Below are 576,716 nucleotides of genomic sequence, written 5' to 3' on the forward strand. Positions count from 1 at the left end.
TCTTTCCCAGGTAATTGTAATATGGCATAACATACCATAATTAATTCATCTGTCCTTCTTGGAGTGATTAGAAGATGGGAGGTGATGGATAGCAGAATATGCATCTTCTATCAATCAATTATATGAATGAACCAATACTCCTTGCATTAAGCTGTCAATACAGTCTTGAGATGATGTTGCACTGAATACATATTTCTAGTGGAATCCACAGAATAGTACTGTATGTACATTTTGTGACTTGCAAGACCACTAAGGCAATGTAACTAACTACCAGTAGATGTTAAAATACTCAACAACATAGATTAGCATGAGGTAAATCATTAAGGGTTGTAGGCTCATATATGGAATCTGCATAAAAATAATAAAACATATGCATATTTGAAATTACCTGATTGTGCGAGCATCATAAGACACTAGGATTAGCCACAGTCAACCACTTATGCTAAATGAAGCATTCTGTTAATATGGGACAGGAAAGCTAACCTAAGCAAGTTATAAAATATGTAAATTTTTGGACATAAAGAACTAAATGCCTTTTTAATATCCAAATTACCCACTGTTGAAGTCATAAAAGTTGTCAGAAATGAAGACGTATATACTTCCTGCAAGACAGGAAATCCTTAATTCTATTTTTTCCACATATGTTAAATATAGAGTATGGCTGATATCATTTTCCTGCTTTGTTAAATTCCATACAGTAATAGTTATCTTTGTTAACAATTATACCAAATAATAAACTGAACAGTAATAAAACACATGTGCGCACATACATATATGCACACATTCACTCCCTTTTAGTCCTTGGTAGTCACATGTGCTAAATGCCTACAACATACTGCCCACTCAAGTATTAGCAACAGGCAACTTTGTACCCACCAGATGTTTTGGATTTCAGTTCTCTAGCCAGTTTGGTCAATGACAAGGGATTTGAAGAGATGCAGCTCCATTCTCAGCTGTTTACCTTTAGCATATATTATTCTAATTCTTATCAATGTCAATAAGACATAAATTTTGAACATGAAATGACTTTCCATTAACTATGCTGATTCTGCATACTATTAATATAGTGGCACACTTTTCATTCCTCTTTTGGAGCACACAGGATAAGAGGAACTAAGGAGGAGGGACTTGTAAATTCCAAGTAGGAGAACAGCAGACAATATGATGGTCAAGGCATCCTTGTAAATATTCATTAAAGCTTGTATAACATGGAAAATTGCAGTATTATAACTAATGTCACTAATTTTCTATGTGAGGCTTGTACCACCATATAAGAGTAAGACATGCAAGGATACACTGATTATCTTTGTCACTGTTAAAAAAAAATCAATATTTTTATTAATTTTTCACTCTAATTGGTGGCACATGCTAACTCTACAATCCAAGTAACAAAACAGCAATTCCACTGGAAAGCATAATTGCTAGTTTCTAGGATTTATTTCTTCCCCATTTTTAAATCATTTCAAGACTTCCTGTTGATTATTCCAGTCAGAAATCATTGTAATTGCACTTTCAGGATTTATTTTTTCCTTCTGGATTCTTAATGAAAAATTGTAGCCATGACACCTGTTACAGCAAAGACAAGATTAACATAGTAATTCTGGGGCATTTTTGGATTTAGTCCCACAATAATCTTTTATATGTCTTTGTACTCCTTTTTGCTTTTAGACAAAAAGTATAGTTTTTACAATAAATGTTACTGTGAACTACATTAACCTTTCATATGCACAAATGTTTATTAAGAATTGTCAAGAATATATCTTCAATCCATTCCTCATAAAAAGAAAGGGAAAAAAATGGAAAGAAAAGCAGTCCCAATGAAAGAAGACATACTATATGACACATCCTCCTGCCAAAATTAATAATTATTCAGCCTTTTGATTTATAAACCATTAGCTTTGACTATACAAAATAGTATTCGGTAGTGTTTCCATTGCATCAATAAAGTGCCAGTGCATACATGAAAACTGAGCACATCTTTATAATCCAAGACTTTATGCCTGGAATAATCCTGAGCAGATATATCCATAGTTCTTCTTAAGATATGATTCTAAAATGTTGATATGCAAGTCAAAAAACACATTCAGGTATTTCAAACACATGATCTTTGTAACTTTGTATTACTGCCAGGATTTTGTGAGTTTAGAACCAAAATGGCACATGACTTGAAGAACCCCATGGAAAGGGGATCTTTTTTAAAGTAATTAATACTTTGGGGGAGGTAGAATTTGGCACATCAGTGCAATGTGTTGGATTTTTCTCCCTCCCAGTGGTCTTCAGACCCAAGAAAGTATTATAGGTGCTCTGTGTGGACTTTGTTGTAGACTCAAGTGATTGCTTTGTTGTTGAGCCTTTCCTCCCCTTCGTGAGCTGTTCCAAAATGTAAGCAATATAAGGGACGGGTGATCCTGCCTATATGGATGCTTGAGGGCTGATCATAGTGGAGTGTTGTCACCCTGTTGCATCTAGTCCTACTGTGATGCAGAGTGAGATGATTGCTTCAGGCTTAAGATTTTGAATATCATGGAAGTGCAGCAAATTAGTCATTTAACAGGTATGGGGGAAAAGAGTGACTGTGAGATTGTCTGTCCAATCTGTGAAAATCATTTGGGTGGTTTGAGATAGAATACATTTTACATGGATAGTAGGGAGATACCATGCATTGCTTTGCTCTCAACACAATGCAGAGGTGGGCAACCTTTTGGGGGCAAAGGGTCACAGTTACCTTTTTTGTGGAAGGTTAAGACATTGGGTGGCCCCCATTATATATATGGTGGGACTAGGTTTGAAGGGAGGTTTTCTTTGTTCGTTATACAATATGCCTATATTAATGTTCACTACCATTTCCATGGGGTTCTCACCAACACATAGTCATGGTCAAAGATGGCTCCAAAGGCTGCAGAAAGGGGGCTCAGGTCCTCTTTCTCTGTGTCTGGAACAATGGCGGGGCTGGGACTATACTACCAAAGGATGTGGAGTAGAAACTCTTGGATGTTACTTTGTGTGTTGTCGTATACCCTCTTCCCCCAAACTGTGTTGCGGTTAACTGTTATATCCTTAAGGCATAACTCTGCTGACTTGAGTTCATTGGCGCTCGCCATGTGTGAGCAGCATATGGATGGCATCACTATCACAGCCCCTAACTAATGGTGACAATTTGTCCATGGATATTGAAGGCAGTATGCCATTTTTTGCCAAAATGGGCTTATCCAAATGATCTGGTTTTTTTTTTCTCCTGGGCTACATATATATTGGATAGGTGGCCATGCCTTCAACGTAGTAGTGGTTTAACTGAAATATAGAATTGCTTTGTCCATTAAGAAACCTATATCTGATTATATATTCAAGAATGCTCCTCGGAAGCAATCAAATATCTTTAGGGATAGGTTGCAAATAAACTAATTACTATAATGTCTAAATGGAATTGCTGAGAGTGTTGTTCCACTGTGATCCAAAGCATTTATTTCTATGAGATTGTCTAGCAGCAACTGAAATTTATTGACCTTGAATTCTAGCAGTGTTTTCTCCAAAGAATCATTTTTTCTTTTCTGTATCCCAGAGGCAGATTTTTATGTGACTTCCAAGCTAAATGAGCACCTAGACTCAAACCAATCATTTTTTGCTTTCATAAACAGACAATGAATTTGGGTGCAAGTATTCTTAGGAATTTCCAAACTCCAGTGGCCGAAGAGATTAGTAGGAAGGGAAGCAATACCCACAATAGGAATATCCCATAAGGCAAAGCGACTATTTTTTAACTAGACCCAGAAAGCTGATTCTCATTAAGGCAGACATGAGCAATCTGGGATTGAATGTCATGTGCTTGATTATTCCAATATTTTGCAAAGGTAGCCAAGCTGAAAACAAACAAACAAACATACATACATACATATATATATATATATATATATCCAGAAGGAGCTGTAGTTCAGTGGTAGATCATATGCTTTGCAAGCAAAAAGTCCTACAGTCAGGTCCAGAAATATTGGGACATCGACACAATTCTAACATCTTTGGCTCTATACACCACCACAATGGATTTGGAATGAAACAAACACAATGTGCCTTAACTGCAGACTGTCAGCTTTAATTTGAGGGTATGTACATCCAACTCAGGTGAACGGTGTAGGAATTACAACAGTTTGCATATGTGCCTCCAGCTTGGTAAGGGACCAAAAGTAATGGGACAATTGGCTTCTCAGCTGTTCCATGGCCAGGTGTGTGATATCCCCTCAGTACCCCAATTACAATGTGCAGATAAAAGGCCCAGAGTTCATTTCAAGTGTGCTATTTGCATGTGGAATCTGTTGCTGTCAACTCTCAAGATGAGATCCAAAGAGCTGTCACTATCAGTGAAGCAAGCCATCATGAGGCTGAAGAAACAAAACAAACCCATCAGAGAGATAGCAAGAACATTAGGCGTGGTCAAAACAACTGTTTGGAACATTCTCAAAAAGAAGGAACGCACCGGTGAGCTCAGCAACACCAAAAGACCCGGGAGACAATGGAAAACAACTGTGGTGGATGACCGAAGAATTCGTTCCCTGGTGAAGAAAACACCCTTCACAACAGTTGGCCAGATCAAGAACACTCTCCAGGAGGTAGGTGTATGTGTGTCAAAGTCACAATCAAAAGAAGACTTCACCAGAGTGAATACAGAGGGTTCACCACAAGATGTAAACCATTGGTGAGCCTCAAAAACAGGAAGGCCAGATTAGAGTTTGCCAAACGACATCTAAAAACGCCTTCACAGTTCTGGAACAACATCTTATGGACAGATGAGACCAAGATCAACTTACACCAGAGTGATGGGAAGAGTATGGAGAAGGAAAGGAACTGCTCATGATCCTAAGCATACCACCTCATCAGTGAAGCATGGTGGTGGTAGTGTCATGGCGTGGACATGTATGGCTGCCAATGGAACTGGTTCTCTTGTATTTATTGATGATGTGACTGCTGACAAAAGCAGCAGGATGAATTCTGCAGTGTTTCGGGCAATATTATCTGCTCACATTCAGCCAAATGCTGCAGAACTCATTGGACGGCGCTTCATAGTACAGATGGACAATGACCCAAAGCATACTGCAAAAGCAACCAAAGAGTTTTTGAAGGGACAGAAGTGGAATGTTATGCAATGGCCAAGTCAGTCACCTGACCTGAATCCCATTGAGCATGCATTTCACTTGCTGAAGACAAAACTGAAGGGAAAATGCCCCAAGAACAAGCAGGAACTGAAGACAGTTGCAGTAGAGGCCTGGCAGAGCATCACCAGGGATGAAACCCAGCGTCTGGTGATGTCTATGCATTCCAGACTTCAGGCTGTGATTGACTGCAACGGATTTGCAACCAAGTATTAAAAAGGGAAAGTTTGATGTATGATTATTATTCTGTCCCATTACTTTTGGTCCCTTAACAAGTGGGAGGCACATATGCAAACTGTTGTAATTCCTACACTGTTCACCTGAGTTGGATGTACATACCCTCAAATTAAAGCTGACAGTCTGCAGTTAAGGCACATTGTGTTTGTTTCATTCCAAATCCATTGTGGTGGTGTATAGAGCCAAAGATGTTAGAATTGTGTCGATGTCCCAATATTTCTGGACCTGACTGTAGTTTCAGTCCTCAGTATCTTCAAGTAGAGTTTGAAGAACTAACTTAAACACTGGAGTGCTACTGCAGTCATGATGTCTGTTGATCACCTAGTAGCTGTGTTCATACAACTTTCTTATCCATGATTAACTTCAGCAGTCTATCAAATCCAGTTGTGTTCACATGATACACTAAACTATAAACAAACAATATGGGCTGTATTCACACAACATGGTAGGCTAAAATATGGATGGTTAGTATATAGCTTACTATGTACGGCAAACCCAAGCAGTGACTGGGCTCTCGGATGGCATGAAGCCACAATTAGCTTAGCCATGGTTTATTTAATCACAATTGGCATGGCTCACACATGTTAAGATAAGCCATGCCGTGCAAACCATATATATAGCTTCACACAACCCATTAAAACAAAGCCAAGAACACTATATTATGGTTTATCATGTGTGTATGCCCAACTAATATACAACAGCTTCCTAGATTGGTATCCAGTGATGATTTTCTGCTAGGTGAAAGCATTTTTGCTCTTGTAAATTGGGATACCTGCTCTGCACCAAAGCACCTGCCACTGCACTCCCATATTCCCCAGACATCAGGACCAGTTTTATTGGAGGCAGGAAGAACTGAAATTAGATAATGCAGGCCCATGAAAAAGGATGCCCCACCTTGTACGAGCAGACATTCAAACACACTGCTTGATCAACAAAGTGTTATACGCTTCACCCAGCTGGTGGTTGTCTTACAAAGCAAGCCTGCTTCGAAGATGCCTTGAGCAAAATACCCGCTAAGAGTCCACCTCATAACAATGGATTTAGCTGGTCCAGTAGCAGAAATGACAAGAGAAGCCATTTTACCTCTGGCCAGGTTCAAAGACATGGTGGTAAGTTGAAATATTGATTCAGACAAAAGCTTCAGAGCAACAGTGTTGGCTCTATGTTTGCGGGGCAGACATCAGGGCAGCAGTGCACGTTGCCAGAGTGCCAGGGACCAGTGGCATCATATATTTTACCTGTAGTCTGCTGCTGTGTCCATTCTATATGCAGAACTCTTTCTCTCTAGACATCCTGTTTATTCAGGGGTCCGTAATAAGAAGGTAGTTTCAGGTGGGAGTCGGCCAATAAATCCTAGCTGTTGCATATTTCTTTAATAGAGTGATCTGATGAGAAACATGTTCTTTCCTAGAGGATAGATACCCATATTGTATTGAAAGAAGATGAGAGCTGTTTTCTGCAATATCCTCTTCTCACCTGCTTATATAGAGTCCTAATTTGAAAGCTTAGATCATTTAGCTCCATTGTGTCCCCCAAGCCAATGAAAACTGAAATGAAATAACTTCAAGAGAAAATGAAGTTATTTACTGTGTGATGCAGGAAGCTGAAAAGGATGACAAGCCAAAGCAGTGGATCTTGAACTGAATGGATCTTCAAAGTGGATCCCCAGAATTCCTTATGCCACCCTTGCAGCTAGTATGGGATTCGATTAACAAAAGAAACATATCAGTACAGAGAGGCATGCACAAATAAATGGAGGACAATATATCTCAAAATAAATTCCAGTGTGAGAGAGAGATGTGTGCAGAATTTCTAGTTGAAAACACGAGGGGTAAATCTATATTTTTAAATCACGACTGCAATTGCCAGAAAGGCATCCAGTTCCCTGAGGGACTTGAGTTTGTTTATTATCCAGCTCCATCTCTGAATTAAGTCACTTTATGTTTCATGACATTTGGCAATACAAAAAGAATGTTATGAACATTTTCAGTCTTTTTTGTCTCTGGGGACTAAGCTTTGCTTGACTCATGCTCTGTTGCAGCTGCATAAACTTTGGCAGAATGGCCTGAGAACAAGGTTGTGGCTCTTCAGATCAAAAAAGACCATACAATTTAAACAAGGACAAGGTTGCTAATGGATGATATCTTAGTAGAGCATAAAATGGGCAGGGGGAAATGAACTTAAAAGGGCTTTCTAAAATAAGCCATTCCTAAGTGCTAAGTGCTCCAGCAGGGGTCCCTTCAGTTGTAAGCCAAAATGTTTGGAAGGGCCCAGGTTGGGGCAAGATGACTAGATTATGCTGGATGACAGAAGAGAGAGGGTTTTTTAATTAAATGTTTGAAAGGGTGGGTGGGTGGGAAGGACAAAGAAGAGGAGGAGGAGGATATATTGGTAGTCCTTGCTTGCTGACTGCCTCGTCTAGTAACCGTTTGAAGTTATGACCATGTAAAAAAAAAAATGGTTTGCACCTGTCCTCACATTTACAACAGTTGCAGCATCCCATGGTCACATGACTGCCATTTGCGTGCCTCGCAACTGGCTTGCAACAAGCAGAATTAATAGAGAACATGGAAGTAAAATCATAAGTCGTGATCATGTGAGGTTTTGCTTAGTGACCACGGGGCTTCATGTAACAACTGAATGGGTAATAAGGTCATAAGCCAATCGCAGTCATATGATTTTCCACTTAGCGACCACAGCGCTTAGTGGTCAACTTGCCAGTCCCAATTGTGGTCACTAAACAAGGATTACCTGTAATTAGTAAACAAGAAATGTACAAACATTGTGAAATTGAATAAATTGAAGATTAGATAAGAACTTTCAGTGTAGCATTAGTTTCGTTTTGAGTAGCTTTATGTCATACTGTTTTAAAAACTGCAGGTCATTATTCAAGTCAAATTAATTACACAAATTACAAAAGCATCAATAATAGTAATCAACACAATGTAAAACATGAAGCAAAATAGTAAGCTACAGTGTAATGACCCTAACCCAATAAAAGATCTATCCCTATTTAACAGTTCATTGAAGTCTTAAATATTAAGGCCTTATGTTAAAAGAAACCGAAATTTCAGATGTGGTAGAAAGCCACGTATGAAATTATACTCTAAAAATGGTTTCCGTGTTGAACAAAATTCTGAATCAGTTGTGCTTTTCAAATACAAAGTTATATAAAATATTGAGGGATACTCACACAATGTGATTTGCTCTTCTCCTGCAGGGGAAATTGTACTAAGGGAACAGGACCCCCAGACAGTTTGCATAAATTTCTTTGAATTGATTCCAACAAATAGACAACTTATAAGAGATCATTCAGTAGTAAGCAGCATATTAAAAGTCTGGGAAAAACGTGGGAAAAGAGAGTCCAGATTTATCACCTCTAGCTTCATTTTAAAAACATTTATTTTCAAAAGAGGAAAGTGCAAAGAAATTTGCTCAGAGGAGAGAGAACAAACTGCATGGACTGCAAGATCTAATTAATAAGACAAAGATGAAGTCTTTTGAAGAGAGTTTTTTGGGGGGGGGCAGAGTTCTGGCTCTATTAACATAATAATGTGGGCATTAGCTGACTTCAGTAAGAAAATACAAACCCGCCTGGCACTTGCCATGGCCTCCAGTTTCGGTATATAGAGTTTTGTAAGTAAGTTGGGAGCCAGTCTGGTATGGTGGTTAAGGCCCCAGGCTGGAAACCCGGAGACTGTGAATTCTAGTTCTGCCTTGGGCACAAAGCCAGCTGGGTGACCTTGGGAGAGTCACTCTCCTTCAGTCCTAGGAAGGAGGCAAAGGCAAACCACTTCTGAAAAACCTTGCAAAGTCCAGGAAGTCGCCAGGAGTCACCACTGACTCAAAGGCACCAAAAAAGAAAAAAAAAGTTTAAGCCACTTCTGAGGTCCAAATAAATTGCTAAAAGATCTCTGATCAGGTGATCCCTCCTTTTTAAAGGGCCACTACAACTGCAGGACCCCCAATTTAGATCTGAGATAAAATGCTGGAAGAAGAGAATCTTCCTCTTTTTTCACTAGGTACCATTTTTCCAGTCTAAATGGTTCTTTCCTGTCTCATGAGCCAAAACCTACAGGTAATAGTAGGAAAAATGTTTGTTTTATATACACATACCTGTTTATTCTGTCTTCCTCTCAAGGAGTAATAATTTGTCCTGAAAGCTATATCATAAGATACATTAAATCAAGAAATAGAGATATGCCTTTATCATCTTACAATGGGACACCCATGAGAAATCACTTCCAAATAATTCAATGGGATGACTGTCAAGTTAGTGTGTTGAGAAGTATAGCCTTAGTTAAATGTTTATTAACTCCTTCAACTCAGAAAGGGCTCCCTGGAGGCAAAATATAGAATGATAAATAGGAAAACTATTAAAATATTAAATGCTGAGCAAATAATCATTTAATTCAAGGAAAACCAAAAATAAGATATAAAACATTAAGCCACAATGAATATTATGGGAGGATTTAGCTCTGTTTAAATATTTGTGTAATTGTCCAGAGTAAATAAAAAAGCTTTTGTGTGATGCCAAAAAGAGATGATGGTTAATCAACATTCCTAAGAAGTGAGGAAACACCATTTTTCGTGATTATTGCACTTGCTTAATTTGTATGGATAGGGGGACCTAGAGAAGGATCTCTGATTATAAATATAACATGATCAGACTGGAGAAGGTGGTGCTTACAGGCTCCATGTCTGAATCTGCTGGCAACTTTAAAGGTTACATTTAATATCTACTTATGCTGCTACGTCAATTAATAGAATTCTTCACATGAAAAGATGTCAGGGAAAATTATGTCTATTTAGTAGGCTATTTTTAGATATATTTATACCAATCTATTTAAAAGTATAACTCACCCTGTTTCTAAGTCTTGGTGAACATGAGAACATCCTGGATCAAGCTAAGGTCCATCTGTTTTTTTCCTCACAGTATCTAACTAGACATTTCTGGGGGCTCAGGAGCAGAATATATGGAGATATATATATTCTGCTCTTCCACTGTTTGTTCTGTTGCAACTGGTATTTGGAGGCATGGCGTCCCCAATCCAGGACTGGCATTCAGTCTTCAGGGGTTGTAGCCCTTTTTAGTGTCTGTTATGGCTCTGCCAGGGGACGGGTCTTCAGATGAGGAGAATGGAGAGAAAATGGAACCAGAACATTGGCAGCAGGCTTATTGCTGGCGATTCCCACAGTACTGGAACCAGTGACCCCAGTTTGACTTTGATGGAGGCTGCAAGTTCACTTATGTAAATCAATGGTGTGACCGCATCTGGAATATTGTGTACAGTTCTGGTTGTCACATCTCAAGAAGGATGTGGATCTAGAGAAGTTCAGAGGAGGGCAACTAAGATGATCAAAGGGCTGGAACAGCTTCCCTGTGAGGAAAGGTTGCAACATTTGTGCCTTTTTTGTCTAGAAAGGAGGCAATGAGAGGTCACATGATTGAGGCGTACAAAATGATGCATGGTGTGGATAAAGTGGACAGGAAGGTATTTTCTCCTTCTCCAGATTCTAGAACCAGAAGTCACCCAATGAAATTAAATCCTGGAAGAATCAGGATAGACATAAGGATTTTTTTTTTTACACATTTAAACTTTGATGAGGTTCAGAGCTGTCCATAATAACCAGACAAAAGGCATTGCAGTTACTGTATACTGAACAGCTTAGTGAAGATGTTGATTCAATATATAGCCCACATATTCTGTTATACCTACTATATCTATGTTTTTATTCCTAAACAAACACTCTAACTGCCTTATGTTGGTTTGGGAACTTCTATTATTAACATAGAAGTACTTTCATACCATGTCCCTTTTCAAGTATTTTTGGACTAAGACGTTTCCTTTCCTTTCCTTTCCTTTCCATCCCTCCCTCCCTCCCTCCCTCTTCTGACTGTCATGTCCACCCATTAACCAACTTCCAACACTGGCCACATCTCTTAGAATATTTTCAGAACCATCTATACCTTTCCAAGCTGGATGTGGCCCAGCACATATCTGTTTTCTCCCAAGGAACAGTTTAAAAGCTGTTCTGCCCCTTTTTTGAAGTTATGCACCAACAGTCTGATTCCATTTTAATTCAAGTGGAGCCCACATCTCTTATATAGGTTCAGCTTATTTTAAAAAGTTCCCCAGTGCTTAGCAAATCTAAACTTCAATAGCTGGCACTACTGCTAATCTATGTCCTGAGACTCTTGAGCTTTGTCTGTGCAGCTGGACTTGTGCAGTGGAATAAGTAGTATTTCTGAAAGCACTACCTTGACAGTCCTGGACTTCAGTCTGCTACATAGTAATCTAAACTGAGTTTCCAGAACTGGCCAAACTACATTTACCAATGTCACTGGTGCTAACGTGGACCACTGCCTTTGGATTCTCCATAGTACTATCCAGGACCTTATCTAAAAGCACATAAGATTGCAAGTTTTGCACCAGGCAGGCAAATCATGCAATTTACATGTCCATCACAAATCCATCTTTGTGCGTTAGATCAAATCACATACGATCAAAAGTCTTGTGTCTCACTTCTGGGAAAAGTATTCTCAGTGCAAGTGGATGTGGGTTTGTCACCCAAGGATTCATCTCTTCCTATTTGAACATCTCCCTTGTCTTCAAAATGATGTCTTCTTTCCCAAGCCTCTCATTCTCCCTGACAGCAAGGGAGCTGTCATCCCTCATATTATACTTTTACGGAGTCTGCAGCCCTGGCTTCCTAGCAAAGTCACTAAACTCACCGGTATTACTTAGTCTCTGAAAGAGGAGAGGTCAATGTGATTCCCCCATCGCCTCCCTTGCAAAAGTTTCTGTTTGCCTTCCTGTTCACTCTGGTCATAATCTCCCAACAGCCTTTATAAAAGTTGCTGGCTGGGACTGAGCAGTTGTCTGAGAAATGTGACAGCACCCACTAGCTAATCACTTGTTCATGAGTCAGCTGTAGCTTCAGACTGTGTGCTCAGCAAGCAAGTAAGTATGCACACATCCTACATACCTAGGAAAAAACCCAACCAGCTCATAAACTTTCTGCTATTGCCTACTCAGTAGCCTGCCCACTGGCCAGCTGCAAAACACCACCAATGCTTCTTGCTGTGCTGAATGCTATTTAACTTTTCCACTATAGAGAGAGAGAGACAGAGAGAAAAAAAGGACCACAGACCTTTACAGGCACCCAAAGATCCCTCCTCAGTGTGAGGGACTGTGGGTGATGAGCCCCTGAAATTTCCAGGAGAACCTCTGGAAAAAAAGTATGCATAAATGTAAAGGTTAAAGCTGGTGAGGCCAGAGCATAGGTGTGCTGGAGCAGGTTGGAGAAGCTCCCATGAGCCATTTGGGGAAGTCTTGGGGGATTATCCAAGACCCTTGTTTTAAAAAAAATGATTACATTTAAAAGAAATCACCTTGGTATTGGTTTTGTAATATATTTTGTTAGCCCTTCTGAAAATGAAAAGGCAAAGGGGTTTTTGTTTTTTTTGTTTTTTGAAGTGAAACAAAACAAAATCAACCAATCTGTCACTGTAGAACAGATGGCTGGTCCATCAGTGGTGCCAAAGCAGAAGATTCGTACATTCCAACAATCAGCTCATGTGAAATTTCAGATTGTTGTCCCAAATGCAGATAAAATATTTCAGGAGAGAATATAAATGATTGTTTGTTAAAAATAAATATTTAGACTGAAATGTATTTTCAGGCATTCATGGTTTTAGTGCAGAAAACTCCAACGTATCTGTGTGTCTACTGTTTGGGGATTCAAATGGAAAATCTAAAAATATCAGCAGACACCTTTAAGGAAAAAGTGAAAAAAATTACATTGAAAGATGAAGAATATTTCAGAAAAATAAAAAAGACTTGTTCAGTCATTGATGACATTAATAGAAAAAACATGGATATTACAAATCATCCTCAAACTGCAAAAGAAAAATATATGCATTCATGAACCTCAGCAACTTGTTGCGGAATATATTTTGTTTCAAATAAGAAATTTATTCAGAAAAGTGATCAACAAAAATGCAAAGGTGTGCATCATAACTGATGAAGCATCAACCGTTAACAAATGTGCAGTAGTATTATATTTACGTTATGAAGTTGATTCAGCAACTGAACCAATAATTATTTTTATCATACTAATAGAACTTTCTTCTACAACAGATGAGAATGTAGTCAGGAGTTCCGCTGCATATCTAAAGCTGCATGGTTTCAATGAACAGTATTGGTAAAAAAAATCTCAGAGCATTTTGCCATGATCTATGCATCTATGTGTCAGTTATTGTTAAATAAAGTAGTGAGGACAAAAAAGATTGATGAAAATTTATGGAAGGGATTTATCTGTTCTCTTTCCTCCCTGCTTGTGTACCTGCTTTTTTGTTGAAGAAAAAGAATGGCCACTTGCCATTATCCATAGTTTCTGGTTCCTCTATTCCCTGTCCATTAGAGATTGCTACCCTCTCCCCGAATTTCAAGAATGGTTCCAGAAAGAACAGATATTCACCAAGCTGGATCTCACCAGAACTTATGATCTAATCTGTATCAGGAAGGGAGCATGAGTAAGTGACAGCCTTTCTCTGTTGTTACAGGATTTCTGAATATACAATAATGCCTTTTGGACTGTCAGATAGAACCTCAGTCTTCAGATGATTTATGAATCATATTTTACATGATGTTGGTCAGTATCTTATTTATAGGAATCCTTGGCAAGATCCACTATTCCTTGAGAAGTCCTTGTGGTGCTTCAAATTCCTGGAAAGCAGGAGGCATTAGGTCAGGAGTATGAGTGATAGCTACTGTATATGAGTGAAGTGGTGACATACAAGTTGAACAATTTACTGAGTTATTGTAAGTGAATTCAGCCATATAGGAAAGATCAGGCCAATTGTCTTGCTGGTAGTTATATAGCAGCAAAGGTATTGGTCCAAAGTACCATCTGTTCTCTTGACTATTATATTGGATTGAGACTATTATATTCAATTGAGCTAGAAGAAAAATAGAGTTTAACATTCAAGAATTGAAAGACAGGTCTCAAAGACTTTTCTTTTGGGACTAATGGATAGGCAACTAGAAAAAAGTGATGGAATTTTGTTTTTATATATGACAACTGCAGCGAGACTATTACATACTCAAAAGGTTCGACGCTACCCACAATGGAGGAATGGTTGGTGAAGATGATGGAACTTGCACAAATAGCTAAATTAACTTCCTTGATCAGAGAAAAGACAATATTTATATTTATGGTTGACTGGAAATCCCTTATAGACTTTTTTGCGTGAAAGGGAAAAAAATGCACTTACAACTTTTGGGGTTTTTTAAATAATAATTTTTATTGAATTTTAAAATTCAAAGATAAAAATACAAAGATAATTTGTATTTTTGAATTTAAAAGTATGAAGATAAAAAACTAATACAAACTAAGAAAAATATACCAGAAATAACTCTCTCTCTCTCTCTCTCTCCCCCCCCTCTCTATATATAAACTTTAAACAAGTAAATCAATGTCATATTCCTTTCCTTTCCTTTACACAGTAACTTATCATTTTCTCTAAAAATACAACAACAGCAAAGTCTCTTCTTCCCATATTTTATCTTATATCTATAAACAAACCTTTAAAGCCTCGTCATTCAAACTTAATCAAGGAAAATTCCATTAAGAGCTACCAGAAATAACAACATATTGAAAATCTTAATCTTTAATCTCTTCAAATAGTATCCCATAAATTAATTTCTTATCATTTTCTCTTCATCTCCTCTTAGATATTCCTTCACAAGTTTAACACTTTCTTTCAGTTTTAAGATCATAACCCATCACTTTCTCTAAACGTACAACAAAAAATCTCTTCTTCCCATGTCTTATCTAAAAACAAATCTTTAGAGCCTCATCATTCAGTCCTGGTCAGGAAAAACCTATTAAAAGCTATTAGAAGAAAAACATATATATTTTAACCTTGATCGAACAAACCAACTTTATAATCCTTTTTTTTTGTTTTAAAAGCCACAATGTTTATTCCTTTTAAGTAGTGTCCCAAAAGCTGGTTTCTTTTTATTCTCTCTATCTTTTCTCAGGAACTCCTTCATAAATATAATATGTCTCTTTTGTAAGTCCAAGATAAGAAAGTTGTCCAAGTCACTCATATGAGTTGAAATCCACACATCCAAGTCACTTTTCTGATTTATTATTTGTGTGTCCCTTTTAGCTGTTAAAACATCAGCCGGTTTCATTTGTAAGTCCTGCATAGCATCTTTGTCAATATCATTCTTATATCCTGACATTTTAAAATCCATATTCAAAACAGCCTGATTCTCAGTTGTATCCTCTTTTATCTCCTCTTTAAAACCCATTTTTATAGTATCAGACAATCTTAAGAGAAAGTTCTGAGTACATTGTTGCCAAATACCCTTGAATTCTTCCAGAGTTAAAATACTTTTCTCCATTCTGTATTAGTAGGTCTTCTCCTTTTAATTATAATCTTTAGTTCTTTCTGGTTGCCTCTAGTAACCAGCCTTCAAGGTCTTCTCTTATCATGTTTTTCTCTCATCCATAACATTTTCCCATGGAAAGATTTCTTACACTTAACTCTAAGATCTTCATATATTTTAAATAGGATTTTAAATAAACCACAGGAAGGATTTTTATAATTAGTTTCAAAATCTTATTTCCAGTCAATCTAACCCTTTAGTCCACTTAAAGCTTTCCAAAATCAATGTTCTAAACACCCTTTTGCTGCTTATTTCCAAATAATTTTTTTTCTTTCAGTTCTTAAGCGTACATGAAACTTCTTTCATTGAGGATTGAAGGAGAATCAATGAAACCTGTCCTTCTGAAGGTTCTTAGTAAAAACAATTTACAAGCCATTTCCAGAAGTGATTAAGAGAGGAAGTGGGCGAACCAGGAAGGAATTTTGTGGTGCCGATCTGTTCATTGGCTCCTCATTCTGCTGCAGTCAACAGCTCCGCTGAAAGTGAAGCCGCCTTCAGTCTACCATTGCTTCCCTGGAAGTCCATGACTTGTGGTTTTGATGATTAGAAAAACATTGGATAATAGAACAAAAAAAATTTTTTTTTAGATCATAGAGTAAGAGATAGCTTTGTAATCATACTTATATTTACTGCAAAGGAAATCGGAAGTTTCTTTTTATTTCTTTTTATTCTCTCTTTTTGCACTTTTGCTTTTTCTCTTTTCTTTCCCTTTTTCTTTCTTTGTTCTCTTTATTCTGTATTAACTTGTGTTAGTTTTTATGTTTTCTTTAAAACTTTTAATTAAAAAAAAGAAAGGTCTCAAAGAATCAAATGCCCTTTCTGAAATCAGTGGATTGGGCATTCCTCAGTGCTGACAGAGATGGTTAATAAAGATATGGGCTGTCTCAGGAGTGGAAGAAGGCCTCAATGGGGATGAAATGAGCCATTTTAGAAAACAGATCAACTACAACCCAGATAGCTATTGACATCTGGTAGATCAATAATTGTAATGGTGTGTGGGAATGACCTTGGGAGACAGGGCAAAGAGATGCAACCAAGGGAATGGTCAGATAAAAGGCAGCTAAGCCCACAGCAGGAATGTAGACAGGGCAAGAGGCTCAGAAGAGACCCTTCCTAGTTTCTTGGGCTGTAAAGGAGAAGGGGGAGAATGTATTTTCAGACTTGCAAAATTATGTTAATGTAGCTTTACAACAAAATAGAATTAGCTCATCTGGTTGTGTTTCCTGTCTGGTCTGCCTCATAAGGCTGACAGTAATAAAGTCCCATAAAGCTATCCCTTGTGGCCCATGGAGTGTTAGCATATGTCTATAATATCTCATATACAAATTTCTTTGACAGAGGATCAATGGTCTGGGTTCTCAAGCTATTAACAAGATATGGCATCAGATCATCTCCAGGTATTTTATATTGGAAACCATGTCTTACTCAAAAATATCCCTGGCAGTAAGGCTCAGCTCTCTGAATTATGTCTGACAAGAGGTGCCACCAGGCCTCTCCCAGGTGCTTTATTATCTATATGCCCAGTGCCCAGAAAAAGTATTAAAAAGTAGCAAAAGACCCCAGATACTTTGAACCTTGGTGAAGATCTTAAAGATCTCGGGAAAGGTGCTACACAACTGTTAGCTGGCCAAAGGGGATACTGCCATTTCCTTGGGACTCTTGGCAAGCAAAAGGAATGTGGTTTGAGGTACCTTTTATTTTTCTCTGCAACTCTACTATTTATTAATAACATCCTTTTTGGCATTTCACTCTAGTTTGAGCCTACTGCCTTTGAAGCCTAAGAATCTATTGTTACCATGTCAACACAGCTGATCTGTTCTCTGATGTTTGGGAGGACTGAAGCTGTGGGTTGTTATATAATCATTATTTGAATCCTCATGATCTAAAAAATCAAACTTTACAAAACTCAGACAATCCAAAACAGGCAGATCAAAAGCTCATTTGTTCAGTTTATCATGCAAGCTGTTTTACTAATCTGTAACACAAATCAAACCTGGTCAAAGTAGGTAGTTGCATCTTCAGAAATAAATTAGCAAATCATCCAATACATTATCAAAGAGTTGTATAACTTGTCATGAAATATACCATTCATAAATTTCATTAATACTGATGGATAATTCACTAAACAATAGGACATTACTTTAAAACTTTCTATAATGAGTGTCAAACACATTTAAATATGCATGTGGAGTAGATTGTAGACCTCTATGCAATTTTGCTTGGGAAAAACCCATGTCTTCTATAGTTCTTCGAAATGAGTGGAAGAGAGTGATCCCTAACAGTTACAGAGTTAAAAGCAGATAATCATAAACAATATATAAAAATTATCTAGCTTTTTGAGAAAAAATCAGAAGTTCTAAGTAGTATCAATGAAGGGCAAATAAACTTTTTCTGAAAATTGTAATTGGCAAGGTAGTCTATCTTCTTAGTAGATACAGGATATTGGCATGGGTATAATACAGTCATAGAATTTTGATGGGGACCAACAGTTATGTCTCCCAGAATGTCAGTATAATCAGAATACATGGTAGGTAAGACAGAGAAAATGTACCTCTGATCCATGAAGAATGGGGGTCGGGTTTTCAAATCCTATAAACAATTAATTTAGCGTGCTTGAGAGTAAAATGCATTGCATTTTCAGCTCAAGTGAATATGTGGATTATGGATTTGAAGCCAAGCGATCCCCAATTCTAGAGGGAAATTCAAAGGAAAAGCCAAATAAAATTGCAGATATTCTTGATGGTCACCAGTAGTGAGGAGAAGGCATGTGCATTGAGCATTGGCTAAGAGCATAACAGTCTGCCCTCACTGGGGATTCTACAGACAAGACATGTTTGTGTCTATGAAATTGCTTGTGGAGCCAAAATCTGTTAGGACCTGAAGTTTTATTGCAGGGTCAGTCTGAGTGTGAAGAATAACAGGAAGAATCAAGTGTTGATGCTTAGTATAGTAGGAAGAAGTGCTGCAGTAAAAATGGGAGGTTCATTCTGGCCCATCTGCTGAGCTAGTTGCTTCATTCCCTTGCTCAGTTGATCTGTCTGGGCTGCTTCCTGATTCTGATGCCACATTGCTTGGTTCTGATACTGGGGAATAGTATTGGTGACTTGGCCCACTACTAGCAGAGTCGCAAGAATGTCAGTTCCCACGTTTTGAGTCTAGGAATTCAAAGTATTTTTTCCTACTGTAAAAGTGGGAGTAGGAGTGCTGGATTTGCTGTCAGGTTTCTTCCAACTGATACTGGAAATAGAAGTCTCTCACGCAGTGATTAAGAGAAACAGTTTTTTAAAAATATACTAGGTTTATTGCAAGAACCAGAAAAGCCACTGAAGGAGAAATCTAACGGCCACACAGTGTAAGATGCTATTTATTTATTTATTTATTTATTTATTTAATACATTTTATTAGAGTTAAAGACCTTTTTATTAGATTAAAAATCTCTCTCTCTCTTTCTCTTTCTCTCTCTCTCTCACACACACATAGACAACTATTCAAATTATATGCCTCTCTGTCCTCTGTGCTAGCTGACACAAAGCAAAAATCCAAGCAAATACAAGTTTGAAAAGCTTTACTGCCATTTCATAAACTTTCTGATACTAGCTGGGAATTGGGTAAGTAATTAGCCAGAGAGCACTTAAGATTTAGAAATGTCAATTCAGAGGATTTTAAGGTTCATTTTAGAGATTAATATACAATTGAGACCAGAGGTTTTTCTTTTGGATTGATAGACAAACAGCTGGAAAAAAGTCATGGAACTTTGTTTTTGTATATGATAACTGCAGCAAGATTATTGTATGCACAAAGATGGAAAGATTTGGCATTACCCACAGTGGAGGAATGGTTGGTGAAGATGATGGAATTTGCTGAGGTGGCCAAACTGACTTCTTTGATCAGAGAAAAGACAATATCTACATTTATTGTTGACTGGAAACCCCTTATAGACTTTTTGTGTAAAACAGAAAAAAGTGAACTTATGATTTATGATTTTGAGGATTAGACAGGATAGATTATAGAAAGAAGAAAGACAGATTGTAATTTAGAGTAAGAGGTAAATTTATAATTGTATTTATAACTGCTGTAAAGAAGATCAAAAGCCACTTCTTTGTATTTTTTTTCTTTCTTTTCTCTTTTTCTTACTTTTTTTCCCTTTCTTGAACTTTTAGCTTTTTTTCTGATTTCTTTCTCTTTCTTTTCTTCTTCTTACTTTATATTAGTTTGTATTAATTTTTATCTTCCTTTTTTAAACTTTTAATAAAATTATATTTTTTAAAAAATTAGAAAATTCAATTAACCCATACCTTGCCTTCTAACGTGTCATAGTGATCAGCTAATAGGAGATAGGCAGAGATCAAGACAGAAGAGTTTCCTGTAACAATCCAGGGTTTCAGTGCCAGAGAATTCCACAAACCTGCCCAGATGTCACACGCAGAGTCTGAATGAAGAGGAAGACGCAAGAGTGACAGGAATGCAGAGCCAGAGAGCTGTTTCCAACAGATAGCCTGGAGACTACTCTTATATAACCCAGGTTATGGCATGGCTTGATTAAAGGTGTTGCTGCTCTGTCCTCTCAAGGAGATGTGCTGATTGCCTTTGCTCAGTCCTTGCTAGCTGCCAGTGTGTTCTTTGACCCTGTTGGAATCTGGACCCTCATTATCTGAATCTGGACTTATTGCTCAGACTCATTCATGATCTCCTGAAGTTGTAGCATGCATCGGATCGCCTGTAGCTTATCAGGCTGATGGTCTCTCTAATATCCCATTTCTGCCTCTGATTCAGATGGGACCATAACATTCTCCCACCTGTGTGGCATAACAGGCTGAGAATTTTTCACGTTTGGGTAGGAGGAACAGTTGACACATGCATATTGTAATAACAATGGTTTGGTCTGGTCTGGTCTCAGAATCTTTGCTTCCAACCTTGCCCAAAGCAGCCCTCACAACCTTTGGAGAAGCACAGTAATTGTTACTGCCCTTAATTTTTATTTTAATTCAAAAAATGGTTTCCTCAGCTACTAATTGTAGTACCATTGAAACTTCTTATTGGCATTTGCTGAAATCTCATGACTTGTGTAGTTTTTTTCACATCCCTATGTAATATCTTTGTCATTTTTTGTGCATAAGATAGTTTGATTATTTAAGTGGGAAGAATAAGAGGTTATTTGGTATACTGGAAAAATGGTTCCATGTAAGCAATTCATATAAATAAGAATCAGCAAAAAATGTCATATAACCTACAAAGGGAGCTTTATTCTGTGCTTCAGATGGCTTTTGGAAAGCTGGGAATTATAGGAATTTAAGTCCAGCACATTTGGAGAGCACAAGGTTGGAAAAAGCTGATAAAGATAAATATTCCACTTTAACACAATTCAATATTGTTTCAGAAATCTGATAATCTGATTAGTAAAACAGAGGAAGAAATCTATTTCAGGATTTTCTTTCAAATTGAATCCTACCATCTTGTCATTTACCAACTGTTAAAATAAGGAGGAATAACATCAAGCAGAAGATGGATACAATTAATTTTACAACATAGCAATGTGGTTTTAGCTAACACTCTTGGGATATTTAAAAGGCTTACTAATGCAGTCTTCAAAACATCAGTTAATTAATACTGAAAACTCTTTAGTCCAAACTCTTTTTATTGACAAAGGCATAAATCTGTAAGATATCGAAGTTGAAAATGTACAGTTTATGATTCTGCCTTTCAAGAAATTCTACCTTGTAAAGATAATTTTAAAAATGGTATGGCTTGAAAAATGTATCCTTGAGTACTCATTTGTTTTATCTGTAACACAAACCTACATAAAATATTTGCTTCGATAGATTTTACACAACTAAATTAAACCAATTAAACTCTATCCTATCTGTTATGTGAGCATTCACTGCAGATTAATATGGTTCTCTAGATTAGTAGATATCATGACAACATTAAATGAATGTGCTATAGTCATCTCTCAAGAATAAATAAAAGTCTCCACGCATGTTTTAATGTAGACTTCTGATATGTATTAAGTTAATGGAGTTAATTAGAAATAACTTTTTTTCTGCTAAGGTTCAGCATCTATTACTAACCCCCGTTGTGGTTCTGTGACAATTTGTCTTGTTCAGCATTCCCAATCTGAGTACTATTGTTAGAGCTGATATTATCCATTTTTCAGTTTCATTATGGGTCAAGCTTCCAATAGCTTCAGCTTTACTTTTCCATCTGAGTCAGAAGCATTCAGTCAATTTTTTTTTTTATGAAAGCAATCTATTTATTTTTCAAAAAAATATATATATACACACATACACAATTAACAAAACAATCTTTAAGCTCAAAAAATCTTTTAAACAATTTAGAAAAGAGACAACTCCAAACAAACTAAAAATACGAACTAAGAAAGAAAATAAATTTAATTTTACTAGTTCTCTCACTCTCTTCTACTTTTAGTTTCCTGTTTCATCCTCCTCTTTATACAGGTTGGTTTGCCATTCTGTTCTGCAGTGCTGACTTTGCTTTGAACCATCAACACCCATGCGCAAGCAACTCCATGTGCTTCAAATATAGATTAATGCTCTTCTTAATGATCCCTTAAAAAACACTGCAGGTCTAGATAATATGTGCATGTTACACAAGCATGAATATACTTAGAAGCAGAAATCATTTATGATAATGTAAATACAAATAAATCTCACCATAGTTTGTGATAGGTAGCCTGTGTGTCTATTCAGTCTGCTATCTGAATGTTTAGTGGTGATGGGCTGTTTGAGGTTCAACTCACTCTTCTTAGAATTCTTAATCTTTAAAGCGGATATGAATGGGCTTAGATTGAAGTCCCCTTCAAAAAGAGGATTTTTCAGCTGCCATTGATATAGTGGTCAACTACTTATACAGTAGGAGACATTGCTACCCTAGCTATTTTCCACACATTTTTGTCAGATCATCTGTCTCTTTCAACAAGCAGCTGCCTTGATTTAAGGTGTGAGTTTAGACTCCCAGTGTGCAGCACTATGGCAGCCTTTAAAATCTATTAATTTGGAATTGGCTAGCTCCCATTGCCTGTCTCAACACATGGCAGCAGATGGCCAACCTTGCAGTTAAGCAAGAACAGGCCTTATTAAGTACTTAAGCAGACGGAGGTGGGAGATGACCAGGGAATTCCAAGACCATAGGCAAGACTGGAAAATCAAAAAGCATCCAGAAGGCAGCTGTCAGCCTTACGAGGTAGACCAGATAGGAAGCACGGCCAGATGAGCTAATTCTACTTAATTGTAAGATTACATTAACAGAACCTTGCAAATCTGAAAGTACTTCACTCCCCTTGTCCCCTTTACACCCTGAGAAACTAGGGAGGGCCTCTTCTGAGCCTCTTGTCCTGCTCACATTCCTGCTGAGGGCTAAGTTGGCTTTTATCTGACCATTCCCTTGGCTGCATCTTGTTGCCCTGTCTTCCAAGGTCATTCCCACATACCTTTACAGCAGCTAAGAAAACTACATGTTTGTACTGTATGGTCACCAGAAGTTGAGCTCAACCTAAGGGCACCTTTATGTTTTGCAGAGCATGGCAATGAGCTATGGATTTCTGTGGACTCCCACTGGAACCTAGGGTAGGGCAGCTGGATGCATATGCCCCAATTTAACCCCTGGGTACTGCACAAACATAAAACGTAGGGCCCATCCACAACTGGCATTCGCTCTCATCTTAGCTAACAGCCATATCTTAATGTACTACCATGTCTTTGGCTTCTACAGCTCTTCTTTAGCTAAGCCAGTTAACTTCCAGCTCAGTTTTGGGGAAGGAGACAACAGTTCTGTAGTTTTAATGCTGAAGCTACAAAGTGGGCATTTATTCATTGGGGAAAATGCTTCTCTTATCCTGCTTCCTGGTTCCTCGGTAATCCTGAAGGTGCCTACCCACCATTTCACCACGCTTTTTCACTGATTTCTCTCTCTCATGGTAAAAATAAATGCAGCAATGCAACAATGAGGAACTGGGGGAGGGAGTAGGATGCTGGTTGGAACCTGATTTTTGTACTCTTCCTTTGATCATCTCCTGATCACCTGATCATCTTGTGGAGATGATTGTACTAAGCATTGTGAAAATTCTTCTCCTCCTCCTTGCGGGCATTTGCCATCAGCATTAAAGTGGCAGGTGGTGCAGGTGCTGGTGTGGGAGTGGTGCTTGTAGAACGTGGCCATACCACTGTAGGCGTTTTTCCTGCCTTTTCTCTATTATTGGTACAATGCCCATCTGCTGCTGGACTGTATCATTGCTGATGTGGTTGAGAAAAGAAATGCCTAATGACCAACAGAGCATGCACATCTCCGTGGCATGTAAAGGGCGCTCTACACTTTTGGTGGTTGGCCAGCATGCCAAACCATACAGTGAGTGCTACTGGGTGGACCATCATTCTGTGCACTTTCAATTTCAGATGGACTGGCATGAACGTATCGCAGAATACTTCAGTGATCTTCTTCCACTGCAGCCATGTGAGAATACTTCTACAGTGGTGAAAAAAGCTTCTGGGAGTTTTAGGGTGAAATAATTGTTTGTATGTGAATATCCTATGTGCAGTTTGGCAAGGCAAGGGTTGAGCTATCTTAGTATGATGGATATAAGAATAATAAGCAAATAAGTTAGACAAAATCATATTCTTTACGAGAGCTCACACCAGTGAACACCCCTGAGTAAAGTTTAAATAGACCATCTCAAAAGTATCAGAGATATCATCACATAATTCTGTTCGGAATAGCAAACATTTTACTTTTTAACTATGTAAAGGAAGAGGTCTGTGTAAAGTATTTGAAACAGGTGTTTCATGAGGAGTAGGAGCACATTTGGAGCACTCCTTTTCATACTGTTACAGCATCCATGGCTTTTGCAAGTCTTGTGCAGCTACTTCAGAAGTTAATCCTGGCTACCTCTGCTTGTGTAGAGTGAGGCAAATGCATTTAATGGCAGAGGTGAGCCTTGTACAGTATACAGCTACTTCAATGATTTGGAAAAAAAATGTTTCTTATGCAGTCTCAATTTCCTCTTTTGAATATTATGCATAGCCCTAGTGAATAATCAGTCAGGAAGGCTTATGAAATTCTCTCTATCAAATTTCCATAAATTTGCAGTTTCTGAATTAAGCAACAGAAAGGCATAGATGCATTATTTATTTGTCACATTTCATTTTATTGTGTTTCAATTCATTTCTACTTTTTTTTTCCTTAGCAGTTATTGATATAATAAATATACATGCACACTTTAATTAAATCATCATGCTAGAAAGAATAGTAATGTAATCACTTGATTTCAAATATATTCCTTTTTTATACTGGAATTTTGTTTCACTGTGTGTGACATAAAATGTTATTTCGTCACTGTATTACTGCATGTATAAACTATATGGGTAATGAGGCTACACAGATGTTGTACAGCAGTGCCACCTGGTGGTAGAGATTCTGCACCTTTTATTTCTACAGCTGGATTTGCTGTTTTAATAAGCTGTGATATTTTGTGTTAATTAATTATGTTTTTCTTTTTTGGCTTTTTCTATACTGCCCCAAAGTCACATAGGTAGAATTGGGCAACTATACTGTATAAATGCATGCATGCCTAAATACATAAAGGTACCAATTTAGGTATTTCTTCTAAAACTGCCTGCAGAAGGTATAAACTAGGGCTGTCTAGCACTTTTGATGACCAGATCCAGAAAGATGCTTTGAAGCATGTGAGGTGCAAATGAAGCACCTGTCTGCAACTTATTAAACAGCTGCGCTATAACCATCCATGTGTAGTCTGGGAAAAAAACATGGTTGCATTAAAGAGTGCAGACAGGGGCTACATTCATGCCTTGACCTTTTTTTAATCAAATCTGGAGACTGCACAGTTTTAATATAAAATGCATTGTATTGTATGTACTACTATTGTAGTGCTTCTGCTAACACAGGAAAGCAGACCCTATGTTAATTTTTTTTAAATGGACATTTTGCATTTTTGTGAAATATTTTAAGTTTGCACTTCGTATTTCATTGTCACATTTTCAGAACTGATACCAAGGTGGGATTTTTTTGCTAGCAACATACAAATACTGGGAACTTTATCAGAGCAATACTTTTCTATGGTTCATCTCAAGTGCCTGATGTTCTACTTTAATATTCTTGGAGGTATTGGTGAATGGCTGAAATCCTAGCTGATGTGTGAAATACTGAAATGGTCTGGGCAGTAAACTCTTTTCTCTTCCCTCTTGAAGAACCAAGTCAGCTTTCTGGCTTAATGAAGAACAGAGGGCTCTGAAGTGGGAGTGATGAGTTCTTGAGTGAATCAGATCAAGTATGGATTAAAGACCATTTTTTTTGCAGGAGCCCTAATTTTTTCTTTGTTCAGAAGATAGTGCTGGAGGACTATTGTTTGATTAGAAACTACTGGGAGAGGTCATCTGGAGGTTTGGCATGCATTCATATTCATATTCATATTCATAAAATTCATGATATCCAGCTCTGCTGCCCCTTACAGGTACTCCTTGCTTAACAACCACATTTGGAACAAGCAACTTGGTCGCTAAGTGATGTGGTTGTTAAGCGAGACATGTGACTGCAGTGGGGTTACAACCTCACTTCTGCCACGGTCATTAAGTGAAACATCACATGACCATGATTCACTTTTTTACTGCCGGCTTCGCCATTGACTCTGCTTGTCAGAAGCTGGCTGTGAAGCATGCAAATGGCAATCACATGACCATAACAGTCATAACTTCAAACAGTTGCTAAAATGGTAGTCATTAAGCAAGGACAACCTGTACAAATTACTTCATTTTATTTGTGCCTAAATTCAATATGGAAAAGTATGAACAAACTAAAACTGTGGAAATATTGTTGGTCAGTATTAAATACTGTTTTTCAGTACAGTTGGGTTTACAGAAAGTACAGTTCCTTAATAGGAAATCAATCATAGGAATTGGTGTTCATCCTATTTTAAATGTGGTTGCATTCTTCCTGAAAAAGTATATCTATGGTATGAAAGTATATTTGACTCCTACTTGTCTCTCCAGCTAGCAAACAATGATGATCAGTGTGCTTTGCACAACTATACTGCACTAACTGCAATAATTCCTGAATTGATTGGATTTGACAACAATTATCCATGTCTTGCTTAAGTTACAATTGGGCTATGCAACGTATTTAAATATTGGGCTACCCTTGAAAAGGAGTTTCAGTTGGTGCAAAATGTAATAGGCTGTTAATTAGTACAGGATACAAGAGCTGAATGAAAAGTAATGTCTCCACCTTCATAACTTTAGTTTAAATAGAGCTATTTTAAGAAATGAAACAGAAACATTATCCTTGAAATTAGTTCTTTGTTACCTGCATTTACTTTTTGACATAATCACCACCACCACTACATACTTCTCCCAGTGATGAACAAGCTTCTTAAGGCAATCACAAAAGAACTCCACACTCTTCAGTCAAGTCCCAACCATCCTTTCCATCTCTTTGTTTGAGTCCAACAGATGCCCATGAAGGTGTTCCTTCAATTTTGGAAAAAGGTGGAAGTCACATGGCTTGAAGTCTGGACTATATGGCAGATAGGGTAAGACAGTGAGATTCATCTTCACAATTGCTTCTTGGGTAATTGTCATGTTGTAGCAAAATGTCCTTGTTGTGCTTCTAAACACTGCTTATTCATCGTTCCAAGTTTTAAGTGTTGCAATGTTATTTTACTTAATAGTTACTTACTTGTTACTTACTATTAATACTATTAATAGTTACTTACTCTTACTTAATAGTTGCCAGGTTCAAGGAAATCCATGTGAACAGCACCTGCATTGCCAAAAACTGTAACCATGAGTTTTTCTGACAAAGCCTGAGTTTTTAATGTTATTTTTTTAGGTGAAATGTTGTGATGATATTTCATGGACTCTTCATTTTAGGTCATACTGAAGACCCAGTGTTTTGTCAGCTGTCATAATGCTGTGAAGAAATTCCTCACCTTCATTCTCATAGTGTGAAAACAATTGCTGGCAAATTTCAACTCCTGAAGCCTTCATTTCTGCCATCAGAACCTATCTTGTGTAAACTTTCTAATATTGAAGAACATTAATAATGTGATCCATGCATTCCTGTGAAATGTATTAACAGCAATTTCCCTCTGAGTGATCTACCGATTGGTCTTAATCAGTTCATCAACATTTCTCATGTGAAATTCATTGGTTGCTGTCCAAGATTGTCCACTTTCTTCTCAGTCACACAAAGCAACTCTTCCCAGTTCGCCATCTTTACATTTTTTGGCCCAGAAATGCACAATACTCATGTCAACACAGTCATCACCATAAACAACCTGCATTTGGCAATGAATTTCAGTTGCAGGGACTCCTTCAGCAGACAAAATTCAATCACAGCACATTGTTTAAAGCACACTGATGGGTACTTAGTGCAGGCCTCCATTTTATGAACAAAACCAACACAACTTTTCTTCACAATAACTTTCTGCCAATGGAAGATGCTAAACAATGCACCAGAGCTTCTAACATATCAGTACTACTATCTGTTGGTGACTTATAACATTGGAGGCATTGCTTTTCATTCAACCCTCATATTAAGGATCCCATGTTGACAGACCTGCATTGGTCAACAATCCTGGTGTTTGTCTGGATCTACAAAACCCTCAGAATAGGACATGATTGCCTGAGAAACCATGTTCTTTGTATAGATATATCTATGTATTAAGCTCTGTAATATTTAAAGATTTTTAACAACGTCCAGTTTTAGAGCCTTATATTTTTTAGTACACAGGAAATGCCCTCCTCCTATGTGACCTGAATATGGAATGCATATGCACAGACAAATAACAAGCAGGTAAAATAAACAATATTAAAAACAATTAAAATCTTCAGTCTAATCTAGAAGGCCTGGCTGAAGAGGAAGGTCTTGCTTCCATTCCTAAAGGCACAGAGAAATGGGTTTATTTTAGTTCCCTGTGTTGTATAAGTCCAGAAAATTGGCTCAATTGAGTAAACAATGGGTACGTTAAACATTACAAACTGTAGAGAGTGAGGAAGATGACCCTGGCAGATATATGCAGGTTGTGTTGCCTAAGCAAAAGAGCTAAAGCATTTTTTAAGTCTAGAACTACAAGATTACTTTTGGAAGTGGCTCAAACAGACGCCTCCCTAATTCACTGAGGGAGGAAGCAGAGGAAGTCCAGCACAATCAGACTTGCGAGATTCTGTCATTAGAGCCCTCTTCATAAAGGTAGCTTTAGCTCTCCAGTGGCGTTGGTTTCCTGGTCTATTCTACCTAGTGGGGCTGACACAAATCCAATGATTGTGTGCTAAGCAAAGGCCAAACAAATAGTATTATGGCTTAGTAAAATATAATATATCATACATAGTCCTAAACCATAGTATAGTTCATTTGGGGTTGGCTCAGCACAATAACCAAAGTAGTTTGTAAAATTGTTGTTGTTTAGTCGTTAAGTCGTGTCCGACTCTTCGTGACCCCATGAACCATATTGCGCCAGGCCTTCCTGTCCTTCACTGCCTCCCTGAGTTTGCTCAGTTTCATGCTCATTGCTTCAGTGATGCTATCTAACCATCTCATCCTCTGCCGTCCTCTTCTCCTTTTGCCTTCAATCTTTCCCAGCATCAGGGTCTTCTCCAAAGAGATCTCTCTTCGCATTAGGTGACCAAAGTATCTGAGCTTGAGCTTCATTATCAATCCTTCCAATGAGCAATCAGGGTTGATTTCCTTTAAGATTGACTGGTTTGACCTCCTAGCAGTCCAGGGGACTCTTAAGAGTCTTCTCCAGCACCACAGTTCAAAGGCATCAATTCTTCGGCGCTCAGCCTTCTTTATGGTCCAGCTCTCACAGCCATACATTACTACTGGAAAAACCATAGCTTTGACTATGCGGATCTTTGTCGGCAAGGTGACGTCTCTGCTTTTTAATATGCTAACTAGGCTTGCCATAGCTTTCCTCCCAAGGAGCAAGCGTCTTTTAATTTCATAGCTGCAGTCTCTGTCTGCGGTGATCTTGGAGCCCAAATAAATGAAGTCTGTTACTGCTTCCATTTCTACCCCTTCTATTTGCCAGGAATTGATGGGGCCAGATGCCATAATCTTAGTTTTTTTAATGTTGAGTTTCAAGCCAGCTTTTGCACTCTCCTCTTTCACCCTCATCAAGAGGCTCTTTAGTTCTTCTTCACTTTCTGCCATTAGGGTAGTATCGTCCGCATATCTGAGGTTGTTGATGATTCTTCCTGCAATCTTAATTCCGGCTTGTGATTCTTCCAGCCTGGCATTTCTCATGATGTAAGTTTGTAAAATACATCTGTACTATAGCTTATTGTGCAATAGGACTTCATAAAATTACAAAATATTCATTTTAAAATGTGCCACTTTTCCTGTAGATTTAAACAGTATGTTGTACTAAATCTTGGTTTTATCCTTGTCCATTTTAGATAGAAACTTTTGCATTGTATAAGCTGTTTATTTGGTTTGGTGTTGGTGTTGGTTTTGGTTTACACCTCTTGATATAGCATTTCTCTAAAATGTGTTGGACTTCTGTTCAATAAATTTATTTCCTACTAGCACTTGAGACACTCCTTCCTCTTTCTTTTATTTTTCTAGTTCATCAGTTAATTAGATTTTGTCTTGGTGTTATATTTCCTGGAATTTATGGCACAGAAATTAATCTGTTGACTTCCAAATGCATTGCAATTCAATGTTGGATGAATATCCACCACTGAATGCTCTGCAATCAAAAAGTATGCCAAGGTATAAGAAAACAAGAAGCCTTTAATTAAATCTGACACATATGCTGTTTCCCAGATGCCCAACTCTGTGATGTAATGAAAAGATTGACCAGGATAATTGGAGCTGCTGATCACAGATTCTTCCTACTCATCCATATTCAATATCCACCAATTGTACTGTAAGGCATGATCTCCAGTATATCAACAGCGACTTTATGGCTTTGGGGAGGATGAAGTATGCTGGAACTCAGTTGGCATTCTCATCAATATTTCCTTTTGAAGTCAAAAGTCCACCAAGAGAAGGGAAATCGTTTTAAGTGAATTCCTGGTGGCAACATTGTTGCAAGCAACAGAGGTTTGGATTTTTCAACAAAAGTATAAATTTTAAGGAAAAGGGGCTACCTTGTAGTGCTGGAATTAATCTCACTAAGGAGGGAAAATACATCTTTGGGTGATGGTTGGCTAAGCTTATCAGAAGTGTTTTAAACTCAAATACAAGGGAACAGGAATCTTAAAATAATTGGGGAGAAACCAACTGGCAAGTAAAGCATTGAATACAACAGCGAAGTGAAATGTTCTGGAACTCAGATTGGTTTCACAAAGAAACCAATGAAATACAGGCAAAAGAAGGAAAAAGGAAGCTGAACATACATTTCCTTAAATGTCTCTACACTATGAGCTCGATGTCATAAAGCACAAAGTCAGATATGATATAATAGAGATCCCAGAAACTTAGTGGGATGAATCCCACCGATGGAATATTTGGCTTGATTGTTACACCTTGTTTTAGTGGAATAGGCAACCCACAAAAGAAGAAGTGGTGTAGCATAGCCAGTTTGGTCTAGTGGTGAAGGCACCAGGCTAGAAAGCAGGAGGCTGTGAGTTCTAGTCCCAACTGAGGCATGAAAGCCGGCCGGGTGACTTTGGGCCAGTCACTCTCTCTCAGCCCAACTCACCTCACAGGGTTGTTGTGGGGGAAATAGGAGGAGGAAGGAGTCTTAGGTATGTTCTCCGTCTTGACTTATTTATAAAAATGATAAAGGCAGGATAAAAAAATCTAAATCTAAATCTAAATAGCACTGTATTTCAGGGATGCACTTAACTCTACAGAGGCCACTGGATTGATGGTAAAATAAGTGTGGAAAGCATCTGGGTTAAATTAAAAGGGAAAGATGGAAGGGATATCTTGCTAGGAGACTTCTGTAGACACCGAACCAATCCAAACAGGTCCAGATTTTTTAAAGTGTATAACTGAAGCTTCAAAAGGCCATGATATGAGATACCAACTTTGTGTGTGTGTGTGCCTTCATGTCAGTGCTGACTCCTGGAGACTGCCTGGACAAGTCCCTGCAGTTTTCTTGGCAAGGTTTTTCAGAAGTGGTTTGCCCTGGCTTGCTTCCCAGGGCTGAGAGGGAGTGACTAATCCAAGATCACTCAGCTGGCTTTGTGCCTCAGGCGGAACTAGAACTCCCGGTCTCCCAGTTTCTAGCCTGGTGCCTTCACCACTGCACCAAACTGATCCTACCCAAACATCTATTGGAAGATTAATTCTGCCAAATTCTGTTTTCAGTAACATAGATTGGGAACAATCAGCAGAAGGGATGCGGATCAATCAAGATGTGGTAAAGGATATTCCAGCCTGAAAAATGCATCCTAGAATAATGAAGAAAGTGACTGAAAAGCTGGTAAGGCCTGTTTGAGGAATCCTGGAGACCCAGGGAAATGTCAGAGGACTGAAGAATAGCAAATGTGGTCCTCTTCATACCTCCCTAAGTCAATGGAGTATAAGAAGGGGGAGGAGGCCCTGCACAATCAGACTTGCAAGATTCTATTATTATAGCCAGTCTCAATAAATATAGTTTTAGCCTTCCTGTGAAATTGATTTCCTGATCTGGTTTACCTAGTGGGGCTGATACCAGGCCATTTGTAAGCATCTGGAAGACAATGTTGTGATTGATAAGAAACATCATGACTTTTTTTAACAAAGTCATGATGATTCTTAGCAATCACAACATTGTCATGAGGAACAAAGTGCATTCAAGGTCATGAGAAACAAATGTCAGGTGCTTCTTTAACAAAATAACTAACTTAATTTTAGTGAACAAGGAGAATGAATCTAACTTAATATCAGCAAAACCTTTTATAGGATTCTACATGACATTCTCCTTTAACAAAAAGTGTGGTAAAATGGGTCCATAACCAGCTGGCTAACTGCACGCCGAGCATCAGCATTTATAGCTCTATGTCATGGTGGAACCTATTCTCATTGGTCATCCCTTCAAGTCCATGGAAACAAGGATCAGAAATAATGGGTAAAATTGCTCCTACCTAGGTTTTTCTTAAATATAAGTAAGATATGTACAACAATGGAACATTCTATGAAGGATCATGGGTTTCCTATCTAGAGGTTTTTAAGAAGAGTCTGGACAACTCTCTTAAGGATGATTTAATGTGTCTTCCTGCACATTCCAGAGGGTTGAACTAGATTATCTTTGTGGTCCCTTCACCTTTTGGGGGAAGAATGAGATATAAATAAAACGAATGCTAAATTAATCTTAGGAGGCACAGACTGAATTGTTCTGAAAGAGAATTAAAATCTATATGAACTTTTATAAGCTAGAGAACACTTTTCTAGAAGGGATACTTTCAATAATAGAAAGTGGGGAAGACTTAGTCCTTTTCTCCTTCCATACTTATTTTTGTCACCTATGGAATTATTCACTGAATTGCTGAAAAGAAAAACGAGCTATTAGAAAAGCAAGTGAAAAAATGGAATCTGTGGAAACAGAAAGTGCTGAATGGAAATTTCTTTTTATCTAGGCCATTATGATTCTGCAGTTGCTGAAGACTCAGATTTGCATGTCAGCAAATGTTTTTTCTTTCTCTAAACATTTTTCTCAGATAACATTTCATTATAAGAACAAACCAAAACTTTTGCCACATTATCAGGTTTTATCCATAATAATAATAATAAAAAAAGCCCAGCATGAAAATATTGTTTCATATTGTGGAACAAAGTTGTGAAACAATTTGGGAAAGTACTTACTGCCATGTCCAAGGCAAGGCAAGGCGAGGCAAGAAACCCCAACCTTCCCAATAGAAAGAAATAGTCTGGGATGCTCCACAATGCAGTTTTCCGGAAACCCTACCTTGCTCATAGTCACCCATGCCTTAGCCACCTCCCATTTGGATTACTGCAATGTGCTCTACATGGGGCTGTCCTTGAAGACCATCTGGAAGCTGCAGCTGATCCAGAATGCATCAGCAGGCGCAGTTTTGGGTACCCCGTGGTTCATCCGAGTAACACCACTACTGTGTGAACTGCGCTGGCTTCCAGTTGCTTTTCAGGTGCAATTCAAGGTTCTGGTTATCACCTTTAAAGCCCTACCATGGCACAGGGCCAGATTACTTGTGGGACTGCCTCTTCCTGAGGGTATCTGCCCATCCTACTAGGTTAGATAGAATGAGTGTGCGCCAGGTCCCCTCCCTTAGATGTTGCCACCTGATGGGAGCTTGGAGGCGTGCCTCCTTGGTGGCTTCCCCAGTCCTTTAAAACAGCCTCCCACCTGAGGTCAGAGTGGCCCCTACCCGTTTAGTCTTCTGGAGGGCTGTGAAGACCTGGCTATGATGGGGGTTGAGCTGTGAGGATGTTTGGTCTGGTGCTGGGGGGAAGGGTATCTTTGTTTTTAACTGTGTTTTATGGAGTGTTGTGAGCCACCTAGAGTCATTGTATGAGATAGGTGGCCATATAAGTCCTATAAACAAACAAACAAACTTCCATTTGTAAAGAAGACTATCAATAGTTGCATAACATACAGAAATGGAAAGCAAGTCATATTTTATTATTTCAGTTGTTATGGCTATCTCGGCTTGGATGTATAGAATTCCAGGCAAAATATAGTATGAGGTTTTCCTCCTCCACAAATCCCATTTCCCTTCTGCTCCCTAGCCAATCCCAGGATTCCTTTTATAGTCCGTTTCAGAGAACTACACATGGAAGTGGAATGAAAAGGAAAGAACTAAATGTTAAAAAGCTTTCTTGCAGACAGGGAATTGCCTGTCATGTACAGAAGATTCTCTGGAATCCTAAAAATATAATAAACCATGTGCAAAGTGGCTTTAGTATTTTTTTCCCTAAAGAAAGCATTCTGCTGCGGACTCTGCAATGGGATTCCGATAAACTGATTTAATAATCTCATTAGTGTTCATTTGCGCATCCAGAAAGAGTCCACAATAAGCTTTGGGGCCAAAGCAAAATTTTAAACCAATTATCTTTTTTATTTAATGAAAACTTCTACAATAGTTGTTTGTTTATTCAGTAAGCCTGAGCAGAAAAGAATATATTGCATGATAACAGAAGATGCACTTGTTATACCAATCGTCTAGAAAATGGATTTTTAGAGAGCTGAAACTTCAGTTATTTTTTTTAAAAAAGTCTCCACACTCCACAAATTTAAGCAGAATTCTCCACACTCCACATTCTCCAATTATCTTTTTTATTTAATGAAAACTTCTACAATAGTTGTTTGTTTATTCAGTAAGCCTGAGCAGAAAGGAATATATTGCATGATAACAGAAGATGCACTTGTTATACCAATCGTCTAGAAAATGGATTTTTAGAGAGCTGAAACTTCAGTTATTTTTTTTAAAAAAGTCTCCACACTCCACAAATTTAAGCAGAATTCTCCACACTCAAAAGTTCCTTCTACCATATCAATATCCAACCAGATTATACCATTGCTTAATGCAAGGACAAAGAAGAAGGAACTAGGTGACTAATACAATAGGCAACTTTGCAAGAGTATAAACCCAGAGGAATTTCTATCTCAGGTCATCACAAAACTCTCTTTCAAAACATATGATTAGTTGGGTTGTGAAATCCAAAACCACTGATTCAGTCTCCATGTTACTTTTCTAGGTGTGGTAGCTTGTTGGTAAAGAACGACAATTCTTTTGATCATCTTCCTTGCTTCAAATATGTTTGTAGTCCACTTGGAAAACTTCAGTGATGAAAAGGCAGGAAATCAAGATATACACCTTATTTAATAAATAAGCCTTTGACAGCCCCCCCCCCTCCCCATCTCAAGGCATTAGATAGGCAGGAGGATCTAAGCAAAGTGTGGAAGGATGAACTGCTCTGAAAAAAAAAAAATGTGACCATTGGGGGTCAATTTTTTTCTCTGTAGTATTCTGCCCAGCTCAGACAGGTAGACACTTGCAGGGAAAGAGGAGGTGGGGTGAGGAGTGTTAAACTCCTTAGAATCACCTGCAAGTGGCATGTAGGTTACAAAAGAAAGAGGCCACAGTAAGTAGACAAGGGGGGGGGGGTCTTCTAGGTTTAGCAGGAGATGCTGCTGGAGTGAGAGGTGACTGGTCCACTTCAGCAGGCTTTCAGAGGTTTGTGTTTTAAGTAAGCCATGCTCTCCTGCTTTCAAGAAGGCATGGTTCTTGCAAACCCTGGCATCTCCCCAGCTTGTGTGTGTGTGTGAGGCGTGAAGAAAAATAATTATGGTGGAAGAAATTGCCTGGAGACTGGATGGGAGGGGGCAGGCTTGTATCAGCCTGAAGTGCTGAATAGATGCCAGGCTGATCCTGCCTCTATTGTCCCTTGATGCACCCTTGACAACATAGGCAGTGAGGATTAACACAGTTGACACACATTGGTTGCCACTGACTTAAAGGGGAATTATCTGACACCAGTGCAGCTGAGGAGGTCTCTGCTATCTCAAGCAAGGTGCTGGCAGAATCAGGCTACAGTGACAGGATCTCAGTCCAAGTTGACCATTAAGTCCCAGGAGGGCCTGATTATCAGGAGGCAGATTATACCTCCCAAGCTCCATCGTGTATGGCAGGGTTCCTCAACCTCAGCAACTTTAAGGTGGGTGGACTTCAACTCCCAGAATTCCCCGGCCAGCCATGGGGAATTCTGGGAATTGAAGTCCACCCACCTTAAAGTGGCTGAGGTTGAGGAACTCTGGCATATGGGAAAGTGGATCGTCCTTTGCTTTCCATTACTCTTTACAAGCCTCCAAGAATCCAAGCCTCCCGTCCCCCTCCCAAGTGGGCAGAACCAGCGCTTTGTTTTAGTGGACGTGAGAGATTTAAGGAGTGAAATTAATACCGTATGCTGGGAGCAAATGCTAAATATAAGTTCAGTGATATTTAGCAATGCTAAAAAGTAAATTCAGCAAACCAAAACTGTATTGTCAATGGGATGAGCTCCTAACCCTTAAATTCCTTTTTAGGTTTTGTGCAAAATAAACCTTTTTTTAAAAACTAGAGTCATTAAAATTTCCCCCCTTCTCCTTCCCCATTTTTTATCAAGTACCAATTCAAATTCATTATTTTGGCTGATTGCTTAATTTTAACCTACAGAAGATGTAAAGCTTATATGATGATATTTAATTTATTAAATAGATTTTAATGTCTGAATTATCTGTGTGTTTAATACTATGCCCTTGTCTCTATTAGGCCACCAATATCTTAGGTTTCTTTTGGATGAATTAACAATTTTGCTTTTACAATAGGAAATAAAACAGCGTTTTTTCTACTTTATTAATGTGGCTGACCACTAGTACCACAGAAAATACTTATTTCTACCCAATAAACTTTCCTAAGATTACAAATTATATGGGCAGTATACACTATCGCTGAAAATATAATTAAATGGTAACTGTTGTTATACATTTCAAAGGCAACAACACGTTCATTATTTATTTCATAATTTCCTATTTTCTGTATTTATCCAGGACTGTTCTGAATTTACTGAAGCATTAACCAGATAAATCCCTGTCTCAGGGATGGGCTAGAGAGCCTGATGGGTATATTTAAAAATCTTCATGAGCAGAGGGAACTACATATAGCATGTTAATTAATTCCTGATTTAAAACTTTATGGACAGGTACAGCCTACTAAGAATTCTTTTCCTTAGCCAGATGAAAGTGTTTTCCTAAGAGCTGTAAGAAATTTGAGTAGGGATACTATTATTAGATACCTTTAATGTAGACATTAAGTTCTGAGTGAAAGGGTACAATAATGTGACTCTCTCCCTTTTTATGGACTTCGGATATCTTGATGAAATTATTATTTTAGTTTTATCTGAATTGTTAAGCTTAATGGAAGAGTATGAGGAATATTGAGCTTGTATGGAATTTAATTTCAGAACCATGATAGGCTGTATGTGCCACTGATTCATGGTGACTCACTGGACTCTGTACCCATGTGTTTACAAAGCAGTCCTATTTAGCAATTAAAAGTTATTAGACTCTAAGGAAGTACACTAAAATCATTGTTGTTTCTTTGGGTCACCCTGCTTTCATTGCCAGTGCGTGCTTTTATTTGACTGTTCAGAACCATTCCTGCCATTTCATTTCTGCCAGATGAGGAATATTATCCTTGCGCAAAAGTAATTGCTATACTGTATGTTTACTTATTTTCAACATCATTAATGTCTGATATTTATTTTCTCTGATGGCTCAATTCCCAATCCCATTGAAATTTATAGTATTCATATAAACCTAAATTTGGGGTACAGGTAAAGAAAACAATAAATTCCAGGTATCTTTCACCATTATTGTTAGGAATGAGCCTGTTACAACAGGGACCAGCATTAATGAAGTTCAGTATTTTAATCTATAATTTAACACTTTTCAAAATGGGAAAGGGTTTTTTGAGTGGCAAGAGAAAAATGAAAGATGGATAATCTATTGGTAGTACTGTATTAATAAAAGTTAGCCTAAATCAAGAAAGTATTATGGAAGTTATGTATCTGTTAAGAAGTATTATAATTAGTTCTTGTCCAACCTATCCTGAATGAAATCATTATGAGAGGGTTGCACAAATTCATGTATCAATCTTGGTGTTGTAGGATCACAAGACCTGATAACTTGCTTTGCTAACTTCTGTTTCAGAGATAATCCATCAGGTTCTTGAGAAAGTAGCCCAGGTTGCAGCTTTTTGACTAACACAAAGCTTGTTTTTTCTCCAAAGAAACTGGAGTCTCAGGATCCATGCAGAACATCTTTGGAGATGGTGAGAAGGGGCGTTGAGTCTATTCCTCATTGCTTTATTTTCCCATTCGAAAGCTTCCTGGCCACCTTTACCACAAGTCTGTAGCTAGGGTGAGAATACAGATGGCAATTCTGTTCTTAAAGACAGCGTGAATTGTTTTGATTTGTCACTTAAATCAACCATTTAAAATACATAAGGTACCGACCAAAACTGGAGATGAAACACTAACTGGTAGTGTATTTCGTATCATGTTAGTTAAACCATTTATTTCAATGTTTGTTTAAAAAAACTTGAGCCCATTTTAACTGCCAACATGTGCAAACACAGCTGAACCTTTCCCTGGATTCATAAAAATAACTGAGATGGAAGACATCAGCACAATAGTTCTTCCTTGTCTTCAGTCTTCTAAACATTTTTCTTTAGCAACTACTTAAACTACACCCAGATTTTATTTATTTTTAGCCAGCAGATTCAGCATTTATGTTTCTGATACTACTGGGCATTATTTCTAAATCAACACCTGGAAAATGACTCAACAAATAAAATAATATTATGCAACACAAATGTCACCAGGTAAAAGATATTTTGTTTCTTTAATTGTTTCTACGAACTTATGTGGTACATGGCAATTACTTTGCAAATCTCTAACAATTATTTGATTAGGTGATATTGGGTAGTGCTTTTCCTTTAAGACATTTTGTTGTAACTTACTGAACTTTAAATTTCACTATCTAGACCACAAAGACCAACAAGATCCTATTAGTAAGTGCTCCCACCTAACAAATCACTTTGTTAGGTGGGAGCACTTACTTAGGTGGCTTTGGAAATTGAAGCTGCGTCCTTTCCTCAGTAGAAATATCTTAGCTATAATGTAGCATGTTTTAGTAACTTCCAGTTTAGATAGATATGGGGTTTCCACTGACGATAATGATTCTGAAACTTCAACAAATGCAGAAGCTAGCTATTTAGATTCTTAGTACTGTGTATCAGTTCCAGTTGTCTGGAAGTTTCAAGTTCTTTAAAAGTACAAAGGTTAATTAGGAGGAATCCAGACTGTAATTTCACTCAGTAAACTGGAACTCTTTCTGGACAGTAGATGGTCTAGAACAGGGCAGAAATAGATATAAGGGAGAGTTTCTGTTGAAAAAGTAAGTATTTATACCTAATGTTTTCTGATTCTCATGATACCTAAATGAAACTTAGGGCTATGAGGTAACACAATCACTTTATCACAGTGTACTGTCTACCTATCCATGATCAATTGTTCCATAGTTTACTCAGTTAACCCAAATTTCTGGGTTCTCGCACCACATTTAGCTAATATATGGTTGGCTAGTAATTAAAAATATGGAACTGAGAAGGGCCTTATCTGAGGGAATTAACACACAAGTAAATTGGTATGGGAGGAAAGGTTTCTTCAAGTATTTAGGTATAGAAACTGATGGACCATAAGTAAGCATAAGCACCATGAATTAGAGTTCAAAAACAGATAGGCAGTCTGCGTAGCTATTTCAAAATTGCTGTAACATAGCTGCATCTATACACAGTACTAAGAATCTAAATAGCTAGCTTCTGCATTTGTTGAAGTTTCAGAATCATCATCATCAGTGGAAACCCCATATCTATCTAAACTGGAAGTTACTAAAACATGCTACATTATAGCTAAGATATTTCTACTGAGGAAAGGACGCAGCTTCAATTTCCAAAGCCACCTAAGTCTTTAGTGACAATGTTAGATCAAGAGGCACACTGAAGGTGCATTCATATAATAAACCATGACCACATATAATAGCTAAGCCAAAATCAAATGTATCATCTTAACAAGTTTGAAACAGGCCACTACACTGCACCATAATGTGATTATTTATTTTGGTATAGACTGTTGTATGAATATACCCCCTTGTGATTTGGCAATCATAGTTTATGAAGTCAATCCAGAACAGCTTTTATATCACATTCCTGAAAACAGGACTTACCAGGGCACTATGCTTCCACCTTATTAGGAATCAACTTCAGTCCACTAGTCCTCATCACTAAGCCCCAACATTTGTTCAACCTCTCCATAGCCAGATGTAATAGAACTGAGAAATGGAAACAGAGGGAGGTGTCAGAAGGTTCTTTAATAGAGGAGTCTCCGGGGGACAAGTTCCAATCTTCTGTTTCAGCTTTCCAGAGGAAGTGTTTAGCCATAAAAAGTCCTGAACTTATGCAGTAGTCTAGATTTTTCTATGACTGAGGGACCATTCCTGTATCAGAGGATAAGAAGGCAGCAGCAACCAGCTTCAGGAAGCACAGACGACTGAGTGATCAGACCTCATAATAAAATACTCACTTGTAAAATAGATCTCTTTGTGAGTAAAGAATTATTCAGAATGAGGGCTCCATTCACATGGAAGCTTAGAGATGAACCCTGGCTTTCAGTCCTGATTTTCCAGTAACTGTTGCTGCATGGAACAATGCTGGCAATTGAATTTGGGCTGTATCCTTAACTAGGATAGTCTTCATCTTGGACCTTTTGTCTTTGGGACACCGTCTTTGGGTTCTGACTTGTTTGGTTTGCCTTCTGTATTGTTCAGACTCTAATGTTTTATTACTGGGCTGTTTCCTCCTGATCTTATTTAGGGTGGATTGTGATTGTTCTGCTTTGTTGCCTTACCACTCCTGCAACAGAACAGACATCTCGCACAACCTGGGTGACCTCATACAGATGTAAATTAGCATACAGATAGTAAAGGTGAATGAATAAAACATGAAATCTTTCAGAACTCTACAAGTTACAAGCCATAGAATTGAAGAGAAATTCTTAGTGCAACTTTCTGAAACTTAGCCTGTAGAAATATGGGTGGACCTACCAGCTCCTGTTCCATTCAGTCAAAAGTACAACTTGTAGAACACATTATCCAGATTTTAAGACTATCACGTGCTTGTCATAGCCACTATGAAAACCTAATAGTAGCTCCTAGTGTGGTTCCAATCTGAATACTGAAATCCCAGAAGACAGATGTCCTGAGATTCCACAATATAATACTAGAGACCGTCTCTTCCAATTCAAACAGGACAGAAGGATGTACAGCAGCAGAATTCATGAATAACAATTTTATCCAAGACCAAAAATCAAGTGAATTGGTCTTCTAATGAGAAAATGTCTCAACAGCTGTTATATATAAGGAAACCATTACTTCCAAATATTAGAATTTTAGTTTTCTCCCTCAAAAAAGATTTACAAATAATAGACAATTTCAACAGAGATTGCAAAATAATAAGTGTATCTTTTTTAACCTTATACAAAGACAAGATAGGAGGTTGATTAGAGGAATAATAATTACCTTGGAAAGCTCTACAAGGCCGGAACACAGTGTTCACAGCTCAAAAAACAGCTTGTGTTCTTCATTGTGTAGAGAGAGAGAAAAAACATAACAGAGCATTCTGATTTTTATTATCCTTACAAACAAGTCCTAGTAGTAAAGAGTGTGGAGCCTTTATAACAAAACATTGTTGCGACTGTTGGCCCACTATTCTTTCACTTCACACTGATGTTACCCAGAATGGTCAGCTGCTGAAGAATTCTCCTGAGAGAAGATAAACCTTACTGAGAGTCTGATATGTTTGTCACCTTTTCTCTGCTGCACACAGATTTGTACACTCAAGAAAAAAAGCAAATGTGTAGATAGATTTTTGTACATATAGATATAAAAAAAGGGAAAAGAAGAAGAGGAAGAGAGAGAGAGATGAACTGGCAGAGTGCCTTGCTCGGGGATCTGATATGAAGCAGCAGATTTGCTGGCTTGTAAGAATGCTTGTTTGTCTCCATGAATGCTCCGCTTGTATATCTTAAATACAACAAACACTCTGTTCAGTTTAGTGCCATTATATGAAAGCAACCATCAGAAAACATATTTTGTGAACATAATAGTTAAATGAAAGAAAACATTCAAGCATTATTTACTTTCACATGATAATTTCTTCTGGGGTTGTTTTCCAATTACAAATACCTGGAAGGGTGCCGATTTGTGAGCGTGTGGGTGGCTGAGAGGTACAATGGTATGTTTGCTGGGAGGGAAACTGCTCCCAACCATTCAACTGGAAGCCAAAATCTCTGTGCATAGCAGGTAAGTTAAATCACATTTAATAAGCACTCACAGCTCTATTGTGGAGATAACTTTTAGCTGATGAAAAGAACAACATCAACAGAACTCTTAGTCTGCTATTTGTGTATCATATTGGACATTTGTAGATATCTGGTAAACTTTACTTTTTCACAGATTTAGAGTCCCCCCCCCCCCACAAATAGGTGACATTTATCAACATGGAAATAAAATTGAACGTGTGTCACAGTGAATATACAGCTGGACTTTTCCTTTGTCAGTAAAACTCTGAGTTGGTAGCTGTGTCTCAACCTCATTCCTTCATGAGTTTGTTTATGACATAGGAAAATCACAATATATATCTTGCCCCAGATTCTCTAGCTAAAATGCAGATGATAAAAGTACTAATATGCTAGAAAAAAAATCCTGCATCTTGACAATTACTGTATGTTGACCTTGCTAGACTTCAAACCTGTACATTTTAGCTATGTATAAATTAATTCAATATAATTTTCTTGAGTAGAGACATCCAGTGACAGAATTAACCATGGATTGCAGCAAACTGATGAATAAATTATAACTACCTTACTGGACAAGATCAAAAGTCTAGCTCAACTTTCCTTCTTCTGATCCAAATACTTTTGCTTGCTCTCTCAGTGGCTTTTGAGTGGTCTGAGACTTTCAATTAAGTAAAAATTGACTCATCCTTATGTCCCCCTAACTATGGTGTGAACATGCTCTGGTAACTTTTTTTTTTTAATGTCATGTCCTCACAATGTTTCTTTTGTTTCATCCCCAGAAAACAGTTGAGACAGCTTGACGTCATCTGAAGATGCTCTTATTTTACAATAGTGTTTTCCCTCTTCTCCCAACAGAAATTTGGCTGTGGATAGAGCTAGCATGCTTCCTTGATTATGTGCTTTGCTGATGGATACAGGGTGGAATCTGCCCAGCTACTATTGCACACTTAAGCTGCTATGGCCATGCCTCCCATCTCGGGTCCTGGGAACTGCCTTGCCCTACAGGAGAGACTGGACACCCGCCATCACCAGAGGCGTATGCCCACGTAATGCCTGACCAGTGTTTTCTGAAGTGCTTGTCAGGTCTCGTTCAGGCCTCCTGTAAGTAGCAATTTGGTACTGTTTGGAAACAACACTATCCCATGCTAAGCAGAAGATTCATTTAAACTGGGAAAGAGAGCTTGGTTCTGCCATCTGTGTAGTGCTAGTTTTGTCATCAGAGGGTGCTGATCACAAAACAAGGGGTTTTACACAGCTGGAGGTAGGGTGTTTGTTTTACTGTTTTTATTACTGCAGGGGGGAAGATTTTGCTTACTCCATTCCAGCTTCACAGCCATCCTTGAGCTATTACGCCAGTCACAAGCACAGAAACCGGACTCCTTACTGGGACTTGTTTGCAGCCCTGGAAGGATGGAACTCATTCTTATTGACCACTCTTTCCCGCCTCGTTCACCACCCGTCCTCTGCACCTGGGTCCTAGTCAAAGATAGCAGGAGTGAATGCAGAAACTGTGGGGGAATTAGTCATTGTCACATTCAGCAAAACCTGGAAAGTGCAGTGAGGCTTTATGCTGGCAGGGAATGTGCAGAATACATGTTTGCTCTTCAGTGGGTAATTGGGAAATGCATGAAAGTGTGAAAGGAATACACATTCCTTTTACATTTATTTATTTATATATTTATTTATCTATCATATTTGTATAGCCACCCATCTCACAGAGTGTTACTTTACATATGGTAAAGTGAATTGTCCTGACTTATGGAAAGTGTTCTGTGAAGCTGAAAGTTGGTTGCTGAATGCAGTAACAGCTGTCTGTAATGGAAAGAAAGCACGGGTGACCAGAGGGTTGGTTAAGGCCAACTGATGCCCTAAGAACAACCCAACAGTGGTGCCCCTCAGCCTTCCCATTGCTTAACTGACAAGACATTAAGACTCAATAACTGCTGAAGGTGAAGTAAGAGATTAAAAATTCACTTTTCTTCCAGGCCATCACCCAGGTCAGACCCCACAACTATATTAAATATGTGTGTGTGTGTGTGTGTGTATTAACATTAAATAGCAGTAAGCAATATAAGCAAATTATTTACTTATAACTTAGGGCAACAGAAAAAATGCAAATCTATAACACTTTTTAATGCATTCTTAAAATAAATTCGTTATTATTTTTTAACAATGCAGATTAAAGTTGGACACAGCAGATAAGCATAGTTACAAAAAAACTGATTAAAGTCGAGTGTGGCATTGAAAGAATTAAGAGCATGATAGCTAGGGGGGAAAACTGTGGTGCCCCCCTTCCCTTGGTGCCATACGCAGGTGTTTATTTTGCTTGATACGTAGTTAATCCAGGGCTGGATGACAATAAATGGAAAGCTTAGCGAATGGTTCTACGGTGACCTGAAAATAAGGCACGAATGTATTATGTTCTCTTGGTTGCTTAATGTATTCATGTATAAATGTATAAAAATGCTTGTGGTGATGTTGGTTAGGGATGTGAATATGCATGCACTTTTATAAGTAGGTGATGCCATGTTGTGGCTGAGAACCCAAATCATTTGCAGTAAATGTTAGATTGTAATGATGCAACAAGGAGTTTACATCTGAAAGTTAATGTATCAAAGGCCAAAACAGCTGTGTCTGACAGGGAAAATGGAGCAAGCAATTGCAAGTTATTCATAAATGGTAAAACAGTAGAGCCAATAGGTATATATGTAGAACTTAGTAGAATGATTGCTAAAGATTGGAAAATGAAGGCATTTTAAAACATGCAACCGCTGGTAGAAAATAGTGGATGGTTTGTGGTCTGCATGTGCTAGAATTCCTCATACTAGAAGCATTTGTAGTTTGCTTTTGTAATAAAGATCTTTCCAGCTATTTCCTGCAAAATTAAAACACCCTTTGCAGAAGTCAAAATGTAATTGTCCAGCAAATAAATGCCATCAACCTTTTCTGTCAGAAGGTAAGATTTATCAATGACATCCTTCCCTTAATGAAAGCAGTTTCTGTAGAGAGGAGAAATCCATCTATTTCCTAGCATAAATACTCATCATGTGGTCTCACGTGATGCAGTGAGTTTCCCATAGAGGAGAAGAGGAAGAAAAAAACAAAAAAAAACAGTGCTTCCCCAAACCTTGACATTTTCCCCCAAACCTTGAGAACAGATAACCCTCTCCATTTCCAGTGATGTTCACTTTTAAAATGGATCAAGCTCTGTTGTACCCCTGGGCTCTGATATCAAGCTTTATAGAGGAATGGGCAAACTTTTAAAAAGGGACGCACCTTTTTAAAATATATTTTTTCAGCAGTTGAGGACTGCAGGTAGTATGCCAGTAACAATCTCTGGTGGTGACAAGGTTGGGATTTCTGACCCCCCCCCCCCCATTTTGGAGAGTCTTGAAGGGAGTTCAACATGAATTTAAGCCCACGTGGTTTATTGTACCTATTCTTCTTGATTTTTTAAAGAAAACCAATGATTATTCAACAATTGACCATTGAATTTCAGCAACAATATTGGTGGTGGGGAGTGGGAGGAAGAGCTCTAGGACTACAAAAAAATGGACTTTGTGTGGTATACATGGACAAACGTAAGTCCTTCTCAGTTATGTCTTGCTGCATCGGGTGTAATTCAAAATGGTGTTATAATAAAGGAACAACCTCAAGTATATATTGGTGGAAATGTTCATAGCACTTCCTTCCATGCTGTCACGTGCTTTCTATGAATGACTTTCACACTCTGTCCCTAAATGAAGAGACCTGCCCTCTGTAACGTTTAAACAAATCACTTTTGTCTAACAAGGTGTCATTAATGACATAACTTATGACCTTCTCTAATCCTTTTTTGCTTTCCCAGTCTGAACTATGATTATTTGTGGCAGGATTTCTAGTTGCAGTGTAGAATCCTGGTTTCTGAAGACACCTAAGGGTACAGAAAGATTGCTTACTTCCCATTTATAGGGTATGAAGCAAGCCAGGGACTTTCCTGAAAGCCAGAGGGGGGGAAGGAGGCTTGGAGTGACTTGCCATGTATTAACTCTTGCATCATTTAATACAACAGTTTTAGTGCTATGGGCTGTTTTAAAAGAAACAATAGAAAAGGAACTCCAGAAATAATACTCAGTCAATACTTGCTCAAGTACCATAACATTGGTATGGTTTGGATGGCTTCTTCTCAAGAGAGCATAAATTGCTTCCCACTCAATTTAAACTGCTATCCTCAGATAAAAAGCCAAAAAATGTTATAGTTAGCTTTAAGTTCCATGTTGAGGATGCATAGGGAAAAGTCAACATTTCTTGAAGAAGACTTGTATCTACATTTGTTTGAAATGCTTCTTAGCTTTGAATAAATTTTATTTAAAAAAAAACCATACATAGCTTTGTATTAGAAGTAATTTTCAGTCATAAGGAACTAAGGTACGCATAACATAATTTACAAAGAAGATGTGTAACCATTTACTTTATAGCACATATTTATTTTTTAAAAATATAAATCACCCTTTACCCACAAAAACCCCAAGACAAATTATAACTATATAGTGCAAAATAAAATACATTAAAAAACCCTTTTTTAAAAAAGTTGGGTACTGAAAAGAAAGTCGTCTATGGATCAACAAACCATCAGCATTGCAGTTGATAAATCACATTTTTTTGGCTTTGATTATAAGACCTATAGGTGGATTGAGTTAACTTCCTCCATTTCTTTTTCAAGTCCATCTCCAGGCATGATGAAGTAAGAATACTAATCATAGTATTAAGAATACTAATCATAGGTCATTTCATCTAAGAAGGACGCTCTAGTAAAATCCAAGGCTAGTGTTTTGATCCCAGGTGGCTGAGATGGTGATGGTGGTGGTGGTGGAATGACAGCAGGAGAAATGAGGGCAGCAAGTTTTAGTCCCTACATCCTGAAGCAAACCAGTTCAATTAAACCCTGTCCCTGCCTCCAATCCAGTTTCTTGGTTGGAATCATCACAATTTGCAATGATATCAGAGCAAATTAGAAAGATCAGAATGAAGTAAACTGAAGAGATGGTGGAACAAAGGAATAGCCAGTATAGTATATAGCTATGCTACCCACGAGACCCAAAAGGCACACACCGTGCCTTGTAGATCTTGGGTGAATAGCTGTAGAAATCAAAGGCTTTCTCCTAGGCATTTATTTCCAAATCATGCAGATTGCTCAAGACAAAGAGCTGTCCTGATAAACATCACTTTTATTTTGAAAGCCTGCTTATTGCTCCATACCTGGAGATTGTTGGTTCAGAACTAAGTTTTATTTTCAAAATCTTATTGTTGCTTTATGGCCAAACAGATATTCAAGCTAAAATATAGTCAAACTACATTCAGTTCCTCATATTCCTCAAGAGTTGTCTATTAGATTATTCTGTTTTATTAGTTTTTTAATCAATTATTTAATCATATATAAATAATTATGAATGCTTGTCTACAGGTGAGGTAAAGCAATAAATACATAATAATAGACGGTGGGGAATTTATTAAAGCCACTCAGAGAAGGAAAGATATATGTCATTCATAGTTTCAGTGTAACACCGTGTGTATTTAGAGATGCATTGCTTAATCTTTGAAACTAGAGCAGATGACTGCTTGCATAGTGACACATATTGTCGCTGATTCTGAAACATGATTCAGGAAATAGAAAGCTTTATATTTCTATTATTTATTACTATTACCAGAAATAGATTAAAATGCAGCAATAATGTATTATCAAAATGAATACAGCACTACTTAAAAAAAAAATCAAAATACGATAAAGTTAAACTCTTATTACTTGATAAAGCCTGCCAAGTTTCACAAGAAATCAGTGTAAAAGTTTTCATATTATTTTCCTTTACAAACTGGTTTATTAAAGTGCCTGTAACTTTATTTCTTTTACCATAACAGAACTATATATAGAGGAAAGCTAAATTGTTAGGAAGCTTGCCATTGTTTACAGAAAGTAAAGTGGGTGTTTTCAACCAATGCTCTATTAAAATACTGTATTTATCGGCGTATAACGTGCACTTTTCCCCTAAAATTTGGAGCTGAAATCCTAGCTGTGTGTTATACACCGATCCTCAAGCAGCAGGGCTGGGAGAGTGGAGCCTTCATTTGAGCCAGGGCTGAAACTGGGGCTACAACCATGCGCTTCCCACCTCCTCCTCCGATTGATGGCACTTAAATCATGCCTCCTCTTTTGCAGTCTTTAGTAACATCACCCGCATGGTCCAGCACTCTGACTCATTACTACACGCCAGACCGTGTGGGTGATGTCACTAAAGTACCGCGAGCTTCCCTCCTCTCTTTGCAGCATTCCGGCGTGTAGTAATGAGTCAGAGCAAAGCACTGGTGCTTTGCTCTGACACGCTGAGTGCCGGACCGCATGGGTGATGTGAAACACTACTTGTTTCAGTTTCTTAAAACTACCGACATCCCTAATGGAATCAAGACAAAAGTGTTTAGAATGGGGGTCCCCAACCCCCGGACCAGTACCAGTCCGTGGCCTGTTAGGAACCAGGCCGGAGAGCAGGAGGTGAGCGGCGGGCAAGCGAGTGAATGCCCCATCACTTGCGCTACCGCCTGAGCTCCACAGAGCAGGAGAGCAGAGCAGGAGAGCTCTGCAGAGCAGGAGGTGAGCGACGGGCAAGTGAGTGAAAACCGCCGCCCCCCCATCGCTCGCGCTACCGCCTGAGCTCTCTTTGTTCAAAGAGGTGCTTTTTCTATCATATTACGTATTTACCTTATAAGTGGTATAAATATTAATAAACAGAAAGTTCAGAGTTCCCTTATTTTGCTTCCAAGTCATTTATTTTAAGTTTAAGGTTTTTTATTCAAACTTCCTTCTTAAAATGAAGGTGCATCTTATATGCCTGTGTGTGTTATACGCCAATACATACAGTATGTTTTTTAAATTACTGTAACATTTCTTGTTTGTTTCAATGTGTTGGACAATTTGCAGTGAGCATGGCTGGTTTTTGCACAATACACCAAACTTTATGTTAGCCATGTTATAGCTTAGCACATTGAGCAACACCAAGTCCATGTAGCTCAGTGTGTCATACAAACCCAGAAAGTTATTCAAACACAGAAGATGCCTCAGTCAAGGAATAATTCCCCTTTTGGGACTTTCCAAATGTTGGAAATGAGAACTGTTACCTTGTGGGGCTCCTTAGAACAATCTTGCTAGCTTTGGTCGCCCCCAGGCTATTTGAACCAGAGGCTATGAGGTAAGCCTGGGAGAATTCTGGGAGTTGGAGTTCACACATCTTAAAGTTGTGAGGTTGAGAAACAGTATGGTAAACCAATGGCCCTTTAAGAGTTCAGACACATAAGGACTTATTGGACTTACATAAAAAATGCTGACCAGACTTTATAAAATCTCAGAGTTTTATGTATGTTGCTGAGGCAAACAGCAGCATACTTTATGGGAAAATGCTCTAGTAGTAGTATCTTTTGCAGTATGGTATCTGGGACGTGGAGGTGGAAGCAACCGAGGAACTAAACAACAACAATCCAAAATCCCCATCTTACCAGTTTTGGACGTGTTTTCTGGTACCTAATATAGCTTGAATCAGCCAGTCCATACTTTTGCTATTATTGTCTTGAATCAGGACAGATATTTATTTCTATCATACAATGCCCCATAAGTCACGCCCAAGAGTCTGTAGATACAGTGACAGGAGATGTATTCATGACTGATTACCAGCTATTTTCAGCTGAAGTCACTGGTAAAACCAAAGATTTGTAATGTAGCTAGATTCCATGAACTCTATTTTCTTATGCTTTTGTATCTATGTACAGGTAGTCCTCGGCTTACGACCATTCACTCAGCGACTGTTCAAAGTTACGATGGTGCTGAACAAGTGGTACTTACAACCTGAGTTCCGGCTGTCACAGCATTCCTGTGGTCTGGGCACGTGGCACCTGACTTGCAATTACGATGTTGCAGTGAGCTGCAGTCACATGATTGTGATTTCCAATGTTCCCTGCTGGCTTCCTACAAGCAAAGTCAAGCCTGGCGACTATGTGGACAAGTCCATGCAGTATTCTTGGCAACATTTTTGGAAGTGGTTTGCCCTTGCCTTCTTCCTAGGGCTGAGAGAGAGTGACCGGCCCAAAGTCATCCAGCTGGCAGGACTAGAACTCAAGATCTGGTTTCTAGTCCAGCACCTTTAACCACTACAACTTATGTTACAGGAACACCTAAAAATTCAAATCAATAGGTAAGAATGTTTAAAACCACTTTACAGGGGCCTAAAAATCAAGGAAAAGCAATATAACATTAAGTTGGTGGCTGGTGCTGGTAAGGCAATGGGAAAAGTGATGAATGTTAAGATCCAAAAGCTTTTGGTTGTATCCCCTTCTTCCTCTCTTGCAAAGAATTGAAAATACCTGAGTCACACATTTTCTAATTACTGTAAACGTAAGATTAGCATCTTACCTTGGTTCAGAAGGGTTACATGCCATCTCTTAGGGCCACCCCAATCCTCCAGTTGCCTCTCATTTTCATTCCTCACTGCTACTGTCCCAGCAGCTGTCATTGCACCCCGGGGGCTGCCCTGCCATTTCCTGGCTTCTCAGCAGCTGTCATTCTATTCCACCCCATTCCCATGTGCTCTTTATGTGCTTTAGGGTGTCTTCAGGATATGGTTAAAAAAAAGTCAAAATGGCAGCCATAATGGTGAGATTTTTTTATGCAATGTACATAAAAATTGAGGGGAGCTGTCAGCCATTCAAGGTAGATCAGACTAGGAAACCAATGTCATGTAAATCAGTACAGTACAGGTAATCCTTGCTTAGTGACTGTTCATTTAAGGATGGTTTGAAGTTACAACAACCTCAGAAAAGATGCTTTACAACCTGTACTCACTCTTACAACCGTTGCAAACCATTGCACCCCCCGCAGTCATGCAATCATGATTTGCGACTTTTTTTATGATGGTCGTTAAGTGAATCACATGGTCATTAAGCAAATCACATGGTCATGAAGTGAATTCCGGCAAAAAACGTCCATTGGGGAAGCTGGATTATGTAATTCACTTAACAGCTATGTGATTTGCTTAATAACTGTTGTAAAAATGGTTGTAAAATCGGGTCTGGTCACATGGTGACTTGCTTAACGACTACCACGCTTAATAGCCAATTTTCCGGTCCCTATTGTGGTTATTAAGGGAGGACTACCTGAACTACTTTTATTGTAAAGCTATAGTGACAGAATCTTGCAAGTCTGAATGTGCTTCATGTGACTGTGGGATGCTGCAACCATTATAATTGCAAACCGGTTGTCAAGTGCCCAGATTGCAATCATGTGACTGTGGGGATGCTGGAACAGCTGGAACTTCGAGGACCAGTCGTACCTACCACTTGTTCAGCGCCATGATATCTTCAAACAGTTATTGAACAAGTGGTCGTTAACTGAGAACTACCTGTAAGGCCAAGTAGGTGCTGGCCTAGGGCACCAAAGCTTAGAGGGCCCCAACACCACTCTTCCTTCAAAATCATTCTAAAAATGCAAATCTTCACATCAGATGAGTCAATGTGGCTTAGGGGCACCATATACCCTTGAGCCAGCACTGATTTGCTTAATGTGGTCTGTGAGATTCATCCCTTCCCCTCTTGTGGGTGCACATGGGTATGCTTGGGTCTGCTCCTCTCCTCAAAGGCCACCAAGCAAGGAAAGAGCTTGTTGGCTGAGCAAGTGCCGCTTTGCTACTCCTAAAGACTGTAGCTGTTCCTCTCGGATTTCCTTAAGCTGACTGGTTATGGCAGAGGGTGAGTCTGTCTTGCTGGCCTGTTGGCCTGCCTGTGCTTTAGATTTAAATGGAGGAAGGCAGGAAAGTGGCCTCCCTGGCTTACAAGAAGGACAAAGAGATGCAAAGAGGAGCAAGGGCTTGGCCTCAGGGAGGGCCAGTCAGAATTAGATGAAGGGCAGAGTTTAGTTTCTCAGAGGATTGAGGGGGAAAGCAGGGAGAATGTTTCACGTGCCATTGATTCTTGTTTTTTGTTTTCATTGTGTAAAAGCCCAACACATTTCAGAAATTCCTTTGTTGCAAGAATGGCTTCCCTATATATCATATGTCACACAACAAGGCAAACTGAGACTTGGAGCACAGGTTTTAAGGGGGAAATAGTTGACATAAAGTGTATAAATATATTGATGCAATCACCCGTCGGGTACAATGGGAGAGAATTTAGAACTCAATATTGTTTTTACTGATTTTTCTCCTTTTTAACATATTAATATTGCTTTTAATTTCTTTTTTTTAATGTTTTTTTCTCTTCCCCCCTTTCCCCTTTTGATATAATTACCCCTTTATATAATTATATAAATAAATTATATAATTTATTTTTGGAACAACGCTCAATAGTGGTGATACCAATATTAAAGTTTAGAGTTTGACAGAGATTTTAGTTATTTCTTAAGAAGATATAAATATTTAATTAGAAAAATGATGAAATAATTAATTTCAAATTTTACCATAATTGTAAATCCTTTGTTTATTTACTGATATTTTATTCTTCATCCACTATGTATTTTTCCACTTTCTTTTTTTCTTTTATGTAGTTACTTTATTCTGCTCTTTAAATGTTTTAACAAATAAATTACTAATTAAAAAAAAATTCCTTGGTCAAGGGCACATCTAAGACATCATGATACTAAAGAAGACTGTGCCAAAGTAATTTCATTTACACAGTGAAATACTTGGCACTTGAGACATATTCCCTTCTTATTCTCATCTCCAAACCTCTTTCCAATTATTATTAATAATTTAGGTTATTAATAATTTGGATGCAGCCAAGTTGTGAAGTTAAAAATGTTTTAATTGAATATTAAACATCTGATCACTCTTGTGAACATGGTCACTCTTATAGATGATCTTCATTGGGACCTAGAGGGAGAGAAGGTGGCCTTCCTAGTCCTGTTAGACCTCTCAGTGGTGTTTGATACTAGGGTATCCTTTGATACTTGATTCTTGGTATTTGATACTATGGAATCCCTTTGGAATGTGTACATGGATTCCAATCTTCAAAATCATGCACATAAAAGCATAATTAAAAGAAGAGGGGAAAGTTTTATACAAAAACACATTCTTGTAAGCCTCTAAGAGAATAGGAGCAACAGGGTCAATAAATACCTTATACCAATCTATACAAAAGCAATATACTTTACCTGAGGCTACCCTTGAAGTGTGTCCAGAAATTGGTTTCAGCAGCCAGTGGTCATGGCACAATCCTTACTTTTTTTTTTTAAAAATTAAGGAGTGGCATATTCCTTATCACTTTTTACTTAGGATCACTTTTTCAATATCTGTTGTTTAAAACCAGTCCTGCCTTCTAACACCTACTCCTAGTTCCAGGTGACTGGATGCTGAGTGGCCCTGGGCTCTAGTTGCTACTGCTAATACCAGGTCGGATTGTAATAAGGTTTTTACCTCATTTATGATCTTATTGAACCTAGCATGTATGACGTATTGGACTTAGCAAGTACAACTGAGACCTGGCTGGACCCTGGGAGGGAGGGGGACTTCCATCCTGAAGATATGCCCTTCTGTGTTCACGGTGGTGCAGCGGCTTAATGACGCTGAAAGATGCTGGCCAGAAATGGTCGACACTTCAGCGGTTCGAGCCCAGCTTCGCGCAGCAGAGGGAGCTCTTGCTTCCTCCCCCAGTTCCTGTCAATCCAACAGTTTGAAAACTTACGTGAGTAGATAAATGGGTACTCTCACGCTGGTGGGAGGAAAAATGCTGGCGGCGCCTTGCAAAAAGGAGTCAGGAGCAGTTGCCGGTAGCGCGGAAGCCGCGCTCACCCGAAAAAGGCACGAACCAACAGAAATCCTGCCTCCTGCGCTCGCCAGCTGGGCTTTGCTCTAGGAAGAGGCACTGGCAAACCACTTCCGAAACACTTTGCCTTGAAAACTGTAAAAGGACTCATCCAAAAGCAGTCACTGCAGAGTCGGTAACGACTGAGTGCAGATTAAAAAAAAAAAAATCAGCCTTGATCCCAGGGTACTGGAGGTGTGGTGGCTCCTGGGGGGGAAGTTTGGATGGTTTTCCAAAGGTATTGTGCTATAAATAACTGGGTGTGTTATTGAAGGTGGACTCTAGGCAACTTGGGATTGCTGCTGCTGTACTGGCTTCCTTGCATGAGCTGTTCACTTCTCTAGTGGATTTAATGGAGGAGTTGTCCTGGGAGGCTTTAATCTGCCTGCCTGTGGCATTGGGTCTGACGTGGCCTGGGAATTCATGGTCACCATGGCTACCATGGACCCGACTCAGATCGTTGGGCCTGATACACAGAGGGGATCGCACATTATATATATATATATATATTAGGGCAGGGCAGTTGTGACATGATCTAAAGGTGGGGGACATTACCACAAATGTTTGTCGTGGACTGATTACTCTCTGATTGTTATTGAGTTTTCCAGGGCTGCTTGCTCCCCCCCTCCCCCCCCCAGCAGGTTGGACCTATTAGATTGGTCCACCTCAGGCAGTTAATGAGTGCAGCTGAGTTTCAGAGGAAGTTTGGGTTTTTCCTGAAGGTCTGATGGCCAGTTTGATTGATGTCTTGGAATGTGTGTGAATGAATGTGCAATGATGGCCTTGATCAGATCGCACCTATGCAGCCTTTCCTTGGCTGTCAATCAATCCTGGGGGGGGGGGGGGCTCTTGATTTACCAAGTGGTTCCGGAATGAATTTGACCGAACATGTGTAAGAGTCCAAATTAGGAACCACATTGTGGTAATTGTGATAGTTAAGCGAGGACTACCTGTATAGAGTTTGTTGCGTGCTGTGACTGTGTGTTCTGGGTTCTAATCTTCCAGAGCAGTATAGAATGAGGTATTGATATGGCACCTTTTGTTTTGTTTTTCTTTTTGCTTTAGTCTTTTTTGTTTCTGTTTTGTTTTGTCCTTTGAGTCAGTGTTGACTCCTGGCGACTGTCTGGACAAGTCCTTGCAGTTTTCTTGGCAAGATTTGCAAAGTGGTTTGCCACTTCCTTCTTCCTAGGGGTGAGAGCAAGGGACAGACCCGAGGTTGCCCAGCTGGCTTCGTGCCTACCGAGGGACTAGAATTCACGGCCTCCTGTTTTCTAGCCTGGTGCTTTAACCACCATACCAAACTCTAGTCATACTTCTCCTTCATCAAGCGTAACTTGACATGTTTGGTTGGACTGTGATCCTGGAATGTAATGGGACTGTTTGAGGCAGAATCTCCTGCACAGGTCCTCTAGGTGGGCAACGTAGTGAACATTGTTGTATGGATGCCTACTGGAGGACACTTTCTACCAGCTAAGCTCTGCCTGAAACTCTAACCCTTTTCAGATTGCAACTTTTTGAGTTACGAGCTCTGGGAGTAAGCTCTTTTGAACCGATGTAGGACGGTGCTGCATACACGATGTCCTTTATAGTGTAGGAGTACTGTAGCTAATTCTACAAGCATCATTTTGAAGTCACAGGAGGGTGCATTTTACGGTCAAACTATATATTCATCTATTAATCTCTTCAGTTTGCATACAGGTGGCTTTGCAATGACATACCTGAAAAACACGTTCTCCTTCTTATCTGTTAATAAGGAATTCCAAAGGAGTTCAGTGAGCTCCCTCTCAAGTGGGCATTTTACAGTTATTTATAACTATCATCTACTTCTGGAATTAATATTAGTAGGAGTTAGTAATGGAGCTGATGAAATCCCGACAGCAATTTTATCCAGAATATGCAATAGTAAATGTATCAACAGTTTAAGAAGCAGACCAAAAATTGTTGGCAACAGTTCTGGTCCATTATGGAGAAATGCAAACTAAACTTGCTTTTCTGGGGCACAATTTCCACAGAATATTGTGGATCTTTTAAAATGGCTAAAGACTACATTGAGAGATTATCAGGCTCACAAAGGTGCCCTTTCCCCCCTTTTGCTCATCTCCCCACGCGATAAAGGCTTATGCTTGGTCCTGACGCTGAGGTGATTGATTCGGTCGTAGCAATGAACAGACTGCAAGTTCCGCGCTCCCATGCGCGCATTTTGGATCACGAGCTGTAATTACAGGTTCTTCATCAGCGGCAACAATTCCCAGCGTGAGAAAGGATGCTTTTGACGAACGCGCGCAAGCGAGCGCACAGCTCGCACCGGGCTGACCGTCGCTAGCAGTTAACAGTAACAGTAACAATAATGCACAGCGACCCTTGGGTATGAATTAGCCACTACCCTCCCCCCCCCGGACTCATTCCCACTTTTCTTCTGTACCAGGGGGGGCGTTCCTGTCTAAATAATGGACCCCCTCCCCGTTCCTTAAACAGGCGCTGCTCCCCTCCCAGCTGGAGGACCCCCCCTGAGATCCGAGCTATCCCGAAGAGGGCGAGGGTGGGACAGCATCTTCCCAGCCAAGCGTGCCTGACCCGCCTCCGTAGCAGCGGCGGCGGCGGCAGCGACAGCAGCAGCTTCTTGCGAAGAAGGCGGGAGAGCCGAGGCTGCCTTAGCCTATCTCGGCTGGGCAGCCATTGGGCGTCTTCCCCCGTTTCTCCCATCACGCAACGCCAGGGTAGCGCCGGTATTGAGCCCCGGCACTGTCACTTAGCAGCCGCTGGGCTCCGCCTCGGTCGGGGGTCGATTGGGCCCGCCTCTTCGCGATCGATTGGGCCGGGGCTGCGCCGGGATTGGCCAGGGAAGCCGTCACTTGCGCGGGGGAGTTTTGCTGCCCTCTTCTTGTCACGCCGCCGCCGCCGCCGCCGCCGCCACTCGGGGTTGGGGCGTTTTTTCGTGCCGACGCCGCCGATGTTCTGAGGCAGCAGGGAGGGAGCGGTGGCGGCCGCTGGACCTTCTGCGCTCTCCTCTCTCCCTCTTCTGTCGTCTCGGCTGGGCCCCAGACTCGGGGGGAGCGCCTTCTCCGCCATGGCCACCAGCACCACGGGCTCCACGCTGCTGCAGCCCCTCAGCAACGCCATTCGGCTACCGATAGACCAGGCGAGTAGTCCACGCGCGCGCAGGAAAGCAGCCCCCGTAGAGGGAGAGGGCGAGCCGGAAGGATGGAGTCCCCTTAGCCCCGCCGTATCCCGCCCCATCCCCCTCGCTACTGCATCTCCAAGCCTTCCTTGCCACCCCCGCCCGCTTTCTCACAACTGCACCCCACGTTGCACATCCCAGAGTAGCAGCATTTTTACGTTCACAAACGTGTATCTGCGTTACGCGCAGAGCTCTTCCTTTCCTGTGCTAAACTATGTACAAAGGTCTGGCACGGTGTGTTGATGAGAAGGACGTGATTTATGTGAACATTCATCTTTCTGTATGTGCCGTCATGTTCTCAGGGTGTGTATATTTGCTTGCTTGCCTGCCATTCAACCCTTTCCCATAATTAAACATATGTCATGTGTAACCTGTGTTGTTTTCTGAAATACAGAGGAAATGTGGAAGTTAAATGCCAGTTCAACTATCTATATGCGGGTGATTAAAACAGAGTTTACAACTGCATGCTCGGAACCAAAAGTCTTGAACTGTATTTTCAGTGGTGAGAAATTCTGGCTGCTTTAAAACCTGTGATAAGATTCCTGTCGATCCCCTCGAGGGTTAGGATTTCATCTGTATCGGTTTGGCCTAAAGAAGACGTGATAGTGGCACCTCTCAGTGCCTGACCCTGAGAGAGGGGTTTGGGATGCTAGATATTTGTAGAGCTTTAACAATTTGCAGTTAATAAATGGACTATGCTGTATGAATAGCACATACTTATTTTGCATCTTTAAATAATTGCAATGTATTCTGATATTTACAGAGGAATAATGTCCTGGTATCTATAGCATGCTTTGTAGGAAAAGCTGCAAATGCTAGGTGGCTGTAAAGTTCATAAACATCACAAGTTAACTGTCCCCCAGAAACAGAGGCACACAAATCAAATTTCGTCCTACTCTGGATGATTAAAACACACAGCAAAATCACTCTGTCTTTTATCACGTGTACATCTTATTGAAAGTGGTGTGTTTTGCCGCATAGTGCAGAAATTATAGCTGTGAAAATCTTAAAGTTTAAAACCTCTTTAGGTACTCCATAATATTAAAAACTGTTTGCAGGAAGCCAATATGGATATGATTTTGCTAAGGAAAATTAAATAGAAAATTATCTTTCTTTCCACCCCAAACTGTTTCTGATAACAAGTATTTAACAATACAAAGATCATCTTTAACAAAACCACTGATAATGAAGAACAGGAAAAGGAACAGGTAGGGAGATAACACAATTTGTTGCAATATTTTCTGAGTAGTGTTTATATGAGTACCACAAGGTTACTAAAAAATAATTTGAATAAAGTGTGACTGAATCACTTTTAAATTCAGCTGCCGTTTTATTTACAAGTGCTTAGCTGGATCATTACAAAATAATTGTATTTTAAAGAGATGGAATCCCCAATATGTGTGTTGGAATATAATCACAATGTGTACATAAGTGAATGTTGTTGATGGATACTATTAAAAATTAGGATGTTTAAATTCCATTAATTTCATTGGAAGGTAGGGTTTTTTTTTGTTTTTTTTTACAGAGAACAATGGAGCCACAAACTCCTTAGCTTGGATGAAAGTTCTTATGTATTGTATGCTTTTTTCACATTGAGAAAGTTTGAGCTACATTGTATTTTGTAAGCTTAACTTGAAATAGGTTGCATCCACTAAGTTTAGGTTCCCTCCCCACACTACTAATAGGGCAGGTATTCAAACAATTGACTATATCTTGTCAAAAGTGTTTTATACTTTACAAAGAGCATTCACTGTGAGTGTATTAGCATTATATCAGTATTTTTTGCAGACACAGAAGTATGGATGTTACTAATATTTGTCTGCTGAGTGTTCAGGGACATATATATCATTCATACACCTATCTTATTGGTATTTCTTATAATAAAACTGCTATGGAAAATAAAATTCTCAATAGTAATAAGGACTGAGCTTGTAATTTGTTGCAGAAATACCACTGTTCAAAAAGTGTAGGTCATTTGCACTAGAACTACCAGATCTGGTTTGCAAAGATTTGAATGACCACTAGATGGCAGGAGGTAGTTAAAGAGATACAGAAAACTCTGCTACCATCTAGTGCTTGTCATCTAGAGTTTTGCTGCCTAATACCAGTAGCCTTGCTTATGCGTATTTTCTGTCAACATTGTTTGTAGATTATGTCTAAATTTTGTGGTAAATATATTAAAGTATTTAAAAATGGCTTTTTAAATTATCTTATGGTGGATAAATAAGTAGCGATATAAAAAGTCTTCATCTCCAATGATTATTGAAATATAATTAACAGTTATGATGCTGAGTACAATATTTAAACTGTCCAAAATAAAGAGCTTTATTTACTGTCTGCGAACTTGTTAAAAGCTCTTGTTAGAGAAGTCTTAGCAAGTCCTGAGTTGAATATACATTTGTGACACTCCCCTGCAGAGAGCACATCTGTATGCACATGCATTCATGGCTATAAATGGAAGTTCTCTAGGGCTATTTTTTAAATGATTGAGTTGGACACTGATATTGTTTATACCAGCTACATACCCCATTTGGGCATTTTCATTTACTGACCCCTTTAATTCCTGTGCATTCCTTTATCAGTATCCTTGGCTATCTTTGGGGGCAGTTTTTATGGGCGATTGTGCAGTAGCATCCCTTGCTCCTGACTTTGGATTCATATGATTTGTTTTTTTTCTTCATTTCCTGTACTTGTTACCTTGAATTCTTGCTTCCTTTATATCTTCATTTCTCCATTGTTTTAAGCAGCAGCAGCAACATCAAGGTAAAGATTTAAAGGACAAATAATTGTATTGTAACCTAAACTGTCTCTTCCATTTACTGATTTTGGGGAGTAATTCATGCTCAAGCCAGTTATGAACAACTAATAAAGAAAGATTTATATTGCCATTTTCAGGATGGCACTCAGTCTACATGTAGTAATAACTGTTGGGATATGGCATAGATTGAATTTTGTTTCTTTTTGAATCTGCAAATAGTGAATAGTCCAGATATTAACAATTTTTGGGTGGCACTGAGAAGAATGAGTAGTGGTGTCTTACTTTTATCTGTGATATATAGTGCAGTGATGTTCTTTTCCATTTGCTAAAAAATAAGTTCTCCAGTTCAGTTGAAGTACAACCTCTCCTTTTCGTAGTTTGCTTGATATCTGAAATTGCAATGTAGGGTTAGTCCCTCTCTTTTAAAATAGAATCTGAACATCTGGTTTGGTTCTTTTTTCTGGTTTGAAGGATGTATGCTAAGCATACTTTGTCATTTTGGGTATCAAAATAAGCTATGTGATGCTTAGCATTAGCATCTAACCTAATGTTATATTGTATTGGTCTCGCAATTCCAGATATTTGTAGGACTACTAATTATCTTACAAATTAAATCAAATTTTCGCTAGGGTATAGAATTGTGACTACTTTATCACAACTGTGGATGATCTACATTGGAAACTTGAAGAAGGTACAACCTTATTACCTTTGGACTTGCTGGCAGATTTCAATCCTGATGGTTATAGCATCTTTCTGGTTTACCTGCAGAATCACCCGTTGGAGCATTGTACTTTAATTGCACCAGCTTTTTCTGCTGGATTATGGCTAGGAGAGATTATCTGTTTGGCACCATGGTTTGTTTGGCTTATAGTATTCTATAGGGCTATATGTTTTTTCTCCTGTGTTTCATATCCCCAAACTTTTTGGCACATTTAATACTTTAAGAGCATGTTGTGTGTACGCAAAGAAAAAGTTGCTGTAGTAAGTTTGCCCATTTGCAAAATGACATCCTTATAAGCCGGTGTAGGCTTTTAAGATTTACAGGAGAGTTGTATCTTCTTGGGCATGTGGGAAAAAGGTATTAACTTAGATCGCTCTCAAATAATGGGACCTGGTTGGAGTTCTAATAGGTTGTGAAATTTCCAAAAGGGCGCCAGGTTGCACCTTTTTAATGTACCCTCTACTTTATTAGTTTTCATGTTCTTCTAATATATTGTATTGCCCTACTATGTGATTATTTGAATTGATTACATTATTTTAATAGTACTCAGAAAGGTGGTATAGAATGGTGGGAAGCTAAGAGAAAGTATCTTATCTTAACTGAACAAGAAGTTCTGAAAATGGAATACTACATGAGAAAGACAAGGAAGTGACGAACCATGTGAGTCATTAATTTTTAAGTTAAAGCGTGCTTTGGAAGGCCACTTGAATTAAGGTTCTGCATCTAATGTAATCTGGCTAGAGTTATAGTAATGGAGAAAGCATCACTTTTCATTAAGAATATGCTTATTAGTCATTTTCCTTATGGAGCTGTAAGAAACAAAATTAGGCAGATATCATTGCTTGTAATAATATCTGTTCCTATAATATTTTCTGCATTCTTGCTGTGAGTTTAAAAGGCAGAGAGTTCATGGACAGACACATGATACATGCTTATCAGTGATACAGTTTTTCAACATTGTTAAAGATATTTGCTAACTAGATTCTTGATCTGTTCCGTTATTATCTTTCCCCCCTTGTGCCTTTGAGTCAGTCTTGGCTTCTGAGCAAGTCCCTGCAGTTTTCTTGGCATTTTTAGAAGTGGTTTGCCCTTGCCTGCTTCCTAGGGCTGAGAGAGTGACTTGTCCAAGGTCACCCAGCTGGCTTTGTGCCTAAGGCAGGACTAGAACTCACAGTCTCCTGGTTTCTAACCTGGTGCCTTAACCACCACACTGGACTGGCTCTCTATTATGATACACTGCTTTTAATATTTCTTGTTCAGCGAGTAGACTAATATTATGGATGCAACTTGGTAGAGGAAACTGGTTAATGGTGCCCCAGTATTGCTTGAAATAGTGACATGCATAGAAGTGAGAAAAGTCCTGTGTTTATATTTCTCTTGAACAGTTCCCCAGATAAATCTCTTGAAAATAATAATAATAAAAAAAATAAAAAAAATACCTGTGTTCTGTTTCGCTAATAATCTTTGAAGGTGGACAGAATGGAGACAAAAAACTGCATTGTAAAATTGATTAAAATACTTAATTTCCAATATTGTTGTGGCAATTTATCAGTTGTACAAAATGCTGGTGTTTTTCATTTATACGGAGTTGGATTCTTTTCCCTGAATTTTTATTAATAAGCTTGAAAAAATACATTCAAGAGGTAACCTAGTAGCTCACATGTCAGATGAGTTGTGGTTTAACCTGTTATTAATTGTGAAACATCCTGCCTAGTCTTCAGGGAATGCCAGTTTTCATTACCTGTCATGTCTTTGTTGTATGAAGATCTTCTTTGCTCCAAGGGTCGGTAGGCCCATGTTTTGTCTTTGTTTGGTTTGACCCTGGTGACTGCAGAAGGCAGAAGTATCTTCTGGCATTCTGCTTTTCTGTTGCCATAGAAATGGGCTGCTCTGATAGACAAGAAATTCCATACAGTCTCTAGTCTCGTGGTGGCAGGCAGAAGTCGCTATTGTAGATTCAAGTGATCAGGACAAAGTAAAAGACAATCTAAATCTTCCATCTCAAATTCGGAGCAAGTTTTGAACTCAGTTTATGAAGACATGAAGAGTTCTAAGCCAAAAATGCCTACAGCTATGAAAGTGAGCTGTGAGGAATAATGTGTAATAGAATCAATTACTGTGCTTTTGGCTGTAGGGAATAAATATATTCTGCATAAGTTATTTGAAATAAAATGGGCAGGTGCAAAAGAATGATTAGCTTCAGTGTAAAGGAATGCCTAATAAGATTTTATAATCATATATAGAAAACATGGGCCACCTCACAAATTTGATATTTTTTCACTTTGCATTGAAGGAAATTACATTAAACATAGGGTTTCATTTCCTATGAAGGTGCATACTCTCCTACCCTTTGAATGTGCTCATATAGCAGCTTTATCCTACATCTGCTATAGCACTCTTGGTACACCAGAAGAAAATGTGTGAGAAATGTGCAAATTTTAGCAATGGTGCTTGTTTGCACTGTTATATTAGCATGAGTAATATATAGCAGCATGACTCCTAGTTAACTTGTGAATGTTAGCCTCTTGAATCAGCATGGCTGATACAGGTAGTCCCCAGTTTAAGAACAAGTCCCATTCCCAAGGTCTGTCTTTAAGTCGAATTTGAATGTAAGCCGGAACGGTACTATTGTATAATACTGTATAAGTAGTATTGTATAATTAACTCGAACCATTGTGTATTTAACTCAAATTTTGCTACAATAGGCTCTGTTCTTAACTATGTGTCATCCTTAAACCGGGCGTTCTTAATCCAGGGACTACCTGTACTGCAAAAATTGTCCACTTAGAAGTTTCTGTTACAAACTGGGATGTTTCTGATTTAGATAATAGTAATAGTAATTTACTGTTTACAGTAAATTTACTGTTTACAGTAATAGTAAGATAGTAATATAGGATCACTCTGAGGTCTAGTACTGATAGAATATATGAGAACACTGTTTTATCCTTTGATTAAGATGTTGTGATGGAATTTGTAACAGCAGTAAAATTGCTGATTTAGATACCTAAGCATGAGGTTAGGCTTAGTTGCAGCCTGTGGTTTGCCTGGTTCTAGGCTATATTTCAAATAACTACTAATGCTATGGAAAAACATACAGTGCTTGATTTTAGAAATATAATGGGTATCAGTGGGTATTTGGGGAACAAAGTGATGAAAGTTTATACACTGTCTGGATGAATGGAGAGCTAGTGGGTGCATTCAAAGTGGGGTCAAGCAAACTTTTGGGCTGATGGGCAGATTTAGAATGTTGAGTGTTTATTGTAGCTGCTGACACAAAATGGCTGTGATGGATCAGCTTGTACACAAGATGAACACCATAATGGGCAGCCACAAAGATGAGTTTGTGAAGGAAGGAAAAGCTGTTGAGAAAGAATTAATAAGCAATTATATATTTCATCTTAGTTTGTTTTGTAAGTAGGTTTTACCTTCTAAATATATGTTCCTGATCTCTCTCAGGTATGAGTGCAATCCTAAAAAAACAGGGAATACTGTACATACTCACGGATAAGCTGAGAATTTTAGGTGCCAAAATATAATAGGATATGGGAATGACTGTGGGAGACAGGGAGAAGAGACTCAGCCAAGGGAACGATCAGATAAAAGGCAACTTAGCCCACAGCAGGAATGTGGGTGGAGCAAGCGGCTCAGAAGTGACCTTCCCTAGTTTCTTGGGCTGTAAAGGGAATGGGGGGAGAAATGTACTTTCAGACTTGCAAGATTCTGTTAATGTAACTGTCAGCCCTCCAAGGTAAACCAGACAGGAAACACGACTAGATGAGCTAATTATACTTTATTGTAAGGTTACATTGACAGACTCTTGCAAGTCTGAAAGCACAAATCTCCCACCCTCCCTGTTTATCACTTGAGTAGTTAGGGTGGGTCCTTCCTAAGTTTCTTTCTCTGGCTGTTACTCTGTTGTAGACTTTCTCTTTCATCTGATCATTCCCTAGGCAGCATCTCTTCTCCCTGTCTTCCAAGGTCATCCTCATATTTCATCACAGTAACCGTACAATAAACCGTACAACCTCATTTGGCTGTGCTTTCTATCTGGTCTACCTCGTAAGGCTGACAGCTGCCTTCTGGATGCTTTTTGATTTTCTAGTTTTGCCTATGGTCCTGGAATTCTCTGGTCATCTCCCACCTCCATCTGGTGTAAGTACTTAATAAGGCCTGTTGTTGCTTACTGCAAGGTTGGTCATCTGACATAAAATACACCCCAAAACTGGGTTCAGCTGACCCACGGATGAGCTTATCTGTATATATGGTATACCCTTATATCCTGTATATCCTCGAGGATAAGCCCAACCATGGCTAAGCAGACTCTAACATTTTTATCCAAAAAATACCATGAAAAATGTGCCACCCGGAGACAAGCCAATTGTGAAAATTAAAATGTACCAAAATTTCGAGGGTCAGCTTATCTGCAGGTGGCACATTTTTTCATAGTATTTGGTTAAAAATTCAAGTGTTGGCTTATCCATGGATGGGCTTATATGTGAGTATATGTGATATGTGTAGACAGAAAATCTACAACCACTAGGAAATCAGGTAGTTAGTACAGAAATTATGACTTGAGAAGAAGGAGCATATGAGCTGTAGGCTCCAGTAGTGCTCGTAATGTCAAATTTTACTTTATTTTTATACCTGAACAGACACCAAGGTTATCTGAAAGGAAGAGGAGGGCCTCTCTCTTAAGATGCTGTTTTCTATTAAGATTTTTATACTTGGGTAGGGGATATTTAAATATTTAAAGGAAGTATATCCAATATGTTCTATCATTTTTTTTAAATATAAAAAAAATCTATCATATAACGGTTGCTTCTTGTAAATGTTTTGAAGTGTTTTTTATGACTGATATGTACTTTGTATTTTTGCCTAAGTAAGAAAATACTTTTTTTTAATAGTAATAGTAATTTTATTAAAAATTACTACAACGTTAAAAAACTAGGACTAAAAAAATAAAAAATAGAAGGTGCAGAAAAGAAAAAGAAAATAGAAAAGCATAGAAAAGAAAGAAAAATAAGAATATAGTAAGGAAAAAGAAAAGAAATATATAAAGAAATGACTTTCCCTTCATCACAAGTATCAACAGTTTTAGTAACCTATCATCTTCTCTTAAAATACAACAAATGATCTCTTCTTCCCATATCCCATCTCTTATCTATAAACTTAAAAACCTCATCATTTCAGTCCTGATCTGCAAAAGTGCATTAAGGATTACCAGAGATAACATATCTATTTTAACCTTGATTGCATAAACCAACTTTATGTTCTTTCCTTTTACTTTTAACAATCTTGATCTTCAGTCTCTTCAAATAATGTTCTAAAACTTTATTTTTTTTCATTTTTTTCTTTGTCCCTTCAAAATTTTTCAAAGCTTTAACAAGCCTCTTTTGTAAATCCAATATAGGAAGATTATTCAGGTCACTCTCTTGGTTTGTTATTTGTACAGGTAGTCCCTGGGTTAAGAACGCTCGGGTTACAGATGACCCATAGTTAAGAATGGAGCCTATTGTAGCAAAATTTGAGTTGAATACACAATGATTTGAGTTAAATACACAATTTTATTTATTTATTTATTTTTCAAATTTAGATTATGCCCATCTCACAAAAAGCGACTCTGGTTCGAGTTCATTACACAATAGTACTTATACAGTATTATACAATAACAACTGTTCTGGCTTACACACAAATTCGACTTAAGGACACACTTTGCGAATGGAACTCGTTTTTAAACTGGGCACTACCTGTTTATCCCTTTTAATTATTAGGACATCAGGCGGTTTCTTTTGTATGTCCAGTGTAGCATCTTTTTCCATATTGTTCTTGCAGCCTGTCATTTTTAAATCCACTTTCAGATCAGATTCAATCTTGTCAGGTAAAAAGTTGTTCCTCTTCCATAACATCTTTTAAACACAGTCTATCTATAGAGGCAGATACTCTTAAAACTAACTTCTGGGTCCATTGCTCAAAAATATCCTTCAATATGTCCAATGTTAAAATGTTTCGCTTCATTCTGTATTGGTAAGTCGAATTTAAGTGTTCTTCTTTAATTGTAATCATTAGTTCCTTTTAGTTTCCTCTAGTGTCCATCCTTCAAAGTCCCATCCTATCATTTTTTTTTTAAGAATTCAAAGCAAAAGCATTTTCCCATGGGAAGGATTCTTATAATTAATTCCAAAATATTACTTCAAATTTATCAGGACCCTTAGTCCATTTGTAACTTTCTACAATCAAAGTTTTAATCATCCTTTTGTTCACACACACACACACACACACACACATGAATTTCTGAGATTTTTAAAGATTCAGTGGCAGAATGAATCTCAGGATTTTGTGTTTGTGGCACTTCATCTTTTTCCCTTCCAGGTTTGAAAGGTAGACTGAATTAATATGTTGGTTTTATATTATGAACAAAGAAAATCACCATATGGTTTTTAAAAGCAACATCTGAACCATACATGCAGGTTAGTAACAAAACTGAGCACTGACTACTCTATTTAAAGCACCATATTTTTATGTACAAATACAACTCACCATTATATTTCTAAGTAAATAGTCCCACTAAATTAACTTAAAACAAGTCACATTTTATTTTGTTGAATTGAGGCATCTCATTTCAGAGAGCTGGAAAGGGAGGAACATATTTCTGCTCATGCTTCTAGAGTTGGAAGTGTTTAAGTTATTTGGGTCCTTAAAATAGGTGCTGTTAGGAATTTAGACATGTGTATTCTATTGCTCTCTCCGTATTTTTGAATGAAATATGGATTGCAGCAAGGTATGCAAGGTAAGAAGAGTTAATTTCATGTTGAAGTTTGCAATGTAGTGTAAAATGTATGACTTTTTAAAAGGTGGAAGACAAAGTATTAGAAGACCTTTGTTGCAGATGACATATTGAATTTCTGTCTGGTCTAATACTAGGCAAACACGCTTATATGATTTGAATCTCAGTTTCCTTGGCTTTCATTAAGTATGACTATAGCCATTTTACATATTCCTTAAACTAAGCCAGTTTCACCACACATGGCTGCCATAACCCATCTAATTTCTTTATTGATTTTTTAAAATTGGAAATATTCTGATGAGGAAATCTTCGAGTTCCAGAGCTACTGGCACTGGGACCAAATTTAAGTGAGGACAGAATTATGTCCATATTTGCAGGATTGGGTGGGAGAATTCAGCATGATCCAAAGTTCATTAAAGTGATTTAAGAGCAAAAAAACAAAACAAAAAACAACTGCTTCATTGAGTAGTATTGTTGAAATTGCCAAGCAAGAAGATCGAACTATTAAAGACTGAGAAACTTAAACTGTAAAATAATATACAGCTTTATGTATTATTTGTTCAAACAGGATAAAAATTGCATCTAAATGAGGGCTAGAAAGCGTGAAATATACCACCCTAGTCTCTTTAGGATAGTGCCACTTTGAGAACTGTGTGATTTTAATCAGTAAATTAATAAAGTGTAGATAACAACAGTTTGAGTCACTTTATTCAACAGTGAGCAATTGTTTTCTGTAGGCAGGGCTGTTCTTTCTAATAAAATTATTATTTGGCATACCAAGAGCAGCAGGTGGTGGGGTGGCAAATAAGGAAGGATGGAATTTTCCTTTTTGGGGTGGGGAAGATTATTGTTTTTTTAATAGGTTAAGCTATTCAAAGTGAGAGCACATCAACTGCATTTTGTTTTCTGCCCTGCCCCAAATCAGGAAATTGTGCTTTTGTTATTTGTGCTTCTGAACGATGGCAGCATGCTCTTGGAGGACTCCAGAGGCTACAAAAAAAGGTTCCAAAGGCTATATGAAGTTTACCAGCCTCTGGTTGACTGTCACACCTTTCAAATGTGCTACTTAAATGTCTTATGGAGGGCAGCATTTAGTTTTGATTAATGTACAGCTTTAGGCTGCTTCTGCAAGGAACTGTAGGCAAAAATAATGTTCTTTTCAGTGGAAGCCACTGTGATATTTTGAAAGAGAAGCTCAAAGAACAGCCCCCTTTTCTGGCTTGGGATGATCATACATGTGGGACAGAATAGAACTGGAATGTATTTGGGCAATCCTGGAACAGTTTTATAGATCCAGTCTATAAAGTCCATAGTTCAAAAAAGACTCTGCTATAACTCCTCTGTCTTCAGTGTTTCAAGGGATTATATTCCAGGATTCCACAGCCAATAAAGTAGGGAGAGTGTCTATATAATTAATAGAAAGTGGCTTGGATTCCAACCCCCAGGGATTTTTCTATAGCTCCTTCATGTGAAAGCTTTGCTTTCTCTTCTGAACTTCTTTTCCCTTTTCCCTGTAAACAAGTAGCCTTGGGTTGGCATTGCAAATTAAATTGTAAGAACTAATTCTCACGTTGATAAGAGATGTGGTACAGTAGCTGTTTTCAAACTAATCAACAGCTGAAGACTGCATTGTTTTCACAAAACAAAAGGAATCTTGTCTCTTCTATACTGAAAAGGCTCAAGAAAATAAACCAGAATCTTGCCACCTTTAATTCCCTGTATAAGGGTTTCTCACCTGAAAGTAAAATATTTGGTGGAATTCTTATGTTGAATCCTTTACTACTGCTACTTAGAAATAAACATTACTATTCAAAACTTTGATAGGCTTGCCGTTTGAGTTAACTGTTTGATGTCTCACTACAAAAGAAGTCAGAAAAAATCCAGGAATGAATTCACATGTTATTTAATATCAGTGATGGCTCAGTGTGAGATTTATTTCCTAGCATTATTTATTGATTTATTAGTTTTATGCCCCATCTGACTTCACCTGAACGCATATTTGGAATGTTGAGCTGCTAATGGAAAGGCAGGATATAAATCCAACAAGTATATTTTTGAGAGCACACTCTTGAGAAATAACTGTGGGGAAAGGCCTTTCCCATTTACAAAACAGTTGGCATGAGGGGACATATTTGAATACAAAATGCTAGTTTACCAGAATTATATATAGACAGGTGTACTTACTTCCAAAAAAATCTCCACTCTGCTCTAACTATCCATCCTGCTTGATAAGCTGCTGGAAGCTAGCAGTTTTCTTTGCAGCTTGTCACTTGGAGTGTACCAAAAAAGATATCAGCAGGTACTTTGGCAACCTTAGGCACCCTGCTGGGAATTCTAAGTTTAAACCAAAGATAATCCCTGTCAGCAACCCTGTTAGGGTTGTAAAATATATTAGATGTGATTTGAAACCTCTGCCAATCTTCCATTTGCTTATTTAGAGTTCCCCCTTTTGTTAGTATATGAAAAGTCCACTGGAACAACTTCCCTACAAAAGTTGTTTCAAGAATGGAGTACAGGTAGTCCGTGGGTTAAGAACGCCTGGGTTAAGGACAACCCATAGTTAAGTACGGAGCCTATGGTAGCAAAATTTGAGTTCAATACACAGTGATTCAAATTAAATACACAATGGTTCGAATCATTACACAATACTACTTATGCAGTATTATACAATATTACTGTTCCAGCTTACATACAAATTCGACTTAAAGACAGACCTTGGGAACGGAACTTGTTCTTAAACTGGGGACTACCTGTACTTACATTCTCTCCTCTGCCTATTTTTTCCTATTGCCCCAAACTTTTGTTCTCTCCATTTTTGCCCTTTGTAAGATAGAGAACATGGTTAGGGATTGCAGGTGTTCCCATCATTTTGTAACTCATCATCCTTCCATGACAATGATGATTACTAAATAGCCAATTAAAGAACAATAACACTATTTCACTGACCTTGACTGTTTGTATTACTGTCAGGACTTTTTATTTTTTTTAAAAAAATTGCTTTACTTTTAATTAGATACTGTCAACACTAGTGTGAAGAAAGGCAGGTTATAAATTAAAATGATAAATTAAAAAGTTAAAATCGTTAAAAATCCAGTCTAAAATAGTTTGCAGAGTATTAGTTACGTCTTCATCTAGTGCAAAATGAACATCACATTTGGAGATTTCTTTCAAAGGAAATTCAGCATGGATTTCTTTTGTCACCACCCACCTTGCTTCAAGAGGTGGGAGATCTGGAAAAGAAATCTATGCTGATTGTGTTAGTAACCATTCTCCATATGGGAAAAGTACATAGTTTCCCATCGATTTGTCCATTCTTGTTTGCACAGTGATTAGGCAGGTATTCATCAAACCTTTATACGGCAATTCATTTCTGAATCATAGCTTTGTCAGTGGCCCATTCTTACATTAGATAAAGTATGAGGGGGTCCTCCCTTTTTAAAGTGATACTATATCCGTTTGTATTCTTTTTTACAGTGTGATGTATCTCCTTAGATAAAACTGTAACAGAACTGGGTCAAATGCTAACCTAGTAAGTCCTCCATAAGGAACTTAAACATGTAATGGGAAAAGCATCTGGTATATGCACTGAATGAGATTTTGAAGGCCATTTTTATTGCTGTAAATTGGAAAACTATAGTAACAAAAGTCAGCATTCTATACATAACACGTACAAAAGTAATGCATGATGGAGATGTTTTAAAAAACACTTTTAAAAATTTGGAAATTGTTTATATGTGTAAGTAAAAATAAATTAGCATGCTCATTTCTTTATTTTTACATTTGTGACTGCATAGACTTCTTGTTCCTTGGTATAAAGTACAAAGTCACAAAGTTTTTCTAAGCAGTTAACTTTGTATATATTTCTCACTATCTCCTTGATAAGTATTTAGTCTGAATGTTGCTATTTCTTATGTGTTTGCGTGTATGTGAGAAAAGGAGAAAGAGAGAGTGAAAGGGAGTGTGTGAGCCTCTGAGGAGGCAGGAGCAGAATCAAGATACCTATACTGACTTTCTTAGTTGGATAACACTTGTTTTTGAACTGTCACAATCACTTTCATCCTTTTGTTACTTTTGCCAGTAATTTGCAAAACTGTAAAGCTACATTTAAATCTGATTTGAAACGTGTCATAGAAGAATTGAGTTCAATAATTGCAGTGTTTACAGGTGTGTTATAGAAAGCAATCCACTAAGCATTTACAGGTAGTTCTTGTTTAGCAATTGCCTCATTTTAGTGACCATTTGCTGTTACGACATGATGAAAAAGTAACTTTACGACCAATCCTTGCATTTACAACTTTCTCAGGTCTGTAAAGCAAATGAAAGATGAAGTATATTGCTATTATAGTTTTGTTATTTGTGTTTTAATTGGGGGGGTATTTATATTTTTACTGTTTTTATTGTCTTGGTTTTTAATTGTAAGCTGCCCAGAGTCACTCTCTGGGGGAGATGGGCAGTATATAAATTTAATAATAAATAAAAATAAATAAATAAAAAGTAAGATTGTAAGCACAGTTGTAGTTTCACTTATCGACTGCTTTGCTTAACAGCCAAGTTGCCAGTCCCAGTTGTAGTCACTAAATGAGCACTACCTGTATTTTGATTCCACATCCTCCTAAGGAAGAGAAAATGTTCATTTATGTTTATATAAAATAACCCATTGCCTTGTTTTCAGTATTGAAGGCATGCTGTAGTGAATTGCAGATCCTACCTATTCAGCCTGGCAATTTCCATGGTGAATGGTCATGCTGTTTGTAATTCTGAGATTTCTTATCCAGTTCTCTATAGAGCACTAGGTTGTGATGAACCATTCTTTAATATGGATTATCACATCGGCTTGTGTCCATGTTACTGTTGTAATAGTAATTAATGATAAGTGTAATGTAACCACTCCTCATTCATGGCATTTTACCAGTGGGAGCCAGTGTAGTTTAGAGGTTAAAAAGTACAATACAACTTTTTAGAATAAACCCAAATTCAAACTCTCATGTAGCCATGAAATTCATTGTGAATACTAATAACTCTTAGTCTAAACAACCTTTCAGGATGGCTGTGAGAATTCAGATGAAGTAGGTTACAGGTAGTCCTCGACTTACGACCATTCATTCAGTGACTGTTCATAGTTACAACAGTGCTGAACAAAGGGACTTATGACCCCTACCAAAGTTACAGCTGTTTCAGTGCCCCTGTGGTCACATGATCAAAATTCAGGCTCTTGGCAGCTCACCCACATGTAAGATTGCAAGGGTGTTTCAACTCCTCCCACCTGCCTATCTCTCCCCATCTTCCTATGCTCTGCCACCCCAGCTGATCTTCATTGTTGTCTTGCTCCCACTGATGATGAGGCATGCCCGGCCTGGCTGCTGGGGCAGGCTGGAGCTGGACTTCATGCTGAGGGGAAAAAAAAGAAGGAAAGAAAGCCAAAAGCAGCCTCAGAGCCCCAATGCACCAAAAAGCCCCTTTGCAAAAAGCTCCTGGGTGGGGCTGGACTTCATGTTTTTTTTTCTTTCCTAGCACAAAGCCCCACCCCACCCAGGAGCTTTTTGCAAAGGGGCTTTTTGGTGCGGCATGGCTCGGGCTGCTTTTGGCTTTTTATCTCCGCACCACAAAGCCCGGTCCCAGCCCAGCCCAGCAGACAGGCCGGGCATGCCCTGTCAGCAGCAATAGCAAAAAGATGGCGAAGGTCAGCTGGGGTGGCAGAGCACAGGGTGGCAGGGATCTTGGAGTGCAGGGTGGTGAGGATGGTGTGGCTGGGACTGGGATGGGGCGGCTGTGGCTTCCCAGGGCATGGCAAGCAGTCCCAGAGCCGCGCAGTTCTGGGGCTGCTTGCCACCTCTCAAGGCAGGGTGGAGGGCGGCCACAGAGCAGAGATGTGGGGAGATAGGTGGATGAGGGGAGTTGGATGCAGTCCCTTACCTTACTGAGGCTCAGGGCTGGGAGGGAGCAAGCCTGGAATGGCTTGGATTGGGGTGGGTACTTGCTTAACAACTTGTGATTCTCAGTTAACGACAGCAACTGGAACTGTAGGGATTGAGGTTGCTAAGCAATGCGGTCATTTGATGTCTCACCTTACAACTGCATTGCTTAGTGATGGAAATTCTGGTCCCAATTGTGGTCGAAAGTCGAGGACTACCTGTATTGTAAAGTACTGCTGTAAATATTGACTGAATTACATAGTATCCTAAGTTATAGTTTGCTTAACTATTATTATTGAACAAATTATAGTTGGGTTAGCTCATGCAACACACTAAACCACACTAAACGTACTGGTCATATTAGTTGGGTTTGCACAGTGTGCCAGTAGCTACACAAAGCAAATCACATTATAACTTAGTACAATATATGAATGTGAGTATTATGGAAAGCAGTAGTTTATGTTCTTGACATTTTTTCCCATCTTAAACATTCAGTTGAACTTTTGTTACTGATGCTTGTCTGGTCACTTCCAGCTCTTTGTGACTCAGTGGATTTAATATTGCCTGTTTGTCTGTTAGTAATTGCCTCTTTGTGACTTTGTAAGCTTTTGCTTGTGCCATCTGTAATACTATCTAGCCATCTTGTCTTCCATTGTGCTCTTTTTCAATTGCCTTCAATTGTTCCACACATTTGGGGGTCTTCTCTAGTGACTCTTGCTTTGGCATTATGTGTCCAAAATAGCTAAACTTCAGCTTCATTATTAGTGCTTCCAGTGAGCAGTCTGATGTGTGTGCGTATGCAAGTGTATGCATGTGCGTGTGTTTATAAACACTTAACATCAGATTGAAAGATTGCCTCATTTAGATGGCTAGAGATTTGCTTCATTTTGTATTGAATGATTTGTTTTTGTAGTCCAAGATATTCACAGTAATTTTCTTCAGCACCACCATTCAGAAGTATCCACCTTTCATTAACATATATTACAATTAGGAAAACAATGGCTATGTCAATATGTATCTTTGTTGGAGTGTGATGTTTCTACACTTTAATAGTTTGTCTAGATCTATCATAGCCTTTCTCCCAGGTAGCAGGCATATGTTTATGTGATAGATATGTTGTCATCCCTGTGAAATTTTGAGCCTAGGTAATTAGTGTCTATTATTACTCTATTTTTTTCCCACCTATTTGCATTGGGTTGGCATTATCTTTTGGTATAATATTATTTTTTTTAATATTGAGCAGGAGACCAGATTTTCTTCTTTTACTTCGACAAGAGATTATGTAGGTCTTCCTTACTGTCAGCCATCAAATTGGTATATTAGCTTATCTGACTTGATATTTTTCTCAGTAATATTTCTTCTAGTCCAGCAATTTCCATGACATATTCTACATATACATTAAATACTTTATACAACCTTGATACACCTGCTTTCCTAATTTTGAGCCATTTAGTTGTACCATATTCTGTTCTGATTGTTGCTTCTTGGTAATCATACAAATTCTTCAGTTGGCAATGTGATGGTCTAGTCTACCCATGTTTTTAAAGGTAGATCAATTTGTCATGATCTACCAGTCAAAAGCCTTTGTATAATCAATAAAGCAAAAATTGATGCCTTTTTGGAACTCTTTTGCCTTTTTCATTGTCCACTGGATATTAGCAATGTGATCTTAGATGTCTGTGTCTCTTCTGAATCCATTTTTTACAACTGGCAGTTCTCCTTCCATGTATTGTTGAGGTCAGGAATGCAAAATCTTGAGCATTATCTTTCTAGCATATGAGATATGTGCAATTGTTCAGTACATTTAACATACTTTAGTACTGCCTTTTTTGATATTGGAATATAAACTGATGTTTTCCAGGCCCTTGGCCACTGCAGTCTTTTACGTATCTGCTTATAAACTGCATATATCATTTTAACTGCGTCATTTTTTAAGCTTTTAAACAATTTTGCTGGTATTTCATGAACTCCTTTGTTGCTTTGTTAGCTTTGTTAGCAATATTTTCTAGGAACTTCACCTTACTTCAGTTCACTTTCCAGAATGACTAGTTCTAGTTCAGTGGTCAAAAAGATATACATGCCACTGATTTGGGGATCTTTTTTGTACAGTTCTCCTGTGTATTTACACCATCTCTTTGTCTCTTCTTTCTCCAGTAATTGTCTTAAATAAGCATTCTGTCCCCATTTGACTGTTACTGTCAGTTTCCTTTGTGTTGCTTATTGAGAAATTATGTTGCTCTTCTCCGGAACTTAGTGTTTAGTTGACCAACTTTTGCTTTCTGCCTTTCTTCAGCTATTTCCAGTATGTCAGCAGGCAGTCATTTTAGCTTCTTTTAGTCTTTGCATTTCTGGATATTTTGTTTGTTTTGTCTTTAGTGATGTCACAAATTTCAATCCAAAGTTCTTCAGGCACTTAGATCTAATCCATCAAATCTATTATTTACCTTAACGACATAATTATGTGGAATATTGCTGAGGTTGAATCTTGTGGCCTGGTTATTTTGCTTTCTTTAGGTTATTGTAATTTTGCAGGAAGGAGTCAGTGATTTTGCAGGAAGGAGTTGATGATCTGTTTTGGTTGACTGCATGAAACTTCTTTTGGTTGACTGCTTCCAGAGTATATAGTCAGTTTGATTTTGGTATTGCCTATCCAGTGATGTCCATGAGCAGAGTTTGTTGGAAAAAGATATTTATTATAAACACTGAATTTTCTTGGAAGAACTATAGCAGTCCGTTTCTTGCTTTGTTTTGTAATATTGCTTTGACTTGGACTCAAACTGAGAACATCCTAGCACTGACATTGACATATATATGTTGGCCTTTCCACTTCTTCTATTTTTTCTTTCCAAAGTAGGAGATCTGATGCTCCTCTAGTGAGAAGTAACTCATTCCAGTCCATTTCAGTTCACTGATTCCCAGAATGTCAACATTTAGAGGTAGTCCTCGCTCAACAACCGTTTAATGGTTTGAAGTTACAGTGGCCTCAGAGAGGGTGCTTTATGGGTTGTAAAGCACTTCTGGCCATTGTAAAATGTCCCCCCCCCCATGGTCACATGGCCGCATTTTGGGCTCATGGCAACCAGCTCACATTTACAACTGGTTGCCAAGCACCCTACGATCATGTGATCACCATTTGCAATCTTCTCTGCTGGCTTCCCCATTGGAAGCTGGCAGGGAAAGTTGCAAGCGGAGGGGACACAGCAGTGTGCAGGAATGGAACTCCAATCCTGAAGATCTGAGCTCTGTTCCTTCACACTGCCAAGGGGTTTCCCCTCCCCTCTCAGTGATGGGTAGGAACGGAGCTCAAATCTTCAGGATTTGAGCTCCATTCCTTCACACCACTGAGAGGTTTCAGAAAGATCTGAGCTCCGTTCCTCCAGCCCCAGGAAGGATTTCCCCTCTGTCCACGGAAGGGAAGGAAAACCTTTTGGTGGGCTTTAGGAACTTTTGAGAGCGAAAGGGCTGCCTGCTGGGAGGATTTCAGCCTACATGGAGCTGAAACTGTCTGGCAGGCAGCCCTTTCGCTCTCAAAGAGCTGCCTGCTGGGAGGATTTCAGCTTACACTGAGCTAAAATCCTTCAACAGACAGCTCTTTTGGTCCATCTGTTTAATGACCCAGGAGGACCCCATTGCTTAACAACTGCAATTGGGACCAGATTGCAGTCATTGAGTGAAGCAGCACGTGGGTGTCTTGCTTAATGACCATTTTGCTCAACGACTGAGATTCTGGTCCCAATTGTGGTTGTTAGGCGAGGACTACCTGTAATCTTAATGCTTCGGCTCTGACAACAGTATTTTCCTTGGGTAATGATTCTTACATTTCATGTACCAATGGTATCCATATCTTTGCAGCATCAAACTTCCCCTCTTGCCTCAGGGCACTTTAGTAGCTGGATATCCTTTCAGCTTTAATCCAGCCACATCATAAGCACCAGTGATATTCGTATTTGCCCTTTGCTCTTTCCCAGTAGCTGACTGGATACCTGACCTAGGAGACTCATCTTCACTATCATATTCTCATTGTCCTGGTGGTAAATGATCTCTTGGTTTTCCTACAGTTTCCTACTCTGGTAGATTATGATTAGTCTTTGTCTGTGACTTGCTTGAGATTGGTGACCCAAAGTATATACTTCCAACAGTAATTGCTCACAGCGTTATTGGGATATAAGCTTCTTCACCACTATGAGATAAAGATTCATGAAGGGGAAATTGAACTAAGATGGGCATATATGAACAAAGAGTTACTAGTTAATTTCTTATGTGAGGAGGTTAATTCATACAACACTATGTTTGTAGATTACTTTAAAGGATAACTGGGAATCTTTCCTCTTAACTATGAACAGATGGACAAATATCTGTTTTAGTCTGTATACATTAACTATTTTCTTTGGAGAATTTGCTAGGTCAAAGTTTGTGAATCAAGTCTGATCAAATGCTTTCCTCCAACTTGTTACCTTATCCATTCATTTTAGAAAGGAAACTCATCAGAAACTAAAAAAACCCTCTACCTCTAGGATTTTTATATCCCTTTAATTTCAGTGAGGGAATTAATAATACTTTTAACTTATTAGTAGATTTAAAACATTCAAGCTTATTTCTTTTGTGTGTTTTTTTATCTTTTTTAAAAAGTTAGTGTAGTAATTATGAGTGTGTTATTTTCATCAAGAGTGGACTAGTTCTGGCTAATATAATCATATGCTGTCAGGGCTTTAGCAGTTGAGCTGGTTTAGCTCAATTCTAAGTGTTAATAGTGACTTTGAAAATCATGATAGTCTGACATAAGAGTATCTAATGGAATGTTTCCTCCTGTATTTATTGGCTTGGAAATTTTGTTGCATCAGAGACTCCCTTTTGGGCACCTTGCTGAATGATAATAGACAAGTTGTTACAAGAAAGAGGTTCCTCTTGGCTGTTGCTACTTGATTATAAAATAAACTTAAAGAAGGCTTTTTAAGTATACATTATGCTATCTGTTTGATACATTTCAGGTTTAAATACTTTAATGGAGTTCTTTTAATGATGAGCTCATGTCATCATTAAAGTGCTATGCACCAGTCCTTCAATTGGCAGAAAGCTGTACCAACTTAAAGTGCTGCTCTCCAAAAATTGGCCATTATTTTTCTTCATGAAAAGGTCTTTGACAATTTTTGTTTGCAGGTCTCAAAAACATTTTTGCATTGCAGGCCGTAATTTTCTTACATGGATGCAGAATATTTATAAAGGACAAAAAGCTAAAATGGATGTGAGTGGTCTTACTTTGCAGTAATGCATTGTATTGAAGGGAATAAGACAAAGACGTCCTGTCTGTCCCTCTTTATTTTTATTAGCATTAGAATCACTGGCAATCCAAATATGTCAAGAAAATAAAATTCCGTGAGTCATATTAGCTGCACAAGAACATACACTGGAATTATTTGCTGATGATATTGTATTAATAGTTGGTCAACCTACAGCCTCCTTAAAAATGTTCATGGAATATATAAAACAATATGGTTTGATGTCAGGATCAGCAAAGAAAAAACTCAGGTGCTGATAGGGAATTTGACAGGATGAAATTAACTTTTGTATCAACTAATAGGTTTTAATATTGCTAGTAAAAAGGTCAAATAGTTAGGATTTTTTCTTGAGAAAAAAGGACAAAGGTCTCTTCAAGAATAATTATTCATCAACCTGGCAATATATAACAACAGTTATTTCTAGATGGAAGAAATTAAATTTGTCTTGGTTAGGAACAATTGCAGTGGTCAAAATGAATACCGTATTTATCGATGCATAACAGGCACAGGCATATAACACGGACCTTAATTTTAAGAAGGAAGTTTGAGTAAAACCCCTTAAACTTAAAATAAATGACTTGGAAGCAAAATAAAGGGAGCTCTGAACTTTTTGTTTATTAATATTTATACCACTTATAAGGTAAATACGTAATATGAAAGAAAAAGTACCTCTTTGAGCGAAGAAAACTGGCGCTCCCCATCGCTCGTGCTAGCACCTGAGCTCTGCAGAGCAGGAGGTGAGTGGCGGGCGAGCGAGCGAACACCAGTGCTCCCCATCGCTTGTGCGAGTGAAAACTGCACTTTCCATCACTCGCGCTAGCGCCTGAGCTCCGCAGAGCAGGAGGTGAGCGGTGGGGGAGTGCTCACCTGCCGCTCACCTCCTGCTCTGTGGAGCTGCCCTGGTTACAACCCTGGCTCAAATGAAGGCTCCACTCTCCCAGCCCTGCTGCTTGAGTATTGGCGTATAACACGCAGCTAGGATTTCAGCCCCAAATTTTAAGGAAAAATGTGCGTGTTATACACCAATAAATATGCTATTTTAGCAAGACTAAATTTTGTATTTTAAAAATTTCAGTCTTTATTGAAATTAAGGTATTCAGTGACTGACACAGACAAGTAGTAAATTATATATGGCCTAATAAAAGGCCAAGGATTAAATTCAGGAACTTGTAGGATTCAAAAGGATGCTTAGCAATTCAAAATCTCAGATTCTAGTATCATGCTAGCTGCTTAACATGGATTTCAGGAAGGATCATATTTCCTTCCTTCCTTCCTTCCTTCCTTCCTTCCTTCCTTCCTTCCTTCCTTCCTTCCTTCCTTCCTTCCTTCCTTCCCTATCTATCTGTCTTATGTCTTAATAAATTTATTATTTATTAAATAATAAATTATGTATTAATTAAAATTATTAAAAATAAATTAATAATATATATTGTGATATATTATTATATATTTATGTATTAAATTTATGTGCACACTATGTAGAGCCTGCTGACTAAGGCTGCTGTCCTTAACTCACTTAGCACACAAGAACTAAGTCCCTTTGAACCTAGTGGTACTTACCTTATGGGCAAGGTCTATGCTTAGGGGTAGTTATAGGCCATGCTTGGGAAGCAACTAAGAGTGAGAGGATCTCCGTATGTGCTTAGTGAAATTTATGTGTGGCATTGGTATAATGGAATGCTTTTGAATAAGGAATGGAGCAGTTGCGTGAGGCCAAGGAAAGATTTGGATGGTTCAGTGGAGCATCCTGTTTGTCACATGAGGTCAGGGGACTTAATATTCTTTCTGCCATTCAGGAGAAAAGTGTGAAGAGATCAAGGCAATATTTGCTTCCATGCAGTCATCGTATATGAAGTTCTTTAGTAATTCTGGTGGTTGGTTTTGACATCACGCTCCATAAGCTAAGAAAATCAGAGCATCTACAGTTTTTCTGTATCAGAAGTAACAGCAAGGCTGATCAATATATTTTCTTGCAATTAACTTCTGTAACATTATCAGTTCTTGCCATTTTGCCATGCTATACATTAATTGGAAGTTTGCAGCCACCTGTAATGTGACCTAAATAAACTTTTGATTTTTTATTCATTTGGTACAAAATTTTATAGTCCTTTAAGTTTTTAATGATGTCTTAGAATATATTACATGTATGATTATTTTAGGTTTATTTGGTTATCTGAGTTGACTACATGCCCCTATTTTATTGCTTAATTTTTAAAAAATCATCATCATCTTTGCTATCTTTTTTTCAGTATTCTCGTCAATCTGTGTGTGTATTAGTATTATACTTTTTCTTTTCTTGTTGTAAATTGTAATACCTAGCTTGTAAGAAACAATACATAAAATGGAACACACAGACCCCCAGGGTTAAAAAAAAATTAAACTACTGATATCTATCCTCCTATAGAAAGGATGCTGCTAAATGGTGCTATCCTTATTTACTGTGTATAGGGCAACTTAAGGAAAGGGCTTGAGGGATTCACCAAAGTTTGTTTCCTTCCCTTTCCTTCCACAAATGTCACTAGCCAGTGGAAAACATCCACCAATCATTTTCTTAACTGGGTTGGGGCTGACCAGGAGGCACGTTTTGAGATATGGCTAGACTGGTAGATCCCATTATTCAACACCTGTCAACTGTTTTCTGTCTCCTTTTAAACAGGGATTATTGTTCTTTTGGAAGAGCACAAAACTTGGGTTCAGGCTTCTTTTAAACACTACTTTAGCATCCCCGCAGAAGTCTTCCAGTCCCCCCTATTCAAAATTGGCCTAAAAACAGTTGATGGCCACTGGGGGAGGGGACTGTTGTATAATCAAGTAACAGAGTGCCTCTCTCCTGCTTCACCCTGCAACTCTTCCTCCTCTACTGATCTGCTGTTCTTTGGGCTGATTTAGGTCAGGGAGAGGAGAATTTGGTTTGAAAGATCTGGACTCTCCTGCTTCCTAAACCCAAATGGCCATACAGGGAAGGGCTCAGAGTTTGGAAGGCACTAAAGTGACTAAGAGTGCTGGGCTGATTCTACTTCCTCAGAGTCACCTGATGGAGCAATGAACAAATAGTGGGTGAAGTGTGTCAGGTTATACCCATGTTTCTTTCCTAAAAAGCCGGGGGGGGGGAATGGAAATGTTGCCTTACAGTGAATTTCAAAACCTAAGAATTACAGTATGCTTTTAAGTGAAAGCATAAAGTGAAAACTGAGTGAAAAACTCAGCTTTTAAGTGAGAGTGGAGTGAAGAACCTGTGACATAGATATTATCCAGTGAGGAAAGATTCTGAAAATTGTAGTTCTGCAATATCTGGAAAGTTACAAGTTTCCCACTGTAGAGTGAAATGTAGAGAACTTGTCAGAGACAAAGAAATGGAAGAGTATTAGACATACAGTAGTAGATAGTAAAAGACATAGTCAAAGCTTTTAGAAAGGGTGTCAGTCTACAGTGCTCCTTTTACTAGCACTTTTTTTTTTTTTTGGAAAGTCTGGCTCTCAAGTGATGCTGTGTTTCAGTTTCACCTGCCTTCCAGATGCATTATTTAATGTACCTAATAAAAATTTTGCCCCTTCTTTCATCTTTGCTCTCTGAATTTTTCACTGATATGAGACACACACATGCACAGAGAAAATATGTTGAATTGGGGACTTTTTTTCCTGTCAAAGAAATGAGAAAACCCTAAAATTCTCCTAGGGAAAGGGTAATTGTAGGGCAACTACAAATGAATGTGAGTCTAAGAAGAGTTGGTCCTTTCCTTTGTAATATGTAAAGAATACAAAGAAATATTGTCTGGCACAATGATACTGTAAAAAAAGTGTAAACGGAAATTTGAAGCAGTTGTTTAATTTTATAAAGCTATGAATTTAAGTTTAACACAAGTTTTCTGAATAATTCTTTGCTTTTATATAAAGCTAAACTTTGTTGTGAACCGCCCAGAGTCCCTCCTTGTGGGGGAGTTGGGCAGTGATATAAATTTGACAGACAGACATCTATCCATCCATCCATCCATCCATCCGTCCATCCGTCCATCCATCCATCCTGGTAGCATGTTGGGTGAGGTGAGGTTTATTAGTTGTAGTGTAATCTCATGGCTGGTATATTTTACAAATTGAGAGCTTATTCTTAGTATTGAACACTAGAGGAATTGGGCTTTTCAGTTTTAATGTGGATTTTCTTTATTTTAAGAATTAACTGGGTGTCTTGTAAGCTGCAGTGTCTTTGAATAGTAGCTGACATTACTACAGTGAGGTTGAGCCAGTCTTAGTACTGCAAGCTTTGCGAGTATGGTTTCAAAAGCCTTTCTGAGCTTGGAAAGTACGGAATTTGATTCTCTTCCCACCCCACCCCCACCCCAGATAATTCTGTAAGGAAGACATAATAAGAAGCATTGTGTCTTAAATAGTTTGATTGCTACAAATTCTAGACATAAGAATGGTTGTTCAGATGTTGCACTTGCTAATGGTGCAACCAAATGAGAGAGTGTTGGGATACTAAACAGCTTTCCTTATTTTCTCTAGCTAGACGTAAGAGAAAAATGGCTTGGGTAGAATTCTCTGGGAAATATTCCATTCAGTACAAAGATTCTTAAGCCTTGGCAAATTTTCTACAGTGTTGTGCCAGAGGTGACTATGGATCTACCCTCATTCTTTTGAGAATTGCAGCCTAATTTGTTCTATTTACGTATTAAACAAATAATTGAAAAGAAAAGGGGAAAAGTCTAAATTACTTCAGAGATGGGCCAGAGATCTGAGAGAGAATGAAGTTTGTTCTGTGGATGTATTTGAGAGTGGTAAATGGACGTAACTAATTTGCTGAAATAACATTAATGAAGGGGGTGAGGTGAGATTAGGATCTGAATTCTTTTTATGGTACCTCTTCAAGGATATTTTCTCTGTGACTAAGCTTGTTGCTAGCTTTGGAGCCTGGCTTGGTAAAAAAAAAACTGTGAGAGAGTTGGTGAGCAACAGGTAGATAAAGCCATCCCTTCATTCTGTTCCCACCCTTGCACTTACAAATAAGCACGAAGATCAATTCTGCACAGGAACAATGTTCTGATGTTATTTGTATATGCTCAAGGCTCAGCCAGTTTTCTTCAAATAGCCTTTCTCTCAGGCCTAACTGCCATCTTGGATGGGCCTCCTTATGATTCCTTTGTTTCCACTTCCTTTTTTAAAAAAAAAGTTAGTGATAACATATATTTAGATACTACACAACTCCCAAAACATTAGATTATTTACAATAATCAATAGTAAAAACATAAATCAACAACCACAAAGCCAAAAAAGCAATAATTGTAACAGAATAAAACCCTGTCTACCAAAACACAAGAGCCTAGTTCTTTTCTTTGAGCCTAACATCCATCGTTTTTTCTCTTTGCTGTTGTGCCTTAGTCAGATCAGAATACTTTGTACATTCTTCCGTAGATAAGGAAAGTGGAGTCCAGATGTCCTCCCTTTTTTTGGAGTCACTGGGTACATATAAAGTTTAAAGAAAATATCATGAGTACTCTTATAAAATGGCAACTACAGGACATGTGCTGCATTTCACTATAAAGTGATGGCATCTGCTGGAAGTGATTTTTAAATTGAATCATGTTTTTAAACATAAATCTTCAGGATAAATTAGATGCTTTGTAATGTGAGGACCACACGGCCCCTTCTTGGCACAATGGTTTATTGTGTGTGGGTAATCCATTTATATGACTGCCCACCTTGCAATAGCAACTCTGGGCAGCTAACAGAATTTAAAAACCTGTGATACAAAATAAACATCAATATAAAAAACACAGAATGGCAGCGAAGGACAACACCAATCAACAGTAAATTGACAGCTCCTGGCAGGTTCAGCTAATTAGCCATCCAAGCTTTTAAGGCTTTCTGAAAAGCCAGCAGGCCAACTGAAACTCCCTACCACTTTTGACTTAATAAAATGGAAACAGACTTCCTTTGGTTTTTCTTCACCTTATTTCTAAGGTTGCTGCGCATTAATGGTGACTCCTGCATTTGCCATTTCTGCTAAGTCAGAACTGGGCATCCGGTGTTATATGCAGCTTCTTTTCTATGACTTTTGGAACTTCCTTTTAACACAACTGCACGCGATTACCAAATATGTACTTACTTTGCATTGTTGCCTGTTACTGCTACTGTTCCCTCAAAAGTATGCTTTAAACATTGGCCTTTTAGATACTGTGTTTTAAACTTTTTAAGTACCTGTGTACTTTCCTAAGTTATGTTTTATATAGCTTAGTAAATGCTGACCTGACAATATTAGATTTGACAAATGGAAAGGCACAGCACTTCTTTCAGCCACCTAGACTATCTGAGTTGTATTAGTAGCTTTAAGTCTTAAGGAAATGAAATGAAACAGGAAGAGAACAGGCTGAGATATGGGCAGCTTGGATACTTTAGGCTAAGGCTTTTTGGCAGCTACCTAAACTGAACAATAAGATTTTCTAAGCACCATTCTCACAGAGTTCTCTTTTAGCAAGATTTATTGAGATAGATGGAATGGGTTTAGAAGAATCCCAGCCACTGAACAGCTTCCAGGCAATGAAGCTGGTCTCTTCACTGTTAATGGGGTTGTTTTCAGATAGTTGTTTATGTGGTCTCTTGAATTTCTATCGGTCTGGGAATAGATGCCTTACAGCAGGATAAATGTACTTGTTGCTGGTTCAACCTGACCAAAGAAAGTCTAGCACTGACATAGAAAAGATTAAGGTTACCGTTCCTTAAACAGTGATCTACTTTAAAAGATTGGTTCTGAAATTAATATTACTCCATTATAACAGAGAGGCATATAAAATCTTTTGTATTTGAATTGATCACATTCCTATCCCAGAGCAGACATCAGTTAAAACTAGATGCTGTAGGGTCTGGAGTGGTTTAAGAGATAATATTCTTTCCAATTCAAAGGCTGGAATATCCTGGAGTAGTGGTAGGCATGATTTTAAATGAATTCCTGAACTCTATGGGGAAAAGTATGGTTTTGGAAATAACAAGTAGATTCACTTAAGAACCTCACACATGCTGTTGATCAGGATGGCGTCCTACTAGAATGTAGTAAAACTCTATCCCATATTTGACTATAAGTGACTATAAGGATAAAATGTCCTAAAGATCCCTCTGCTTCATCATAATAGCATTTGCCACTTATTAGTTATTCTTTTAGATTTCCTTCTGTAAATATCTTCTGTCTGACATGGGTCTATTTGGTGATTTTTAGTAGCTGGCTTTTTAAAAATATGCGTATTTGCAAATTTTGGGATTTCCCCAAGTCTATTGTTGTACATAGATTTCATAATCTAGCTCCATAAACCTGAGACATTTTGTACTGCTATTTGAAAGAATAGTTGGAAAATGAAAGGGTTTTTCCTCCCCTTCATCTTGATATTTTTCAGGAGGTTAGGATATATGCATTTGTGCCCAATTCCAGCTAATTACAAATATAAATTCTTTATTGATATCTGTGGACAACTGTCTTCTCTATCATTGGAAATGTTTTAATATAGCTTCACAGTATCGAATTGAGGAATTACATTTTCAGACAAGGAGATGTCCAACTAAACTGTTTACATTTGGGGAATTCTTCCTTCTTTTTCCTTATCTATCCCACTTCATATTTTTCTTCTATTATTGGCTTATTCTTTTTGGAAAAGAGGTTTTATATTCTGGCAAACCATGGATTATGATCTGCTGATACTATCCCCTCGTTGCTGGTAGTGCAGATTTGTTGATATTTGAAATAAAAACTTTATTGATGAAGGCTATAATAATTCCTTCTGGTGTAAAGAATGGTACAAGTTTCTGCTGGTACTTTCTAAATCTTATGTACCTGAGGCTGTGAAAAGGCTGCTGCAGCAGTATCTTCAAATATTAGTCATCTGCTTTGGTACCTGTTCTGACATTCTGAGAATCCATCTCAACTCAACTGTAATTTTACAGCCTTTCTAAAAGCTATAGTTGCAGTTGCCCTATCTATAGGATACAGGTTTCTCAAATAAATTCTTAGAACACATGACAGTTCCCCTGCCATCTATTTTATAGAAGAAGCTCACCCTCTTTACAGTCAAAATACAGCAAAGTTTAGCTCTTTTTTCTGTGTGTGTGAACAGTAACCCAAATTGGGGATTAAAAACAAAAACAAAAACAGATTTGGAGCTACTATTGTGAAAAGGTGGATTAAATCCCAACCCTACTTGAAACAAGAGATGAACACAATTTATTGTAGATTTCAGTGAGTTCTTCTCATCTTTTCCCTTGATCCTTCAGCTGCAAGGCAGAACAATAAAATAAATGAGGGAAATGCACATCTCTGAATGTTTTTGGTGGGGGGAGCATTTGTATCTGTTTCCTTTGATTAATGAAGACATGGCAGGGAAGAGGGCACATTTGGAATGACCTTTCTCCGTCAAATCCAGATTTACTACAGAGCCCAAGTATACCACACACACAACATTACATATATCCCCATGCCCTTTTTCCTAGCATGTCTTCATCAGTCAGAGGTGCCGTGCTTTCCTGGACACATGACTATGCTGTATGAGCCCAAGAAATCACGTCTTAAATTTAAGGAGACAGCTGACAGGTGCAACACACATGCCTATACACTCTCTAAATCATCTTTTCCCTTTTGACTCCAGATTGTTGCGTAACCGCACTGTGTACCTTGCATGAACAGCTACATATGTGTATGCCTAGTTCTTGCCTTTTGTTCTGGAAACTATGATATTATGCATACAGCTATAAATAATGCACTGTATGGACACAGGAATGACCTATGTATTTACCTGCACAGTACTGTACTGTATTTATAACTATATAGGTGTAAATAGAGTCTTATGCATTCCTTGTTTCCTTGAGTAGGTGCCACATTTATTTTTCTATCTTGGTTCAGTGAAGAATATCAGGCAATATAGTTCTCTGACACAACCAACAGGTTTTTTTTAACATAGCTTTCAGAAAGAGCCCTACCAGAAATCACTCCATCTTCTACATTTAATTATACTTCAGAAGAATTCATATGATGTTAGTTAATAGTTAACTGTTTTATAACTTTTCATTTATAAAAAGCTTCGGTTATTGTTGCTATTATTGAAATGATTATTTTGGATTCTACCAGTTTCCTCAGTAATTCCTGTGGCTATCAAGACTGACTTTTTAAAAGTTTGTTATGGTTGCTTTTCTGTTATATAAACAGAAACTCAACCTCAACATATAATTATATGAGTATTAATTTTTTGTAATAATCATTTTCTTTTCTGTGCAGGTCAACTTTGTAGTGTGCCAACTGTTTGCCTTGCTTGCTGCTGTATGGTTTCGAACTTACCTTCATTCAAGCAAAACTAGTCCGTTCATAAGGCATGTTGTTGCCACTCTGTTGGGCCTTTATCTTGCACTTTTTTGTTTTGGATGGTAAGTAGCTTGATTTTTCTTTTCAGTGCTTTTATTTCCTAGAGTTAATTTTTGATTGCTGGGTTTTACTCCCAAAACATTAGCTAGTGTATTCTTAAAGGAAAGGGATTATGACAGGACCCATTTATTAAACTTGGATACAACAGGTGACAATGGCTCTAGAGTAATCTCTGTGTCTCTGAAATGCTAATTTAATTCTAATAGATAAAAGTTTATCAACAAAGGAGCAAATCAGGGCACTGTTTTATTTCACTCTGTTGCTTAAAACTGAATTGGTACTTGGATTAATAAACCATTATACTACTATTTCCTTCCTAGGTATGCCTTACATTTTGTTATACAAAGTGGAATTTCATACTATATCATGATCATTATAGGAGTGGAAAATATGCACAAGTGAGTATTGAGCTATTCATACATCCTTAAGTGAAGTACAAAGGGCAATATAATTTGCAAGTGAATGGGATTTTAGGAGAAAAGGTATATGTTTTACGAAGCAAATAAGTCCTATCCTAGTGCATTCCATATCTTTTCAGCACAGTGCATTGTTTTAGGAGTATTTTAGAATCATTTCCAGTGCCTAGATTCCCCTTAAGGTACCTTGTTTATGTAGAAAAATACTGTACGTCTTATCTGCTGTTCAGAGTGCCAGAAGCCGATCACACCTATTGTTTACAGAAAGAAACCCTGGAGAGATGCTGTAATTCTCTGTACTGAGTAGCTAACATGTTTTCATTGCTTCATCATCAGTTTTCTGACTTACACATTTGTATTCCATCTAAATACAAAAATCTGTAACAGTTGAGTATGTAAAGAAATTGAGTTTCATTTTCCTGTTTTTTTTTTAAAGAAAAAAGACAGTACTGTTATATCCATGAATAAGCATAACTTGCATGCTTCGATTTAGGTATGGGGTTTTTTTTTATAGTCTCCTCATTGCCATTTGCATAGTTTATGCTGCATGTTGCCCCCTTGTCTTGTTAATTTGAATGACTGTACTATACATTATCATGAGCAGAGTATGTTTATAATGTGCCTGATAAAACAGAAATCAGGGCAAGTTCCCCCCAAAACTGCCATTTTATAAGCTTTAGTTCTCAAATATGACTCCACTTGAGGTATAGTTGTTCAGCCTGATGGGGGTCTATAGTTGTGCCAGATTTCAAACCAGTGTGATACAGTTGCCAAAGTAAGTTGAAAAATGCTCAGCTTGACCCATCTTGGAGTACACATGTCATAGTTTTGTGAATTCTGGTAAAAATTAATTGTGCATTATGAAGACTCATTCAGGAAGCCAGTCCTTCACTGACTGGGTGAAATTGTAAACAGTGGTTAAAAAAATTAAGATTTTATTGGGCTGTTAAAGGCTAGAATAGCCTTCTCTAGACTTGTTTAGCCTTTTTTTTCTTCTGGATGTGATGAGACTTCAGCTCCCCAAATTCCCCAGTTATTCTGGGTTGATATTGAAATAATTTTAATCCCAGTACATTTGGAAGGCACCAGGTGGGGAATTCTGGCTTTTGGTAAAATACTGACAATATTAGTGCATGTTCAGCTTTATTCTGAAATTAAGATGTTCAGTACTCTTAGGTGTTTGCATATGGAATTTATGTTGCAGAAGAAATCTAGTGAATTTTTTGTGTATTCTTGTAATTATGGCAGTAGAATTACTAGTAATAATAACTTTATTTCATGTATATAATTAAGTACCAATTAAGTATAGTATAAGATCAACATTATTGTTTAGCATCATGTTACTACATGAATTGGTACTGTAATGTGTAGGTTTTTGCCTCCTGCAATAAGCTTGAATATTAGCTGTGCTGGTTCTGAAAAGCTGCCGTAAGCAATTCTGAGGCACATTTTCTTGAAGGACATTATGGAGACCTCAGGAAGGGTAAATCAAAACCATCAGCATTAAGGACATAGTAGCAAACTGAAATCTCATAAAAAAGAATATCTGTAGCTCAGGGTTGAATTGTGGAGTCCTTGGTGTTCTCTGAGCTTGGTTGTTTGCTTGCAGACGTTGTTTGGTAACATCATCAGTGCTCACATCTGCAGGCGAAGGGCTCCACAAACTGAAATCTGTGTATCTGTATTCCAGCTCATGGGCTATGTGGCAGCAAACAGGTCTGAGATGAGAGACCCTATGTGCTGTTGAAAAATTGATTTACAGTGGTACCTCGGGTCATGAACGCTTCTGTTCACGACCAATTCGGGTCACGAACAGCACCGTTCGCAAAATTTTGCTTCCGTTCGCGAACGCCGGATTGGGGGACGAACAGGATCCGCGGCCATTTTCCCTGCTGTGACACGTGGTCGTGGCTTCCTGTAGGGAGGGGGACTCTCCCTCCAAGCAATAACCGCCTCCCCACCTGCCTTCCTGTCCTCCACGCCAGAAGTCGCGTCGAGCAAGGTTAGCGTTCTCTCTCTTCGTACAGTACTTTGTGTCATATTTTTGTGGTTTAAAAAAAAAATACATATGGTTCAGAATGGATTAACCGTAATTACATTGAACCTTATGGGAAAATTTGATTCGGGTCGCAACCAAAATCGGTTGGCGACCAAATTTGTAGGGGTCAGAACGGATTAACCATATTTACATTGAACCTTATGGGAAAATTTGATTCGGGTCGCGATCAATTCGTATTAGATTCTTATCTTTTTTTTTTAACCTCCATTTTAACTCGCCAGAGAACCTGAATATAAACATCAGAACTGAGATAAACTAGTACTTTCATTAAACACTTTGCAAGAGGGTTAGTCTAATAAGCAGTACTAAATGTTTATTAGTATAATTTAGAAAAAGAAGCCTTTTGGAACTGTTGGCAGCTGTCTTCCTAGATTTTTTGTTGTTCCTAATAATGTTACCATACTGTTGCTGTTTTGTTGTAATTAGGAAACCTAGCTGCTTGTATTTCTTGTTCTATACATCTAAAAAAAGTGAAGAGTAATATTTATTAATCAGTCACATTTGCCATTTTATATTTTCCTGGATTTGTAGCTCCTGCTTGAAGAGCAGGTGTCAACTGTGGCTAGGAAGGCCTTTGGACAACTCCATCTGGTGCGCCAGTTACTCCCTTTCCTAGGTTGGGGGGCCCTTCAGACAGTCACTCATACCCTAGTCCCCTCACAGCTTGACTACTGCAATGTTCTCTACATGGAGCTGCCCTTGAAGACCACCTGAAAAGTTCAACTGGTCCAGAATATGGCAGCGCAAACAATAATGGGCATGCCTTGTATGCCCATGTAACACCTCTGCTTTGTGAGCTGAATTGGTTACCAGTTTGCCTCTGGGTGTGATTCAAGGTGCTGGTTGTTCCCTATAAAACCCTACATGGCATAGGGCCTGGTTACTTGAGGGACTGCCTATCTCCCATAGCATCTACCTAGCCAATTAGATCCTGCAGGGTTGGCATGCTCTGGGCTTCTTTGATCAAACAGTGCCATCTATTAGGACCCTGGAAGCACTCCTTCTCTGTAGCAGAACCTGCTCTCTGGGACAGGGTTCCCCCAGAGATCCAGATGCCTCCCACTCTGCTGTTGTTCAGAAGGGCAGTGAAGACCTGGATCTTCATTCAGGCCTTTGACAAGGGAGAGTGAGACCCCTTACTTCATTGTGCTTGCCATCTTTTATCTTTATCTTTTATGTTTTATTGATTTTATTGTAATTTCTTTGTTTGATTGTTGGGAGCTGCCCAAAGTCGTTGAGAGTCAGGCATCATCAGTAAAAGTTTAATACATTATTGCAGCTGCTGCTGTTTTTATTATATTAATTGTGTTTATAATCTGCCTTTTCTCATTTTCTATTCTATTCTCATTCTGTAATTTGGTTCCTGTAACAATAACCGATGAAATAGGTTGGGTGAATGGAAAATGACTGCCTCCAAATCACCCAGCGAGCTCTGTGGCTTTGTGGGGTTTCAACCTGTGTGTCTCAGACTAGAGCAGGCCTGCACAACTCAAGGGGGGGGAAAGGACCACAAGCGAAGAGCTGTTGTGTGGTGGTAGCATTGGCACTGGCAGTGTCCGTGGGGCCTGGAGATGTTGGGGGTGCTTGCAGCATATCTTTTGAGGTGGAAGGGGCTCTGAAAACATAGGCGGTGGCAACAGAGCCTTCTTAGTGATAGCAGTATTTATCGGCAGTGGATTATTTTTTAGAAAATGCCACCGTGCTTTTCATAAGGCTGCTTGGCAGACCGCATGTTGTGCAGGTCTGGACTATAGAACCATCTTAACCACTAGGGTTGTGTAGCACTTTGCATTCCTGAGTACTTTGCAAATGTTTATAGTAAATGATTATAGGATTGCACCGTTGGGTAGCTACTATTTCTTGGTTTAGCAAGAGCTCACTTAGGGGTATAAATGAATTCATTTTTTTTATTCATTCTATTTCTTCTTTGGAAAGCAAAAAATACTGCTTTCTGAGAAGGAAAAGTGAAATACTGAGTAACTTCCTTCTCCCCTGCCCCCCCCCCCAAAAGTACATTGATCAGAAATGCTTTAATGACCAAGAGAAGGACTGTTAAAACTTTTGCACTCTTGGACAGGCCCACTGAAATCAATGGGGCTTAAGTTAGTCAGCCTAGTTTAAGCCCAATTAATTTCAGTGAGTTTGTTCTAAGTATGACTAAGTCTATATCCAACCCACAATAAATATGTTCATGAAATACTTCTAAATATATGCTGCTGCTATTGCCTCCTGACTTTTGTATGTCAGTTATCTATTTTTGAAAAGTTGGTTATTATACAGAAAATCTGCATTATGGGCAAAATCAGATCAAACTAGAAATATAATATCAGGTTGGCTGGTGTGGGTCTTCCGGGCTGTGTGGCCGTGTTCTGGAAGTTTTGTTTCCTAACGTTTCACCAGCACCTGTGACCGGCATCTTCAGAGTGCAGGAGCACAGACAGGAGCAGTTCTCTCTGTGCCCAGGGTGATGTGACCCTTTTGTGGCTATTTATAGAGATCTGGTGGGGGGGGGGGATATCAGGTTGTTTGTATAATTGGCTGGAGCAAATTATTCAGTATCTCCTTGGAAGATTCTTGCTTAAATAGGGTGATTGCATTCTTTTATTAAATATAACTAGCTTAGTAATTTATATTCTAGCTTGGCCAAATTCATTATTTTCATTTCAGCTGGCTTGTCAATCTGGTTTCAGATTTTTTAAAAAATAAATTGACAGTGCTGAACAGGTTCTCAGTGTCTAAATTGAACTAATGTACTTTATGACCTTCAGCCAGCACCAGCATACTAGAAGAATAAATATCAATTTAAGATAACTGGAGACAGATACACGGAGTGTGCATCAGTACCCTGCCCTAGTTGGTGGGATGCGGGCAGCAGTATGTTGGCTTGCAAGATGGTCTCCAGATTAGAGATCCTAGCTTGCATACATGCGAGCATGCTTGGGGTAAGCTGGACTTTGCTTGTTCCAAAACTGACCATTGCTGCCTTACTATTAGCAGAGAATGCTTCATGTTATTTGGGTATGACTGAGGCTGGTAAACGAGTTTCTACCTTCCATATCTCATTAAAAAGCATTATGTGAAAATCAGTTGACCAAAGTCATGGTGGAGGTCAGGTCTGCAGATCTCTGTGGTGATCACCATGGCACATAGAAAATTGAGTCTTGGAATGACGAGAGCAAATGATAAAATGGTGTAAAAGTACAAGTCCTGCATAAAAAAATATTAGTAGATTATTCTCCCAACAGAATGAAAGAAAACTAGACATAAAGAAATAGGATGTGGAAGCTGCTTGGAAAAGGGTGAAAGGAATCGTATTACAGAATGCCACAAAAGTGCAGTTACACAAATGGGAAGTATGAAAATGTTCATGTACTTTTATATTCAGATGATGCCATGTTGTTGACTGAGTAACCAAATGATTTTCAGCAAATGTTAGGTAGAAAGTATAAGGCAATGAGAAATGTGAATCTGAAAATTAAGAATCAAAGACCAACAGCAAAATGGAATGAATGATTACAAAATATACATTATTCGCAAAAAACTAGAGCAAGTAGATGAATGGTTATATATTGTTAATAGAATGTTTACTAAAGATGGGGAAATGGGTGGAGAAATGTTAAGACATGCAAGCGCTAGTAGAAATGTAATGGGTAGTATGTGGTCTGTTGTGAGGAATAGATATTTATTGAAAGAAACATAAACATCTTTAGATTAAAGCATGCTTCTACTCACTTTGTTATATGGTTGGTTATGTCAGGAGAAACATAAAAGTATGTTGAATGCAATGGGAATTTAATTAAATTTTTGTAGGAAATCACGAAGAGAGTGGATCAGGGAAGAGTAAGTATTAAATGAAAGTGTATTCAATATAAAAGTGAGTGACCAGTATGAAAGAAGTTTATTGAGGTGGTTTGGTCGTATAAAGCAAATGACTGAGGATCAAATTGCAAAACTAACACACATGGAAGAACGAATGAGTTGAGATGAAGAAAAAGACCAAGAAAGTTGTGATTGGATCAGTTGATGAAAACCTCAAAAAGAGAGAAGTTTAAAGTACAAAAGGCAATGTAGGAAGTTGTATACAAACATGCTGGAAGCAAGGATGGTATGGAAGGCTAGAACAATATGGAGAGATTCTGTATAGTAAATGGTGTTGGTGTAAATTAGAATTCCTTTCCTTTCCTTTCCTTTCCTTTCCTTTCCTTTCCTTTCCTTTCCTTTCCTTTCCTTTCCTTTCCTTTCCTTTCCTTTCCTTTCCTTTCCTTTCCTTTCCTTTCCTTTCCTTTCCTTTCCTTTCCTTTCCTTTCCTTTCCTTTCCTTTCCCTCATACTTAAATTTCATTGGCTTTCTTTGTTTTGCTTCCAAAAGGGAATAACATGATTGGTATTTTTATATATATGCAGATGAAAAATATGAAAGTTTCTCTTCACACTGATAAAAAGACTTGCAATTATAAAAGGATTCCCACCTTCACAGAAGAAGCAAACTTGCTGCCCCCTTCATTATAAGAATGCCAAAAAATGGAGAAGAGTTTTACTTCCAGAAATTGTTATGTATGTGTCTGCCTCATTCGAAAGTAAAGTGCTTGCTGGGATTCTTGTACTGTAGCCCTAACCTTCCTTGTAATAATTTTGTGTGTGTGTGCTTTCAAGTCAGTCATGACTTCTGCCAACCAACTGCCTGGACAAGTCCCTGCAGTTTTCTTGGCAATGTTTTGGGAAATGGTTTGCCCTTGCCTGCCTCCTAGGGTGAAGAGAAACCGACTGGCCCAAGATCACCCAGCTGGCTTTGTGCCATTGTGCCTCACAGTCCCCCCATTTCTAGCCTTATGCCTTCACCACTACACCAAACTGGCTCTGTATTGAGTATTACCAATCAATAATATTGGATTAACTATTTCCAGTCCAGACTGATTGGAGATAAGTCTGACATTAATTCCAGTGAGACTATCTACAAGGGAGGCAAATGTACTTCAAGTTCTTAGTCTCAGACCATGGCAACTGATCCTCTTGCTATGCTGTTGCATGCTGAGCCAGTCTCTAATACCTTCTAATAATATAAGAATCAAGTGAACCTGTGCCAGAATTGGGTAAATGCTCAGATTAGCCATTTGACTCAAGCAGTCACCCAAATGACTCAGCTACCACCTAGTCTTTTTGCCCTGCTTACTACACTGCTTCCTGCAACTATGCGAATTCAGTCTCTTGGTTTCTTGTCTGATAAATATGTCAAATCTCCAGAAAAATTCAAGGTTCATCATTCAAAGTGATTGAAGTATGTGCTTCCTTGAAAATCGTGGTTTCTCTCAGATAATTCTTGGGTGAGATATATACTTGGACTTTTGACAAAGCTGCCAAATGGCCATTCTAAATCTAGGAAGTAATCCTGTTCTGGATAGTTATGCCAATGTTATGCTTAAATTTACATCTGCCTTTGATGACTGCCAGAATGACAACATCTAATCATGAAATACGCAGATTATAGGGTGTAGGAGTTTATAGTTGATTTCCAACTTTTTTGCTTGGAATGGAGCGTAATGAACTGGTTTTATCTGACCAATTTAAAGAGAGTCTAGCTAGTGAATTGTGAGATGGGTTGGTTTGACAGGACACTCCAAACATTAAAAAAATTAATCCAGTGCATGACTTTGGATGGAAGAGTAGAAGAATTTTATTTTATTTATTTATGAAATTTATCCAGTGCCTCAATCCTAATGAACCCTAGGCAATGTACAAATATATATATATATATTTTTTAATCTGCGCTCAGTCGTTACGGACCCTGCAGTGACTGCTTGGACGAGTCCTTGCAGTTTTCAAGGCAATTGTTTCAGAAGTGGTTTGCCAGAGCCTCCTTCCTAGGGCAGAGCCCAGCTGGCGAGCGCAGGAGGCGGGGTTTCCATTGCTTCGCGCCCTTTTCGGGTGCGTGCAGTTTTTCGCGCTTACCAGCAACTGCTCCCGACTCCTTTTTGCAAGGCGCCGCCAGGATTTTTCCTCCCACCGGAGTGAGAGTACCCATTTATCTACTCACATGAGTTTTCGAACTGTTGGGTTGACAGGAATTCTTTGTGGCTTCTTTTCATAACGGTTCAGTTGCCATAAAGGCTTTTTACTTCACTTGTGCTGTGAAGTGTATTGATTGCAGATGAATTCCAAGTTACATGTATGCTTTTTAAACAAGGGTTCTGTGAGATAAATCAGACTCTACTACGAAATAGGCAGGATTAAGGATTTCGGAAAAGAGTGGAAACCTATGTTCCTTTTCATGCATATTAGTCTGTGAAATGAAATTTGGAGTTATTCATGAAAGTTGCTCTGTGTGTAATGAAGAGACATGATTGTTCTTTGGAATATTGATATATTAACTGGGATAATCTTCTGTGAGAAGGCTTGACGTGTTAGTGTTTAGAGATGCAGCTGATACTTGCTGAGATAGAAGTTGTAGATAGTTCTTAAAATATTATTTTGAATGGTACATTATGCTTGGGGCTAGCTTAACATAACAGGTGTGAGTCATCCAGTTAATACAATTCCTGCAAATGTGTTAGTGGAGTTGAATTGCTTTACCATGAATGTCCAGAAGATTTGGACTACGGAAGGAAGGAAAAAAGGGCTTGTGTGATATGTAGTATGAAATAAGAACATGGCATTTAATAAATATATCCTTTAGAAAAGTTCAGTCCTAAAAATTGCTGTAGATGTTATGCTAGTACTTGCCTATTAAAATATCTCAGATTTAGAAGCTGATGTTTTATATGCATTCCTTGATGCATTAATTGGCTACATTAAAACATGTTAATTGGCTAGCATTTTAGTCAGCTCTCCACCCAAGATTAACTTGGCTCTGTAGAGTGTTGAGATGAATTGTGATTTCCCAGATGAGGCTAAGAGAGGTTCAAAATAACTTGCGTCAGCCCCAGCTATCATAACTGATGCATTTATTTTGGGATTGTTGCTGTAATTGTGCTATCTACAGTAAAATAATGGTGTTCAAGAACTTTTGGGCTTTTTCATGAAGCAGCAACATAGAATAAATAGGCTTTAAATTTTGTTTGAACTAATTTGAGACTATCCTGATGTTTTCAAGCAAATGTTTTAAGAGCTGTGGCAGGATTGTAGCATTACTGATATAAGAAATAATTTTGGTTCAGCCCTGTTGAACTCTCTTTTACATCTCCTAACCCCAAATAATTCCAGTTCTGAATTTAGAGTTTGCTAATGCAGTAATTACATGTTGTGTATTGATTTTTCTTCCCACTTCAGTGTTTGTTTTTAAAAATCCACTAGTAGCATGCATTGCTCTTTATGAAGCAACTGAAAGGGGGAGTCAATACCGGATACAAAATGTATTCTCAGCACACAGGTCATTGCTATATGGCATAGTTCATTGTTTTGTTCTGATACCAAGATGTAAAATGCAGAATCATATTGTCAATTTGAAGGATTATGCACATCAGCTCACTGTTTTTTCTGTTTGGCTACTTTCAGGTAGAGGCTAGAAAAATTAGGTCTCCTATTTTTGAGTTTGTTGAAAGAAAGAACAGTGAATCTACATGCACACTTACGCCTGCTGCAAATTGTCTAGAGACATGTTAAATATGTTAAGGAGTTTTGAAGTTACCAGTTATAAACACATTTGCATTGTCTTAGGGTCAGTACAGTGAATTTGAGTGCTATACACATCTCCTGAGGTTAGTGGTTGGAAGTTCTTGATCAAGAATAGAGCTATTTGTAATCTTTAAAAAAAAAAGAAAAAAAAATAGAGTCAAAATGGTTCTTTGAAGAATTCTGTATGTATGTAACATCCACAGTAATATGTATTCAGCAATATAAATTGTAATATGTACAGTGGGGCAAAAAAGTATTTAGTCAGCCACCAATTGTGCAAGTTCTCCCACTTAAAAAGATGAGAGGGGCCTGTAATTTTCATCATAGGTATACTTCAACTATGAGAGACAAAATGGGGAAAAAAATCCAGAAAATCACATTGTCTGATTTTTAAAGAATTGGTGGCTGACTAAATACTTTTTTGCCCCACTGTATTGTATGCAGTAAATGCAAGGGGGGTTGTAGGTATAAATGGTTTTGCTCCAGAGTGGTGTTTTCCATTGTTTGATATGGACTTTCATGCCTAATTGAAATAACTTTTATTTCAAAGTTTTTTAATGGCAAAGAATTAGTTTAGCCTTGAACCCAGTTTTATAGACATGGGATATTTTAAGTCTGGTAAAATGAACTGAATTAATTGTTATTTGACATCCCTATTATGGATGGTTTAAAAGAAATCAGCACTGAAAAGCACATTCATTTACAGGTAGTCCTCATTTAGAAACCACAGTTGGGACCGACAACTCTGTTGCTAAGCAAAGTGGTCACTGAGTGGGAAATCATGTGCCTGTGACTGTGCTTTCTCGCTCGAAACTGACAAGACTAATCACTTTCCCACCTTCGGCTTCTGTTTGCCTCCTAACCACTCCCCCACCCTTTGGAATGCTCACCCCTGTACTGGGACAGTTAGCAAGATGGGAATTTATGTTTGTATTTACATTCATTACAGAGGAAGGGATTACAAGAGAGTAAGCAGGCACACGATGGGGAATACACATAGAAAGAAATGTGCTGGTGTTGGCAACTGTAAGCGTGCTATACAAACAGCCTAGTGTATTCCCCGTTGTGTGCCTGCTTACTCTCTTGTAATCCCTTCCTCTCCAGTCTCTCTACTCTGTAGGCAGAAGTTGGGGGAACAGGTCAGGCACAGGAGAGATTGCTTACAGAAATTGCTTGGTTTTTTCCTTCACCCCAGTATAATGGTGAGGCATTAGCTTGTATTTTCCAACTATCCAGTCTTTGTTATGTCCTTTACACTGTGGAGTCCTTGGGGTTCTCTGAGGTTGGTTGTTTTCTTGCAAACGTTTCATTACCCAGCTAGGTAACATCTTCAGTGCACTGAAGACATGTATTTGCTTCTATTAGTACCTTTACATTTTTCCAGTTGGATATCCTCTAGATAAGTTGGACATCAGTTTATCTCATGTCTACGGGATAATTCAGTCTGATGGATTGAGGATGATGGCTGTTTTAGTTAGTTAGTTAGCAAGCTAGGCTCATGAATCATACAGTTTAAATTAAACAGAATTTCTCGGTTGGGCAGTAAGCAGAAACCTGGAGTTCAGAAACAGAAATGGATGCTTCTAATTGCCATCTCTTGGCTGCTCTGGAAGGGAAGTGTACTTTTAGTTTTGGCTCAGCCACTGCTGGTAGGCCATGTGATTCTTGATAGGAATGTCTCCTGTCCTATTTTATTCAATATTGTTATATTTTTGGCTTCAAAGCTAACTATCTTCACAGGAGTTCAGGGCGTGGGGGCTTGACTCAGATCATCAAAACAGTATATATGAGAGCTGTGCCAATCCATCCCAAAACCAAGAAGAATATTTCCAAAGGTGATATTGAAAATGGTCTTTATTTGTAGAAATGGCCCTGCATTTCCTAAGCTCATCAGCTCTTTTCCATTCTTATTTTTTTTTCCAGAGAGAGTATGTGAGAGTTCATTCTCTTCTCTCTCATGGTTTCTTTCTCTTCCCCCACGTCTTCTTTCCTAGTTGCATTTTGTATCTGTGTAAAATGACAGCATCAACTCTCTGGGAAAAGTTGCAAAAGGAAGCAATTCTTGGAAAAACTGCCATGAAACTCATGTCTAATAATGAAACTAGTTTTTTACAAGGTAATCTGAAATATTTTCTGTGTGGAGAATGTGAGTATACAGTGCATTTGGAAAATATTCAGACCCCCTTCACTTTTTTCAATTTTGTAATGTTGCAGCCTGATGGTACAGTCGTTCAAATTCATTTTTTTTCTCATTAATCTACACTCAGTACCCCATAATGACAAAGTGAAAACAGAATTTTAGAAATGTCTGTAAATTTATTAAAAAGGAAAAACTGAAATATCACATTGGCATAAGTATTCAGACCCTTTATTCAGTACTTTGTTGAAGCACCTTTGGCAGCAATTACAGCCTCGAGTCTTTTTCGGTATGACACGACAAGCTTTGCACACCTGGATTGGGGGATTTTCTTCCATTCTTCTTTGCAAATCCTCTCAAGCTCAATCAGGTTGGATGGGGACCGTTGGTGGACAGCCATTTCCAGGTCTCTCCAGAGATGTTCAATAGGGTTCAAGTCAGGGCTCTGGCTGGGCCACTCTAGGACATTCACAGAGTTCCCTAAGCCATTCCTGTGTTGTCTTGACTGTGTGCTTAGGATCGTTGTCATGTTGGAAGGTGAACCTTTGGCCCAGTCTGAGATCCTGAGTGCTGTGGAATAGGTTTTCATTGAGGATATCTCTGTCCTTTGCTCCATTCAGCTTTCCCTCAACCCTGACCAGTCTCCCAGTCCCTGCTGCTGAAAAACACCACCATGCTTCACTGTTGGGATGGTATTGGGCAGGTGATGAGTGGTGCCTGGTTTCCTCCAGACGTAACGTTTAGAATTGAGGCCAAACAGTTCAGTCTTAGTTTCATCAGACCAGAGAATCTTGTTCCTCACAGTCTGAGAGTCCTTCAGGTGCTTTTTTGCAAACTCCAAGCAGGCTTTCATGTGTTTTGCACTGAGGAGAGGCTTCCGTCTGGCCACTCTGCCATAAATCCCAGATCGGTGGAGGGCTGCAGTGATGGTTGTCCTTCTGGAACTTTGTCCCATCGCCACACAGGATCTCTGGAGCTCAGTCAGAGTGACCATCTGGTTCTTGGTCACCTCTCTTACTATGGCTCTTCTCCCCCGATTGCTCAGTTTGGCCGGGCGACCAGCTTTTGGAAGAGTCCTGGTTGTGCCAGACTTCTTCCATTTGAGAATTATGGAGGCCGCTGTGCTCTTGGGAACCTTCAGTGCAGCAGAAATTTTTTTGTAGCCTTCCTCAGATCTGTGCCTTGCAATAATCCTATCTCTGAGCTCTGCAGGCAGTTCCTTTGACCTCATGGCTTTTGCTCTGATACAGTATGCATTGTCAGCCCTGAGGCCTCCTATAGAGAGGTGTGTGCCTTTCCAAATCATGTCCAATCAATTTAACTTACCACGGGTGGACTCCAGTCAAGGTGCAGAAACAGCTCGGCAACGATCAAGAGGCACCTGAGCTAAATTTCAAGTGTTGTTGCAAAGGGTCTGAATACTTATGCCAATGTGATATTTCAGTTTTTCCTTTTTCATACATTTGCAAACATTTCTAAAATTCTGTTTTCACTTTGTCATTATGGGGTACTGAGTGTAGATTAATGAGAAAAAAAATGAATTTGAACAATTGTAGTATCAGGCTGCAACATTACAAAATTGAAAAAAGTGAAAGGGGTCTGAATACTTTCCGAATGCACTGTAATTGGTTAAGAGCCATGCTTTTTCCTTGCACAGAAGTGAACAATTTAAAAAAATACTTGAAGATGTTCAGATAATCCTTAAAATGCACACTTTATCTGAAAAAGAGAATGTCAAGCAGAGGATGTCAAAGATAAATAGAACGCAATGTTAAGAGCCAATATTCAGTTTCTGTTTATTTCTTCTACAAAATAGAAAGAGTTACTTTAATATTGATGGCACGAACTGATTCATTTCCTTCAGAAAACATATTTAGATGTAGTATTCTAAGTACATTCTCTGTGTTTCCTACGTTAGAGCCAGTGATCTGTTTGGCTGCTTCCTTTAATGTTACAGAAGCTTTCAAAGTATGACCCAGCTGTTTTATGTGCTGCCATCCTGAGGCCAAATTGTAGACATCTGAAACACATGGAAATGAAAGATGAGAGCAGGCTAGGATGGAATGAAGAGTCCATCGCATGTGTAAACATAGATTGATATCTGACCTTCTTCAGTGAGAGAATTCAAAACAACTATTTAGCACAAACCTGTTGTCCTTTGAAACCCCATACAGTGTGACTAATGAAGTGGGCTTTAGTCTACAAAAATGTTTATCCTGTTATACTGTATGTTAGTTAGCCTTTATATGTCATAGGATTTGTTATTGTTTGATTTCCCCTGCACATCAATGACATTTTTTTTTCATTTTAAATATTTTCCTTCAGAAAATGGACTGGCAATTTTCTAATGTCTCAAATTCCCTTTACCTTCTCAGTTGTTTGACACTTGATTGCTCAGACATCCCCCCACTCCAAAGTGGAGACGAGACAGTCTAAGAGTTACAGAGCAAAGAGAGATCCTCAACAGTGAAAAAGACAAAGTTGTCTTGTTTGTTGCAGTACAGTTGTGCTGTTAATAGAGAAAACAGATATATATGTAGACTATTTCTACTGACTACTCTGTCCAGGCCTTGGCATATTGTGGAGAGCAGAATCTCTGGCGGATTCCTGGCATGACAAAGATGCTCTGATCGGTCATAAAAGTGTATTTTGGGGTTGTGGTGGTGGTGTCTGTTACCTTCCAAAAATTGGTTTGGTTTCATTCTTTTCTTTTAACCATCTTGCTGCTGACTTTGTGTTTCCAGAGAGGTCAGAACCAACAGAATGACCTGAGTATGGATAAATGAGGCTGTGATATTATTCTTCCTTTTAATGGAGAAGAGAAAAAGGGTAACTTCATCTTGCCACACAGTTCTGTGAATCCCTATGAATTGGCATGCAAAAGCCGCTGTCATTTATTTCCTCAAGATTTCAGATTTAAATGGTTAAACCAATGTTTGTCAACCTTAGCAACTTTAAGCCAATATGCTGGCTGTGGAATTCTGGGAGTTGAAGTCCACACATCTTAAGGTTGCTAAGGTTGAGAAACACTGGGTTAAACTGTCATAGATCCATATTACATTATTTCCAGTGGAATATATATGGAATATATATGGACAGGCAAGGCATATTCTGATGCAGTTCTTATTGAACGCAAGACACTGTGTTTGGGAGACAGTGAGGATACTCAAATTAGCATTTTTAAGCCTGATTGACTGTGACTCCTGGCTTCTGATTTAGTGCTGAGGTCCTTAATTGGAAACCATTTCTTCTTTCTTTCTGAGAAGTCAGTTATTAAAAAGAAAGAGGCCTTTGGGGGGGAAAGATTGAATGAACCACAGGGAGACTAAACAGTGTGGCAAAGGAAAGAGAGAAGGAAAGGAGAGCCAAGGAGGGGGAGATACTGCTGACTGTAGCTGCTGATTGTTGCTAACTGCTGCTGATATGTAGGTAGCTCAAGAGGACATATAAGGAACCAGTTTTCAGATTGCAAGGTTACTGAGTGAACGAATGGGAAGAGCAAACAGGGGGCTTGTGAGGCAACACTTTTTTGGGGGGGGTGGCTTTTCTTCTTTTCCAGCTTCTTTCAGTCCAGACTAGTTCTTGCCCAGAGAGGCAGCAGCAAAAAAACCCAGGAAGACTGGTATGGAAATTTGGCTAGGGAATTTGCAGGGAAGGCTTCAAGCAACACAAACAGCAAAGGAAGCATCACTGTGACCTGCAGAGTATATATAATGTTTGTCTTTCTACCTGAAGAGGATCCAAACTACTATTCCTGCAAAGTGTAAGCTTGTTTCCTTATTGGAGGAGAAAGTGGAGGGATTTGAGGAGAGAGTTGCTACATTCTTGGACAGGAAAGTTGAAGCTCGCCAGGAGGAGCGGAGAAGCGAAGAGAACAAAAAAGAATTTTGGCAGAGGCTAATATGGAAGAATGTGACCCAAAGAAGCAAGAAGATCAGGAGGCACTTGGTGCCAGTAGACCTCAAGAACCAATACCAGCCACTCTATTTAGGGGATGATCAACAGCTGTTTGAGCAAACTATGCCACAGAACATTACTGTATAGAAAACACTTGGGAGCCATAGATTGAAGAAATCTGAGCCACCTTGAGAAAAAAGCGGTGTGCCTTGTGATGGGTGATTCCTTGTTAAGTGCAATTGGGGAGGCCATGAGCAGTCTTGATATGATATTGTCGGAGGTGCATTGTCTTCCAGATGTCTGGATATAAGATGGGATGGAGAGGTCATGAAGGCTATTCAAACCCAATGACAACTATTCTTTCTACTTAATCCACTGGGGATGAATAACATGGCCAGCACAGACCTTGAAAGAATCTCTGGAGACCAGAAGGCTTTGGGAAGAAACTGGAAGCACGGGTAGTTTTTTCATCAATCCTTCCAGTTGAGGGTTATGACACCTGTACATCAAGAACTGACTATGCAGATGGTGTTACTGGGAAAGGCTTGGATTCTGTGACAATGGCCTTTTCAGGACTCCTGAGGAAAAATGGAATGTATCTTAAAAAACTGAGAAGAAAATGTTCGGCAGGCAGCTTGCGGACTCGTCAGGAGGCTGTTAAACTAAAACAAAATTGGAGGCCAAGAAAACAGAACAGAAACGATGAAGAAGAAGGCTAGGACGGGGACTCAGAGTTTTGTAGGACACTACAACAGAGATGCCAATAATTGACACTCAGAATATCAGATGTTTCTGTGCTTGTGCACAGAGTATGGGAAATAAACAGGGAGAACTAGAGATCCTAATTCAGGAAGACAAATACGATGTGATAGGCACTACTGAAACTTGGTAAAATGCTATTTACGATTGGCGCACAACATTGGGAGGCTACAGTGTATTCAGAAGAACAGACCCAAGACAGGAGATGGAGGTGTTGCACTACATGTAAAGAAAAAACAGTACTTGCATAGAAATTCAGGAATCGGAGCAGGGAATTGTTGAAAATATTTGAGTAAGAATAAATGGAGAGAGAAATAAAAGTTATTGTGGGAGTTTATAATAGATCACCTGGGCAGAGAGAAGTTACAGATGATGATGCCTCAGATAACCATTCTTTCAAGGAGGCATTTAATAGTGATAGTGGGGCATTTCTTTTACTCTGATATTTGCTGGGAATCTAACTCTACCGAGGTCTAATACATTATTTTAATCTCTTGCTAACATTTGCTGGTCGTAAAACGTGACGTCACGTGACTGCATCACTTAGCAATGGCAATTCCAGCAGTCCCAGTTGCCATCGTAACCCAGAGACCTACAGTATATGCAGTATAGATTGTTAAGAGAGGACCTCAGGTGACTGGAGTCTTAGGCAAGCAAGCCGATGGGCAAGAGCTGTGGGCAGGTGGGTGAGTGCTGCGGGTGAGTGCTATGAGGATGGGTGTCCTGGCAGAGGCCGTGGGTGGGTGCTATGGAGCACAGGCAGGCTGGCAGGGGCCACTATGGAGTGTAGGCAGTCAGGAGGGTGCTACAGAATATGAGATCTTTGGGATCTCGTACTCCATAATGGGGCTACTCTGGAGAAAAAAAAGTGGTGTGAGCAACTTATGGGAGCAACCTGTGACCTTCCCTGCCAGCTTCCCCACTGACTTTGCTTGTGGGAAGTTGGCAGGGAAGGTCACAAATGGCAATCATGTGACTGTGACTTGCTGTGATGTAATCGTGAACCGTGCACCCACGCGCCTGGGTTGCGATCACGTAACTGTGGGAATGCCCACAACTTTGCAGACCAGTTGTAAGTCCCCCTTGTTCAGCGCTGTTGTAACTTTGAATGGTCGCTGAATGAATGGTCGTAACCCAAGAACAACCTGTATTAGTGCATTTGAATTCATTTTCTGTAATGCTAATTATCTTATATACCATCTTCCATTTATATATTTCGGTGTTATAGCTTAACCTTCTTTCTATTTTCTAAGGGTAAAACAAAAACAAAAACAGGCAGGCAAGATCAGGGCCAGCCAGCTCTCAGAGAAATGCTGTTTTAAAGAGCAGGAGCTGCAACAGAGAAGGCACATCTCCTGGGTCCCACCAAACAATGTTACCTAACTGACAGGATCCAGAGCATGCCAACCCTCTCAGATCTAATTGATTGGAGAGAAATAATTAGCGTAATTATTCTAATTACAATAGTTAGAAATAGATGGTCCACTGCCCGCCTGGCAACTGAATCGAGGAGCTCAGACAGGGATCCTGCCATGCAGCAGGGAGGCTGGTTGAGTAGCAGAAATTCCCTCTGTTCCCTAGAGCCTGGCTTCACATCTGATACCTGCGGAGCAGAGCAGAGCCTCTGAAAACCACAAGAATCTCCTGGATAATAATAGCCACTCCCTCATTCCTGTCCTGGATTACAGCTGGTATGGTACTCAGAATCGGAGGGGGCACATTTGCAAAAGGGGGAAGGCCCCCCTTCCATGCCCAGCGAGATTAACGAGATTAGCTCTTTCCTCCAAAATAAGATCTTGTAGGATAGCATTATTACAGGCCAACCGGCATTAAGCAGCACCAGCCTGAGACCAGGACCACCAAAGGATCCAGCGACTAGGCCTTGGGGTTAAGGGCAGAAGGCTAGAATCAGAACAAGACACTGAGAACATGTTCCTTTTCTTTTAGAATATAATTTTATTGAAAGTGTTAAGAACAAGAGTAAAAATTAATACAAGCTAAAATATAGTAAGAAGGAAAAAAGAAAAGGGAAGAAATAAAAGAGAAAGCTAAAGCGCGAAAAGAAAAAAAAGGTAGAAGAAAAATAGAAAAGAAAGAAAAAACATGTAAAGAAGTGGCTTCTGATCTTCTTTACAGCAGTTATATGTGCAATTGTAGATTTACCTCTTTCTCTATAGTTACAATGTGACTCTCTCCTTTCTATAATTAATCCTATCTAAACATCAAAACCATAGATCATAAGTTCATTTTTGTCTGTTTTATGCAAAAAGTCCATAAGGGCCTCCCATTCCCATTCCACCTCAGTCCATCCAACTCCATGCTCAAAAGTCCTTAATTTCTCAAAATGCAATTCCGTGGAGGACACAGAAGTTACCAGTGCCCAAGGCAGGCAAAATACCATCAGCAAAGCACTGATATTCCACCACCCTGTAATCCCAGTCTTTGATAGAGACAAGATGGCAGTGGCCCAAGATGGTGGATTCTGCAGCAGCCACAGGAGACAGATCAGCACTCACATTGACCATCAGGTTGGTCCTGCTCCTTCTGCTGCCTCCTCATGATGCTTTGATGCCTCCACTTTCCAGTACACTGAACACAGAAAGCTCTGGGCTGCTGACAGGACCACCAAGCAGCTCTCAGAAGGAACCAACCAACAAGGAGTTGCTTGTTGCCTTCACCAAGTAGACCTTCTGCTGCTGACCAGTAGACCAGCTCTCCAATAGAAGAGAACATCTGTAGCTCAGGGTTGAACTGTGGAGTCCTTGGTGCTTTCTGAACTTGGTTGTTTGCTTGCAGACATTTCATTACCCAACTAAGTAACATCATCAGTGCAAGTAAGTATGGGGTTTGCTTCCTGTTTATATATGGTAGCTTGCCCTGCCAGTTTTGGTAGGAATGTGGTTTTCTCCTTGGTAATACTTTGATTAGGGTAATTTTTTTTCTGCTTGATTGTTTGCCTGGTGTTTGGTTATCTGGGTGTTGGTTGCTGGAGAGGGTGTGTTCTGGTCTTTTTGTTTCCTTCTTAGCTTTTTTATTGTCTCTTTTGAATGGTGTGTAAATATGGTTTATTTCTGTATGTGTATTGATGGCTGATTTGTCTGAATGCCAAGCTTCCAGGAATTCCCTGGCATTTTTGGATGATCTAGGATGCTCACAGTTTCCCAGTTGAAACTGTGGTTGAGTCTGTCCATGTGTTGTGAGATTAAGGAGTTTTCATGGTGTCTTTTGACTTCTAGTTGGTGTTCATGGATGCACTCTGCTAATCTTCTGCCTGTCTGTCCTATGTAGTGGCTGTTATTGTCCTGACACTGTATGTTGTAGATGACATTGAAATGCAAGGAAAGAGTTACCCCAAATTAGGCAGGAGAATCTTGCATAAGAGGATCTCTTCTGACACAGGAGCCGTTTCCCAGTAACAGGCAATATCTTATCCTGTGGCTTTGAATAACATAGCTCCTAATATCAGAAAGTCTTTTTGATCCTCTGGACCAAGTTTGGGTTTGGGAAAAGGATTCAGGAAAGAGGAGAGGAAAGGAAATGATCTTCTGCTTGCACAACTGCTAGTTATAACTGTGAATATATTCTTTTAACTCCTTCCTTTCTATCTGTAAGCTATTTTGAAGAATCTGAGGGCATATATTCTGACAGAGGTATGATTTTGTATATAGTATATTTAATTTCTTTGGATTAGAGACAAATTCTTCAATGTATCTTAGTCAACTTCTAGCTTTTAGAAGAAATAATTTCTTTTATAGAAGAACATAATCAATCTTTAATTAATATACGTCAGGATGGGCAACCCATGTACTGCGTGTTACCCTTCATCATCCAATTTATGGCCTCTCAGATTGTGCTGCCAAAATGTAATGTCAAATCTCATTGGTGCAGTCTGGGGCTATTTCGTTTGTTTGTTTTTTTGGAGGTTGAGGATAGGAAATGGAGCAGTTCGCCTCACAGAAATCATGTTCCACGCGGCCTTTGCTATTTAAGGCTACTTGTGTTGATGACACCCATAATTGGTGTACCTAGGCATTATGTGTTTTACTATTTTTGTCTGTTTTCTTGGATGATCACAGTTTTAATTATTTTATTACTCTATACTGTGTCTTGTTCTATTTTACTACTGTAAACTGGGAGTCATATCATTTGGCTGTATTAAAAATCAACAAATAAATAAATCCTTTAAAGTGCATATAGTTTTAAAACAGATGAAAATTTCAATTTGTGAGATCTACTGAGTAACATGAAAGAGGAATTGCTATTGTCAGGCAATATTTATTTAGATAAGATTGAACAAACTGTACTAATGAGATTTCAATGTTGACATGCTTGGCAAACACAACATGCAATATGGATAATATGGGATGCTACCTGCTCCTATTTCCAACTTAATCCACCCTCCAATAAACCTAGGAGAAAAAAACTGAACAAATTTGTCCCCACTGTGACATTGTCAAAATGTCCTGCAACAGCTTTCTAGGAGCTCAGAGGTCAAACTGCAATCCCTAAACTTTAATATATTACCTTGATGTACACCTGTTAGAGATTAACCTACTAATAGTTTCTACAAAAGTAGAAGATTACTGAAAACAGAAACAATTAATGAATGGACCTATAACAATAAGTGAAGTTTGTGAAGCTATAAAAAAGATTAAAGTAGAGAGAGTGCCTGGACCAGATGGTTTACCAGCCTCTTATTATAAATATTTTGAGGATGAACTACTACAACTGTTGCAACACATGATGAACCCTATTTTACAGACTGGAAAGATACTGGACAGTGGGATAGAGGCTGATATAGCATTAATACCTAAAGAAGATAAAGATTTGATCTCACCAAAAATTTAGCACCCAATAACATTACTGAATAATGATTCACTAATTGAACTTCTGTATGTGCATGTATGTTCAAGGATTCCCATGGTGATGCTATTTTTAGATATTATCAAAACAATGTAAACACCAGTTGGAATTTTACCTTTCCAGCTAGAAAGCTGTTGCAGGACATTTTGACAATGTCACAGTGGGGACAAATTTGTTCAGTTTTTTTCTCCTAGGTTTATTGGAGGGTGGATTAAGTTGGAAATAGGAGCAGGTAGCATCCCATATTATCCATATTGCATGTTGTGTTTGCCAAGCATGTCAACATTGAAATCTCATTAGTACAGTTTGTTCAATCTTATCTAAATAAATATTGCCTGACAATAGCAATTCCTTTTTCATGTTACTCAGTAGATCTCACAAATTGAAATTTTCATCTGTTTTAAAACTATATGCACTTTAAAGGATTTATTTATTTGTTGATTTTTAATACAGCCAAATGATATGACTCCCAGTTTACAGTAGTAAAATAGAACAAGACACAGTATAGAGTAATAAAATAATTAAAACTGTGATCATCCAAGAAAACAGACAAAAATAGTAAAACACATAATGCCTAGGTACACCAATTATGGGTGTCATCAACACAAGTAGCCTTAAATAGCAAAGGCCGTATGGAACAGCTCAATTTTTACTGCTTTGCAGATTGATATTAAATTGTATGCCATTCTAGCCGCAGGGAAGGCTACTTGATAAAGTGGGGGTGGTATCCAAAAAATACTCCTTTGGATCCCCACTGGTCTCTTTCATATAGGGATAGATAACCTCCTCTCCTGAGATGAATACACCGGACAGGATAGTTCTGGCTGGAGAAAGTGGTCCTGAAGTACACAGGAGCTAAACCATGTAGGGCTTTAAAGCTGGAACGAATACTATAACTTATACTTGAAAACCTACTAGCAACCAGAGCAGTATTGATGTAACATGACTAGTCATTCTCACTCACCAGCATGCATGAAGCTGCATTAGTATTAATTGTGGTTTCTGAGTAGTTTGCAGAGTTAGTCACATGTAGAGCAGATTGCAGAAGTCTATCCTGATAGTGATGAGGGCATAAATTACTGTCCCCATGTCATCTCATTGCAGATGTGTCTACAACTGGCATAGACATTGAGGCTAGGCAAAGTTCCCCTGGTCACAGCCTCCACCTGTCTAGATTCCAATAGCCAGGAATATGTCCAAGAAGACATCTAAGTTACAGATCTACTCTTTCAGGGGGAAAGAGTTGCAACTGTTACATACAGAAAACCAAGTCATTTTTGGACAAATAAAAAGTCAATTTTGTTAGGATTTAATTTCAACTTGTTTTATCCTAACCTGGCCCCTCTCCCAGCTTTCAGGACTCCCTAGATCAAGACTTCCACGGCATCTCCAGCTTGACCCAGGGTAGTAGTATACAGTATCATTAGCATCCTGTTAGCATCTCACCAATGATGCCCACTAGCAACAGATTCATTGAGAGCCACTTTGGTGTAGCAGTTAAGGTCCTTGACTAGAGACCATGAGTTGTAGCCCTCCCTTAGGAATGAAATCTGGCTGGGTGACTTTGGGACAAATACTCAACCCACCTGACAGAATTGTTGTGGAGAAAATAGGAGGCGGGAGTGTTATGTGTACTGCCTTGAGTTGTACAAATTAAGGCAGGATATAAATCAAATAATAAGATAAAATGTATATATGGAAAAGTAGGAAAGCAACAATGATGCCTTGTGGGACTCTCCATGGAAGTCTCTTTCCCTATTGATTGGACTTCCCTGCTCAGGAATGAGTAGAACTAATGTAAAGCAGTGGTTCCTAACCCTCATCAGCAGTCTAAAAGGCTACTTTGATCAATGATACTGAACTTAAGAAGGTCAGAAAGAGCAGTCTCCTGATGCAGGTCTGACATAACTCATCTATCAGAGAGGCCAGTACTGCGCTGATTGCATGCCTGAGCCTCAGCCCTGACTGAAAAGGATTCAGATAAACTTTGTTCTGTGGGCATTGTACAGCTGAAGTCACATAATGAACAACTTTTTCTGAAAGGGTGAGGTGGGAGACAGGGTGGTAGTTATCCAAATAGTTGAATCCAAGGGAGTCTTCTTCAAAAGAAGGCACACCAACATCTTAAAATCATCAGGAATATTTCCCTTCCCCAAACGGGCATTGATTGTTTGCTGGACCCAACCACTCACACCTTCCTGGGCTACTGAAGGAACCAGGAGGGGCATGGATCTAAACAGCAGGTGACAGAGCCATGCCAGAGAGCGTCTTGGCACGTCATCAGAGCCCACACATTGACTAGCATTCCAGATAACAATGTAAGACACTGCCCAGCCACATTTCAAGACTCTAGCCGCTAGAACTTTGCAGATTTCAACTTTATCAGCAAAATGCACAAAAGCATCCAAGCACAGGAGTGGCAGTTCCTGCTTATCCTTCCCAAGAAGGGTCCAATTAACTGTAAACAAAGTTGCCTGAATTACTACAATGTAGGCTGAAACATGAGCTCTTTGTTTAGTATTATTTGTTTATCCTTATTTTTGTGATGCTTGCTGCTGGAGAAGAATCAGTTGCAAGAAGATGGAAATTTGTTGTGTTGAAATAAGTTTGGCATGTGTTTGATTATAACAACACTCCCCTCCCCCACACCCAAGTCTTAATACATTACATTCTTGTAATTCATCTGCCAAATATATAAGAGTATGTTTTATGGGATTGGAGTGATAAAAATAGTGGGAATGATTTCTTTCCATTTTGGTTCAGTTATACAGAATATGACACTTGGTGGTGAATGCCTTAATTTTTTGGTAGAATAGTTGGTTAAAATAAAGTGGTGCATTATGATTAATTTTAGTTGCATGCTCTGTTCTACTGAAGTTGCTTCAGGTTATATGTTATCAGTTGAAATGTGCTTTTGCTATACACATGCAAAATTTTATAAAAATTGTTTATGGCCCAATATATGTGAGAAAGCAATATTTCTAAGTGAACTGTGCTTTATTTGCTCTAGTTTCACTGTGGCATGCTGAATCCTGAGATGACAATAGTGTATCTTAGATTGCTTAATATCTAAATCATAGTCATTTTAATCTGTATCTGAGATGTTGCAGATATAGATTGAAATACTATCTAATTGCACTTAGAATCTTCATGCTTCTCTGTTTATTTCCCTTGGCAATATATTATGCAGTGTATGTGTAGGAGAAATGTATCCTTTATGAGTTATTTTAATAATGGAGACCAGAATACTGAGCAATAGAACCACAGACTGTGTTTATTTCAATACTGGAAGCTAAGCTGCAATGGCAAATCTAAAAATGGGTGGGGATACACCAGCCTTATATAGGTTTATGCAAATCAAAGTATGCATGTAATTCATGAGGTCAGATGTACTGAGGTAATGAAGGTGGGAGTATGAAGACAGTGATTTTATTAATAATACAGAGATTGTGTGTTATCATTAGTTACTATCCAATGTTTCTATTCCTGTTATCTCCCTTGTCCTTGTTTCACATAGCTTTCTTGGACTGCAAGTATCCTTCTCGTTGTCAACATTCCTTTGCCATCTAAGCACTTTTATGCTTGTACTAGCGTTTTTATTGCTTCTCTAAGGGGCCCAGGAAAAGCAGCTCAGGTGCTGGGGGGAGGTGATCTGCTTAGCCCATCTAATGGCATTTTCTGTTCTGTCTCTGTCTGTCTGTCTGTCTGTCTGTCTGTCTGTCTGTCTGTCTATCTATCTATCTATCTATCTATCTATCTATCTATCTATCTATCTATCTATCTATCTATCTATCTATCATGTGAATCCCTGCTCATTTTAGTCAAATAAAACATATTTCAGTAAATAATTGTGTACAGATTTAAGTAACTTCAGCCTGCAAGAATGCAAGCTTCCCACAATTGAAAGTGATTACTGATAGTAAGTTAATGTATTTATTTTTCAGTTTGATGCAGGAACCTCTTTTTCAAAGTGTAGTGACTAAGTTTTGAGGTCAAAACTAGAGCATTTTAGGAGATTAAGTTTTTTTGCTAATACAGTAGTTCTGAATATCACTGTTTTTGGTTGTTCGAATGTATCCTATTTCTTTTTTTCTGTAGGAACTTACCGGTAAGTCCTATCTCAACAGCAAAAGGGCATTGTTGACAGGTAATGGCAAATATCCCCTTAGATTATTAAGTGTTAAAAGATTTTGATAGATTTTATCTTAGAGTGGACGCTTGTTCATGTATCACATTTTTACTTTGATTTTTCTTCTGGAAATGCAGGGTAGTGCACATGGGGATCTCCCCTAATTTTATCCTCGCAAGAACCACACTTTGATGTAGATGAGCTAAGAGATAGTGAATGAGCTAGTCACCCGGTGAGCTCATGGTCAAAGTAGGCTAGGAACTTGGGTGTCCTCTAGATCTAGTTCAAAGCAGGCCACTTTGGAGGTATTCATACATCCTCTGAAACAGAGTCGTTCTTGTCCCAAATACTTACATCAGATATTTTTACAGACCTTTCCACTACTGATTATATTTGTGATCCTCCCATAAGCTCTTTCTAAAAGGAAAATGTTGAGATATAGTTTTGTGATTCACAGCTTCCAAATATGGAATTACTTTACCAAGCCCTTCACAGTTGTTAGAAAGATAGTGATGTATCAGAAATGGTTTCAAGGTTTTGTTTGTTTGTTTGCAAGTTAATCCTCTTAGGAAGACACATTTTGAAAGAGTTGTTATGGCATTAGTAGTGTATTATTTGTGTGACCTTATTCAAATTCAGACCAAAGTCCAATCTCTTTCATCCTAATTCTTATTTGTATCTGTCTTCAGTGGTAATTAACTATTTCATTAGTCTCACCTTTCATTTACCAACTGCTATTTTTATCTTAATTTCATATAAATTCAACCTTAAATATCTCTGCATTAGTGTATATGAGAGAGAGAGAACCATATTGTGCTTCACTGCTTGTCTATGGGTTTTTTTTTCTTTTGTGGGAGGTGTGTGTGTGTGTGTGTGATTTTTATTAAAACTTTTAAAAAAGAAGATAAAAACTAATACAAGTAAAGTATACAAGTATAAAGAAAAGAGAAAAAGAAGTCTATGGGAAAGTAAAAAGTGCAAGAAAAGAAAAAATGTTATTGAAAAATAGAAAAAGAGATACAAAGGAGTGGCTTCCAATATTCTTCACAGCAGTTATAAGTGCAATTATATTTTAATCTCTCTCTCTAAAGTTACATAATAATACTCTTCTTTTTATAATCTATCCTGTCTAATAATCAAAACCATAAATCACAAGTTCATTTTTTTCATTTGTATGCAAAAAACCCATAAGAAGTTTCCAGTCACCAATGAATGTAAAATTTCTCTAACCAAAGAAGTTAGTTTATCCATCTCAGCAAGCTCTGTCAATTTCACCAACCATTCCTCCATAGTGGGTAGTGTCGAATCTTTCCATCTCTGTGCATATAATAATCTCACCGCAGTAATCATATATTGAAATAATCCCCCATGGCTTTTTTCCAACTGTTTATCCATTAGTCCTAAAAGAAAAAGTTATGGCTTCAATTGAATATTAATATTTAAAATTCTCTGTATCAAATATGTATTTGAATCCAAAACTTTTAAGCTTTTTTACATCTCCAACAAGCATGATAAAATGTCCCTTCATGTTGTTCACATTTTCAACATACATATGAAGTGCCTTTACACATTTTAGATAATTTCTGTGGTGTTATATACCAACGATACATCATTTTATAAAAATTATCTTTGAGATAACACAATGTAAATTTAAACCCTTTTAACCACATATTTTCCCATTGATCCATCTGTATATTGTAACCAACGTTCTTGGCCCACTTTATTATACATTCTTTAACCTGTTCTTCCTCTGTTTCAAATTTCAACAAAAGTTTATACTTTTTAGCAATGTTTATCATCAGTGCACAATTGTACTTCAAAGTATGTCTTTCTTTGCTCCATCCCATAAGTCTTTTTGTCCATTCTGAATCTTTCTGATAACTGTAAATGGGAAAACCATTGACAACAATATCCTTGTTGTATAAAATACAATTCTGCTATATTTACAGTGAAATAACGGTGGCTATTGTGGTGTTGCTATGAATGAAACTAGTGACACAGTGCTTCAGTCCAATCATACACAAATTCTTTCCTGTTAAGATAACTGCAGAGTTTCATTAAAGAAAGAGGTAGCCATCTAATTACAGCTTTGCAAATACTTTTGCTTTATGAATGTGCCTTACTGTTTAAATTTTCTCACAGTTTTATATCAAAAGAACTTAGGCTGTAAGAAGCCATAATAAAAACATAATGTGTATTGCTCTGGCAAGAAATAACAGACCTCTAAAATATTAAGGGTAAATCTCCCACTTTTATCATCTTTAGGGAGAGAATTATTTAGTTGGTCTAACTTGCAGATGACTGAAAACTCTAAATGTGACCTTAAATCTGCCTCCATTGTACTCTTTTTAATATCATGAGAGATCTATGGAATGTGGATCCTTCTCATCCATTTCTCAGCAGGAAAGTTGTAGTGGGACAAATACAGCCTATAGGGAGGAAGGCTGGAAGTCTCAAACCTTCTCTGCCAGAAACACTCTTGGTCTTAATATCCTGGCTCTGTTTTCCAAATTGTGGCAGTGGCTAGCTAGTTCCTGCTGTCACCACATATATTTTGGGGAATGTCTCACCTGGCATTCTTCCCATATCCCAAGTGTGTCAGTCCCACTAGGTAGACCAAACCAGGAATCAACTCCACAGGTAGGCTAAAACTACTTTTATTGAGATTGGCTATAGTAATAGAATCTTGCAAGTCTGATTGTGCTGTACTTCCCTTCCTTCTTATGTGAATTGTGCTGTACTTCCCTTCCTTCTTATGTCTGTCGGGTTAGGGTTAGAATAGGTTAACCCTATTCTGCATATTTTCTGCTTGTTGTGGATGTAAGATGTTTTTTCCCTTGTTGCTTTGGTGATAGATCTTGCCTTTCTGTCAAGATAATCTTATTCTGTATAGTGAGAGGACTCTCACACCCATCTCTTACTTACTAGTGATTAAAAGGTAAAATATGTATAGAGTCATGGGGATGACCTTGGAGAAACTATGCAGAGATGATCTGTACAAACATGCTTTAAAGCCTGTGAAATAAAGAAAACACTAGGAAGAAACTCAGACCGACTCCTTGGATATAAGAGGGAGGGAAGAAAAACACAGTCTTTCAAGTTTCTGTTACTGTAGCCTATATTAATAAAGTATAGTTCCAGTCAAACTTGTGGAGTCAGTTTCCTGGTCTGGCCTACCTCAAAGGGTTGACAAAATGAAACAAATAAAAATGCATTCTCTATAATGCATTCTCTTAGCCATGTAGCTTAAAAGCATGTGATTAGAGGATTCCAGCCTTTTCACAGTAATCTCACAGTAATCTTTTATTACAGAAAAGAAGAGATAAAATATAAGCCATGTTTTTAACTTTAAATGCATACATTCAGCATTGTAGAAAAAGAGATAGAGAGTTGCCTTGATCAGGATCAGCAAATTAACAGAAAACCCACAAGAAAATGTAAAAGAAAAAGACCATAAGATGGTGTCTGTCTGCTCTAAGTCAAAAGTTCTCTGTAAAGAGATGGGAATGGGATTTAAATTACCAAAGATTTGTACAGATATAGGTAGTCCTCACTAACTGACTGCAGTTGGGACTGGCAACTCCATCACTAAGCAGCACAGTCATAAAGTGAAAATTATGTGACCGCGCTCAACTTACAATGTCAGTTCATCAGTTCCAGCTGCAGTCATTAAGTAAATCACCGTGGGTCATTAAGAAGTCATGTGACTGTAACTTACCACTTCCTGTCAGCTTCCTGCTGGCTTCCCCATTGACTTTGCTTGTCAGAAGTAGGCTGTGAAGGTCGCAAATGGCTGTGGGATGCTGCAACTGTCGTAAATGCCTGCTGGTTGCCAAGCACCTGAAGTGTGATTACATGACTGCAGGAATGCTGCGACGGCCATAACTTTGAGAACTGGTCGTAAGTCTCCTTTTTCAGCACCATTGTAACTTCGAACAGTCACTGAATGAGTGGTCAGTATGTGAGGACTACCTGTAATTTGAACCTTCTTGAAGTTCAGCCTTAGGTTTGATTCAAAGCTGAACTAAAACCCAATTTTCTAAATTTGTACAGTGACATAAGAATATTACGCTTGACTTTAGCTCTGCATAGAAAAAATGGAAGAAAAAACTGAACACAGTTTCTTAGCTAGACTTTTATATACAGGTAGTCCCTAGGTTAAGAACGCCCGGTTTAAGCATGACCCTTAGTTAAGAACGGAGCCTACTGTAGCAAAATTTGAATTAAATGCACAGTGATTCAAGTTAAATACACAATGGTTCGAGTTCATTACACAATGCTACTCATACAATATTGTACAATAATACTGTTCCAGCTTACATACAAATTTGACTTAAGGACAGACCTTGGCAACGGAACTTGTTCTTAAACTGGGGACTACCTGTATCTCTTCAGAAAACAATCACTTTTCCAAAACAATGGTTCTTTTGCTTAATTTAACTAGACTTTCTACAGCAATTTAGGGAGACTCCACTTCAGTCAGAGGCTGCTGAAGAGATGGTGAACGCTCACTCTTGACCAGCCTCTGCCCTGGCTTGTCCTCAGTTCAACTCTGCTTTTTTCTTTAAAAAAGGAAAACCCGATCTATCTCTAGCAGAGGAAGGAGCTGGAGAAATCCGATTCTGTACATAAGCCTCACTCATGGATGTGGATTGACTGTCTGGCATTAGGCTGGCAGCTGTGAAGGTTAGCATTTGGAGCCTACACAGTTACAACAGAAATCTTTTAGTTACTGAGATGAGGGAAATAGGGGGTCGATGCGGGTTTTGCTCCCTCCACTTTAATTAAATTATTTGTGGGTCTGTTTCCCATTCCTGGCAATACCTCTGGGGAAGTGCAGCATAACTAAATGATGAGGGATATGGTGTATATGGACAGAATGTAGAAGTGTATGTGGAAAATGTCTTGTCAATTGATTTCTGTACAGTAAAAAAACCCCCCAAAGCCTAAATTGTTGTTATGGCATTATAATAAAATATAAGAGGCATGTATTCTAGCGCAAAGCTCTTTAAAGGTTCACAGGAGAAGAAAGGATATGAAAAAAGTTGTCCTTTGTTCAGCAAATGTGAGAGTTTGCTACAAAAGTCGATAAATGCTTTTGGAATGCAGAACTGAGATTCTCTGTCCACATTTCAGAAAAAGAAAGAGAAAATGTGTCATTTTTATTTGCTGATAGAGAGTATTTATATATGGATTGTTTTTTTTAGAGTCTGCGATTAATAAGATCTCTGTAAAACCATTAATTTATACAAGTTTCACATATGCAGACTGCAGCTCTGAATGCTTGTTTAGATGTGAGACTCAGTGAAGTTTAATCCTGTTTAAGTACTGTGACTTACAGGCACAGCCACAGCCAGACCTTAAATCTTCTGATTGAGAGGTGATTCAGAGAGCCCTTACTTGTATTGATTTGCACTGCCACTGGGCCATTGTACAGGATGCCATTTCCACATTATATGTCATTCCAGAATGTCCTCTGAGCTTTCAGGCTGTAGTGAGAAAGCCTCATGGTGCCAGCTGAGCTCTTGGCTTTCTTATTTCTGGATCCAGCGTATGTATAATATATTTAAAATATAAAGTAGAGTAATGATAGATGTATGCAGAATTTGTAATAGGTGGTAAAATACCGAAAAATTTGTGAAAGCGTCCTTTTAGCTGTTACTAGGCTTGCTTATTCGTTTTCACATTGCAATACCACTTTTCTGCAAAGCAGCTTTAATTAAAAGAAATGACCATAAAAGTTGTAAAATGGGCTTAAAAATAGAAGGATTGTAATGTAGATCCTGTTGTGGCTAAATAGGGAGGCTTAAAATAAACAGTGACTGGCTTGTGCTTCAAAGGCTTTGAGGAGATATCCTTGAGGAGTCTGGTCTTTAACCACCATTGTCTGAATATTTTTTTATAAAAGTAGTAGAAATGAGAACCAGTTGACAGTGAGTGCACCTTTGGGAAAATACTGTCCTTGTGATAGAGGGATCTCAGACTACATTATCCTTTGAAGATGAAAAACAATTCAGACTTGTGTATCTATTGGCTCTGTGAGAGCTAATTCAATGGCTTTTTTTCTTTTCCAGATATTGTTTTGTTTTTGCTTTGGGATACCTCACTGTGTGCCAAATTTCTAGAGTCTATATCTTTGACTATGGACAATATTCTGCTGATTTTTCTGGGTAAGAATAACTATTTTCTGTACTCACAATTATTTTTCTAGCTAAATATAGTTAAGTCTGAATTAAGTATAATTTTCTTGAGATGTCATACATGTCTGAGAATTTCAGAATTTTAAAAAATCAGAATGTATGCATTTTAGAGTTATTTACCTGTTTGTTTATTGCAAGAGAAGAATATGAAGTAATTTAACTTGAGGATGTGACTTAACATAGGAAGATGTATATGGCTGAAAGCTGCCCGATCACAAATTTCTGTCTACCTCCTTCATAACTCTGTAGTTCAGAATGGAACTATATCTGAAATAGGATGTCTGTGAAAATAATTATGGGGAAAAAATTTATCCAGCATCAGCTAGATGGATCGAAGGAATTCAGATCAAGCCACTTGTGCCATTGTCCTGATTAAAATGTACTTCTACGCATCTGGCAAAACATAAAGATCTGAGCTTTTGACTTAAAAGCCTGTATGGGCCTGTGGAAGGGCACAGGGCAGCCATGGGCACAGAGGCTTCCTTTCTGCCCTGCCCTGTCCTTCTTTTAATGGTCTGGTTTTGTTTTTTAATTTCACAAATGTAATTCTTTGTACTGAGGAAGTATATGAAAGATGATAAAACCTGCCTGTGAGTGGTCTTGTTTTCCTACTATTCTCTTGGAATAGGACCACCAAAGTTACCATTAGAAGAAATCATTTATATTGCAAAAATGTGTCTTCATTTCTTTACTTTTGAATTATATAATTGGGGAACAGCATTCTCTGGGGTACTGGTGAATTTTTGTTAAATTGCTTTCTTTGGTGTTACCATGACTTATGTGTCTAAAAAGGAGCAAACAGAATCTTCTGTGTGATGCAGGAGAAGCATCACTCCCTGCAGACTGGTTAAGTTAAATTTTTCAAGGTTGATTATATTCTAATACTTATGGAGGAAATGTATGTGCAATCAAAATAATGCTACATTTCAGTGGCCCATTATTTACAGAGGACAATTTTTTTTTCCTATTACCTCTCTCTCTGGTTAATGATAATGTGTTATTCCTGTTTGTCATTTTGTTATTTTGGGAATGCATTTTAAACAAAATTTGGTTAACAAATTTGGCTAAATTCTTTAGATTTCAAATCTAAGATATGTATAAAAGGGAATTGTGCATATGCATGTAGCTGAATGCTTACATAATGAGAGCAAGCATGTCTGAAATTCAAGCTTGTGCATGCTGTCTTTCTCCTCTCCTTTTTGTGCCTGAAGGAAAGAGCTTAAAATGTTCTATTTTTAATTTGTGATGAGTTTTGTCCTCAAATCAGGATATCCCCATTTGAAACATCATTTGACATTCTGTTGAGTTAATCAAATAATGCTTTGTGACAAAGCAAGAATGGAAGCTTCTTCCTTTATGGAGGGACAAACAAGTGAGCTGAAATGTGCTCATTTTCTGAACGGTCTCTGTGACTTCTTGAGCAGATTGGCTATAAACCTTCTGAAAAACATATCATCTCCTGTCAGTGTAAATGCCATTGGTTTCTTTGTTTCTCTCTGCCTGAGTCTACTAATCAAAAGTTCTGAGTGGCAAAATATTTTTTTAAAAAACAGTCAGAAATTCAGCCTTATCTTCCCATAGAGAAGTACTATTTTATAAATGAAATCTAAATTTCCTGTCCTTTCTCCATCTTTGTTACAGCCCAATGATGATAATTACACAGAAAATTACAAGTTTGGCGTACGAAATTCATGATGGTAAGATTTGGGGGTGAGAAAAGACTTCCTTCTTTAAATTTTTAACACAAATTGGGGAGGAGAAATTTTTTTAAATCTGTGGGTAGAACATTATGTTCTGGCCAGCTATTCTTTTTACCTTGCAGTCTTGAAAAATCCCTTTATTTTCTATCCATATACTGGATATTCAATCAGTTGAATAGATGATATTCCTGCTTACAAAGCCAAGAGTATCTGATTGACAAAACTGATATTTGTGATGATTTCATTAAACAAATATTTCTTTTTATTTAGTTCCTGCTTTCTTGTATGATTATTAATTTTTTAAATGGGTAAATTGTATAGTGGCATTATTTATTTATTTATTAAATAAATAAATAAATAAATAAAGTCAACTTTTTTCAGATTGAACACTCAAGGAAATTTACATCTTAAAATGTCCAAAGAATACAAAAGTACTGTAGATGAAAATAAAATTTAACCACAGTTTGAAAAGATAAGTAGCAAAAATTGTGTAAAGTTATGAAGATACCTAAGAGTCTAAATAAATGTAAATTATAATTAGCCCTTTAGTTCTGAGAACTGGAGATCTAAAAAAAAGAATGCTTTTAGACAAGGAAACCTAGTTGGCTTCATTTGTAAATAAACAGAGATAATGGCTGCATTAGAATATAGCATTAGTCATGGTTCAGCATTATGGGGGCAGGCCCCTGTAGGCCTCATGCTTGTGTCTTCCCTCCCTCCCTTATTCTCTGACATACATCAGAGGCAGCAATGTGCAGTCTTCCAACCCCATGCTGCTGAATTTTAGCTAACTTGGTGATGATGAAGCTTTGCCCAGTGTAGCATTTGGCTGCCACTTCCCCCAAGAAAATCCAAGTTGCATTAAGATTAAATTAGAAATTGAATTTCTTAAAGTAGATGTATTTTTTTTTTTAGCTCATGCAGAATCCTGAAGAATTTGGGATTCCTAAATGAATAGCAGCAAGGTGCTGTGCTTGTGAAATCTGAAGCATTTCATCCAAATCATTTTTAAGTCTTGCACAGCCCTGTAGTAGTATCGTCTCTTGCCACTTAAGGCTACATATTACTATCTGAGCTGCAAAAATCTGGACAACCATTAGATAGTAGCATAGAGTTAGGGTTTTTCATGTCTCTTTACTCCCAGCTAGTAGTCATCTGAATATATGCAGCCATATATAGTGACCCTACTCACTCTGTTTTAGATCCATCTCAGTTTAGTGTTTCAGCTGGAGAAGACTCTTAAGAGTCCCCTGGACTGCTAGGAGGTCAAACCAGTCAATCTTAAAGGAAATCAACCCTGATTGCTCATTGGAAGGACTGATAATGAAGCTCAAGCTTAGATACTTTGGTCACCTAATGCGAAGAGAGGAGTCTTTGGAAAAGACCCTGATGCTGGGAAAGATTGAAGGCAAAAGGAGAAGAGGACGGCAGAGGATGAGATGGTTAGACAGCATCACTGAAGCAATGAGCATGAAACTGAGCAAACTCAGGGAGGCAGTGAAGGACAGGAAGGCCTGGCGCAATATGGTTCATGGGGTCACGAAGAGTCGGACACGACTTAACGACTGAACAACAACAACAACCTGTTTAAAATTATGTATGATGCATTGAAGTGAGACAGCAATGTAAACTAGGAGTTTGACATTGTTTTCAGTTAATCATTTAAGATTAAATCATAGTCTTTCTGATCCAAAGGTACAAGAAATAGCACTTTTGCATGGTATGCTAAACCATATTTTGATTTGGCCTAGCTTGTCATCTACGACAGATTATGGAAGCAATCATGGTTAAGACTGAGTCTTAGCTATGGTCTGTAGCCACGGCATGTTTTAATTAGCTTGCTTGAACTGAACATGAAAACGAGGAATAATGGCAATCTTTTAATTAAACAGCATTAGTCCTTGAAGAAAATAGTCTGATGATTCGGTGGCTTCTGCACATACACAGAATGGCCTTTTTTCCCTGAATTGAATCAAATTTCTGAATCATCGAAATCATCTTGATGTAATAATCTGATTAGGGATTCTGAACTGGTAACTCTGTCCAAATCTATACCCTCCTAGCTTACCACAAAGAGGATCAGAATGTTGGCAAAGCATATTGTCAAATCTCTGCTAGAATCAGTTGCTCTGTTGTTTAGCATCCGATTGCAATTACTTCTTTTCATGACTACATTGGAAAAAAAAGAACTGCCCAAGCTCAAATGTTGCTGCAGTTCTTGCAGGAGCCCAGCATATTACACTTTCGTTTCTTGCCCATGAACAGGAATGTTCCGAAAGGAGGAAGAACTGTCGCCGTCACAGCGATGCTTAGCTGTGAGGTAAGCTTTTCTATATTTTGGTGTCCACTGCTGTCTCAGATTCCATCTGTCAGTCAGCCTTTTAGCAGCTTTGCAGGAGTTAGAAATACACGGGCTCCATGCATTTGAGTGCTTGCCATCTTCTTACAATAATATGAAGAAAGCCATCATAAGGTTTTGGGCCTAAATAAATAAATAAAGCAGCATAAATGCAAATCAAATCAATTATTTTAAATATAGTGTGCTATTATCACTGAAGGAAGATCAGTTTATAATTTATTGTTGGGTGGTGACTTCCATGTCCCTGTTTTATTGAAGTAAATTTCTAGTAACATGCTGCTGAATTAGTCTCACTTCCTGGAAATCAGATCCCTTAATGAATCCCGTAACATACTGTGCATATTATACTTTTGGCCAGGGAGGAAAACTTGTGGCCCTCCATATATGGTGAACCATAACTATCATTGGCCAGACTGAGTGAGATTGTTTAGTTCAGCAACCTTTATTAGGGCCATATGTTTTCCTTTCCTGCTCAATCTTTTGACAAGTACAGGATTCTTAATAAACAACTAGTCAACTAGTTTTGAATCCCAGCTCTTTTCTCTATCTCTTGACTGTGGTTAAAAATGAAATTTACTGTCAGCTAGACAGTTTCAGCTACAAACAAACACTGTATGGTATTAATATTATTTTGTAGTGGAGTTCTTGTTACCAAAATAGAAATAAAATCTCACCTGTCTTTGAATTACAGACGCATGCCAAGTCTACTGGAATATTTAAGTTACAACTGTAATTTCATGGGTATCCTGGCAGGCCCATTATGCTCTTATAAAGACTATATTACTTTCATTGAAGGCAGATCATACCAATTGACACAGTCTGAAGCAAATGGGAAAGAAGAAATAAAATATGAACAAACAGATCCCTCTCCAAATGTAAGATCTATTGTTATTGCAGTGCTGCTGTTGTGATTGCATGGGAAGTCTGGTTTGCGTTCTGCATTTTTCACAGGCATAACTCTCAAGCTGTTTCTGAACCATTTTCATAAATGGTATAGTTCTCTCTTCAATAACCAAATATTGATCTAAAGGTCAATATTCTCCATAGATACTTACTTCTGGACCTTGTGGGCTGTGGAAAGCTTGGGATTTGTGTTTATGTCATCCCACGTACTGCCATCAAAACTATCAATATAAAATCAATGTAACTTTTTTATTTCTCTAACTTTTGCTGCTATTTAAATTCCATACAATAAGCATTGCCTTAATTTGGTAGGCTTTTCCTTTCCGGTAGTCTTGCTAATATATCTTAGACATCACATCAATCTGTAACTTAATTTTGAAACAAGAACTACTTTTATTACAGAGTTTAATTTAGAAATTACATTTTGATATAAAATATAAACTATAGATGTCTTGCTTATTTATACCTGATATAAATATCAGCATGTATAAATTAGACTTGCTTTTCTTAGCTGAAGTCTGCTCAACTTTGCTCTGCTTCTCCTTTGCCTTGACGGGTACTCACTTTCGATCAGGATTTCTCTCTGAAAAGAGGCTTTCCCCTCAATCAGAAAAGCAATGCTGAAGACTCCGGGTTTAGCCTTGGATGCTTCCTTACAAGAGCATGATTTAAGCATCCTCTCATCAGCTTCTCTCTTTGTTTTTTTTTTCCTTTTGAGGTTCTCCTAATGCTGTGCGACTTCTTCTCTAGTCCACATGGATATGCTTTTCAGCTCTGCCCCTTCTTCTTTCTTCTCTCAGGTCCTTTTCAACCTACCTTTGGCCATTTCTGAATGCTATGTCTAGCCTATTTATTTTCTGTTGGCCGCGTACTTTGGATAGTAACCTCAGGCAACATCAGGGGATTCCCCTTCCCTTATTCTTTAGTCAAGGCTGAAGAGAAGTTATTTTACAGTGACATGAAAACACAAATTTAGTAATTGCTTGTCATTATAACTGCCAGTTATATTAATTTTCAGAACCACAAACCGCTAAACTTTCTGCAGTTAGCTATTGTAAACACTTCCTCATACACTGTAAGGTTTGCATTGGTTACAGGCCTTATTAGGTGCACTTCTATGTCACTGCTTTAAGCTGAAGTATACAATCATTGTATAGAACAAATAACTAACCATAACACTGAATATCTGTCTATTACATTAAACAAAATATGTTTTTACAAAGACCAAAAATTAATTAAAAGCAATTTCATATAGCAACATTTCATTTTAAACAAGAGTTTCATGCATGTGGATATGCAAATATGAATGTGGGGAAATACATGTTGTTTGTAATGTCTTGAAACCTGTAATCCTACAATTCTGGGACTTGTGCCCAAGGCATTAAGTTTTACCCATGTGACAGTTTAAATTTTTTTTTTCTGTGTTGTGTTACAAGCCCTTGTAATGACTAGATCCAACCCAGTCTCTGGCTCTTTAAGAAAACACTTTATTTTAACAATTACTTATAATTTTTAAAAAAATACTAAATGAGATATGTTGCAATGTATTTTTTTAATGAAAGAAAATAATTACAATTCTACTTTGCATTCTCAGTCTCCGAGAGCTATCATGTATTTACAGTATTTGAAAGCAAGCATCATTATCTTTCATAAGGCTTGCTCTCTAATAATGTACATAAAATCGCATTCTTAGTTTGGATTTCATTGGAAATCAAATACACATGTTATTTTGCATCAGATTAAAAGAAAACCTAGATCCATGTTAAGGTTCTTGTGGCATAAAAATAACAAACTCTTTTTGGCATATATATTATCACTTAAGTGTTTAGTAAAAAGTTTGTGCATCTACAGGTTGGTTAACCAGAATGCTCCCTGTGAAGCCACAAAATTTTGTGTTATATTTTGAGTAAGAAAAGACTGAAAAAAGGTGATTTATTTATAATATATCCAAGTATTACAATTAGAACTAATTGGTATTTTGAAGCAGATAACAGTATATTTTAGTATAATTAGCGGTAACTGATTAGTCTGTGCATACATCTTCTGGTACTTGACTTGAATGATAAAGGAAATTCACTTTTTTTTTCAAAAGTTGCAGTTTACATGCTCTAAAGCAGTCATATTTACTCAGAAATAACTCCTGACTGTATGATCAGTGCAGTTATTCCCAATAAGGATGCACAGAATTACATAGAACTGAAGCACTAATTTGTTTATTTTATTTTAATCAATTTATATGGCCACCCAACTCATAAACATGACTGGGTGGCTAATAGAATTTAAAATATTGATGCAAAATAATGATAGATTAAAACAATAAAAGCCAAAAAGTTTTGGATGTTGTCTTTCTGCAGGTTGTTTTAATAAGATGGCCTCTTTATAGCTGTTTTATTAAAGTTTAGTTGGGATTTTCATGTTTGATTTCATAGGATTCTATTTTTCTTTATACTTTCAAAGAATTTTCTGATAAAGCATTTTTTTTAAAGTACTTTTTTGGCTTGCAGTTCTCTCCCTATTTGGTTGATCTTGATTGCTTGGGGCAGAAAGATATCCTTCCCTCCTCCCTTCTTCCCCTGGGAAAGTTTGCATCTTTCCCAACAGAGATAGGTTTTAAAATTTAACAACAACAGCAACAACAATAAAAAAAGAATGATCTCCCAAACTGATGTAACTGATACATCCCATAGACGTTGAGCCACAAAATGTCATTATAAGCTGGTGCATATCAGCTGCTAAAAGCAGAGTTTCTGCACGTGACTGTTCGCTATCGTTTAATGACATTATGATTCTATTTTCACCTTTTCTGCAGCACATATACAAACAGATTGGTTGGCTGTTTTCCTGCTTGTTTTGTCTTAGTAAACCTTATTAAGAGTGGAGATGATGATACAAAGTAATGGTTTTACTTACTGGCAAATACCAGCCTCCACTCATAGTAGCCAAAAAACTCTAGGAATTTTAGAAGTTCATTTCCAGTTCTGACTTCAAAGTTAGAAATTGTTTTTTATTCCTAACATAAACACACATTGATGAATGGTTGATGTTTACTTCCTCTCTATAAGACTTGTTAGTTCTGAAGTATAAATAAGCACAAGGTCTGTAAATGAGGATCTATAAATAACACTACCTCCAGAATGTATTTAATTACTCAGGACAGGTAAGTTTTTTTCATTGTACTGCTTACCTGCTCAACATATTTTGTTGTTTATGCTGCATTAGCTTTCTGACATTAAACAAAACTGTGTATGCTCTTGACACTTTACATATCCCAATTGGTGTTAAGAGAAACCTGGCTGTCTTTCATAGCGTATTATGTGTATTATGTGCTTTGGGGAAACAATTTGAATGGTGCAATTCTTGATTTTCTGCATTTTCTCTTTGCAAGTTGCAGTTTCAATTAGCCTTGTTATATAAATGTTTCACTTCTGCTTTGTATTGCTGAAATGCCTGTTTAAAATAGGCTTTTTTTTTTTTTTTTGCTGGATTCTCATACTGGTTTAAAAAACAAAGAATAAGACGTTTTTAGATTAAGTTTAAAATTCTTACACCATGAGGATCAGCAAATGCGAAGCTCTAGTCAAAAGAACTGTGTTCTGCCTAATCTAATAAGCTTCCTTTTTTCTTTGAATTTCATTTCTGTAACATAAAATGAATGAATGCCCCTTCTCCTTCTGTTGGTTTTGTTAGGCGCATGATACAAGTTTAAAATAACATTGTCTATCTGCTAATTGCATGTTAACTGAACCTAGCCAACATTTTAAAGTGGTTTATTTCATATCTCACTCCTATTATACCTTTTTACAAGCTATCATTTGTTGGTGCTCAAAGTGGTGTCAACTGTCTGAAATTATTGTCTATCTTCGTAAGTTTCTTCTTCTTAAAGCTTTCAGCTATTCTTATATTCCTAAGTTCCTGTGGAACAATTCCCTTTGCTTCTGGCTTCAATGAAATATTTTTAGCTCTTGAACCCTTGGAGTTTAATCATCAGTATGTAGCGAATCCAAGCACCACAAACTTTATTACACCTGGAAGATTTTACACTTTCTGGAGAGGCAACCAAGTATTGAAATGGTTTATTTAAAATATTATTTAATTAATTCAGTCATTAAGACCATGATTTAAGGTCCAGTGAGTTAAGGTCCAGTTATCATCTTTCAGCTGATTTCAGTGAGATGCTAAATTTTAGGCACCAGATGTAAACACGTCATTTAACTAATTTCTAGAAAAAATACTATAAAGCAGAAACCACATGGTACAATATACCCTTCCCGAAGTCAGTGCCCTCCAGATCTATTGGACTTACAACTCCTATAATCCCAAACTAGGACAATGAATTACAAGAATTGTAGTCAACATATCTGGAGGGCACATTACATTGTAAATGGCCAGTTTTACTATGAATAATAAAGTTATTGCTTCATGTATTTAGCCTAAGATGGGAGGTAACAACAAGTGGAAGTTCATGAATTAGAAGTCAGGAAATACTTTAGATCTTAGCACAGTCATGAATTCACTTTCAAACATTAAACAAGATAATAAAACACAACCTCCCATATAAATATTTTATTATTAAATATTGACATATCTAATTGAAATAATGGTATATTAGAAATAAGGCATTTGATACATTCATTATCATGACCATCGCTATTACTCGTCTTACTTACAGAAAAAGTGAAATAGCTACTTGCCTAGGGCCATATGGACGAGTTCAGTAGGAACTAAAAATCAGGTTTCTTGTATCCTATTGCTGAATATACTGTATATACCTTCATTTTTCTAACCTAAAGTTGACAGTATTTGACATAGAAAAGAAAAAGGGGTGGGCCTCTTACATTCAGCATTAAAAATGAAAACAAAGAAGGCAACTGCAGATGCACCTGATTTATTTATTTAACAATATTTAATGCCTTCCCCCCACCCCCAACTCTGGGTAGGGTACAAGATAGTCAAAATGAAAATATAATACACAGCACAATTAAAATAATGGCATCAGTAAACAGTAAATAAACTTAATCACAGATGCCCATAAATAAGATCAACCTAAGGACAAAATGCATGCTGGAACAAACTTTTGGTTTGTTTGTGAAATGCCAATGGTGTTGGGAACATCCGTATCTCTCAAGGAAGAGTATCCCATAGGATGGGAGTTGCTACAGAGAAGGTGTGTCACTTGGTCTGCATCTCGTGTGCCTCACTAGAAGGAGGCACTTGCAACAGACCCTCTGTTAATGACCAGACTGGACAGGCAGATTTAATTCTGGCAAATGCAACCCAATGTGGTGCCTTAAAGGACTTTTATAACTAGCACTTTTGATTGGGTTTGGAAATCTAGCAGCCAATGCAGCGCCTTCAAAATATGAATTATTCTCACATGTCAGGAGTATCTAGCCAGAAGTATAGCTGCCACGTTTTGTACCAGCTGTAGCTTTTACAGATGATCCAAGTCCTTCTTCCAGAGGAAAGCTATTTTACAACATGAGGATCACCATAGGAAAACACATCTTTTGGTTGGGAACTCTCAGGATCCCAACCAAAATGAGAAAATTGGACAGGTTAATTCTACCAGAAGGTGAACTTCTCCCAAATTTTAAAAGGGTAACATGGAAAGCCTTGTTAAACTTTCCTATCTAGAGCTCTCTTTTCTGAAGCAGAATGTAAATCCAATAAATGAAAAAATACATACATGTCAGCTCTCAGTTTCTCATGGGAACAGCAATTAGAGTTACAAAAGTAATCTGTTTTCCCTTCAGTAAGTAGAGGGTTTTTTTTATGAACAATTGCTCCTAAAGAAATTAAAACAATGTAGACAATCTTTTATTGTTCTATGATGTTAGACTCCTAAATTCTCTCCATCAGGAAGCAAATGTCTTTTTAGAACCACCAAGTTTATATTTTATGTATGATATGATACGATGCGGCATACTAAATATAATGATACATTTTCTATAAATAATTTGGAATTTCTAACAGATGGATTAGCACAGTGATTCAACAATGTAATTTGTGTGTGTGAGTGTTGTATACATGTGTTTGTATTAGCTTCCTGTACTGCTGTAGTTATTACTTGGAGCTGTTTGCTGATCCAGTATTTTAACTGAGCGAAAGATAATTGGTTCTAACCCTGTATAGGGGCAAGAACTTCTTCAAATGAAATGTATATAGAACTGCTTTTCATTGTTAAGCATATCAAAACATACATAAACTGATATACATTCTGTTTAGCCTGCTGATAAAACTTATCTTCTACATGAACCCTGCTTCATTTTAAAATTGTATCACATTATTGAATTGTCTAAAACGCTTCTTGCATTTTTGCTGCCATAAATTACTGTCCCATAAATTAAGGCTCACAATCTTGACTTCTCATAAATTAACTTAAGTATTTTCTAGGGTCAATAATTAATCTTGAACCATATCTCTGAGAAAACAGCTTCTATTCAAAATGTACTTGTTAACCCCACAAATAAAAATTTCTTTCTATGTGTACTGTTGAATTTTATTACCTATTTATAAATCCTTTCAGTTACATATTACTTTTGAATATTTGCAGTTGGACCTTTTGTCTTCTTTGCCGGATTTACCAGTAAAAGAGGAATAGCAAATTTAATAACTGTTTCTGTTTAAACATTGCGATTCCTGATTCTGCTGAACTAGAAATAGAAAGCCTTAATGACAAGATAGGCTAATGTTTTTGATCAATATCCTCTAGTTTTGACATATACTTGAACCTTAAATGGGGTGGATGGAGGGAAATAACAATTTAGAAACATAGAATTTAAATGCTAAGGCATATAGTAGTATTTGATACCCTATTTAGCTTAAATATATTAAAACTCTAAAATACTATTTCATTTCCCTCTGTGGCTTGTAAATTTAGGTATGATATACTGGTGGATGGCCTTTTTGTTGTTGTCTTCCTATAACACTCTTGTCTTTAGATATTATAGTAAACAAAAGTTATGACTGAGTGAAATTTTGAAAGAAGCAAATGTAGGAAATGAGAAAGGACATCTGTGGATTGATTTTAAAGAGAGAAAGAGAAGAGAGAAGAGAAAAGAGAGAAAAGAGAGAGAAAAGAGAGAGAGAGAGAGAAAGAAAGAAAAGAAAGAAAGAAAGAAAGAAAGAAAAGAAAGAAAGAAAGAAAGAAAGAAAGAAAGAAAGAAAGAAAGAAAGAAAGAAAGAAAGAAAGGGCAAAGCCTTAGCCTTGTCACAAAGCAATAGCCTTTATACTACTTTAGCCTAATGCATCTTGACAAAAACTTTCTTTAGAGGCAGAGAATTAAGGTTTTCTTTCCAAAGCATGCCTTATTTCTTGTGCCTCTGAAAAAGGCTGTCTACTGAAGTTTATCTGGCTTCTTAGACTGTTATAAGGATTCTCATTATTTCAGTAAATACCGTTTTCAGGTTTTGCTTTTTTTCCCCCCTTGGGATTTGTTGTTTTTTGTTTTTTCCTTAAATTGTCTTCTGCACGGTTACATGGCCAAGCTGCATAAACTTTTCTTAATACATGTCAAGTACATAGAGTCTCAGAGAATATGACAAGCTGCTAATTAAAACACACTGAGATTGCAATTTGATGTGTACATATTTAGCATTAAATCAGACTAAGGCATTGAGATTAATTTCTGAGAAGACTGCATAAATTTGCATCATGTTGTTTGCACAGGACAAGGAGGTAAAACCATGTAGTTAACCAAATCACAACATACATAGGCATGCAGAAATAGCAACCACAATAACAAAAAGAATTTGTGTAGCAAGTGGTTCCGTTAAAAAAAATAAAATAAAGAACCAGCATCAGAGTGCTAATAAAATTCCAGAAAGCTACACATCATCACCTGGAGATTGGAGTGAAAGTTGTAGTTTTAGCATACTTACATTCGGTTGTAAGAAACTCTAATTATTTATTTTTTTTAAAGAACGATTACATTTAACAAGTTGCACATCATACAGATTGATATAGCCATAGGTCACATTTGGGTTTTTAAAATTTTATTCTGTGGTTATATTTATTGAAAGCTAATATATGGTCACATAGTTCCAAATTAAATGTGCTAAAATAATTATTATCTATTGCTGATATATAATGGGCTATAAAATATTTTCTGTATCCCATGAGCAGCTCAGAACTGAAATAGAAGTTTTTTTTAAAGATATCAGGTAGCCTCGTAAAAGGTTGAAGTGCAAAACTAGCCAAGTCAAGAACACAATGCCCCATTCCCTAATAGGTGAGTTTTATGCATCCCTAGATACAATAAGCCCAAAATGGCCTTTAAAAACAGAGGCTCCTGCATTAAGACTAGAAAACCCCCCAAAGCCCCAAAAAACAACATTAATCATGGCAGTTGCGACACAGAAGATTACATTTATTTCCTGCTTCTTGATTGGCCAGTTTCTAGATACATGCTTATCCAGAAGAGAGCTAAGGAAGCCGTATTATTTCTGTTAGCACATAGTTGAGTGCCATGTACATGGAAAGGATCAGGCCATAGATTCTGATGTTTCTCCTATTTTCTTTCCTTTGACACTGTTGCAAGTTAAATAGGAGTTCTTTTCATTTTAGCCAGTTTGCCCCCAGTTTTAATTTGGTATTGGAAAGATAGGGTTTAAAGCCTATTTTATTTTAAGCATGCAAGAGCAATACACTTCATATATGAAACAAATTATAAATAATTCTGTTTAAAAGATTTATGTATGAAAGATGCTCACAATGTCTTATATCTTGAATGTTTCAGATAGCTGTGGCGCAGAAACTTGTAGTGTGTGGACTATCCTTATTATTTCATATGACTGTTAGCAAAACTTTTCCTGTAGAATACAACATTGATGACCATTTCAGAGCAACAGCGTCATTTCCTACAAAGATTATCTACCTACACCTGTCACTAATGGCTGCCAGGCCGAAGTATTATTTTGCATGGACTTTGGGTAAGTTGTTTGGGGGGAAGGGAAGGGAAGGGAGCATGTTCCTCTACAAGTTCTACAATATAATGCTTAAAGAATATGTTTAATATAGTGCCCCCCTGTGGGGCAAGGAAGAACTATGTTCAGAGGAATTCTTTTTGAAGCTGAGTTTGTTAAACAGCAAATAAACTGTTCTATTATGTGTTATCAGCTATAACTCAGATTTAAACATAAAAGTGTTATCTGTCATCTATGTACTGTGGTAGTTAAGCAGAATACCTTAGAAAAGATTGCTAATGATACACAATATCATTCTTGCTTTATTTTGATTCTATTGGGGGGGCCTTCAATTGAGATGATGATTTCCATTTTAATCCAGGTATAAACCCAATAATTAATTGTTAACTTTTTTTTAAAGTTGGATTTGCTTTGTTTAAATTTACTCCAAAAATGATATTTAACGTTGTTTTGATAATCTTATTTTATGTGCATTTAAGTAGACTGCAGGAATTTTTTTATAGCTGACTTTGAAATCTATTTTTAAAATAGTTTGTGGAGTGGAAAATGAGTCAAAAGCTGTAATGGATCATAGTTAATTTCAAAATTGGTAGTATAATAACCTTACTGTTTTTCTCAACTATCTGTATCTTAATTTGATCCTCCATTACTATCTTGAAATGAATGGGATCTACTGTATTTGTAGTTAGAGTAGCAAAACATAGAAAGAAACAAAAATGATAAAAACTATGCTATCCCACTATTGGATAAACATTGGTGATTATCTGTTTAAAAATAAATTTTAAAGAATGTTTTCTCTTTTTAAAAATCCAATGGCCATATGAACCATATGATTTAACACTTTTAATTATCTTAACTTCTAGGAAAAGAAATCCTCTAATATTTTTCCAATTCACTTTTAATATTTCACTTTTAATATTAAAATATTGCCAACATCCATATTGCACTGAGAAGTCCATAAACTGTATATGTTGGATTCAAATATAGCCTTAGATTCAGCAAGAGAAAATAGTTATAGTATTTTTTAAAATATTCAATTTGAAAGGTACTTTTTTCATAATTTGTGTTATATGTTGTAGAAGTAGTGAGAAATCGAGTTTCGCTGATATATGGTGTTTAGTGATAGTTTCAGCAGTAGTTGCAAAACAGACTTTCTAAAGTTCTCTGTGAAAAAAAAAACTTTGCTACAGTTTATAATATTTTAAACAGTTTCCTACAATTCCTTACTTTTTTGCAGCAGAGGCAATTAATAATGCAGCTGGATTTGGGTTTAGAGGCTATGATAAAAATGGAGTCCCACACTGGGATTTGATTTCAAATCTACGAATTCTACATATAGAGGTTAGTACATAACCTTCCAAATGTTAAGTTTGGGGATATTATTTACATAATATTCACAATATTACTTTGTTGTAATGTGTTACAGCGAAGAAATGAACTTAATATGATCCAGAGATTCCATCTTTATTGCAGTGATGTATTAAAAAAAAGATCAGCCTCCTAGTCATTGTTCCTACCTAACGTCCACATCTTTTTCTTTCTGCATCTGTTTCTTATCTTTCTACTCCAGTAGAGGAAATTTACTTTTCTTCCCTTTGTATCTTATGAGTAGAATGAGTAACATTTATATATAGAACACTTGTAATCAGTTCCAATGGAAATGCAGAGTTTTCTGGCACACTAAAGACTAAGAAATGTATTATAATAAAATTGTTATGCCTTTAGGGTGTCAGAAAGATGTTTTTTGTTCTGTGATATAGTAGTTGGGGGGGCTAATGCTTTCCCTTAGCGTGAAGCATCTAACATCTGAACTGTACGTCCTCAGATTTCAGTTGCCTGTGCAAATCAAGTATGTCAAATTGATCCTTTTAGAATCCTTATGTTGGAGTTTCAAGAATACAGTTTTGATTTGAAGTGACTTTCAGAGTGACCAGAGCGAAAGTGGAAAAATTCTGACATTGCCAACTTCTCACCTCTCACGATGGGTTAGGGTTAGGGTTAGGGTTAAGCCTCTTGTTTGAGATAAGCCTCTTAAAAGAGCAGAAGTGCTGCATTCCTCAGCATCTTCTGAATTTATCTTGGGCAACAGTGATGCCAAGCAAATCTACTATCAACCACATCTAACTAAATTTTGGAAAGGACATTGTTTCCTTTTCTTTATTCTGTAGCCAATTCTCTATTAAATTCTATTTGCTCAGCAATAATATAAGAAGGCACCATACGTTCACTGAAATTAATGGAGAATATAAGAAAATTCTCCCCTTGTATATGCACACACTACTACTGTTGCGATAGGAGACAAGAAACCCCTTCCGTGTGAGAGTCATGAGCTGCTTTTAGTCTGTTGGAGACAGTTTTAGAAGGATTAAGGTACAGACTTTTCAGAAGAATCTATCTTGCAGAAGATCTGCACAGTCAGCGTTTTCACCAGAATCATATGGCTTGAAGATACAAACTTGCCCCCCAAAACACCAAAACCCATAAAAACAACATCTACTGGAAAAGAAGGAACATACTATAGAAGTACTTTTCAAAATAATGTGTGCTTCATTCTTTTTAAAAATTAAAAAAGAAACATTGAGATGCCTTGAAAAGTCGTAAGAGTTAATTTACAATTTAAATTATTAATACCTAAAAACGTCTATAGCCTCTTGAAAACGTTTATTTCATTTATCATTCTATAGTATGAAACAACTACACTCGGCCTACATAAGTACATTCACTTATTAATGGTCAAGATCATGCCCTGCCACCAATCACCTTCTCTAGCCCTTATTCATTACTCTCTCAACTATGTATTTCACCTTCCTATTTTCCATCAGTGCCCTGTTCAGTTCTTTCTTTTCCTCAAAAATGTAGTAGGCAAGATTTCAGATCTAGCATATTATTATAGGTCCATTTATCTATAATTACAACTATATTATACAGTGTACACTACATACTGTGTGAATATGACCCTGCACCCTTCTCTGTTATCAGTGAAAGCTGGAGAGCTGTTAGAAAGAAATAACTAAAAAATCTTTGCCCTAATAAATTGGGATAACTTGATTTAAAATGGGCAATTGTCCAGTTGCTGAAAATCTTGTTACCTAATCCCTTTCATGTTAGTAAATCTTTCTAAAGAAGACTCTGTAAGAATATTGCTTGGAAAAAAATTACTTTTGATTTAAGGCAGCCGCCCATGACCCTGAAGTCTACAGAGTTTACATTTGCTTTTCTGAAATAATATGTTGCATTCATGTTACAGTTTTCAACAAGTTTCAAGATGTTTCTTGATAACTGGAATATACAGACAGCGCTTTGGCTCAAAAGGTACATTAAGTGATTGATTGATTGATTGATTGATTGACTTACATCCCACTGTAATCAAAAGGACTCTTAGCAGCTTAACATAGAATATAAAGTATTATACTCTTGCTGATAATTCTGTCTTATCAACCTATCCCAAAGATTTGGGGATAATAATTTTGCCTAATGATGAAGGTTTAGGCTGAATCCATTCTGTTTGATTACCCATTATCCCTTTGCCTTTGCTTCAGGAAGACTAATTTCAAAGGCTGGTATATGGCTATAAATCAGAGCTGGAATCTCTAGCAAGCCCTCAGAATCTAGCCCTCTTTGGTGCCAATTCCTAATGACAAAATTGCTAGCACTGGCATAAGAAGGACATTATTCTAGATTCACTGGTTTTGAAAGTTCTGCATTGGAATGATGGGCTTTAATCCTAAATACACAAAAGAAATATTTTGTGTCCCTTCCAGCATTCTGTAACTTCTTGTGCCCAAGACTCTACTGAAGGTCAAGGAACCCTCCTAACAAAGTGGGGTAGGATATGTGGGTTTGTTTGGGACAATTCTCCTCCCAGCAGTCTTAGCACCTCATTCTGTCTTGCTCATCAGGACCACCTGACTTTCTAGGGCAGTGCACAAGAGACAAGTGGGGAAAAATTCTCTGAATTTTGCTTACCTTATCATCCAAGCCATTATTTAGTCATGGTAATATAGTCTACTATTGATTATTATTATTATATTATATTCTTATTATATTATATTAATGTCAGCAGCCACATTTTAGATAGTTAATTTAGAAAATGTAGAGATTAAGTGTGTCCAATAACTTTCAAGTGTTTCAAAGTCCAATAACTTTTAAATGTTTCCAATAACTTTCATTTTATGGAAAAACAACTTCTTAAAGACCATTTTATAACCTGAATTAATTATCAGCTCAGTTAGTTTCTTAATGGTGTATTTGTAAATTTGGCAGGATCGATTGCCTTGCATGCTGCTTGAAACTTTCAATGATTTTAAAGAATAGGTTATTTCTGGCAAAGCCTCAGTATTGCAGAAATGCACTTCCTTCTTGCTTTTCTATATGATGCATTTTCTTTTTTGACTTTCAGAGTATGCTATGAGCGAGCCTCTTTCAGCCCAACAATACAAACCTTTATCTTATCAGCCATTTGGCATGGGGTATATCCTGGATATTATTTAACATTCTTAACAGGGGTACTAATGACACTTGCCGCACGAACAGTAAGTATCACTTATTTACTAGTAAAGAGTAGTTGTGCTCTTTTTGGAATTAATTGTATGAATTCAAAACTTAGTGTTTATTTTTAAAATCTTAAATTGGCTGTTTAGAAAAACTACAGGAGACTTTGCTTTATTAAAAGGGCTTTTGAAAATCATTGGATTGTTTTAGGGCATTATTTGATTATTTATAGACTCAATTTATATGGCTGCTCAACTCACAGATACGACTCTGGGCAGCTGACTTCAGGTTAAAACAAAGATATCAAACAAAAACTAACAATACTTCGTGCCTGAAGCTGCTCACACATCTACCTGATTAATTCCTTAAATATGAGCTCATGCAGTGACCTGGCCCGATGCCTCAGGGAAGAACCAGGTCTTTGATACCTTCCAAAAGAGCAGCAAGATTGGGACCATCTGGATCATGGAGCCTATGCTGTTCCACAGGGCAGGCACAGGGACAGAGAAGGCATTGTGTCCTGTGCCCCAACTCCCAACCCCTGAGTTAGTGTGGAAGCATACCATTAACTAAAGAATTGAAACTACTGTACTGGTTCCCAAAAATTTTAAGACATTTGGAAAGAAAAATGTATTTGTGAATGGTCTGAATCCTTTTGATTCCTTTAGAAAATCCAGCCCATTTGCCCAATTTTAGAACTGATCTGGGACTAATATTTGAGCAGAATTTTAACTTGGCCCTGCCAGAATAGAACATTTGTTAATAACGTAACAATGATCAGATTGCAGAACATTATTTGGGAAAAAAATGTCATACAAACACAACATTCAAGCTCCTTTTTGTTCATGCTAATGGAAATCAGTGGTAATATAGCCACTCCTTGTTTAGTGGCTACCTTGTTTAATGACTGTTTGCAAATACAATGGTAATAAATAAATAAATAAATAAATAAATAAATAAATAAATAAATGAAGTCACAACCAATGCATGCACTTACAACCAAATTTCTGCACCTGACAACAACAGATACCTGAATGGAAATAACACTGGTGAACTTTATCTAAATGAGGCAGCAGGAACCAGTGATTTTCACAGCATCTCTCTCTCTCAGTGTCACATAGTTCGCTTAGCGACCATTTTTCTTCCAATTTAGAGAATGAATTGTGGTCATTAAACAAGGAGAGGGCATATGTAAAGGTACTTAATTTCTGTGGTTAAATCTCTTTTCTGATTATGGGACAGGAAATCAGCGCCTATCAGATTTTACCCATTAATTTCACATTGTGTATATGATAAGACTGATAAGATTAAGAAAGGATAAAATCTGTTTCCAACCTTTCATATGTATTCATTGGTCTATCCATTCTGTTTTGTTTCTGCACTATTTTGCAAAAAATCTGTATAGAAAATGTTAATACATATTTTAAACATACTTTTTTCCCAATTTGTTTTTAAGTATTAGCTTTCAAACCCCATATTTAAAATGCATTGTGGTAATTTTTTTGAGCTGAAAACTGCAGCACAGAATTCAGAGAAGTACAAAATCTAAAGTTTAGTTATATTTTCATGCACATATGGGTATAAGAAAGATCAGGTTAGTTCATATAGAAATTCACAAATGTTGTGTCTCTCAAGTAATCCTAGTTGAATTGCAAGTCACTTTAATAATATGCTTGATGGCAATAGAGTAGTACTGGAAAACAACTTGCAAGAATAATATCTTCTGTTAAAGCCAATCACTGATTCCAAAAGGGAGATTCAAATTGTAATTCTACTGTTGAGAAGTATAGCTGTTATCTTATTAGAAAAGCACTCTGATTATTAGATCAAGGTAATGTCATCAATTTTTTATTTAGCTGTCTCTAGATATAGCTTTTTGTAAGACCTATATATAGATACTTACCTGTTCTATAAAAATGTTCACTTACTACTTAAATGTATCTCTCTTTAAATTTAGATTAGAAAGAACATTAGAAATTATTTTATTGATTCTCCAGCCAATAAATTATGTTATGATATCATGACATGGATCACAACTCAAATAGCAATAAGTTACACAGTTGTACCGTTTGTACTTCTCTCCGTAAAACCCTCTTACATATTTTACAGGTAAGCTGATACTTTGTCCTTTTTAAAAATGGTATTTAAGTGGAAAAGAAGTTATTCACACATGCTGACAGCTGAGAAAGCAATATTGTAATCCAGTTTTCAATTTCATGTGGCTAGAATTTCATGTAATGATTTCATGTGCCTGGCTGAGATTTAGGAAATTATCATAGAATCAGAGATTTCCTTTAAACAAAATGAATGAATAAATGAACAAGCAAATAAAGTTTCTTGTTCATTGTGGTGGTGGAAGACTGGAAAAACAGAAAAAACACTAGAGGAAGGAATACTTTCCCCATGGTCATTTTCTTGTCATCCATATTATCCATTTTTCCTCCATTTTCGAAGTGGTATATATCAAAATTTTGTTCACCATGGTTTTTGTATAGCCACTTGTTTCTTTTCTGAAACCTCATCAGGAACTTTCTATAGCTCTGCCCAACATTACGCATATTGATATCACCTCCTCTACTGTCTTCATCAATTATAGAGCCTTCTAACCCTGGAGTATCTTATTCTGACAGTGCTTCTATCTCAGAAGATGAAATAAAGAAACTGTTATAGAAGCTGAGAGACAGTATTCCCAATTGTGAGGATTAAATCTGGCAAGGTCAGAAGCAAACATCCTGAGACCTTTAGAATAATAAGTCACAGATGGAAACTGCCTCCTGCCTAAATATGTAAGGCCCCCAGGATGTTGCACAGCATATATGGGAGAAAGAGACACAAAAATTGAATCTTGCTTCTACTATAAATACAACTAGCATTTTATACTTGAAATGTATTGGATTTCATCTTAGCAATTTTCTTAGTTCTTGTAATAGAGAGATCAGAAACCTGTGTCCTTGAGTCACTGCTTACAAGTCTTCTAGTTCATCTTGGCCAGGAAAAATCTAATACTGGTCTTGTTATTCATGGAGTTGCTTATTTGTTTATTATTGAAGAGATTTTTTACAAAATTGAGGAAGTTCCTTCTTCACATACGATAGTCATAAACCACAATATATGGCAATAATTGATTTCATCTTTCCCTCTTCATCATAGGCCTGAGATTGCTACCAACTGGATAGAAACATTTATTGATTTCTGTCTCAAAATAGCAATACAGTCCAACAGTATACTTTTCATCTACAAACCTGTTGCGGGGGGGCATCTTTCAAGCAGCCTTTTGTAAAGCAGCCACATGGTCTTAGTTATTGACAATGCTGATGGACTCTGGGCAGAGAGCAACAAGGAAAGACATGCAGTATACAGGGAACCCCCCCCCCCATAAATAATAGTTAAAACCCCACAACCAAGACTCCATAAGCAATCATAGAATGGATGTTCAGGCTCAAGTTGATGCCCTGTATAGCATAGGTATATTATCACCCATCCTGGTTTAGAAGAGATCTGCCCCACCTACAAATCCAGCTTTAATTTGCTCCTCACTTATGTGGTCATCTGTATAACTGCACAACACTTCCAGGTCCCATTTATAGGTATCAGTATCAGTAGGCATTCCTGATTTCAGTTAGGCTGCACTGGAACTTAAGGGAAAGCAGAGGTCTTAAGGCTGTATGAACAGGATAAAGTCTTCTGCCAAAAAATCTAAGTTAAAAAAGATTCTGACAAGATTTCAGCATAAGCATAAAGCTGATACGTCTAAATATTCAGATGGCCACTTGAAAAACCACAGTAGGTAGGTAACTTGTTTGTTACATAACCTAAGCTTGTACTAAAAGGAGAAGAAAAATACAAACTCAGATTCCAGCATAAAAATAATTCTTAGTAGGCAATTATGCTGTAAAAAAGTTATGATAGAATTATAACAGGGATTGAAAGAAGAGAACAGAGGACCCATGTCAGTATCATTTCTCTTCCAATATTTGATTGAAGTTAATAAGCCCAATGACATTGCTGTAAATGAAGAAAATTTACTGTATACCCAGAATATTTACTGTATAATTGTAATACTTCTGCAAATTTAAGAAAAGATTACTGGTAATCATTTTCTGCATCTTATATTTAAATTAAACAAAACAAATGTTATTAATTCTGACAAGTCTATCTTATTAAGCATGCCAAAGGTATCAGTGCCAAATTAAAACTAGAGAACATAGGAACATCCTTGATAAGTTGGGCATTGCATTTTAATTACTGGTGAAATAATCTTATTAGTGCTTACATTAGTGGATGAATTAAGATAATAAAAATTGTAAATCTAATAAATTCTATGGGAAATCTAAATTTCTGCAATGTCAAAAGATTGATTTGAACAATATCAAGAGTTAGCTCTACATCCAGTGTTCTAATAAAGATTCATTTGTGTCAGTGTACAAGCCTATCAAAAAGAAGTCTTATGTTATCTGAAGCTTGACACCCTTTCATGAAACCAGGTTCTGCAGGATGAATTATTATGGGTAATACTTTCTGAAATCTTCTCACCAATATAGCTTTTAAGATTTAACAGCAATATCAGGCAATAACTTGAACACTGAGTAGGGTTCTTACCAGGCTGCAAAATTACATTGATACAAGCTTTATAATACGATGAAGGCAGGCATTTATTTTCTTGAGATGCCTGAAATATCTCCAGAAATGAAAAGGCTGCCTCCTCCTTGAATTTTTATACCATTTTGTAGTTATTCCATCTGGTCCAGAGGATTTTCTTGATTTCATCATATTAATGATATCATTTCCTGTAATGTTAAGAGTGTAATGTTTGATTGTACAGCCACATTTCTGAAATATTTCATTTAAAAAGCCATCTACCTGTTGCTAGCTATATCTATGTGTATGTAATCTACATTTTTGTAACTTTCAAAATTTCTAATTTAATTTAATTTTAATTATTGCAAGTTGTTCTTGAGGTATCATTTATTATTTTGCTTGTTTCAGATATTTCAAATGAGAAACCAATAATTTCCCAGCTTTTTCTCCCTGTTTTCAGTACATTTATTTGATTTGTTATAAAGCATCCAAAGCATATAATTGATTCAACTAACTTAGTAGATCTGAAAGCATGATGTTTTATACTTCAAATTTGGTCACCGCCCATCTCACTAGGAAGTGACTCTGGGTAGTTTACAGTAAAAACCAAAAATAAATATTAATTAAAATACAGTAAACATACAATAAAAACACAATACAAACACAAAAAACCCACATTCATATATAAATAATAATATTTTCCAAGATGCTGCTGGTAGAAAGGATATTAACATACAGGAGCATATATTTCTTGAGTATGTTTTGTGCCATAGACTTCAAAGCTTCTTTTACTTATGATTCAGATGTTACCAGTAGGCACAGGCTATTATCTGACCACTTGTTTATTTATTTATTTATAAACAAACAAAATTTACTCTGGGCAGCTTATGTGGAAAAAATACACTAGAAAACATATGTGTGCCTTCAAGTCAGTGTCGACTCCTGGTGACTGCCTGGACAAGTCCCTACAGTTTTCTGGGCAAGATTTCAGAAGTGGCTTGCCATTGCCTTCTTCCCAGGGCTGAGAGAGAGTGACTGGCCCAAGGTCACCCAGCAGTCTTTGCGCCCAAGATGGGTTCCGTAGCAGTTTTTCTCCCTGGCAGATCTAGATCAGACCGAAACTGACTGGAGAAGGTGGTCTTGCAGATATCCAAATGCCAAGCTATGAAGGCTTTATAGGTCAAAATAGCACCTTAAATGGGACTCCAATTGGCAACCAATGCAGGGTCCACCAAACTGGTATTATGTGCTCCCAACTTTGGGAGCTCAAGGTATGCAGGCCAACTGCATTTTGATCCAATTGCAATTCCCAAATATTCTTTAAGGGCATTCCCAAGTACAGTGCATTACAGTAGTCTAAGTCAGTTGTAACGAGAGCATGATTTACTGTTGCCAATGCTTTAAATCTATTCCAGGCTATGCTGAAATTAATTGAATCTTTGTTTACGTGCAAAAACACATTTATATCTTTTTTTTCCTTTTTGTTATTCCACTAACTACAAATCTTCCAACAATGAAGTATTAAAATTTCATCTCTGAGTGATTAGGGTATTTTTATCCTATCTCACTAACATTACTAGGGGTGTATGGTCAGAAATTAAAATTGATCCAGTATTGAATTTCTTAACTAAATGAACCACTGAATGTGATATTAAAAATAATCCAAACTATAGCATAATTCTACAGCTTTCTTCTGTTCCTCCCCCACAGATGATGATGTTCCTGGCATTAGAGAATGGCCAAGCTTTCTCAGTATGAGATAATTGATAGGGGTGAAGGATAAACTGTGGCTATTTATTATCTTCAGGACCTAAGTTATAATCTGAGGCATCCAAATAATCTCATATATTTACGCACACATACACACACACACCCTAATAGGATGTGTAGTACTGCTGGTCTTCTGACAAGTAGACAAAATGTTGAAACATTATCATATAATGATCAAAACTCTTAATTTCTGTTTCTTTGCTTAGTTCCTGGTATTTCTGCCTCCATATTGCCTGCATTTTAGTGCTGTTGATGTTTCCAATGAAAAGAACTCAAAAAGGAAGTAAAGAGCAAGAAAGCATCCAGCCTTCATGGTCCAGAAAGCAAGAAGAAGAAAAAGAAAAGAGAATTACGGGACATAATAGTTATTCTGTGGCAAATAGCTTCAATCAAAGAAGAGAAATCACCTCCAGAAATACCGCAACAAAACAATGATTACAGATGCTATAGATGCTATATTTTATATTTTCAAGACCATTTATAGCACCTTTTAAAAGGGGTTTGTATTTGTCTGAAAAGATGGTTAGTAAGAAAAGAATGCTATATCTCTAGGGAATATACTAGTAAGATGAAAACAAAGCAAATTAACCACTCCCGTGCCATGTTCCTGTGGATCACGCCTTATATGGAAATATTACCATTATTTCAGCGGGCACTCAGGACCAACAGCGTATGTCATCGGTGTGCCCCTATGTTGAATGTACATTGTAAATCCCTAGGCACTGTGGGGGTAGGAAACAGTTGTGTCAATCCAGAATACCAGAAGGAAAATATCTTGCATTGCCTTAAACCCTCTATCTACTGAAAAAGTAATGTTTCTAAATAGTATTTTCATGTTTAGTATAATATATTTGAAGTATAATTCAAAAGTAAGCTTTGGATTCTGAGGGACAAAGCAAGAGGAATGGAAGCAGAAAGCCACACTGTCTGAAGTGAAAAGAAGGAACCACAGTAAGCACCTCTCTCAGCATCTGGAGGGTTTTCTTAGCGTATCAGATCTGTACAATGTTGAACTGAAAGCATTGCAAATGCCAAATTATAGTTGGTTTGTCTGATAAGAACTGTGATTAAAGGAAAGCCCTCTGACAACTTTTTTAAAACATTAAAAGTCATCCTCTCTAGAGTCAAATGTTTTAATTTAATTTTGCTCTTCTGGATGAGTAAGCTTTGCAGCAGCCATCACAAGAGTGCATGGAATTCCTATTCAATTCCTGTAGCTTTCCAATAAAATTCCTCTTTCTTATCGTATAGAAATCATTTCACAGGGCGAGCTTAAGATAAAATCACTAGTAAAGATTGATCAGATATAGAATTAGTATGAAAAGGTGCTTACGATGGCCACTTTACCTTATGGTTATAATTCAGTTTATATTAAACAAAGAGTGAAATTGTTAAATTGGTACTGTCTAGTTAAACAACATAAATCCTGTAACACCAGAACACCTGTGGTTTAGGAAAAACTAAAGCAGGATGTAATATATGGAGATCATTAGAGTAACATTTGATAAAACTTTCCCAACCAAATCTTTTGTTCCATAATTTTAGCTTGAAAATTTATCAAGGGAATTGATAAATATTAATCACCTTCTGGTGAAAATTTACAGTTGGTAAAGAAATTATGTGCTAAAGGGCTATAATTTTCATTTGTTTGCTTGCATATCTGTTAGATTTCTTAGTGAATGGAAATGTTTTCTTTGAAATACACAGAAAGTGACCCAGAATAAGAAATGAAAAAGGAGGTTTAATTATTATTAAAATAAGCTGATTTTTCATTCCTACTTTGTTTTATAACCTAGACATTATGCAGTGCATGTCCAAATATTTTATGAACCCAGAAAAATAGTATTTAGCTCCTTGCTGCTGTCAGGAACATAGCAAAGAAATGATACAGAAATTTCAGTTGACATTTCAAGTCATCGTAAGTTTGATCTTCCAATCTGTCCTTCAGTGAAAAATAAGAGATATTTCTTGTTTGGAGTGTCCATTCTGTTCTGCTACCTGCCTTCACTGAGAACTAGAGACAGGTGCGTTTTGTTGGAGGAAACTGATGTGGTAGAATGGGGTGTTCATTTGGAGAACAGGTAGCTGCATGTTAAAAAGGGCTTCCATGTTGGTGGAAATGAACATTGGCATTAGCAGAAGTAGGCTTGCTGTTATCTCCTGAAGTCACATAAGCACAAAAGCTCTTTTTGTTTATTGCAGAACATGAATGGAGCGACATGCAGACAGGACTTTATCATGGTTTTCTTTGTGCCAAATTACCTCTCCCCGCCCCGCAAATTCAAATACACAATGGAAACTCCAGCTGTGTGTATATATGAAGTCTGCTGCATGCAGAGTTTTGCACTGTATGAGTACCAGGAAGAAACTACTTGGGGTACATGCCATGGGGTGAAGTTGGTTAATATAGTATGCAGTGATACTTTGTTGTAACCACTTTCTATAATGACTGAACATGGCTGCCCTGTTACTTAGTTAGCATATTAAAGACATCTGTGGCTCTTCATGGTAAAGAGGAAGATACATACCCAGGTAGTCCCCAGGTTAAGAACGCTCAGTTTACAGATGACCACAGTTATGAATGGAGCCTATTGTAGCAAACTGAGTTAAATACACAATGATTTGAGTTCAATACACAATAGTTTGAGTTAATTACACAATACTACTTATGCAGTATTATACAATAATACTGTTCCAATTTACATACAAATCTGACTTAAGGACAGACCTTGGGAATGGAACTCATTCTTAAGCTCGGGACTACCTGTATATATTGTTGAGAAACCTGCGGTGCATTCTTTGCAATGGTGTATCTGTTGTCTGTGCAAAAAATGTCAACATCTCTGTCAGTAGAGGTAGCTCCTCTTTACTAAAGATTAATTTCCCCTATATATAGCCTTGTTCAACACTATTCCAAGAGAAGTTACTTCTTAGATACCAGATAAATGAAAGTTTAATCTTACACACACACACACACACACACACACACTTATGAGCACTATTTCAGAATTTGCAATGAGGAAACTCACTTCCTGTGTATGAAATAGCAGCCGTTTTGCTCATAGAAATCAGTGCAAACCACTGAAAACTAGAAAAACCTTGCCTTGTCCACTTTTTACCTGTTTCTATATGTCTAGTCAAGCTTAATCTTTGGGGGAAGAATAGCAATTTTCCAGTACTTTCTTTTCTTTTTTACATATAGAAACAGGGATAGTGAAAATGAAGGATCAAGTGTTCCAGTTTTCTGGCTTGTCTGTTAATAAGGGAAAGCAAGGCCAGACTTGTTGCAAACTAGCCATGACCATCAAGCCCTGAAAAGGAAACACGGAATCCATTCTGTAGTTTGCAATTTCCCCTGCCTATCAGTTGAATATAATGTTAGTACTTGGGTTGATGTAATGTATGAGCTTCATACTTGTGTAATATTTACATTGATAAAATTTGCAAAATATACACTCTAACATTCTTTTGTCAGATTACAAATCTTGAATCTAAATATTATGCTGAATTCTTTCCTCTGGCACAAGCAACTGCACTCACTTATTAAGATTGCACATTTGTGCATAGTTACATGGAAGCATTCCTACTGAATACAATTTGACCTACTTCAAATTGTACAGGAAAAAAACCTGTTGTTAAAAGTGATTCTGCCCTTTATTTCTTGCTCTGTGACAGAAGATGAACAGAGTTATATCAAATCAAATCTTTATTACGGTCATAGACCAACATAACGTAGTTACATATTTTCCTGTATTTCCTGGAAATATAGGTAGAATATATCCAGTCAATATTAAGGATCTTAATCCAGCTAAAGTTGTAACAAACCAAATAATGGGATGAAATGAGACTGATTTATTTTTGTAGGATTGAAGCCAGAGAATAGAAGAAGAAAACACTTTTCACTTTTAAATTCTAAATAGGGATTTCTTTGGAAGTACAGTGAACTTGATATGCTTCATAGTAAGTGCTCTCAGCTCCTGAGAAAACTGATAAATAGAGCTTATTTTAGCTTTAAGATTTTTAAGTTTTGACACCCTTTAGAAATCTGATACTTGCAAGTTACTTGAAAGGTACTTGTTATTTTCACAAAAGACGTTTATCTTTCACTGTTTATTATTTGAGTTTTTAACCTTACCCACAATACCTTTTTTCCAGACTCACATTTTGGGAAATATAATCAGAACTATGCAAAACTCTGGCATTATAGAACATATTAGTAGGGATGGAACACCTCTTGCTGAAGCATTAAAGTAGCTGTGTCTTTACAAGGTTCATGTAGCTGCTTTGAAAGTTGTCCCCGGTTGTTTGCCTATAGAGAGAGATTCACAGAGAGTACATCCACTGGGACTTCCAAGGGAGCTAAGTGGCTGCTTTAGTACAGTACTCCCAACAGAGGTGCTTCATTTGCACAAATTTTCTTTGGTTAGTAGTTTAAATGCCCAGTCTTAACTACAGCCTAATCTGTTTGGCATAAACCAGGGTGGGGGACAACCCTTAGTTCCTTGAGATTCTACCACCAAAATCCTGTGGCAAAATGGCTGATATTCATCACTGCAGTCTTTGGAAATAAAGTGGTACCTCGAGTTACGAACACCTCTGCTTACAAATTTTTCGTGTTATGACCAGCTCTGGCCCCAAAAATTTACCTTGTGTTGCGAACCACCTCGAGTTACAAACCAGATCCGCGGCCATTTTCCGCCCCTGACACGTGGTCTGCAGCCATTTTCCGCCCCTGACACGTCGTCCGCAGCCATTTTCCCGCCCGACACGTGGTCTGCGGCCATTTTCCGCCCCTGACATGTGGTCCACGGCCATTTTTCCGCCCCTGACACGTGGTCCGCGGCCATTTTTCCACCCCTGACACGTGGTCCGTGGCCATTTTTCCGCCCGACTCTCCCTCCAAGCAATAGCCGCCTCCCTGTCCTCCATGCCAGAACGGATTAACGGTAATTACATTGAACCTTATGGGAAAATTTGCCTCGTGTTGCGACCGATTCGAGTTGCAACCAGAGTCACGGAACGGATTAAATTCATAACTCAAGGTTCCACTGTACAAGATAGAAATGGAAACTGAAGGACTCTGGGATGCAAACCTCTTCAAACCTCCCAAACCCCCAAAGTCACATCACAAAAATGTGCCCATTTTGCAATACCATGTTACGGGATGTTAGATGGAAATATAACATTTTCGCCCTGCGAAGGCCTTCCACTTAGAAGACTCCAATATAGAAAAATGTTTAACCCTAACCCATGACCTTAGAAAAACATCTTATTTCCTTACTATTAGATGACCCAGGAGGACTTTACTCTTATCTTCTTCAGGGTTATCTAAAAAAATATTTTAAAAAAGGAGTGTGTCTACTACACAGCTCTGAGACTGATGGTAGCCATTAAAATTTACTATTTCTTGCATTACTATTATTAGCTTTGGTGAAAGACAGCATATAAAGTTCATTATGGATACTGGTTCACCCAGTGTTGTTCCACACATTAGGACAGCCTGCTGTGTGAAAGGAAAAAATGAATGAGAATTTTGTAAGGCAAAAAAAGTTTTTTTTAAGCCAAAATTCAAGTATGAGGCATGCTTATTTCCTTCCCCGTTAATTCCCATGTGCCCCTGAAAACCTCTGCTAGGGAACCAAGGGTCTAAAAGGCCTGACATGGGGAGGAGCAAGCAAGCAAGGAAGCCCTGGGTGTGCAAGTGGATATCAACTTTCATAACCCTGGATATATGTAATAATTATTTTTCCACAGTATGTGATTTCCATTCTGGGCCAACCTGAAAATACCGGAAGCTCATATTGCTGTTTGTTCTTAATAGCTTTCAATCTTATTGTCCCACCAAACTTTTTTCCAAAAAATATTTTACTTTGGCACTGATTTAAGCTGAGTCGCTGGGATAATTGTCTGGGTCACTGTAGCAATTTGAAAGGCAGCTTAGACTCATCTTGGCTTTTCTGTTTCCATTGCACTTACTTGTAAAATCTGTCCCTTCTACGGCAGAAGTCTTAAACATTGTTTATAACTGTGCATATCATAATTGCATCTAAACTCATCAGAAGGTTTTGTAAGAGGAACATTTCTCTACCTTTGTTTTTCTTTTCAACTTTGTCCTTCCAGATATATACTGTATAAGGAATTTCATGTCCTTTTTTTTTTTTTTATGATTATTGATGCTGACTAGTTTTCTGACATCTGTGGTCTTAACAGTGGCAAAAAGGTGTCATACGGATACAGTAGCATATAAAAATAATCTTGAAAGTATGTTTTCTAGCTGTGCAAGAATATTCTCCAGGTACTGAATGGAAACCAGCAACACCATGGACATAACAGTTACTAAAATTAATATAAATGTTATTCAGTGCAAAAATATGAATGCGGAATTCAGTTCCTATTTGGACACACACTGAAGGGACTTTTCTCAGTTTAAAGCAGAAACAATTACGTACTTTTCCCCTCCGGTATCTGCTTTTTAAGAGGAAAATATGCTTCAGAAGCGGATAGTTGCAGTATTTCCTCAAATTGCCTTCCCCAATTCAAAATATAAAGACGATGTCCATTAATTTCATTTTTATTATTCCAATCTCTCTATATTTTTTAAAAATTGTTATTTTTCAACAGATCCATAAAATTAGGTCTTGGTGTATGGTAATTTAAGATACCACTGTGTTAGTTTACACTGTGATGTGATATTTTAATAATTACTTATTTCTAGTTTTGTCTTGGAGATGCTACAATTTAGTAGCATACCGCTATGTTTTAAAGGTGTTTTTAACTTACCTATAAATGTTTTTCTAATTTGCGTACTTCAAATCTGATTAAACAGTAGCAAAAAAAAGTCTGATTGTTTTTCTCTATATCATAATTAATTGCTATATTAATTTAAATATAATGCCTTACAAAAAAAGCTGTAACATCCAAATGATAAGTCACTGGAAAATAACAGGAAATCTCTTAACTTTTACCCTGCAGAAATATATAGTGAATGGTGCCCAGAAAATAACATTTTTGAGATGTGATTTCCATAAAAATATATTTGAAATATAAATTGATAATTCACATTTGGGATTTAATAAATAATACATTAGCCTGGATCCAACTGAGATACCAGATTTGTAGCTCCAAGTGTTATTTCCTTATCTATGGACAGAAAAGAATATATTGTGAGAAAGGTTAGCATGTAAGGCTGATGGTGTTTCTGTACAGATGGTCCTTTCAAATTGGATGATCTCTTTCCAGGATAATTCAAATGGGAAGGGATAATCTATGTTTGATGATAACAAATAACAGCTGCACAACAGATATTTGGAGAAACCTTTAAGAAAAATAAGAATTCTTGACTGCTTAGTACTATAAGCTGAACTGAAAACTTGGCTCAAGCTGTTTTAATGAAAAAAAATATAAATATTTCTCTTGATAAAGATTTACAAGGCAATGCTTGGTGATTCAGCATCATTGGGCATGCACCTGATGGTTGAACCTACAATCTTGTTTCCTCAGCCGCCTTGATTTTCATGAAGCACAGATCCCCTGTTTTGTCGCTATTGGCACATGCTCTGTTTCCTCAGTAGAGGTAAGAGCCACTGCTGCAATTTGTGAAGGGGACCCCAAACAACTGGTTCTTTTGTTCCTTGGGATGTTGCTTCTCCACTGAGGCTAAAACTTAGGAGGCTGTGATGGCCCACTATTCTGGTTCTCTGCTATGACACTAAGTGATTTTGGACTGGTTGCAACTCTCTGCTTAACTTGGATTTAGTTGTACAGCTAAACTGCAAGGTGGATAAAGTTTCAGGGTATCTTGCTAACGTTTCGTCTGGATGATTAAACTGCTGAAGTGGACACATCATTGTGCCTTATCGCAGTTCACCCGGCTTATTAATCTGAAAAGAGAGCTGCCCTTTTTTCTTGCTGCAAACAAGTTTCCTGCAGTGAGACAAGGATAAGGATCAGAGGAGGCAATGGCTGGATGCAGATTCCCGTCACTCCCCATTGGTCAGCTAGGAGTTCTGGTAGGGTCATGGGAAGTATTGAGCATTGTGAGATGGCAATGCAAGAGCCTTCCGTTTCTCTGGCCTCTGGAATCCCACACGGATGAGGGAAGGGAGAGGCACAGAGGAAAGGGGAAGCGGAAAGGTAAGATATCTGCATCAGATGATGATCCAAGCCTGTGTGTCTGGTCTAGCATGGACACATACTCCTAACGGTTCTATTGATTCCCTCCAAAGCAGTGAAAAAAGCAGGAAAACTTATATGGCTGGCTACAATGTGTAACATGTCTTAGTTAAGTCTTTCAGCTAATCTTGGAAGGGAGAGAAGATTTAATTAAGTTGAAGCTTGTCAGCTTGAAAATAGGAGAGTTTGCATCTGTATTCAAGAAACAGGATCTACAATTCTTGCACCTGCAACTTTTCTTTCCCTTAATGCAGCAATTGATCTCATAATTCTGTCATGCCTCCCCCTGCCTGATGGGACTACAAAGGCGTATTTATATGCTAAGCATGGCTCTCCTCCACCAGACCTACAGCTGGTGTCCCTACTGCCCACAAGACTAAATTCAGGGATCATTCTGTCACTTTGAAAAGAGCTCACTTCAGCTCAGATTTAATAAAAGTCTGCTTTGATCCAGAGCCCAGTTTGAGATTTAGAGTTGTACTCCCTATTGCTTAGTACAGGAAAATCAAACACATGTAACATTTCCCAATAAAATGGGATGCAACATTTAGAAATAGTTCTGAAGGGATGATGACTTTCCAATTTTAGAAATACAGGTAAAGAAATTTTGGAACTAGAATCCTTTACACTGTGATTGTTTAATGAAACGTGCCTGTAACAGAATTCGATGACTCTGGAAGCATATTTGCTGATTCTGTGGAAATAAACATCAAATTTCAGATAGATAAGAGTGAAAAGTTTTGTTTTGCAAAAGAAGTTCTTACAAATAGAAGCCCGTAGATACAGATTAATTCATCCCTCCTACTGAGGGATATGGTTAAAGTGAAAGGAGAAGTTACCAGCCTCCTTACCCTCTAAACAACCTTGCCAAACATCACTTGGATTGTCAAAATGGGTTTCAGAGAGGGAGAAACGTTCCTTCCCATAATCCTGCTCGGTATTACTGGGAAGTGGATTGGATACTATAGTACAAAACTCTTTAGTAAGACATTGAAAGAAATGGATCTGAGGGTTTGGTTGACTGGACATAATTTCATTTGCTGGGGAGTCGTCCATCCTTTGAGTTGAGAACATTCTCTTAGAACACGCTAATGTTTTACATGCAGCAATTTGGAAATTTCATTTGGTGATGATCCTTAAAAACATTGCCTATCAAATCAACACATTATGGCAAGGATGCAGAACTTCTGTCAAGTTAAGGCCACTCTGGACTTTATACAATATGCAGAATCTAGATCCAAATTACAGTACTTGCTGGTCCTAGGTTAAGGACTGAAATGAATGCCTTAAGCTTCTCTACTTACTTAACCTTCCCAAAATCCGACTCCAAATAAAAAGGCATTTTTGTTTTGTTTTGTCCATTCAGGGGCCATAAAGGGGGTCCAAATGGTCACATACAAACCACACTTTTCACTTCCCTGCATTGCTGCATACTTTCCTTGTTTATTTAAGTACATCCTTATCTACAGAAGGTCTCCTGCAATGCAATGTGATTTAAAGCCCCTGTTAGCTGTGTTGCATAAACACCTGAGGAGATTAATATCAGCTAGCCAAACGTTCTGCCATCTTTTACTAATACCAATATAAGAAAACCCAAGAAGCCAATTAACCAGTCTTAAGTATTTTCATATTGCTGTAAAATAGCTAATAAAATTAGTGTGGGAAGTCTTTGGCTCCTGTAATTTAGCAACATTAACCTGATTTAGAAGTTAGACTCATTGTGTAATAAGGTTTAGAAAATAACAAGATTTACCACCATCTCATTTTACTATCTATCATGCATCAGCATAATTTCATTCAGATGTGTATAAAATTATTCTGGTACCATTTAGAGGGAAAAAAATCCACTTTCTATAGAGCACGTACAATTGGAGAAGCTTGTGATTGTGTTCGTACAACATGCTTGCTTATAGTTAACTGAACCATGGTTTAATCATGCTGAGCCAAACATCTAACTGTGTGTGCTATGTTTGTTAGTTGGCAGTCTGTTGTGCGATACAGCCTGTTTGTCTTTTTCCAGGATTCTAATCTATCCCCAAAAGATTTTTTTCACTGCTAGAATTTAAATTTAAATTAAATCTTTGTATGTTTGATTCTATGTAAAAAAAAAAAAAAAAAAAAGGAAGTAATTCTAAGTCATGGTTTTACAGTTAGCATTTCAGATGACTCACAGGGACTATTACTAAGTGAGATATATTCTTAGTCCTTCAGCCAGTTTCTGATCATAGTAGTTAACTTTACCCTTATTTTAACTTGTTTATAAAGTCAAGTCTTCTTCAAGGTGAGCTCAGCTCCTGGGAACTTAACACACCCATCCGTGTAAGCTTAACTCATCTGTGTAAGCTTCTTAGCAACAATATGCGAAATATGGAAGTAATTCATACTGCCTACTTCTGGGACCTTTTTCAACTTCCCAGACTAGCTTGCAGCCTTGGAATTTCTTGGTAATCACCCATCCAACTACTAACCAAGTTTGACTCTGCTTAGCTTTTTGCAATCAGCCATGCAGAGTTATGGATAACCAAGCCATCTATATTCCTTCACACTACAAAAGTATTCCAGGAAGTTCTCAGAGAAGGTTTGTAGAACATGCTTAATCACATCTGATACAACCATGTTAAGTATTTACCCAGTTGCCTGGGGTTAACTGATCCCCCAAATTGAGGGCAGTTCCAATTTGCCTAAGTGGTAGTAGCTAGTTGGCTCTCAATTTCTGTGGTTCCTTAATTGTGATTTTTACAATTTAAAATCTTGCAATGGCTTTTTTTTTCATTCTTTAGGTGCCCGCAGGGTATGAAAAAAAAAACCAGGGGAAAAGGAAGATTAAGTTGCAGCAACCCCTTTTGTAATCACTCTGGTGTTCCACAGCAAGCCACAAACTAGCCTGCCCCATTATATTTCAGTGTGTTCTACAACCCAATTGCTATAGTGTTCTATGTACATTGTACAAAGCCAGAAACCCAGAAGCCTGGGTTAAGTCCATAAACTGCAGGAAAGAGTGTTCAATAAATGCAACCTCACTGGTTGCTCTCACAGACCAGGCTAAACTACAGTTGAGTTGAATAGATTGTACCCGAGCCTGTTGTGGGAACTCAGCCATGCTAAATGAACCATCATGTTAAATCATCATATGATTTGTTTGGGCATAATATGCTAATGTGTCAAGTTAACCTGCATTTAGTGCTTAAAGTATTGTGTGAACTCCTCTGCCTGAAGGCCAAATGAAAGCTTTTCAAAATAATACTCTTTCCTGGATAGAGTCAATTTGGTATAGTGGTTAAGGCACCAGACTAGAAATTGGGAGACACTGAGTTCTAGTCCTGCCTTGGGCACAAAGCCAGCTGGATGATCTTGGGCCAGTCACTCACTCTCAGCACTGGGAAGGAGGCAAGGGCTAACCACCTCCATAATCTTGCAAAGAAAACTGCAGAGTCTAGTCCAGGTAGTCATCAGGAGTCAAACCCTGACTTGAAGGCACACACACACACACTTTCCTGGATCAGGATGTCTTAGGCAGTTGAACTTCAGATGAGTTAATTTATGATAACCTTGAACAAAATCATGATTAAGGTGCTCTGACCCAAGGGATAGATTCTTATGACATGCTTATTAATGTTACTGATGCTTAAGTTGAGGTTCCATTCCAAATGACATGTAGACTATACTATAGTGGAAGATTACAGAACACTGATCACAGCAATTGGACTATCCCAGCAATTATTCCAGAGGAGGATGGCAAGTGGAAAACAGTGTCATCTGGAACCAATGACGTTCTGTGACCGAAACAAGGCCACTGTATGAAAAAAGCACACTATGGAAACTACCTACCCAATGTTGCATTTGGAGCAGTGCCCACCTTGAACCACCAGGACAGTTGAGGGCAAGTTACAAAGGTAATCAAGTCTCCCTCTTCAAAGTCTGAACAGGTTGCACATATTCTGAAAGTGAGGACACAGAAGATGAATTAGATGTTATTAATCTGGCTTCACACATGTACATGATTCTTGGGAGAAAGGAACATTTCATACAACAGCTTGGTTTACAATTCACATTACTGTAATCATCCTTCATAAACTACCAACCACATTTTAGCCCAGCAGGTAATGAAAAACCCAACAGTGTGGTTAATGGCTCACCATGAATAAAAAAAGTTATTACATGGAAAAGCATGTTAGGTGAGCCTATGAGCCTTACTATCAATGACTGGGTTACCAAATTCTATGTATCCTGCTGAATCTTTAATAGCATTCATTTAAACCTAAGTCTTATTAAACACATTCTGTTGGAAATAAGCGTGCTCATATTTTGAAGCACAGATTTTATTTCTTGCATTTCCAACTTTGTTTCGGCTCCACGGTTTACATCGCCGCCCCTTCCACGTGTGTTTGTATATCTGTGTACTGTACACCATAAATAACACACCCGCAAAGGAAAACGCCTGACCGAGCTGAACAAACACGTCGGTCTCTTCCCTGCTACCGGACTCCTCGACGGCTTCCAGAGGGAAAGCTTCCAACGCCACCGTTTGACCGCTGCAGGTTAGTTAAGGGTGGGCAACTCATCGGCCATTTGGGTCACGCGAAGCCATCCAAACCCCCCCCCGCTCCCTCGGCGTTCGGCTTCTGCCGAGGTCGCGGGCGCAACGTAGCCAAAGGGCTGAGGGGAATCAGGCTCGGCGCGTGCTCCAGAACGTTCACCTCCCCCGCCGGCCGGCGGGCGCGCGCGTCTCACGTGACCTGGCCGGCAGAGGGGAAGATGGCCACCGTCTCTTTACGCTGAAGGAAACGGAGCGCTCTTCAACCCGCCTTTGCAGCAACAACAACAACAACAACAACGCCGTCCTCTTCCACGCTTGTACCCAACCGCTGCTTTTCTCTGGTAAAGGCGTACAAGCGAAGTAAACAACGGCGGCGGCGGCGGCGGCGGCGGGGAGGGGTTGGGGATGGCGGTGGTCGCGGGCCGTCAGACAAAGGGAGCGGAGCCGCCCAGCCACCTTTCCTTTCCCCGTCCGCATCAGGGGCTTCTCCCTAGTCCGGGTGTTGTTTAGCTTAGCGTAGGTGATTGTGGAGTTGATGGGGATTGAGGTGCAGAGAGGGGGCGAGGCTGCTATTGTCCAGCGACCTGTGGACAGGTTGTTGCCTTTCTTCCAAACCTTTCCCCTCCATTCCTGCAGGTTTAAATGCGTGGATGCTTTGGGTGTGGTGCTGGGGTGGCTGTGTAACCTGTTAATTTAGCTAGTGATGCAGAGTCGAATAGAAAAGAAAGAAAATGTCGGTCCCTGGCCGTTATCTTAATTCCGTGGGTTCTATTTCTGAACAGATTTTTTTCGCACTGTTATAATAGTGTGCTGGCTGCTAGAGAACAGCGCCCAATTGGTTTTAGCTTAAGGCAGCAACACCAAAAGAGCGTTCTGTAGTAATGGGAAAATTTCTAGGTTTTATACACAAGGGGACAGAGCATAATGCTTAATGTTAATCAGTTTGGCATTTTGGTGCTTAAAAACAAGCATACAGCATATGTGTGCTTGCCCAGACTTTTCTGAGGTTTAATCCAATATTCTGAAATAGCATTTTAAATAGGAGTGTATTATGTGCTGTGTTCCATTATCTGGCCTAGGCTTCTTCATTTCCATTAATTTTGCAACTCCTTTGCAGTGTAATAACCAATAAAGCTGCATCTGTCAGTGTTTTCATTAACAACACCTGACAAGTGTGTATGCCAACATAATTTCTTGCCTTGTAAAGCACTTAGTGATGAATGCACTCTGGCTACATTAGGATGACATGCTGTACATGAAACTTCCTGGCAAGAATATATGTGGCTCCCTTTTAACTTGCAACATGCCACCCAAGGTGACAGGGTTGGGATATTTGAAAGGATTTGAGATGGCATGCTTTTTGAGTCCAGTTGAAGCAAAGAATTAGAAATAATGAGTAAATTGAAGCTACTGGTTGCTTAACATTTGTGCTCTCGCTATCCCAAGCATGTTTGTTAAAATTATTTCCAACATTTTAAAAATTATTTGGAAGTCTCAGGTTAAGTCTTAGTATTTGCAGAGAGAGAGAGAGAATTTGGTCTAGTTGTTAAGGCACCAGGCTAGAAACCAGGAGACTGTGAGTTCTAGTACAGCCTTAGGCATGAAAGCCAGCTGGGTGACTTTGGGCCAGTCACTCTCTCTCAGCCCCGATGTCAGGCTCGGGCCACAAGCTGGTTGGTCAATTCCTGTCGCAACGGATCAACTTTTGGTTGATTCAGGGGAAAAAAAAAAGAGCCTACACATGCCGGAAAAACACTAGAATGAAAAAGAAAATTGAGCCTTAGAGGTGCTTGCCAGATGAAATAATTTGCCAAACTGGGGCCCCCCAGATGTGGGCAGTTCTGGAGTTGAAATCAACATATATGGATTTAGTCTGATTTGGCTATCTTATAGAACACCCTGAGCCACAACTGCACTTAATTCTAATGTTGTTTGTGAACTCAGAGGTATAGTTTATGGCTCAATGTGTCTTGTAAACCAAAAGAAAATGTGTTAAGTAAAGTAACCATGAATAAACATGTTGTGTAACATGTCTGAGTGTCTGAGTAGATATTTTTCTAGCCTACTTTGTAATTCTGTGTGATGAAGGAATGTTAACTAATTATTGATCTTGCCTAAGTGGTGAACAGTGTGTTATTTAGTTGTGCTAAAGTTCTGTAATCTTGATGTTAAGAGAGTCTTCCCACTTGTTTGCAGAAATGTCATGGGATTGTTAATGGTGTAATGAGGAGGGAGAGATTTTTGAAATTGTAGCTTTATTGCTGCCAAAAAGTATTGGTTTCCTACAGCATTATGTCTGTAAAGATTTCAAATGAGTGTACAAGATGAGTGTTTCTCTTATATACATTATCTCTTATATACATTATTTTGTGAGAATATTAAAAAACATGTTGGGACCAAAAACTGATCTAATATACAGAGGAGGGCCCAAAACCTGATCTAATGGACTTGAAAAAATTAAATGGATTCTGAGTAATGAAAAATAAAGAACATTAGAAAGAGGATAAAATCTTTTCTATGGAATTCTAAAGAGTACGGAGTGCTTTTTAAATAATTGTTTAAACTGAATGAAAGGATACTGGTTAGTTGCAATAGAACACTAAGTGTTGTCAGAGCCATTGCTTATTTTGGGGTATATGGTAGAATTGCTCTAGTCCTAGGCATTCTTATTTAAAACTGCTGTGTTACTAAAATTGTCTACATAGGAGTGCATTCCATTTCTCTGTGGAAGCTTTACCTCACATTTCCTCAAGCTAGCTAATGTCAGGTTGCAAAAGAGACAAATAAACCAAAGTAGAAAAACTAATAAAGGACATGTTGAAAAATGACAACTGCTAAAATAAACTTCAGAGTGAATTCTTTGTGTACTATACTAAAACATAGTCAATATACAGTGGTATCTCTACTTACGAACACCCCTACTTACGAATTTTTCGAGATACGACCAGCTCTGGCCCCAAAAATTTACCTCTACTTACAAACTCACCTCTACTTATGAACCGGATCCGCGGCCATTTTCCCTGCTGCCACGCGGTTGCGGCTTCCTGTGGGTGAGATCGTGGTAGCAAGGAGACGTTCAGTGAGGCTTGTGGTGTGTTTTGTGGCGTTTGGAAGGTTTTTATGGCATTTGGAAGGTTTTTGAGGTTTAAAAATAAAATGCATATGTTTCAGAACTGTTTAGCTGTATTTACATTGAACCTTATGGGGAATTTGCCTTGTGGTGCGACCAAATTCGGAGGGCGGAACGGATTAACCGGATTTACATTGAACCTTATTGCAAACTTTACCTCGACTTGAGACCAACTCGAGTTGCAACCAGAGTCACGGAACGGATTAAGTTCGTAACTAGAGGTACCACCGTATGTAGGCTATTCTAAGGGCTTTTTCTTATTTAACATTCTGCAGGCTTAAACTCTCTTTACTAAGTAATAAATCTTGTCATATAAAAGCATCTTTATCTCTTGAGTCTGTAAGTTAACATATTTTATGCAAAGACACTCTTACTGTTTAAATGATTATGATAAAAAATAAGTGGACAGGTTTTGTGTGCAAGCTTTTACATTTTTACATTCATATTGGAAATGGTGATATGGAAGGGTTGATATTGGGATGCAGCTGATTAATCCTTCACATATGAAAAAATCCAAATTGAGAAGAAAATAGTCTATGAGATTAGCCATCAAATGATGTCTAGACTTGATGTCATCGAGCAGTGATAGGAAAATTATGAGCTTTGTCTAGGCCAAAAGCGGAACTCCTAAGTATAGCACTTAGTTTAAAGTGTATACATCTAGCAAGTCCTAAGGAGCGCAGAATTCACTTTATGAGCCTTACTAAATAAGCATGTTTAACTTTGTTGCAGATTTTTAATGGTGCTATAGCAGAGCCCCATTTGTCTCCTTTTCGTTGAGGGCCACATGCTTTTGAAGTACTTCACTGATTGCACTGATCAGCAGCAGAACTGAATATAGGTGGGAAATCCCCATTTTTTGTCTGCTATCCTCCCAACTTTTTTCTCAAAGATGGGAGGGTGTTTTTTATCAGAAACTTAAACTGAATATATGTGGAGAGCTTTTGAATATAGAATGAAGGCTACAGTTTGTCCAACACTTGTCCTAATGCTTTGAGCTGAAAATAGCAGATGTTTTAGTGGTGCCATTGCTATACATCGAAGGAACAGTTCTTGCTAGATTTAATTGGTTGTCTTTCTATCACCTCCCTGGCTCATTGTGGGTCACCTTGAGTTGACTTTTTCAACTAACTATGTTGCTGTATTTGGTAGAGAAAGTTTGAGTTCTTGGAACATGCTAATAATGTGATCAACTTTATTGGCTTACTGTGTGCAAACACAAATAGTGTTTTTAGTTTATAGTCCAGTGTATTGTGTGAACCCAGGCAGTTCAGTAAACTGTGGTTTAACACTTCTGGGAAGTTTAAGAATTGATTTGTCCTTGTGTGTCCTCAGCTATCCTTGTCCTGACTTACAGGTAATCAGTATAATAATGCTACAGCACAGGTAGCTTTCGCCTTTGACTATCAAACTCCAGGATGTGGCATCCATAGAGTATTACAGAGGGATATGACTACATGATACAACTTGTCCCCATTCTACAAAAAAATGCATTTATGCATTTTTCTAAATTATAAGTCAGATCAAAAGAATCTTCTTTCAAAATAACAAAGCCTAAGCTATGGTTTGTTATTTATGATATGTTAAAAGTTCTTGAATAAAAAATGAGGCTTATAATTATGGAAGATGTCAAGTGTGCTTTGTTGTTTGCTTACAATCCTGCTGATTTTTGATATTCTAGTATTCTCAGTAGCTTTTTGTTAGTCTTTATGATACCTAGGTGTGCATTGTTGCCAATGATCCAGGCCATTTTCTGTACAGTACTCCTCTGGTGTCCCCAAGTTCAAAGAGAGGAAGAATCTGAAAGTTAACTTTTTAATTTTTTTAAAAAGTATTGCTCAAATGTAATGAACAACAAAATACAACAATGATTTGTGCAGTTAAAAATGACATACATTATAGTGATTAAAATAAACTAGACATAAGAAAAAAAATAAGGTCCATGTAGTATCAATATAAAATTAATCCAGTCTTTAAAGTTATAATTAAATCAAAGCCATACAGAAATATATTGCTTCATCTTTTCATTTTTAGAATATAAAGATATTTCAAAAATTGATAAAAATGTATCTTGAATCCATTCCATAACTTCAGAAAAATAAGCTTTTTTCTAGGGAAACTAGAAAATTGCTATCAGGCCCCTTCAACTCCAGTGGCAGTGAAATTACTGGATGAAATTCTAGATTCAGTCTGTTGTGTTTATTGCAATATGGTTCTTCTAGAAAAGATTAGAAATTAGTTTTTGTTTCTGTGCTGACTTTGAAGTAAAGAAAGAACATCTTATCCTTTTCATTCAGGAGCTGAAGGCAGTGTACATAATATTCCCTCCTGTGTTCTGTGACAACAACCTTGTGAGGTAGATTGGACTGAAGTATGGCTGGCCTAAAGATACCCATTGAGCTTCCTAGGTTAAGGGTGGACTGGAACCTGGGTCTCCCCAGTGTCAGTCCCAAGACCTTAACCTCTATACTACACTGGCTCTTACATTAAAAGTTTTAAAAAATAATCCTTTGAATTGAGTTAAATTGCTGGGGACTTCATGGACACATCCATGTAGAAACATTGAATAAGTACTTATAGGAACACAACAATTATTTGAAATAACATGAGTAAGAGTGGAGTGTAATTTTTTTTCCCAGATTTTTCCAGATAATTTCTTCATTAATCTGCCTTATCTGCAGATTTGATAGTCATCCATGTTTTTAGGGAGTACTGTCTGGTGACCTGCAGGAATGTTTTATTCAGTTCCCTCTTTTTTATTATTTTGAACTTCTCACTGAGAACTGATATTTCAAAAAGAGTAATATTAGCATTTATTACATTAAGATTAAAAGGAGATCTAACCACTCAGTTCTGTGTACATCCTGTGAAATTGTCTAGGTCTTACTGCAAGGAATCTGTATAGTTACAGACACAGAATTCATTTGTTTCCTCGTGGTATGCAAATTAGGGGAATTTCTCTGTAGACTTTTTAGTAAAAAAATTGGCAACACAAGGCACTTCTGTTAAAACAACATTGGGTGAAATGCATTGCCAGTCAAGAAGGAATGACAGGTTATGAAAGGTAACATGAAGGGGACATTGCAATAGTGCTTTCCTACATGCACCTTACTTGCAAAGTCTATTAGCATATCTTTATGCTGCGGTAATTTCACCTCTTAGCTTCAAGATGGTGACTAATATTAAGGTATATTGAATTAGAATATAGAGAAGAAATCCATTTTCTGTTTTGTCTGTAACTGCTATTTCTTGTTTCCCTATTTAAATAAGTACATGGCAATAAACTTGCACAATCTTTACTTAACAATGTTTGATTTACTAATGGTCACTTGTTTAATTGCAAGCAGTAAATTCAACAGGCTAAATAAAATATTTGACCTAAACAATTTAGAATGGCTGTGGGAAAGTTGGAGTACAGAGGCTTAAGGCTTCATGGTAAAAATTCTGTAAAGGCATCTCTTGGGCTTGTAGTATGGTTTACTTGTTTTAAGTAGGAAGAATTGTATTTACAAATACCACTTTGTATGAAAGACAGCCTCGGCAGCTGAACTTTCTGCATTTGGATGCCTTTATTTTATTCATTTTTTCTGCATTGCCTTATGTACCTACATCACTCTTTTCCTGTGTGCTTTTTAACATGTATTCTTTCAGACAATTAAAGCATCCCTAATGGATTCTTTAAGGAAACTAAGATAGTCATGATTCTTCTTGAAAGATTTCCATCTTGATAACAGTTACTGCACCTGGTATATGTAGCCATTATTTGGAATAGTGGCTATATGGGGCAAATTGCAAAGTTATACAGGTGAACTTTTGCTCATGCAGTGGGAATTTCCTATCTCCACCATTTCATTGAAGCCCTGGGCACGACCCTCAAATCTTTTGTGCAAAGCTGGGTGGTTAAAGAAAAGGCGATAACTTATCTCAGCACTGTCTGTTCCACTGCTGGAAGTAAAATGTTGGAAACACTTATGACCTATGTTTCTGCTAAAGAGACTAGAGGCAAACTCTTCCAAAGCATCAGGGGACTGCACGTTAGTTGTGGTGTGCGTTACTGTAGGTCTATTTGTTACTAACTTCCCAGAAAGATGACCACTATTGTATTGTCATTAGGATTGTGTATTTTGAAGAAGGTCATATTTGAACTTTTTTTTTTTGAGATATATATTTCTTCCTTCTAGCTTATCTCTTCTATATTTTTGAAGCTACGACAATCCAAAATACTGCAGTCCTGGTAAAAACAGAATTCTTTGCTGAAAATAAATTATTAATTTAAGGGGGAGGGGAATGCATATTTCAGGTATCTGTCCTGAGAAATGGTTGAAGGAAATATTAGTTGCATATTTGGCATCAGTTTATTTACTATTGTCAGATATAAAACAAAGCTGTGGCATAAAGTAAGACACTTTAAAGAGAATTTCCTGCTAATGTATCAAACTAAATTATCAAATAAAAGTTTGAAATGTGCAGAATATTTCATTTATATTTCATTTATTTTAATGATTTCTTTTTTATGACACTAAAAAGCCAAGTACCTAGAACATTATTTATACACAAATACAACTGAAATTATTTTTTTAATGATAGCCATGAAATCACTCTGTTGCCTTCCCCTTTCAATATATTCACGACACATTAAAATAGCTCCTTTTGTTTATATAGATAACTGGCATTGTGGAACCTGACTGTTTGCTCAAGGATGGCTAATCTGATGTCTCAGAGTTTGGTGACTTACGTGGAAGAAGAAAATGTTCCTGCTTTGAAGGCATTTCTTGAGAAGTGCAAAGATGTGGATGAGAGGGACGAGGTATGATATACTTTGAAAATTATCCAGAAGAAGTACTTTGGAGCTTGTAGGAGCATAGCACATATCTGCTGTTCATTCTGTGCTCCATTTCAGAGCAATTGATTTGTGATCTTCAAATGTGGGATGTTGTCATGGTCAGATTACTTTTTTGCTAGTCTATGGCTTGTCCCTTTTGCCAGTCTCTGTAAGGGCAGGGAATCAGTTAGGTGTCTTACGGATCTATTTGGTTTCCAGATAGTACTTGGGGTTTTCTGCAGAAACTTCTGGGGAAAGATAGTTCTGCCACAAGACTAACCTGCAAGACTCGAGCAGCCTCTCTGTGTTCATTAATCCTGGGCTGCTGCTTGGTTTACTGAAGAACCAGGAGATGAACAATGAACAGAGACTTAGAGTGCTAATGACTCATGTTTGCTCTTACTTGGACTTCACTTGGGAAGATTTAAGTGAGGTAGTTGGGACACCTTCCTGCAATGGGATCAGGTTTATGTTTCAGCTTGTGGATTCTGAGGATATGGGCAGGATTCTCTGTACTATGAGTACTTCAGTCTGTGGGCTGGATCTGTGCCTTTTGTGGCTCTTTTCAGCAGCCAGGGAAGGTGTGAGGGGCTAAATCTGTGAGGTTGTCAGTGCTTCTTTGAGGGAGAGTATTGAAACTGCTGCCTTGAAAGAGGTGGTAAGGCATTCAGAATCCTTCTCTGGACCTAGCTCTTTTGGACAACTACTACCCAGTTCCAGTCTTTCTTGTTTAGGGAAGATCCTGGAGAAGGCTGTGGGGCGTCAGTTATCAAGAGTGTTTGAGTTATCTAGGCATTGTTAGATTTGGATGAGCCAAAACAAACTCAGTGAATCACAGCAGAATGGTGTTGCTATTTGTCCAGAAACTACTTGGCTCAGCACCTTTAATACTGACTCTAGATGGGGTTGTACCCATTCAGCACATCTGAAACCTGGAGATTCTCCTGGGCTCATGGCTTCTGTTGGTTGAGCAGATGGAATTCATGGTCTGGGGAGCCTTTCCCAGCTTTGTCTGGTGTGGAACTTGTGACTTTTTTTTTTTTTGGAGCTGAGAGCCCTGGCGCACACCTTTATTGTTATGATCTGTTAGAACAATGAACTTATTTACTTAAAAAAACACTTTTATTGCCTTCAGATTAAATTATTGCAACATGCTTTACTTGGAGCTACCTTTGAAGATGACTTAGAATCTTTAGCTAGTGCAGAAAGCAGCAATGTGATTGCTGATGGACAAGGCCATCTTAGCAGAATTATACCAGTGACACTGCATTGGTGCCTGCTTGTTTCCAGGTCCAATTCAGAGTGTTAGGTATGACCTACAAAGCCCTACATGGTCTGGGTCAAAATTGCTTTTGATTATCTGATCCAAATACAGTAGTATCTGTCCTGTGCAGTCAGTCCTGAAAGGGGCAGTCCACATATCTGCCTGTCAAAATATGGAGGGGGTTGGGGTGGAAGCAGCCACCCTTGTCTTATGGAAAAAGTTTGGATGGTTCCCTTACTTCTAAGCCTTAGGAAGTGACCACGCACTTTCATTGCGTCCTTGGATTTGAATGCTTCTGCTGGCTTGCTTCTAGTTTTAGTTATTTTAATTCATATTATCATTTTAATTTAATAAATTATTTTTATTGTTGCTTGAATAGTATATGGCATTCTGCTATAAGAATTGTTATATATCCTCTTAATTAGCTTTTTCTTACATTTATTTATTTTTTTCATGATTGCAGAATGGTCAGACTCCTTTAATGCTAGCTGCAGAGCAAGGCAATTTAGAAATTGTCCAAGAATTGATAAAGAAAGGCGCCAATTGTAACTTAGAAGATTCAGTAAGTACTAAGAAGCTTATCTTGCCTCATGCTTTATCTCTCCTCTGGCACACTTAATTTGCCATCAGTCTGTTTATATCTTGGAATCAGACCTGTAAATACAAAATATACAGATAAGACTGTTACATTCCATCCTATTACTTGTTATTACAGTGATATCATGCCTGAGAATTCTTTGTTAAAGCTTAATGGTTTAGAGGAATTACAGGTAGTCCTCGGATTAAGAACACCCGGTTTAAGGATGATCCATAGTTAAGAATAATGCCTATTGTAGCAAGATTCGTGTTAAATACATAATGGTTCAAGTTCATTACACAATATAATATATTATACAATTCATTGTACAATAATACTGTTCCAGCTTATGTACAAATTCGACTTAAGGACAGACCTTGGGAACAGAACTCGTTCTTAAACTGGGGACTACTCGTAATTCAGCTAGAATGATCTTTTGATTGATGGCTTCTGCCTGTCCTAATAGATCTGGCAGGGTCGGCGTGCTCTGGGTCCCCTCAGTGAAGCAGTGTCACCTGATGGGACCTTGGAAGTGTGCCTTCTCTGTCATGGCACCTGCCTGATGGAATAGCCTTGCCCTGGAGATACGGATGGCCGCAACCCTGTTGGCCTTCAAGTGGTTTCTCCCCAGGTACTGGGGCCAGAGTGTTAATGGAGCTGGCAGGCGGATGAATGCAAGTTTTATCTTTATTTTGGTATCTTTATTTTTTATTGATTTTATTGTAACTTCTTTTATTGTTGTGAGCTGCCCAGAGTTACTGACAGTCGGGTGGCATACAAGTTTAATAAATAAATAAATAAATAAATAAATAAATAAAAATATTTTTATTATTATTATTATTATTAAGGCCTCAACATTACTTATTTTTTTAAAAGGTCTATTTAGTGTATTGTGCTTTTATTTTGTTCAATGCCAGCTGAAAGTTCTTTCTGGTAGATGAGCAGCTATATAAGTTTGTTTAATAAATTAAATAAATAAATTGAAACCTAATTAAAGAATTAAATTAATTAAGAATTAAATGTTCTTAATTATTTATAAAACTGTCACATTTTCTTTCTTTGATTGCCTTATTTTAGGATAACTGGACAGCTCTTATCTCTGCAGCTAAAGAGGGGCATACTGCTATTGTATCAGAACTCCTTACGTGCAATGTCAATATAGAACATCGAGACATGGTATGATATATTTTTTACTTTCATAATTAGGTAAGATGATTACTTCCCAGTATCTTGGCACTGAATGAATGGTACTTATAACCAGCCATTGCAGCACCCCTGCGGTCATGTGATTGTGATTCGGGTACTTGACAACTGGCTTTCGCTTACGACAGCTGCAGTGTCCTCTAACCCTAACTGCGGTCATGTGATCGTCATTTGTGACCTTCCCTGCAGGGAAGGTCACAAGTCACTCTGGTAAGTCCCCCTGGCCTTCCTGCGCTTGTTGTATGCCATGCCATCCCTCCCATCCTTCCTGTCCTCATGTGCTATGCCATCCACACCTCAACCTCCCTGTGCTTGCACCACGCCATCCGCCCCCCGGCCTTTCTGTGCTCATGGACAGCCTGTACCAGGCTTCCCAAGCTTTCCCCCAACTTGTGCACAGCCTGCGCCAGCTTTCCCAGAGCATCCTCCATCCCCCTGCGGCACCCCCACACTCCTTACTTGGAACTCCCACTGCTTCCCACTTAATGACATGCAAATCTTGGAGTTATGATGGCAACCAGGACTGCTGAGTTTGTTGTTGCTAAGTGATGCAGTTGTGTGATGTTGTGCTTTACGACTGCATCACTTAGCGACAGCAGTCTCAGTCCCAATTGCTGTTGTAACCCAAGGGCTATCTGTACACTATTTAGCTTCTTTTAATTATGATGTCAGTACTGAGTTTGAGATTGTGAATGGCATGAATGAAAGTGTGTGATAAACAGTGTTTGGTGATTGTCTCCCTTGGAGTGTAATGCTAGGAGTTTATATAGAGATTTTACATAATGGAATGCAAGTCTGATATAAAAAGTGTGTTATGCAAAAAATTGGGAACATTTTAACCTGTCAGAACACACTATAAATGACCCTAAAAGTGGCCATTTTTGAGTAAAGGAACTTCAAAGGAAATTTATAAGGGCATTATCCCACAGCAATTGTTCAGTGAATAGCCCTGCTAATAAGGTGATATCTACTACTTATGTGTTGTAAGCTGCCCAGAATTCTTTTGTGAGATGGGCAGCTATATGGCAAACAAACAAACAAATAAATATCTATACTTTTTGCATTTCACTTTTCTTTGCCCTCACTGTGGCATGTATTTCCTTCCTCACCTGTTTACTATGAGTGTGTGTAAAAAAATCAGGAGTCTGTTAACATCTTTTCCAACTAAGACATTTTATTAAAAGGCATAAGCTTTTGTGAGCTGCTGTACACTTCATCAGATACATAGTGTAGCTAGACTTATGTAGGATTTAAATTGGGGTGAGGTGAGGATGGGGTGGAAAAGAGGGGAATACAGGTTTGGTTATGCAGATGCAGGTTACATGTGAAGCAGATTACAAGTACCTTATAACAATTGTAATGCATTAAAAACCCATTGTTTTTGTTCTGTAATGGTATGTAGGAATGACCTTGGGAGATAAGGCCCAGAGATGCTGCTTAGGAAATGGTCAGATAAGAGACAGCATACCCCGCAGCTGGATAGTGGGCGGGGCAAGTGGCTCAGAAGACACCCTCCCTAATTTCTCGGGGTGTAAAGGAGATGGGGAAAGAATTATACTTTCAGACTTGCAAGATTCTGTTAATGTAGCCTTACAATAAAGTAGATTAGCTCATCTGGTCATGTTTTCTATCTGGTCTACCTGGTAAGGCTGACAGTTCAGATCTTCTGAGGTAGTCTGAAATCTATTGATGTATGTAAGCTGGCTATCACACATAATTGGGCTGGCAAAATTTCTTTGTTCCAAAATGAGTACTTTGAAACCTGTAGTGGAATGTCCTGGGAGATTAAAATGTTCTCATACTATTTTGTCCTTGTTTTGAGTCCTGATGTCAAATTTGTGTCCATTAATTCTTTTGTACAGTCTGGTCTGTTTGTCCCACATAGGATCCAGAAGGTCTTGCTGGCTGATCATGGCATATATCATATTAGAGGATGATCACATGAAAGCACCTCTAACTTTGTGTGTGACATTGCTCCCTTGTTAGCATCATTGTTCTGATGCTAACGCGTTTGAATGGTTTTATGAGTTGTAGGTGGCAATTGGTGTTATGTTTTTGTGGTCCATGTTTTAATAGGTCCTTCCTTGGCATTGATCTGCCTCTATTGATTTGTCCCATTGGGTGGATAGTTCAGTCTCCTGAATGCCTGGATTAATTTGATCAATTGAGCATCTCTGCCACGTTGGTCAGACCAAATGTGGTTGTAACATAGAGCCTGGCTGTAGATGAAAGATTTGGTGATATGTTGTAGGTGAATGCTCAAAGTATGGAGGTATATATAGTGATCTGTAGGTTTTTTGTTTTATTTTATTTATTTATTTATATTTCGAATTTAGACACCGCCCATCTCACAAGGAAGTGACTCTGGGCGGTTTACAATAAAACAACAAATATTAATTAAAATACATTAAAAACAGTATAAAATATAGTAAAACCAAACACATACATAAATAATAATATCTTCCAAGATGCTGGTGATCGAAAGGTGTTAATATATGGGAGCATCTTCGAAGTGCTAGCCACCCCCATGGTTGGTTGCCCCTTTTCTCACCCTATATACATTCATTGTGTAGTTTTACGGTGACCTCAAGGACATGGACTTGTTCTATAGAAAGTTCTAAACTGAGGTTGATGATGGGGTGGAAATTGTGTTTGTGCATGCGCATGTCTATATGTGCAGCTGTATTTATATAGATATCATTATAAGTGAGGGTAATGCTCTATGCTTCAGATGAAATGGGTTCCAAATCTTATACTGTAAGACATTTATTATTCTTTAAGGACCCTCAACAACACAACACTTTTTCTGTTCCTTTGTAAATGTATATATATTGGTGTCCTGAAGATTAATTCAGCAATTATATAGCTTAATTCTTTATTTAAACGTAGGAAGCACTGTCTATACTGTATAATGATTTTCTGTTTTATCGTTTTAGGGTGGGTGGACACCCCTTATGTGGGCATGCTACAAAGGCTGTACAGAAGTAGCTGAACTGCTTCTTGAAAGAGGAGCAAATCCAAACATCACTGGTATAGTAAGTTATCTCCCCCACCTTTTTTTGCAGTCAAATATTACATTATAAGAATTCTGCATTTGGAATTCTGCATCTTAAATAATAGTTAACTTATTATTCAGATAATTAGAGAATGTGAGGTAGAACTTCTGTTGGCTATTAGTCTAGTGCTAGTCATTTTTAATTTGTGTAAAATTAATATTTCCACATGAAAGACTTTTAAATAAAATAGAGGTAGCCTTCATTTAGTGACCACAGTTGGGACCAGCAACTCGGTCGTTAAGCAAAGTGATTGCTAAGTGAAACTGTGACTGTGCTTATGATCTTACTTCAGCTTTCCTTTGCTTTACAGACCTGTGAAGGTAAAAAATGTGAGGATTGGTTGTATAGTTAGTTTTTCATCACCGTTGTAACTGTGAATGACCGTTAAATGAGGCAGTTGCTAACGAGGATTACCTGTAATGCTTTTAAAAAATGTCTCATGGCAATTTAAAACAATAATCTTAATTTAACGGTATGGAACTAGTTGCATGCAAAAGTAATCCAGGTTGTTGATAGAAATTCCCAACCATATAAAAAAAGGTGCACCCAGCCATCCTTTGCTGCTTTGAACAACACTATAAGGAATGTTGGTTAAGTAAAAGAGGACTTGCTTCCACCCACAAGAGTTCTTGTTCCATGTAGACTATTAATTGTATTTTGTAACTGTGCTTGAAAGGTTGTGCTAATTTGGTTCTATCAATAGAGGGAGAATATTGTGTGTTAATTGCTGTTATTCAAGAGAATATATTTCTGTACTTTTTCCTGCTATCAGCTATCCCGATTAAGTGAAGAAAGAAGAAGAAATCAATTTATTTTTTTGCCTCTTCTGGTTTTTCATTTTATTTCTAATATACTGGATTGATTCGTGCTTGATAACTGAGGTGAACAGATAAACTGTTATTCTTACTGCTTTCAAATGTTTTTCTTTAAGCAATATAGTGTGTATCCGATAATTTGGGCAGCAGGCCGAGGCCATTCTCGTATAGTGCATCATTTGCTGCAACATGGAGCTAAAGTCAACTGCTCTGACAAGGTAAAATGAAAGCATTTGCTTAAGGCTAGAACTTAATTTTGTTAAAAAGTTAAAATTACTGGAAATTAAGTTTTTGTATCTTGAACTCTCAGTTCACCAGTTAAAAATTCACAGTAAAGTTATATTGAAAACTGTTTACTGTGAATTATTCAGTAGAACTTCAAACACTCCGTTTTTGCTTTGACCAAATGGGATAAGTATATTTTAAAATTTAAAATATCAAAGTATTTTAAAGTTCTTTACAAAACTCTGTGGGCTGCTTGATGCCAGATCCTAGTATATAAACATTTATTAGAGTGATATTATTTGGTTTAAGCTAATCTTTACAATTCTGTAAATGCCAGCTGCTGTTGTCCTTTAGGTATGTTCATGATTTCTTTAGCCATTTAATATGAATTAGCTGTGACATACAGCCTTTTGCATCTAGGTATCTTTGTATGTACATGTATATAATTATATTTTGCTCTTTTATCTATCTCTTTACACTGCTGGAAAGTCAGATTTGTAATTCTGTTAACTTCCTATACAAATTTTTGTGCCAATGAGATTGTCTGCTATGTTTCTGCATCATGTAAAGATTTTTTTTTTTAATAAATCTTTGTTGGCTTACAAAATTTAACACACACAAATACCTAACAAACATAAAATGAGAAGAGCAAATACAGATAGAAAAAGAAAAAAGAAAAACCCTAAAGATCAATACCATACAGCCACAAAAAAAAGAAAAAAAGAAAAGAAAAAGAAACACAAAATTTTTTAAAAACAGGGTTTCCTTCTAACTAAACAGTGAATTTTAACTATTTACATGTCTTCTTCTTTTCTTGGTTCCTTCATCTTGTCTCTGTTTCTATTTTATTTACAGTTCTTACTTGTTACTCTAAATGTTCATCTGTATGGAGTATATCGTTTCCATATAGCCAAAAAAGGGTTTCCAATTTGTTATAAAGTCATCAACATCTTTATCTTTTAGCTGGTCAGTCAGTTTAGCCATTTGAGCAATTTCCAAAGATTTGAGTAACCATTCCTCTAGGGTTGGTACATTTTCCTCTTTCCATTTGGCTGCATAGACAACTCTAGCCGCGGTGATCAGGTGTAGTAGAAGATTTCCATGTTTTTCCTCAATTTCTTTGTCCATAAATCTGAGTAGGTACAGTTCAGTTTCTTAATAATTTCCATTGACAATATTTTGCAAATATTTTTATGTACTGACTCCCAATATTTTTTTACTTTTGGACACGTCCACCACATATGGTATAAAGTACCGATTTCCTTTTTACACTTCCAACATACATTCAACATTGTGTTATACATTTTATTTAATTTATCAGGGGTTATGTACCACCCATCATTTTATAAAAATTTTCTTTCAAATTATAATTTAATGTAAATTTTAACCCTTTGGTCCACATTTTTTCCCACAATTCATACTCAATATTATAGCCAAAATTTTTCTCCCATTTTTTCATACAATCTTTATTTTGAACTTCCCTCCTTTTAGCTTGTAATAAAATTTTATATATTTTGGCTATCATATTATCATTATTTGTATTAATTTGAATGTCCCACCATGATAATTCTTTTGTAAATTTATAATTTTTTATGTCTATTTTGAATTGTTCTTTCAATTGAAAATACGTGAACCAGTGGCACAGGTACCCCTCCTTTTCCAATTCCTCTCTTGTTTTTAATCTATACGACAATCCTTCCAAGTTTAATAGTTCTGAATATCTCAACCATTTATAATTTCCTGCATTATCCCATCTTGTAAAAGCTTCTTGTGGAGAGATCCAGAGCGGAATATTTGGTGTTGATAGATTTATACTTATTCCAAATTCTGAAAAGGGACTTCCTTATAATATGATTATTAAAAGCTTTATTCATTTTAATTTTGTTATACCATAGGTATCCGTGCCAGCCAAATTTAAAATTTAAAATTTAATAGTCTCCAGTTTTCTAATGTAACCCAATCTTTTATCCATAGCAAACCACTCGCTTCATAATACAATCTTATATCAGGCAGTCCCAAACCTCCTCTTTCTTTACTGTCTTGTAATAATTTAATTTTTATTCTTGATTTCCTCCCCTGCCAAATAAATTTTGACAGGTCTCTTTGCCAGGTTTTGAAAGTTTTATCTGTAATTAAAACTGGGATAGTTTGGAATAAAAATAATAGTTTTGGCAATATATTCATTTTAATTGTAGATATTCTTCCTAGTAATGATAAATGTAGGTTTTCCCATTTTACTAAATCTTGTTTGATCCTATTCCATATTTTTACATAATTGTTTTGAAATAAATCGGTATTTCTTTTTGAAATTTCTGTTCCCAAATAACTTACTTTTTTTACATTTTGAAAGCCTGTCTTCTGTTCCAACAGTTCTTGGCTGTTTTGTGGCATATTTAAATTTATCATTTTCGTTTTTTGATTATTTATTTTAAATCCTGCTAAGTCTCCAAATTCTGATAGAATATTTAGTAAATGCTCTAGGGACTCCTGTGGATTTTGCATTGTAATTACTAAATCATCGGCGAAGGCTTTTAATTTGTACATTTCTTGTTTTATCTTTACCCCTTGTATGCAGTCTTCTTTTCTAATACCTTCTGTTAATACCTCTAAAACTAATATAAATAGTAGAGGAGATAGAGGACAACCTTGTCTTGTTCCCTTTTTAATTGGACACTCTTGTGTCATGTCTCCATTTACCCCTATTCTGGCTTTTTGTGTCGTATAGATTGCTTTCACTGCATTTAAAAAAATCTCTCCAAAATCCATTGCCTCTAATGTCTTGAACATAAAATTCCAATTTAAATTATCAAATGCTTTTTCAGCATTCAAGAATAGGAGCGTAATTTGTTTTTCATTATGTATTTGTTCATATTCTATTAGATCTATAACTGTTCTTATATTATCTTTTATATACCTCTGTGGTAGGAAACCATTTTGATCATGGTTAACTGTTCCTTGTAATATAATTTTTAGTCTTTCTGTTAAGAAAGTATATATTTTATAATCATTATTCAAAGGGGATATGGGTCTATAATTTTTACATAATTTTGAATCTTGATCTTCTTTTAGAATTAAAACAATATTAGCCTCCGTCCACGATTTAGGTATCTGATCCCCTATCAAAATTGAATTAAATAAGTCTTTAAGTAGTGGTACAATTTGATCTTGAAATTTTTTATAATAACTTGCTGGAAATCCATCTGGACTTGGGGCCTTGCCTGTTTTCAATTTTTGAATCGCTTGTATGATTTCCTGGTGTGTAATAGGATTATTTACTATTATCTTTTGGTCCTTTGATAGTTTCTTTAAGTTACATTTCGAAAGATAACTTTCTATCTTTTCTATTGGCACCTCCCGTTTTTTATATAAATTCATATAATATTTGTAAAAGGCATTTTTAATTCCTTCATTGTCAGTTAAATCTTCTTCATTATCTCGTATTTTAGTAATAGTATTTTTCCCCCTATCCTTTCTTAATTTATAGGCTAACCATCTTCCAGCTTTATTAGCATATTCAAAATTTCTTTGCTCTATATATCTCAAACTTCTTTTGATTTCATTTGTTGTCAAAATACAGTGGTGCCTTGGGTCACGAACGCTTCTGTTCACGACCAATTCGGGTCACGAACAGCTCCGGTCGCAAAATTTTGCCTCCATTCGCCAACGCTGGATCGGGTCACGAACAGGATCCGCGGCCATTTTCCCTCCTGTGACCCGGTCCGCGGCCATTTTCCCACCCGTGACACGTGGTCCGCGCCCATTTTCCGCCCCTGACCCGTGGTCCGCGGCCATTTTTCTGCCCCTGACACGTGGTCCGCGGCCATTTTCCGCCCGTGACACGTGGTCCGCGGCCATTTTCCACCCCTGACCCATGGTCCGCAGCCATTTTTCCGCCCCTGACACGTGGTCGTAGGGAGGGGAACTCTCCTTCCAAGCAATAGCCGCCTCCCTGTCCTCCACGCCAGAACGAATTAACGGTAATTACATTGAACCTTATGGGAAAATTTGCTTTGGGCCGCGACCAATTTGGGTCGCGACCAGAGTCGTGGAACCAATTAAGTTCGTGAACTGAGGTTCCACTGTATTGAGTTGCTGTTGCAAGATTTTTATTTGATATTTTATATCTTCGTCTGATGGTTTTGCTTGGTGGTCTTTTTCTTTTTGCTTAATCAGATCTAATAATAACTGAAGTTTTTGTTATGATATTCTTTTGATATGTTTATTTAAATATATATAATAACCTTGCATATATGCTTTGCTAGCATCCCATACCATTGTTATATTCACTTCATTATTTAAATTCCATTCAAAGAATTCTTTTAATTTCTGTTTACTTTTTTCTACATACCCTTTTTTTTTCAAAAGGTTTTCATTTAACCTCCATCTGTATATTTTGGGGGGAATTTTTATATTTTCCTGGACCGGATTGTGGTCAGAGAAAGTTTTTGGGAGGATTGTTGCATTTATAATTTGGTTTGTTAAGTTTGTTGTTAACCAAATCATATCTATTCTGGAGAATGATTTATATCTATCAGAATAAAAAGTATAATCTTTTACATTGCCATTTTTATATCTCCAAGCATCTACAATAGTCAAATTGTCTATAATATCAAAAAAAGATTTGGGTAGTTTTCCTTGATTATTTTTTATTTTTTGTTCTATTTTATATCAATAGACGGTGATATAACCCCATTCCAATCCCCCATTAATATCCAATTATCATATGAAAGATCTATAAAAAGGTTTAATAGAGTCTTATAAAATTGATTCTGATTCTTATTTGGAGCATATATGCCCACCACTATTGTTTTAAAGTTTTGCATTTCTATTTCTACTGCTATATACCTCCCTTCTTCATCAGCGATTACCCACTTAGGCTTTAAATTAGGCTTTACATACATTGCTATTCCATTTTTTTTTAATTTGCTACTATAAATTCATTTCCTAGCCTTTTATTAGTCAAATATTTAATATCTGTTTTTCTGATACGGGTTTCCTGAATACATACAATATTCTGCTTTAATTTATTTAGATAATGAAATATTTTTTTCCTTTTAACTGGCGCATTTACTCCATATATGTTCCATGACAAACATTTTAGTTCATTCATTAGAGAGGGGAGCTATAATTCTTTAGAATTTGAGGTTGTTGCTGCTGTATTTTGTTCTTCAGTAACCACTAGTTTCCCCTTTGTCTCTTTATCTATCTCTTTTATCTTTAGTTTGATCTGTTTCCTCCATATCTTTTCTATATTTTTTGAGAAACTCTTCCGCCTTGGGAGCTGTATTCAGCTTGTATCTATGTTAATGAAATGTCACAGTAACTCCCTCTAGTGTTTCCCACCTATATGGGGCATCAAGTAAAGATTTTAATCTGCCTCCTAAAATCCTACTCTTAATAACAATATCTCATCCCTATCCCCTCACCAGTTATATTTTCTTTGTTATTTGACATCTGTATTTGAAGCAGATTTCAGCAATCAAAACTGAAATTTATCTGTGGTATAAAATAATATATTTTTTCTACCAGTATGGTACTACACCATTGATCTGGGCAGCAAGAAAAGGACATCTGGAATGTGTAAAGTATTTGTTGCAGATGGGAGCAGATGTAGATCAGGAAGGAGCTGTGAGTATATCTTTTATTCCTAAGAAAATACTAGATAAAATATGTTTCTAATATAAAGCAGCATATTTATTAATTGATTAATGTATTCACTTTATAAGCTCCCTCAGTTATCCAAGTGAATCTAGGCATCATATGACACACCAGGCAAGGAAATGCCAAGAACTAAAGAATAAAATTCCATTATTAGTGCATGGTCGCAAACTGCCTGCTCCAAGGCATGATAAAAGAACCATGTATTAAGAGCTTTGCTAAATGACAACAAGATCCAGTCTGTGTGGACTTCGGCCGGGGAGTTGGGGGAGAGAGATGTTATCCCACAGAGTAGGGGAGAACTATATAACCTATATTACTAGTTGCTAAACAATAGATAAGGTAATGTAGGCTATGCTATCCATGTCAACCACCGGCTAATAGCATATAAGGAAAGATGAGAAGAAATGCTGTCTCTTAGCTCTGCTGAAAGGTCAGCTGCTTTAGCTTTCTTTATGCCCAGAATAGAGTTTATCCTAAATGGTTTTTCCAGGAACTCTATAACTTTAAAAGCTGGTGCTGTTCATTCCTTTTTTCCTTTTCTATGTGCTTTTCCTTTCTGTCTAGTGTCATTCAGACTATAAATCTGAAGGGATGGAGTCTCTTGTTTTTAATGGTTTTATTTTAATTTTTTTTTGAAGCCTTGTCTGATAAGCAATTTAGAAAACACTGTAAATAAACAATCTAATTTTTTTTATTAGGTGGGGAGAATGAAAAGGATGTCATAAAGATATCTAGCATCTGAAATGAAGAATGTTGAAAAAATAATAGTGGAATCATATGGTAGAATATTTAATTTATTAGGTAGTATTAGGATACAATTCTTTAAAGACCTTAGAAGATTATCATAACTGAATTGTTAACTTAAGGGAGTTCATGGAAGTGAAGTTTCCCAGCCTCACTTTCTTCCAGCAGTTGCTTGCACTCCTTGGAAATTTAAGAATCTTGAATAGGGTAAGGTGAAAGGATTGCTTTTAAAGTGAGATGAATTGCATTGAGAATCTTGTGACATACTGGACTTCTGGGGAAGGAATGGTGGACTAAGGACGGCTCTGTGAAAAGCAGAGCTGATGACTGTAGTGGAATGAAGAGCTGGAAAGTAGATCACCCGCAAGTGCTCCAGACAGCTGCTCCTTGTGAGGAGACCACAAGGCAACAGCCTCCAGTGGGTTTAGAGCTCTGGGAGATGAGGGAATAGCCATCTTGCTCAAACTGTGGTTGACACCTTTGAAAGGACGCTAAGTTCGCATACTTCCTTTTCTAATCACTTTCGGAAATTGCTTGCTAACTGCTTTTCAACTATTAGGAACCTTTGGATGGACATGTTTTATAGCACTGGGTGAGTTTCCTTCAATCTTTAGCAAAAGAAGTTTTAAGTACAAGTTTAAGGACTTTAAAAAAATGGGGGGGGGATAAACAGCAAAAGGTGTTTATTAATTAAAACTTTGATTTTAGAAAGTTTAAAATGAACTAAGGGTCCAGATAAGTTTGAAATAAGATTTTGGAATTAATTATAAAGAATCCTTCGTGTGGGAAAATGCTTTTGTTTTGAATTCTTTTAAAAAAGCATAATAAGATAAGACTTTAAAAATTGGACACTAGAGGGAATGAAAGGAAACTGAAGATTATAATTAAAGGAGAAGAACACTCAAACTCAACTCATAGTTACAAAATGAAGCAAAATATTTTAACATTGGACATATTGAAGGATATTTTTGGACCTAGAAGTTAATTTTAAGAGTGCCTCTATAGATAGACTGTGTTTAAAAGATGTTATGGAAGAGGAAAAAGTTTTACTGGACAAGATTGAGACTGATCTGAAAGTGGATTTAAAAATGACAGGCTACAAGAATGTCATGGAAAAAGATGTTACACTGGACATACAAAAGAAATCGGTGGATGTCTTAATAATTAAAAGGGATATACAAATAACAACCCAAGGGAGTGACCTGGATAATTTTCCTATATTGGATCTACAAAAGAGGCTTGTTAAAGCTTTGAAGAATTTTGTGAGAAGGGACGAAGAAAAAATGAAAAGAAATCAAGTTTCTAGGACATTATTTGAAGGAACTAAAGATCAAGATTGTTAGAAGTAAAAGGAAGGAATATAAAGTTGGTTTATGTGATCAAGGTTAAAATAGATACGTTGTTATCTCTGGTAACCCTTAGTAGGCTTTTGCTGACATGAGGATTGAAATGACAAGGCTTTAAGGATTTGTTTATAGTTAAGAGATGGGATATGGGAAGAAGATATCATAAGAGAAGGTGATAAGTTACTAAAATTATTTATACTTGTGATGAAGGGGGAAGTAATTTCTTTATATATTTCTTTTTCTTTACTATATTCTGATTTTTTTCTTTTCTATTTCTTTTCTATTTTTTCTTTTCTGTACTTTCTGCACTTTCTATTTTTTCTTTTTATTCTTTCTTTTTTGTTTGTATTAGTTTTTATTGTTGTAATTGTAATCTTTAATAAAATAAGAATTAAAAAAATAAGAGGGAGGAAGGTTTAAAAAAATCCCTGGGTGCTGCTGGCAATGGATGCACTTTAAAAAATATAGCTGCTGGGGTGGGGGTGGGAAGGAGGGAGACGAGAGAGAGAAAGGACCAAACCCCCAAGCCCTCATCCCATCTGCTAGTTATTGATACAATAAAATCTTCCTCTACCAGCTGGAAATTAAAAAAAAGAGAGAGAGAGACTCTTGTAACATACTGTGTAAGTCTCTAAAAGAGAAAGACAGTCTTATTGGCAGATATCATCATGAATGAATTACTGAAAAGTGCTGATGTTTCTAGAAGTGTGGAATTTCTTGTTGCTGTCTTGTCAGAAGGAAGCATTTGTGAAAAAAGTAATAGAAAAAATATGCAGTATGTCTGCATTTGAAATGGAAGAAAATACATTAGAAGAAAATATACTGGTTAAAGCTAATATGTATATTTTATTTTCTCACAGAATTCTATGACTGCACTTATTGTAGCTGTAAAAGGTGGCTTTACAGATTCAGTGAAAGAAATCCTGAAAAGAAATCCAAATGTGAACTTAACAGATAAAGATGGAAACACAGCTTTGATGATTGCTTCAAAGGAGGGACACACAGAAATTGTGCAGGATCTCCTTGATGCAGGAACTTACGTAAATATTCCGGATAGAGTAAGTACATGTTTGCGTTGCATACAAGTGCTCCTTTATTTATGTGTGATACAACATATTGAAAGCTAAACTGGGAATATCTGAAATATGTATTGACTCTATGTTGTGTGCTAATTTCAGAGTGGAGATACTGTGCTGATTGGGGCTGTCAGAGGTGGTCATGTTGAAATTGTGAGAGCTTTGCTTCATAAATATGCTGACATAGACATTAGAGGTCAGGTAAGTAATTCTCTGTTTAGTTACAGGCTTCTGAATGTGCCACTTTGAGAATTTAGAAGCATCTTTTTGAGATAGGAAGCATATTTCCAGATAGTAGTGACAGCTTGGAAAAACACTCATACCAAATACTAATGTTTGAGCCTTGCAAGTATATTTCTTAAACTTTACTGCAGGTTGTTTCCTCAGGCTGCATTACAATGTAGAACAGATAGTGGCATTTTTACCTACAGTGTACCTGTTTTGACACTTAGCTGTTGCTATGAGCTACTTATGTCATTGTATGTGAACAATTTGTTTTAGCTGGGTACAGAAAAGTAACAGCATGCAATTTATTTTAATCAAGTATGGGTTCTAAAACCTGAATCGGATAAACTTATTGTTTAAATATAACAATAAGTATACATGTGGTAATAACAATATTCTAATTTTTAGGCAGACTCTACTTATGTAATTGATATTTAAACTAGCTTCTATTTTCCTTCCTGAATAAAACCACTTTAGTTATCTATATTTAAATAATACGCATATAAGGCTTATGAATTTAATCCAACTGACTTTAAAATGTTAATCATATATGTTATTCATTTATAGGATAATAAAACAGCTTTATATTGGGCTGTTGAAAAAGGAAATGCTACCATGGTAAGAGATATTTTGCAGTGTAATCCAGACACTGAAATATGTACAAAGGTAAGTATACAATTAATGGGTTCTAATCCTGAGAAAGCTTTATAAGAGGTGGTTTTGGTGTATATTATTATCTGTTTTTTAATCTATCTTTAAAAAACAATTTAAATTATTTATATCCTGTCTTTCTTCTTAAAGAGCCCCCCAAAGCACTTGAACTTTATTGAAGAACCTTTCTGTTTATACAGCAATAACCTGTGCTGGTTTCTTTAGAAGTGTGGCATTTATTTATTTATTTATTTTATATATACCAATATTTTTATTATATATCTCCATTTGCTACTTGTTATCTTTTTGGAATAGTACTAGACAGTAAAATAAAATGCATTTGTTGCTGTGATTGCATGCACATAGTTACCAAAACAATTTAATGTGGCTCCCACCCTGGGAACTATTAAAGAAGATCTGGCTACTCTACCAGGCTTTGGGACAGATAGAATGAAGGGTAAGCACTGCTGAATGAGTTTATTTATGGGTTATATGTTGTTTTGGGAGTTGTTCATGATTCCTTCTTTGTCTTCTATAATTTTTTACTCTTAATTGTAAGCTGCCCAGAGTCGCCCTGTAATTAATTAATTGGGAAGGATATAGCAATATTAGTATTTGGATGTAATGCAGTCAGTGACTAAATAATATCACTTAGACTTTGCAGACAACCCTTTAATAGGACAATTATTCTAATTCATGCATCCAGTGATGCAGAAAAAGAGGAGGTTGATGAGTTTTATGGTCAAGTTCAGTCTGAAATCAACAGAACATGCAAGCAAGATGGGCTGCTTGTGGTTGGACAATGGAATGCCAAAGTTGGCAATAGGAGGAAAGTGTGATTGGATTGTAAAGCCTAGGAAACATAGATGAGGTATGAGAAACAGCTTAACAGTTTCTGGCAATCCAGTGATTTCTTCTTTGCTAACACAGTCTTCCAACAACCAAAATGACAACAATGTATGTGGACATTACTAGATGTCCACAGAAATCAGATTGACTATTAGCGATATAAGGAGATGGAAGAACTTCGATATAACAGCAAAGACATGACCAGAGGCTGACTGTGGAACAGATGACAAACTTCTCATATGCAAGTTCCAAGTCAAGCTAAAGCAGAAGAAGAAAGCCAACCAGTGCCCACAATATAATCTTGAGCATTTATATCACATTGAAGTCCTGAATCTCATTGGTGGAAAATGAAGGGAATTGTGGAATAAAGTCAAATAATTTATTGAGGATTGTAATAAGCCAGACTGCCTGAGCAGATTAAAAGCACCTTTCCCCTCCCTTCTTGGCCCTCCCCATCATCAGGATGACCCAGCTGCCAATCAAACAGAAGTATTAGGCGGGAGATGAGAAGGAGGGAAGAAAAGATGACTACCTGAGAGCAGTGCAGCCACAGGCCTCATGAAGGCTGAATAAACAGAGCCAAAGTAAAGGGGCAAACTAAAAACTAGACAGCCCTAGAGAAGAGGCAACAGGAACTGTCAGCCCTCACAGGAACAGAGACAGTGGCTGAGAAAACTGGGGAGAGAGGTGTTTATTTCCTTCTCTTAGGCTGGCGAGAGGTAAAAAGTTCTTCAAGTGATTTCCCTCAGATGGAGCAAAGATTTGGAAGGGGAGAAGAATCAAGAAGTCCAGCCAGGAACAAACAAGCAGAAAAGATGAAGAAAAAGTAAAGACTTTGACAGGACAGAAATAGAAAACAGAAATTAAAAAAGATAAAAGACAAAGCAAACTCTGTAGAAAAAGATGTATAGCTCTAGAGAGAGTGAGAGTAGAGATATATAGGGATCAATACAACAGAAAGTCAGCAATAAATAAACATATTAGAGATACAGAATAGAAGGATATGAAAATATAGTGAATTCAGATTTGAAAGAAAACAGTGTAGACAAAGCTTATCGATAATAGCTGGTGAAAGAAAATAGTTTTATTATTAAGATCAGAATTGTGCAGGCAACGATTTTTCTTGTAATACTCTATAGAAGCAAAAGTTGGAGTTTTAAGGAGCAGGATAGAAAGAGCATTGATACTTTTGAACTTTGGTGTTGGAAAGATTCAACAAAACAAACAAATGGATCATAGAACAGATCTAGGATTCTCACTTGAGGCACAAATGACCAGGTTCAAATTATCATATTTTGGACACATTATGTGAAGACTAACTCTCTGGAGAAGTTCATAATGCTGGGAAAGGTGGAAAAAAAGAAGAGAATGATCAGCTGCAAAGTAGATGGGCAAAATTACACTGGCAGTGGGTGCACTGTTGGAAGATCTGAAGGGCAGGTTTGAGGATGCATCATCCTGGATAAATTCTGAGTGGTCACTAAGAGTTGGCATCAACTTGATGGCACGTAATCAAATAAAATAATCAATTAATTTCATTTGATTTGTATACTTGCAGTGATTAAAACATATTTGTAGTTCAGTAGCTGCTAATATAATTAAAAGCCTGCTAAAAATAATGACTAATGTGGCTAAAATTATACTGCACCTCAAACCTTTCAGATGGAAAAGGGTTTTGTCATGAAATATAATTTGGCTTTTAAAAATCAATATTTATGCTAAATGTTCTTTATTTGTTCTTCAAGTGTTCACTAGATCTTTCTTTTTTTGCTTTTAGGATGGTGAAACACCTCTTATAAAGGCAACCAAAATGAGAAATATTGAAATAGTTGAGCTTCTGCTGGACAAAGGAGCGAAAGTTTCTGCTGTAGATAAGGTAAAATCTAATTGTTGATCAACGTGAAAAGCACAGTTGAAAGTTACTTGTGGCGGAGGGCTGATCTTAAAGGGAAAAAAGCAATCAGAAAGATTAAAAAATGACTTTTTAGACTTTTCTCATTTAGTAAGAATATGAACAATATGAGAAAACAAATGATTTAAAGAAAATAAGTTAAATTCCTTTTGTAGGGAGTAAAGGAATGAGGGAAACATAACTTGAGTTTTTGAATATATGAGCTTCTGCACAAGTGAAACTGTAGAAAGAAATCCAGATTCAAAGGGCAAAATTTGATTGGCGCATGCATAGACACGTGTCAGGAACACTTTAAATGTGTATTGTATTAGCTGCAGAGAAGATGGAGCTGTTGAAAAATATTATCAACAGGTATACTTCATGCCCGCTGTGCTCCAGATTGCATTTTGCCCTTTAAATCCAGATCTCTGCATAGCTCTTATGTGCAGTAATCTAGCTTCTACATCCATTAACTTATGATGACTCTTACAGAAAGGAGACACTCCACTTCATATTGCTATTCGTGGCAGGAGCCGTAGGCTTGCAGAGCTGCTTTTAAGAAACCCTAAAGATGGCAGGCTACTTTATAGGCCTAATAAAGCTGGCGAAACCCCTTACAACATTGATTGCAGCCATCAGAAAAGCATCTTAACTCAAATCTTTGGTGCTAGTAAGTATTTAGGATTTTCTTAATATAAATATTTCTGATATTTTGAGAAATATGTTTGTGGAATCCAGAAAAAACATAATGATTAAATGTCAATGCAGGCAAAAATGTAGTAGCTATATTTTAATGTAATGATAAATGCTGTTTTAGAAATATGTTAGAATAGTCTAGTGTCTTCCTGCACTTGTGCACGTCTCTTTTCCTAAGTGTGTGGGAGAATTTTAAACAGGTTGGACTTAAAATTGTGATTAATGTCTATCAGTACAGTAGTTTATAGATATAAAAGTAGTTTTGATCAGTAGTTTATAAGTCCAAAAATCTGCAAACTCTTTCAGCCAACTTGGAGTCAGGAAGCTAAACTCATTCCTATCGTGCCAAACCAATGTGAGATCGAAGAATTAATCTTAATTTGCCTTTGTTTAGGCATGCTAGCCTTTTTAATTTGGTTTGTAAAAATCTCTGTGTTTGAATGCTTTTAGACCATCCTCTGACTTGTAATGTCATTTGTTATGAATTTTCCTCCATGATTTAAATAGCAAGAAAGTTTTCTCTCTTTTGGCTCTTCAGTTTTGGAATACCTTTCTCCTGGAAGCTAGATTAATTCCAGTATTGTATGCTTTTTAGCACCTGGCTACTAAAAGGATTGATTAGCAACAGGTTGAATAGATAGAGGTGGACAGCCTGATGCCCTCCAAATATTTTGGGGTACATCTCCCAGAATTCTTTGCTATTAGTCATGCTAACTGGGGCTGATGGGAGTTTTCATATAATCAGTTTGCCACTTTAAATATAGAGTAACTGCACTTGGGGTGGAAGTCAAGAAGAATTATATCTTAGATAGCTTAGACAGAACTGTTTTCTTATTCTTGATATGGGAATGGAAAATAAACATGTAACTAGTACATTTGTCTTTATAGAATAGTTACTTTAAGCTGGCTGGCCGTGATCTGGTATTCATGATAAAGAACCAAGCAAAAAAAAAAAATGATTTTACAAGTTTAATTGTGTTGCAGGGCACTTGTCTCCTACTGAATCTGATGGAGATATGCTGGGTTATGATCTTTATAGCAGTGCATTAGCCGATATTCTTAGTGAACCAACGATGCAGCCACCAATTTGTGTTGGGCTGTATGCCCAATGGGGAAGTGGCAAATCTTTCTTGCTCAAGAAACTTGAAGGTAAATATTTGATTTGAATACTTATTGAATGCTAGATAATGGCTTGGTTTTTATTTATTTTAAAAAAATTATACAGGCATCCATTTCAGACATTGCAATTGTGGGTGGCATACATACATTTTTATTAGGCTGTTCATCAGAGGTACATGAACCGTTATCAACTCATACATTTTCCAGTTCAGGCCCATCAGTACATGTGTGGTTGGGATTCCTTGCTCCGCTGTGCTTTTGTTTTTATATTTGCTTAAATTGGCATTTCTGCAAGTCTAGAAGGATTATTTTGGACACTTCCCTTTTGTTTAAATTATTGCCATTAGTAAATCTTTTTCATCCACAAAATCTCTTTGGTCCATGACTGCTAAACTTGCTCAGGAGTCTTTGGTAAAAAAAATGAGGGAATAGAAAGGATGTTCATACAGTTGAGAGTGAAAGCTATTATACAGTGGAACAGCCTGCCTTCTGAAGTCATGGGTGTTCCATCATTCAAGGTTTTCAAGACAAGATTGGACAGCCACTTGTCTGGGATGGTATGAGGATTCCTGCACTGGGGAGGAGGTTGGTGACCTCCAAGGTCCCCTCCAGCCCTGTAATTCTATGGAAAACTCATTTGGATTTCCACAGATTTCAACAGTATAAAGTGGATCACTTTTATTCTTCAGGAAAATAGATCTCTATTCAATGGTATCTATCTTTGGAATTTTATGTTGACTAAAAATTATTTCTCCTTTTTTAGATGAAATGAAAACATTTGCTGGACAGCAGATTGAACCTTTGTTCCAATTTTCCTGGCTTATTGTGTTCCTTTCACTTTCATTGTGTGGAGGCCTTGGCTTATTGCTCGCATTTACCGTAGATGAAAAACTTGGAATAGCAGTGGCATTGAGCTTATTAGCACTGCTATATATATTTTTCAGTAAGTTTTGTTTCAAGTGAAATAAATTTTTAACTTGTTGCATGTTTAAAATTAAGCTGATATTTTACTTAATCCACAAATGAAGCAAAAGTCAAGCCACATTGTTGAAAACTATAACATTGTACTTAGTTGAAAGGTCTCTTAAGTTGTGGAAGTCCTTGCTAGAAGAGGATATGTGTAAAAATTATATCTATATCCCCCTTCACCCCCAAATCCTTCTCTAAAAAACATGGGATGATAGAAAGAATTCGCAGAAAATTCTACTCACATGTTAGATTTCAAGCATGAGTGATATATTAAGATATTGTATCTTAATTGGAAAAGTTAGTGTATTTACAAAAATTAGGGTTCAAATATTTCCTGAATTGGAATCAGGACCACTGTGATTCTTCTGTCTGTTTATCTGCCATGATAACCATGCAGATTAGAAATACAGCTGTAGAAAAGATGGAGAAAATGCTTTCACTGTAGAGTACATAGAACATGAGACCAGGAATAAAACTTATTTGAGTAACATAGTGCTTAAGAATAAGGTTTGAAAAATTTATGATTGCATTTGTCAATCCATTTGAATTACAAAATTTGACAGCATAGCCCAAACTCGTTTTTTCCACTGATTTAGTGTCTCGCTTTATTTGAAATCACTTTATATGAGGTTTTCAGGGAACATAATCCTAACGTAAAGCAAGGGAAGTCTGTACTGTATTCTATGATTATACTATTGACTATTACTGATTATTCAGTGCTGTTCTTCAGTGCAGTTAATGACACTGTAGAGAATGATACATATACACCAAAATGTACATGTCCCTATTGTGTTTGTCAAACTTCTTCTCCTGAGTTAAACAATTGTTTTGAGTTTTTTAAAACAGAAATTATATAAATGCAAAAGGATATATTGGGTACAATGTAGGAGGACTGCCGGGTTATTCTATGGTAGCAAAAAATTTGAAGGAATTTCATAGTACCTTTTCTAACACATTTTATTAAAAAGCATAAAGTTTGGTGAACTGGAGCTCACTTCATCAGATGTATAGAGTGACTAGATTAATGTATTTAAATAGGGATTTAAATAGGGATAAAGCAGGGAAGGAGGGAGGGAGGGAAGGTAGGTTGGTTATGGAAATTCAGGTTACATGTAAGACAGATTGCAAGTGCCTTATTAACAACTGTAATGTGTTAAAAACCCACTGTGTTTGTTGACGTGTAATGTATGTATCTTGAGAAAACATTTAATAAACCTAACTCCTTCTACTTCATCCCCTAACAATGTTGTAGGACTAAATGAAAATATGTGATTTTCTTGAATAGCAGTGACGTAGGCTAAAATGTATTACATGACATCTTGTAATGCTTTTTATAAATACTATTAACATTTAAGGTGTCTAAACCATCTTATTTTAGCTGTAATATATTTTGGGAGCCGAAGAGAAGGAGAAAATTGGAATTGGTCATGGGTGCTTAGTACAAGATTGGCAAGACATATTGGCTACATGGAATTACTTCTTAAACTCATGTTTGTGAACCCACCTGAGCTGCCAGAGCAAACTACTAAAGCCTTACCTGTCAGGTCAGAACCATTTATAATACTGTTTTTTTTAACAAATAATGCCAGGGCTCTAAAAAAAGGTTTAATGTTGTAAGACCTTTACTGTGGCCCAAATTTGCTAGAAATACTGAACTGCAATCTTTAAAAGAATGTATTAGCTGATACTCTTGTAAAACTGATTATGTTGTATTAGCTGTGGACTCTGATGCTTTACTTGAAATTCCATAAGTGGCTATATTTTGTATAGAGCTTGTCATTTTACATGCTTTGCATATTTACTTTTATCTGAATTAACTTTTAATAATGCAATTATCCATCAAAATTGGATTAATTTCTTGGGAGGCACTGTTTAATGATAGTATTGGTCATTTCAGTATTTGATACCATGGTCATTCCCCTATTGTGTCCCTCAAGGTTCTGTTTTGTTCCCATACATTTAATGCATATGTGAAGCTACTGAGACATCTTGGAGCTCATTACCACCAGTAGGATCTTTCTCACTCTGTTCTCTTTAAATCCAAGGAAGTGGATTGAGTTCTAAATTTATTTATTTACAAAGGCTTGTATGCCTCTCCAATCTAAGGGGACTCTGAGTGGCTTACATTATCCTCTACAGTAAAAAAGGTAAAGAACAAACAGCAATCCACAAAACAATAAAAGCCCCAGTATCTGCAGAATAACCAGATGTCACACAGAAGAAAAACTCATAGCAGGAAACCTCACCACTCACTGTGGGTCTGCTCCCAAGAATTTCTAGAATAGGCACATTTTAATGCTTTCCCAAAAAATCAAAAGCATCTGATATCAGTAATGGGCAGGATGGGCAAACAAGTGGTAATTTAACCCAGGTGAGATGGAAGTGCCTTTGTTCAGTCAGGAGGCATGTCAAGGAATAGGGATTCAACAAGACTCAGTTTTGAAGTTTGGGATACTCCTGAATTTATCCCTGAACCTGGATACCTAGATTTCAGCAGAGGCCAAAACTACATTTGCTAGCTTGCCACTGTGCTTATTTGTGGATATTTCAGATCTGGGCACAGTGATGGATGCCTTACCTATATTGTGTCTATATTATACTCTGTAAGATTGTTTTGAAAAATGATAGAAATTTCAGGTGGCCTGGATGCTACAACCAAAGTGCAGTACAGGTAGTCCCCAGGTTAAGAATAGCCAGTTTAAGGATGGCCCATAGTTAAGAATGGAGCCTATTGTAGCAAAATTCGAGTTAAATACACAATGGTTTGTGTTCATCACACAATACTACTTACACAGTATTATACAATAATACTGTTCCAGCCGAATTCTCCCATATTTTTGAGAGGAGCTCTTTGTCTCCTATCGTAATTTAGTGAACATGGGAGGAGGCCTTCTTGGTGACTGTTTCTGGGCTTTGACAAAAGTAGGCTGAACAGTCTCCTTCTGTGATCTTCCCCAGTAGGTAATTACATTTTTATTCAGGTAATCATTTGATGTTTAATGTAATCTGTTACTAAAATACATTTAAACTAGTAGGTAGTTTTATTATTGATAGTGTTTTAGTTTTTAGTTTCTGAGTTTTATGATCACTAAAAAAGAAACCAATGAAACATATTGAAATATAAAATAATGGAACATGATGAAATGTCTAATCCACATTTTATTTGTGAAACAATCTCAAAGCTTAGTACTTTATTTGAATTTTGTTAGATGCCTTGAACACTGTGCTTGGCAGAAAGGAGGGATAGAAATGCATTAAGGTTATAATCTTACAATAAATTATACAGAAAACCTCTTGGCATCATGGTGTCAGTCTGGCTTGCAGTAAAGTGATCATTGTAGTCCACTGGTACCAGTGAAGAAATGTATTCTTAGGAAGACTTCTACCAAGTTATTTAAAAACTATCAATAACTACTGGATTTGCTCTATAGTTTCCATTCTATACAGAATAATATGCTTATCTGAATCAACCTTTAATGTACGTGGAGTTCTGATTAAATATGTAATTGAAATTCTTTCTATATTGCATTTTAAACAGCTTGTATAGTTATGAAAAGTACTTCTCAATAGTTTTATAAATAGCAGGGGAAGCCTGGCAATTAAAATGAAAACTATGAGAAGATTACTAATGAAAGCTCAGGAATTTAAAAACATCCTAATAAAAGGAAAAACTCTATTTCTACCAACTAATAATAATCTGTAATTATTTATGTTGTTGCTTCTTTAAGGTTTCTGTTTACAGATTACAATAGATTGTCCAGCGTAGGTGGAGAAACCTCAATGGCTGAAATGATTGCTACCCTTTCAGATGCCTGTGAGAGAGAATTTGGGTTTTTAGCAACACGTCTTTTTCGAGTATTCAAAACTGAAGAAACTCAAGGTATGGTTTAAGTTGAATTGAACATTTCTGTTTTCCAGTGGTAGCAGCATATTTTCCCCCAGAAATGCACTTTTCTTTATAAATTCAGCCAGTGTGTTGAGGAAATTAAGGTGTTGGATTAGGACTGGGAAGACCCAGGGTCAAGGCCATCCTTGGCCATGGAAACTCACTTGGTGACTTTGGTCCATTTGGAATTTCTCAGTGCCACTTACCTCACAGGGTTGCTCTTAAACTGTCTTGTAAACTGTCTTGAGCTCTTGTAAGAAATGCAGGATATAAATCTAAGAAATTAGTAATATTGATATACAAGAAATGTTATAATTACAGCGTTGGTTCAAGTTAAAAGAAACTGCAAAACTTGGATGTATATGTCATGGTTACTCTGCTCTGGTAGAAAATTGCATTAAAAGAAAATAATGTTCATACTATATGAAGCAATAGACAAATCTTTTCTATCTGTAGACTTGTAAGGCCATTAACTATTTTCTGTACCTACTGACCTGTTACCTGGAAAATATAGGAGCCTTCACTAGAAGAGCTCTTTTAGGAGGATGTTATATAGGCATAGAGATGCACATCACAAGCAATTAGACATTTAATAAGTTATAATCTTTTTGGCCAGTTAAATTTGCAGTTTGCTTGTTGATGCTCAAAATTATCCTTATGTGATTCTGTACTTGTATTGATTTGTATTGTTCATTCTTCAGTTTCATCTCAGTTTTATAATAGAAACCATTAAATCTATAAAAATCTAAATGATTTAGGGCCAAGTGGGAATATAGAGTGTCTGCAAAACTTCCATGACTTAAAGGAGACAGGACTTTACATCCCTTATACATGGAAGACAACAAAAGGAAGACAGAACTAGAGTGCTCTTGCATAGATACTCTCTACACAGATAAGGACTCTAGAAAACTGTAAAGTAAGAATCTGGGAGTAAGAGTCACAGTGCAGTTTACTTCAGAGTATGTATGCATAGGTTTCCTTGTGCTTTTAGCCCAGGACAAGGGCTTTTATCCATTTCCCTTTTGCAGGAAAACAGTAGGTCAATATCCTGATCTCTTTTCCAATTTCCGTGCTGGTTTGCATAGAGTAACTATCCCCAGTTTAATACAGTAGTTGTCTGTGAATACTTATCTAGACATAAGAGCAATTGAAATGTATTATATTCATATATTTGTTAGGGGAAAAATCTCCAGGGTTGTTTTTAGTTGGACAGTGCACTGGAGTTGTATTCAGGTAGTCCTCGTTTAACGTCCACTCATTCAGTGAGCATTTGAAGTTACGATGGCGCTGAATGAGAGGTACTTATGATGGGTCCTTATAGTTGCGGCCATCATAGCATCCCCACAGTCTCGTAATCATGATTTGGGTGCTCAGCAGTTGGGTTGCAATTATGTCACAGCATCCCGCGGTCACATGGTCACCATTTGTGACCTTCACTGCTGGCTTCCAGCAAGCAAAGTCAATGGGGAAGCTGGCAGGAAGTCACAAATGGCGATCACGTGATCATGGGATGGTGCAACCACATGGGATTCACCAAATGAAGGCAATTGGGACTGCTGGAACTGCTGTTGTAAGTTGGCATGGTCACATGACATTGCGCCTTATGCCCATGTTGCTTAGCAACTATCTGTCCAATCTCATTTCCTATTTTCCTGGGAGTGGAGGATTGTCTTATTATTAGGGTCACATTTCAGTTAAACGTGGTATTTACTGTATGTATTAATCTGCTTGGATATTAATGGCAGCAGGATAGTCTCACTTAAAATCATCCTAATTTTATGAGGTTCATTTGTTAAGCAATCAGAAGTAGGCCTTTTCTTATATCACATCCAACTTACAGAATACTGGAGTTAAATTCAGCCCATTCTTTCTGTTTGCAGGAAAGGTTAGACCTTTCTCTTTAGCTAGGGTTTTTAATTTGATTACCAATAGTAATTATTTTAACTTTTTTGTGAGATTTAAATTTTTTTTTCATTGCTAGTTGGTTTGAGTGTCTTGTAAGCAAGAAGGCAGAATATAAATTATGTAGAATTTATGGTACTTGAATTTTCTGCTAAGTGTAGGAGAAGTGTGTTTACTAGTTGCTGGTTTGTCTTCTAGGTAAAAAGAAATGGAAGAAAACTTGTTGTCTCCCATCCTTTGTTATCTTCCTCTTCATTTTGAGCTGCATTGTTGCTGGGATCACTCTTATAGCTTATTTTAAAGTGAATCCTGAAAACATGACAGTGAATGCTATTCTGATTTCATTTGTATGCATTGTGGGTTTGAGCTTTATCTTGAACTGTCGCACGTGGTGGCAAGTGATGGACTCCATCTTAAATTCACAGAGAAAACGGCTTCACAATGCTGCTTCAAAACTACACAAGCTGAAGAGTGAAGGATTTATGAAAGTAAGTATTATATAATATAGCAGTTTTGAACTGTATGAGTTTTGTTTAAGGATCTGTGGAACTCACAATTTGAGAATGAAATGTTCCAGAGAACTGCAGAACATTTGGTTACCCCTCTAGACCATGCTGTTATGGGGCCAGTAAGGTAGTTTCCAGAAGTAAATCCCCCAAACTTTGAACCCCACTGGTTCAAAGTGTCCTGCATATATTTTTCTAAAGGAAACAGGCCTGTTTCAGAGGCAGATTGCCTCAGTATATGTTGAACCACTTCTGGTTTGGATGATGTAGTTCTGGAAATTGTGTGACAAGCCTTCCTGGAACAACATGGTGTGGAGGAGGAATAGATTGGTCTAGGGGGTCTCTGGAACGTTCCTGAATCAGTGAGTTTTGCACTTCCCTAGTGTAGTTTAACTTGTAATTAATTATAGGGACTCATAAGAATAAAGCAGTTTATCAGCTAGATAACTAAACTTTATATGAGTAAAATGACTCAAAAGATTTAACTACTCTAAATACTGGAAAAAAAATTGTATCTATGGCATTTAAATTAGAGCCCTACTGAAAAGAAGTTTACCTCTATTAACATGTTTGTAGGATTGACATGTTAAGAGTATTTTGATTTTTGTAGGTTCTTAAATGTGAAGTAGAGCTGATGGCAAAAATGGCAAAAACTATAGATAGCTTTACTCAGAATCAAACCAGGCTTGTAGTAATTATTGATGGATTGGATGCATGTGAACAGGACAAAGTTTTACAGATGCTTGATACAGTAAGTATATTTCTAATTGGTTTGCTTTTCAAATGTGACTGGGAGACAAGACATTGGAAATATTCTGAGAATTGGCTTTAATTCAGATAGCTAAGTAAATCCTTAAATAAGTGGAACAAATTAGTTATAACTACTTGTTTCATTGCTTTCAGTGGGACTTGCAGTTCAAATCCGTGCATGTTTTTGTTGGAAACCTCTTGGTGGATTCAGAGGACTTATTCCCAAGTAGAAATTTATAAAATTATTTATAAACACACAGACATGCTAATTTTAAAGTGATAGTAGATTAATGGAGTGATAGTGGATTAGCAGAGGCCCTCCTGTTTCTTACTCCATGCCACAGTTCTTTGAGCCATGTCTTAAGCCATCTCAGGAACAGTTTGTAGGCTGCATCCAATTCAAGAAAAGCTCCATTGTCCAGGCAGTCCCTTGGATTTAATGAAACCTGTGTTTCACATGCATTGCCTGCCAAACCTTTTGTGTCTTAAGAAATATTTAAATGTTTATAGTGGTAGGCAAGTGTGCCACAAATCACAAAATGTGAGTGATTTTTCATGCATACTACACTACTTGTAGTGTATGGAATCAGGAGAAAACAGCAATGAGACATCTTTCATCCAGAAGTACTACATAATGGTTGTGCCCTGAGCTAGTTGTGACCTCCCTCCCTCCCCCCCTTTTTGCCTTTACTGGTTTAATTTGTTTTCTTTTCTTTTCACAGGTTCGAGTCCTTTTTTCGAAAGGCCCATTTATTGCCATTTTTGCTAGTGACCCTCATATCATTATCAAGGCAATTAACCAGAATCTGAACAGTGTACTGAGAGACTCAAATATAAATGGACATGATTACATGAGAAATATAGTTCATTTACCTGTATTTCTTAACAGTCGTGGACTCAGTAGTGCTAAAAAGATGATGGTGGCTGCAACTACAAATGGAGATGTTCCATATACAGATAGTACTGGTATGGTAGCAGAATTATAAATAAGCAATAATCTAAATACTAGATTATTTGTATTAGCTGGAATGAATGAGAGAGAGAATGTGTGTATATACAGTAGATTTATTTTCATTGGTAGTTTTCAATTTTTCTGTATTTTTATATTGCTTTGAGCATTCTGTGAATAAAATTGATAATGAAGCTCAAGCTCAGATATTTTGGTCACCTAATGAGAAGAGAGGACTCTTTGGAAAAGACCCTGATGCTGGGAAAGATTGAAGGCAAAAGAAGAAGGGGATGGCAGAGGATGAGATGGTTAGATAGCATCACTGAAGCAATGAGCATGAAACTGAGCAAACTCAGGAAGGCAGTGAAGGACAGGAAGGCCTGGCGCGATATGGTTCATGGTGTCACGAAGACTCGGACATGACTTAATGACTGAACAACAACATGAATAAAAAGGCAGGATATAAATTGAATAAAAATAAATGTTCAGTACAGTTTATGTGTGACAGTACAGTTTAGGGGTGGTAATAATGTGTAATATCTTAGAATTGCATTTTAATCAGAAAGTGTTTTTAGGATTTCATGAAGACATTGATCGAAGAGTTTCACAGAATAGCCTGGGAGATGTGACTAAGCTTGGAAGCAAAACAGCTCTCAACAGAAGGGTAAGATATTGGCAGGCATGGGAAAAAAATATTGGATATGTTCCACGAAACAGTTGTCCAATAGATACTGTAAGTGGGATTTTTTGGATCTAATTTAGATGTGATAAAAACCCTCCAAGCGGAGTGTTTCTACAGATTTGGCATGCAAGCCAGGAAATCTATCTATCTATCTATCTATCTATCTATCTATCTATCTATCTATCTATCTATCTATCTATCTACCTACCTACCTACCTACCTACCTACCTACCTACCTACCCCTCCCTCCCTTATATAGCCACCTATCTCACACAAAGATAGGTGATTCTGGGTGGCGTACAACAATTAAAAAGAATAAATACATAAAAATAATTACAAATAAAAAACTATAGAAGCACACAAAACAGGAGGAGATAAAATTAATAAGGGAGCCATTGCAAAATCTCCCTGGTCTCCTGGCACCCCCAGGCCTCATCACATAGCCAGGTCTTGAGGGACTTGCGGAATCTTAAGAGGGATGGAGCTAATCTCATTTCTAGGGGGAGAAGAGCAGGCGCCATGGAGGAGAAGGCCTGCAGCCTGGGACCTGCCAAATGTAATTCTCTGGCAGACGGGACTTGCAGCGTGCCTTTCCTGCCAGACCTGATAGGATGGACAGATGTAATTGGGGAGAGGCAGTCCCTCAGGTAACCTGGTCCCATGCCATGAAGGACTTTAAAGATCAAAATCAGCACCTTGAATTGGACCTGGAAGCAAACTGGCAACCAATGCAGCTCGCGGAGTAGAGGTGTAACATGTACCGCCCTAGGGGCACACATAACTGCCTGCATTGCTGCATTTTGCACCAGCTGAAGTTTTCAGATACTCTTCAATGGCAGCCCCACGTAGAGCACATTACAGAAATCCAAACAGGAGGTGACTAGGGCATGAGTGACAGTGAATAGGTCCCTCTGATCTAGGAATGGGTGCAACTGGTGCACAACACGAAGCTGTGCAAAGGCCCTCCTAGCCACAACTGCTCTTTGAACAGGAGTCATGAGTCCAGGAGGACCCCCAGATTGTGCACAGGGTCTGTCTGGGGCAGTGCAACCTCATTCAGTACCAAAGACAGCATAGCTCTAGCACCATAAGGCCCCAAAACCACTCAGCCTTGCCAGGGTTCGGTTGAAGCCTGTTTTTCCGCCATCCAGACTCTCACATCCTCCAGGCACCGGGATAAGACATTCATAGCATCGCTTAATTTGCCAGGGGCAGAGATGTATAATTGGGTATCATCATCATACTGATGATACCTCACCCCATGGTGATGGATGAGCTCACCCAGCGGTTTCATGTAGATGTTAAATAGGAGGGGGGACAGCACAACCCCCATCCTACTCTCACCACAGATCATCCAAAAGTGCAACCAATGCTGTTTCCATCCCATACCCAGGCCTGAATCCCGACTGAAAGGGATCTAGATAATCTGCTTCATCCAAGGTCTTCTGAAGCTATTGTGCAACCAACTTCTCAATCACCTTCCCCAAAAAGGGGAGGTTAGATACTGGACAAAAATTGCCAGTAGAGTGGGGTTTAGCGATGGCCTCTTGAGGAGGGAGTGAACCAAGGCTCCTTAAGAGGCAAGGGAATGACCCCCCTCACTCAAAGATGCATTAACCATTGCTAGAAGCCACTCACACAACACCCCCTGGGCTGCTTTAACCAGCCAGGAGGGGCATGGATCTAAAGAGCAGGTGGCTGAGCTCACAGCCCCAAGGACCCTGTCTCTGGTATCTCTTACAACTTTATTGACAATTTTTACTTTCTGTTGGATAGAAGAAGAAAAAAAAGGCCTCCCTACTGATGCAAATTACTACTTGAAAGTGATCCTTGGGATCTTAATCTGACTCAGTGCAATCATATTTATTATTGAATATATTTCTATGCTGCATTGTAGGTGAACTTCTGATATGGCAAATTACAGTCAAAATGTTCAGAGTAAAGCAGAGTTTAATAATATAGAGCTCCAATAATAAGTTCAGTAATGTTTGGGAAGTCATGAAGAAGTTTAAAGAGTTTCTGAAAAAAATCCGTGAGCATTTGTAGCTCTGTTAAACTGTTCAATAATTGCAGTTCTCGATATGATGTACAGACTGGTTAGAAATATAAATACACAATAATACAATATAAAAACCAGCAACAAAATATGACACCATAAAAGCACAGTGAATTTAACAGCAAAATACTGTGATGTTCTGAGAGCACTAAAATAATTTTTTAAGATAACGTGGCAAACAGCAGAGTTTTTATCTGGCTCTGCAAATGCCATAGTAGAAGTGTTGGGTGAATCTTTCCATTCAACAAATGGAGCGACATCACTTTCTTTCTTTTTGAGTCTCCTCGTGTAACAGTGCTTGTTGAGGATTTAGCAAGATCCATTGAACCATCTTGGTTTTAGAATCACCTTGCTAGATCCGATTCCTTGATCTGTCCACTTGTGGTCATGGCTGATGTGCTTTGGGATGTATTTGCGCAATGATTGATAGCGCCATTCTGTTACTTTGTGCTGGTTTGTGATGGTTACTTTTCAAACTTAATTTTTTTTTTGTTGAATTCTTTATTATTTTGTGGAGGTTTTTTTTTTTAAAATAGAGGTCATATATGAACCATAATTATGCAAAAGAGAAAGGTCTTGCTGATGTATGAGCAACTTTTTCACCTTTTTTTTAAACAGAATTTTTGAGGTGTATATCCTCAACATGACATGGTTGATACTTCTGCATAGCCATGGTTTCTTAAGTCATGGTTTGTTGAATAAGCTACAATTGACTGGATTCACACAGCACACTAAACTAATGCAAAACAAATAATATGGTGTATAAGCTGAACATTTTGTGTCTGAAAAAAATATTTTTACAAGGTCGATATCTCAATATCTGAGACTATTTCAAGAGTATTATGTTTGATACAGTGCTATTGTAGAATATAGTTAAGACATCTTTTCAGGTGTTTCAGAAATGAAAAATATTACAAAAATAGTTTCCCATGATGAGAAATAAGAGTTAAAAGATTCTAAGTACTTCAGTTAGCTGCTTCTGAGCATACCAATAACACACCTGCCACACTAAAAATGAAAATACTGCAAGTACACCTCCCTTTATTTTTAAATTAGGATACCTACAGAAGAAGGCAAATGCAGCGTACCATTACACGTCAAATGTCTTTTGATCTGACCAAGCTGTTGGTTACAGAAGACTGGTTCAGTGATATTAGCCCACAGACAATGAGGCGATTGCTTAATATTGTTTCTGTGACAGGTATGTTTATTTATCAGTGCCAGACATTTATAATCTTTGGTCTTCATGCTGAAAACAGTTTGCCAGTCTAGTATTGGGGAATAAGTGTATAGCTTGTTTCTAATCTTCTGCACTCTGTAATGAAATTAAGAAATATTAAAGACTACATGAATTAGAAACTATTCATGTGACAATTTAAAAGTAGAAATGTGCAAACAATACTTGTGTCTCACAAACCTTCCAAAGTATGGTAGCATTATGGTGGCAGAATATGCTTTTGTTTAAAAAGTACTGCATAATTGGCATAATTGTATCTTAATTAAGAATGTCAGGCTTTTCTCTTATCAAGTGAAGTCAGCTGAAAACAACTCAAAATGATTACGGATTTTTTATTTGTTGGACAAATGTCCTCTTAAATTATCATGAAAATAACCTAGATAACAAATTCTCCCTTCTGTGAATGAAAGTTTATTTGTGGAATAAATACAAGCTCTCTCCATTTCAAGAGAGAAGGAGATGGTTCCCACTTCCTTCTGGACTCCCTGTACATCTATCCTTTCAGAAGGATATCCAGCTGTGGTAGAAGATTGGGGTGGGGGCATGCTCAGGAGGAATAACTTCTCCCTCTTCCAGTGAGACTATTCCAGGAACGGAAGCATGGGTCTGAATTAAAAAGTATCAGGTACAAAATGCAGCATTTGAACATTGCATTAAACTTTGGAAAAATATGCAGAAATGTTTACTCCCACATTTTTAAAATGTCTGGATTGTTAAAACAAATCCACTAGACTTATAGTGCAAGCATGTAGTTGGGATGACAAATCTCTGTTGTGAAATTTCAGTACTTAGACTGTTAGTGGTTGTGAGTAGTGCAAAATAAAATTCCTTATTGATACTCACATAGTCAGTCCTCATATATTTGTATTAAAATACTGTGACTGGTTTGCTATGGTAGGCAGTTACTTCAGAAGAGAACAGAATGACTTTGAAGCTGAGATGTGATCAAATTCTTGTTAGGAAATCTTGTACTATTATTGTCATTATACTGTCATTATTTTGTGGGAATGTGAACCATGTTGCTAAGCATATAACTTCTTCAACTACATAGGGCGTTTATTGAGAGCTAATCAGATCACTTTCAACTGGGATAGGCTGGCAAGCTGGATCAACTTAACAGAGCAATGGCCATACAGAACATCCTGGCTTATATTGTATTTGGAAGAAACAGAAGGTGTTCCAGATCAACTAACTTTAAAAACAATCTATGAGAGGTAAGTGCGATTTTGACTGTTGGGAATAGTTAAGAAGCCAACATTTAAGAAGAACAAGTGTCTCTACTGGCTAATCCAAATATGAAGTGAAGGTAAAATTTAGTCCAAATGTCTGATTTGTCAAGATGAAACAGCAACATTCTATTTTTTAAAATGCTCTTGAAAAAGAGTGTTTCTCTTTGACAGGGGTCAGAAATCATGCATCCTGGAAAAAGTATGACATATTTGTTTCATGTCAAAATGTGTACATGTTTTTTCCTTAGCCCTAGTAACTTTCCAAGTCTTAGAATTTGCTTAACAAATGTCCAACAATTCAGATCCAGAATTATGTTTAATTTCTTTTAAAATGTGTTGTTATATGTTAAGAATATAAAAAATGCTGGATCAAACCAAGGCTTATTTAGTCCAGGTTATCAGAGGAACTTCACATTGGTACAAGAGAACCTTCCAGGCTCCATTTACCAGGAAGTGGTACGAAGTGGTATGAAAAAGCATACTTCTACTGATATTAACACATAATAATTATGCTGATAGCCACTGATATCTGGACCCCTTAAAAAGTTGCCCAGATTGGCAGCTCATATTGGGTCTTTTAATTATTGTTTTTTAAGAAGCACTTTCTTTTTTCTGTTGTCATCAATCAGTTTCATTAATTGACTGGATTCTGGTATAGTAGGAAAGAAAGAATAACATCTGTTCACTTTCTCCATATCATGCATAATTTTATATACTTTGACCATGTCTTCATTTACTTTTTACAGTAAAAAAGGCTCATACTGAACAATTTTTTCTGGTAGAAAAATTGCTTCAAGTCTTTGTGTCCTTTTCTGCATTTTTTCTAGCCTTTTTTTGAGGCACAGACATTGGGAAATGAATACTGTGATGCTTATGAAAATTAAGAGTTTATTAATTCATAGTATTAATGAAAGAAGCTGTCATATTTCCCAGTTAAATGTTTAACATAATATTTAGCATGGCTCTCAGGTGGCAAAGGTTGAAAAATGCCTGTTAGAGTTTATACAAACTATTTCATTTAAATATATTGATACCACATTTGGACCAGTTGTAATTTAGTTGTTATTTTGTTATATTTTATATGAAATTACCTAGCTGTACATGCTGTGCTTCTACAGCTACACCAAAAGTGTTCTTAGAATTAACAGTGAGAATTGTTATTATAGGTTCAGTAGGTAAGATTGAGAGGGTATCATAGAGACAGACAGATAGGTTGTCATATCTGTACCAACTTTATAAAAATTGATCAGGTAATTTCTTCTTGTTTTATGTATTCAAATTAACTGTTCAGTAGGCTCAAGCAAGTTATCTGTAGGACTGGGTTAACAAGAGTTTTCTATTGAAACTTACTGGGATTTCTTCATTATCTTGGTGGCTAAGAGTTCTCTTGCCACAAAAGGGGGCCTCTAGATGGAGCTTGTTGCTTTTCTCTAGCAGAGGTACGGAGAGTGTTAACAACAGGATAAGAAAATAATGTGGGAGATGCTACAGTTACAGAGCTATTAAAAACAGGGTTTCCACACTGGAACTGATAGTATTTGCTGTTTTGCTGTATGAATCTACTGCACTGCTTTCAACTGGCAGTCTTGAGTAGGACTAATTGGAATATAGTACAGTACAATCCCATTCATATCTGTTCAGAAGAAGATTCCACTGACTTGAAAGAAACTTACTTTAAAATAAATATGAACAATCATTATCCCAAGTATCTTTTAAATACTGTAACTGTTTTGCTTTTTCCAGTAGATGGCACTCATACAACTGGTTATTTTGATTGAGAAGCCTCTCATGTAATACTGATGCTTATTTACAAGTTTGATAGACTGTGTATGTTAATCTCAGATCTGAAACTTAAAAAAAATTAAAGTTGAGGGTTTTTAAAAAATATTTGAGTAGTTTTTATTAATCCATTTTCAAACAAACATACACAAAATAAAAATGAACAGTACCAAAGAGGAAGGGGAAAAAATACACAACAAGTAAACACATAAAAAAACAATCTGTAGCTGCAGCTATATCCCAAGTTCACCTGATTTTGTAAATCTTTAAAAGGGAAAACTAAACTTCCAATGTTCAGCAATCCTGTCCAAATTTTTTTCCAAAGGAAGAGATAGTGTGACATTTTCTAATTTTCTGATTAACAAAATATATAGTTTTCACAAAAATTGCTAAATCACGCATCTCTGAAATGCAGTCCTTTATATATGGAATTGCAATATTTTCCCATCTTCTAAGAATTATTCTTTTTGCTATTGTTAAAGCACGAAAAACCCCTCTTTGTTTTGAACATGTTAAATTCCAAGTAGTTGCTGTATAATTCAGTTCAATATGCTTATCTTTAAAAACAGATTTTTCACAACAATTCTGTCAACATATTGTATAACATTTTTTCAAAAGAGGTACAAGGAAGAACATGACTATACATATGTGTTAATTTGCCCTCAAATTTCTTGCAACACCAGCACAAATAATTAGTCCATTCTTTACAAAACATTCTAGATGGTGTCCAGTAGATATGAAAAACAATCTTTTTGATGGATTAATTTCAACTTTAAATCACAGGTCATAAACGTAGTGTTTTTTAAAACTTGAGTCCATTGGCTTGAAAGAACCAGAGTTTCCAATTCTTGACTGCAAGCTTCTTGTTTATTTGTTATGGATATTTTAAACTGTTCCTTTAACTTTTGACAACAGAAAAAAGCAGGGTTGGATTCTGAAATTGAATTTTTCAGTATTAATAATGTATCAGATACTTTAGAAGCTGCTAAAGCATCAGGTCTGTATTTAGCTGTGAAAACATGGATATATCTCCATTGTTGAATTGATGGTAAAGAAAATGCTGTTTGCAGAGGCTGAAAAGATTTAAAGAAATCATTAAACAATAATTGGCCTAATGTAATTATACCCTTGTGCATCCATTCTTTTGAGGAAAAAGTTTTACCACCAGTTTTTACAGCAGAGTTATGTCAGAGAATTAAATATTCATGAGATTCCATATCAAAATTAAACCCATTACCTAGCAGGGCTCAATTATGTCTTACCACTAGCAAAGTTGGAAACGCTAAATTAGCCCTAGTAAACTTTGTACCTAAAAACGATCAACTTTTAAATGGCTAAGTTCAATAACTTTTCAGTTTAGCCCATAATGACTATCTCTCTCCCTTCCCCCCCAAATCATTGCAATAAAATATTGATTCTAAAATGTAAGCCCAGTGATATTTCTGAAAATCTGGAAGATCAAAATCCCCATCTGTCATAGACAAATGTAGGTTAGAAAGGAAGATTCTAGGTGCTTTACCTTCCCAAATAAATTTTCTTAAAAGGATGTTGAGGGTTACTTTTATGGTTTGCAATTTATGAATAATTAAAAATACTGATACTGACAGACATTTCTTATGCAGATGCAATGTCACAACTCGAGGAAACCACAAACTGACAATCCTAAGCTAAATGTGAACCAAGTTCATTTGTAATTTGTGAACAATTCTGGATCATTTTCCTGTTCTATGTTAGGTTCAAACAGCAAGCAGTCTGTCTGTTACTTGTGGCCCTCCCTCCAACTGAGTGCTTACTAATGTCCAATGGTTACATTAGAAGATTTGTCAGTTTTGAGATAACTTTTGAGGCGTGTGATTTAGTTAACAGATGGATAATGTGTTAATTTTATGTTGCTGGATTACTATGGCTTTTGTTACCCATCATATTTCATGAACAGCTAGGAATATATGAGACACTATTTCATTTACCAAACATTTAAATGTCATCTACATTTATCTGCATGACATTTAAGGTTTTGAGATTCTGAGCACTGGAAGCAGTTGGTGTTTTCATGTTTTCATTTCACAGATTTTTATTTTATTTATTTATGTTCTGCCTTTTCTCCAAGAAACTGAGGTAGAATGTATTCGCATGTTAGTGGTTAGGCTGAGTGATAAAGATTGGCTCAGTCACCCAATAAGCTTCATGGCTGAGTAAGAACTTGATTGTGGATCTAAAGATTTATTTTAATGTTGTAACAATAGCTCCATATTAGGAAAACAAAACAAAAAAACCCCAAAAAATATTTTGGGATGTAGGGTATCAGGAAAGTATCAGGTAACTGGCTAGCTAAAGGTTTGTATTTGTGTTTAGTATTTGCATTATTTCTGTTTGTAACTGTCTGAATTTAGTATTGGAACCTTCTTGTATTTTTCTTTTTATCGGCACAAGTTAAATAGTAGAAATCCATCATGATGAATTTAGGGCTAAGCCAAAATTGAGGAAGGAGCTGTTTGTGAGCCCACCCTTTGGCCCTTATGAATTGAATATCTCTCTGTGGTTTATTTTTTTTTCATAAGAGGCTTGAAACCATATGAATATGTTCTTCTGCCCAGCTCCAATGATGTAGTGGCACTTGTATTTAACATGAAGCACAAAGCTCGTTCTTAGCTTCTTATCTCAGTGTTATCACATAATTAGATCTTAGGTGATATCACTATTCTTGATGTTGAAACAAACACCACTCAAAGTAAGCCAAATTAAACAATGTGAACAAAATTGGGTTTCAGAGAAGGTGTTGACTTCTTGAAAACATTGCTCTCACAATAAGAATATTTTCATTAAGATATTTAGTGTAACCCATGATGTTTGCCATGTAAATATAATATCTTCAGATGTGTCAATAAATGCCATGGCTTCATAGACACATTTTGATATACCTATCCATTTTTATGTTTCCATTCCAAAATTACTAGTTTTAAAATGTTTTGTTTTGTACTTTGCTCATTTATTTTTAATTGGTCTTCTGAAAGCTTGATCCTGAAAGACAGGGAAGTATACATGTGTGATATTTTTTTAAAAAAAAATGGTATTTGCTGTTTTTATACATGTTCCTTATGCTCTGTTAGCCATTGACATGAATAATTATTTAAATTGTAATATTTCTAATTCAAATGAAATCTACTGGTTTGTTATAATTTGAAAACAGTTTTATATTGCACTAATAAAGGATAGTTTAAATACATAGTTTTTGTGAAATAAATGTGAATCTGTAAAAAAAAATCAGAAGGATTTTTAGCACTAGATTTAAACTTCATTTTTCCCCATAAAAGCCTCATTTATTTTTACAGCAATTTGAGGATATATCTGTATGCCTTATTCATCTGTAAAAAGAAAATGTTGGTTCTTGGTGTTTAGTGAAGTCGCTTTTGTTAAATTATTTTCTAAATTGTTCAACTTTTAACAAATGACACTGGATACTAACATTAGAAAGCAATTTCATCTAATTAAGTAGATCCTTATATAAACTATTGGAACATTAAGATGACAAACTGTTCATTTAGGGTTACTTTAATTGGGACAATTACTATTGTAATTTTGCTGCAATTACATGTTCAGTTAAAAGCCTTTGTCTCAATCTTTTTTTTGCTGTTGTTAATGTATACATAACTGAGAAAAAGCTGAAATGAAAATTTAAGTATTTTCTATCTGCTTTTGCACTGTTGCATTTAGAAACGTAATAATTATGCATTCTATGTAAATTGTTTTTTTAGAGTTTTAACATACCTTTTAAAAAAGAGAACATGTGGACAATATACTGTATGTCATGAGTTGCTTTCCAGCAGATGGCGGTAGTGGTTTTCTGTTTTTAGATAGCTTAATCAGCTTTGTGTTTAAACTATTGAGAGATGGGGAAATGCATTAATTTTATTAAAATAATTTTGATATGGTTTAAACAATGTGGATATCATCCAAATTAAATTCATTCTGTGATTTCAGTTAAGGAAGTATAAGTGTCCTTGCATGAATGTTGGATTGGATGCAGTTCATGGTGACTTACTGGAAAATTCTTCCAATTGCTGGTTGGAATTCCTGATTATTTATTTATTTTTATTGAGAAAGGTTCTCCACTTTCATGGACAATTTTCTAAGGAGGGGGGAGTTTTAATGAATTTTATTAATATGTCCCATATTTTATAGAGCTGGGAATATAACCATTTGGTTTTCATAAGTTGCCTGGTACAAAGCCTCATGGCAATTTTTTTCTTAAGCTTATTCTTTTTTTTTTGTTTTTGCTCCTTTGCAACTATATTGTTATTTTATTATACTGTAAGCTCATTACAGTTTACAGTATAATAAAACAACAATATAGTTCCAAGTATACATATAGATCTGTGAAATATGTACAGTTCTGAATTTTGCATGTCTTTGCCATTGAATGTTTCAGAGCTTTGTTTGAGTCCTAGTGGACATGGGACATGAGTTAACAAATAACACTAAAATTAGATACTTGTTTCATATATTTCATAAAAAAAGTAATCCAATAATGCAGTGTGGCAGTGTGGGAAAGTAATCGCCCCTTTAGTTTCAGTAACTGGTTATGCCACCTTTAGCCGCAGTAAGTGCAGCCAAATACTTCCTGTAATTGGTAATCAGCTGCTCATTTCAGTTCTTGCCACAGCATTTCTGAGAGGTTTGAGCCTCAACTTTGACTTGGCTGTTCCAGAACATTGGACTTGTTTTTCTTCATCTGTTATCTTATAGACATACATGTTTGGGATCAGTGTCTTCCTGAATGGCTAATTTATACTTCAGCTTCATCTGAAGAAATTAGCTCAGTAAGCCAAAGACAGTGGACATGAATGGTCATACGTTTATGATGGCCTACTGTTTTTTGCAACCATCAATCACATTGTACTACTTTCTCCTGGGGAAAAAAAAATAGAGGGCCTCTAGTTGCTTCTATTTAAAATTCTGGTTTGCTGTCTCATTTGTTATGTCTGAATTCTAGCTCAACTGAGACACTGATATTTGGATGTGTACTTTTTAATTAGTCAATTTCTTTTTTTGTTCATCACATTTGCTTCCTCAGATTGCATTAAAATATATCCAATTTTCACTAATTGCTTTGTTTGACCACCAGAAATAATATGTGTGTGTCTGTGTGTGTGTATTTTGAGCTATTTTACTCTTTTTTCTTTTTATGTTCTAGTATTCTGATACTTCAGTGGTATGACATTTCTCATATTAATGCCTTTTTTTTTTTTAATCTGCGCTCAGTCGTTACCGACTCTGCAGTGACTGCTTGGATGAGTCCTTGCAGTTTTCAAGGCAAGTGTTTCGGAAGTGGTTTATCAGAACCTCCTTCCTAGAGCAGAGCCCAGCTGGCGCGCGCAGGAGGCGGGGTTTCCATTGCTTTGCGCCTACTTTGCAGATATTCTGATAACTTTAATTTACTTAATGTTTGTTGCCATATTGTATTCACTGAATTTCTAAATTGACTTCAATATCAATAATATAAAACACATTATTACAGCATATCCTTAATCTTTCCTTTTGGTCCAATGATATCTAGTTTCTTACCTTGGAATAACTAGCATTTTTAATTTATCCATGGATTTAGTTCTGTTCTCTTATTTTCCAGTATTTGATTAGTGACTATTGTGTTTCTTCGACCATTATGGAAACTCTGCAGCAGGGGAGCTTCCTATAGGTGGCCTCAAATTTACTTATAATTCCAGTATTTGCCTACAGTGACTACCTTTGACCTGTCAACTGTATCAAGAGATTTCAAGTCTTTTTGGTAGTTTTCTGCAGGATTGTAGTGTACATTTTGTGAGTTAGAATGTCTCCATAGCTGTTCAGTACATTGGAGATATAGGTCGGGCATTATCTTTGGCTTCTGTTTATACAGTTTTCAGACACTGCATACTAACTCATATTGCATGAAATGCATACTTTTCTCCTTCAGTTCTTATAATTAAATAGTCGTTCAGTCTCAGAAGTTTGAGTTTGATAGATACTTAATTATTTAATTATAACTGTGTAACTGAAAACTGTATACAGGTAGTCCTTGGTTAATAACCCCAATAGGAACTGTAAAACTGGTTGTTAAATGGGGTGGTCATTAAGTGAGTCACCATGTGGCCAGACCCGATTTTACAACCATTTTTACAATGGCTATTAAGCAAATCACCACAGTCGTTAAGCGAATCATGTGGTCATTAAGCAAATTGTGATGTTAAGTGAATCCAGCTTCCCCAGTGGACTTTTTTGCTGGAATTCACTTTGCTGGAATTCACCCAGAGTTCCCCCATCGGGGGGAGATGGGCGGGTGAGAAATTTAATAAATAAATAAATGACCACATGGTTTGCTTAATGACCACATTCACTTAATGACTGCAGTGATTTGCTTAATGACTTGTAAAAATGGTCACAAATTGCGATCATGTGACTGCAGGGGTGGTGCAATGGTTTGTGACGGTTGTAAATACAAGTCATAAAGCACTTTTTCCAAGGCCGTCGTAACTTTGAACTGTTGTTGAAGGAACAGTCATTAAGTGAGGACTACCTGTATTTATTTGGGTAGATTCACTGCCTGAAGCAACAATATTAACAAGTATTTCTATTTCATACAGCCAGTGCTAGAGTGTTCCAGCTGGGATTTGTGGTTTTTCTGTATTTTCTCTCTTCATCTCAGAGGTAGCCAACCTTTGTTGTTGTTTAGTCGTTAAGTCGTGTCCGACTATTCATGACCCCATGAACCATATTGCGCCAGGCCTTCCTGTTCTTCACTGCCTCCCTGAGTTTGCTCAATTTCATGCTCATTGCTTCAGTGATGCTATCTAACCATCTCATCCTCTGCTGTCCTCTTCTCCTTTTGCCTTCAATCTTTCCCAGCATCAGGGTCTTCTCCAAAGAGATCTCTCTTCACATTAGGTGACCAAAGTATCTGAGCTTGAGCTTCATTATCGATCCTTCCAATGAGCAATCAGGGTTGATTTCCTTTAAGATTGACTGGTTTGACCTCCTAGCAGTCCAGGGGACTCTCAAGAGTCTTCTCCAGCACCACAGTTCAAAGGCATCAATTCTTCGGCGCTCAGCCTTCTTTATGGTCCAGCTCTCACAGCCATACATTACTACTGGAAAAACCATAGCTTTGACTATGCGGATCTTTGTCGGCAAGGTGACGTCTCTGCTTTTTAATATGCTATCTAGGTTTGCCATAGCTTTCCTCCCAAGGAGCAAGCGTCTTTTAATTTCATGGCTGCAGTCTCCGTCTGCGGTGATCTTGGAGCCCAAATAAATGAAGTCTGTTACTGCTTCCATTTCTACCCCTTCTATTTGCCAGGAATTGATGGGTCCAGATGCCATGATCTTAGTTTTTTTAATGTTGAGTTTCAAGCCAGCTTTCGTACTCTCCTCTTTCACCCTCATCAAGAGGCTCTTTAGTTCTTCTTCACTTTCTGCCATTAGGGTGGTATCGTCTGCATATCTGAGGTTGTTGATGATTCTCCCTGCAATCTTAATTCCGACTTGTGATTCTTCCAGCCTGGCATTTCTCATGATGTACTCTGCATATAGATTAAATAAGCAGGGTGACAGTATACAGCCTTGTCGTACACCTTTCCCTATTTTGAACCATTCGGTTGTTCCATGACCGGTTCTAACTGTTGCTTCTTGGCCCGCATACAGATTTCTCAGGAGACAGGTAAGGTGGTCTGGTACTCCCATCTCTTTAAGAATTTGCCACAGTTTGTTGTGATCCACACAATCAAAGGCTTTTGCATAGTAAGTGAAGCAGAAGTAGATATTTTTCTGGAACTCTCGTGCTTTCTCCATGATCCAGCGAATGTTGGCGATTTGATCTCTAGTTCCTCTGCCTCTTCGAAACCCAGCTTGTACATCCAGTAGTTCTCGGTTCATGTATTGCTGAAGCCTAGCTTGTAGGATTTTGAGCATAACCTTGCTAGCATGTGAAATGAGTGCAATTGTGCGATTCTTTGGCATTGCCCTTCTTTGGAATAGGAATGTAAACTGACCTTTTCCAATCCCGTGGCCACTGTTGCGTTTTCCAAACTTGCTGGCATATTGAGTGCAGCACTTTAACACCATCGTCTTTTAGTATTTTAAATAACTCAGCTGAAATACTGTCATCTCCACTAGCTTTGTTGTTAGCAATGCTTCCTAAGGCCCACTTGACTTCACTCTCTAGGATGTCTGGCTCAAGGTCAGTGATCACACCAGCGTGGACATCAGGGACATTAAGATCTTTCTTGTATAGTTCTTCTGTGTATTCTTGCCACCTCTTCTTAATCTCTTCTGCTTCTGTTAGGTCCCTGCCTTTTTTGTCCTTTATCATGCCCATCTTTGCACTAAACGTTCCTTTCATATCTCCAATTTTCTTGTAGAGATCTCTAGTCTTCCCCATTCTATTGTTTTCTTCGATTTCTTTGCATTGTTCATTTAAGAAGGCCTTCTTATCTCTCCTTGCTATTCTCTGGAAATCTGCATTCAGTTGCTTATATCTTTCCCTTTCACCCTTGCTTTTCGCATTCCTTCTTTCCACAGCTATTTGTAAAGCCTCATCAGACAGCCATTTTGCTTTCTTGCATTTCTTTTTCTTTGGGATGGTTTTAGTTGCTGCCTCCTGTACAATGTTACGGACCTCTGTCCATAGTTCTTCCGGCACTCTGTCTACCAAATCTAATCCTCTAAATCTATTCATCACCTTCACTGTGTACTCACAAGGAATATGATCTAAGTCATACCTGAGTGGTCTAGTGGTTTTCCCTACATTCTTCAATTTAAGCCTAAATTTTGCAGTAAGAAGCTCATGATCTGAGCCACAGTCAGCTCCCGATCTTGTTTTTGCTGTCTGTATAGAGCTTCTCCATCTTTGGCTGCAAAGTATATAATCAATCTGGTTTCGGTATTGACCATCTGGTGATGTCCATGTGTAGAGTCGTCTCTTGTGTTGTTGGAAAAGCGTGTTTGCTATGACTAGCTTGTTCTCTTGACAGAACTCTATTAGCCTTTGCCCTGCTTCATTTTGTACTCCAAGGCCAAACTTGCCTGTTATTCCGATTACTCCTTGACTTCCTACTTTAGCATTCCAATCCCCTATGATGAAAAGGACATCTTTTTTTGGTGCTAGTTGTAGAAGGTGTTGTAGGTCTTCATAGAACTGGTCAACTGCAGCTTCTTCGGCATCAGTGGTTGGGGCATAGACTTGGATTACTGTGATGTTGAATGGTTTGCCTTGGATACGTACTGAGACCATTCTGTCGTTTTTGAGGTTGTACCCCATTACTGCCTTTCCCACTCTCTTATTGACTATGAGTGCAACTCCATTTCTTCTAAGGGTTTCTTGGCCACAGTAGTAGATATAATGGTCACCTGAATTAAATTCACCCATTCCCGTCCATTTCAATTCGCTGATTCCCAAGATGTCGACGTTCAATCTTGTCATCTCATGTTTGACCACATCCAGCTTGCCTTGGTTCATAGATCTTACATTCTAGGAACCTATATAATATTGTTCTTTACAGCATCGGACCTTCTTTTCACTTCCAGATACATCCACAGCTGAACGTCCTTTCGGCTTTGGCCCAGCCGCTTCACTCTTTCTGGAGCTACTTGGAATTGCCCTCTGCTCTTCCCCAGTAGCATATTGGACACCTTCCGACCTGAGGGGCTCATCTTCCAGCGTCATATCTTTTAGCCTTTTAACATTGTCCATGGGGTTTTCTTGGCAAGGATACTGGAGTGGGTTGCCATTTCCTTCTCCAGTGGACCACATTTTGTCAGAACTCTCTGTCATGACCTGTCCGTCTTGGGTGGCCCTGCACGGTATAGCTCATGGCTTCACTGAGTTACGCAAGCCCCTTCGCCACGACAAGGCAGTGATCCATGAAGGGGGCCGAGCCAACCTTACAAGCCTGTAAAGTTGTAGGGCCACAAGTATGTCATCTTTCAGGCCCGTCTGATGCTGTGCATGCATATGCCATGCCCTTCCCATTCCTATTTTCATTTTTGTGCTACTTTGATGACATCATTAAAATTTTGGATGAATTTCTGTGTTCTGTACTCACCTTTCTGTTGCACACTGTGTTACTTGAAATTTCTCCCCCTTTGATTTTCTTAGGTATCACACTTTGCAGCCATAGGTCATTGTTGGTTTGTCTATGGTGTTAAAGATGTCTTTACTTGCTTTGGCATTTTTCATCAGTTGGAGGATTGGTTTTTTGTGGTTAAAACTGAACTATGCCACTTTTCTTTGTTATGATATTGTAAGCCCTTTGGGGTAGGCCGAGTCAAGAAACAGATGCTGGAGGGATTCCAGGAATGCTGGAACTTGCCCAAGTTTCTCCATGGCCCATATTATACTAAACAGAATCAAGGTGGGGTTATTTTGAGTTTCTCTCTCATGCTTCCGTCAGTCTCTGGACTGTGTAATCTCCTCTCCAAGTCCTTCTTAATGACTTCTTCCTTTTCCCCTTAACAGCTCTCTCATATCTTCCCCAAGGTCAGCTCTAAATCTCTTTATAGATATGTCTTGGTTGATTGTGGCACTTTTTTTTTTTTTTTTGGCAGAAGTGACTTTTTTTGTGTGTAAAAGTTCATAATTTACATGAATATTTTTTAGCAGAATAGCTTAATGTATTAAGCTCAAAAGGTTAGAATAGAGATTTTGATGTATAAACCATCCGTAGGCTATTGGCTTCTGAACAGAAGCATTGTTTGACATACGCAGAACACTATTCACATTCAGTTTTAAGCAGAGCTGGCATTAAAATTCAGCTAATTTGCTTCATGTGACTTCTCAGCTGTGGTTTTTCATTTAAGTCTTTAGCTCCTTTTCTTTTTGGAGTCTTGTTTGACAAAAATCAGATGGTTGACACATTTAACTCTTTGTTCTCTGTCTTAATTATATTTGTACTAATTTCAGGCATGGTTGCATAGATGGAATATAAGAATTTTTTTGCTCTGTTTATAGGTTCAATTTATGGATGACTTGAAGAAAGTTTGGCTTCACATATACAGTTGTTTACAATTTCAAATACAGTTTTTAAAATGTCAAGATAGATAAATAAGAATTCTGAAATAAACTTCTTCAGCCAGATTTAAAAGAAACACATCATATATATGTAAACCATATTAGACAAGAGTTTCTAATCTGGAACTTCTTTTGCTTTCTTCAGAATTTCAAAGAATATTCCAACAACTAAAGATGTTGAACCTTTGCTAGAAATTGATGGTGATATTCGAAATTTTGAAGTATTTTTGTCATCACGAACTCCAGTCCTTATAGCACGAGATGTAAAAACCTTTTTACCATGTACAGTGAATCTTGATCCCAAACTACGAGAAATTATTGCAGGTAATGTATTATCAATTAATTACACAATAAATGATTTTAATATTACTAGCAAAACACTTTTTCTAAGTTCCCAAATTTCACTTAAATGTATCAGAACAAATTTATATGCAATCATTATTTACAATAGGATTTATCTTTCCAATAATTAATGATGTGTTGTTAATTGCTTATAAAATATTATAGCCTTGTTTACTTTCTCTAGTCCATATATCAGTTAGATGTACATTCTTGCAGGTATCTTATATTTTTGGTTGTCTTCTTAGCCCCCATTACTTACTGTTTACTTTGGAGAGATGTGTCAGTTGCTTTGTGAAGCAACTGAGAGCTCACACTTGCAACAGTTCATATAGCCCTAGTAGTTACTATATAAAATCTTACAGTACTGATAATGTAGAAAATGTTTTTTGTAGAGAAATTGATTATGGGTTTTTTTCAAGTAAAACATTCCTCTTAATAATGTCTCTGCATGGTTTTAAATAATAAAACAAAAATCCTTATGTATCTATTTGAAGCTTCTTTGATTTTTGAGTATACATGTTATTTCACTGAGGGATGAGCATCCTTGTCTTCTTTATTGGCTAAACATAGGCAGTGACATTGGAGAATGCTGTATTTTTAGTAATTACAGACCTTTCCACACTTGCATAGTGGGATGTATCCAGAGTTCTGTATAATTGACCTACCCCCCTTGGACTTACTTCCCACCCAACATTCTCCTGTGGACTCGATTACAGAGCTTTCAGAGAGGAGAGATAAATTGTAAGGAGAGACTTCAACTACCTAGGGATTTGTTGGAAAACCAACTTGGCCAAGGCTGCAAGGTCTCCAAAATTCCTCAGTGGTCTTTCTGACTGTTTCATTTTCTAGAAGGTTGAAGAAACAACCAAGGAGATTGGTTGTTGTAGACTTGATCCTAACCATTAAGGAAGAGGTAAAAGCAGTGGGAACACTGAGAGGAAATGGCCGTGTCAGCTTGCAATATAAGATACTGGATCAGGAGGGCCTCCGCACAGTCACTCGTGCCCTGGTCACCTCCGGGTTGGACTACTGTAATGCGCTCTACATGGGGCTACCCTTGAAGAGTATCCAGAAGCTACAGCTGGTACAGAATGCAGCGGCGCAGACAGTTCTTAATGCCCCTAGGAGGGCACGTATAACACCCCTGTTGCGTGAGCTGCATTGGTTGCCAGTTTGTTTCCGGGTCCAATTCAAGGTGTTGGTCATCACCTTTAAAGCCCTTCATGGCATGGGACCAGGTTATATGAGGAACCGCCTCGCCCCGGTCATCTCAGCCCGCCCCACTCGGTCCAGCAGAAGGGGCAGATTGCAGACCCCACCCGTCAAGGAATTTCGATTGGTGGGGTCTAGGCAGAGAGCCTTTTCTGCTGTAGCGCCCGCCCTATGGAACATCTTGCCGCCTGAGGTGCGGTGTGCCCCCTCCCTCATGGCCTTCAGGAAAGAGATCAAATCCTGGCTCTGCCAGAAGGCTTGGGGGCCAGAGGGGGCCCCGCACCTATGGAGATGGCTGGTGGGGTGAGGGATTGTCCCCCCCCAGCATCTTACAGGTTTTTTAGGGCCAATTATAGGAGGTTTTTAGGCCATTTTTTATATATGTTTTTAACTATTTATAATTATGTTTATGTCTGGAGAGTCCTGTGTTTTTTTATTATTATTGTGAGCCGCCCAGAGTCACCCATTGGGGGGAGATGGGTGGCATACAAATTTGAAAAATAAATAAATAAATAAATACCCATGGAATTGGAGCATAGTTGAACATGGACATTCAGTGTCAGGACAGCCAATTTCAACAGAGAAGAGCTAGATGAGATCCCACAGACAGAGATTCTCAGGTCAAAAGGAGCACAGGAGAACTGGGAACACCTCTCAACCAAATACTGGAAGTACAATTTATACCATTCCAGTGAGAAGGAAAAATGGGGAATATTTTAGGAAACCATTGTGGATGCATTGGGAAGTATTTTCTAATTTTAAGAGCTGTTCACCAGTAGAACAGGAAGTGGTGGACTCTTCTTTGCTGGTATTTAAGCAGAGGTTAGATAGCCATCTGACAGGGAAGCTATAGTAGTGGACCCCTCCACTGGGTGGGGCGTTAGACTAAATGTCCTGTGTGATCCTGTCTAACTCTTCCATTCTGTTATTCTGTTCATTGCTTCAAACAAAGCAGTAGTTGTGACCTTGTGCACAGATATTCTGTAGATCTTTTTATAGTTTTTCTTTAAAAATGCTGCAATTCTGGAATTACAAAACTTTCCTAGAATTCTTTACTTCTAATTGAGTCTTATCATATTAACAATATTCTTATGGTTTCTAACAATGAAATAGCTTTTCAAGTGATTTGAATGTTCTGTTATGTTGTAACTGCTGTGATTGGGAATTGTCTTGACTCCTGTAGTTGGGATTATTTCTTTTGAATTCTCTTATCTAAGTTAATACAACAAGAGGGACTGGTTATGGTTTTGACTTGGAGTGGACAGGATGGTATTGGTCTGGATGAAGTTACTGAGTGTAGCAGCAGGCCTTTTAAGGAGCTCAGGGGACAGAGAAGTCATGCTGTTGGAGAAACAGTGACTAGGGAGCAAGCTACAGAAAAAGAAATTTCTATGAGAAGCTTTGGCTTGAATGCTGGACCAGTGCTTCTGCTGGAAGGATGGTGATCGTTGGTAAGCATCTGATTGCCTCTTTGTTTACTTTGAGGCAGCCTCCACACCTAGTCCCATTTTGTGGTTTTGTTTAGTTTGTTCTGATTTATTCTTTACATCCCATCACGCAGTACAGTCTATTTCAGAGAAAGACAAAAAAAAATTGTTTTAACCTCTGAGCAAGTATGTTCTGCTTCATAATGTGATGTCTTGAGTGTTGGTTGAAATGTATTCTTATGGCTTCAAATCATAGTGGCATTATTGGGGGTGGGTCTGTCCATTTGTTATTTTGAAATCCCATGTAATCACTGCCACTCTTTGGGTTAAAGAATCAGAGGAAAGCCCATGGTCTTCTGCCATGATTTCAAGTTATTGTTCCTGCCTGTCTGGTTCTGGTTCTAGGAATCAGTGCCTTACTGTTTTTAGAGAAAACCATAATTTCTCAGGAATTCTATAATTTTGTTTTTGTTTTATATTTTAAAAGTGGAATGCAAGAAATTTGGTTTCAGATTATTTGAATTCGTTCTTTCACTTTGTATTTGTCAGCTGATAGGTTGTAACTGTTCTCATGATTACATTGGTACGTTGAATATTTCAGATGTCCGGGCTGCAAGAGACCAAATTAATATTGCAGCAATTCCATATCCTGCAATGCCTTTACAAGATGCAGCTCCTAGAGCATCATCAGTATTTAGTCAGCCATCATCAGCCTGCTCTTCAACCCATTCTTTTAATGGACCTTTCAATGGAGGAGTTGTATCACCACAGCCTCACAGCAGCTACTACAGTGGAATGACAGGACCTCAGCATCCATTTTATAACAGAGTAAGTAGCAGTTTAAAATTTGCACTGAGTTTTATTTAGTTTGGGTGTCATACCTGGTCAAAAATCCTATACCGTAGCAGAAGAAAGCCAGTGACAATGATAGCCATCTACTGTTTTATTATATGTACTTGGTAAACTATAACCATAGTACATGTATGTGAAGAAATTAATATTTTCATATTGGCAATAGGCAATTAAATGAACCAAAGTTTAAGATCTGCAGGTTTAATTAGCCTGCAGAAAAGAAGTCCTCTTTAACTTAAAGTCAAGCATAGGTTAAAGTAATTATTCAATTGTCCGTGTACATAAGTATGGACTCATGATACTTGTTGAAGTGCCATGAGCTTTCTTAACAGCTCAAAATGTTGCCTATGTAATATATTAAAATATTTAAAAAATGGATTGAACAAAATTATTATTTTGAACAATTCAGCTGCCTGATTCAAATGAATTAGAAATTAACAAGCATGCACACTGTTCATTCATTCTTTTCAAGGTGTAAGCAGTCAGACTAGGAAGTCTCTATGACTTTCTGTTTTATCTGACAACAGTTAAAGGTTTTCATACCTTTTGAACATACAATGTATTAAGTTTCAGATTGTGACATAATATACTTGTTTCTCAGTAACTGGCAATCATCATTTTAATTTCTTTTTGATGAATTGAAGGGCTTCCTGGATTGATTGCTTATTCTCTGAAAGGAAGAATGAAGAGTTGTATGCATGGACAAAAGGTTACTTGTATCTTAACATTTATTGAGATGCAAATTCCATCTTTTTTGTCAGCTTGTATTAACTTCTAATGCAATCTAAATTGTATTTATTTCTAATGCAATCTAAATTAAAGCTGCAGTCCTGTACTCACTTACCTATGAGTAAGACCTATTAAATTCAAGCAGGACTTACTTCTGAGATGATATCAATAGAATCACACTTTTAAATTCAGGTATTTTACTATGTCAGTCCAGATTCAAATAATAATTTTCAAGATAGCTTAATTTTTAAAAGAGTATACCAGATTTGTTGAAATTTTATCTAATGAGGATTGAAATACAGTTCTGAAATTGGTGTAAAAATAAAACACACATTACTGTATGGAGTCACACTTTATAAGAGATCTTGTGAAATGATTCCGAGGTATTTAATCATGGTCTCCTAGTCAGGTTTGCTCCTTGAGATAATGCTACCATTGGAAAGGAACCGAAATGATTTATATTATTATGCTGCTTTTTGGCAGTTCTAAAGTGCGTTAATAGTTCTCCATTGAAGCTATGTACATGTTATCATTCATTACAAAAATGTTTCATTACTTTAATGTTTGTCTGTCATTGAACCTATATGGAACTTTCCTGTTGATTTCAAATGGGGTAATTATTTCACATTTTGATCATTTCAAAATAAGACTGCTTAATTATCCAAGGAACTAAAATTTTATGTTTTACATTTTTAAATTAGTAGCATTTGTTGAATTAAGTTCTTTTGATTTTGTAATGGTCCCTTTTTGTTACATGTTTCTTTCCATAGCCATTCTTTGCCCCATATGTTTACATGCCAAGGTATTACCCTGGCAATTCTCATCTCACCTCCCGTCCATCACTAAAATCGAATTTGTCCAGGGAACAAAGCAATGGTCTAGTAAGTATCTTGTAAAGTAAATGAACATGCTAATTTACATGATAAGATTAGTAAGTAATACAAGAATAGATATGTTTAATCATGGCACATGTATGCCTAAGGCTAAGATGGTACAGTGTATCTTGTTCCACTTTTTAAACATTTGTATATTTAGGTTTCATTTCCTATACTAAAATTGATATATTTCAAACATAAGAAAAATAAAGGATTATTTTTAGGTTAGTGTTAGTAAATTAGTAACTGTAAAGACAAACTGTTGAGTGAACAATTGTATATTATGTTTAAATCAGATAATGGAGTTTATTTCTAGTTTGGTTGAAGCAGAATTTTAATTATGTCAGGTTAAAAATTGAGCCTTATGCACATTTTCATAATTGTGCCATACTTTGGTACATTTAATTTTTTTTTAACAGGAACTTATCTCAGCAGCTTGTCCCTGGCTGGGCTGTGAAGCTAAGCAAGATCAGGCCTGAATAGTACTACTTGGATGGAAGGGTATCACAGAAATGTAGGTTAGACTAGAGATCAGAAATGTCCCAGAAGGAGACAGTGGCAACCTGTAGCCATACTATTGCCAAGGAGGCTGCATTTCCATGAAGTCACCAGGAGTCAAGATGACTCAGAGGAGACTTTTCCTTACCTCCACAGGAACTCATATTGAACCAACTGTTGTTCAAAAAGAAATAAGAAATATTAAAAAAAATAATTAAGGATGATTTTAGGGCAATGTTATACAGAGACTTTTATACTCTGTTTTAAAATTAATCCAAACGAGAGATAATCAACTCAAGGCCTGTGGGCCACAGGTGACATACAGACAGACAGACATGTTACTTTGGGAAGAGATGTTCTTCCTAACATGGACATGACATTATGCTCACATGTCCCCCCTCTTTTCCCTCACCTATTTATAGACAAATAGTGGTTTGCACAAAACATGGTTTCTCCCATTCAGATGTAATAGCAAGTTGTGGTTTATTGTTAAACTAAAAAGTTAAATGGGGAATTGACATGAACATAGGAAAGAGGGAGAAGAAGAGAAAATACAAGCAAATAGAGTAATAGTGCAGGGTTGCTTCTAGGCCAGTTTAGCTCTTCTGTTCTTAACCCTGTTTTCAAAACAGTCTCTGTAGGGAATGATACATTCTTTGATACCTCTTCATCCATTGTTCTTTATTTTACTTTTATTTGTGTGTGTGTGTGTGTGTGTGTGTGTGTCATCATTTTGTCCAAGTCATAATGGTTTGTTGTTGTTGTTAGGATGTTATCAAGGAGGATGTTGATGAGTGGCTTCCTACACCCACAGACCCCTCAATGGTAAAAGAGTAGTCATGTGGTGTGGAACTTTAGCATCTCAATAATGCTAAATAATAAACAATAATGAGTTTGCTTTAATTATAACTGCAGTTCACTAACTCTGCATCAGTGGCTTGATGGGCAAATAGTATAGATGAAGACTAATAAGCATAGTTTGTGAATGAATCAGCTAATATCCTGCTTATAAAATTTATTATTTGCATTTTCCATGCTACCCTTCAATAGTCTGTCAAGGAAAGCATTTTTTAGTAACAAAGTGGTTACAACTTCATTAGTAGGGTTTTTTTGGGTCATGAAAAGTATTTGATATATCTAGGTTTATTTTATCAAACAATTTGTATACTACTGAACTTCTAACACTCTGGGCAGTTTACAGTTACCATGACATACCATCATACTGTAAAGTAAAAGTTATTAGCTATTCAGTTCTGCAGAAGTGACTGGCTGATGACTTCTCTAAATGATTTGGTCAAATAAAACTTGTGCTTTTTCAGCTACACCGGGGCATGAAGTTGCTGCAGTTGACAAGCCATAAAGCTGGTTACAGGACAGTTGTAATGATGGAATATACCTCTGCTGAGCCTGCCAGAAGGCTGGCTTCACATGTTAATATTATTGTCACCCGTGGTATCCAAATGTTTTCATAGGTTATATTAAACATGAGTTTTATTTCCCATATGTCCATCTTTTCTATAAGTATTAATTTGAAATCTGGTCTATGTAGCTATTTGTAACTACATTCTTGGCATTACCTGCAAAGATCATTGACCATCCTTTTATTGGTTTTAGCCTGTGTTCTGCAACAGCTTTTTTTTTAACATGATTTTGATTTTATATTTATACATTAAATATTTCTGTTGTAAAAAGAAAGTCCTCTTTTATTACTTTCCAAACACTTCAGAGAAAATGATGATTATATCCTGCTGTGATCCCCCTCCATCATGCTCACTGCAATGCAGATGATGAGTCTCTGTAGGATTGTTAGCTAATATGTTTCAGAGACATATCCTAGTCTGTATCCCCCCGGCTTGCTTACTGTTCAGTTGACAGCAGGTTTCTCTTCTTGGGCCATGTTTGGTACAGTTCATAGGTTGCTGCATTTCTAGAGCTCTTATGCAAAAGGCAAGAATATGGCCTAATTTAATAACAAAAAATGGGGGGGTTATTATGCTTTAGGGTTGAGGAATCCACTATAATACTGCATTTGAATAGATTTGTATCTGTACAGTACAGTACAAAACTATAGTGACATATAGTTTTATTGCTATAACATAAGACAGTTTATTTCTATTGAGAATGGGTCCATTTCATAGATGAGCTCATAATGCTAATAGAAATATACTATGAATTATATTCTTTAATTTTTTTTAACCAAGTTATCAACACATTTGGTGTAAGCTTTATTGTTCCAACTGATAATTTGAGAAAATGTGAGAAATCTCATGTTTCTGCTTTTTGAAGGGGGCATGGAAGCTAATTAAACTTGTAGGGTATTATCAGTGGGTTTTTGAATGTATACAGGAAATAGATTTAAAATAACCTTGAATATGTGCTTTATCAAAGTTCTACTTGCAGCAAATCCTAGATTCCTTTGTTTATACAAAACCACGATACTTTATCAATGTTGATAACAGGAAACTGGAATAAATCAAATTTATTAAATATGCTTCTGCTGCATTTTCTCATTAGAAAAAGAACATTGGTATCTAATTTATTATCAAAATAAGTGGAAGGAAAACATAAATTAAGGTAGGAATGCCTAAAATGTCGGCACTGTGTGAAAGTAAAGCATTTATTCTATATTAGAAATGGAATATTTTTCAAGTAGAAGTATAATACAAATAGACTTGGTATTATTTTTTGGCTTATTATCATTGTGCATGTAACAAGCAAAAACCATTTTGTTGTCATAAGTCCTGCAGAAATTATTCTTTGAAATAATGAGCTAAGTCACTAGATTGCAGTCGTTGAGTAATGTTGTTCTAAGTAAGAAAACTCATTGCCTCCTTCAAGTAAGATGCCGTTGGTGCATGAACTCTCCAATACAAGCTATCCTGATAATTAAGAGTAATGGGAAAGGCATAGCTGCTCTGAAAGACTGTGCTACCTGAATTGCAGTTCAGGCTTGCGATATGAAGTCAGGCCATTTTAAATGTATATTTAACATGAAAAGTTTAACATTTCTTGGAACCATGAATTTTACTATATTTATCTGAAAGTTACTGAATTTAAAATGACCTCCCTCACAAAAGGAAAAACAGACAGATAGATATACAGGTAGTCCTCGCTTAACGACCCCAATTGGGACTGGATTTTTGGTGGCTAAGTGATGCAATCATTAAGCAAATCATCACAGGACCACTTTGCTTAGCGACTGCAATCCCAGCACTCCTGGCTGCTGTCATTAAGTGAGAATTGGGGGTTGTTAAGTGGACAGAGTCCCAGGTAAGGAGCGCCGGGGTGCCTCGGGGGGGCACATGATCAAAATTCGGGCACTTGGCAGCCCACCCACACTTACGACTACAGGGGTGCTGCAGCTCCACCCACCTATCTCCCCCCAATTTATGCCCTTTTGGCTGCCCTGCACAGTGGCACTCGGTGGAGGCAGTGCTGAGGCTGGGCTGAATTTGAGACCCAAGGCCTTCAGCCATCTCAGCCAGCTGCCACTGCCCCCAGGCCTTGACTTCAGCCCCAGCGCTGCCACTGCCACTGAGAAATGCCACCCCAAGCCCCACACTGCTGGTCTTCGCCACCTCATGCCATTACCCAAGTTGCCCCTCTCGTTCCTTACCCAAGCTGTGCATCCCATACCTTCCTCAAGCCACGCATCCCATTCCTTCCCCAACCCGCACCTCTCATTCCTTCCGCAAGCCATGCCTGCCATTCCTTCCCCAAGTCGCGCCTGTCATTCCTTCCCCAAGCCATGCATCCCATACCTTCTGCAAGCCAGCACCCCTCTCTCGCAATCCTTCAGAAATCTTCTGGTCTTCCCCAGGTCTCGCGAGAATGGGATGCCAGCTTCCAGAAGGAACGAGAGGCTCTGGCTTGGGGAAGGGATGCCGGCTTGCAGAAGGTATGGGATGAGCAGTTCGGGGAAGGAACGTTAGGCGCGGCTTGGGAAGGAACAACAGACACTGCTTGGGGAAGATAAGCATTGGTGTGAAGGCCAGCGGTGTGGGGCTTGAGGCAGCGTTTCTCAGCAGCAGCAGCAGCACTGGGGCTGAAATCAAGGCCTGGGGGCAGTGGCAGCTGGCTGAGACTGCTGAAGGCCTCGGGCCTCTACTTCATTCCCAGCCAGTGTTGCCACTGCTGAATGCTGCTGTGCAGGGCGGCCAAAAGGGCATAGATGGGAGGAGATAGGCAGGTGGGAGGAGTTGCAGCACCCCTGTGGTCCTAAGTGCGGACAGGCTGCCAAGCACCTGAATTTTGATCACATGACCGGGGCGCTGCAACAGCCGTATCTTTGGGCATGGGTCATAAGTCCATATTTTCAGCACTGTCGTAATTTTGAATGGTCACTGAATGAATAGTCATTAAGTGAGAACTACCTGTAGATACACAATAAAAATTGTGTTCATTGCCCAACTTTCGACTTTGTCAAAATAAGTTGCCAAATTCAGCAGAAACCAATCCTGGAATGAAGGACTTGCACATGTACGTACGTGTATATGCACCAGCCAGAAGCCCTATTCTAAAAAACAGGGTCAGGGCAAAAAAGAAATTGAATTTATTTGAATTTATAACAAAACATTACAATTAATTGCCTGTAAAATAAATTTTAGATAGGTTCTTTATTACGGTCAATGACCAGTCCATAAAACATGTTGCCTGTAAAATAAAATGCCCCATTTATAAAATTACTTGGTTCTCTATTAGCATATTTCAGTCATTCCCACACAGAGGGGAAACATGCATTACCTCCTCTTTGTTAGCGTTAGGAAGTGAAGGAAAGAGAAAGTAATGCAAGAGGAAGTACTGCGCTGGATGCCAATGTGGTAATGAGAAGAGGTGATTGGAGGGAACCTGTTTTAGGGATGTAATGGTATGTGGGAACGACCTTGGCAGACAGGGTGAAGAGATGCAGAGCCAAGGAAACGGTCAGATAAAAGGCAAGTTAGTCTGCAGCAGGAATGTGGGAGGGGAAAAGTGGCTCAGAAGGGATCTTCCTTAGTTTCTTGGGCTATAAAACATATCGGGGGGGGGGGAGGAAATGTTCTTTCAAACTTACAAGATTGATATTAGCTTGCGAGGTAGACCAGACAGGAAACATGGCCAGATGAGCTAATTCTACTTTATTGTAAGGTTACATTAACAGAATCTTGTAAGTCTGAAAGTACATTTCTTGAAGTATGAGGATGTACTCATAGATACTCTTTGAGGATCTAGTTATATACTTCTTGGAATTATTCAGGGTATTTTAATTAAAATATATTTGTTTTTCAGCAGGTGCTTTTTACCACTTGAAAGAGGAAATCTAAATAACTAGCCTAGCTTATTTTTTATAAGTACCGCCTTACACTTTATGTTAAGTTGTGCCCTTTTTTGTTTTTGTTTTGAAGCTGTGTAAAACTGGGTTAAAAAGACAAAGACAGGTACAGCAACTTTCTACGTAATGGTCACATGTTTTTATATTATCATGATGGAATGTCATGCTGGCTGTCTACACTAATGCACTTTGGGGGGGCGTGCTGTCTGTATCCTGCTTCTTAGATTTTGCATGGCAAATACTTAGCAGAATTCTACTCTCTCAGCATATTTGCGAAACACTAGCTGAAAAAGGAATGTTTGTATGATTGTAACTCTTGTTACCTCTAAGATCCACTTCCACTGCATTTTACTGCTTTTGTTTTTTTAAATGCTCTGGATTCCACTGAATCTCTGTCATTGTGTGTGTGTGTACATATGTGTACACACACACACACACACACATGCAAACACACTTGGAATTTTTTAAAAGTAAATTTTCCAGTTATCTTACATTGCATGAGGAAATTATTTTTGTCAGTTGTTATTAGCATCAGTATTCTGTTTTATATTTTCTTTTTTTTCTTTTTTTCTTACATGGTATAAATATTAGTGTGGTTAGAATACAGTTGAAAGCACAAAAACAGAATTCTAGATATGTTTGAAAAACATAGATGTGTGCAAAATGTTTGAAATTTGAAGTGTTTCAAGTTCAAAATTGAATGTTTTGACAATTTTCAAATTGACATGAGTTTGAAACAGCTGCTTTGCCTCTTTCAGACATCAAAAATGATGGAAACAGCCTGCTTTCAACTTAAAACAACTGTTTTAGACCAGAAGCAGGGCATTTCAAATCTGAAACAATTCAAATTAGATACACTCCTTAACAGAGATATAATTTGGACTTTATTTAATGTAGTTGTGCTAATACATCTAGCTTTATGAATGAATGCCTTATAAAAATAATGACTTCTGTAAAAAAACAAAGAAACTTTTTGAAATTGTGAACTGTATAGGTTGATTATGCAGGCCAGGTTGATTTCTGCTGCTACATATTGACCAATACATGTGGAAATCCTATAGCCTGTCCCTGTTTAACACACATGTGGAAGAGTTTTCTTTTATTCCATTGAAGTAGAACTTTATAAATGTCCAAATTAAAGCTGCCTGTCCATTGAAAACCATCTCCCCAAAGAGGAGATTTTAATTCCAAAACTTAGTATTAGTGGCATGTTCAGCCTTCTTTCTCCATCTGATGAGATTACCAATGCAAATAGACTGTGAAAAACGTATAGTATTTGACTATTAAAAAAACTGTTTTGTTAATGCTGCATTGATGATAACATGCATGAAACTGTCAACTTACTTTTAAATAAATAGTTATCTAGAGAATTGTAAATAATAATTGATATATGTTGCTCCTCGTGTTTTTGGAATTTGAAGTGATAAATGCAAAATCTTGTAGAATTATATTTTGGAATAGTATCCTAGAACCTAAAGTATATAGAAGTGGGCCACATTAGCCAGGCATTCTTGTTTTATGTCAATATACCCTTCAGCTTCTGAGAATCTTGAGCTTCATTATGGTTGAACAAGCATTTGTAGTAGTGCCCCCCCTTCTGCTTTTCTTTATCTCTTACTTGACTCAGACAGAGTTGTACACCATTCTTCACACTTTTTTCTAGATCCTGTTTTTGGTACTATAAGGTCAATTTCAATTACTTTGGGTCTTCAGTGAAATCTGCCAACTACTCTTGAAAATCAGATGCATATAACAGTCCCAAGAATGCATTCAGAGAAAATATGGGGTATCTGAGAATACAGTTTTCCCAGTAACAGCTTTTTATTCAAAATATTGAAAGGATTTATGAGTTCATGAGAGCAATAAGTTGGTTGTAAGTCAAAGGCTATTCTTTAATACTACTCTCCTTTAAAAGACTTTGTTTATTTGGAATATAGAGATGCATTTTAATAATGATCTCATATCAGGCAATCCCAGCCTGCCAGACTTTAGTGCTAAGTTTTTGAACATTTATTTTCCGTGCATATTGATGCACGATGAAAAACATTACATGCAGAATAAAAATATCTATAAGCTCTTATATGGCATTATTGCTGTATTGGATGTCTAAACAGAGTTGATACCCCTTCCCCTTTTTAATTCACTCAAATGTATGCTGATTAAGCCAATATCTGATTCCAGGAGTTGCTTCATTTTTATTATACTCTAAAACTGTCAGGAACTTCTGAGACAAGCTTACATATATTAAACCTAGCCCATGTTTATTTTCCTTTTGGTCAGTGTGCTCCATCCACTAGACTCTGCTGTGCATGAAGAAGTAGATATTGAAAGTGTAGAATACGTTGCAGAGGACATCAAGATTTCCTCAGTCTTTATGCTAGGAGTTATTTATTAAAAAAAACTTTTTCCATCTTGTGAGAACCTTCAGTGAAAGTCCTTGCTTGTGACATTATATCATGGTATATACTTCAATCAGTGGGTCACCTGATGGTATGTCAGTATTCTCAGTTCCTGATACTGGTAGTAGTGACTCAAAACACTAGGTGTTGTTTGTGTTTGCAAAGAAATCATAATAAGCATTTAAACATATTGCATATTGCGCTTCTGCTTTGCATAGGGGACAATCCCTGGATCAGGAGCATCCCATGTGCCTTTGAGCTCCATGAGTGTGGATGCTGTGTGTGAGAAACTGAAACAAATAGAAGGACTAGATCAGACTATGCTGGCTCAGTATTCTGCAACTATAAAGAAGGTACGTTTCTGCATGCATAGACAATTTATCTTCTCTTTGGTCTGTAAAAATCTACCGTTGGAGAATAAAAAATGGGAAATTATCTCTGTAATTAGATTGGATATGCAGAGAATATATTAAACCATGTTTTTGTTTTACTGCCAAAATACCATTAATGAATAAAGTATAAAGATATAGAAGGATCAATCATATTTAAAATAAAGTATGTGTTAATGTGGCTCTTGGTAAGATTTTTTTTTTTAGTGCTTAGTGTAGTAGTACTGTCCCTTTTGGGAAGGGTTTTTCTTTTTTTTGTAAGGATGATCCTGAGAGGTAGCGTTTGAAAATATGCAAATCTTGGCAGTAGACTTGATGTTCTAAATGAAGAATGAACACTTTCAATGATTAAAATGAATATTTGGAAGAGTGGGGTAGAATATTTGCATCACCACACTGCCCACTAAAGGTTGCAGTGTATAGTGTGAGGATGCAAAGCGGGCAGGGCCTGAATTTTCCTTTTGGTGAGGGATTTCACCAGTTTCATATTGAAACTGATACGTCTTTCTTACGGTTTTTATTGTGTTTCTTGCCTCAAAATGGTGGGAAACCAGGCCATTTGTTTTTAACTGTTGTGATCAGAGGAATGTTTTGGGTTGTTCTTTTATGTCCTAAACAGTCTGATTTGACTTTCTAAAAACACTGATAAGACTGTTCTTAAAACAGCTTGTAATCTTACAGTCTTCTTTAGCCTGCAGGCTCATTTGTATAACAGACAGTTTGTATCCATCTCCCAACAAAATGTACACTGCAGGAGGAATGAATGTTTCCTCCTCCTGTAGTCCCTCTCCCGGTTCCCAAATCAGTTGAAACCTGCAATTTGAAATTTCATCTCTGAAACCTCAGTCAAGCTCCTCCTAAAAAAAAACACAACTTTAATTCAATTTGGCCTTTATTTAATCTGACACTTTTAGGAAAAAAATACTTCTGCTGTATCTGTGCTGTCAATTTGTAAGTCAGTTTTGAAGAGACTCACAAGAAGACTGGGTATTACTCATGAAATAAACATATAATATAGAAACTTCCTAAAATTCATTATGATTATAATAAATATATAATATATCCTAAAGTTTATTATGATGATATTTTCCTTTGAAATATAATCCTGATTTCTGTTTTGATGTAACTAATGTACATTTTTAATAATCCTCCCTTTTTCTTTTACTCCGTAATTGAATTATGACTTGTTTCTTTTATTAGAAATACTTAAAATTTCATTCTTTAGTCTCTAAACCACAATAACACACACCATCCCTGTAATATTATAGATGCATGTGTACATTAATTTGTTTTGAAATGTTTAAAGTTTACTGTTTTATTACCTCCTGTAAATGATACCTATGTTGTGCTTCTAAAATTTGTTTAGGCTAATATAAACGGTCGTGTATTAGCACAGTGTAACATTGATGAACTAAAGCGTGAGATGAACATGAATTTTGGGGACTGGCATCTTTTCAAGAGTGCAGTAAGACTTATTATTACTTAATAATTTAATATTAGTATTACATAATTACAAATATCTGTTGGTGGGACTTATATTCACCACTTCTGTATATATTTCCTTTGAAGCATATTGTACTTAGTTTCAGTGAAGTTTAATGTCATGTTATTTGCATAAAATTTCATCCCAAGTATGGTTTACTTCACCTTACCTCATTTTTGTTAATAATGTATACACAATTTTATTGACATAGTTTCATATATAAAGTGGTAGTACCCTGCCTGGAAACATTGCTTTCCATCAGGCTGGAGTCCTTGTATAGTTGTTTCTTTCAGTCCATTAGCAGGAATATAAGATTAGGTAAGAAATAAGAAATATTTATTAAGGAACTGTTGTTTGTGCAACCTATGTGATTGGTTAAATATGCTTTTAAACCATTCAGTTGTATTAAATATTCAAGATTAGGCCTTGCATAAATATGTGTTTTCGGTTGCCTCGTGTGAAATTTGTATACAAATACAAGATAAGATCCAAGGAGCTCCTTGTACATACATCTGTGTATGCTTTAAAACAGTGTTTCCCAACTTGACTGCTAGCTTGATACGTAGACTTCAATTGCCTGAATTCCCCAATCAGCGTAGCCATTGCTGGGAGTTGAAATTTTCAAGGTTGGGAAGCACTGCTTTTAAAGCTCTATTATTTCTCCTAATGCCACCAATTATGTTGTAGAACAAACTTTCTGTTGTGTCTTCAAGTTTCTAGATTATCAGGGGTGAGTCATGTGAAGCCCCAATGTTGTCACAGAGGGTCTGCTTCATAGTTCTTTGATAAAATAAGATCATGTTCTAGTTGTGCTGTTATGTTCAACTTGAAGCCTGATATCTTTATTTCTTATGTTAGGTACTTGAAATGAGAAATGCAGAAAGTCAAGCTGTCCATGAAGATTCCCGAACAGGAAATGAGCATGCCAATACAATTCCTCATAATGAACTTACTCGACATCCTACACTGAACAATGAATTACCTCATACAGAACTTACTGGTCTTCCAGGTCAAGCTCCTTATACTCTCAATTTCAGCTTTGAAGAGCTGAACAATATTGGCCTAGAGGAAGCCCCTCCACGTCATAGCAATCTAAGTTGGCAGGTAATTTCACTTCAGATTAGATTTAATTTAGTCAATGGTTTCTGTTTTAATCATAACTATTATGATTACAAGCCATATTCAAGGGTAAAACTGTTTAAAATCAAATTGTTGCACATGTGTTACACATCAGTAATATCTATGAAAAGTAAAAGTTACAAACTACATTTATTTCTAGTTCAGGTTCTGTAAGTACATTTCTAGTTACGCAGTTATATGCTCCATTCCAGTTTCATGCACACAAGAGCTATATACAGACATGTGTTTTTCTGGACATGTTTACCTCTTTCAGTCTATTTAATTTAATTGAATATGGAAACTCTGGAAGGGTACAGAAATGCAATGTATTAAGAAAGGCTGTGGGTTTTAACAGAAAATTGATACATTTTCCCCTTTTATTCTAAGTATTGTTTAAATTAGGAACTTAACTTAAAATGAGAAATGTAAAACTTCCAGCTGTTCATGAAACCATTTATATGATAGATGAATTTGCTGTCTTGATTCCTCACAGGATCCTGCCCAATATTCACTGGTTAATAACTGTCATGTCTAGAACAGTCCCAACACATGCTAGTTATTGACATAGTGCTCCTTTCTGAAACATCAAACATTTTTTATTCATAACTTGTTTCTCAGGTTTAATTTTATTCATTTGTACCTATTTAAATGTGTTATGGATATAAACCCAGAAAATCTTTTAACATATCTTCTTTGTCTTTAAACAGTCGCAAGCCCGTCGGACTCCAAGTCTTTCAAGCCTCAATTCTCAAGATTCTAGTATTGAAATTTCAAAGCTTACTGATAAGGTACAGGCAGAATATAGAGATGCATATAGAGAATATATTGCTCAAATGTCACAGTTAGAAGGAGGTGCAAGTTCTAGTACAGTGAGTGGTAGATCTTCACCACATAGTTCAGCAGCATTTTATATGGGCCAGAGCACATCAACAGGTTCTCTTCATTCCAGCATGGAACAAGATAAGGGAAAGGATGCTGAACAGAAACAAGATGATGTAAGGAAGTCCTTCTTGATTAAGCGGAATGATGTTGTAGATTACAGTACTTCAGTATCTACTAATGATGCGTCTCCATTGGATCCCATTACTGAAGAAGATGAAAAATCAGATCAGTCTGGATCCAAGCTTCTTTCTGGAAAGAAATCTTCAGAAAGAACTAACATTTTCCAAGCTGCAGACCTAAAGTTGAAAGGAGTAGCTCTGCGTTATCAGAAACTTCCAAGTGATGAAGATGAGTCTGGAACTGAAGAATCTGATAATACACCTCTCCTCAAGGAAGGTAAAGACCGGAAAATAGAAGGAAAAGTAGAAAAGCAATCCAAATCTCCAGATCATGGTTCTGAGCCCATTAGAACCTTGTTTAAAGCAAAGGAGTATTTGACAGATGCTCTTCTAGACAAAAAGGATTCCTCTGATTCTGGAGTAAGATCCAATGAAAGCTCTCCAAATCACTCTCTCCATAATGATGGAGATGACTCACAGCTTGAAAAAGCAAATCTCATTGAGCTGGAAGATGATGGCCACAGTGGGAAAAGGGGAATTCCACACAGCTTGAGTGGCCTTCAAGATCCAACAATCGCACGTATGTCAATTTGTTCAGAAGATAAGAAAAGTCCTTCAGACAGCAGTTTAATAGCAAGCAGTCCAGAAGAGAATTGGCCATCATGTCAAAAAGTCTACAATTTAAACCGAACGCCTAGCACAGTCACCCTGAATAATAATAGTGCACCAACCAGTAGAGCCAATCAGAATTTTGAGGAGATTGACGGTATCAGAGAGCCTTCTCAAATGATTCTGTGTCCTGGATCAAGTTCTAACTCAGTTACAGTTCAGAATGATAATATTAAAGGTGTGACCCATAAGCGCAGTCAGCGTTCAAGTTATACAAGGCTTTCAAAAGATTCTTCTGAGCTTCTTACTGTTACTGGTTCTGATGCTGCAGGCTTTGGAGAAGAGAGAGAGAGTATTCTTTAAAAGTAATCCAAGTTAAAACATTGTCTACCTACCTGATTTATTTATTTTTATATTTTTTACATAGCCTCCTTTTATTAGTTCCTCATCGGACATATACATTTTTTTACCATTCCAGTCTACAGCTTGTTTCCGTGTCCTCTGCTCATATTGCTGTTTTCATAAAAAAAATTAAGGCTGTAATCCAGTCAAAATATCATGGTTTTCAATAGCAGAAATACATAGTGTATTGAAAATTAGTTGAATAACCAGCAAAAATGAGCACCCATTTATCAGGTAAAGATGGTGTTTAATTTTTCTAGGGCAAATAAAAATGTTTTGGTCTGCATGTTGAAAAGTGATGCTGAGACAAAAATGAGTATCAGACCTGTGTAAGAATCAATGCACCAATTTGATTAACATTTTTAATTATCAAATAAAACAAATGGCTAGAGAACTACAAACTTGATACCTATGAATTTATACTTTCCACTTCCGTATGTGACACTTTAAAGTATTGATGTTTTACTCTCTGAAACAGAAATATTAAAACGCAACTTTTTTTTTTTTTTGCTGTTTTTAACTGATTTTGTCTTTGGGAATGCCATATTTGTGATTGTAAATTTGAAAAAGGAATACTGCATGTTTGAAATGATCATTGTGCTTGAGATTTAAGAATAAATCACCTGCTTTTTTTTTTTGTTTATCATAGACTACAATACAACAATAGTACTAAAGTAATTGCAAAGAGTAAGTGTGATTGTGGTGTTCCATGACGTTATTGCAAGGGAGTGCTTTGGTGTAATCTTTTGAAAGTATTTCTCATTTTAAAAATAGTGGCCTTTGATTAATACGTTTTACCTAATTGTGGAGAGCAAACAGAATTGGAGGCTTTCGTGGCCTTAGTAGTAAGCAAAAATGTAATGTTTGCCTTTATGTAGCAATGTAGCATGTAATTATGTCCATTCTGTTTTTAGTATTGTGACTAAAATATCAGTAATTTGTACTGCAAATTTGTATGCACGATTTTAAGTATGATTTGTGAATTGCATATATTCCACTACTATAGAGAGAATAATAAAGTAACAGGCATGCTACTCTTGTGTTGGATGTTTTATTTAATTTTAATGAATATCTCTTCAGTTGTTTGGTAGAATTAAAAAGCTGAGTTATTAAAAAAGGGGATTATGGGAGAGTTAATTTTATTCTGAATCCAGCACATCCTTATCGTCATATCATATCCCTGTGTCTCCATTAAATCTGTTTGGTGGAGAGCTGTTAGGTGCTCTGTAAAGAGTATGAATTCACCATCTTATGCATCTCTGAGCTAAAATCATCATCTCTGCTGTGTGTATACTTTTTAGTAAGAGCTGAATAATTTATTCTTATTTATCATTTTCTTAACTGCTTCAAGCTTAAAGAATCTTAGCTTGTTGCTTGGAATGTTGATGAGAGATCTGTACATGCAGTATGGGTTTTCCCAGAGGATGGAATCCAGCTATTTTCTGTTTGGGAGTAGATGGGAAATAGCTGAAAATACAATGGACCCCATCCAGTTTGCTGAAGGAAGCCTTCTGTAAGTGATAGGGAACTAGATGGATTCTATCTAGAGCTTTTCCTTTTTTAAAGAGAGCAACAAGTGCTGTGTAGCTCTGTGTACATGCCAGAACTCTTAAAGCCCTGGATTAGGTAGACTACATTGAATCAAGACTCACGGATGTTAGTGAAACTTGTTTCCATGTAAAGCCCCAAATTCCAGCAAAACTTAACCATGTCTGAAGCCTTTTCATTTCAGTACATAGTTTGTATTGGGTATTTAATTCTATAATATGGGAGGTGTTTTTAATGCCAAATATAAAAGTTGCTGTTGTGTGTTCAGTATAATTTTAAAAGAACTGGGTATATTTTTATTGAAAGTCTTTATTGGTATTTACAGGCAGAACACTTACAAAAATAGAGAGGGGAAGGATATCCCCATAATGAGAATGGGGGAAATTGTAGAAGATAATGGCTGAAGAGATACCAAAAGCACAAGAGAAAAGAAACCAGGTCTGACATAACTCACAATGGATATTTAACATTTCTTTTTCTCCCCTTCTCCCCCCACCCAATGTACTAAATGATGATAAATATCATACATAAAATATTCTGGGAAGGCTGTTACATTTCCTAGTGATGGAACTCTTTCATAATACCATGAGAATCATGGAGGCCTGCACTGCTAGAAGATAAAGTTGTTCTGTGAAAGTTCCAGAAGGGATTTTTTTTTTATATTATAATTCTCAGAAGCAAGGCTTATTGATTTCAGTATTGGATTACATCCTTAAACTCATCCTTTGTCATACTCCATGTTAAGTTTTGAAACTAAGATAGAGGAAGAAACAGTTAAAAAAAATCTGAGCTAATTCCAAATTGTTTCTTAAAGGTTTTAGATACTAGCTAAGAATCTGAAGCAATTATCTATTTCTATGGGAAGTTGGAACACTTCTGATATGAGCAGAACTCATTTCATGCTTGGGAAAAGAATATGAAATTTTGCACATCCCTGATTCATAATATAGAATGCTACAATTACAAATTTGTATTTTGAAACTTGACTGTGTAATTTTTGTATAATAAAGCAGAGGGATTAAATTTTGAATGATGTAAGTTTTTCGGATTTTTAATGCTAAGTATTAGGGATGTCCAAAACATAAGGTGATCCTGACATAGTGTTCCAGAACAGTTTTTTGCACATTTCTGCTACGTATTACTTTGATAGGTTAAGTCCATATATTAGGTTCTAAGAAATGGACTTCCATCCATAGCAGTATTTGGATTCAAAATCTTAGCTAGCAGTTTGGGGAACAGTGAGATGTTGACAAACACTCTCATAACACCTTTGATTTTCTGCTTCCAAAAAAAGGTGTAGTGAGCCTTGAGTCCATGTGCTTCCCTCTCCTCTTTAGATCATCAGGTGACAAGACTAGAAAAACTACTTCCTCTTAAGCAACTGCAATTCCCTGTTATGTCTTGTAAGCTATTTGTTTTAGTTGATACTGGTTTGTTCCCTTATGAGAATTCAAAATTAACCAGCTTTTCCCCAAATCAAACATAGCAGAACTGTAGTAAGGGGAAGCAAATGCTTTTATTTCCCTTTTCTACCATACAATTGATGGGGGCTGCATAAGCAAATTGCTTATAATTTGCAAACATTGATTTCAGAAGACATAGAGCAGTGACCTACACTGAACAAAGGTCAACTTTTTGAATGATGAGTGCCTCCAATCACTTTTGTGTTATGCTTGTATCACTGCTGAAACCTTTTATTTATATCCCATCAAGTTGGTGTTGATTCTTAGCAACCACATAGATAGATCTCCAGGATGAGCTGAGACAGTCCACATATTTTATAGCTAGAACAAGATTAGCTTGTCAAAGCATATGTATGAAGCTTCTTGAAGCCATCTGCATTTTCCCTGATTGTTCAAGACTAAAGCTCAGTATATAGTCAAAGAAATATATGAAATTACTCTGTGACTCCAATATGTTAATCCTAAACTTTCTTGGAATATTAAGAGGACTAAGTGGCATATTTGCCAGTAAGGCAGGAGCTCTGTTAGACAGCAGTTTTAGGCTTCTGTTAAACCTCTCCAGTTTTGAATACTATCAGTTGCTTTCCCTTCTGTCTCTATCAGGAAACATGGCCTCAGGATTCTCCTCTTTGGTGCAGCTACTCATGGTGAAGAAGAACAAAAGTTCTTTTGGCACTAGTGCTCCTTTCTGCTTTCAGCTATACATACATTCATGGATGGCATGATTTATTCTTCTGCTTCCATGAGACCCTCCCCCAATTTGGCTTCTGCTGAGAAGTCTGAAATAGAGAGGCAATAGATATTTCCATTTTTACCAGCTTTGAAGGCACCCATCTGCCCAAGTTGAGCACAGAATGATAGAAAATGGTTTTCTTCTACACAGCAGCTGTGACCAGTCCCCTCCTATTCATCTGAAGAGAAAATTCAGGTTGAATAATCTAGTTTTCCCCCCCATCCAATTCATGGGCATCTGTTGTGACTATGTAGAGAGACAGGCCAACAGCCAAATGTATGGACTTGATGATAGTTGTTGGTGGCAATTCAAGTTTTCTTTTTTTATTGCTTACCTCTTTAACAGGATTAGACTTTTATTATGTTGTATACACACCACCACCCCATTACCAGAATAGACTAGAGTTTCTAGAAACTGCTTTGATAGTAGACTTTCAGGGACATAAACTTAAGCTTACATCTAGCCTCAGTAAATATTTCAAAGCCACAACCATTCTAAGACCTGAAGACCAAGAAGTTTATTAAACTAATGTTACTTACATGTTTATAAGATCGTGTTCTGTTCCTCTTAGTGTCAAGAAATTCACTTAATGAAAATGTTCTTAAACTACATGGATATGCACAGAGGTTCTGTTGCTTTAGATCTGAAGCTGATTCAGAAGAAGAGTTGCTACTCAGACTCAGTTTTTCCAGATTTCATATTTCTGCCTTAGTCAAAGAGACCCTGGATGCTGAGGGTGGTGCTGCTGAGGATATAAGTGTCCTGAGGTAAATTTCTACCCTAACCCCACCAATATGCCTGTGCTTACTCAAGATAAAATAAAAGACTTTTCACTTGCTTAAATTGCTTTGTTATCTGTAATTAAAAAGAACAGCCTCAAAAGTGGAAGTGGAAGTGGAACAAAGAAAAGACTCAGAACCAGAAGGTAAGTGATGGCAAAGAGGACAGATGTTTGTTTGTTTTTTTCTTCCTATTCCTGTTTTTGGGAATGGTGAATGGATGATTGCATTTCTGCACGCAAAATTCTGCAATATCTTACAGCTTTATAAGTAGACATAATTTAAACAACGTACAGTATTAGGAAGATCCCTATGAGCAGTACTCTGGAATCTTTTTTAAAAAAAACTACTCTTCCATTTCCTAACATTGGTATTGTTAATGTTGAATGCTGTGATGCACCCTTTCAGGTGCACCATTTGACTGCAGCTCATAAAAACCCTTCAAGAGTCCTAGCCTAGTGTATCTCGGGAAGCATGGCCTTCTTTAGGAATGCCTTCTTTCTCCCACAAGTCTCCTCCCCACTGAGATCTAGAGAATGAAATAGTGCTATATAAACTACAGTGTACATATATGAAATGGTCAAATATATTAATGGTATTGGTTTTAAGAGTCAGTAAACATGAATAAATCTAACAAGGGAGTAGAGCATTTATTTATTATGTTAGATTCAGAAGTTTTAACATGCATGGTGTGGCACACCAAAACAGAGGTTAGGTATTGATGGGATAAATTCACATATGCAAGCCAAATTACAAATTTTGCATGAACAAATGTAATGACTGACAGTTTTAGAACAAAAGAAATACATAGCACTGGGCTAAATAGTAGAAACAGATGAGACAGATGGGGTTTTTTTCCTGCCTGCATTTTCTAACTCCAGTTGAAAGGAGCAGTAAAAGCAGTAAGAGTAGCTTTTGAAGTTACATTTTCTTTCAAGACTGGTGAGTGATAGGTGTCCCCGTTCTGTGTTTTCATTTAGAGTGTTTAAGGTGGCTAATAATACTAAAACAGCATCAGCTGTAAATTGAGATCAATCAGAATAAGAAAGCAGATAAACATAAAACCACTTAAGAAAGTCTGATCAGGCCCTCAGAGCTTACTGGAACACAGAAATCTTCACTCAGAAGCAGAAAGCAAATATAAATTAATAATAGAGAAAACTGGCATTGGGGCTGATGTTAGTGGACATAGAGTTGGCTTAAATTAAAAGTTCTTAAATTTCTTCAACGATACTACACTGAATTGAATAAGATCATTTCTAAACTCAGAATTTTGAATCCCTGTTTATTAAAAATCTAGATAACCATACTGAAAATGTCTTTACCAACTAATTCTAGCAATGCTTCTGGGGAAAAAATGAGCAACAAAGGCGTGTAGAGTTAACTATTATTTTTAAGATAACGATTTTAGAAGTCAAGTTTTCAGTTGGAAGATAGCCTTCTGAAATCTTGTGAGATGTAGTAGTTACCATCCCATCCCATTCCTCACTACCATGTCCATTCACTGCAGTCTGTGGACAGTTGGTTCTCAGATCACTCCTTATGGAACCATATCCTGTATTTATTTATTGACTTGATTTATATTTCTGTCCTAGTGGCTAATGAAGGCTGCTAACATTTAAAAATATAAGTAATGAAGCAGAAAAAAAAATGCTAAAATCACCAATTAAAGATTTGGAGAAAGAGATGCATCTATTTTTTAAACTCTGAGAGAGGGTCCAAATGCAGGTTCCAAGTGAAACAGCCCAGGAGAAATTACAGAGTTATTTCCTGCAGTAAAGCTCAGTTTTAGCCAAGTTACAAGATGGACTTGTAGCTCTGTACAGGCTTTGATATGAATTTGTTTTGTTTTCAGATAATACAACAGATTACAGATCTATGGCTTTGAAATCCTTTAAGTGAAAGTTTAAAGAAGTTGTAAAATGATAATTTGTACATTGTAGTATTTTAAATTTGTATATTTAATACATATAGATATTAGAATCTATGGATTGATTGCTGTGGTATTTTCTATTTGTCAGAGATTGAAGACTATACATTTTCAACCTTTGGAAGATCAAATTCAATTGCAGCATCATTCTAGAATAAAAAGACCCCCAAAGTAATGTGTGAATCCACTGAGATAAAATTCTAAGGATGATTTTGATATATACAGGTTTCAATATATAACTTCAGTTACTTAGATCTAGTTCATGATAGATTATGTTGGAAGTATGATGAGTCTGTGTGGCCCACAGGACAAAATATGTCTCTTAATGGAAACTGTCCAGGATCATCTTAGCTAATTGGTGTTAAATGACAATGAGTATGGGACAGGCATCATGTTTGTGTATTATAATATGTTTTCTTCTTGTTTCTCTTGTGTTCATTTTTCTTTTTGTATTTCCTTTTCCCCTTCCCTCTTTTTCTGTTAATTAAACAAACAAAAGATTAATGAACGACTGCAACTCAATCCAGACAAAATATATGCAAGTGAAAAAAAAAATCCAAGAAGGGCATTATTACTTATAATTTTATACAAAAAATTAGGGATTCAGAAGGTCAAATACTGCAGGAAACTTGAGGTTTATTAAAGCTATTATTCGAGTCTACATCCTCATAACACTATCTTCTTTTCGGATAAGCAGTATTAGAGCGATGCTATTCACCATGCCTGTCCATTATTTCTCTGTCTTTCCTTTCATTAAGTCCATATAGCGCTTCACATGTTGCCTTTTGTATCTTTAATTTCTCACCCGTCTTTCTGAGGATTTCACCATCACTAATCCAACCATTGTTTTCTTAGTCTTGCTCTTGGTCTTTTTCTTCTATCCAAAGCTCAAGTAAAATCTTTTCCCACAGAAGTGAAATACAAATCCAATGAGCTACTAGTGTGGCTAAATAGGAATATCACACCAATGTGAAATTATAATACTTTACATTTATGCATTACATGGTACTTCATTAGGTTGTGTGTAATTTAATTATATATAAAAATAGTGTTTTCTTTAAAGAAAGCTTTCCTGAGCAAGAAAACTTTGAAAAACTGAAGTATATGTTTGGAGCAAAATTAATGCAAGAAGGTAAAACAAATGAAGAAATTCCAAGGAGTGAAATGGAAGTGTCAGGTAGATATAAGTAGAGCTAAAGGAATCAATTATACATTAATAGGATATCAAAAAACCAGTTAAGATGAATCCTATGGGTATTTGTTTTAGGTGATTTAAAATTAGCACTTTTAAAACATTAAAATGTGCACTACACCCTTAGTATTTAAGATACCTTAGTATAAAGGTATCAATGGTAACACCAGTTCTAACAGATCCAGGAAATTGTGGATTTCTTGGCCATGATTTTTATTTAATAAAATGTTTATATTTCTCTTCTATTGTTTGCAGTAATCAAGGTGATGTACCCAATAATACTAAATCAGATGCCACATCACTTCAAGCAAATGCCACAGCTAATGAACTGATAGTGATATTAATCATTCTCACACCCTGAACTAACACAAAGGCTTGATTGTCTTGCATATTTATTATTAGGATTATTAATCCAGATCCTGCCAAGTGGTTTACACATATCATAAACCTTAATACAATTCCATCAATGTTAAATTTTCTTTATTTATAGGGATTATAGATATTCCAACTCTGAACAGCAGACAACTCCCCAATTTGTAACTCGGATTAAAAATATATGATCAATTAAAAACAACCAGTAGACACATTCTTATGGAATCAGGAGTTGTGTCAAAAACATTAACAGTAATAAAAAGAAACCTCTCCAACCAAGAGGTAATTACAACAGTACAGCCTCCCTGGCTTGATGGAGCAGCAAGTTGTTTACCAACTTCCTTAAAAGACAGAAGGAAGTGTCCAATGCCACAATGGGTAGTGTGCTATAAAGAAAAAGGAACAAGCAATCTTTTTCTTCAGGACTAGTGTGCTTGAAACTGTTGGTAAGATGGGGAACAGATCTTCCCACATTCTTCCCTCTGTCTTCTGGGAATGTCCCAGGATAGTGATATTATGACCCTCAATTCTCTACTTTATTCTGTGTATCCACCAATCTTTCCAAGCAGAATTGTACAAGGGCAGGTGGAGAGGAGAAGAGAGAGTAATCATCTGTATGGCTGCTGGTATTATAAAATTAAATCATTTAGTGAACAAAGCTGGGTTCTGCAAAGGGAACTTTTATTCTCCTGAACAATTTTTTATAAACAGTCAAGAAGTAATATAAATGGATTAATATGATTTAATAGCTTCATATTTGAGCTCTCTACAAGCATTCATAAAACCAACATGTAGAGGACAAGACGCATGGGTGCTGGGCTCCTGCATACTCTATTGATGGAAAAATTCTCTAGTTTGGATGCAACGGCATTCTACTCCACAGCTTTTTGCTTTCCATGGGATCAGAAACCCTGTACTGCATATTTGATTTTAACAAGGTCCTTCACACGGAGCTCCTTCATAAATGTAGCTGTCCCAGGATATTTACTGACAGGAGCAATGTCAGTAACTAGTTAAAGAACAGAAAGCTTGAGCAATAGATAGACAGTATTTACAATGGAGGGACTAAGCAGGATTTATATTGAGTGGGGTTAGTATAGATAAAAACCAGGTTTGTAAGTGACCTCATTGAAATCAGACTGAAGAGGGGAGATCTCCCAAAATGGTGAATCAGCAAGAAAATAGTGAAAGCTTTAATGCAATTTTCTACAATGAGTTGTTTTTAAAAAAAAAAAAAAAAATGGTTCTCTTTATTTAGAGTTGAATTGGTCTGATTGTCTAGGGATGTTGGGACCATTACAAAAATGTATATTTGGTGAAAGTGGCAGTGATAATGCAGACTAACGATTAAAAACTGTTAGGATAGGTATGTAACTTTATATTTTACATAACACAGAGTTATATTATGGAGTTTATGCAGGTTGCAATGATGGCTGCTATTATAGATTGATTTTGAGAAAAGTTGTTAGATAACCTTATGGAGAGAGGTCTGGTTTCTCTAGCCATTACTTGCTTAAATTGGTGTTCTCCCAGGGCTTTACAGGCTGGGAAATTCTGGGGGTTGTAGCCTCAACACATCTGGAGGGTTTCAAGTTTGGGAAACCAAAGGGTACAATCAAAAGCTGTACCCTAAATTTCAGGGATGGGCAACTTTTCTATGTGTATCTCTTTGCCTCTGTGTACAGAGTGCATTTCTTATACTTTGCTGGCCAAGAGCTACAGTCAGCAAAACAACATACAATAATCACGTTTCTGGAAATGGGTTAGATGTTTTCTTCTCAGTGTTCTGAGGATGTAAATTCCATCTTTTCATGGAGAAGCACACTGTCAAATTCGAATGCATGCCAAAGGGTTCAGTGTTAAGAGTGATAGGTTGCTCTCCATGCTATACATAAATGTTGAACCTACTCTCCAAACACGAGTCCTTATGTAGTCAAAATGCCACCATCTATTTTCAAGTGGAAGATGCAGGAAGGGAGGTTTCCAGAAATAACCCCCAAATAAAAATATTAACAAAATTAGGAACACTCCAGAACAGGCCAGTGAAAACTGTTTGGCTCCCAGTTTTTCACACTTGGACAGTGCTAAAATATCATGGAAGTTGACATGGCTGGCTAGAACCGCATGAGAGTTAAATAGGGGAGGGCTGTTCTTTTAATGCAACGTTCATAGGGTTCCTGAAGCCAACTGTAGCTGGAAAAGAACGTTGGATTTTCTACTCCTACTGATATCCTTTTTGGTTTTATACAGCACACATGTTCCAGGCACTGTCCAGTAATTCAGAATAACTCAACCCCTGTCATAAAAGTCATCTTAATAAGCATGATGAAGAAGAAGAAAATAAGCAAATTCAGGTGCCAAATAAAAATGTGCAGATTTATAGTTCTATTATTCCACTGGAACGATTGCTTATGGACTTTGGAGAGTAAGAGTCAAATGTCATTGTGGCATCTTTCCCAGATATCCAGCTAGGTAGAAACCCATAAGTCAAGCCTGTTCATATAGTGGATAAATAGTAAACACGTTTAGTGAAGAATTTAAATTAGAACTGTTCCTTTTATCAGTGCACCTTGTCTGGGACAAGGCAACAAATGTTCTGTATTCCTACATATTCTAGTTCTGAGGATTTTTATTCCATAATTCTATTTAAAGGCAGGAATACCCTTTTTTCAATTTGGAAATGGTGTATATTTGTGAATGTATTTGAAAATATATTTGGAAACCAAATTAGAGAATCCCAAAGTGGCATTTTGATTTTTTCAATCAATGAATCAAAATTTATTTATGCTCCCAGACCAAACACAATTAGTTTTACAGTATTGGTGTCATTTTAATGATTAACTTTCTATTTTCAAATTTACCACATTTCAAGATTGAACCATTTAGTTTAAAATGCAAACTTATACTCTTATTTTTAATGAATAGTTTTTAAAATGGTAAATGTCTTCTATGCATAGGCCAGAAGGTGGCACTCACCCTCCACAGATGTTAATGATGGAATCCCAAGAGGTTGGCATGAATGGAATGTAGCTCAGAAACAGGAATATTAAATAATTGCATATATTTTCTCATAGATACACATCAAAGATAAGGCTTTTATTTCCTCAGTTATGTGTGTAGGAATCATCCTAATCACAAAACGTTTTTGTGTTATCCCCTCTGAAGGACATTGGCAAATTCTTAACTATAATTTTATAATTGGCTAGTTCCATCCATTTTTGTTGCAGTTTGTAACTTAGAATTGACATGCAAACATACAGGAACAATTTATGAGGCTGGGTTATAGTGTACTGTATGAATATTGCCTTATAATAATGTTCTTTTCAGCTAACCTTAGCTGACACCCGAACTATGAACCATATTATTCAAATCTGTCTTGACTTCTACTTTGTATTCACTGTTGAATCTATAAAATTTAAGTGGCACTAATACTTGGCTCCCTTAGAATCCAGAGAATAAAATTATCGGCATACTGTTCTTTCAAAACTTTTGGGCTTTCACAATTGCTTAATAAAACTTTTAATAAATTCTTACTGCATACTTTTTTGTTCAGATCAGGGATGAAGTTGTTAGGTAGAGTGTTTTTCACTCTAACTAAATGCTTTCAAGTTAGAAAACAATTTGCTTAATTTAGTGGATAATACAAAAAGCCTGGTGAGGATAGCATCCTGTTTTCTTCATGCTGTTGTTGCCATACAACTGGCATTTCAACTCACAATACCTCCAACTGTAGAAATTATATATAAATACCTTGACTTTCAATAGTGGCCCAGCCTTAAGTCTTCTTGAATTTAATTCCCTTTATAAGTTAACTTACTAGCAATCACCATATCTTGTAAAAACTGTCTTCCTAATTTAAAAAGTAATACAGATTAATATACTAAGTATAGGTCTGCATTAACGGTTTCAAAAATACTGTTCTGGTTAATAGTATGAACTTTTAAAATAGTTCCCATGGTTGTTTTAACCCTACTACATAAGCTTTCTAGAGTTGCTTTAGTAATGAAGGTAGCATACAAATAGATACATAAAAATATTTGATGTTTTCTATCAAGGCAGTTAAAACACATTTGATAAGAAAGCAGACCTACATGTTTCCATACTTCCTGTATGTTCCTTTTTAAGTGCAAATACGTTACTGTATACAGTTGTTAAGAGTGGCTTGCGTTAATAAACTCACAGATCAGATATTCTAAAAATCTTGAAAAAGAAATAGAATGTAAGACAGTTCCATGAAGTTACTATCATCTAAATTCTGGTTGTGATGTTATTGATCCTTATCTCCCCTTCCCCATCCACCCCCATAAACAAATGCTTGTAAATATGACAGCATGTACATTGCTTTTATCGCTTCATAAAATATTAGATTTGGTTGCACCATATATTTTAAGTATGAGAATCTTGAATATTGCAAATATGCAGTAAAACTAGAGATGCTGATATGTTTAAACCATGATATAATATCTGCAAGAATGCAAAAATAAGTTATCAAATGCTAAGTTATTTTAGCTAAGCAGAGTATAAGATAATTTTCCATTGTCTCTTCAACTAATAGTGCAACCATTAATAATAAGAATCTGAAAAATCAACGTAATTTATTACCTGAAGTAGTAATTTATGTTTTAGACTGGCATGACTAATCCAAAAGTGTTTAACACTCAAACAGTAAATAATTGCTACATGTTCTCAGTGCTCATTATACGTTTTCCCCCTAACAAGTAGTGAAAAATCGATCATCTTAAAAATTGTCCTGCCTTTGTTAAGGAACATGTATTCAAATGCAACATGAAATGCTACGTAGTTTGAAAGAAGAGAAACAGGGCAAGTGACTCATAATTTGTTACTTGAGGTTGCTCTGGGGAAATACTCTATATAGAATAGTGAAAAGTTCATTAACCTGATTTAATTTCTGTGATTCTGCTTTGAAAAAGATTATGCCACATGAAGGTCTCTTTAAAGAGAACAGTATTTACTTTGTCTTTCAATCCACCCCCATTGAACAGAAATAATGGGGACGCATCTGAGTGGGCACTTGATGGCTCTGTTATCTTCGGAAAACCCTGTGTGGCGGATTGCTTGGGGCAGCTTCTCTATTCAGATTAGGGCCAGTTTTTCCCCAGGATCTCTGGATAGATTTGATGTTAAGGGCGAAGAAAGACAGCTGCACCAAACTGCGCAGCACCACCCACACACCTGTTCATTTTGGTGAAAGTGCTATAGGCCTCAGGTGGAGCTTCCGCCTTTTCCTGTAAGAGTCTCCAGAGCACACCCAGGTGCCCATGCCACATTGCTTTTGCAACAGATTTTTTTTTTTAGCCTGCTGCAACTGCTTCTGCTGAACATGCTTTGCAGTTTGGCTGAAGAGGGAAATTAAAACCTCATTCTGAGAGCTGTAAAGGAACTGAGCACATCCCCATGATCTTACAGGAGGCAAGTTCAGGATAACTGCTACAAAACAATATCTGTATGAGGAAATTAGGGTTATAGGAGGACAAGATTAAAGGAGCATAGTTGCATAGTGATGAGAACTGATAGAAGTGCAACAATATGCATATGCTTACAATTTAAATTCTGCTGAAGTCCATCTTACTCTTAGCTAGAATTGCAACCTTAACACAATACCATAAAATGACATTTAATTCTTTTTAGGAGAGGTTGATGCTTAGAACAGCCAAAGTTTAATCAATAACATGAGAGTGACTTTCATTTCTCAGCAGCTTAGTCACATAGAGAAGCTGCTGCAACTTACTAATACCCTTTCCTTGAAATATTGCAGATTCATATAAACTTTTGAGTTTAGTATTTATACATCATTAGCTTTTACATTTTTTTTTTTTTTTTACAAGAACTGAACAGTTGGGGAAGTTGACAGCCCTCTGCTATTCCTAATTTCTGCATAATCAACCAAAAGAAGCAAGTTCATCAAAGGTGGAGTAGTTGCTTCCAGAAGTTCACATAGCCAATCAACAGAGGGCAAAGGGAAAACATGCAAAGGAGTTTCTTCTGCACAACTGAGTTCAATTCTGCTTCTAAAGTTCAAACTTCTCAAGGTAATGAACAACTTAAACAGTTTCTCTTCAAACAGATTTGGACTTTTTTTTTTTTTAAACAAGCAACTTTCAAACACAATTTCTCAGAGAAAATAAAGAACCTCTAGGACATACAATCTACACAGAATGTAATGAATGCTGCCAATTTATTTGCTCTGCCACAAAACAGCTGGTACTTACAAAGAAGGCAAACAAGCTGTTCAATGAACACACAATTTATTTTGATTCTGTATAAAAAGGTTAAGTTTACAACTAAACTTTTATAAAAAGTTCAGCATGATTAGGTACATCATAACATTTTTTGCAGAAATATACATTTCTGCTACTATACAAGAAAACTCTAATTAAAGAGTTCAAAGTTTCATTCCCATATTTATATATAAATATGTACACAGCATTCAGTCCTATACGCATGTCAAAAAAAGATAATTTTTGACCAAGACTTCACAGAAAACTGAACACTAAATCTTCTAGTACTCACGCTCCACCTTTTGGAGGAAAAAAGGCAAAGTCTGCTTTAAAAGGGACAATTCCTTAAAGAGGTTCTTTTGAAAGTTTCATTTCGCTCCCTACTGTGGGAATAGTATATAAATGAAGCCTTTCCAGCTAGGGAAAGGGCATTTTAAAAGTCTCTTCATAAATAATTAAGATTAGTCCAAGATGAAGAACAGTGGAAGATGATATCCATTAGTTTTTCTTTAAAATGTTCATTTAATTGAATATGGATTTCCCCCCTCCAGATATAGCTGGAAACAGACAGAACTGCTGGGGGATGTATCTTCTTGTGCAAAAATTCAGCAAACACCTGCAAAAAATTGAAGAGAAGCATATTTAGAGGAATGCTAACAGGGCAGAGATCCGGACAGACTGGCGCCAGAGAGGAAACCACAGTTTGAACATTTAGCCAAACACTCAAAGATTGGGCAAACCCTGGCGTCCAGATGCAGCATGTGCATGCAAATGTGTGCTCTGTGTTACACACACACAATGAAATAAGTATATTCAAGAGGGTACATGATTGGACAGGAAAGGGGCTCTTCTAATCTTATTTAAACTGTCTTAGAGGGACATTAGACAGCACAACAGTTACAGCAACGCTTTGATCAAAAGCTCTTCAGCTGATCCCAGGAGTGATCCTAGGCCACACCATAAGTTTCGCTATCCCCTTAGGTTAAAATCTTAGCAGACTTGGTCTGAATTTATGGCAAGTACCCAGAAGCCGACATAATGCCTCAGCTGACACAAAATGTTACCCAGGTCTGAACAACAGCCCTCTCCTTGTCACACCTCCATACATAAAATCCTAAAAAAAAAAAGAATTCAGCACTTACCAATACATTTAGCCACAAAGTGCTTTGCTCTCATTTGACATTAACTCTGAGGGAAATTCAGCTGCCTGCAACGGGGGAAAAGGAGAAGGGAAAAGCTCGGTGTTAAGACCTTGAGCAGTTCAAGGAAGCTTACAAAGTACTCCAGGCTACTTCGAACGTGACCAACAATAGTGATCATTTGCCAACAATGGATGGCATGACACCACCAAGGAACCCCAGATATCTTACAGTTTTGTTTTGTATTTTTTTTTACGCCAATCACGACCTTAAACAAGGCACTCCTGACCAAACCAGGCGAGCAGATTTAGAACAATGCCGTTGATCCACTCCTGTTTAAGGGGCGACATGCGAAAGAGCCAAGGAGTCGAGCAAGGGCGGGGGAGAAGCTTACCTGTAGTGACAAGACGCTGATGTCTGTGTTTAAGGTGGTCAGAGGAGTTCTGGAGGAAGGATTCTGTCCCGGTCTCTGATGATGGAGGGTGACGATGCTGGGGTGCGTGTCGAGGGCGATCTGCAGGTCCAGGATGTAGTCAATAACGTGTTGCAGGATTTCCATCTTGCTCACTTTCTTGTTCTGAGGAATGCTGGGCACCAGCTCTTTCAGCTTCGAGTAACAGTCGTTCATGTTATAGAGCAAACTCATAGGGTCATCCACCGGGGTTTTACTTCGGGATATCCCCAGACTGTGTTCCGAAAGGCTGTTTTTCCTGACGGATCGCACCGGGCTGAAGGCTTTCATGCTGCAGAAGACGGAAGACCGAGCCGGCCGGCTTGCCTGCCTTTAAACCCACGACACACTCCGCCACGGAGAGGGGAATTCGCTCTTCTTCGGCCCTGCCTGCCTTTCCGCTTTCTCCTTCCTCCCTGCAGCTGCCCGCTCTACAGTCAGAATGAAGCCGAACCCCCCCACTGCTCCTGCTTTTATACTGCACGTCTCGCAGCTGACAAATCCGGGTTCCACTCGCCGCTATTGGAGGCCCGATACACGTCCGTCAAGAGCCAAGGCGCTTCTCATTGGTACAAACATCACCCAAAGGGCGGTTCGGACCTTCCGCGTTTGGAGCCAATCTTGGCCAAGGGGGCGTACCCAAAGCACAGCTGTGGCTAGTAAATATACAGTACGCTGGCGCCGGGGGTGGGGTGTGGGGGGGGAGGAGATATGCCGAGCCTTGATTCAACTCGAGGCAATCTCGAAAGGACTTTGAGAAGGAGCGAAACGGTCATTTGTTTACGAATTTGTTCAATCAATTCTGACGCGGGAAAGCCAGGTCGGGGCATTCAGCACAACTGGCTGGCGCTCTTCGGAACAACAGCTAGTGTTAAGAGTGGATTTAAGTAAGGTTACCTTAGACTAAATCCGCAAGCGTGGCTTTAGATGCATTGTGTGCCTAAAAGGGAAAGGAGGCACAGAGCAAGTATTGTCAGGACAGGAAAGAACAGTGGCTTCCCCCTTTCAGTCTTGCTCGCTGCCATGTATGTCGTCCAAAGCGCTCCAAATTCTGCAGTCCCAGCGAACTCCTTCGGAGGCAGGCAGAGTGACAGCTGTGGGAACTGCTCCAGAATAAAAGGCCCGTCCGTTTTCAGGACAAGGCAGTCCTTGAATTTTACAAGTATGCTAAATTAGCCGTGCAGTTAATTGGAGAGCGCTCATCTAATCTGCCTATTGAATACCTGGATTATACACATACGCTACGTTGTGTCAGCGCATTGCTTCTTTCATGCGTGTAGGGCAATTGGTTAGGCATACAGTACCTAACTATCCCTACACCCACCACTGCCAGAAACATTTCAAACACAGAATGCAAGTTTGTCTTTCATTGGTGTTCTAGGGAGGTACTCCACCCCTGAACAAAACACTCCAATGGGATCATAGCATTCGGTTACAAGATGATAGTTCATTTAATAGTCCCACTAACTTCTAACACTTAAGCTGTATATTTGCAAGATCTGCAAAACACATTCCACCACATTATTACTAGCTTTGAGAGAACTACCATGAGTATTTGGCAAGACTATATATGCAACTAGTCCTTCCTTGCCTTTTGCCTTCTCTTGGCTACCAAAAGGAATCTAAATGGATTTTGACAACTCTGAATTCAGGATCTGATCATCCACTGCAATTTGATGCATTTTCTCCCAGACAATTGCAGTCTACATTAAGCTATTGTAAATCTTGACTAATATACACCTGCCATGAACACCAGTAGAATCCTACATTCTCCTTCCATATTCTTATTTGGTAGATGTACACTGGTGGCAGTGATCCTCATCTAAAGAGATAATTCCCTATTATATTACAACTATAGAAACTGGGGCCCCACAACACTCCCTCAATGAGGTTGGATTTACCTATCACTTTAAACCATAATACAGTTTGCTTGCTTGTGATTGTATGTTATGCAAATCCAAGTATTACGATTTGCAAATTAATAGTTGAATGTGTTGGCAAACTCAACCAATTAAGGTATATTGAATCACACACACCTAAGCAAATTAAGGCTATTTATGCACTTTCTCTTCCATCTTGTAAAAAAATCACTGAAGTGAGGGTTTAATGTGAATGGGACTAATTGAGTAGTGTTTGCTTCCTGGAACCTGAACACTCATTCTGCCCTCCCTCTTCTTCCCCATTCCTTCTCATTTCGTGCTTCAGTATGTGATTGTTCCACAATGATGGGTTGAATGTAGGCTTGAGACACTGATTACCCATTGGTATTGGTTGCACAAATTAATCCTAATGAAGGTCCTACTTATTTAAATAGATCTAAGCATGATTAAGTCTGGAATCTTGTACAGAGTACACTTCATGTGCAGTAGGATCCATATTTCACTTCTAGCAACTCTCAGTGGGTGCTACAAAATCCTGTACTCCTCTCTAAAGCTCTGTAGAACAGATACTGGTTACTGCGCATCACCTTCATCTGCACCCACTAATACTATGCTGGCTGGAAGAGATGAAAGTTCTACCAATAGAGGTGAATATTCTAATGAAAATTCTAATCCAACACATCTAGAGAGCAGAGCAAATTGAGCGAAGAGTACCCTGAAAAGATATATGCAGTCCTGTGCATTTAAAATGTTTTATTCAACAATTTAGTTGCACTTTATGAAATGGAAGATTACTAGAATTTATAATTTTACATACATTGCAAGGGATTTCCAAGTAACAAAGCAGGAAACTGGCTACAAGGAAGCCATGGAAATATGGCTACAATCCAACTGAAGACAGAAACAAACAGTGTGGTCTTAAGTGAGTTTACTTAGAAGTAAAGTTCACTGAGCTTCTCTGTGGAATATTCTTTGGATGCTTGAGCAGAACTGCAGCTGAGTGTTTACTGCCAAAGAAATGTTCCAGGATGACAACATTGCTTACAATAACTAGAACAAGATTAAAAAACACACAGGATCATGACCATAGACTTGAACGTGTTTGTCTCAAGTAATACTTATTTGTTCATTTACTTATACATGTATTTAAAAAATGCCCAGCTCCCAGCAACTTTAGTGGTTGTTGTTGAAGACTCTGAATTAGTACATTCCCCCTTAAGTTAGACGTACAATTCCATGGTTTTTAATTTGGACTAGACCATATGCTAATACAATAACGAATTGCAGTGATAAATATTGTTTTATGTCCAAAGGGTAGGTGAGTGAATCTTAAATGAGAATTGGACAAATTCATAGACACCATGCAGTCTTGCAGAATATATTGCTGTCATTTTGAAATACGATGGGATAGTAGTCATAATGAAAGAGAATCCTTTAACAGTAGCAACATTTTCAACTTTACACTTCTGATAAAAGTCATGTTACCGTTTCTACTACTCGCAGTGTTAGCTTTGCAGTTACAATTATACTAACCTTAATAAGATTGACACAATTGCTTGTCAATTTAGTTTTTTAATATACTAATACAGGACAGGAGAGACAGCCTTTCTTCATGGCTCCAGTTTTCAAGGACAAGTCAAAACAGTTCTTTTAATGCCACGAAGCAAGTATTAAGAGGCGAAAAGGCATGGCGTTCATTTTAGCATGTTGTACAAACTCAATCCATAGGGTTAACGTAACATTCAAGTATGTCGTACCAACTGGAAAAACTGAGCTGAGTAAAACACGGTGAAACATGTTGCAAATCGAGGAGAAATAAGCCTACCCCACGTCTCACGCTGAGACACCTTGCCCAAAGCAATGCCTTCTTTTTTCTCATGCCTGTGCACTGCGAGCTTGGGCAGTAGCCGCTACACTTCTTAAACACACGGCTACAATTCCTTCCTTTCGGTTGTAGGAACTTCGTAAATACTGGATTACGGAACGAGACGGAAATCAGAGTCCCGTAAACTTTTTGATAGGGGAAAAAGGTGCAGGAAGGGCATACTTGGGCTAAACCTTTAACAGGAATAGGTCTGAAGTTTTCCATCACTCCCGCCTCGCTTGTTACCACAGGAAGGCGGCGGAAAGAATGTTGGCCGGGGATGCCATACCTGGCAAAGAGAGCAATACCCTTTCAGGTATTCTCCTATCTCCCGCCACTGCAAGCGGGGTGCACTTGCTTTCGCGCCTGATTGATGCGTCTCGCTCTCCCCGTCCACAGACACGCAGGCTTCCCAGAGCAGGAAGGCAATGAAGCGGGTGTCCAGCACCCCGCGGCCCACTCGCGCTCGCTGAAAACCTCCCCCCAGCCGCCCTGCCTCCAGCGAGCGCGCAACCAAGTCCGCCTCCCGCGCGCCCCGGCTGCTGCACCTGGCTGGCGCGGGCAACGGCCCGAGAAGTTTCCCGGAGTCAGCGCGAGGGCACCGGCGCCTCTTCCCCTTCCAGCTCAAGGCCGCCCCCGCCCACCTCCTTCCCTCCCTTCCAGAGGCCGGGCCCGACTCCTCGGCGCCAGCGCCGTGACGTCACCCCCCGCTGCCTAGCCTCCCTCCCGGTTCAGGCCGGCGGCGCCTCTCAGGCGGCTGCCATGGAGACCGGGGCTCGGCCCTGGGCTGTGGGAGGCTGCTGCAGGGCTCAGCTTGGCGGCGGGAGCCGCAACGGTGGCGGGAGCTGTGCTTTTTCCCGGGCCGCACCTGCACTGGAGCCGGGCAGCTCTGGCTAAGGGGCGCGCACGTGCAAACGAATCCAGGACGCGCCCTCCCTGCCTCGCGGCCTCCCTGGGCTCCTTCCGCGACTGGCTTTGAGAGCGCACCTACCTGAAGAAGGAGCGGTGGGCTCCGCCTCCTATTCTTAAGTGCTCTTATCTGCTGCGAAGGGCTTCCCGACTCCATGGTAATTTCTGGCACCAAGTCATTCCCACAGAAGAACCCTGCCGTTTCTGACTGCGTTAGAGCTGTTAGATTTGGCCTGTAAAAATTCGGACCACCATGAGGTGACAGCAGAGCTACGTTTCTGTATCTCTTTCCTGCCATCTCTTGACCGTCCGGATTTTGCAACCCAAGATTTGGTAGTTATAGATTGCATTCTAGCTATGTGGTCGCTAGGAGTCGAAAATGACGTGATGGTACATAATACAGATAATCAAATTGCATTCCTCGATGCAAGACATACTTGTGCAAATGCGTGAGAGATAAGGGTAGGGGTGCACCGTGCGCCTATTTTGCTGGGAGAGGAAACTCCTGTGAGATTCTTGGGGAGGGTACTAAAGATAGACCTACAGCCCCGTCTAAATCCTATGTAATCAGTTTATGTTTTCTATACATAAACTAAGTTTGTCAACAATTTAGACTACTGTTTGGAGTGATGGCTATCGAAGAGCCTTAAAATTAAATGTTGGATATTTCAGTCCTATTCATCTGGGGGAGCAGTCCCACTGATGAATTTACCGACTGGCATACTGTGAGAACAAAACGATAGCGATCAACTATTTTAAAAGATACCGAAATCTCCCCACGTTTACCTGTAGTTTTTGCCTCATTAATAGAGATTGCAAGAGTTTTCTGTTTAATATATTAAACGCCTCATAAAATACTTTTTCCAGGCGCGAATTCAAACGAGGAGTTATCGATGGCAGTAAATTCGTCCTCTGATTCTACGTTGAGTCATTAACAGAAAAGTCCTATATAGGTCAATTCAGAACTGGGTTCAGTGGGGTTTCTTTGTAAACGAGAAAGAAACTTTAACATACTTGGACACCAGCGACAAATCGGCTTGCAGTATGTCATGGGAGCAGTTCTCTAGTTAACTGAATGACTTTCAACTCCCCCGCCCCCCGAAAAGTTATAGAAAGCTTGGGGGGGGTCAGACAATATATGGAAACAGTGTTCCAGAAATCTGTGAAGTGCACTGATCTCAAACCGTTTTCTGCTTTCACAAATGGTTTTCCTGTTACTTTTGTTCCGGTCACAAAATTAGAGCAAGCGAGCGAGCGAAAGAAATTAACTAGGGAGAGATAAGGTCTGCAAAACAATCTGGAATTGCCAGTGTTGGTGGGAGCTCTACAGGGCTGGCGTCAGAAAGTCTGCGCCGCCTTCTATTACTGTTGATCCAGCTTTGTGCAGCTGCACTCCGTACAATTAGCTTGTAGAAACAATCCTGCTGTAGGCAGCCTTTCCCCTTCAAAGCGCTTGTCTGTGCTGACCTCCCCCCTCCCTTTTCCACACACCACATCATGATGCTGGAAATCAAGTCACAAGCCGATCACTGTTTGGGCAACATCATCTGTGGGAATTCATTAACCCCCCTCCCCATCCCAGACATGCAACAAGAGATTGTTTGTCCAGAACTAAATTTACAGCTTAATATTTCGATGTAACCCATACAGAAAAAAAAAAAAGGGAAGAAAAAAGTCCGGCCCCATAACAAGAAACATATTGTGCGCGCTCTTTCTCTTGGGGAAAAAAATAGAACGCGGGTAGGGTGCAGTATAGTGAAAAGCGGGGGTAGCTAGCTTTGAAAACTTTGCTGTCAACATGCTTTTTTTTAAAGGAGTGGTGGTGATTATAGGACATATGCTGCAGAGCCTGAAGAAGTGGTGTTTCTCCTTTGATAATAGGATGTATGTTTGTAAGTTGCAAATTTGCGTGCATCCCCCTCAAGTTCGAATTGGCAAACGCTTCAAACGCATTTCCTTTCCTTTTTTTTTTTTTTGCATGGTGCATTCCTCACCTCAAGTTATTTATGGCTGATTGCACCTACGGTGAGGGGAGAAGCAAGCATGACCGCGCGCAAAGAGAACGCCTCCCGTAGCCCGACTCGCTTTTGCTCGACTTTTGCCCCGCTACGACTTCAAAGTGCAAGCACGCCACCCCAGTTTTATTTCCCCACATGCCCTACTCTGCGCCCATTTCTGCAGAACACCAGGCGCCGCTGTTGTAAACTCGGCCACACGTCTGTCGCGTGCTGCTACGCGTACACATTGCCAGTGGCTCCCAGTTGCAGGACGGGGAGGGGGTGCGGCAGAGGCGTGGCTTCCCCGGGAAGCGGCCGGCAGCCCCTGTCCGGCCAGGCTGCCGCGAGAAGAGCCGCGCGCGGACCGCGAAGGCCTCTCAGGGAACCTTTAAGATTACGTTGGCGGGAGCAGGTCGAGGGTGAAGGACGAACTCTGACCTGGCCGTAGTGGCTGTGGCAGATAGCGGGGTGCGGAGAACACAGGCCTGTAGCAGCAACCTTCACATCAAGACCCTTAGTTATTACTATAGATAATTCCGAGTGGGTTATTTTAAGGGGGTGAATTCTAGAACATTCTCCCCAAGTATTTCATGTGAAAGTTTGCCAGTCAAACACGACCCATACCTTAAAACAAAAGAAGTTGACGCGAAATCAAAAACAGACTCTCAACACGATTTTTTACATGAGATCCACCAGAATCTATTATCCAGGTATGTAGATCACCCTAATCTCCACAGTTATAAAAATCATTGATTGAACTAGTTTTGGTGATATTTTAGTGCACCATGATTTTTAAACAGGACCAACACCATAGAATACCAGTCGTGTCACAAATCATATCCGGTTTCTGTAATTTTGGGTGCTACCATGGTAGGAAAATACAGGCTTGAAACTTGTATTTTAATTTTACATGGAATCCATTGGAAACTTACACAATTGTGGAATTCACCTCTTAACAAATTCAGGGAAATCTTGGATCCAGCAGTACAAAAATGTGGGTCTTAAATAGATGCTCATGACTTTTACACCGGCTTCAGTCAAAACTACCATCAGTTCGCAGGTCACATCTGTCATCACCAAACCAATATGAGTAGTGATAAATTTTGTGAGACCTGTGGTATAGAAAGGATCAAAACATGGTTCCTTTTGAATATTACATGCACTTTTGATATATATCTAGGTGGTAAGAAATGAAAGTCCTTAGACTGCAGCAAATATGTATCTAACAAGGAATTGCACTCAGTCAGGGAACACTAGGCCATAATACAGTGTTTGGGGTCATACTTGCTTCCTAAGACAGCCTTTCCCATCTTAGTGCCTTACATAAGCATAGAACCTTCCCCATCCAAGTATCTGAACCAAAATTCAGATTTCCAGTCCCATGTGTTTCCAGTCTCAGGTCCATTTCAGTCCTTTCTGCAGGAAAAAGGATAAAGGACAAAACTGGATCCATGAAATTCTGCTGATTTCATATGATTTACATATAACTCATCTGAAAGCATCATCATATAATAGGCTGTGTCTGTCTGCATGGAGCACACCTAACCATCACAGATTTCACCATTTTTGGCACTGCCATGCTGCAAGAATATTGATCTAAATTACAGGATTTCTTGATTTTACATGATTTTTACATGGAAGGCACATGGAAGCACTATCACATCCATCTATACATAGTAACTCACAAACACAGCCCCAACACTGTTGTGATGCAAGAGCATGGATCTCAATCACAGATTCTCTTGATTTCACACATGAAGTCACCATCACATAATAAATCATATCCATCTAAGAAGCATGGATTGACCATTTTGGCATTGCCATGTTGCAAAAATGTGAATTTGAAGCATAGATCCTCATAATTTTACATGATTTTATATAACATTCACATGAAACCATCACAAAATAAATCACATCTTTCCTCATATAAATAGCAATCATAATAATGGATCCAAGAATTTTTGGAACTGCCATGAGCAAAAACATGAATCTAAATCATGGATTGTCATAGATCCACACAGCTTTTACATGGGATGCATACAGAACCACCAGTAAATTATGCATTACATCCATCTCCATTAGAGCTGAGCAGTGCATCAGAATAGAGTTTGAAAAGATGCTGTGGAGCATGTGGGAGTGCAGATGCAGCACTGATCAATTAAAGCAACTGCATCAGCTGTGTGATCCTGAAAAAAGGTATTCCTGTATATTTTGAAGTCTTTTTCTTTGATAATCAGATCCAAACCATTTTACAGCCCTCTTCATGCAGTGAGTTATTATTAACAGAGATCCAGCATTTTTTTTACCACTACTGTGGTGGAGAAGTGTAAATCCAAGACATGTATCCTTTTGGTTTTGCATGGTATTTACAATGGAACACCACAACATCAGAGATAATTTCTGTCTGCATGCAGTAAGCCATCACAAACATGGATCTGAAGGTTTGGGGCACCACCATGGCACATACCCATGAATCTGTCACATGGATCAAGTAGCAGACATTGGTTTGCATGCACTGAGCCCAAACAATCAGATTTGTCCACTTTTGCTACCACCATGTTTAAAACATGGCTCTGAGCCACAGATTCTCTAGGTTTTTTGTGACCTTTATATATGTATGCCATCTACATTTATGAGCCATTACAATAACAGATTCATCTATATTTTGTATCGTGGTGCAAAAATGTGGATCTCATGCATAGCTCCTAAGGGAACCATATGGTTTTTGCATGGGATCTACATGAAACCATCACATTATAGTTCACATCCATTTGTATAGTTCACTCATCATTCTTTGTGTTCCTGCAATAAAAAAAAATCCACAACATATAGTAATCCTATTAATCCTAGTATTTTTTATGTGAGCCAAAACTATTGTCAATATAAAGGTCACCACAAGTAGCAAAATGAGTGACAGCAGTGATGTTCCTTTTAAAAATGTTGACTTATCAGTATTGAGTGGATTCTACTTTGATTTACTGGAGTGATCAGAACTTATTTCCTCAGTGCTCCATATTTCACCTAGTACTTCCTTGTTTGCACTGACTATTTTTCACACATGAAGATCTACTTTGGTTACAAAAGCACACAGTGGACAAGATGAAGGTTGCAGGCAAGCAAAATGATGAGCAAGTAGATAGAATCACGGGGATCATTCCATTTGATGGTGGTTTTATGGGTATCATATAAAAATTACATTATGCAAGAACCATGTTCTTCATTTTTATGTCACTGTTGTGTGAAAAATGATTGATTCCATAATTACGATAGTTTCATTCCATGCATCTATGATTGTACTTGGTCACTGCATGTAGATAGCTGTGCTCTGTGGTTTGATGATGGTTTCATGTAGACTTGATTTTAAAATCACATGAAGCCAGAAGGTTCATACCTTGGGTCCACATATTTACAGCATGGCCAGAAACTGTCACTAAATTGTTGAGGTTCAGTGTATGCAGACCAACACTTATTTTGTGTGGATCTAACATAAAATAATGCAAAACCAAGAGGACTGTGCCTCAGGATCACATTTTTATATCATGGCTGTACCAAAACCTGTTAGCTGTGTGATTCTGATGGCTAACTCCATTCACATAGATGTGATTGGACATTTGTTTATGAGATTTGTTTATGTGCCTATCACAAAAAGTCACTCTCGGTTGGAATGAGAAAGGAGTTGATTTTGCTCTGCAGATTGCCCTCAGAAATGATGGAGAGCAGGAACCTATTGATAATGTTAATTATAAAAATCCATAATATTAAATTTAGTGTAATACTGCTCAAAGATCAACAACCATCCAGTCATCTCATTTCAAGGGCATTGAACTTGTCATTTTTTAAACTTCTCATTGTTCAAAAGTGGAGTATGTACTCATAGGGAAACATTGGAACTTCATTATTCTGTGTTTTTATTTAGTCTTTAAAATGCCCTGAATCATATGTCTAGTTATTACAAATACATTAACTGAGTTTTAAGATGGCAAAATTTGGGGATATCTTGAAAAGGATAATGCCTGTTGAGTTTCTTTTAAAAGGCCTCTTCCTATCCTACTTACAGCCTTATGTTGGATTTTGAAAAGCAAGACTCTAGTGAATACGGACGATTGAATTCAATTTTAAGTGTGTTGAAGGGGTTTGGGGTGGCGAATGAGGAAATCAGATTAGCAAGAATATTCCGAAAATGTTTTCCAGGTGGCTTTGTTGAGATGGAGAGCAGGTTGACCTTTATTACTGAGTATTGGTCTTGGGGTAGGTGATTAATTTGGATATACTGCCATACAGTTTGTGTTGCTGTAATAATAACAACAATTTAAGGTTTTAGGGACAGTTTAAGACCTCCAGATTATATTTGAGTTAATGGATAGAGACTTTGGAAGCTCACTGTATTGGTATTGTGTTACTCTCCATTTTGACTCACCAAGTCAGGAATGGCAAATAACATAAAACAGATGCTTTCAAGCGGGGTGATTCTATTGCTGTTAGGGGAATATTTGTGGTGGTTTTACTATGTAGTAAATTTCAAATACAGTATGCACCAGGATCCACAGTGATCCATATAATTATAGTTTCTGCAGACTTCTTCATGGCAAATGGATTTACACAGTTTAGGAGTAAGTCTGGAACATCGTCTCTCCTGAGATTAGGAGGCTCCAGCCCCACAGGCCTTTCGGAAGGTCTTGAAGACCTGGCTATGTGCCCAGGCCTGGGGTCCCGAGTGTGTGAAGGGCCCTGTTTTCTGGTTATGCTGACACCAATGGATTGCTTGGCTGCTATTTGTATTTAATTTCTTTTTTGTATTGTATTTTAATTGTTTTATGATTTTATGAGAGTCACTGGTTTGAGATGGGCAGCTATATAAATTTAATAAATAAAAAAAAATAAAAAAATATTTTCCAAACAATATTAAAATTAAGAGTACAAATTTGAAATAATAAATGGTTTTGAGATGTGAATTATTTGCAAAAATAGAACAATGCAGCTTACAGTATTTATTTATTTGGTGTTTGGCCTTTCCAGACCAGGCCAACTGAAGCTGAAATCATTTCAGTATGTAGAATGCTGACACCAGCAAGATTTTAAATTTTCTTCTAAACTTCACGTAGAGTAGTTGGAAAAATTAATTATGCAGCCATTGTCAGCATTTTAATGGCTACTTTAGCATGGATAAATGATTTTCCCGTAAACAGAGGGGGTTAAAAGATTGATTAGTGCTTTTAGTGTCATCCTGTTGTCATCTCTGGTTAATAGGGTTCACTTTGGGGTTTTTTGAAGGGGACATGTATTGTTTCAAAACACTGCAAGACTCTTTGACCAAAGATCAAAGTGGGATAATATATTTATAGAGTTTTACCCTATAGCAACTACTACTTTCTTAAAACACCACAACTACAATTGCTACCCAGTTAAAAATATCTCAAGCTATCAATCAAATTATTATTATATTTATTTATTAATATTTAGTGAATATTATTATAGTATGTAATATATTATTATATTATAATTAATAATATATTAATTATTTTAAATTGTATTAGTTTTTCAAAATATGTAATGGAATTCTGATGGAAAATAGAAAAAAGAAAGGACTATGAACAGACAGAAATAAACAAATGCAAGAATAAATACAAATACAGTGATGATGTTCTCTCGCTTTGGATGTAGCATGTAAGTTATTAAATGTTAAGCTTCAATAACATTACACAACAGTAGCACATGATATTTTGATATTGGTACTTCACTTTTAAATGTTAAGCCATCTTAAACTATTTAGGAAAGACAGGAGAGAGTACATTTTAATTAGTTAATTGTGAAAAACAAATTGCTTCAGATGGATCTACTTAATGCTAAGGCTGATTTGCAGATGTGGATAAATCCCAAAATGAAATAGATGAGAAATGTTTTCAAATCCAGTTTCAGTTAAGCCCTGATGATATGCTGAACTCTGCATATTCTTGTGAACTCTGCATATTCTTGTGACTTTTCTCAGCTGACTGGATACAGTCATTCTGCAAGAGCTGATGATATATGCAGAATAAACTATTAAAATGACTGTATTATTAAAATTTAAAATTACTTGTTTATTTGAGAATGAACAGGGCTTCATCAGACAAATTAGGAAACATCAGAATTTTAAAATTAAAAAAACTACCCAGGAACAAACTCACTATGTTGGATTTAGTTATTTAATTGATTTATACTAGGGATCCTTAACATTTTTGGGCAGCTGGGCATATCTGGAATTTAGGGAAAATGTTTAAAAATTCTTGCAAATTATACTTTGGGATGGAAAAGGTTTACTAGTTTAATTTTTGTCTCAGGCAGCTGATACTACTTGGAAACTGAGTGGTGTTGGATCTGGTTAATACATGGATGCAACAGCATCTGCAGCAAACTATGATGATGGAAGATGATGATGTGTGCAGTGACAGTACCATGCAAATGCTAGCAGTACCTACTTGCATCCTCGTGATGCCTGATACAAGTACTGAGGTCTTCATGTTTGTGTGATATTGTCATGCACCTTTGATCACCTCCTCCCCCCTGTGCAGGTAATGGTGACACTCTATGGACACAAAAGTTGGCTTTTGAAGAAGCAGGATAGGAAGACTCTTGACACTTTTGAACTTTGGCATTGGAGAAGATTCCTGAAAATATCATGGATAACCTAGAAAACAAACAAGTGGATCACAGAACAAATCAATCCAGAGTTTTCACTTGAGGCACAAATTATCAGGCTCAAATTATCATATTTTGGCCACATTATGCCAAGACCTATCTCTCTTGAGAAGTCTGTGAAGCTGGGAAAGGTAGAAGGAAAGGAAAAAAGAGGACGATGAGCTGCAAGACAGATGAACTCAATTACAGTGCTGATATGTGCACCATTGGAAGACCCAAAGGACCAGGTTGGGGACAGAGCTTCCTGGAGAAAATTAATCTATGTAGTCACTATGAAAGCACAGGATCACATGAGTCAGATTTGTTCTGTGTGACTCAGCAATTATCATCTTTATGTTTAGGTAATGCAATTACATCATGGGAAATGCACTTTTCAGAGTATTGTATGTAAGAGCTATCTGTCAACTACCATCCCTGTCTGCAAGTGTCTTCATGAATTTCAGAGTAACTGATTTAGAAAATAAAGAAGATACATCCTTGCTCATCAGGCATAATTTTTTGCAATTTTTAATACTTGCATTTGCTATTTAGGCTCAATTCAAAGTGCTAGTACGTATTTTTAAAGCACTGAATGCTTTAGGGCCTACTTATCTCCTGACTGGTCAGCCTACCTGTTGCTAGATCCACATGGACGGCTCTTGTCCAGATGCCTTTGTTGTTGGAAGTGGGGTGGACCAGAGAGATATCTTTTTGGTAAGGACACTCCTGTTGTGGAATGATCTCCCTAATGTAGTTATCCTGAGCAAACTGACATTAGATCATAATGATAGTGTGCAGGAACGTCATGACTCAAATCCCATCCTTGCATCCTTACATTTCAACTTCTAATGTTAAGTACATCGGTCACACTTTTTTGTGTTATGTCATGGTGCATGTTTTATCATTCGCCCTCTCTCATGGATATTTTGTGCTCCCTAATGGGGCTTGCCTGGTACTTACTTGCTTATCAATTTGGTATAGGCGAAGATTTTTCCATTGTCCCAGTTCTTGTGATTTTTACATCTGTTGAAATGATTAAATTAATTGAAGTTTTATCTTGAACATTATTTTGTTGTTTTAGATGTTGTGTGGTATATATTTATACCTTAGTAAATTGCCCTAGGAATGTTAATTTGGCATTCAAAAGCCAAGTATATGTTTCAGAATTAAAAGATACTGAATAGAGAACTTTCAGTCTTCTGAGGAAATATAATTTATTGTAGTACACAACGGAATGTGTCACAGCCAGAAATTCAGAGCCAGCAATTCCATAAATTGTGCTAAAGAAATTTCCTATGCAAATTAATACATTTGCATAACATTTACATACTTTGCATATTTGTTACTTGTAATATGTAGATTGTTATGGTTTTATTTGATGTTCTGCGATCAGTTGGATTTTTCTTTTTGATACTTCATACAGGATGAGCTAGATAACCAAATTAAGATCAATAGATAAAATAGATGATGTATATTCTTTCTCTCTCTCTCTTTGTTGGATCTCTTGACTGTAGGACTGCTAGATGAAGAGGTATGAAGGAAGAAGCCTTGGATAGTTTCACACAGTCTTTTTTAATGACTTTTAATTGCTCCCGTGTCCAGTGTTCAAATGGAATTGATGTTAACAGATAACCATCAGTCTCCACATCTTGCCCAAATAATGGCTCCAGATCCCACTTCAGACAACTGAGTTTTGAATTTCCAGATATTCTTTGCACATTTTCAGTTTTCTTCTTAACATCATTAGCATTAGGAGTATTGTGTGCATGTGGAATTTGAAATAATGAAACAAAACCTTTGATTGATATATGTATTTTGCCAATTTGTATATCACTTTTCATGAACCAAAGCTGGTTTTATCATTAGGTGGAATGAGGTGTCTGCCTCATCGCGTGGAATTTGTTGGGGAGGGGAGAAAGAGCAGCAGCAAAATTGGCCTGAGGTATGGTAGAGGATGCAGTGAAATACTGTCATTGTGAACTTTCAGGCTAGAAGAGACTTCATCCTGCCCTTCATGCCATCCAGGAAATGTATTGAGCTGGTCCTGTACTGAATTGTGATTCTGACGTGAAATGAAATTCTGAGCAAAATCCCACCTTCACCTTCATTGAATATCAGGAACCCCCCCCCTACTTTTGTTGTCATCCATCGGTGTAGTTCTTCTGCTTTTGTGTATTCAAACATGTTATTGTTTTAAATGTAAGGCTTTTGCATATGCACCTACTAATCCAACTGGCCACAGATAGTTCCACAAGCCAATTGCTGGAAAAAAGGGCACTTAACTGTGTGCATTTGATTTGCACATGGTGTGTTAGAAAAAACTATATCCCTTACATAGGAGTAGTATTAACCAGTGCAAAAAACAGTCCTCATCCAAAGGCAAAAACCCAATTCACAAATGTTAGAAATCATTTCAGAGGATTTGGGGGACTGGTTTATTAGTGAGTAGAATACCTATGGAGGCCTTTTCTGTGAGCAGAACCATGACTTCATTACCATGTCAATTCTGGGAAAGGCTTCTGATTTAACACAGCAGTTGGCTGAATCCATATGGAGCTGATGAACCTTTGAATGAATAGTGAATGGAAGAACTGCTGGAATCTGCTTTCAGTTTTTGTTCCCAGGATGACCAATGTAATAGACCTAAGAGCTATACAGCCCAGATGGTGTAAAGAAAAAAAAGAAATTTGCAGGCTTTAAATTTAGTTTCTTCTGCATTTTTTTCCCTTTTACTGCATGCATGCGCCTCAACTGAAATGCCTATTCCAGTATTCCTCTCCCCCAATTTTTGGAGGATACAGACAACCACTTTACCTCACTGTTTATATCCAAAGGCTATACATGTAGTGTGATTAATTAGGGTTCACCGTGTGGTACTTGGTAGGTTAAAGGCTTGATAAATGATCACCTGCACCCATGATTAATTAAAAAAAAAGAATGTTTACCTATCTTATAAATTATAAAACCAAACTTTGATCAGCAACTGTTGATTTTTTTTTTTTTTAAAACAACAGCCTCTATATAGGAATACAGCATTATTTTTGGAAAAAAAATATTTTGACTTTCAGTGGTCAGAACAACCATGACACGGTATGTGTGTCAGTAGAAAGCAAGAGTAGAATTCTGAACTAACTTTCTTTCAATCTTGTGTGTCCGCTAGGGTTACATGCTTTAAAAGTTTAGCACATCACTGCAAGTGCCAATAGAGTAAATCAAAAGGCTCTCTGACCTTATCTGGTTTCTTTTCTGGCTTGGAAAGTTAGAACAGATGTCACAAGAGACAACAAAATGGGTTTTACCTAGGGAGAGGAAGTTTTCTTGCTGCTGTTCATGGGAATTTCCTTAAAATGCTAATAGACCTAGTTTGTGTGGCTCTCATGGATACAAAGGGTGGGAAACAGCACTGATTCCCTAAAAAGGGGAGGGGAAAGAGAGCTACTGCATTATGGATCAAGGAAATCTATTCCTTCTGCAGCAAAACCTATGAAATGATACAGAGATCTTTGTAGTAACCTGCCGTGGGGGTGGAGGAAGCAATAAAAATGACCAATAATTTTTTATATGATATGGCATGCATCACAGAGTAATTCTGTTGAATTAGTTAAAATTAGAATTTTAGTTTACCTTCTTACCTTGGTAAGTAAAAATTTCATTGTGAGCTTCCCTCATTCCCTTCTTTGTATTGGATATTTCATTTCTTTTCTTTCAAAATTTAGGACTGAAAAAGCATAAGTTGAAGGGGGGAGGGTCTATTCCATATTTTAAGTCATGACGAATAGAGCAGTGGTCTTTCTGATTTTGTTGATGAAACCCATTTGAACGATGCACTTCTTATGACAAGCTCTTGTTCAGTGTGTCTGTATTCTCAGGTTTCAAAGGATGATCCTGAGAATGGGTGTCTTGTTTCAGAGGGCGTTTTGTTTCAGAGATTTCAGAGAGAGCAAGCTTGGTTTCTTAGCTTGTATCTTTGCTTAATGTGTACAATAAACTACCATCCATATTATTACACACATGTTACTAAGAATTAATCTGAACTGGAGTATTTGTTGTGGTGGCAATATTTCTAAAGTTTCAGGGAAAAAATGGGGGTGGGAAGTAAATTAAGGCTGCATCATATATCTGGTTCTCCATCCCACAAATTATTTTAATAGTGCACAGCTTAATTCTTCTTGTCCATGCACTTAGAAGTTGGAATTGACCCTATAGGAATGCAAAATGTATGTGCTTGGATTCCGTCTGTGGACCATGTGAGAAATCCTTGCTCTCTTTACGATTGCACAGAATAATAATTTCTGTGAAGTAGGAATGGCCTGGAATTTTATTTCAGCAAAACTGGGGCTGCTGAGTTTCCTTGATGTTACCAAGGCTAATATTATACTGCCCAGTCAAGTTACCTGAGAAAGATTTTGCCCCATTTTGTGAATTGGTCCTCTGCTTTCAGAGTGTCTAGAATAGATGATGATTTTCTCTCTAGATCAAAGTACGTACTACCGGTCATAGCATTCAAGGTTATGAAAAATGATTGCAGGTCTGGTTTTCCGAATCAGCCCCAAAATGTCCCTTGAGAATAAGGAACTGGAGGTCTTGCAGCTCAGAGAGTGTCAAGTCAAATGCAGGGCAAATACAGTCCTCCTCCCAGCCTCCACCCCGAGTTTCTGTTTTTTATAGATCTTGGAGAAGAAAACCCTGTTGATTTCAGGAAAAATCAGAGCGACCACTTACTCTTGTGAAATGCATCATAAATATAACATGAAGCTAAAAGCTATGAAAAATAATTCTTTCAAAGCATCACATTTTATATATTGTCATTGTTTTTGTTTTCAGTACTGAGTAACAGGATGAGAAATATTGATGTGCAGTTAGCAGCCCATCAGCAGAGGAGAGATTTTTTTTAAGATTCATATTGTGGCCCATAATTTGAACAACAGCCAAGCTTGATTTTTTTCTGGACCCCAAGCAGATCCCCTTAGCTCATCCGACAATGGATATTTTCTATTGCATCACTGATATGGAAACGGTTACAGTTACATTTCTTACTGCCTAATAATGTGAGAAGCCATATGATGAACCTCACATCCTCCAGATGTGTTGGATCTGCATAGTGCTTTCTGAGCGCCAAGGAAGTGCCACTTTAGGGTGCCAAGATGAGCTGTCCTGGGGTTTCTCCCCTTCACTGAACAGGATGGAAAGGAGCTTAATGGTTGCAGCTGCCATGCCATGCCATGCCATGCCATGCCATGCCATGCCATCTTTTAATCTTTAAAAGTGAAGATTGCCCCCCCCCAGCTTGTGCCCTGCAGTGGGTGAAGATGGTCTTGCAGTTACATAGTTATCCGATTATGGTTTTGTACTGTGACAGGTATGTGATTAATATCTCTGTGATAGGAGCGTCAAACAACAAAGTCCTAGCACAGAAGAGGACGCCCCTAGTTGGAATCTTGCTTCTGAACAGACGTGCCCAGGATTTCATGCTTGGAAATTTAGAAACAGAAGTGATTTTGCTATATGTTTTTAATTGCAGCGTAGCTGAGTGGTAGGAGGAATTCTGGGGGTAAGAGTCCCTCCCTCCCTCACAATCTTAAACAAGAGCTGCTACTGGTACTCCTATTACATTTTTGATAAAGCTTAATAGCACTTTTGAGAAAGATCTTCACCTGGATCGGAGAGGTGGGGGAGACAAAGGATTAAACATGAGTGGATGGCTATGTGCATGATGAGTGGGGGAAATGCGTGTGCATGTTTATGGTGGGGAAATCAAGAGGTATGTAACTGTACATGTATACATGTGCATATATATGACAAGGGAGCAAAAGGGGATCTTGATTTTGTCTATCCCTAATCCTACCCTTGTAACCCCTGCCAACCTATCCCTGAGAGCAAGCTGGGGTGCGTGGGTGGGTGGGGGTAAGAAACCCTATCCCTGTTCTACTTATATCTCACACCTGATAGCATCTATATACCCTTCTTGCCGTGTTCCAAGCGATCAATTATGTTACACAAATTCATAACAAATGTTATCCTATGGGAAGTATATTCATACCTCGAATATATTTGGAAAGCTCTAAAAATAGCATTTTATCAGGCCGGTGGTCACCGAAGACCCTGGATCTGTCTTTGAAGTGCAGTGCTGTGAGTGCAGGCTTCTTGGGGGAGTTGTGGCCTTTGGGGTATGAACTACAATTTAAGGGCGCCTTGCTGAAAACAAAGAGAATAGCCAACAAAAAGGAAAAGATGCATACAGTGTATAAACAAGTGCCAGCGCAGAGATCTTTAGAAATTCTAGGCTCATGGTTACCATATAAAACTTGAAGGCGCCTGGTAGCACCTTTTCAGACTCACACATTTTATTAAAAGGCATAAGTTTTTGTGAACTGTAATTCACTTCATCAGATGCATGGAGTAGTTAAACTGATGTAGGATTTTGTGAGCCTACAATTCACAAAAGCTTATGCCTTTTAATAAAATGTGTTAGCCTGAATGGGTGTTACTGACTTCTGATTTTGGGCTACAATATACTAACACCCCTTCCTTCTCTAGTGTGCAAAATCGGTTTTGTACAGATTCGCCCTCCTTGCACCATTCACGGCTCAGCAATAGCAACTAGCAAGTTCACGGGCTTGTTCCTCAGCAAGCACGCTCAAAGCTCTTCCATGCAGATTTTGGTGGCTAAACATACTAAAACTATATAGGCTCTGCAGAGACACTGGATCCTGCGCCTTCAAGCACTTATATAAATAAATATGCCAGTGGCTTGCTAGATTAGATTGGCAAATTGCAGAACTGGTCTCCTGAGTTGGCAGTTTAAAAGAAAAAAAAGCTCAGTTTAAGAAGCTGATAGCAGCTGTGGTTAAATTTTCTAAGAAGATCGTGCGGAGGTGTTTCGACAGAAGAGAAAAATGGCTTCTTGCACATTCTTTATTAGGAAGTGGTAAGTATATTTGTCTCAGTGTAAACCTATTTCTGGAAATGTTGGTTTAATACTTTTTCCTCTGGCAGCTAAAATATTTCATTCCGAAGATGTTCTCAGTTTTATCAGATAAATTGATCTTATTTTTTAAACTAGGCTTGATTCTCCTCTCCCTACTTTTTTATTTTGCTCATTCTTTTGAACATATAAAGAATCAAGCAACGCATTGGCTTGTTGGCCTCTGTTTGGGAGTTTCTTTAGTGGTTACATTGCCCTTACCCACCTCAAGACTTTGTGACTGGCCCAAGTATGCATTTGAATTCTGTGTTCAAGGTCTTAACTGGACATGCTCCTACGCCTTTAAAATAATCTGTGAAACAAATTAAGCCAGTGAAATTTGTCTTGGTGCCTGATCTATCTGATAAGAAAGACAACCTGCTAATTTTCTGTTTGCCAGGTTGAGGTTAAAGTTACGGAAACTGAGCATGCCAGGAAAAAGTTGATAATAATAATTTAAATAATTAAGGGAATGCACATACTTCATTTGGTCAAAGCCCTGCTCTGCAAATTAAGGAACATATTTTACACTATTTCATTTTTGCAAATAAGCTTAAGCTATGGCCACATGGCCAGAATTTTAGCTCAGAAGAGCTAAAGCAATACGCTGCTAATCCTCTGATAGCCCCTTAATAAAGAATGGTTTAATTCACTTGGCTGATGAGTAGGCTACCCTAATAGCCGAATTACAAAGAGACTAACAGCCGCTCTTCCAGCCCTGCCAGCTTTTCTCACTGAGATCAGGTAAATCCATGCTGTATTACCACAGAAGACTTAGAGGGCAACTTGAACAGAAAGCCTAATTAAAAAACCTAGTCTGACTTCTACTTTAAATCAAGATGGAAAAGTATGGTTTTTGTAACATATTGCTACAAAATGCAGTACCAGGTAGTCCTTAGCATATTTTCACCTGACACGCTTAATTGTGAAAAGTCTCAATGACGTATACGTAGATATAGCTGATCTATTAAATATTTTATTATAGGACTTTTTCACCTTGAGCTCCAACATTTTTTTGACAACTTGTCCCAGATTTCAGTGGTTAAAGCAGTTAGTATGTGGCAATCTACTTCTCACACAAATGCCATTGGTGGTTTCTTGTGTAAAATGTATTCTGTTGTTTGCCCCAAAGGTAGAGACAGCACTAATTCTGGGCAAGAAGCCAGCGTAAGCTCCAAAACCAGACCAAGTGACGTCCATAGATCATGTCTTCATTTTTAAAGTGGCAATATTAAGAATGCTTTTCTTCTAGAGTGTGACCAATGTAATGTGTAATTTGGCTTCTAATAGTCATAAAATAAGATGACACACCAAGGGTCTATTTATCTTATGGATTGAAGAAGCAGAGTAGAAATAGACGGATCTCACAATTGCAACAAGTAATTCCCCCACCCCCACCTAATTCTGTCTTGCCTCTATTCTGAAGTAGCCAAATTTTAGATGGTTCAACAGAACCCCCAAGTGGACTCTAGGCTGGACTGGGAAGTCAAAAAGATCTTCCAGAAGAAGGGAAGGGAATTTTTTTACATAAAGGCATACGCACATGGCCACACATTAAATAAACACATGACATTTTTTTGGTGTGTGTAATTTATGCAAATTAATTAAATGCAGTTAACAGAATGGTTCTCCTGCCGTGTGAAAAATGACAATTTAGTTTTGGAATAATTTTGGGAACTATCCCAAAGGCTTGGAATGGAGGGTGGATGCATCTCTGCTTCTGTTGTAGAGTTAGTTCCCGAGAATAACCTAAGGATTATGATGTAGAACATGCATGCGAGGGTTGGAAGCTAGAGGCCATTAAGAAATGGATGAAAAGTAAAACTGCCAGCATCATGATGCGCTATACAAATTTAGACTGCAGAGATACATGGAAAAGCTATGCCTGTAGGGTTCATGTGTTTAAAAAACACAAATATGAAAGACAGATTCAGGACTAAGATCAGCCAGTCCATCGCCTCCCACCCTGAAGCGTGGCCTTCAGTGCTAGCTTCCTTAGTGGTCGATTAGTCTGCATGTGCCTTACTGTAAATGAGCACAGCGTAGTTGCTCCGGTTGAGCAGAATTGATGGTGGCAGTCAGTGTTTCAGTTCTCTTGTAGTGGTTCGATCAATGTGGCATCTCTGGAGGTGTGTTATGTTGGGACTAGATGTAAGGATGCTAAAATAAATATGGTCCACTTTACTATCTGCTGCAGTACTTTGAACTTGGTTACTGAATTAACCCATTTTCTGGGCTAGAGCTGGGGTTGCAGAAGGTACTAAGCCATGAAAGAACTAAAGTTGAAGCTGATCAAGGCTAGTATGTTGTGGGAGTGCATCTGCTAATGTTCTAGCTGACTTGGTTAAGCATGTTATACAAACACAATCCCATATCCTAAATAAATGTTTTTATCCTATCTGGACATTTTTCCTGATTTTCAAAAAATGCAAACATTAAAAAATCTGGATCTGTTTTCATTCTGAACTTCCCTTAACATATGGAACTTGGCCTAATGTACACAGCTGTTGATGTAAATACAATGCAAAAGTTTTTTTAATACAAATTTCCCAGATGACATTCTTTGCTACTTAAATTTCCCTGATACAGAGAATGAAAAGTCTGATCCACCCATAACTCTCTGTTTTTGTGCACAGCGTTAAGAAATATATGTACTTTTCCAGATGTACCTCTCACAAGCAATTTGTTAGATTTTTGATTGAGAAAGAAAATGCAGGTGGATTCTGTTCACAGATGCTACCTGTGCTGTGCTGGCCAATCCCATGAGGCATTTGCAAATTTATTCCCACTGAAATCTGTGGTGGATTTCTTCTATATCAGTCCCTAGAGATTGGGGGAGGAATTAAAATGGGGAGTGCCAGTTACAGGGATGCAATATCATTTTGTGATGATGTGCCAAGCTCCTTCAAGGTGAGGAGAGTAATGGACCATTGTTGCTGTGTGATTCCAGTCCCTTGCAGTGAATCTGGGTAGTTAAAATGGAGAAGATGCACGGATGGTCATCCAAAGTGTGCAGAACTGAATGACGGCTATAACCTTGAGCGTCTTTATTCTAGAAAATAAAAGTGATGATATGCTCAAAGGTCATAAAACTATCATGATGTGGAAAAAGATGATGGATGTAATTTTTCCTCCTTTCTTGTAACTCTTTTTTGAAAGAAGAGAAAATTGCTCTCCACACAGTACAAAGCCATTATGTGGTCTGTATGGTTTTGTCTTAGCACAAAATATGAGTCTACCTATTGTGGCTTGTAAATTGTACTTTATGATTAGTATATTATGTACATCAGGCCACCACGGCTTGTTCAAGAAGCCACAGTTAATGCAACAGCTTAATCGTGATGTGTGAATGCAGCCAAAAATGTGTGGATAGAGATAGAAGAAAAATTTAGATAGTATAACTCATTCTTGCCTGTACCAAGATGTACTTGTTTTGTACTATTATTAAACCATGTGTGGGGAGAATCTTGTGTATCATCTGAAATCCTTGGAGGAAAAGTAAGATATAAAACTATTAAATAAATGCATTACATAAACCACTTTGGGAATCCTTACAAACTGAATGGCAGGAGAGAAATAAAATAAATATTGGAGATATTAAAAGCGAATCAGAGGGTTGAAAAGATGACTTTATTGACTGCTTCAGTTGTCCTCTTAATAGTTGCTTCAGATTTGTAAACTCTACAGGGCTTTTGTCTGTATTAAAGCACAAATCCTAGGGAAGGAGGAGGAGGAGAACTTTGAATTTATTTAAATTATTTTCCCACAAATTTAAAACTTGTATTCTTCTCTCCACACTGCTATCAGGTAGCACTCTGTGTGTTGCTATGATTTCAACACCTAAGATGGCCTCACAAACCCTGTGGACATGGAGCTACTAGGTAACAGATTGGATTGGTAAAAATAAGTGTGTGTGTTCTCACAGAACCTGAGAAAATAGCACCTTTGTGTTGTTAACAAAAAAATCTGTTTGTGCCACTCTGGTAATCACTTCATAACTGGTGGGATAGCAGAACATATGTCTCTGAAATAGCAGAACGTAGAAGTCTTCTATACCTCTGCTCCAAAAGAGAATGAGTGAGAGAGGGGGAGAGAGAGAGACCTTCATTGTGTGCCCTCCTTAAAATCAGTGCTGAAGAGTTTGTTTCTTTAAAAAAAAAATTGAGATGTCAAGAGCTCAAGGAAGCGAAATGATATTCTTCCCTGCAGTATAGAATGGATGCAGTATTGAAATGCTTACTTTCGATCTGCCCTACTTGTCTCTGTTTACCAAGAATGGTTTCTGAGAGACATTCCTGGTGAAATGGGCTTTTGGTGAGATGCTGAGATGGCACGTGGAAAGGTTCCAAATGTGGCAGTTCTTTAAGTTTCATCCCCCTTCTTGTTTCTAGTCTGGGCATCGAACCAATCTCATATTCTAGGGAGTCTCAGGCCTTTTTCAGAATGTGCGTATAGTTGTGGTGGGGAAGGACTGCAATTTGGGGACTGGGTGAGTTAGCATTTTAAACAAAGGACTCTTTTTTTCCTCCTATTTTGTTCTCCTGCCCCTGTGACCAGCAATATTCCTTTCTGCTTTTAAAATGGGAACTGTTGTTCAGTTGTCAGTTACTTCTGACTTTTTATGACCAGATAACGTTACGTTAGGATTGTCTGTCAGTATGTGCTTCTTGGGGTTCTTGCAAAGCTCCTGCTTGTGCCCTTGGTCGTAGTGTCTAGTTACCTTATTTTCTGTCAGCCTCTTTTTTGATTGTGTTTGATTTTTCTAGCATCTGGGTCTTCTCCAATGACTCTTGCCTTTGTGTATCTGTCCAAAATATTTAAGCTTTAGCTTCATCATTAGAACTTCCAGCAAGCAGGGTGGTTTCACTTCATCTAATATTGAATTATTTGTTCTTGTGGTCCAAGGTATTTTCAGTCCTTTTCTCCACAATTCAAAGGCATCAGTTTTTCTGCAGCCTTTCTGATGGACCCACTTTCATAGCCATATGTTACAACTGGGAAAATGATGGCTTTGACAATACGTACCTTTGTTGTACTATATTATGAAATAGCATTGTTCCCAATAGAGCATTTTGAAAGTAGAGCGGGATGTTGCCAGCTTTACTGTTACTCCTGTGAGGCCTGTGAGATAGAAACACTGTTTTTTATTATGTTTGCCTCTTCAAACTGTTCAAAAGAGTTTTGTGATGCCTTAAAGACAAACACATTATATTATTGTATAAACTTTGGTGAATCACAGTTGACATCAGATGCAGAGAGAAGAGGACTATGATCCACCAAAGTTTATGCAATAGCACATTTTTTGCATCTTAAGGTGCCACAAGACTGTTGTGTTTATTGAAGAGTCTAACAAGATTGTCCCTTTTAAAATCATCAAGCTACTTGGTGACTTCAACAAGTATTTTTTCCCTTGTTCTAGCAGTTCTCCAGCTGTGGCAATGTCCTCCCCAAATACATTTGTGTAACCAAGTGAAAACTGCTTGTTATATCAAAGCAAGAGCTAGGCCAGTTGAAAGCTGCATTATTTACCAAATCCCTCGGTGGACTAACTTTGGATGGCCTTTGAACTTCATCTGTTATAATACTGCAGCTTTTCCATTTTCAAAATAGTGTTTTATATTTGCTTTTGTACTTTTTTTGGTGGTTTTTATGTGAACTGCTTAAATAACCGTACACGGTAGAAGCAAAGAAATATAACTCAAGAATGAAACACTAGCTACAGAAAACTATGGAGCAACCCCAGCTTTAGCTGACATTGCGGTTAATTTTATAAAATGTATCAGTGAATAGCACAGAAAGGACACAGTGGATAGCCTTTGGGATGACAGCAAGCACAAAGTATTTTAGTTGCTTATTGTTCTAAAACTATCTCAGTAAAATGTTTACAAGAATGAGGAACAGCTCCTTTCACACTAACCTTTTGGACTCTGCACTGAAATAGTAAATATTAGGTAGCTGAGAATGTACAGAGTGATCGTAAAGCAGACAATAGATGGGATATGATTGTTGACCCATATCAGGGCAGGGAGTGGTTGAGAAAAGCAAAGCTGTTAACCGGGTAAGAATTGGAGGTGAGTAAATGGATTGTAAGTAGAACCACTAAACACATATGTACACTGGCCTTGGGTCTGGGAAGAAACTTAGCAGTTTATTTGGAAGGATGAAAGAAGGAGGAAGGCAAGGCAGTTCAGTCAGCATTTTTCAGTAGGTTTTAGAGATGAGCAGTTTCAACAATGTTGAGATAAGAGTTATCTTCAAACCACCTTGAAAATAAAGGACACAATTGGACTGGTCAGATCTTATTTCAGTTTCATAAACTAAGATATGAATTAACCTTTTGAGCACACTTGCTGCCCCTTTGTGTAAACCATGATAAAAGCAGGAAATCTCCAGCTGTAATTCCCATTTTGTCCTAACTGGAGCAGAACATACTGGTTAACTGAAGAATTCCCAAGTTAATTGCAGCTCATGTAAATGGAAGAGAAGGGGCTGCCTTCATGGACAAAACAATATTAATTTATAAATCAGAGATATGATGATCCATGGCAGCTCATTGTTTTGCTAGACACAAAAAGGCTTTTCTCTCCTCTTTTCCATCCTCCTTCACTTGAGTAGCCTTAATCTGACTGGCATTAGCAGAGTACAGGCTTGCATAAACTGTAACAAATTGAGTTATATGCAGCCATATATGGTGAGCTATGAGATGTTAAATAAGTCTCCAGCCTCTTCTCTTCTCTTCTCTTCTCTTCTCTTCTCTTCTCTTCTCTTCTCTTCTCTTCTCTTCTCTTCTCTTCTCTTCTCTTCTCTTCTCTTCTCTTCTCTTCTCTTCTCTTCTCTTCTCTTCTCTTCTCTTCTCTTGTAAAAACAAGGAGGATCAATTGTCAAGAAATTGGCAGGCTGCACAACATACAGCTGGTGAGCCATGTTTCCCTTAATGACAGATTTATTTATTTATTTATTTAATTTATTTATTTAGTGGACTTGTCCCTACCCATCTCCCCACCCTGTGGTGGCACCTTTTGCAAGAGATGTAGTAGCTTCTCAGAAAGGGAAGCTGAGTTCTTTGAGGATCTTCGTGGAGAACATTAATTTGATTTGTGCCCTAGTTTAAAAGTTTGGTTGCTTTGAGGCCTAGTTAAGATGTGGCTAATTGTTGGTTCCAAGAAGGAGGTTTTTCTAAGGAAGGCTTCTATATCTCTATTCTTATCATACTGACATTTACATTCTAAATAAGAGTAAAAGAGACAAGCCTGTTGACATGTATGTGTTCATCAACACCCTCATCCAAGAAGATGAACTCCAGATTCATTCTCCTTGAGATAGCTGGGTTTTGTAACACATTGGGGCTAAAAGGTGGCTGGCTAGTTTGTAGTTCACTATGTTGTACAAACCCTGAGAGTGCAGTTAATTTTGGGTGCAGTATACTGTGCAAACCCTAGCAATTGGGTTACTTCAGAAAACCACAATTCAGTTAACCATGGGTGGGTTAGTTGTGGCAGGGGAGTCCTAGTCTGAATCATACCACTTTAGACTAAAGGTAAGAGCTGCTCAGGATGAAGTCTTCTCTTTCATAAATATTTAATTCCCTATGTCAAGAGATTTTTTTTCCATTGGAGGAATACTCTGAGCCTCTTCTAAAATCTGAAGTGGTACAGGCCATGATAGCTTTAGCACTGGCTTGAAACTAGTCTGCATATGCAGATGAGCATTTAATTCTACTTCCAATCTGCTGTACGTTGCTCATCTAAACTCTGTTAGAATGGCTGAATCTATATAGATAATCTAAGGCCATCCATTCTAATAATGTGTGGTCAGTTGCTCCTGCTGTGAAGTACTTGTGCATTGAAATTCTAATCCTGCTATATCCTTGGAAAATAATGTGGGAGCCTTTTTTTTGCCTTGTTTTTCCAGAGATGCTCTAGTTGTGATATCATATCATATCATATCATATCATATCATAGTAGAGCATCTGGGCTTTGAAATGCTTTTATCTCACACATGATTTGGGTTCACTGCCAATTGTTATAATCTGTAATGAGCTGGATAAATCAGTGGTCTGACTGTATATAAGTTGACTTCCCTAGTTTTTCTTAATGGAACTTAAATGCAGTTAACTCTAGTTGTATTATTTTCATTATCCATAACTTAATCTTTTGAATATTTTCTTGAAATATCATTCACTTTTATGGTTGCTCACCTAGTTGACATTAATGCAAATAATGTGTAGAGACTTTTGTAAAATATCTCTGAGCTGTAAAGAATACAGATACATGTATGATTATGATTATATGAATATTTAAATGGTAGAAACTTATAGATGTCAAAATTATTATGCATAAAGGCACCTTTAAAACTGAAATATATTGTCAAAAATCATTTCAAATTAAAATTGGTAGGGCTTTGGACTTGGTGAGTGAGTTGGAAAACAATTAAAAAATCCCATTGTGCTCTCTGCCAGATTAATAATTCTGTTTTAAATATACTGATGTGACTATATTTCCTTTGTTTTCAGTTGTGATCCTTGCTGTGGTGCCACTTATGTCAAATAAGGGACCCAAAAGGGCTTTTTAAAGTAATGGTCCATGTGAGCTTGTGAAGCTTTATATTAGCAGGTTAGAATTTACAAGCAAGGATAGACCATTGACCCAGCCTCAATCCTGCATTCAGTCTGCAGAGAAAGAAGACAGGGAGAAAGACCAAGTCACTCTGAATGAGCGTGGATAGGCTTGATTTCCATAAGCACAATCAATGAGACTGTGTTTTCTGTTCATGTGGTGGGGAAGTTAACCCAGTGTCAGGATGATGCCAGATGTTGGGGCTTGATTGCTTCAGCAAGGCCCAACAGAGTTATTTGGGCCCCTGTCACCCTACAGGGATGTGAGTTTCTGAACCTCTATGTTTCTCCCTGTAGTCTGGCAACCACGTGCCTGTTGACACTCTTGAAACTCTGAAATCATCCCTCAAAAATCTGGGAGGTTCTCTAAACGAAGACAATACTAGAGGATAATGCTTTGCTTGATCATTTGCTTGAAATATGAAAATCAGATGGAGCATGGTATATACCAAGGGATGCATCCACAGGTTCACAAGTACCTTGTTGCCATGTACTTCCTGTGGCATGACCAATGCAGTGTCACTCTTGGGCATTGAGGAAAAGCCTTCTGCCCTCCTGCCACTTCTGGAGTAACCAAGAGGGAGGACGGAAGAGGAGTCAGTGGAGGAATGAATCAGAGAGAGCGTGCGCACTTCTCTGAAAACCTCCTCGGACCTGGAGTAAGGCTGGGCATACATCTTAACCTACAATTATCATGCATTTTGGTATGTTTCTAAGATCCTTAAGATTTCCTTTAAACTAAAAAAGCATGTGTGTTACTATATTTAAATACTAGAGCTGAGACTTCTTTTAGGTTATGATGACCTTTGTTCATTCTGTTTACTTGAGTGATTACATATCATTGTCTTTCTCCATTCTCAAATAAAGTCCTTTCTGAATCTGATCCTGTTTGAGACAAGGATTTTAACTGTTATCTGTCTAACCTTGTAAAGCACCTATATTTCTTCAGAATTTTACTGACAAAAACTTAAGTGAACAATTAAGAAAAAAGCAGGGTTGCTTGAATTTTGAGATAAGTCTCTCTCAAATTGTTTTTTCCAGTGTTCTTCTGAATGTTAAAAGGTCTATGATGAAAAATTACTTAACAGAATTTGTTAGTCAGAAAAGTTGCTACTAGACTCTTTCTGATTTTGAACTACTGAGAGGAAAAATGATTGTCCTTCTGCCTAACAGCAGAAGCCTGGCTTAGTTCTACTTTACTTTTAGTTTGAGAAAATTAGGATGGTTCAATTTACACATTTGAAAAAGCATGTGCTATAGGCATATTGCAATTTCACAGTGGAGATGGGTGTTGAATAATCCACATTAAGAATCACATGGGGACCTGGCACACTCAGGGTTGGCTCTGGTTTTAAGGTCATCTTTGCCATTCTGATCTCTAGTAGGCTGCCTTGGAAGCTCAGTTATGGCAAGTTTAACTTGATCCAGTAACAGCATTTCTGGTGGCTCATGGCTCAGTCCAGACACCATTTTATTCATCCGTAGTGTCCCTGAATGATGCTACATCAAGCCGTTGTTTGAAATTAAAATGCGGCCTGAATCATTTGGCTTAGCTGCTTGGTGAGAGCACTGCTACCATTTCCCCAGGCACAGTTCAGATTTTCTCTGAAATATATAGCAGTTTCATAAAGAACTTGTAATACAGTATTGCTGTTCCAATACTTGTGGTAAATAAATATCTAAACCTCACAGGGGTGAGCAACTTGCAGCCCAAGGATTGCATACAGTCCTTGAATCCTGTTTCCATGGATCTTGGATCTCTCACTGGCTGTTACCTCCTAAAACATCCTGGGCAGTTTGACACCACCTTGACCAAACTGTTGCGTAAATCTAAAACACATAGGCCACTTAGACAGAAAAAAGAAAGCCTACAGAGCTCTCTCGCACCCTACGTCCCTCCACCTGTATGATGTGGCCTCCCCCACTCCACGGCCTTGTTTCCTCTTAGGCATACACTTTTGATGCTGATGTGGAATGAGTTAGACTGGATTCTTTTGGTTGCTTTTTCTTTAGATGTTTTGTACAATGGTCTTTGTCATTAATTTTCTTAGCAAGAGAGATAAAATTGGCTTAGCAAGATGGATCAACTCTACAGAAGGAGAGCAGACAGTTACACTACCAGGATATTTAAAATATCCAGAGATATCCAAGATACTGTTATGCCTTAGACCGAAAATCAGAATGGTATCTCCATGATGACTGGAACATTGAGCCCAAACAAGCAAGGTGATGTCCAGCAGAGAGGTCAAGACAGCAAGTTTAACATGAGACGTACCTGGCTTGGGAGCAGTACCCATAGAAACACCTTGGTGGCTTGAAGAAGGGGAACAAAACCGGATGCCCTGGGTTTGCATGCCTCAAAAGCCAGGGGGTACTTCTAAAGCTCTTCAAAAAGTTACCACTAAATTGTAATTTTAAATGGGACAGAAGGGGGAAGTTACTAAATACATAGGGAATAAACATTTCAACGAATGATTTAATTATTTTAAATTAAATTGAAAAGTAATTTAAATCAAGCTGAATTTTTGACCTGGCCCAGCTATATATTTGGAGCATTATCATTAGCATTGCTTTTCAAGATCTCTCTAAAATTTGTGTGATGAGCCAAGATCTTAGATTGCATTCACTGGAATGTAGCATCTTCATTACAGAAAGTAATTGCTCCCCTTCGTTCCTTGAGAGTCTGTCTTTGGAGAACTGTATCCATTTCTGGATATCACAATTTTAGAAGGAAGTTGACAAGCAGGAGCAGTGCGTCCAAATAAGAGTGACCAGGATGGTGAGCGAGCTAGAAAATAAGTCCAATAAGGAACAATTGGAATAGCCTAGACTTCATCAATCTGAATGGTGATTATGTGAAGCTCAAACAGAGTTGCTTTTTTGCTTTTAAAGAGGACAGGATTAGAACCAGTGATGGACATTGCAAGGAATCAGATTTTGACTAAATATTAGGAAAAATTAATGGAACAGATTGTCCTGGGAGGTGTTTAGTTTTCCTTCATTGGAGGTATTTCAAGCAAGGGCTGGACAACCATCTGTCAAGGTACTTCCAATTAAACTTCATAGGATTGGGTTGTTTAATTGAGAATTTGCTGCTTTTTAATTGTATACCAATATTTGCCACCTGAGACAGGTTATACACTTCACTGTGCCTAATGGGCTGGCCTTGCAAATATAACTAATCCATTTTGTGGCAAAGGATCAATTAAGAATAACCCCCTCTTTTCCCGTTGGTATATTACCAGTTTATTCTGTGATCGTTGCTCAACGACTGTTTGTTGTTTTTGTTTCTGCTCTTAAAGTAAATCTTGTGCATCTGTTTCACCTTCCAAAATGCTCAAAATCAACACCTCTTGTCCCGTGAGTTTCTTGCATTGGATAGATATACACACATATCCACAGCAGAATAAATTCATTCATTCTGTTGGGTTGAATGGCTCCTTCAGCTATTCCTTGAGTGATACAGGCAAAAGAATAAGCTGAGATCCTTTAATTGCGAGAGCACGTATGGGGGCAGGGGGAGGCGTGAAGGCAAGAGCCTTGTAGGTAGTGGGCCCTGTTTTGGGACTATATCGATTGATATCCCCCAGGCCTCTGTCATGAAAGAAATTCAGATGTGCTGGCCTCTTTCTAGATTTGGCTTACCCTGTTAATTTATGGAATAGATTCTAGTTATGCCTATACTCCAACTTTATTACTTTTATGGTAGGCTTCTGCATTTCTTACTCCCTTCCCAAGTAAGGGGTGAAATTCAATTGCATTTCCAGTAGCGGAAGAAAATGATTTCTGCCAATAGAATTGGGAGATAGTAATTTGTCCTCTTCCTTCAACTTTATACAAATCTATTTCCTGCAACCCTCCCAAAGACTTTTGGGGGAGGAGCCGGATAAGGAGAGAAGAATAAATCCCTGGACGCAACTAGAAAGCTCATACCGTGTTGGATTTCACACCAGATTTTTTTCACTGTTGAAGGGCAGACAAGGAGCAGTTAGATACAGCTGTGCAATCTCAGAGTAGTTGGATGGTGTGTAATCTTGCCTGGCTGTGGGTTCTTTTCTCACCCCTACAGCCCCCATTCTTTCTCTTCCTCCCTCAAAGCTACTGGTTTTTCACAGACCAACAGCAGAGATGGGCATCTATCTGAAATACAGTTTATGAGACCTATACATTTATACTCTGCCTTTCTACTTAGATGAGCATTCCAGGCAGCTTGTAACACTTAAAGCAAAGGTGCAAAGTTTAAAGCATCATTAAAATCAGTAAAATTAAAAATCAATTAATGATCAAAAGCTTGGCAAAATAGACGTATCTTTAACATTTCTCTAAATGCTGAAAGGGCAGGGGTCAAATGCACCTCTCTCCTCTAGTTGCCAGGGAGAGAAACAATGCAGCTTCCCCGAAGGGGCTTCTTCTGCTGACGTAAGTGACCAGCAGAAGACCTAAGTTCATAGTTTTATGAATTGCATTTTGTTTGTTACAAACCACCTGGAGTCCATGGAAGTGAGCGGCTTATAGTAAATAGGACTTAAATAGTAAATAGTTATAGTGACTCAAGTAGGGATGGAAAGCATTTCAGCTAGACATTGGGGACAGCCCTTGGTGAATTGCAGTGCAGAGTTAAAAACACAAGTATCTGTGCACCACAGCATAATTTCCATTTTTAACATCAAAATAACAGGGATAATGTCTGTGGGCAAGAGGATTCCTTGTTCATTTAGAACGTTCATCCTAAATTGTTGGACTAAAGTGTCTTCCTCTGTCACTACTACTATTGAGCTATAAAGATTTCACATTTTCTAATGCATTTTTTTCATGTTAATATACTATTCCCCTGGAAGCTTTCATTTAGCAGTGGAAGTATGTTCCTTTCTTGGGTAAAAGTCAGGGGATGTAGATAGAAAATAATATAATGTATTACCAATGCCTGGAAACCAGCCAGTTTGCAGAGATTAAAAGTACTAATCTTACAAAGGATGCCTTGAGAATTTAAAATGACCACAAATGGTCAGCCTGTCAACTTTTTGGCCTAAAGTTTTCTCCTGTGATGTACGCTTTCCAATAGTAATTAGGTTACTATTTGGGTAATAATGGTAGTGTCTTCTTTAATCAGAAAAGGCTTTCATTCCATTTCCTGTGAAAGTGTTTTATAATATATAATAATAACCTCTTTCCTTTGTTTGAAAGTCTTTCTGACTGGTGCATTCTCTGCATCAAGATAAGCTGACAAGTTGATCACATCTGCGGCCTATTTTTTCCAGCAACTGTCTGACTAAGCATAATATAATCATAATTATTTTATTAATTTTCTGCAGCAGAGTTGAAAACATGAGCAGTTGTAGAAACAAGTAATTACCATCATTTATTTGGTATTTATCCTTCACATACACTCGAAAGCCAAGTGGACCACTGGTGGTTTCACCTGCCCCACCAGATCAGGCAAAGTGGTCATGTTCTGGGTACCATCAATGTGGCATGCTCCTTGAAGTGCAGATAGCCTCTACTCCATTGGCCTTTTGCAAGGCTGTGACAACCTGGCTCTTCCCCCAGGCACTGGGGTTGGGATGTTAGCACAGGGGGCTCTAGTATGATGTATGTGATTAGTGGTTTTGTGGTTTTACTGAGCCTTGATAGAATTTTATTTTACTTTATTTTTGGTTTAATGGAGTATTTGTTTTTATCTTGTTTGCCACCCAGGGTTTCTTGGATAGCTGGGCAGCCATATAAATTGGATAAATAAATAAATAAAGCTGTGCATGTCTGAATTGGAGATTGTTCAGCAATAATGTCTCTGCATTCTCTCTGCATGGAAGATGCCTGTCAAAACATGATGTGATGCAATGATCACCACAGTGCTGTCATCTAATGCCAGCTTCCCCCAACAGCTCTCAGAACTGCTAGTCAACATAGTCATTGTCAAGCCCTAAGAGGCTGACAGACTCAGGAAACAGGAACCACCTGGATTTCTGGAAGACCTATATTGCTAGGAAGGTAAAGTAATAGAGTCTTGAAAGCCTGTCAAAGCAATTCTCCAGATCAACTTATACCTAGCAAAATTAAAGTGAAGTTGCTCTGAGTCTCTTTCATATGCTTCTCCCTCCTCTGGGCTGAAGTGTCTCCTGAAGTGGTCTTTTTCCCTCCCCTGCTGTCCCATAGTCTGTTTAGACATGACATCACTGTTATGGACTGCAGTAGTTGTGAATTCTGGGTGATGTAGTTCCCATTTATCTAAAGAGCATCAGATTGCCCTTCAAAATCTAGGCACATGCTCACACCAAATGGAGAAAAGTGCTTCCAGGAACTCTTCAGTTCAAGTAGATGCTTTTACTTCTCTGGAGAGTCTAACGAGCGAGACAGAACAGGATAGCTGGCTCTTGGATTTGTATGCTGTTAAGTGCTGCAGAATTGTTACATTGGTCTGAAACAGGGATTTGAAAGTGACGTTATTCCTATCCAGAGGGTGTAGTGTGGAGGTAGAATTTATCTCCTACAGAACTTAATTTGGACCCAAAGTCTGGAGAAATAACACATAAACAGTACATTGCAGCCCAATTTGCTTCTCCTTATATAGTGGATCTGGATTTATGTGTAACTTTAACAAAGAAGGAGGGTATTTTTTCCTGTTTAAACATGGGAGAATCTTCTTTTACTTTAAATGTTTAATATTTTTAACAGATCCATGAAGGAAGAGAGGGATAGGGCAAGCCAGCCAGAAGATTCTGGTTCCTTGTTTGTTGGTTAACTTTCACTGCAAAATTGGTCTATGGGAATTTTTCACTGCGTAACATGCTGTATCCAATTCCATAGTTATGACTGTAAACCCATTAGTGCCACCTGGGTTTGCATATTTGCAGTGCTGTCCAAGTGAAGACAGATTAGTTCTGTCACATGTCACACCAGGGACAGTCTCCTGAGGAGCTTGCCCTGCGGAGAGTGAGAATATCACCTTTTGTGAGAATGCAGGGGTCTATCACAGTGTTCGGGGGCACCGAGATTATCTATCACGTCATTTTGAATTAAATTATGAGTCTCACAGGATTCAGTTTGCAGGATGATTTTTTAATTTTTGTTTTCTTGTTTTGGTTCTCACTCTTGCATTTTATTAATATTCAGTCAGTTCTTATGCTGAGATAGCAAAATGTTGCAGAATGTTTCTACTATATTTTTCACTGGTAAAAAGTGATAAAAATCAGCAGGAAATGCAATTTCCTGGTTAGCTTTCTTTTTTTTTTTCAGATAAAAGCTGATTTGGTATTTTCCCTTCACAGTTTTTCAAATATAAGTATTAGAGGATAGGACAAGGATAGGCAACTGTAGGTGTTACATGAGCATCATACTGCCAGCTGTTTTCAGGATTGCTATGTATCAATAATTATATATACATTTATATACACACATACACACACATACTGTATGTATGCGTGTGTGTATGTATGTATATATGCATACACACACATACACACACACACACTTCCCAGTTTAGTTTTTAGCCTGGGATGTTCTCATGGTCTCCCAACCATGAGCTAGCCTGGTGCAACCCGATTTAGCTTTCCTCAAGATTGGCCAAGTTCAGCTAAGTGCAACCTGAGCTTGCCATCGATAATTGAAGAACAGTAAGAACAAAAATGTATGGAAAGGACCGCAGCATTTCATGTAACTGTCCTCTCACCTCCCCCTGATTCTGCTAAAACTTGTAACAAAGAATATGGGGGTCACTTCACAAGCTTAATGTTCATACTTGGTGTCTTTATATGTTTTCCACTAACCATGGACAGATACTTTGAGTCCCAATTCTTATTTTGTTCATTTTGTTCAGAATCCTGAGAAGTAAATTCATCCACTCAGCCCCAATTGTTGAAGGGTCTTAAAGAAATAAGGGTGGTGGTGGGGGGATATTAGTAATAGCCATAGGAAGAGGAAACACCTGTTTAAAAAATAGCATAAAGTTGGCAAAAAATGAACAGTATTTAACGACCATATTCACACGTATGAAATTACCCACATATGCAAATAGCTGCAGGACTGGGATAATAAAAGACTTACAAATAGGAAGACAAGTTTAAATTCAATCATTTTTTTAAAAACTGCATATATATATATATATATATATATATATATATATATATATAAAATAGGTAGAAGAAAAATTAGTGGGAGATCCATTAGTAGAGCACTAAAGGCTCACTTATTGAGGATTTGTCTTTTACTTTGTCTTACTTTCTGAAATTCTAAATTTGTTGTTGTGTTAAGCCAATAAAAGCATGTGTCAAAAGTACACTCTTAAAAAGAACTATTTATTATGTGCACCAGAGACAACATATCTAGATTTATTTTATTATGGGAGCGGAAAGACTAACTACTTGTCTGTGGCATTCAGTCGGGCCAGGCTTTCATTGCTTTGCATTTGGAGAGACCATGGACACCTGTGCAAAGAGACAGTAGGAGTGACTGAAATGGAATTATTTGAACTTGCATTGTTTGAATGTCTGATATTCTAAGTGTGTGTTTGTGTCTCAGAGAGAGAGAAAAATATCTGAAGCAAGACTACCTATTGCTCATCTCTTCTCTGAGTCCAGTCAGGTGACCTTCTGGAAGTCAGTTTTCCAAGAGGGGATTAGCATGGAAGGTTATAGGCATGACAAATTATTTTGTGAAAGAACCATGATTGTCCATTAAGAAGTGTTTTGTTTTTTAAGAAAGCCTTGGACATCTGAATTTGGGTCTGAAATCCAAGTAGGCCAGGAGGTTACCGAGTATTTGGATCCATTTGAGTCCAAATGTAGACTTGGTTTTGGGGACAGAGAGAACTTTGGTTGCCATCGTTTGTAATGTGATGTACGTTGGGAATTGGAAATTAACTGCATCTTCTGGACTTTTGAGTCCCACTGAGCATCCTGTCTTTCAGCATCTCAGTTGAAAGAGGGGGTCAGGATGTTAGAATGGTTACTCCTTCATCTGGCAGGTCAGTGTCTAAAGGTAATCCTGGAATATTTTAAATATGTTAAATTTAAATACATTTAAATTTAAGAAGCTTTTGTAATTATACTCAGGATTTTAATATTTGGTATAGTAATGCTTGTTTTGGGAATACCATAATTTTGAGGGCAGGTAAGTAATAAGTTTCTGGTACATCCATTGTCTTATTTAAGTCACTTCAGGTTTGGGCATTTTCTTGGCATCTTTTAATTCCCTATTAGTAACATGGAAATATTATATTTTAGTCATAGAATGACCTATTCATTGAGTTATTTGCAGATACATAGATCAGTGCTGCAGACATGCAGGAACATAAGCACATTTACTCCAGAGTAAATTTCACTCAGTTTAATGAGATTTAAACCCAGCAAGTACTTTCCAGATTTTAGCCCTAAAGGTGTAATAATTTACACACATTACTGTTCTTTTTCTCTCTCAGTGCATGCAGGTTTACTAAAATTATAATGCTGAGCTATGATTCCCATCTCCTTTTTCATTATTTTTTCATGTATAAGCCATTGTCACTTCAATATACAGAATAGGACTTCAATTCCAAATTCTGTTTTGATTTTGCATCACTGTTTAGCTATCCTATTGTTGTCCTGTACCTTCCTAAATATTGTATATGCTGTTTATAAAGAAACAGAGTTCTCCTTTTTTATAATTGTAGATCAGGCATATCTAAGTGCTTCTTTGTTGATTCTTTAATATTTAGCAATAACACAAATGGTATTTATTAATATTGGCAGGAATGAAGCATAGACTTTCAGTTGGCCAGAAGAGATCCATGGTGTTGACGCTGTTGGCTGGAATACTAAGTTTCTTAAATATTTTGAGACAAAATGGAGACAAATTATTGCCTAAAATCAGGCTTGAGGGCAGTTCTTACTCATGGGGGCAAGGGAGAGGCAAAGTTCTCCTGTGCCATGTTGCTTCTAATTTCTTGGCTGCCACACTGATTGCTTAAAATAGTCTTCTCCACCCTGCTGTCCTCCAGATGTGTTGGACTGCAGCTTCCATAATTCCTAGCTAGCATGGCCAACAGCTAACACATCTGAAGGGCCTCAAGTTGAAGGAGGTTGAATTGAAGTCAAGTCATGACAACAACAGTTGCAGGCAAGTCCCACTGTGTTACATATAATCTTTTTATAGTTCATGTAACACACCATCTATATAGCAGAGTGAGCAATCTGGACCATCAGAGCTACTTGAGACCCATTTTTTGTGGCCTTTAGAGCCTCCATGAGTCATAATTGCCAAACTGTTGGCATGATTTCCCTCCATTTTGAGATGAAAAGATATAAAAATGTAAGAATTAAAGTGTAAGTACTAAAATGGTCTTAGCAGAGTTGTAAAAACAAATCAAAACAAGGGAAGAACTGACAAAACTTAGTGGGGAAAACAAATATAAGAACTTGGCCCTGTCCAAATGTGTGACACGATTCTCCAAAAATATGAAGTCAACCCAAAGGTAGCCAATTCCTGCACTAGAGACTCAAACCTAGGAACCACAATACTGCAATATCCATTTGGACAGTACAGCAAGAGGGGCCTCGTCAGGACCAACCAAAATCTCAGAAAATGATAAGCAAACGGTTGAATGGTTCAAACTGCTTGCTTAGCAGGATGCAGGAAGCAAAAGAGACTGTGTGAAATGGGGTGAGTGTGGGAGAGGAGACAGGTATGGAAGCTGCCAAAAACTGCAGTTCGGCATTTTGTTCAGAAGATTTTAGGTGCACTTCAGTGTTCCTCAATTTGGCACCCTCCAGATATGTTGACTGGGAGACACTTGGAGTTGTAGGCCAGTTCATTTAGAGACTGCCAGATTAAGGATAACTGGATTAGAGTTTCTTAGAATGCTGTGGCATAACTAGCAGTAAAAGATGGGACGGTGGGAGCCCTCTGGCTGGAATCTGAGTGGCCCCCACCCTAATGGCCTTAAAGACCTGGCCGTTCCCCAGGCCCTGGGCTAGGGTGACATCCACCCCCTAGCTGGATGTATTTGTATTTGTCTCTGTGTTGTTGGCTGGATTTGCCATCTTGTTCTTTATTTATATTGTACTTTTATTTATTTATTTATTTATTTATTTATTTATTTATTTATTATATTCAATTTATTGTCCGCCCATCTCCCCCCAATGGGGAACTCTGGGCGGCTCACAAAGTACATATCAACAATTACAATTCTACAATTAATTACGTTATGTGACTGGCAGGGGTCGCTAGGGGGTCATCCGGGCTTTTCCTCCTCCGTAGATTTTCCTCGCCGCTCGGCGCTCATGCTGGCTGCATTCGGAGTTCGGCCAGCACCGGTATTTTGCCCCCTGCGCAGCACCGCTGGTTCCTCCCATCTAAACGGGAGTACCCATTTATCTACTCGCAGATGGAATAGCTTTCGAATTGCTGGGTAAGCAAGGAGCTAGGACAAGGGACAGGAGCTCACCCTGTCCCGCGGAGCTGGGCTCGAACCGCTGGAGAGCCAATCATTTCTGACTGGCAACTCCCGCGTCATTAAGCCCTTACGCCACCGCGTCCCAATATATCCTGCTTGTTACAATGTGAGGGCCACCCAGAGTTGGTCTGGAGTTGGGTGGTGCCTAAATCAAATAGTAAACAAAATAAATAAAAGGGGGGCAGGGCCATAAATTGAGGTAACTTGAGGTAACCTGCGAATCTGTTCATTTTTTTAAAAAAAATTGAAATACGGATTTTGATAAAGCCAAAGCAAGATTTTTCTTTTGCTGTTTGCCTGTTCAATATTTTCCCAACTGAAACATAATACCTATACATTTCATCTCATTGGACCAAATAGAAGCTTTAAGAAAAGGGCAAGGAAGGCTATTTACTGGCTAAGGCAACCAGTTCTTGGCTGCAAAAAACTGGATCACCATTAGGTGGCACCAAATAGATATGAAATCTTTATCGCTTTGTTGCCATCTAGTGATCATCTGGATTTTGGAGCCCAAACATGAGAGCCACATCACAGCCAAATGTCTGCCCAATAGAAGCTCTCTCTCTCTTTCTCATGCCACATTTCCAGTTTGCTTACCTTTGTTCCATAGGGTTTTTTTTTTAACGATAAGAAATTTGTTATCATGGATCTCTTAATTTACATTAAGCAAATCACTATCATGCAGTTGAACCCACTCGTTGGATGGTATGAGGATAAAAATAGTTCTGGGCCCTTTGGAAGAAGAGAAAAAAATGGTCCATGAGAAGCACAGTTCTAGGTGTTTCTGAAAATCGGGTGTGCACAATTCTGAGCAGTGCTGTTTCTGTCTCATGCAGTTCTGACTAGTGTGATGGGCCACGGACTCTTAAACTCCCGAAACGTTTGGTGTCAGTTACTGGTGTACAAGAGGAAACCGGGGTGCAAGCTGAAACATTGCCTTTAATTGATGGGCTTTTTGCAGCCTGGTCAACACATTTAAGATTAATTTTTGACACATTTACATATTTTTAAAAATATTTTTTATTAGATTTCTAGTGCTAATATCAAATGATCCTGCGTGTATGATAGTCTTATGCCAGCGTACCCAGCACAAAGATGATGACGATGATGATGATAAGAATATCCTTTGCATTCGCTAGTTCACTTTGTATTTCCTTAAAGCTTATTACCTTATAATTTTTTGGCCATCTCCAAGGTGATTACAGGTAGTCCTCATTTAGCGACCACAATTGGGACCAGCAGCTTGGTCATCAAGTGAAGTGGTCGCTAAGTGAAAGTGTGACTGTGCTTATGATCTTACTTCAGCTTTCCTTTGCTTCACAGATCTGTGAAGGTTGTAAATATGAGGAATGGTTGCAAAGTTACTTTTTATCACCATTATAACTGCGAACGGTCACTAAACACAGCAGTCGCTAAATGAGGACCACATGTATATTAGTGAAGATATGGGATTACCATCTTGCCTTGTCCATTTTGAATGTTCAGTGACCTGGATTATAACCAGTTAAATTTATTAACATGCATTCTTCTGCATGTTTTTTTCTTCTTTTCTTATACAATTACTTCCTCCCACATAACAACTGAACTAGAAACATATAAAGCCAAGCTTCATTACGTAGACAACACCATATGCCAAGACAACTGGACAAAGCTTGATGCATTTGCTTTGCAGAAAAATTGCTAAAGGTACTATGCTTGAAGCATTTTTCCTGATTCTTTACAAATCGGAATAAAAGCTCTTCCTAATGAACTAATGCCTTTCCATGACTCAAATTCATAGCATAATCCAATGAGGCTAAAACATAGTTTTTACTGTTTTACAGGGGATAACACTTTTCCTTGAATTTTGGTTGTTTTATGAAAAATAACCAGATGAATTAGTTACTAAAGAGTTAGTTATAAAAGAACACATCAAGACTTGGTGCTGCTTTAGCTTGTGTTTCATCCACTGCAGCAGGTAATTGGTTAGCCTGGCATTCTCTGCTAAGCCATATTATCAAGCCTGCAGATTCCTACACATGACTAGTCCTTGGCAGTGAACAAAAATGGCATCTAAATCCCGAATGACACTTTTAAGCACTTGGCAGCAGAAGGGCCCTTCTGAGGAAGATTAAGTTAATGGAAGCATTTGGGTAACATCTGCATGGCTCCCTCCTAGTCAGACAAACTCACACACAGCAGCAGCAGCAGCAAATCAGGATTCTGGTAGCACCTTTTCTGACTAATGACTTTTATTAAAAGGCATAAGCTTTCATGAGCTGCATCTCACTTCATCAGATGCACAGAGTGGCTAGACTGATGTAGGATTCAAATTGGGGTGAGGTGAGGATGGGGTGGAAAGGAGGGGAAGACAGGTTTGGCTATGCAGATGCAGGTCACATGTGAGACAGATGAAAGTATCTTATCAATTAAAGTCTTACAAACCCATTGTGTTGGTTGAGATCTGATGGATGTGAGTTCAACAGTTTCTCACTTGATGGTGCTGTTAAAGTCCTGCCTTTCCAAAACAGTCACTTTGAGGCATGTTACAGAGTGTCCTGGGATGTTGAAATTCTCTGATATTGCTTTGTCTTTGTTTTGAGTCATGTTGTCAATTTTGTGTCCATTAATTCTTTTGTACAAAGTTCTCTTATGTAGAATCTAGAGGGGCGTAGCTGGCAGATGATGGCATCTATCACGTTGAAGGAAGAGCATGTGAAGGCACCTCTGATCTTGTGTGTGTACTTGTTGGAGCCTGTGATGGTGCTGTTGGTGTAGAAGTGGGGGCAAAGTAGACGTCTGGGTTTGTTGCAGAGTCTGGTTCCCATATTGGCATCACTGTCCTGTTGTATCTTGTTGCTTGTGATAATCTGCTTCAGGTTGGGTGGCTGTCTGCATGCAAATATGGGCCTGCCATCCAGTGCCTAAGAAACTGTGGTATGGGTTGTAACTTATTAATAATATGTTTGAGTTGTTTGTGCTGAGCTGTAAGTGACAACTAGAGGTATTCTGTTGTTCTGTTTTTATGATCTATCTTTTAGTAGGTCCTCCCAAGGAGTTGATTTGGGTCTATTGATTTATCTATTGATCTCATTGGCTGGGCAGTTCAGTCTCCTGAATGCTGGGTTGAATTCCATTAATTGAGCATCTCTGTCAAGTGGGTCAGAACAAATGTGGCTGTAACGTAGAGCCTGGCTATTGATAATAGATTTGGTGGTGTGTTCTGGAAGCTGGAAGCATGTAAATATGCATGGCAACCTGTAGGCTTCTTGTATAATGTGTCTTTATGTGTCCATTGTATTTTTACAGTGACATCAAGGAAGTGGATTTATATCCACAGAATAAACTTTCTGTCACAGAGATTTGGACCTTTACATTGATTCATAAGTTAAACATACATTTGATTCACCACCTTATAATATAAACACTGCCTTGTACAGTGGAGTATGTGCTAATTTAAAATTTCATATAATATTTGTTGTTGTTTTCTGCCTAGAAAAAGACTCCTAGAATGGTTGGCAAAGTTAATGATAAGCCTACCCGCCCCTCCTGTTTATAGTCTAAAAGATACAACACACAGAGAAAAAGGATTGCATGGAAGAAGAAGGCCCAGTTATGAATTTTAAAATTGGCTTACAAACTTATTGTAACAACTATTATGGAAAGGTCTTATAATCACCAGCAGTGATGGATACAGTTGAAGAAGACAAGGGGCCAATAGAGCGGTCTTAGTTTCCAGTGATCTTTCTGCTGCAGGCTGATCAGATAGAATGGAATGGCTGGTGGTTGGGGACAGGCGACAGAAGGAGCCAGCGGAGGGCCCGTGGCTTCTCAGCGGAGCAGATGGCAGACCAACTTCCTTCTCTTTCTTTCATCCTCCTCTCCTTAGCCATCTTTAAAGCAAGAGTCGCCTTTTTAGCTGTTGAGCAGCTAAGTTAGAAAACAGGCTGTGCCAATAATACTCAGTACCAAAAGCAGATTGGTGTTATTCACATATGCTGAACAGTTGAATGTAATTCCCCTGATCTATCAAGGACATTCTGAGTACAGATTAATTTTGGACAAGCTATAGAGCAGCGGGCTCGAGCCTGCTGTCTGCTTTGGCAGACTTACGTGTGGGGAAAAGCCCAGCGACCAGAGCTAATCTTACTTGGGTGAGCATAGACAGGATTGTGTCACAGGAGTTCAGTTGGTGTCAACCAGCTAAAATCAGTTTTTTTCATTGTACCTAGTTATGTCTTAGATTTATAACTCACCTTTGTTTCTGAGAGTTCAGTGAAGCATATGTGGGGATCTTCCTGATTTTAACCCCACAGCAATCATTTAGTAGGTTTAGCTGACAGAGAGCGACTGGCCCATAATCCCTCAATGAGTTCCAGGTTGATTATATAAACTGTAAATAATGAAAGGTGGTCCTGACAGATGGCTTGGAAATAGATTAATTAAATGCATAATTAAAATCTATTATTAAAAAGAAAAAAAGGAGCTGCTTTTTAACTTAATATATCATTGTCAACACTGAACTATCCCTGCTTATCTCCTATATCTGGGTTGTAGGGAATTCATTAATGTAATTCTGTCCCAGATTAGCACATAGTTTTTTGACCTTATAAATGATTCGTAATATTTGGAACTCAGGCCTAAAGAGAAACTTGAGTATGTGTGAACAGGAGATGGATAAGCTTAAAGCAGCCTGATGCCTTCTAATGTTAGGATTGAACTGAATTCCCAGGAATTAGGTATGTTGACTGAAAATGTTGGAAGGCAATTAGTTGGGGAAAGTTGGGGTAGAATAAACTTGCAGCACTTATTGTGGGGAAAGAGATAAGGAGAAGTCAGATTAATTAAGTTACTCTAATAGAGTTCAAAACATATTTATTTTCAGCCTAAAAGTTTCACCTACAAGCTGTATTTCTTAAACTTGATGCCAGTGAGACAGGAGCAATACACCTATTGATAATGCTAATGCAGGGGTTATACAATTGGAGTAGGAAAGACCCATTAAATCCAACCTGTTGCTCAGAGCAGGAATCCAGATTAAATCATGCCCAACGAATGGCTGTTTAGACTTTGCTTGAACACAGTGAAGTGGATCCCACTCTCTCTCTATTTGGTTCCATTGTTCAACCAACATTAGGAAATGTTTACTAACATTACATTAGAATCTGCCTTCCTCAAGATTACAGTAGATGTTTCTCTGGAACCATGGAGAACAGATTTTGACCTTCTTCTCTGATATTAGTTCAGGTATTTGAAGAGCACTATCATATTCCCCCCCCCCCCGCCTTGTCAAGGCTAAACATTCCTAGTTTCTTCACTCTCTCTTCATGGGACTTAGTTTTTAATTTCTTGTTCATCCTCATTACCCTTCTCTTAATCCAGAACTAGACACAATACATCAAGTAGAATCTGATCAATGATGACTGAAGTACAAAAATATAGGAAACCATATTAATATTGATGCAGCCTAAAAATGCATTTGTTTTTTATTTTATAGCCACATCACACCACTATTTCATATTCATTTTGCAAACAACAAACATTCTGAGATCTTTTCACAAATATTCTTCCCAAGACAGGAATATCTCATCCTATACATCTCTGTCTTTGGTTTCTGTTTCCTGAGTGAATAATTTTGCACTGGTCTCTGTTAAATTTCACTGTGTAGTTTTCAGTGCATTTCCCTAACTTATCAAGATCGTTTTGACTTCTGTTTTGGTCGTCTGTCCCACCCAAGGTTGTGTCATTGGCAAATTTGATGAGACCTGTCCTCAACACTTCATCCCACCTGGGGAAATCTTTGATGGGCCCCCTAGGGAGGGGATTGGTAATTACAAATCACACCCACAAAAAGCTGGATGGTGGTAATAGAAGAGCACTGCTAAAGCTCTGTCCTTTCTGTGGCTTTGGGCTGGTCAGCCAGATGATGATCCAGTCCAGTATTGCTCTTTTTTGCTGAGTCCCATTAGCCTTTGCTTACCAAGCATTTGGTATGCATGTTGCATTGCTTCATTGTTGGGGTATTCTGAGGGGCCTGGGAAGATGTGCCAGAATGATCCCCATCCAAGTGACGTGCTGTCAAAGTGTTGTTTTTGCACTTTGAATCATCCCTCCATTTCCTAACTATTCAGCCTTTAAGGAAAGTATAAATATTGTTGATGTTTTGTTAAACCCAGCCTGCCTTGATTATGTCCCCTCTACTGACTGCAGCACTCAGTGACGATGGCAAGAGTGATAATGTCGATTCACCTACGTATGAACACGTAATAGATCAGAGGTATCGGCCGTGTTTCTACCTTAGCAGCAACTTTGCAGCACAAATTTAAGTCGACGGTTTTATAAGATCCTCTCTGGCTCAATTTGAAGGAAATAACTTACAGCGTGTGTTGTAGTAATTTTAACATTGGCATTTGGCAATTCAGAAGCATTTTACGAGGCTGAAACATTTCCCAAGGTTTAGTTTTTTACTGTTTAAATTTGTTAAAGAAAATTGGCCCCAAACATTGAAGAAACACATAGACTTTTATGTACTTACATTTGGATCACTTTTGTAGTTTATGTGTCTCTCTCTTTTTGTGTTAATTCCAAATATAGAGCAGGAAAAATTATTTTCTTCTAAATCCACCTGTTCTTATATGAAAGAACCTGCATAATGCATCAGGTTCTTGGCACATCATGTTGTTTCTGGAATACATGCAAAAAAGTACTTGAGTTGAGCGTCTTCTAAGCTTCAAGATCTCTGATGTAAAAACTTTGGTTGCTCTCCCTGAAGTTCTCAGAACATCAACCCCAATTATGATTGTACTGATATGATTGTACTATGATTGTACTAATTTACCATATTTTAGAAACATTTTCTCTGGCATTTAAAAAGAAAAGGGGGGGGGCAGGAATCCAGCAGTGCAGTACAGTTATGCTTATCTAAAACAATTGTTCAAAACACTTTTTTTCTCTAGCCCCAATCTGTTTAGCAGAAAACTGCAAACATTCAGGATCACATAAAAATCAAGGATCCATTCACCACAGCTCTTGCATGCATCACAGCTTCTATGTGCTGCTTCTCTAAAATAGCAGGGAAATATCTCACCAGGTTTCACCAACTTCACTATCAACATTCAATGATGCAGTTGGAAGGATTCCATGTATGGCAAAAGCCAGTTTTAAGTTAAGTTTCCAATGTATATTTTCCATCTTTTCCCATCTTTTTCTATATCCTTTTTGTGCATTGACGTTCAAGCTGTATCATCCTGAAAGCTAGGTTACTCCTTTTTTGTGATCTTGATTTGGATGTATTAATGGTATTAATTGCAAAGCTATATGATTGGCTTGTTGTGAGGCAACAATCTCATGTCTTCTAGATGTTTTGATTGTGAACTCCCCAAACTACCTAGCCAATGGTAAGGAATTTGGGGAGTTGTCAGGAGGGCACCAGGTTGCCGAGTATTACAATAATGTAGGGAAATTGTTTAGCCTTCTTTGGAGAAAGGTTCAGAGGTAGTGATGGTAATGAAGATTAACATTATTCTGATCATTATTACTGTTAAGGAAGTAAAATAAATACATGTCATTTGAAGGAGGCTATCTCTATGCTTTTGTTTCCTTACGGTAGAAATGTTATATGCTTTTAGAAGACATGGAGTTGGGTGACTGTAGCTGCCACTCTACCTACTGTATACTTACTAATGACATATATACAGTATACACATACACAGACTTTCATGATGAGATTAAGAATTGGACGTTAACTAGTATTCAGAATGCCTGTAAATCAGAGGGTTATTGGGACACTGTTCTCCGAGGGATGGGGAGAAACTGCACTGCACTCTCCCCGGCTTGTGAGAGGCCTGCGTGGAGGAGAGTGGGGAGAGTTAGTAAGCCTCTGGTCAATGTATTTCTAAAAACCTTTGTTCTCTCAGCACGCAGGGATAGTGTGTACAATACTAAGAGCTAGACTCAACATTTGATCCTTGTTGAAAGCTTTCCATAGCTTGCGATCAAATCATATTTTCCATACAATTTGCAAAGAATTTGCTGGAAAAAATGTGGTGTGAATTAATGGGTTTGTTTTCCAACTTCAGGAACACAAAACACAGCTGGAATTGTTTCTTTAAAATGCTCTTTCTCTTCAGGACTCATTTAACTGGTTTAATTATAAAGCAGCAATTAACAAAAGACATCAGATACAATAGTCCCAACATTCTCCCTGTGGTCTACTGGTCCCACATGAATTTTTAATAATATATTTTGTCTATGTTTCCTCATCCCCAAGCACTAAAAGGTTGCAGGCAGATTGTGCAAGGTGATTTGAGAGCACTGGAGACATATAGTTTCACTGACAAATGAGCAGAGATACACTTATGTGTGGATATGTGGAAACAGCTAGGTTAGCAATGCTAGTTCCACAGTGTTACTCCTGTTTCTTAGAATCCAAATGAGAGTCATGTTAACCAAATACATTGTATGGCTGTTTACTACTGTTCCTTACACATATAGTTATTCAAGCTGGGAAATTTAGTCCGATGCTATCTACCTTAAGACAGTGGCTGCCTATAAGGAACTCTTATTTACTGTCAATTATTAGGTCATACTAAGACTAGAGACAGATGTGTTTTGTACAGGTATGTTCCTATATAATTTTTAAAATTTTCCTATAACTTTCCTATGTACAATAGCTACAATTAGGCTTGGATAAACCTTAAGCGTAGTTCCCATGACTGAAAATGCATCAAGCAGAAAGTACTGCTTTTTTGATCAAGGAAGGACCAAAGACCAGTCAATTAACATTTCATACCAGGATTGACCAAAAGGTCATATATTTAAAAAATTTCAAGAACCCTTATATTTCTTCCCATGCCTGCTTTGGGATCATTTTAATTATGAAACACAAGTAGCAAATGTTACAAAGAAACATAAGATAAATACCCAGAGATGATAGGAGGCCTAAGAATGCAGAGTTTGCTCTGTAAACTATCTCTGAGACAAATAGCAAAGTATTGGTTTACCCAAGATTAGATCTATCCTTTTCTAAAAAACAAAACAAAAAAAACCCCTAAACTGTGGCAATAACTCAGGTTATTGGGTCTAACTCTTCTCTCTTCTCCCAGAACTGTAGCTCTTTAGAAGATGTGGATGGCATTAGGAAATTGAACCCCACTTCCAAATGTAGCATCTAATTTAAGCTCTTAAATCATGAGATTCCATGGTCAACCCCAGAAAATTTCTATGTTCAAAAAGTAGAGGGTTCAGACCAAACCAGAAGTTACACCAAGAACTCTGATCCCAGAACTCTGGTTATGGTTGTGATAGAAAGAAGTACCTCTCAATGGAATGGGGGAAGGGGTTAGGATATCTAATGATGAATTATGGACACCAGATGTATATGTATGCCCATTTTCTATGCTTAGCCTTTTTAAAAATCCATGCAGATGGGAAGAGGGCTAATCTGAAAAGACTTGTATGGAGTACAAATAGGGAAGTCATACAGTTTCTACCTGTGCAATTTAAATAAAATACATGATGTGCATTTTGTACTCTGATATCAGACTAGAGTAACAAAGAATAAAATGAAGGGGCTCTAACTTTATGCAACACTTCTGAATACTCCCCTAAACTCTTCTACATCCTCTCTAGATCTGCAAATAGGGTCAATGAATCATTAAGAAAGCCCCATCCTGCCTATGTTCCTCCATACTTAATGTGTGGCAATATCCAGACAAAGAATGGCAACCCTTTGGAGAAAATGGTTCTAGATAAACTTAAGAATGTCTGCTTAGCACCAAGTGCCTCTTGGTTATGGTGATTAATAATCTATAAAGCTGAATCTAACAACAAAAAAGGGCAAATAACTGCACATAAATTGAGGAGAGTGGTTTCTTATTACTTAGGTAGAATGTTGGAGTGCAAAGCACAAAAGTGGATTTCTCTGACATTTTACCATTTCTAGGGCTTTAATCTCAATTGACTCTGCTTTTGCATTCTCCTGCATAAATTTGGAATAAAAGTGATTTTAGGATGGGGATTAATGAACTGAAATTTTTAAGATGACTGGGCATTAGGCAACGGGAAGCAAAGGAGGAGGAAAAGGGATAGATGAATACTGGTATTCTTGAAAGGAAATTTCAAGTGATGTCTGAAATTGCAAAGTAGTGTTTTGGGTTTTGAAGTACAGTCAGCTCTCTTCCTTGTCCATGTAGAAGAAAACAAAGATCATCGTGGGTGGTAGGACAGATGTCCATGTGAATAAGACGGATCATTTCTAAGATGATACAGCATCTAAATATCAAGTTGTTTTCTGTACAGTTTCAAGCCCACTTAAATGCTCTGAGGTTCAGTTGTGAGTAAAAAAAGAATCCTTCGTACTTCTCAAAGATGGAATGACTGTTAAATCACAGTTTGACTTAGCAATCAAATGGTTTATCATCCATTCTGAGCCCCTATAGGTTATGTGGTCCTATGAACTCTCTAAATTTTCTAGCCCTAAGTGCTTTTTAGATGTCCTATGAACCACCTAGATCAAACTTCTCCAATCTGATGTCCTCCAGATTTATTCCATCATGATTCCCATAACTTCAGCCAGCATTGCCAAAAGCTGGAGATGATAGGATTAATAGTGCAACACACCTGGACGGTGCCAAGTTGGAGAATGCTTATTTTATAATCCTATGAATCATTCAGATTTGGTCATAGGAACCCTGTGGATTTTTCTGCCTCCTCCATATAAAATTGTGGGAGGAAGTGCATTTGCCAAGTTAGAGAGGCAGCCGGACCATCTATTTTCTCACTAGCATCCTTGGTCAACAGATTGCTTTTTCAGGGTCACTTCAAGTTCAAGGCAAAACCATGTGGCCCATTTGGCTGCCCAAGCCAATATCCTCTTGCTGAATGCAGTACGATAGTGGTTTCATACTGATATATTGACACTCTATCCCCTAACATTTGGCAGCAATGGAACTTGAGTTTGGTATACTTGTACTGTGCAGGTATTCATGTATTGCAGAATTCAGCGTGTCTGTTCTTGGATTCATCTGGATGAATTTCCCCTTCTCTTGGGTAGCATTGCCTAGTGAAAAAACAGGTTGGACAACCATAAGCCAAAATACTCAAAAATTGGGATCTCAGTAAACAATCCAACATGTAAACAAGTTGATTAAGTATGTTAGTGCACATTACTTCATTTGTTCTAAAGACTGTCAATCTCACTACATCCCCCCCCCCCCCCCGAATCCTGCTTCACAAACAGCTATAGGCAAAAGAACCTTCCTGTCCTGGAATAAATGCAAATCTAGTTAAACATGAGATATCCATCTCTGATTTCTTCATATTTTGGCAGATAGATGCCAAGCAGTATGGAATTGGTGCTCCATTTGTCCAAGGCTCCTATGGAACAATTGCTTCATGATCTTTAAGCAGCAAAAAAATTAGAAAACTTTGCAATACACGTAAACCTCTTCATTCTCACCCCCCCCAAAAAAAACCTGTAAAAAAGGGATCAGTACTAGTTATAGACCCTGGAATTGTGCAATATTCCTTTCTGATCTACTTAAAGAGGAGAAGGAGAAATGTTTACTAAAAAAGAGGGTCAGTTTGGTCTAATGGTGAAGGCACCAGGCTAGAAAGCAGGAGACTTTGAGTTCTAGTCCTGCCTGAGGCATGAAAACCGGCTGGGTGACTTTGGGCCAGTCACTCTCTCTCAGCCCAACCCACCTCATAGGGTTGTTGTGGGGAAAATAGGAAGAGGAGGGAGTATTAGGTATGTTCGCTGTCTTGAGTTATTTATAAAAATAATAAAGGCAGGTTAAAAAATCTAAAAAAAAAAACAGGACATACAACAGAAGAGCTGGGTCCACATTGTGACAACTAGAACAAATTAGCAACTGACCACAGGTAATATCCAAGCATCCAAACCTTGGGAATCACATTTTCAAGCTTTATAATCAGGGTATTACATAGGCTTTCAACCAATGCCTGAAGTTACAGAGATGCTGAAGTGGCTTTCCATTTCTATAGCAGAAATACAATGACTGGCAGATCAGATGAAGCCAGGAAAATTTGTGGGTGCTAATTTGGTTCTACCTGAACTGGTTAAATACAATATCGAATAGTGGGTGCTGATCTTAGTCACGCTCTTCACCACCATAGAGAGAACTATATCTCAAATGAATGGGGCCTCACTATTATCATCCCAATTTATAACAAGGGAGTTAAAGCAATCCTGTTAATTACCGTCCAGTCAGTTTATTAAGTGGAATTAACAAGTTAACATGCCACTCTGCCAGGAATTCCAGAAGTAGTTTGACCATGACAACATGTCATCAGCAGGATTGACCAATATTTAGTCCTTCAACATCAGCTGAAGAAAGAGCGCCAATCCTGGAGGAGCCTTATACATTGCCTTTTGTCAGCCCTTCAAGGTAGACCATACTAGGACGCCAGAGTTATTATAAGGTTACAGTAACAGAATTGTGCAAATCTGAAATGTGCCTCTTCCCTCTCTCCCTCCCCCCCTTTATCTTCATGAGAACTAGGGAGGGTCATGTCTGAGATGCTTACATTTCTGCTCTGGACTCAGATTTCTTTTATCTGACTGTTGCCTTGGTTGCAGCCCTTCCTCCTGTTCCTCAAGCTTATTCCTACTTCCCATTACACCTTTATTGATTTTAAGTCAGCCTTTGATTTATTATCTTGAGAAAGATTTTGGAAGGAATTAGAGACTTTCACAATAGAGCAATAGCTATTTGCACTTATTTGCAGATTACACAAAAATAACCATCTAAAAGTGTGCAGTAACCTTCAGAGTCAACTGGCTTGCTCAGTTGCTATAAATAAAGAAGCGACATTACTAGTATCTGTTGTTTAACTATTATATAAATACAGTGGTTAAGACCTCTAATAAACCATGCTTTCATCCACCTGCCATGGTAAATAGCTTCATTCCTTACTATATGCAGACGATGCAGCTATTCTTTCTATTTCAGAGGTAGGCCCCAGTGGCAGAGCATAGGAATTCCCCTAGCACAGTCTAGCAGATGGTCCCCTCTTACTACGTACAAGTGCTCCTCTTCTAGTTCTTCTGTGTTCCTTCCCTCTTTTAATTGAGAGTTCCAATTTGGAATTCTTTTTCTTTGTGCTCTCCTGTTGCTGCTGTTTGTTCTGCTTTTAATAAATACTTAACCGTATGATACGTATTACTTTGTCTGTAGCAGAAGCATGGTCACTAGCCAGAAGTTTTACAGCAAACAAGAAATCCATTAGACAGAAATGGTTGAAGATAGAAGTGTTAGGTACAGATATAGACTAGACTAGGAGAACAATTGAGGTGTGATTAGGGGCAAATACATGGAAAAAATTAACAATAATAATTAGCTATTTGAGTGCACTGCCCAATATAACATGCCACCAATTTAAATACCATGGGATAGGAATGATATGACTGAAACAGAAAGAAAAAATTAGTAGACTCAAGAGACATAAGAGAAGGAAAATGAAATGAGAAGAGGCCATCAAAGAGGCTGTTGTAACTTAACAAGAGAAGTAGGAAGATAGGATGGATCCTAGTAATATTTAAAAGGAACAGTTTTCATAACTTGAGGAGTATTGAAAATCAAGCTAGATATCAATTTATATTAATATTTTCTCTGAGCCCCCCCCCCCCCATTCTAGTCTAAAGTACCAAAGTAGGAATTCATATTTTTTTCCCATAGAGTATAAAGTATCTGAAGGGGGGGGAAAAGAACAATCTCTTTCCCTCTGCACCATTTTTTCTTAACATTTTTTTCTTTCCCTGAGTACATTTCAAATTCAGATTGCAGCTATTTTCTGTGAAAAATCAACCTGGTATGGAAAACTTTCATGCAGTTGAACATTATATGTAATTTGACTTCTGGGGGATGAGTCAAAGATCTGTAGATGATTTATCCCTAAAGAGTAAATGTATTGTCCTTCCATTTTGTATTTACAACAATTCTGTGAATGAGCTTAGCATTGAGCAGTGATCTTCATAGCTGGTTCCTATCAGGCTTCAAGATTATTGATAGGGTTAAAAAATATGTTTAGCTCTTGCAGAACTCCACAAGTGTTACAGTCTTGACAGGACTGTATGTGGAAGGATATGAGGCAAGAGTCTTGTGAATGCTGGTATTTCCCCATCACAATTTAGCTCTACTCACTTGCAGGCAAACATCTACACAGACCACAGTTGTAACCATATAAATTCATAATTGCATTTCTGAAGGGACTTCCTGAAGCACTTATAGTAACCTGCTGGCCAATTTAACCTTCATTTCCACCTGCTCAATAACTTTACAAATAGGCACAGAAGCAGTGAGGCTGAGGCTGATTTCACAGTGTAGGCAGCTTGACAGCCACAATGGGAGACTCTAAGGTAACCTGCTTCTAAACAGGTTAAAGCTTTAAAGGTGGGAGGGATGGGAAGACAACAGCAAGCAGTGTGACTCATAGAATATAGATGTTGTGTGTTTCAACAGCCTTATTGCCACCAATAGTCAATGACTATCAGCCTTGCTAGGTAGAACAGACAAGAAGCGTGCCCAGAGGTAGGAGCTCTAACTTTATTGTAAGGTTACATTAACAGAATCTTGCAAGTCCGAAACTACACATCTCCCCTCTTACTTTTACAGCCCAAGAAACTAGGGAGGGTCCCTTCTGAGACATTTGCCATGCCCCCATTCCTTCTGCGGACTCAGCTGCCACTTGTGTGACTGTTGGCTAGTCTGTGGTTCTTCCTCCTGTCTCCCAACTGAATTTTGCACTGAGTAAGATTTCTGAATGGTCTTTAAAGGCAGCCCTGCATGGAGGACTGCATTACAGTAATTCATGCATGGGTAACTGACCCAAGGTCTTCTCCAGATGGAGTAATTGGGTACTTCCATATAAGGAATCTATGCCAGTTTGAAGGCAGCTCTGGATTTTTGCATTTCCCACAGTGTCAGCAGTGCTTGAGAGCTGAGCTAATTTATTTTTGGTTCAGCTGCAGAAGTTGCAGTTGCTGTGAACCAATGGCCTGCTTTCCCTTTTGGAGGATTTCTGGCCTCACCTCTCTTCCTGGAGTCTGAGCTTCTGCTCTTCTAAGGGGAAGTCTAACTTGATGGCCAGATTGAAGAAGCAGGGGTGAAACTGACTGAAAAGTATTTTTCCAGAGTCTTCCTTCTTGAGCACTATTAGATTTTCTTTCTTTTGAGAGACGAGAGGGATTTTAGTGCTGCTCTGAGTTCTCAGCATTTCAGAAGTTAAGGCAACCATAGCTTGCCTCCAAACTGCTTCTGAGTGTTTGGGGAGTGAAAGTGGTAGTAGCGTGGAAGTGCCCATAGTTGATATCATCATTTTAAGCTGAGAAGAAGCATTCTTGGCCACAGCTGCTGTCTAAGATTCTTCCATTTGCTCAAGGAATGGGAACTTGCAGATTGTATTCTTGGTACTCCAGGAATACACTGAGCAGCATTTCTGTATGGTCAGGCTCCAAGGCTGGCACTGATCCATCTGAACAGACAACTGCTTCTGCTTCTTCCAGTTTCCAAATACAGACATTTATAGGCTAAAGCAGAATCAGTGTGGCAATTAAAGTGTTGATTCCCTTTAAGTCCCCTCTTGATCATAAAGCCCATTGGCTTACTTTGGGCCAGTTGCTTTCATTCAAGTTGAGACTGTACAGTTAAAATGAACAGAGGCTTTCTGAGGAAAGGGGGCATAGAAATGCACCGAACGATGAATCCAAAGTAGTTTGGGTTTGTTTTCCTCCTCATGTACTGCTTTCCATCTATACCTTCCTCCTCTTTGCTGTCACTATTAGATGCAGACATGCCGCCCCTGAGGTGGCATTTTTTAATTCTGCACATAATGCAGGGAAGTCACTCATAAGGAAAAATAATGAAAGATATGGCAATGGAGGGATGGAGGTGCCTATGTTCATTAAAGGAAAGATAATCCAGATATGGCTCTGAATTTGAATTCATTTCTGAAAGTGGTATGTGCATCTGACTGTAGCCAAAACAAAAAGTAATTAGAGCCACATAAATGACTTGGAATGCCCCCTCCTGCGTCTCTGATGAGTATAATTTAATTAACAATCTTTTCGCTTGTTGCTACCTTTTGGTACATGCTTTGGAGATGTAAAAAAGGAAATTATGATGTGTTTTATTTACACACTGTAAGAAAATGCAATTCCATTTCCCAAAGAAGGAAGTTCTGCTCTTTGCAGGTGTCCATTATTATTATTTTTTTTCTTCTTCGGTCATGAGACTCTTGGAGGGGAATTCAACAGTCCTGTACTTCCTCAAATGGTGTTAAGTAAAACTCCAAAGAGGGGTGGATTGGAGGACTTTCTGCGCAGAGTGATCCTTGTGCCTAGTTTATTTGTCTCTTCTCCTGAACATTTGAAATGAACATTTGTTCATTTGAAAACAGCTGTAATTCTGAAGCCAGGGGGCCTCTGTTGATTTTACTTTGTTGAGGAATTGTGTATTTTGTCAGTTTAATGATTATACAAGAAGGAGCCAATGGTCACTAAGCTCTAGAGCAGGAGCTTTTGCAGGTATCAATCAGCTAGACAGGTTGGGGTAATTTAAATAAGCAACTTAATAAGGATGGAGAGTTTGATTCTCTATTAATTGTCCTAGTGCCTGGAGTTAGGGTCTGGATGGAGATCCAGCAGCTTCAATAGCTATGAGTGCATCTCAGTTGGACCTATTAACACCACTGCTTCTAGAGCTCCACAGAGATACAGAGGGATGCAGCTTTCAGTGAACAGGCAGATACAGTTAGAGGTGGATAGTCTCAGAGATATCCAGATCCTGAGCCATACAGGGCTTTAAAGATGATCACAAGCACCTTGAATTGCATCCAGAGTCAACTGGTTACTTGAGGTAGGGGCCACTGCTTATGATCTAAGCCTTGGCGGCAAAAATGTTGCAGTTTTTTTCTCTCTCAGAGTGAGATATTTGTTTTGATTAACATCATTTATGCTTCTTGGTGGATAAGTATAGTATAAGTGTTTTACAGTCTGTGTTACTGTTCTTTATCGTTGTAAGATTTTTCTTATTATTTTAACCTGTTTATGGAGGTTGGGTATGTATGCCACTCAGAATTGGTCACAATTGGAGTAGCCTATAGGTCCAGTAAAATAAATACATATATTTAAAAAATCATTCCCAATCATTCCCAAACTCCTTGTTTTTGTCAATTTAGGGTAAAGACAATTTTGGTCCCCAACATCTGTATCAAAAATCGACTTGTTTGTTCAAAGAAACTTAAAAGCCTCTGTTGCAATATTGCAAAGTGCAATTTTCCTGAAATCAGCAGCACTAGCAAAGATGGGAGTTAATCATTTCATCTATTTCTTTTTCCTTTATCTAGGCCTCCCAACTTTAGCAGCCAGCAGAAGGTGGTTGTGATGGAGGCAGTCTTATGTTTTCTCTCTGCTTTGTGTGTTTTAAATCTGAAGAAACAGATTAAACCCTTTACCACAACCATCATTCCTTTGTTCAGAATGAGAGCCTCAGTGACTGCCTTTGAAATCATACTGCCTTCTCCTTCCCTCCCTCTGTCTCTCAGGAAGGTTGGTCACAGATTTTTATCTTACGCCAACATCTTCTTAAATGCCACAAGTAGGATCAGATAGAGGGATGCGTATAAACAAGGCTTTGGAAAAAGCCTTATTCAAATAATTTCCATTGATCCAAAGCATAAAATACTCTACGTCAAACTTCCATCCAAACTTGACAAAAGCATTGGTTGATGGCAGACCCTGATGACTGTTTGCTAACTTTTGTATTTTAAATGATCACTTGGTCTAAAGTGGTGATGGTCACGTTATTTGGCAAGGATGGTGTAAATCAGGTGCAAGCAGGGATTTGCCGTTCAAGCCTGTATGTATTCCTTCTGCATTGTGTCTTGATGTGATTTTTGCTGTGCCTTTCCTTAGGGCTCAAAAGGCTGGAGAAACAGGGGCAGGGCGCTACTAAAAAGGTAGACTTGCCTCAGTTCCACAGCCAACTCAGTGTTCTTCATGTACCACTCAGGGTCCAGGAAATGGGGCATGATGAAGTGTTTGAATGTATACTTTCTCATTAGCATTATAACAACTCACCAAGAACCATGTAGTCGTCCATTGGGAAGACACTCTGTCTTTGGGCTTTTTGATATTTGTGGTTTTTCGATAGGATGAGAGCTGGCTGGCTAATCTATTGGGCTATTGTTCAACCTGGCGATTCTTAACTGTAAATGGGAGGATGAATCTGAAATCTAGATTCACTGCTTTGTCACAATTAACTATTCTGCAAATTAAGATATCCGAGTTGAAAGAACTCTTAATTGTGCCAGCTTCTACTGAATGACAAAGAAACTGTTGCCTTTGGAAGAGGGGTTATCTTTCTTCTACTTTTCTTTGCCGCACTGATGCAAATCAAGCTGTTGAAGTGCTTAAAAAAGAAGGATTGAAAAAGAAAAAGGATACTAATAGAGCTGAGCTGGTCTGCACTGTATCCAGTGCCAACCTCCACTTGGTTCAGTCTATCTGTTTGTATCTACAGTATCTCTTATTTGTACATAAATGCAAATATTACAAATAATCAGAACCACCTGTGACCAGCAAGGAAACCAGATACAGATAAAAGCTCACTTTTTCCTTTTTTTAAAATATATAATTTTATTAAAGATTTTTTAAAAAAGAAAATAAAAACTAATACAAACTAATATAAAGTAAGAAAAGGAAAAGAAAAAGAAATCAGAGAGAAAGCTAAAAGTGCAAGAAAAGAAAAAAAGTAAAGAAAAAATAGAAAAGAAAGAAAAAAGGTTCAAAGAAGTAGCTTCCAATTTTCTTTATAGCAGTTATAAGTGAAATTATAAGTTTACCTCTTACTCTATGGTTACAAGATACTTCCCTTCTTTCTATAGTCTATCCTGTCTAATCATCAAAACCATAAATAATAAGTTCATTTTTTTCCGTTTCAGGCAAAATGTCAATAATGGATTTCCAGTCAGCAATAAATGTAGATATTGTCTTTTCTCTAATCAAAGAAGTCAATTTAGATATCTCAGCAAGTTCCATCATTTTGGCCAACCATTCTTCCATTGTGGGTAATGTCGAATCTTTCCATCTTTGTGCATACAATAATCTTGCTGCAATTATCATGTATAGAAACAAAGTTCCATAACTTTTTCCGATTGTTGTCCCAGAAGAAAAACCTCTGGTTTCAATTGTGTGTTAATCTTTAAAATCCTCTGAATCAGTGTCTGTATTTGAATCCAGAATTTTCTAGCTTTTTCACTTGTCCACCAAACATGAGAAAAGCTCACCATTTCCCACTGCTTTGAAAATTATAGTGAATGGAGTATTCTATTTTTTAACTTTTATAAGGATGTAAAAGAAAAAGTGGTTTTACAGTACAGAGGTTATATTTGAAACACAGATACGTTCAGAATACATTTGGGTTTTGTTCAGGCTATTTACATAGGAATGACCTCTTTCTATCATGTAAGCTTCTGTTAGACTTTGCATTGCAGTCAGCTGGACCTCATGGTTTCATGTGTCCCTCTGTTAAAAACAACCAACCTTGCTTCAGTGCACATATCATATTTGCAAGGTGGGGCAAGGAGAAGGTAAAGCAGGACTCTTCCGACTATCATGGAAGCATTTCAGAAGTAGGTGCCTCTCATCATCCAGGACAGGTACAACATGTGCTAAAGCAGAGAAGACCTCATGCATGATATATGCATGCCCTCAAAAGTAACACTTCTTTGAATATAGTACGATGTAAATGAACACACACACTGCTTTAAAAGAAACTGTTTCTTGCTTTGAGCCAGGCACATTCTCTCTTTTTTGTCCCCCTCTGTTGTCAGATTTGTAATTCATGTTATTCTCAGTGAATCATTTGATTGACACTAGTCTACAAATATTGCTGTATACATATGCTGCATGTAGGCATATATCATATACTATAAAGCGAGATGGATTTATTTAATGCAAACATAAATTTGGGGGAGGAAATAAGACATTTTATTGGATATGGTAAATATTTGTTCCAGGCAAAAAAGAGAGGAGGAAGGAAGTTAGAAGAAAATAAAGTATGTTAGTTGCCAGAACACACGAACACACACACACACTGTTCAAGGACAATTTATCCTTGTAGAAAATATGCCTTCTCTTCCATGTAGGCTTGTGAGTGTGTTGGCTAATCATTCCAGAATACTAACTTTGTTTTTGCCATTTAATTTTGATTTGTTTTGGCTGTTGGTGTTCAAACTGCATTCCTAACAAATGGCATGAAGTGCATTTCCATTCTTTCTACTATGTTTCTCAGCAAGATATGTGGTTATCTTGTTTGGACGGGCTGCTTTGTGAGGACATGGAAGCCCTTACACTGAATTGTCACTCTCTAAGCCCCACAGCCACCCAATCTAGCAGTTGAAAATGAAAAAACAAACGAACAAACATCAGTGGGAAGGTTTTGTTCTCACATTAGCAACTACTTGCCTCTTAGACTTTGAGCAACCTCCTGCTCTCCAGGTGTGTCGGACTGTAACTTCCAGAATTTGCAAACAGCATGGGAATTGTAGCCCAAAATATTTTGAGGTCCCCAGATGTCTTCACTTGGATTTGTGTGTAGGGAGGGAGGATGGCTTTGTTTGAAGAGAGAGTATGTGGATCTTCATGTACTTTGAATATGGTCAATATGGATACAGCTACCATATCCTAGGCTGTATTCATGCTATGTGCTGAAGTATTTTTTTTTCATCTCATAATTGAAAGTGCATGTCAAAGTACCTGGTAAACCTTGTCAAGACTGAGAAGCTCAGCAGAATCGGACCTGGCTAGAACCTGGAGAGAAATCTGCCAAGCAGGTCCCATGAGGTGATTGAGGCTCTGTCTTGCCTGGTTATCTGGAATGAGTTTGCACCTGTGCATCCTGATGAAGTAGATAGGGTTCTTGGAAATGTCAGCTTGGCCACCTGTAGACTGGATGCATGTTCTTCCTAGTTAGCCAAGGCTTCCTGGAAGATGATATGCAACTGGATTCTGGTGCTGGTGAATGAATTCATGAATTCATTCTTGAGAGAAGGGGTGGGTCCACTGCTTCTTGGAGAATAGATGGATTACCCCTCCCCAAGAAGCCATTGCTGAATCTGGCCATTTTGGGTAACTTCTGCCCCATCTCCAATCTTCCCTTTTTAGGGAAGGTTGTTGAGAAGGTGTTCACACTGCCACCTGGAAGAAACAAATCATCTGGACCATTTTCAGCCCTTAGCACAGACCAATACAATACGGATCACACTTGTGGATGACCTGTGGAGGAAGAGGGATGGGGTGGTACATCCATTCTAACTCTCCTTGATGTCTCAGTGGCTACTGCTAACTTAGATCATGGTATCCTTCTGGACTGGCTTTGGGGCTTAAGAATGGGAGACACGGTTCTGGACTGGTTTTCCTCCTTCCTTTGGGTTTGGTTCCAGTCAGTGTTGATGGGTGGGGGAGAGATCTAGCTCATGCCCTCTCCTCTGTGGGGTCCCTCAGAGCTTGATGCTCTCCCCACTCCTATTTAACCTTTACATGAAGCCACAGGGTAAGATTATCCAATGGCACGGGGTGGGGTATCATCATGATGATACTCAGCTATGCATATCTTCCAGGGCCAATCAAGTGATGCTGTGGTGATTCTATCTCAGTGTCTGGAAGTTGTGGGGATCTGGATGGGGAAAAACAGACAACAGCTCAATCCTAGGAAGATCAAATGGCTTTGGGTTTTAAGGCTTTCTGGATCCATTGATTTTCTATCTTTGGTTCTAGATGGGGTTGCACTGCCCCAAACAGAACTGGTATGCAGTTGAGGATCAGGTGATAGCTCTGGCCAAGAGATCTTTTGCGAAACTTTAGTTTGTGTGCCTATTGTGCTCTGCTTGGACCAGGAAGCATTGCTCATGGTCATTCATGCCTTAGTCACCTCCTGAATGAATTCCTGCAACATGTTCTACATGGGGCTGCTCTTGAAGATCATCCAGAAACTGCAACAGTTCCAGAATGCAGCTTGTGGTCAATTATGGGCACACCATGTATGCCATGTTACACCTCTGCTTCCCAAGCTCATGATTATGACATTGCAGGGAGCTGTGGTCATGTGATTGCCATTTGCAACCTTCCCTACCAGCTTACCACAAGTAAACTCAATGGGAAAGCCGGCAGGGAAAGTCACAAATCGCTCTGGTAAGTTGCTCCCACTTTTTCTCCCGCCTGCAACACTTCCCCTGCACTGGCCCTCTCAGGCCCTCCCCTGGCCTCCCCCACCCCCTTGCAGCACCCCCCACCCCCATGACATCCCTCCCAGGCACCCCCATGCTATTTACCTAAGACTCCCACCTCTTCCCACTTAATGACCGGCACATCTTGGGGTTACGAAGGCAACTGGGACTGCTTGGGATTGCCATCACTAAGCGCTGTAGTCATGTGACATCATGCTTTACAACCACATTGCTTAGCGACAGCAATCCCAGTCCCAATTGCTGTCATAACCCAAGGACTACCTGTACAGCAGTGATGAGACTTGCAAGTTATTATAGCCCATCTCAGTAAAAATAATTTTAGCTTTCCTGTGGAGTTGATTTCCTGGTCTGGTCCACCTAGTGGAGCTGACACTTTTTCTGTCACAGCACCTTCCTTCTGGAACAGCATACTCCCTGGGATTAGGTTGGCCTCAACCCTGCTGGTCTTTCAGACAGTGCTGGAGACCTGGATGTACTCCAGAACATGGGGGTGGGGAGGTTAGGTGGCCCATGAGACATTATTGTTACTGATGAATCTTCATTGGGTTTGTTCTTGGCGGCCAGGATGAATGTTATGCTTTTGGTGTTGCTGTTTTTTTTGTATTGTTTTTAATGTGCTTTTTGTTGCCCAGAGGATAAATAAATAAATAAAATTCCCAGGGTTAAAAAAAAATCTCACTCCTGTAAGAATGCCAAGAAAACTGCATGATTGTGTTCCTGTGGTCACCAGAAGCTTTCAAGTCATGAGTGTTTTTAACACTTATTCCATAACTGCACGGTGAACCTATTGCCCATGGAATTATAAAATCTGAGATGGATATGAAGACAGGCTGCATGTGTGTTTGTGCAATAAATACTAGTCTGTGTTACTACAGGTCATCTTTATTAGATGAGTCAGGGATATTATAATTGCTTTATAGATAAATCACTCTCTGAGGATAACATTTAGTGTAATATTTTATTCACAGAAAGGGTTAGAGTAAGGCCAAGTTTTATTATTTCTCTCAACTTATCTCTTAACAGCTACAGCTATAAGACTCTTTCCTTGTCAGCTTTTTCTTCCAGCTTGAACATAAATTTGTAACCAGAAGCAAAGGAACCAAATATTTCAATGGCAGTTTGTACATTTACTTTTAAGTGTCATATTCATTGGTTTATGGTGCTTTTCTCCCACAATCCCCTGTTTAGGGCATTTGAAGCAAAGTAGTATCAAAAATGCTATAGAGACTAAAACTGAGCAAGAGCAGTTATTGTGTTACTGTATTCGTTACTGTAACCCCAAAGTAGCAGAGGCTCTCCAGTTCTGTAGTGGGTTAAATAATAATGCATTTACCGGCTGATCGTTGCTAACGCTTGACATCTGGTATCATGATACCGGAGTAAAAAGCTGAGGCGGGTTTTCAAGCATTAGTGTTTCGATGCTGATGGGATTTACTTGCTAACAGCAGCTTTTCACCAAGTCTTGCTCCTCTTTTGGTCTCTGGTGTTCTCTCCATCCTGTGTTCCCCATAATCCTTTCCTCTGCTGCTTATTCCTGCCTCCTACTTAAGGCCTCCTTGAAACAGATGTAAAGGCTATCTCTTGGGAGAAGTATAGTCAGCCTGGAAGTTCCCTCTTAATAGCTGATCTTGAGTCAGCATGTTATGCGTGGCTGGCTGAAGCAAAGTTCACTCTGAGCAACTCTTGTTCCCACAGTGAAGCGGCACAGGAAGGACTGTACAGCTTAACCCTGATCTTTTGGAACGCTAGCACCTGCAGCATTGCTAAAGGTCCTGCATCCTAGGATCATCTTATGGACTCCCAAGGCATAAGGCCTTCTCAAGGTCCTCATGTCAGCTGTATTGGGGTGGAGCACCTCAGTCTGATGTAGGCAGAGTCTTCTCTGATCCTGGATTACTAGGGATACTGAAGTTGAGTACTCCTTCAGATTGCATACCCCTCTGAACATTGTGATGCAGTGCTTAGCTCAGAAAAAAAATGCTAACGTCCTGTACAAAAGATAGGTATTTGTGCTTTAATAGCCAACGGATGCAGGAATTGGACAGAGTTCCTAACAATGAGTTCTACTTCATCATTTAGGAACGTTATTTAATCAGGCAAGCACTGGAAGTTTTGCGTAGTGATTTCTGAAGACCAGACCAGAACATCTTATCCTCAGCATACACCAAATTTGGGGTTGGGTGAGGCAATGATCTGTTGCTACTTCCAACCTGGGTCCCGTCTCTTCCTTGTAATACTTAAGGTGCACAGGTAGTAGATATAATCGTGTTATATGTTGCCCCATCTCATATGCCAACAGCTAGGAACATGAGGTGTAAGTAAACCCTTGTGTAGGCAGGGTGAATCTGCTGATTTTGGTTTCTTTTCTTTTCTTACTTCTATGAATCATTCTGAGTTCTCTCAGTTTCTTCGTTTTCCCTCTGTAATTTGCCACATTCATGATCTGCATTTTTTAGAAAACATGTTTATTAAAATTTATATGCAACTTCACATTTCTCAAATGTATTTTCTTTGCAATTTTTCTATTGTATACAGTTTTGCCAATTTTCCTTTAATATAATGCATTTTTATAGGTGATTTTCATGAATATGTACATTTTCATGCCAGCTTTAGTATACATTCCTGGCAAAATGCACTGCAGATTTATAGAAATGCAAATGTCAAACCGTAACTTGTGTTTAGTTCATCAATTTGTTTGAAATATGAAATTAGCTAATTTTCCATGCAAGGGGAAACTGATTTGTTCCCCATCCCTATGCAGAGCACAGTAACATCATGCTGTGCCTTATGTATGTTGGACTTTAAAAGGGAGTGGGAGAGAAAGAGATACGGGACAGTAATGGCTTCCTATCTTTCTAGTTCCGGGAATGTTTTTTACATCAAACTCATAATTTTTTTCAAGTAATCCCAGCTGTCATGTCTTTATAGTTATGTCTCATGTATCAGCACATTTGCATCCTGTTGTATAACAGAACATAGAGTGAAGCATTTTTTTTAGAAGCTGCCCAAGGCTAAATGTCTTTGTGAGTGCAGGTCAAATTTACCTCCTCAGGATTATTTCACAATAGGTGAGGGGGGGGGAAAATCCTAGCAAGTATATAAATGATGCAAAGCTAATTCTCAACCATTTTGCTCTTCCAAATGCATAAAATTAATTTGCTTAAGCATTTGAGAAAGACCCTTAGTATTTCCAGGTGACCAAGCTGCAAGATTAAAGCAAACTGAATAAATGATTATGACGGTGATTGCTTCATTTCATAGCCCCTCAGTGTAGACTTTGCCTTCAGAAGAAAAAAACAACCCTTGCTAACTGAATTGTGCCATTTACATAGAAAATACCTGTCTCTCTGAAGTGACAGATGATTTATATGGCTTGACAACTGGAAACACTCTTGCATAATTCTGATGCAACTTGGGAAAAAAACTCAGGGTTTTTTTGTTTTTTGTTTTGCTGTAAAAATAAGGTGCACATGGGAAGAAAGGCAAGAAGGCAGGGAGGACTTACGCTATATTAAAATAACTCCTGCTAGTGCAATTCTGTATTACAAGCTTATCTTGAGTTTATATTATTTTTATTGGTTTCTCCGCCCCTCCCAAATATTGGGAATTACAATCTGTTGAAATCCTGAGAATTTCTGTTAAGGAATCCCACCATCAGGCTATGTTTTTCAAAAGTCTCTTGGAAAGGACTAAGAAACTAGATTAACTGTGGGGAGCAAGGAACAAACAAACATCTGAGTTCATACGATGAACAATCAGGCATTCTGGTCCCCCAAATTCCAGTGGAGCAAAATAAAGCTATTGCCTTCAGTGGTGAGGCCAGAGTGGTTCTAGACCACCAAGACCCATTTCTCGAGTTAACAATGTGCCTCTGAGGCACTGTTTCTGCTTGGACACAATTCACCTGCATCTACTTGGGCTTGAGTATTACAGGGCAATTGCCAAGTGTATGTTATAGGAGAAATAGTAGTCTCTAGGATTCATATGCATTTCTATTTTTTTCACAGCCCACAGTGCTGACTTTGAAGAATTCTGTATGAGGAGAAAGGGGAAGGAACAGAGGTAGAGATGGAGTTTTATCTTCAGATGACTAAGGCAAAGAAATGGAGCGACACTTGATGAAAGTCTTCTTCATCGTTTTTTTAAAAAGTTTTTTTTTTTGGTGATGAGGAGCTCTGATTGAAAGATCTGCCCTATGAAAGTATTAGAGCTAATATTAAGATATGGTAATAGCTATCTTAATTTAAGTGGTAAATGTAAAGTATTTAGCTACAGTGGGGTACAGCTCAAGATTCAGAACCCAATGTTTTTGCTTATCCATAACATAGTGCATGTGAGTACAGCCAATAGTGTTTTATTCAGTAAACCTCAGTTAAGTCACGGTGGCCAAAATATCAATGACCATTCATTTTCATCTCCTCTCAGGCTTTCATGCCCTGTTCCTGATCTCTTGGAGGCAAAATATTATTTTTATTTATTCATGTTTTAAACTTATTAGCAATTAATAAGTTAAACACATTAATTAATATTAATAGTAATGTTAGTATATTAAGAAGGCCTTGCAGTTACTGTTCCCCATTCCCTGTCCCAGCTTTGTTGATACAGCACAATCAGCAGGACAGGGGTTTTCCTCCATTCCCTCTTTGGTGCTGCTCCGTCCCGTGTGCAGACATTTCAGGACCTGGGTCCCTGATTATGGAATTCTCTTCCTTTCCTACTTTGGTCCCCTAGATCTTTGGATGCATTTAAGAGACATTTGGAAAAACAAAAACTATTTAATAATCCAGACTGATTGGTGGAAGAGGTTGTGAGTAGATGCTGCAAATGGCAGGTAGAAAATTGAATGGTAGGGCTATCCTGTTGTAAATTTTAATAGTAAGATCAGATATCAAGGTGCCAGGTTATAGGTGTAAGATTTTATACTTGTATAAGTGTTATTTTTATGTCAGTCATAAATATATCATGATGTGTATTGATTTTATATGTTGCTCTAAATTTTACTCTTGTTTTTGCTTAATTGATCATTTTAATTGTGGTTGGTCTGTGCCCCAGCTGGGGGAGGGGAGTGTTATGTTTTAAATAAAATTGTTTGCTTGTTGTTAATGTATATAGTTCTTTTTCTACTGTCCTGCCAAGTTTTCTCTTTTTAGCCATATCTACTTTTTGAATGTAGTCTTAAGCATGCCACTGGGGAGGGGGGTGGGTCGGTGGTGGGGGGAATGGTGGGAATCAAGCGATCAAAGTCTTGCTTCTTCTGCATGTGTGTTGACATCACATGCATGTCCAATAGGATGGGCTTGTGACTGCCATCTTTCTTTTTTTTGACCCTGCTGCGTGCCAGAAATTAAATAAGGCTCTTAACCCAAAAGAGATTGCCCAAAACATGCATTTTAGTTTATCCTTTGACAACGTTTAGAGCAATACCTTTAAAACAGTAATGTATTCTCTTTCTGGTTGATGAATAGAAATCACCAGATATCTAATATTATATATCACTGCCAAGGAAAGTTTGTGGAAGTGTCATGCATGTAACTCTTGAAACCTTAGATTTTGTTGGGCACTACATATAATATGCTATGGGGAGCTGCACTTCCCCCCCCCCTTTTTTCCCTTTGCTTTAGTAAAATTGCTGACATTATATTTATTTATTTTTATTTATTTATGCAATTTATATAGCTGCCCATCTCACCAGCAAGTGACTCTGGGCAGCATACAACAAGGCTAAAACAATCAATAAATACATTAAAAGTTATAAAAACCAACTAAAACAAAAAATAACAGAAGGAGGGATGTTAAAAATAACAGAGCTGCCTCACTAGCTCGCTGTCCTCTGGGGTCCCCAGGCCATCTATTGTATATAGATGGAAGGGCTGCGCAGTGCTTTGGACTCATTTCTTCTACATGCTGTGTCAGCATCTATCCATTCCTGAAAGCAGCCATACCACCACAGGGAAAGATGTGGCTGCTTTAAGAAACTGCAGACAGATATTTATATTTGTATGGGTTGCAGAGCCCTAACTGATACAGGTTTTTTTCTAAACCACATTCACTGAAGTAGTATAGTGAAGTGGAGAATTAGAGAAAGCTGCTGTTGTAATACTCTCAAACTGCAACTGAAAACATTACCATATTCAAATCTTTGGTTGCAGGTTTCAGTCATCTCGTTCAAGTAAGTGAAGGAGCTGAATAAGCCATTTCTGCTGCAACCTGGGCAAATTGAGATTCAGATGTTTGCCTGCATCGGTAACTTTTGTTAATCACTCGCCTTTGTTAAAATTTAATGTAGAATTCTGAGTATAAGGACTCAGAATAGCAATAACACCCAAAACATTTTGCTGGCCCTTACAGCCAATCTCCCTTTCTTGTATTATTGCAGAACACTATTTATACATTATGTTTTCATCTTCTCACTGGCAGACCCCATTTTATGGAATAGAAAGAGGGATGCTCCTACTTTACAAGTATTTTGAGAACAGGTCAAAGTACCCTGTTTCCATGAGTGTTTGGCCCCCAGGTTATTGAATGGCACCTTTGATACACTGGTTTTGTTTTTAATGCATTTTTTCAGGACTTTGTTGTATGCAACCCAGAGTCTGTTAGGATTGGGAGTGGTTATAAATGTTGTAAATAATCTATTCCCCAGTTTGGGGGCCTTGGAACATGTGCTTTGTGGGTTTATGTGTGTTTGTGCATTACAATTAAAGTCCTACTTCTAACTCCTTTTTGATCCCTCTTTCATAGGAAGAAGATCTGGGGTCTTCACTAGACCTGGGGTGCAAAGCTCTAGATGACCAGTAGAAGGCAAGAGATACAGAAAACTCTGCTATCTATTGGCCATCAGGATTTCTGCAACCCAGATCTGGTAACCCTGTTGGAAATCCAAGAACACATCATCACATACATAGTCCATCATCTAATCTAATTTAGGCTTGTCAGTTCCCATAAGACTTTTTAAAAATAAACCTTAGGCCATCCTAAATGTGAAGTTTTAATGCATATGAAAATCATCAGTGGAACAAATGAAAATATTTAGGAATGATTGCAAGTAAAACCCCTAGTTCATACATAACAATTCAAGGCAAACTGGCGGTTGATTATTGACAGCTAATCAATAATGCGGAGAGAGAGGAAGAGAGAAAGACTAGACAAATTCCAACCACACCTCAAAACAGAAAATACTGTCTCACCTTTGGTTTTTCCCAAGGAACAGAACTTAAAAGGGGAGGATAAGTTAACAAAAGGAAAAAGCTTTGCAAATAAGTTTTGACTTAGTTCTCCTCTGAGATTTCTATCGTTAAATCTTGGGAGACAAAACAAGCACATAACCATCATGGTTATTGTTGAAAACAAACAACAAACCTGAACTATTTCCTAACACAGTGGGTTATGGTCTGATTTTAGAATGAGTGTGAACTCTAGAGATGGGAAGGACCATAACAACTTTGTTTCTAAAGCATGCTCTGCTCTGTTGGACGGGCTCCTCCATAGACTGGGTTTCTGGGGTTCTACCCCAAAATCTTGTCTTGAGGACAAAAGTACCCCTTTCTGCCATAGAATGTTTTGTTGCCACTACCACATGGCACCTGGGCATCACAGGATGTGACAGAAGGTAGATCTGTAATGCTGGTGCCCAGGTAACAACTTTGGGTGTTCTAATGATCCAGATTTGGCTACTTTCATACAGTTGTAGCGAACATATTTTGCCTAACATTTCTATAAATGTGGCAAGATGAGAATTGGACCAGATGACTCAGTCAAGTTTGGTGGCAGTTCTGGTTTTGTTTGATTCTTCCCATTTCTCTGCTCCCTGCCCCCCCCTCCTTTCTGCTTCATCCTGTTTCTCACCCATCACCATCTTTGCAATTTTTTTTTAAGGCATAAACATTTGTAGAAAACCACATTACTTATTAGGATGAGATGATGCAAGAGCTTCTTCCCCTGTTCCCCACTTTCTTTTAAAGCTCCTAGCTGCTTGCAGTAGCTAGAAAATGTGGTGCTTGTTTGTGGGATAAAAATACCTGGGAACCAGTAATATGTCAAGATATCCTATTTTGACATATCCCGTCACGCTGGGTGGATGTTCTGGTTTCGTAAGAACATGCAGTCAGATGTCCTAGTTCAGTACTTAGTACTTACTCTGCCAAATTTTATTTTCATGAGAAATTAGGAGGAGGCAAATTGGAATTCTAGTAATAATGTTAAAGAGCTTACATTGTCCTAGAACAGCAGTTTACAAGCTGGTGCCCTTCAGATAAGGTGGGATTACAGCTTTCAAAATTCCTCAACCAACACAGCCTATGCATTATGTTGGGTGCTGAATTCCGGGAGTTGTGTTCCCAATATCCCTGGAGGACCATGTCTTGAGAAAGACTGCCTTGGAGAAATAGCTGGAATCCTAGAATATGGCCTTAAAGTCAGATAATTGTATTGCTAAAACTAATCAGGTCTGGCTAACTATTTCTGTAGGAGTAAATGGGGGAACCCTATTCTAGCTCCACCGAGGAAAATATAATCTAACTATAAGAAGTTATTAACTGCAAGAAAAGTGCATGTATACTTGAAAGGAAGAATGCCTGACTATGAAGCTTACTCCCAAGTAAATGGAAATGGAATTACTGTAGAAAGGGGTGGTGCTTTGCAATGAAGAACTCTTTATTTTTGCATTTCTGCATAGTCATAAGACTTTAGTATGCTCTGAGATTTTCTCTCAGAGAAAAGTGCCAAAGACCCAGCATGATTTGTTGTTCAGCTGAGATGATACACTGAATTTTACGCTTCATTTTATTTTTGGTAATATTTACTTGTCCAAAAAAGCACAGTTTAGACACAGCATCTGATTTTTCTGTAAGGTCCTGACTTTCTTTAAATAGTCATAAGGAGAAGGAAGGAAGGAATATGAGCTTGTTGCTTGTAAATATTTACACTTTGCCTTTGTGCTAATGAGCCTTCACAAAATAAAAGCAAAAGATAGTATTTTGTGTTTGTTGCAGCTCAAAGTTTCCCTGTTTCTCTGCTAGATAATGGGAGCAATGAGCCACGTAAGCTCCAGATTCATGCTTATTGATATTAAGATTGGCACTTTCTGGATCATAAACTCCCCAGCTGTTCCAACTTGCTGATATAGCCTTCCTCAACCTGGTGCCCTCCAGATGTGTTGGAGTTCAGCTCCCATCATCGCAAGCCATTAGGCCTCTGATGATTTCCAGACAGTCAGACTGAACATCATGACCAAGCAGTGACTTTGTAGGATGAATCCTCAGGGATTTTGTAGCAGCTTTTCCATACATTTCTCTCCAATCTTCTTGTGTGTAGTCCTGATCAAAAGACATATGACTAGAATCATTTTAGTCATATTTTACTTTATTTTTAAGTTGGAAAAATTCCTAAACAATTAATAGGAAGTTAAACATTTCATTATCCTAATCTTCTTTCAAAAGATACGTATCAAAAACATTTTTATTCACGGGACATCAACCTGTAATTTTCTCAATTTCAGAGAAGGCCTGATCCAACTTGAATTAAAATCCAGTGTTGTTAGATCTAACCAGATTTAAGATTGTTTCATTAACAGGATTGTGAGATTAGCTGCAGTTAACATTTTAAAGAAGTAGTGTACTCTTAAATAGTTAGAAGTAGACAAAACAAGGGGAAAATGCCCTATATTCATCAGAAAACTTATCCAAATAACCTAACAGGATTTTAATATCCACTGTGTCTGTGCTTGCAAGATCTAGAATCCATTTGCTCAATGCTAAATAGGATATATTTTTTCACATAGAGGGGTGGGGAGAAATCCAGTATTTTTGGAAGGTGGCTACCAACTTAAATAGCAGAGGATTACAACGTCTTTTCTGCCACCACATAATAAACAGTGAGATTTTTTTACAGTAAAATTCAATCTCATAAATAATGTTGACTTTAAGTATGTTCAGTATTAATTGATGCCATGCTGGCTTTTCAGACTCTCATGGCTGAGATCAGGTAGAAACATTATCTGTGTTAGCTTAATCACAGAGACAGCAAAATGATATTTTGAGGCCTATGGAAAAAAATGCCCAAATTTCTGTCCTTCTTAGTGAAGGAAAAATATAATAATAAACTGAATGTGCAATCATTCATTTCCCTAGGATTAAGCCCATTGGAATGTAGTTAGATTTACTTTCAAGAAAATATGGCTTAGGATTATAGGATAAGGCTTCACTCTTAAACACAGATCCCTGAGTGTAAATTGAATTTAATTCAGTGGTTAAATTGAGCATAGGATTTTCTCCCCTTTCATAACTTAACCAATGGCTTACATATGCCAGGCTGGAATTATTGCCCCTTTTTATTTGTGGGGAGCTGAGTGTCATTAAGTAAAATATGTACCTTAAGGCTGATGGGGATTTAATGCCTTTATTTTGCTTCTTACTTGGGTAACTTTGACATTTTGCAGTTAAATGTTGGTAGTGTGATCTGAGAGGGTGACTCCAGAAGCCACAAAAGAGGAAATTGGGACTACGTGGATCGTGCAGATCATGAGTTACCCATTCACGCTTTAAAACAAAACATTCAAACAGGAGCCCCTATACACACCCAGGTTCTTATTTTCCTACAATTCCCAGGATTTGTTTTTTGCACGAAGCTAAGATCCTCCTAAGATCTAATCCGTCCCTCTTTTTCTTATTTTCCACTCCCTGCTTCTGTGCAACAGTAGTGGGTATGGATCCATTTTAGCCATTGTCTCTGTCTGAAACGGTTTTCTTGATGGGCAGACACAAAGCTGACCTGAGGCGGCTGCTGCTGATTCAACCCAATAGTTCTGCATTAAGTAAGTAGATAGCTTTATTTACAATAATTGATCAGCAAAAATGGTACAGCTGGAGGCCAATATGTTCTGCTGGCACTAAAAGTATTTATGGCATTAAGTTAGTAATTAAAGGCACTTAAGTCATTAAACTGCTAATAATTCTGGCAACAAAAGCCCCCGGGGTGGAATCAGAATCAGAATTCAATCAGATCGCCTTATACCTTTCCACATTTTTTGCAAAAGGGTGATCAAAACGTTGTATGCTTTAGTTTGGAACCCAACGTCTTTGTATTGTAGCAGCAGTATTCTTCTTCCTATGACAGGCATTTGCACATTTCCCCATTCAGCTGATTGTGGGTGCTATTCTATTTTAACCCACGTGGAAGTATGGTTTGAGGCCCATCTGCTACCGGCCCCTAGCCCAGATGATCCAAAGCTTGCCCACAGTATCCTTCCCTCCTTCAGTCAGTTCCAGGAACAAACTGTGAGTCAGCCTCACAGCTGAGCTCTTATTTAGCTAACGCTGCTGCTTCTCCTGCCGCTGCGGGTGCAGGATGCAGCTCTGCAACAGCTGCTGTCCAGGTGTGAAGCTTTGTCATTTTTCATTATCAGAGTGGAACCTTGCTTCCAAGGAGATGACTTGGGCAAAAGTTGTAGCTAGGCCCCAACTCTTCTGGTCACAGGGAATATTGTGAAATCAAAACGGTTTGGCAACAGTTTGCAGATTTGCATTAAAAAAAAGTCAGATTCATGGGTTTTTCTTTCAGTAAGAAGTATACTGCAGCGAGAAATAAGCTTTTGAGGTAGAGTATTTGTTTGCAAGAGAGAGAGAGAATAAATAGTTTCGGGGGAAGGGAGCTAGAATTGAGAGTTACTTCTTTTTTTAATTTTACTGGGAACCTCCTTTCAGAAGGATGCAAACCTATAAGCTACTAAAGGTCCCTGTCCTTTGGCCATGACTAATAGGTAAAACTTTGGAAATACTGCTGATCAGTTTGCTCTTAAAAATCACATTTGGTGTTGTGAGAAGGCAGGGAGAAGTGAGGGCCTCAAACGAACCATGTTTGCTAGGGGAGAGCGCTGTGCACCATGGGGCAGCCTTGGGGGGACGGCAGGAGGGAGGATGGGCAGAAGGCACACTCGCACCAGAGTGGAGAGGGACGGCAGGAGGGAGGAAAGACTGCAGGCAAGAGGCACGATCGCACCAGAGTGAAGAGAAACGGCAGGGGGCGGCTGTCGGGTCAAGTGGGGATTGGAATGTGTATTGCGCTGATTGGATTCGGAAAGTGGAATGTCTGCGGTTTTGCGGTTAATTAGCGGCGCTCCGGGGCGGTAAAAAAGGTGAGATTGTGAGCCAAGCCCTCGTAGGAGGGGGAGGACAGATAGGGGGTATAAAAACCTGTCAGACCTTGCTTCGGGGTTCCTCCATTGCTGCGGGAGGGACCCACCTTTGCAAACGTGCCCAATAAAAACTTCTGTCTACTGGATAACCGAACCCGTGTCTGTCGTTTTCTGACAGTGTAGAGTTGCTAGAAGGCCACGTTCAAGCCTTATTCTTTGTAGGGTGATTCTCAGTCTCAGATTTATGTGCACAGGAACTCCTTGTCCCCTGACGGGAGGCATAATCTGCCTCAGATAGTTTAAACATGGACTCTTATAAACCCCCAGCCTTTCTGGAGGGCAAAAGGTTAGGGAAGGGTGCTAGTTTGCTTATGTTCTCTCCTCACATTTTTGATTGTTGATAGTTTGTTTTGTGTAAAGAGCCTGAGATTTTCAGAAGCTCCTTTGCCTTTTCATCCTTTGAAGTCTTTCCTTCTCTACACACACACACACACACACACACCCTTCTCTCATGCTTGATTTCTAGACTCTGCTCAGTAGGAAGCTGTGATGAATGGTGAGGTGTTGCCCTGGAACGTAAGTGCACACTTCCATCTCCCAGAGACTCTGTTGCCCATCATCCCCAAACCATCAAGCAACTGGTGTGTCTCTCCCTGCCTTGTCCTGCTGCCTCATCTGGCAGCCCCCACAGAAGTCTTGGCTGTGCCTGTGCACATGTGCACAGACAACTACAGTCCATTTTTGGAGCTAGCAAAGGACATTTCCAAGAGTGCTGCTTTGCTTGTGCCAAAGTGCGTTGCAAATACCTCTTTCAAATATTTTGCACAGCCCTTGTGCTCATGTATGTATGACTGGGAAGAACTGTATATGAGACAATAAGGTTTGTACAGTATTTGACTATTCACAAATTTCTTCCTTTATTGCCCATCTGGGAATCATAAATGCGAGAGTATTGTGTTAATTAATTACAAGGAATGATATTTATTCAGTGTTTGTCCCCTACCCACTTTTGAAAACTTTTCATGTGGCCCTGCCTTGTTCTGAAGTACAGCCTTTGACATACCATTCCAAGGCCAGTGTGGCTCTGGGCCCAATAAAACTTGCGCAGCCCTGCCCTGGGAAGTAGAGACTATTACGCATTGAGATAAGGGGGAGCGAGGGCCTTATCTTTGCAGCTGGAGAGGCAGCAGGAGGGTTGCCAGGTTTGTGCCAAGCAAGAATGCATGCAACTTCCTGAATCGCCTTCCATGGCTTACCTAGGCTGTTGATGGTGCAGCACACACCCATCCTGGATCTGGGCCGAATAGTCTTCCTCATGTTGCCTCCAAATCCCTTGTTCTGCTAGATTTCCCCTCAGTGACAGAGAGCTCTACTTCTCAGTTGCCACTGAAGGATAGTAAATATTTGGCCAAATCATGACAGAGAATTAGCTATAGATTTAGGTCTATGTCCTTTAATCCAGGACACTACTCTCTACTGGGGTGTGAATTTGGCGGGAAGAAAGGCCTCTCTTAATCCACTCAGAGATTTTCTCCTATCTTAGAAACTATCCAAATCTCTCTCTCCCAGCTGGTATTTGGCAATATGTCTAAACGCTACAGTGTTTGCGTGGACTGATTCTGCAGTTCACAGCTTTGGGGAGCTTCTTACTCTCCAGGCCTTGGAGAATGCTGTTGTACTTGTTTCACTGAAAACAGCAACAGTTAAATCTACCGTGGGTCAGCCAGAGTACAAATGCTGTTGTTCCTTTGTAGTGTTCAAACTGACACAGAGCAAACTCAGAACAACTGGTTGAAATTCGGTAGACTAAAATGAAGGGCAGCAGTGGTCAACTTTAGAAACTCTTGTGAACAAAATGGATTTTTCTCTGGGATTACACCTAATGGCGTCTATTAAATAAAATACACAATAAGTTAAAGGCCTGGTAAAGGCAAGAGGCCATTACTGTAGGCATGGCAGACATTAGGTTTCCAGATCTTTTGTTCTTCTTGTAACTAGAAGCAAAAGATGCTTTAACAGAAGTGTGGTGCAAAAGACTTACATCTGAAAATAAATCCATCCAGTCCGTGAAACAAAAATCCACTCCCAAGTATCCCCTAGTTACTTGGATTGTATTGGTACAGTATTGCTACTATTGTTAAATGTTTGGATGTCAGAAATGCTTACTGAACTACTCCAGAGGTCAAAGATATGGCTGTAGATCCTGATTTACTTTCAGTCCAGTCCTGCATGTGTGTGTTGTGGATATTTTAACATCCAAGCAGGCTGGGCAAGAAACAGCGGGTTTTGAAAGGATGCCAAAGTTATGAGTTCTTTCCTTTTCCCTAAATAGATAATAAGTGTCATTGCCATTGGCTCTGAATGAATTTGATTTGCTTTGAACATGGTAGAAAACTCTTGTTAAGAATCAGAGGGTTGCTTCTCCATAAAGTGCCTGAGAATGATAATGGACTAGTATGTGGGGGACTTGTAGACACACAGTTACAAACGTAATTGAAATCAAACCAAATTTGGTATTTTTCCTGGCTTCAACCACTGCCTTTTGGAGTGTGGCCCCTCACATACTGCCCAAAGTCCAAACGCATCCCAGAAAATGTGATGTCTCTTTCCAGTGCAGAGAGAATGAAAAACAGTGAGAATTTTTGATTCAGAGCCTTGGACTGGGGCCTGTCCATTCCGATCACTGGGAATTCCAAAAGGTAATGTTAAGGTGTCTGTATGGTTTGCTCTTGTATCCTGTGATCTTGAACTGGTGGGAGCCCTCTTGTGACAGGCAGCCTTTATCCTTCTCAACAGAAACATCCGCAGCTGCACCACAGCAGGCGCCAGGCCTTGGGGAGTTACTTCATCACAGCCTGACAGCTGTGTCCCCTTGCCTTTATCGGCTGGCTTCATCCTTCGGTCACAGGGTGAATGTACTGCATGTACTCCTTGATGAAGCAGCCTGCGAGTGCTGCTTCCTCCCTCAGAGTCTATCTTCTACTGCTACTTGACGTCCTACAGTTTATCTGTGGTCAGCTTTCTTACCCATTTCCTGCCAGCTGCTACTGGTCTTTCAGTCACATCATATTAGCATGTAAGCATGAAAGTTTTGACTACATCTTTTAGTCCCTGGAACCCCTTCTAGGGGCAGGATTTCTTACCACTGAGCAGCATATTACTGGTCACTGCTATCATTTGGGCTTCTTTTTCTTCCTAACAACATCTTCAAATTAGATGATTTGGCAAGATCAGAGGTTTTCAAGATCTTAGATAGCCCTGGGTCTGCCTAAGCATCCAGCGGCATAAGGCTGTCTTCCTAATCTGGGGCCCTTCCAATGTGTGGGTCTGTACTTTTCTGGATTTCCAGACAACAGTATGGAGGTCACTAGGTTGCAGAAGGCTATCATATGTTGTGTTCTCTTTTCATGGGTTTTTAAGGATCTTTACTGGCAAATATAAGGAGATGCTATGGTTTGATTTACCTGAGGTGATCTTTCCCAACACGCTGTCCTTCAAATGTGCTGAACCCCAGTCCATCTGGAAGACACCAGAATGGAGAAAGCTGATTAATGGGATTCAGAACATTCTAGTTCAATTCTTTACAGTTACCTTTCTAAGTTTCCAAATCAGTTATATTTCTAGGCTCCTGATGCAATTATGTGTTTGGGTTTTTGAATGCTATTGCTAATTTCCTGGAAAAAAGAGGTTGGAGCAATCAGCTGTGAGGAAGCAATAGGGTGAAAGTATGGGGAAAGTTCAGGGCCTTCTTTTCATCCTCTTGATAAATGAGATGCCTTCTCCCCCACTTTCAGCCATTTATTCTTTTTTTGTGGTGGTTTATTCTTTTTATTTTTGTGAGGTGGTAAACTGGAATGTTGATACAGGTTCATTTACTCACAGTAGATCTGCAAACTGATCCAAAAATCTAGCTTAGCATACTCTAGTGCCTTCTGAAAGTAAATTAGTGTGCACAGAACTCAAGAAGTGAAGCTTTTTGCAGCATGGAATAGCAGTTAAAGGTATGACAAGCCCTGGATTAAAAAAAGGAAAAGATGCCAATATTGTTGTTCAGTGGTAAAGATCACTGGATCATTTGGGACAAATTATGACAGCTCCGGCTGCAATTTAGTCCTATCATGGAAATGGGAATAGCTTTCCTATTTTGAATTTCTGCCTCTCAGGCAGTTGCTGGAAACACAGTAGCTTTGCCAGGGAAAATATGGCACCTTCTCAAAGGCCTGCTAGTGTATGTCAGGTCTAGGCAACTGTTAATTGGTCTGTGTAATAAAATGGGCAAATTTATTTATGGAGTTGTGGCTACAGCTGGAAGAACACCATAAGCCTGGGAGGCTGCTATTCCCTCTTTCTTAGTAATATACTTTGATTTGCTGCAGTTCATTCCCCTCTGCAGTCTGCTTCTTGGAGATAACATAAAGCACTTGCCAGAGTGGTTGATAACTAAATGTACAAAGCGTGACATTCTCCTAGATATATAGTACTCTACATGAACACTTTCCCTTTCCTATCAGAACCCAGAACCCAGAATTGACTAAGGGCAAATAAGTTGCATGGGTTCATACGGAAGACAGCCAAGGAACTGTTTGGCAGTGTCTGCTGTCTCTACTAAAAGAGTGCAGGCTTAGAAAAAGGCAGGCAGACAAGCCCAACTTTGCAACAGAAAAGCCTAGCGTCTTTATAATGATACACTTCACTGTTGTAGCCCTTCCTTCTTTTCACACAGAATTAGAAAGAACTGTAACTTTACTTAGATCTGCTCTTTGACTGATGGTAGGAACAACCCTGTACCTCCACCCTTTAATGCCTCAACTTCTGTGCTAGCTAAACTTCTAAGTCAGTTGCTTCTCAAAGACTTCTTAACAGAACGTGGCTCTGCTCCACGTTCCCGAGACATATTATTGTCCTCCTCTTCTGTTCTGTGGACCCACTCGCTCCAGCTCTGAAAACCTAAACAGAATTAGGATGAACCTGTCTTTGTAAACATTATAAGAAGCCTCAGATAAGGTTCCTAGTAGAAAGGGGCTCATGCCTTTTGAAAGGAAGCCAAGGAGCATCTCGAGCATGCATCTCAAGTTGCAGAAAGTGTCCACTGAACCTGACATGTCTTCTTTTTTGTCTTCAGGTCCTCCGTTGGGTAGGCATAGCCTTAAAATCAAATATTGTCCGGCTTTTTGAGTATATACAAGCTGTCCTGAGCACCTTTTCTCCATAGTGCAGCACTTCCCTAATAAATGCTAGCCACAAGTTAACAAGCTCAGCTCTGTGACCTTAATTAGTTGATTAGTACCCTCCAGCTGGCTTTGTTCTGCTGTCTGAAATTGACAAGACCTTAATCAGGTATATGTTGAAGGTTTTTGCCTTCTAGCGTGGTCTAGCACATTCCTAGGATTGAAAAACCAGTCTTTCTGATGCTGGAAAAAGTAATTTCATATACATGTAGGCCTAAGTACATTTTTTTTGGCAGTTTTTCACTGTAATTTTTGTTGTGGATGCCAAGAGAGTTAAACAATTAGCGAATCCTTCTCCCCTGTCCCATTTGTCCTCCTTTCCAATTGTCCCTGGCTTCCTTTCCCTGTTCAGATATCTGGTAGCCCTAACCAAAGAGGATCCTACCAATTGTGCCTCCATCTCAACAGCTTACCGATTCCATATCAATTGCCTACCAATTGTGCCTCTGACAGACAACCATGATCTGTAGATAGGGCATACAGAGAGAGAGAGAAAAAATAGCTGTCCCTCAGGCAAAGTCTTGGGCCAAGTGGATGTGGTCAGAAATCATCACAAGCCTATGTTATTCAAGTGAGTAAAACTAGTGGCTCTGTTGAGAAAAAAAGGTTTCATAATCAAAAAAGAGAATGTTGGTAGAATAGGTCAATGCTACGAAGTGCAATGCTACTGCATGCTGCAGCTAGAATAGCCACTGCTTCATTGCAAAGCTCCTGTGTCTTTAACATTTTCCACAAAATTGCATCATCATGCCGAGGGAGGTTAGAGGTCAGCCAGTTGTTAAAAACAAAAGGAAACAGTCCTACCTCTGTGCAAAGCTGACAAAAGACTGGGAATATTTGACTATAGATGGCAATGATGCTTTGGCAAATAATTTTCAAACCCACTGATTATATCTGAGTTGTAGTCAAGCCTTGTTCACATTTAGCTTTGAAAGGGCTGTATGGATTACTAAATAATTAGCACTTGGTGCAGAGGCTTTTGAACAGTTACTTTTAAAATTTTGCCATGAACACTGAATGGTATGCTAGAAATGGCTAGCTGCTGAACATTTCTGTCAGTGCCTCAGTGCTTGTATTTACTAGCTGACTATAAGGCGTGCAAATGAGGAAGAGATGGTAGTAGTGGTTTAGATTTAGATGTTTCATTTAGATTGTATGCGCATGTACTGTATATGGAATAAAATGGGTCTACAATGTTTTGGTTGACTCCCTTGGAAGATTCTTAAACTAAAATACAAAAGACACAGTGTGGGAAATGCAGAAAGCATTTTGGACAGTTAAAGAAAAATAAAATGGATTTAAAATTATGAAGGGCCATTTTGTCAATACATGGCAATAAATATTTCAGGCAGGTTGCTTAGTGGCTGTGTGAGAAACACTTCATAGCATTCACTGGTTTTACATTCTTAACAATAGAAGGAAACTTTGTGCTTTAGACACCATAAATCTGTGTTGTTGCTGCCATGATGCTTAGCTAGAACATCCAGTGGTCTTTGTACAGGAGGACTTTGCTCATTTCTAGTTTCCAGCTTCCTGTCTCAGTAGACGAACATTCCAGGCCTGGATAGGGAAGCGAATGAAACAGGCCAATGGCCACACTTTGTATGATTAAAACAAAAGGGAGCCACTAGTTGTGATTGAAAAAGGTTTTGTCCAAGTCTCCAGTCTCTTGCTGAAGCTTTCTTACTGCTTCCTGCACAGTTTAATTTGGCTCCCAATTTTTTTTTAAAAAATTGAATAATTCCATATGTCTGTAGTATAGTTCAAAGCTGTGGAAATGTTAAATGGTGGATGTTTCCTAGATAGCCTTTCATGATTTGGAGACCCATGCAGTCTCAAGTGTAATTTTCTTTTTACAAAATTTCAGCTAATGTGTTTAGCTAATGGAATTTTGCTTATTATACAGGAAGAGAAGAAGCATCAGATATAAACATCAGATATTAACCGCCTGCTCTAAAAGAAGAATTTGTGAAAGTTACCAGCCCGCTTTTAAACTTAAAAATATAATGGGAGCTGCATTTCTTCTCTTACATCCATCCAAGAAGATCTAGGTGAACAGGAAAGCCCACATTCAAAGGTGCCTGATGGGCCCTGTTGGGCTCTAGGGGGAACTTGGAATTGTCTGAGGCATAATCTGACAGCTCCATCCAAGACGATGGGCATGCCTGCACTTATCATTTAAGCTGTGCCTGGTCTGTGTTAATGACTTTAAGCCACTTCAAGAAAATTCTCTCAGGACTCGGACTTTACAACACATTGCCGTCTACACTGCAGGCGACCACATCTTCTTATTGGATAATTGTTTTGCTGCTGCACCAGAAAAGCAACAGCCAATTCCTTCCTGTGGGCAGATCTGTGTGTGTGTATTCATTCTCTCTCCACACAAAGTTAAAATCTTAAAATGCATGTATATGCAAGCAAAAACAACAACAAAAAATCCTTTCTTATGCCCTATTGCTTTCTAATATCTTTTATAGCTACTTTTATTATGAATGTGTAATTGTACAATGGCTATAATGGTTGCCTTGTCAACAGGTTGGTTTGAAACCTGGCGGAAACATTTTTTTTAAAACTGCTATTACAGTATTCTTTTTTGAGTTTCCTACTCCCTACGCCTTTTTTTTTTTTTTAAAGCTGTACACCATTTCATCATTTTCCCAGTCTCCTGGGGTATAAGTGTTTCTGCCCTCCAAATTAATAGAGGGCAATGTCATCAATTTCTGTCTTTCTGAAAGAGTTGCTGGCCTGTTATGGAAACATCTGGATACGTCTCTGTGGATTAGTAAAGCCCCAGAGCTTTAGATTTTTTTTTTACAGAAATTTCAGGAATTTATTTTGAGTGAGGTATGACATACCTCTACAATCTGTGCAGTAAGAATTTGACTGTGATAAGTGGGGCCAAAATTTGTAAGATTTATATAGGGCAGCTCTAGCCCATATCATCCCTGATTATTTAATAAATATTCTCATAACTGGTCCTAGTTAACCCTTTAATTGAATGAACTGAACTTCTTTTTCACACTGGTAACTTGCATGTTGAATGACTTTGTTTATGAAGTATATGAAACAAGCACCAAATGTTATCTTTTTGCTCAGATTCCTTTTATATATCAGAAGGACACATGTGATGCTCTGATAAGAGTCAGTGGCAAAGATATGCAAAAATTTAGAAAATTTGAAAGAGGACAGATACTTTTTCCCAAAATTGTACATATTTTGGGACAGATCTTCAGGGCCCCCAGTGGTCCATTGCGTCTGTCCCTAAGTTCCTGATTGTAGGCCATATTGATAATGGAGTATTAGTTGGTTGAATCATGGAAGAGTCTCTCTCACTGATTCAGACATTTCACAAAGCCATTATCTGATTGTTCATGCAAGCCACAAATGGCCAGGTTTGCACATAGTAATATACCATAAGCTATGCTTTTCAAACCAAACAAATGGCTGGGTTCAGACAGCATCCAAGCCAACCACCTTTTGTCTTTGTGCAAGGTATGACTCAGACATTTTGCTTAGCTGTATTCAGGTTATGTCATTCCCTCACCCAATAATTCTAATTGAGCCACATCCCTGCCTTTAAAGGCATTTACTGTTGAAATAATTTCATTCATCTGAGTTTTTTCTTCCTTTCCTTATGCTCTACTTGAGATATTTTAGGTCATTTTATTATCAGGTGTATTGCTTGCTTTTGTTATTAGCCCCCTTGGGAAGTTTTAATTTGTGAAGATAGAAAAAGGGGCGTACACTCATTTTAAACATGGTGAACACATTTTGCAGGTCCTTCATTCAAGGAAAGTGAGGTTGCTGTCCCTGCCAAACCTTTTCTCTTCTGTGCAGATGTTGAAGAACATGTTGGTTAATTCAGAAAATGCAGTTCTGCAATACAATGGTAAGGAAAAATCCAGACTCTCTGATCATGACTCTGCATTGCATGTTGAATTCCTGGAGTTTGATGTGAGCACTGAGGCTTACATTGGTGATTGGAAATGAAAAGGTAGGGCTGTTGTTATATTGACTTTAGTACTCAGGCTTGATTAGAGTTGGGTAACAGTGATGAGCTGAAAGGATTCAGAGTAAACCAATTTAAAGTGTAATTATGAAGGGTCTGAGATATAGTGTGTGTAATTATTTTTTCTTGCTCACAGCATACAGCAAATGATTAGTTCTCTAGAACACAGGAGCAGGAAGAAGGAAAAGCTGAAAAAGAATGGAAATCAATGGGCTGTATGAAGAGTCTTTTCTGAAAGATAGAATCCTTTTGTCCAATCCCACCCTAAACTGCAATGATATGTCAAAAGAATATATAATAAAATCACCCCCCTCTCATATATTTGCATGACTATCAAGAGGAAAGAAATACAGCAGAATACAGAAGCAAAGAAAATGTGGCATTTGATTATAAAATGGGGATTGGAAACTTTGTATTTCAAACACCAGAGTGAGAAAGTTAAATCTGTGGTGTGCTAAATATCTTTTTATAGTATCAGTGAAGAATAAGATTCTTTGAGTAAAGAAAAGTCAAAAGTAGGTAGCAGGAGGCACCAGAAAAATGACATAATGCAGCTGAACTGAGAAACAGGAAACAATGGCCTGATTCAGATGATCCCTTTTGTCATTGTATGTACCCCATTTTTACTTTATGATGTTGAGCAATCAAATCAGGAAATCTCCAAATAGCCATGATTTTTGCCAAAATAGGAAACTAAGACTATTAAATTTGAGACAAACCAAGTTCTTCAACAAAATTTAACAACATTGATTTAAGTTTCTGGTTGTTACAACGTGCTAACCATAAATTTCTAATTTGGATGAGCTGAAAAATGGTGGTTTATAGGGATGTGTAAAACTCACTGATTCAGGAATGGAATATTTTGGAGAACTCTGAAACATTCCATTCCTTTCATTTCCTCCTAGACAACGCTGTTCTCGGGGCAGCTCAGTGATGCCCAAAAATGTTCCATTCCCAAATTGATCTGTTTTGCACATCCCTAGAGTTTATTGGATACTTCTACTATGATTGCTGCATGCTGTGGAGAAAGGATAAAAGGGCCAGCATATGCAGGCATCCATTTTATGATTATGTATACTGGCCAGGAGCTTTAAATTCATATTGGAGATCCTTAGCTCTTCATGGGTAAAGGCATCTATGGTTAATCTTAACCTCAGCTGTTAATTTACATCTATGACTAAGAGAAGCCACACGTAGAACTTAAAAGTACCTTGTCCTATCAAACCTTATGCTTTTTAGATTCCAGCACATTCATTTCTGGTCTTAATGAATATAGCAGAATTGGCCAAGCTAAGCAAATGTGGATCTTTTGGGGTGGGAGATCATGGAGAAGTCCCATTTTAGAGAAGATACAAGTATAATAAAGTAGACAACTTTCCCCTGGTACACAGTGACTGCCAAATGCTGATACCACTGTTCCCTATTGACCCATATTCCTGGCTTTTCTCCAGGCGCGAGGCCAGGGGTGCTGAAAATGGTGGTGATTAATCAGTTCAGCCGTGAGCGGAGAGCACCATATAAGCACAGTTAATGCACCTGTTATTTCAATAAACCGAGCTTTAACTGTTCCACTTTAAAAGCTAATGAAGCAAACAATGAGATGACACAGATGTAGGCAGCAAAAATATGACAGGGAAGGTAATTAACCTCTGTACTAATGAAGATTTTGCAACATTAATACAGTATTAGACCTTTCACAATGTTCTATAACAGAAGCAGGAGTTTGCATATAGAAGTCTTGTATGGTGGCATCAAAGTCTCCTGACTTGCTGAAAAGCAGGATAAATTGTCACTTGTTTTATTTATTCAGGGATTCATGGAGGAATCTAAGAAGAGCTAAGCTGGCTAAAGCCATGGGCCGCACGAGTACAGTATCGTATTTTCTTCAAAAGACTAAATAGGCAGTAATAAAAGTTTTAATAAAAAAAAATAATAAAAGTTTTAATTAAAAAAAAGACTAAATAGTCAGCTAACTCTGGTTGGACACTATGAGTTCAATTATATAGGGGGTGTTATTTATTTATATAGATTCTTTATTATGTGGAAAGCTGAACAAATAATGGTAACCTTAGATGTGTTAGCAAGAATTTAACATAAACTGAAGCTGCTATTTGCCTGAGGAAAGACATTTCTACAGTATTCATATTCATTATAGGGCAAATAGCCAAGTTATTTGGAAGCAATCAGGAATCCATGGTTGGGTAACATTTTTTTTTCCTGCTTTATCTGTTTTTTTTTTCAGCTTTATCTGTTGGGTAAAAAGAACAATGTGTTTCAGTGAACAAGCTGTGTGCCCCAGCATGGTTCTTCTCTTGGCTTCTTGTAGTAAGCCAAAAGGATCTAGAAACCCTGACTACATGTGAATGTGATCACTATCATTTATGTGATGTTAAGCCTTTATTTATCTAACCAAGGATGGCTGTGGCAGTTACATTTGTAATATACTCATGATCAATGCATTTTTGCTTCCAGGAAATGGATTCATGTCATCAAATTAATGCAACAAATTATGACAAGTATTAGACATTTGCTGAGCATTTACCAAGCGTCTGCTGTTTGAAATTCCATTCAAAATATTGAATGCTTAATAAATCAGAAGCTGTATGCCATAACCAATGAATGCATTCCCATTACAGAATCATCTTTAAAGGGCCAAGGTAGGTGTCCTTTGAAAGCAAGGCCAAAAGTTGAGCTGGCTCCTGAAGCTTTGTTTGCTGAGCAGAGAATCAAACTCAATAATGGTCATATTTTAAAAGCTCATTTAAAAAAAAAAATCTTCACTTTAGTTATTTTTAAATTGTTCATGTTAGACAGGTTAGTGGCTTGGAAAATGTGTTTGGCAGTCTGTTAATTAAAGAGTGAAATTAAAATATAAAATGATTATTTTTGCACTCATTTATGGATTTCAGGAGGGTTTTTTTTTTTTGGGGAAACATTAATTAAGGCCCATAACATCCCATAGATGTAGGTAAATTAAGTATTATCTCCATTCTGCAGGAACAGTAGGAACTTGAGAAACAAAAAGTTTGAGGCCTGAGCCTGTAACTTGCATGAGTTAAAACTGTCAGCAGCCACAGGAAATGGTAGGAGGAACTCATGACCCAAACAGTTGATTTTGGACAGGGTCATTCAGGATCAAAGTATTTTGTACATCTGCTGCTCATAGGATGGCCCCTGGCAAATCATAATCCCTTGGCCTAAATTGCATCACGTGGAGACTGTGAAAAGATTATGGGGGAGGCAGACATTGCAACCAGGGCTGACAAGTAAATTTAGATCTGGAAAGACCCTCCAAGAGTAGGACAGAAGAAAAGTAGGTACTGTACCTGTGCTGTAGGGAGGGCTCTGCACCGCAGAAGAAACACTGCGTGTCTTGTTAAGGGAAAGGACAGCACATGGAAGCTGCTTCGCGGATCCAGAATGGCTGCTGATGCCTCAGAGTAACACAACGCAAAGCAACGCGCTTGCTTTGCATATGCTTTTAGGAGCACAGGAGAAATGTCTTGTGCCACTGAGCAGCTTCGAGGAGGGGCACTGCATGAAACTTTGTGGAAGCGGAGCACTTTTTCAAAGGTTGGCAGAGCCCTAGAAAATCATTTCGCATAATAGCTTTTTCAGCCTTTTAAGCAGTGTAACTGATAGCATTGTCCCTTTACGAACATTTTAAAGGAAAGATAGCCTGAGCTCTGATTTAGGAAAGTAACCAAAATAAATAGGCTGCAGAATTAACTCCTGCACACTTGTTCAATATGCTGTAGTAAGAATTCAGTTTTGTATAATGTCAGTAAGAACTGCCTGAAGAAGGTCCCTTTCTGATCAACTGCTTGGTGAACTGTTTATCTCCAAGGTCTCTTCTGACCCTTGCATTCTGTGATTCTGTGAACAAATTCCCAGTCTGCTTGCTCACATCTCCCCAGTACGCAATTTCCCCTAATAATTTCCTGTTAGTTATGGGGTAGTCAAAAATACAATGAATAATTGCTATAGTGACATCCCCTCTGGCCTGACATTTCTAGTGTGAGATTCCAGGTTAGTGAATGGGAAAACTAGGCATCCTGAACTTGATAGGACAAAATGAAGATGTGAAACATTTTTTCAGTTCTGCATAGGTCCTGGATGGGAAGGGAAGCATTGCTGTGCATTTCTAAGTGCCCCACCCCACAATTTTTAATCTGTATATCTGAAGGTGCGTGTGTGTGACAATACTGGCTTCTTTCATAAGCCACCTAATATAGCTTTTCAGAGTGATGCTGCAGTTCCTGCCTTGTTGTTTCAAGGGATTTCAGTGTCTTTGTAGAGCCTACATGACAACCATTGATATCTGGCACCCACTGGATGGATTTCTCCATGCTGGTGGAATTGTGATGACGTGATGAAGATCTCTGTACAGTCTTCTTGTCATGGTTTGATCATTATCTGATAACGTTCAGATGTACTAAAACTGGATGATTCTTTAGGGGTGGTGGCCCATTAACAGGGCTGTGCAAAGTCCTGAAGCGTACTTTGGTGATGGGTTGGAAGGTGCCCGGTGAAGCCATACAGCCTAAGAACTGTTGGCTTGTATTGCTCTGTGGTGCTGGCACTGAGCCCTCTGGCACTTTAGAGGCTTCTGCATGGGCCCAGTGCAGAGTCTGAGGCAGGCATTTGGCTTGCATTTCTTTTTTAAATTAAGCTACAGTCCTAGTGAGCTAGTGTTTACTTGATACTATTGTTACAAAAACCCATTATATTAAAAATACTGTATGACAGAGATGCCATTTTTCTCTCAAAGCCTTAAAGGCCTATTGAACTCAATACCATCTATCAGTGTTTCTCAACCTTGGCAACTCTAAGATGTGTGGACCTCAACTCCCAGAATTCCCCAGCCAGCCAGAATCCTGGAAGTTCAGGTTCATACATCTTAAAGTTGCCAAAGTTGAGAAACATTGCCATATATCATCAGTGGTTTCTACAATCTCTGTAGAAAACACATTGCAGTTAGGGGGAAAGAAAAGGATCTGAGCTTCAAATGAAAAAAACTGAGAGAGATGGGGGGGCTAGGTATGCGCAATGTTCATTGAGACAGGAAATGATATAAAATCACTGATAAAACAGAAATTATCATAATTACATTTAGTTTTTTTCCCCTCATATTGCTACAGTGCCTTTTCAGTAACGCTTGCATAAAATATTGTAGTAATATGCTGGCAAAGCTCCATGTGTAATTCTCATATATGAAAGGGTGCTGTTGCTATGAAATGGAGCTTTCTTTACCTTTAGCTTGTGCAGTCATTTGTGGTACTGCTGAGAGGTGAATGACATAGTTTTCAGTGTGCTTCTCCACTCAGTGGCTGTCTTGCATGTCAGTTGCTGCTTGTGCAGGACAAACCCCACTTTTCGGTTCCTTACTGTCTTTCAAATACTTCTAGAAACTTGTCTTCGTGTTTTCCAAATGTTTATTTAAAAAACTGATGACTTTGGTTTGGCTTAGTCAAATTTCCCCTTTGGCTCCCCTTTCCCCTTGGACTATGTGTGGCTACAGGCCAGGATGGCTATGTGTGCTACGTCCAAATTCAACTAGGCAACTAAAAAGCAGACTTTGGAATTACCACTGCTGGGGGAGAATGGCAGAGAGGGACAGTCTTCTCCTTGGGCTGCTTGGGCCTCCCTGAGGCTACTGTGAGAAACCAGATGCTGAGCTAGATAGACCTCTGGCCTGATACTGTAAGACTCTCCTCCTTCTCCTTCTCCTTCTCCTTCTCCTTCTCCTTCTCCTTCTCCTTCTCCTTCTCCTTCTCCTTCTCCTTCTCCTTCTCCTCCTCCTCCTCCTCCTCCTCCTTCTCCTCCTTCTCCTTCTCCCACTGCTCACTCTGTTTCAAGTTGAATCTTAGAAGTAATCCTATAGTTGTAGGGTAGGGAGGCCTCATTTGATCCACACAATATTTAGTTATTGCACACTTTAGAAATAGTTTCTTCCCTTCCGAGTAATTAACAGCTTTCTAGGACATTCTTGCAAAAAAGATAAGACTGTAAGAGATTTCATTAGTTACCTTTTCTGTCTAAGCAGCCAAGTAGGATTCACTTCGTACTTCCTGCTATGTTTATTCAGCATATCTTAGCAAATTGTTAATGAAGGAAGTTGCACAACTTTGGAGACATTGTGGTCTGTTACCCAAGTACTGTTAAGAAGCTATCTTGTTGGAAAGAAAAGAAACAAAATTCTAACCTCCGTTGTGGTAGAATTATTTCGTGGCTAGAATAATTTCATGTCATAATTCGTGGGGGTGGGGGTACCCAAGAAGTTCTCTTTCTTGGTCCAAGGCTGCAAACAGAACTGATGTGAAAAATAGCCAGAATTCATCTTCCTTCCTTCCTTCCTTCCTTCCTTCCTTCCTTCCTTCCTTCCTTCCTTCCTTCCTTCCTTCCTTCCTTCCTTCCTTCCTTCCTTCCTTCCTTCCTTCCTTCCTTCCTTCCCCATCCCCTCCCTTCCCCTCCCCACTGCAATCCTGAATTATGGCTGGAAGATTCTTGCGGATGAAGGGCTGGGCATATGAGCTGCTTTGTGGTGAATCTGACAAGTGATTCACCTACTCCAGGAATGAGGAACACATGGCCCTCCAGATACTGCCAAACTAGAACCCTAACCAGCCACAGACTCAAGCAAGGGGTTTCCCTGCCCTTGTACTTGAGATCCTTTCTATTGTAAAAGCTGGGACTGAATCTGCACTGGGGCTTTACATATGCAAGCATATGGTCTCCCTTGATATAGATTCCTGGGTCCCATGTGCTGCTCTGGTGCGATTCAGGCAAGATACAGTTTTGGTATCTTTGGTGTATTAACTGGGTTATTAGACGGGTTAATGCATTGTGTGAATATTTCAAACCCTGTAGGGTTTAGAGGAGGGCAATTTAATCCAAAACAGCCCCTGTGGTGCAAACATAATAACTCAGGCAAAAGTGAAGCATTTGGCAAGCAGTGCCTACTAAGTCCTCCAAGAAAAAAAAGTTGAGGTCTATGTAGTGGCTGGAAAAGACAGGCTTGTAATAATAGAAGGAATTTATTTGCTTATTTACAATATTTATAGTTCACCCCAGCACTGGGGGCTTGTAGTGATCAGGAAGGCCATAGACGGATTTTCAGTGCACCTTCTGGCCTTAGTGGCTGGATTTGCGTGCATGAAAAAAAAAAAAAAAGGAAGAGACAGGTTGATAACAAAACTATATAAGCCTGATTACGGATCTATTCAAAATTAAACATCAAAGGTAATGCAAAAAGGATCATTGCTGCGTGTTGCAGTGAACTGCATAGTGAAAGTACGTACATGTGGCTGAACAAGGGGAGTTCTTAAACAGAGCTAGTCTTACCATGAGGCTTGGGCATCAAATGAAAGAGGGGATCAATGGTTGTTTTCAGGGGTTCTTTCTCAGCCCCATCTCCAAGCAATGGCAGAAAAGAGCATTATACCTTCCATAGATTTCTCTTTGTCCCTCAGCAAGGGGCTAGCAGTCCAATGCTCATGGGTGCCATGGCAGATGTGACACCTCCAACAATGTCTGTGAAATCCCTAAATAATTGTTTAAACATTGAAATATTACTAGAGTCCAAATTTTAGTGAGATTTTCAATGATTGAAATGCTGTAATTACCTCTAGAGTAAGAGTGCTGACCGTACAATGGCATCTGAAAAGGTTGACAACGCAATGGGTGAATGCAGCCCATTGCTCTCAAGTATGATGGAGGGCACTGCCCCACTGCCTGAGATGATGTAACATTGAGGGCTGGGTGTGCTTTGAAAATAATTTGAAAAAAGAGCTCTGGACCTCATACAAGTGCAGCACCTCCCTGCTATTCATAGAGTAGCCCTATTTTTTTCCAGTTTCCACACAAGATGGAAAAGGTGTCCTGTTGCTTTAAGAGTCAGATAAACTTTAAGGAGTGGATTCCTAATCTAGCCCTGTCTTTTCTAAAGCATTAACAACTTTCTACATCAGTTGTTCTGGCTTCTGAATGGGCAAAATGAGCAACATGTCTTGATCTTGCTCTTATTTCAATGGAAAATTTACTGATGAGGAAAGAATGAAGCACTCACTTCACTCCTGTCTTTACCCCAGGGCTCCTTATGAAAGAAATTTGCAAGGGCAAAGAGTCTTTTAAGTTTTTTAAAAGACAAAAAACAAAAAACAGCTGCATTGTATAGTTTGCTCTTTAAATAGACTCAAAGTAAAAGTAGATAAATGACATTAATTGTGCCTTTCCATTTAATGTGCCCATTCCCCCCCAACTGCTATGAGTAGCTTTTTTGGGGGGGAAGGGGATTATTGGGACTTGAGCAAATGAGCAGTGGGAACGTAACCCTTTCCTGCTTATAGTTCAGTCTCTGAAGCTGCTATTTGCAGAAAGAAGTCCCCTGGTTTTCTCAAGCATCATTTAGATTTCCAAGAGGAACTAGTCACATCCTACCTTAAAAACAGTCCTATTAAAGTTTTGTGAGGACCACTTGCATTGGGAGAAAACATTCAATCTGGGGTTATCTTTTGCTGTTGGCAATAGAAACTGCAGTCCACATGGCCTTTGGAGTTCCTTTGCACAATCTGGCATCTCTTTTGCAAGTTTTTCCTTAGCCTTTTAGTTCTGTTCATAAAAAATGCTGAAATGTATTTTTTCCCCATCAATGAAGGGGAAGAGAGGGGAGAGCTGTAATAGATCCTTCATTCTTGCATATGAATAATGAGGAGGAACAATAGGTGCTGTGTGTGGAAATCATTTTTCTTTCAAAAACATTTGCACTAGGAAAGTTATAAATATAACTGTGTACTATAGGTGCTTCAGAATCCTCTGAAGCCAACCACATGTGCATGCAGAGATAAAAAATGTGTTTGCTTTTCTTCCAAATTATATCTTCTAACTTTGAGAAAGTCAAAGATACTGATATTGAAGTAATTATTCTGGATACGGAGGAACATGTTTGAGCTAGGCTACATCAGTCTGTGTCTTCCAGATATCTTGGACAATAATTTCCAGAATTGAGAATTTGGGAAGTTATAGTCTGGAGGGTGGCAGGTTGGGGAAGGTTGGCTTATGTGGCTTAAGTAAGTGAATTCAAATGATTGAATCAAGACTTCATTGTTTAGGTCATTCTGAAAAGTCATTGTTGCTCTAGGTGACTCTTTCACTAGCAGTTCACAGCATCTCTACCTTGACTTTAGGGAGATTGAAATACCTTTCAAGCAGTTAAAACAGCCTTATTTTTAATATGGTGTATTGATACTGCTCATGTCATGGACTTATATGTTTGTATGTAACAATCTTTCTTGTGTAAGGTACTGTATATACAATAGGGAAACTTATTTCATAGAATTGGAATGGAGATATGTTTTCCATGGTGGGAGAGTGGAAAGAAGTCCACAAGTATGTATGAGGGTGAAATACAATATTACCTGAGGGCAATCCTGCCTGGTTAGTGGAACTGTATGATTGAACAGTTGTTCTGCATCTTCAGAGTCAGATAGGACCTATATTTTTTGACCATGCATGCACATATATCCCCATTCACACCCACACACTTCTTTTTCTCTCTTTATCTCTTCCTTATTTCCATAGATAATGGGTGGAGCTGTGGAATATCTTACTCTTGTTGTCCCACAAACATATACATGATTAAGTAAGAAATAATATTTCAGAACATTGTTTTTTTTAATTTAGTGATCCTGAAGTACTGTTTTGTATGTTCCTTCTAGCTTCCTGCATTTTTAGCTTAGAAAACTAAAAATAAAATAAACAGAATTTTGGAAGAGGGTCAGAGAAAGAAATTGCTCTAAAAAGGTTGGGAAGGGTTTTCCTTTTAAAACGGTAGATGAATACCTATAGGCAGAGGCATTAACAGTTTGAGAGCACCTTGGGCAAGTTGTGTTAAGCATCCACATTCCCTTCCTTGCTTCCTTTCGCATTTATGATTTTTCTACCTGCCCTGCCGATGAACCATTTGTAAGCTACTTGGCAATTATTTAATGGAAAGTTGGGGAAATAATTTAATTAACAGAATGTTTTCTCATATCTGAGACAATGTTATATTTCCCCCCAGAAATGCAGTCTTTGCTATTGTGAATGGTGGTGGTACATCACTATGGAAATATTTCAGGAAACTTACGGCTATTTTCTGTGGCTTAAATGTTTTCCTCCTACCACCACTATGGTTAAGATAGATGTTATAGATTGATTACTATCCCATCCACCAGTTGTAGACCTCCAGCGTCTATGCCAATTAAGGAGGGAATTGATCACCAGGATCAGCGTTTTGCTTTCCTTTTTTGTCTGACCGGCTCCCTCTCCTCCAACTCCTGCCCTCCAAGATTGTGCATGTGACTGATGAGACACCTGAATTTGACCTTTCCTGTTTTGTTTGTCTATAGGTCTCCAGAAGGCAGGAGGACCTTTGTGACAAACACCTGCTAAGCAACCAACGTGCTGCCATGGAAGCAAAGTATCTTGATGAGCAGGGAATCTGCTCTGCACCTGTTTAAGCACCAGAACAAAATGCACAGGAGGTACTTAGCAAATGAGGGGCACACCTGTGTGTGTTTGTTTGCATTGTGCATGTGTGTGTATATTAATAAAACCTCTTATATTTAATCATGTGCTATAAGTCATTTTAGAACTGTCAGGCTGTTTTTCAGCTTCTTGTCACTGTTGCCTGATGCATTTAATTAGCCCCGTCCTCCAGCTGACAAATATCAGCTGCTCCTAACTAAAAGACAGTTTTTCCCTTTAAGTACATCCCTCTGGCAAAGGGAAATACTAATTATTCCCCCCTCCCCACTTTATTCCAAGATTATTCATAGGTCCAAAAGTCACTGCAGAAAGGGACTCAAATAAGTCACTGTCATTAAAAAACTTGAAGAAACGGCAGGGCCACATCACAATTTAAGAGGTAGGCATTTCAACCACCTACATAATCGTGTGTTTTAAGGTGTGGATCAGTGAAGCAGACAGTGGCCACACACAAGGTAGGGAGCTGAAGTAATCCACTCTTCCTTTGCAGTGCTGTGTAGTAGAGCTGCATGTCCACAGTTCAGACGTTATACATATGCCTTGGCAAACCAGCATGGTTCTTGAAACACACTTCAACTCCTGTAGAAAGCAGCTCTAAGTAAGACTGGAGCCTTTATGATTCAAGGAGAGGACAGCTTAGGTGCAGGACAGCATTCAGCTCTGGGGCTGCTGGGGGTGGCACAGCTTGTTGCTGTATAGATGCTATAGAAACATCATCAAAGAAGTCTGAAGAAAGAGTAAGATGCAGTATGTTGAGACTGTGCTCATTTGCTTTCTGTAACTTTTGGCTACTGAAATTTACTTATTCAGCTCCATGCCCATGTTGCCATAAAGAATTAGCATTTATATGATCTTCTAATTAAGCGTGCCTTTTGGATGTGTCCCTAGTCACTTGGATGAATAAAACTATAATACTAATGATTGCAGCATTCATTCTAATACTCCTCTGGAGACTCATCCATACCCATTATTTTGGACTGTAGTTATAACAGTGGTGATATGCCACCAGCACCTACTGAAAATGTTGCTGTGACCCAGCTTCTTAGCAAGTGTTTCAGTAGTCTTGGATAGAAACCAGCAACCCAGAGGCATGGCCATGTGTTTGTTAAAGCTGTAAGTTTCCTGATTCTATGTGCCTGGCCATTAAAATTAGAAATGAGTCCAATCACCTTGTTACTGCTGATTGTCTAGCATTTTTCTTTCTAATGATTGTTGCTATGTCAATGTGTAGCACTATCGACTTTATCACACAATTATGTTGAAGCTTAGGGTAGGCAGGGATAAGGCAGGGATCCTCAACCTTTTGGAGCTGACGGAATTTTTGGAATGTTGAGAACATGTTGCAGATGTTCCTATCAAATGGCTGCTGAGTAGTTTGGCCTTTCAGAAATTATGATTAGTGGAGCATTGCTTTACCAGAATGGGGCCTCCAACTCATCTTTCTTGCAACCTCTGCAGAATGTCCCCATTATCCTTGATTACCTTTGCTCTTTTTCTGGACGGCTGGGCCCACTTCTAAACAAACCACTGGGTTACAATCATCCACTTTTGTGATACTCTAAGAAAAGCTATAAGAACATAAGAAGAGCTCTGCTGGATCACACCATAGACTTACCTAGTCTAGCACTCTAGGTCACACAGTGGCCAATTAGATGTACTTAGGAAGCTCACAAGCTGGACTAGAAGTCCCCTGCCACTGGCAATTCCAGCAACCAGCATGTAAGCCATGCTGCCTATGATCCAGGAGGTATTAAACAGCCATTAATATTAACCACCATTGGTAGCTTGTGCCTCCAAATGGCTGTCATTACCAAATGTGTGGCAGTGAAGTAAATTCGTTAGTGTCATGTGAAATAGTATTTTCTTTTTCAGTCCAGAATATCTCTGTATTTAATTTTAGTGGCTGACCTTGAGCTGTGAAGTTGTGAGAGGAGAAAAAAGTTCTCTCTGCTATTTCTATGCTGTGCATATTCATGCATGTGTCAATCATGTCCTCCCTTAACCTCCTTTGTTCCAAGCTAAAGAGCCCCAATGGCTGAGGCTTTTCCTCCCAGGAGAGCTGCTCCAGCCCCTAATCATTTTAGTTGCCTTTTTTGCACCGGTGGAGACCATATTTCAAGTGTGGTCTCACCACAGATTTGCATAAGGGCAGTATTTCATCTGCTGTTCTCTTTTCAGTTTCTTTCCTAATGTTTTCAAGCATGGCCTTTGCTTCTAAGGGCTTCTGCACGGCGGCTTGAGTTGTCCACCATGACTCCAACATCATTTTCTTCATCAGTCATTGCTAACCCCGATCCCACTCATACATATGTGAAGTTTAGATTTTTTTAATGCCACCATGCTTCACATGACACCTTCATTTTTTCTCTACATTTTAAAATGTAGGCAGGGAATTTTGGGTAATGCCGGTTTCCCCCTCCTATCAAAGTCAGTCTATTTTCTGAGGTTGAATACTGTACCTGCTATCACACAGTTGCTTCAGTCCTACCTGAATTATTCCATCTTGCAATGTTGCGAGTCCTACAGATGCTAAATGAATGAGGAATCAAATGACATCATTTGACACGTGGTCCAGATCCTTGCCTGTTTTCCCCTTCAAGGCTAATACCTGTTTAGAATTGAAAAAGGGGAGGGAGGCTCTCTGATTGAAAATGACTGAGGTGAACAGAATCAGTGTGAGCGCTAAAGCTCCCAAACTGGCATACACAGTGGGTATCCAATCATTCTCATTATTTCCAAGTAATTTAGCGTATCTCTAATTATAATATGAGGTCATCTTAATTAGAGTGACATAAAATAATGTTAATTAGACGCAAACCCTTCTTTCAGATACTAGTCATGGATTCTAGTGGAAAAACCTTTGCCGCCTCTTCTGGGGAGCTTTTTATTCCTAATTTACCATTTTTTGGGTAATTAATTTCTTTTTAATCAAACAAGGTACATCAAGCCTTTTGAATCTAATTAATGTTTCTTCTTTGACTTGTCATTCTGTCCCTACTCCTCCCCGCTTTTATTGCAAGGTTGTCCTAATTTATTCATGTTTGTTTGCATAATAGCCTCTAGTCCAGGACTGGCAGGAAGTTACCACAGCTACAGCATTTGCCTTCTCAGGAGAAAATAACTTTATTCTGCCCTATGAATTTCTCTGCTGCAAGTATTAGGGAAGACATGTAGAGCAGGGCTTTGGGAAGGCATCTGTATTGTCTTCTGGGTAAAATGTGTGTGGGGTTTCTGCTCCCCCGCCATGTGGCATCTGTATCTGTCTGTGTAAATGTGTGCCTGGGAAATACAAGAAGGGCTGCATGAACTCTGCTGTAGGTCCCTTGACCAAAAGAAGAAGAGAAGGAGGCTTAGAATGGATCACCTGGCAGCATACTAAGTGCTCCCTCTCTCAGAGAGGTGCATTGGAGCCACCGGGGTGGGAGGGGGTGGGATTTTTTTCTTCACAACCTCAGCTGGATCTGGCCCATTTTGAAACTTGGTCTTTCTTTTGCTGGCTACTCCCACCTGTTTTGCTCATATTTCTGGCTTATCCTGCTAACGGATGGATAGACAGACAGATTTCTTTCCAACATTCTGGAAAGAATAAAAAGAAGCCAGAACAGGTAGACTGGATTTATGGATGGTCTCTGGCGATTGTAGTAGAATGGCAGGAATTTCTAACTCCCAATTTTTAGAAAAGCAGCAGTGGAATGAACCTCTCCCAATGGACTAGCTTCTCTGAGATGCATGGATTTAAATTTTGCAGATTTACTAGAGTGCTGTCATTTCTTCCCTGTGCTATGACCAGCAGCTCCTTACTGTAGAATGCAATTTACAAAATGGTTTTAGCATTCCATATGGCACAAAGCATAAGAAGTGTAATGATATGTTTTGCAGCGTGGTAGGGTTTACATAATTGACTCTAATTATGATGGAATTACATTTATTTTGTGCTTTGCACATTCAGTCAGCTTTTCAATTTGAGGTTTCTGTAAGCTCCATATAGACTTCTGCTTGGAATTACTCAGAGAAAAAGAAAATCCAAAAATGGAATTTCACTATGACTGAAATATGTATTTGCCAACAAGATAAATGCAGAGCACGCTCCACTTAAGCAGCTGCCTCTACGAATTGCAGACAATGTAAGTATTGTCATAAAAGTGATAAAATAATTAGATTATCTGATAAGGGATAGTTGTGCATGAGACAAAATATGTGAAGAGGACATTTGGATCATAGCAATGAGGCAATTTTATTTGATAAACAAAAAACAAGACTTCCTTTCTGTTTCTTCATGGAGTTTTCAGGAGAGTTGACCATCTTGTGGTACCTAATATCTGTCGGAAGAGTATTTTATGTGCAAGTATCAGGGAGTGGCTTAACCCTTTCTGGCCTCTTGCTGTTTGCAGGAAATGTTCTAGGCATGCAATCCAGTCTAAGTTTAACTGACAAATTAAAAATTAGCAAGTCAAATTAGGAGATCAGACAGTGTACATTTGCAACTTGGTAAAGAGGTCTAATGTGAAACTGTGTTTTCTTTAAAACAACACAAACATGCAACTTATTGCTAAAATCAGCTACCGTAGTGGAAGTTTGGAAAGTAACCAATATAACATTAGTTTTAGAAGATAGGATCTTGGGGTGGGGGGAAGAGAAGATATCACAGAGGTATGAGGAAAAAATTGCTGAGAGTATAATTCCAGAGTAATAACTAAAGAAGAATTTACAGTACAAAACACCTGGAAAAGAAAGTCCCATAAACTTTTTAGGATTTTTTGGGGAACATCATCAATGAACATTCAAAGCAAATTATAAATTAGGTTCCCAAAAAAGTTTTGACAAATTTCCTTATCCAAGAAGCCTGAGTAAACTCAGTAGAAAATAAATTATATGCTAATTGTTGGTTAAAGAGCAGGAAGCACATGGATTAAGCAATTTTATAATTTTAAGGATTTCCCCCCATAGCTAACCAAAGTACAGAACATTGTACTGGCATGAAATTTGCTGTCCCCTTGCTAATTCCTACCCTGGCTCTACTTCTTCTATTCCTGGTCACTGTAGTCACCTGCATTCCCTCTAAGGTAAAGGGTGACATATAGTACAACCTTGAGGCTACCCTTGGATAGTATCAAAATAAGGGGGAAAAGACATTTTTTAATTTTTTTTACTAATTTATTAAATTTGCACACAGCCTGACTTCCAGCGACTCTGGGCAGTTCACAAAATAAAACCTATATAATTAAGGATGACTTAAACCTGCTTCACACATGGACTGAGGATGAGATGAAGGCAACATATTGAGATACCATGAGAAAAAAAAGTGGTGCCAAGGCATGTTAGGTGCAAGCTGGGAAAGCTCAGGATCAAACCATGAGTCTTTCTTCCTTGCTGATGTAGAGCAAGGACAGGGGAGTTCAAACAATGACAAGATTACATTAATGCTCTTTCAAATTACAAAGGGAAGAGCAAAAATATTTCTCATTATAACAGCATATTGCTTGTACTGTTTGTACTATTATCTTATTCTAGGCAAAACTGGACTAAATTGTTGCATTCAAAGCTTTCCCAGTCTAATACATTGCATCTTATACCTGAATCTCAAGAAGTTAGAGCACAATTGAACCATGGTCCAAATGACATTGCATTTTTGTTTTTCTTCCTCCTCCCTGCTAACACTGTAGAGATTTGGTTTCCATTCATCCATGAAATTCTCATTCTTTTTCACTCCAACTTACCTCTTAGGATAAAATGCAGATAAAATGAGGGAGACCTACCACACATATGTCTGTAGGAACCTGATGAAAAAGTGTGTGTGTGTGTGTGTGTATTGGTATATATACATATACACACACACATCCTGCCTTTTATATATGAATAAATAAATTATACCTCTCAGTATAAACTATAAATTATTCTTTTCACCCAGGTAAGGGGGGTTGACTGAACCTTGGATTGGACCATATTTGGAGAGCTACGGATTCCCCATCCCTGGCTGTGCTCCAGTTCATAAAGGACGGGCAACCTGGTAACCCTGCATATGTTTTTAGTGTGTGACATTACTTGAAGTAGCATTGCTAATGGCAAGGGATTATAGACTGTGCTTCAAAATATTAGCTAGTCCACCCCCATTTACCTTTAAGTGATAAAAGCTCACACTATTTTGCCAGATTGTTTGAGACTGAAAAGGTGCTAAATTTTGTATATTTTAACTGTTCTGGACTGCTGTCTAAGATAGTTATAATCATTGTGGCTGTATTTGACACAAAGGACCACTGGAAGAACACTTAAGAAAGAAGAATCAATGTCTCTTCTGTGTGTGTGTGTTTTTTTTAAATAGTTTTCTAAGGCATTTTAACCAAAAAAAAAAATGAAATAAAAATGGGGCAGATGGCAGAAAGTTTCAAATTTCTCAAGGGATGAGACCAATGAGAATCAAACCAAATGGATTATTCTGAAATCATAGCACTTGAAAATTTAATTTTCAATAGACTGATAGAAATACAAGAAAAATAGGAAGACATCCTCAGCTTTGGTTTGAAGTTGTATACAGAATAATTGGGAGGACGTGACTAAAGGAATTTCCAGACAAAGATTCTGCACCAGTTTGAAAATAGCTCCAGACCTTGCTGTTCCTTTGACCTTAGCAATGTTGGAAAGTCTGAGCTGATTTCTTCACCATTTCCCCCAACCACACACCTTCCTGGCTCCTGAGCTTCAGGTATTGGAAGGAAGTACTAGCAAACTGACCAAAAGCAAATCTGTCTGTCTGTCTATCTGTACCCCTTCCTCTTCAGCACTGGATAAGCTATCATCCATAGTTCTAATCTGCTGTGGTTTTCTCTTCCCTTCAACAGGAGAGAAGAGAATCACAGATAGGTCTGGGGAGTGAAAAATGGTAGCAGTGAATCCTATCACACACAACTCAAAGAATAAATCTACCTTGTTCTCCTTCCCCATTGTTCTCACTTGTTTCATGCTCAAAGTGTAGGCTGGGAGTCAGGGGCTAGGACTGAAGAGGGGTGCAGAGGAGCAGAAGCCACATATGGGGGTGTGCTATAACTCAGGCAGTGCCCTGAGGAAATGAACCTTATTTGTGAAGGTTTCTGAGCAGCTGGATGATTTGACTGCTTGCAATATGTTGACATTGCAGGGGTGTGATGAGCCTGTCCTTTGCTAGACACATTGTTTTCTGTGAAAGTAGTTAGTCTTGGGATGGAAGTGCTCTGGGATCCCTGAAGCAAAGTGGCCTTGATTTAGGTAAAGATTACACAGAAATGAAATACCTCTTACAGTTTTCTTTAACTGTATTTATTTAGTTCTATAATTCCCCAAGCTTTGTAACACTGATCAGTCATATGACAAAGGAGAAAGAGTATCATTTTTCTTAAGATTTCCCAAAGGCCCAATAGAGGATTTTTCATATATTCTATAAATACAAACTGGTTATGGGTGGATTAGAAATATAATAAATAATTATACTGATAAGCAAATAATTTGGTGCTCAGTTAATTGGAAGGATGCTTCTTTGAATACAGTTCACGTTGTGAGTAAACATGTAATGGATTGTGCTCTTAATCTTAATATTGGGGAAAGCGGCTGAAAATCCCTGCTGAAATATTTCTTGTTGAAATAAATGGAATTGTAAGTCACTTCACTGGGCCCTAACCTAGAAACGAGAAGCCCATGGGCCTTGCGCATTGTTGGATCATAGTTCTGATCACTTACCCTTTTTGTTGTCCATGCTAGCTGAAGCTAATAGAAACTGGACTTTGGTATCTGAGCTGATAGAATAGGCAATAGGCTCCCCACTCCTTCCCATTTTTATTTTAGAGTACCCCTTATTTTGGTGAGAATAATTTGAATTATTTTTTTATTCTGCTGATCAAGTTTGCTTACATGAATGTTAAAGCTGAATAACAGATTGTGTCCACATGACACAAACAATCCAGCTATTCCCTTCTCTGGTCAATAGATTAACTTTTATATGCTGGCAGTACAAAGATGGTTGGTTCCCTTGAATGGCTTCCTTCTTTCCTTTTTTCCTTTTTTCCTTTTTTCCTTCTTTCCTTCTTTCCTTCTTTCCTTCTTTCCTTCCTTCCTTCCTGTCTGCCTGCCTGCCTGCCTGCCTGCAGAGAAGCTGTCACTTTCCTCCTACCTCCTGTGTTTATTTTTTCTATCCAAAGGGAGAATAACGTAAAAAAAAAAAAAAAAGTGTTGCTGAGATCAGGGTTGGTGCCACTATGAACAAACTTGGGTTCCTTACATACTCCCATCTCTTTCTGTCTTCCCCCGAAGACCAGAGGAGTCGAAAGGAAAGTTCCTGCAGAGAGAATGTTACACCTGATTCTACATCTAGGACTTTGTCTTAGGGCAATTCTGCACTGCAGCCTTGAGCTGTGTATCTCCCAAGTTGCATCCAGCTGGAAATGAAACCAGCTCAAGAAATTACTGTCCAGACTGCAGTCTGTTCTTCAGCTGAGACAAGGATAACAGGTTACATGGGTCTTGATTGGTGGATTCCATTGTTTGCATGCCCATCCCACCCAATCACTTTCCTCTCAGTGGGTGGGACATGTGATTCCATCACAGGTCTTTTCTCTCCACCCTTCATCTTTGACCTACTTTACTGCCCTTTCAGCAAACTTGGGCCCTTTTTTCTTTCTCCTTCTTTGACAACCTTTTATCTGCAGTGTCCCTGTTGGAATGTGGACTGGAACACCTGCAAGGCAACCACCCAATTCACCTTCTCACGCCCCCTCCCCCAAATTTCTGCTCCAGTTGCTGCCTCCAGAAACAATGCCTTGTGCTTGTTCCTTGCTGTCCTCCATTGCAGTGCCAACTCTTCCACTGTTTCTCCTGTCACCTTCCCTCAGTTCAATCAGTCAATCACTGATGCAACAAAAGGGTCATCGTTGCGGTGGGGAATGGCCCAGAGGAATTGCGTGGTATCATTTCTGGAAGCAGCAGTGAAAGAGAAAGGAAAGGAAAGGAAAGGAAAGGAAAGGAAAGGAAAGGAAAGGAAAGGAAAGGAAAGGAAAGGAAAGGAAAGGAAATGGAAAAGCTGAACCATGGAATGTTTGGCAGATTTCCAGCTCACATTGCAACACTGACACTGCAGGGTAAACTGGTGCCAAGAAATGGAAAAAAGGATACAAGATGGGGCAGTGGTAGAGGGTTAGGGTTGCAGAGATGACTGAAGAGCCCCTGTGTTCTGCCTGAGGTACTGACAAAAGCTTTGCCTGGAAAGCTCAGGACAATGAGGTGTTTAGGCTTGCTAGGCTCTTGATTTTTCTTAACCCTGGTTTTTGGTTTTCTTTCTAGGTTCTTGACCCTGGTTTTTGACTCCACAACTCCCACAGAATTAGAAGCACAGTGTTTCTTGAGCCCCTAGACTATGCTTGATTTAGTGGGACACAGAATGTGGAGGCTTGTCCAGTAGCAACCAGGAAGTCGATCACTGGATTTAAGAGTAGAGACTGGAAATGATTGAAATAGTTTTGTTCCTGCATCGAATCACACAGAGTATGGCTCTGCTGTATTTATCCATATATGAACATTTCCCTTCTACAGATAAAGATCCAATCAGGAGTTCATTTGGGCCACTCAGCTGTCTGGTAAGGAATCATGTCACAAAACAAATACGCATTTTACAAAATTGTCTTACTTTCTACTAAAGTAGAAATATTGGATGGATTGTCAAGAATGACGAAGAAGTCTGAATTTGTACCTAAGAAGAAACTCAACGGTAATCCTTAAAGCTCTGATGCTGGTGTGAAAATATTGTTCTAATGATTTTGCCAGCTTTTGGACAACCACGAAAAATAAACTCACATAGCTTCCAAGTGGAAGGTTGCTAACACTAGAAAATAATTCCTTTTCCATCGCAAGTGGCCATCAGAATTTCAGTGAACCTTCTACAATGGCACTTTTGTGCCCTGTACATATTCTACTGTGTTCTGTTCTTCTCCCTGCACCCAGGTTGGGAGCTGGCAATCTTAGCCACTTTGCTAAGGGCTTCTTTTACCGGGGTATAATGTTGTCAACGCCAGCACTTAAATTGGCCATTTAATTCTGCAGCTTGCATTGCAGTGGATTGGTTGTTAAATACAAGTGTGCAGGCTTGACTTCATGGAACAGAATTGTGAAAGAACTGTAAATGTTCTTTTAAAAAAAGTTTGAGACAGCTTTCTGGTCTAGTGTGCATGAATGTGTTAGAGAGAGAGAGAGAGAGAGAAAGAGATGGATGGACTGATGATGAGGCTTTGTGTTTATTTTGGCCAATAAGGGGAATTTCCCTCTCCCTTGAGTCTTGTATCTCACAAATCAGTGAGTGAGAGATTTGAGCTGCCCAAAGGGCCAGTCCTGAACCTCTTCTTGTTATCACAATGAACTTTGTACCCTGTTTGGCACAACAATTTTCTCCCTCCCTGGATGTGATATCAAAAATGAAGTGACTGCAAGAAAAAGCCATTTTTCTTTGTATTTTGAAATTTAAATGCTTTTGTTGCTACCAAAAGAGTCTTCTGTCCTTTCCTTCCTTCAGTGGTGAGCCCAGCTGTTCAGCTTGAACCTCTGGCTGGACTTTCCAGTGGCATTGCCTATTAAACCTGAAGACCCCTCTCCGCCTTGAATTGGCATCCAAAAGCTTCAAAGGCCTCCTTTGCCATCTATCATCCAGATCACTTAACTGTTTCTTAAGGCAATTTTAAAATCTTTTCCCACTTTTTGCTCAAAAATTGAACACACGTTGCTTTATTATGTCCTTTAAAGCAAGTGGGAAAGTTGAGCAGCCCGTTCAGTAATGATGTTTAGGAGCCTGCATTTCAAGAGGCAAGTAGTAAAGGAAGCAATTAATTAAGTGGATCGGAAAACTGGATAATGGGGTCAGAAGGAGATCACACCCAATACGTGTGTATGTATTGAGAAAGAAAAGATTAAGGAAATGATTACGATTAAAGACAAATGGGGAAAAGGAACAAGATGCCGGGGATGCTAAATGGCTTTGTAGCAGGGAATTTCTCAGCAGTCAGCCAGGAAAGAAGGGCTGTCTGAGACATAATCTTCTCCAGGGACATTTCTTCCCACCCTGCTGCCATCCAATATTTTTTTGTCCACCCTTAGAAGAGGCTGTTATTCTGCTTTTCTCTTCCTAAAAGGACTTTGCCATGGTCAGAAAACAGCTGGGGAACTAGCAGGATTAGAAATGAATGACCATATGGGGTGGAGAGTGGACACTCAGGGAAAAGTGACTGAACAATCAATGATTCCACCAGTGACTCTGTGTACATCTGGAAACTGCCATAGAGTCCAAGGGAGTTTCCTCATGGATGGCTTCTAGAACTACCAGTTAAGAGGCTTTGTGTATTTAGATTTTCTCTGAAAAGAAAAGTGATGGAAGAAGTGTTGGGGGGAAAAAGTGGGATTGCTACAAATAGATGATGTTGTCCTCTGAGATTCCAAAACTGGAGCATTGTGATTGGCCAATAAAAGGCTTCTCTGGAATCACAGTAAGTGAACAGATTCTCACAATTTCTACTGTGTATCTTTGGTAATTGGAAACTTTTTAAACTTCTTGGGAAAGTACAAACTGGCAGCTTTTCTTTTTTTCGGTTTGGATTGCTGCTGCTGTTTGTACGATTACTTTGAAATGTTAATTTCCTGGTTTCATTTTAGGATGGGCTGAGGCACCAAGGTGTGTGCAGGGTAGGATCAAGAAGGTCACGAAGGTGGTCACCACATATAAAAAGGTGTGGGGCTTTGATCCCATAGTCATAGCTCCCATCCCGAAATTTTTTACGCCCCATGAGTGAATGTAACACTGCACAATGGGAAGCCCTTTTTATGAGCCCTGGAACCAAGTATTTCTTGTAGCTGTTTTCTACATTTTTGGGTGGGTAGGGGATAGTAGAGCTCTTTTTGTTCTATGTACACTTTGTGATAGCTGAATATATATTTTTCTTTTGGTAATTTTTTTAAAAAAGAGGAGGAAAACTAAACCTGTGATCCAAGTGTTCCCTACCTCATGAATACTTTGACTGCCATCACATACTGTGGGATTGATTGATTTCTGAAATTTGTTAGATGCCCAATAGTGGTACTCCTCAGGGTGACCTACCATTAAAACCCAGATGAGTTAAATTCCAGTACAAAGGTATGGGTGTCAGTGGCATTGTTATGGATTGGTGAACACTGCTGAGGTATTCAGGAATGCTAGAAGTGTTGTTTTAATGTTTCCATGGTTTTTCCAATTATTTTTGGATGTATTTTCTCCTGAGCAAGGGGCAAATTTTATCTGGCTAGGAAGCTCCATTTTTTTTTTTTTTAAATGTCAGCTCCTAAGATTTGCAAGAGAGATGGTGACATTACTATAATAAACATTTTCAACCATTTTATTCTTTCCAACCCAATGGAATGTTGAAGAGACATTATTTGAAGGGGTTCAGGACTTTGTCTGCCCATTATCAGTGCAACTCTCCCAAAAAGGATCAAAATAGGAACTAATTTAATAGGAACCTGGCACAGGGCCAGGTTATTTGCGGGACTGACTCTCCCTGAGGTAGGTTAGATAGGGTGGGTGCACTCTGGGTCGCCTCCCTTAATGTTGCCACCTGATGGGATCTTGGAGGCGTGCCTTCTCGGTGGCTGCCCCAGCCCTTTGGAACAGCCTTCCCCCTGAGATCAGATGGACCCCTACCCTTTTAGCCTTCTGGAGGGCTGTAAAGACCTGCCTATGATGGGGGTTGAGCTATGAGGATGTTTAGTCTGGCACTAGGGGGAAGGGTATCTTTGTTTTTAACTGTGTTTTATGGATTGTTGTGAACTGCCTAGAGCCATTGTATGAGATAGGTAGCTATATAAGTCCTGTAAATGAATGAATGGATGGATGGATGGACGGACAGACAGACAGACAGACTAATGTGTGTGGGGGGTGAGAAGTCCCCAAAAGAAAGACCCAGTTAAAAAATGTGTCTGAGCTCGAGACTGCAGAGAAAGAAAATCCTGAAAAAAAAATTCCCTGGTTGGGCAGCTACTGGAAATGCTGCCAATTCTAAGCGCCCTTCTCACCTCCCGCCTGGTCAGAGGGCCCAGAGAGGAGACCCTACTAAGGGTCTGGAAAGCATTCCAGAAGACATGCTCCGCAGGGTTTTCCCGTGTTGCTTGATTGCTTTTTTGGAGGCATGGATCATTTGAAAATAAAATAAATAAATAACCCCACCCCCCCCAACATTTTAAGCCTGGTGGAAGCTCAGTGAATCTATTCCACTTCTTATTTGTTTTGTTTCTTAAACTTGGAAAAAAGTCACGTTCCTAAATCTCAGCATTTTGCCACTGAAATTCCATGGCATGGTATGATGTGATGTGCAGCTCAGGATTCAGAGGGTGTGAGAAAAGGCTGCAGAAATGGCTTAATGCTTGGTATTTGATGATAGCTGTTCCTCTTGGTTAGCAACAACATACCTCCAGTCCTAGGGTAAGGAATATGTAGACTGGCTCTGTGTCGTGTTGTGTTTTGAATGGAAGCTAGGGGCATGGCTACTTTTGAATATATACACCCCAAGCCTGCAAACGTGTGTGTGACAAATCAGCATTTAGCATCTTGTACATCAGGCAAGCCTTCACACTGTGGAGGTAATAGGCAGCACTGTGCCCTGCGTTTCCCATCTTGTTACACTGTACTTAAGTAGCCTTCGTGAAATATACTTGACTCGCCAGTTTAGCACTTGAACATTAATTTTTTTTCGCAACCAAATGAATAAAGAAACTGTTCTGAACTTAGATGTCTTTATTGGGAAGGTGTTCCATATGACACTATGCTCTACCTAAAAGGAGGAGGAGGAGGAGGAGGAGGATAACCCTGAGCACACATTATTTTAATACTGTTGTCTATATAAGATTTAATGCATCAACTGTCACTGTGCATTGTGTGTGTGTGGAGTTTGTAATAAGGTAAATATGGGACTGAACTCATTGCAGTCCTTGCTGATGAGATCTCCTTTGAATCAGCTGAAGTCAATGAGATTATTAGCATTAGACAGCCAGTTTGGTGTAGTGGTGAAGGCCCCAGGCTAGAAACCGGGAGACGGTGAGTTCTAGTCCCACCTGAGGCACAAAGCCAGCTGGTGACCTTGGGCCAGTCCCTCTCTCTCAGCCCTAGGAAGCCAGCAAGGGCAAACCACTTTTGAAAAACCTTGCCAAGAAAACTACAGGTCCTTGACCAGGCAGTAGCCAGGATTTCACACTAATTTGAAGTTAGGTGTACGTGTGCGCGCGCACACACACACACACACACACACACACACAGGTTTATTGGCTCAGATCATAGATTTCCTCTAATCTGCTTTACAGACCTATGTACTGATCACACAGAAGCTAATTCATAAACATTTTTATTCGTGGGTTGGTAGGCCCTTGTGTAAGGCCCAAGCATTCAAGGCAATAAATAGGTGCGTCATATCTACAAAGTGCTGCAAGCCTCAACTTTGAATAAAGTGCCAGTTACTTTGAGATAATAAATAGGAACTAAATTTACATTTCCCTTCTTTTTGTTGTTGTTGGAAGCAATTTGCATGTTATGCTGCTGGATCTTAAAGTGAAAGGAAATGTGCTTGACGCTAAAATTGGCTTCGTGGCTCCAGTTTCCTCAGCTCGGCACCACCTGCCTCTAATCAAACTGTCCAATTACTGGAAACAATTGTTTTCTTGCCTTCTGGGAAGTAAAAGACATTCCACCAGTAAAATACTGCTTTGCAAAATGTTGCTTTTTTAACCAAGCTGCTTTCATAAATTAAAATAATAATAGCAATATCTGAATGTGGGATGCAGCTAGAGATTTGGTGAGATCCCTGGCAGGTCGGGAGCAGAGATGTCCAGCATGGCATGGAAAATACGGAAGTGTTACTAATAAGCACAAAAATAGGTAGAGTATCCTGCCTTCAAACCACAGCAAAAGAACAGGAGGTATCTGGGGGAAAGCAAGAGCAGGATGAGGCTCCAATTAGTCCATATGCTAATCAGGTTGATGAATATAGAAGGCAAAGTTTTCTGCTGCTTCTGTGTGAAAGGATAATCAGCGTCTCTCTTTGTATTGCAAATACCACAGTGGAAATTGTGATAAGTTACGTGTAAGTTGGCTCCGCTGAGGTTCCTCTCTGTGGGACCTGCCAAAAACATCCTTACTTTTCCCTTTTTGCAAGATGATGCTGAAAACTTGTCTGGCTTGGGCTGTTCTATAAAGTTGTATTAATAGTATCTCAAATATAATCCTGAAAATGTGAGCATCTTTATTTAAATGTTTATTTAAAACCAAGTTTAGAGGCAGAGATGAAATTAAAGGGGGAGGTTTTGGTGGACTCAAACGCTTGCAAGCTCCCCCTTAGGAATTAACAACCACCTCTATGCAATGAACATTATGATAATTCCACATGGCCCATTCATATGGCAAGTTAACCAAGGTACATGTGAGGTTGGTTCCTGATGATGGCTGTGAGAGCCACACAGGTTGAAAATGGCATCTTACGCCCTGCACAATTAGAGGCTAAAACAATGGGCTATCATTGGTAACTGATAACTCTGATCCACCTATCAGTTATATCACAGAGTGAAAGCATTCAGGAGGCCAAGGACCTGAGAAGAAGGAACAGTAACAAATGAAGAAATGTTTTTGGACTTTAAAAGGCACATTCCATGTACCTATTAGAATACCAGACTTGAATACACAGAAGTCAAGATGTGCACGTAGTAGTCACTTTCAAGAAGAGGGATGCCATCTGGAACAACCCAACCCTGGCTTTTTATGGAATATACAATGTAATATGTTCTTTTAGTTTGACCCATGGATGGTATAAGATCACCACTGAGGTCAGTCAGCCAATATATAGTCAACCTGTATACTGGATTTATGTCAGTGTGCCATTACTGTGATAGTGATAGGATGTTACAGCCACACTCAGATTACACTTGGTTGCCTTTGCCCTATTAGCTACCTGTAACCCCTTACTTGGCTACAGTCAGGAGGAATCAACAGGGAGGATTTCCTTTTCTTCCTCTGAATAGAGACATGGACTGAACCAAGCTGATATTAATAAAAGATATGGGGGGAGGATGAAGCATGAAAATATTTGCTAGTGGAAAAAAATCTTTCCTCTATTGGATGTTCTTCTTAACATTACAACAATAGAGTTGTACATAAGTAATCAGGGATAATGTGAACTACAGTGTAATGGCCTAAGTGAATTGTACATGGGATCAAGTTAGTCCAATCCTTTCTCCCTCTCTCCTGTTGACGTGAAACAATCATAGCAATTGCATAACAAAAACAATGCAACTGGTACAAATTGTGACTTTTGAGGTCCTCAAATTCTCTGATTCACAGCGTAGGCTGATATCCTTCCAATTATCCTAGAGTCAAAGCAACTTGAGATTCAGGCCTCTTGGAAAAAGACATCTCTGCAGATATTCAGCTTCTCAGAATATCATGGGCATCAATTGTTTTTATGCTGATGCAAGATGCTCAGGAAACAATGTTGGGTGGGAGTCATGCTGATGTTCTTAATAAATAATGAACAAATGAATTCAAAAGCGTGTGCCGAGACCGTTTAGTTACAAACATCTATAGCACATTTCATCTTATTATAATAAATAATCCAACAGGGCCTTTCCCTACTGCTGAACTGAGGTGTTCTCCATGCCCTCTTGAGCTGGCAGAAAGCTGTACAAGCAGGAGATTGGCTGTCCCCTTTGCCAATCTCAGTCCTGCCTCTGTATTCCCAGTCACTGCAGTCACCTGTCTTCCCTTTTAGGTCCCTGGGAAGCCTAACAAATTTCACGTATCTTGAGACTGCCCTTGGAGGCTGTCAGAAGAAGGGGGAAGGCACAGTTCTAGCAGCAGTTCAGCTAAGTAGGACTTAAGCTGTCTCGCTTATCCACTGGGATGTCCACACCATCATGGGGACACAGCTGAAAAAAATGGTTGGCAGGCCATGTTTGTATACCAGGGTCACATGCAATTGGGACATTTAGAATTGCTGACTTTGCTGCATCTCATAAATTGAAAATGCAGAATTCTTGTGACTTACTGGTTCATAATTAAATCTTTGAAAATGGGAAAACTAAAAATGTGTTGGCTCTGGATTTGCAAGCTAGGAATGCTGGGGAATTTGCTCTTGCGTAGGTCTGTGCTTATATGTCTCTGTCTTTTAAAGTCATATTTTTCTGAGTAAATTTCCTGGTAGGTGGTGACTGATGATGGAAAAACTGTCCATAGTGACAGTTCATTTGGAAATGGAATGGCAGCTTCTTAGTCCTATCTGGCAAGATGAGCTGCTGGAGAGTCTTCCGTATGTCAGCATTACAAAAACATGATGCTTTAGAATCTCAGCACAGCCAGAATTTTATGCCATAATTTGAAGTTCCAATAGCGTTTACTGAATTATTGGGCCTTTCCCACTGTGTCACTAATCAGTCAACAAATCTATGAAAAATCTATGGGAGAATCTTGCAAGATGGGGCCAAAATGACTCCGACAGCTGATTTAACACATTTTACACAAAACGGTAGCTATAATAGAAAAACAAAATTTTATTGGATTTATGAGGAAGATGGTAACTTCTAGCTAAAAAATAGAACTATTAAACAAGTCAAGCTTATAAAGGGGTTTTATAATCCCATGGGGTATTACTGACTGCTAATACCCTTTTGTGGCTTTGTGTAGGGAAAGTACTTTCTCTATTTCTCTCCTTTCTCATGAAACATTTTGAGATAAACAGTGGCGATTTTAGAACTGCAAGCATGAGGGAATTTCTTTAAACTAATTTGATTGATTTATACCATCAAGCCAGTATCAACCCTTGGTGATCACGTAGTTAGACCTTCTCCAGGATGATCTGTCTGTCTTCTGGTCCTTCACATTTACCAATGGTGTACCCATGGTTGCTGTAATCAAGTTAAACTGCAGCATTTTAAAGTAATAAACTGAAGCAGTAATACTGTAATATCTGACGTTTGGCTGTACAGTTCTCATCAGATAGGGGATGCTGACATTCCTTTAGGAAGTTCTGCTGCTCAGCAGGGTTTTAATAATTTTAAGCAGAATTGAATGCTATAGTATTCTCGGAGCCAGCTCTGACTATCCATATGAACTTTTGGGCCCTCTCAGAGATGGATGGTTGTAAAAGTATTTCTGTTGGGTAGAGACTCTGCTGTGTGGCTATCGTGTATCTGGGTCTGTTGCTCATATTGGACTCCTGACTTCATTTCTCCCTTGACCCTGATGCCTTGGCACATCTTTGGATTTACTAGAAATGTTTCCTCACTTTTTAAAGACAATGAAATATCTGGTCTAGATGAGAACAGACACCTGCATTCATCTGGCCAGCTGAACCTGAATCACAAAGGAGGCTCTGGGATCACATAATTGCAACATGTTTGAAAATTATATGCATTGCATTCTATTAGGTGTTATCTTTATCTTTTTACTGTTCCACCCCCACAGATCTATTCTTTGTAAAATCTAAATCTGTACAAAAACAATGCTGGGACTTGTGTGTGTATGTATGTGTGTTGACATGTACTATTTAGGAATTTTTATTTATCACTTGAGCTAGAGGACTGAGAAGATATTTGCATTGTATATATCAGAGTGTGCTTTAGTTACACTTCAGTGACCAGGCATCTTCTTGTTTAAATAAAATTATTTGGGGCGGGGGAGGAAAAATGTGGATATTTCATCATAAACTATTTCTTAAATAGTTAGAATTTTTAAAAGTCAGAAAGAAAGCAGGCTACACCAGCAGCAACAGCAATAAGTCTAAGGACTTATACATGCAGCTGCTGAAAGATGCCTTACTAATCTTCTTGAAGGACATGTCCTTAATATGCTGCCTTCTTTCCCCAGCCAGTAGCTGAGGCTACATCTGATGTTAAAGTGATGTTTTCCATCATCTCCCCACATAAGTCTTTCTCTGTGGTGCTTTGGTGGTAGGGTGATGAAGCAGCAAGGGCTAGAATCTGTCCAGCTCCTATGGACCACTTTGGGCCCCTGGAGGTATGCCCCTCCCCCTTCCCGTGATCAACGGCAATATCCTTCCATTGTCATATAGGCTTAGGCAATGGGTTGATCAGGACCAGGCATTTGCCCACATTCTGTAAGAAGGGGATGTAAGCTACTCAGGGTCCTGCTGGATTGGAGTGGCAAATCAGCCCCAGCAAATCAATCAATAATGCTTGACCAGCACTTCACAAAGTACCAGCCAGGCATTACAAGGCAGGTCTACACAGGTCAAGTAGTCTTGCATGAGATTGCTTCATCCAGATTAAAAAAAAAAAAAATTCTGATTGAAAGGCAGCTGGTACAGTGAATTGAAGTGGATGGGAATTCTCCCAGTGTGCCGCTTCTGATACCCTGACTTCACACCTTAGGCATCACAGATGATGCCAGGATGGACAGATGCTTCCAGGTCACATAAGAGAGGCTTACCCCTGCAGCCTCATCTCATGGATCAAGGTCTGACAAATAGTTTAACCCCTGGGTCAAAACTCATCTCCTTCCCCACCTCCACCCCCACCCCATGTTAGAGCAATTGGTGGATGTTTTTCCTACCAGCAGGAAATCTGCCGATTACTTTCCTTAACTTGTCCCACCTAAAGGATGTCAAGATAGAGAATGCTGCCTTGTCCTGGCACCGTCTTGCCTTAATTCCAAGGCAGAGTAGAGATTGCCTGCCTCAGGAACTGGAGGAAAACACGTTAAGCTGGTGATCTAGATGTGCCCTAAGAGAGAAATAACAAGTTATTTCAGTTTTCAAAAAGGAGAACCAATTTCTAATGTTAATCAAACTGAAGGAGGGATGGAGGGTTTTTTAGTGTTGTGAATTACAGTATACCATTTCGGACTGTAAGAAAGAAGGCTTGTATTTTGCCTGCTCCTTCTATACATGAAAGCTCATGGATGTGTTTTACTAGGACCTAGGAGAAAGTTTCAATACAGTATGTCTGATAGACAACTTTGCTATGTGCAGGAAATGTTTTAGCTGAAGAGGCAGGGAAAGCCTGGAAAAAAAATCATTCCCTTCTCACCTGCGGTCAGACTAGTATGATTTGCCATTCCAGCCTACTATTTTATTTATACAACTGTCTCTTACCAAAGAAAATACAATAAAAGTGCTATATCTATGTCTCCCTACCCAAAAACCTACCAACCTATGTCTCCAACTTAGCCTGGTTCACTGAGGCAGGTGGCAAAAAAGGAATTATATACTTTACAGCAAAGAATACCGTGAAGATTTGTATTATATACAGTGGTACCTCGGGATACGAACTTAATCCGTTCCGTGACTCTGGGCGTATCCCGAGTTGGTCGTAACCCGACGCAAATTTCCCCGTACGGTTCAATGTAAATCTGGTTAATCCATTCCGCCCTCTGAATTTGGTCGCACCCCGAAGCAAATTTTCCCATAAGGTTCAATGTAATTACCATTAATCCATTCTGGCGTCCGCGGACCACACGTCAGGGGCGGGAGAACGGCCGGGCGCTGTGCGGCGCGGCAGGAGAACAGCCGGGTGCCGCGCCGTGGGAGAACGGCCGGGCGCCGCGCTGCAGGAAAACAGCCAGGTGCCGCGCAGCGGGAAAATGGCCGCGGACTATGTGTCAGGGCGGAAAAATGGCCGTACCCCAAGGCGGAGTTCGCACATCGAGGTAAATTTTTGCGGCCGGAGCTGGTCGTAACCTGAAAAGTTCGTTAGTAGAGGCGATGGTATCCCGAGGTACCACTGTATCTAGTATCTGGATATGCTCCAGAAAGTGTTAAAAATGAGAGAATGTTGTGGAGGGAGAATGGAGACAGATGAAAAAAAACTTGGAAGATTTTTGTAATTAGTTGGATTAGAAGATATAGAAAGGGCATTTCAGAGTTAATAAACTTTGAGAACCTGGAGTGGGGTAGGGGAACGTTGTTAATTAGGTGAAGGAAACAAAATAAATTTGTCCTTGCTACAGGTGGGCTTAGTCTCATAATCCCCTTTCTCCATGGCCCCCAATATGCCAAATTTTCTCCTGAAATTGATGATATAGTGAAAGCTAAATATAAGTACTCTTGTCTGACTTCAGCTGGCCTGGAAAAGTTTGGAAGATTCACAGGCTTAGCTTTCAGACAAGGGAGAAACATCCCCCATCTATTTTATTGACTGACCGCTGGTTCTGCATTGCATCCTCATTGCATTGTGTACCCATGGCCTTGCATCCTCATCCTGTGTGAGGCACAAAATGGACAAATGTTCACAGAAGATGGCTATGTTATAATTCTCGCATTAGTTCTGGTCTGCACTGATGGCTCTCTGGCTCTACATGGCAAAATACTAGGTGTGCAGTGCTATACTGTACACTGTTCCTCCACCATGCTTCTATCTAAGCAGGCAGCACAAAGAAAATGTTACATTTCATGTCAAACATAAGTACTGAATAATTGCAAAGACTAATGAAAGGTAACATATCCCCACCAGAAAAAATATTTGGATGTAAATAAACTCCAGACTCATGTAAGAAGTTCAGTAAATGTTAACAAAGACAAATAGGAGTGAGAAAGAGAGAAAGCAAACAGCATTGATATGAACTTTATTACGTAGCTTCTTTGTGGCCACATGCAGGAAGTGAAACTGTTTTCAGGTTGAAAGTACTTCTCAATCATGTCACGCACCAGCAATCTTTAAAGTTTAAGGGTCGTGTCCCTTGCGCTTCATTTTACGTATGTTAAAAGTTCATATAAGGTGATGGGCGATTGAAATTTCCCCTGGAATTCACAAATGTCAACTTTTTTCCCTCTTCCTCCTTCTCCAATTCATAATGAAAGTTTGAAATAAACAGAATGATCCAAATCAATGTGTTGCCGGGTAATTTTGTGACCGTTATGAAGGCTGGTTTGCATGCCACAATTTTTAATTTGTTAGCCTTCCAGTAATAAGATCCATGGCGCTCTGGATTTCTCACAGCCAGGAACCACTTTGAATATTCTAATTTCCACAGACAGACTATTCCAATAAAATAGATTGGGCAGACCTCTTTTTCTTTTCAACTTTTTAAAATTTCTTTACAGAGGTTTAAAAAGAAAGAAGTATCCCAAGTCATCCCTTCCTTTAGCTCTGAATGATAAACAAAAATGAAGAAAGTGTTTCTCAGGTAATGCAAGAAATAGCTGCATACGTTTTGCAGGTCTTTTTTTAATCTTCCAAGTACAGGTAGCCTTTGTTTAGTGACCCCTCATTTAGTGACTGTTGGCAGTTAAAACAGTGATGAAAAAGTAACTTTACAACCAGTCCTTGCATTTATGACCTTCACAGGTCTGTAAAGCAAAAGAAAGCTGAAGTAAGATCGTAAGCAAAGTTGCAGTTTCACTTAGCAAATGCTTCGCTGAACGACCGAGTTGCCAGTCCCAATTGTGGTTGCTAAATGAGGATTACCTGTATTGTAGGGAAGACCTAGTGGTAATTAGCTGATGTCCCTGGATGCAACGGGAGTGACATGGCTGAAGTATTTCAATCTTTGGAAAGATTTTTTAAAAGAGAAAATAGGGATGGTAAAACCAGCAGAGGGTTAACACACTTGCTGGAAACAAATATGGAAGAAAAAAAAAGATTTGTAGTGGAATTTGGTAGCATAATGCCAGGGTAGGGATGGGGGGGGGGGTAGTGTGGCTGATGATTTGTCTATCTTTATACTAATGAAAGGGGTGTAGGGAAGTGATCAGCCAGAATGGCCTGGGAGCCTTGGAAGACAACTTACCCCACAGTCTCGATAGCTCCACTGCAATGGCCCATTCGGTCCTGAATGCTACCACTTTTGAACTGAGCGAGAAAGATTTAAATTAGTTTGCTAGCTTTAAAAGGAAACATTGTTCCCTGCCTTTCAGCTTCAAAGAATGCATATTAAAAGCAAAGCAAAACAAAACAAAAAAACCCTGCCTCCTGAAAAAAAGAGTACAATCAGTTGAGGATGGAAAGTCAGCATTAGCATCAAAACTAAAAGCCAAACAAGTTGAAAACGCTTGGGTGAATTTTTAGAAGAAAAAGAAATCTTCACTTGATATGAAAAAGGATTGTCTGCCAGATGAACATTCTTGGGGAGACTGGGTGCTCTAAACCTGACTTCATAATCTGTCTTTTATAAAGGCCATACAGCCTTCAAGAAAAGGAAGTGACTACAGGATGAAGGAGAGATTATTTTTTTCCAGCCAAGATGGAAAAAGAAGAACAGTCCAGCTTACTGATGTGTTAACAGTGCAAACTCAGAAGCAGAGCACATATTTTCCATCAGGATCTGCAGGTAAGCTAAGTCACTCAGTGTCTGGGAGGAATTCATTTCCATTTGCAGTGCTCTGTCAGGTCCTCATCATATTTACCCCTTTCAGCTGGAGTGAATGTTTTCTGCTTGTTTATAGCACACTTAGAAATATGTGCCATAAACATTTATATGGGTCTGCTGGAGCAAGGGCAGGATGGATGAGTTATGGAGCTGCTTACATTTTCACAAGGATATTGCATATTTCCAGAACGAAACCAGCATTTGGAACACTGTGCCACTTTTCTCATTCTTTCACTGAGAGCATCCAGAAGTTAGAAATGGAGCGTGCGACTCAAGAGCAAAATGAATCCTACTTTCTTAAGATGCCCACATTTCAGTGTATATAGAATTTCATAGTTAGAATGGCCTCTTACATATCACCAAAAAAGAGGTCAACGGGGGCCAGCAATTTGCATAAAATATATTTGTGCAGATCATAACCACAGGTGCAAAATTCCTTTTATGGAGTTAAGAATAACTCTCTCCAGAGTTAAGCAATACACTTTTCAATTCCAATTGTTAATGGACATAGCTAGAAGATAACTTATTTTTTTAGTTGCTAGATTTATAGCCCTCATTTTCTCCAGGAGCAAAAGGCACTATATGTAGCACTTCCTTTTCCAGTATTCTCCCCATACCAGTAACTGTGTTCAGTATGTTGGGCTGAGAAAGTGATTGTCCTAAAGTCACTCAGCTTCTGCAGCTGAGAATGGATTTGAACCGGCAGCTCCCTGGTCCTTGTCCAGCACCTTCGCCTCTGCACCACACTGGCTCCTGTCCTTCCTGTGGCTTTCCCACAGCCACCTGGCTGGTTACTATAGGAACAGATTGCTGGACTAGATAAACTATAGACTGATTCAGCTTGACTCTCCTTATTTCCAGCTTGCAGCTGGTGCTAAACGCATAGGTTTAGAATTAAAGAAATTCCGAGAAATGGTTTTTGGGTACCAGAAATAAAAGAAGAGCTTCTATATCAAAATTAATTCCTGGTTGTTCCAAACTTCCTTCATTTCAGTGGTATAATTTTATAGTTTTGTGTGTGTGTATGTGTGTGTGTATATCTGTGTGTGTGTGTGTGTGTTAAAATTATATACACACACACACATACACACACACACCATTACCCTTGGGACCCCAGACTGGGTAATAGTTCAAAAAATAAATATGACAAAACCACAAAACGACGTAAACATAAATATTTTAAAAACCATAACAACAGTAACTGTAATACCATAGTAAAGAGGCAGAGCTTGTCACAAGGGACAATAGGACATGGCCAAATGATGATGGTTGCCTCAAATACATGGGCTAAAACAGTTTTAACGGCAGCCTGGCCTATGGAAACGGTGAAGCCCTAGGGTCACATAAAAGCCATCAGTGCTGTCCCTCTAAGGCCAGTGTTGTATGGTTCTAGGAGCTGTTTCAGACAGCAGCCTTGTTGCCACGTTCTGCACCAGCTGAAGGCTAATTCCATATAATGCCCATTGCTGTACTCTACCCATGAAGTGAACAGAGCATGGACAATTATGGCCAAGCCATTCCCATCCAGGAAAGGTTGCAGCTAGTTAGCTAGTCACAGCGAACCAAATGCACCCCATGCCACGGTGGCCACTGGGGCTCCATATAACAGAAGGGAATCCAGGAGAACACCTGCTCCTTCAGGGGGAAGTACAACTGCATCCAGAGCCAGAGAGTCATCAGGATTCAGTCTCAGCTGACTGACCCTCATCCGGCCTATAACAGCATCCGGTATGGTCCAGCACTTCACCTGACTTTGATAAGCGGGGTGAAAAAGAGCTGGGTATTTTTCACATATTGGTGGCATCCAAGTATAAATCCCAATGATCTCCCTCAACAGCTTCATGCGGTTATTAAATGACTGAGTGGAAATCCTTTAGTGCCACCATCTGGACCTGACTGCAGGTGGGAGTAGAAGCATGAAGAATTGTGCCTCTGACACCAGCTCCACGCAGTTCCTGGTCAGTGGTATCAAAAATTGAGAAATCTAGGAAGATCAGCAGAGTCAGTGCCGCAGAGAAAGTTATGAGCTCACTGTTCTGGCATTATTTCTTGTCAGGCCACTTCAAAGGCCTTGCTGTCCCTTCTTACAGTGATGTATTTTTAATGCAAATTTGGATTGGACAGTCCTTCAAGTAGAAAATTGCCCTTTGATAAATAAGACCATGGTCATGGTACTCAGAACTAGAAGGGGGCTAAATAACATCTATTTATGTATTACATTTTAATCTCTTCTTGCAAAGGGATCAGGACACCATCCATAGCCCTTCCCATTGTATCTTGGCAATATCTGTGCAACTGTAGGTGAGGCTGCGGTAATGGCTGACTTCATAGTCATGTTAATCTATGGTTTCTTTTAATAATGGTTTGTTGAATGTGTCATAGTGACCTGATGCACACACAACACTAACCATTATTTATAACCCATAATTGCTCTGTTTCTACTAAGCCAGCTAGGCCAAACCTAAAGAGACTAGCACTCTATGTGAATTCAACCACTGGCTCCAGCCTAACTTGAAAGCAAAATCTTGGTTTCAGAAGTCTGCAGTTATCAAACCAGGTTTGAAGTAAATTATGGGTTTGTTAACCAAACTAAGCCTTGATATTATGTTTGAATTTGACCAACCACAGTTAAAGCTGTTGCTGTATCTTAGAAGGATTGGCTTGTGTCAAGGTCACAACAGTGCTAATATTTAAAGGACTGTTTTCCTTCCTGCTCTGGAATTAACACGCACAGTGTGATATCATGAGTGTGTTGCAATCTGGGCACATGGGCAGAATAATAAGGTAGTGTATATGTATGAGATAGTGCTTGGTTTATTGCTAGTTGCATTGTTTCAATCAGCTACTTGAACAAAAAGTTATCTGATAAACTAACATAAAACAGCTTGATTACTTTTTGGTAAGACCAAGAGTGCAGGTAAATCTGATAGAAAGTACCTCACCTCTCTAGAAGATAGTTCAATATCTAAATATCTAAGCTGTTTAGATAATGCTTCTAAAGAAGACTGTAATCCTATATCTGCGTACATGGGAATAAGGTGTGGAAACTCAATAAATGGGTTCACACGCCACACTACACCATGATTTATACTATGTCTGTGTTGTTTTAAAAGCCATTATTGTCTGCATTTGCATACAATGCTGAGCTATAAATCATGATGTATAAACTACAGCGGCTGGCTTCAAGGCACTCTGAATCAAAAATTAAACAATCCATATTATGTACAGCATTACTTGCTAAACCAAAATAAGACTTGCTTGATTGTAGATTAGTGTGCCAAGCAAACTAAGCTGGTGTGGTTTGTAAAGCATGGTGTACAGCTTTACAGTATACGTTGTGTGAATCCAGCCAAATTTAATTTAATAAACTATGATTAACTTGGTCCATAACATAGCCATGCAACCTATTTTTGAGAATACATGTTTAGGATTATGCTGTAAGAGCTGTTACCAACAGTGCACTTGGGATTCTGAAAAGACAAAAATGCATAAAGTTCAGGTTTTTTTTAAAAAAAAAATCTAAGTTTTATGTCATCAACTACACCTTATATCTCCATACAAAGAAAAGAAATAATCCAATCATCATGACAGGGAAAGATATACCACCAAAAAAGGTGTGTGCAAAGTATGCTGGCACTCGACCTCTAGTGTTGCAGTGGACCGGAGAGATCAGTGCCCTCCATAACTCCACCAATGCCTGCCACAGAGAGTGAAGTCCCTGATGGCATATTGTGCCATCTCCTCAGCTTATAGTGGTGTTGGGTAAGGGCGCCGTGCTGGTAATCTTCTCCCCACCTCTACTCCCCAGCCAAGTTTTCTGTTACCCTTTTCAACTTACATGATGGGATGCATCTCCCTTTGAATCTGTATGCCCACGTGAGCATGTAGGAAAATGGGAGGGACCATTATCATTTGACCTATAATATCCTCCCCTGGACTGCTAGGAGGTCAAACCAGTCAATCTTAAAGGAAATCAACCCTGATTGCTCATTGGAAGGATTGATAATGAAGCTCAAGCTCAGATACTTTGGTCACCTAATGAGAAGAGAGGACTCCTTGGAAAAGACCCTGATGCTGGGAAAGATTGAAGGCAAAAGGAGAAGAGGACGGCAGAGGATGAGATGGTTAGATAGCATCACTGAAGCAATGAGCATGAAACTGAGCAAACTCAGGGAGGCAGTGAAGGACAGGAAGGCCTGGTGCAATATGGTTCATGGGGTCACGAAGAGTCGGACACGACTTAACGACTGAACAACAACAACAAATCCTCCTCCAACCTGTCTGTGAATTGTCCTCCCTCTTCTTTTTCAGAGCCTGCCTCAAAAGTTCAGCCTATTATCATCTTTATGCCAATGCATAAATGTCTATGCAGTATATTTTTGTTCATTTCTTCTTACCCAAATTTTCCCTTCTTTCCTCTCCCCTTGTTGTTTTTCACTTAGCAATTAGCTAGAAAGTTCCATGGAAAAGACCCCTGGCTTCCTTTGCGAAGTACTTGGTGGGCAGGTTACTGATTTGGGGTGATAAGATTTTTTTGTTGGCTAATATTAATAAACTAGCCCATAAAACAGAAGTACTAAGCTTCTATAGGATTAATGCAGCTACTGTACATGGCTTCAAAAAGAAAACACCCCCCTTTTAAATAAGTAATTAAAAAAAATTAAAGTAAAAAAGTAAAGTTAGAGCTAAAAAGAGGGGAGTTGAAGGAGTGATAGAGAAGAACGTGGACTTGAATTTTTCAAGAGGAGCAGCAAAAGGAGATGGTGATTTCCTGCTGTTTGAGGTTGAGAAAGGGAAACAAATCTCTTCCAGTTCTCTGTATAAAAGCATGAACTGAATAATGAGATTATTCTTTTAAAAGCTGCTGTAATCGATAGGTTATAGCTCAGGAAAGGCAGGGGGTGGTGGGGGTGGTGTTATCAGGAGAAAAGAAAAGAAAACAGCTGAGAGACCTTTTGGCAGGTGGAAGCCAAGCGTTCAAAGAAAAGGTCTTTCACCACCTGCTTTCCTTATCTGACCTTTGCTAGCTGGCATTCATGGTTTCCCAGTTAGCCTTCAGACATGTCTCCTTGCAGAAGCCAGTTCCGAGAAGGAACTTTTATGTACCACGACCAATCAATGGGTAGTGGCCCATTACTTTTACAGTGCCAATTTTCCCTCCCACTTTTAAAGCAGCAGAAGTTTCTGTCTCACATTTCCCACACCAGATAGGTTAGCTCAGGAGAGTTGGTAAGGGCTTCTGTGCCAACCCCCTTCTCTAACCAACCTTCCAGGCCAGGGCTTGCTCTCATGTTGCGCTGATTAAGAGAAGAGGAAGCTCCCCACAAGCATGGCCTCTGGGCATTTCTTTCTCTTCCTCCGAGGGTGACATATTGCAAAGGGGTCAAGGGGCTTGAAGCAGAGCCAGCGGTACTGTTGAGAAGTGTTTTTGCTAATGACTGCCTCTTGTGGCCCCGTTCAGAGAATGAAACCAACATGTTTCAACATGTTTAGTCACGTGACTTCCACCGGAGGTCTGTTTCCTCACCCCAGCTGAGAGACGGGGGCGGGGGGGGGGGAGGAACCCAGCCAAACTCAGGCCCGAAGGCTGCAAATAACAAAGAGCTTTCTCTGTGCCCAGTGCTACTGCAGGTGTGAAAAAGTCCCAACGGTGTGGGTGTGTGGAGATAAGCAAACAGCCCCACAGCCTTCTCTGTGCTCTTTTGCTTGGGCTGCTTGCTTGTGTCTAGATCGTTTTTTTCCCCTGAGCTATGCCAGCAAGCTGTGACTGCTGAAGGTTCCCCCCCTTTGGTTAATTTGTATATGACTGAAATGACAGCTCAAGGCCTCCTTGTGTATTCTCTCTGAAACACGGAATTGGGGAGCAGAAATTTCTTTCTGATGGGCGTGTGTGTTTACAGAGGAAAGATGGCAGGGTAACTCAATCTCCTCCCTCCAGGCAGGTGCACCAGGGATGGCTCAGGATATGGAGAAGAGGAAACTCCTTGTTGACACAGGTGATGGGTGCTAAGGGGCCAAAACTGATAGCATAATATTAGTGCAGAGAAACTTGTTCTCCAGCTGTCAGAGCTGCTAAGTTCAGCCTTCCAGAGTGAGGCTGTTTTCTTTAGCACTGCAGCCCACAAGATGCTTCTGCAACGTCTTTCTCAGAGGAGGACGTTTGTGTCTCAAAGCTGGTTGCCTTGAGAGCAGGAGGCTGTCCAATGTAACGAGAAGGGAAGTTTTTCACATCCAGTGAGTATACAGTATTACCCCTTGTGGGACGCTTTGCCAGGGCCTACCTTGCCCTAGATCAGTGCTTCCACTGGGCCACTTCCAGATGTATGGACCAACTCCCAGAATTCCCCAGGCAGCATGACCATTATGGAGAATTCTGGGAGATAAAGTCCATGCAGCTGCTAGAAACATCCAACGTTGGGGAACGCTGCTCCAGGTGAATGCACTGCCTGCTTGTGAAGAGCAGAGAACAACTCCATTCTTTGGGGAGCTGATCAGCTGTTTTGGAATGGTCCTGGAACATGAGAAGCTTCCACTCAGCTCTATAACATCTTTGCATTTGATGTTTAGATCCTTGACATTGGGGTGGTGAGGAAGGGTTTATAAATATATTATTATTACTATTATGATAATTATATATATATACGCTGTGTGTGTGTATTCATCATTATAAATATTAGTAGACAGAGACCAGCAGCAACATCAGGAAGAATTAAATTCCCCTCTCACCCCTATGGGTGGTACGTGTCTTCCTCAGTCTCAAGTCCTCTACCAGAGGCCTGGAGTTTGAGGGTTCTGCGCAGTATCTGAGCTGTTCCTAGCCCTGCACTCTTCTGGACAGAGAGCTCTGATGTTGTTCCCGGGATCTGTTGGAGCCACTCTCCCAGCTTAGGAGTCACACCCCTGAGTGCTCCTAACACCACTGGGACCACTTTGGCCTTTACTTTCCACATCCTCTCTAGTTCTTCCTTCAGGCCCTGGTACTTCTCCGGCTTTTCATACTCCTTCCTGATGTTGCTGTCACTTGGCACCGCTACATCTATCAACACTGCTGTCTTCTGGTCTTTGTTTACCACCACGATGTCTGGTTGATTGGCCAGTACCTGCCTGTCCGTCTGGATCTGGAAGTCCCACAGGATCTTAGCCCTGTTCCAACCTTCTGTGGAATCTCCCATCTGGACTCGGGAGGATCTAGCGCATATACTGTGCAGATGTTCCTGTACACAATGCCAGCTACTTGGTTGTGCCATTCAGTATATGCTGTTTCTGCCTGCATCTTACACCCTGCCACTATGTGTTGGACTGTCTCTGGGGCCTTTTTGCACAATCTGCACCTTGGGTCCTGTCTACTGTGGTAGACCCCTGCTTCTATGAATCTGGTGTTTAGTGCCTGTTCTTGTGCTGCTATGATCAGTGCCTCAGTGCTGTCTTTTAGTCTGGCCCTTTCCAGCCACTGATAGGATTTCCCAATGTCAGCCACCTCAGCTATCTGTCAATGGTACATCCCAGGCAGGGGCTTGTCTTGCCATGGTATTTCCTCCACTTGAACTTCCTCCCATGTCTGCTGCTGCCTGAAGCATTCTCTCAGCAGCTCATCTTTGGGTGCCATCTTAGTGATGTACTCCTGCATACTCTGAGTTTCATCCAGGACAGTGGCTTTGACACTCATCAGACCCTGCCCGCCCTCTTTGCGGCTGGTGTACAATCTCTGGGTGTTGCACTTGGGGTGGAAACCTCCATACATTGTGAGGAGCTTCCGGGTCTTCACATCGGCAGCCTCCATGTCTTCCTTTGGCCAGCTCACTATACCAGCAGGGTATCTGATGACTGGCAGGGCATACGTGCTGATGGCATGGATCTTGTTCTTCCCATTGAGCTGGCTCTTCGGGACCTGTCTTATCCTTTGGTGGTACTTGGATGTTGCTGTCTTTCTTGCCTCCTCCTCATGGTTCCCGTGTGACTGTGGGACACCAAGGTATTTATAGCTGCTCTCTATGTCTGATATGTGGCCCACTGGTAGTTCCACTCCATCAGTCTTAACTACCTTCCCTCTCTTTACTATCATCCTGCCACACTTCTCCAGTCCGAATGACATCCCAATGTCCTCGCTGTAGATCCGTGTCAGGTGGATCAGTGAGTTGATGTGGCGTTCACTCTTAGCATACAGCTTGATGTCATCCATGTAGAGGAGGTGGCTGATGGTAGTTCCACTCTTGAACTTGTACCCATATCCAGACCTTGTGATTGATTGATTGATTGATTGATTGATTGATTGATTTAAGAATTTCTTCCACAGAGTAAGAACAATACAAATTTTGAGTTAAGGGTAAGTGTTATGGAGAAAAGTAATAGAAAAGTGAAAAAGAAATATAGAAAAAGAAGTAGAAAAGAAGGAAAAAGAAAAAAAGAAAAAATAATAAAGAAGTGGCTTCCAATCTTCTTAACAGCAATTATAAGAACATTTATATTTTACCCTCTCTCTCTCTCTAAGGTTACATCAAAGTTTATTCTTTCCATAAGCTATCCTTTCTAATCATAAAATCCATAAATTTCAGTTCATTTTTTTTTCCTCTTTTCAAGCAAAAATTCCACAAGGGGTTTCCAGTCACTAATAAATGTAGCTGTTGATCTTTCTCTAAATGAACAAGCCATCTCTGCTAGATCTGTCATCTTCACCAACCATTCCTCTGATGTGGGTATTTCAGAATCTTTCCATTTTTAACATATAGTTATCTTGATCAGGGGTGGGGATGAAGGTTTTGAAGCTTTCCAAGGGCATGTGGAACAACTCTTTATCTTTACTTTAAAATATTTTATACCATATTCCCAATAAAACAATACTTACGTTTCTGGTTTAAGGAAGATACTAATGTAATGTAAACTATGAAATGATAAACAATAACAGAGAAAACTGATGGAGAGAAAGCCCTTCAAACAGATGATCAGGGAGATTGTAAGTTAACAGTTCACTAGTGTCCACCACATGTAAAAATTTTTAATTTGTGGATGAATCTGATCAGAAATGGGTGAGGGAGATGAGCCTTCCTTTACAGGAAATTTAGACAAGGTCCTTTTATGTATTCTAAGAAAACACACTCAGGACTTAACTACTTGATCAAGCACAGTAGCAACTTAGAGCTTCCATTTTTATTTATTAGGGCTAACTTAGTAGCAAGGAAACATCCCCCCCCTCCTCTTTTTCCAGCCTCTGTATTTAGAAAGATACACACATCACCACCACCACCACCCCTTGTGCATTGGCACGTTTAAAAAAAAAAGAAATCTGTTGGTGCAACTGGAAATGTTTCTAACCCTTCTCCCTCTATAGATGTCTACTTGTATGAATTTTTCAAAACAAAACAAAGTGGTGGCAGGACAAGAGAATTTGTCTTTCTTCTCCCTATACGTGTGGCCCCAATTGAGACTTGGTCATGTATGCTTATGCTAGAATAAATACAAAAAGAAAATAGCATTCATTATAATATACTACAATATATACTGTACTACATAGTAAACCTTAGCCTTCAGATATTGATGAAATTGTAAGAAAATCTCCATAAACATTCTGAGGAACAGGCAGCATTATAGGAAATGAAATGATTCTTTAAATAACCTGGGCCCAAATTTGTTCAAATTTATAGTAACAAGTATGAATTTGGACCAAGTAAATAAAAATGTTGTAATAAAGAAGTCCTATACTCCTAATATCTATCTGCAGGCTACAACATTTTGGAATGGCAGAGATTTCCTGATAATTTTTGAGGCAGCCTCCTTTTTATGCTGCAGAAGTCCAGTGATGGTTTAATTAAAGCCCTGATCATCATGGACAAAGATTTATTTCCCCTAGAAATGAACATAGTTGATATACCATCTTAAGTTGAACAAATGTATTCCAGGCTGTGACCATTACGTAGAGTCAAACTTGGATCCAGGAGTACTTCCAGTCTGCAAATGTGTGTTTTCAATGGAATGCTGCCCCCTACAAAACATGTTAAATTACAGTATGTCCAGAGAAACAGTTTCTCTAACCAAGAGCATCTCTGTTTTACTTTGCTGAGTTTCAGTTCATCATTTTCGTTCATTACTGAACTCAAACATCAACTCTAAACTTCAACATACTCCTAGAACTTGGTGTTGTTTGACTAGTGACAGGAATTCCACCTGACCTCTAGAGGACTACTCCTTGGGGCCATTGTGGGTAAGGGGAATCTTTTCAGGAGTCATAAGCATACTGCACTGCATTCTAGAAATATTTATTTATTTGTCAAATTTATATAGCCGCCCATCTCACAAACAAGTGACCCTGGGCGGTGTACAACAAGGCTAAAAACAATGAATCAATACCAAATAATAATAATTTTTAATATTTAAAAAGTATTAAACATTGTAAAAACAAGCTCAAAGAGAAGAAATATTAGGCAAAGAGATGTTAATAATAGTATAGCTACCTCAATAATTCACCAGTTCCCTGGGGTCCCCAGGCCTGGTAGCACATCCAGGTTTTGAGAGAACTGCGGAAGGACAGAAGTGATGAAGAGGGGAGGATACTCCACAATGCGGGCAGCACAGCAGAAAAGGTCTGCTGCCTAAGACCTGTCAAATGTAGCTCCTGAGCTGACGGGACCCACAGCATGTCCCCTCTGCTGGATCTGGAGGGACTGGCAGATGTAATCGGGGAGAAGCAGTATATCAAATAATTTCTTCAAGAAGGAGTAGGAAAAGCCTAAAAATGTGCTCCCTGTCTTTCATTCATATCCTTTCCAACAATGTGATACAGAATGATATCTTGGTTCATTATATTAAAAACCAAAAAGGTTCAACAGATCCAGTAGGAATGAGGTCCCTCTTTGTAATACAAGCTGTAGGGAACTGTGTTACAGTAAATACATACAAAGCATGACTAGGGGTATAAATAGCTCCAGTAGCATCCTGTGAAGTAAAGAGGACTTTTACTCCTTTCTGGATTTCTGAATAGCAATGAGTCTGTCATAAAATTCATCTTACTAATTGGGTGAATGTTTTTACATGGTGAAAGTGCATACAATGGATTTAAGTGAATGTGTCAAAAACAGGTATCCCTTGACTTATGGCCATTCGTTTAACGACTGTTCGAAGTTATGATGGCACTGAAAAAAGTGACTTATGACCAGTTCTCACACTTATGACCATGACAGCATCCCTGCAGTCACATGATCAAAATTTGGGTGCTTGGTAACTGGCATGTATTTACAATGGTTGCAGCATCTCGGGGTCACATGATCACCATTTGTGACCTTCCTGGGGGGCTTCCGACAAGCAAATTCAATGGGGAAAGCTGGATTCGCTTAACAACCTCATGAGTCACTTAACGACCATGGCAAAAAAAGTCATAACATTGGGCATGACTCACTTAACGACTGCATTGCTTAGCGACAGAAGTCCCAGTCCCAATTGTGGTCATAACTCAAGGACTCCTGTATGAGTAGTAATAATGGCAGATTGTTTTAGTACAAAGAACACATCATCTTGTGGCATCTTGAAAACTAATGTCTTCTAGAGTGAGGTATTTGTGAACAAGATGGGCTCCATCAAACCTATGATGCTTTGTCCTCAATTTGCAGAAAAAAAGTTTCTCAATAAAGAATCAAAAGACCATGAAATGCAGAAGATAACTGGAAACATATACAGCTTTAAAGCAAACGAACAATGACCTAGTGATATCTCATTATTTATTGAAGCCTGACCTTGCTGCCTTTGATTCCATCTACCAATAACATATCTGCTGAAGCATGCTGTAGTCCTCTAAAAAAATGCTTAGGCATAAATTGGTTAGTGTTTAAGGTGCGATAGGACACTGCAGTACATAATATTGCTGTACATAATAATTATATCGTGGACAAGTTGGCTTAAGAATATACATTTATGACAAAAGGTGTGTCACCATTATTTAATTACATAGGTCAATATAGATAAACTTTGTAGGAATTCGGTTAAGATGAATGGTAAATTTCACACTTATTAGGATCAAACTATATGTCAGGGAACTGCGCCTTTTTCTTCTTTAATTACAAATCTGCCTTCTCTTTTCTGGTTTGAAAAAACAGTTTGTACGGAAAGGAAGTTTAACACTTCCATCATTAGCAGCAATTCTGGATATACAATTTACACCCCTGATTAGTTAGGTTAGGATTGCCTCCTCTTACAGAAGGTAGTCCTCCTTTTTGGTAGCCATCAAATTCCTCAGAGTTGGGGAACTCTGTACGATAAAAGAGGTCCCTCCTTCCTCATTCTTCATAGGGACAAAGTAATCTTTTGTCCAGATATTTCCTTCTTCTCAAAGACACTTTTGGCCTTCCATCTGAACCAAGACATTATATTATCTTTTCCTCCAACCCCTCCAGATCACTGACATATTGCTTCATTGTCTAGATATCTCTTGTGCTGCCATTTTTACCAGGACCATAGGGCACAGTTTGGCCAGGACCAATGTTTGTCCCTGGCTTCCACGGCCCATCTAAGGGCATGGTCTCCCTAAGCAACCCTTATCAAGCTTTTCTACAAAGTGGCCAAACAGCCAGGCCACCTTATGATCAGCGCTCACTCTACACAAGTGACAGGTGCACCAGCAGCTTTCCTATCGGGTATTCCCTTACTGTGAGCTATGCTGATTGTCTGCAAGGGCTTAGCTCTCTCCCTTTAATCCAGCATTATAGACTGGATCTGTGCTCCCAGAGAAATGCAACTTGGAAGGATTGTTTTCTTTTCAGATATCTTGTAATGACCACTTCGTCCTTCAGGTGAGAAGGCTGCTACTCACTTGTATGTGAATCACAGAGACCACAATGATGTAACTTTGAATAAACATTTATGCATTCAAAAAACCAGCACTTCTACCTCACTTCATCCTTCGTTGTTCCTTCAGAGCTGCCGAAGGGTTCATCAGGTCCCAGGTCTCTGTGGTACATGTGAAGGCAGGGCTACCCCCCTGCAATTCTGGGAGCTCTGGAAGGTTTTGAATGGGGCTCTGTGCAGAGGCATAAGCTCCATGCATATGAATTTGTGAATGCCTACTGCAGTGGTAGGTAAGTAAATGAGCTTTCAATGGTAGGACAATAGAGATGTTAGGAACAGTAAAAATACTGTCAGAATTACTGCCTGTATCAGGGCAGGTCTCTAGTCTGGCATCATTTTTCCCTACAGATTTTCATTTTTAATGTGGAAAATATCATAACTATTTCTCATTATAAAGCCTTGTGTGCAAATACCCAGTTAATGAGATTGTTAATGTAAACTCTCCAATATTTTTGACATACACATTTCCCTGATTCATGCCTTTCAAACAAATTTCCAGAATGTATGTTTTGCATGCAAATCTTTAAAAAGATGGAATTCGTATACATCTCTATAAGATACATCACTGCACATCAAATTCAATCCTTGGCACTTTCAGGTAGGATTGGGAAACAGTTTAGGCTAAAACATGGAGTAATGTTTCTAGACAGTGTCAACCATATTGAGATAAAGGGATTAATGTCCTGCTTTAATATAAGACAGTTTCCTATGTTCCTACTAGTGATCTATAGGTATTTGGATATGAAGCAAAAAAAGGCTCTTAAGGGACATTGGTATGCTTATTGCAACTTTGGCACCTCCTTAGAGAAGCTACACTTTTTCATGGGCTCATCTGCCAGATATATGGTCTCACATATTTGAGTTAAGGTGGCCCTAACAGAGTGCAACAAGGTCGGTGTACCCTGTTCTTTGCCACTTCCATAGCTCAAGTGTGTATTTTCCTTAGACTGTATAGCTGCCATGCAGACAAGTTCAGTAACATTCCTTCCAATACACCTCTTCTGCTTCAGACCTGCTTAGTTGCACAGCCCTAGTTCCACCTTCTTCTATCCAACCATGTAAAACTTGAAACAAATTTCAGTGCCAAGATATCCCCCTAGAGGTCAGCTGTGAACTCTTCCATTAAACAACCTCAGCATTAACTGCACTTAATTCCACAGATGAAAGTTCTCATGGGTTCCTTGAAATAAATGGGGAAAGACCAGGATAGGCAGGAGATCTACTTAGCAGATAACCCATACCAATGAAAAATCATCCAGACTGGCAAAAATACATGTAATTTCTTTATAAGTAGGTCTAATTCTGAATTACTGCTCTACCCTCACCCATTGGAATCTACGCAGATCATTGCTGCAGAATCCTAATGGGGAGCTTATCAAAATAACTCATATTTCAGTCTTTCTTGAGAAAGATGGCTATCGTGGGTTCTACCCTTCTCCATACAGCAAGTCTCTTGAGACTTGAGTCATTAGTTTTCTTTTGTGGTTGAATTAAAAGTTCCCAGGAGTTGATGAGTTATTGTTTCCATGCAATTGTTTAATGATAAATATCGTCAAGAAACTTTAAACAGTAAGCTTACTTTGACTGTTGTTAATAAAATTATATTTTCGGAAATAATTAAGGACATACTGGGACCTTTTCAGTCCATAAATAAAGATAGTCAATGACAACTGAGTGAAGTCTGACCTTAATGTAGAGAATGACTAAGTACTAGGCCTTTTTTGGTTCCCATAGGCCATATGAACATTTCATTTTATCAAATCATGCTTCCTTAACACCACTAGCAACTATTCATCTCAATTCAGTAAGGGAGATACATGTAATGGTGCAGGTTTTCACATGTACAGCTGATCAAATATAAATTCCCACCCACACTGTGATATTCATCAGTTTCCCATTAAAATTGGAATGGATTTGCATCCCTGCCCAGAGTTTGCAATTGCCATATATTACTACAAAAGTATTTTCTTGAAGTCATTAAGAACATTGGCTAATTCATACCAGAATGAAAAAATATAAGGAAAAGCTAAAGACTAAGAATGTGCTGTGTTTTGGATCCAAGGCCAGAAAGGTACTTGAGAGATGGCATGCCTCCTGAACGTAGCTGCATCTTTGGCTAGCCTTGGATGGTAGCTGTGTGATCTTGGGGATAGATGCATTTGAATTCAGGAAGCTCTAAAGCAAGGTTACCCAAAGTGGTCAATATCAACCCACAAGGGTCGATGGGACTATCCATTATTATTGTTGTTCTTATTATTCATAGTACTGTTACTTAAAGTAGTATTTATTAAGTTATTTTCATATAATAAATGTTGGGGGGTTGATGAACAATCTGAAACTTCATAAAGGGACCGATGAGCTGAAGAGTTTGGGGACCTCTGGTCTAAAGCTTCAGAACCAAAGCTCAGCACATTCCTACTAAAGATTAATTCAGAAAAGGACTGCCTCTTTGGTAGCTTTTAACATTAAGTTTGGGTTAGAACCACTACGCTGGAGACCATGTATTGGCAGAACCATTGTTTTCCTGTAGATCAGTGTTTCTCAACTTTGTCAACGTTAAGATGTGTGGACTTCAACTCCCAGAATTCCCCAGCCAGCATGCTGGGCTGGGGAATTCTGGGAATTGAAGTCCACACATCTAAACATTGACAAGGTTGAAAAACACTGCTGTAGATTATCATTTACTTGGACCATTTAATTATTTCTTTTTAATCGAAGATAATTAAGAGAGGACTTCTTTTGCCCCTATAAATACATTTAACAGAGGCACCTCACATTTAGTCACCACTGTTTTTATTTATTCTATTGGTGAATAAATGTACTTCCATGAATATGCTTTGCCTGTGAGAAAAAGGGAATCCAAACATGCCAATATGGTGCAGTGGTTAAGGTACCAGCCTAGGATGGGGAGACCCAAATTCGAGTCTATTTTGAACCATGAAAGCTCAGGCAACTTTAAGTCAGGCACTGTCTTTCAGCCCAACCCACCTCCAAAGGTTGCTGTTGCTGTGGGAAAAAGTTGGAAAAGGGTGTGCTTTGTATGCCGCCTTGAAATCCTGGAGGAAAAGTAGAATATAAATCAAATAAAGATAACTGTTTAGGTCTGATCGCTCTATTTTTGGTCATCTTGAACAAAGCAGTAGTTCTCTTTTCATTCTTGCCAAGGCTCAATCTTCATTTGAAACAAACACGGATGTGCTGAGAGATCCACTAGAAACCTCAAGAAATAGGAAAAAACGGGGGGGGGGTGTGTGTCTTAAATTGATTCAGAGTGCTGGTAGTCTCGCTCTGAAGTGTTCAAATTTTGAACACGATGGAAATTAAAGCATGCCATGAAATTTTGACAGCTGAATATACATCTGCAATCATGGCTGGGCACTAGTTTTGCATGAGCGGAGAGCCATCCAGCCAGAAATTTCACTTGTGGAAGTAACTGCATGTGCTTTCTCAGTAGAATCATCAAAACATCTGGGGGTTCAGTCTGGTGCTAAAACCTGCAGCTGTAGGTTTTAAGACCTGACTGGGAGCCCCTGATTCAAGCATGCAAAACAGCATTTCTTGAGTATATGGCTAAACTGTACATAGGAGTAAAAACCAAAGACATTCTGCTCTGCCTTTGTAACCACTTTGAAGAGAATGCAAATGAACAAGATAGAGAGGAAGGAATTCCTCTAGTTCAGGAATCGATACACGTGCAACCTCTGAACGTATTTTCTGTGGCCTCCTTGGCCCCACTTCATCTGCCCTGACAAATTTTAATAGTGAGATTATAGTGCTGGGTTTTTTCCCCCCAATTTCACTCTATTTGGAAGCGAAAATGCAGGAGGGAAGTAGTCTACGCCTTAAAATTGTCTTGACACCATTTTAAAAATCAAATAAAAATATACTACTAAGCTACACACACCCACACAATCCAACACACACCCCAACCCAGCTCAGTTCACATGTGATGTGCCCTCATCCACCTTGCATTCCATGCGCCTCCCACCCAAAGATGAAGCATGGTTAGTGACCACCATCAAGTTGCTCTCTGTGCGCTAGCTTAACTGCATGATACTGGACTGGCATTTCTGTACCTAAAATATTTGCGGCAAATGAATCTGTGTGTTATTTTTAAAAAGCCCTTCTCTATTCAGAGATCTTATTCACTTTCTCTAACAATTTGCTCTATTGTCTGACTTCACTTAGAAAATTTCATTTAATGTAAACTTAAACTCCTGCCGGTGCAATATAATATTGCTCTTCCTCTCTTATTACAACCTCTTCGACAGAGCAAAGATGCTATCCTGTTCTGTAATGGGTTTCATTGTTCAATTGTATTGGATTAACAGTGAATTGCAATAGTCCTTCACTTGTTTTTAGAAATGCCATTTCCAGAACCATATCAACAAACACTTCACTTATAAAATTATATATTTTCAAAAAAGCCCCTATAGGATCCACAGGAATACTGCCCTCTTCTATGCACTTACTGATCCTGGGTTTGAAGGTGATTGCTTTCTTAAAATGTTTAGGACGTTAATGTATTTAAATTGTGCAGTATACTGAAGTCATTTAGAACTTTGAAGTTGAGAGTTTTAAAGATCTAATCTTATCTTCCACGGATAAGTAATTCCATGCAACCTTGTAATCTATATTTAAGTGTCTAACAAAATTATTAATAAACATGACAAAATCTTGAAAAAACTTTACTTGACACCCCTTGAATCACTCTTCTGAGTACAGGTATGGTTATCTTAACAGTTTATTGCCTACATTTTGGTACTTTCCAGCCACTGTCTTAATTTAGATGAGTTACAATGTTAAAATTATATATTTTCTTGAAAATCAAACACAGGACTGGTTCATACACATAAACAACATTTGATGTCTCATTCCTTGCTGGCATAGTACCTCAAAACTGAGCTTAATGTGTGAAATATTCCCATTAAATAATTTTAACTGTGTCTATTACCGTGTAACCCTAACCATATTTATTCAGTAGTAAATCCCTCTAAGGGCAATGGAATGTACTCTTTAGTAATTGCCCTTAGCAATCCAGCCTAAATGTGTAATGGTTTACATTTGAAACCAAATAGTGATGCAAACTTGTAAGAACTGGTTTAGAGAACAGTAGATCTGTTACAGTTTGGAGCCTTTAAATTTTAATCCTGACCACTAAAAACAAACAAACAACCCCCCCCCCCCAGCCAACTCCAGTAAACAAAATAAATCATTCCTGGGCTTAAAGTTTTGAAAGCCCAAGAATTTTAATGTTGTGGACTTTGCAGAACGTTTGTCATCAGGAGTCTTCAGCTGATTATTTTACTCATTCTCCATTCCAATAATTATGAAATGAAAGGATTGTCTGCATGGTGAACAGACAGCAAAGCAAAACCACTCTTTTTGCTTGCTTAATTTTGGGTTATAAATGGCTCACCTTTTTTGTTCTTCCATAATTTTGCTGTTACATTACACATCCTAATGTTCTGACTGAAAATAAATAAATAAATAAAAATTACCCCTTGGAGAGGTAGTCCTGTGGAAGCATCAGGCCCTGAATGTCAAACTCAAACCAAGCATTAAATCTCACAAACAACGATAAGACAAAGGCGTCCTTCCTTCTTGCTGGTTTTATGGCAGTATTGTCAAGTTACAATTTACCATTGGCATTGTTACACAAAGCTAGTATCCCAAGGCAGTTTAATAACATAAATCAATCTAAGCCCTTTCCCCTCCTCCAGAAAGTTGTGTGAATTAAATATCTATGATGTTTTCTGAAAGCTCTCCTTCTCTGTGGGCCTGAGATATGGCCACCAAGACTCTATTGTGTTGTATTTAGGTGTTCCTTGGGGTTTAGCCCTTGCTCAAGGATTGCCAGAAATAATGAATGTATGCATGAAACAGAGGAGCCTTTCCAAGTTCATAACATAGATACACCACATATTTAGCTGCCTCTGAAAGAAGAGAGTCTTGCAACTCAGAATGGGTTTGGCCTTAAGGTATTTGTATCCTTAACATACAGTAGCTTCTCTGTCCCAATGCTGGTGCACATCCTTCTTCTCTTGCTAGTTTATTTTTCAGGTGACAGACTGCAGAATAACATGTCTCATTTCATATCAAGCAGCCAATCACAGGTTGTGGTTTTGAAGCAAGAGCTCAAACTCTATCTGAGGTTTGGAAATGCTATGCCTGTGCATGAAATGATCTCATGGCCTTCAATAACAATGGGATTTATACCTGAATCTCAATTCTGGAAAGGTTATAAATGAGCATATGATGTGACCAATGGGGTTTTATACTCCATATATGTGTGAAAGATCTATCTCTCAATGTACAAACATTTGGGGGGGGGGGATGTCCCATAACACCCTACTTGTAGCCTCCAGAATTCCCCTTGGAATGGATAGTATTGAAATTTGTAATTTCTTTTTTTGCATTTGTTTTTTTTTAAGGGGCAAAATAGAAGCCTTAAGTCTTGCAGAAACTATTAGTATCTCTTGTACCTTTAAAATTCTTAAAGTTTCTCCCAGATAGGCTGAACGTTCCTGTTGGTTGTGGGGTTGAGAGGCAAAATGAGTTCTTTTAGCCTACTGTATGTCTTAAGTCCCCTTCAAACTCCTCCCTGAACCTCCCAGAAAACAAAAAAAGAGGTAAAATATTCAGCCTCACTTCAGTAACATCACGGCATTGACCTTGTCTCCTGCAACTTATAGGCAGGGCAGCAAGCAAAATATGCTTCCCACCTCCCAATCTGCAGCTTTCCTGGCTTCTCATTTTCCTACTAAATCATAGTTTAAGTTAGTATAAGGCCTGTATTCCCAGATCAGGCAATGTGAGCCAATGCTGTGTTTTTTGCCCCGTTGCAAAGTAACAATTTGAAAAAAAAAAGGCATTAAAAAAAAGTATATGTATTTGGAACAACCACTTTAGAACTATTAAATCAGCAACCATCACATATCTTGAAACTACTTCCAGTAGTTTCAGCTTGAAACAGATTTGGCATCTAGCTATCCAATAAATGGGTGTTTTTATTCCTGTTGGCACAATTGTCTGCTCTAGGAAATGCTTTTCCAAGAGATATTAGTTTGAGCATGATCACCCCTGGCATCGGGTTTACATAAAAGGAAGATTCAGGAGATTACTGGGGACCAAAGCTGTTTTAGGAAGACTGTAAATGTTTAAGCACTTAAGAAGGTTAAGCAGCACAATTGCCATTTGCTTTCAGCCTTCTGAACCCCCCTTTAGAAAAGCATGTCTGCCATGTGTTCTGGAGTGGCCAAGACACTGTCTCATTGTCACTAGGGACTGGTTTGTGAGATGGCAGGCAGCCACTGATGATATGCTTGGCAAAAACCTCTACAATTCTCAAGGCTGACTGTGTGTTTGCCGCTGTTCCAAAGGCGAACCCAAAGATGTGAGGACGAAAATTCCACTTTCACCTCAGGACTCAGGCATCATCGTTGAGCTAAACTGTTTCTCGTCCCTGTCTTCAGCTGGCATATTAGAAGGCAATGCATATACACATTAAGCTTGGTTTTTTCCCCACATGAATCATTTGGGGGGCCTTTTCTTCCTAGTTCCTTGAATGCTGCTGAAATTCATTACAGTTATACTGGTTCAGTATGTTTGAGAGCACACAGCCGCACATTTCCACTCATTTTAAACATCTTTGTTCCCTATATTTAGTACCTTCATTGCCGGTTTACAAAAGAAAACTCATGCTGGTGTGCGTATAAATGTATTTTGCAAAACCATGTCTAGCACTCATGCAATTAGAGAGATAACTTCTCGTCCATCTGCTGATTAGTATTCAGTTATATAAATATATTTAAAGCAACAGATCACTGAGTCCATGTTGTCCCTTAGGGAGAATAAATATGTAACCAAACTGCTATATCAGAGCACAGTTAGATTATAGAAATATGAAAAGTGTGCCATGCATAGACTGTCCTGGGTACAGAACATCCAGTACCAATGGTAAGTGCCAAAACACATGCTTTATCAAGCCACAGAACATACATGTTTGGTCTGGTCATGGATTCAGAACATGTTCTGGAGCCATGGTTAGACCAAACATTCATGTTCTGGAGTGGGAGACAGCAGGGAAAATGCAAAGCCCTTGGCTATGGAATGGGTGGTGGCTGAGTGAAGGAAGGAAGGTGCTGGGAAGTTGGGTGGATAGGCTTGGGGGAGCTAACTGGGCAAGGGCTGGCCAGGGAGAGGAGCAGATGAGCTGGTCAGGTACAGCACTGGGGGCTTTGGGGAAGGAAGGCACTGGGAAGGCCAGGTTGAGAGGTAGGTAGGTGGGTGGGTGGGTGGGAGGGATGGTGGCATCTGTTGGGCTTCAGTTCAAGCATGGTGGCAGGGGGTTAAGGAGGGGCAGCTGCTGCACAACCAGAGGGGTGGGACACACTTCCCATAAAATCCCTTAAACATTTTTCTCAAATGAATCCAAAAAGTTCCTGGTTTCATTTCAGCCAGGCTATGATGTGCCTGGAATGGTCCTGCTGAACCTCTGAGCTACAACAAGTTTGCTTTGTGCATGAAACACACACAATTTCTGGGTCATGTGAATGTCTATTGGATTGGTAGTCATGATGGCCTCTTCTTTCATTTCTTTTCTACCCCATGATTCCTCCTCAGAAACAAACAGACAAACTCCCCAATGTGGATCTTGATTATTATTAAATATAACAAACATATTGTATATATGAATTGCTATCAAACCAGTACAAGTAAACTAATTCAAAAATAATTGCTAATGTCTTAGCAATTCAAAACGCATAAAATATATTAAAGTCCTGTACTAGTCCAAAGTTAAAATACCAGTGTCAGTACTAGGGACTTTTAATTAAGGAAATGAGTAACAGAAAGGACCTGATAGAAGAGGAGGGACCATAGTCCAGTGGAAACACATTTACCTGAGAGCCAGAGTGGTGTAGTGGGTAAGGTCTTGGACTAAGAATGGGACAACCCTGGTTCTAGTCTTCCCTCAGCCTTAGAAACTCAATAACTTTGGGCCAGTCTTAGTTTCTTAGTCCAACCTACTTCACAGGGTTGTTTTTGAAGGGGGAAAAATAGGAGGAGGCAGTGCTATATAGGTACAGTGACCATATTTTCTTGGGGGAAAAAAAGGACAAACCTGAAAAAGGCAAATCTGAAAGAGGTTCATAAGGATAAAAAAAAAATGTTTATGTTTATAACTTTGCTTTACACAGGAAAATTCAAGAGCAAAATCAAGAGAATAAATAAATAAATCTGAAGGACAGCTTTCTGAAATAAAGGACTGTTCTTTATAGTAATAAATACAGGCTGCCTTTTGCTCCTGAGTGAAATGTGGGATCTATAAACAAATAAATAAAATTATACACGGAGAGGAAATTATGGAGGTTTCTTCCTCTCTTAATGCTGAACTAGAGCTGGTGTAATTAAATGGAGTAGATAGTCTTCTGAATTTACAGAATTGCTCTGCCATGATACGGTGATGAACAGCATTACATAAATCTTTGCAGTTCACAGGCTATATCCAAAAAGTTTTCGTTATAGTAATCCTGAGAAACTAGTTACTGGGGATTAGTGGTGGGAGAGGATTAGTGACTACCTGCTTTTTGGCAGACATAGGCCTTCCATCCATCACAGGCACCATGTGGGTTCAGCTGCTTTGGCAGTACCAAGAACACTCAAAATCACACCATTGAAATTTGGCAGACAAGCAAGGAATTTCAGTGGTGCAGTTTTTTGGGAGGAGGGGGCTCTTTTCCATTAAATCAAGGAAAATTAGACCTCTTTTCTTTTTTAAACAGACACTCAAAATAAATAAAGTCTGAAATTTATTGCCCTATCTCCTGCAGTGATATTGTGATATCCATCCAGTGATATCCATTTGAAGGTTGGAATTAGACGTGATCTTTGGGAAAGAGGATGGGGAGTAAAAGGACATTTAATCTAATCCTAAGGGAGCACCTTATATTCCTCCTTAAAGAGGTCTAAGGAGAAGTAAACAGTTCTCTATCTGGTACTAAAAGGATATCAGTCTTGGTGCCAGGTGACCTTCTGTGGCAGGAAGTTCACTGAGGAAGGATATCACCACTCAAGAGGCTCTGTGTTTGGTCACCACTTACCATCACCTCTGAATGCAAAGAAACACAAGAAATCTTAACATCTGGCGAGGTTGAAGGAGCAGGCAATCTGCAATGTATGTACCTGAAGAACCCATGTTGGAGGTGTCATTATTATGTTATCAATACAACAATGTGATTTGATGTACAGATAAGATGAGCCCAAGATAAAACTAGTTCATTCTGTATAGCTATGCAAGTTAACAGACCAGGTACCCTGACGTCTCAGGCCTAAGGCAATGCCTGTCTTGACATTTGTTGCAATTTCACCCTTAACTTGAGTTATTAAACACTCGGTGTTTGGTAATTCAGAAGAGAACTCTTTATCATTTTCAAATCTTAAATTCCTTTGAACTTCTTTTGCCGTTTATCATCTTCTGATCTTTCTTAATTGAGAAAGAAAAGCAAAAGAAAAACATTTGTATTGTGAGCAAGCATTCAGGATAAAAAGGTTATTAAATTCACATTGCCCCCCAAAAGCCTGTTTTGAGCAAAAGCTTGCACAATGCTTCCATAACTAATCTCTTAGTGACCCACATGTGGTTCTATGTTTGTGCTATCCTGAGGGGTGGGGCTGAAGGATTAGTCCTTTTTTTGATGGAGTTGGGGAACTTTAAGGGACAGAAATGGAATCTTAAGGCCTCTTAAAAATCCTAGAAACACTTAGAAGTTGGGCTTAAAAAAAAACCCCAAACAGTTTTGAGGCTACCAGACTGGGCTACAAAAATCTGGACAAGTTGCTAAATGTCAGCAGAGACACATTTTCTTTCTGCCATCTAGTGGTGATCCAGATTTAGGTTGGATCTGTAGCCCAGGTTTAAGGACCAAAAGTCTGGAACAAAAATAAAGACCCCCAGTCCTCCAAAACAAGAAATAGTGGTTCTGAAAATTCCAGTCCCATCTCCTGGATGATGTCACAATATTATTGCTTACATCTCTGCAGCCCTGAAAAAGGGTACACAGTAAAACTATAAGTCATACAGGTTGCTGACATCTGATTTATAGAATCCTTGTGAGAATTCCAAGCACTTTCTATAACTGCTGCCATAATCACACTTAATACCCCATGGAACAGATCCTTCAATCTTCTGTTAAGGTTGTATGTGGAAATGTAGAGCTGACACAATCGTTGGGTTCTCACATCTCTCTATTCTAAACCAAACAAAGCACATTTAAGGCCTAGCATGATTTGTAAATCCAGTTGTAGCTTGATATGAGCTATAAAAAGAAAATCACTCTCCTGATTGTAGTCTGAGAATCTATCAGACTCAGATAGTCTGGTATGGACTATGTGAGACCTTCAGTTTTCACTCCAATACCTTAAAGAGTAGCTGCCATCAATTTAGTACATATCCAGAAACTAAACAGGTAAACACACCAGGAAACTGTAAGCTAAGGACGGCCTCCCCCAATTAATAATGGCATCTTCCAAGCTTGCCACATGGCTTCCTTCAAAACCTGTTTTCTATAATATGGCATGTAAACTAAGAATCACCTAGATATAATAAGCATGGATGTTGCTTACAGTAAAAAGAGATTAAGTTAACGTGAAGAGGAGTATGAAAGAAAGAGTACAATACTGTAAACTATATATTATGCTTCACTTGTGAATTTTTCAATGCGTATCCAAGAGTAAGTGCAGGCAATCCTTGGCAGTGGGGTTGCGAAGGAAAACACAATTTCAGCTCAACCCATGGAATCCGTGGGGTCCAGAAAAAGGTTAGAAACTGCAACTGAAGCTCCTTCACATCGTTCCAGAATCTGCAAAGGTCTCTTGCAGAGACTGTCAATGGGTAGAAACAATGAAAGAGAGCCTTGAGATGGAAACACTTTTTTAATAAAAAAAACAAATTGTCAAAGAAATAGATCAGATGGCTGGGCTGAATTACCAACATTTAAGGCAATATAATTTCTACATTTCCTTCTAGAATACTAGTGAACTATTCATTTTGAGGAGAGTGGTCATTAACTTATTAATGTTTAGGTTAATTTGTTTCTTTGGGCCAGCTGCACCAGCTGTTATAGCCAACTCCTCTGCTCCTCAGTTTGTTCTTTATTATAAGCAGAAGAAATAGTTCATGTTGAGATTTATCTCTACATATAGACAAAATGCTGCTTGAGTGATTAAAGCACAGGAGGACCTGATTTGGTAGAACTGTTCATGCTATAGCATCGGAAATATACACTTGATCCAGCAATCAATCTAGACACTGACCCACAGCCTTATTCAATGTCCTCAGTTTGTACTGTAGCAAATTATCTGGATGCTCCTCCTCTGCTTGACCCTGACTTTGATCCTGTTGCCTTTCCTTCTGATGGTCCCACAATCTGTTTTCTTAATTATCCAGGATATCCAGCCTAGACTTGACTGTTCTTGCCCTGTTGTTTATTTCCTTTTGTTCTGCCTGTGCAGAAATAATGTTGTTCTGCTGCACTGGGTGCCAAAGGAAGTTTGATTTCACACTGTGCCTTCCCACCGATGCTACTAATCAACACCTTGTAGCAGGCAAATGGCCAGGTAGGGCTGGTTCAGGGAGTCCAGAGTTTTCAGAGGAATGGCAATTCTGCTAGAGCAAAATGTTTTAAAACACACACGTGCGCCACAGCCACACAACCACACTTGCTTTTCTGAGCAACATCATGGGAGTGAAACAATACTGGCAGTTGTTGGTCCTGGTAGCTGAAAGTGGGGCCTGAAACTACCAGAATTGATCCTCAGCTGACCAGGAAAAGAAGGATCTGACCAGTTCCTGCCCCTTTAAAGAGGAATTAATCAGAAAGCTCCTCTTTAAGAAAGCTGGAGCTCCCCGTGGAGCTCCATTCCAGCCTTTCTTCTTGAGAAATGAAAGCGAGATACACCCAAGATTCGACTTGAAAGACTCCTAGAGCTTTCAAACAGCATTTCCCAGCGCGAGAGGCTCTGGGAAGGGCCTCAGCTCTGGCTCCTGGAAAGAAGCCTGGGGACACAGCCAGGCAACCCTCCAGTTAAACTGTGTTCTCAACCCTGGTGCTTCTGAAGCTTACGTGCTATGGAAATAATCAGAAGTTCTTGTGCCTTCTGTAGAATAAGACAAGGTTAAAGGAACAGCACCTGGTAAAGCAGATGGGTTTTGGTGCTTTTGAGTCATTACTGAGTGACCGCCTGGACAGTCCGTGCAGTTTTCTTGGTCAGATTTTTGGAACTGGTTTGCTGTTGCCTTCCTCCTCAGGCTGAGAGAGAATAAGTAGTCACTACCTGGCTTCGTGCCTAAGGCAGGACCAGAATTCACCATTTTCTAGTTTCTAGCCCAGTGCCTTCAATCACTACACTAATCTGGCTCTCGGTAAAATGTTTAACGCCCCTAAATAAAAAAGTTTGTTTTAGATAACAAACTGGGAAGAATAGTTCATACAGGTATGGTAGATCTGGAATACTAAAAGCACTTTCCACGTGAACAGCCCTCAGTTTGGCTTTTGTTTTCCCCAGTAGGCAAGTACGACAGTAAAAATAAACATCCCCGCAGTAACTACATCATCAGTGACACATCTTGGGCTGCTGTGACCTTTATACTTTTGATACTTTCACCTGCTTACGGTAGCTCTAATAAACAGATTATCAGGCCATGAAAACAATGGTAATCATGTAACTGGAGGATCTGGTACATCCAAAACTGCAATAAGACTTTTCCTTACTGAAAACAACTGCGGCCTATGAGTTTACTGTACATAAATCATGACCAGCAGTTAGCACGTGTCAAAAGGTTGCAACGTCAATGGTTAAGACTTTAGAGATTAAAAGTGGGAGACCGGGAGACACCTGCCAGAGGGACATGATCCCTGATCAGATTTGGGATCCTGTTGCTTTTCTCTTTTTTTTTTATTTTGTTGCTTTTCATTTTGATTGTGTTGCTTTTGTTGCTTTTCTGTTGCCTCTGTCCTTAAGGGATGGGGAGAGAATGGAAAATTGCTGTATTCCTAAAGTTTTCGTACCATTTCTGTTGGGCCGGAGTTTCATAGAATCTCTATAATGGTGCTATAAAGGAGAGAGGTTGCATGGAAATAATGAATGTATCTATTTTGTATTAATAAAAATATTGATTAAATCGGTACAAAATTCTTCATCATCATACATCCTATTTTGTAGCAGAGAGGACAAGGAGAAAAAAATGGCCACAGCTCACTACTGCACTAATGCTTTGTGAAGAAAGGCTCTACATTTAAACCCCAGTATTTCTAGATAGATCTGAGAAAGACCCCTTTCTGGAAAAAAAGTAGCCTAATCTTCCCCAAACTGGTATCTTTCAGATACATTGGAACTACAACTCCCAGAATTCCTAACTTAAAGCAATTTCTTCTGTTGCTAAACCGGGAAATGTAATTATTTTAAGTTGTAGCAGTGGCATCTGCAGGATCGAACTGTTTATGTAAGAATGTAAAAGCAATCTCGTGGTGTGCTACAGGCTCCACCCCTTTGATACATTCACATACAGTCAGTTGTGATGCACATAGAAAAGGAGTGTGCCTTATGTCGTGACATCACAACTCGGCTTTCATCAATCCGACACCTCTTCCTGAGTGCTAGTTTAATCCCAGAATTAGTTAGGCTTCTCAGTCTAAGAATATATACCCAAGCTTATTTGAACCTGGGTTGGTAATGCCACAAGAAGTCCCCAGATTACATGGGCTGAGGACACCCAGTTTTTATTTCCTAAACCTAGGTTTCAATTCTGACTTTATATTTTATTATCAGAACATAATCATTTTAGTTTTCATGTTCTGGGAAAAGAAGGATAGCATTATCAGCTGCTTTCTAACTGCAATCAAAGAGGCACTGGACAAATAAATAGTACAGGAAATGTTTCCTAATCAAAGCTGGTCTTTTGTCATCCTTTGGTGAAGACACTTTGATCAGTGTTTAGAAGAAGATCCTAATAGGGCCGAGTCAATTGGAGACTGGTTGTCTTTTGGTTTCCAAGAAGAGTCTTGCTAAATCAAGTCTACCCAGTCCAGAATTCTGATCTACAGAAGCCAAGCAGATACCTATGAAACACCCACCAGCAGGAGCAGTAATTTTGCTAGTTGCTGCACTCAGGAATCTTACAGAACTTTATGACCCCAGGGGGAGGGCAACTGTTTCAATCCTAATGTGTGTAGTATTACATTTCAAAGATTTGTTTAAATCACAAGTATAAGGCTGGTGTGGGTCTTCCGGGCTGTGTGGCCGTGTTCTGGAAGTTTTGTTTCCTAACGTTTCGCCAGCATCTGTGACTGGCATCTTCAGAGAGCAGGAGCACAGATAGGAGCAGTTCTCTCTGTGCCCAGGATGATGTGAGAGAACTTCCAGAACACGGCCACACAGCCCGGAAGACCCACACCAGCCATTCTATTCCGGCCGTGAAAGCCTTCGACAATACACAAATAGAAGGGTTTATTTCAGAACGTGGGAAATCAGCTTCTTGTTTTGGTGGCCCTTCTATTCATTTTGCTGCAAGAGGCCCAAACTTTCTAAAATCCTACCCTGTAAACAGTACCGAGCAAAGCAAAATGTAGGAGCACCCTCTTATTTGGAAGGCCTCCTGGGTCTGGTCCTGGAGGGCATATCTAGCCACCATGAACAGTAGCCATTGATAATCTTAGCCCACAGGAATTTCTCTCTTTCTCTCATTCATATTCACTATTTTGATTTGATAAAGAGACCTTGTTTTTCTACCTTAACCTCTTCTTAGCATTTCTTCCATAGTGCCTCCCACAGAGTTGGACAGCTCTAACTGAGCTTGATTCTCCCACGCTGTTTTAGCAAATGATGCTTTTGAAATGGAGATCTTAAAGACCCCTGTCATGGGAGCAGCTGTCAGCCCACACAGCTCACTCGTAACATTTGAAGCTCTTTTTTGTTTAATTTGAACTGATTTTTATTGTGTTAAGAATCTGTTAGGCTGTTTTAATTAACCCCTACCACCCAAACAAATGCATCTTCTTCTGATAGCTTCCTAACAACAATTCAGGAAGAGATACAGTCATTTGGTTTATTACAACTTAGATTATGAGGTTGAGGATCAAAACATGCCTCTTAGTAGGGATACCCACAGAATTACTAGCTGTATTTATGTTAGGATTTACTCATTGTCTCATGTCTGTGGTTGATTTCTGCTGCCGAATTGCTTGTTTTAGCAGATGCTTATGCTGATCAATAGCTGTGGCCAATTTTAAAAATGTAAGAAGAGGCTTGCTGGATTTGATCGAAGGGTTATATCAGGGGTGTACAGCTGTCTTCTGGCTGAAGACTGGATTTGGTCTTTGTGTGGCATGCCAGCACCCCCCTCCAAAAAAGTCAATGGGTACGGGACAAAGTTGGGGATTCAACAAAAATTAACATTTATTTTAAATGTAAATATCATTAACATGCATTTCTTAAATTCAGGTAAGAAGATTTCCCCCAACTTAATTATCTGTCACATTAAAAATAGAATTGGGAGGGAGTCTGGCTTTATAAGATTTTCAGGGGCCAGATGCATGTAGCATTGTCATGTATATAATCAGCATGCTATTTCCAACAGTGGTAAGTCAGCTGCTTTTTGGGAATCAACAAGCAGAACATGAGTGGAATAGCACCTTTTTTGCTTGTATCTACCCAAAACTGGTAACTTCGTCTGTGGCTATAGCACACAGTAGTCATAATTAGTAGTCACTGATAGCCTTATCCCCCATGAATTTTTCCTATATTTCTTTTCTTTGGCCAGATTTGAGTAGAAACGAGCAGGCTAAATCCCATGGGGAGAGTTCAAAATTGCAGCTCCATTCCTGATAATATCAAGCAATGAATGAATGAATGAATGAATGAATGAATGAATGAATGAATGAATGATATATTTCAGCACTCGCCCAAAGCAAAGGCAAACCAACTGAAAAAGGACATGGTAGACAACCCTGAAGCTCCACATCTTTTTGGCATCAACTGCAGAGATTTGAATACTGTATATGAGATACATTGACTTTATGCAACCCTTACCCAAAGTAAAACCCAGAGCCTTAATAATTCTAGGTGAAAGGGAATCGTTAGATTCATGGGGGAAGGGTTTTAACTTATTGATTGATTGATTGATTGATTGATTGGTAGATAATGTATCTTAGAGGCATAATGTCTTGTCATCTCACACTAGCAAGGAATAATAACAATTATTCAGAGAACTTCCACCAGTCAGAGGAGATTGTACTTGCCTAGACAAGTCTTTTTAATAAGGAAGTATAATATTTTCATAATGTGAGATGAGTATCATTTATGACTTAAAAAATTTAGATAGATAATGCCATGGCGACCTTCCCTTTTTAAGCATGTTAGAGATGAGTTGGAACTGCAGCTCTTGGAAGTCCTACTGTGGCTAAATTGACTAGAAATTCTGAAAATTGCAGTTTCAACAATCCTGGAAGCCACCAAGTAAATAAAAGCTGATTAAAGAAGCTGAGCCTCCAAACATCTGGATATTTAATTCATCCGTCTCTTTCAGCTCCAGTTCGGACTGCTGCTCCATTTCAGTCACAGGTTGCAGATGCTTGAAGAATTTGACTCCTGCATTTTGAATGTATTTATTCTGTGCTTGGCTCTATGTCATAATCAGCATCAAATGTGTATTTTGAGAAAGAAATATTTTAACTTTCAAAATTATATATTTAACTGTGAACTTATGTGTGGATATTTTTAAAGTCACAGGCTAATGAGGAAACAGAACTCATAGGTATCAAACCTGTGGTGAGAGGAAGCTCTCTTATTTTCTTAGATCCGTGCAGTTATAAAGCCAAGGAAAAGAATCACACTGGCATTTGAAAAATGAGTTCTGTTACTTCATTAATCTTTGTTTCTAGTCTGAAATTATACAAATTAGAATAAAGTCTAATTCATCTCTGGAACTGCTTATGTCTCATTTTTCCTTTGCAAAGAGAAGTGCTACAACTGCAGTCTGTTAATTGTGTGTGTTTTCAATATACATTTTCATTTTGTGTATCTTTGCATGATGCAGAACTTACGGGTCAGCACAAACAATTGGGTTACCAGATCTGTGCTGCAAAGTTTTAGATGATCACTAGATGGCTGCAGGCTTTCTGTTGCTGCCATCTAATGATCCTCCAGGGTTTTTCAGTTCAGATCTGGAAGTCCTAACAAATACATTGGTTTGGGGTTTAAAGCAGTATACATGTGGGCCTTTTCTCCCCCACCATATTTATTTTTGTGAATCTCTTGGGTAGGTTTGCCTGGGTGTTTGCCAAATATATTTGGCCTCCAGTTCCCAGAATTCCCTTCCAGAAGGCTGGTCTGAAGGAGAATGGCAGGGCCAAGGTCACTGGCCCCCCTTCCTGGCTGGGGAGGAATCTGAAACCAAACACCCTTGATGCATTACAGTATACTGCACTTGGTTTTCTTGTCCTTTAATACACAGATCCCACACAAAGACATTTTTTTAAAAAAAAAAAACAAAGCTGTAAGGAACTCAAGATAAGCCCATATGGCTGGGAACAATATGTTTCAATATATACAAGACTGTCACTGAAAATGGCAACCCTGTTTAAAGTTCTTTCTCTTTTTATGTCTAATCAGCATTATCTTCGCTTTCTCTATCAGTGTACTTCTTTAACTCTGACAACTGCATCCCATGATGAGGAATGGGGGGAGGGGTGGCGGTGGGGGGGGGAATGCCAGACACTTTCAGATTCGGATGTAAAAAAACCCTCTTCTGTAGAATCTGACAAGGAATCGCTATTTTCAGCCTCCCATTCTGTCTTTATTGCGATGTGTAATTCCAACTTAACATGTGTGTGTGCATGTGCGTGCGTGCGTGCTTCAGCAAGCAATTTTTCAAAGTTGGACTGGGCACAAGGACCCCAGATTGCAGGCTCTGGTCTAAGCATTAAGCAAGGTTCTATATTTTCCTAGATGGGTTTATATCTGACTGCTGCGCAGCTGTTAGCTGTGCACTGAACATCTTGTGCCAGAACTTATAGAAAGCATCACAGTAGCCAGCAGAGATATTTAACTCATTATTTTTAAAATTAATTTATTGTACAAAATGAATCAGAACACGTCCCTTTCATGTGCAATATCGGAATCATACTTACAAGGTATTTTAAAGCACAAAGCTTCTCTGAGTACTTTTAATGCCCTGGTAGTATGATAATACCTGAGTATAAACTCATTGATTATTTGACTGATAATCAAGACATGTCAGGGAATGTCAGTACTATTCGGTTTATGGTTGGTTACAACAACAGTCAGAGTTCTTATAACACACCATTTCAATCCAGTCTCATAAATTTGAACAGACATAATTCATCAGACATACATACTTAACTGGATATTGCAAAGCATAGCACAGTATGCTGAAGGGGCACAGTTGTAAGTCATTGCTGAAAGAAGCTTTATCAGCTCTGTTAAATGTTTGCTACTCCTTTTCTGGTAAACTGAACAGTGATTGTTTAGGAAATGAATATAAGCCTAGTTCCCTTTATTATAGGGTAACAGGAATTTACACATATGGAGGAAAAGGGTACCCTGAATCTCTGGGTTACAAAATAAATTGGCATTTATATCATATTAATAAATATTAATTGCTTCTTACAAGGGGTGTGTGTTGGGGAGAGGTGTATGATGTGTTCCTTTGAATGGAACAGCAATGTAACACCTTGATGTACTTTTATTCTGATAAATTGGCAAATGATGCAACTTACAAAGTTGCTTACAGTTACAAAGCAACTTATTGGTTGCTTATTCAATTAGAACTTTAAAATGCAGTCAGAAGATTACAGCCTGCAAATATTTTCCAAAACCTCTAGCCTTTACAATGTTTTTGTTGTTGTTGTTGGAAATAATAATCTAGTAACTGTCACTAGCATGAAATGAAAATTATTTAAAGTCAACTATTACTTCTGCCTCTCATGTTAAAACATGCACCTTGTTACAATTATTATTGTAAAAATACATATCCCTCATTTATGCAGGTGTATTATAGAGGGATGGATTGAACAGGCCTTCAGACCTGCCTAGATTAAGTTTCAATTTCCTAATCCAGAAGAAATTTAGAGATCAATATAGGATAGGATAAGTGTGCACAATTTCATAGGGGCAAAGGGCAATTTTTGGCCTTGGAATGGCACAGCAGGGGTCATATTCCCATAAGTGCAAGACAAAGAAATGGGGAGGGCCAGGATGAAAACAAAATTTGGCTTAAATTCAAAGGAAAATTTCATTGAATTAAACTAATTCATCACCACTTTTATGTATTTAACAATTTTCCTCTTCTGGAACATTGAACATTATAATTCAATGGTTCTAGAAGCTCATCCAAAGGATGCACGTCCCTGAGGGGCCCCTGGCTGTTCACTCTGGTACTGACGTTCTGCAGCTCTCTTGAGATCAGATGGAAATGTTGAGAATAGAAGTCGGCAGCATTCATATATGGAATGTAAGAAGCTCCTGCAACCCAGTTCAGTCCCTGTTCCACCTTATGCAGTACTATCTAATCTAACTGACAAAGACTTCTACCAGTACTTTGCCAGTGTTCTGCTTGAACTTCCTTGAACTGGTGATGCTGAAGATTTAATTTAGGACTTAGGACCTCCTCTGTGTTTGTGTGTGCGTGCTTGTGTGTAGAGTATCTTTCTACCAATAAAATAATGGACAGATTGATGTCACTGTACCCCAGATGTTGTTTTTGGCTTCATTGCATTGACATGGAAGGAATCCTGAAGTTGGGTTCGTGTGTTTGCCTTCCACTCTTCATTAATCTTTGTGACAGAGGAGATTGACTAAGAGAAGTCATGTTTGTGGTTCCTGAGATAAGAAGAAAGAAATGAGAGATACAAACTGTAGAGGCAATATTACACTTTAGGCCAGGATAAGATTCAGGAAGGAAGGGGAGGGGGAGGAAGGATTTAGCTTAGTCATGTTTACTTAAAGTAAATACATTTGAAAAGTTTCTCTGGAAAGGAATAATTGGCATTTGATTGGTTGTTTATTTATGGATTCTATATGCCATTCAGTATTTCCACCACATAAGTGGGATTCGGGAATAGTTTTATCGACATGAAACTTAGATTACAAAATGCCTACAGTGCAATAGTAACTAGAGATGATTGGCATCTGAGTTGGGACTTATTAATCGAGAAGTAGTGGATCTTTTTTCTGTTCACAGCCTGCATTCTTTCAGAAAGAGCTTTACAGTATTGAAATTTCCTGCCAATGACAAGTATGTGGGAAAAAAGCCAAGGGTGGATGGGAACAAAGCTACATACAGTATATGCCCCATTTCCATCCATTCCATTTTGGTTTACTATATCCTCATTCATCTCACCACACTTCCCCCCTCCTTCCCTACATTTACGTATATCCAATACAGCACAAGCTGGGTATATTTTAAATAAGTGGACTTCTGCTCAACCAGTGTGGCTATTGTTAAGAATTCTTTGAATTGGAAGGCCACCTTCCTGAAGAGAGCTGAGGACACTTGCATTTCAGACACATTCTTGTTGCCTCTCATTCAGTCCTACACCTGGCACCTGTTTTCTGCCCAATCAGTCAAATGTTGAACAGCAGCAACTATGGCAGGGCCAGTATATATAATTTCCCAAGAACAGTGACTAGGTGAAACAACCATCCTGCCTGAGTCAGCAACAAACAACCATAGAGTTGGTGAATATCAGGTCTACCTTGATTCAATCAAGGATTACTGCTGCTGAGGCAATGGTGGTCTCTGCTGTTCCACTCCCCCAACAGCTGCTGATGAATGGGGCTCTTCTCATGGTGTAAAGGATTGGACCTGCTGTGTTGACAGCTTCCCACCTTGGATGGAAAAATCATCTAGAACTTGATGGCAGGAGTGCAAATCTCTTGCTGAACTACAACTCTCAACATAATAAATAGCTGGAGCTCCAGGGTGTTGTAGCTCAGGAATAATACCATGGATAAGTAACGCAGACTAAGTGAGAGAGTAGGGGCTCTGTTTAAGTCAGAAGGGGCACAGATTTCAGTAGGAGTTCCCATCTGTATTAAATCCCTAGGATGTAATGAGCTATGATAGAAAGTCCCAATCTGTAATTAAAGGATGTATTTGGGATGTCCTCTGGCTCTTCTCTTAATGTTCTTTTAAAGTGATGAATTGGACATGGGTGATGTGGGGAGGTAGGTTTCCTTCATCACCTGTTTAACCTGCAGGAATGATTGTAGGGCATTTAGAGATTTTTATTGTTAAACAAGATCTGTGTTTGAAAAAAAATATTTTTGCTGCTGGTAAGAGTTTTATTGCCTAACATTAAAGCAGCAAAAGGACACCAACAAAGATGATGAAAACTTAAACATCTACAGTATTTAAAAATCTGAGAATGGGAGCAATAAATAATAAATCTCACTGGGAATTATTTAAAAGGCAATGGAATATGGAATTATTTAAAGTATGCACTGTTGCGGCATCATTTCAGGGTCTTCAGTCACTTAAGAAAAAGTTGATGACTATATTCCAACTTAGGTGTTTCCAGAGGAAGGTTGATGCAGGGAAGATCAAAGGGGCTTACAAACAGTGAAGGAGTAAATAGAAGGAAATTGAAAAATTCATAGGCGGCTGACCTTGTGAGTGGCTTTTATTAGCTGGTCTTGAAAATAGCTCTTATGCTAGATTTAGGGAGATCACCTAAGATACTGCACCTGAGCAAACACTGCTGTTCCCCAAATGAAGCCCATGCCAATGAAGGAATCCAGCACAAGGTCCGTGCAGTGCTCACACCTTGCTAAACCAGAAGCGTGACGGGTGTGGTAAACAGGTGTATAAATCACCTATTAGCTTTCTCTGTCATAAAAGGTAACTTTAATGACTTTTATGGTACATTTATGCCTTTGTTGTTGTCCCTGGGAAGGGTGTATCTAACAATTTGCTCGATCATTCGTTTGCTTTCTCATGGTTTGGCTGGGCTGCAGAACCAGAGCAGGCAATTTTTAACCTAATGTTATTGGGGAAAGGCCAATATATCAGGGCTGGAGGGGAGGGGGTCATTATAAATGTCATAGACTGGAACTCCTTGAATCCTTGCCAAAGGTTGAGCGAGGGGAGGGGTCATAAAGCAGTTTGTTTGGTTTGACTTTGGGAGGTGCAACTACTGAATTGCTACTGCTGAGGCAACAGAACCAGAGGGATGTCTCCATTCTTTTCATTAGCAGGGAGATCAGGGAGGGACATTTTACCGAAGTTCTTCAGGAGGAGAAGAAATTCTCCAGGAATTTCTCAGGGATGGAATCAACCATTTGTAACAGGCATAGCGTAGCTTCTTTCTTTCTTTTCTGTAAGTAGTGGTTTCTTTCTTTATTGCTGTGGTGCAATTATGTTGGGTCTCCCTGGCCACTATGTTGTCACCTCCAGAATGTCCCAGGATCAGCATTGTTCCAGACCATTGAATGCATGTGGAGAAATAGCAGCCCAAAAGCAAAACAAACCAATAGATGAAATATTACTAGAACATAGCTAAAATTATCCAACATGGTCTCTTTTTTTAGGAGCTGAGAAAAATGAAAAATCTGATCCCCTCCACTAAGTAGACAGGACCAGGAAATCACAGGAGGACTAAAATGGCTTTTATTGAGATTGGCTATAATAATAGAATCTAGCAAATCTGATTATGCTGTGTCTTCTCCTTCTTCTTATAGTTCAGTGAATTAGGGAGGTGTCTGTCTGAGTTGCTCCCAAAGGTTACCTGGACTTCTGGACTTTAAAAATGCTTTAGCCCTGTTGCCTAAGCAACAGAGCCTGCATATCTCTGTCAAGGTGATCTTCCTTACTCTCTAGAGTAAGATCTCAGAGAAACATCCAGGCTCTAGGAAAAAAAGTTAAGTCTTGTGGCCCCTTAAAGAATTTCAGATTCATTATGGAGGTCACTTGGCCAGATACATGAACTCTGGGACCCAGCTGGCCAACCACTACATCCTATACAAGCACACACAGGTACAGAGCAAAGCAATCAACAACAGGGCCTCTGAAACGTTCAGAAAAATCATGACATCTCTTTACAGAACCCAAATGTATGCAGGATAAGAACTGAGAGAGAGAGAGAAAGAGACCAGCTAGGGAACTGTCTTCTTGTGGCAGCTGTTGCAAATGTGGCTCCCCGTGGCAAAACACAAGATCAGCAGGATCTGGTTAAAAGCCAACGTTTCCCAATCTTGGCAACATCTGGATGGCCACTAGTGTCTGTGGAGGGCCAGTGTCATAAAAAGCAAGATGGTGGTCATGCAGTGCAATCAAAGCCCCGTCCCTCTGCATGTGTGATATCGATGCCTTTTCAACTTTGATGTGCTGTCACCACTGCCATCCATTTTGACCCCTTCTTAGGGTGGCCATGGGCATTGCTGAGAGTTCTGGGAGTCCACAGAACTGGAAGTTGTCAAGATTGAGAAAAACTACAGTCCATCGGGATGTTTCTTTGCTTTGTACTGGGCTTAAATGCCTTCTAGTCATAACAGACAATGAGTCGTATCTATTCCTGATATAGTCACCAGATTGAAACAAGCATGCAAGAAGTATATAATCAATATATGTGTTCATCCAATGTTGGGAGGTGGCAAGGAATGGTGGTGGTGGCCCCTATGCTGGCTCAGGATGGGGTTGCACGTCCCCTGAAAGAGCAGGCCCTCAAATTCTCCTGGACATCTCGCTTCTTGGGCTATCCCTCCAGGCTTTGGGGTTTGAGTGGCTTGGGGCTGTCCTTTATGCTGTGGGTTGTTTGAAATGGCATAATTTTTATGAGCTTTATCATTTTAATGTGAACCACTCGGAGTCTGTAGAATCAAGTGGAATAGGCATTATGTGAATAAATAAACAAGCAATGCAAATCTATTTTCCTGGAACATGCTTTTCCCCCCCATATGTTTTTGATTATTTGTTGCATATAGTTGTGAGAAGGGTGTCTGGGGAAAGCGTTTGGGTTAGGTTGCCGCTAGCTGAGCCAGGAAATTGTGAGAGCGTTTTAAAAATTGGGTGGGGAAGATAACATGTGGGAAGGAACAGGTGCTATCTGTTGCCCCTGACTCTGCCCTTGCTGAACACAGACCTCACCTTTGTCCCAGTGGGGCTGCCCACTCATAAGGAAGTGAAGAGCTTGGGGTTGATTAAGTTCTTAGCAATTCCATTCTGTTTTCGTTTGAACACCCATTGGGTATTTTCACATTTGGTTCCAGTAACATTTTAGATGGTTGACGTCCAGCCAGATTCTGTGCAAATCCTCTTCAAATTCTATCCAACTCTTTTCACTGGTGTTTCCTCCCAGGTAAATGATGGAATTGCAGGCCAGCGAGAACAGACTCTTTTTTCATATAATTCAGAGAGATTTACTTGCAGATCTAATAGCGTTAGCTACCTAGATGACAGGAAACAGTGATTAAATCACATTCAACCTACTCTAAATGCTATTTTGATGTGGCTGGATTTTCTTTTGAAACTGGTTTTGTCTATCCAGAGCTCATATATTCGAATGCAAAAATTAAACATGCGTGTTACGGAGTACAGCAAATGCATGGAATATTGTACTGCACAGTCAACATCCGACTGTAGGCCAGCATTTGGCTCATTTTTTCTATTTTTTTTTTTCTCTTGTTGTCATCCTGCCTCCTATGAAAAGCTCAGCAAAGGCACTTTGGAGCAATTGGACATTTAGGATGTAAAGTCAAGGAGAATGTCAGATAGATAAGATGGCCAGAAGTTTTTCCCCAAAGCATTGTATATGTGATAGAGATTGCAAATATATCATCATTTTTAAAGGCCGTTATTTCTCATGGAGGCCTCTCTGCTTTTTCTCCACCTTTCAGGTAGTGGCAGAGTGCCATCTGGCTGGACAATGCCAAGGGATTAGACATCCTTTGTGCCTTTTTGCTCTTTTCAAAACCGGACTGGGATCTACACCCAAGTGGGCCTTTTTGTGGAACCCTTTACTGTTTTTTTCCTCCCCTGTGACTTCTGCTGCTCTGACTGGTTTTGACTGGTAGGAAAGGGGGACCAAACATTTAAACAAACAAATAGAAAAGTGCAGCATGATGCCAAAGAGCTGAAATGCTGCACGTGTGTTCCCAGTGTTCCCAGTCACTTCTGCTTGATTCGTATCAACGTCCCCAGCCCCAGCCCAAAGCAGAGGCCGGCTGCCACACAGAGGGTTGCACAGAAGTCTGTGGTCATCTTGTCTGCTGGCACTGTGAGAACAGTCAGAGCTATCTGTGCTTCCCCACCTGATCAAAAAGACAGCATAGAAGGTGGAGGTTGGTCAGTGCTCCTTGGCCCCACCAGTGTTGTTCACGGCAAACAGCCCTTCTCTCCCTCCCAAACCACAATGGGGAAATTCCTAGCACTACAGTGCTTAAAACTTTCATGGGTCAGGGGAGGGTGGGAGCCAGAGAGCTGGGAAACAGAGATTGGTAAGAGTTCCTGGCAAGGTAAAGCACCCTGTTCCCCAGGCTCACAAATTGCTCCCATTTTGCAATTTCAGACTATCTATCTATCTATCTATCTATCTATCTATCTATCTATCTATCTATCTATCTATCTATCTATCTAAAATTCCCCTCTCACCCCTAAGGGTGGTATGTATCTACCTCAAGCTCTACCAGAGGCCTGGCAGTTTGAGGGTTCTGAGCAGTATCTGAGCTGTTCCTAGCCCTGCACTCTTCTGGACAGAGAGGTCTGATGTTGTTCCTGGGATCTGTTGGAGCCACTCTCCCAGCTTAGGAGTCACAGCCCCGAGTGCTCCTACCACTTGGGAGGGACCACTTTGGCCTCTACTTTCCACATTTCCCCCCTCATTAGGTCTGCTGTTGTAGCAACATTCCATCAATTCCAAGTTCTATTGCCTCGTCCATGTATGGTTTGTTCCAGTAGCCCACTTATCATCAAATTGTCCTGGTTCCCCAACATCTGACATGGACCTTGTTAATCTGGGTGATGTCTGAGCCAGCATGCTTCTCTTAGTTCATGTCACTCTCATATTTGTGGTAGGCAGATGAAGCGTTAAGGGGTCTTTGCCCAAGGACCCTTACTGGTAAGGTGGGTACCAGCTGGGATTTGAACCCCAGTCTCCTGCATCAAAGGCAGTGTTCTAACCACTACGCTATCCAGCTGTGCTCGATCTCCCTCCCTCCCTCCCTCCCTCCCTCTTTCTCTGTATAAATACGTTTTTCCACAGAGTAAAAACAATGTAAGTTATAAATTAAAGATAAGAGAAATAGAGAAAAGTAATAGAAAAGTCAAAAAGAAATCAAGAAAAAGAAATACAAAAGAAGGAAAAAGAAAAAAAGAAAGTATAACAAAGAAGTGGCTTCTGGTTTTCTTTACAGCATTTATAAGTACAGTACATTTATATTTTACCCTCTCTAAGGTTACATCAAAGTTTCCTTCTTTCCATAATCTACCCTTTCTAATCATCAGATCCATAAATCATCAGCTCGTGCTTTTGTTTTTTCAGCAAAAAGTCCATAAGGGGTTTCCAGTCACTAATATATGTAGTAATTGATCATTTTCTAAGCAAACAAGTTAATTTTGCTATCTCTGCTAGTTCCATCATCTTCACCAACCATTTCTCCATTGTGGGTATTTGCAAGTTGAGTTTTTATTCAGAAGAAAATAATGTTGGCTGCCCTTTGGGGATGCTAAATTTGGGACTTGGGAGTTCAGTGCCACTGAGGGAATGGCACAAAACCCTGATTCGGAAGTGCCCTCAGTCACTCCTGCTGAAATCAGCAGCCCTTGAGATGCTTTCCCTGGCAGGATTGAGTAGATCCATGTTCCTTTCTTCTTGTCGCCCAGCAGACTTCTGGTTGCTATTTGGCAGGCTATGAACAGAGAGAAAAGCAACCTCTGTGGTTGTGAAGGGTTGCGCAAGAGCGTTAGCTTCTGAGCTACCAGAGAGCCATTGCCTTTCGGCTTTCAGCTGGGGTGATGTGGTGAGTCCCATCTCTAAGAGTGGGTGAACGGTACAGAAATGGGAAAACACAGGTTTTGTTTCCCATGGGATCAGCTCCTCAAAAACAGAATCCTTTGATATGTTGTTGATTATTTGTTGAATATAATCAGTAAACATATGGATGAGGAACGCCTTGTGATCTGTAAAGGAAATGGAAAAACAGGACATGTGTAACCCTGAACCGGGAAAAAAAGTCATGTAATGTTCTTAAGCTAGAGAAACAGATTTCAACACATGGTTCTGCTGTGAGAAATTGCACATCCCTAAACCTGTTTTTAACTGCTGGCATTCACCTTTGGCTCCGAGGATTGCTTCTATGGTTATCTGGACACTTCTTGCTAAATATTTTCCTGTTGGGAAAGGATGGTGAAAGGATTTCTCAAGAGCTAATGCACTTTGTCTGATAGATCTTCACTTATTAGATTGTCTGGTCCAACTTATATAATGTAAAGCTTCTTATAATGTATAGCTAAGTTTGATGCTCTGAGTATAATCAGCAGAAAGGACAGTCAGGAAGATTAACAGAATATCTGTATGCACATAAACTTGCTTTTCTTTTTTTGCAAAATAATCTGTGTGGTGCTATTTGGGGGTTCCACCATATTTATTGTGTCTTACCCAGCTTCTGTGTTCCCATATTGGGAAATGTAACTGACTGCATTCAGAATTCATGTCACTGGACTTCCTGGGAAATCAACGGGCAGGAAAAGAGGGACTCTCTTATAATGAGAGATGATGGCTCCATTTCCCAGTTGGTGACACCCGAAGATGGCAGTCCTTCCCCATCCTGGTCAATGTGCATAACTGCAGCAAGAGAGTCTACTTTTGGAGAAGCATTGCAATATTCCCATCATCTTATGAGCTGAAGCAAAGTGTTGCATCTGCAGAGTAGCAGTGGGCAAGCTTTTTGGGGGCTGTATTTCCTTGGGAGAAGGAGTTGCATATCAATGGGAGATGATGCTTAAGGACAGATTGCTCTTCTCAGGGATCTGAATTGCTTGCCTGAAAGAGCTTTTTTGATTCGGTTGAAGGTCCTGCAAGTTGTTCCTGCACATTGTCTCCTACAGCTGTGCAAAGCTTTGAAGGAGTACTTTACTCCAATGATATCTGAAGTTCAAAGTTGCTTCAAAACTATCTGTGATACATTGTGGTTCCCTGCTTCTAAAAAGTGATGTAAAGCTGCTGTGTTACATTGCTTTGTGTTGCTTCTCCAGCTTTCTCTGGTACTTCTGGTTGTTTGCTTATGCTTCCAGCTACTGAAGTACAGGAGGAGGCTGGAGATGCGACATGAAATGGGTGAATTCCCCCACTGCTGCATCTTAGCAAAATGAATAGCTTTGCCTTTGCAATGCAAAGTACCTCCTTGAGACCATTTCTGGCTTTTGGCCACCACTGGTGAAGGAAATTAGGCTCTAAATTGAACCTTACATAAGTGGACTTCGTACAAGAATTTCCTTTCCTTCTTCCTCTCCTTGTATAACATCAAATCTGCTCTCAAGAGTCCCTCAAACCTCCAGAATAGACTTGCAGGTGTTGGTGAACTGTTGTGAGTTGAGAAGGTTTGATCACCAATAAAAGCTGTTCCATTGGAAGACGAGTAACACTGGATTTTAGTCTATGTTTGCTACCAAATTATGTCACAGATTTAACTCCTAAATTCTAATGTTAATTTTCTGAATTTAAACTTTTTCAATATTCCTAAGAGCAAGTAAGGGGATTATCTGATTTAAAGTATATGGGTGTTTTAAAGCAGCATATCAGTCTTAATAAAAATGTAGTTACAGTATATCAATATTGTATTTAAAAACCAGTTTTAAAGTTTGATTATTTTTTTCAAATATTCTTGAAAATTAATTTAACTTGAAATATTATGAATTCCAGAATTGGGATTTAAATTCTGAGATTATATCAAATTATGAAAATAAGGTACATCTTGGAATATATTTTTACAATTTAGTATTGAAATTTCTTTTCCAAGTTTGGCTCTCAATCTTTATAATGTTGTTTTTTTCCTGTTTCACTTCCTTCTTGGAATGCTTTTTTGATATTGATTTTGCCCTGTAATCCTAGAAGGAATTGAATTATGGGATTTGCCTTGCTTTTATTTCCCTAGCTGTGTAACTATAAATTATGAACTTTTATCTCTATGTTCTGCATCTATTTTAAATTGAAGCATAATAATTCAATGCTAGTATGATTGTTAAATGACAGTCCTCAGAGAAGGCAACTTGGAAGGGTATTTCTGGGTGGTTCACTGTAGATCTCCAAAGGCTTCTGGCTCTAATATGAGCAAATTGTAGGTAGTCTTCTATTAATTGCTTATTGGTCTCAGCCATTTCAGAGTGATTTGTTAGAATCCCAGATTTGTATTAATAGAAATATGGTTTATATTGATTGTGCCCTCATAGCAGAATAGAATGGTTTAATTACTGGTGTTAAATTTTTTTCAACACAGGTCAGGTACTTCAGAAAAACTCAGGAACTTGGGCTTGATGATCAGTGGTGGTACATTAAGAGTTAATATTCCAAAGTAGAGTGTGTGTGTGGAACCTGGGCCATGCTCTGGGTCTCAGTCTCATTGAAGTTAAGCAAACTTTGGCCAAGAAGCCTCCTGAGGGGTGGTATACAAAGATCTTGATCCAGTGTGATATAGTAAGCCAGGTATAGGCCCTGAACTAGGGAGATTCAAGTTCAAGTCCTTTCTGAGCACACTGGATAACTTTGGACCAATAATTATCTCTCATCCCAAATCATTTTAAAGGATAATTATTGTGAAACAGTAAACATCTTAATGGGCATCATCTTGAGTTCCTAGTACAAGGATGTACAATTTGTGATCACAAAGGCCTCTATGTTATTTCTTAGTGCTCCACCAGAAGTTGCTGACAAATGGAACTTTAATGTGAAATGGGGAGCAATCATATTCATGGTATTGAATTAACTGATTTAATTGTACTTAAGTCATAGTTGGGGCAGCCCTACTCACTTCTTTCTCTAGCCCCATTTGCTTTTGTCAGTGTGACATCCAGAAACTTGCTCCAAGGTCATCTTTGGTTCTCATAACCAGGGCTTTTGTGCAGCCCTGGCCTAGAAGAAGATATAAACGTAACAATAAATAAAATAAAATGATGGATATAAATGTGAGTTATCCACAATCTGTTTAGTATGAAAATATCCAAGAAAGCAAGTAATGGAGAGCTTGACCAATACAATATCTTTTCCTCCCTCTGCGTGTGTGAAAGAGAAAGAATGCAACATTTTAGTGCACTGCAAACATCAGAAGCAAGATAATTGCTACAGGATCTGTAGTGGAAATGCTGTTATTTCTACTGGACAAAGTACAAGCATATTTTATCTCGTGGAATTTTCAGTAAAGAATGGAATTATTTTTCATCCTGCTGAGACTGCCTCACCACTAAATATGGATTCAGCAACAAGTACCAAAAATACGACCTTGCATTCAAAACACAGCTGTTATGGCAGGTTTTTCCTCTAAAACTGGGGCAATGTCCAAGCAAATGAGGATGATGATGAACAACAACAACTATGGGTGCTCTATGGTTAAAATTCTTAGCAAAGACATATCAGATTTTTATTTAAACCAGCAGATTTTCATACTTTCTCTTGAGTTTGTATAGTGTGCTCTTCTCAGCACTGACAAGGAAAACAGAGAGGAAGTATTCAGTCAGCATCAATTCCTTAATTTGGCATCCTAACTGAAAGTTCCCATATTAAGTGGCTTTCAAATAAAATGAGCTATTTTCATGAACCCAGGATTAAGACCTAATCAAGAAACTGAGATGGAGAGGGAAACCAGAATTGAAAAAGGAAGAATAGTTTTATACATATAAAGCTGGCCCTAGTGTTCTTTTTCTATTTTCCGGTTTTGCAGAATATATGATTTTTCAAACATCAATCCATTTGACAGCAGATGAACCAGATTTTTGCTTGCATTTTTCCTCCATGCATTTCCTGTGGAGTTGTTAAATGGACTGAATACTGGTTGCATGACTAGAGAAGCCTTTAGCAGGCTGTTAATTGTCATCCAGGATGAATTATGAGTATAGTTAGAAAGAATAGGGATCACAGCCTAGGCAGATATATTTTCCTATTCCTACTTTTTGAAAAGCAGACTTGAAGTTTCAGTCCTATGCTTGGAAGTAACTCCCATTAAAGCAGCATTCCCCAGCTTAGTGCCCTCCAGATGTGCTAGAATTCCAATTCAAAAATTCCTTGCCAACATTACCAGAGGAATATCTTTGTCAAAAGACATCTGGAGAGCACCAAGTTTGGGAAAACTGATTTAGAGTTTAATGATGGCTATTTTTTATAAATGATTAAGTTCTTACAAATAGCAGAGTTGCTTTCAAGCAATTAAAGAGAGGGTGGGTTGCATCCAACACAACTGCCTGGGACCAGCTTAGGAAGATCATCAATGCAACATAACTTATTTTCATATACATGTAATTATTGTTGTTGCTTAAAATTGAAGATAAATTCAATGAAGCTACATTCAACTAGTTCAAACCTACCAGTTCCAACACAGAAACCAGTATAGATGTCCCATTCAACAACAGATCATCTTGGAGGGACAGAGGTGAAATGTCCAAATGAAGAAACAACCTGAGGAATGACCTGCCCACTGTGGATGGAACACTTAACAATGATTACTGCTTACAGATCCAATCAAATAATGTTTTCCTATTTCAGTTCATAGCTAATTCTTAACTATAATTCTTGCACTTTAATTGTTGTTAAGAAAAAGTAACAGTTAAGCATTATAATCTCAATATATTTTTTGCACCGTAGACATGGCAACAGATAGAGTGGAATAATTTTTTTGTGTTGTGTATTGTTCTTTAGGAAAAAAAAACAGGGAGAAAGCTAAGAAGATGATGATAAAAATGGTATTATCTCTAATCACACATTTCTGCCATATGCATTGAAGAGCAGCTGCTTTCTCATGTTATTTAGTCATCCTCAGGGACCATTACCTTCAGCTGATTTTCTAGTGATTTTACAAAGCTCATGAGAGATTATAGATTTAGAGTAGCCTTCCCCAATTTTATATTCTCCAGATGTTTTGGAACAGCAAGTCTAGGGCTTGCGATTCCAACACATCTGGAGGGCACCACTTGGGGAAGGCTGTTATACCACTAATTGTTGGATTTTCCTCAGTGGGCTAAAAACCCCATTTTTACAAATGGAACTGACATAATTCAGTTCCTCACACATTTATACATATGTCTGCATTGGAGAAGCCTCTGTAGGCTTTCTTCAAAGTTTCTCTGTATGCCTGCATGCAAGGATGGCTAGATATGTGTGGGCTTCTCCCCTGCAGATGTCCATGCTCAGGTTATGGTATTAGAGATGAGCTGGAGAAGCCAAATATTGAACGGGAAAGTCCAACAGTACATATGGCATTCTCTGTACAATTAACACATCTAACAGACACCCAGATAAAGAATCTGCTGTACTAGACAAGGAAGCAAAACTGACTCTAGTTGCACTGCTTGAGAGTAAGAACAGATTTGGTAATAGAACTTTATCCCATGAAAAATAAACCTATGCATAAAATGAATGCACCTTTCTGATAGTTAGCTTTCTATAGAATAATTTTACATACTTTTTTATAAGGAAGCATTCCATGCACTTCTTCTGAAATGGTGCTGTCCCCATAGAGGTTTATTCTCTTATCTGTAGACCTGAAGCATCAGGAAAGCAGACTCAGAGTACAGCCTGCAACTTCCTTCCTGAGATCTGGAACGTCCTGCCAGAGGGTAAGCAGAGGGTAAACAGGTGCCATCTTCCTTCTTGTGATACTTAATATGTCATTGTAGGAGGACAGCTGTGTTTGTCTATGGTAGCCCCAACTCAGAAGGAGTTCAGTAGCACTTTTTCAGGCTGACAAATCTGATTAAAAGACATAAGCTTTAGTGCGTATCAGCTCACTTCCTCACATGCAAGGGAGTGCTAGTCTGATGTAAGATTTAAACTGGGATGAGGCAGAGAAGAAAAGAGAGGAAGACAGAAGGCAGGAGAGTTATCAGGTGCAAGTTGCATGTGAGATAGATTAGAAGTACCTTATCAATTAGCAACAGTTATGTGTCAAAGTCACTTCTTTCTCATGATAGTTTTAAAAGGTGACCCATAAACGGGGAATTCCATTTTGCAAATGTAAAAAACAAGGATACAACATACACTCTTCTCTTGGAACAGAGAGATGCTTTACTTGAAGAAGTCTTGCCAGAATTTAGGTTTACATGGGGGTTACCTCCTAGGATGAGGCAGCTCATTTGGGGTATCACAAAAGGGCAGCAAATATAGACTGCACCTACATCAATGTTGTCCAAACTTGGCCACTTTAAGATGAGTGGACTTAACTCCCAGAATTCCCCAGCCAGCCATGCTGGCTGGGGAATTCTGGGAGTTGAAGTCCACTCATCTTAAAGTGGCCAGGTTTGGACAACACTGACCTACATTAACAGGGAGGGAGGAAAGTGCTAGTGGCTTTTTCTGTCTAATCAAATATAATATATGAAGTTATAAATTCAGGGGTGCCAGAGGAGAAGAGCTGTGAGAAAGGCCATGATGTGATAGAAATTGTTTATTTTGGCAAGATGAATGAAATTTACCTGACCATTACATCCCATTCTTCAGCAGGGTGTGAGTGTATGAGCTTAGTTTTTCTTTTGGACCATCAACTGCATACTCCTAAGGTCTATTTTTCCTTTGAGTATTGTTTAAGTGGTGTGGACAGGCACCCTACTTTGCAGAAGAAGGACTATCAGTGAAAAACCAATTGTTTTATGACATTTTCTTTAAAAAGGGAGGGAGAGATTATTCTAGAAATTATTTCCAAAAATGCATTAATACTCTTACAGGAGCATATACAAACTTTGTACAGGCACTGTCTTACTTCCATTTTCATTTTTGGTGCTCTTTTTCTCCTAAATGGACATGCACCCTGGAAAATTTCTACTGTGTGCTTTTGCTGTTTTTCTCACTATATAGTCCATATTCTGTGGAAATAATAGTTAAAATACTAGTACTATAAATAACAGTAATGATAGTAGCATTTTATACCGTTCACCTAAATCAGAAGAAAAGATTTGACTGTTGTTCTTTGGTCTAATCCTGTTTAAGCAATAGATGAATTGCCCTCTGGGGGAGATGGGCGGCATATAAATTTAATAAATAAATAAATGACTGAATTTACCCTATTGATCTTGCATCATCATGCTCCATTTCCATGTCTATAATTTAATATGTGAGATTTCATGATTGTTTGTTGGATGAAACAGTGATTGATTGGTTCATAGCCTACCCTTTTAATAACAATATTTTGGGTATTATTTTTTCCAGTAAAGTAAACAATAGTGTGTTGGAATGATAGAAAACCACTGATCATGATTACATTTCAAAATGAAGAAGATACTTGCATTAAAATTCACATCAGCTTGGCCCTCCTGAAATATTGTTTTTCATTATTTGCAAAGAATGATTGAAGTGAGGTTCTGGAATCTGAGGCTGTTTATAGCACCTTGGCATGTCCCAAACCCCATGCTGGATCTCCTTCCTTACACTCCAATACCTGGCATCCTGCCAGATACCTGGCATATCTTGTTGCCTCTGTCTGGGAAACCTTGTTCACACATCTTGGTTCCATCTGTAAAATGCACATCCAACACGTGCATTTAGTTCAACTCCCCTTTATGGGCCATGCGCTGGAACATTACAGATTTTAATTCAAGGATTGGTGATAAAAAATGCCTTTTGTGTTTACGGCTCTTAAGGACAGTGGCACAATGGGAAATCCTGGGGAAGTGTCCTTGTTGCAATCCCAGTATATCCCTTCGTTTAAAGAGGTTGGAGAATCAGTCGTGCTGTTCTTTTAGAACAGGGCACCTTCTCAGGGAGAGGAAGAACCTGAGGACAAGAAAAAAAAAAAGAATGAAAAATGCAGAAATAACAAAACAAAACCCAGCAGGTAAGAGAAAGTTGGCAATCCCCATCATCCACTGGATATGTGTGAAGCTGTAATATACACCATCCTCTTTAGGTATATCATCTCTTTCTCTCTGTGTATATATACCCAGTGAGAGGATCTAAAATGTACCTAAAATGTTGAGATGAGGTTTGAGGAGGCAGATGGGTTTATCAGCATGCTCTGTCCATGATTTTTTTTTTTGTCTGTGTGTGACCTTGAGTCAGTTTTTGACTCCTGGCGACTGCCTGGACTAGTCCCTGCAGTTTTCTTGGCGAGGTTTTTCAGAAGTGGCTTGCCCTTGCCTGCTGTCTAGGGCTGAGAGCCCAGGTCACCCAGCTGCTTTCATGCCCAAGGCGGTACTAGAACTCAGAGTCTCTCAGAGCCTTAACCACTACACCAAACCAAAATTTAGGTCAGTTAAATTTGAGAAACAAGTGGAAATTGAGAGAGTTAAGCTGGAAAGCTTTGCTTTTCAATGGTGGCATTTGTTCTTGGAACAGCCTTCCTCTAAGGTAGACTGGCCCTTTTGAAATGGCCTTCTGGAAGCCAAGAGTCCAAACTCTTCCAGAAAGTATTTGGGATGTGATTGTTCACCATCATCATTTGTTCTTCATTATGTTTTTCATTTTTTTTTCTTACTGTTACTGTTAGTTTGGGGTTTTTGAATTGTGGACTCTGATGTTATGGGAGATATAGAGTCAATTATTTTTATTATTATTATTATTATTTCCTTTTTTTGTTATGGAGGTTTTATCATATTTGTTATTTACCTTTGGTTTTCCGTATGGTGGATGTTTCACTGCATTTTATTTAGTTGCAAGCTGCTGAGACTCAGGATCATTCATAATAAAACAATTGATTTATACAGAAATTATATATAATATATACAATAAATATGTTTTCTGTAGGCACAAGAGAGAAGGTTTAGGCACTGACTTTTTGTCCCAAGTCTTTCTACTCTTCTTTGATTGATGTGGCATATACCACATGACGAGTTGCAATGTTTGATGATGGGAACCAAATAGCTTCTTTGAGAGAACATTGTTTTGTTTTTTTAATGTTACCCATACCACTGTCTTAGTTAACACTGGCAGCATTGGAAAACAATTCTTATGTTACCAGTTACGGTGAAAGTATGGCAAATACTTTCCCAGATCTTCTCCAGGACTACAGCATGATCAGTATGTCGCAGTTCAGGGTGGCTGAGGATTCTCAGATGTTTTCGGTAGTTCAGCCTGGCTCAGAAAAAGGGAGCTACTAGAAAGTCTTCCACACCATGCTGAGCTAGAGGTCTGCACTCTTCATATTTTGCAATTCTTAAGAAAACATTCTTAAGAAATGAATGAATTTGCACTTATTTGTGATCCAATGTTTTGTTAGAATTTTTATGGGGCTTTAAAATTAATATGGTCCTGTATATCTCCTTAGATGGCAGCACCTAGCTGATGTTTGCTGATTCTGGAAGGAGACAGAGTCAACCTGAGCTAATATTTGGATGGGGAACCACCTGGGAATCCCAGGGCTGTTGACTAGACTGGGAAGTCTGGAAGAAATCCTGCAAGAAGACAGTGACAACACACTTCTATACCATGGCCAAGAAAAGTTCACAGGTGTGTCACCAGGAATCAAATCAAGCTTGAAGTATCTTTACTTTTACCTATTTATTCTTTTTTGCCCCCTCCCACCCTGTATGGGTGAATAATAGTTGTATGATAGTAAAGGATGGGCTGATTGCTCATAGAAACTTCCATCGGTTCAGCCTAGCTAAGGGAAAAAAATGACATCCTGCAGAAAATTGGGTAGGCTGTTGGACTTGATGACTTAGACACTTGCTTTATTTTCATTTTTTTATTTATATATCAAATTTGTCACCGCCCATCTCGTTCAAAAGCGACTCTGGGCAGTTTACAGAAAAAATAAAATCAATTAAAATACAAGATAAAAACAATCTTTAGCAGTAGAGTATGAATAGTATTAATCAATGCTATTGGGAATTGGGAAGGGAAACTCATTCCTCTCTCTATGGGGTGGGAGGCTGGTGGTGAGGAAACCTGTGGCTGGCCCCTTCCCTGAGCATCCACACACACAAACACACACACTCCCAAACTCTGAGATATCTTCGCAACTGGCTTCTCCCCAAGCAAGAAAGAAACAATACATGTTGAAAAGGCTGATCATCTCCCCTTACTGAACAACTCACACTCCTTCTCTCTCCCTGGCAGGATCATAGGCTTAATTGCCAGTAGGCCTCTCCACCACTTGGCCTTTGCTCTTCCTCCCACCACTTCTGCTGCTTGCCTTGGTTCCTCTCAGCTGGGCAATTCCCTGCTGGCTGCTCTGCCAGCTGCCAACTAAAACTCCTGCGTTGCTGTGCTCTTAGGTTGTTCCTCTTCTGTGCCACCATGGAGAGGAAAACCCTTTTGCTTCACATAATGTGTAGAGAAGAATCTCTGCTTCCCTCCTTATTCTTCAATTTTACTTAAGTAACTTGGCCTTTAAACTCCTCTTTGCTCCCTAAATCTCTTTTTTCCACTTCTTCTTTGCCAGGACTCCCATTTGCCTAGCTCTGCCTGTGCTGTGCACTTGCCCCTTCCTATTTGCCTCATGCTCTTTGCCATGATGTTTCTTTACTTTGTGTGATGGGCTGTGAGAAGAACCTTGGGAGACTGGAGGAAGAGCCACAGCCAGGGCAACAGTCAGCCAAGAGATATCTCAGCCCACAGAAGAATGGGAGTGGAGAAAGCGTCTCGGAAGGGACCCTTCCTAGTTCTCTGGAAAGTAAAGACAGGGGAGGGGGGAAGTGCTTTCAGACTTGCAAGAATCTGTTACTGTAGCCTTACAATAAAGGTAGTGTTAGTGCGCATGGTTTGCGTTTCCTGTCTGGACTACCTTGAAGGGCTGACACTAGTTGGCTTTCCTTCTTCTATTTCTTTCAGTCTCCCAGCTCTGGATCACCCTCACCTCTCCATCTGTTTCTGTACTGCAACAGCAGGCATTCTCTTCCTCTGACCAATTTCTTCCGACAGTGTTACGCTGTCCCTTATCTCGGGTCCTATTTCCTCTTCTTCAACAGACTAACCTTCCTGCACCTCTTAACAAAGTGGTTGTATGAGTACTGTATCCAAATATTTAAGTGCAATATGCATTATTGTTCCTCCATCTCTTTCTTCTTATCTGTATCTAAGTTTGGGACACTGTAATTACAAATGGAGTTCTGCTGTTAATATAGATTAAACTCAGCTGCTGCTGCAGATGTGAGATGATTGTTGATTGCAAGAGAACTTACCTACCAACTCTATGGGCTATTCATGTTGGCAGATAGAGCAAATAATTTTTGTTCAGTAGGGTCTGGAACCCAGGTCACACCTTTTCCACCTGCCTCTTTGTCAATCCTGGGTAATATGTAATATGCCAGAATATCATACTAATATATTTTATTTTTTATATATTTAACCTGTGACAGCAATGAATAAACATTGCAGCGGGCACCAGCATAGCTCACATATTTAAAGAACTGAAGTGCAAAAAAAGAATTTTGCTAAAAATGTTCACATTATAATCTCTCTTGGTCACTTCTACTGAGCTTTTGCTGAATCTCATAATCGGGTAATTATTTGATTTACCTAATCAAATAATTTAGATTTAGCCAGGAGAATTAGAAGATGTATCTTTTTCCCAACTATGGAATTCTACAGTACAGGCAGATGATTCTAGCTGCAAGTCAGGGTTAATTGCTTAAGTGCAAGTTAATCATTTATGGCCTCATTTTGCTGTAAAAGAAACAGAAAATAATGCAAAGAGTTACATAATTAACACTTGCCCAGCAGGGCACACAAGCTAACTAACAAGAGACAATTAAGATGCTATTCATCATTATTTGCACACCACACTGAACAGGAAGTAATAAAATGGGCAAAAAGTTCTATATCAAACTAGTTGATTTAGAGCAGGAAGGATCTAAGGGTTCTTTGGATGCAAGGATCTTGGCCTTAAATACCATGTCATTGCTTTCATTTCCAGCTAACTGAGAAAAAAAGGTAGGCCTACAGTTCTAAAGGTTTCAGACTGGAAGTAACATTACCCTAAACAAGCAATTAGTTATTACTCTAACCATTAACAAAGTGATGGTTTTGGATTTATTTGCTTGTTTAACACTATACGTCATCTTTCTCCATTTTCTAGTTCCCAAAGCAATCTGTGTTAAAAGTATTTCAAAAATGAAAGCCATGTTGTGGTGGCTAGAATGGTGAACACAGACTGCAGAGTTTGAATCAGTTCCATTGTTTGTAAGAAGCAAAGATAACTAGTATTTTGAACTTAGCCTGCCTCATAGGACTGTTGTAAGAATGAATAAAAGAGGACTATAATCACTGCTTTTAGCTCTTCAGAGAGTTGAGTTACTTTTAAATGTAATAATAAAAGAACAATAAACAGCAATAACATAACCACAGTCTTAAAACTCAGCCTACAAATCTGTCTTAAGATCAAATTCTGTATCTTTTAGGGAATCCTCACCCAGTTTAGATTGCATTCCTGCTCTTTTGCAATGCAGTTCTCTCTTTAACCCATCCTTCCCTTTTCTGTTCAGGATTATGACGAACATTTACTGCCCTTGAATCTCCTTGTTTTGGTTGAAATCTGCTCCCATTTTCAGAAGGGCTGGCTTCAAATAGTGTGCATTCTACTGCTGACTGCCTTGGCATGTTGGAATGTAATTATCAGTCTAAGTTACATTTTTAGAATTCAGGAGTACTCTTTAGTTCACTCTGTGCCGTGCCTGAATGAAGGTCATTCCAATTTCATGTTATGTCACAGAGTTTTGAAGTGACATGTGTTTAATGATTTTTTCCTCCCTAAATGAACTGTAACAAGTACTTCACTAATGGGGTCTAATGAGAAGCCAGCAAAGAGGGGTGGGGGGGGGGGGAGAGAGGAAGAATGGTAAGAAGAAAATGAATCTTGCAAACTAATATTAAACTGATATTTTAATAGAGAGCCTGGCACAACGGAGATTAATGTTTTCATTCTTAAATTTCAGTCACTGAAAAAAAAAAGCTGTCCTTCCTTCCTTCCTTCCTTCCTTCCTTCCTTCCTTCCTTCCTTCCTTCCTTCCTTCCTTCCTTCCTTCCTTCCTTCCTTCCTCCCTCCCTCCCTCCCTCCCTCCCTCCCTCCTTCCTTTTCCTGCCTCCCTCCATCCTCCCTTCCCCTTCCCCTTCCCCTTCCCCTTCCCCTTCCCCTTCCCCTTCCCTTCCCCTTCCCTTCCCTTCCCCTTCCCCTTCCCTTCCCTTCCCCTTCCCTTCCTCTTCCTTCCTTCCTTCCTTCCTTCCTTCCTTCCTTCCTTCCTTCCTTCCTTCCTTCCTTCCTTCCTTCCTTCCTTCCTTCCTTCTTTTCTCCTAGATGAGACATTCTTCAATCTCCCTTCTTTGGAGATAGACTTTTAAACAGGGTCCTGATGTCATTAGCCTTCCATATTTTACCACTGTTTTGCCTAGTTTTTTATTTACCATAGAAAACTCATGAAATTGCTGTATATATTTTGAATGATAACACTAGAAGCCATCACCCAGTCTTTCCCTCCCTCCCTCTACTTTAATGGTAGTTTTCCAGTATTTGCAAACTTTTAAAAGATGGAAATCACTAAAGGTTTCTCTACATTAATAATTTTAATTATTTTAACAATAAATTCAACTTTCTCAGAGAATTCTGGGAATAGCAGTTCTGTGAAAAATCTGTCAAATAATGTTCTCTACTCTTTCCAGAAACTTTTGCATATATCTGTGGCAGCTAATGAAGCTTACATACAGTTGTAGTGTAGATACATCCTTGTGATTTCAAGCATGCCCTTTCTTTTCCCCCATTTATTATACTGACTTCCACCAAGTGGATCAAAGGGTTAGGTATGAATTGTTGTTAATATAAAGAGAGTAATCCGAAACAGAATGTATTGAGATTCAGATCATCAATCTGAAGGCCAACTCTAGATATTTCTGATGCTAGTGAGTTCCACCGCAAACCTATGTGGGCAACAGCAGCAATCAATAATCATTTTTATTTCCCACAATACCGCTAGAGAGCTTAATATTCTGCCACTTTAGGGTACCATGGGAAATGAAAATAGCAGCCATCACTTAGCATGCCCACTTAAATTTACCACAACCACCTGGTTGTGTCAGTGTCAGTGATACTCTGGGCAATTTAGATGGCCATCCACCTTTTTTTTTTTAGCATGACATAGACCAGTGTTGTCCAAACTTGGGCACTTTAAGATGAGTGAACTTCAACTCCCAGAATTCCCCAGCCAGCCAAGTTTGGACAACACTGACATAGACCATACCAGTTTAGGAAGCCTCTGGGCCCTGAGAGTGATGATGGTCTGAACAATAGTATTTGTCTTAGAAAAAGCAAGAAGGGCTGCTGTTCTTCAGGCTTCACAAGTTTGCTTAAAAACCACTATTGAAGTATGTATGCACAGTACACAAGAATAATCGGTTCTTCCCTTTCTTGCTTGCAAATTGAGGGAACAATCCCCCAAGTCTCACTGCTATGCCACATTCATGTATCCCAAGGACAGGGAACAGGTTGAAAAGACATTAGTGGAATACTGTGAAACAGTAAAACTATTTGATAAAATATTCGACACATTAGTTATTTCAGGGTCCTTCTAATAATGCCATGAGAGGAGACAGAAGAACCACGGCCAGGATGTTTTCAGGTGTGTTTCTGATGTGTCTTCAGCAGCATCTTTCTTTCCTTCGCGGGAATTCTGAGTAGAGATGGAATGAATGATGGAGGCAGGCCGCCTCACGTGGCAGGCTAGATGTCTGTTGCTCATTCTGTTTTAGAAATTCCTTTGCTTTCACAATCCTGTTACACTGCAAACAGAACCTGATAACAGAAGCCTGGGTCAAATTATACTTGCAAAACCGACACTATATAATTCCTCGCTGCCTGATTATTTTCCATTTACTCACCTCATTGTCAATGGCCATGATGACTAGAGATGTGGAAAGCTGTAGCGCCATATATCTAAAGGGGGACAAGCTGGGGGAATTCATCCTTCCATGCTTCTGAAACAGCATGGAAGAATAGCATGTTTAGTACGAATCCATTGAGAACGATGCAGTCTTCTTTTCCATGTATTATTTATTACTGCTGAGCACATTTTGAAGAAGTGCTTTGGAACTCACATGAGCATAAGCAGAGCACTTTTATAAAGAAGCCTGAAAAAAGACATGGATGCTTTAATTAGTAGCAGAAGGACACCATATTGGTACATATTCCCAAACTCTTCTGAATCATTTTCAAAGGGGGCATATCATCATCATCATCATCATCATCATCATCATCATCATCATCATCATCATCTATTAATTACTACTATTAACACATATATAGAGCCCAGTAGGGATCAGCTGAAAGTCAGTTCATGTCATTGTTGCAAGTTTTACATTTTTTGTGATTTTTAAAATTCACCTACACGTGTTGCCTTTTGTAACTTTTCTACTATGTAAAGTTTTATTCACAATGAACTTTAATGCATGCTTCTTTTGATACAACTCCTTCTAATATAAGCATTAAAAAAACCCCAAGTATTGTAATGGTGGGGAATAAATGGCTTTATTATTTATTATTATTATTTATGCTGCAAAATAGTCTGTTTTGGTGGATTGTGCTATTGTACTGCCATTGAAATTTGTGGCACATTTCTTTTCCATCTTTGACTCTAAAGCACTTTATAACAACTCTGGGATATAATATCTGACCCAAAGTCACTGAGTGAACCACAGCAGAGGAAAGCAAATATTCCCATGGTCAAAAGGGGGGAAAGTATTAGGAAACTATGGAGCAGTCAAACATCGATACCTGTAACAACCCATCTGTAAACATCTTAAAACAATTCCCTGACTACTAGAAGTTGGTATGATCTTATCAATCATAGCCTTGTCAGACTACTTTTTGGAAGACTGCTGGAATGCTACAGATATAATAACTTTTGACTTCAGCAAAACATTTTGCAAACTACTTCATGATAGTCTGATTAGCAAATTGCATAAGTATGAGCTGGATGGCATGATAGTTAAATGGATGTATGGCTGGATATATGACTGGCTTGGAAACCATACTCAAAGAGTGCTTATTAGTGGTTCCTCATCAAACTGGAAGGAGGTATCAAGTGAGGTGCCCCAGTTTGGGGCCCCGGGCTCATTGTTTTTCAATGTTTTTAATGACTTGGATGAAGAGGTGGAAGGAATGCTCATCAGATCTGCAGATGACACAAAACTGGATGGGATGGCTAATCGTTTAGATGACTGGTACAAAATTAAAAATGACTTTGATAGGTTAGAGAAGATGGCTGAAGATAAAAAGAAAATGTAATTGAGACAAATGCAAAATTATTCACTGAGGAAAACAGAGATCGAAAGCACAGTTAGAAGATGCAGGATACCTGACTTGGTAATAGTATGTGTGAAAAAAATTCTTGGAATTGTTGATCTCAGACTGAATATTAGTCAGCAGTGAAGCATGGCTGCCAAACAGGAAATGAAATTTTAGATTGCACTAATAGAAGTGTGGTTTCCAAATCACAAAAAGTAATTGCCCCACTTCATTCTTCATTGGTCCGATCCCACCTAAAATATTACTAAAGATGCGAAGAAAGTGGAATAGATGCAGAAAAAAAGCAGTGAGGATGATCAGGAGACTGTAAACCTCACAAGGAGAGATTCTTGGAATGGGTATATTTAGCTGGGAGAAGTATACCCAAGGGTATGATAGCACTTGTCAAATACATGAAAGGGTGTCACATAAAAGAAGACTGATCTACTGTATTTTCTATTGTTCCAGACTGCAGGGCATGAAATAAATCTTAAGTTACAGAAAGGCCACTTCCAATGGAAAGTTAAGGAAAAGTTCCTAACATCAAGGCTCATCATCCTGCTCAATAATTAATAACCGTTTTAATTAATTAATAATTAATAAATATTAATTATTGAGCAGGATGATGAGCCTTGAAGGCAGTGTGGCTGCCTCTGAAGGCCATCTGCTGGGAGACTAGTGGGCTTCCTTGTTCAATTGGTTGACCACTGTGAGAACAGACTGCTGGACTAGATGGGCCAGGGCTCCGATCCAGCAGGCACTGCTTCTGTTCGTATGTTTCCCTCACTGAATAAGGCCAGACAGATGCTTTCATATGGATTCCTGCACTGAGCAGGAGGTTGGACTTAATGGTCTGCCACAATGGCATCTGCCTCCTCTTGGATTCTATGTCCAAGAGCGGATTTTAGTCTAGGTCCCCTCAATTTTAGTGCAACATTCCACTCTCACAGTATTGCTTTACTACTGAGCATGAGGGATACATACTGAGAGTGAATTCTATCAGCCTGTGAGAGTGGAAGATAGGAAATGCAACATGTTACATGGAATGTTCCTCTCAGCCAGCCACTGTATTAGAAACATCTTCTAAAATACTGAGTTCTATTCCCTCGTTTTTGGTTTCCCCTCAAAAGAAGCGTCAGCTTTCCATGCTTATTAAGCAAACAACCTTTTGTAGCTGCCATTTTAGTCCTTATTTTGCTGAGCTTGTTCCACATTTCTCTGAGACATTGTCGTTATTTTTGATTATAAGATGCCTTTTGAAAGTTTTTCCTTAAAAGACGAGGTTTCAAATAAATAGCTTTTTGTGTAGTCACACGTGGGGAAACAGCTTTTGTCAAAAGATACACCTAAATATTTGCTAACAGTTTGTACACGAACCATAGTTATTTTCATTTTACATTAGATTAACATTTTTCTGTCTATGAACCAGTTAGTCTCTTGTCTTCTTGCAGACATTTTAAGAGGACAGCCATGTTAGTCAATGGTATCAAAAAAATCTGGAGTCTGGTAGCATTTTTCTGAATAACAATTTTTTTTCAAGGCATAAGCTTTCATGGGCTGCAAATCACCCAAAACTGTGAGCTGTAGCTTACAAATGTTTATGCCTTTTAATAACATTGGTTAGTTGGAAAAGGTGCTACCAGACTCTTTTTGATCCATTGTTTTCTGTGTCGTACTTTGTTAATTGATTATGTGCCATCAAGATGGTGTTGACTCTTAGTGACCACATATACTTTCTCCATGATGATTGGTCCCTCACCTGATCTTTCAGGTCTTCCAATGGTGCACCGATCACCACTGTACCTGAGTCTATCTACCTTGCTGCTGGTCATCCTCTTCTTCTCTTTCCTTCCAACTTTCTAAGCATTACAGCCTTCTCCAGAGTGCTAGGTCTTCATGTAATGTGTCTGAAGTAGAATAATTTAAGCCTGGTCATTTGTGCCTCAAGTGAGAACTCTGAGTTGATTTGTTTGATTCTCCATTTGTTTGTTTTCTTGGCTGTCCTCAGTATTCTCAGGAGTCTTCTCCAACACCTAAGTCCAAAAGTGTCAATACTCTTCCTATCCTATTTCTTCAGTCTATTACTCCATTAAGTTTGCCCTTAACTAATTATACATCACTAGTTTTTTTAAGGGAAATGTTTACTATATATTTATCTTTTATTTTTAACATTCACCATGTCACAGTGTGTTTGAAGTGAGGATTTTTTTTTTTTTTTGCCTCTAGCAGAGTATATTTTCTCTAGCATGTTCAAAACCTAGCATTATATCCAAAGCAGATTTTCTGCTGGCAGAATAGCATCTATTAATGGAATTCTTTCTTTCCCATTTATCTTCTAATCCCCCCCCCCCATCATTTGCTGGTCAGAGGAATTCTCCTGCACTTTTGCTGTCAAATTTAACCTCTCATTTCCTTCCACCCCCAAATTTCAATGAAAATCTTAGGGGGAGCATGATGTCATTCTTTATTTAGTGCACTTATTTAGTTACAAGGTGGCCCAGAAGTTTGTGTGTCTGTCTTGTCTTTCTTTGTCTAATCATCTTTCCAGCTGTCTGAGGCCTTCCTGGTTTCCCATACTGCAACTGAATTAAACCCTGAGGAATGTGGTAAGAGGGAACTCCTCCTATTGACCATATGCTGATTGGAGAGTCAGAGAGGTTTCAGAACGATGGAAAGATGTGTCTCAGAAGCCAGAGCCACCAATATTAGCATTCTCTGGCAACTCCAGCAATAAAACCACTAAGAAATTTTTTTTTTGAAAGAAATAAGCACTCTTAAGAATCTATAGATTGGAGAAACTGTAAGGGGGATTTCTCACAGCATTAGTTAGGAGATTTCTAGAGCAGATTTGGGAGGAAAAAGAAAGGTGAGATAGGAAGTCTTGTTGAGCAAGCAAAAGTCCACTCATGTAATACTGGATATAATCCCTAATGTAATACATAATTGCCAGTTGTTAACCAAACTATAGATGAAATGGGTTTGCATTCCTAATTAGAGTCACAACAATATACTGGGGATGAATCCTTGCTCTGCTGTTGCAATTTCCAATTAGAAATTATATGCTACCTTTGATTTAAAAGTATGGTTCCTCCTTGAATTTCATGCTAGTAGTCATCAGCTAGTAAAGCTGATATGCCATAGAATGAAGGGCAAAGTACAAGAATACAACAGCGTTTGTGTTACTTGTTGCATGATCTAAATCAGGCCTGCACAATTTGTAGAGGAGAAAGGGCCAAATTGATAAATTAAAAATAATTGTGTGCCACAAAGGAATAGCTGGCACGCTGATCGGCTGTTCAGCAGTGAGCAGAGCAGCAGCAGTGATGGAGCTGGCGGTGTCGGTGAGGCCTGGAGGCGTTGGAGGCACTTGGCAGTGTGTCTTTTGGGGCAGCAGTGGATCCTTCCTGATGGCAGTGATGTATGTTTAGTGGCGGTGAATTTGTTGAGTTTTTAAAAAGATGCTGGCAGGCTGCACAAAGCTACTTGGCAAGCCATATGTGGCCCATAGACCATATGTTGTGCAGACCTGATCTAAACCAGAAAAGTCCCTTCTTATCTTCAAAGAAAAAAAACAGATTAAAAGTTATGTTGGAGAGGGGTGACAGTCCCTGTCACCACTGAAAATAGTTGTGGAATCTTTGCTACTGCCCATCCGTATGATTACTCTGCCATTTTGTATCCGTGCTAAAAAGAAATAAACTTAAATTGTACTGAAGAGGTTGCGTAACTTTTTTTCAAACTCTTTCGGGATGAATTATTGCTTTATCAGTCAAAGGTATAACAGCTTTTCCAAACATAAAAATAGCTTCTAAATTAATCATGGTAGAAATATTCATCATTCAAGGATATAATAAACTACTGGGCTCTAGATGTAAACCTATGGTATTTCACACATTGCTATAAGAGACCCAAATCAGCATTGATTTAAATGAGGTTCATAGTTTCCTGGATACAGGAATAAGATGTGTTTTAAACACAATGGCTGCACGCATGGGGATATCCTGAAAATGTCTTTGTGGGCTTGTATAGACACTTCTTCATACCTTCTGGTTGGAATTTAGGAGATTCAAGCAGGGCAGAATCTGGAGCTTTCAAGGCCACTTCTGTCCTTTCTGGTCATTCCAAGAGAAGGGAAGGAGTTCTCTTTCTGCAGGAGAAGTGGTAGTACTGTAGCTAGCTAAGGCTGAGTAAAAGCACAGCTACTTGATGTTTCCCAACTCTCTCACTTTCATAGGTGATCTTGGGACCAAAGAAATAGCAGTGAACTAGGCTGCTTCTACAATATGTGTTGTTTTGTATGGAACACTACATATGATAAATACAAACTATTTGTCTTTATTGGCAGAGACAGCAACCATTTAATCCAAACATTGGTTGAATTTATATCAGCTGCTCCAGCTGGACACAAATGGGCCTTTTTGACATTACATCTAAGAGGGTGTAATGAATATATGACCCAGATGTTATTATTTTTACTCAGTTTTCTTGTTCATCATCAATTTTTGGCTGCTTTCTTGGTTGAGGTAGAGACTGTGAGCCTGACTTGTCCTGTTGTATTTCTTGTTCTTCCCCATTGCTTCCATGTTGATGTATCGTATCTGAAGACCTTAGGATATTTTACGGACTTGGTGTTTAGGTTTAGAATATCTCTTGCAGAGAATGTGTTTATTAAATAAAATATGATACAAGTTAAGATGTGAAGCTAGGCTATTTGTAAAATAAATAGAATCAATAAAACATCCTAAGAGCTCAGTAGGGGAGCTGCTGCTCCATCGCCATCTTAGCTCTGCCCCCTCATGACCCAGATACTTTTGTGCTATCTCCATGCCATTGACTGCACTGGTCACCAAGGTTGTGTATGATCCTAAGAGGTGCCCACTTTTTTTTCTTTGTCTTCCATTCATCAAATCTTGATTAGCAAGCTATTCTGCATCTTTAAAGGCTTCTCTCATTTGTCAGCATTGCTCTTCATAAATCCAAGTTATGGTGACAGAGATGATTACATTTTGCACTGATTTCTGCATTCTGAATTTAGGCCATCAATGATAAAGAAGAGGTGCTGCCAAAGTTTAGCGTTTCAGTGAAGGGTGAGTGAGTGGATCAGGAATAATTCTTATCTTAGTTGGATAAGAACCAAAGGCAGTGATGGAGAAATAAATTATCCCAATTTAAGATATAATCCCCAAGAATCAAATCAGTGTATGCAAGCGTTTAAAATTAATAGCAAGCTTCAGACAGAATGTATTTCTTTCCTGGGATTAGTACAGATGTTGGTCTGGGAATCTTCATTAGGTGAAGAGGTACAATTTGTTGACCTCCCTTCCCTTAAATCTGGGTGCATACAGAACACACTCAGCTCATGTCACACAGTCAGCTATGGTTTTGAAACTATAGTTTGACATAGTAGCCTGTTTCACACATACAATTAATCCTAAAGCAAAACAAAGCCATATTATGGTTTAGCATTATGCGTGAACTGGACAGTACTTCCCCTTCTTGTAGACCAAATATAAAATCAGTATTATGCACGATTTGTATTTTTTTTAAGTATTATATGTAGCTATCCAGGTATAAACAGCAAAGGAATTTTTTTTCTATTTTCATTCATATTATGATGCTCTTCGTAGTTTTACTATAAGGGATGAAGTGCATCAGATAGTTTGATCATCCCTCGCAGTTTGGACCCCCCCAAAACAAACCAACAAGCCAACAAGCCCTGTTAAATAGTGTCTATAAAATACAGGAAATATTTACATCAGCACAGCAAAGACAAAGACCAAACACAAAATCCAGGAATGAATATTTTTTTGATTGAAAAGTCTTGATGAGCTAGATTAGTGATGTATTCCCATCAGTATAGTTGAAAGAACAAATTAAGCTAATACAGATTTTATAATGGAAATGGAGTGCTGAGAATGAAATCCTGTTTTGCTAAAGGCTGTTCTGATGAGCCTTATTTTCTGGAGTAAATATAACTAATATTGGTGTTAACACAGAGGTCAGTTCATCATACAATTAAAGCTCATTTGTCCATATACCCAACATTTAGGTTTTTTTCCACAAATGATTTTAGACTATGAAAATACTCTTTAGAAAAACTGAGCTGACATTGAAAAGATTGAACTCACTTTGTTGGTTATATAATTTTATATTGATGCCAACCCCAAAGCCTTAATAGCTTTAACTTCTTTGCTTCTAATCATTTCAGTTTCTAATGGCAGTATGTCCTATTTAAAATAAGATAAAATAAAGTAAAAGGTACTTTATCATACTTTACAGACTTTTTGTCAAGAAATGAGGCTAGAAAATCCTTATATAAGTAAATATAGTTTAATAATAAACAACTAATTAAAATTTGAACATCAACAGATCATTTCAGCATCCAAACAATATTTTTGGACTGGAGTTGCTCTTAATGATTGCAGTTCACATACAGTACAACTCTGTTCAAACTGATTCAGAAGCAATAACTTCAACAGAACTTCCCCAGATGGAATAATGATCTCCTGGGGAGATGTTTCTGGTGAACAGATGATGATCCATGGAACAGGAAGTGTTGAGAGCTACTGCCTTTCTGAATAAGGTTGACACCTTGAAGTGCCCTTTAGCACAACTTGACATTGAACAGGTGTTTATTTGGGAAGGGCCCTCCATAAAGGATTCTTCTTCTTATATTTATGACGCACGCATGGCAGTTTCCATACAGCATCTGAGAACAAGTCCTTGAAGAGCTTAAAATCTAAAGTTTGAGATGAAAAGCACAAAAGAAAAGAGGGAGTGACACACACAAAGGGGAAAGTTTTATTTATATATTATAATTAAATATAATTATAATATATAAATACTTTTTAAAATTTATAATTAAAAAATTTAAAGAGAACAAACTAACCAAAACTAATACCGAATTAAAGAAAACAAAGAAAGAAAAAGAGAAAAAGAGTGCAGAAAGAAAAGAAAAAAAAAAAGAAATAGAAAGTAGCTTCCAATTTCCTTTGCAGCAAATATAATTACAAAATTATCTCTTATTCGATGATTACCAAAAAAAAAAAAAAAAAGGCTCACTTTTTTCTATTATCCATTTTTTCCTAACCATCAAAACACAAATCATAAATCCATTTTTTTCTGTTTCATGCAAAACGTCTATAAGGGGTTTCTAGTCAGCCATAAATGTAGATATTGTTTTTTCTCTAATCAAAGATGTCTATTTAGCCATTTCTGCAAGTTCCATCATCTTCACCAGCCGCTCCTCCATTGTGAATAATGTCAAACTTTTCCACTTTTGAGCATATAGTAATCTCACTGCAGTTGTCATATATAAGAACAAAGTTCCATGTTTTTTTTCTAGCTGTCTGTCCATTAATCCCAAAAGAAAAGTAACCAGGTTCACGTGTACATTAGTCTTTAAAATCTTCTGAATTAGGATATTTATTTGTATCCAAATGTTTTTGGCTTTTTTACATGTTCACCATACATGCTAAAATGTCCCTTCATGTTGTTCTCATTTCCAGCAAAGATTTAAAATACCTTTATACATTTTAGTCAATTTTGCTGGTGACAGATCTCAACCATACATCATTTTATAAAAATTCTCTTTAAAGTTAGAACATAATGTAGATTTTAATCCTTTCAGCTACATATTTTCCAATGATTCATTTGTATACTGTAACCAAATTTTTAGCCCATTTTATCATACATTCTTTCACTTATTCTTCTTTTGTCTCATATTTCAACAAAAGTTTATACATTTTATGTATAAACTTTTATACATTTTAGCAATAACATGTACATCATTTGTACATAATTTTATTTCAAACTGAGTCTTGCATTGTTCAAAACCATAAAATCTTTTATCCACTTTAAACCTTTCTAATAATTGAACATAAGAAAACCATTGACAAGTATATCCTTCTGTTATCAAATCATTTCTTGATTTCATTTTACAATCCCCTTGAGAAAATTCTAGTATATCACAATAAGTTAACCATTTATGTTTACTTATAATTTCTTGTCTATAAAATGCTTCTTGTGTTGAAAGCCACAAAAGTGTTTTCGGGCACATCTTAGATTTATATTTATTCCATACTCTAAGGATGGCCTGCCTGACATAGTGATTTTCGAAATCTACATTAATCTTAGCTTTGTCATACCATAGAGATCCATGCCACTTAAATCTCAGATCATGTCCTTTTAACTGCAATAACCTTCTATTTCTTAAAAACACCCATTCTTTCATCCAAGCTAAACAACAAGCAGCAAAATATAATTTCAAATCTGGTAGACCCAATCCTCTTCTTTCCTTTGCATTTTGTAATACCTTATATTTAATTTGGGTTTTTTTCTCCTGCCATACAAATTTAGATGTATTCTTCTGCCGTTGTTTAAATGGTACATCAATTGTCAAAACAGGTATTGTCTGAAACAAAAATAATGTTCTAGGTGAAACATTAATCTTAATCACAGAAATTCTCCCCAACAGTGACAATTGTACTTTGTTCCATCTTGACATACTATCTTTTTAAACTTCATTCCATGCCCTAACATAATTATTTTGAAATAACATACATTTATACCCAATTCTGTTTGATCTTGGATCTTCATGTTTTTTAACATCTTTGTCTTCTGTCTATTAATCTTGAAACCTGCTAATGCCCCAAATTCTTTTAATTTGCTCATTAAAAATTCAATTCCCTTTAAATGGTCTGCCAAAACCAAAACCATGTCACCCACAAAAGCTCTCAACTTATATGACTCTTTTTTAATCTTTATGCCCACAATCCTCTCATCTTCTCTTATATCTCTATTCAATATTTCAAGAATTAAAATAAACAGAAGATGTGACAGTGGGCAACCTTGTCTTGTTCCTTTTTTTTATCTCACATGGTTTGATTACATCTCCATTAACATTTACTTGTGCCATCTGTGAAGTATAAATTGATTTCACCCATTTTATAAATGTTTCTCCAAAATTCCAAATATTCCAAAATATCCAACACGTTCTAGCATTATCCTTTAGCTGTCTTTTAGGTAAAAACCGACATTGATCCTCATGAATAAATTCTTGTAACATTATTTTCAATCTTTCAGCTAAAATACTTGTAAACAACTTATAATCATTATTCAATAATGATATTGGTCTGTAGTTTCTTGCTAAAGTCAAATCTTGCCCTTCTTTAGGTATTAATGTTATATTAGCATCTTTCTGGCATCTTTCCTCCTTGCAAATTAAAGTTCATTATGCTTTGCAGAGGTTGTAAGAGTTCATCCTCAAAACACTTATAATATAAACTCGATAACCCATCTGGTCCAGGCACTTTTCCTAATTTTAACAACTTCTGAAACTTCTCTTATTGATATAGGTCCATTCATAATTTGTCTTTGTTCTGTAATCCTTGGTAGGTTTTGTTTTCTGAGATATTCCTCTATTTTCTCCACTGAAATATCACATCCTCTAAACAAATTAGAATAATATTGAAAAATGTTTTTTGTATAGCCACATTATCTGTTAAAACAGTATCTCCCTCTTGTAATTTCAACATCATTTTCTTTTCTCTTTCTCTTCTAAATTTATAAGCCAACCATTTCCCTGGTTTATTTGCAAATTCAAAATTTCTTTGCTTCACATAATTCAATTTTATTTCCATTTCTCTCATCATTAACATGGATGGTGGTTGCTGTAAGATCTTAATTTGTTGGAAAGTACTTATATACCCTGGGGAGACAAAGGGGAAAGTTTCTGATGGTTTTGGTTATGCGTGCTTTGCCTTGGATGGCTGTTGAAACCATGGCAGATAGTTTTTCTTAAGACACCACAGGTTTCTAAAAACCTCAAGGTTCAACGAAGGGTGAATTTCATAATGTCCTCTCAGTTAACAGTATAAGCCATGGCAGTTTTTCCTCACTAGTATCCTCCAGAGCTGCTTGACTTCAGGTCTCATTGGCTTCCAAATATGTTTGGGGTCCTGTTTTTAAAAGAGCAGATGGGTTTCCTGTGCACTATATTTCATGACACTTTTTCTGTTTTGTATTTTTTTAGTTTAATTGTAAGCCAAATTAGATAGATAGATAGATAGATAGATAGATAGATAGATAGATAGATAGATAGATATAGCCAGTGATAGAAATATCTGAATCAAGATGTGCAGTTGTAATGCCTGTTTTTAATGGGAATGTAAGGAAGCATTACGGAAGCTAGGAAGGAGCAGAAAAGAGTAACCAAAATGATCAAGAGGACTATAGAGAAATTTGGCACTTCTTAGCTGAAAATTGAAAACAAAGCAAATAAAAAGGGCATGTAAATTTATGCATAGTGTTGGATAGGGAACTTTGTTTCATCAACCTAGCGCACAGGATCTCTCAGTAAAGGTGAATGGTAGGCAACTTGCTGAGATAAAAGGAAGTGTTGCTTCTCGGTGTGCATAATTAAACTGGGACATTAATTATGGTAAGATGTAACAAGGACTACAGTTTGGATCACTGAAAAAAGAGAAATGTGAAAAATAAGACTCTTAGCGATAATTAGTTTTGATGGCTGTGTATGACCCTCGTTGTCAGAGATGGAATGCCTCTCACTGCCAGGAAGGATCCTACTTGTCAAATCTCCTTGTGTTACAGCGGTTCTGGCAGTACACAAACACACATAGTAAATCCAAACAAGGGCATCTGCAGTGCAGGGCCAAGGAGGCCAAGGGGGTGGCCACAGCCATAGAAGTCCCACTCCTTTGTATGTGTGTATGATGCCAGTGAACACAGAAAGGGGCGAGGCTTTGATTAGGTGGTCCTGCCTGCCACCGTGGCTCCTTTGTATCCTGGGGATGCCCCAAAATGACCATTTGAGGACTAAAGATCCCCTCTCTCTTTCTACGGAAAGGGACTAACATCCCATGTGCTCTTGCACTAGTAAATTATTGTCAAGGCATCATTATTTTATTTATATATTTTATTTATTCCATTTATTAGCTGCCCACCTCCCTTTATCCAAGTGACTCTAGGTGGTGTACATCATTACATTGCCCTTCCCCATTGGCCAGTTAAGCAGCAGTGAGCATGAAAAGGAATGAAGGAGGAGAAAAAAGGGAACTGGAAACAGTTCAATACAAACGAAAGCTTACAGCTCCCCACACTGTGGCTGACTATCCCCTTACGGAGCTCAGTAGCCTCTGTTACGGTAGAGCATTAGGGAAGCGTCTTCAGGGGTTGCCAGGACTCCAACACTGGAATTCAAAATGATGACTGGGCTTTTTCCATTATTCTTTGTCTCAGATTCTTCTTCTGTGACTGTTTTTTAACCTTAGCAACTTTAAGATGTGTGGACTTCAACTCCCAGAATTCCCCAGCCAGGGGAAGCAGGATTGGATTGTTTTCTTTGTTCTGACCCAGCATAGTTTTTGTCATGGTATCTAATGCTGAAGTAAAGAAAGAGGTACTACAAAGGGACAGTCTACAAAATATATGGATAGATATGGATAAACACAGTATTTCTGTATTCTTTATATCTTTAATCTTGCAGTTAGTCATGAGTTACTCTTGAGCTAAAGCATTGAGCTAAAGCTTTGCATTTCATTAGACCAGTGTTTTTCAATCGCAGCAACTTTAAGAAGTATGGGCTTCAGCTCCCAGAATTCCCCATGCTGGCCAGGGAATTCTGGGAGTTGACGTCCACACATCTTAAAGTTGCTAAGGTTGAAAAACACTGTATTAGACAAACAGAGAATATTTACATTCCAATACCAAACCAGCCCCAAGTTTCCATGTGAGTAGCTGGGAGACGGGTTGGAAAAGTTTTGAGAGCATGGATGGGGTATTCATTGCTCACAATACAGTGCTAAGTTGGGAACAAGCTTTATTGCATATTTTACACCTGGCTTTTTGACATTATTATGTCCAGTATTCATGCTAGAGGAAAGTGCTTCATAAACAGGTACTAAATACTAAGGGAAGTAAGAAGGACAGTGCTTGGTAGTAGAGAAGTTACAATTTTCTTATTTGCAAAATATTATTTGAAAAGCTTTCTCTTATGTCCAGCTAGGGAGCCCAGATAATTTCATGTTAACCATATTTTTAAGCAAATTAACATTCTCAGTCAGGAGTTTCAAATACATGCAGTGTTCTTTGGCACCCTGGGATTCTGGGAAATCTTGATGAGGTTTCATGAGTTGAAAAAATGTTCATTCAAATGAAGCCAATTTTTTATACTAGAGCTTTGCCACTTGATCAGGGTTTCTGGGAATTTTTTTTTTAATACTAACAATTTCCGTATCCTAAAAAGGTTTAAAAATCCCTATCCTAGATTATTACATGAAGTGGAACAAAGCTATCCTTTGGATTATTATTTTAAGAAACAGCCCTCGGTAACAACAACAATAACAATAATGCCTGAAATGTGTATAAAACATCCATATTAAGAAAAATAGGTGCAAAAGTATAATCTTCCTGCTTTTTTAAAAAAAGTTACAAACATGTAAATGTGACACTATATTATTTGGATCATATATTTTTATCTTCTTCAACAATCTCTTCTGCGCATGTGTGTTTATCCATACACTAGGAAAGGATTAAAGAGGTTTTATAGACTGTGACCCCCTCTAAATACTTCATAATTAAGAGCTGCTTAATAACATCTCGTGAAAATAAAAAAACCTCAAGATAAATGTGAAGATCTATTTTCTTTTTAAAAGATTCAAAGCTATAGCAAACGCCTTATAGGAGTTTTAGCACAATCACCAACTTAACAAACTTGACATTTTAATATTCTGCTACTTATAAATAATTTCTTTACCAATAAAAATAGTATTTATTTTTTCTCTTTTTAGGCAACAGAGAGGAGGGAGAAAAGGCGCAGCCTAACATGTCTGATAATTTGTGGTCAGGATAGAGTTATATAATATAAATGTACATATTTAAATCAATATTTATTTCCGTCCCTCCCTCCCTCCGCGTGCGTGCTCAAGAAGAAGAAGTAGAAGAGGAACCTGCCATGGATGCAAAAACTGGGTCTGAATTTCCCAGTGGGAATAATGAGCAAGTGAAAGAATGAATGCTGAGAGAGAAGAATGCCGTTGTATTAAGCTCCATCACAATGGGAGGTAAACCTCAACCATTTATAAAAGGTAAATGCTGGCAGAACTCAAGGATCTTAGCGCTCCACACTGCAGGTGTGATTTATGAGTCAAGGGACCAGCTATAAATCAAATCTTTTTGTTTTAAATGGTCCTGTTTTGATGCAGTAGATCAATTTACATGCAGGGGGAAAGATGAAAAATGCAGTGTGCTGAATCCAGAAAGTAATAGGGAATCTTATTTAGAATCTGTGGGAAATTTTCACAGTGTATATTTGAGAAGCACATTATAATGAAGGACCATTTTAGCTCAATCCCATGAATATCGGTGGGAAAATAAATGGCACCAAATTACAGGGAGTTTACCCCAATGTAAAAGTGAACAAGATTGTTGCTGTCGATAACCATGTCCCTACTTTCAAATTCTATGAACTTCAGACACAGTCTGGCTTCACATATTCATATTCTAATGTGATTAGAATGATACGGTTAGATCTATTGTGGTATCTCTACCATGGTCTTGTGCCAGAACACTCAAAATGTGTAAGATTTAGGCACTGTCAGTTGAGTTCGCATGAGGTTTGGGCCTTTATTATTATAGTTTTCCAGGTACAGAAAAAGTTGCTGATCCATGAACAATGTGGTTGACAGTTATTCTATCATTCAGAGGACAGCTTGCAAGTGAAAAGTGGTGGGTGATAGAGAAGCACCTATACAATAAATTAATATTAAATCATTACCAAGCTCTGAGTGTGTTCATTTTAAACTGATTGTAGTTAGAGGACTTCATTAAGGCCTCAAACCGGGATGGGCTTCTAAATTCAGATTAGAATGCAAATGGAAAATCTCAGAATGAGGTTCAATGGATTGATTCCTAGGTAGGGTTGCATACATTACTACTAGTAATTTTAAGGTGGGCTATGCATTGTGACACTGCATGCAGAGCTTGTATCACAATGCTGTGGTACTGCTTTTGTCATTTTGATGAAAACCTGAAATCCTGCAGATGCTTCTGGCTACTGCTAAATATACCCTTCAGCAATCTGGCACGCAAAGAAACTCCTGCACAAAAAATCAAAAAGCACCACAAACTATTTAGAAACATTACTTAGCAGTATACTGTCTTGTAAAGGTTTCACATGTAGGAGAGGTGAGAGGGGTCAGAGCTGGTAGACAATGCTTTTCAGGGGCAGCCCCCACTTTTTAGAATAACCTCCCTTTAGAAATTAGGTTGGCCCCCTTATTGTTGGCCTTCCAGGGATTATTAACCGGCGTTGTTCCAAAGGAATTTGGGGCAGTGAAATTATCACCGTTTTTCCTATTGTCCTATGATATTCTGTACTTTTACTATATTTTTCTGTTTTATGTTGCTAACTAGGGTTTCTCAAGCTGTGTTTCATGGGACTCTAGGGTTCCATGTGAATTTGATGGGGTTCCATGAGAGACTAAGGAGGACCCTCCAAAACAACACCACCAAAAAAAGTTATGCAAATCCAGCCAATTTTCTATCACTAGAGTTTTGCCTCTTGATCAAGTTCTGGGAATCTTTTTTTTTTAATTAACAGGTTCCGCAGCCTCAATTTGCTAAAACCTGCTGTGAACCACTGGGAGTCATTTTTTTGAGTCTGGAATTATATAAACACAACAAATTAAATAAAATATACAAAAATTAAGAGGCCAGAGAGAATCCAAAAGTACCAGGCAACCCTTCCCAGTATGGGGATTTTACTCCTGAAGCCACTCATTCCCAAATAACACCTCCCCCCCAACCCCCACCCCAATCTCTTTCTTCTGAATGCGTGTAAGTCAGGCAATGCCCAAGGAGTTGAAATCCTGGCATTCAGATCTTGCTTGCGGCACACAGGTGAGAGAATCAAGAGACTTAAGGCGACAGTTGGGGGAAAAAGAAAAAATGGGGAAGAGAGGAAAGACATGGACTGTGGACAGGGCATGGAGAGAGATGCTAGAGGGAATATTTGTCTCCTATTCCATCTAATTAAAGAAGGAAATTCAGCAACAGCATATTTCCAAAGAGACCACAGCTGAGCAGGCCAGCTTAGACCTGCCCCCTTTCCCTGCCTGCTCTATAAGCAGCGTGACTAGTGGAGAGCATCTTCTATCCAAGGAAGCTCAGTGCTCAAGCAAGGACCCTAAAAACCCAAACTCTTAAATTGTACGGTGAGGCTTTTGTAGGAAATGGAGGCACACCACCACCCATAGCCACTCTATAAATGGAAAAAGAGACAAGTGAATGAGGTGGGGCTAGTACAGTCTTTCCAGTTCTCCCGAATACAAGGAAATGGATACTAGTTACTGTAGACAACTAGAACATGCTCAGGAGTGTCTGCACTGCAGCTTACTCATCAATGCCTTTACTTTTAGGTCTCTTCTTTTCTCATGCTGTTAATATATCTTGCCTTCTCTCAGTACATCCTGTCAATCCATCCAAGATTGTTTTATATATAGTCTTAGGGGAGAGATGCTGATGGTGTCCCACTTCTTTTTTCTTCTCCCCAGAGGAAAGATCAACAGTGTACCTGGTCTCCTTTTGGTCTACAAAGCAGAACTCAAAGATGCCTCTACCTTGATGTGCCCAGCAAACTTTCTAATAAGATCACATTCTCAGCTAGGCTTTAAGGGGCACACAAAAACAATGGGAGAAGCCTGGATACTTCCCTTGCCGCCTTGTTGAGTTTGATAAAGGAAGCAGAGTTCTCCACAGAGGTAGCCTTCCTGTGCAACTGCTTCAATTAAAAGTATGCTGGTAGAAATCAAAAGCTGCAAGCTATGGATTTTCTAAAAACACACTCGGTGACTTTTAAGTTTGCTTTCTGACTTAAATCATATCTACTAACAAGGTTTTGCTTTGTTCTATGAAAATGCTGGAGTTGCACTATATTGGAGTAGACTGTAATCAATTTTTGACTCACATATGCTGGCACAGTGATATGGGTAATCCTAGTTTGCTTTCTGCTTAAAACAGCCGTCCCCAATTTGATGTTCTCCAAACGTACAGACTTCAGCCCCCTGAATTCCCTAGTACCATGGCATGGCGATTAATTAGAATTCTGGAATTGATGTTAACTCATTTGGAGGACATCAAGATTGGGAAAGGTTGATTTAAAAGATCAAAGTAGGCCAAAACCCAAGAAATCATGTTATGCCTTAACAGAATGTAAGAACACAACTACTGTTAGAGACTGAAACCTTCATATCCTGAGTTAACAGTAAACATCCTGTTTGCATGTGGCCAACAAAATTCATCTGTGAAGTCCACAATCCGGATGTGATGGCAAACATTTGCCTGTGCCTTTAGTGATAGAATATAGTAATCAGGGTTACAAGCAACTGCTAATGTTGGTTTCCATGAATTTATGTAATATCTTTTAAGTCAATTTAAATTAGAGGTCGCCAGTTTTTCTTGTGAGAGAAAATACCACAGTATGGTATGAGAAACTGAGAAGTACTTCTTCCACACTATGCATAATTTTAAACCCTCTTGCTCCCATTCTTATCTTTTTCTTAAAAAAAAAATTAAACTAGGTAACTTCTGAACTCACTTCGACCTAAAAAATGCGCATGACTGAAAGTGAGATTAAGTATATGAGCAAGAAATTCAGAGATGAAAATTAACTAAAAGAAAGGCCATAGAAATATGGCCCAAAACAAACAATGCCTGTCTTATCTATGTTACACATAGCAAAGCAATGAGATTTTCCAGTGACAGTTAGTTTTGATTCTCTTTGAAGGAGAACACTGGGAGCTTCCAGCCCCTTTGTAATTTTACAATGTATGAGCAAGAGTTTACTGGAAACCAACCAACCATCTCTGAGAAAGAAGCACAACCACTAATTCTGCTTCACCAAAAGTCTCCTTTACACCAAGATTTTATACCTGCAGCCAAGTCATAGCCTCCCTGCCTGACCTTCTCTGACAATTTTCTCTGAATTTATCAACAGACTGTTTTCATGTACAGAGAATGGGTTTCTGGAACACAGAGCTATTGCCCTTATATTAAAAAAAGAAAAAGGAACAGAAGGATATAGCTCAATTGTGCTAAGGGAACTGTTTGTGTCTGTGGCCCTCCTATGCTAGAGGAAAAGCTTCTGACTGGCTTGTAGGCCTAATTCAGGAGCTAGCACACTTTTCACATATAAATGAGCCCATTGTGTATAGCTTTAAAAATTTATTGTAGGTAGCAGGGCTTTTATAAAGGACAAGATCAAACCTTGTCCAGTAATGGACTTTTACTGAAAAAAGATAATTTAATAATTAATTGTGAAACAGCTGCAGTCACACTGAGGCCCTAACTTAGTATCATGACCGAATAGCGCAATTGATATAGTGCTGCCAAAGGCATTGTTTTTAATGGAGAATAAGATCACTGATGGTATATTGTGCACTCCACCCTTATTTTGCTCCACCATGTCATCAAGTAGGGAGATGACAGCTGCAGCGACTCCTGTCCCACCCTCTATAATTCTTCCTGAGTGTCTCCCTCCCTCCCTCCCTCCTCTAAGTGATGGGATGTGGCTGTTGAGCTTATCCCATCAAGATGTCTGGAATCATCTCGAGATAATGGGTGCAGGGGCATGAGGGGCAAGAATGAACAGTTTGAAGTTCTAAATTTATTGAGAGAGAGTGTCTGCTAGCAAAGTTGCTGATGAAATAAACCTACTTGTGTAACTTTGTGGAGGTCTGATAATCTAAATCCATTTACAGTCTGAAAGGCAAGGAATAAAAGTGAATAAGGTTGTCCTGAAGGAGCTATTTCCATGTGTACAAAAACGCTTGGCTGTCTTATACTCCTTAACAAAGAAGGAAAGTCTTGGCTTTAGGTGGAGTTTCTGATACTCCTTGAAAAGAATTATATAATAGGTGACTGTGGTTGGATTATACATTACAGAAGAGTTGTGTGTTCACAATTTCAGGAGGTCCCAAGCTATTGTGAAGAGTGGTCCTGGGTACTACCTGGTCTGCAGCCCAGATATGGTACACAAAAGTTCCTCAGCCAACTCCAGCAAACTTTTTCCACAAGCTCTGTCAACTCTTCCAGATCAGCCTTCTTCTGCCCCACCCTGTTCTGCTGAGAGAGGCTTCCTTTCTAAGTACTGGAGATTATTTCTGATCAGCTGCAAATCAGAGATACATTTATCCTGGACCTCCATGGATAGAAAAAAACAAGGTTGTTAGCTGCTTTTCTTCAGACTGAGGCTGAGAGCAATTCCTCCCACCTTTTATTTCAGTTGAGGAAATATAATTGGAGGATAGCAAGAGATGAAGACTTTGGAAGAGATTCAACTCCCTCATACCACTATGGAATATAGAGTGTGGTTGGAAACATTAAAATGTTCCTTCTTGTTGTCTCCTAGTCTTGTCCAGGCAAAATGCAATGTATTGAACCAAGATGTCCCTAAGAGGTGGCAGAATATTATTTCAGGAAATATACACAACGATATAGTAGAAAGGCTTGGAAAATCCAAAATATAAGAGGAAATATGAAATATCAGAAAGGACTCACTAAGAGTAGCTGAATTTTCCCCTCATCTCAGTATGTCAGTAATATTCAGAAGTGTAAGTTTCAGGGACAACTCATTGGATTTAAGCTGAGTTACCCCTTCAGTCTGGATGACTGAACTTCATGCTTGGTAGTGAGCAGAGCTTCATGAGTAACCACTGGTCTTGATCTGAGAGGCTAGTGAGATCATAGGTTTAATGAGTCTACTACGCAGAGATTTGGGTTAATGCCTGGACAAGAGATCTCTTGGGAAGCCTATGAACATTCACTTGACTCGCCTGGAAGAAAGGCAGACTAGTAATAATAACATAATAAAAATAATAAACTAATGTGCCTTTTCCATTTCTATCTCACGTTTGCACACAGCACAACTATCTGTATATGGCAGAACTGAAACGGAAGCAATGTTTTGCAGAAGCTGCTAACTTGTGTCTAAAATCCACACAGGCAACACCTTTTTAAATAACCTGAAGTTTTACAAAACAGAAAAAGTATTTTCCAATTTTGTCCAGAATACCTTTTTTCATGGAGAGCACATCTATAATTGCAAATGTTTATGCTTAGATGCAGGTTTACAAATACCTAAGGTAATTTAAATGAAAGTGCAATACATCTCTCATAATGGGAAAAGCTGTAGCCAAGAGACTTAGGTGTCTCCACTCTTGATTTTCAAACTGAACCTAGGCTGATGAGCCTTTCAAACAGAGGAGGGGTTTTCAAACTTTTTCAGGCTGTGGATCTTGTTAATTAAAAGCAAAACAACAAAAACCTAGAACCCCTAATAAAGAGGCAAAGCTCTAGAGACAGAAAACTGGCTGCATTTGAATGAACCTTTTTTTGCCCTTCATCTCTTGAGGAACCCCATCAAGTACTTGAGGAATTCTAGGGCTCTGCAGAACGCAGTTTGAAAACCCTGAAATAGAGGACTGTCCTTTGTAAAATAGGCTACAGGGCCACCAGAAGAATAATTGCATAAGCCTCATAATCACAGTCAGATGTACTGTATCTGTCATAAAAAGGGAGCAGCTGCTCTATGCCACCACAGAACTCTCTTCATTTCTGTTTTACAATCTGTTAAAAAAAGGAGAGGAATGAAAAAAAAAAGGAGAAATACTTCAGAAAGACAAGCAAAAGGGGGGAAGAAGAAACAAGGAAACAACAAAAATATGTTATTTTATATACAGGAAATCTTCAGCCTAAGTTTTACTGATCAATTTTTCCATTGCACTGATAGAAAGTCAGTTTATAAACAGGAATCGGACACAATATCCACCAAGACTGTAAATCTGGGGTCGCACTGCCTTTCCAACAATGAAAAGTAATATATTTTTTGTTGTTCCTATGCTTGATAAAAATGTAATTCCATACCTAGTGATAGGTTTCACATTTTTGGTATCTAATTCAAAAGTACATCACATTTTTCAATTATATTGATCTTTGTAACAGCATATTAATGACCTCATATAATATAACTAAGTGTTCCGTTACCTATTTTATACTATCACGAACACAAGGTTGAGTGTCAATGCATTTTAAACATTATCTGGGGTGTCTAACAAACGTGCTTTTTTTGCTGGTGTTGAATTCATCATAAGACCTCAAGAAGGAACATACTGCACAGTAGTATTCTTTCAGAGCCTTAATCATTGTTTTGTTCATACTCCAACTCTTTAATCCAGAGATTGTACAACTAATATCCACCTTAACTATACTTACTGTTTACATTAAACAATTTATTTATTTATTTTATTTATTTATTTAATAGACTTGTCCCCGCCCATCTCCCCACAATGGGGGACTCTGGGCGGCTTTTCTTTTCTTTTTTATCTGCACTCAGTCGTTACCGACTCTGCAGTGACTGCTTTGGACAAGTCCTTTGCAGTTTTCAAGGCAAGGTGTTTCAGAAGTGGTTTGCCAGAGCCTCCTTCCTAGAGCAGAGCCCAGCTGGCGAGCGCAGGAGGCGGGGTTTCCGTTGCTTTGCGCCCTTTTTGGGTGCGCCCGGTTTTTCACGCTTACCAGCAACTGCTCCCAACTTCTTTTTGCAAGGCGCCGCCAGCATTTTTCCTCCCACTGGAGTGAGAGTACCCATTTATCTACTCACATGAGTTTTCGAACTGTTGGGTTGACAGGAACTGGGGAGGAAACAGGAGCTCACCCTGTTAACGCGAAGGCTGGACTCGAACCGCTGAAGCGTCGACCATTTCTGGCCGGCAACTTTCAGCATCATTAAGCCGCTGCACCACCGCGTCCCCTTACAACAAACTAAAATCAGAAATACATAATTAAAAGTTATAAAAACCAGACATTACAGAATTTCATATCAAAATACTGTAGACAAAACTCATTCTGATACTTTTAGTAATTAATAAAGGTAATTAGACGCTCTTAACGCATCTGGATCAGACTGTGTCAATCTTTTGTTTAAGTCTATTCTGTATGTTGTATTATGCTGATTATTTTTATGGCAGAGATTCTTTGCATTCCACCTAGGTATAACACGCATTTTACTCCCTTCTGGTATGGAGACTCTAAGATGGGAAAAGCTATATTTACTGAAGTTCTCCCCTAATGCACTGCCACTGTAAGTAAAGTGCCTCTCAATTTAAAAAAAAAAAGACAATGCATGAAAAGAAGTACTAGCACAAAATGTGTGTAACAGTGCACATCATATTGCATATTTCCGAGTTTGCTGCATTTAGTAACAGCTTAGTGTGTAGAAATTACGAGTGGGAGTTGCAACAGATTGATTCAGCATGGAGCGTTCCTGTTCAGATGCCAGCCAATTAGGGATCTGTCAAAATCCAGCCCATGCCGCTGTCCCAAGCATTCAGTTTCTCTTCTGTTGTTCTGTCATTTTTCCTGAAAATTATTTAAAAATAGAAAATCTGCATTTCCTTTTCCATGCAACTATACCTACTATGTGCATTTGATTTATAATTTTCTATAATAAATGTCTGTATGGCATTTTCCTAGGGCTCCCATATCTAGACGGCTCACTAGAAGGCAGCCAAGAGATATTTAAAACTCTTCATTCTTTGCTGCCACCTGTTGATCACCCATTTTTTTGCAACCCAGTTGTGATAGCCCAGCCCTAAACCTTCTCTGTACTTAGCACACATTTCTTTTTCCACAATTGTTCTTAATACACACTTTTTTTACATGCAGCTTTCTAAAATATTTGCCATTTTTTAATGAAATATTTGAGCCAAGAACAATGGATGTGTCAAAAAATAAATCTGTGGTGCAATTATTTTGCACCTCTTATAGATATAGAGGATATAGATACACATTCAGAAGAACGTGTGGGCTCAAAAGTTGAGCTAAGCTTAGATTTTTAGCTTTGTTTGTCAAATAAACCATAGGAGTCCCAGGTCACAAACACCACTTAGCCATAATGAAGAAATTGACACATTACAAGCTAAAACAAAGAAATCACATAACAGCATAGTGTAATATGTAAATCCAGTGACTGAGCTTGTTTGCTAGCATACAGGACATAGAGTGAATGGAGAAATATTTCTATTTCAGCAAAACCTTAGTTTTTGCACATATTGTAAATATTAGAAGAAACAAGGCAGGATTAGTAAAAAGCATCCCCTTATGATGCTTACCCCATTACTGCATCTCTATGGAGAAAATTAATCATCGTTATCAACACCATCATCCAGAATTCTGAATAGTCAAGCAAGTCTTAATGGAAGGAATAGTGTTATCAGAAATGCAAGGTTAGGCACGAGCAAGTAGCACCTTTCTTGTATGTTAGTTAATCAACTGATTTAAAATGCAGTCATTTAGACTGAAGCTCAATTTCTACAGCCTGGAGGCAGGAATCAAATAGTGCTGACAATGTCTTACAAAGTCTCTGCACCTCTGTTTTGAACTTCTGCTTGCTACGTAGGGCTTGCCAACGTTCACATTTTTCTCCCTGCCTTGAAAAGCTTCCTCTGTTTTATCTTGTTTTGTTCTCCTGCCTTTCAGGCCCCTGTTCAAGGCAGAAACGAAGGGACTGGATGAAAACCCTCTTTATATCACCAAGCATAACACAGGATCTCAGACAGTATTATTATTACAGCTGCTGTCCTCTCTCTAAGGGTGGTAGCTTTTGGGCACCTTTGCAGAATGATCCTGAAAGCATCGACTCAGAATACCCACTATACTCTGAGAAGCTGATTTTCAGATAGACGATTGCACCCCTCGGCTGTAATCTAAATCAGTGCTTTGTATTTTAAGCACTGGAACATCGTCCAATAGATTGAAATAGTTGATTTCCCCACAATGCGACTTGCTTGCAATGAGTCCAGTTGGTGGTAAGATGTGTGGTTGCTTCACACAGCCAAAAGTAAAGAAAAATCCATCTGCTTGCATCTGAAATCAGCTCTCTAACCTGCTGTTGGTCAAACCCCACCCAGATGGTGCTACTTGAACGTATGTGTTCAAAAGATAATCTGCATTAAAGTTGTGGGTGTCTATTTTTATTTTTCTCCTTAGTTAAAATACCAGGCAGCCAACGTCCCCATCCTGCTCTTCTCGGGAATCGTGACAAAATAAAGATAAACCACCAGTGGCAGGAATAAAGCCGTTCTTCTGCAAGCCAGCAGATACTAAAGGATCACAGTAGGCCATTTTATTTTTAAGGGAAGAGAAATGACAGTCTTTTTTGTCAGTCCTCTTGCCTGGAAGACGGGGATAAAAGGGATAATGGTCTTTAAAACAAGTTGTGTTTCTTTGCTGATTTATCTGAGCATCACAGAGCTATCTTTTTAAATGCAATGCATTACCTTTTACTCAAACCTAAGGTCCCTTTGTTTGAGTCTACTCACAGGTAGGTGCCTACAACATTGCAGTTGAAGCCTGTTAATGATGGAAAGATTTGCTTTCAAGTAAAGCGGTATCAGTTAGATTGCAGATGGATTAAGGCTGCTCCCCAAAGGAGGGGAATATTTTTTTCATCCGATCCAGGATTGAGTTCAGACAAATATGTGCAACCTAAATTATGAATTAAACCCAGGCTCTTGAAACCATACATAAATTATGGCTATCATCACAAGGTAATCCTTTATGAGAACCCACCGGTGTTTGAAAAGCAAAAATTAAACCACTCTCGCCGCCTCCGTCCTGCTGCTCGGTAGCTTACGGCACTTAAAATGCTGCCACTCACTTCTACGGTGTACCTGTAAACGAAAAAGGTTCTACAGCAGGCATTTAGCTCGATGTGTACACCTACACGCTGCAGATGGTTTAGTTCTATAAGAGGTGAAACTGCATTTGGTGGAACTGATTAAATATAAAAACACCACCATCTGCCATTTATTCTAATATAAAATGGTTTGGGCAGATGCTGACATCTTTCGAGATGATTGATTCGTCTCTGACAAGTGACGATTCTCAGAGGACTCCAGCTGCCCACTTCTCACACAATACCCGCTTGCTAGACTGAGCGCCAAGCCGAGGGGATGGAGCAGGTGAGTGAAGGGCATGTTAATAAAGCAGCAAGCTCTGGGCTGCTGTGCGGGCGTGCATGCCCATCCGGGCATATTCTCTTTCATTCCTGGCTCAGGATTAGCTGGGACCTTGCTTTACCCAAACAGAACCAAGTTTTAAGCAGCTCCACTTCCCTCCCCCCCCCCTTTATTTAGAAAAATGGTTAGATTTCCACTCCCCTCCTCTTTCATTCCTTCGGTTAAGTCTACATCAGGGCTCCATTTGAAAACCTTGTGTCATTATTTATCAGGTATGACATGAGCTGCTTTGTAATAACTTGAGGAACAGATGTAGACATTATTGTTCTTTTTCATTAAAATCAGATCTCTATGCTCTCTGTTGCTGCATGATTTGTGGGTGTCAGTATTGTGCAGTTGCATTCTAGTCACTGTTGAGTTTATTGGATTATTAATGAAATTTTGTAGAAGCTTATCCCAGTTCTCAGAGCGTTAACTTAAAAAAAAAATTGTTATGGTTTATACTCTGTTTCCTTCAAGGAACTCAAGGTGGGACTTGTGGCTCTTCCCTATCTCATTCACCTTTACAATAATCCTATGAGGTATTTTTATTTATTTTTTAGATCTAGACCTCATAATTTCTCCAGGAATTCTAGGGCATGTACATGGCACTCCCTATCTCAGTTTATTTTAAAAACCACAATAATAACCCTGTGAGGTTCGTTGGGCTGAGAGACAGTAGTTGACTCCAAATCACACAGTAAGTATCCATGGTTGAAAATAGACTTGAAAGTGAATCTCCACGGTCCTAGCACTGTATCTTAACTACTACATCATACCATTCTCCAGTTAGTTTGAGAAGTCCAAAGGGAGCTTCAGGACAAAGTCAGGATATGAAACTGGTCTTCCTAGGTCTAGTCTCAAATCCTGAATCATCCTGCCAAAAGTGTTTCAAAATTCTTGTTAATGTCAGAAGTGCATGCTAAGGATAAATGTATACAATTGTGTTCAAAATGACAACATCATGATATAATTCAATACTATCATGCAAAATGAAGGGAGTTTGGGTCACACCCACAGAGGAAGTCTCTGTAATGGTCTGGGAATGACCTTGGGAGACAGGAGGAAGAGCCACATGTAAAAGATATCTCAGCCCACAGAAGGAAAAGAGGTGTGGGAAGCATCTCAGAAGGGGCCCTTCCGAGTTTTTCAGACAGTAAAAGGAGAGGAAGGGGAAATACTTTCAGTCTTGCAAGATTCTGTTAATGTAACGTTACAATAAAGACAGTGTTAGAACTCATAGTTGTGCTTCTTGTCCAGACTACCTCGAAGGGCTAACAGTCTCTGCTCTGCAGTCACTTTGAAGCTACAGAGCATTCAAATGCTCTATAGCTTATGGTAGTAAAAAAATAACAACAGAAAGAAGCTGGGTCAGCTGCATCCAGCAAAATGTTATGCCTGTGCATGAAATGTTATTTATTGAGATTCTAATAAGGAGAAGTCCTAGCACTGCCAAGCAACAACCAGCAACAGTTTCCCTTCACCTTTAAAGGATGTTTGTGATGAGAATGAAGATGTAGGGAGTGGTGTGAAAATTTGAAAATTACAAAGAAAAATGTTGCTTTCTGGACCCTCCATAAAATTCTGTAAAGGAGGCTAGGACATTGTAAAAATCCATGTCTGGGATTAACAAGGGGTTTTAAGTGCCACCACAAGTACCGAAAGAATCCCTGAGACATAAAAGGAACAATAAGAAAAAGAACTGTCATAATAAAATTGCATTTCCTTGCAGCTCTGCCACTGTAAATTCTTTTAATCAGTTCCTCTGTTAATTGGAATAGCTGTGTGTTGTCTAACAGTCGTGGATTTCATTATGCTTTCTTCAGTAATTATATATTTTAACTACAAAGTATAGTCTAGAAATACCAGACAAAACCCACCTCCACCACCTTCTTTGGGTACAGTTAAAGTTGCAAATCAGCATCACTTTCAAACCACATTATTAGAATGAGCAGCCTGAAGAAGCTGAACAAGCCACCAGCATCTTCGTCCAGCAAGAACGAGAAGTACCCTCTCAGGGACTGGCGTGGGAAAGCAAGGGGGTGCAATGCTGGCCTGTGGGTGCGTTGCTTAGAAGAGTCTTGGGTGATGCCTGGGGTAAAAAGAAACTCTGGCAGATCAATATATCTCATCAAGCATGCCTGTACACAGTCTTTTGATATTTTGTATGAGAAAAGCATCCCTAGGTATTCTGTGTTATGAAACTCAAAAATATGATAACTCTTTGGGATAAAAGGACGTTGAGGACATTTGCATGTATATTTCGTGGAAAGGTCTATTTTGGTTTAAAAGGTCAGTATACGAGGGTAAAAACATTGGCTCTGACATATCTTTTAAAACCCATGACAGTATAGTTTGGATTAATTAAAGATGTTATAAAACAGCAGACTGGTACGAAGTTATTAATCATAATGAACTTAGTATTGACTAAAATCTGGCACGGCAAAAAGATGCACCTGATCTTTGTAATGGGTTCAATAAAGCATGGGTTGTAATAGATACAGATAAGCTGACAAGTTTCATTTGATTATATGAAGGGAAACAAAATGCCAAGATTTTCTGACATAATAGGAAATCCCTTACTGGATACTGGAATAAGATACATAAGAAAGTTAATGAGCAAGAGCATGTTCTGTCAGTGATTTAATTAGTATCCTGATTTCATCAAGTTCTTACATGGAAAATTATTACATTAAAAAAATTACATTATATAATTTAAAAAATCAACACTCTCTTGGACCCAATGAGCCTTCGGTCCAATTTTTCCAGGGAGATGGTTTTCAGAGCAGTACATTTCTTAGGATATGATGCTAAGCATCTTTCCTTGGAAGCAGCGTTCTCTGAGATCAAGGGCAACATTTTTCCTAATAAGGATGAAGAAGTTTGCAGCTTCGGTCACGGAGACTTCAATTTTATATACTTTTTTCTTGAAGTAAGCTCCTGGATAGTCCTGTGGAGTCGTACACTGTAAATTTATTTATTTTTCCTGATTTTCAGCCTAAATGTATCAATTTGTGCATGTGGGTGGGTGGGTGGGTGGGTGTGCATGTATATGTGCTTGTATAAATAATTTAAATTTATAATAAATTTAAATAATTTGTACTGAACTGTCTTTCCTATTTCAAGTATTTCAAAATGCAACTGATGTATCTATATGCCCAAATAGTAGGAACTATGATTTCCCTCAGGTCATATCACAAAACATTTCAACTGTTTCCCAACATTTTAGAAGCGATTTCATTGCAGAATGGCAAGCTGGAGAACAAGGCTGATGCCACCGTTTGAAGAACATGTGGGAAGCCTCCTTGGGTGTATAGATCTGGTTCGGTGACTTTAGAATCCTAGTATATAAATCTTTGATTGCAATAATTGGCATATTTAATCAAGCCAAAGTAATTTTTAAAATAATGTTAATTATTATTTTATGTTTTCTACTTTGATTAGAAAAAATAAAAGGCTGCTCATTTTGTAGCTGTTGATTTTTCTGTTGATTCATGTGCAATTAAAATACTGCTCCATGCATGAAAAAAGGTTTAGGAACTCAAGATAGTCTCCCTTAAGGAATGATGGATCCCTAAATAAAATAGATCAGTTGATAGCTTGTGAACAATTGGTAAGGGGAAGATGAGCAACATTCATTCAAATCAGTTCAACTAAGGAAACATTGTATAACACCGGCCTAGTTTACACATTGCACAAACCATGATATATTTGCTGTTTTGCTTAACATGTTGTATAAACCTCAGTCTTATGCCTCGTAATGGTTTAATTTGTATGAACCTACTCAGTTATGGTTTATGTATGGACCTAGACCATACTGCATTTTTTCCTACACTCCACATGTGCTGGCTACTCAGTGATTAGCACTGTATCTGTATCTCTGCATTATACTTTCTGGATGTTCCATAGACAGAAAAGAGGAAGGTTTCTAACTGGGTACTCCATGACAGCCAAAGGCGTTCTTGAGAACAACTCCAAAAAGATACAAAAACCCTACTTATAAGAGGTGCTTACCTCTGTAATCCTGGAGATTGTGGATGGTTAAGCATTGCGATTTACTAACCAGTAGCAGGCATGGAGATATACTTGATGGCCATCAACCAAACCAGGTGGACAGAAGAACATATATGCTTTCTGAAAGATCTTTCCAAGAAACAGATTGGCTACAGACTTCTGTACTTCCAAATATGCATGAGAAGGCTGGAAGTTTCTCTTCTTTATGATTTGAGGTTGTTCCTCATTTATAGTTAAATTACCATGAACCTGCTTTAGCTGGTTTTAAGGACAGAGGGCTGTTATTGTATAAGGTCATGCTGAGCTTTTCCATTGTGTAATAATAGACCTCATTATTTCTCAATTTGGCATTTGCCACTGTATCCCTTTACTGGATAAAACACTTAGATTTACAGCTTTTGTTTTGGGGGGAATGAATTGTTTTGGGGATTTTTTTTTTAAAATTTAACCTCAGGACTAACCACAGATTTTAAAATTTTATTTCGCTCTCTTCAAAGAAAAGGAAGGCGTCCATGTTGCTTGAACGCAGGGCTGTTTTCTGTTTCTCTCCCCCTTCCTGATGCTTCCATATCGGGTAACAGCTGGGTGAGGGCAGCACTGGAGCTGCCTTGTTCTTTGCTGAACTGCTGATTTTTCCTTTTGGCCTTTGTTAAAAATGTTTCTGATAAATAACAGACTCTCCACAGCTGTTCAAACGAAGTTAGAGGAGGGTGGGTGGCTTTTTTTGGTTTTGTTTTGTTTTTGGGTTTTTTTGTTCAAGTCGACACCTCGGTGTTCATTTGCTCCTAAAGTGGGTTTTCGCTTTGGTAGGTAAATAAGCTGCCGTGGAGCGTTTTGTTCGGCAAAATGAGGCATGGGGGCAGCCTGGAAAGACAACGGGGAATGTGAATTGGCCACATCTTAAAAACAAAAGTCCCCTGACCTCTCGCTGTGCGGAAAGGGCATTCTGAGAGCTTGGCAAAGGCCCTGCGGGTAATTACTTTAAACGGTGACTTTTACCGCTCTTTTGTTTCACCACAATCGGTGCTATTTCTTCACATGCCTTCAGTGTCAGCTAATTGGTACATGTGCCTTGTTTCTCATCTGAAGTCCATTGACTTCATTAGAACATTAGCATGTGTTCAGGGGTTAATTGGGCTCCACTTATTTCGCAAAAGCATGAGTTATTTGTTGCTCTTGGGCTGGCTCGGCTCTTCGGCATGTTGAAAAGCTAACACGAGGCCTATCTGCGTGCTTCTTTGATAACGCTAGCCGCAATTTCTACATACACGTGGGCTTTCTTTGTTGAGGCCCGCTTCAGAGGTGTGGATCAAAAATGGTCATTTGGATATTTAAAAACGGAATTGGGGGGGGGCTGAAGTGGCAAAGGGGGTCCTTTTCCTCCAACTGGAAAGTGCTTTCTGCATTTCTACTTTTGACCTTGGATTCAAAGATGTAAGGATCTGTATAGAGTAAGGAGGACGACCTTGACAAAGATAGGCCAGATCCATTACCAAAGTGACAAGGGGGAAAACAAGGCCTAAATCCAAAACAAGAAGAAGGCATGTGCAAAAGACTCAGGCAAACACCACCCTAATTCACATGGGTATTGATGTGTGTGTGTGTGTGTGTGTTACATATAGCCAAATATTAATAAGTGTACCACTTGCCTTTGTGTGCGTTCTTGGTTTGCTCTACATCAGTGTTGTCCAAACTTGGCCACTTTAAGATGAGTGGACTTCAACTCCCAGAATTCCCCAGCCAGCCATGCTGGCTGGGGAATTCTGGGAGTTGAAGTCCACTCATCTTAAAGTGGCCAAGTTTGGACAACACTGGTCTACATAGTGGGGCTGACAGTATCAATGACAGATTACTTCCCAGTTAAAGGGAATCGAATTTGGCTTGGATGAGAAACTCCTCACCCGCTGGCTCTAGAGTGAATGGGGTCAGCAATAAGACCTTCAAGAACAGAGTCGTGTGTACCACAGGGCCTACCTTGTAGTCACTAAAGGAGTCTGCTCCCTTCAGCGACAAGTGTAAACACTGGCCTCCTAGCAATGTTGAAATACTGTTAAGCTACCAATCTGATTAGCTCCTATGCAGGGGTATACACAGTTTTTGTATACCCCACCTGCCCTGGCAGTGACAACTGAAAGTGGAAAGAAAAAGGGAAAAAGAAGGGGCCTGAGTCCCGCACGGTTCTCCTCTCACCTGTTCAGTCACCCAAAGCATCCCTCCTCGGCTTTCCTGTTAGATTCAGCGGGCCTCTCTCCCCTTCAGAACGCAGTTGCTAATGCATGCCACATTCAGCATCGCCTCCCTCCAAAACATCCACCCTTAGGCAATCCATATGTGGGCCTCAAAAATAGGCATAAATCCTAGATGGCAGGAAAAGGGAGGGTGCCTAACTCTCTTTGCTGCCATCTAGTGGCTGTCTGGAGTTTGCAACCTGGATGTGGCTTATGTACCTATTTCCTTTCCCCACATAGCTTTACAAGATAGACAGAGGAGGAAGGCAAGAAGAGGAAGGCAGTGGCACCAGTGATTGCCAGGAGAGCTGTGAGGACCCCCGAGGGTGCTGTTTCTGGTTCCTCCTGCTAAGATAATAGCTGACTTGGCAGTGGCAGTAGAGGAGGACATGGCAAGGCAGTGGTGGTGGTGACTTTTCCCTTTCTTGTTCCTTTCTTTGTTCTACAATGCTTTTCCATGACACCTCCCATTGGAGCCCCACACTTGGGTTGCCAAATCTGGACTGAAAACATCTGGATGCCTAGGCATGGCAGCAAAGAGAGACAGAAAACTCTAACCAACTCTGAGTACTATTTGTCTGAATTTTTGTGGCTCAGATATGGTGGCCCAAGCAATAAGGTTTGCTAAAGGTACAAATAGTCCTCTTTTAACATCTACTCGTTCAGCGACCATTTGAAGTTACAATGGCACTGAATGAGGGTACTGAATGAATGAATGAGACTTATGACTGGTCCTCATACCTGTGGCCATCGCAGCATCCCTGTGGTCAGGTGATCACGATTTGGGTGCTCAGCAATCAGCTCACAGTTACAACATTGCAGCATCCTGCAGTCATATGATCGCCATTTGCAACCTTCACTGCTGGCTTCCTACAAGTAAAGCCAGTAGGAGGTCACAAATGGCAATCACGTGACTGCGGGATGCTGCAACTGCATTGGATTCACCTAACGATGGCAACTGGGTCTGCCAGAACTGACATCATTAGATGGTGCGATGACATAACGTCACGCCTTATGCCTGTGTTGCTTAGCAACAGCATTCCTGATCCCAAGTACTGTCGGTAAGCGAGGACTACCTGTATTAGCCCAATGCAACTGTTGCCCTTGCCTTCATTGAATGTATGCCCCTGCTTCTAGGTCTGGTATAGAGGAGATAACATCTTATCTACTGGCTTAGGCAGCAAACGTCTTGAGCCAGAACTGTTCACTCTATGGCCTTCCTGCTTCCTCCCCATTGTGCTGCTATATTTCTAAGCTGTTTCTCTTAATCTTGTGGGAGGGATAGGAAGTAATTATGGCATGGGATGGGGGAAATGACAGTTTGGGCATTAGAAAGACAACCTGGGGTATAGGCTTGCATGTGAGAATGTGGTTATACACCATTTGCTGGAAAATGGTAAACTGATGCGAATGGTGACAGGTATGGCTTTTAAAACAGTGTCATCATGGCTGAAATTTTACATAAAACCTACTTCCGCACTACTCAACAAGCAACAAGCAAAAAAATTTAAATTTAGGTGAGAAAAAAAAATAGGGTTATTTGTACCTAGGGTATCTACATATTACAGATAATGCATATTGGATTAAATCAGTGTTTCTTAAACTTGGCAACTTTAAGATGTGTGGACTTCAACTCCCAGAATGTGAAAGTTGCCAAGTTTGAGAAACACTGGATTAAATCTACCATATGCATTTTGGATACTCATTATGGAACAGAGAAACATTATTTTAATAAATACCTTATGCTTACCTCCAGCCCAACCAAATATAGGCTAAAATGTATGAGTGTTTAATATTTAGTCCCTTTTAGGTTGGGTAATAAGAATAAGGAGTAATTAAATTAATAATAATAGTTGTTTATATCCTGCATTAATATATAACTTAGATTCTCTTCTGGCTTCTTATAAGGGTCATCAGAATAATCAACTGACCACACCTATTGAGCTGCAGGGAGCAGAACAACTCTTCTCTTCATAGACTTGCTGCTGTCCTTCAAACCAGCACATAGGATAAATAAGATGCACTGAACTTTGGACACACAGACACCATAACATGAATTTTTTTTTTTAAAATATTAACATGTCTTTAATGAACTAACATCTCAACATCTTATAAGTACATCACATAGTTAACGGAAATGATGATATTTGGTTACTATCCTTTAGGTCTATGCATGGCTTGAAAAGAAATAAAAATAAAAAATAAAATAAACCACAAGAACTCAATTTCAGTATTTCTTTAAAACAGCTGCATCATTTTTCAGGCGACTTCATTAGATTGACTCTTTGATGGTGTCATTAAAGTAGCCATGTCTTTTTCCATACTCATATTGAACCATGAAAAAAGAAGCAGCTGTTTAAAGAGTTTGCTTTGCAGCTGTTTTAAAGAGTTTGCTGAATATTTTCTTCCTCAACATTTCGGAAGCATACCCAACCATACTATTTATTATGCAATCTCTCTATGCTATCTTGAATTTGCTTATGAATCAATCAAGTATTCATCCATTCATTCTTCTACAAAATATTTTTCTTTCTAGTGCCTCTGATGGAAAAGAAAAGGGGAACTTTCCATCCCCTTTCCTTCATATGCTTCCATCTAGCCTAACAGTTGTAGCAAGGCTACGTTTGCAGGGAATCTGATGACCACTTGTTACAGAAAAGCTTCTTTCAAAGTGGGTATTATGTAAGTAAAAACAGTTAAGGACCAGATGAGGACTGAATGTAGCATTGGCTTTATTTTTATGATCTTGACCCCAACAAGAGGTTGGTAAATGTCATAGATGCAGAGGTTCCATATGCACTTATTTGGAGTAAACCTCCAAGTGAGTTCTGGATAAATAAAATTAAGCTCAGGTTCTAAAAATCTTTGCATTTAAAAGCATATATGCATCGAATACAATTCTCTCTCTCTCTCTCTCTCTCTCTCTCTCTCTCTCTCTCTGCATTGAAATGGATGGTAATTATAAGATATGAAGCAGTTTAACTCTTTCTCTCTTCTGTTAATTCTATGGAACTTCACTCCTGGGAAATTGTTGTTTACATTGAGAGCTGAGAAAAATACAGTTTGCTGGCCAAAAAACCTGACCCCAATAATCCATTCTGATCAGTTTTTTCTCACTGCATAACTTTGGATCTGCATGATAATTTTTGTATTGCAAAATAGTATCTAGCAATCAGCCCTTGGAGAAATTCATGAAGCCCTGTCTTATGAGTAGAATCGTGGTAAGATTAGCTGCCAAGATGCTTGGCTCTTGGGAACGCTCAAAAATCCAAGATCTCCAGAAATGTGGCGGAACTGGCAAATAAGCCAGACTGATATCACATGGTTCTCTACTTTAAATCAACTGTAAAAAGCTCTGTAAATGTTCCCTTGTGGTTGCAGGCTGCTAGGAAAGATCAGTAAAGATGGATATTCTGTTTGCCACTTTAATGATTTCCCGGTCCCCCAGAAAGGTTTCCCATCATCATTTCTGTTTTTAGGGAGGGAGCTTCATATGGTTTTGAGCAACCCTTGGATGCTTGGAAGATAGAGCAAGAGCCAACAAAAGAGTTGGGCACACATATGAATGCACCATTGACCTCTCTGCCCTCTTCTCTCAGCAATACAGTTCATAACTGTCCGGTCCTTGCTGCCACGCTAAGCAGCAGAATGGCCTCCTCCTCCATTGTTCCAGCTAATGGAGGCTGCTTTGGAGACCTGCCAGAGAGATTGCCACAGATACTACCAGCTTGCTTACTGAGACCACGCGGGGCTGTGTGTGTGGCAACATCCGTGGGTGATCTCACAAGCAGTCTCTGCTGGCCTTGGGCTTTGGATTGTCCATTACTGCCATAAAGACTAACAAAATTATTAGGGCTCTCAGGGACTGATCTGCATAATCAGAAAACCATTTCCTTTTCAGTACCAGATGTTGAATAGCTCTTCTAAGTACATTACAGAGAGAACATTGTTTTAATGGTGCTTCTGAAATCTTACTTGGAGTAGAAATACACTTTAATTAATTCTTATAGTAATATAAAGAAGCTACATACTGTTATAAGCTATTAGTTTACTTATATCCCACTTTTTCTGCTGAACATGCCTCAGATCTCCAGCTGTGCCACATTTTCTAAACTTCATTGGATGCAGTTTATCCTGGCTGATTTTTAAAAATATGATACAAATGCCATAATGTGAGCCTTGTTTTTTCTGTTCAAGAAATGGAGCTGTGTTTGTAAGACTTTGGCAGGGGGGAGAAGTTATGGCGTAGGATAAAGATTTAAGGATACATCTGACTTCCTTTTCCCTGTTCATCCTGAAATTCTGTATTTCAAAACAATGCATAGCATGGTACAAAATAGATCAACACTGATAGCACTCCTAAGGACAGCCTAGTTAGGTGTGGCTTACATAGACTTTTGGGCTCTCTCCATTCCACATACTGAAATCAGAGAGGTGGCTGATTCTTAGAATGAGTCACCTCACTTGCCTGAGGTTTGGAGTGGCCTCGATGTTGATGTTGGGCACCAAAGCGCGATATCCTAGGCCAGTGTTTCTCAACCTTGGCAACTTTAAGATGTGTGGACTTCAAGCAAGCTGGCTGGGGAATTCTGGGCATTGACGTTTGCACATCTTAACATTGCCAAAGTTGAGAAATGCTGGCCTAGGCAATTGTGATATCAGGTATTCGTTATTGACGTAACACACAAATGAACTTCCACAATTGGACAACTTTGTAGAAAATTTGTCTCAGACTACTTTTTTTTCCAACGTGTGTGCATAATTTTGTAAAACTGCTATGCACGTGCTTGTACCTACTGAAATGGGAGGGAAGAGCATAGACCCAAGAAAGTCCCATTATGTGAGTATCTTTGAAATAAAATCCAGAACAGGAATGAACTGTGCGAAATACAGATCTTGAACTTTGCAAGCAATAACAAGAAAATGGTAAACCAATAGAATCACACAAAAGGCAGCATGATTTTGGATGCAGACTCATCAGAGCCTTGATATTTAGTTTCTGGAAGGAGATATTTTGGAAATGAAACCCACATTATGGAATGCTTTTCCAAGATGCATTCATGAGGCATATATTATGGATTGATAAGCCTTTAAACATTGTTTAATTGGGTGTTTGTGTGTCTTGTGTGCATATGTAGATAAAGTAAATAAAAACAAGTATGGGATCACAATCCTCTCCACATTAATTCATCAGTTTGCAGAAATTGGATATGAATGACTGCTCACATTTTTCAGTATTTGGCTAAAGGACAGGTCTGTCTACCTGCTTTGTTTATTCCATGCTGTCTAGTCTCATGCATGTTTACCAGAACTGAATGCAAAGGAATTTTTACAACAAAGAAAACCTTAGATTGAAATCATATGTACATTTCCTTAGGAGTGAGCCTCACAAAACAAAAAAGATGGGCTTTTAAATTAAAATATAGCATTCATTTATTCAGATTATCTGGTCTTTTACAAGACGTCGGGATAAATCACATTAGGAATTTGCAGATCAGTCTAAATCTCATCTGAGACATATGAATTAACATTCTATTTGATACCATCACTTTTTTCTTCTGTAATTTATTGAAAAACAAAGAAAGGACATTTCTGTGCAGTTTTCTTTTACAAGTTTAATTTTCTACTGAACTATTCCTCATATAAGCAATATTTAATACATTTCATAATGTGCCATCTAAGATATATTTGATCGCAATCCAATTTTCAAGAATATATGCTTTTTGAATGCAACCACCAATAATATCCACTTAAGTTACTTCCCCAAATATATGCCATTTTATATGAATTGCTAGGAGTTCCATGCATTATTCTATGCATTATTGCCATGCAGTAAATGAGATCAGGGATTCCTCTCTCCCCCTCACCTACCTACCTACATACTGTACCTGCCTACATACCTATTTTACAACGTCAAGTAAGAATACATTTTTCATTCCTGGAATCCTGATGAATAAAATACAACATCTACTTTTTGGATGCATTCTTTTATGGTAAGGCTCTGTTTTATTCTCCAGGGTCATCTAAAAGTTATTAGTTACCATGCAAGATACCCTTTAAAATGCAGTATCACTGAAACTGATTGAAAACAAATATCACTTTTTTCTATTGTTTTATTACAGAGTGATGAGAACTTTGGTAACTCTATCTATCTATCTATCTATCTATCTATCTATCTATCTATCTATCTATCTATAAAACATACATATTCTCTCTTTTCCAGATGATGATCAACATATGAAAAAAGCCACTAATATTTATGAGTGAGTTGGCTCTAGCTGCTCCTCTGTAAATGGAACAATCGTAGGTGACTTCCAGATGGGGGTGCTTATTTGATCACAGATTGAGTTGGCCTTTCTTCAATGGTGATCAAAGGACATCACTGCTGGGTGGTTTCTCCAGTGCTACATCCCAACTCTCTGATGTTACAGTTGTGTATTTTGCAGCAAATGGGAAACACCATCTGTCAGGGGGGAATGTTGCTGGGGAAGTTCTGAAGATCATCTTGCTGAAGCGTAATGTTGCACGCTGCCAAATTACAGGGGCAACATTTCTGATAGGTTTTTTTTCCAACTTCAGTGTTAACAAAACAGTCCTGATAGTCACTTATAATAATAATAATAATTTTAAAAAGTGCCTTCCAAATCTCCTCCCCTCCTGAAGAGTGAAAAAACAAGCCAGAAATTATTCCATCTCTACCTATGGAATAGAAAATGAACCCTGAATTCCTTCCAGCATTTGTTGCAGTTGTGTTGTTCACATGTTGTTAAATCTGGTACACATAGGTCTCCCTTAGTTCTCCATTTCACCTCTCAAGGTCTCTTTCTAACCTTATGAGGAAATTAATTAGCATTTGCCATTTTGAGAAGTTGGATTTTGGCAATCTGGAGTTCTCTGCCTTGCTTTATGGAATTGTATAAACATACAACCCAAATATATAAACTTGACAAGACCGAGAAGAATGAATGGTGTGTTACCACTCTCATACATTATCACACATTTTGAAGTGGATTCGTGGTCATCTGACTACACTTTAAAAAGCAGAATTGGATCTCAATTCTTTTCCCACTGTTTTTCCTAATTATTCAGATCACTTTCACTCTTGTAATCTCTCTTAAAACAGGGAGGAAAAGGGGAAAACTTCTCAAGGTGGAATGTGGCCATATATTAAAGGGCTTTAAATTCTAAGTAATCTGCATTGCCAAAACATTTTTAATTAGGGCAGACATGTATTATACATGCAAGTATCTGGAGGCTCTTTCCCAGAGTTTATTGAACAGTGGTGATGTTTCATCGGGCACAAGAAACAACAGTCAATAAAAAGGCAGAGAATTTTTCAACTGGTGGACATATCGCATATTTTTCTAATCCATGTAGAAAAATAAAGATACAAGAACCATTGTTAGGACAATGGCTTATTATTGTTATTTGTTTTGCTGCTTTTTCAGTTCTGGAGTATCAAATGTCATCTTAAGCATGTGAATGTGTACTCAGGGTGGAGGTTACACAGGCTAACTTCCCCATCTCTCATTTGTTACACAATCAGCTGTGAGTGCCTAAATCTGGCCAGCCCCACCCTAAGAAGGCACAATCAGGCCTTGATGTGTTAGCACACCTGGGCTTGCTCACAGCTGTTTGGTTCACAACTGAGCTACATTCAAAGGCTTTCACCTGACCTATCTCTTGTCTGCTGTTTTAGAGCATTCATTGAATGATCTCTCCTGAGGTTAAATTGCCAAATGAAATCTAGAGACATTCAGAAAAAACTAAGTTCTTTCTGAAATGGGAACAAGCTGAGGAAGCTCAGTTTTGTTGATAGTATTCTATTCCTCAGTATAAAAACATTTCTCTTTCAGTGCAGAAAAGTCCTAGAGAGTACTATGTCAAGGGATATGTGTATGTCTGAATGTCTCCTTAGTGATTTGGATTCCCCGCCTGCCTCAAGACTATTTGGCAGTTCAGAACAATGCAAACATTTATTTCTACTTTTGTCATTTTTGTCTCTTTCCATCATATTGAAACTGTGAATCAAGGCTAAAAATACCGTCTCTCCTGAACTAGCTGAAAGCACAGCCAATTCAACTGATTCTACAAAGGGAATGTGCAAATAAATGAGTGTTGAGGAGGCATTTCCCCCTATCAAATGTGGTATCAGCAAGCAACTGTGAAGACTCTCTTTCTTTCTATTCTAACAAACTAAAAGTTACCAGCCAAAGTAAAAGGCATACTGAATTAATCTGAAATTGCATTAGTGCAACTCATCTTACTTGTTTAGGAAAATGTGATATTTGCTCCTATAATAGGAACGCTTAATCCTTTTATCGGTCCCCAGTTGTGTGTATGTTTCCCAAGACATGAATCCCACTGAGATAAATAGAACTTGCCTCCAAGTACATGGGCCTAGGTGAGGAGCCTTTTGTTTTATATCATCCTGGCATAGCATTGACCTTTTCTGTGAAAGCAGTTGGTAATGACAACCCTTGGCAACGGGAATCACAGGAAATGAAACAAGCAAAAACTAAAGCACAATGTTCAGACCCCATTTGGAGCAGTAAGTCCACTTCTGGGCACCAGAGTTCAAAGAGGACAGTGACCAACTGGAGTAAGTTCAGGGGTCTAGAAACCAAGCCTTATGAGGAACAGCTAAAGGACTGGATTATGTTTAGCTACAGAAAGGGTGACCAAGGGGGTGTACAATAGTTGTCTCTGGATATCTGAAGGGCTGTCACACAGAAGAGGGAATGGATTTGCTCCCCTTTGCCCCAAAGGGCAGGTCCGGAACCAGTAGGAGGTTCAGGCCTGACATCAAGATAAATTCTGGAACTGTCAGGCTGGAATAGGCTGCCATGTGATATGGTGAGGTCTCCTTCACTAGTGGTCTTCAAACAGAGGCTGGAAGGTCATCTGTCAGAGATGCTTTACTGGATCCAGCACTAGGGTTGTACTAGATTACTTTTATGATGTCTTCCAAATCTGATTCTCTGGTTCTATGATTCACCCCAGAAGATAAACGTTCTTGAACAGGTAGTGAAAAAAAAGTAGACTGTACAAATCTTTCTAGCTAAAACACAGAAAGGGAAGGAAGAAGGGAGAAAATTAATGGTGCTGACAGATTCTTCCTTAGCTTTGGCACATTGCTTCTATTTCCACGATTTATGAAAAAAATCTGGTAGGAATAACTTTATTTCTTCCTCCCCTGCCCAATTCCTAGTCCTCAAAGTAATCATGGACAGCCTAGTAGAATGCAAAGGAAAAAAGTTCTATAACAGGGGCATCTCACTTTCCTCAACCCTTTGTTTTTTATAATGAGTTATATTCAGAAAGCATCCGTTGGGTTTCTGCTGCTGTTCTGATATGTCCAGCCTTGAAAATGTAGCAGTTGTCTCTCAGTTGTATGCATGTTAGATAACGATATAAATTTAGACCTACCTGGAATGGCCACTGATAGTCTCTGCTTTTTTTTTTTCTTTGTAATTATTTGCCTTTGATTTGATTCTGCCATTATCAAGAATGGAAAGGAATGGGAGACTTGTAAAACCCAGGTTATTATGATGGTTTTTAAGTTTATTTTGCTGACGCTGTATTTATGTTATTATTGCGGTGAGCTACTTAGAGGAGCGATGATTGATGTGGCACAGGAGTATTTGAAATAAAACACCAATAAATAAATAATAAACGCCAGACCATGCCACTGGGGCTCATCTCCCAGGGAGAACAGTACCAGCAGTAAATCTCTTCCCAGAGGGATGAGCATGTTGTTGTGCTAGCAGTTCTTTGCTGCTATTGGGAGGGATGTCCATCATATTTAAGCACTCTCAGTCAGCCTCTGGCAAGGCTTAATGTGGATGTGCAAGATATCCAGATAATTTAAATATAGCTAACTCATGCAGAAACTGGCACTTGGGAACTTTCACATTGGCCATACAAACAGCCAAACTTCATTTGAATTATTTGTTTTATTGGATCCATAATAATTATGACCTGGGAATCAGAATGTACTGTCTGCTTTTGATGTCACCTCTATCTATGTATAACAAAATTCTAGCCATTTTAAAAAGGAGACTGGAAAACTGCAAACAAGGAGATGATACTGCTTGATCATTGTTTCCCAAGTAGGTTCCCCCCCCCCCCGCCTTTTCATGAGTAGACTATCTTCTTTCCATGGCCATGTGGATAACATGTAGTTTTACCTCCTTTTGCTAATGGCAATACATTCAAGCTTTCTGACACAAATTGTGTCTTTGGCACAAATTCTTAGAAGGCTCAACACAAATATCTTTGTGATATTTTAACTGTCCAAGTGCACCAAGAACATAAAATGGGAAACAGAGTGACACCCACAGATTCCTGCCTGAAGCAATATGGCTTGTCATGTATTTATTTGATTTGCACCTTATCTTCATATTCAGCTCAGTACTGAAAGTGGTTAGCTAAATTTAAAGAACAAAATGGAATATAAGAAGTTAAAAATTAACAATGTTAAATGAATAATTCGCTTGATACTAAAATCACTGAACAGTTAAAAGCCTGGGAAGAGATGCATCTTTACAAATTGTGTAATGGCTGGGACAGTGGAACCCAAATACAACTCTCAGGGAGGGCATCCCATAGCCTTGGAGCAAGGTAGGAGAAGATCCCTGATCTGATTTCTGTAAGCTGCCTGGAGTCACTATGTGTGAGTTGGGCGGCTATATAAATTTGTTTAATAAATAAATAAATAAAGCCCCTCCCATGTGCCAAAAATATGAACTTCCTACAGCAGAAGCATCTTCCTAAGGACCTCTCTTGCTGGCCTTATCAGTTGAATAGATTCTAACTGGAAAGGTGATCCCTTACCTAGCCAGACCTTAAGCTGTTTATGGCTTTAAAAGTCAGTGTCAGCATCTTAACTCCCAGCATCTCTGGGAGCAACTGGCAACCACAGCAGACTTTTCAGTACAGGCATCAGGTGTTCCCTGTATTCTGTACCAGTTGGATGCCCCACTTTTACCCAGTTGCAATGACTAGCCCAACTAAGAACCAAAAATGCTATACTCCTTGATAGTTTTGAATGTGTTGGTTGGCTCTGAACACATGGGTAATGAGTATGGCTCACTGGCAGGATCTAAGAAACATATTTTATCTGGGAGACTTGATTGACATTGGATGGGGGAAGGGGGAAAATGTTGACAAGGGGAGCAAAGAACATGGTCAGCATGGTCAGTGGGCATCCCCAGAACAGTGGCAAGGGGGCAGTAAGGAAATGTGGGTTATAACATTATGACCCAAATGCTTCCCATTATGCATTTCCATATTGGTGTGAGTATGAAAGGCTGGAGCTTTTGGCATAATGTCACATGTTTAATCATTTGGTGTTAGGAACAGCTGCCTTTGAGAAGGGAGACTAGTTTCTTCTTTGTCTAGGCTAACTGAGCATCTAAGGCTGTGCTTATTCTCTTTGCATAAACCCTAGAAAAAGAGCCTATTGGGCTGTTGTATCCTGCAGTTTAAGCAACAAGGAATTTAGAGGAGATAATTCATACAGATGCCTGTTCATATGAATAACTCACAAAGCATGAAGAGATGCAAACCACACCCTATTTTTAATTTGGGGTGGCTTTGAGGCCATAATATATTCTATTTAGATTCAACTATTTTGAATTTGCTTACTGCACTGGCATATCTGCAAAATGTAATATTTTCTAACAGCTGTATGGAAGAACAAATGTGGAAATGTTCCTTGTGCATAATATCCATGAAATTGCATTGATTATTGTATGCTGTTATTAGTGCATTGTGAATACCTAATTGGGAAGATTAATGAAATTGACAAATATGTGTACTCTATGTGTACTGTGGATACTTTTTAATGGCAAATCTCTTCCCGTTTCTCATTTATAAAATGATGTCAGTCTGAAAGTGCCAATTATTGTAACTCCATTTTTTAGGGGTCAGAAGTTCTAAAATATATTGGCTTGTAGCTCCTGCAATATACTCATATGCTTGGGTTTAATTGCCACGGAGAAGTTATCTTTAAAATCTTCTGCCCCTTTTGGGACTTTGTATTTTGTTATTATAACACTGGCTGCCACACAGGGCCAGGTTTTATTCCAGTGGAATCATTGCTTAACCTTACCAAATGAGCACAAGTTCTTGCTTTTTTCCTAATTCTGTTCTTCTACTGATTTCAAAGGAAGGTCTTGACCTGGGGGTGCATGTTCAAGCAGATCTTTTGATTGCATTTTCTCAGGTAAAGTGCGTAATCTGCATTTCTGAAGGGCTGAGGGATAATCCACGGAAAATACTTTTGAATGTCTTGCCTACATTCATTTGCCCTCTAGCTGCTTTAATTGGTTGACATCTTGGGTTTGATTAGGAGGCTGTGGAGTGCAATAATGCTGCCATTCTAAAATAGGACTGATGAAATAATGCCTTTATGATGGTCTTTTGTTCTCCCCTTGTTGTGATGGTTTCACCATTCAAGAGCTGGGAGTGGGGGAAGAGAAAGAGGATGAGAGAGAGAGAGAAGGAGGGAAGGAGGGAGATGGAGAGTAAGTTTTTTCTTCGCTCATATACCTTAATGTTTGTATGCAAATTTAAATGGTTAATAAACAAATAAGGAGAATGAAAGACATGACAGACTATTATCCAAGGGGGGCCATAGATTCCTGTCAGGATAGTTGAGATTGTTTATCTGTAGGTCAAATCACCCTGCCTAAATTCTGTTGTGCTTTCAACAGTAGGGAAAAAACCAGGCCATGCTCCATGGTGAGTTATCTGAGAATTCAGTCCTTTTGTTGGGCTTTTCCATACCATAAAAAAGAGCATGTGGCTGAAATATGAGGCTTGGAAGAAGGCTCACTGGGGAGCAGGTTAACTGATGGCATTGGAATCTCTCAAGGAAAAAGAAAAGATTAGGCATTTATGTCTGTGATTCTTTGATTTTGTTATTCAAACCTGCGAGATGATAGGAAATCATTCTAACGGTGGGATGGAAAGAGACTGAATCCTTCTGGGGAGGAATGTCTGCTGCTTAGGGATACCGCGCAGAGTTTTCTTGCAGATCTTGTACCGTATCCATTCTCTTCCTCTTCATAGGGGAGCAGCTCGTGGGAAAGGTCTTTGCCCAAGGATTTCATGGAGAGTACGGAATAGTGGAATTGAGGGAGACAGTATTTAACCTGACAGAAAGCAGTGTCCTATGTTCTGGAATATTTCTGCTACATTCTGGTAATGTTTAAAAAACATCTACTCAAAAAAAAGTGTATCCATTTTTGTTTGCAGGTGCCTCTTACTTGGGACTTTTATATGCCACTTCCATAGCATATATAGTTTCAACCTAAATTACTCCTCTCTCTCCTTTTAGACATACATTTCCTCCAATAAGTTCTTTTTCTGACCAGCTTTCACAACAGAGTAAATGGTAAGGGACTGCATTCTGTGCTGTTCCTGTCTGTGCCTCAATATTGTCCCTCCAGCAGATCTCAGAAATCCACTTCCACAGAAATCCAGATTTCTTTTACAACCATAAAGTGACCTGTAGTCTCGACTATTCCTGAACATATCTCAACCTTTTTTTGAAGTCCCATGATTTAAGGTATTTGAAGAATGTTCTCATACCCCTTTCAAGGCTAAACCTTTAAATTCCTACTTGCTTCATTTTCTCTTCATTGGACTTGCCTCCTAGTATCCTGATCACCCTCACTGCCATTCTCTGAACCAATTTGATTGAATCCTTACTGGTCCCCAAAACTGATGCAATGCAAGGTGAGAACTGACCAAATGCAGAATAAGGTGGAAATATCACTTCTCATGATTTAGAAAACATGTTCCTGTTGATGCAGCTTCAAACTAATTTACTTTTGGTGCAGCAACATCACACTGTGGACTCATACTTGGTTTGTAATCAGTTGCTGTTCCAAAATCTTTTTCGCAATGACTGTTACTAAACTAGGTATTCTCCTATGCCTATGCATTTGATTTCACTTTCCTATGTGAAGACATTTACATTTCTCAGTGTTAAATTTCACTTTTATTATTTTCAGCTCCTTTCCTAACCTATCGAGATCATTCTGATCCTTCCACTTCTTCATCCAAGTCATTAATAAACATGTTGAAGAGTGCAGGGCCCAGACTGAACTTTGTGCCACCCTGCTTGATACTTCAGTTCATTCTCCAAATTCTCTGAATGCCTGAGAGTGATGCTACATTTAAAGAACTCTGGGGAATGTAAATGGCATCAAGATTAACATGGCAGCTGTTTAGAGTACTAGGCCAAAAGAATAAACAGTGACCCAGCTGCATTCGTGATGGGCACTGTAAATGAGATGGAGGTGTCCTGCAGCTGTCCAGGAATGTAGAGTGGTCCTACCCCTGTCTACAGTATGTGGACTACCTGAATTCTTTCTTCTAACCAATCTGAGATGCAAAAACAGTAGCTAGGAAAACAGATTGCACATCACACACTGAGGGAAGACGACACTTGGAAACTTTCAGTCACAGCAAGAAAGAGTGAAGCCTTTTCACTGAGCTTTATTTCTTGAGTCTGTTTCAAAATCTTGTCAGACGCCCAAGTGTTTGTTTTCATGCTCCAGATTCTCAGGTAAGGTTGTTTTTGTTTGTTCTGACTCACTTCAACAACAAACAGGATGCTTTTGTTTATGCTAACATTATATTGTGTGTCTTTAAATAATCTGGAAATATTTTGATTTCTCTCCCATTGCTTGTGACACTTATGGTATCTTTTGCTGGTAGAGTAAGTATTGTGAATGAAATAGAGGCTGCTTTTGAACTGTCCAGTTGTCATCCCGTGACAGGTAGAGTTCACTGTATTGCAATCTCCCCAAATCAGAATGTTTCATCAGCATCAAATGATAATCTTCAGAATCCATTTCATGCATCTAACCTGCTTTGAGCTATGAAAGCATATACAACCACCTATTTGTTATAGGCATTCAGTTCAGTTATTAATGGGATGACAATTTAGAATGTAAATTGCTATGTCTTACAGAAGATCTCTCACCAAAAAAGCTTGCATTGTCACTATACAGAGATGATCATTATTTAGCTCACCTGTTCTGTGATCTGTAATCCACCTCCTCAGTCAATACACAACATATGTTTCTGAGTTAGTGGAATGTGGACAAGAATATGCTGACTTGCAAAATAATTTCTGAGTTAGCGTTCCTAGCTAGCCCAGAATAGTGTTGGCATGCTTGGGGTAACACCGATAGGCTGTGCTTATGGCACACTGGACAAGATGTGTTAAGACTGGCTAACTCTGTCCTTGCCATTAGCAGGGAATGCTGCATGTGGCACAGGCAGGACTAAGGCTACCTAATTCACATGCTCTCTATTTAACCAAAGAGTCTTTTTGACCAAACTATGATATACAGAGGAGGTCAAGATCTACGGATCTATTTGGTGATGATGACCATGGCACATGGAAGATTTTGATCTGGAATGTAAGAAGAGTAAATGACAAAGAGCATGAATTAACAAAGGAAATAGGAAGAAAAATAGAAAATGTATATTTGTGAAACTAAGAGAAAGGGGAAGGATGTAATGAAAGGGGGTCTGATCTTGTGAGTAGAATTGATGAATGTGTGTGTAGAACTGAAGTTATAGGTTCATGAACAAAAGGGTTAAAATTTATGTCAGAAATTGTATCATCTAGATTTTTCGTGTGTATGCTTGAAAGAAGACATTCATAGGTTGGTAATGATTACATTCAGAAGTGCAACATTCCAAATGAATTTGATCCAGGATTTTTAAAAAATATTCTGTTAGGTGACATAAATTGGTAGCTGGGAACAAAATGAGTTTGGGCCATTTGGAGACCCAAGAATGAATGACAATGCTTGTGGTAATGTTAGAGGAGTTTATTATAAATATGAATGCATGTGTATTTTTGTAGGCAGTTAATGAGATGTCTTGAGAAGCTGAATGATTTGCAGTGGAAGTTAAAAAGATGGTATGGCAAGAAGGAGTTGGAACTGAAATTTAATATATTAAAGACCAAGATAGTTGTATTTGCCAGAGAAAATGGAGTAAAAGTTAGCAAGTTATACATCAATGGCAAAGAACTAGAGCAAGTAGGTGAATATGTGTACCTTGGTAGAATACTTATTAAAGATAGGAAAATGAGTGGATAAATTTTAAGACAGACAAATGCTGATAGAAAGGTAGTAGGCAGTATGTCATCTATTGCAAGCAATGAATGTTGAAAGAAGCAAAACTGCTTTTGCATCAGAGTGTGCTTCTACTCACATTATATGGAAGAATTGGGGATGGCAGGAGAAACATAAAAGTAAACTGAGTATATGATGGGAATGGGTTACTTAAGAAGTGTGTGGGAAAACAAGAAAACAGATTTAAGAATGAAGGGTATTGAATTATTATGGATTGAATACATAAGTGAGGGACCAATATAAAAGAGTAGTTGAACTCCTCAAAAAGAGAAATAAGAGAACAAAAGCTGATGGATGAAGCAAAGTGTAGATATGGTAGAAGTAGTTATGGTTTACAAGAATAGAAAACATGGAGAGGTGTAATAAATGGTATTGGTATAAACTAACCTCAGTGATGTTCTTTTTCTTTCTTCTTATCTCATGCTTTTAATTTCTTTGCCTGACTGTTTGGTTCTCTGTTCTGAGCTCTAGATGACATTGCTTACCCCAAAAGACAATATCATGATATGAATGCATTTAGGTATGTGATTTGTAAACAAAGCTAATTTTAAAAGAGGCTCACTGGTCTGTAATCCATACAACTTTAAAACAGATCCACTCAAGGCTGGCTTTAGACTAAGGCTGAGTAAACACTGGCCTAGGGTACTAAAGCTTAGGGGATGCCAATGCAGCCCCTCCTTCCAAGTCATTCTAAAAATGCAAATTTTCACATCAATAGGAGGTGGCAACATCAGCAATGTGGCCTAGGGGCACCATATACCTTTGAGTTGGTGCTGGGTCCAGTGACATGAGTCAGTCAGGAATAATAGCAGTTCAGCTTTGTTTTACATGTCGGAAGTTATCTTATAATGCATGTGATAGAAGAGTATGTTCAGCCTTTCTCCGTAGCTATGATCTAGGAACCACTTCTTCATGTCTGGTTATTTCTACTGATCTCATGGCATAATTATGATCCAGTTGCAACAATCTGGATGACCACTAGATCAGTGAAAGACCTGAAGGATCAAGCTAGGGACCGACTGTCACGGAGAAAATCAGTCTGTGTTTGCCAAGAGTCAACACTTACTTGATGGCGCATAATCACTAAATGGCAGCAGTGAGTTCCTATTTTCTATTTCTCTTTGTGCAAAGTCCATGTTGTTCTGCATTTTTTTTGCCCATAATTTTAAAACTACAAAATTATTGCAGGCAGGTGAAGAGAAGTCAAATAACCATCTTATCTCTTGTTCTTTGCTCTCTGCCACTTTACTATAGATTTAGTTAAAAAAAAAATGCATGGAAGATTTGGGACATCATATATTTCACCCAAATTGGATTAAGAAATTCATCTTGGAGATGATAATATTGATCTCTCTTGTATGCCTCTATCTTAAATGACTATCTGTTGAAACTGATTTTGATCTTTTAATATAAAACATGCTGCTGCCATTTTGAAATTCAGAAATTCTTTTCAATAATTATTTTTTTCAAAGTTGACTGCTACAGCTACTTAAAGTTATACTGTAACTCTAATTTTAAGATGCTAACATTGTGTACTTTGCAACCTTTCCCTCTTGAATCTCTTCAGATTGACATGTTGAAACTGAAATGAAGATTAAAGCAGAAATTCAGGCTATGATAATTAGCTTGATTTTTTCCCCCTCCTGCCAAAAATTGTTTCCGCCTCTAAAGTCTGTACACTTTGTCCAGCCAGATTGCTATTTTTCAAGATAATTTCCTAATTTCTTTCTTTTTTCTTTTTTCTTTCTCCATTCTGAATTGGAATTAATTAATGTCATGGTTGCTTGCTAGTGTAGCTTGCCTTTGAGACTTATTTTAAAAATTCTTTCCTAGTGGAGCAGAACTTTTAGACCTGTCCATTTACCCTTCACCTCACTCACTGTATGCTGAAACCTATTATTTATAGCATCATGGGGATTAGAACTCACACCTTGAGCAATGCCTCCTATCCCTAAAAGGATTGACTCTACAGAGCCTTTTGCTCCTCCATAAATTCCTCTTTGTTAATCTTCTACTCTCACTTGCTCAATCTATTATGAGTTTGGATAACCACTTAAGAGTAATAAAAAGTTGTAAATAGTTGACTGCAATAGACTTTATGCAAAGCAAAAAAAAAATGTGGGGGGAGTGTGAATGCTTCCTGGTTAGTCAGAAGGAATAATGAGCCAGAGACATTGAAATGTTTAGCAAAGTTCTGGACATTGAGAAAGCATGAGGGAAAGAAGATATCTACCTTCCAGTTATGGATCTGGGAACAGAGAGGAACTGATCTAAGATTCTAGGCCACATAAAGAAGTGACTGCTTCTCCTAGATGATGATCAGCAGCCAGAAACTCACATACTCTAGGCATGCAATGTGAGTGAATAAAGAACTAGAAAAAAACTACTATGCCTAGCAAGGGTGAGTAAAATAGAAGTAGCAAAAGACAATGACAAAGAGAGCTGGACAGGACCAAAGAAAACACTGGATCACTGGCCTCTGGAAAACCTATGGATTATTTACAGATAATCACTGGGGACAGATCAAGATGGCAGTTCTTTGGCACCAGTAGCTAGACCTGACTCATTGGACCCTAATAAATGAAGTTATTATTTATAACACAATCCTTTACATGCATGCTCAAAGTAGATCTGATTGTTAAGTGATGTTTCCTCCAAAGGAAATGGTCCTGTGGATTTAATTGGTTATATGGTCAGTTCCTTATATGTATGTCATGTGTATGGGCATAGAACAATAAATTTGAAAGTCTCTGAGTGACTGGTGACTTCATTGACAATGACCATGGAGTTTTCTTGGCAACAATTTGAAAGTCATTTATTATTGTCTTCCCAGGCTAGCCTACAGCCCTGGAATTTTTTGGTGATCTCCCTTCCAAGTACTGATCAGGTCTGATCCTGAAATCCTTCTCTTGTCTTTTGATGATGCAGATCTTAAACTGACACCCTTCTCAAACTGCTCTTAAAAGGAGGCATTTGCCAGCAGGGATCTGCAAACATTTAGATTATTCTGTAAACATTTAGATTATTTTTCTAAAAGAAAAAAAATCTACTTTTTCTCCTTTTAACAAAGTGATTTTGTCAATTTTTTCCTGTACCTTCTGTATTTTCATTGTCTACACATAAAATCTGCCACTGGCTTTTACTGGAAAACCTTATTTTTTTATTTTGCTAAAAACATCTTATGGTCCTTAGTGGTTTTTTTTTTCCTTGTTAAGCTTATTTTGCCCCAAGGGAAATTTTACTGCAAACATCTGAACTGAAGCCCTGATGGAATGCAAAATGTTGCAATAGATATAGGGCATGAATCTGCAGACTTACAGAAGAATGGAGAAACTTTGTATCCTATATGTTGAAAACCACCTTTGTCTTATTTCCATTATACCTCATATTAGGGTCTACCATTACAAGAAGTAGATTTGCATCCATAAGTGCAAATGGGGCTTCTAGGGCAGATGTCTTCCAACCCTGGCAGAGATCCCTGTTATTGATGGATGGGCCCTTCTTAAATTTATTTTCTCTAGTCAGCAGATCAGAGGAATGGCATTCTGCTATTAATGGCTGTATTTATTTTGTTTGCATACTGCTTACCGGAAAAGTGATCTAGAAGCAGATGTAATAGTTACTATAGAGAGTAAATAATGTATAATTGAGACAAACTGGAGGTCACATTAGAGCAGATTTACCTAGGGCTACTAGGTCTGGGCTGCAAAACTCCCAAGGACCACTAGATGGCAGAAGAAATTGCTTTGCCACATCTTGCTTCCACCTGGTTTCTTGCGGCTCAGATCTGATAGTCCTAGATTTACCTAACTTTGTGACATCTAGATGCACTTGATTGCAATATCCATTGTATTCCTAGCAGAAATAAAGGCAGATACAGTCCAGTGAATCTGCAAGGCACCAGACTGAGGAATTTGCACTAAAATAATTATTAGAATGATTAAAATAATGAGAGGAAGTATGCTTTGAGCTCCTGCAAACCTGGCCATAAAACAAACTTTTTAGCTTCAGCCTGTCTTCCCAAGACTGGATCAGATAAGATTAACTACTCTTTCAAAGTGAAGGTGAAGAACTTCAGTTTATCCCTCTGTGGAACACCCTCCTTGGAGTATATATTCCTTCTTGCCGCTACACTGCTTTGAAGACCTAATTTACCATATTTATAGGCGTATAACACGCACTTTTTTCCCTAAAATTTGGGGCTGAAATCCTAGCTGCGTGTTCTATGCTGATATGCCTTGTGGCTTCTCATGTCAAGCCACAGGGCTGGGAGAGCAAAGCGCTGGTGGCTGGGAGAGCATTTCTTTTTTGGCAGCCACCGCAACCCAGTGCTGCTGCTCCAGATGGCAGCAGAGGGAGGCGTGGAGCCCGCAGCACAGTGCGCAATGCCCCCCTGGCTGCCCACCGAGAGCTGCACCCAACCCCTCTCGGATCGCCCCAGGACCGCTAAGCGCGTGGACACAGCCTCTCCTTCAGCTCCCCGTGGCCTCACCTGCGCCTCCCTCCTTCCCATTGGGAGAAACTGCATGGTGGAGCCCTCAGGGGAGGGGGCCGCCCCTCCACACCAAAGTTTCTCCCAATGGGAAGGAGGGAGGCGCGGGTGAGGCCACGGGGAGCTGGAGGAGAGGCTGTGTCCACGCGCTCAGCGGTCCTGGGGCGATCCGAGAGGGGTTGGGTGCAGCTCTCGGTGGGCAGCCAGGGGGGCATTGCGCACTGTGCTGCGGGCTCCACGCCTCCCTCTGCTGCCATCTGGAGCAGCAGCACTGGGTTGCGGTGGCTGCCAAAAAAGAAATGCTCTCCTGGCTGCCAGCGCTTTACTGTGACACACTGAGTGCCGGACCATGCAGGTGATGTTACTAAAGACTGCAAACAGAGGAGGCATACCCTAATAATAAATTACTGTACCCCCCCAATCCACTCGGACCACCAGGGATTTTTAGCCCCTACTAGTCCACCGGAGACCTTACCTGCCTGCCTGCTGCAGACAGGTAAGCAGGAGGGGAGGGAATAAGTACCAGTATGGTAATAAACAGATTACCATTACCACACACTACGCACAGCTAACAAACACTAATGGTACACACACACTACACACAGCCAGCCTACAACATACAAAAGAGGTGCTTTTTCTTTCATATTACGTATTTACCTTATCAGTGGTATAAATATTGATAAGCAAAAAGTTCAGCGCTCCCTTTATTTTGCTTCCAAGTCATTTATTTTAAATTTAAGTTTTTTTACTCAAACTTCCTTCTTAAAATTAAGGTGCGTGTTATACGCCTGTGCGTGTTATACACCGATAAATATGGTACTTACTGGCAGACAGGTGGTTTGCAGCCTAACACAGTGGGACTGAATGAATTTCTCCACACAAGCAAGAACTTATAAATGCAGGAGAGAAGTCTTAGCAAGTGAAAGTATGTGCATGATTCTCCTTCCCTAGATATTCAAAGTGGGAGCAGTAAAGAGCAGACTTATGGGTACCGATGTGGGTACAGACAAAGATGGTTGGAGCCCTTGCCTTCCCATGGCAAGTGTATGGACAGTGGATCCCCAGGGTTTGTATTTCCCAGAGCCAGAGACGCCTGTGTATAATTTAGCCTCTGAATTGGCTGAACTTCCTGATCTTGCACCTTTGGTAAACTCATCACAATTTTGTCACACTTCTCATAATATGCCCAAGACTCCAGCTGATGATATCCTGGAAGGCCATAACAACAGAACCAACTTCCTTGAGACAAATTCACTATCACTTCTTCTCACCAGTCTGCAACTACTAGAATCCAACTTATTTCTAATCTGTAACACATTGAAAAGACAAGAGGCCAGCATTGACAACCTGACCAGCAGCTGGAAGAGCGAAATCCCCTTAGTTAGGGCTTATCTGGTTGAATGAGAAGATCTTTTGACTATCCCATCAGAACCAGCCCTAATAATGATTAATGCTCAGAAGCACTCCAGGAGGGAGATGAGCATGCAGATCCTAAAGTAGGTCTGAAAGATTCTAAGTTTAGCACCAGTGCCAAAATGCTTAACTGGATCAGTAGGATAGGGAAATTAATTAAAAAGCTGAAGAATATTAAGATCACCAAATAACCTAAAATAAATGGTAAAATTAACTTTAAAAAGCTCTGCCAAGTAATTGAGGGATACGAAACTGAAAAATCTAAAGAAAATCAGGAAACTGGCATAAAGCTTCTTAAGAAAGGCAAAAATAAAAGGAAATAAAGTACTTGGCCACAACAACTCTGACATAGGACAAGCACAACTTAAGACATGGACAACGAGAGGCCACCTACTGGAGCAGGCACACCACTTCCCTTGGGACATTTTGATGCAGATACAAATGCAATTCCCAGAACCTCAAAATTAAATAGTAAATAGTTTGTACAGATCTTGGCATCCTGACCTCATTCCTTCTAAACTGGCATACATAAATGATCCCAAAACCTAAGGGCCCCCTAACTCATGAGGAACAAGCTATACTTGTTAGATAGTCTCCAACCTGCACTTCAGGCCAAGATTAACAAAGAAGATCTCATAGAAGATCTCTTAGAATACTTCTACTGCAATTACACCACAGCCAGAGCAATTATTTCTTGCATCTCTACAAGAATAGCCTCACATAATATCTAACATCTATCTACCTATCAATCGATCAATCAATCAATCATCTAAGAACTGGCTTGAAGAGAGAGGTATCATGAACATTAGATACTGCAAGAAGCAAGCATTATTTAAGGTTAAGGATGAGGATGTTAATGCCATGAAAAGCACCAATTACTCAATCCATTTAATGCCAACTACTCCCAGGGCAGAATATGTAGTAATTCCTTTAGCTCCACCTGCCTTTAGTATGTCAACCATGGCCTCACCAATACAGGCAATGGCTTCATTAATCCACAATGGAAGTCCTACCACAGCTGTCATAAAATCCTGTGAAAACAGTGGAGTGCAAGGGGAAAGTAGAACATCTTTTTCAGGTGATCAAAACTGCCCAGAGATGACATACCTTCAGTTCCCATTTTACTGATATATATAGACTATCAACTGACATATATAGACTACCAATTGACATATATAACAGACAAATATGGTCAGATTACAAACTAATAACATGATATACACCTATACCTTTGACCTAATGATTGCCATAGGATATATAGTCTCCTGGTAGCTTAGAGTTCAGTATAGCAAACATAAAACATAACCTCAAAATATTTGCCAAGTGAAGCAGCAAACAAGACTATATTTCAGCATAAAGGATTATGTTCAATGCAGCCAACCCAGAAGGCTTTCTCAGACCTGGAACATCGCTGGTGGGAAAGCACAGATTAGAGATGCATATTTTTCTCAATAATTATGTGCCCATGACATCGTATGTCTACAAGAGACATGGATCTGTGAACAACAAAGAGTTTTAATAGATTTGCTGGAATTTAGAACTTGCTTTATTCCAGCTGTCCAAAAAAACCTTCTATGGGACCTCTGCCAGTTGGCTTATCCATTCTAGTAAATTGCAAATGGAATTTAGAATGCAAGCAAATTAAATTAGGCTTCTCCCCTCACCTGTTAGCGGTGAAACTCTGGGTTGAGAACAGTATTTTTAAAATTAATTATTAATGTTTAACTCCCCCCCAACAATCATGATACATACCTAGTGTGAAAGGAGCAACTGGACGGATCAATGCTGTAGAGCAACTTCCACATGAAAAAAGGGAACATTTGAAGCTTTGTAAGTTAGAAGAAGATAGTTAAAGAAATGACATTAAAAGATCATAATATGCATGGAATATGGAAAGTGGATTAGAAGGATTTTTCTTCTCTTTGCCCCAAAGTTCTAAAAATCAAGGTCATCCAATGGGAGATTCAGGCCAGAAAGAACAAGTAATTATCTATGTAGAACAGTTAACCAACAGAAAATGTATCCAATTAACATAGAGGGCTTTAAAAGCAGATTCAACTAATTCATGGGCAATAAATCTACTTATTGCCATAGATATCTGGTAGAAACCACAGAGAAACTATATCCATCATTATGTCATTGTGCAAATGATATGAATTATGCAATTTGCATCTATGGCACAATGATGCAAATTATGTTTAGTATGTAGTATGCATCATTTGCCTGATGGTGTCATGATGCACATTTGTACCCATTTGGCCATCTCATAGATGCCCATGATGCCCATGATGATTATAGCTTACCTCCAGTAACCAAGGTTGTAAACCTCTTAATACTAGTGGTGAAGAACGTGAGCGGATAAGAGCTATCACATTTATATTCGGCCTGTGCACTTCTCAGTGGCATCTGATTGGTCAGAGTGGAACTAGGATATGGAATAGATGGACTTTGGCTCGGGTCATTGGGGTTCCTGGGTTCTCATGCAACAACCACATAGTGTATTTGTGAATATGAATAATTTGGAATCAGAGAAACTGCTAGCTCTTTCAGAGCGCATAACCTGCTAAAAAGTGAGACCGTCTTATCACCCAGATGAGTTTTTTGACAAAACATAATAGAGGCTACACAGTTGCAGTCAAATCTATGGTTTAGTGAACTAATATTGTCTCTCGACTTTCAAAAGACTGTAACTGGTAAAATATAAGTAACTTTAATGATATAGTATGGGAAAGAGCAAGCAAACAAACAATAAATCCACTGAGTGTGTCAAAGCTTTTGGAAATACCTAAAATAGATTTTTAAAACCTTCTCATATAATATGCAAATATAAAATTAATAATATTTGCATGGCACACTATTTAGCAAAACCATACCAAGGCAGGTGGCAGATAAGCAATCCCATTTGGCTAGAAAGATGATGATGATGACAACGATGATAACAACAAAATCCTCTGATCTAATCTGTTTATAAAAGCAAAATGCACAGAAACTTGTTTCTCTTCCAATTTGTTTCTCTTTCTCCATGTTTAGAAGTGTGTACATGCAGAAGCTACTGCAAAGAGAGCAAAGCTCCCAACTTGAAAGAGCTAGAAATGTTTAAAGCCAGCATTTGTAGTCTATCAGCAAAAGCACAAGTTTTCTGCCTCAGAAATGTTAGGCCATAAATTCTTCTTTGGCTAGATTATACGCAGTACAAGTGTTGACTTTCAATTTATACTTTTTGATATGAGCTATTGAATGTTCTGATTCTGAGTTTATTTGTCCTGTCTTCAGCAAAATGGATTGACTGTGGGGGTTAGCCAACCTTATTGCACTGTCTCTGTGCCTCAGATGTTACATTGATGAGATCTTAGCGTCTGGCACAATCTTAGAGGAATATAAAAATTTGATTTGGTCTGCTGCCCATTTTCCTTCCCACTTTGGACCACTGAAGGAACATCTGGGAGGGCATTGCAGTCATTAATCCACCTTCTGAACACTTTTGGGTGGGGGGCGAGACTATCAGGTCCTTTTTGTATCTGTTTATTATGTCAATTGGCCTGTTGTTCCATTCAAAATTAATTGCACATCCCATCAAAGGCCTGACTCATTTTTTCCTTCCTATCCATGGCATTCTCTCTTTCCCAAATTTTGACAAGAACATAAATGTCATTATTTCATTGTAAAGCATTAGGCAAGGGCACACGTATGCTGCTGTTTTGAAGATAGCCTTTCAAAAGTTTCCTTTTGTTGTGCATATTGGCGTTTTTGGCACTGGAAACCTCAGGGCTTAGTCTACTCTCTCCATATGTCAGGAGTCCGCTGAGCCTTCCTGCAGCTTGATACTGCAGTAAGGAGGATGAGATGAGATGAGCTGTGCTGTATTCACAACCCGCCCCTTATATTTGCTGCCTTGAAGCAGCTGCTGCCCGTCCTGCTGCTGTGCCTTATGGAGAAATAAGCCCATTGTGGACTTTGGGGCTTATTTGGTGACTGCTGTAGGTTGCTTAAGATGAACCCATTATGAAGTATCCAGAGACATATATGACTTCTGTACTGGGATATGTGTGAGGTTTCCGAGAGATAGCTAAATTATCAGAGTATGAACTTGATCTTGATTTTTTAAAACTGTAAATCCCACCCTATTTTGTTGGAGTTTTTGAGAAGGTTTGGGTTGTATCTGCTCATGTCCCTCTGATTGCAGCAAGACTGTGTCCTCATCACATTGTCTTTCCCTCATCTACATCCCATAGCTGAGCCACCTTAAAGTTGTCCTTAGGCAATGCAGTTTCAAGGTAGTGGTACCTATTTGCTTTGGACAGAAAAGAGGGTTGCGATCTGAAATGCTTTGTCTGTGCCTCCTATAAATAACCAAAGGAGTAGGGAAGTGTTGCATGCATATAGTTTTACTGAAGCCACTTCACTAATCTGATGTCTTGGGAATATTTATTTATTTATTTATTTATTTCTTACAACTGCCCCAGGAAGTGAGCTGTCACAAGCAATGGAGCGAGCAGTGAAAGGGAAAGGCTACATCTGAGAAGACAAGCATTGGAATGATGGAGGTATGTTGAATAAATACATGTCTTCTCTATACTGATATAAAGTGCAGGGATACTGTTTAAAGAGGCACGGGTGGTGCAGAAAGGAAGAGATGGCTAAGTTCCTTAGCTGACCACTCTTACTGTGGCATCTTTCCTCTTACTTTGGATTTTTGCAGAAACAAACTTGCAGATATGGCTAAATGGATTTGTTTGTTTCAGTTTTGCATAGCTGCCTCTATAAATAAGTTTCATTCATTTCAAAATTTCAATATCTATTTTCAAGTGCAATTGGTCATGAAATGCGATGGGTTGGAGTTCATATTTTGAGATAAACTGTTTTTTATAGAACGTGCCATTTATCTCAAAATATTAATTGAAAACTCATTTTGACATTTTTTTTTTTGAGCCAAGAAATGCACTGGGGAGCAAAAGTTCTAAACCCCACACTAGTTTGGGAGAAGCAGCTCAAGTTAGTAAATATCAGAAATTATAAAGATCACATTCTTTAACCTTCCAAAGTGAAACTGGCTTGGGAGAAAGTTCAGTACCCCCACCTATCACTGCCCTTTAAATCGCATCCTTCTATTATGCAAGGGACTGGATTAGACTTGCTTGGAAAAATGCCAGTTTGTCATTGTCCCATGTAGTTGGACCTATATGAATTGCCCATAAAAAACAACAACAACTATATTTCACATTTAATCCAGAAAACAACTGACAGTGATCAAATGTCAAAGCAAAATCCCTCTTTAGTAGTCCACAGAAAAATGGCAGAAAACAAAACCTATTTCTTGGCGGGTAGCTCCTTATTAGAGGGTGATCTGAAAGGGAAGATCACAGGAGATCCTAGGAACAGATTTGGTTGCTCCAGGGGACCTGGGGTGGAGTCACTCACTAAAGGTCTAAATATGAGGATAGTTCACAGATTATTATTTATAGTATAGCAATTATATGCCTTGTCCTTGGCTGAAGCACTGCAGTTTGCATCAGCCATGTCTGCTCCCTAAATTTACTGATCTCATTAGAAGATAACAGTGACAAAGACAGCTCATAATACTTTTGAGAAATGTCAAACCATTAGCGGGTCATTGTCAAAGTTCTAACATGTCCTTTTAAGCTGCTTAGGAAACTGGTGGCAGCCTATGATACGGAGATTAACCCGCGTCAGGAGTGAATGTAGCTGAATGGTTAATATTCAGCATGGCTCCCAAAGCACAGAGCTGCCAAGCAAAATGATCCAATCAGGTGATAAAAGTAAAACACATTAAACATACACATATAAAACCAACAAACCAAAATCCACCAAGCCAAAGCACGATTCCCATTCTCTCTCCCTGCTCCCAGGTTTTTTATCTTGTTATCTTCCAAGATGGGAGGAATAACAGGTTTTGTTATCATTACTCTGAAATTTAAACCAGATGCTAGAATGGTAATGAAGCATTGGACTATTGCTTCTTGCTCTACACAGGGCTGCTCTTGAAGACCGGGCAGAAACTGCAGCTGGTTCAACATGCAGCAGCCTGGGTGTAGGAATAGGCTCAGCTTGGTTTGCTCATATAAGACCTCCGTTTATGCTGGCCTGTGACTATAATAAAGATTGGATTTGATTTGACACCTCCATTATGAGAACTTACTGGTATGCTGGTGGGTGCAACTCAAAATGGTGGTCATTTCCTTTAAATCCCTGGATGGCTTAGGGCCTGGATGACAGCATTCCCCACTTGCAGACTAGACTGAGAACATTTAATCCAAGGAACAAGAATGTAGGTATTCTGATTAATAATATTTATCAGAAGGAAGGTTAGGGTACAGCAGAAGAAATCCAGCAAGTACCTTATGTTCAAATGTTACTTTTATACAGGTAGTCCTCAGTTAATGACCATTCAGTGACCATTCAAAGTTATGACGGCACTGTACGAGGAGACTTACAATTGGTCCTCAAAGTTGCAGCTGTTGCAGCATCCCCGCAGTCATGTGATTGTGATTTGGGTGCTTGGCAACCAGCACACAATTATGATGGTTGCAGCAACCTGTGGTTACATGATCGCCATTTGCAACCTTCACTGCTGGCTTCCAACAAACAAAATTAGTGGAGAAGCCAGTAGAAGATCACAAATGGCAATCACATGATGTTGCGCTTAATGGCCGCATCTGATTTGCTTAATGACCGCAACTGGAATGGTTGTTGTAAGTTGGCATGGTCATTAAGCAAATATGTGATGCTTTATGACCACATCACTTAGCGATGTGGTTGCTGGTCCCAATTACCACAGTTAACCAAGGACTACCTGTATTGTCAATTTATAATGGCAAAACTCTGATTTGTTTCCTCCTCTTTTATAAAGGCAGCGCAGTCTGCATTTCATTTCACTGCTTTGGTAACTGCTAGTCATTTTATCAGCGTGAATCAGGTAAGATATAGGAGGGAAGGCTCACTATGGGTCCCACCTCTGAAGAAATGTTGACATCTGAGATCTTGAGGGCAAGCTTTTTGGATGGTGGCTCCTCTCCTCTGGAATAACTTGCCCCTGGAGAGAAATATGGCCCATCCCTATTAGTGTTCTGGAGGGCACTGAAGAACTGGTTCTTCTGTAGGATTTCTGGGGAGGGAACAGAATCGTAAATGTTGCTCCCAAGGAAGTAGTACCAGGACACTGGATGAGAATGAGACAATGTACTGTTGAAGATTATATGTACTGTTGAAGTTATAGAGCATTTTGTTTATGTTATATTGTGTATGTTTTAATCTTAGCTACTGTATGGAGGAACTGTAAGTCACTCAGAGTTTGATGAATAGAATGGCATAGTAGCGGGAGCTGCAATCAATTAATCAATGTTAAGAAATGCTGCAATGCAAAAAGAAATCCAAGATCCACAATAAGACAATGTTTATGCTAAGAATTTAGGGCCAGCTTTTTAAATCCCATGATATCGTTTTCAATTCTATGCCTCTTCTAGCATTCCCTCTTATGACTAATCATGTAAACTTCATAACCTCAACCTCAGTCATCCTCCCTCCTCTACTCCCCTTCCCTCCAATCTCTCTCTTTTTAATTATCTTGCTTTCCAAAGAGATTTGAAGACTTGAAAAGGTCAGCTGCAATTTAGAACATGTTTGATTAATTCTAATGATGGCTGGTCCTAGTAAGGGTGTTGTCTGACCCTGAACTTTGCAAATTTTTAGTGTGTCTTCTCAAATTCCTTAAGCTGATATGATTTTGCTCAAGGTACCAATGACAAAATCATCCCCCCTCCTTTCAAAAAACTTCTGGTCTTGAACTGACTCCATGCTCTTAAATGGATAAACTCTTCATGCACAGAGCTAGGTGTGTGTCTTGGATCCCTCATGTAGGTAGCTCTGTCATTGCCAAACTGCTTTACTCCAAGTTCCACTAGGCTGCTGCTAATAAGTGAAGTTCACTAAAACATCCTTAGTAATATATGTTGCTGGGTCCAAACTAATTCGTTAGAAGCAGATAGACGTATTTAGAATCACTACACCATCACCATCTGAGTTCCTACTCTACAGCTATTTTCTCCCTTAGTCCAGATTCTAGCTTTTGAAGGTCCCTTTAAAAAAAAAAAAATGAGGTTGTGTTGGAAGTTCCAGGACAGAGATGAAGATAAGGCCCAAGGGCAGATGATGATCACTCTTATTTCATTATGCTTGTTTATTGCTTTGTAATTATTCTCCCCCTTTGCATTATCTTATTGAGACAATGGGACAAGTAAGACAAGCAAAGAAATCCAATGTATACTTACTCAGAAGACCTACTGGTTTTCAAAGGGTCTTACTCAATATTCATACAGAATGTGGGATGCCATCCCAAGTGTGGTCAGATGGTCCTAAAATATCCATTTTCACTGGATCTAAAGCTATCCTAGGATTCTGCAGAGCAGGGTTGTTCCAGGATTGTAAAAATTTAGATTTTTTTAAACATAGGAATGCATAGAAAAATGTTTTAAATAATAAATAGTAAATACCACTTCACCCAAGCCACACCTACTTATAACTGTGGCCTGAGACCTCTATTTTGTAGATCTTCTTCTCTAGCAGCTGAAAGGGAGGGAGGATGTGTGTCCAAATTCCTGCTAGGTATCTCTCCTACTTTCACAGATAAGAAAATGGAAATAGGGCTGTTCTGAAACCAAAAGCAAACACTAAATCTGATGCCAGCTAATATGAAAGAAAAATATCTGTATCATGTTAAAGAAAATAGAGATTTGAAAAATAGCAGTGATCACAACAAACACAATACAGTGCTTTTATTCTCAATGCATTTTACCCTTTCCTTGTTTTTGTTCTCTAATGATATAATGGCTTCCCAGCAAGGCAGCTAAGTATTACAGTATTATAACATAGATGGAGTATACATTAAATGAGTAGTCGTATTCAAAATGTGGATGTAGGGGCTAAATGCTATGACCTCTAATGCTTTTTGTGAAAGCACTCTGTTTTGTGCACTGCAAAGTATTAGCAATGTGTCTTCAGATGGTTCTTAACAACTCATTCTCTTGGATTACAATCTTCAGCACTTACATGTGAGGAAACTCTACTGCAAACTGTGGGGCTTAAATCCAAGTAAAAATGCATGAGATTGAGCTGTTTATATAATATGTCAGGAGAATGGTTCTTTCCATTGTTTTATAACTAAGTTGCTACCTTATATTGAGATGATGCTATTAATTTTAATGAGTTAATTAGTCAATCACTTGAAAGGGAGGCTAGTGATCTTCTGAAAATATTACATTGGTTGACAGCCCTATGTACAATAAATAAATAAATATGCTTCAGAAATGTGCAAGATAATTTGAGATGAGCTATAAAATGTGAATGTGAGAAGAAAACAGAACGAGGACAAGGATAATGATGTTGGAGTTCTTTTGCATAATGTTATACTTCTTGATTTTTGTTTCCATTCATCTTGTAAATATAACAGCTGGAGAAAGGTGGAAGTCATTGTCATGCATTTTTAGATGACCTTGTCATTTCTCCTTGTGAATTAAAATGAGGCACAGGAAGAAGCCAAAACCAAATACATCACTGCTTCCATAAATACTTGTTTTTCTTTAGCTGTGTGTGGAGGCAGTTTATTATTCCTGACTGTATCTCCCTGAGGCGTTCATCATATGTTTAGGCCTGCATGCATAAAAGAGTTTGCTCTGACCTGCTGCCCTCCTAGAATTCCTAACATGGGCAATGATGGCTTGGAATTCTGGGAGCTGGTGGCGTCTGCAAGGGGGAGAGAATGAGGAAAGCTGCATTGCAGCATGATGGAGGCCCCACTTCTCTTGTACGTGCATCATCACATTCTAACCTTATTGTACATGCACTGTGACATTGAACACCTGTACAAAACAGGTAAATCTTGTGGCGAACCCCCATGCTGGAAGCTTTTACAGTACTCCCAAAGCATTTTGGAGGAAGGCTGAGTTAAAGAAACAGGGCAGCCACCTCCAGATTCTGGCATTCTACAGAATCTGGAAGCCTCTGCAATGTGTCCCACATTCATGTATGCTCTTTTACAGATACCTTAGTTCATACGTAAAACAAATCCATACTGAAAGCCTGGTGTTGGAGCCAATCCTGACAAACTCTAGTGTAAAACACCTGGAACTAGACTGTTCCATTACCCAAAAAAGGTGAGTTCTGTTCAAAAAAAGATTGCTTGTACTGTATGGGTGGGAGGAAAAGGTACAAGAATTTAAACCTTGCTTTCAGTATAAATATGGTTTGCATTTGAGGCAGCAGGAACTGGAATTTTTCTTTTTTCTTTCTTAGATTTTTTTTTTAATCCTGCCTTTATTATTTTCATAAATAACTCTAGGTGGCGAATATACCTAATACTCTTTGCTCCTCCTATTTTCCCCACAACAACAACCCTGTGAGGTGAGTTGGGCTGAGAGAGAGTGACTGGCCCCAAAAGGTCACCCAGCTGGCTTTCATGCCTCAGGCAGGACTAGAACCCATCGTCTCCTGCTTTCTAGCCTGGAGCCTTCACCGCTAGACCAAACTGGCTCTTTTCTTTTGTGATGTTTTAATTAGCTTTCTTTGGGCAAGAAACCTACTTACCAGAGATCTGTGTCCCTGAATGTCTGTTTCCCCCTGCTTGCAGTCCTAGTGTTGCTGAGAGAAGCCTGACTCAGTGTTAGGTGGGAATGCAGCCATTGGTTCAATGCAGGCCTTTAGCAGCCTATTGCCACAGTACAGTTTGGTGATCAAGAGAACCTGCAGGCTTGCCTGCTGTTCTGCTTCCTTTCTGTGGCTTAAATATAGCTTGCTACTGCAGCCCTTTCTTCACTTTATATGTAAGGAGAGAGACCTGAGAGAAGCTGACACTGAATGATTGCATTATGGCCAATGCACCCAACCTACATGGTTTAATATTAATATCTGAAACAAGCCTGTCCACTCATTTTGTATATTAAAATATTAGGTCCATCTCAATTCCCTCATATGGGCATTATCCACCTCTTCCTTTTCTCTGGAAAGGTCACGTGATGTCCAAATTAAGTAGAGGTTGCCAAATGTATGCAGCTACCTCCACCCACTGAAGGAGAGTAAGAGAACAGATGTCAGAGAAGAAGGAAAGGGCAGGATTGTGTAAACGTATAAGCACAGTTGTGATTGCCCAATATGGAGGAACGATTATGCAATCCTGTTGCAATCTTTCAGTAGACAGATCAATATTTTCTTTTATTTCCATATTATGAGTGCATCTAAACTGGCCTTCCCCAGTCAAAATGAGCTCCCATCCATACTGAGTCCGGCATTCTTTGATTAATTTTTATATAAGCTAGTACAAGTTTGCACTCTGTTTAGTAAACACTAGACAACCCGTTGTCTCATCCTTTCAGAGATATTTCCTTACCTAAACAGAGAAACCAAATGACCGTGGGGGAGGGGGGCAAAAAAAGCAGTGGGAGTGAGAACGACTTATGACTTCCTGCCAGCTTCCCCATTGATTTTCATTGTGGGAAGCTGGCAGGCAGTGTTGGAAATCACTCCTCCTCCTCCTTGGCTGACCCTTGGAACTGCCTGCCACTTTATTGGGGGAGGGGGAATAAAGGGAGCCACAGACTGTGAGGAAAAATGCACCTCTGCTCCCCATCCCGGCATATCCCGAAGGGCCCCTCCCTGCAGGGAGGAAGAGGGCTCACCCATTGTGTGCCAACGCCCGCCACCAGCCCTACCTTGCCAGCAAGCATTTGAGTCATTCCCTCGTCCTTCCTGCGCTGCCAACCACCATTAAGAGATTTCAGATTTTGGCCTCGCTTCCAAAGCAGCCAATTCTTGCTCACCTGTCAGGTCTTGCCGCCAGCCGATTGGGCGCAGGGGCCAGAAGGGGGCGGGAAAGAGGATGGAGATATACCCTTCCCATCTTCCCTTGCGCCATGCAACCTACAGGTTTCTGGGAAGTGTAGTTGGAAGGTGTGGTGGTGCTGAAGCAGCCACAACTTTGCCAAATTTCAATCCCACGGGAGTAATGGGTCCCAGATTTTGAACGCATTCTTTAAGTTAGCCTGTTTGAGGTATGCTGATTAAAAAATTGTTGCTCTGTGATGCGCTGTTTCACCCAATTGAAGGTTACAAACAGATAAACAGTGTGATAGTTTTAGTAGTATATAGTTGAAGCATATATTTCTAAAAGCAAGCTGTCCTGTTAGCATTTTTCTTTGCTTCTTTGAAACAGGCCCTAAAGCCTACTAAATTATAATGACACTGAAAGGCAGAGATTTTATGAATGGAGCATTTGACTTCCATGTGCTTTCTTTTCCTCTGGTAGGAAGAGAATAGATTAAAATGGAAGGAAGCTTTTTATCCACAACACTAAAAAGTGAAGCAAGATAAATTAAACCTCTAAGAGCTCTTGTGTGCCTGTAGTAACAAGAAAGCTTCAATAAACAGCTGCTGAGGCAGCAATGCTCCTTCGTGTGGACTTCCTTTCTGTTTCAGGGTTTTTGTCTCTTAGGGCTGAGAGGGTGACCTTTGGAGCCAGAAAGGAAGTCAGGAGTAACAGCATTTATTTATTTATTTATTTATTTATTATCAAACATTTATTTATTTATTTATTTAACAAACAAAACATATATAGCCATGCATCTACCAGAAAGAATTCTGGGTGGCAAACAGAATAAAAGCACAATACAATCAAATAATGACTTAAAACAACAAACCATGTTGAGGCTCCAATAGACTCACATCGATCTACCAACCACCCCATGCCAGCTCTATCAACTCCCTGGCCCCAGTGCCTGGGGGAAAAACCAGGTCTTCACTGCCTTTCTGAAGACCACCAGGACTGGAGCCATCTCTTCGGGGAGGCTGTTCCATCAGGCAGGCACCATGACAGAGAAGCCATGCTTCCCAGACTCCCCCAGGTGACACTATTTCACCATAGGGACTTGGAGCATGCCTATTCTGCCAGTTCTAGTAGGGCGGGCAGAAACTATAATTATAGTGCTGAGGAAGTGGAATTTTGACCAAATCATAGGTGGAGACTATAAGTGTAACTTTGTTGATTGACAGAAGGACACCTCATCTTGAGGCCAGTGAGACAAGGTGTTTAGCTTTTAGTTGGATCCATCAGTGGTTCTTTTCAACTAGAATGTGGTCTCTCTTTCCTGTGTCATTGCAGCTGGTCCCAGAATGAATGTAACCTGATACTCAGTGCCAAGGACAGGCACTTGATACAGTTCAAACTTACTTTATTTTTTTTAGCAGTACTTATTGAAAGCTTGTTGAAACATCTTTGCACTTTATGGCTTCCAATGACATCGTTCCACTGAAATTACATCCATACTTGAATAGCCAGCAACACAATTTTCTAGGAACGGGAGCAAGCCATCTGCACACCTCAACGTACCTGCTGCTAATCAGTTTGTCTTTGCTTTCCTTGGGAATGCGGCACAGATAGAACATAAGGTCAGGACTAATGGCAAATGAATAAGACCAGCATTATATACAGATGGTACACATTTGAAGGTAGATGTTGCTGTGGCGATAATATATAGTGCACATGTAATTGCCTGATAATATAATTGTACCACAAGTGGCATAACTTCCCTTGTAACATAAGTTCTAAAAGTGTTATTCCCCACACAAGATTTGCAATCTGTGAACATGGTTGTTTGCCTGGCAGCACTAAATGAAGCGTCCAGAGGAGGGGAAGCAATATCAATAAGGTACAAGATGACAAGCTTTGGAGAAAGTGGACATATGCTGGCTTATAGCAAACATAAGATTTGGTGCAGTGTTGTGCCAGGATTCAAATTTCATGCATTGCTCCACCCTGCTGGCTGCAATGTGCAGTCCTAGTTTATGAGTTGGGAACCACCCAGGAATAGCAGGTAGTGAACAGGCCTCCTTGTGAAAAAAATAATAATGTGCTTATCTGCCTTCATCAAGTGGAAGGAAGCTAATTCTCAACTCACACTGAGCTGGACTGACAGGACATCACCACCCCCATTCCCACCCACCTCTCCTTATTCATGCTTCAAAGATAGTGCCAATCAGCAATGTTGTGGTGGAAATATTTTATAAAATGTTATGCATTAACATAAAAGATCAAGCGAGGGGTGGATGTCGAAGTCCAAAGCCAAACAAGCAAAAGAGGGCAAGGTGGCTTCAATATCTTCTGAGTAGGCTGGCAGTGAGTCATTTGCCCTCCTTCTCCTGATCTCATCTTTCAGTGCCCAAAGACAGGATGAAGGTGCTTTCCCTTGCTTTCAGGAACCACAGTCTTGACATCTTCCCATCCCCTACCTCTTTGCTGCTGCTGTTCCAAGGAGTTTTGAACTCCCCCAGCCTGGTAAACTGGGCCAGGGTCATTGTTTTTTTTTTTTTCCCCAAAAACTCCAGAAAGCTGTAGATCTGACTCCCTTTTGTTTTTTTATGAAAGTAACAGCATGATCACTGGAGATGGGGGGAATCAAAAAAGTCAAGATGATGGTTGTAGAAGTGTGATTGAAGCCCCTCCCTATTTCTACATGTGCCAACATTGTGCAGGTGGACAAAGGGTAGGGCTTCAATCATGCTGCTATAACTGCCTTATGATTTTTTTGACACCTGTCCCCCACAGGCACTGCTGGGGTGGCTTACTCTCCGGAAAGTGGATATAGGATTGCAAGTGGGCAGAGAAACCTTACCTGTTAAATGTGAGGGGGAGCATCCTTGACAAAAGAATACCATATGCAGAAGAGAAGCTATCACTGTCACTCACTCTCTCTGTCCCTTGTTCCAGAAATGAACTAGAGTAACTGGAAGTTCCAAAAGCTTTCCATATTTCCTCAGGCACAGCTCAGGGACAGTCTCTTAGCTGCTGCTGGTGGAAGTTTCCACACTGGGAACAAGGAAGGTTTTGTGGGCTGTTTTCACTTTGTGAGCATATGCCCTCAGGGACCATTACTTTGCAGCCAAATTTAGTTAATATCTCCCAATATTAACTGACAGGCCGCTTACTGATCTAGTGAATATTTTTCTGCTCTGTTCTGCTCAAGCACTTTTGAACTTCAAGTGTTCTAATGGGTTAAGAGGAGACTTGGTTGGCACCTAGATTTAATTCAACAAATGGTTGTTGTTTTTTCCTTTCTCTTTTTTTGAGACTGATATTTCAGCTTAAAGAGAAAGGGAATAAAAGCTACTTAACTCTGGCTAGAGTTAGTTAACTCAACGGTAAGATTGAAAGGGTTGCCTAAAAACAACATTTGTATAATATAACTTTGTTGGAAATAGAAGTTGATGGGAGGAGTTAATTTATTCTTCATGCAAAATGCAGATGAGTACTTTTAAGGAGATGGGCATTTTCTGTCTTAATCTTAATGGGTTTTGTAGAGCCTATGAAGATTTATAGAAGCTGTGTTGCCATTTTGGATATCAGCCTTCATAAACAGTGGTATCCATAATTTTATACTTACAATGATATAGGATGTTGGAACATTTGAAGTCAACATTTATCACCAATAGTTTCTGCTTGCCCAGTAAGATTAGGCAGGATAGGCACGCTCCAGATCCCTTCAATCAACAATGTCATCTATCAGAACCTAGGAAGTGTACCTTCTTGGTCACATCACCTGCCGTCTGGAAGAGCAATCCCCCCCCCCCAAAGATCTGTATGGCTCCTACTCTGATGTTGTCCCAGATATCTTTAAAAGCTTGTGTTGCTTCCAGGTCTGGAGGTAGGATGGCTGTTGAACACCTGCCATTTTTTTCTTTAGGGTATTTTCTATGATCTTTTTCTTCAGTTTTATTATTTTTTAACTTTTAAAATGTACCTCCCTCCCTATCCTCTTTACAGGTGTTATTCAAAGGGCTGTCAGAAGACAGTCCTCTACTGTAAGGTGTTTTCTATTTACTGTTCAGTGCAAGTTCAGTTTAAGGCTAAAGAATCAGAGGAAGAAGAATGCTCTGTATGTCACCGATCAGCAGTTGGACAGTTAGACCTGGCCATGCAGGACACTTCTTTTGTCATTCCCACTAGAGAGAAATGTATCGCATTAATAGTTATATGCTATTAATTATTATCAAATTTGCTATTTGATAAGAGTCCCCCTCTGTCCATAGCATTATTAGTAAATAAAATGCTGATATTCCCCCCCCCCAATTTTTTAAATTAAAGTTTTCCTCCAAATAATAACATGTTACTGTACAAAAGTAATTAATGATGCTCATCAAATTTTGGAATGAAAACAGTGTTTTAAAATGTGAAAATTCTTCTTTAGTATTCTACCCATTTTCTAGGGCAAGAAAATCCAATTTTATCAGGGCGTTTATTTATCTTTAAAAATTGGTATGCCACCCTTCCAGGCAACATTTTCTCAGAAAAGCTTACAACATGATAGAATTTCCACTCTTCTGAAGCAAAACAGTGATTAAAAATACAATATATACCTAGTACAGTATAGATGGCAGAATAGAGTTGTTGAAAAGCATTGTAGCAGCATACAAATCTGAACCAAACCTGGTTTGAGAAAATCAGGATCTCTTTGAAAGGCAATAAGGTCAATGTTAGATATGCCTGACAAGAGAGCATTTCAGAGCTGGAGGGCTCTCTGTTAGAAGGTAGCCATTTGCTTCATCTCATCCAGAAACACTGCATATTGGATGGCTATTTGTACATGTAGCTTATTTGCTAATCTGAGAACAGCTGATCTTTATAAACCTTTACCTGTCCAGGAGACCGGGTTTTTAAGGATCACATACTGAAAGTTTTGAATCATTTTTATCTCTCTGAAGTATCTCCTACAAAGATTTTAATATGAATGTTATATTATTACTCTCCTGCAGGTATCCACCAAACAGATCTTGAAGAATTTTGTGGTTCATGCTGTTTTCTTCTCACTTTTCACAGCCCACATTGTGTATCCTGTGGAAGTGACAGGCCTGGATCAACATTCTTGTGATCTAAGATTGTATATTTGAGATACATAGACAGTCTTGGTCAGAGGGATCTTAAGGTGTTCTTTGAGCCACAACATGTAGCTGAGGTCAGCCAAGAGATGACTTAAACAATCTCTTCCGTTTGCAAATTCACATAGTCTTGATCATTTGGTATGATGAACTAAATGTCTGCAGTGGCTCCTGCTATGACTTTTGGCGATCTGATATTGGCAGGCCTGTGCATGTGTGTATTTCTGTGGGAAACTGAGCGGGTGCCCACTGCCTAATTAGAGACTGTTTACAAATTTGGTGGACAATTTGGCAGCACAGTGGGAGAAATATGATGTACTGCAGTAGAAAGGCAGTTGAGTCAGCCATCTGTAGTACAGATCGAATTGGTGTGAACAGGCTGCCAAACTTGCCAAGCTAATATGGGGAAGCATTTCCCAGGACTGAAATTTCTTTTAGCAAGCAATTTTCCAGTGCTGAAATTTCTTTTAGCACTTTCGAAATTTCTTTAGCATCGCATAATCTTGTTGCCTGTGCTGAGCATCTCCAACAAATCACATCTTTTTGAGCATTTTTTTTCAGGAGTGGGCAGATCTTTATCAGAGCTGATCGTACTCGTAATGCAGAAGGAAGTAGCAAATGTGGTGGCCTTGAAAAGACAGCAAGTGGTTAGTTACATACTTTTTGCCATTTTCTTTTTACCATCAGGATTGGAAAGAAATATTTGAAGGACATTCAGCTTAAAGGGCGAGTGGGTAGGAAATACCCTTGGTTGTTCTACCCCAAGTAGCAATGTATCTTAGATGATCTTGGTGCTTTAAGAAAGGCAACAGATACAAATTTTACAGAGTGCTCCTATTTCTATATAATGTTGTGCCAAACATTTGCTGTCTTTTCACCCCATTCCATTTGTATGAGATGATATGAATGAAAAGGAGAGTGAAAGGGTTTGACGTCAAAATCAGAGAAAGCCTCTGTCACATGACATTTTTAAAGTTTCTAAAAAGAGAAACTGAAGACTCCTTGGCTGCCATAAACACTTAAGAAGGTGCCTTCCCTAACCCTTTGGATTTTTAAAAAATCTTCCATTCTTGGAATAAGAGGCAGAAAAAACAGAACCTCTTTTATAATGATGAAAGATATTTGTAAAAAGATGCAGCTTTAATAAACTAGACTAAAAATTCTATTTTCTTATATATTCTGTTTTACACAATGCTTTGCCCAATCAAACATCTGGCTCTTTTAGGATGTAAGTTTGGATCTACCTAAAAAAAAGTTGGGGGGGGGAGATCCAGTTTAAGTAATTTTCTGGTTTGCTGGGTAAACCACTGAAATCAGACACTAAATTTAATACTCAAAGGCATGAAAACCAAATTCTGTTTTGAAGCTGATTTTTACTTATCATCCATAAATATACTATATTGTTCTTAGTCATAATTTCCCTAACAACATATACTTAGGTGACCAAATATGTTTTTTCCCCTCAACTTGTCCTCTCTGCAAAGAACATAATCTGTATATGTTCTAAAATTCAAGATTCAACTCTAGATAATGTATAACTTGCATCAACAATTTTCTTTTTATAGAGAATTTTCTCTTTGTGAGTACTGCCTTTCCTTATTCTTCCTGTATTCCCTTTCCCCAGGTTCACTCTTATTTTATATCTGGAGATTTGGCTGTATTTTTTAAGGGATTTTTTTTTTTTTTTAATCCAAACCCTTCCCATGTGAAGGACCATGAAACTGCCCTTTATGTTCTTAAGAAGTTTAAGAGGATTTTGTTTTTAAAACTTTGGGTTATAAATCTGGCAGAACAATCCTATCAATTGTTCAGAGCATCCTGAGAAATCTAAATACTCTGATGATGGCAGCCTGTCAGGAGGGAAATAAGGATGGAGAGAGATCTCTTTCTCTTTGTTCCTGTCCATGCTTTTTAAAGCAAATGCTGAGTGCAAGCAGTGGAAGGGAAATAGGATAATGCAGCTGATCTTCATTTCTTCCAGGGATAAAAGCACAGAAAAGGGAGAGGAATGAAAGTTACTACAGAGCTCTTGCCCTACCCTGCTCCCAGTTCAAACTTCAGAATTTGGTCCTCCTCCAGTATCTATATGCTCTGATGTGAAACAGCAGGTTTGGTGTCCCCCCCTCCTCCATGCTATGGGTAATCCTCATTTAGCATCTGGGCAATACCACCTTAACTAATCTGGAAAAAGCTAAGCAGAGTTGGACCTGGTTAGTATTTAGATGAGAGACCAACATAAAGTCCCAGGACTATATGCTAGCCTGGGAAATTAAAAAAAAGGCCCCCTCAGAAAAGGCAAAGGCAACCATTGTACAACTATGTTCTGGCCAAGCAAACTGCATGGGTGTGTCCAGGGAGTCACCAGCAGTCAAGCCTAACTCAAGAGCACCTTTACTTCTTCAAAAGTCCAAGTCAAACATGTGGCTCCAGGCTTCACACAGCTACACAGCGTCATGGAGCTGATTCTTTCCTACCCTTGATGAACGATCGTGACAACTGACCCTACTACGGCCTGACAAGAAATCTTTTTCATCTTGAGTTTGCATGCTATTCTGGTGTTCTCAGATGAACTGTACAACCACTTAATCAAAGCCTGGCGAAAGACATGGAGATGAATTGAGGGAAAATCCATCCAAAATCTCTTCCAGAGATAGCTGGAATATTAATGTCTGATTTTCAGAAAGAATTTGAAACCTAGAGAGCATTGTTTCTGAGGGGGCTCTATATTTGGTAAAGCAAGATTCTTTGTTACTGTTTCATATCCATCTGTATATATGTGGGTGAAAGATGCTGTTATATTTATAGCAGATACAGTCTTATCGTTCAGCTGCAGATATGCTGCTACCAGTTCAGGACTACAGGATTTCACAATGTACTCAGACAACATTGACACATTTGATGAAACCTCTTTCTGCCCACAGATCAAAGCTGAACAACAAAGACAGTTTCTTCATAAATCTTATAACATGGGCACTGCTACAGAGCTGTTGTGGGGAGGGCAGGGAGAAACTAGTTTATTATTAGCTGCCTTCTGTTTATATTGTTGCAGAATAGAAAGGAGATTGTGTGTGGTGGATATCTTGGGGTGCTGAACCCTGCTGAGAAATTTCTCAACTTCTTGAAAGTTTTAGCTTTTCTTGATTTTTTAAAAAACATATTTAGCCTGACAGGGATTTCTGTTGTTCTTTCTAAGATAAACATAGAAGAAATTTTGGAATGGGTGTAACCTCCTGCTCTGCCACCCTCTGAGAATTTTTTCTAGCCTTACTAAATCTCATGAACATTTTCTCAATAACCATTTTAGAAAGCAGGGGAACCGGATCAGTAATGTTATCATCCTATTATATTCTCTCTGAAAATCTTTAAGAGTACAGACCAGTCTTTCCCAACATGGGCACTCTTCAAATGTGTGGATATCAACTCCTGGAAATTTCAGTAATGGCTATCCTGGCTAGGGTATTTAATACCAATTTAGAAAAGTAATTTATTAGCAAATGTTGATATGTTAGGTTAAATAGTATCTAGTGGCGTGTCGTATTTTTCTTTGTGCATGAGCTGTAGAGCTCTCAAATCTCGAATGCATCCACTGGGTGGTCACCTAGGTACTGCCCAGAAAAAATATAGTGCCAAAAAGTTTGTGTAAAATATATTTCACCATAATAGAGAACACTAGATCAGGTAAACTGTGTGCTTGGTCAGTCTATAATCCAAGTGCTAACAGTCGAGAGGCCATTTCAATATCTCCATTCTCTCTTCTGGGTATCATAATATCATAAAGTTGGAAGGGATCATAAAGAACATCAGAGTTGGTTTGGAGCTGGACAGCACCTGAATTGAAATAATCATAATCATAATACAGCCTCCTGCCCAGCACAGGATCTAGTGGATTATCTCTAACAGATGACATCCAGCCTCTGTTGAAAGACCTTTCTACAGGAGAACTCACCATATCATATGGCAGCCTCTTCCACTGGCTGACAGCTTCTACAGTTAGGAAGTTCTCTGGATGTCTAGCCTAAACCTATTTTCTTGTAGTTTTAACTCATTAATTCTGGCCCTGTCTTCTCGAGCAGTAGAGAAGAAGCCCACTCCTTCCTCTCTGTGTCAGTCCTTCATATATCTGAAGACTGCTATCCTATTTCCCCTCATTTTTGGAGGGGATGGGGGTGGGCTAAACATTCCCTGATCCTTTAACCATTCATCATAAGGCCTAGTTTCCAGACACTTTGCCATCTTGGTAGCTTTCCTCTGAACTTGCTCCAATTTGTCACTGTCCTTTCTGAACTGGACACATTACTCAAGCTGTACTCCAGATGAATTCTGTTCAATGCAGTGTAGAGGGAAATTATTACTTTCCGTGGTTGGAACTCCATGCTCCTGTTAATGCACCCCAAAATAGCATTCACCTCCTTAGCAGCTGTATCATGGTATATTTAACTTGTAGTCAACAAGGACATTCCAATCTTTTCCCCATGTATTACTGCCAAACCAGGTATCCCCCATTCTATATTTGGGCCTTACATTTTTCCTGCCTAGGTGCAGAACTTGACATTTCGCCATTAAATTCCATCACATTCATTTCAGCTTACTGCTCAAGCCTGTCAAGAACATTTTTGCTTTAAAAAGGATTTGAACATGAGGGGCCTTCCAGTAAATGATGACTTTTATCACAGACATATTAGATAGGGTGTAGATGTGTAAAGAATCTAGAGGTAAGAGGACTAAGTTAGTTTCAGGTGCAGTTCTCTAGATATTTTCACAAGACTGTTTTCGCCTGTACATAATGCCGTATTGATTGGTTTTTAAAATGTGGATTGGAATCCCTGTGTTGAATTAAAAGTTTTGTTTTGCTTTCTGTTGCTGTGATAAACTATTTCAAACCTCTTGATATTGAGATTTAAGGATGTGCAAATTGTTAAAAATCTTGTCTGCTTTTTACTCCCTATTACTATGGCACTATTTGATTCTGCTATTTTTTTCTGACAATTTTTGAAAATTGTAGAAAATTTCATAACCATTTACTTTCATAGTGTCTCATTACATATTGCAGCTTTTGATATATCTTATCCTAATTTACTCAAAAGTTAATGTAAATTGCTCAGATCCCTCCTTTATTAAATGCAAATTGCCCTCCTTTCATTTTCTGACATATACATTCTCCCAATGCAGACTTTTGAAATGAAGTTTCCTCCAACGTAAGTTCTCTTTTTAAATGTAACTGCCAGTATGTGTAGACAATTTCTGGTAATGGACTTTGATTCATGATATTTTAAAAATCTTCCTTGGGGAAAATGTATGCTAGCTTTAATAATTTATTTTATGTAGTATTTCCATCACAGTGGAATTCATGGTAGAATGTTTTAACATCCCAAATGGAAGATAAACTTGACCAATACTGATGGGTGAGAATTCTCTTTGATTAGGTTTTTAAAAATAAGACCTTACCAAATTTAACAGTTTCATAAATAAGATAGGAAAGATTTTAAAACTGAAAACAAGGGAGAGAAAACAAAACTAAGATTCAAGATTATGGAAAGCCCCAGGCATTGGTCCACTTGGGTGTGAGAATAGATACTGATATTTAATTTCAGTGTAGTTTTGACAAATCTTATTATACTAGGTGCTAATATTACAGAAAAGGTCTACACTCAGAATACCTCCTCTCTGTTTAAAAATCAGTGTTGAATTATTTGTCTTGACATCAAGCAACCAATCAGGCTTTTTAATTATTAAAAGAAAAACGTTGTTTAAAAAAGCTTTTCACTTTTAACTTGTTAAATATGATCTGTATTTCCCATGGGAACCCAAATGAAAAGTGCAAATTAAATTTGGCTGTTATCACAAGTGAAGTTTATACATTTATAGTTTGTGAAAAGATAAGTAATGGGTGAAGTGACGCAAGTGCTAATTTTCAAAAAGCATATTACATTTTTGGAAGATCCATAATAACCTCTTGAGGTGAATGAGGTTAACTTAGAAATGGCAGCCTTCTTCTTCACAGAATGTGCAGTATTCATTTGCTTTAGAGTCTATTGCTTTTTAATCTACAATTGAAATACAGAGCTTTCCCTGCATTGCATTTTCATCATGTTGATCATTGGGTTGATAGCTCTAGTACAGATCTCTCCATTCAAAATTAATGCTATAGCCTTCAAATTAAAAGAGTCTCTTTAAAGACCCAAGCTATAGCACCTACCTTTCCATTACTGCTCAAACTGAAATCTCCATATATGTATCTTTCCATTTTCATTTGGGTTAAAATCAAATACAGCTGGCTTTATTGTTGTACAAAATAATCCATTACTGTTTGCTGTTGTTTGCGTTGAGATGAATAGCTAATCATATTACACTAATTTTCATATTAATTTCAGTAGTATGCAAAGAGGGAAAGTGCTATCTCTTCATTTAGTTTTAGATTTAATCTAAACTATCCTGCCTTTATACCATTTCTTTAAAATCATCTTTAGATAAGGTTAAAGTATTAGATGTTGTGCCCTACTCAATATATAAAAGATGGCCAAGTGGCTATTTTGATTATATTTTTTAATGAAAATAGTATTTTTATTATACAAGTAAAAATTATACTGTATAAATATTATACAAATTATTCTCCTAGTATGAGTATACAAAATAAATTACATTCCTGACTCTCCGAACACCTCTGGTACTACAAATTTGTAGCTAAGGGAAAAAAAATTGTAGAAATACCTTGTCGTTTACAACGGCACATGGTACTTTCTGTGCAGCATTTGCATTTGCTCTGAGAAAGACTGGATGTCATGGAAAGTATAAGTAGTCCTTTACATCTGAGAATATTTCAAGCAGTCCACATGAATAGCAAATATATTATTATTAGTTATTTTCTCTCTAGAGGCAAAGACAGGCTGGTGGAGCTGGGCCAGCTGCCACTGAATTTCAAGCCAGAAAACTTTTAATCAAACACAATCAATCCAACATTTTATAGAGTTTAAAAGTGCTTAACTGTTGGCTGGATTGTGTCCAGAGTTTGGCATTAACAGCCTCTTTCTTCATGTGTGACATTAAAAATCCAGCTGCATTTTTTTGTTAAGTATTTGAAGTTTCTCCTGGGTAAGAGACCAAGAATAGGCCAATCATATTTCAAACAAATAAGCATTCATTTATTTACTTAGTTGATTTATATTATTCTTTTCAAACAGTTTATGGTTCAAAACAAGTAAATTCAAACACATATATCATGGAGCTTTCCTAGCTGAATTAGAAACTGGGTGACTATGAGTTTTAGTCTTCCCTTAGGCATGAAAACTGGTTGGGGGACTTTGAGTCAGTTGCTCTTTGTCATTCCAACCCACCTCACAAGGTGGTTGTTAGGGGGAGAATATGAAGTGGGGACATTATGGATGTCCACCTTGAGTTGAACAGTACAAATAAAAGTGGGATATAAATCTAATAAATAAAAGTCTTGCTAAAGTCTTTGATTTTAAATGATACAGAGGGAATGAGGCCAAATGCCCTACAGTCCATATTATGGGGGACAATGCAGGAGAAGGCCCCTTCCTTCCCATCTGATAGATGTTCTCTCGTGGCAAGTTGCTATATTTGCAGTTAAGGCAGCAAGGCTAAGGGGGAAAGGGATAGTAGATTCTGCCTAACCATTTTACAATATTATGTTACAAAGGTTAAAAGATTTTGGCATTATTATTGTTTAGATTTTAGATTTAAATGTTAACATCTGTAATGTATTAGTTTTAGATTTTAATAATGTCTTAACCTGTGTGTTTGTATGTATTGCTGTACCTGTAGTATACTTGAAATGATCTGGAGTCTTATTCAATAAACTGTTTATTTACTTGCTTATGATAAGTAAGTAGTTGCAATTAATTATGCTTATCCTCCATGCATACATCTAACATTTTATAAAGCTGGTCCTACTACTGTTTGGAGATAGATGAGTTCTCTGAATATGGACCTGACAATATCCAGCCAACTTTTTTTGTGATTCTATATAGCAAAAAGATAAGATATTAATGGTTAGGCACTTATAGGTAATTCTGTCCAAACACTGATGAGGGAATATGGAAAAATCCTAGCCTGATTCCTCCCCCCCCTTTTTGACAGAAAAGGTGAAAGGGTAGCAAATTATCACACATTGCCACCTGGTACCCCCAATATGATTACAAGCAAGAGTCATAGAGATTCCTTCCTTCATGATAAATTGCCCCTTGTTGTCCCAAGGCATTTGCTACGTGATGGTTTAATAACAAGGTGATGTGAAAAATGGCCACTAGTTAAAGTGAAGCATGAATACTATCAGATAGATTTATTCTGCCAAGGTTCAATAGTCTGTATAGCTTTTGCCCAAATGCTGCAAAAATAATCATTGGTGACCTGCATTTGGTTATTCCAAGGAATCCATTGTGACAAATAAAGAGAGAGGTTTTAATTTTAGGGTACTTTGTGGAAAGTCTGTGAACACTGGGAAATTCTCCCTTTTAAAAAACATTTTGAATATGTTCCTTTCCCTGACTTTCTCTTGTCTCCAGCAGAAAAGAATCTGTGAGATGAGTCCTTCATCCAGATGTGAGTACCCTCGATTCCCCCAGCTGAAGAAAATCCTACTTTTGAAGAGAGATTAGAGGGCAGTCCTTCATTTAAAAGTATTTTCTTTGCAAGGCTGTTCAGGCTAAACCCAGTTTAAGGCTCAAAAACCATAAAAAAGGAGGCATGGATCTTTGAAATAGCTATTAACCACTCTTGGCTTTTCTTCAGCAGACTGAGTACATAAACGATTCAAGGGGACCCAGTCCTCCCCACCATAGCGAGAGGTAATATATTTCCATTTCATTATCATAATTATTTCTACAACTGCATGAAAATATATGAATCATTGTGCGACATGTTAATACATATCTGTGCCCTTTTGTCCTTTACTTAACTGATGCATTTCCTTTGGGAGTGAGTGGACGATGCTTAACTGACCAGCCTCACATTGTCCCATCAGAGCAGATTTCTTCAGACACAGCAGGAAGGTAGAGATCAAATCACTGCTGTCCACCAAGCACAGGACTGACTAGAGAAGACAACTTTAAGAACGACAAAATATTATTTGCTGTTGCATAGCCAATATGTTGGCTGCAAAGTGAGTGGTCTATGTATTCTCCCATGTGGTCCAGTGGTGAACAGAATTTCATTATATATTGGACAGCACAGTCTTTGCTTTCATTATCTTCAGGAAAGTTGGATTAATATTTTCCCCCACAAACTTTTGTTTTTGGCAACTGCATTCCCCATATATAAGTGCCTTTAAAATGTTCATTAATTAACACTGTTTTTATGGGCTACATCCATTTAGTAAAATTACAGAAAGGAATGTTGCCGACACATCTGCCATTGACTTCTGTCAGCTTGGGCACGTTAGACCCCTGTGAATAACACAGCACTGAAAAGTGAATGCAGTCCAGAAATGTATGGTGGTTTGGAGAGAAATTCAGATTGCTATAAATTTGTGCGATCTTGTTTTTAATCTCCAGGGTTTGCAATCTTTTATGAAATGACCCAGTTTATATTGCACCAAGATCAGAGTATTGGTTTGACTATGGGTAATGCTGTTGCTTTACAAAAAAAGTGGAGGCAAGGAGCAGGTGGGGACTGGACTATCTCAGAATTAACTTAGGGAGGTTTATACACCCCTCAGCTGAAAGCATTGCTGGCCAGATTATAATTATAATTACCTTGGCTTCATCACACTGTTTATCTGCCATGCCACCCACCCAACCACCTGCCTGCTATGAATTCATTCAACACTAACTTCAACTTCTGTCTTTTAGGGTACTTCCCCCCTTATCTTTTTTCTTCTCCCTTTCCCTAAAGTATCCGTAGTGGACATTGATTGACTCAGTGAGTAAATGTCCATCATATCATGCAGTGAAAAAGAAGATGAAAAAATGCTTCATGGAAATAAAATATCAGATCTATGTTGTTTCATAAGAAAATCTAGAAAGAAGAAACATCAAAACTATACAGCTTTTAGAAGGGCTCAGAGTGAGTTCCCCAGGAACCACATGCTTCGGTTTAGTGACAAGATGAACAATCACCTTGAAGAATCAGATTTTGAATGAAGAGGCACGAGGGTGAAAAGCAGAACTTTCACTTCCTAATTAAAGATTGCTTCTTCCCTTGCGTGAGGCTGCAAAGTTGTTTGACTAGGAATTCCCAGGAGTTAATTACCAAGTCAGGTTTCAGTCTAGAAGCCATGCTGGGTGAACTAGGGCAGAAGGGGATCTGTGTCAGTCCACAGTCAGAGATTGTTACTCAGTCTAAAGAACCTGAAGAATTGTAAAGTGCAAGGCATAATCAGTACACTATAAATCTGGAAACCTGTCCAAGATCCAGACCTGGCTCAGTTACTGAAAGAGGGAGAGAGAGGTGTTCCTTAACTGGAAGCTATTCAGAACCCAAACTGGGATGAAATTTTTGACTTCTCTTCTACAGCAGGCAACACACCCATCCGAGCCTCAACTTCATCTGAAGAACCAGAAGAATCCATCATGCTTTTGTACCCACTGGGTTGATAAAATATGTTGGGAATGCTCCTTTTATGGTATTGCGTTTACTGGGGATGCATTATGTGTCACCCTGAAGAAGGACAATCTTGATAAAGGGTTCCCAACTGAACTTCCTGATGCAGTTCTGGCTGGCACAAAACTTTGTACAATTTTGATGCCAGATGAAAACTGATTTGTTTACCTTGAGCTTTAATTGTTGACCATATTGCTCTGTCCCTTGTTGCTGTCATTGTTGCCTGATTTTAATATGTTAGAATTTTATGGTTACTACATTGTAATATGTTTTAAGATGGTCTAGAGAACCTTTTAGTAACCAAGAGCTATATGAAACATATTTTAATGTTTTTTAATCCTACCTTGTACCCCATTTTTGTGTTATTATAGTTATAAGTTTTATCTTTTTTCTATATGTGTAAGTGTGGTTCTCTTTTTATAACTTTTAATTATGTATTTATGGTTTTAATTTGATGTAAACCGCCCAGAGTCCCCCATTGTGGGGAGATGGGCGGGGACAAGTCTACTAAATAAATAAAATATAATGAAAAGCAGGAAACAAATTTAATAAATAAACAAATAAACAGATTTACTACAGAAAGACCAGTCCAGCCTATTTTATGATTAATGGCATGGAACTTTTATTGTCAGGCTAACTGTACAGTATATTTAATTCCTTTTTGTACCTAAACAGAAGTACCTACAAAACTGGGAGACTTGCTGCAGGAAAAGTGCAATTGATCCTTGAGTGGAAACACAGGGTGAAATCAGGGAGGTAGATTCAGAGAGTGTAGACTATCCTGGTTTTGCGATTTTTTTTTCTTCCTCAATCCTACATTTTTGAAATACTAGGACTTGCATTATGCCGGCAAACCATAACATAAATTTATTTATTCAAAATAAATTAAGCATACATTGATGTTATTGATTTATATAATTTAACTTGAATTTTGCACATTATTCAGATTTCAAGACTTTTTAAAAATGAAATATTTGGAGTATTGTAATTGCATACATGTATATGATATCTTAAACGTTCTTATGTCAGTTTTCCTGATTTTTATGCCTACTATTGTTTCTTCATTAATGCCCCTAATTAGCTACAAATCTGTTATAAAGTATTTCAGATTGTCACAGGATATGATCAACCTTACATAAATGTCTTTATTATAATACCTAGGAATAATTTTTGGCTTTTAACTAGGTTTAAATCTTGCCGGAAGTAGTTTCTGAAAAAACTGCAGCTGCCAGACCAAAAATTACTTGATAATAGGCTATTTTTTGTTTGTGCTATAACATTCACCAGGTTTCTAGAGTGTAACTGCTACAGATATCTCTCTATTCTGCTAATGAATATCTCCCAGACAACACTTATTTTGATAGGCATTTATTAAAGCATCTTCTTATTTGTTTTACAAAAATAAGATTTTATTAGATGTGCATGCTTCATTTAGATAATTAAGAATTATTGTTTGTATTTTTGAGCTTTTTAATCTGTATTTTGCATGGATTATAACTGAGCTACTTTGCTGCAGTTTGAGGATGGACAATTGGAAGTAACTCATGGATGAAAAACAAATGCCTGAACTACAAACCCGAGCAACTCTAAGCAACAATGTTGAAGTTGATGGATGCTAGGAGTTCATCAATGTCTAAAGCACCACAGGTTCCTCATTCCTAGAGTCAATTATTAAAAAGCAGCTTTGTATACCTGTATCTGTGCAAGGGGCTGGTTGTAGTTTTTAATCAATGGACTAAGTTGGTGTTACCATCCTTCCACATTCTTGGTTTCTGCACTACTTAATTGCATGGTCATATGATCCAGATAAGGAGTAGTCAATTTATAGTACTTCAGAAGCTGCTGAACCACAACTCCTAATGCTCCTTCGCGTTGGCTATGCTTTCTAGAATTGTTCGGAATTATAGTTTAACAATATCTGGAATATCACTTGTTGTCCATTCTCTCTATAGATGATTAGCACCTTACGTTATTCCAGAAGTAAATCCTTGGCAACTCAATAAACCTAGGAGTTGGTATGAGTTTACAAGAATATTGTTTCTTATTTAAAAACTTATGCTGTGATTAAGGTATATATTTTTTCATGGAAGAGCTTTTTAAATTTCTCAGTATTTTTCCATTATGCTGTTCTACTTTAAAAAAAAAAATCCACAAGAATTAATACAAAGCTAACTATGGATTGCAGATTAGTCTCCACGGATCGTCGCTACTGATCATCTTTGTGAATACAGATTTTACAATCTAGTCTTAATTATTTTATAGTTACACAAAGGTCTGGCTTACAATTCTAGCATATGTAGCAATCCCTCTGAAATCAGAATCATGGGTATTATGTCTCACAATTTTAAGCCAAATTTAGTTTTAATAAAATAATTTGAAAAAATAAGACAGCCGTTCAACGAGATACTTCTGTTTTATTTACAGTTAGGCTCTTCCAATATTGTAGAAGTATTACCATAAACTGTAACAGAATCTCTATTTTAATAATAGATGTTGGACAATATGAAGAAATCCTGAACACTAGCTAGGATTGCATTGTAAACATTGTAAGTTTATAAAAGATCTTTATAAAGATGATCTGTAGGTATTTTTAGGAAAACTCTATAGAGATGATTCTGGAATCTATTATTTCCTTTCACTCTTTTATTCTTTAATCAGATGGATTAAAATAGTAATGAAGAAGGGTATGGAGAAACTGCAGTCAACAATTAAGGAATCAGGGAAGGAAATAAATCTGCTATTGTCAATAGAGCCAATAAAAAAACTAGAATTATCCAACATTAAATAGACTTAATAAATATTTGGTTTGGCTCTGGTGAAAAGTGACAAATAAAAAACAGTTTAACATTTCTTACATATTTTAAGGAACTATATATACAAGAAATGAAACATCACTACTGTATTCATCTTCTTGCAGGATTTGTTCTCTTCTGAACTCACTCTGGAAAACTCCTGGGGTTCTGATGTTTATTGCTGACTTCAAGATCTACTTATTCTGTCATGGAAAAGAGGTGCTGGGCATAGCTTTGTAAAACCATACAATCCAGTCTCACAGCCCCTTTGTTGTTATCCTCTTGAGATCACCCTGCCAAAATTTGGTAAAATACTGTTGGCCATGTAATTTTGGGTGTTTTTCCCTTACAAAATAAGATGCAAACGATATGTGTTAAGTCTCCAAAATGCTTAAAAAATCTATTTTAGTTTTACTATCCCCCTCCATTCCAAAAAGAGGTGACAAACTTCCTTTTCTGGTCCCTTTCTGGTGATATCATCATGTCACTGTTGTATCACTGTAGTCAATGGCTGTGAAGACAGAGAAAAAAATGCATGTGACACCTGGCCCAGGAAGATTGCTCACCCCTGCACTATAATCTCAGAAATGAAAGCGTAGCACCCAGGGTCTTAAAGTCTTCAACAACTCTCCCTCAGTTGGACCGCTCTAATGTTGTAAAAAGCCTTGCTAGGCAGGACCAACCAGCTGACTTACAGGCACTAGAAGGCGTTGGGACTGAATATGAAAGTGATAGACTTAAATGAAACTGGCCATTAAACTGAGCTATGAATTTATGCTATGGACATTCACCCTTCGTTTTTGAAGGTTAGGTGAGTAATCTCAGACCGCTTCTGCAAATGCAAAAACCTTGCTACTTTAATCTATAGACTAATTTAATTGACAACAGAAGACTTTCAGATATTTCAGCGGTGTGCATACCTTTATTTGATTGTAAATTAACTTTCCTCAGCTTAGCTATGCAGGTCTGTCAATTTGAATAGAATCGGCGTTAAATTAACTTTCAAAATTTTTGAGAGGAACAGAGGAAACATTGCAGGAAGAAATGTTCCAAATGGGAGTGTTTTAAATGAGGGTTAATTCTCTGATATAGCAGCAAATGAGAGAGAAATTATGCTTCTGCAATCTGAACACAAGCATGGTTTGGAATACCATAGCTCAATTAGATCTGCCAGTTGAACAAACAATAAGGTTTGTGTCTTGTTAAACTCCTCTTTTCATATTCTAAAGCTTTTCTATATAGGGATTTGCGTAGGCATTCAGGACACAGCTGATGATAAATTTGTTTTAACGGCACAGAGAAACTGGGAAATGAAATATGGGTAAGCATATGAAAATGTAGAGATGTAGCATTCTAGGAAGTGTATCCAAAGTAGTTCAAATATAGGCATTTTGGTATGCACTTTCACAAATTATACACACTTTTGTACATCATTTTTAGGGTTGGACAAAACAGATTTTGTGAATTCATTGCCTGTTTGTATCTCTATGGATTGCTGTTTGCTGGATCTTGCCATTTTGCTTCAAAGTTGCTCCATGCTAAGGTAATACTTATTTCTTTAGGCTAAGAAGGATTACGTACACATATTGTACATGAAAGAGCAATCTGTTTTTGCCAATATAACATGAAAGGGATGCTCTGTTTTGTGGCATGAAAATCCAGTTGGTGGCCCCTGATATGACCTCTGGAGGACAACCTTGTGCTTTTAGCAAAAGCTTTTGAAACAGCATTTGACCACAACTAATATGGCAAGCTCTGAGCTGCTAACTTCTGCTGCTGCAATATTCAGGTTGGCTTTCAATGGGTACATTGGTACATGGGTCCTGGCTAATTCTTTGCTGCTAGGGGCTCATTACTTTTTCAGAGGAGGTAAAGGCTACAGTGGGAACAGAAATGAGATAAATTGAGAGAGGCCGTAGCACATCGATGGTAGGATGAGGATTTTCCTATATTCCCATGCCGGGCGGGGAGGGGGGGAGGGATTTTCTTTGCTTTAAAAATTAAAATTATTCTACTTTAGGACTTACAGTGCCATTGTTGTGTGCTTCCTGCCCACAAATGGTAGGAGATTGTGCTATCAATTTTCTGAAATCATATGCCACAGAAATTCTGCCATATGGGAGCTCTGGGGACTGCTAAAGAGTTCATGGGTTGCTTGGAATTTTGGGCCTTCAGAGGTTCTACCTCTGAGTTGGTATAACAGGAAAGGCATGATTGACCCAGGGATGTCTGGAAAACCAGGACAAGGGGGATACCAGACCTGTCCAAGCAGATTTTGGTGGTCATGGGGAAGTGGTTACAAGTGAGGGAAAGAAGAAGAAATTCCCATTACATGAGAGGAAGTCAGGTAATGCAGCACTGGATTCCCCCCCCCCCCTTGTAAATGTAGGTCTACACAATGTATTTTATTGAAAGGAATAATTTTCACTTCCCTTGCAATCAACTGAGTCAGAGATAGTGGCACATCTGGAATTATCCTTTACCTAATAGTACATTTTTCATTCACTGGTTATGTTGAATTCACCCAAACTAAGTTCACAATCCAATGACATATCTTTAAACATTTCTGGTAGCTAGCACATCCAGGCTTTTATCTTTGGAAATGAAATTGTAACTGGAAAGTGAAAAATACATGAGGACACTTTTTTTTCTTTTTGGTTACCTGACAAACATTACAAATAAAAAGAAGAAAACCCTTGGCTTGGTAGATCATTATTATTATTATTATTATTTTTAAAAAAGAATTGCCTGCAAAGGCCAGAGGCCTATCTCCATTTTCCTGACATAATAAAATATCTGAAGTTGGAGAACAAGCATGGCATAATTATCAAGTTACAAGAAGGCAGGGGCCAGTTGAATGTTAGTGGAAAAAATCCGTGGAAAGAGTAATTGGTTAATGGAACCAACTACCCAGGGAGGTGGTGGGCTCCCCTTTGTGGGATACACTGAAGCAACGGCTAGTCAGCCAACTGTAGGGAAGACTTACATTCAAGACCCTGCACTGAGGAGAAAGTTGAGTTGGGTGGGATGACCTAAATGACTCCTTCCAAATTTATGTAGGTATCTTCCCATGTTAAATAAGCCATTAACATTCCATTTTTATGGACAGAAAACTAAATACTTACAGTAGATAGAAATGATTTGCCCATGACCAACTTGGGTGTTTCTAACCACAAACAAGAATATGGAGCAAATCCTTGCCTACCAGTGCTGCCATTAGTAGCTTATTACAGAAGCATCTCATGGTATAGCCAGGAGAAAAATCTGCCTTCTGCTCTCCCCACCGCATAAGGCAGGCAGTGATACACTTCTCTGAAAGGCTTGTTTTTCACTATCTCTATCACTCTCTCAGAAACCCTTGGGTCTGCAGACAGTTTAAAGAAATGCCTAAAATATAAAATCTGTGCTTACTCCCCCTCCTCGATAGAAGTTTAAATCTGAAAAGGAGGAGGGGTTAAAAAACCCCCAAGCAGGCTGTTTATTTGTTAGCATTCCAATATGCCAATATGTGCAACAGAAGAAAATCAAGCTTTTGACAGGTGTAGACACTAGACTCTGAAGCAAACGCCTAGTTCTCTTGAGTGTTTCAAAGGTTTTTCTTCTGCCAGACTCAAAATAAATTTCTATCTCAATGTCCAAGAAAATAAATAGAGCACTTTATTTGCCAAAGCTCAGGGCTAATTAAAAAAAAAAAAAGTGCTTGAAGTTCTAATTCTTTTTGAGTAACTTCCTCATCCCCCCCCCGAACAAATTACCTGTTGCTTTGTACTAAAAGAAAAAAGAAAAAAAGCTCACAGATACAAATTTAACCATGAGACACAACAGTTTAAAGTCTCCACCCCTTTTTCTGCTTCACAAATATGTTGGCCTCAGCCAATTTTTGTATGTGCCTTTCCTATTATACAATATGGGATTTTTGTATAATTCATATCAGAATGGAAGTTAACAAAAGCTTTCAAAAATTCTCCAGTGTTAATTATTCACTAAAAAGTTTTAATATCTGAAACCTCATATTTGATTTTAGGACTTTAGGATTTTAGAATTCAATTTTGTTTTTCTTTATCTCACGGTTATGGGAGTTTTTGTAACTGGCCTGAAATGATATGCAGTATTTGATTGTGTATGATTAAAGGTGTGAACTAGTGGAAGCTATTGTTGACACAAAAATGGCAGGTCATATTTGACAATTCACAGCTTTTGAGGTTTCATATTTGTGTTAGCTGTGGCATGTGTTGAACCAGAACTACCACCTACTCTGTAACTGAATTTCCACTTTCAGAATTAAACCTTTGCGCTAAAAAACCTGAGTAAGACATTTGAATCATAGGAATGTTTCAAATACTCTTCCTTTCCTCCTTATTCCGTGCCTATTATTTGTGTTCATTTTGTACTTTGATCTCCCCAAAAAGATTCTGTAATTGGTGTACACCCAGTTTCTAAAGCTATCAGGAAAGAGAAACATAAACTCAGTTAAGCAGGGATTATTCTGAGCCAGGTAAATGGGCACTGCAGTTTATCATTTTAAGGGGGAATCTACATCTGAGCTTCATTTTGATGGCAGGAAGGCGGCAATGTCTCTTTAATTTTTTCTTGGTTGGAGGCTTTGGAACTGAGAGAGTACATATCCTAAATCACACAGACATCAGTTTCTCCTTCATGACTGTATTAGTATAATAAAGTAATAAATTGTGAAAATGCTGGGATCTGGAGACCCAAACCGCAAGCAGAGCAGGTAAACTCATGCACGCAATCAGCCACATCCAGGGGACATTATAGGCACAGAAATGCAGTGTTTCTTTCTCCAGTTGAAAAGTATTGGGATTTTAGAGCAATACTGACCTACCTGAGAGTAACCCACTTTCAATTCAAAAGGACTTTATTTCTGAGTGGACTTGTATAAGATTCTAACATTGTGCTTCGTTAAGGGTGGGGATGGTGGATTGTGAATGCCATTTATTTTTAAGACTTTGCTAATAGCACCACAGTAACAGCTTCCTCTGGTGCAAAAGTAAGCATTTAATGTCTTAGAGTGCATATAGATAGACAGAGAGACAGAGAGACTTAAGGATATATTTAAACTGCTCTTGAAACAGATGGGATAAGACTTGAGTTTGACTGGATTGTTTCAAACCCATGAAAGCATATGAAATATGATACAAATATTATGCTTTAGCCCATTTTACAATTTCATTTGTTACTATTGGAAGGGTAAAATCTTGTCTTCTCTTTAGTTTGATCTCTTCCAATACATTTGTTATTTCATTCCCCAATCCCACCCTTCCACCCCCAAGCGCTGGTCAAAATGCTGTAGGTAAAACTAAGATGATTTTGCAGAGAAGTAACTCCAATCAGTTTTAAAAGATTTACTTCCAGGTAATTGTAGGGGGAGAGCTATGTTAGTCTATGGTGATAACAAATCAGGAGTTGAGTAACACCTTTTTTTGACTAAGAAATTTTATTACAAGCCATAAGCTTTTATCAGCTGCAACTCACTTTATCAGATGCGTAGAGTGGCTAGACTGATATAGGATTTAAATTGGGGTGAGAGGGAGGGGAAGACAGGTTGGTTATGCAAATGCAGGTTATATGTGGGACAGATTACAAGTAATATGTTAAAAACCCAATGTGTTTGTTGAGACCTTCTGACATTGCCTGAAGCCTTTTGATGTATGTGAGTTCAATAGTTTCTTGCTCGATGGTGCTGCCAAAGTCCCGTTTTTCTAAGACAGCCACTTTGAAGTCGGCTACAGAGTGTCCTGGGGCGTTGAAATGCTTTGATATTGCTTTGTCCTTGTTTTGAGTCCTGATCTCAATTTTGTGTCTATTAATTATTTTGTGAAAAGTTTGGCCAGTTTGTCCTATGTAGAATCCCGAGGGGCACTGATAGCAGATAATGGCATATATCAGAGGGAAAGCATGTAAAGATGCCTCTAATCTTATTGAAATTGTTGGGGCCTGTGCTGGTGTGCTGGTGTAGATGTGGGAGCAAAGTAGACATCTGGGTGTGTGGCAGGGTCTGATTCCCATGCTGGCATCGTAGTTCTGTTGTTTATTGTTGCTTGTGAAAAATCTGCCTCAGGTTGACTGGTTGTCTGTAGGGAAGTATGGGCCTATAAAGCTTATGCCTTTTGATGAAATTAAAGTCAGAAAAAGGTGATACCAAACTCCTTCTGATGTTTTACTTCCAGGTAAGTGATGTTAGGAATGCAAGAGGACTGCTTGAGGGGGGATGTGATCAAAGATAACCTTGCACAGTTCCAATTCCTTTCAGCTGTTAATCATTACTTAAAGTTCATATTAAGTTAAATGGAATTTGAAAGTATGTAGTTTTGTCTGGATCTATCCCAGTGCTGTATTGTCGAAGGCTTTCACGGCCGGCATACGATGGCTGGTGTGGGTCTTCCGGGCTGTGTGGCCGTGGTCTTGAAGGTAGGAAACAAAACTTCAAGACCACGGCCACACAGCCTGGAAGACCCACACCAGCTATCCCAGTGCTCTTACATGCCCGTCTTCCTCTCATCCTGAGTGAGCATGTAAAATATATTCTCTTTCACCCAGCCATTCATTTGTAAGCAAGGTGAAACATGACACAGAATGTCTTCTCCTTACCTGCAACTCTAGCTCTGCCCTTTGTGACACAGTACCATTCCTGAAAGCATAAAGTATTTAAAATAGGTGTTTTTCATGCCAGCACAAAGGCTTGTAAATTAAATCAGTCAAATTTATCACTGGTGGTTAAAAAGCTGTAAACGTTATGAATTTATGATGCTGTACTCACATTCAGCTGTTCACTGTTTCTGCCTTCTTTTTTTCTTCCTCTCTGATGTAGAATAAAGTTTATATATGAGGGTGAGATCATTATAAATACTTTATGTTACACAAGTGCAATTTTAAATGTTTGCAGGCAAAGAGTACTGTGCCCCTGAGATACCAACTGTATTTCATGGGTTACTGCTTCACAGAACTGACAAGAATGTATTTTGCAAATAATGCACACTTGCCCATACCTCCTGGTTTTATATTTTTTGAACTTTAAAAAGCTGGCAAGTGGTATGAGAGGCACCAGTTGTTAGTAGGAATCAGTGAGAAGGTACTTCTATTATTTTGTGTCTTGCTTAAAATCATCTCATTTTATACTGTACATGTTTGAATGAAAATGGATTATAAATGTTTTGAGATGCTCCATGGTCATTAACGGCGAGAGCTTTAAGTTGGTTTTCTAATCTGCTCTGGAATGTGCTACAAAATAACGAAGGAAAGCATTGACCGAATTCACAGATGATCAAAAATTTTCCAACATAGACAGGTTTCCAATTATTTTATATTAGAAAAAACTATTTCCTGTCTTACCATTGCATCTGCTGTGCTTAGGATGGTTCAATGTTTTTTTTAAAAAAATCCAATTAACTGTAACAGAAATATTAAATAATCAAGAGTCACAATCAAGAATTTAAATGTCTCAGCCTCTTCATGGTCTGACACAGAAAAAAATCTAAGAGAATTGCAGTGCTGAAGAAACATTGTCTGTCCATCCATCCATCCATCCATCCATCCATCCATCCTGTAGTGTTTTTAGGGTGACGATTAGAGAACTTAACTTTTTTTTTTTTTTTTTTGTACCTTTGAGTCAGTGTTAACTCCTGGTGACTACCTAGACTAGTCCCTGCAGCTTTCTTGACAATGTTTTGGGAGGTGGTTTACCCTTGGCTGCTTCCTAGGGCTGAGAGAGAGGGACTGGGCCAAGGTCACCCAGCTGGCTTTGTGCCTCAGGCAGGACTAGAACTCACAGTCTCCTGGTTTCTAGACTGGTGTCTTAACCACCACACCAAACTGGCTGTCTTAATATGAAAAAACTAATGCAAATCCATGGTGGATAGAGGTGAAGACACATAAATCCCAGACTAAACGATTCTGGGTAGATGGTTTCTACAGACTCAGAGAGACTAATTTAGACATATCAAGAATAAATGACAAGGGAGCAGCCGCATTAGGTTTCACTTTCATTGAGCCTTCTGGGAGTTTCTTTTAGGGCCTATTCACTATTCTCTTAATCTCCCTGATGGCCAAAAGAGATCAAGAAGATTAATGAAGGCTTTGCTCCTTTTCCTTGCTCATGTTAGTGATTCCTCACTTGAAAAGGGAAACTGAGGAACCAAAACAGCAAGAAGGAAAAAGAGCAGAACCAGGAGCTCAGTTACAGGCTCTTCTTAATTTGTGGCAGGTGTCTGATGGTCATGACTCCTCATGTTAACCTGGTTGAGACAGTCATCTCTGTTGAGGGCTTTTCCTGTAGAAGGCTTCATAATAAGCTGAATGATATTTGAGGAATGTGATAAGAACATTTCATTTGTAGTTTGGAAATTTAATGTGACTAGGTAGTTTACTACTAGCTGTTCCTACTTGGTATTTTTAGTGAACAATAGGAAAACCCTGAGGTACAATGCTAACTACTCCTTCAGTGATCAACCAAAAGGGTCTGAGAAGTCCACAAGCAGGACATAAGCATGAAAGCAATCTCCAGCTCCTATTCCCTAGCAACAGGTATTGAGAAGTAATAATTGTTCCATCATGGCTAGTAACCTTATCTATTCTCCATGAATATGTCAATCCCTTTTTAAAACCTATTAATCCATTATCTGATTGTGATCCAAACAGATCACTCTAGGAAGAATTTTTTTTTTTTCCCTGTCCTGAATTTTCTACCACTCAGCTTCACTGAATGGCCCCAAAATTCTAACTATCCACTTTCACCATATCCTGTATAATTTTTACATACCTAATTGCATCTTCCATTGGACAACTTTTTTTAATGAAAGAGCTCTGGTACTGTAGCCTTCTTCAAACAGAGATTTGCTCTACCCATGGACTGCATAAGGTGGACCAAAAAGCTGGAAATGAGCCTCAAGAGATCCACTGAAAAGTGAAACTGTATTTAGCGTGTCATATCATGTATGGTGTATCTTATCCCACTCAGTTTCTAGCAGTAGGATTAAGAGATGGTAATGATGGTATACAGAAGGTTTGTACTGAGAGGAAGGTTTCCTGTTTGGAGCTTGGCTTTTTGGGCAGCAAAAGCCATCTTGGAAGTGGAAGTACTCTCCCTTAGTGTATCAGCTACAAGAAGGAATAGGAGCCTGAGCATATAAATGATGTATGACTTGTTTGCCTTTTATACCTGATTTTATGGAATTACAATTGCCATTTTGCTGCCATTCTCCCAGTCTGGACTGCTCCTTTGGGGCTTTATTATTCTAAATAATTTATTGAAATCAGCATGCACTCATTCCTAATTCTAGCTCATTCATGTATAAATTAAAAGACACCAATCACTTTAGATTCTTTAGACTGATGACGAACCTATGACACGTGTGTCAAAGGTGACATGCCACAACATTTTGGCTGATACAGCAGCATTCACCCACACCCAATAACAACTATTTTCCCTGTTTGAGTTACCAAAGAAAGTGAGTTTGTTTTATTTGTATTGCATTTTGTAATTATTTGATGTTTCTTTATGTAATACATGATTGGACTGTATTTTTTTTTTAAATAAATGATTATGTAAAGAATTGTTTCTCTTTTGTTCGGGTTAGGCATTTTCTGAATTTTGACATGCCGAGCCCAGAAGATTTGCCATCACTGCTTTAGACATATCTATAGATGTGAAAGCCAGAAAAATTCAGGAAAAATTCATGAGTATTTATAAGGGCTATCACTTACCCAATATCCCAAGATCTACTATAATGCTTAAGAAAAACAAGGCAAGATATATTTTGGTGCATGTGTCTGTGTATTTGAATGTGTGTGGGATATAGCACAGCATAAGGATAGAACCAGGGGACTGTTCCTAGAGATAAAAACATCTGTGGAAATTTATTCCTAATCTAATGTTAAAGATGACCTTCAACTGTCAGCAGATGTCTCCTCTTCTACTAGCAGTCATGTCAAAAATAGTTACTTAAAATAGCTTCCATCTTCTGCTGATATATAATCTAAGCATTCGTATCAGTAGCTTTGTATTCATGCCATTCTACTTGTTCCTTTTTTATCTTTGTAAAGCAGCTACATATGGAGATGATATTCTTAAGAATTTTGTATCTCTATTGGACATTCTTAAAATACCTTATTGATAAAAAAAATAAAGGAAAGAAAGCCAAATACAATCACAATATATATGAAAGGAGAATATATATGCAGTGATTGTATCAACTGAAGTGAGTTCTATTTGGGAGGGAAACTCTTTTTCATGTACCTCTAAAATTCAGGTGTTGGGAGTCAGCACTGCTCTTGGGAGCGCTGCATCCTGCTAGCCATTCCCTTGGTTACCTTTAAGGAGCAATTGCTGATGGCCCTCAGTCTCTTAAATTAAGTTGCTTCAGCATGCCCTCCATTTTGAAACATCAGGTTACAGCTGGAGCACCACAGACGCCAAAGTACAAAGCCAACACTCTTGTCTAAATGTTGTTTTCTTTCCAATCTCATCCCAGCTGCCCTCCACCTGCAGAATGAAAAGGCCTGAAATTATGGAAGATAATTTACCTTCTCGAAGTTGACTGCTCCTGATGGTTATGGAAATTGCTAAGTAAAATGCAATTTAAAATGAAAGCCAAGTCTGGAACAATACATCATTATGTACGTAAACATATGTACAACATTCTTAATAAATGTCCTCTGTAACTAATATATAAAATACTTTTTAAAAATTAAAGACATGTTTAAATTCTTGTGTCATAAAGAAAAGCAGTGAGACCCACGTGCAGAAAGGGAGTCTTGCAGAATATCTATATGTCTCAAATGGAATAAATTATCAGCTCTCTGCTTAGAGTTTGCTCTGAATTGGGGCCAATGCAGCTGCGATTTTCACTGCTGTTTGATCTGCCCTTTCAAGTTCTGATGATCCTTCCAAATTGCTTTTAATGGACAGAAGCCAACAAAATGAGGGGAGCTTGTTGTCATGAAACCGGATGTGTAATTTACTCAACATTTATACCTGTTCTTTGTAGTTCCCGAAAGCTGTGCTGAGAACTTGAGGAAGGAAGACAGATGGAAACAAAAAGACACTACGTGGACTAGTTTCAGGTGTGTCGTTTTGTCTGAGGTTCAAGAAATATTCAAGATTATATTTGAATATCTGAAAGTGTTCCAGCTGTGCTCTGTGGCAGCATGGTGGTTTCTAGCAGCTAACTAACTGAGGGTGCTTTCAGAAGGAAATCAAAAATAGCAATAACATTGATTTATTTTTCCTAATATTAGATAAGCAGTTGCCTTGATTCAGTGCTAATTCTCCAATAACAGTTCCCTCATTCAGCGGTCTGCCTTCCTCCAGATGGAACGCTATGTTAGACAAGCTTCATCTGCCTACCTTTCTACTCCACTTACTGAGAGCTTTCAGAGCCAGAGGAAGCTGTTTTATGCCAAGTTAGCCCATTAGCCGTCCTGGTATCATCCAGATGTTTTGCACTATAAATGATATCTGATGGGTTCCAAAATCTTTGGAAGAAATAACAGCGGGAAGGCTGACCTCAACTGACTAAGAGTAGCTTCCAGAATTGGAGGCAGAAGTCTTTTCCAGCTCCACTAGGAGACCCCAGGGTATGAATGTGGGAATTGTATGCATAGCACAGCACAATTCAGAAAACAACTGAGACAAGATCTGATGGTACATAGAAACACAGTAGACTGGGAGAAAAATCTGGATTCTTTGGAATATATTTTCTCCAACATTTTCCAGACATAGTCTGTTGAATATCTAGGGGCGGTAGTGATGAAAAATAGCAATACAGGACTCTTTCAGGGTCCTATAATTGGAATGAGTCCACTTTAAATCCTTTAACGAGGTTCCATTTGGAGGGCAAGTCTGGTGCCAGCAGCCGCAGTAATTCCAGCTCCAATATTTAGGGTCTAGGAGAGCTACCATTTCCATTGTAGTTGAGCATAATAGCTAATGAATATTTTACACAAGTAACCTGTATTTGTATCATCAGTCCTTCCCTACCTCTGTGTCCTTCCCATATATTGCATTACATCTCTTTTCTAGCTAACTGGGGGATAGCTAACCTTCTTTTCTAGCTAACTGGAGGTACCAGCTAGAGGAAGCCTCATCTAATTATATCCAAACAACTGGGCCTGTCTCTAGCTACAGAAAATAAAATTCAGAGCACTGAAGAAGTGAAATACTTGGGAAACATTATGTTTACTCCTTTTTGATGCATGTTTCCTTTCTATCGAAACCTGAAGAAAGTTTTCTTTTAGAATGAGCTCTCTTATCTATTTTATCTACACGTACTCTATTATCCATATGTGAAGTTGATATCTGAGATTTGATTTGAAAATTAATAGCTCAACTCTCTGAAACAAACCAGGTGTCAGGATTGATGATCTGAATGAGATGCCTTTGAATCAGTTCAACAATTTGGAAGAACATTTGCATATGAGCAAAAGCCCTTTTTTATGTTGTTCATAGATCTGAATCAAATTGACTTAATTGTATGGGTCTCATTGCCAATTCTAATTGAATTGAATCTACAGTCCTAATTGAATCAATAATGACTGTAGATACATGGCTATTGTATGGTGCTATAATTTCTTATGTGGAATGCAGAAAGCACACTATCAAAATACAATTTTTTTAAAGCTTTTCAAAAGCATGTCAACCTATGATGCATTTCATATGCATTTTAAAATTTCATTTTGTTGCAAAATTTAAACCAAAGAATGACTGCATACCAAGCTGTGTTTTAGCTCAGGAATTGAAAATCAGTCCTGTTTGCTTAAAAAACTTTGAACAGTCCTAGTTTTAACATATGAAAAGTGGAAATAGCAAGAATGAGGTATTAGAGACTTGATTCCCCCATTCTCTACATTTTTTACAAATGGAAATGCTTTGAATGAACTGCTCTAGTAACAGTTTATACTGTTTACTTTAGACTAAAGGTTTGGTTATAGGAGACAATAAATAACCCAGCTCTGATAGGCAGCAAACCTTTTGGGAAGAAAATCTCTTGCTCTTGCATTTAACTGAATAGCATTGGAAGAAATGCATAGAGAATCATGCTAACTAGTTCTGAAGCACAGACTCAAACATGTCACTTGGGAATGCATCCAGGTTGTCTTGTCTTTAGTCTAAATGACACAATGCTTTGTGTGGGAAATTGACAGGAAATATCTTCAGAAAGTAAGCAACAAATGTGAAAAAGATCAGGAGCCTGGTAGCAAATTTTTGGACTAACAAATTTTATTAAAAGGGATAAGTTTTCATGAGTTGCAGGTTGTTTCATCACATTCTGCATCTCCGAAAGCGTATCTCTTTTAATAACATTTGTTAGTCCAAAAAGGTGCTACAGGCTCCTTCTGATTTTTTACCACCGTAGACCCCCATGAATGGCTCTTCTCCTACAAAGATGGAAAAGGAAAGTAGAATTGTAGTATAAGGAAAAATAGCAGAAATATAATCTAATTGGATGATTTAGGAACACTAATTAATTTTTTTAAAAGGCTGTGCGTTAGTGTTTGACAAAAAAAGATGTTATTAAAATGACAACAATAAGATTATCCAAAATAAAGGAACCACCAAGGTAGCTTTGTACAAAACCAGTGTTTCTGGGGAGAGGCAATTTGGTGCAGTGGTTAAGGCACCAGTCTAGAAATCAGGAGACCGAGAGTTCTAGTCCAACATTGGGCACAACGCCAGCTTGGTGACTTTGGGCCAGTCACTCTCTCTTAGCCCTGGAAAGGAGGCAAGGGCAAACCACTTCCACAAAACCTTGCCAAGAAAACTACAGGGAATGGTCCGGCATTTGCCAGGAATCAACATTGACTAGAAGGCACACATTAAAAAAACAAAACACCAAAAAGGTATTTATGGGACATGCTGTAAGCAGCAAACCCAGTACATGCCTTAGAGTAGATGGGAGATTTGAAATAGAGTTTTGTTATTGTTCATGTAGCTACTGCTGTAAGAAATATGATGCTACCCTTGAAAATGACAATTGTGTGTCTTATTCCATCTTGCTCTGTAAACTGCCACCAAAGAACAATTCTCTGGGTGCCTTAGGCACAGATATTAAACAAATTAAGTATAAAAGAAAAGGTAAGGTCCTAAAATGAAAAATCAGAAAAATTGTAAGAAAAACTCAGCCCAGATGTGAAATATAGGTTTTTAAGCTTGGGAACAGAACTAGGTGATATATAAATTGCAAGCAACGGTGCTCCAATTTATTTAAAAAAATGTGAAGGCATGGTAGTTTATTCCACAGGAACAGCTAATCCTTCAGTATCTTTGTTTGGAAAAATAAAATTGAATTTAAAAATACACAATCACTTTGATGCAGATATATATGTTTAAAGGCCTGGGAGCTAGCATGCTATGAAGAATAATTCAGCTCTGAATGAGTTTACATTAGGTTAGAGTAAAGTTGCCTAGCTAAGCTTGACCATCTTTCAAAAGCTAAGCAGAGTCAGATTTGCTAAATACTTTGAAGGAAGACCGTCCGGAAGGGTTAGGGGCAGGATTAGACCAGGAAATTGAAAAAGCAAGGGGAAGAATGAAATGGTAGACCACTTCCATGGATGTTATAGGGACTGAGCTTGACTTGAAGGAGACTCTTTCTTTTCACTATAGTAAATAACATCTGGAACTGAAACAACATGAAATATAATTTATGTATCATCTCCTTTAGCCTTGAGAGATCCAGAGTATGAGAATGAAAGGCTTTGGGAAACACCTATCTCAATCAGGTTTCCTTGGGAGAAAGATGTAGGTTTATCATGCCTCTCCACTAACCCCATCTACAGGCAAAGGTAAAGACTTTGGGGAAGACGGACTTTGGGTCAGGTGGGACAAATGGCTCAGCAGTTCCTCATGCCAGCTCTGGAATTTCATCCATTGAAGTCTGCATCCTAGGTTCCAGCATATCATTCGCTGAGCAGAAAAATTCTCTATCCAGTAACTTTCCCCAATGAGCCAGCCAAAATTGCTCTACATCCTAGGTGTTTCATGTCAACTTTGAAACTTTAGCTGAATTCCTTGAAAGCCTTCTAGTTCTGGAAAAGGAAAAATACTTTGGAAGAATTGTGATGTGTGCTCCAAAGGATGGTTGCTAGACTCAAGACTGAAATAAAATTGCAGAGATGGCTGAAAACACAGAACCTGTAATTACTATCAAGCTGCACTTTTCCCACTCAGTAGTTTATTTTGTTATTTGATATGATAGATCATCTGATAGCTTATTTCATTACTGAATCACTCTCTTCATTTGTTGTAAATAATCATTCACTAACTGAGATGTGGGCTTTAAACAATGAACAAGATTAAGCTATTATAGTATGGAACAATGCACCTAATACAAATACTGTACCTATGACCCCTCCCATAAACAAATACATATTGTGTCTCCTAAACAAAGAGTTTACAGGTATATTTGCCTGGTGATGTAGGAAGAATCCAAAATATCCTGGTTAGAGAGAAATAGAACAAAGTGAAAGTGATCCAGCTAAGATCCAGCTAAGAATCTTAAAAAATATCGGGGTAGCACAGTGTGTTTAGTTGGAGAAAAGTCTTTCCTTTTTGTGTGATGGAAGCAGGGCTGGACTGTGGCTAGCTGATTCCCTAAGCAAAGCCCAACAACTGATTGCGGCTAACTGATTCCCTAAACACAGCCCTTGATGGAAGCGAAACGTTCATGCTATGAGACAGAAACAGATGCGATATCTGATGATACCTTCAGATCAAACTTTTACACTTTAGTCACTCATCATGCCAAAGAAACCTTTTTTAACAATGTAGTTTAAAGTCAAGTATGGCAGATAAGGACAATTACCAAAAAAATGACTAAAGTCAGGCATGGAGGTGAAAGGATAAGAGCGTGATAGCTAGGGGAAAAAAACTCTGCGGTGCTCCCCTTCCCTTGGTGCCCTAAGCAGGTGCTTAAGGGTTAACCATGCCTAGATGGGAGCCATTAGAAATATATTTTGCACTTCTCCAGTCAGTAGGTATCTATAGAAGCCATTTGTCTAAAAAGGCATATATAATAGGGCCCATTCAGATGTCCTGCTTGTCATGGCATGAAGTTGCCACACTGTTTGTAGAGGACATGTCCACAAACATGAGGCAGCCTGAAGCTGGTTTTTGTTGTTCTGCTGTGAACATTGTGAACATTTAGTTGTTCTGCTGTGAACATCTCTTTTCCCACTACAAAACTTCCCAAGAAGACAATCTAGTATGCATGCAGGAGGGGCATTGGGGTGAGGTGATCTGCTTGGCTCCAATGAGACCTGCTTGGGAGGGGCAGTCAGGGTTGGTGATCTGCTTGGCTCCAGTGAGACCAGCTGTTCTGCTCTGGGACAGTCCCCTCTTGCCTGGTTGCTGGGCACAGTCACCCTATGGCCATTTTGGCTATAGCTCCAAAAGAGATTGGACACTTTACTTGTACACTTTTGTTTCTTGGTTTTGGAATGGTGGGGGGTGGACATGATTGCATGAGGTCCCAGTGCAAGATTCAGATTTAGATTTGGTTTGCTTCTGAGAAATTTCACTTTGATTTGGATATACGCAATATTTATCTAAATCTATTCAATTTGGATTTGGATTGGCATTCAAGCAAATCTAATGCACCTTTAATATCTCATCTACATTCCAAGTATCCTCCAGGCAGTACATGATTGTAGTCCAACACATTCTGACAGCATCCATTTGGGAAATCTACCAAGATCAAGAACTTTCTCTGAAATAGATTAACCTGAAGACAGACAATGTTGCTGCGTGCATGGAAAGGTAAAATGCTGTAACTAGATGGCAAAGGCTTTAGTCAGCACAATTCATAGGAACTGTGGCAAAATAACATGCATGTTCTGATGTACGTATGAGCTCTGGCATGTGTTCATCCTTTCTCTTTTGCAGTACTATGTCTCCTTTATAGACACACAAGAGGAAACCCTTACTAGTTGGGAGGATTACTAGTGCATGGCTGGAACTAGTGTATCTGATCCAAGTCTTGTTTTGGGATAGTGAAATAGAATATAATGGTTAAGCTCTGTATTATGTTCACATCCCATGGCACCTTAATAGTTGATCATTTCCCCATCTCATATTAAAAGGTTTTAATTTAGCAACAAATCGTCATTAGCTGGTAGGACCAAGGATTTTAGAGCACTTTTGTTATAGTGCTTTTAAAAATCATTGCCAGCAAAAAAAAATTTTTTGCCTTTTGTAATTGGATTACTTTTGCTTGCATCTTTCACTGGAGTTCCTACAAAGCTGGGGGCACTTTTACGTCATGCCAACAGTAATTTTCCTTTCAGCTTTGTCCGTTTTGTACTGCAAATGAAGAAATCTGTCATTCTCTGGGACTTATCTGCAGTATGCTCTCTTTTGTCATACTGTTCCAGCAAGAAGACAAGGATCATCCTCCTTTTCCCCTTCATCAGATGGCTGCAAAACTTTTGTATTTCAAGCTTCTATTAGTCAACTGTCTATCACAGTATTTGTAGCACACTGTGTGTGTGTGTGTGTGTGTATATATATATTAACAAACACTTAGGACTTGTTCTAAAGATGTTGCATGTGACAGAAGAGTGGAACATTCAGTAGCAGCGTCAATCCTTAATCATGCTTGCTTTTTGCAAAATGCTAGCATATGGGTGTGCACATGGCAGTTGAGCTGGAGAGCCATGCACACCCCATAATTAGAAGGACACATAATTTTAAAACCATTTGCTTGATATTTACTAGCCTCTCCAAAATGTCTGCTAGATGCAAATGTGAGATTGGAAGGGATGGGGGAGGGAGGGAGGGAGAGAGTAAGAGAAAGAACAGGAACAAAGCTTTGAAACAGTAAAAGATTTACTGCCATTTGCTAAAGAAACACTGAGTTATTTTTTAGAGGTGATTTTGAAATTGTTACTACAAACTGCTTGGGAAAGTACAATGGCCCTGAAAGTATCAAAGAAGGTAAATAATTGGAACAAGGTACTATATTTCAAAAAAAGATACATACATTAGATCACTGTAGTTTTAGAAGTTTAATCCTCTGGATTTTGTAGGTGAGGTGATGGGTCTGGTTGCAAAACTCATGCAGGAAGGAATAAGAAGACTATTCCAGATTTTAATAAAGACTTTTGCATTTATGTATTATTTGCACTGAAACTAATACATCATATCATGTCTTGTTAAAATGCCATTGCTTTCTAAGAGCTTGCTGATTTCTTTTCGTTTCCTCTATCATCCCACTTCTTTTCTTTTCCCAAGTAAGGCACAAACCCTAAGGATCCTACTACATAGCGTCAGTAAAAAGGAATCACGCAAATCTGTCAACTAAAGACCCTCACTTAAAGTGCCCCATTAAAGTCAAGACAGATATTTGAAGATATATAAAGTGCTTCTCAAATTTTATGAACAAGATGCAATGAAAAATGAATTGTGCTGTCATCTTCCATAGGTTTACACATCAGTCTGGAGCTCAAAATACATGGCATAGGATCAGGTTAATTGTGGGACTACCTTCTCCCAAGAACATCTACGCATCCCACCCACTCCCACAGGGACAGCATGCTCCAAGTTCTAGGGTTTTGTTCTGTGCCGTTTCTGTGGTTAACCCTGTCCTCTGGAATGACCTCCGAAACCACCCCCTGATACATGACAGGCCTCAGCTCTGCTCACCTTCTGGAAAGCCATTAAGGCTTGGCATTTCTCCCAGGCATGAGGGACCAGTTGGTCAGAGTCCCCTTTTGGTTGCTTGGTTGCCATTTTATATTTTGCATCTTATATTTATAGGTTGTACATGTTTTAAAGTTACGTAGGTTTTTTGGTTTATTGTTTGTTTTTGGTTGTTGCATGCTACCCAGAGTCACATTGTTTGAGTTGGCTGGCCTTATAAATCGAGTTAATAAATGAATAATGAATAAAGATGCAGTTTTCCAATATTTGCAGTCAAGTCGTATATGTTGTTAGAACTGTGAGAACTCATGAAGTGAGTGAGCCACCCCTCCAAATGAGTTGCTCAAAGCACTCAGGCACAACAGCATCTCCAAGGGAACATGCCCTGATAAGCCTTTTTATACAACATGTCCTCATGACTTTGCCTTCATGTCTCATCCCCAGTCCACAGTTAAGGCAACTGTTCCAATTTTAAAGTAGAGTTTTCTTTCTTCTATCATAATTTTAGGCATGGACATGATCTAAGATGCGTCACTGATGATGTGGTCAGGGGCTAGGATTTGCCCTGCTCCTATTGGCCACTTTAGTTTGCTGTGCCCCCCCCCCCCAAATCAGTGGGCACTGCAGTCCATGACTGTTCGGGCCTGGACTGCAAAAGAAATTGGACATCTGACATGTGGATATAATATAACATTTTGCCTTCTATTTGAAGAAAGATAATTTCTTTACAAAATTCATTTCAAAAGAGACTTTGGTGAATTCTCATGGGCGGAGTTGATGCTTATGTACTTATTTAGCTAAGTAGTGGCCAAGAGGTATATGGAAATTGACTTCTTTCATTGTATAGTGATCTGTTTGGGAGCCTATAGCCTCCATTACTTCTAACCCATTAGCTGAAGGGAAGATATTATGAGAGATGCTGTTCAGCTTGAAAATATCAATCAGGGACACTTCAGAATGATGGAATAATAAAAACATAACAGAAACTAACATCAGCAGCATCTTCAACAAAATAAGTTAAAAGACATCACTAAGGAAGTTAGGAATTCTCAAACATCCTGAGAATCAGATAGAAAATCAGAAACCGCTTTTGTGACACAAAATAATGTTTGAGAAACTGCCAGGCAGGTTTTGCAGAACATTGCTTGTAACACTGAATTTACTTATTTTCAAATGCAGGGTCCTGCAAGCTTTATTTTGATAGTTCTGCTGTCTTCCACATCAAATACACGGCAAAGCGTTTTGACGAAGGGAGAAGTCAAGATAGAAATGGTTCTCTAAAGCAGTCCAGCTGATGAGCTAGCCAAAGTTTTCAGAGATAATTGCTTGTATAAAAATGCTTGACGTGACTTTAGAATGCTACGAAGATGTTGATTTGGACTGCTGCACTTTTGGAACAATCTGGAGCCCCTGCAAATGGCCTTGCAGATGTGGCTCTTTGACATTAAAGGGACAGCCTTTCGTTTCATAATCATTTCTTTTAAAAATGTGGCTGTCATATGGGAATCCTTCAAACCTGATCCACAGGCCACTGAAGCGAAGGATGATGTTCCTGTTAGTTTAAACAGACCTGAAATTAATCCTTAGTGTTACAGCAGTTCCAAGTGCTACTGTTTACTTTCTTGAAATAGGTCTCATGGGATCTTAATTAGACAGCATTTGCATATTGCTTCCGTCATGACAAATGCACTGCCAGTGCAGATCTCTTTTTAAAGGAGAAAAATTTATAATGACCATAATTTATGGCACATCTCTTTATATGCAAATACAAGTACTACGTACTTACTTTCACCTTTGTTGTGAAGTTCGCTAATTCTGCAGTGACCTGTCACACTGAATGAGACATTCAAAAGAATAATAGTGCAGAATTTTTCTGACTTCAATTTGAAAGGAAGGACTTTGACCCAGAAAAATGACAATCTGTAATATAAAATTGGATTTCAATGCAAAACTAGTTCTGAGTTTTGCTTTTATATATTTTAACATGTATATTACCAAACTCAAGCCAGCTTTGATTTTATATAATGTCCAACAGTGAAAAGAAGTAGTGCTAGGAAAATATTTGTCATGCAGATCTCCATAACACTTACCCAGTTGCAGCTTTCCTTACAGAGCTGTTCCATGCTATGAACTTTGCAACCTAGGACATAAATTCTAATTCAAAATCTGTGGGATGTTTAGTTTTTCTGATGCTTGCATTTCTGCCAAAAATGGTCTGATGGGATGATAATCCACTATGTTGCAAAGTTACGTGGTGGCTTTGTTGAGGGATGATGTCACCAGGAGTCACAAAAATGATAGTTTGTTTACCAGGCAGGGGATACACACTCATTTGCCTCAGGCTGATCTCCCGAAATGAGACTTGTTTGGAATCACATAGGCTTGGAGATTTTCCCCAAATCCCTCACATTTCACTAGACAGAAAATGTTGAACTTTAGGCAGAAACTGGGTATGGTGCTAGGAAAAGGAGAGTAATGTTCTGAGTCCCTGATCAATGGAAAGTCTGCAACTAGCTTGAAAAGGTCCAGGAAAGCAAGCAAGGGACTTTAGCATGGGAGTCTGCAGGATCTTACTGCTTTCATCAACGTGATAAAAGCAGCATCATGCTGCATGCTCTGCCCCTTTCAGTCATGTGGGTGGCATCACAATGCATGGACAAAAAGGTTGGGCTTGCATCACGATACTACAACCCAGCTTTCGTCATTTTGACTCCCTTGTGCCATCCCTCTTCCCATAGACCACACTGGACTTTAGTTTTAGACATCAGGTCATCCTAAGAAATAAGTAACAAGTCTAGCAAGATAGTATACATTTTAAATTTAATTTCTGTTACTGAAACTATTTTCTGTCTGGTACTTATTTTTTCTTGACAAATTCAGTACGTGTGTGTTTTACATTACTTGAATTTCTTTACAGCAGAGTTTCTTCTAATTATGAGTAGACCAAATTCATCTTGTGGGTCTACCCAGAGCCTTATATATCCTTTATATTTTTTATGAGAGATGCTTTTATGTTGCAAACTATGATTTGAACAGCTCTCTATTTTTATCTCTTCTACCAGTGAACGTTTTTGCATGAGAATAAGTTAAGAAGGAATTAATAAGGTATAATTCTAGTTAGTTTTTGTGAGATTGGTTTATCTCCCAAAGGGGTGTGTTTGTGGGTTTTTTTGATTTTGTTTTAGTCAGCTAGCTTAATACTATATGCCCAGGAGGTGCTGCTATTGAATTTATTTCATTTTTTTCTCTCCCCTTGCCACACCTTTCAGTTTGTCAGAAAAGGGACATAAGTTATGGGAACTGTGTCTCTCTTATATGTTGAGGTTAAGGTGGGACACTCCATGGAAGGCAGACATCTGAAGATGTTGGAAGTGATCAGTTCTTACAAGAAGGCAACTTGTAAAAGCTTGAGGCTCAGGTATATCCTCCCTACCAGAAGGAATGTGGAAGAAAATTTTCTTTTTTTTCCTTCAGATTTTTGTTTTTGGCAGGAGATTAAGTGTAGGAATGAAAAAGGAGAAGCAAACTGCTTCCATTCCCAGCCTTAATTTCCCCAAAACTACACAGTGAGAATGCTGATGTCTTGTTGCCAACTGCTGCAAGCTAGATTTGAGCTTATTTTGAGGTAAATTTCAAGGGTGAGAATAGAGGTAATTTGCCTCCCAGTAGCCTTCTGTACCCCATATTTTAGAAAGCAAAGGGGAAAAAAACCCTCCTGCATTACAAATCCAGTTATTTTGCCCACAAAGTTTGCCTCTCCAATCTAGGGATGTTGGTGGGGCCAAAATGGTTCTGGGACTGCATGTGGTCTGTGGGCTACAGTTTGCTGGTCTCTGGAGTATCTAATTTAGCTTCCAACCCACCCCAGAAGCATTTAATGGATTTAAAACACACACACACATACACACTGCTCTAATGAAAGTTTGGAACAGAGTTTCTTTTCCTCCTGCCAGTCAACCGGGAATTATAGCCTTGGAATTTTATGGAGCGGGAAGATGCAAAACATAATTGGTAGAAGATGGTATGGAGGGGAGCAAGGGAAACTATATAATAACTTAGGTTTATGATATGCTAGTGCCATGTTCTAGCTCTCCCTCATCAATATAATCCATCAAAATTTAGTCCTGATATATTACTCTTGTAGGATTAATTTGAGTTTATTTAAAATACAACCTTGCAAACTTATCTCCATCTGTTTTCGAAGACTTGCCCAGGATTTATCCGAGGTCTGCTTTCCAGCCCCAATTCTGTTACACTGATCATGTTTGGGTAAGTTTCCTATCTATCTATCTATCTATCTATCTATCTATCTATCTATCTATCTATCTATCTATCTATCTATCTATCATCATATTTGTATAGCCACCTATCTCACAAATAGGTGACCCTGGGCAGTGTACAATAAACAACCAGTTAAAACAATTAAAACCACAGTTAAAAACAGTTATCAGGTTTTAGTTCTTCCACCTCCGAAATTACTAAGATTCTGTAATGATTTTCATCAAGTACTGTATAACCCTAAGAATGAGTTTTGGTTAAGAATGCATTGCTCTTAAAGGCATGCTAAAATTTTAGAAATAAACTGTCTTTGAGAAGCCTGCTGACCTGCCTTTTGATACTTGCAATTGTTCATTTGCTCTTAACTCTCCACAAAAGGGGGGCACTACCATACTCACCTATTTGCAGATGTTCTTATTAACAAAAATTATTTGAACAGTAATTAATTAAGAGGCAGAAAGTACATTCATGTTCAGATTGTAACTTTAAAAAAGTATTGTTCTTGGGAAAGAACTGGCTTTTTTTTTTTTGCCATTCTTTGTCATTTTCTCTCTTTTCACGAGCACTCTCTCTCTTTTGCACTCTGGAACAGGTAAGGAATGCTTCAATCACAATTTCACCTTATTTTCCCCTGAAGTAAGACAGCTGAGTTACCACAGAGTTCTTGTAATGCCAATATCAGAGTGCCAGTTACTCTAGCTTCTGTTCTGAGAGAACTCCCTGCTCACTGGGCTTTATAGGAACATGGCTTTTAAGAAAAGCAGGCTATCCCTGGCGCATAAGATATACCCTAAGCAATTTTAGTCAAGGTCTGGTGAAATGTTTGTTGACAGGTTAATTTGCCACAATGAATAGCAGTGCACCAAAAGGAAGGGTCTTGCGCTGGCTGTTCTATCTAGTTTCGTTTGCAGTATCTCTGGTGTGCGCAATGGGAGTGCCCCATAACTAGGACCTTTATTTTTGATGGACTTTATCGGACCAGACTACTTATGAAGCAGCTGTCTTGCATATAGCAAAATGTACTTCCAGATTCTGGATTGCTGTTAGAGAAGAAACTCTCTCCCTTATCCTTGCTACCCTTGCCTGCGGGTATGGTTGACTGGCACTTTTTTGCTTAAAGGAATGTGACTGTTTCAAAGCCAAAGCATCTCTTAGTTATTGTTTTTGAAAGCTGAGAGCTGTTAACATTACAAAGACGCTAGAACCTGAGGTTTTAGCAGCAATTAATGGCATGAGCTGTTGTTTATTGTTGTTCTCACACAATAGCAAAAGGTTGCTACTGCTACAGCTGTGGTTCCTTTCAATCTCCAGCTGCAAATATATAATCAATCATTCTGTGGACCACAAAGGCCTGTCCTCTATAACCATAAATGATTTCCATGTGCAAATATTAGCTTACTCAACCACACCCACACGGAAAGATACATCTGTGAACACACCACCATTTTTAATCATAATCTGTTTAAGAGCAAATACTTTACTCTTACAGCAGAATGAACCAAGACTTTCTAATATGGATCAACAAATCCAAGTACTTTTCCCCTTCTGAACAGAAAAGATGTAGCTCAAACCACATAATTCTTCCAGTATGATTTCTGATTTATGTCCTTTTTTCTTCTAAGCAACATACTTAATTATATGTTTTGTATGTTTGTGTTTGAAGGTTTACACATGTAGTCACTATTTGGTCCTTAAATCCACTTCTTCTAACTCCTTTGCAAATGTTGCAATGCGTTATTCCAAATATTTGTAAAATGCATACAATGCATTATTATTGTTGCTATACATCAGAAGCAATGGATTAAAATTACAAAGATGGAGGTTCAGGCTAGACATTAGAAGGAACTTGCTGACAGTATGAGCTGTAGCCAGTAGAAGAGGCTGCCACATGAAGCGATCAGCTGTCCTTTGCTAGAGGTCTTCAGATAGAGGCTAGATGATAATCTGTCAGAGGTGCTCTAGTGGATCCTGCACTGAACAATGGGTTGTACTGGGTGACTCATTGCTCTATCAGTTCTTATATGGACAATGGATGTATTGTCTCCTTGCCAATAAGGACACTGCTTATGTCCATATGATAGAAGCTACAAGAATTGTTCCAATTCTATGATTCTGTGATCCTCCTAAAAAGAGAATTCCTGGTAAGTTTTGTATAAATAGGTTCTAGGAGTACGTTTTCCACTATGATGCTTTAAAAAACCCAACATGCTACGGTTTTTTTGTTGTTTGCAATTGTTAGGAAAATGATAGATGGCATTGTGGTAGCCTAGGTATAAAATATAAGCCACATTTTAGAAAGAGAAGTGCAGTGGTTATTATCAAGATGGAAATGCCTCTCTAGCACAAGTTCTTTTTTGATCCAGGATAGAAATTGGCACCAATGGCAGCTGCCAGAGAAAATAGTAGTTTCTATCATATGGACATAAGCAGTGTCTTTATTGGCAAGGAGACAATACATCCATTGTCCACATAAGAACTGATAGATTGATGGGTAGACTATCCCTATCCTGAGGGTACCAGAATGGAAGGGATTTAGTTTTCTGCTCTGCTAATGAGATTCCAAGAAGCACATGGGTTAGTTGCCCATGAAAGTTAATAGTGGGCAAAAATTGCCTTACAATTTCAAAAGGAGGAGGAGAAGGAGGAGGAGAAGCAGCAGTAGCAGCAGCAGCTGAGGAGGAGGAGGAAGGAGAAGGAGAAGAAGAAGCAGGAGGAGGAGGAGGAGCAGCAGCAGCACCAGCTGCTAATTCTCAGGATGTTTGATAATTTCTTTTGAATTCCTTTTGATGGATGTTTTTGAGCTTACTTAGTTGTTAATGATGGCAGAGAGTGCCGCCATTGGTATTACCATTTACTGTTATGCGCCTTTCCATCATTCTTTAGCCTCCCTGGATGTCTATCCTTCTGAAAAATACCCATGGGAGGAGTTCCTACTGACTTACTGGGATTTAATTGAATTCAGAGAAGCTCCAGACTATGGAAAAGATGATTGTACAGTATAGAACAGGACATCCCTTGCCTACCACCTAACTAAATAAGTGCACGAACATCATACTCCAGCTATGAGAATTTAATTTAAATGCTTTTTTCTTCCATAAAATTTTAAATGTCTGTCTGTCTATGTGTGTGTCTGTGTGTATACATACATACATACATACGTGTGTATATATATATATATATATAGAGAGAGAGAGAGAGAGAGAGAGAGAGAGAGAAAGAGAGAGAATGAAAACTAGTAGGCAAAACATGCAGAAATTCTATGCTTGGCAGGACTGAAAATATAACATCCGGCTAGATGGGCTTTTGGCCTGATCCAGAGGCATCTGCAGAATCTAATGACTTTGTTGAAATGATAAAATCAGCATTGCAAAGATGCAGTACAGGCTCCTCCCCTTCTGTGCTTCCATACAATGCCACAGTGGTGCAATACTCATAACATTTGACACTCCCAGCGCAGATGTCTCTATCCTAGGAAGGTCTAATTTTGAGATACATTACTAGAAATTTACCTGTGTTATAGTAAATATAAACAATGAAGTCCCCAGTTGTTTGTATTAAAAAGAACATGCATAGTCTTGGTTTGTTAATTAGCTCCAGTCGGTTTGTGGATGTTGTTTACTGCTATTAGAAAGATTAATTGGTCACAATTAAAAAAAAAAAAACTGAGTTCAAGAAATCACCACACTTTCTCACCGTGTTAATCTCTCTTTCAGTTTTTGTACTTCTGCTTGGTTGTAGTAAAATGAAGAAAAAAAATCATTTTTGGTTTGTTTGTGATTGTGCTAGTCTACATGTAGGAAGCCTCATTAAAGCATTTTCAGAGAAAATGCTGCATATGCAGGATGAGACAAACCAAATTTATAGCCTCCTGAAAGTGAATATTAAAACTTGTTTTGAATACGACCTTATACTTCATGGGCTTTAAATATAGAATGTGGCTTACATAAATATGAAGGGTGAATGTAGTCTGAAAGATCAACGAAAAGAAAAGAAAAAAACACGGGGAGGGCCATCCATCTTTCCTCCATCCCCTGATTCCATTTGTTTATTTTTTCTCCTCCCGTTGGCTTCAGCAAAAAAGAAAATAACGCCAGTCCCAGTGAAGATATGAAGCGGGGTGGGGATGGGGGCAGGAGAGTGGTTTCTCCCTACTTGTTCCCTGAAGCCATTTTTAGATTTGTTTTTTATCTGAAGAATTAGAAACAATAGCATGTTTTTTTTTCTTTTAGAATGAGGTATAAAATGTTTATTCACATAGTAAAATCTTTTATTTCCTCCAAATGATTTCTAACCTCTCCAGAAGGAAATTTTTTTCTACCCAGGACCATTACAAGTCTTGGTTTGGAAATACACCAAATCCAGAAACAAATTAATATCTAAAACAGCAGAGAAGTTTCTACCAAGCTGGGAATAGCTTCAGTCTGTACTTGTTTAACAAAAATAAGGCGTAAGCTAATAATAGTGAATATACTCAATATCATATCATAGTTAATATAAATCAGATAATGAGACTGATCAGACCAAGTTTGTTTCACATGACAAAATCATTATTTTTCAATTTGAATATCTGAGGAAGGAAACAAGAGAAATCTACTGTGGAATGTAGCCTAGCCAAAATGCTTAACAGCAATAATGAGGGTGTGTTCTGTTTTCACTGTTACCTTTTCCTCCTACAAGGTAGTTTAATGACCATTCATTCAGCGAGTGTTCAAAATTATGACAGTGCTGAACAAGTGGTACTTATGACCGGTCCATAAAGTCCTGGCTGTCCCAGCATCCCCATGGTCATGTGATCATGATCTGGGTGCTTGGCAACCAGCTCGCACTTATGATGGTTGCAGTGTCCCACAGTCACGTGATCACCATTTGTGGCCTTCCCTCCTGGCTTCCCACAAGCAAAGTCAATGGGGACACCGACAGGGAAGGTCACAAGTTGCTCTGGTAAGTCATCACACTTTCCCCCACCCAGCAGCAGCCTCCCCCAGCCCCACCATGCTTGTGCCACGCCTGTGTACTCTCCCACACCCAGCAGCAGGTGGTCATTCATTTTTCAAATTGCTCTTTCATTCATCATGTTTACACAATTTAGCCCAACTTACACTATTGATACAGACAAATCAAGGTCCTTGGAATTATTACTTTGTAAGCAGATAATAGCCTAATAAAGTTGGCCAAGGGATGTGATTTTTTTCCTTGATCAAATATATACATTTTTCCTTTTTAATTTTTAAAAGTAATTTTCTTAGTTAGGTGAAACAAACAACAGAGGTAATAAGTGAGAAATCAGATATCACTGATGTACACCAGTCAAGACTGATCTTAAACCCAACAGTGGAATTCCTAATAAAATTAAACTGAATATATGCACACATATGAACGCACATGTATACATCCTTTGACTAGATCATCCTCTTTGAAAACTGCAATAAAATAATAAAGTAAAATGGCAGAGCAGGAGAGAAATAAGTGAGATTGCAGAGTGGTGCCGGCAATTTAGAAGTGACATTGTTCGCTGCGCTTGAAAAGAAAAGGACACCATTTGGCAGTGCGGGGTGCCACTGTGTTGGTTCCAACTGATGATCATTGTGTGAATTGAGCTATAAGGGAAGCTGCCCATTGACCAGCATTGATTGCTTCCACCGACAGGTGCTAATATTCAGAGGGCAAGACACAGCTGCTGGAACAAGGTCCCCATTATCCTTTTCTGGGTATTGATGTACACTGTGGGATGTTTCCTCTCTGGCTGTGTTAATTTCCAGGCTGTAGATTTGCATCCCTCTCTGCTGAGAGCAACAGAGAGAGGTGCTACAGCATCAGTGGAAGGGCTCCCTCTATTCCTGTCCCATGGTTTGTGTCTCTGCGCTGGGCTGCAAGCTCGGGCAAATTATATGACATGTTCCAGGCAGGCTGTTGCCATGAAGGTACAGTAATTGCTTTAGGGGCTGCCAGTAACAAGTCAAACAATGTATTTGCTGAAGTATTCCCTCCTCCAACCTCTTCAGTACTACGCCTGGTGCTTACATTATTGACGCATTTCCAACATAAGATAATCTTTTCCAATGTGGCACCCTCCAGACATGCAAAGACATGCAAAGACTACAACTCCCAGAATTCTCAGCTGACCTGCTTAGGGCAATCATGCAGTCACCTGCAGTTGCCTTGAGGCAAGCTCATTTGTGTGTCCCTTTCTTACTGATTGACGTTTGCTTGCAAAAAGAAGCAAATCAAAATGTAGGTCTGTACATGTTGCTTTCCACACAGCCGCCGTGGGTGTTCCTTTATAAATCATGGATGCTTGCCAGAGTCTGGTAGGAGCTTGCTACTGTAGTCTTCAGCTTTAACTTTAGCACCGAATCCTACTCTGATAGTTTCCCTCTCAGGAGATCGCCTGAGCGGCTAACCCGCTCTCCTGAATGAAAAAACGAATTTACCACTTTGAAACTTCTCTGGATTTAATCCACCTGAGGGTGAAAATCCATGAGGGGGAGGAATGGCATCTTTTCTTAGCCACAGTGTTTCCCAGTTTAAAATGATGAAACCCATTCCTTCAACTTTGCATTTTTTTAAAAAAGATCTTAAAGAGCTACTAAGAGATTCTGAGAAAAGTTTACAGAAGCTGCATGAGCAGATTAGAGAACTAGAGTACTTACCCTTCAAGGAAAAAGTACAGTATTTGAGGCTTTTTAGCACTAAAAAATGATGAAATGGGTGGGATACGCTAGCATATAGAATCATGAATGGAGTAGAAAATGTGGGTAAATAGAAATTTTTCTCCATCTGTCACAACTAAAGTCAATTAGTTGTGAATTAATTGAGGTAAATGTTGGTGGATTTCAAAGCAGTAAATGAAATAACACTTTATACAGTATGTGGTGAAACTAAGGAATTCACTAGCATCAGGTGTGCTGATGGCTACTAATTTATATAGATGTTCAAGGGAGAGTAGACAAATTAATGGAAAAGATTCATGGGTGAACTGGCCTGTCAGGGTTTCTCTTAATTTCCTGTTTGTATGAAAATAAGAAGTTTGGTTTTTCTCAGTTTTATGAATGTGAAAAATTGGGTTTGTGGAACTTGGCATTTTTGTTTTTTTAAGAGTTTGGCAAAAAAATGTATTTGTCATTTTCCTGCGGAGAAGCATTTTTGTTTGCAGTTTTGCCTCATATAATCTTCTACTTTTTCCCTGATACAAAGCATTTTGTAGATTCTTTAAATGAATAGATGTATATTTGTGCAGATGGTATTTTTTAAAAATTGGTGAACTGCAAAAAATTGGAGAATTGTGCATTTCTAATTATTATACAGATTTTTGGGGGTAGTAATTCAAAATACAAATTAAGATGGGGTTTCTAACAGAAACTAAATGAATGCATTCCCCATCACTAGGGGTGGGCTATCAGTGGCTTGAAGGTTTATTCCCTCTTGAACTGTAAGTTGCAGGCCTCCAGAACTGCAGCTACTTGGAGAGGGTTATCACTCTTACGTTCTGCTTGAAAGCTTCTGTGTGATAGGAAATGGGGCTCTTTTAATCTGTAAATTCCAATGAGGAATTATCATTTAAGGCTTCCTGTCCTTAACATCACTGCAATTATCACAGATGTGGGCAAACCACATCTAAAGCAATGGATGTATCTCAGCTGAAGGGGAAAATCCCTTCCTTCTAAAAGTGAAGTTATAGGTTTTTGACTGTTAAGATTATTCAGTGATTAAACTGTATTTTATTGGCAAAGTATGGGGTTTAAATGTAACATCTAATATGGATTATCCAGATATGGAAAAACGGAGAAAGCGGGGGGAGATCCGCATTGTCAATGGGTCTGTGTCTGGAGGAGCTGAAATGAAACAGGCTAATCCTGAGGATAGATTCATACCTGGAAGAAGTTGTATGAAAGCAGGCCTTTGCAGGAAGGGATCTCAGATATCCCAATTTATGGACAAAACACCGATTTTAACTGGCCTCTTTTTTCACAAGGCAGAGTTCACTGCTGAGAAGTTTTCAGAAGCAAAACAATAGTACTGAAATTTAAAGTTTGTATTGAGCTGGTTGTGTATAGGCTTTGGAGTGAAATATGTTTGTGCGGTTTTCTTCTGCATGTTTCGATGTTGCAGGTCTGTCGAGGATGATGATATTTAGTATTTGCTCAATTATTAGAAAGCAATGGATACCCAACATCTGAATGAATTTACACTTTGACTTTCAAAATTTGGCAGTTGATATTTTTTTCGACCCAGTTTCTTTCTACTCCTTTTCTATATCACACTTTAAGTTATGCACATTTATATGCATTTTCATATACTGATTTTATACATTTTGGTATGTGTTTTTCCTTAATATGCACACTTTAAATATTGTTATCCATCATGCACATCTTTTTTTCTAAGTTTCCTCTAAAACACCCTTTTTTGTATAAATATTTTTTATTAGATAGAGGCATCACAAATTTCAAAGTACAAATATTGAAAAACAATTGTATTAGTGTTCAGAAAGTGTACCCTAGTTCAATTAAATGTAAGTAATAGATTCTCATCAAAACCTTAGTAATATTTGGTAGTTCAGAATGCAAACTGCTCACGCATTTATATCTACCTATACTAAGATATCAAACATTCAAAATTGTGATATAAAATCATTTAGGGAAAAAAAATCCCAAAGTTTGCTATTGGTTATTATTCACACCCTTCATTACAATCCACTAAAATGCAAGAAAGTGTGGCAAGCTTTTGAGTCCCCTAGAATTCTTAACTGGGCATGATGTTACAGTAATTAGCAGATGGAAATGAAGAAAAAAAGAAATCAACCATTAGGCTTCGTTCTGAAGACTTGGATTCAGTCTGAAAATGGTGTTTGCTGTCTGGATGCACTAAATGCGATCAGTGTCAGGTTTCACTTAGTCTGGGACAAAGTTGCTTCCCCCATTTTTTAAACACGTGCAAGGCTTCAAGCTTCTTCCAATAATTAATTTTTTTCCCCCTAAATAAAATGACTTGCCCTTTACATACCCAGATGTTCCTGGGCAGACAGATCAGTACAGGAAGGCTAAGTTTAGGCATCCTAGAAAATGCTGCACTAGTTGGATAGTTCTTAAAATGTAAGTTGCACCTGTTAATAGATTACTAAGGGAGTTATGAATTATCTCCTGTTCAGGGTCCATTTTTCCCTCATTTTTTGATTGGCCTTGGAGCCCACCTATTCACTATAAGCCTAGGATGCCATTAACTTTAGTTGGCCTTCTCTTTCTTGTTAGGGTTTCCCTCCTTTGCTCTTGTTTTTGTTTTGATCTACCTTTTTCTAGAGTAAAGATGAAACTAATTAAATCCTGTCAAGCTATCTTGGCGAAGCTTAGAGGATTTCATTCTAGCAATACTTAAAGCTCACAAACATTTCAGCTAGCAAAGGAAAACATTAGTGAAGTGTGGATCCTTCAGACTTCCTTTTACATGTGCCAAACAACAGTTTTTCCCATGTTGACTCAGTAAAGAATATTTTTTTTTAAAAAAAGATAGGACAGCTGTGCAAATGGAACAAAACTAAAAATGGGTGACTCCTATGGAATATGTGGAGCTAAATCCAGGAAAGATATCGGTGAGATTGGAGGGAGCTTAGTTAGATAAACAATTGGTTACAGTAAATCAAGATGGGAAAATGTCTTGGAAACTTATTTTTTGAAACACTGACGTTGCTTGAGTAACACTATTATTTTGAACATCAAATGAACTTGATTGTGTGCCTTAATTAATAGCATCTTAAATTTTTTGTGTTTAATATATTATCAGAAAGAAGATTGTATGATTAAATGGATGCAGAATTTAAACAGAACAACTGACATGCAGCAATGGGAATACCAGTGGTGGTAGAAAAATATTAAATGAACAGTGAAAACTGTACAAGATGTTTTACCTATGGTATATTATTCCAGTATTGATTACTAAAATAGATAATTCATTCTCAAACAATTTCTACCAGAAATTTTTAAATGTTTTATTAAACATTTCCAAACCTCATATTCCCAAAAGGTATACCAAACTGGCTTTGTGTATGGTAACAGCTGTTAAGGTCCACTATGCATCTCATTGAATCACATATAATTCCTTCTATAGAAGAATGGCAAATTAAGTTGTGGGAATATGTACTGATGTTAAACAAAAAACAAAAACTTGTATGTGAAAAACAAATTTGATACAAAATTCAATACAATATGGGAACCATGCCTGGATTAAAATTCCACATATGGGGTTTACCACATCCAAAGTTTTGTTTGTTTTAACACAAGATTTTAATGTTTAAGTTTCTTTGTGACTTGCTAAATAAGTATAGAATTTTCAAACTAGGCAGAAATTATTGTAATTTCTCATCTTGATTTATAATTTATATTGTACTGTTATTGCAGTTAATTATTGCATACTATTTTGATTTTAATAATGATCTAAGTTTTAGATTGGCATGAGATATTTTCATATGTAGAACCAAACTAATATTTATTTAATGTTGTAATACTTGTAAACTTCTTTCTTTTTTACCTTTTGTTTTCCTTACTTTCTGTTCTTCTTGGGTTTTTAAATATTTAACACAATTTTAAAGATGGAGTAGACAGACTTTCCATATTATGTCAGGTCATGAAAAAACTGAACCCATATCATCCATCCAGAATTTTAAATGAGAGATCCTTCCACAAGAGTAAAACCATTATTTTTAGCTGTGGTCTATGCCCAGTAAATCCACAATTCTTTGCACCTGGATGGGTTCCAAATTTTCAGAATATAATTTAACATTCCATTCACATTTTTCTTTTTCTTTTTCCCAATACCCTATTAACTTTATGAACATTAAACAAAAATAATTGGTTTAATTGTAATTGTATATTACATAATTGTACATAATTATTGTAAATAATTGTAGAACAAGCCCAAAAATATGAGATAGTATTCTCTGCAAAATACCATACTTCCAACATATAAACCCAATTCTTACTACATACTCTTTAGGTGTTCAATGAATGTAAACAATATTTAGTTGTATTAATCACATGTTAAGTTGATAGCATACTAACAAATTCTAGTTGATAGCATACTAACAAACTCTAGTTTGTTAAAAAAAAGATATTCTATTTCTTTGTTTCAAATTACTTACAGGTTTCCCATTTCAATTTTTGTATTACTTTTCAGCTCATAAAGACTAAGTGTAGATCTGGGAACCTCCAAAACTGTATCCAATAATATTAATAGTTTAGGGGCTTCAGATGCTACACTGAGTCCATGTAAATGTGAAAGAAGTTTTAACTGAATATATTGCCATTCAGTGGCTTTAGGCAATCCAAATTCTTTTTGCAAAGAAAGAATAGCATCTAAACTCATTTCTTGGGAGTAAGGCCTATTGAAAATTGTAGGTTTTACTTCTGACTCAACATGAAGATTAGGCTGTAAATATGAAGAGAACTTGGCTTAAGAGTGCTTTCTAAGATGGATATGTTGCAGTCTAGATTTATACCCAGGTGGAAACCACAAAAGGTCATGAATTATTTACCCAGAAAAAAATTGTGTTTTAAATAATATCTCCTTTAACTCTGTAGGGCTCTGACTGTGAGAGCGCATCTGGCTTCTGTGCTGATTGGCTCTGAGAATATTTTGCAGTGAGGTCTTTATGTTAAACAGAAGAAGAGAATTTAGCTCTGTTCTTAACCATAGTTATTTATGTAGCAAGTTGGCCAATGAAAAGAATGAGAACTTAAGGGCATGGAAAAAGAAAAGCCTGTTCATGTTTGAATTCTGTTTGCATAGATCTCAGCAGGGGCCTGCAAAGGCGTGTGTAAGCTGTGAAATAACCAATATAGTTAGTACATTCCAGAGATGAATACCTAGTGCCCATGTGGTTTTCTCAGAAATAAGTCCCATTTTACTCAGTGGAGCTTCCCATAAATAAGACATGGGACTACAGGATTCATGTATGTCACTGAAATTGCAAAATTATGATGTTGTGAAGGTTAGATGTAGGGGAATGTGAGAAAATGTTATACCATCCTCAGTGCAAGTGGCTTTCAAGGATTGGGTCTTTTCTAAGAGATTTTCTCTTTTCCTTGGAATGACATCCTCCTGCTGTGAGAGCTTCATGCTCCATGACTGCTGAGGCTTAGCAAGAGGTTCAGCCCTACAGGCCACTATCACCAACACTCCTCTCTCCCAGCCTCTCTAGTTCAGCTATCTTGATCTTAAGGGAATGAACTTGCTCCTTGAGAACCAGAAGCTTATTGCACCAATTACACACTCATGATTTCTGCCCAGCAGGGAGTTAATAATACACTTGCTGTTTGGCGCAATATACATGATAGCCTCCACTTCTATCTGACTGCATACCTTTAGCTATCCATTAGAGTCTATTAAGATGGACAACCAGTTTCTTAATGTATCAAGAGGAGAGAAGATCTAATGCAATGGCCCCCTTACCCTGCTGCCAAAGTTGCATGGATAGTTAACTCACAAATTGGCTTCATTGCCATTTATAAAAAGGCATATGAATGTTTTGTCATCAGGATATCCTTGTGTTCAGAGAGCTAAAAAGAGAAAAGGTATGATTTTATTATCTCAGTTTGGATTAGTAAAAATGAGATAATTTTTCTCTTGTGCATATAGCAATTAAGAAAAAAGTAGTCATAGTTTGACAAAGTTCCTAGTCTCTGTCTCTCACCTATGTGTGCCCTATCAATTTATTCAGAAAAAATGATTGCGCTTGTGAAGGAAGAAATGAACATTGGTCTTGGCTACAATAACATTATTTACTGAGTAAGATGGACAAGCTAAGTTAATAAGCAGATCACATAAAGGAAAGAACTCTGGGATGTAGAGCTGGCCTTTTTGTCCATGAAGGGGGAACTCCTTAGTTGAACCCTTTTACTCTGTTGAGAACAGGGTGAGTATTCTCTGACCTACAATTATCCTGAAACTCCTTTTTGTTTGGAGGTCCCACAGAGCCCCCCCCCCCGGAATTCAACTGCTAAATTTTTCTGCTGAGTAACTCAGGCACCTTTTTGGGCAAAAAAGAATGTCTTCCCAAAATTGCTAAACCTTTGCTTAAGGTTAACACCAGCCACCCCTACCCAGTCCTGCAGGTTGTAAAGTATCCCTTGTCTCATTCCCTTCCTCTTTCCCTCAGTCACTCCTTCTCAGCTGTTACCTCTTCCTTGAAGTCTGGAGAGGCATTTAATAAGAACATGAAATAAGCTTCCCAGAACTCCAGCATTACATGAGAGATAACCTGGAAGAAAAGAGAATTTTCAAAAGGCTGCCCAAAACTCATACCACGTCTAGAATTTTAAATCTGTTAAGTGTGATTCTTCTGTGGGCCATCAGTGAAAGAATCAGACCTCAGGAGAATGATTTATAGTATGGATTAAGACAGATTATATAGATAATAGCTATTTCCTGACCAGGGATTTATCGTGTCTTACAAAGTCATCCAACAATTGGTGTGCCAATATAACAATTATGAACAGGCTCACTCCACTTTAGTTATAGGCGGTTCAATCAAGTTAATATTAGTGAAAGGAAGACTAATATTTCTGATTCTTCCGTGCAAGCAGTGACTCTTAGAGAAGCTGTAGTTTGTGAAGGTTCAGAGGGAGGTAAGTGGAGGTACAGCTGTGAATGTTTGTGATAGAAATCTGCTGAGTTACATAACAAAGGGAAATGAGTGACTGCACCTTTCTGCAAACATTTATGGAAACAAAACGTTACTCCCTGCTATTCTGTAGAGGCGCATGACAACAATTTCCCATCAGAAGAACAACACTTCAGCAATGTTTTTTCATGAATCATCTTGGCATCGTTGAGATTAAAAAAATATTGATTATTTTTTAAAAAATTCAATTATATTCTAGGAGGAGCAACAGTTTAGGTCGTCGACATGCATTTTGGATTCTGCCATTTCTTCTACAAATGGAATTCAGCTGATAATGTGGAAAAGCAGGCGGCAGCCTTTGTTTCTTTGTCATCCTCCATTCTTCCTTCTTGCAGAAGAGGAGAATATTTAATGTGTTTGGTATCTATTTTGAGAAAGATGCATTCCTATTATAGCCAAATAAGAAAAATTGTGTTGTTTAATGTCAGTTCGATAAAGCAGGTTCAGTACATTCATCTGGATTCTGATTTGTTATCTCTGATTCAAAAAATCAGTTCCTGTATTTGAACAAAAGAACAAATTTCAGTTTATTCAGAATAATGACTGGGAGCCTAATTTTTTTTCTTAGATGCATGAAAGAGGTGGACAACAAACTCAAAGGAAAACCCAAGAGTTTTTATCGTATTTTATTTTAATGTATGAACTAGAAAACTATTGATTAGATTTTAAAAACCCTCAAAGTCTATATCTTTTTTAGCTTTCATATTAAGGCACTGGGCACCTTAATTGTTTGAGCCTGTAGTCAAAACATATTTAAGCAAGGAATGGTCTGATTATGAAACAGATATTAATAATAACAGCATCAAAGATTCCTGAATTAAATACAAGAGTTAGGGTAGCTAGTAAATTGCTGATAAATTTTGCAACACAAAGTCAAAGGACAAAGTTGTCCTTTAAAATGTCTGTGTAATGGGTAATGAATGAGGAGAGGACCTTCATGGCTTACTTTAAAGGGAAACCCTGCATTTCGGTTTTATATATGAAAATAAATTCTGGGCACTATGCTATAAATTTGATGTCTCTTGAAGCTGGTGTTTTCTGTAATTTTGAAAGATCACAGACCAAACAAAAATTAATCTTACACAATGCCATTTATGAAGCTATCAGTAGACAACTTTGCATCAAGAATGATGGCATTATAAGGAGCTGATCAGTTAATCACATGACATGTTATCTGTTGAGACTTAATTACCTTTGAAAACGTACACTATCAGTTTTCCCCATCCTGGTGCTCTCCAGATTTGCTGAGACTACAGGATTTGCCACACTATCTCATTATAATGATATGCATCCGCCTTTGAGTTGGCACAAAACTATACTGCTATGAAATTTGCTGTCTCCATTGCTGATCCCTATCCAGTTTCTCATGCCTCTATTCTCAATCCCTGTATGACCTGATATCCCTCCAAGATAACAGATTTTATACATCTTGAGACTGCCCTTGGATGGTGTAAGAATAAGGGAGAAAATGCTACTTTAACACTGGTAGAGCTAAGAACAACTTAAGCCTGATGGGTTGGCAAGGAAATGAAGGCATTGTCATGGGGACATGGCAGAAAAATAATAATGCCACCATATGCTTGTCCTGCAGTGAGGTTCAAGTGAAGACATGACTTACAACTCTCAGAATTTCCAGCCGATCTGGAATGCATCAGTTTGTGGAGTAACATCAGTAAAGCTAATACATAACAGAGTTAACCAGTTCACTGTACTTAAGAATTGCATTAGGACTAGAAGTGATATAGGTTCAAGTCTACCATCAATTCTGAAAGCTCATTGAGGGACTTTGGGCCAGTTACTATTTTTCAGCATTGTCTGCTTGAAAGTGGTGGTGTGGGAGAAAATTGGAAGAGAAATGGTACTTAAGATATCTTAAGTTCATGAGAGAAAGGCAAGATATAATCTGTTGAATAAATAAATGTAACAGCAACTGAGAGCCAGTTTGGTTTAGTGGTTAAGGTACCAGGCTAGAAACCGGGGTGTGTGAGTTCTAATCCTGCCTTAGGCATGAAGCTTGGGTGAGTCAGTCACTCTCAGCCCTAGGAAGCAGACAATGGCAAGCCACTTCTGAAAATCTTGCCAAGAAAACTGCAAGGACTAGTACAGGTAGCTGCCAGGAGTCAAAAACTGACTTGAAGGTGTGTGCGCGTGTACACACACAAACAAAATGAAATGAACTTTAAATGTTGTAGCTTTGACCTAACAGTAGTTTTCACTAGGATAAATATAACTTGGGAAATTAAGAATGTCCTATGTAGTTGAGTTGATCTTACAATGGGGTGACTCTCAGAGGTAACTTGTGAGGCCTTGAGCTGGGTGGGGTTGATGATACCATTCCTGTTTTTTTATCTCTCTTCTAAGCAGATACAAGGAAGGAACGAATGACACTTATCAGAAGGTTAAACTGAACAAAAAGATCCAGTCCAAATAGACTTCTTTTATTTAAGTCACTTTCATGGAATTCAGTGGCTGGGCTAAACAGGCTTAAATTCTAAAGTTCTGAGTAGAAGAAATAGTGTATTGTCCTGCATTGCCTATGGGTGATGTAAAACATATACTTCCCTCATCACTTAGTTTCTGTTCATATCTTGAAATATTGTGAGGGAATGGGCACAACTATCTGAATCTAGTAATGCAGGATAACAGGCATGCTACATTGGGAAGAAAATAGGCATTAAGTGAACTTAATGCCTATTTCACCTGAAACTGTTGGAATATAGGAATATATGTTGGTGAATGTGTATTTATACTTTTGAAAATGTTTGATTATTTTGAAGCATAAGATTATTTCATTCTCATTTCCTCATTTAAATGGTGATTTTGTTATTGTTTTGTAAAAAAAAAAAAAAAGGAAATTGGAAATTTATATGCATTTTAAAGCCTTTTGATTATTTCTAAAATTTTGGTTATTTTGCCCATATGGGATTTCTGCTCAGAGTATCCAGAAATGGAGCAGCATATAAGTTTAAGTAAAACATAATTAAATATCCATTTTTCCCTTCAGATTCTCTGAGTGGTGAAATGCATTAGCAAATTAGTGATGTGGAAAACATTTCTGAAATTTTTAATTCATCTTGCAAGAAAATGTATGGTTTCTTTTGTAATTTCACAGCAAATAAACAACAGTTCTTCACTGAGATTCAAGCTCCCTTGAACTAGATATATGGGCAATTTTTGTATACATGTTTCTATTCCTTATTTATTACGTGGCTCAAGTTGAACTAATGCAACAAATAAACAAAAAAACCTTGCACAACTGATTTTGAGCTTGGACAGAAAAAAGAAAGAAGGCACTGAACTCTGGCATCCTAGCTCTCTCTATCTGTCTATCCATCCATGAATGAAATATACCTTTGGAAGCTAGGAAAAGTGGAAAACACCTGCTTTCCCCCATTTTTCCTGGGAAAAAAATAGCTTTTTGAGAAAAAAAAACTGAAATACTTTTTTTAAGCATCCCTTACAGATCTAAGGTTATTTTGTAACTCTTAATGTAAAAGTTATTAAGATATTTATTAATATAAAAATTAAGATATTTATTAATATAAAAATTAAGATATTTATTAATATAAAAATTAAGATAATTATTAATATAAAAATTAAGATTTGTAGTCCAGAGTCTTTCAAACTGTGTTCTGCAGAACCCTAAAATTCCATAAGAACTCGATGGGGTTCCATGAGAGACTAAGAGCAAAAAGGAAAAAAAAGTTTACTCAAATACAGCCAAATTTCTATTAGTAGAGCTTTGACCCTTGATCACAGTTTTTTTTTTTAAATTTACAGCTTGTGTGGCCTGAAAAAGTTTGAAACTCCCAATGTAGTCTAATTGTTCTTATAAAATCATAAGGTTTGAGATATTAAATTTAATGGGGGGGGGTTCCATTTATTTATTCTGAATGCTTTTCTGCAAATTATTAAATTTATCCAAGATATAGAGATGTGGTTGGGTGGGTAATTTAGCCCTCAGATATCAGATTCATAAGAATAATAGTTCACATAAATTATAAAACTACCTACCTAGTACAGGGAGTAAAGTATTTCAGTATTTGAATGTATTGGCATAAAGAAAGAATTCTATCCATTCTAAAATAATTCATATTTTTTCTTCTAATTATAGTGGTGCTGGTGTGTGTGTGTGTGTGTGTGTGTGTGTGTTCCCTCTCATTTTTTCCCTTAGGCCTTTGCATCTCAAATTCTGCCTGGTTGCAGTCTTGCTCTGACTCATCTCTAGATGGTTTGGGACTAAGAATTAAAGGCCTTTCAGAAGAGTAAGGTTTTAACAAGATTCTGGAGGACCATAAGGAGTTGGGGCCTTTCTTATCTTGGGGTGAAACAATTCCAAAGGAGGGGAGCCCCCATAGAAAATGCCCTTCATATGGTCCCTTCCCATCATACCTCATGGGGGGTGGGGACCCTCAGCAGGTGCTCTTTACCGTTCTGGATCTTGGTTTGGTCTTGGACCATAAATTAATAAATAATAATAATCTTCTGCATCCTTGAGACCTTAGAAGGCTAGAGGAAATTCTGGGTATGATTTGAGACAGGAATTGTGTTTATGATTTCAGAAGAGTTCATGCTCACAAAGAAAAAATGATAGTGATTTGGTTAATCCCCAGTGAAGTAGTCATGTAAATACTATGGAAGAACTATTGCTGAAGTTCTAATATGGGAATAAACTGTTTGAAAAAGTTAGGAGCAAAGGAGAACAAGGACTGCCAAGTATATTATTTTAGTTTAGCTGAAACAAAGGAAGAAATGTTCCTTATCTCTATATCATAATATTTTAGTAATTGAAGTGGAGACAATACCCTTAGAATGGAGCATTATTTGATTAGGCAACACTTGTACTGTACAGCTTGCAAAGGGCTTTAGATACAATAAATAAAAGTAAGATCTTATACAAGGCAGCTCAGCTTTAGTAATTGCTGTTTTGGAGCTCATATCACTGCAGTTATTTAGTTCAGCATTTCATCTCCAGCTGCAACACAATTTTTGCCAAATATAGATAAATGAAGTTAAACTTATTGGCACCCATTCATTCTGTCTCCCTGTTTTGAGTTTATAGATTCTGTACAAATTCTGGAGCCTGCAGTTGTTCAGATGATCTCTGTGGCTGTTCTACGTTAAAGTGCAGACGGCATTTCTAAGGCAGCTTTTGGAAATAGTAGACCCTCACACAGAACCGAGACTTGAATAACAGAGCAGATACTTAGGGAAAGAAAAACAAGATGGATTCTGAAAGGACTGAAATACTTCTGGAAATGAGTGAAACTTGTAGGCTTTCATCACCAAATATACAATTAATTCCCCTTTCTTATTAGTCCTGTTAGCATTTCCTCGAGTATAGCAGTCTGTGATAAAAAAACAACAACAACGATTGCAAACACCACCACTGAAAAGAACAGCATACATACGAGTATTAAAACATCTTGGCTTTAATTGGCTACAGCAGAAAGATGGAGGTGGAACTTTCTCCTATATACTCCCTCCATTACTTCCATTGAAAGTAAAAATAGTAAAACAATTCTCAGGCTAGAGCAGTGTTCTTGGGGGAATTTTGGGTCTAGGATCCATATGTTTTTGGCTACTCTTATTTTCAACACATCCATTTAGTTTTAGCCTCCTTGCTAGAAGGGTACTGCCAGAAAACCATTCTCTTTGTGTTGAGGGTAGACCTTACTGCTTGCTAGTTCATCCAGCAAACATACAGAACAGTGAACTTTGTTATATAAAAAATACCCTGGCTTCTTGAAAGGTAAGTCTTACTAACCCACACATTAATTTTTGAGGATGTTAAGAAATTAGGTAGTTGTGATCTAATAGAGATTGAACTCTTGGACTAAAAAAACTTGATAGAATCCCTAACCAAGGGGACCAAAAAACTCAGGAGTCTTTAGATAAAAGGACAGATACTCTTATGGACTGACAACTAATTAAAAAGCAGAAAAAACAGGAATAGGAATAAATGGAGAGTTTTGATATGGAAGCAAGGTTCAAAGTGGTATACCCCAGGAACTGGTATTGGGCCCAGTATTTTTTAATTTGTTGATAAATTTGCTGGAACTATATGTGAACAATTAGGTAATAACTTTTGCTGATTCTACCACACTGTTCAGGTTAATAAAATAATTTTTAAAAGGTTGCAAAAAGCTTTGAAAAAAATCTCTAAACTCTGTGAATGGATGTCCAAATGGCAGTCCAATATAAGTGCAAAATGATGGGTGTTGGCATTAAAATCCAAATTTAATTTATCCAGTATTGGGGTCTGATATGACAGTGAGTTCTTGGGTTCTTGGGTGGGTAGTGAATATAACTGAATGAAAATGTCAACCCGTGGTGCAACAATTATAAAAATGGAAAATTCCATGTCTGGAATAATTAAGAATGGAATTGAAAATAGAAATATCACAATAAAAAAGCTCTTACTTAAATCTATTGAGAGGCCATCCTTGGAAAACTCTGTAGAACAGTAGACATGACACCTCAAAAAGGATATTGTAGAACTGGAAAAGGTGTAAAAAAGCTGAACCAAAATGATAAGGAGACTATAGGAGTTCCCCACTAGGTGGTTGTTCAGTCGTTAAGTCATGTCTGACTCTTCGTGACCCCATGAACCATATCAAAGAATCCTCTCTTCACATTATGTGACCAAAGTATCTGAGCTTGAGCTTCATTATCAATCCTTCCAATGAGCAGTCAGGGTTGATTTCCTTTAAGATTGACTGGTTTGACCTCCTAGCAGTCCAAGGAGTCTTAAGAGTCTTCTCCAGCACCACAGTTCAAAGGCATAGTTCTTCAGTGCTCAGCCTTCTTTATGGTCCAGCTCTCACATCCATACATTACTACTGGAAAAACCATGGCTTTGATTATGCAGATCTTTGTCGGCAAGGTGATGTCTCTGCTTTTAAATATGCTATCTAGGTTTGCCATAGCTTTCCTCCCAAGGGGCAAGCATCTTTTAATTTCATGGCTGCAGTTTCTGTCTGCGGTGATCTTGGAGCCCAAATAAATGAAGTCTGTTACTGCTTCCATTTCTACCCCTTCTGTTTGCCAGGAATGAATGGGTCCAGATGCCATGATCTTAATTTTTTTAATGTTGAGTTTCAAGCCAGCTTTTGTACTCTCCTCTTTCACCCTCATCAAGAGGCTCTTTAGTTCTTCTTCACTTTCTGCCCTTAAGTGTGGTATCATCTGCATATCTGAGGTTGTTGAGGTTTCTCCCTACAGTCTTAATTCCAGCTTGTGATTCTTCCAGCCTGGCATTTCGTATGATGTACCCTTCATATAAGTTAAATAAGCAGGGTGACAGTATACGGCCTTGTCGTACACCTTTCCCTATTTTGAACCAATCGGTTATTCCATGACCAGTTCTAACTGTTGCTTCTTAGCCCACATACAGTGGTATGCAAAATTATGCATGACATAGACAGTGTGGATAAAGATGTGTTTCTCTGTCTCTCAAAATTACTTGGAGCCATTCCTTGAAGCTAAAGGTAGGGAAATTCAGGACTGATAAAAGGAAGTATCTTTTGATTCAATCCCTACTTAAACTATGGAATTAACTGCCATCAGATGTGATGACCACTAATTTAGGCAATTTTAAAAAGGAAATGGACAAAGTAATGGAGGATTAGGCTATCAGGGGCTACTAGTCTTAATAGATACATATTATTTTGGCTGGAATCCCAGACTATATACATGAAATATCAGCTCTTAGAAAATAGTCAAAGAGAGCCATTATCTTCCTGCTTATGTTTCTAAGCTTCTAGGATGGCCACTGTGACACCCAGAATGCTAGACTGGAAAGGTGATGGTTGGTCTAATCCAGTAGGGTTTTTTTTACATTCATGTTGAATGCAATAATGCAAATAATATGAATCAATATATACTGAAATCAAAGAAACATCAATACACTGGAATATATTGAAGGTTCTATATATCCAAGCTTTGTGTGATCTTCTCCAATAAGGATAAATGGATTGGTAGTAATCTGGTCTGTATTAATGCCATGTGAATTATTTCACATATGATTTCATTTCATTTCATTTCATTTCATTTCATTTCATTTTAGTACTTCTTTTAAAATACCTGGAAAATTTGCAACCTGCATATAAATTTTACATGCATTTTCTCCTATTGATATATATATTTAAAAATTAATTTGACTGTCCTAGTGTATATATATATATATTTCTATGTTACCCTTAATATATACTTTATTTAAAAGCAACTCTAAGGGCTGTATCCTGCAGCTGCTTCAAAGGACTGTGCACTCTTTTAAATGCAGGTTTCCTAAATGTGCACTGAGTTTTGCAAGCTTTTCTACCTGAGAATGATGAACTGCAGCACACTCAGTTCATTGCTGCCATCAGCATCACAGTGGAATCCATTTTAAAAGATCACAATATTTTGAAGTGATGCTTAATGACAGGTTTTTTTTGGGGGGGGGGGGGAATATCCCTTCTCAGCCAGTCTTTGGTTGTGGTATTTGATAGGTGAGTCTTCTGTTGCATGTCATTGAATTCTGTTTGACAAGAAGTATAATTTTATCCTTTATGAATAGCAACCTTGATAGGACATTTAGGAAGATATATTTTTGGAAATTTAGGGTTGACTGAAGGCCGTTCTATCTTTATGTGGCTATACATCCCCCCCCCCCAGTACTGAAGCTTGCTGGGGGCCGTAGTAGTAGTGCTGTGTATGCAGGGTGAAAGGCTGGAGGTGTCACCTTCTTCTCCGAGAACCCCTGTTGGTCTCCATACCCTATCTCTTCCCTTGTCTTAGTGTGCAGCTTGGCAGTTTTTGTTGCCACCAGCTATCTTCTATGGCAGTGTTGTCCAAACTTGGCCACTTTAAGATGAGTGGACTTCAACTCCCAGAAGTTCTCCATGCTGGCTGGGGAATTCTGGGAATTGAAGTCTACTCATCTTAAAGTGGCCAAGTTTGGACAACACTGTTCTACAGAGTACCTCACTTGTATCATCCCCCTTAGCTGTACCATATGAGAGAGAAAGAGATCCCACATTCTGTTTTACTTTCTGGCAAATTAGAAAGAGAGAGAGAGAGGAACAAATTAAAATACATCACCTCCGTGTTTAGTGTCTGCAACCCATTCCAGTGGCTTTGTTGTTAAGTGAAATGGCCACTAAGCAAACATGTGATTGATACAGAGAGAGAGAGAGAGAGAGAGAGAGACGCTGCAAAGATCACTTGTTGCTGCCATCTCATTTAGAGAAAGTTCTGTCACACAGTGTCCTGTACCAGATCTGGTTTTTTCTCCCTTTCCCCCCCTCCCCCCAATGTGGAGAGATTGCTTAAACAAGCTATCTCTTCCTGAACTGCCTTTATCCACAATGCAATGCTTCCCTAAGTGCTAACCACAAGCTAACAATTGGAGCTCTCTGAACTTAATTAGTTGATTAGACCCCTCCCAATGGCTAGCACTGATGCCTGAAACTAACCAGACCTTAATCAGTTTCACACTGAAGCCTTTTGTTGTCAGGTGCACAAAATGTGGTCATAAATGCATGCATTGATCAGAAAATGAATTTTTTATTATCATTTACTACTGTCATATTTGCAAATGGTCACTAACCAACTGTGCAGCATCAAGGCATGTGGCTAGGAGAATCAGCCTTTCCGCCCTTAGAAGACATACCAATTTCACAAGAGATTAATAAAATCAAACTTTATTTTTAAAAAAGGGAAAGAGAATATAAAAATCCCTTTTTAACTTTATATAGTTATATGCAAAAGTATTCTGTGACAAAGGAGATAAAAATGTAGAGCTGTTCAAATCACATATAGCACCTTAAAAGGATCTCCCATTGAAAAATATTCAGGAAAACATAAAGCTCTGATGATGCTCGTCTGCTGCTATTTAGAGGCAACTCCGCTGTAAAAGACTCTTAAGTTACAAAAACACACAATTAGTGAGGTTCTATAGACATAATAAATACCGGAGGCAAAAATATTAGACTTAAAAATACAGTGAGTCAAAATAACAATCTTGCACAATATTCCTAGCTAAACTTTTTGCTTGTTTGAATTACTTAATGCTTAAAGCTAAAGACTCCTGCTTATTTTTTTGGACTTTCCCCCCCTGCTTTTTGTAGATTTTAACCCTTTACCAGAGGCTCAGGAATAATGTTTCCCTAGCCTCGGCACTCAGTTTCTTGTTTGTCTCCTTCCCCTTGAAGAATTCCTGCATATCTCTCCCTCACTAACATGTATTGGGAAAATCTGCAGTCTACCTGGTATGCCAATCTGGAATACTGTGAGTACAGGTTGGCTTCACAGCTGGGGCCAGACAGCAAAATGATATCAACAGAGGGGCAGGGGCGGAAGTTTTGGGCATTTCTTTTTAGTTTCCATATTTTTCATTTCTTTTCCTTTCCAGATGGTCGTTGACAGGAAATCATACAACTGTAAATTGGTGGCTTGCACTGCAATCTTATTTTACTTCTTAGTTTACTCTCAGGCTTATAGAAGCTGGTTGCGGGGAGGCTGCATGTGGCTTCTGAGTTACAATTTGTCAATTTCTACTCCAATATGTCATGAAGGATATCTGAAATGCCCTTGCAAAATGTCCTCTCCTCTCCTCTCCTCTCCTCTCCTCTCCTCTCCTCTCCTCTCCTCTCCTCTCCTCTCCTCTCCTCTCCTCTCCTCTCCTCTCCTCTCCCACAACACAACACAACACAACACAACTTTTTTTAGTGAAATAGTACCCTTTTGTCCTGTACAACAGTGAACCCAATACATCTGAAAGCTAGAGCAGTTCATATTAAATATCAGAATAATACTGTAACAGAACAAATTAAAGCATGTTCTGAATTGACATAAGTTTTATATCCATTGATGGAAAAGGAAGCAGAGATTCTTGTCAAATTGTTTAAGATTTGAATACCACACTAAGTTTGGAACTCCATACTTGAATGAAGAACTTGACTAACTGAGTGGGATTTACCAGGAAAGAGAGAGAAGTTCAGAAGTGCACCTAGCTCATGAAGGAAAGAACACTATGTTTATTTATTTATTTATATTTCAAATTTGGTCACCGCCCAACTCATGAGGAAGTGACTCTGGGCAGTTTACAATAAAAACAACAAATAAATATTAATTAAAATACAATGAAAATAGTATAAAATATAATAAAAAACCAAATGCATACATACTGTAAATAATATCTTCTGAGGTGTTGCTGGTAGAAAAGATATTAACATACAGAAGTGTCTTCAAGGTGCTAGCCACCCTCAGGGTTGGTTGCCCCTTTTCTCGCCCCATGCAAGTTGGCAGAGCCAGGTCTTAACCGCTTTCCGGAAGGTCAGGAGAGTAGGGGCCTGCCTCACCTCTGGGGGGAGGATGTTCCATAGGGTGATGTCAGGTTCACCCCAAGAATCACACAAGAGAGTCTGGAAATCAGCTCAGCTCCTTTATTAGCTAGCACCTAATAGACAGAATCTTGCCAGACTAACTCTAATTCCCCAATGAGAGCAACTATAACTATCATGCCCTTAGGGAGCGGCCAGTCTCTTTCTCTTGACTTTCACACAGTCCAGCTGGGGGCTGAGGAGATGCTTGGAATGTCACTGCCCCTCCCTGTAACCTTGAAGGTCCCTTCTATAATCCTCCCCGCTCATGCCTTCCATCACAGGTGGGGGCCACAGCAGAGAAGGCTCTCCTTCTGGGCCCCAGCAGTTGACATTCTTTCATTGACAGGGTCTGCAGCATACCCTCTCTGCTTGGGAGAGGTGGGACAGGTCGATATAATAGGAGTGAGACAGTCCCTCAGATAACCCAGTTTATCTTCTAAAATGTGGGGCTGAACATATACTGGTGGTTTTGTTTTTGTTTTGCTTTTTGCCCCAGTTAATTAGAAGGCCGCTTTCAGCAATATAGGAACAAAGAAGAATTAAGATTACACATTTGAAGCTACAATCTGACACAAAATTACTTAGATGTAGGTTTATTAAACTCAGTGGGACTTGCTTATCAGTAAACACAGATGGGACTGGACTGAAAAGGAGATACTGAATGATGAAAATAGTTAGCAATTGGAAGAAATAATCCAATAGGATGAGAATAAAATATTTGCTAAATGCTTGTTTTGACACAGTCATTCCTTGGTGATGTTAGGAATGGACAAAGGGTGAATAGTTGTATGTGAAGGATATTTTAATTTGGATTCTTGCAGTGAGCAGGAATTGGGCTTTGTGGCCTAAATGCCTCTTCCTACTCTTTCAAGATACTGTATTTTTCTACCATATTTTTTATACTCTCTTAGCTATATCTAGGATTTTTGACAGCAACATTTGAAAACCGGGAAACAACTTTATTTGTATGAAAAAGTCTCAAACTATACTTATGGGGATTAAGGCCTGCTGAACACAGCAGAATTATTTCGAAAAGACATTTGCATCACTACCTATCCAAATTATGTTAAAATAATAAAAACATTAACAGCAAATTTTAGCTGTACTTGATAATTCTCTTTGATCTTGTTGATTATTTTTAATGTTGGTTCTCCTGACAACATGAAATATCAACTTTGTCAAAATGATTTTTATGAATTCATACTCTTATGAAACGTTGGGGATTCTTAAGAATCAAACACAGGATGTAAATAACAACTACATTTTCCCCCCCAAGAAATAAATGACTGATGGTGTCAGCAAATGCCAAATAAATTCCTTTAACCTGTGTGAAACTGAAATTCCACAAAGGTTCTTGAAGAGAGAGGATTTCTGAGATAGGTTGATTTTTTTTAGGTGTGACAATTATATTAGAAAGACATTTTTAGAGAGAACATGCCTGTAGTGGGATCTGAAAGAGTTTGAATGTCTTTCTTAATGACAATGAATGTTATTTTGGATTGTAGAACTGCTCCCATTTAGATGGATAAAAGCACTATTTCTTTTTATTAACTATACAGAATAAACCTGTTTCATGTTGACAGCAAGCAGATAAAATGAAATGAATAATTGTTTTGAAAATCCAACAAACATGTGCAACATGTTGTTCTCTGTTGTATAGTGTGAATCTCCAGCTGGAATCACTAAGGCTGCTACCACAGTCACTTCCTCCAGCAACCATTGTACATTTGCAAACGACAGAATGAATCATATACCTGGTGTCTGCTAGTGCCCATTCCAACTACAGTTACTACAAAAATACTAACAGCAGCAACTCAGGTGGTTACAGTATGTTAGGTAATACTCTTTTCTTTTTTTTTTGAAGGCCTCTCTTGTGGTTGTATTCCATAAGCTAGAAGATCTGCAATCAGTAAAGATCTTGGGGCGGGGGTGGGAAACGAGGACATCCTTGTGCTGGATGATGTTCATGGAAAAATTTAATGGACGGCCTCTTTTTCCATGCACAGAGAAGCATGGGTGAACCTGTGCATCAGAGGTGGTATTTCAGAAGGGAGGCAGGATTTCAGGCAGGAGGAAGGATCTTGGCAGACCAGATGTGGAGCTCTTGCAGGCTGTATCTGTCCTGAGACTGGAGATTTCTCATCTTTGCTTTTAACCTATTCTGGCCTCACATTGCTCTACTCCCTTTAACTTGTGACTGTTAGTCAAACTTCTACTACAAAAGAAATCATATGGTAGCATAAAAGGGATAGGTAAATTGCCATATTTACCCACCTTTACATACACTGTACCCCACCAGATATATGAAAAGTGGTAATATATTTTACCCATGTTTCTGTAGAATCAATGTTCCTTCTGATCCAAAGTATATCTTATCCCTCAATAAACCCAGTCCCCTTCAAACATGCATTTCATAAAGAAGCCAAATACACTGGCGGTTTGTGCTGCTGGCTCTAACCCTGAGGTTGCACAGCTTCCTTGCCCCTAAGGGTCAGGCACTGTTCATTTAAATATTTTGATACACCACCAACTGCTAAAGTCTCTTGGTTTGCAGGACAAATCAATTTAAAGTCAGGACACTGAAAAGTTGAAAATAGCAAGTAAAACAACTCAAAGTCAGAAAAGTAAATTAACTATTAAAATTATTAAATCAACAGTTAAAGGCTGTTCAAAAAGAGGTGGGACCTTTTAAAAAACTAATAATGATGTCAGGCTCCTCAACTCTGCAGGGAGTGCATTACAAAGAATTGGGGTGGCAACAGAGAATTTGATTTCAAGTTGCCACCAGATGAGCTTGTAGGAACTGTCAGTGAATGTCCTCAGATGATCACTGCAAATATGCAGATTCATATAGAAAGAAGTGTTAGCCTGGACCTAAGCTCTGCAGGGCTTTAAAGGGACTGACCAGTACTTCACATTTTGTCTGGAAACAAACTGATAGTGCTGGGTTTTAACTACTGGTATGGTCTCTTTGACTTCTTACTGAGACCAACCTAGCCATCAAGTTTGGTACCCACTGAAGTTTCCAGACCAGACACATGTAAAGTAAATCTGGAGGTTACTGGCAGGTGCACCATAGTTTTAAGGATTTTTTCCCCCCCAGAAAGAGACACAATGAGTATATCAGTCTGAGCTGATAAAAGGCAAACCTGGCCCTGCCCCAATCTGGAAAAACAGAGAGATATTTCACCCTGCCTGAAACTGCGTACTTAACAGTGTAACTTAATTCAGGCAGATCTGCCCCATCTCTGGATCCCTTAACAATGACACTTCCATAATTCATGTTGATACTGAAAATAGAATGTGTGATAAGTTGGCCTTGTAACCATTTTGGAGAGATCCATAGTTCTCATGGATGCTTTGAATTCCTGAGCTGCTCCAAACGAACTAGCCCCCACAATGGATATTGAAATTCTCCAGGGCCATGTCTGCTGGTCTCCAACATGAACTCCAAGATCTGCTCTCTCAGGGATTCCAGTAGGAAGCAGAGTGAGTGTCCATGGACAAAATCCCCAGTTCCATATGTGAAATTGAAATAGATCCATCCATCCATCCATCCATCCATCCATCCATCCATCCATCCATCCATCCATCCAACTGTCTGTCCGTCCGTCCGTCCGTCCATCCCTGGCTCCAAGTGTGAGATAAATGTGCAACATGAGTCAGTTTTCTCACACGTATTCTGTAAGTGAGATACTATTCTTATAGTTTACAGATATAGTATCTCCCTATCCACTTCCCCTGATTTGCACTAATACAGAGTACCCAGCTGGGAGAAATGGGGCCTGTACTGACTCACCTGCCTCTCTCAACCAGGTTGTGTTGCATAAGCAGTACTAGCTTTTGTATACAAGATCAATCTGTGATTGATCTGTTTATTCTGGATTGACCTGGCATTATAAAACAGCAAATCTAGATTCTAGATTGAACATCCCTTCAATGCCTGAGAGCTGACAAGGCCACCAAGTCCTGAAGTTTCCAAAATCCCTTCTCCTGTAAGTTTCTGATCTTATCCAGTCAGACCCAGAAGGTAGGGCTCTATAGGACTCTTATTTTGCCCTCAGTGTTATTTAATATATAAATGAAACAACTGAGAGAGTTAATTCAGAGCTTTGGAATAAGTCATACATTTGCTGAAGTTCCTCAACAGTGTCGGACCAGTTCTTCAAACGCTATCAATAACCGCTAAATGTTGCCTGCATTTAGTAATGGTCTGGAAGAAGCCGAGTATTTGTACAACTGTGTTAAACATGCCTTCCAGGACTTCCTTGAGTCACACTGAAGTGGCAAGGCTTATTGATTCCCTAGTTATGTTATAGTTAGGCTCTTGTAATGCTTTGCATACAACTAGTGTCACCTAATCTTGAAATATCTGCATGGTGGCCACTTATGTTCTAAGTATCCTTCAAGGTATTGGTTCTAATCACTTGAATCTTTAATGACTAGACCCTATCAGTCTTAGAGGCCTTCTGCCTTGTTATAAACCTATAAATTGGAGAGGACTTTTTGATGACATCCTTTCACATAGGTGCCCACGTACCAGTCAATGGGAGAGGCTTTGGGCCTGAATTGTTCCCAGAGGGAGGAATATTTTTCCTCCAAATTAAAACTGCTCCCCATTCTCTGCATTTCAGTTTGGACTGAAAAGGACTTTTTTTATTTTAAATGGTTGGTTCCTAGGGTTTACATGCTATTTGACTAGAAGGACTGCATCACCAAAACTGGAAAATTGTGGCTTTTGCCATATGAGTATATTCTAATTTGCATATACATTTGGACTATGTGAATTGGTAAATTTAGAGATGGAAATGCAACCCCTCAATTTTTCTTACCCATCTCTAGACTAGTTATATCTTGGGTCTGATCCAGTACAGCTCTGAGCTTGGCCATTTTGTTTGGTCCTCCCCCTTCTTGAATTAAAATTGTGATGCAAAACTAGATATATGCCTACTCTTCCATACTTTTGAACACAGCTATGATGTTTGTGTGGGTGCTATTTTGTGTTTATGTATATTGATGTTTATCTATATATGGATGTATATGGATATGTTTATATAGATTCCTCTCTTTGAGTATGTGTGTGCTTCTATCTATCATAGAGCTAGGTATCATCTTGATGCTTATAAATAGCTTGGGTAACAATATTAGTAATTTCCATAAGAGGACTTCTTCATGTACTAGTGTTGCTCTTTGCCTCCAGAAAGCTGACTATTCCCTTAAAAGTGGAAACAATTAAAGAGAAAAGAAAACAGAAAAAAAAGGGAAAGGTCAGTTTGGTATACTGAACGCACAAAGATTGTAAGAACTGTTTTTTTATTAGAAAAACACTTGAGACTTATCATGCATAGCAGATGGGAGTAGAAAATGCAGCTTGAAGACAGTTATATAAATATATCCTTGATGTCTGTTTTGCTTTTCAATTTGCAGCGAACAGTACAAAGGTAGTGCAGAGCGCCAGTCAGGGCTGCACTGTGTCTCTTGATATCCATTCCAGATGTTGGCTAGACTTTGTGGAGCCAGTCTTATGGCACTGGGGCTGGAGCGAGTTGTCTTTTCCTCCAGGTGTGATGCTTCACGCTGATCCTCCTACATGCCTGGCCAGTTTTATCCAAACACACAAAGCTTGGAGACAGGCAGCCACCACCTTTCTGACCAGAAATCACCTCCTGTTAAAAGAAAGAGAAAAAAAAGGAACCCACCCAGCTCTCCCAGCCTGACAGAGCCTTGCAAACAAGTCCACTTGTCCCTGCCGATCAGCCTATCACTTCAAAAGCCAGACCACCAGAACTTAAAAGGCAAGAGGAAGTCCAGCATTGTTTGAAAATCATGTTAGTTAAGTTAGTAGCTCTTGTAGGAAATATTCCACTCTGTGCTTTGAAATTGTCTGGAGGTACTATCTGAACTGTGTAAGGCTGCCAAGTGGCTGGTCTTTGACACGCTTGTAAAGGATTTTTACACTGTAATATTTTAACTCCCTGATTAAACATTGCTAAGTACAGAAGTGTATCATAAATCTTGCAGGCGCCAACTCCATCCATTTGAATGTTAGTTACTGTCTAGGGTGAGTAAACAAATTACAAAAGGGTTTCTGACAAACTATGGGGCACGGCCTCAGACTGTACTCCTTGGAAAAAAGGCATTGGCTCACAGTTTGAATGCACTCGCCTGAATATTTAAGAATAAATTCTTAAATGAGGAGGTTTAGAGATGGAGGGCAAACAGGACACTTTCGAGGGAAAGCTTGCTGGGAACAGAAATGAAGAGACGTTCCTTCCATATTTAAAATGTTCTGGGTTTGAGATCAGCATACTTTTGACATGCCTGGTATTCAGAGTGAAGCTGACCCAGTGTGGTTTATGTCAGTGTTTCTGAAAGGTCAAAGAATTCTGGGAAGTTCATCTCGAAATGATTCCGATGGATGCCTGGTGCTTCCCTTCTTCCTAAACACCATGTGGCATCATGAGGAAGCCTGGCTTAATCTGAAGATCCTAATTCTGAGATATGTTTCCACCTCAGATCTGGCTTTGGGCCACATCACTAGCCACCCTCTTTGCTAAAACTGTAACTTGTCTCACAGGATGAATCTGACAATGAACAACTTGGGAAACAGCCCAAACTTTGCTAATTTCAAGGGTGTTATGGAAGCAGGTGAAATTGTGAAGTCAATGAACTGATCCTGCTTTTATTTTTATTCATAGCTTTCTTTGTATTTCTTTCTTTAAACGCTCAAGGCAGCTAACAATAAAAATAAAATGCAAATACTTAACATATGCAACAAATGAAATCACTATGAACATTTTTTTTAACTGTAATATGCAATTTGTCCCCTTTTGTTCTAACCCTCCCTCTTCCAGAGGTCCTGCTTGGAAGGGCTTCCAGAAAGCCATGGATCAAAAAAGTCAAGATGGTGTTCTGCAACTGTATGGTCAAAGTCCTATCCCTTTTTACATGCACTGTGAGTGTGATTCATCTGAAAAGGGGGCAGAGGGTTTTATTGCACTGTCATGGCCAGCATCTTGACTTCTTTGACCTCCTATGGATGCATCTACTTCCTCACTCCCTTGAGGAAGATGAATTATGCAAATAGCTGACTATGGCATCAGAACAGAATGGTGATCTGTTTGGTGAGGCTGGGAATTATCAGAAAGACATGAGCATACAGCATTCGACAGAGGAGGCCCTCCATGGGTGTCTTCTCCATGTGGTTTCCTCAGATTTTGATAGGCTAGTAAAGAAGCTGCAATATTTGAGTTACTGGCAAAGCCCCTTTCATTAATCAATACATCCTTAATGTTTATTGTTGAATAACAATGTTATTCAATGTTTATTGTCCAATTTTCTAAGCTTACTGTAATCAGTGACTGTTTACTTTGTTCATACAATTGAATAAGTAAAGTATAAAATTAATCTGACTGCAGTCTTTGCAGGGTGTTGAATTCAACACCATTCTAGACTAAGCTGAAGTGACAGCACTTGCAATAGCAGACCTACTGGCTGAAGTGAATTTTTTAAGATACTCAGTCCTGGGAGTAATTATACTTCAGAAATGCTAACTCTGGAACAAGGTCAAGATCACAGGATCAGCTAGGTGGCCCAGAGAAGTGGCTGGTTTATAATGGTGTTAAAAAAGGCTCTGCCTTTTGACTCATCTGAGGAATGGCAATAACCAGCTGCTGCTTCACTGGCTGGCTATTTCTATTTCTGGGGGAATGATGGCCTTAATAAGACAGCTATTAAAGGGAAGATACTTGGACGCCTCCTGATTCTCTGCCATTGCCTATGGGGACATCCAAATGCTATCATTGCAGGTAATCTGATGGATCACTTGACTAAATCAAGCACCATGGCTCAAGATGGTTCAAACGTGAGACTTGATTCTCTTTGCCTGCAAGCCATCCCTCTCAGACGTGCCCTAGCTATATGCAAGTGTCTTTTGTATCTTGAATTATCGGTATTGTACTGTTTTTTGGTAGCTTTGTAATTTTTTTTCCTTTTGGTCTGTCAGTTGTTCTATGACTTTTTAGAAAATGAAATCCTAACATCCTAGCACATCTAGGGAGTGATACAAGCCAAACAAGGGAGGCTCAAATGCATTTTCTAGGGTTATTTGCCAACCTGCCTCAGAACTGATTAACTTTGAGGCCATAATAAGAAGTTAGCCTTTGTGCACAGGCTGACTTTGTAAAAATTATGTAGAATACAAGGGTCAGTGGGGGAGTGAAGAATCCATGCATGTAGGGATGAGGGAAGGGGAGGTGACATGGCATGTGTTTGCTGTTATTTTCAGAGATGGTCATTGATTGTCAGACTGGCTTCTATGTCAGAATGAAAAGTGATGTTTTGCTACCAAATATTGGCTCATCTGTCTTTTAATGTTCTTAAATCAACTCGAGAGGGCCAAGCACAACTTTTTCAAAAGAATAGTCAGGCTAAACAATTCCAAATCAGGGATTATTAGAGAAGAAGAATGTTATATGATCACATGGCCAGTAGATGAAACAGCAGGAAGCAAAGCTTTATTCTAAGTGCCCTATGCTTTTTTAAACTTATGAAAAACATAGACAGGACTTCTTGACAACCTTGTAAAGATTCAGTACAACTTCTATCCATCCCCACCATAGTTATTATTATTTTTTTTTTTCCTAGGGAAGGATGGATACTAGCTGGAATTTGTTCTGGCTAATATCTTTCCCACTCAGGATCTGCTGGAAGCAAAACAACCACATTTTCTCCCACCGGGATTCGGAGTGGATTTTTTTTTTTGAAATCCCTATTCAAATGTCTGGAATATTCAGGGATGATGAATGAATAGGAACATTTATTTTTCAGTCATATATAGGAGAAAAAAAGGTGGTGACTGGTCTTCATTACAGTAATCAGTTAGTTTACCATATGAGCATTTTGCTGTAGAAGAAAGACTGCAAAAAACACTCTATTCTCTTCATACTGAATTGCCCAAAAATGTTAGAATCATGGGAAGAAGAAATTGTTTTTACCAGTTTGCTGGGTGATCTTGGGCTATTGGCTATTAAAATTAGCTGAAACTGTATAATCAACCCTTGTGTCCTTTGAAGGTAAATGGATAAATACTGCACGTGGTTATTAATCATGAATAATAGTTATCTTTATATCCAACCTCATCAGCCATTTATACATTGGATGACCCTGATGTTTAGTAAATAAAATCATGGCTTCAAAGCATGTATTTCTGTTTTTCATTCGCTCCCTCAGAAATTCATTATATGGGTCTGACCTCATTCTGCACTACATTCCAGTCAATTCGGAGACTAGCTGATGAACTAAATGAAGGCACCCAGGAAATAGTGAGAAGAAAATGATCCCACTGAAGTTTGGATATATTTTTAGGCCTACTGTATTCTCTGTGATGTTTTATGATCAACTTAAGGGACTTGATCTCATCCTTTGTCCTCCAGGAGGATGGGGAGACAGCTTTACGGTCCCCAGAATGACAAAGAGAGGCACAACACCATTTAGGTGGTGATTAATTATTGCTCTTTAAATAGTTACAGTATTACAACATTCATATTCCATTTGCTTGGTTTTTGTAAATATACTTTTCAGGCATGTTTGAGTTGAAGGAATAGGAACTAGAAAAATATTCCAAATATCTTGCTGCGGGACGGTTGACACAATTTGTTTCTGAGATCCACATTGACTACAGTTTCCAAAATCTTAAGTCTAGGAGCAACAATCTTCCACTTAATGAAAGAAAAATGGCAACCTCCGTGAAGATTCTTTCCAAGGATGTTTCTGTTGGTAGGGTAGATTTCCTCAATATATTACCCTCTAGATGTGATATATTCCAGGATGTACGACAACTTTAGCTATGCTGGCTGAGAATTATAACTGAATCCATAGGATTCTTAGATGAGAAAGGAGTATTTTGTTCAAAAAGTTAAAATGTTGCTATTCTTGTCAAATAACTAGAGATTTTTGTCTAAGTTATCTAATGCAAACTTGGCCCAGGAGATGAAGAGAGTGATCATGTCAATTTCCTGAATCTTTTGCCAAGATGTAAGCTATTGCATTGGTCTGCAGGATAACATCTCTCTGAAATATCCTTCCGACTTTAGAATAAGACTGTTTCTTTTCTATCATCAGCATCAGGAATCTTGCCTGTTGCACCTCTAGTGTCAAGACTCATAAATTTTCAGTGCTTAACATTTTGCAGACAAGCCTCTGCAGATGTAGCTTGGTGCTATTTCTAAGATTCTGCCCTGTGATAACTATTAAGGACTCATTTCAGTTGCTAAAAAGGGAGGCAGTTCTTCCAAAACATGTTAATGCTGTTGGCCACTAATTATGTGGTCATATGGAGGGATGTCTACATATAATTAACACACATCATACTGCAAACATAGGATTCATTTGTTCCTATAGGTTGAAAAAAAAACTTTCTTAATGTAGTAATAATCAACTGCTTCTTTGATATGGGGTACTTATTAATGAAGATATTCTTGGTATCTAGTCTGGTATTTATTGTTTCTATTAAGGCTCGGTGGAATGAACTGAAAAAATGCTAGTGGCAAAGATCTCTCCAGGCTTAACTGGGTGCGTGAGCATAAACTGGTGAACTGTTAGGGGAGACGTTTTGGGGAGGTGTATAGAGCTGATGATTTCATATGTAGAGCACAGGCACAAATATATCTCACAGTGCTGACACATGTTCTTTGAATACCCATCTGTTTCATTTTATCAGAAAGAATAGAGATGCATTAATATATTACTGGGAAAATGCCCTTATCTCTTCTGCATTGTGGTAAGGTTGTTTTATACATTTATTCAATAACTTCTGTATTTATTTTAGAAAAACAACAACTGTGAAATTGATCTGCATCTCTCAAAAAATATTTCCTAACTGGAAGTCACAGAATGGTGGCTGACCATTTGTATGCATGGACTATGCAAAATGTTGCTTAGAAACACCATGTTATCAAACGGGGAACACCAGGTTGGAGAAGTTCCCAGACAGCCGGTTTCTAATGATAATTTGCAATGGAAAATTCCAATGCTTAGTCCAAATACTTCTTTCTTTTCCTAGGTCTTCTTGCTTCTCCTTTTACTCTTTCGTTCACTTTTCGTTTGGTCTTCTCACTTTTCCCTTCTATGCTCACTCCTTGTTTGTTTAAATCGAACACCACAGGATTTGAGGTTGCACTCCTATATCATCCATTCTTAGCAAATGGATAGCAAATATTTCTAAAATCTTGAGAATGTATTTTTTGGATGCAACCAAAAAATGTCACTGTAGCAGTTTAGATAATACATCAAACGTTAAAGGCAAAATGAAGGTACAGCAACAAACAAGTGGAGGAAATAAATGGAGAGCTGCAGTGGTGAAAGTCCTGTTTTGTCTTTAGCTAGAAGCCAGCACAAAGAGCTCTTTTGATTTTGCCATCCACGCAAGTTTATGTTAGCATTTACCAATTTTTGTTAAGAACCGATGAAATGTTGATAGTGAATTATATGAATGAAACACACCCTTCTTCCCCATTCTAAGCAATCCCCCTCTCTTTGTGCTTCACATAGTTGAGTCTATAAATTAGAACAGATCACTTTAATAGAGCAATTATTTACTCACATTAGCAGGAGAAGCGAGAGAGAAGAAGGGTCTCTGTTTTTCAGTCATTTCACATATGCCTCCTCTTAGTCCTATCCTGAATCTCTTTGAAATTAAACATTAACAGAGTAGAAGAAAAGAATCCCTATCTACCATACTCTAGTAACAAATCAAACATAGTTTCCTTGAACAGCAGATTTCTAAGCAGGCATTCAGAAATGACAATGATGATCATGATGATAATACCAGCTTGCTCAAATGACATTATCCTCCACAGTTTTTTTAAGGATAATGTAGAATTGCACAATACAATATAATATTTGTTTTCTTGTCACTATAATACATCCGTGCATTTTGTGTACACTTAACTTATGGGCTATCTGAGGGTTGGATATCTATGGATATCTGGGACCTCCTGTTGCAGATCTGACCACCAGTCACGTGGCCAAAGAAAATGCAATTTTGTATAATTAGACCCTAATCCCAGAACAAAAAGGTAAAAAGACAAAGAACATTGATAATTTCAGAGATTTTTAGGAACCAAATATCTGAAACAAAATTTTACCATCAGAACAGGACCCCCTTTAAAAAAATGAATAGAAGGGTGCCATTTTCCTTAGATAAATAAATAATTGGATAAAAATTATATTTCTAAAGTTCCAAGACCAGGGTAATGTGTTGATTAGCAGTAGCTCCATCCAGGTTTCTCTGAATCAAGACATTATTTTAGGGGTGCAGTAGAAAGGGAATGTCTCCAAAAGGCAGGAACAAACCTTCTACTGTATTATAGAATTGACTTCTGATTACACTTGGATTACAATCAGTACTCCCCCACTCATTGCTCCACAGGATTATTTTTGCAGGGATATGAGAGATGAGACTAATTTGCCATAGTGATAGCCAAGCCATTGATCATAGGTCATGGTTGAAGGCACATTGCATATTCTGATCTCTATAATAAATAATGAACATTGTTTGTTTTCAATTATGGTGACCACAATGAAGAAAATGTCATGTTCATCAGCAGAGGAGAAACCCTCAAAAGGGCAAGTTTCACATAATACTTGATTCATATGCATAAAAGTGGTTAATGCTATGCCAGATGATATGAGCCTTGCATAAATTCTCCTAGTAATGTGAAATGTGTAAAAAAAAATCATGAGATTTTTGCTGTGGCCCCCGAGAATTGTCCAGAGTTTTATGGTACAATAGCAGAGGAAGATTTTAAGAATACATACCATAAAGAAGCAATGAAAGTATTTTCACTGATGTCAGTTCCAAAACCGTAGGCAACACAATGCAGCAGATTGGAAAAACAGTATTAAAAGCACAAGAGGAACTACCTGAAAGGGTTGGTTCAGTGATGGTTTTGATATGCAACCATGCCAAAAATGTACTTAGTTTGCAAATTTATTTTCTAGCTGTGCTGTAGTGGCAGAGGCTGCAAATACATGCAGAATGAAGAAAGGACTGAAGCCCAACATGAATATCTTGAGCGCATCGTTCTGAGTGACCAACAGCAAATACCAGCAAGATTTTGTCTCTGTTGAGATGGTGTGTTGATGGGACCCCAATTAAAATAATTTATATTATGATAAATGTAGTGACAAAAGCAGGAGCAGAAGAACAGTCTTGGCACTGCTGAGGGTTAGGCAGAACTTGCTTTACTCCTCAAGATTTTGTATGCTGTGTAAAGGTCAAATCTGGCCTGGCAATCAATGAGTGATTCAACTTTGGAAGTGACTCATAGTTTTCAAAGGCTTACAAGTGGCTGCTGATAACAATAAGAAACTGATGAAGTTACAAACATTTTTGAAGTTTGAAGATCTGATTGATTGATTGATTGATTGATTATGTGCCATCAAGTTGGTTTTGACTGTTAGTGATACATAGGTAGATTTTCTCCATGACGATCTGTCCCTAACCTGGTCCTTCAGGTCTTCCAATAGTGGACCCATTGCCACTGTAAGTCCATCCACCTAGCTGCTGGTCATCTTCTTCTATTTCCTTCCACCTTTTCCAGCATCACAGACTTCTCTAGAGAACCAGGTCTTTGCATAGTGTGTCCAAATTAGAGATCTGAATTCACTTTTAATTTTCTCAATGCAAATCTAACATCCTGGAGTAATCATTGTACTCCATCAGAACTTGAGAGAAAAGTAAGCAAAAGCATTTATCCATTTCCTCACAAGCATTGATAAACGTGAACTGCTGTTTTTCCTGATAGTTGTGCTCACTATATTCTCTATATTCTCCGTAGAGACACCACTACGGAGTCTGGGTTGAAAAACTACAAGATCAAATTCGGTCTAGTGATGATAGAGAGATCAAACTGAAGGTTGTGAAGCTCCATACCATATTGAGAAGGAGGTACAAAAAAATTCATATATTTGTACCAGTAAGTAGAGACAGTCCAGCAGAATATTACTAAGTTTTTAACTCAGAGATTTGCTGCTGAGAAAAACCATCCTCTTTTGTCTCTGAAGCTGGATACTGATCTGAAGGTAGCGCATATCACTATTTGCTCTGATTTAGACCTATAAAAGTTGGGTCTTGAATATCATGAGCTCACAGACATGGAGGATATGGAAAAACCCCTTAGTATGCCTCTCAGAGACCTAATTCATGTGCTTTCTCAGCCAGAGCACTACATATACAACTGTGAACACTACTCTAGTTCACATTCTTGCTGCCAAGCCATACATTGCAGGTGCCAAGCAGACTTTATACAAGTCAAGCATGCAGTTGACACTGACAATCTCTACCTCCATATCTATTAGAACATGCCCCCCCCGCCTTGCTGTTTATATGGGAAGCCAGGGCAACAATATTCTACTAGAATAATAATTCCATCAAGTTACCAACAGGCCAAAAAGCAGGGAGCAGCCATATTTTTATGGAGTCTTTCCTTTTTTTGTTTTTCGTTTAAAATAAATTTGTTTATTTAAATCTGGAGAAAATAGAAAATATAGACACAAGACTAAAATACACAAAAAAACCAAAATTAAATGGAACAATCCTTAAACTTAAAAAAGAAAAAAGAAAGAAAGAAAAGGAAAAACAAGCCCCCCACAACTAAAAATAAGATAAACTAAAAAGCTACTTCTATATTAAACTTATAAATAGCCACTGTACCATGTAGTACCATAGTATAATTAAATACAAAATATTATTGTAAAATATCATAATATCTCTGCCAAAGTAGTACATATTGCTTTATCCTTTGGTTAGTAGAGAATATTGCCTTTTCCAGGTTGGATAACTTATACATTTCCAAAAGTCATTCCTTAACATCTGGAATAACATCACTTTTCCAATTTGTCAATATAATTCTTTTAGGCTATTTCTCCCCACCCTCTGCCCCGGATGATACAGCCATAATTCCTGATAAACTGTCACATTCCAAAGCATTATAATTCAACATCCCATTAACATTTTTAACATTTAAACCAAGACCAATAGCAAGATACTCTAAAACATCTCAACAGTACCTTGTGTAAAATGTGCAGAGGATCCGATTTAATTTCATTCTTTAGGGCTCCTTGAAAATGAGTGGTTTATTAATCAAATGGTTTACAAATGGAGTAACTATTATTCTTGTTTGTTATGTCACATTTGTAGGCCTTATAGAATAGCAAGACTATTTCAGAGTTATTTGTAAGATTTAAATATTTGTTAATGTGAACTAAAAATAAAAAGGCTATTGACCACATAATATGATGTGCAGTCAGAAGGTGGATGCTGGGAGCTCAATACTTGTTTACATATATTTAAATCATTTATATCCTACTTTATAAACACTCTGCATTGCATTTAGATCCAAATCCATCTGCAGTGGGCAGTGCTTGAAGGATCAGGGACTTAGCTTCCCAGCCGTCTAGGTTGGAGGCCATCTGATGACCAGCGGTGATGATATCAGTGATGATATCACTGGAACGGGCAAGGTTGGATTTTTTCAGTCCATTATTCATGTTTTGGGGGTCTTTTGATGGTGGTGGGAATAGATCTATCCTGATCACCCCAGTGGTCTAGGATTTTGGGGACAATTTTAGCAGGGTTTAGTAGTTTTAAAGATGGAAATGAGAATTTTTGCCTCAGAAGGCCTTTCATTCTCACCCTCAAAACCTGCAAAAGTTAAAAAAAAAAAAAAAAAAGTCTGAGATTGGTCCCAAATTAGCTCAGAGATCTGCTCCATGACCTCATCCTCCACTTTATGCCTTTTTAGATCAGAATTCCTTTGGAATTCCCTTCAGAGCTGGCTTAGAAATAGCAGCTCAGTGATTATGGAACAACATGATGTCACACCTCATTGTATGAGTTTTCATTGGTATCTAGTCAACTTTACACAGCAGAGCAATTGATTAATTTCTGAAGTATCATGAAAAATAATTTCAATCTTTTACAGAGGATTAATACATATTTAGAAGAAAATGAAATTGGTGACTATTTCTCTGAAGGAGATCTACTGTTTCTGGGAAGGCATGCAGTGGAAGGATGGTTTCCCAGCAGACCAAAAATAGCCTAGGCATAAGAGAATATGTCAATTTTGGTTTCTTGCAAATTCTCATTTTTACATTTCTACCAAGCTCAGTTAATTGAATCTGAGATTCTTTTAAAATATGCATATTAAAAATGATATGCATTTTCATAACCCTAACCTATGAACTTTTGTTTGGAATTTTGCACGGGATACATTTTGTGCATTAAATTTGAATTAAACTTTGAACTAAGTTTGAACAATAAGATTAAATTAATCTGGAGAAATTCAGAAATCCAACATGTTTGGGACTTACTGCCTTAAGTTCTGGATTTGAGCAAATAAGGATCCTGAGGGAACAGTTTTAAAAACCAATTTGGCTACATTTCTCCTTCTTTTCCCCTTGGGAGAAACTGACAGATGTGAAGACCAATGTTGGGTTCTTAGTTGCGGAGATGAAATTTGAGCGGACTGAGATGCTTCATAATGGCACTGGGAGCTCTAAACTGCAAAAGCTTCCCATTTCTAAAATTCTTCTCCATCTCTATTACCACTTACTCTTTTTCATTCTTCTCTAAAATAGGCCAACAGACTTAGAAGATCAAATCTAGAATGAGGTGGTGTTCTTTTGGCTTCTGAGAAGCTATCCCAAAGTCATGCAGCTTTTCAGATTTCTTTCTCTAAGAGTGGAAAAGAGACTTGGAAACCCCCAATATCATGGATGCCTCCAGGGGCAGTTATTTCTCACCCTTGTTGTTTAGTCGTTAAGTCGTGTCCGACTCTTCGTGACCCCATGAACCATATTGCGCCAGGCCTTCCTGTCCTTCACTGCCTCCCTGAGTTTGCTCAGTTTCATGCTCATTGCTTCAGTGATGCTATCTAACCATCTCATCCTCTGCCGTCCTCTTCTCCTTTTGCATTTCTCACCCTGGAAAGGAGCAAATAGAGGGGTGATGGGGGTAAGGCAGGGGGAGTTCAGACTCTGCCAGCTTTGAAGCTGGTAAATGTGATTTTTTCTTTTTAATTTCAGTGAGGAGGGAATCCATGTAAATAAACTGAAAATAAAACCATTTCCTTCCTTCCTTCCTTCCTTCCTTCCTTCCTTCCTTCCTTCCTTCCTTCCTTCCTTCCTTCCTTCCTTCCTTCCTTCCTTCCTTCCTCCCTCCCTCCCTCCCTCCCTCCCTCCCTCCCTCTGTGGAAGGAGCCTGGTAGAGACAATTTATCTACTTTCCTTTCTTCCTACAGAGGCAAGTAGGAATGACTTGAGAGAGTTTTGGCAGACTGGATCAGAAACATTAGAAAGAGCTGAAGGACTCCATAGTCTGCTGAACACAAATGGTGTTTCCTGAGACAGTGATATACAAACCAGCCACAAAATGGCTGGCTTCTGTTAAACTATTTATTTTGTGGTTATCCTTTTTTTTTTTAAATAGAGTTATGTTTATAAACTTTATGATATATAATTATAGATATTCAAAGCTAAAAACTCCATGACTGTAAATAATTTTATTTCTCAGTTTCACTAGGACAATAAGTGTGGGTTGATCTTCTGTAGTCAATAGAAGAGCAAGGATGCAGGAGAGGTTTGCCAGTCACACAAGAATAGCTGATGGAGAGGGGGTGGGGAATCAGGGTTTTAGTCAATTGCTGTTGGATCTTGACTCACATAAATCAAGGATAAAGAGCTTTTTTTAAGGGTGAGGGTATCATCTACACTCATTCACATTTGAGGGTGGAACTGAGGGATGTCTTTTAACAGGTCTATTGACCATAATAAAATTTACTTTTACTCCTCCTCTAAAATTTGACTTAATTTAGAGTGGGTTTCTATTTAATTAAACTAATGAAAAGCATTAATTTAATTAATTAATAGGATCACTTATCTGGTATACAGGAATGTCCACAGGGGAAGTTAACAATGTCAAAATGGCAGGTCCAATGCATGTTTAAAAGGGGTAGGACTTTGATTGCCAGGTTACATTTGCCATATTGACATTGTTCACCTCCCCTGCAGCACCCCTGTCTGTATATCTTTCCTCTTCATTCAGTGGCAACCTTTGGAGGGGGTCTGGCTTTCATGCAACTCTGGTTCCTTAGGTTGTATACTCCTACACACAAAGTAGCTGTGAGCAGTAATATGTTGAAGCTCAAATCAGGCTCACTATGGGATAGAAAATAATAGAGTCTATAACTGATACTTACTGTTTCAGGAAAACCATGGCCCTTGGAGTGTAGGCTAGCATATGAGGTAGTCCTCTATATATTCCTAAAACGATATTTAGAAATATTTAGAGGCTTTGGGGTTGGGGGAGGAAGTCTCCTTTCATTTTACATTTAGGAAGCTGAAGCTTCAGTTGCCAATTAAAGAAATTTAATTTTCAAGACTTATCTTAAAGCATATATTTTGTCTTGGGTCAGTGAATAACATTTTTTTTTCTACTGGAAACTTCCCCTCCACTTGGAGTTGGCATATTTGATACCTCTTATAAATTGGTGAGCTTCAGAGTCCAATTATTTGGAAATATGGAATTCTTTTTTCTATATTAGTCTCCAGAGGGATGTGGTCTATAATACCATACCAACATTAGTTTGATCTTTATGATCATACTAAATTAACAACACAGGGGAATCTAATCTTGAAAATAGCAAGGCAATCTTTTTGCTGGAGAATATGGATGGAGTTTTTATTTATTTAGAAAACTTATATGGCCACCTATCTTACTCATAATAATCCTAGGGAGCTCACAACAATATTCCACAAAATCAAAATAAATATAACCCACAAAACTCCATAACAGCATCATACATCCCAACCTAGCACCACAACATCGTATAGGCTCTACATTTACATTTGCTGGGCTCAGTTTTATTCTAGACCAATGCCTGGGTGAAGAATCAGGTCTTCACAGCCGTCTGGAAGGCTAGTAGGGTGGGCCTCCTCTGAATCTCAGTGGGGGGGCTTTTCCAAAGAGTTGGGGCATGGGAAAGGCATGTCTCCAAGGACCCACTAGATGGGAACATTTAAGGAAGAGAATTGGAATGTGCCCATCCCATCTCACCTCATGGGTCAGGCAGATAACTTCAGGGAGAAGTGTTCTTGCAAATAACCTGGCCCCATGATATTTAAGGCTTTAAAGGTGATAACCAGCACCTTGAATTGCATCTGGAAAACAACTGGAAGCCAGTGCAACTCAGACAGCCATGTTGTAACATTGGCAAAACATGAAGCACCCAGAACTGCATCTGCTGTTGCATGATGAACCAGTTGTAACTTCTGGGTGGCCTTCAAGGGCATACAAGGGAATGTGGAGCTTACACTTTAGATAAATTAACAGAAACAGATGATTTTTTCCCCCTTTTGAGGAGCTGCAACATAAATATCATTTGCCAAAAATACTTAATGGCACTATCTCTAGTAAACACACATTTTAATGTCTAGATACTGGCCCACAATCCTAAGTGCTTTAGCCATTATTTATAGAGGATTTAATAGACCCACCATAAAATTACGAGCCTACCATTATTTTTTATAAGTGGTTGGTAAATTATACTGAGTTAGTTTTTCAAAAGAATAAAGAGGCATAGAATAGGGAATTGGAGAATCCAATACATCTTTGCCAATGGAAAACTATTTTGGAAGGAAGGACCCTCATTTTCCATCAATTATAAAATGATCAGAAGAGTTTACCTCTCTTTCCAGATTTGAACAAGCATTCTGTTTTCAGGAGACTTAACTAGAGGTCTACTTAGAAATTGAGTTACTTTATGTTAAGTTTTAATCTTATATTTATTGTTTTTTAATGTTAGGTAAACTGGCTTAAACATAAATTAATTTAACATATAAAGATCAATTGAATAGTCTATGAGTAAAGAATATCCATTTCAATTATTTTTTTCCTTTAAGCTTTTATTTTATTTTTAATTTAGAAAAAAAACATAATTCATAAGTTTTAGGGAAAAAAAGAAGCTTTTTTTTTTTTTACAGAATTAGACCACAAGTCAATCTGGCACGGTCCTGGATTCTTCTTTGTTCCATACATCAGTGTACAACCTTAGCTGTAGTTCCCATTCCTTCATTCCCAGTAGTGATAAAGCTGTTTTCTTTTCATATTCTACTCCCCTACACTATTACTTTAACTACTGCTGGTGCCAGGTTGCTTGCTGTCACCATGTATTCAGGAAAAGGTAGAATGAAACTGGTTCAGCCAAACTACTTTATTTGGCACATTCCTTCCTCAGTTTTGAACCATTTAGTTAGTGTGTATTCCATACTAAATGTTGCTTCCTGATCATCATACAAATTATTCAATAGGCAACTAAAATGATCTAGGGTGCTCATGTTTATTAGGACTATCCACAATGTGTTGTAGCCTACACTGTCAAAAGCCTTTGTAGAGTCAACTAATAAAAATTGGTGTCTTTCTGAAATTCTCTTGCTTTTTCCATTATTGATTGGGTGTTAACAATGTGACCACGGGTGCCCTCGCTTCTTCTGAATCCAGCTGATACACTTAACAGTTCTTGTTCTATGAATCACTTAAGTCCAGATTGCAAAATCTATAGCATTCTTTACCACTGCCTTTTGGGGTATTGCAATATAAACTGAACATTTCCAGTCTCTTGATCTTTGCTGTACTTTCCATACCTGCCTACAAACCACAATTAGCCCAGTTATACATCTTGGTCCCAGGCCAAACAGGTGACGTGGCAGAAATGCTGAACCAGTGTCTGGAAGCTGTAAGGGTCTGGATGGGGAGGAACAGACTCAGACTGAATCTTTGCCTTTGGGTTTGGGGGTTGAATGATTCCAGGGAATTTGACTCTGAATGGAGTTGTGCTCCCCTGTTCAGAGGTGGTTTGCAATTTAGGGGTCCTCCTGCACTCACAGCTCTTGTTCGGTCAGAGGTGCTTTTGTGCAGTTACATTTTGTATATTAACTGCAGTCATTCCTGGACTGGGAGGCCCTGCTCACATCACTAATGCCTTAGTCACCTGCTGCCTGGATTACCATCTGCTCTACATGAGGTTGCTTTTGGAAAGCATTTGGAAGCTGCAACAGGTACAAAATGTGGTAGCTTGGACAATGATGGGTGTATCCCAATAGATGTGGGTGATCCTGCTGCTTTGGGAACTGCATTGGTTGCCATCTGGCATCCAGGTACAATTCAAGGTGCTGGTTGTCACCTTTAAGGCCCGACATGTCTCCTGCCTGGGTGGTGGTTGTTGTTCAGTCGTTAAGTCGTGTCCGGCTCCTCGTGACCCCATGAACCATATTGCGCCAGGCCTTCCGGTCCTTCACTGCCTCCCTGAGTTTGCTCAGTTTCATGCTCATTGCTTCAGTGATGCTATCTAACCATCTCATCCTCTGCCGTCCTCTTCTCCTTTTGCCTTCAATCTTTCCCAGCATCAGGGTCTTTTCCAAAGAGATCTCTCTTCGCATTAGGTGACCAAAGTATCTGAGCTTGAGCTTCATTATCGATCCTTCCAATGAGCAATCAGGGTTGATTTCCTTTAAGATTGACTGGTTTGACCTCCTAGCAGTCCAGGGGACTCTCAAGAGTCTTCTCCAGCACCACAGTTCAAAGGCATCAATTCTTCGGCGCTCAGCCTTCTTTATGGTCCAGCTCTCACAGCCATACATTACTACTGGAAAAACCATAGCTTTGACTATGCGGATCTTCGTCGGCAAGGTGACGTCTCTGCTTTTTAATATGCTATCTAGGCTTGCCATGGCTTTCCTCCCAAGGAGCAAGCGTCTTTTAATTTCATGGCTGCAGTCTCCGTCTGCGGTGATCTTGGAGCCCAAATAAATGAAGTCTGTTACTGCTTCCATTTCTACCCCTTCTATTTGCCAGGAATTGATGGGTCCAGATGCCATGATCTTAGTTTTTTTAATGTTGAGTTTCAAGCCAGCTTTTGCACTCTCCTCTTTCACCCTCATCAAGAGGCTCTTTAGTTCTTCTTCACTTTCTGCCATTAGGGTGGTATCATCTGCATATCTGAGGTTGTTGATGTTTCTCCCTGCAATCTTAATTCCGGCTTGTGATTCTTCCAGCCTGGCATTTCTCATGATGTACTCTGCATATAGGTTAAATAAGCAGGGTGACAGTATACAGCCTTGTCGTACTCCTTTCCCTATTTTGAACCAATTGGTTGTTCCGTG

At 38.5% G+C, this 576,716-nt stretch overlaps 3 protein-coding genes and 5 long non-coding RNA genes across 13 annotated transcripts; 5 read left to right on the plus strand and 3 right to left on the minus strand.

Moving 5' to 3' along the window:
* The first annotated feature begins 32,140 nt into the window (after window positions 1–32,140).
* LOC148217016 (uncharacterized) lies at window positions 32,141–53,199 on the plus strand. Its single transcript, XR_015797831.1, has 3 exons — window positions 32,141–32,243; window positions 43,529–43,774; window positions 50,465–53,199. It is a non-coding gene; the product is annotated as an uncharacterized LOC148217016 (long non-coding RNA).
* A 4,149-nt stretch (window positions 53,200–57,348) lies between these two features.
* On the plus strand, window positions 57,349–152,298 carry MBOAT2 (membrane bound glycerophospholipid O-acyltransferase 2). The gene is made up of 13 exons (XM_007430886.3): window positions 57,349–57,623; window positions 88,360–88,505; window positions 88,824–88,901; window positions 120,445–120,540; window positions 122,212–122,267; window positions 124,536–124,590; window positions 125,321–125,504; window positions 134,271–134,463; window positions 135,695–135,798; window positions 137,705–137,769; window positions 138,857–138,989; window positions 140,906–141,057; window positions 145,503–152,298. Exons 1-13 carry the CDS (start codon window positions 57,552–57,554, stop codon window positions 145,729–145,731), a joined length of 1,563 nt encoding a protein of 520 aa, XP_007430948.1. The 5' UTR covers window positions 57,349–57,551; the 3' UTR covers window positions 145,732–152,298.
* On the minus strand, window positions 141,084–158,137 carry LOC148217017 (uncharacterized). The gene is made up of 3 exons (XR_015795385.1): window positions 157,891–158,137; window positions 157,297–157,406; window positions 141,084–143,735 (listed from the first exon to the last, which is right to left on the minus strand). It is a non-coding gene; the product is annotated as an uncharacterized LOC148217017 (long non-coding RNA).
* Window positions 158,138–158,193: 56 nt separating this feature from the next.
* On the plus strand, window positions 158,194–233,650 carry KIDINS220 (kinase D interacting substrate 220). 4 transcript variants are annotated; one of them, XM_088136470.1, is made up of 31 exons: window positions 158,194–158,346; window positions 165,798–165,942; window positions 167,685–167,783; window positions 168,876–168,974; window positions 171,938–172,036; window positions 172,989–173,090; window positions 178,627–178,725; window positions 181,709–181,906; window positions 182,027–182,125; window positions 182,717–182,815; window positions 185,427–185,525; window positions 186,033–186,210; window positions 187,221–187,385; window positions 188,119–188,298; window positions 189,703–189,868; window positions 192,053–192,204; window positions 194,311–194,600; window positions 195,229–195,369; window positions 196,091–196,334; window positions 196,893–196,981; window positions 200,112–200,256; window positions 201,344–201,506; window positions 214,484–214,662; window positions 217,921–218,147; window positions 219,671–219,781; window positions 221,042–221,098; window positions 225,658–225,690; window positions 228,202–228,336; window positions 229,739–229,837; window positions 230,714–230,959; window positions 231,682–233,650. In XM_088136470.1, the coding sequence occupies exons 2-31, from the start codon at window positions 165,835–165,837 to the stop codon at window positions 232,945–232,947; spliced, it is 5,367 nt and encodes a 1,788-aa protein (XP_087992596.1). In that variant the 5' UTR covers window positions 158,194–158,346; window positions 165,798–165,834; the 3' UTR covers window positions 232,948–233,650. The 4 variants fall into 4 exon arrangements, with proteins under 4 accessions (XP_087992596.1, XP_087992585.1, XP_087992588.1 ...); XM_088136459.1 differs by lacking the exon at window positions 225,658–225,690; XM_088136462.1 differs by lacking the exon at window positions 221,042–221,098.
* A 13,171-nt stretch (window positions 233,651–246,821) lies between these two features.
* ID2 (inhibitor of DNA binding 2) lies at window positions 246,822–249,317 on the minus strand. The gene is made up of 3 exons (XM_007438195.4): window positions 248,776–249,317; window positions 248,385–248,449; window positions 246,822–247,858 (listed from the first exon to the last, which is right to left on the minus strand). Exons 1-2 carry the CDS (start codon window positions 249,121–249,123, stop codon window positions 248,393–248,395), a joined length of 405 nt encoding a protein of 134 aa, XP_007438257.1. The 5' UTR covers window positions 249,124–249,317; the 3' UTR covers window positions 246,822–247,858; window positions 248,385–248,392.
* Window positions 249,318–253,409: 4,092 nt separating this feature from the next.
* Window positions 253,410–323,656, plus strand: LOC148217018 (uncharacterized). Of its 3 annotated transcripts, XR_015795391.1 has the most exons (4): window positions 255,831–256,192; window positions 315,395–315,449; window positions 321,823–321,966; window positions 322,081–323,656. It is a non-coding gene; the product is annotated as an uncharacterized LOC148217018 (long non-coding RNA). The 3 variants fall into 3 exon arrangements; XR_015795392.1 differs by lacking the exon at window positions 255,831–256,192 and adding an exon at window positions 253,410–253,643 and having other exon boundaries at window positions 321,823–323,656; XR_015795389.1 differs by having other exon boundaries at window positions 321,823–323,656.
* A 39,004-nt stretch (window positions 323,657–362,660) lies between these two features.
* On the minus strand, window positions 362,661–371,695 carry LOC112541704 (uncharacterized). Its single transcript, XR_003085674.2, has 3 exons — window positions 371,632–371,695; window positions 366,035–366,096; window positions 362,661–365,594 (listed from the first exon to the last, which is right to left on the minus strand). It is a non-coding gene; the product is annotated as an uncharacterized LOC112541704 (long non-coding RNA).
* Window positions 371,696–402,727: 31,032 nt separating this feature from the next.
* Window positions 402,728–441,962, plus strand: LOC112541703 (uncharacterized). Its single transcript, XR_003085672.2, has 4 exons — window positions 402,728–402,837; window positions 416,912–417,093; window positions 436,807–436,965; window positions 439,432–441,962. It is a non-coding gene; the product is annotated as an uncharacterized LOC112541703 (long non-coding RNA).
* Window positions 441,963–576,716: the final 134,754 nt, after the last annotated feature.

This window comes from Python bivittatus, unplaced genomic scaffold (genome assembly GCF_059951505.1).
Source record: "Python bivittatus isolate LINGU-HERP-01145 unplaced genomic scaffold, Pbiv_v1 ctg000020_np1212, whole genome shotgun sequence".
Lineage (NCBI taxonomy): Eukaryota > Metazoa > Chordata > Lepidosauria > Squamata > Pythonidae > Python > Python bivittatus.

Bases quoted from the DNA above. Each gene is read 5' to 3' on its own strand.
- MBOAT2 (XM_007430886.3), top strand. From the start codon at position 57,552: ATGGCCACCAGCACCACGGGCTCCACGCTGCTGCAGCCCCTCAGCAAC. The intron at 122,268-124,535 runs GTAAGATTTGGG...GCCCATGAACAG, and splicing joins GGCGTACGAAATTCATGATG to GAATGTTCCGAAAGGAGGAA. The intron at 134,464-135,694 runs GTAAGTTGTTTG...ACTTTTTTGCAG, and splicing joins TTATTTTGCATGGACTTTGG to CAGAGGCAATTAATAATGCA.
- KIDINS220 (XM_088136470.1), top strand. From the start codon at position 165,835: ATGGCTAATCTGATGTCTCAGAGTTTGGTGACTTACGTGGAAGAAGAA. The intron at 186,211-187,220 runs GTAAGTATTTAG...ATTGTGTTGCAG, and splicing joins AACTCAAATCTTTGGTGCTA to GGCACTTGTCTCCTACTGAA. The intron at 187,386-188,118 runs GTAAATATTTGA...CTCCTTTTTTAG, and splicing joins CTTGCTCAAGAAACTTGAAG to ATGAAATGAAAACATTTGCT.
- ID2 (XM_007438195.4), bottom strand. From the start codon at position 249,123: ATGAAAGCCTTCAGCCCGGTGCGATCCGTCAGGAAAAACAGCCTTTCG. The intron at 248,450-248,775 runs GTAAGCTTCTCC...CCCCCGTTGCAG, and splicing joins TCAGCGTCTTGTCACTACAG to GCAGCTGAATTTCCCTCAGA.